This window comes from Momordica charantia (genome assembly GCF_013281855.1).
Source record: "Momordica charantia cultivar OHB3-1 chromosome 11 unlocalized genomic scaffold, Mcharantia_2.0 BLBB01000011.1, whole genome shotgun sequence".
In the NCBI taxonomy this organism is placed as follows: domain Eukaryota; kingdom Viridiplantae; phylum Streptophyta; class Magnoliopsida; order Cucurbitales; family Cucurbitaceae; genus Momordica; species Momordica charantia.
The window spans coordinates 1,595,456-2,151,535 of record NW_028275159.1 but is presented as its reverse complement, the minus strand read 5'-3'; the positions used below and the strand labels follow the sequence as shown (position 1 = coordinate 2,151,535).

At 34.8% G+C, this 556,080-nt stretch overlaps 77 protein-coding genes, 3 long non-coding RNA genes, 4 other non-coding genes and 4 pseudogenes across 133 annotated transcripts in view; 56 read left to right on the top strand and 32 right to left on the bottom strand.

Moving 5' to 3' along the window:
- The window catches only part of LOC111008392 (putative cyclin-A3-1), a 6,446-nt gene extending 1,511 nt beyond the window's left edge, over positions 1 to 4,935 (top strand). For 5 of the 7 annotated variants that reach the window (XM_088119974.1, XM_088119978.1, XM_088119980.1 and 2 more), the window contains 8 exons: positions 1 to 1,620; positions 2,166 to 2,398; positions 2,501 to 2,576; positions 2,686 to 2,762; positions 2,860 to 2,893; positions 2,973 to 3,122; positions 3,205 to 3,339; positions 3,484 to 4,935. The exon at positions 1 to 1,620 is cut by the window's left edge. In XM_088119974.1, coding sequence (XP_087976100.1) covers positions 1,276 to 1,620; positions 2,166 to 2,398; positions 2,501 to 2,576; positions 2,686 to 2,762; positions 2,860 to 2,893; positions 2,973 to 3,122; positions 3,205 to 3,339; positions 3,484 to 3,555 — 1,122 coding nt within the window. In that variant the 5' untranslated portion in view covers positions 1 to 1,275 and the 3' untranslated portion in view covers positions 3,556 to 4,935. The remainder of the gene's footprint in view (positions 1,621 to 2,165; positions 2,399 to 2,500; positions 2,577 to 2,685; positions 2,763 to 2,859; positions 2,894 to 2,972; positions 3,123 to 3,204; positions 3,340 to 3,483) is intronic. The other 2 variants (XM_022281080.2, XM_088119977.1) reach the window with 2 other exon arrangements.
- Positions 4,936 to 8,884: 3,949 nt separating this feature from the next.
- Positions 8,885 to 10,751, top strand: LOC111008503 (cytochrome P450 81Q32). The gene is made up of 2 exons (XM_022281239.2): positions 8,885 to 9,824; positions 9,992 to 10,751. The coding sequence occupies exons 1-2, from the start codon at positions 8,904 to 8,906 to the stop codon at positions 10,607 to 10,609; spliced, it is 1,539 nt and encodes a 512-aa protein (XP_022136931.2). The 5' UTR covers positions 8,885 to 8,903; the 3' UTR covers positions 10,610 to 10,751.
- Positions 10,752 to 20,768: 10,017 nt separating this feature from the next.
- LOC111008512 (cytochrome P450 81Q32-like) lies at positions 20,769 to 22,781 on the top strand (annotated as a pseudogene). Its single transcript, XR_015788941.1, has 2 exons — positions 20,769 to 21,786; positions 21,883 to 22,781. The product of XR_015788941.1 is annotated as a cytochrome P450 81Q32-like (transcript).
- A 4,799-nt stretch (positions 22,782 to 27,580) lies between these two features.
- On the top strand, positions 27,581 to 29,574 carry LOC111009467 (cytochrome P450 81Q32-like). The gene is made up of 2 exons (XM_022282557.2): positions 27,581 to 28,551; positions 28,742 to 29,574. Exons 1-2 carry the CDS (start codon positions 27,631 to 27,633, stop codon positions 29,357 to 29,359), a joined length of 1,539 nt encoding a protein of 512 aa, XP_022138249.1. The 5' UTR covers positions 27,581 to 27,630; the 3' UTR covers positions 29,360 to 29,574.
- Positions 29,575 to 33,502: 3,928 nt separating this feature from the next.
- On the top strand, positions 33,503 to 35,993 carry LOC111008554 (cytochrome P450 81Q32-like). Its single transcript, XM_088119377.1, has 2 exons — positions 33,503 to 34,507; positions 35,267 to 35,993. Exons 1-2 carry the CDS (start codon positions 33,572 to 33,574, stop codon positions 35,879 to 35,881), a joined length of 1,551 nt encoding a protein of 516 aa, XP_087975503.1. The 5' UTR covers positions 33,503 to 33,571; the 3' UTR covers positions 35,882 to 35,993.
- Positions 35,994 to 40,037: 4,044 nt separating this feature from the next.
- On the top strand, positions 40,038 to 40,877 carry LOC111012991 (MFP1 attachment factor 1). The gene has a single exon (XM_022287314.2). The coding sequence runs from the start codon at positions 40,250 to 40,252 to the stop codon at positions 40,718 to 40,720; it is 471 nt and encodes a 156-aa protein (XP_022143006.1). The 5' UTR covers positions 40,038 to 40,249; the 3' UTR covers positions 40,721 to 40,877.
- Positions 40,878 to 51,963: 11,086 nt separating this feature from the next.
- On the top strand, positions 51,964 to 53,019 carry SLY1 (F-box family protein). Its single transcript, XM_022295976.2, has one exon. It carries the CDS (start codon positions 52,264 to 52,266, stop codon positions 52,795 to 52,797), a length of 534 nt encoding a protein of 177 aa, XP_022151668.1. The 5' UTR covers positions 51,964 to 52,263; the 3' UTR covers positions 52,798 to 53,019.
- A 2,328-nt stretch (positions 53,020 to 55,347) lies between these two features.
- On the top strand, positions 55,348 to 61,326 carry LOC111004999 (protein MRG1). Of its 7 annotated transcripts, none has more exons than XM_022276339.2 (11): positions 55,348 to 55,493; positions 55,630 to 56,012; positions 56,967 to 57,020; positions 57,143 to 57,156; positions 59,418 to 59,551; positions 59,982 to 60,019; positions 60,234 to 60,338; positions 60,435 to 60,514; positions 60,578 to 60,747; positions 60,848 to 60,959; positions 61,044 to 61,326. In XM_022276339.2, the coding sequence occupies exons 2-11, from the start codon at positions 55,842 to 55,844 to the stop codon at positions 61,135 to 61,137; spliced, it is 972 nt and encodes a 323-aa protein (XP_022132031.1). In that variant the 5' UTR covers positions 55,348 to 55,493; positions 55,630 to 55,841; the 3' UTR covers positions 61,138 to 61,326. The 7 variants fall into 7 exon arrangements, with proteins under 7 accessions (XP_022132031.1, XP_087975568.1, XP_087975569.1 ...); XM_088119442.1 differs by having other exon boundaries at positions 57,122 to 57,156; positions 60,848 to 60,932; XM_088119443.1 differs by having other exon boundaries at positions 57,122 to 57,156; positions 60,848 to 60,955.
- Positions 61,327 to 61,627: 301 nt separating this feature from the next.
- On the bottom strand, positions 61,628 to 62,915 carry LOC148208009 (transcription factor MYB73-like). Its single transcript, XM_088119444.1, has one exon. It carries the CDS (start codon positions 62,752 to 62,754, stop codon positions 61,924 to 61,926), a length of 831 nt encoding a protein of 276 aa, XP_087975570.1. The 5' UTR covers positions 62,755 to 62,915; the 3' UTR covers positions 61,628 to 61,923.
- Positions 62,916 to 68,774: 5,859 nt separating this feature from the next.
- Positions 68,775 to 70,403, top strand: LOC111011284 (putative carbohydrate esterase At4g34215). Its single transcript, XM_088119971.1, has 2 exons — positions 68,775 to 69,654; positions 69,934 to 70,403. The coding sequence occupies exons 1-2, from the start codon at positions 69,064 to 69,066 to the stop codon at positions 70,255 to 70,257; spliced, it is 915 nt and encodes a 304-aa protein (XP_087976097.1). The 5' UTR covers positions 68,775 to 69,063; the 3' UTR covers positions 70,258 to 70,403.
- Positions 70,404 to 71,760: 1,357 nt separating this feature from the next.
- On the bottom strand, positions 71,761 to 73,493 carry ASPGB1 (N-terminal nucleophile aminohydrolases (Ntn hydrolases) superfamily protein). The gene is made up of 4 exons (XM_022285648.2): positions 73,264 to 73,493; positions 72,775 to 73,008; positions 72,576 to 72,662; positions 71,761 to 72,451 (listed from the first exon to the last, which is right to left on the bottom strand). Exons 1-4 carry the CDS (start codon positions 73,423 to 73,425, stop codon positions 71,957 to 71,959), a joined length of 978 nt encoding a protein of 325 aa, XP_022141340.1. The 5' UTR covers positions 73,426 to 73,493; the 3' UTR covers positions 71,761 to 71,956.
- Positions 73,494 to 81,534: 8,041 nt separating this feature from the next.
- Positions 81,535 to 86,132, bottom strand: LOC111007307 (cyclin-D3-1). 2 transcript variants are annotated; one of them, XM_022279634.2, is made up of 5 exons: positions 85,658 to 86,132; positions 82,520 to 85,492; positions 82,225 to 82,426; positions 81,985 to 82,115; positions 81,535 to 81,880 (listed from the first exon to the last, which is right to left on the bottom strand). In XM_022279634.2, the coding sequence occupies exons 2-5, from the start codon at positions 83,042 to 83,044 to the stop codon at positions 81,695 to 81,697; spliced, it is 1,044 nt and encodes a 347-aa protein (XP_022135326.2). In that variant the 5' UTR covers positions 83,045 to 85,492; positions 85,658 to 86,132; the 3' UTR covers positions 81,535 to 81,694. The 2 variants fall into 2 exon arrangements, with proteins under 2 accessions (XP_022135326.2, XP_022135319.2); XM_022279627.2 differs by having other exon boundaries at positions 82,520 to 83,370.
- A 138-nt stretch (positions 86,133 to 86,270) lies between these two features.
- LOC111007322 (DCL-like protein) lies at positions 86,271 to 89,493 on the bottom strand. Of its 2 annotated transcripts, XM_088119433.1 has the most exons (4): positions 89,096 to 89,493; positions 88,301 to 88,415; positions 87,092 to 87,183; positions 86,521 to 86,659 (listed from the first exon to the last, which is right to left on the bottom strand). In XM_088119433.1, the coding sequence occupies exons 1-3, from the start codon at positions 89,401 to 89,403 to the stop codon at positions 87,097 to 87,099; spliced, it is 510 nt and encodes a 169-aa protein (XP_087975559.1). In that variant the 5' UTR covers positions 89,404 to 89,493; the 3' UTR covers positions 86,521 to 86,659; positions 87,092 to 87,096. The 2 variants fall into 2 exon arrangements, with proteins under 2 accessions (XP_022135338.1, XP_087975559.1); XM_022279646.2 differs by lacking the exon at positions 87,092 to 87,183 and having other exon boundaries at positions 86,271 to 86,659; positions 89,096 to 89,488.
- A 592-nt stretch (positions 89,494 to 90,085) lies between these two features.
- On the top strand, positions 90,086 to 92,127 carry LOC111005479 (F-box protein At1g47056). Its single transcript, XM_022276987.2, has one exon. It carries the CDS (start codon positions 90,388 to 90,390, stop codon positions 91,993 to 91,995), a length of 1,608 nt encoding a protein of 535 aa, XP_022132679.1. The 5' UTR covers positions 90,086 to 90,387; the 3' UTR covers positions 91,996 to 92,127.
- A 3,075-nt stretch (positions 92,128 to 95,202) lies between these two features.
- On the top strand, positions 95,203 to 99,500 carry LOC111011859 (protein RICE SALT SENSITIVE 3). The gene is made up of 8 exons (XM_022285798.2): positions 95,203 to 97,189; positions 97,514 to 97,802; positions 97,904 to 97,957; positions 98,037 to 98,168; positions 98,291 to 98,399; positions 98,485 to 98,526; positions 98,617 to 98,673; positions 98,750 to 99,500. Exons 2-8 carry the CDS (start codon positions 97,651 to 97,653, stop codon positions 99,335 to 99,337), a joined length of 1,134 nt encoding a protein of 377 aa, XP_022141490.2. The 5' UTR covers positions 95,203 to 97,189; positions 97,514 to 97,650; the 3' UTR covers positions 99,338 to 99,500.
- Positions 99,501 to 101,227: 1,727 nt separating this feature from the next.
- On the bottom strand, positions 101,228 to 105,660 carry LOC111008097 (cysteine proteinase mucunain). Its single transcript, XM_022280684.2, has 5 exons — positions 105,114 to 105,660; positions 102,459 to 102,694; positions 102,229 to 102,369; positions 101,705 to 102,154; positions 101,228 to 101,625 (listed from the first exon to the last, which is right to left on the bottom strand). The coding sequence occupies exons 1-5, from the start codon at positions 105,559 to 105,561 to the stop codon at positions 101,521 to 101,523; spliced, it is 1,380 nt and encodes a 459-aa protein (XP_022136376.1). The 5' UTR covers positions 105,562 to 105,660; the 3' UTR covers positions 101,228 to 101,520.
- A 6,787-nt stretch (positions 105,661 to 112,447) lies between these two features.
- On the top strand, positions 112,448 to 115,242 carry LOC111013012 (putative WRKY transcription factor 7). 2 transcript variants are annotated; one of them, XM_022287341.2, is made up of 3 exons: positions 112,448 to 113,862; positions 113,949 to 114,074; positions 114,387 to 115,242. In XM_022287341.2, the coding sequence occupies exons 1-3, from the start codon at positions 113,099 to 113,101 to the stop codon at positions 114,544 to 114,546; spliced, it is 1,050 nt and encodes a 349-aa protein (XP_022143033.1). In that variant the 5' UTR covers positions 112,448 to 113,098; the 3' UTR covers positions 114,547 to 115,242. The 2 variants fall into 2 exon arrangements, with proteins under 2 accessions (XP_022143033.1, XP_022143026.1); XM_022287334.2 differs by having other exon boundaries at positions 112,456 to 113,862; positions 113,946 to 114,074.
- Positions 115,243 to 116,140: 898 nt separating this feature from the next.
- LOC111009567 (uncharacterized protein At4g06744) lies at positions 116,141 to 117,488 on the top strand. The gene has a single exon (XR_015788753.1). It is a non-coding gene; the product is annotated as an uncharacterized protein At4g06744 (transcript).
- A 1,173-nt stretch (positions 117,489 to 118,661) lies between these two features.
- Positions 118,662 to 121,261, top strand: LOC111012957 (uncharacterized). The gene is made up of 2 exons (XM_022287275.2): positions 118,662 to 119,011; positions 120,688 to 121,261. Exons 1-2 carry the CDS (start codon positions 118,832 to 118,834, stop codon positions 121,048 to 121,050), a joined length of 543 nt encoding a protein of 180 aa, XP_022142967.1. The 5' UTR covers positions 118,662 to 118,831; the 3' UTR covers positions 121,051 to 121,261.
- Positions 121,262 to 122,990: 1,729 nt separating this feature from the next.
- Positions 122,991 to 133,745, bottom strand: FRA1 (P-loop containing nucleoside triphosphate hydrolases superfamily protein). Of its 2 annotated transcripts, none has more exons than XM_088119628.1 (26): positions 133,332 to 133,745; positions 132,136 to 132,282; positions 131,897 to 132,049; positions 131,536 to 131,789; positions 130,774 to 130,958; positions 130,559 to 130,683; positions 130,152 to 130,188; positions 129,374 to 129,465; positions 129,166 to 129,273; positions 128,964 to 129,077; positions 128,740 to 128,863; positions 128,450 to 128,562; positions 127,943 to 128,041; positions 127,742 to 127,855; positions 127,518 to 127,634; positions 127,364 to 127,444; positions 126,525 to 126,596; positions 126,062 to 126,155; positions 125,889 to 125,920; positions 125,708 to 125,805; positions 125,526 to 125,624; positions 125,215 to 125,436; positions 124,845 to 125,007; positions 124,123 to 124,293; positions 123,739 to 124,048; positions 122,991 to 123,528 (listed from the first exon to the last, which is right to left on the bottom strand). In XM_088119628.1, the coding sequence occupies exons 1-25, from the start codon at positions 133,446 to 133,448 to the stop codon at positions 123,836 to 123,838; spliced, it is 3,144 nt and encodes a 1,047-aa protein (XP_087975754.1). In that variant the 5' UTR covers positions 133,449 to 133,745; the 3' UTR covers positions 122,991 to 123,528; positions 123,739 to 123,835. The 2 variants fall into 2 exon arrangements, with proteins under 2 accessions (XP_087975754.1, XP_087975755.1); XM_088119629.1 differs by having other exon boundaries at positions 122,991 to 123,525.
- A 260-nt stretch (positions 133,746 to 134,005) lies between these two features.
- LOC148208008 (uncharacterized) lies at positions 134,006 to 137,049 on the top strand. The gene is made up of 2 exons (XR_015788813.1): positions 134,006 to 135,202; positions 136,607 to 137,049. It is a non-coding gene; the product is annotated as an uncharacterized LOC148208008 (long non-coding RNA).
- Positions 137,050 to 139,088: 2,039 nt separating this feature from the next.
- Positions 139,089 to 140,812, bottom strand: LOC111012704 (putative UDP-glucosyl transferase 73B6). Its single transcript, XM_022286953.2, has one exon. The coding sequence runs from the start codon at positions 140,681 to 140,683 to the stop codon at positions 139,235 to 139,237; it is 1,449 nt and encodes a 482-aa protein (XP_022142645.1). The 5' UTR covers positions 140,684 to 140,812; the 3' UTR covers positions 139,089 to 139,234.
- A 1,935-nt stretch (positions 140,813 to 142,747) lies between these two features.
- LOC111012711 (UDP-glucosyl transferase 73CC6) lies at positions 142,748 to 144,619 on the bottom strand. The gene has a single exon (XM_022286965.2). The coding sequence runs from the start codon at positions 144,410 to 144,412 to the stop codon at positions 142,928 to 142,930; it is 1,485 nt and encodes a 494-aa protein (XP_022142657.2). The 5' UTR covers positions 144,413 to 144,619; the 3' UTR covers positions 142,748 to 142,927.
- A 4,017-nt stretch (positions 144,620 to 148,636) lies between these two features.
- LOC111020011 (uncharacterized) lies at positions 148,637 to 151,285 on the bottom strand. Its single transcript, XM_022296587.2, has 2 exons — positions 149,787 to 151,285; positions 148,637 to 149,430 (listed from the first exon to the last, which is right to left on the bottom strand). Exons 1-2 carry the CDS (start codon positions 150,697 to 150,699, stop codon positions 148,931 to 148,933), a joined length of 1,413 nt encoding a protein of 470 aa, XP_022152279.1. The 5' UTR covers positions 150,700 to 151,285; the 3' UTR covers positions 148,637 to 148,930.
- Positions 151,286 to 153,173: 1,888 nt separating this feature from the next.
- LOC111014879 (C2H2-like zinc finger protein) lies at positions 153,174 to 154,843 on the top strand. Its single transcript, XM_088120104.1, has one exon. The coding sequence runs from the start codon at positions 153,246 to 153,248 to the stop codon at positions 154,506 to 154,508; it is 1,263 nt and encodes a 420-aa protein (XP_087976230.1). The 5' UTR covers positions 153,174 to 153,245; the 3' UTR covers positions 154,509 to 154,843.
- Positions 154,844 to 163,321: 8,478 nt separating this feature from the next.
- Positions 163,322 to 164,505, top strand: LOC111013492 (ethylene-responsive transcription factor ERF011). The gene has a single exon (XM_022287963.2). It carries the CDS (start codon positions 163,738 to 163,740, stop codon positions 164,206 to 164,208), a length of 471 nt encoding a protein of 156 aa, XP_022143655.1. The 5' UTR covers positions 163,322 to 163,737; the 3' UTR covers positions 164,209 to 164,505.
- A 6,482-nt stretch (positions 164,506 to 170,987) lies between these two features.
- Positions 170,988 to 172,772, top strand: LOC111016501 (putative acetyltransferase At3g50280). The gene has a single exon (XM_022291968.2). It carries the CDS (start codon positions 171,331 to 171,333, stop codon positions 172,693 to 172,695), a length of 1,365 nt encoding a protein of 454 aa, XP_022147660.2. The 5' UTR covers positions 170,988 to 171,330; the 3' UTR covers positions 172,696 to 172,772.
- A 2,101-nt stretch (positions 172,773 to 174,873) lies between these two features.
- LOC111017946 (putative acetyltransferase At3g50280) lies at positions 174,874 to 176,921 on the top strand. Its single transcript, XM_022293883.2, has one exon. It carries the CDS (start codon positions 175,202 to 175,204, stop codon positions 176,597 to 176,599), a length of 1,398 nt encoding a protein of 465 aa, XP_022149575.1. The 5' UTR covers positions 174,874 to 175,201; the 3' UTR covers positions 176,600 to 176,921.
- A 2,550-nt stretch (positions 176,922 to 179,471) lies between these two features.
- LOC111012315 (putative acetyltransferase At3g50280) lies at positions 179,472 to 181,486 on the top strand. The gene has a single exon (XM_088120297.1). The coding sequence runs from the start codon at positions 180,212 to 180,214 to the stop codon at positions 181,268 to 181,270; it is 1,059 nt and encodes a 352-aa protein (XP_087976423.1). The 5' UTR covers positions 179,472 to 180,211; the 3' UTR covers positions 181,271 to 181,486.
- A 2,417-nt stretch (positions 181,487 to 183,903) lies between these two features.
- On the top strand, positions 183,904 to 185,846 carry LOC111007465 (putative acetyltransferase At3g50280). Its single transcript, XM_022279845.2, has one exon. It carries the CDS (start codon positions 184,284 to 184,286, stop codon positions 185,661 to 185,663), a length of 1,380 nt encoding a protein of 459 aa, XP_022135537.2. The 5' UTR covers positions 183,904 to 184,283; the 3' UTR covers positions 185,664 to 185,846.
- A 443-nt stretch (positions 185,847 to 186,289) lies between these two features.
- LOC148208007 (putative acetyltransferase At3g50280) lies at positions 186,290 to 188,940 on the top strand. Its single transcript, XM_088119973.1, has one exon. The coding sequence runs from the start codon at positions 187,109 to 187,111 to the stop codon at positions 188,477 to 188,479; it is 1,371 nt and encodes a 456-aa protein (XP_087976099.1). The 5' UTR covers positions 186,290 to 187,108; the 3' UTR covers positions 188,480 to 188,940.
- A 2,662-nt stretch (positions 188,941 to 191,602) lies between these two features.
- Positions 191,603 to 193,409, top strand: LOC111018826 (putative acetyltransferase At3g50280). Its single transcript, XM_022295104.2, has one exon. It carries the CDS (start codon positions 191,867 to 191,869, stop codon positions 193,244 to 193,246), a length of 1,380 nt encoding a protein of 459 aa, XP_022150796.1. The 5' UTR covers positions 191,603 to 191,866; the 3' UTR covers positions 193,247 to 193,409.
- Positions 193,410 to 195,675: 2,266 nt separating this feature from the next.
- On the top strand, positions 195,676 to 197,313 carry LOC111014384 (putative acetyltransferase At3g50280). Its single transcript, XM_022289129.2, has one exon. It carries the CDS (start codon positions 195,851 to 195,853, stop codon positions 197,231 to 197,233), a length of 1,383 nt encoding a protein of 460 aa, XP_022144821.1. The 5' UTR covers positions 195,676 to 195,850; the 3' UTR covers positions 197,234 to 197,313.
- Positions 197,314 to 198,598: 1,285 nt separating this feature from the next.
- On the top strand, positions 198,599 to 200,659 carry LOC148208006 (putative acetyltransferase At3g50280). Its single transcript, XM_088119960.1, has one exon. The coding sequence runs from the start codon at positions 199,160 to 199,162 to the stop codon at positions 200,540 to 200,542; it is 1,383 nt and encodes a 460-aa protein (XP_087976086.1). The 5' UTR covers positions 198,599 to 199,159; the 3' UTR covers positions 200,543 to 200,659.
- Positions 200,660 to 204,432: 3,773 nt separating this feature from the next.
- LOC111025848 (putative acetyltransferase At3g50280) lies at positions 204,433 to 206,108 on the top strand. The gene has a single exon (XM_022303732.2). It carries the CDS (start codon positions 204,649 to 204,651, stop codon positions 206,029 to 206,031), a length of 1,383 nt encoding a protein of 460 aa, XP_022159424.2. The 5' UTR covers positions 204,433 to 204,648; the 3' UTR covers positions 206,032 to 206,108.
- Positions 206,109 to 209,022: 2,914 nt separating this feature from the next.
- LOC111013269 (NAC domain-containing protein JA2) lies at positions 209,023 to 211,076 on the top strand. 2 transcript variants are annotated; one of them, XM_022287729.2, is made up of 4 exons: positions 209,023 to 209,529; positions 209,872 to 210,177; positions 210,558 to 210,706; positions 210,809 to 211,076. In XM_022287729.2, exons 1-4 carry the CDS (start codon positions 209,050 to 209,052, stop codon positions 210,918 to 210,920), a joined length of 1,047 nt encoding a protein of 348 aa, XP_022143421.1. In that variant the 5' UTR covers positions 209,023 to 209,049; the 3' UTR covers positions 210,921 to 211,076. The 2 variants fall into 2 exon arrangements, with proteins under 2 accessions (XP_022143421.1, XP_022143484.1); XM_022287792.2 differs by lacking the exon at positions 210,809 to 211,076 and having other exon boundaries at positions 209,024 to 209,529; positions 210,371 to 210,700.
- Positions 211,077 to 212,374: 1,298 nt separating this feature from the next.
- On the bottom strand, positions 212,375 to 215,377 carry SBP1 (S-ribonuclease binding protein 1). 2 transcript variants are annotated; one of them, XM_022284221.2, is made up of 4 exons: positions 215,190 to 215,377; positions 214,960 to 215,060; positions 214,228 to 214,544; positions 212,375 to 213,128 (listed from the first exon to the last, which is right to left on the bottom strand). In XM_022284221.2, the coding sequence occupies exons 1-4, from the start codon at positions 215,267 to 215,269 to the stop codon at positions 212,601 to 212,603; spliced, it is 1,026 nt and encodes a 341-aa protein (XP_022139913.1). In that variant the 5' UTR covers positions 215,270 to 215,377; the 3' UTR covers positions 212,375 to 212,600. The 2 variants fall into 2 exon arrangements, with proteins under 2 accessions (XP_022139913.1, XP_022139921.1); XM_022284229.2 differs by having other exon boundaries at positions 214,228 to 214,520; positions 215,190 to 215,376.
- A 7,473-nt stretch (positions 215,378 to 222,850) lies between these two features.
- TRNAE-UUC (transfer RNA glutamic acid (anticodon UUC)) lies at positions 222,851 to 222,922 on the top strand. The gene has a single exon. It is a non-coding gene; the product is annotated as a tRNA-Glu (tRNA).
- A 10,325-nt stretch (positions 222,923 to 233,247) lies between these two features.
- LOC148208005 (heat stress transcription factor B-4-like) lies at positions 233,248 to 235,129 on the top strand. The gene is made up of 2 exons (XM_088119311.1): positions 233,248 to 233,872; positions 233,966 to 235,129. Exons 1-2 carry the CDS (start codon positions 233,624 to 233,626, stop codon positions 234,776 to 234,778), a joined length of 1,062 nt encoding a protein of 353 aa, XP_087975437.1. The 5' UTR covers positions 233,248 to 233,623; the 3' UTR covers positions 234,779 to 235,129.
- A 2,055-nt stretch (positions 235,130 to 237,184) lies between these two features.
- On the top strand, positions 237,185 to 239,394 carry LOC111018986 (uncharacterized). Its single transcript, XR_002602498.2, has 3 exons — positions 237,185 to 237,460; positions 237,548 to 237,701; positions 238,911 to 239,394. It is a non-coding gene; the product is annotated as an uncharacterized LOC111018986 (transcript).
- A 2,261-nt stretch (positions 239,395 to 241,655) lies between these two features.
- Positions 241,656 to 242,784, top strand: LOC148208004 (transcription factor HEC1-like). The gene has a single exon (XM_088119966.1). The coding sequence runs from the start codon at positions 241,784 to 241,786 to the stop codon at positions 242,453 to 242,455; it is 672 nt and encodes a 223-aa protein (XP_087976092.1). The 5' UTR covers positions 241,656 to 241,783; the 3' UTR covers positions 242,456 to 242,784.
- A 5,462-nt stretch (positions 242,785 to 248,246) lies between these two features.
- Positions 248,247 to 253,902, top strand: LOC111005368 (triacylglycerol lipase OBL1). 2 transcript variants are annotated; one of them, XM_088120078.1, is made up of 5 exons: positions 248,247 to 248,773; positions 249,435 to 249,640; positions 250,511 to 250,607; positions 251,998 to 252,605; positions 253,342 to 253,902. In XM_088120078.1, the coding sequence occupies exons 1-5, from the start codon at positions 248,521 to 248,523 to the stop codon at positions 253,603 to 253,605; spliced, it is 1,428 nt and encodes a 475-aa protein (XP_087976204.1). In that variant the 5' UTR covers positions 248,247 to 248,520; the 3' UTR covers positions 253,606 to 253,902. The 2 variants fall into 2 exon arrangements, with proteins under 2 accessions (XP_087976204.1, XP_022132571.1); XM_022276879.2 differs by having other exon boundaries at positions 248,254 to 248,773; positions 250,511 to 250,544.
- A 2,863-nt stretch (positions 253,903 to 256,765) lies between these two features.
- Positions 256,766 to 256,865, top strand: LOC148208003 (U6 spliceosomal RNA). The gene has a single exon (XR_015789141.1). It is a non-coding gene; the product is annotated as a U6 spliceosomal RNA (small nuclear RNA).
- Positions 256,866 to 257,635: 770 nt separating this feature from the next.
- On the top strand, positions 257,636 to 262,237 carry LOC111010491 (triacylglycerol lipase OBL1-like). The gene is made up of 5 exons (XM_022283950.2): positions 257,636 to 258,001; positions 258,120 to 258,319; positions 259,107 to 259,140; positions 261,076 to 261,683; positions 261,839 to 262,237. Exons 1-5 carry the CDS (start codon positions 257,680 to 257,682, stop codon positions 262,112 to 262,114), a joined length of 1,440 nt encoding a protein of 479 aa, XP_022139642.1. The 5' UTR covers positions 257,636 to 257,679; the 3' UTR covers positions 262,115 to 262,237.
- A 5,848-nt stretch (positions 262,238 to 268,085) lies between these two features.
- On the top strand, positions 268,086 to 272,704 carry LOC111010582 (triacylglycerol lipase OBL1-like). The gene is made up of 5 exons (XM_022284055.2): positions 268,086 to 268,392; positions 268,505 to 268,710; positions 269,186 to 269,219; positions 270,890 to 271,494; positions 272,120 to 272,704. Exons 1-5 carry the CDS (start codon positions 268,140 to 268,142, stop codon positions 272,423 to 272,425), a joined length of 1,404 nt encoding a protein of 467 aa, XP_022139747.1. The 5' UTR covers positions 268,086 to 268,139; the 3' UTR covers positions 272,426 to 272,704.
- A 5,604-nt stretch (positions 272,705 to 278,308) lies between these two features.
- LOC111007494 (triacylglycerol lipase OBL1) lies at positions 278,309 to 282,608 on the top strand. The gene is made up of 5 exons (XM_022279890.2): positions 278,309 to 278,620; positions 278,796 to 278,992; positions 280,348 to 280,381; positions 280,634 to 281,241; positions 282,076 to 282,608. The coding sequence occupies exons 1-5, from the start codon at positions 278,368 to 278,370 to the stop codon at positions 282,376 to 282,378; spliced, it is 1,395 nt and encodes a 464-aa protein (XP_022135582.2). The 5' UTR covers positions 278,309 to 278,367; the 3' UTR covers positions 282,379 to 282,608.
- An 818-nt stretch (positions 282,609 to 283,426) lies between these two features.
- LOC111007483 (triacylglycerol lipase OBL1-like) lies at positions 283,427 to 287,626 on the top strand. The gene is made up of 5 exons (XM_022279870.2): positions 283,427 to 283,712; positions 284,572 to 284,783; positions 285,017 to 285,050; positions 286,287 to 286,894; positions 287,146 to 287,626. The coding sequence occupies exons 1-5, from the start codon at positions 283,460 to 283,462 to the stop codon at positions 287,476 to 287,478; spliced, it is 1,440 nt and encodes a 479-aa protein (XP_022135562.1). The 5' UTR covers positions 283,427 to 283,459; the 3' UTR covers positions 287,479 to 287,626.
- Positions 287,627 to 288,340: 714 nt separating this feature from the next.
- On the bottom strand, positions 288,341 to 292,307 carry LOC111009843 (uncharacterized). 2 transcript variants are annotated; one of them, XM_088119708.1, is made up of 8 exons: positions 292,089 to 292,307; positions 291,677 to 291,899; positions 291,167 to 291,293; positions 290,920 to 291,006; positions 290,198 to 290,839; positions 289,599 to 289,947; positions 289,197 to 289,278; positions 288,341 to 288,812 (listed from the first exon to the last, which is right to left on the bottom strand). In XM_088119708.1, exons 2-8 carry the CDS (start codon positions 291,863 to 291,865, stop codon positions 288,606 to 288,608), a joined length of 1,683 nt encoding a protein of 560 aa, XP_087975834.1. In that variant the 5' UTR covers positions 291,866 to 291,899; positions 292,089 to 292,307; the 3' UTR covers positions 288,341 to 288,605. The 2 variants fall into 2 exon arrangements, with proteins under 2 accessions (XP_087975834.1, XP_022138778.1); XM_022283086.2 differs by lacking the exon at positions 292,089 to 292,307 and having other exon boundaries at positions 291,677 to 292,082.
- A 1,011-nt stretch (positions 292,308 to 293,318) lies between these two features.
- On the bottom strand, positions 293,319 to 300,676 carry LOC111009535 (S-adenosyl-L-methionine-dependent methyltransferases superfamily protein). Of its 5 annotated transcripts, none has more exons than XM_022282658.2 (14): positions 300,481 to 300,675; positions 300,284 to 300,323; positions 300,107 to 300,173; positions 299,881 to 299,966; positions 298,188 to 299,164; positions 297,902 to 298,096; positions 297,639 to 297,805; positions 296,571 to 296,802; positions 296,183 to 296,318; positions 295,503 to 295,597; positions 295,281 to 295,344; positions 294,595 to 294,750; positions 294,394 to 294,483; positions 293,319 to 293,788 (listed from the first exon to the last, which is right to left on the bottom strand). In XM_022282658.2, the coding sequence occupies exons 1-12, from the start codon at positions 300,573 to 300,575 to the stop codon at positions 294,664 to 294,666; spliced, it is 2,241 nt and encodes a 746-aa protein (XP_022138350.1). In that variant the 5' UTR covers positions 300,576 to 300,675; the 3' UTR covers positions 293,319 to 293,788; positions 294,394 to 294,483; positions 294,595 to 294,663. The 5 variants fall into 5 exon arrangements, with proteins under 5 accessions (XP_022138350.1, XP_022138324.1, XP_022138341.1 ...); XM_022282632.2 differs by having other exon boundaries at positions 295,281 to 295,404; positions 300,481 to 300,674; XM_022282649.2 differs by having other exon boundaries at positions 294,611 to 294,750; positions 295,281 to 295,404; positions 300,481 to 300,674.
- Positions 300,677 to 301,486: 810 nt separating this feature from the next.
- Positions 301,487 to 306,614, top strand: THO5 (THO complex, subunit 5). The gene is made up of 8 exons (XM_022276588.2): positions 301,487 to 301,908; positions 302,062 to 302,352; positions 302,890 to 303,226; positions 303,615 to 303,952; positions 304,072 to 304,331; positions 304,640 to 305,240; positions 305,324 to 305,458; positions 305,925 to 306,614. The coding sequence occupies exons 1-8, from the start codon at positions 301,681 to 301,683 to the stop codon at positions 306,189 to 306,191; spliced, it is 2,457 nt and encodes an 818-aa protein (XP_022132280.1). The 5' UTR covers positions 301,487 to 301,680; the 3' UTR covers positions 306,192 to 306,614.
- A 1,486-nt stretch (positions 306,615 to 308,100) lies between these two features.
- LOC111005680 (DCL-like protein) lies at positions 308,101 to 310,339 on the bottom strand. 2 transcript variants are annotated; one of them, XM_022277314.2, is made up of 3 exons: positions 309,746 to 310,337; positions 308,914 to 309,028; positions 308,101 to 308,523 (listed from the first exon to the last, which is right to left on the bottom strand). In XM_022277314.2, exons 1-3 carry the CDS (start codon positions 310,123 to 310,125, stop codon positions 308,341 to 308,343), a joined length of 678 nt encoding a protein of 225 aa, XP_022133006.1. In that variant the 5' UTR covers positions 310,126 to 310,337; the 3' UTR covers positions 308,101 to 308,340. The 2 variants fall into 2 exon arrangements, with proteins under 2 accessions (XP_022133006.1, XP_087975431.1); XM_088119305.1 differs by having other exon boundaries at positions 308,382 to 308,523; positions 308,952 to 309,028; positions 309,746 to 310,339.
- Positions 310,340 to 311,769: 1,430 nt separating this feature from the next.
- COR27 (cold regulated protein 27) lies at positions 311,770 to 313,979 on the top strand. Of its 5 annotated transcripts, XM_022286081.2 has the most exons (6): positions 311,952 to 312,090; positions 312,275 to 312,442; positions 312,564 to 312,767; positions 312,865 to 313,138; positions 313,384 to 313,496; positions 313,578 to 313,979. In XM_022286081.2, exons 3-6 carry the CDS (start codon positions 312,573 to 312,575, stop codon positions 313,599 to 313,601), a joined length of 606 nt encoding a protein of 201 aa, XP_022141773.1. In that variant the 5' UTR covers positions 311,952 to 312,090; positions 312,275 to 312,442; positions 312,564 to 312,572; the 3' UTR covers positions 313,602 to 313,979. The 5 variants fall into 5 exon arrangements, with proteins under 5 accessions (XP_022141546.1, XP_022141458.1, XP_022141629.1 ...); XM_022285854.2 differs by lacking the exon at positions 312,275 to 312,442 and having other exon boundaries at positions 311,770 to 312,090; positions 312,573 to 312,767; XM_022285766.2 differs by lacking the exon at positions 312,275 to 312,442 and having other exon boundaries at positions 311,790 to 312,090.
- A 900-nt stretch (positions 313,980 to 314,879) lies between these two features.
- On the top strand, positions 314,880 to 318,542 carry LOC111012856 (Polyketide cyclase / dehydrase and lipid transport protein). Its single transcript, XM_022287151.2, has 5 exons — positions 314,880 to 315,034; positions 315,164 to 315,548; positions 315,904 to 316,099; positions 317,497 to 317,628; positions 318,213 to 318,542. The coding sequence occupies exons 2-5, from the start codon at positions 315,241 to 315,243 to the stop codon at positions 318,333 to 318,335; spliced, it is 759 nt and encodes a 252-aa protein (XP_022142843.1). The 5' UTR covers positions 314,880 to 315,034; positions 315,164 to 315,240; the 3' UTR covers positions 318,336 to 318,542.
- Positions 318,543 to 333,838: 15,296 nt separating this feature from the next.
- Positions 333,839 to 337,625, top strand: LOC111012581 (abscisic acid 8'-hydroxylase CYP707A1). The gene is made up of 9 exons (XM_022286773.2): positions 333,839 to 334,157; positions 334,243 to 334,564; positions 334,648 to 334,797; positions 334,932 to 335,183; positions 335,249 to 335,338; positions 335,603 to 335,681; positions 335,776 to 335,882; positions 336,906 to 337,024; positions 337,114 to 337,625. The coding sequence occupies exons 1-9, from the start codon at positions 333,949 to 333,951 to the stop codon at positions 337,241 to 337,243; spliced, it is 1,458 nt and encodes a 485-aa protein (XP_022142465.1). The 5' UTR covers positions 333,839 to 333,948; the 3' UTR covers positions 337,244 to 337,625.
- A 2,056-nt stretch (positions 337,626 to 339,681) lies between these two features.
- On the top strand, positions 339,682 to 341,332 carry SCP2 (sterol carrier protein 2). The gene is made up of 4 exons (XM_022286797.2): positions 339,682 to 339,992; positions 340,081 to 340,141; positions 340,581 to 340,683; positions 341,032 to 341,332. The coding sequence occupies exons 1-4, from the start codon at positions 339,867 to 339,869 to the stop codon at positions 341,111 to 341,113; spliced, it is 372 nt and encodes a 123-aa protein (XP_022142489.1). The 5' UTR covers positions 339,682 to 339,866; the 3' UTR covers positions 341,114 to 341,332.
- Positions 341,333 to 341,482: 150 nt separating this feature from the next.
- AMY1 (alpha-amylase-like protein) lies at positions 341,483 to 344,441 on the top strand. The gene is made up of 5 exons (XM_022286784.2): positions 341,483 to 341,627; positions 341,791 to 342,765; positions 342,863 to 342,992; positions 343,076 to 343,881; positions 343,988 to 344,441. Exons 2-5 carry the CDS (start codon positions 342,637 to 342,639, stop codon positions 344,237 to 344,239), a joined length of 1,317 nt encoding a protein of 438 aa, XP_022142476.1. The 5' UTR covers positions 341,483 to 341,627; positions 341,791 to 342,636; the 3' UTR covers positions 344,240 to 344,441.
- Positions 344,442 to 345,325: 884 nt separating this feature from the next.
- LOC111010865 (Vacuolar import/degradation, Vid27-related protein) lies at positions 345,326 to 348,740 on the top strand. Its single transcript, XM_022284445.2, has 2 exons — positions 345,326 to 347,138; positions 348,205 to 348,740. Exons 1-2 carry the CDS (start codon positions 345,471 to 345,473, stop codon positions 348,490 to 348,492), a joined length of 1,956 nt encoding a protein of 651 aa, XP_022140137.1. The 5' UTR covers positions 345,326 to 345,470; the 3' UTR covers positions 348,493 to 348,740.
- A 320-nt stretch (positions 348,741 to 349,060) lies between these two features.
- Positions 349,061 to 354,550, bottom strand: LOC111008375 (protein WEAK CHLOROPLAST MOVEMENT UNDER BLUE LIGHT 1). Its single transcript, XM_022281056.2, has 3 exons — positions 354,392 to 354,550; positions 351,857 to 352,628; positions 349,061 to 351,162 (listed from the first exon to the last, which is right to left on the bottom strand). The coding sequence occupies exons 2-3, from the start codon at positions 352,583 to 352,585 to the stop codon at positions 349,309 to 349,311; spliced, it is 2,583 nt and encodes an 860-aa protein (XP_022136748.1). The 5' UTR covers positions 352,586 to 352,628; positions 354,392 to 354,550; the 3' UTR covers positions 349,061 to 349,308.
- A 2,479-nt stretch (positions 354,551 to 357,029) lies between these two features.
- Positions 357,030 to 360,486, bottom strand: TIC22-IV (Tic22-like family protein). Its single transcript, XM_022286885.2, has 9 exons — positions 360,049 to 360,486; positions 359,737 to 359,799; positions 359,270 to 359,344; positions 358,774 to 358,824; positions 358,402 to 358,461; positions 358,218 to 358,289; positions 357,727 to 357,762; positions 357,474 to 357,638; positions 357,030 to 357,383 (listed from the first exon to the last, which is right to left on the bottom strand). Exons 1-8 carry the CDS (start codon positions 360,433 to 360,435, stop codon positions 357,546 to 357,548), a joined length of 837 nt encoding a protein of 278 aa, XP_022142577.1. The 5' UTR covers positions 360,436 to 360,486; the 3' UTR covers positions 357,030 to 357,383; positions 357,474 to 357,545.
- A 3,810-nt stretch (positions 360,487 to 364,296) lies between these two features.
- LOC148208002 (uncharacterized) lies at positions 364,297 to 365,218 on the bottom strand. Its single transcript, XR_015788685.1, has 3 exons — positions 365,096 to 365,218; positions 364,687 to 364,913; positions 364,297 to 364,594 (listed from the first exon to the last, which is right to left on the bottom strand). It is a non-coding gene; the product is annotated as an uncharacterized LOC148208002 (long non-coding RNA).
- A 21,477-nt stretch (positions 365,219 to 386,695) lies between these two features.
- On the bottom strand, positions 386,696 to 387,963 carry LOC111018578 (BRI1 kinase inhibitor 1). The gene has a single exon (XM_022294767.2). It carries the CDS (start codon positions 387,808 to 387,810, stop codon positions 386,893 to 386,895), a length of 918 nt encoding a protein of 305 aa, XP_022150459.1. The 5' UTR covers positions 387,811 to 387,963; the 3' UTR covers positions 386,696 to 386,892.
- Positions 387,964 to 390,132: 2,169 nt separating this feature from the next.
- LOC111009050 (Protein phosphatase 2C family protein) lies at positions 390,133 to 394,911 on the bottom strand. Its single transcript, XM_022281977.2, has 10 exons — positions 394,700 to 394,911; positions 393,938 to 394,225; positions 393,610 to 393,781; positions 392,993 to 393,146; positions 392,840 to 392,903; positions 392,629 to 392,736; positions 391,652 to 391,777; positions 391,305 to 391,540; positions 390,928 to 391,130; positions 390,133 to 390,809 (listed from the first exon to the last, which is right to left on the bottom strand). The coding sequence occupies exons 2-10, from the start codon at positions 394,133 to 394,135 to the stop codon at positions 390,781 to 390,783; spliced, it is 1,290 nt and encodes a 429-aa protein (XP_022137669.1). The 5' UTR covers positions 394,136 to 394,225; positions 394,700 to 394,911; the 3' UTR covers positions 390,133 to 390,780.
- Positions 394,912 to 397,236: 2,325 nt separating this feature from the next.
- On the bottom strand, positions 397,237 to 399,802 carry FLDH (NAD(P)-binding Rossmann-fold superfamily protein). Its single transcript, XM_022304185.2, has 5 exons — positions 399,381 to 399,802; positions 399,033 to 399,161; positions 398,770 to 398,934; positions 397,694 to 397,999; positions 397,237 to 397,549 (listed from the first exon to the last, which is right to left on the bottom strand). Exons 1-5 carry the CDS (start codon positions 399,645 to 399,647, stop codon positions 397,409 to 397,411), a joined length of 1,008 nt encoding a protein of 335 aa, XP_022159877.1. The 5' UTR covers positions 399,648 to 399,802; the 3' UTR covers positions 397,237 to 397,408.
- A 54-nt stretch (positions 399,803 to 399,856) lies between these two features.
- Positions 399,857 to 402,888, bottom strand: LOC111026152 (peptidase, S9A/B/C family, catalytic domain protein (Protein of unknown function DUF829, transmembrane 53)). The gene is made up of 7 exons (XM_088120345.1): positions 402,523 to 402,888; positions 401,872 to 401,929; positions 401,701 to 401,781; positions 401,547 to 401,585; positions 401,176 to 401,415; positions 400,946 to 401,087; positions 399,857 to 400,653 (listed from the first exon to the last, which is right to left on the bottom strand). The coding sequence occupies exons 1-7, from the start codon at positions 402,699 to 402,701 to the stop codon at positions 400,166 to 400,168; spliced, it is 1,227 nt and encodes a 408-aa protein (XP_087976471.1). The 5' UTR covers positions 402,702 to 402,888; the 3' UTR covers positions 399,857 to 400,165.
- Positions 402,889 to 404,414: 1,526 nt separating this feature from the next.
- On the top strand, positions 404,415 to 405,862 carry LOC111026168 (uncharacterized). Of its 3 annotated transcripts, none has more exons than XM_022275538.2 (3): positions 404,415 to 404,482; positions 404,577 to 404,716; positions 404,981 to 405,862. In XM_022275538.2, the coding sequence occupies exon 3, from the start codon at positions 405,061 to 405,063 to the stop codon at positions 405,565 to 405,567; it is 507 nt and encodes a 168-aa protein (XP_022131230.1). In that variant the 5' UTR covers positions 404,415 to 404,482; positions 404,577 to 404,716; positions 404,981 to 405,060; the 3' UTR covers positions 405,568 to 405,862. The 3 variants fall into 3 exon arrangements, with proteins under 3 accessions (XP_022131230.1, XP_022159888.1, XP_087976472.1); XM_022304196.2 differs by having other exon boundaries at positions 404,577 to 404,721; XM_088120346.1 differs by having other exon boundaries at positions 404,577 to 405,862.
- Positions 405,863 to 408,341: 2,479 nt separating this feature from the next.
- Positions 408,342 to 410,673, top strand: LOC111020502 (alpha/beta-Hydrolases superfamily protein). Its single transcript, XM_022297219.2, has 2 exons — positions 408,342 to 408,902; positions 410,019 to 410,673. Exons 1-2 carry the CDS (start codon positions 408,423 to 408,425, stop codon positions 410,511 to 410,513), a joined length of 975 nt encoding a protein of 324 aa, XP_022152911.2. The 5' UTR covers positions 408,342 to 408,422; the 3' UTR covers positions 410,514 to 410,673.
- A 1,089-nt stretch (positions 410,674 to 411,762) lies between these two features.
- Positions 411,763 to 415,320, bottom strand: LOC111009458 (26S proteasome non-ATPase regulatory subunit 14 homolog). The gene is made up of 6 exons (XM_022282546.2): positions 415,107 to 415,320; positions 414,670 to 414,847; positions 413,369 to 413,450; positions 412,859 to 413,035; positions 412,615 to 412,782; positions 411,763 to 412,186 (listed from the first exon to the last, which is right to left on the bottom strand). The coding sequence occupies exons 1-6, from the start codon at positions 415,237 to 415,239 to the stop codon at positions 411,995 to 411,997; spliced, it is 930 nt and encodes a 309-aa protein (XP_022138238.1). The 5' UTR covers positions 415,240 to 415,320; the 3' UTR covers positions 411,763 to 411,994.
- A 1,609-nt stretch (positions 415,321 to 416,929) lies between these two features.
- LOC111006140 (alpha/beta-Hydrolases superfamily protein) lies at positions 416,930 to 424,242 on the top strand. The gene is made up of 10 exons (XM_022277912.2): positions 416,930 to 417,892; positions 418,447 to 419,592; positions 419,799 to 420,932; positions 421,042 to 421,083; positions 421,606 to 421,682; positions 422,092 to 422,176; positions 422,282 to 422,365; positions 422,493 to 422,594; positions 422,675 to 422,773; positions 423,666 to 424,242. The coding sequence occupies exons 1-10, from the start codon at positions 417,131 to 417,133 to the stop codon at positions 423,774 to 423,776; spliced, it is 3,642 nt and encodes a 1,213-aa protein (XP_022133604.1). The 5' UTR covers positions 416,930 to 417,130; the 3' UTR covers positions 423,777 to 424,242.
- A 387-nt stretch (positions 424,243 to 424,629) lies between these two features.
- Positions 424,630 to 431,225, top strand: HO2 (heme oxygenase 2). Its single transcript, XM_022286361.2, has 5 exons — positions 424,630 to 425,314; positions 426,183 to 426,406; positions 426,497 to 426,604; positions 426,693 to 426,824; positions 430,530 to 431,225. Exons 1-4 carry the CDS (start codon positions 424,753 to 424,755, stop codon positions 426,783 to 426,785), a joined length of 987 nt encoding a protein of 328 aa, XP_022142053.1. The 5' UTR covers positions 424,630 to 424,752; the 3' UTR covers positions 426,786 to 426,824; positions 430,530 to 431,225.
- Positions 431,226 to 436,191: 4,966 nt separating this feature from the next.
- LOC111011304 (polyadenylate-binding protein RBP47C) lies at positions 436,192 to 440,257 on the top strand. The gene is made up of 6 exons (XM_022285015.2): positions 436,192 to 436,705; positions 437,601 to 438,081; positions 439,027 to 439,094; positions 439,173 to 439,303; positions 439,402 to 439,498; positions 439,824 to 440,257. The coding sequence occupies exons 1-6, from the start codon at positions 436,385 to 436,387 to the stop codon at positions 439,977 to 439,979; spliced, it is 1,254 nt and encodes a 417-aa protein (XP_022140707.1). The 5' UTR covers positions 436,192 to 436,384; the 3' UTR covers positions 439,980 to 440,257.
- Positions 440,258 to 446,136: 5,879 nt separating this feature from the next.
- Positions 446,137 to 447,929, top strand: LOC148208001 (uncharacterized; annotated as a pseudogene). The gene is made up of 3 exons (XR_015788820.1): positions 446,137 to 446,402; positions 446,519 to 446,664; positions 447,719 to 447,929. The product of XR_015788820.1 is annotated as an uncharacterized LOC148208001 (transcript).
- On the top strand, positions 447,782 to 452,146 carry LOC111009803 (transcription factor, putative (Protein of unknown function, DUF547)). 3 transcript variants are annotated; one of them, XM_088119872.1, is made up of 12 exons: positions 447,936 to 448,219; positions 448,356 to 448,425; positions 449,031 to 449,122; positions 449,219 to 449,335; positions 449,582 to 449,771; positions 449,909 to 450,063; positions 450,147 to 450,505; positions 450,619 to 450,718; positions 450,881 to 450,940; positions 451,057 to 451,140; positions 451,238 to 451,354; positions 451,677 to 452,146. In XM_088119872.1, the coding sequence occupies exons 3-12, from the start codon at positions 449,033 to 449,035 to the stop codon at positions 451,974 to 451,976; spliced, it is 1,572 nt and encodes a 523-aa protein (XP_087975998.1). In that variant the 5' UTR covers positions 447,936 to 448,219; positions 448,356 to 448,425; positions 449,031 to 449,032; the 3' UTR covers positions 451,977 to 452,146. The 3 variants fall into 3 exon arrangements, with proteins under 3 accessions (XP_087975997.1, XP_087975998.1, XP_022138707.1); XM_022283015.2 differs by having other exon boundaries at positions 449,021 to 449,122; XM_088119871.1 differs by lacking the exons at positions 447,936 to 448,219; positions 448,356 to 448,425 and adding an exon at positions 447,782 to 447,921 and having other exon boundaries at positions 449,021 to 449,122.
- A 1,084-nt stretch (positions 452,147 to 453,230) lies between these two features.
- LOC148208000 (uncharacterized) lies at positions 453,231 to 453,999 on the bottom strand. The gene is made up of 2 exons (XR_015788893.1): positions 453,838 to 453,999; positions 453,231 to 453,754 (listed from the first exon to the last, which is right to left on the bottom strand). It is a non-coding gene; the product is annotated as an uncharacterized LOC148208000 (long non-coding RNA).
- A 2,756-nt stretch (positions 454,000 to 456,755) lies between these two features.
- AR781 (DUF1645-domain containing protein) lies at positions 456,756 to 457,604 on the top strand. Its single transcript, XM_022281364.1, has one exon. The coding sequence runs from the start codon at positions 456,756 to 456,758 to the stop codon at positions 457,602 to 457,604; it is 849 nt and encodes a 282-aa protein (XP_022137056.1).
- Positions 457,605 to 459,301: 1,697 nt separating this feature from the next.
- Positions 459,302 to 468,194, bottom strand: LOC111008851 (peptidase uncH). 2 transcript variants are annotated; one of them, XM_022281698.2, is made up of 19 exons: positions 467,758 to 468,184; positions 467,423 to 467,607; positions 467,166 to 467,270; positions 466,980 to 467,051; positions 466,733 to 466,880; positions 466,245 to 466,327; positions 466,086 to 466,141; positions 465,094 to 465,230; positions 464,914 to 465,004; positions 464,760 to 464,825; positions 464,376 to 464,598; positions 463,968 to 464,069; positions 462,473 to 462,558; positions 462,243 to 462,365; positions 461,651 to 461,720; positions 461,468 to 461,559; positions 461,229 to 461,333; positions 461,017 to 461,145; positions 459,302 to 460,223 (listed from the first exon to the last, which is right to left on the bottom strand). In XM_022281698.2, the coding sequence occupies exons 1-18, from the start codon at positions 468,105 to 468,107 to the stop codon at positions 461,032 to 461,034; spliced, it is 2,208 nt and encodes a 735-aa protein (XP_022137390.1). In that variant the 5' UTR covers positions 468,108 to 468,184; the 3' UTR covers positions 459,302 to 460,223; positions 461,017 to 461,031. The 2 variants fall into 2 exon arrangements, with proteins under 2 accessions (XP_022137390.1, XP_087975996.1); XM_088119870.1 differs by lacking the exons at positions 459,302 to 460,223; positions 461,017 to 461,145; positions 461,229 to 461,333; positions 461,651 to 461,720 and having other exon boundaries at positions 461,468 to 461,596; positions 467,758 to 468,194.
- A 150-nt stretch (positions 468,195 to 468,344) lies between these two features.
- LOC111008634 (peptidase uncH) lies at positions 468,345 to 474,875 on the bottom strand. 6 transcript variants are annotated; one of them, XM_088119866.1, is made up of 19 exons: positions 474,188 to 474,859; positions 473,796 to 473,983; positions 473,595 to 473,708; positions 473,401 to 473,472; positions 473,122 to 473,269; positions 472,889 to 472,971; positions 472,555 to 472,610; positions 472,119 to 472,255; positions 471,917 to 472,007; positions 471,745 to 471,810; positions 471,445 to 471,667; positions 470,812 to 470,913; positions 470,346 to 470,431; positions 470,140 to 470,262; positions 469,513 to 469,582; positions 469,323 to 469,414; positions 469,114 to 469,218; positions 468,905 to 469,027; positions 468,345 to 468,589 (listed from the first exon to the last, which is right to left on the bottom strand). In XM_088119866.1, the coding sequence occupies exons 1-18, from the start codon at positions 474,544 to 474,546 to the stop codon at positions 468,914 to 468,916; spliced, it is 2,229 nt and encodes a 742-aa protein (XP_087975992.1). In that variant the 5' UTR covers positions 474,547 to 474,859; the 3' UTR covers positions 468,345 to 468,589; positions 468,905 to 468,913. The 6 variants fall into 6 exon arrangements, with proteins under 6 accessions (XP_087975992.1, XP_087975991.1, XP_087975993.1 ...); XM_088119865.1 differs by having other exon boundaries at positions 468,582 to 468,717; positions 474,188 to 474,858; XM_088119867.1 differs by lacking the exon at positions 468,345 to 468,589 and having other exon boundaries at positions 468,775 to 469,027; positions 473,595 to 473,699; positions 474,188 to 474,857.
- A 6,528-nt stretch (positions 474,876 to 481,403) lies between these two features.
- Positions 481,404 to 482,459, top strand: LOC111010164 (MIZU-KUSSEI-like protein (Protein of unknown function, DUF617)). The gene has a single exon (XM_022283506.2). It carries the CDS (start codon positions 481,552 to 481,554, stop codon positions 482,269 to 482,271), a length of 720 nt encoding a protein of 239 aa, XP_022139198.1. The 5' UTR covers positions 481,404 to 481,551; the 3' UTR covers positions 482,272 to 482,459.
- A 7,554-nt stretch (positions 482,460 to 490,013) lies between these two features.
- Positions 490,014 to 491,474, top strand: LOC111010546 (transcription factor MYB44 pseudogene; annotated as a pseudogene).
- A 4,067-nt stretch (positions 491,475 to 495,541) lies between these two features.
- CTC1 (conserved telomere maintenance component 1) lies at positions 495,542 to 505,162 on the bottom strand. Of its 6 annotated transcripts, none has more exons than XR_002601351.2 (18): positions 503,885 to 505,145; positions 503,675 to 503,793; positions 503,279 to 503,353; positions 503,114 to 503,192; positions 502,943 to 503,005; positions 502,762 to 502,839; positions 502,451 to 502,657; positions 501,952 to 502,056; positions 501,578 to 501,847; positions 500,935 to 501,414; positions 500,224 to 500,838; positions 500,043 to 500,134; positions 498,717 to 498,900; positions 498,436 to 498,550; positions 497,860 to 498,179; positions 497,550 to 497,748; positions 496,352 to 496,793; positions 495,542 to 495,826 (listed from the first exon to the last, which is right to left on the bottom strand). XR_002601351.2 is itself a non-coding variant. In XM_088120221.1 (18 exons), the coding sequence occupies exons 2-17, from the start codon at positions 504,665 to 504,667 to the stop codon at positions 497,581 to 497,583; spliced, it is 3,753 nt and encodes a 1,250-aa protein (XP_087976347.1). In that variant the 5' UTR covers positions 504,668 to 504,893; positions 504,979 to 505,136; the 3' UTR covers positions 496,092 to 496,793; positions 497,550 to 497,580. The 6 variants fall into 6 exon arrangements, 3 of the variants coding, with proteins under 3 accessions (XP_087976347.1, XP_022139489.1, XP_087976346.1); XR_015789043.1 differs by having other exon boundaries at positions 495,542 to 495,823; XM_088120221.1 differs by lacking the exon at positions 495,542 to 495,826 and having other exon boundaries at positions 496,092 to 496,793; positions 503,885 to 504,893; positions 504,979 to 505,136.
- Positions 505,163 to 505,898: 736 nt separating this feature from the next.
- LOC111008244 (uncharacterized) lies at positions 505,899 to 512,633 on the bottom strand. The gene is made up of 17 exons (XM_022280915.2): positions 512,416 to 512,633; positions 512,096 to 512,206; positions 511,721 to 511,984; positions 511,500 to 511,597; positions 510,951 to 511,113; positions 510,738 to 510,848; positions 509,413 to 510,378; positions 509,176 to 509,328; positions 508,990 to 509,089; positions 508,798 to 508,892; positions 508,282 to 508,473; positions 508,133 to 508,189; positions 507,969 to 508,040; positions 507,711 to 507,809; positions 507,245 to 507,376; positions 506,980 to 507,153; positions 505,899 to 506,819 (listed from the first exon to the last, which is right to left on the bottom strand). Exons 2-17 carry the CDS (start codon positions 512,204 to 512,206, stop codon positions 506,649 to 506,651), a joined length of 2,958 nt encoding a protein of 985 aa, XP_022136607.1. The 5' UTR covers positions 512,416 to 512,633; the 3' UTR covers positions 505,899 to 506,648.
- A 2,677-nt stretch (positions 512,634 to 515,310) lies between these two features.
- On the top strand, positions 515,311 to 518,550 carry LOC111008335 (putative disease resistance protein At4g33300). The gene is made up of 5 exons (XM_022281030.2): positions 515,311 to 516,071; positions 516,363 to 516,739; positions 516,849 to 517,204; positions 517,282 to 517,487; positions 517,616 to 518,550. Exons 1-5 carry the CDS (start codon positions 515,378 to 515,380, stop codon positions 518,446 to 518,448), a joined length of 2,466 nt encoding a protein of 821 aa, XP_022136722.2. The 5' UTR covers positions 515,311 to 515,377; the 3' UTR covers positions 518,449 to 518,550.
- Positions 518,551 to 520,059: 1,509 nt separating this feature from the next.
- Positions 520,060 to 524,396, bottom strand: PDE135 (Xanthine/uracil permease family protein). Its single transcript, XM_022279083.2, has 14 exons — positions 523,874 to 524,396; positions 523,332 to 523,429; positions 523,040 to 523,216; positions 522,359 to 522,459; positions 522,143 to 522,218; positions 521,996 to 522,055; positions 521,740 to 521,924; positions 521,538 to 521,634; positions 521,371 to 521,457; positions 521,225 to 521,283; positions 520,950 to 521,041; positions 520,791 to 520,868; positions 520,512 to 520,672; positions 520,060 to 520,427 (listed from the first exon to the last, which is right to left on the bottom strand). Exons 1-14 carry the CDS (start codon positions 524,028 to 524,030, stop codon positions 520,209 to 520,211), a joined length of 1,647 nt encoding a protein of 548 aa, XP_022134775.1. The 5' UTR covers positions 524,031 to 524,396; the 3' UTR covers positions 520,060 to 520,208.
- Positions 524,397 to 528,998: 4,602 nt separating this feature from the next.
- LOC111010665 (serpin-ZX) lies at positions 528,999 to 530,428 on the bottom strand. Its single transcript, XM_022284164.2, has 2 exons — positions 530,033 to 530,428; positions 528,999 to 529,930 (listed from the first exon to the last, which is right to left on the bottom strand). Exons 1-2 carry the CDS (start codon positions 530,426 to 530,428, stop codon positions 529,139 to 529,141), a joined length of 1,188 nt encoding a protein of 395 aa, XP_022139856.2. The 3' UTR covers positions 528,999 to 529,138.
- Positions 530,429 to 534,317: 3,889 nt separating this feature from the next.
- Positions 534,318 to 537,532, bottom strand: LOC148207999 (serpin-ZX pseudogene; annotated as a pseudogene). The gene is made up of 3 exons (XR_015788937.1): positions 537,391 to 537,532; positions 535,324 to 535,727; positions 534,318 to 535,221 (listed from the first exon to the last, which is right to left on the bottom strand). The product of XR_015788937.1 is annotated as a serpin-ZX pseudogene (transcript).
- LOC148207998 (signal peptidase I) lies at positions 537,434 to 539,151 on the bottom strand. The gene is made up of 4 exons (XM_088119660.1): positions 539,056 to 539,151; positions 538,655 to 538,969; positions 538,514 to 538,570; positions 537,434 to 538,186 (listed from the first exon to the last, which is right to left on the bottom strand). Exons 1-4 carry the CDS (start codon positions 539,149 to 539,151, stop codon positions 537,434 to 537,436), a joined length of 1,221 nt encoding a protein of 406 aa, XP_087975786.1.
- LOC111010591 (thylakoidal processing peptidase 1, chloroplastic) lies at positions 539,062 to 542,703 on the bottom strand. 3 transcript variants are annotated; one of them, XM_022284095.2, is made up of 7 exons: positions 541,725 to 542,703; positions 540,971 to 541,039; positions 540,807 to 540,875; positions 540,590 to 540,676; positions 540,428 to 540,495; positions 540,133 to 540,238; positions 539,062 to 539,221 (listed from the first exon to the last, which is right to left on the bottom strand). In XM_022284095.2, the coding sequence occupies exons 1-7, from the start codon at positions 542,427 to 542,429 to the stop codon at positions 539,201 to 539,203; spliced, it is 1,125 nt and encodes a 374-aa protein (XP_022139787.1). In that variant the 5' UTR covers positions 542,430 to 542,703; the 3' UTR covers positions 539,062 to 539,200. The 3 variants fall into 3 exon arrangements, 2 of the variants coding, with proteins under 2 accessions (XP_022139787.1, XP_087976095.1); XR_015788936.1 differs by lacking the exon at positions 539,062 to 539,221 and having other exon boundaries at positions 539,877 to 540,238; positions 540,325 to 540,495; XM_088119969.1 differs by lacking the exon at positions 539,062 to 539,221 and having other exon boundaries at positions 539,877 to 540,238; positions 541,725 to 542,702.
- Positions 542,704 to 547,768: 5,065 nt separating this feature from the next.
- LOC111010633 (Transmembrane amino acid transporter family protein) lies at positions 547,769 to 551,303 on the top strand. Its single transcript, XM_022284120.2, has 5 exons — positions 547,769 to 548,437; positions 549,545 to 549,678; positions 549,837 to 550,264; positions 550,351 to 550,482; positions 550,571 to 551,303. Exons 1-5 carry the CDS (start codon positions 548,055 to 548,057, stop codon positions 551,054 to 551,056), a joined length of 1,563 nt encoding a protein of 520 aa, XP_022139812.1. The 5' UTR covers positions 547,769 to 548,054; the 3' UTR covers positions 551,057 to 551,303.
- A 47-nt stretch (positions 551,304 to 551,350) lies between these two features.
- Positions 551,351 to 554,001, bottom strand: GA3 (GA requiring 3). The gene is made up of 9 exons (XM_022284141.2): positions 553,614 to 554,001; positions 553,340 to 553,500; positions 553,055 to 553,216; positions 552,837 to 552,977; positions 552,501 to 552,755; positions 552,246 to 552,407; positions 551,947 to 552,141; positions 551,511 to 551,872; positions 551,351 to 551,412 (listed from the first exon to the last, which is right to left on the bottom strand). The coding sequence occupies exons 1-8, from the start codon at positions 553,780 to 553,782 to the stop codon at positions 551,558 to 551,560; spliced, it is 1,560 nt and encodes a 519-aa protein (XP_022139833.1). The 5' UTR covers positions 553,783 to 554,001; the 3' UTR covers positions 551,351 to 551,412; positions 551,511 to 551,557.
- Between the last annotated feature and the right edge of the window lie 2,079 nt (positions 554,002 to 556,080).

Genomic DNA, 556,080 nt, shown 5'->3' with positions numbered 1-556,080 from the left:
AGCCATTACGGATTTTAAGTTTTCACCAACAAATGGCTTACCAGTTACCGTTCGAAAAGAGTTCACCGCCGTCTCATTAGGCTGAAATTTGGGGCAGTGGCTAGTGCCCGCTCTCTTTTTAGCTTTAGACTGTGTTTTTGGGATACATGTAACATTTGTCGTTGCTGAAAGTGGCTAAACTGTAGTAGCTAAAAAGTGGTGTCCCATTCATATTTGACTTCCTGTCAAAAAACGCGTGGAAATCTAACTCTCCTAAAGTACATAAAAATTTTAAATAAATATAGAATCAATATTGTCTAATTACAATGATGCGGAGAAGCTTTTGCTATTTTGGGCCTGCATGGTCAAGATAATACTCATCTTCTTCACACATTTCTTAGATTTAATACTACCTCTTAGTTATCCATGTTTGGCAGTGTTTGTGAATTTATAACAACTTCTGCATAAAGTTCTAGCTTTACTAATTTTAGATATGAGGAACATCAATTACGACTTTGTACCACTATTGGAATCAATATTTTTGCTTATAATAACCTAAAGTTTACTTTCAATTAACCAGTTCAAGTTGTTAATGAGGACGAGAAACTATAAAGCATAAATTGATACCAACAAAAGATAGTTTTAATATTGTTATTTTTTTTTCAATTTTCAATTGTACATTTTTCTAATTGGATTTTGGGCATTTCAACTCTTTAAGTTTGGGTATTGGTTTTGTTTAGGGTTTAAAATTGGACTTTGGGTGCAGAGAATCAATAATGATAAATTTATGGGTAAATTTGTAACTTTATTTGAAACAAATTACCTAATTATTTAGTTTGATAGATTAGATTTCAATTCAGATTGACTCAATATTTAATAAATAGTTATTATTTTTTTCCCCTAAGAAATATAATAATTACATTTCGTACACGATGGGCGGGGGAGTGGGCGAATTATTTGGATCCCCCGAAACTGAGAAAACGCTGGCGTTTCACTTTAAAACCCGGGAAGTACCAAAATGGGGAAAGTCTGAAAATTTTCAAAAATTGAGCCTAAAATCTGAAAGGAGGTTCCGAATGGAAGAGCGCGCGACCTTAATGTTTCTGCAGATTTACTTTATTTCGTTTCGTTGTTTTGAAAACCAAAACTGGCGCTTTTCATTTGGCCAAAATCTATTCCCAATTTCTTCCCAAGTACATTTTCTACCCGCGCCCATAGCTCACTTAGACGAACGTTGCCCCTCTCCTTCTCAATTTCTTTTTCCAGCCCTTTTCAGATCCGTGGTAGACTGAAACTATGGCGGATAAGGAGAATATATTTCGAGTCACTCGGGGTTCCAAGAGGAGAGCGGCGGAGGCTGCAACTCCCGACGACCGCTCAGCTAACAAGAGGAGAGTCGTGCTCGGAGAGCTCCCAATTTTACAGAATGCTAGTGCTTCGCTCGATCGCAAGTCCAAGTCGAAAACGAGCAGACAGCGACGGAGGGTGAAATCAAGGGATACACCAGGGACGAGTGCTGCAGCTGAAATCAACACGCTTCCCGAAGGTGACGTCAAGTTAGCAGACGATGGGGATTCCGACGACCCTCAAATGTGCAGGGTTTACGCCTCTGATATTTATGAGTATCTTCGCGCAATGGAGGTGTGAGCTTTTTCGCCCTAATTAATACTCCCGCTTGTTTAATGAGATTTGTAGAAGCTAATTCTATATAATTGTAGCATCCCTGGCGCTGCTATTGTTGCGAATATTCACGGTGACGCTGGTCCAGTTAAATTGCTTCTAGTTTAAAATTAAGATTAAGATTAGACTTATACAAGGAGATTACTATAGGAATGGAGTATACTGGTCACCAACAATTTAATACTGATGCAAGAAGTTTGGTTACCCTCTTTCTGTGTGTATGTTGGTGGGTGCGGGTGTGGGGGGGCGGCATCGAAATCTTTATTAGGTCAATTTATGATACTTGATCCAGACCTTAATTTTAATCAGATTAGTCTGATTTCAATGGTGTTCTGATTTCCTGGGGGACATCAGGTCAATTTATGGTTCATGATCTTTATTTCAGATCTTAGTTTCAATCTGATTAGTTGTATTTCACTGGTGTCCTGACTTCCGATATTAATATTGAATAGGGGTTTCTGCTTTCCTTAATTTTTCCCTATACTGATTCATATTTTAACATTCAGACTGATCCAAGAAGAAGACCCTTACCGGATTACATTGGAAGGGTACAGAAGGATATAAGTCCCAATATGAGGGGAATTTTGGTGGATTGGTTGGTTGAAGTTGCAGAAGAATACAAACTTATTTCAGACACTCTTTATCTCTCCATTTCATATGTTGACAGATACTTATCTCTAAACGCCATCAGCAGGCAAAAACTCCAATTGCTAGGTGTCTCTGCCATGCTTATTGCCTCGTAAGCTTGTCAATACCCCCACCGTTCTGTTGCTTCCTGGATCATTCTTGTTTCATATAAAATCCCCATTAACATTGTTTTTTTGTTTGTTTGTGTGTGTAGAAAGTACGAAGAAATCAGTCCTCCACATGTCGAAGAATTTGTTTATATCACAGATAATACCTACAACAGAGAAGAGGTAATTCTCTACTAATCTATAGTTTAATTTTCTGTCAACCCTTTGGAAGGTTTCATCATAATCAGAAATGGTTGGATCATAGTGTTCTGCATGTTTTTTGATTCTGAAGGTGGTTGAGATGGAGGCTGAAATATTGAAATCACTGGAATTCGAACTTGGCAATCCCACAATAAAGACATTCTTAAGGTTAGTGCAGTGGTCTATCTTTTACTGCCTGTCATTATAAAAAATCTGCAGCATTCGTGTGGTTTCATAACTTATGGAGTATTGTTCTGATGTGCAGGAGATTTACCATGATTGCTCAAGAGACTTATGAAGTAAGTATCTTAATTCTCTGTTGATTGTAAGGTTGTCTAACATGAATTTCAGTTGCTCATCTCTTATTCCTTTTTGCAGTATAATACTTTGCAATTTGAATTCTTGGGCTATTATCTTGCTGAGTTAAGCCTGATAGACTACAATTGTGTCAAATTCTTACCGTCTCTCACCGCTGCATCTGTTATCTTTCTAGCACGATTTATGATCCAACCGAAGAGGCATCCTTGGGTAAGATCTTTGGACAGGGCTGGTATGTATCATATTAATTTTGGTAGGGATTGAGCATGTGTAACACATGTATATCTTGCAGACTTCAAGGTTAGAGCACTGTACTGGATATAAGCCAGCTGATATGAAGGATTGCGTTCTTCTTATACATGATTTATATCTCAGCAGAAGAGGAGGTGCTTTGGCAGCTATAAGGGAGAAATACAAACAACACAAGGTATTTTCATGGTTAAACGTCCCCTTTTTTGCTGGATTCAAAGGTTCCTGTTATGTTAAGAAGTTAAAAAATTTAGCTTCTGAGAGGTCTTGGAATTAAGTACTGTTATTTAATTTTATTTCATCCATCCCTGTTTTGTTGCAGTACAAGTTTGTGTCTGTCATGCCTTCTCCTCCAGAGATTCCTGTTCCATATTTTGAAGATGTTAGAATATGACTGTACAAGATGACAATAGTAGTTAGGAACTTACGATATGGGAGTGAATAGAAATTTATATTAGATAGAATATGAATTCCAGAGGCATGGTTCGGTTTCGATCTACACAAGCTCTACAAGGCAATTAGCTGATCAGCGGGTGTGCGCTTGGAATGGAACATTTTTGTGCACTGGAAGGCAAGCCAAAGCATGAAGGCAAAGCTGGCATATTTTCCCTTCAACATTCATTGCAATTTCTTCTTCCCTTGTAAAGATTTCTTTTGGAAAACAGATAACCCAATGTTGCTCACCTATTAGATTTTAGAATGTGTGTAGTCAAGTACTATGAACTGTACAAAATTCAGCAATGCACATCATGCATTGGGCCGGAAGCCCACTTGAAGCATAAAGTTGTCAAAAGTTTCTTTTTTCAAACTTCGAGTTCGCATTGTACACGAACCACATGTCTAATAATTGCAAGAACTGGAAAAGGGTACATTGAAAAACATCAAATATACCCTATTGTCGTGGAGCTTCCCTGCATTGTAAAAAGTTCTCTGAAGGGCAAATGGGCTGTTTTCCAAATTCTCTTGCTCCAACTCGAAGAGGGAAAAGACAGAAAAGAGGGAAGATCAATATGCTACAAAATGCTTTTTTACGTAGCCTTAAAAGTGACCCTCTGGCTGCAGAGGTTGAAGGGACTGAAAGCTAGAAAGAAAGGCAAAATGGAAGAAAGAATATTTAAAAGGGCTTCTGCTGAAAAGGAAAAGTGGCCTCGTCTCGTCTGTTGTGTTGCCTGTTTTGCAGGTTGTCTACTCGATTGCATTTTACTCTTACACTTTCCCTTTATCCTTCTTCTACACCGCCCTGCCATACATACAAAGCCATCTCACTTTTTCCCTCCATTCGGACACCTTTCTCTCCAAACTTTCCCTCAGTCTCTCCATGGAAGCTCGGCTGCTTCTGTTAATGGCGGTTTTCACTCTTCTGGTCTCCGGGGAAAACCAACAGACAATGGGGGTCGTCGTCGATATGCAAGGTCGCCACCGGAAGCAGCTGCCGTCGCCACCATCGCCGCAGCCGTGGAAGCACTCATTCAATGCGCTGTTTTCAAGCAAGAGGAGGGTCCCAAACACATCGGATCCACTCCATAATCGTTGAAGCATTTGGAATTGGAGTATGAAGTTTTGGTCAAATGGGTGGTTGTTGACTCTATTGGGAGTCGTGGCCATGTGGGACTTCTGCTTTGCTCGTGAATTCGCTCTCAGCTTTTCCCGGCTGCAACCTTTATGGGGAAATGTGTCCCTCTCCATTGTTTTCCTTTTCAAAATCTTTTTTTGTAAAGTTTAATTTTAGCATAACTCTTACCAACAAAAATATCATCTCTTCTCTTCTCTGCTACTTTTCAACTTCTCCAAAATCTGTGTGGCCATAGTTTTCCTCTCATCTAACCCTTATCTTTAATCTTTCATAGTATTTTGAATGTTAAAAATCATGTTAATGTAATCGTGATGATCACACGCATCCACAAGTTTGTTAAGGTTTGTGCTTTCATTTTTTAATATGTAAATTGTTGTAAAGAACAAGGAAATATACAAGTTAAACTATATATAAATAAGGCTATGTGGCTGATATAGTTTTCTACTCATTTCTCTTTTAACTCATTTATTATAATTGCTTTTTGAACTTTCATCGTATACTTATTTAAAAGGTTTTTATTTTATAATGTTAAAGCCAGTCTAAATACTAAAATATGACTAATTGACTTGAAACTGAAGAAGATGAACCACCACTGTTGCCATATTTTTACTCATGCAACTTCAATTTTAACCTTATAGTCACAGTCATATATATTGCTTCCACTATGCCCCCTGGACTCGTGAGGTAAAATAAATTTGGGATATTTAAATAGAATACAACTTTGTATGGTAAATTCAAAGAATCATAAACTATTTAACATTATTTATACCATATATGATAGAATGTCGAGGTTGCTCAACTCTTTAAAATAAATATTAAAAAAGGGAAAAAAGAAATTTTTATAAACAGGGTATTTTATGTTATTATAAAATAGCTAGTGAATCAACTTAGAGAGTATGTATTATTAAGTTATTCATTGTGTTTTTTCACTTGACATTTTTATATGATGAAACTCATATGTTTAAACGATGGATACATCAATTATAAAGAATAAACATGGTTAATTTATGCTATATTTTAAAAAGAATTATAATGGTTTGTTGATGCATAAATTTGACTATGTAGAAATGATAAAATTTGCACCACTTTCTTATTGATTAACAGAGTTCAATTGAACCTGAAAAAAAAAAAAGAAAATTGGCGTGGTGGTGGCCCAACATAATGCTTAAGTTAGATTTGAGTTCGTGTTAAACCTAACAAGGATTAGTACTTTGCTTTAAAGCGGAAAACTTAAAATCTCCCTGATATATTCTTTTTTTGAATCTGGACTCAAATTCGTTAAAAAAAAAACCAAGCGAATAGGACTAGCCCAGTAAACTCATCTCACGGAATGAGGTCCATGAGACTCGACTTCATGGATTAGGTCTTCTTGGTATATGTTTACAGATTTAGGGTATGTTTGTGACTGATCATAGAATCAGTCATTTTGCAAAAAGAAATTTAAATATAATTGATTTTCCAAAATCACTATCTAAAGATGTGTTTGGGAGTGATTTTGGTTTTTGCCTGTTATGCGAAAGTAGAAAAATAAAATTAAATGAGATGTTCTCGTTTAGGAGTATTGTATTAAATTGATTTTTTGACGGTGACTTTCTAGTAAATTTTCTCTAGCTTTTTTTCTTTTTCTTTTTTTCTATCTTTCGTTTTAGGTTCTAAATTATATGTTAGGGGCCATTTAGGGGTTTTAGGGTCTAGGATTTTAATTTTAAGATTTAGGATTAGAATATAGAGTATAGTGATTTATATTAGGGCTTAGGGTTTTAATTAATTAAGGTTTAGGGTTTTTAATTTTAAGATTTAGAGTTAGGATCTACGGTTGAGTGATGTGTATTAGGGCTTAGGGTTTTAATTTTAGGATTTAGAGTTTTAATTTTTGTTTAGGGTATTAGGATTTAGGGTTTTAATTAGGGTTTAAAAACCTTTTTTTTAGTACAATATGTAGAGTGAGGAATCGAATTCTAGTTGAAGATATATGTCAATTATCATTAATGATAATTATGGTTTAGAGTTGTAATTTTAGGATTTGGATTTAATGATTTGTATTAGGGTTTAGGGTTTTAATGGTTAGGGCTAAGGGTTTAGGTATTTTTTTTTTGTCAATTAACAACCTAGAAGATAAACCATATTTATGGCGTAAAAAAAAAAGAAGATAAAAATCAATACAATAATATTTAAATTTCAAACACGCAATATTTAAATATTTATATTTTGCTTTTCCAAACCAACTCCTTTTTATTTTTTTTTTTCCAGATCAATCTAATTTTAGTTTTACATAACTTGGATTTAGAAGTTTATAAATTTCAATGGTTTTTTATTAGTATATGTGGAATGGGTGAGGTTCCAACTCACAATCTGGAGATACGTGTTATTATTGTTGACCTACGTTCGCTTTGGCTATTAATTTTTATGATTATATTGTTTTAATTTCAATAATTTTCTTTACTAATGATTTTGTTTCATATAGTTTTTTAATTACATATTCTAATTTATGAATCAACACAATAATTATAATGAGCACATGTTCTAAACTAAAAATAAAACAGATTTGATAAATAAAATTGTGATTCCTTACCATTAGTCAAATAAACTTTTAACACACATTTAAAGAGGCAAAAAATTGTTAATATTCTAATGAATATTTTGAAACTAAGATATAATATAATATCTTTCAAAATTCTTCGAAATCTTTAAAATTAATTATTTCTTTTGTGAATTTATTACTGAGAATTTTTTTTAGTAGAACATGTGGGGGTACGGGATTGAATTCACAACCTCATGGTTGGAGGTATATGCCAATTAAAACTTAAAATATTTAAAAATATACCTGTTGACGGTGATTTTTGGCAGAGGGCCACGTGGTGTCAGGATGAGCAGTCCGACCTGAGATCTACTAGACTTGAAACCAAAGAACTCGATGCCGGTGTGGTGTCCGCCTAATACATTCCGACGATCAAGTTTGTAATAGGAATATTTGTAGGAAAAGACACCTCAAGTAATAGTGACATGTTTTTCACTCTGGTGAGGATCATGGTCATTCATTTTATAGCCTCGGTGGGCCGATCAGGAAGGACGACGGTTAGAGGTGGTAGGGTGTCACACACTGTACCACCGGACAGAGGGGAACGTGGTTCCGACAGCAGTAGGGTGGCGAACCTTTTGGGTATGTCGCCTAGGGCCGCAGGATGTGCTATCGTACCAACACAGCATGCGTTGCTAGCTGCGGCCGCGTATGTGGCGTAATCGTTTATAGTCCTTTGTCCCTCTCCAAGCGGACGTGTTTCCTGTTCGATAACGTCCTCTCTGAGAAGGTGGTTCTCAGTGGACCCACGCTTGAGAAGGGGCGGATGCGTGTCCTGTTCAGACGCTATCCATAACAATACCAAATTAAATATAATATTTCAAATATATATAATAAAATATTTATCTCCTATAGTGTGAATTTATTTAAAAGAAAAACAACACAAGAACAAAAAACCTAAATACACATCTACTTTCGAACTTTGATTACTAAAGTAAAAGTATGCAAACATGCTTCAATAAAATCCATGATATAAGATCTTTTCATATCTAAAAAATCAACGGTAATATTTTAAATATATAATAAAATATTGAAAGTTACATGTGTTTGTTGATAAAATCTCGAATAATATTTTCAAGTTTTCAATAATTCTTTTAATTTTAAACTATTTTTTAAATAAAAAAATTAATAATAAAGATGAAAATAAATAAAAAATATTTAACAATTACTTAGAGAAATTTGAATATCGCATAAACTCGATCACCAAAATAAAGAAGAAAAATAATGTTTGACAATGAGATGAGATGAGAAGGTAAGAGGAATAGGAAGCTAAACAAAGGGGAGAGAGAAGGAAGGAAATGACATAAGATAAAGGAAGGGAAGAATGTAAGGGGAGAAGAAATTAAGTGGGATTTTGATGGGAGAGTTGAACGAGCGAGGAGAGTGGGAGAGTTTAATGGGAATGGTTAGAAATGAATGAGGGATTTAATAGAAACAAAAAAGATACCCGTTTTTTTTTTTCATTTATTTCAAAATTACTCACAGTTTCAAAAAGTCTCCCTTTCTAAAATATCCGTCCAATTGGAAATCACATCACATTCGATTTTCATCTATAAAACCATGAGAAAAAGTCCAAATAATTGTACCATCCATGGAAGAGATATTACAGTTCTCTCGTTTCCTCGTCCCTCTCGCACTTCTATTTGCTCTTATTCATGTCTTCAACTTCAAATTCAAAAAAGTTAGCTCAAAAAATCTACCACCGGGGCCACCTTCCCTTCCTGTAATCGGCCACCTCCATCTCCTAAGAGAGCCATTCCACCAAATGTTGCAAAATCTCTCTCAAAGATACGGTCCAATCCTATCGCTCTCGCTCGGTTTCCGCTCGGTGGTGGTCGTATCCTCCCCCATCGCTGCCCAAGAGTGCTTTACAAAAAATGACATCGTTTTTGCCAACCGCCCTCGAATGATTTCGGGCAAGATCCTAAACTACAACTACACAACCGTAGGGGCTACCGCCTATGGTCAACATTGGCGCATTATGCGGCGCATTGCCACAACGGAGCTACTCTCCACTCATCGACTCATCTCCTTCATTAACCTCCGACAGGAGGAGGTCAAATTATGGCTAAAAAATTTGTATCGAACCACTGGCCAAAATAACGTGCGAGTGGAGATAAGGTCTAGACTGACGGAACTGTCGTTCAACATTGTTTTGAGGATGATGACTGGGAAGCGATATTTCGGGGTTGAAGTGAAAGATTCCGAGGAGGAGAGGGAGTTGAAGAAAGTGATGAAGGAAGTTTCTCTACTAAGTGGGATGTCGTATCCAGCTGATTTTTTGTCGGTCTTAAGACTGATTGATTATCAAGGATTTAGAAAGAGGTTGTGGAAAGTTTGGGCGGGTGCCGATGGTTTTGTACAAAGTTTGATCGATGGTCGTCGTGAAATGAAAGCTTCGTGTTCTTTTTCACTAGAGGAAAATTGGAAGAATATGATTGATACTATGTTGTCGTTGCAAGACTCCGACCCTGATTATTATAAAGATCATATTATCAAGGGTCAAATTTTGGTAAGCATGCAAAATCATAAATCCTAATTCTACAAGCCCTTTGTTTTAATTTGTTTAATAAATAAAGAAAAATATTTATGTCCTCACTAGTCACCATCTATTTTATTCCGACTAAAATGAAAAAAAAAAGCTATTAATCTGTAAAAAAATTTGTTTAATGGTTGTAGACCCTGTTGGTTGCTGGAACTGACACGACTGCGGGAACAATAGAGTGGGGGATGTCGCTGCTTCTCAACCATCCAACAATAATGAAGAAGGCTTGGAGTGAGATAAATGATTATGTAGGTGAGCAACGTTTGGTGGAGGAAGCTGATCTTGCCAACCTACCATATCTTCAGGCCATAATCAACGAGACATATCGACTATTTCCGGCGCTTCCAATATTGGTGCCACGCGAATCGTCTGAAGACTGCACAATTGGAGGGTACGATGTTCCAAAAGGAACGATGTTGGTAGTGAATATGTGGGCCATCCATCGGGACCCCCAAGTGTGGCAGGATCCCACCCGTTTTCAACCAGAGAGGTTTGAAAATGGGGAGGTCGTGGAAGTGAATAAGTTGCTGCCATTTGGAATGGGGAGGAGGGCATGTCCGGGGGCTGGCCTTGCCCATAGGGTCGTGGGATTGACATTGGCCACTCTCATTCAGTGCTTTGAGTGGGACAGAATCGACCCAAACGAAATTGACTTATATCAAGGAAATGGACTCACCATGCCCAAAGCCCACCCTTTGGAGGCAATGTGCAAACCTCGTGGTCCCATGATTAGTTTACTCTCTCATCTTTAACTTGGTCGCTATAACTAAATAGTTACGTGTGTTATATACTTATATTATATATTCATAATCTGTTTCTGTATAGTTATTTTATATCTAAGGATCAAAGTTTCAAATTTACAACCTATTTGAGGAAATATTTAGATATAATTAACTTGTTAGGTTCAATTTGCCTAAGATGGCTCATACGTTGCATCTAAGTTTATAGCTATGAAACCCTTATAAATTATGTGGAAATGAAGTTTGCTAAATGTTACTTATATTTTGATTTAAACATTAGTTTTTTAAATTTAAATTAAATCTTTTGATAGTATTTTATATTAAATATGTTTATATTAAAATATAAAAAACAACAATAATTGTGTTAGTAAAATTACCTACCAAGAATATATTTTTTTTCTTCTATAGTTCTTCACTCAAAACTAAGTTAAGCACACGATAAAAGAAATATAGGGAAACTGCAATAAACGACACAAAGATTTATATTGGTTCACCCAACTGTGGGCTACTTCCGAGATAACGGGTTTTACTATGTATTGGAATAATACAATGGGCAAATACAATAATCTATCAAATCTATATGCCTCAACAAAAGTCACCTACCTTCTAGAAACTACAACAATGGAATTTTAGGAAACGGGAACTAAAAACCTCACCAAATATCTATGAGAATAAGTTGTCGACGATACTCTACAACTTTAGAATCTCACCTTTGAAACTCTGCCAAATACTACTGCGGCTGCCCAGTGAAAATTCGTGCACCTACGTTCAGTTGCCACTTTGACGTGAAACAACACATAAACAAAAGGATTTGCTCCATTATCTCAACAAATATATTATTGAATATTTATTTATTTTTACATTTACCACTTTGACGTGCACCTATGTTCAACTTTGATATCAATACTTAATAATAACATGCCTTTGAAATATATTGTGAAAAATTATATTGGATTCTTGATGAGATATGAGTTGGCATTCGACCCAAGCTGGAAATTGGTCAATCGAAGTGATGACCTATAAATAGAATTTTGCACCGGTATGGTGTTCAATTACATACACCTTAAAGGAAAGTACATAGTTAGATATGATTTCGAGTTGAACTCAGGTATGAAATTGCATACCTTAGAATGGATTCTATTGTAGGAGAAGTTTGAGAAGTGTTATTCTTACTACCGGTGGATTTTACCTTAATGAAATTCTTTCACTGAATTAATCAGAATGATGTATATATGATCTTCCTAGTTGGTGTAGCACATCTGGTCTTCATGAGATAACAAATTACACACAAGAAACACAAATATAATAATGGGATAAAATATAAAGAATTGATTGTTGTGTAATTAAACTATATTATTTGCTATTGTTTAATTAAGAAATTATTATTTGCTAATCACAAAATTAACATATCCAAATGTGGAGGGCTCGACATCTGGAAGGGGGGAAGTCCTTTTTTCTCCTGAGGACATATGAATTGTCGACAACATATCTTTAGAAAAATTATACTAATTGGGCCGAAATATTAAACTCATTTGCACAGTTGAAAATTAAACCCATGGAAGATGAAGGCTTGTAAAAAGGTGGAGGGTTGTTCCTTTCATAATAATAAGTTAAGAATGTAAATCTTGAATCTAATGTGGGACTAACAAACCATTTTCATTCGTACTCAAAAAAAAAAAATATATATTTATTTAAATTAAATTAAATTATTTATAGGTTAATGAGATGTCATATCAATAATAATTTATTTATATATATTAAAATTTATTATTACCATGTATATTTTTTTAAAATCAATTCAAACATAATATCGAACTATAAATATTTGGAAGGATAAACACTGTAATGTTCATTAAATCATTTCAATTAATAGCAACTTTTCAAATTTGTTTGTATGGTCATTGAAGGGGCCAATTGGGAGAGCAGACAAAAAAGGTATGCTGATAAGATTGTGAAATGCACTTTTCATTTATTTTGTATATTTATCATAAAATTGCCAACCAAATTGAATTGTAAATCTAGTGCAACTGTGAAACAATCCTCTAACTAATTACTTCTAAGTGAAGAAAAATTATTGAATAGATACCTTTTAATAATTGGTGGATGCAGAAGTGAAAAATCTACCTGCCCTGCAAAAACCACACGATATATACATTAATCAAAGTATATATCAAGAGGGACAAAAACAACAATCCCAAAAGAATTAAATGAATTACATATTCTCGAAAGCTTTTTCCATTAATTAGTTTAGCTAAACCATCATGATTAGTTTGTATATATATATTTTTAGAATAGTTTTCCATAAAGATATATAAATTTTTTTATTTATATATTGTTGAATTTAAATTAGATCTGTTGATAGTATTTTATAATAAATATGCTTATATTAAATTTAAAATAAATAATAATTGTTGACAGCGAATTTTGGGAGAGGTGCCCACGTGTCCTTCGGACCAGTAGCTTCGTCAAGGATGAAATGAACCTGCAACCCAAAAACTCGATACCGGTGCGGTGTACCGCCTTTTAAATTCTATACATTTATTAGATTGATAATTAAAATAAAATCAATTTTAGGTTTTTTCTTTTTTCATTCTAACCTTTTAAATCCTATACATTTATTAGTATTAATATTATTTATAATAAAGTTCGTAAATTAGTAAATTTAGTAAGGGATAAAAAGATCCAAAAATGTTTTTCCTACGATACAATGTACATGTCTTGATATATAATTGTCATGAGCAAAAGCCTTAAATTATCTAGGACATAAATAAAAAGAAATCAATCTGACATAAAAACGATAGAACATCTTATTATTGGATAGAGGAATTAGAACGCTGCTACCAATATTTATTTTTAGTTGCCACCAAGCCAATTCAAGTTTAATTTAGTGGATATAATATATTAATTATCTTCATTGAGGTGGACCATTCCTACTCTAAAATTTGTTCAATTTCAGAAACAGACCGTTGGACCAGAAGAGGAAACTTGAATTAATGAATTTATATTGTATTGAATATACGTAGTATTATAATCTCTAATGTACGATCCTCTCTAATTAATTTTTCTTAAATGTAAACTTTAATTTAAGAGCTTGTGAGCTTATTTTCGAATCAATGAGGTTGATGCCTTCAACTTCTTACTTGTCGAAGGATTTTTAAAGTCTTCGACTTTGAGCTTGTTGAAGACTTCCATTTGTTGATGAAGTTCTTTGACTTGTAGCTTGATGAAGACTTTGTAAAGTCTTCGACTTTGAACTTATTGAAGAATTTTTGAAGTTTTCGGGTTTGCACTCGTGAAGTTTTTCGATTTTGCGCTTGTGAAGTTCTTCAGCTTGCTTGACGAAATTTGCAACTTGATGAAGTTCTTCGATTTGTAGCTTGTTGAAGTTCTTCGGCTTGTAGCTTGTGGATGACTCTGAACGCTCTAGTAGCTCTCAATCTCCAATTCTTCTGGATCTTTCTGAATGTTTCTCCTTCGTGACCTTTCTATTTATAGGATTTTGGTGGGTCTTATATGAGATATGAGTTGGGCCCAATCTGTTTATGAATTTAGTCTAATTAATTGAATTCATCGAACATCTATAATAGAGACACGTGTTATAATTTGATTGGTCGATTTAAAATTAATTTAAGACATGTGTAAATTTATAATTGATGATAAATATAATTTTAAATTTGTGACGTGATATTTAATAATCAGTCAAAATTTTCTCCTTCAAGACAACCTTATCACTAAATATTACAAGTCAGAAAGTAAGAATTAAAGAGGACTGAAAATAAAAAAAAAGTAAGAAAATAAAATTGTTAAAAGCGAGATATTCACGTTTAGAAGTATGGTGTTAAATTGATTTTGTCGGCGACTTCGTAGTAAATTTTCTTTAGTTTTTGTTTTCTTTTAAGTTCTAAATATAAATTACATGTTATGGGCCATTTATTTATGTTTGTGGCCCAACATTAGCCTTTTCCGTACATGGGTTGTGTTGCTATATGGGCTTTTGCTTGCAAAGCCTATTAGCTGACGTATTTCCGCATCATGCCCACCGGCAAAATTATCCGTTCTCACTGGAGTGTTTTTTATTAATAATGTTAATAATAAAAATTATTTTAAAAATATTGTATTTTAATTAAAAATGTTTAAAATATGGTATGTTTTGAAACTTTTTTAAAAAATATAATAGTTTTAAAAAAGTGAAGGGTGGTCAGAGACGACCATTTAGACGACCAACTTTCAGTTTTTTAAAACTACAATATTTTTAAAATAAGTTTCAAAATCTACAATATTTTTAATATTTTTAATTAAACAACCATATTTTTAAAATAAGTTTCATTTACAATAATATTAAAAAAAAAACCCTTCTCACTGCTCCTATTTATTTTGGGTCATGCTAGGAACATTTTCAAACAGCGAGGTAAGGAATACATGCCAATGCACCTAAAATTTTATAGTAATACTAATCACATTGTAGTAATATCTTCAAATAATTTCTCTAGGTTGAAGACAGTAATTTTCCGTATTCATGTATAAAGATTAGGTACATGATTTGATCATTAGGGTGATCATGGTGAAGCATCGCCTTTTCCATTAATGAATTTTTAACCTAGTTAAACTAAGATGACTAGTTCACGACTTGATAATTAATATGTTTGTATCTTTTCAAATATGAGGCAAAAATACATGTCTACCACCATATGTCAGAATGAAAAGAAACTACTATATATACCTCCTGTAACTAGTAATTGGCGCAAATTAAATAAGACACTCCATACTGTTCTTTTCATTATGTTATTTTACTAAAACCTAAAACCAACAAAACTACTAAAAAGTAAGTCAACTTAGGTATAATGTAATGATTATGATAACATGAACATAGTTCAATAATTAAGACATCTACTCATTCATTTCTTTGAAATCAAAGATTCAAATTTACATAGTCACATTATTGTACTAAACCATGAATTAGGAAATCAAATTAACTAAATATAAATATAAATAAATAAATAAATACAAAAAAATAAATTTAAGCACAGCTCAACAATTAGCTTATGGAAAAATTTTTATAGTCACATTCCAATGGGGTAGCAATCGCCTGTAAAGTTGGTAGTCTCATGTCCATACATTTTTTTTTGAGCGATATTTCCATACACTTGTGATGTACACATTTTTTTAAAAAACATTTATTATTATTATTATTATTTTTCGAGAATGACATGCACATGTATGTAAAGTCTAATCTAACTTTAAAAAGTATATAAAAATATCTTCTTGTCTTCTATGTCAAAATTGATTTCCACATAGTGGTTATTTACCAAGTCATTTTACAACGGCAAAAACTTTTTACTAACTAATACAAAACCCCTTTCTAAGTAATATAGAATTTACATATTCTAATGTTAAAAGAAAAAAACATCCCCATACATTTGTGGTGTACATATTTGTATTTTTTTCTTTCTGCTATGATGACATGCATCTATGTAAAATCTAATATGACTTGAAAATTATAGAAAAGTATATTATCTTTAAAAAAAAAATACTTAACTCTTTAAAGTAAGGACTAAATCTTATCCTCACCACCTTGAAATTTTTTTGACTATTTATAAAGCCATTTTATGATAGTGAAACTCTTTACTAGCTAATAAAAAACACTTTCTAACTAATATATATTTAATGTTTTATGATGTAAATAGGTCAAAGATCACGATTAAAAATACAAAATTACTGTCGCTGTGTTCCAACCCTTTTAACATTCTTCAAACTATTTACTGCTATAAATCACAAAAAATCTAATCTGCCACACAAAAATCCACAAGATATATATTTGAAGTATTTTTGTGATTTCTCTCCTCATAAATCTAAATCTAACGGTGTAAAACTATATCAAGTAGATTGTGGCGACGTTCTCCCATTGAAGTGGAGAAAAATAACTTTCCATATCCATATATCAAGAGGTATGAAAATAACAATCCCACAAGAATTAAATGAGTTCCATATTCTCGATAGTTTTTTCCATTAATGAGTTTTTAACCTTGACTAAAAAACCAACATGGTTAATTAGTTTTGCTATCATCTTTGATTTGGAGAAAAAGAACATTAATTTCCATATCCATATATCAATAGGTACAATAACAACGATCCCAAAAAGAATTAAACGAGTTTCATATTCTCGAAAACTTTTTCCATTAATAAATTTTTAACCGAATTAGTTTCGATCTCATCTTTGATTTGATAGTTGATAGTAGATATGTGTGTGTATATATTTTTTCATAACATTACATCCTTTTTAAATATGAGGCAAAAATGGAAGCCTATACTATATATATATACGTGCAATTGTGGCTTTAATTTCCTCTAATGAAGCTATTGTTGTTGTATTCCAATCTTTTAAATTGCTCTTGTCACATTCCACCCTCTCTCAAATTATTCTCGCTACTTTTCAAACCCCAAAATTGCTCTCAGATTAAAAAATTATGCTCATCATCAAGACCATAAAATGTCGTCCCATTGTTTAGATGAAGAAAGTTTTATTTTATAGAAATAATAATACATGTGGTACCCTCTGGTCCACATCCTAGTTTCTGTTGCTGTGCTCCAACTTCTAAAGCCACTCTCCACTCAAAATGTCCCATCGTTCAAATTAACACGTGAAAGTTGAGAGTAATCGTCCACCACTACCCACGTAGGAACAGAGAGAGGTATCTGTACGTGGGGTTTGAGAGAGAGAGGTACAGGTGGGTAAAAATCATATATAGAAGATGAACTAAAATTGATTTTTACTCGTTTGTAATTTGTTTATGAGTAACTCGGTAATTTTCACAGATTCCAGGCTCAATTTTGTAAATTATTAAGATTTAGATCATTTATATAATTAGGCGTTCTTTAAATAGTCTATATATACTTATCTCTATATTCTTAGAATACGGGAAAAGCTAAGTGTTCTCGACTTAGTGACTTCATTCAAATATTTTCAATTATTTCTCTTCAACCTTAAGCCGTTGTTATCTAATTCCATGGTTCTTTCGATGAACATATTTTTGGTCCATTGAGGTCCCAAAATGCCTTGTATGCATTTTTTTTTGGTTTCGTAAGGTCATAAAATTAATTGCGTTGTCACGTGGATTTACAAAATTAATTGATTGTGATGTGGCTATCTTAGTCCTGTTTATTTTGGGATTGAATTGATCCATTTAAGACACTTATATAATATTATTTAGGCAAATTTTAGACCCATTTTGACTATTTTGTGATTTTCGGGAGGTGCGCTAGATGGTTTAAAGTCATTTTAAGATAGCTTATCGGCTCAAATGGAGTGTAGGAGCTTTTAAGACAATTACGTTGCTACGGGGTAGGTTAAGTATATCAAGCTCTCTTTGGGCACTTTCAATTTCATTTTTTTGCCTAAAACACCCTTAGGCATGTTCTAGACCTATTTTGGCTACTTTGTGATTTTCGGGGGTGGGCTAGATGATTGAGGGTCACTTGAAGCTACTCGTTGGATGCAAATGACGTGTAGGAGCTTTTAAGACACTTATATAGCTCGTGGTAGGTTAGGTGCATTAGGCTTTCACTTGGGGTACGCTCAATTTCATTTTTTGCCTAAGAGCACTCTTAGACTCATTTTGACTACTTTGGGATTTTCGAGTGTTGGCTAGAGAGTTTCGAGTTATTTGAAGCTACTTGTTGGACCCAAATTAACATGTAGGAGCTTTTAAGACACTTATACGTAGCTTTGGGGTGGGTGATGGATTAGTGCAACTCGCTTAAGAGCACTTAGAAGTACATATTTTGGCCACCAATAACTCACTTAGACACTTTTTTTTGTACTATCTAGGTTTCGAAGGTGGACTAAAGTCTTAAATGTTGTTTATCACTTCATAAAAAATCTCTTTCCTCTTTCAGCAATTTTTTTGTTTTGTCTCTGTTTTAAACATTTTTACATTATTCGTTTCATTCTTTCAACTGTGTAGCTGTGTAATTTTGAAAGTTCATTTTGCAAAAATACTGACATAGAAGAAGATTGAAAGCTTTTGAAATTAGTTATTTTGTTTTACATATGTATTTTGATACTTTCTAGACCATAATAAAAATGTACTACAAAATTTTGTGTGTAAAGATATTTACAATTTAATGAATTTGACTTTTATGGTACTCTTTACATGTTAAAATGATAATATTGATTATATTTAGGTTCCATATCGAAAAATCACATAAAAAGATCGTAAAACAAAAAATAAATAGAAAATTCCACGCTTTTGGAATTTACCAATGCTATTTTTAACATTGGTAGAAGTAGACTTTTGTCAATTCTCTCTGAAGTGTTGCCTATCCTATTTTTTATGATGCTTTCTCAACAGCATAGACAAAACCTATCGTGACAAACCTACGTCGATGTTTTTACTGACAAATTTTTCATTGACATTTCTCTGACATTTCTTTGGATTTTCTCAACGCTTATTGATTATGGAAAAACCCAAAAGTTTTGTAGTGATATTATATCTTACTTAACAGGAGAATGTAATATGATATTCTCTTTGTAGACCTATTTTATCATTAATATGGATTAACAATAAAATGGGAAAGAAATCAAGAAGAAAAGAAGGAAATGCTTCTAAAAAAAGAGAAGAAGATGGAAATGAAGGAGTAGAAGAAAAAGCAAATGACAAAAACAAAAATGATAACGAAGATAAGATGGTAGGTAGAGTGAGAGTAATTATTTACTCATTATCGCTTTATTAAAAATTATCAATTATTTGTAGTAAAAAAAAATTAATTATTTATATCGCTGGAAAATTCAAAGAAACAAACAAAATATAGATTTATCATTATTGATTTACTATTATTTACTGATCTAAATAATAATAGGGAAAAATTAAAATTGGAATAATAAAAAATCTAAAAAGAATTTGCCAAATTTAAAAGAGGTTGCCATGGAAAAAGATTTAGCTACCCATTACTATTTCCCTTTGTTTTTTTTTCGGAGAGATATTTCCCTTTGTTTTAAATATGATATAAAACATAAGGTGACTTTTCATGTCAACATGAGCTTAACTAAGTGGTATTGGTACCGGATATATATTTCCAGTCAAGAGGTTATAATTTTATCCTCCTTGAGATGGTTTCTATCTAACTCTCTTTCTCTCTCTACACTTATTTCTTTCTCTCTCTTCTAAGATGCTTCATCTCTATATTTTATTCCTCTTTTTTGGATTTTTTTCCTTAATTCTATTTTACAAAATAAAAAATATTTCTCTTATTCATTTATCTTTTTATTTCTCTTATTCATTTGTCTTTTTATTTTTTTTAATTTAAGATATTCTTTTATCCAAATTTATTGTATCTTTTTCTTAATTCATATTTACTATATATTTTTTTTAGAAAGGTATTATATCCATTTTTAATCAATATCTACCTATTGAAATAACTAAAATAACCAATACCTCCCCTTTTTAACTGTGAGTTTGATCCCCACACCCTCAAATGTTCTACTAAAAAAGGATTAATTTAATTATTTTTGACTTCTCAATTTAATTAAACTATTGAAAGTAGATGATGTTATTTAATTTAAAAGATGAGAAAAAAGATAAAATGAAAAGACAAAATTTATTTGTATAAAAAAGTTCCACTTTCTTTTTTTGATAGAAAAAAGTTGGACTTTCTACTACCTTTTGATTGCGGGAAAAAAATGCTGAGTTGTGTTTGTTGCAAGTAGAATAACAAACACAAAAAATTGTAAAGGTGAAAACATATTCGTCTTGAAATATGTGGTATTAAAAAGATATAGTAAAAAAATACAATAAATTTGAAAAAAAAAAGATATAGTAAATTTCAATTAAAAAAGATACAGTAAATCTGGATAAAAAGATATAGTAAATTAAAAAAATAATGATAAATGATAAATGATCAATAAGAGGTATTTGTGATTCTGTGAAATGGAAATGAAAAGATCCAAAAAAAGAGAGAGAAAAAATAGAGGTGATAAAAATACGATACATTCATTAGATATAGAGCTTTAATAAAATAATAAAATACAAAAGCCAATACATATTACATGTTATTCGACCATGTGATTGGACAATGCAGGGTGAAGAGGAAACTGGTCACCAACATTAGGAGCCTTAAGTTTTTTTCCATTGTCCTCACCCTTTTCTATACCGACTAGCAATATTCGTCCACTTGGGCATGACATTACATTCGATTTTCATCTATAAAACCATGAAATCGATGCCATTTCATCAGACATCCCAAAGAAAAAATCGATATAATTGTAGCATCCATGGAAGAGACACTACAGTTCTTTCATTTCCTCATCCCTCTTACGCTTCTCTTTACTCTTATTCATGTCTTCAAGTTCAAACTCAAAAAAGTTAGCTCAAAAAATCTGCCACCGGGCCCACCTTCCCTTCCCGTAATTGGTCACCTCCATCTCCTAAGAGAGCCGTTCCACCAAATGCTGCAAAATCTCTCTCAAAAATACGGTCCAATCGTATCGCTCTCGTTCGGTTTCCGCCCAGTGGTGGTAGTGTCCTCCCCCTCCGCCGCCCAAGAGTGCTTTACAAAAAATGACATTATTTTTGCTAGCCGCCCTCGAATGATTTCCGGCAAGATCCTAAACTACAACTACACCGCCGTAGGGGCTACCGCCTACGGCCAACACTGGCGAATTATGCGCCGCATTGCCACCACGGACCTACTATCCACTCACCGCCTCAACTTCCTTCATTAACCTTCGACAGGAGGAGGTCAAATTATGGCTCAAAAATTTGTACCGAACTACTGGCCAAATTAATGTGCGAGTAGAGATAAGGTCTAGACTGACGGAGCTGTCGTTCAACATTGCTTTGAGGATGATGACTGGGAAGCGATATTTCGGTGTGGACGTGGAAGATTCTGAGGAAGGGAGGGAGTTGAAGAAGGTGATGAAGCAAGTTCCTCTGCTAAGTGGGGCGTCGTATCCGACTGATTTTCTTTCAGTCTTAAAACTAATTGATTATCAAGGATTTAGAAAGAGGTTGTGGAAAGTGTGGGCGGGCGCTGATGGTTTCGCACAAAGTTTGATCAATGGCCGTCGCGAAAGGAAAGTCTCGTGTTCTTTTTCACCGGAGGAAGAGCGGAAGAATATGATTGATACTATGCTATCGTTACAGGACTCTGACCCTCATTATTATAAGGATCATATTATCAAGGGTCAGATTTTGGTAAGCATATTACAAAATTATAAATTTTAATTTTATAAACCCTTTGCTTTAATTTATTTAATAAGTAAAGAAAAAATATTTGTTTAATGGGTGCAGACCCTGTTGGCTGCTGGAACTGACACGACCGCGGGAACAATAGAGTGGGGGATGTCGCTACTCCTCAACCATCCAACAGCAATGAAGAAGGCATGGAGTGAGATAAATGATTACGTCGGAGAGCAGCAGTTGGTGGAGGAAGCCGATCTTGCCAACCTACCATATCTTCAGGCCATAATCAACGAAACCTATCGGATGTTTCCAGCACTCCCAATATTGGTGCCACGCGAATCGTCAGAAGACTGCACAATCGGAAGGTACGATGTTCCAAAAGGAACAATGTTGGTGGTGAATGCGTGGGCCATCCATCGGGACCCAAAGTGTGGGAGGACCCAACGAGTTTCCGGCCAGAGAGGTTTGAAAATGGGAAAATTGTGGAAGTGAATAAGTTGCTGCCATTTGGAATGGGGAGGAGGACGTGTCCAGGGGCTGGCCTCGCCCATAGGGTCGTGGGCTTGGCATTGGCCACTCTCATTCAATGCTTCGAGTGGGACAAAAACGGCCCAAATGAAATTGACTTATCTCAAGGAAATGGACTCACCATGCCCAAAGCTCAACCTTTGGAGGCAATGTGCAAGCCTCGTGCTCCTATGATCAACTTACTCTCTCAACTTTGACTCGGTCGTTAAATAGTTATGTGTGTTATATTATATATCATAGTGTGTTTCTATCTAGCTATTTTATATCTTGCAAATAAGGGGCAAAATTTTGAATTTACAACTCTTTGGAGGAGATATCTAGATATTGTATAACTTGGTTAGGTTCAAGTTGGCTAAGATGACTCATATGTTGCACCTGAGTTTGTTTATATGAATGAAACCCGTAGGGGGAATATAAGTTCTATAAATTATAAGTTCTATAAATTATGTGAAAACGATGCTAAATGCTACTTATATTTTTATTTATATATTAGTTTTTTTAATTTAAATTATATCTATTGATTCGATTTTTATGATAAAGATGTGTATATTAAATTTAAAATAAATAATAATAATATATAATTGAATATTTATTTATTTTTACATTTCCGACGTCAATACTTAAATAATAACATGTGTTTTTAAATGTATTATGGAAACATTATAATGCATTCTTATGAGATGATGAGTTTGACATTCTATCAAGTTGAAAGTTAGTCAATTGAAATGATAACATGTAAATAGAATCTTGCATTGGTATCGGTGATTAGTAACATATACTCTAAAACAAAGTCATACTTAGTTAGAGATGATGTCGAATCGAGCTCATTCATAGAATTGAATACCCTAGAATGAATTATGTTGTAGGAGAGAACTTTGAGAAGATTATTCTATCATCAATCGAATTTTTTATCGATGACATTATTTCATCGAGTTAGTTAGGGGTGAAGCACATATGGAATTCTTCGTTGGCGAAGTAGATTTGGTCTTTATCGACATTCTCAAACTGAAGCCCAAACACATGTTTCAAGATATAATAGGACCATGTAGTAGACTTTGATTTTATCCGTAACAAATTACATGGTAGAAAGACAAATATAATAATGGGGTAAAATATAAAGATTTGATTGTTCTATAATTAGACTATTTATTCATTGCTATTTTTTCAAAGAAATTATTATTTGCTAATCACAAATTAACATATTAAGTTGTTGAGGGCTCGACTCATACAAAGGGGAAAAGTCATTTTTCCCCCTTATCGAAGATATATGAAATATAGACAACATATATTTGGAAATGTTATACTAATTGGACAAATGAACAAATATGGTAAACAAATGAACAAATACGGTGAATAGATGAACAAATATGGTGAACATTAAAATGAACATATACTGTGAAAAATAAGGTGAACAAAGTACTGTCTATAGAAACTCATACGGTTGACCTCTCTCTTCTTTACCCTCCGTCACTTCCCACCCCACTTACAGTTTTTTCACCCCACCGTTATATCCCTTACTCCATTGCTCAATTCATAAACTCCCCGCCGCACCTACACCTACAGCTTTGTCACCCGCCTTGTTGCTCCACCGTTGTCTCCCTTGCTCAATCCCATCCATTATCCCCGCCTTGTTGTCACCCTTGCTTAATTACCGTGTCTCACTTTCTGTTCTGGCCTCTTTGAGTTATGTTATGTTATATTCAAATATATATTTAAAAAGTGAGATAGATGATTTCTAAAATCTACTAGAGAAAATGTAGGAAAAGAGAGATAATATAACAAGAAACAAATTTGAGAATCTAAAAGAGGGAGTATTATTTTGATTTTGAAAAAAATAACTAAATAGCAAGGATAAGATGGTGAAAATTAAATTTGCTTTACAGTTGGGAAAATGATATTTTTTATTAACAAAAATTATATGACCATTTTTCAAAACCAAGTGAAATAGGGACTATAAATTCTCTTTTGTTTTCTTTTAGGTTCTAAATTATATGTAATGGGCCATTTATTTATGTTTGACCAGCCCAACTTTAGCCCTTCTCGTACATGGGTTCTATTGCTATATGGGCTTTAGCTTGCAAAGCCCATTAGCTGACGATATTCCCCCATCCTGCAGGAACATTTTCGAATAACGCTAGGAACAAATACATGCGATCCACGCAAAATTTTATAATAATACCAATCACATTTTGGCAAAATATTCAAATAATTTCTCTACGTAGAAGACAACAATTTTCAGTATTCATATATATAGATTAGGTACATAATTTAATTATTAACGTAAGATTATGGTGCAAGCATCACTTTTTCCATTAATGCATTTTTAACATAATTAAGTCAAGATTATCTTTGATTTGATAATTAATATGTTTATATATTTTTTTTTAATATGAATTCTTTTTAAATAATATGAGGCAAAAATATCAGTCTACTACCACTTAAAAGGAGTAAACTACGTAAGATGCTTCATACTTTTCTTTTCATATATTATTTAAATAAAACGTGAAAACCAACCAACTACTAAAAAAACCTAACTTTAGTATAATTTAATGGTTATGCAAGCATGAGCATAACTCAACCATTAATTATCTATTCCTTTAGTCAAAGATTCGAATCAAATACGACATTTGTTGTAAAAAAAAAATACTAAACCATGAATTCTATTATAAATTAAAATCAAAATAATGTAATCACTAGTTAACTAAATTAAAATATAAATAAATGGATCAATACTTTTTTCTAGTCACTTTCCATCTGCAATTTGATTTACACTTTTAAATGCATCGGTAGCCATCACCTTTAAAGTTTGTAATCATATTTCCATACATTTTTGTTGTAAAGTTATTAACTAATACAAAACCACTTTATAACTAATATAGAATTCACAAATTCTAATATTTTCCTTTAAAAAGAGAAAAGAAAATCCTATTGTTTCTGCTCACATATATTCTACTTTTCAACGATGGGTAAAGTTTTATATGATACAAATAGGTCAAAGGATCGTAGATAAAAAATATAAAATGACTGTTGCTGTGTTCCAACCTCTAAAGTTGTTCTGGTTGCATTTAAAATTACTCTTCTTGTTGGATTCCCACCTAAAAGATTACCTTTAAATCGTCCAATAATATTTAAAATGCTCATCATTAAGAACAAAATTAAATTGGAACAACTATATTAAAATGAAGAACGCTCTCTAATATATATATATATATATATATATATCTCGTTTATACACATATATATCTCGTTTATACACGTGCCGAATGGTAAAATGTAGTGCCAAATGCAAAAACAACTCTTCAACTATTCACTTCTTATGAAAAGAAAAGTTATTGAAGGTGACCGTCATATAATGTGGCTGCCTCCTTAACAATTGCTGGATGCAGGTTCGAAAATTTGCTTTTCGCTTAATAATCACAAGCTATAGATTAAAAGTACTTTTATGTTGTCTGTTATCATAAATTCAATAGTGTAAAATCGTCAAATCACCTTTTTGAGCTTTCGATTGGCCGTCCGTCCGACTCCATCCGGGTCTCCTTCGCATCATGGTAGCAACCTCCACAGTCATGTGGATCTCGAATTGTAAATCTAGTGCAACTGCGAAACAACCCTCCAACTATTTACTTGTAAGTGAAGAAAAATTATTGAACGACACTGCTATAATGTAAATACCTTTTAATAATAGGTGGATGCAGCGTTGAAAAATCTGCATGGTGTGCAAAAACTAGAAGATATAGATTAGTTGAAGTATTTTTTGTAGTTTCTCCTCTCATAAATCTAAGGAAGTAAAACTACAAAGTACATTGCGATCACATCTTCCAATAATTTTTTTAGCAGAGATGAATAACTTTCCATATCCATATATCAATAGGTAAAAAACAACAATCCCAAATGAGTTCCATATTCTCGAAAGCTATTAATGAATTTTTAACCTTTAACTAAACCAACATGATTAGTTTCGCTCTCATCTTTGATGTGATGGTTGATAGTAAATATGTTTGTATATATATTTTTTAGAATATTACATCCTTTTATTTTATTAAAAATATATGAACACGAATAGTTGAGGTGAGTTCCATTTATTTTATTAAAAATATATGAATACGAGTAGTTCGGTAATTTTGAGAGGGGTTCCATATACTCTATTTTGACAAATATGTAAATTATTAAGATTTGAGCTATTTATGTAATTCGATTTTCTAAAGAGTCTATATATATATACTTACCCCTATATTTACATATATATTTTTAGGATAAGAAAAATGTTAAGTATTCTTAAGTGAGTGAGTTCATTCAAACCTTTTTAATTCTTTCTCTTAACCTTGAGCCCTTGAAAATTGTGTTGTTATCTAGCCTCATAGTTATTTTGATTGGCATATTTTTGGTTCGTTGAGGTCCCAAAATGCCTTGGAGGTAGGTAGCCACTTTAGGATCATTTGAAATTAATTGCATTATTATGTGGCTATATGCGCAATTATGATAGTCTGTTTATTTTGAGATGGGTTAGACGCATTTAAGACACTTACATAATTTAGGTACTTTTTAGACCCATTTTGTCTACTTTGTAATTTTTGGAGGTAGGTAGCCACTTTAGGATCATTTGAAGCTAGTTCATGGACTCAAATGATGTGTAGGAACTTTTAAGACATTTACTAGCTTCGAGGGTAGGTTAAGTGCATCAGGCTCCCTTAGAACACTTCCAATTTCATGTTTGCCTAAAAACCACATCCTAGACCCATTTTGGCTACTTTGTTATTTTCGGGGGTGTGTAGGAGCTTTTAAGACACTCACCTAACCCCAGGGGTAGGTTAAGTACATTAGGCTTGATTAGGGCACATTCAATTGCATTTTTGCCTAAAAACACCATTAGATTCATTTTGACGTAGCAAACGATGGATAAGAGAGAGGTATTTGTAATTTTGTGAAATAGAAATAAAAAGATAAAAAAAAAGACATAAAAAAAGAAAATGGAGAAGTGAGAAGTGGTAGAGAGAGAAGTGATAAATGCGACCTAAAGGGAAGGAGAGAAAAGAAGAGAAAGAAATAGGACATATTCATTAAATATCGAAACTTTAATAAAATAATTAAAATTTTAAAAACAATTATATATTTGCATGTTATTGGACCATGTGAGGGTGATGAGGAAAGTGGTCCCAAACATTAGGGGCTCTAGGTTTTGTTCATTATCCTCCCCTTTACTGTAGCGTATAGCAATATTCGTCCACTTGGAAATGAAATCACATTCGATATTCTTCTATAAAAAGCATGAAACCATTGTCATTTCATCATACATCCCTGAGAAAAAATAAATATAATTTAGCATCATCCATGGAAGAGACATTACAGTTCTCTCGTTTCCTCATCCCTCTTGCGCTTCTCTTTGCTCTTATTCATGTCTTCAACTTCAAACTCAAAAAAGTTAGCTCCAAAAATCTACCACCGGGCCCACCTTCACTTCCCGTAATCGGTCACCTCCATCTCCTAAGAGAGCCATTCCACCAAATGTTGCAAAATCTCTCTAAAAAATACGGTCCAATCCTATCGCTCTCGCTCGGTTTTCGCTCGGTGGTGGTCGTATCCTCCCCCTCCGCTGCCCAAGAGTGCTTTACAAAAAATGACATCGTTTTTGCCAACCGCCCTCGAATGATTTCTGGCAAGATCCTAAACTACAACTACACATCCGTAGGGGCCACCGCCTACGGTCAGCACTGGCGCATTATGCGACGCATTGCCACCACAGACCTACTCTCCACTCATCGTCTCAACTCCTTTATTAACCTTCGACAGCAGGAGGTCAAATTATGGCTAAAAAATTTGTACCAAACCACTGGTCAAAATAATGTGCAAGTGGAGATAAGGACTAAACTGACGGAGCTGTCGTTCAACATTGCTTTGAGGATGATGACTGGGAAGCGATACTTCGGGGTTGATGTGGAAGATTCTGAGGAGGGGAGGAAGTTGAAGAAAGTGATGAAGGAAGTTTCTCTACTAAGTGGGGCGTCGTATCCGGCTGATTTTTTGTCGGTCTTAAAACTAATTGATTATCAAGGATTTAGAAAGAGGTTGTGGAAAGTGTGGGCGGGTGCTGATGGTTTTGCACAAAGTTTGATCGATGGTCGTCGCGAAAGGAAAGCTTCGTGTTCTTTTTCGCCGGAGGAAAGCCGAAAGAATATGATTGATACTATGTTGTCGTTGCAAGACTCCGACCCTGGTTATTATAAAGACCATATTATCAAGGGTCAAATTTTGGTAAGCATGCAAAATTATAAATCCTGATTCTATGAGTCCTTTACTTTAATTTGTTTAATAAATAAAGAAAAATACTTTTATCTCCTCACTAGTCACCATCTATCTTGTTTTGACTACTTGAGAGACATGCAAAAAAAAAGAAGAAAAAAAAAGCTATCAATCCGTAAAAAAATTTGTTTAATGGGTGCAGACCCTATTGGCTGCTGGAACTGACACAACGGCAGGAACAATAGAGTGGGGGATGTCACTTCTTCTCAACCATCGAACAATAATGAAGAAGGTTTGGAGTGAGATAAATGAGTACGTTGGAGAGCAACGACTGGTAGAGGAAGCCGATCTTACCAACCTACCATTTCTTCAAGCCATAATCAACGAGACGAATCGTCTGTTTCCGGCGCTTCCAATATTGGTGCCACGCGAATCATCTGAAGACTGCACAATTGGAGGGTACGATATTCCAAAAGGAACAATGTTGGTGGTGAATGTGTGGGCCATCCATCGGGACCCCAAAGTGTGGCAGGACCCCACGAGTTTCCAGCCAGAGAGGTTTGAAAATGGGGAGGTGGTTGAAGCGAATAAGTTACTGCCATTTGGAATGGGGAGGAGGGCATGTCCAGGTTCTGGCCTCGCCCATAGGGTCGTGGGCTTGGCATTGGCCACTCTCATTCAGTGCTTTGAGTGGGACAAGATCGGCCCAAACGAAATTGATTTGTTTCAAGGAAATGGTCTCACCATGCCCAAAGCCCACCCTTTGGAGGCAATGTGCAAACCTCGTGCTCCCATGATCAACTTACTCTCTCAACTTTGACTTGTTCGTTAAATAGTTATGTGTGTTATATGTCATAATGTGTTTCCATCTAGCTATTTTATATCTCATAAATAAGGGGCAAAGTTTCGAATTTACAACTCTTATTCGAGGAGATATTTGGATATTATATCACTCGACTAGGTTCAAGTTGAATATTTATTTCTTTTTACATTTAGGGTGTGATTACTTATATAATAATACATGTGTTTTGAAAACTATTTTTCGAAAAATTATATTAGATATTCTTGATGAGATGATGGGTTGGCGACTGATCCAAGTCGAAAACTGGTCAACCAAAGTAATAATTTGTAAATAGAATTTTGCACTGATGTGCTCACTCACGTACACTCTTAAGTAAAGTTAGACTTTTGAGAAGCGTTATCCTACCATCAGCAGATTTTACCTCGATGACATTCTTTTATTAAATTAGTCAAGGGTGAAGCACATCTTGCATTCCTTGTTGGCCAAGCACATCTAGTCTCCATCGTTTTTAGAATTTCCAAACTGAGCCCAAATACATGTTTTAAGATAATAGGATCACGTGGTGGCCTTTGATTCTATTCCTAAGATAACAAATTTCACGTAGTGGGCCGGATCTTGGTTGGGACAGGACGGCACGACGGTTGGATCTGGGTTGGGATGGGACGATGTGGCGGTGGGAGGGCCGGATCTAGGTTGGGACGGGACGACAGGATCGAGGTTTCGATGGGATGGTGCAGCAGTGGGAAATTGACGGTGCGCGGCGGTGCGCGGCTCACGATATGGGTTTGTGATGTTCAGCGGTAAACCGGTGGACGACAGGATGGCAGTGATTGACGTTGACAGGAGGCGACAGAGGGGCGACAAAGGCGATATGCTGGTCCGATGAAGATGAAGGTTAGGGAGGAGGTCATTGTAGCTGGGGTGGGGCGGGGGAGCGTGAAGTAAAGAAGATGGGGAGAAGGTGGACTCCTAAACCTAACTTTTTTTAAATTGAAGTTAAAGATAAAAGACTTAAATTTTACAATTTACCTAATTGTCTAGGATAAATTTCAAAATCTATCCCAACGCATTTTTAATAATATATATTTTTTAATTTACTTCAAATTCTAATTATCAATTTTAAATTAGATTTAGGTTAACTATTTTAATTTCATTCATTTTTTATTAGATATAATTGGTTCTCCGCATTTATATAGAATTGGTTGGTATATTTGTTTAAAAAAATTTCAGTATTAAAAAAAATCACTTAACCATTGTTACAATATTTCATAGATTTTGTTATTTTTAAAATGTGCCGTGGATATATGAAATGTCGACAACATGCCTGGAGAAGAGTTATACTAATTGGGCCGAAAAATGCCCATTTGCACGGTTGAAAATTGAACCCATGTACTTGTAGGATTAAGAGGCTTGTAAAACGTTGCCGAGGGTTCCTTTATAATGAGTTTGGAATGTAAATCTTTAATCTTAGTGTGAGACAAACAAACTATTCTACTTCTTTTCTTCTTCAGTCAGTGGACTGAAGTTGTTCTAATAATTAATACATTTTTTTATTTTAATTAACTTATTTATAAGTTAATGAGATATCATATAAATATTTACTTATTATATATATTAAACTTTATTATTAGCATAATCCTTTTTTTCCTTTTTAATTCAATTAAAATATAACTTTTCTGTTGAGTTCATGAGAGTAAAAGATCACACCACCAATATTTGAGATAATAATATATTTTCAGATATAATTAAAAATAATCAATTATAATGTAATTAAAGTTTTAGTATAAATTTTCGTACTATCACAAAGATTATTCTCCATTCATTTATTTTCTCTTTGGACAAGTACTCCATTCAGTTTCTTTTAATACAAAAATATTTGTGAGAGAGAATTCAAACTTACGAACTACTAGTCGAAAATAGATACTCTAACAAATTGAACTAACTAACATTAAATTGACCTACTTCAAACTTAAACGAGGGTATTTTGTATTGTGAAATAATAAACGCTACTTTTATAATATTCACCAAATCATTTCAATCAATTAGCAACTTTTCAAAATTGTTTGTAATTTGTATGGTCATCGAAGGGGGCCAATTGGGAGAGCAAATAAAAAATTACGTTAATAAGATTGTGAATTACACTTTTCATTGATTTTATATATTTATCGTCTACAATTATATGAAAAGTATTTATATCGTGATAGATAAAAGATCTATCTATATACCGATTATTATTGACAGTTAATTATTTTATGAATAAGTCGTCTTTTGTGTTTCTCTCTTAGTTATCAAATATTTAATAGCAACAAACATAACATAAAGTACTTATCACCGATGCATTCCTCTGATTATACTGAGAATAATGTTAATAACTAATTATTCATCTACATCTTTTACAGTAAAATAATAATAATATAATAATATTCATCTAAATATCTACGGCCTTTTAAAAATCTCAGGCTCTAAAGTCTGTCACTCCTTATCCATTCACGGGCCTGTTGAGTTTTTCTAAGCAATTAAGAGTGTCTTGGATGTTGATATTTTTTCCTTTAGCTATATATGAATGTTAGAATATTACTTTTTTTTATACGATGCCATAAATTTTTAGTTACATGGGACAAAAATAGAATGGTATTAAATTTAAATTTAATAATTAAAGTATCAATTTAAAGTAACTTTTTAAATTGTTGCAGAAGCTTTTCGATCAAATTTTACTTCCGACCATTTTTCTCCTCATTAATTTACAATGTAATATTATTTTAAAAGTTATTTTAGATTGATCTTTTAATTCTTAAATTTAGTGCAAGAAACTATTTAATTCTTACCAATTATTTTATATTAATTATTTACTAAATAAAAATCTATTTTAAAATCTAATAGTAGTGTTTAATATTTTTCTAGTACAAGAAGTGGGGTGGGAGATTCCAATTCATGATTTCTAAATTAAAAACAAATGTTAATTATCGATAATTAAGTATGCTTAGCAGTGTCTTAATATTTAAGAGATATATATAATAAATGTTTTCGTGAGAATTTGAATTTATAATTTTTTCCCAAAAAAGAAGGGTAATCTATTAAATAGATAAAGAAACATGGACTGGAATGTCAACCCTTATTCTTTTTTATAGAACAAGATAGTCAATTACGGTTCCAGATATTATACAATCTCAATTATGGTTCCATATATTATTTGTTAATTAATATTATATAAAGTTCTGGTTCCAATTAAGACGAAATCAAATGAAGTAGAATTCACTTATTGGGCAGCTAATGCACTTATTATTTCTCTTTTTTTTTTATTTGAGTAATTTAACCTAGTACTAAATTCATGACACTTCAATAGTATCATAATTTGCGCATAAACAAAAGAATAACCAACGAAATTAAGGAGCTTAAGGCAAAAAAAAATTTAAGGATGTCTCCATAAAAATATCAATGGGCCTAAATCATCAAATTATTGTTTGTAGTCATGTTTTACTGCGGTGGTGATCAAGTAAAATACTTAGTTGTGCTGGTCAGAATATGTTTTTACTAATCATTATTAAAATCCTGACGAAGAGAAACAAAAAAAGTAGTCATGCTATCGGGAGCCGCACACCGATTTTGACATGGTGTAATTTTATTTTCTCCTCTCCTTTATGGAGTTGCTATGACACAAAAAACAATAGTTCTTTTTTATGAAATATTTAACGATTAGAATAGAGAAATTAAAAGTTAAAAAATTATAAATGGTGAAATATTCAATGATATCATGAAGCAAGTTTATCTCAATTTTAAGGGGTCAAATTTTTTCCATATATGACAGCTTTTGAAGGGATAATGAATATTTTATTTATGGAGTTTATTTATTTTTAATTTAGTAATTTTTACCGATATAAACGTGATTAAAAAATCATGAGTTCGAATTTTCATCTGACTCTTTTTTTACTGATAGCATTGCTACATGTCACTCGATTCTTATTGCACTAAAAAAATGAAAAAATTTTGGCTAAGAACTCCCTCCATCGTATCATTAAATATTTGATAATTCAATGTATTTTTAAAACTCTTTGATTTTCTTTCTTTTAGTCGCGAGGTGATAAGAGTAGATTACTCTTTTTTCAAAAAAAAGAAAAAAAGAAAAAAATGAGTAATTTTCATGTATAAAATCATGGAACCGATGCCATTTTCATTTGCACCCCTACAGAAGAGAACTGCAACAAAAACATAATATTCAAAATTCATATATCCATGGAATCAGAGACGTGGTTCTCCCATTTCCTCATCCCTCTCGCGCTTCTCATTTTTGCTCTTCTCGTCGTCATTTCCAAACTCAGAAAAGTAAGCCACAAAAACCTTCCACCAAGCCCACCTTCCTTTCCGGTCATCGGTCACCTCCATCTTCTCCGAAACCCATTCCACCGAGTGCTACACAATCTCTCCGATAAGTACGGCCCAATTTTATCCCTTACAATCGGTTCCCGGCCGGTGGTGGTTATAACCTCCCCCACCGCCGTCCAGGAGTGCTTCACCAAAAACGACGTCGTTTTCGCCAACCGCCCTCGCCTGCTCTCGGGCAAGTACATCAACTACAACTACACGGCGGTGGGATTCGCCCCCTACGGCCCGCACTGGCGCAACATGCGCCGCCTCGCCACCACCGAGCTACTCTCCAACCACCGCCTCAACACATTTCTCAACGTCCGAGTGCAGGAGCTCAAGTTGTGGGTCAAAAATTTGTACCGATATTTAGTAAGCAACGACGAGAGTGATAATAATTTTGTTAGAGTGGAGATGAAGTCGAGACTGAACGATCTGTCGTTCAACACGCTGATGAGGATGGTGAGTGGGAAACGGTATTACGGTGATGAGGTGGAGGACGTTGAGGAGGCGAGGGAGTTCAGGGAGATCATGAAGGAGCTTCTTCGGCTGAGTGGGGCGTCGAATCCAGCGGATTTTTTGCCAGTTTTAAGGGTGTTTGATTATCAGGGGCTTGAAAAGAGGATGCTGAAAGCGAATCAGCGATCAGATTCGTTCTTACAACGTCTGATTGATAGGCAACGGGAAAGGAGAAGTTGGCGCCGCCAGGACGAAGATCATGGAAAGAACATGATTGATGGTCTGCTGTCGTTGCAAGAATCGGAACCTCAGTATTACTCCGATGATATTATCAAGGGTCATGTTTTGGTAAGTCAAATTTTAAGTATTAACTTTTGAATCTTAGTTTCTGTCTTCAACGATTAAATTATGGAAAAAACTTGTTTTTCGAAGTCTCTTGACATCATTAAATATGTTGGTGGAAAGAAATTACAAAAACAAATAATGAATTGTTAAATATTTAATGATATCAGAAGAATAAATTTTGTGAAACAACTTGTTACTTAAAATCATTAGAGGCAAAAATTAAAAAAAATGAATGGTAAAGTATTTAATATTGTTAAAGAATTTTAAAGAATAAAAAATTTCCTTAAATTATTAATAAATTTTATAAAGAAAAAACTTTGAGTACGTGTTCTTTTTAACACCATTAAATATTTAACAAATCATTATTTTTAAAATTCTATTTTTATTTTTACATTTTTTTTAGTGGGGGTAAAAGAGGAAGTTCCTTAGGAGCCAATTTTTTTTTTGTTTTTATAAGTATCTTTTATTTTTGTACCTAACTTTTAAAATATTTAGAAACTAGTAACAAATCGTTGGAGAATGAGATCGGAGATATTAGAAAATTTTCTGGTATCAGAGGGAGCACTGATATTTTCTTGTCAAAGTCGTATTAAAGATGATTGGAATTCAAATAATAAATACGAATATCTTGTGATGCGGAAAAGACCGAAAACAGCTTACTCCACTCATTCCAAAATAAAAAATATATACATTTTAAAATGAGTATTATCTTTGGATACAAATAAAATGGTGACGTAATAAAAGAAAATATGAGTGATGCAGACCATACTAGCGGCTGGAACTGACACAACAACGGGAACAATCGAATGGGCGATGTCGCTACTGCTGAACCATCCAGCGGTGATGAAGAAGGCGTGGACCGAGATAAGCGAGTGCGTGGGCGAGCATCGGCTGGTGGAGGAGGCGGATCTCAACAAGCTACAGTATCTTCAAGCCATAATCACGGAGACCCTGCGGTTGTTTCCGGCCGCCCCGCTGTTGGTCCCACACGAGTCCTCCGAGGACTGCACAGTCCAAGGATTCCACATTCCCAAAGGCACAATGTTGATTGTCAACGCGTGGGGCATCCACCGGGACCCCAAACTGTGGGACAATCCCACCAGCTTCCGACCGGAGAGGTTTCAGAAATGGGAAGAAGAATCGAACCAGTGGGTGCCGTTTGGGGTGGGGAGGAGAGCGTGCCCAGGAGCTGCGCTCGCCCACCGGGTCGTCGGACTCACGTTGGCCACTCTGATTCAGTGCTTCCATTGGGAGAGGCTCGGTGAACAGGAGATTGACTTGTCTGAAGGAACTGGAATCACCATGCCCAAGGCCAACCCCTTGGAGGCACTCTTCAAACCTCGTAGCTCCATGATTAATTTACTCTCTCAACTTTGATTTTCAATTACCAATTAATTATCATCTGTATTATTATATGTACGTTGTAATACCATGCATCTCTCTCATTTGTACTCTCGTGGGAATAAAATTTGTTCAATTTGTCTTTTAACTTCCGTAATTGTTTTAAAAGAAGGGATGCAAAATTAATTTTACCGGCAAATATAATTTTGGTCTTGAGATGTGGAGATCATCAAAGTTTGTAAAATAGTTATAAATAATCCTTAAAATGGACCATTAGAACATAGTTCAACAAATTAGGACATATGCATCCAATTATGAGATTGAAAATTCGAATTCTCATCTCACATAGTATAATAAAAAGAAAACTTTTTAAAATGAGTTGAATAGTTGAATGTTATTTGATTAATGTTACATCGAGAAGACATCGTGTTCCATTCCTCTTCAATTCCGAGCACCAAACGCTCCCTCTCAAAATCAATAATCTGATTGCATTGGAAAAGAGAGAAGAAGGAAGAGGATGAAGATGGAGAGTCCAATCACCGTAAAAAGGACAGTATTAAATTAACAATACTTTGTCAAATTAGCATTTAAATTTATTTTATAAATTTGAGAGATAAAAACAAGTAAAGAAGTATTTTTAAAAATTTTAATTTTAATGTTATTTTGGTTTTTGTTGTCATTAAATACTTTGGCGGGAAGGGTTATTGGATTGGAGAAGAGCCAAAGAGGCAGTCAAGCGAAGAGAGGTCATTATCGAACGAAAACATGGACCACCGGATTGCGGTGTCCTGTATCGATTCGTAACAATTTTGGCACTTTTAAGAGGATATCTGTAGAAATTATACTCGTCCCAAAATAAAAACTCAAGCTTTGCTTTGTCAACAAAATGGATGTGATAATGTCATATGGTCTAACTTGGCCTAATTTTCCATTCCTACTTATCTTTCCAATAGATATTTTCATATGAGTGTGCATTATTAAATTTTTCAAATAGAACATCATGAATGATGAAATTATCATGAGTCTTGTAAGACTATTCTAAACAAAAAAAAAAAAAAAAAAAAATCTTTGACTGTCTATTATCTTATTTGAAAATTAAAAATGTGTAATCAATTTTTTTTTGTGACCTTTATATAGATTGATAATAGATTTAATTATTTCTCTGATCTTTATAGGTGGATAAATAATCTCAAATAGAAAAAACCATCCGTTTTTTAATTAATTATTTATTGTGAATATTTTCTCCTATCCTCATATTTATAACACGATAAAATTTAAGTATTATAGGTAATTATTATTATTAAAAAATTGATAACTAAAAGAAATGAATGCATAAAAGAAAAGAGATAAAATAGAATAAATGGTTGTCAAATTTTTAATAATGATAAATAAAAAGATATCTTCTAATCGATAAGCATACAAATTTTTAGTACTACGAAAAAATTTTAAGTACTTGAGTTTTATGTTAGATCGCAAGAACAACTAAATGTTGGATTATGGCAAAATATTAGAAAGACAAATTGTCCCGCATCGAAAAAGCACAAAAAGAAGATGTGCTCGCAGTTCAGGTTCATATCTTTGAATTTTATTAATCCCAATTAAAATATTGGTATACTAGTTCTAATTAATTGAATGATACTTGTTTTGAGAGAATATTTTGGGTAAATTTTGCTTGGGTGGCATAAACTTCTTTTTTTTTCCGTTTGAAATTTTCTATAAAAGCTGTAGGCTTAACAAGAAGTAAAGAAGGACACGCAGTATCCATACCGGACCGAAAATGGGGATTATATCTTTTGGAGTTGTAAGATATTTTGGTGCCACCAAGTCCAATATATTTTTCAAACTAGAGAGTCGAATCCAGGGACTATTCTTTTTCCAATTTTGAGACGGCCGGTTTGATGGAAAAGAGGGTTGAGTGAGCGTTGGGAGTTAGACCGAAAGCGAAAATAACGTAGTTTTCAAGTGTGTTTTGGAGTGATTTTGGCGTGATAAAATCATTTTTGACATTATCAAAATCACTTCTATTTCTGTGAATCATGTTTTGTAAATTAAAAAAATTGATTTTAAAAAAATATATAAAATCGATTTTTAAAGTATTATTTTGAAAAATTAATTATACATAAATCTCTTTTTTCAAAATCACTAATCAACTCTAAAGCAGAGATAGAAAAATTGGAAGTAAATAAAATATAATAATCCCTACTATTTAAACATACTTTGTTTGAACTTGAAGGAACCGAATCACGATGCCAAAAACGTAATCTATTCTCTCCCACGATCTTTTTAAACTCAAACTCTCTCAATCTTTTGTTCAAGTTTTCAGTTTCATAATGGAAATCAAGGAATTATACTTTGATGGTACGTCTCATTGAAAAATTATACTAACCTTTCATAGTTAACTGATTTTATTACGCCAAAATAAGCTTTAGCTCCACCATAAATAGAAATAGTATCTATCGCTGGGCAAGAGGTTCTTACTTCGAATTTCCCTACCCCACTTGTTGTACTAAAAAAAATTGATTTTATTATATAATATTATAAATTTCCATTTTATTTTACTTTATTATTATTATTAATTAATATCAATATAATTTGTTATTAAAATATTAATTATTCTATATCTAATTTATATTATGATTCAAAATAGTTTTAGTAAACAACATCAATGGATTTCTGATATGGATTATATAAAATTTATAGTAAACAACGTTAAAGAAATAGCGTTACGATCCCAATTCATTGCAAGTAAACTAGGCCTTATTCCTAAAATAAAAGCCCTTATAGTCTTAATAGTCATTTTGAATCCAATTTTCATCAAATAGTTGTCACCTGGTCTACCTTAAGGTAGGTTTGAGATTGATTTTAGAATGAGTGATTTTAGCAAAAGAGTTTTGATGATAATTGATTTTGAGGAAGTGATTTTTATATAATTATTTTAACGTTTCTTATACACTTTTAAAGTGATTTTTATATAATTAAAATAATTTTGAATAGTTAATATTTAGAGTTTAAATATAGAATTTGACAAAATTTTTAGAAACAAAAATTTGAGAGAGAGAGATTTTAGACGGTGAGAGATAAAAATTTTAGACAAAATAACTTTAGAAAGAGATGAAAATTAAAAATTTAGAGAGAGCATACAAAATTTTTAGAGAAAAAATAGAGATAATAAATAAAATTAAGGAAAAATAAAGTTAGAGAGGGACAAAAAAAATTTAGAAAAGAGAAAAAATTTTCTCAACAATTAAGGTGAAAATAAGGTGAACAAAAAAGACCATTTTTAAAATTAAAACAATAACTATTTTAAAAATTAATTTTATATTAAATTTTTTGGTAAAAAATTACTTGGATAATCACCCTCCAAGTAATTGACTGGGAATCGCTTAAAGCGGTTTTGAATTTTTCTAAGATTACTTATGTATTATTGCAAAACATTCTATTTTAAAATAGTTTACTAAGTTGTTTGAACTTTGAACTAAAAAAACAACACCAACAATAAAATTCAATTACACATTCATTTTGTTCTTATAACTTGAGTATAGTTTCAATTTGGTTGGTTAGTTTTAAATGTTTTAATGAAATCACTGTAATTTGGATTTTGTTTGAATTTAGTTTCTATAATTTATCAAGTCTCATGAATGATCTCTCTTATTATCCTATTAACCTTGTTTTTTCCTTTTTAACTTGACAATGAGTTTAGGTAAACAGTTTCTCTTTGTTAGATATTTTCTTTATCATAGTATAAAGTGTAAACATAACTTTTAAAAGATAACCAAAATACAACGAGGATTAACAAAATTTCTTCGTAGATTTTTTAAAAATAACAAAAGTTGTACAAAAGAATAAAATATATAAATATAAATTTCAAAACTCAAAAAAGTTTGGTTTAAAGAAGTATTAAAAAAATAATTTATTATATAAATCAAACTTCAATACAAAATCCAATCCAAACATGATCCAAATTTGGCCCATTAAATTAGGTTTATAGATAGATTAGTTCATGGGCCAAAAGTTTAGTAGTTAATAATGTCCAAGTTCGACCGAAGCTCGTAAAGTTTGGACCTTTCCCTCCGGCCCAGCGAAAGGTGAGTCCATAAGGTAACGTAAAAAGAAAATAAATAATAAATCAAAACTCACGTGACTCGATGGACCGTGGAGTTCCAAATTCAAACTCCCAACGAAACCATTGATGACAGCTCTAGAAAATTCATAACTATTACGAAAAACAAAAAACAGCAAATTATTTCCACCGTCGGATTCTCGGGACTTTATCATTTCCGATAATTTCTCTCGGTGCTCCGTTGTTTATTGCCCACCGCAATAATCTCCCTTCTCATTCTTCTTAAGCGAGCCTTCTCAATCGACTCCCAAATCTGAACCTCCTTACTTTTTTTCCTTTTCAAAATGTCTGAGCCTGAGATCGCCGCCGTGCCAACTTCTCCACCGTCGAAAGCCGCAACGGATTCCCCTGGAGATCAGGCCAAGGAGCTAACCAAATCGCCGAAATCCTTTAGCGCCTCGTTCAGTATTTGGCCGCCTTCCCAACGCACTCGTGACGCTGTCGTCAAACGTCTGATCGAGACGCTCTCGAACCCCTCCGTTCTCTCCAAGCGCTATGGCACTGTACCCCAAGATGAGGCCGCTGAAGCAGCGCGTCTTATAGAGGAGGAAGCTTATTCTTTCGCCGCATCTAAAGCCAACGCCGACGACGACGGGATCGAGATCCTTCAGCTATATTCTAGGGAGATCAGCAAGCGCACGCTCGAGACAGTCAAGGCGAAAGCGGCACCCGATTCCACAGCCGAAAACGGTTCGTCTTCTCCTGCTGCATCGGCGACCATTAAGGAGGAAACCCCCTCTGTTGAAGAATCCTGATTCGTCTAGGATTGAGTCCCAGTAGAATATGAATTAGGTTTTCCGGATGCTTCACCAGGGTTTCTAATATCGGGATCTGTTTGTACTGCTTATCAATTTCTGATGCTTACATGAGAATCATTACCTTTTAATTTGAACGTCTAGGTCCCCTGCCTCACATCTCAACGTGTTTTTGCTTTTCCATCAATCTTCTGTTCTTTGCGATCTGAAAGTCGTGGTTTCCTAACATAGGCTTATTCATGTTCCTCTATTCCTAAGCATCTTTCGTGGCTGACTCTTTATCATCCTTCGCTTAATGTCTAATCTTCACTAATAGGATTTTTGTTTGGGTTTGCTCGGGCTATGGTTCTATAAGTATTGTAGGCTAATAGATATAGGACTCTAGTTGCAGTACATTTGCATTATAATCAACTGTGGGGCACTGGAAGAGACTACAGAGATGGAAGTGGCTTTTAAGCACCTTCTAACCCGATGGTGAACCCCTGGTGAAAATACATCTTTGAGAATGCACGCATTGAGTTGCTTGTTCAAGATTCTATAACTTCTATTTCTGTCTCATATCCCAAATTGACACGCTTTGTCGTGTTGATAATTTAGATTTCATGGGTCTCATCTAATGTTTCATAATGATCTCTCTTTCTCTGTATTTATACCATGTGTTTGTGTTTTATGACCAAATTGTTATGATGCATTCTTATATATGGTAAGTTGTGGCAAGGCTAGCTCACCGTTTCGAACATAACCGCAAGTTGTTTGTTGTTTCGGGTGAGATTTTGTTCAGGATTTTTTTTTTTGTAGTTGTAAACCTTTGCTGGAGTTTCCTCCTTGACTGAGAAAATAGCGTTAGCTCTGCACAATTACTATGTCTGTTAACAAATCGTGGTAACACTTTTGGAACACAGTGGCACGTACCAAGTTTGCTAGGTTGCTTGATAATCTGTTCAATATTTGTACTTTCTTATATCTAGTGATTTCCGTTTTTCCTTTGTAACTTCTCATTCTTTTTGCTTCACTTTCATCTTTTTCTTTCTTTTCCCTCCTTATAGCCATATTCCTGTCTATATATGGAAATCAGTACTTTGTGTTTCCTTGATGTTCTTTTTCCTTATCCAAGATATGGAGACCATGAATTGTTGTTCCCTGTGCTGTAAGACTTGTGTATGGCCATGCTTCAATAGACTTTGTAGGTTACTTGATTTCGACTTGGTGATTTGTTCATTAATTAATTTTTACAGATGTCTGCCTGCTTGTCTATGTTTATGATTCATATGAGGTATTATCTTTATGTCTAAGTTTCCTAGATTTGTATTATGTTGTACAATGATTTACTGGAAGACATAAATTTCTTTAGTTTCAAAGTTCCTGAGCTCTATATAGTCGATAGATTTCATAATAGATACCGTAGCCCCCAACAGTTGGAAAATCTGTAATGTGTTGATATGATACTTATGAGGAACTTGGCTTCATTTTGACACGCACGCTCGTAGGGCTTATTTTGTCTGTCTAAAAGAAATCGGCCGGACAGAATTTATGAGAATGTATCGATTGTTTTATTAATTGTTCTCATGCTTTATATGAACTTAGTGTAGAAAGAAACTAATGGTCCAAAATCAGGGTGGACAAGTTTTGCTTCTGCCGGAGCCTTTAGGTAACCAAAATATAATTTCCTCGATTCCTTGTGGATTTATGCAGGTTGGAAGAGTGGTGGTGCAATGAGTATTATGTAAAGTCCAAGTTTTGCAAAATTAATTGCACAATAGTTGCTAACACTTCAGCAGTAATTGATACTCAATCATTATAGTTATTGAAAGTATTTGGTTAGAGAATTTGAGTTATTAATTATTATAGTTATTGAAAGTATTTGGTTAGAGAATTTTGAATGTTCCATCACAGATGATGCAACACGAAAGTTGGACTTTTTATGGGGCATTTTACAGATCTTTTGGTCGGTGATACATACTGAAGTAGGTTCTTGATTACAAGATTATGACATTGAGATTGGGGCAACTTTGTGTATAAATATGCAAAGTTCAGCAAGTAACCTGTTTCCTTTTCTTACTGATTCCCAACCCTTCTTATTGGCTACTACAAACAATTTGGTAGATATTTAATTTAATTATTTTTTTTTTTTTTTAACAAAATCTTCCTTCTCTCTTATTTCTTTTCTGCATCCTAAGTAGGTGATTCCTACTAAAATTTTGTTATTGGTTTAAATGTATTTCAGTCTTTGAATTTGACTTACTCTGGTTTTGTAATTTCAATTTTAAATATTTACTTTTCATTTTAACTTTTCAAGATTTTAACATTCCAACTTTCGTTAAAATTTGAACGTACACAAATATATCTTAACAATATAGACAGATTTAACCCAACTCCAAAAGATTTTTAATTTACAAATTCAGCATAGTTGAATAGCAAAAGACATATATTATTATTTTAAAAAATCAAATCACAAAATGAAGTTGAGAGTTTTAAGACACCAAACACTAACTACACAAAACAGGGAACCGTAACCTAAAAATGATAAAAACGGAAACATATTCAAATCAAAAACCTCGATTTCCACATCCGATTCCACTTTGGTTTTCTCGTTGAAGCAGCTAATCAGTTTTTTAGCCCTAGATAGAGGAGCCACTAAAAACAATCAGAACGAAAATATGGTAAATATTCTTTTTTTTTTTTTTCAAATGCGAAAAAGAGAGACATATTTCCGCAATTCCTCGCTTGTCTTCTGGTCCTTCCTTTGCTGTCAAATTCCGATGGTAAAAGTTCAAGTTTTTTCAGTCAGTACTCAGTCCGATGCCATTGGATTCATGAGCCATGGTTGGAAGAAAACAAAACACACATTCAATCTCTCTGTTTTCGCTCGTGTAGTTGAAAAAAGAAAGAAAATTTCCGTTGTTCATGGACAGGAAAATCGAAAAACAAAATAACCCAACTACAGAATAGAACTCATTGTCCGAACAAAGAAGAAACAAAATCTCCCTCCCTAAAAAAAACTACAACAAAAGCGCCAATCTTGTGCAGAATTATACACAAAAAGAAGAAAGAGGCAAAAAATTGTCAATGTCCGGGGCCTTTTTTACTAGGCCCAGACGCCAACACAAAACTCAAGCTTCTAAAAGCACTGCTACTTCTGCTGCTTAATGAATTCACTTGGTGGATAAAAGCTACTCCAATTGGCTTCTCTCCGATTGGCTTTAGAATTCTGCCCTCAACAGTTAGCATCTGCGTCGAAGCCACCATTAACAGAACACCCACAAGAAAACAGAGATGCTTGGTTGATTCTGTGGCCATTGCCATCGCTCTCCTCTTAAGCTGCTGATTTGCAGTGTTTCGTTGGAGAATTTTAGAGATATATATATATATAAGGGGAGGGGTCGGTTGATTTTGGATTCTGAGGACGGTGTTTTTATTTGACTCTGTTCCTCTGCCTTCCAATATTCAAGTTTTTCAAATACTCGTGAAAAAATTGGTGGAATATTGAAATGGGTTTTACGGCGAAAGTTTTGTTGCTGTTGGACATTGACATTTTGTTACTAGATTAAACAATACGCCTCACGTTTACGTTACTTGCCAAGGATGAAGGAACAAAATTTCATTTATTCACGTGCAAACCGACGGCAAGTTTTGACTTTTTGAACGTGTGGATACCGAGGCTACATGGTCGCATTTAATTGGTGCCGATTTAAGAGAAATTATTTGAGATGTGTGAAACACAACTTACAAACCATATTTCGATTCTTCATCCCTTGGGTGAGTTGTGTTGTGGGATGGGGACAAAAAAAAAATCAGCGATTGCCAGTTGGGGAAGGTTGAGAAAATTCGGACGGTTTGAATATTGGTTTGAAGAATTTGAATGGTGTTTTTGATTGGATTCACCTAAATTTCAGAGGGTAATGTCTTTCTATTGGGCTTCCTCGATTTGACAACTACCTTCACCTTCATCTTTGTCCCTACCACGTTGTGCTTTGTGCCGTCTGAGAAAGGCCTCGACTTTCCAGATACAATGCCTTTTCACTAATCACTCTCGTCAAAGTTAAATAATGAGGGATAATATTAACAAATGTTTATAGTTAATAGTAATGCAGCTACGTAAATCAGTAAATTTCAAGTTTTCCCCCAAGTTAGAGCATGAATTTTTTGGAGACTTTGTGAAGCACGTCCAAGAGACTGTCCAAATCGGAGGTCGGCGAATGAAAACTACACATTTCGGAGGTAAATGCAAATGAAAACGGGATCCATATGTCAAAACAAAGCAATCAAAATCTTTTTGGGTTGTCAAAGTTTTGAACATGCAGTCTAGAATCTCCACGCCTCCCTTTGTCACTTCACAAGAGACAGGCGCCCACAAAAGCATCCCTCGTAACTCCATCGTCCCATTTTAATCAAGTTAATTAAACTTTGGCCACAATTTGCGTGACTTTTGTTTGAGTAATTCAAGCCATAACTTTTCCAATTTCCTAACGATCCATTATTTTCTTGCAATCACGAAAGAGTTTAGAGAGGAAGAATTCGAATATGATAATAGATTATTATATTATTTTAACATGTACTCGTTCTTGATACTTTAATCATTTTTTTGGCTTGAAAATTTTAAGTTCACTTGTCACTATATATTTAAACATTACTCTACGTACACATCTTCGATCCATAGAAAAACTTAGCACTCGTGATCAGCCAAGAGGGTTGCACACAATATTTATTTACGTTAAAAATTGAAAGTATAATTTATTGCAACCCAATCATGAGGGCAAAAGAAGTTCTGCTTCTGCAGGCTCGTGATGGGATTGCTCTGATTCACGATGGGAAACGTCAGAAGGGATGAAAAATGCCACTGCTAAAACGCAAAATCCCACTGCTCGTTCGATTTGTCGTCCCTCTCCTTCACGGGTTCAGATCGAAGCATCTCTTGAAATTCCATATCTTGTTGACTTTCTACATTATTCAACATCGCCTATTTTCAATTTGGTGACCCTTTTGGCAGCTCACCCACTTGTCACTTTTCAAATGTTTCCGTCCAAAAAAATTTACACACAGTTATTTATTACATTGGATTGGTGGGTTGTTTGAGTCCTGTTAAATCAGAGATGACGATATGCTGTATCTTTCAGAAAAGGGCACTCAAAAAAAGTTTCCTTTTCCTCTGTATATAAATATAAATGCTCGTTTCAACGACATCTCGAGGCGCAGGACGACACATCGGAAATTTAGAGCAGCCAGTACTGATGAAGGTGTTCGGAATCACCTGTGTCACCATCATCATTTTTGTGGTCATCTCAGTGATGTGGTTGATTAAGGAAGCGGAAGGGGGTCGGCCATTTTTCGACACCCATTTTTCCTCTGCTTCAGCCAATGCCTTGGAGATCACAGCGCAGGCTTATTCCGGCCCCAGCAAACGAGGCATTGGTCATCGGAATTGACTCAATGTTGATGGCACAATCTGTTCTGTTTTTTGCTTTTTCTCCAAGGCTATTTCTTTATTGCTTTTTTTTAATGTTGATCAAAATGGACGCCAGGTGATTCTCTTTGTTTGTTTGGTGTAGTGAAAGGAAAGGTAGCAACGGATTGCTTCAAAACTTTTCATAAATTTGGGACCTGATTTATTGGTATAAACAGTTCGGGTCCAATTCAAGCGCCACATTTTACTTTCAAAGTTAGCAGCATTTTTTGGTTGATGGGTATAGGTTCCCAGAATAAAGCAGAAATATACATGTAAACGTTTGTCATGATTGTCGTGTAAAATATATATGATATGTTCTTTGATTTATTATTACTGTTATTATTTTCTTCTTTCAGGAAAGTTATTTAATTTTTTTTATTTTAGTATGACAAGTATGGAAATAGGATCCACTTGGAGAGAAATAGTTATGTGTCTTAATCGTTGGAATTAAATTCATGTTCACGATCTTTAATTTAGTTTAAATATACATTTTACATGTTTTTCATTCAAAGGATTTTAACTTGCTACATAAAGTGAATGTGAATCATTTTAATAAATTGATGACATGTATTTACTTTTTTTTTACATGAATAAATTGATTTCACTACTTTTTTTTAGCAATAAATTTATTTCACTTTAAAACAATTTATCAACATATATCAGTCATGAATACAAACAAAAAGGTAAAAATATCTTCGCACGTTTATATATATGACAAAATAAGTTGAAAAATACTTGGCTTCACTAGAAGGGGTAACTTTATCCTTGTCGTCAAATATTTAATGGTGGTAAAGACAAAATTGTTCCTTACGGGTGGAACCAAGTATTTTCCAAATAAGTTCAAGTAATTGCAAATATAACATCTTTTCTTGTAAAGATTCTCAAATCCACCTCAGAAATACTAAAAATATACGAGAGTAAAAGGAAAATTATAAATAAAAAAAAAATTGTCTAAATAGGCACATAAAATTTTAAAAGATTTTTATATTTGTAAAATCATAATCTTATTAATATATTTGCAAATGTGGCAATATAATATTGCCACATTTTTCAGGAGCTTCTCATTTTATAAAATATGTACACATATGAGGTGAGAATTTGTAGTCGTAGCAAATTACTAAGCTAACGTACAGAAAAAAGATGTATGATATGTACTAACAAAAAGCCACTCGTATACTCAGTAGAAAATTTCTCGACTATAAACAGTAGAATTTTAGTTGTACAAGGTACACAACCTAATTTAAATTGATTTCAACCTGTTATGATCAATTTACTAACTTAGATATTGAAATAATTCTCAAATATTGGTGATATATTAGGTGATTCTGAATTTTTCATACTTGTTATTGATTAAATAATGATTGAAAATTTATTTTAGACGATATGTAAAAATAATTATTGAATACCACATCCACGAAAAATTAGATTTAGATTTTGCTAATTATTACAATTATAGAGTCGTAAACTCTTGTTAATGTCGAAATATAATTTGGGATGTGTATTTATTGAATCACGGTGACGTCATGGGCTTCTGGAGGGGGGAAATATCTGGTGGGCCATTCATCAAACCCAGCCCAATAATTAAATGAAACCATAAACTAGGGTTAACCGAAGGCCTATCCACGTAAGCTAAATTAATAGTTTAATTTGACAATAAGATAGCAAAATATTCCGTTAAACAAACTAATCATTCCATAAAGATAAAATTATAAACAAGAAAAAGGGAAAGGACATTAATTTGGTTTTCTTTAGTGTACATAAAAGGAAAATGATTAAAAAAAGGGAAGAAAAAAAAAAGAAATAGAGAAAGTGTTTGTATGATAATGCCAAAAACATCGTTTTCGGGAACGATTCTCGAAAATATTGCTTGGAATCTTTGTGGCAAAAAACAAAAAACCGCAATAATAGAATTATTAATACGTAGCTGTAATATAAAGCAATGCTAAAGTTACTTTACTCCCAACTCCCAACCACTTCACTTTTGCCCTTTTTTTTTTTTTTAAACTTATTTTATATATATATATTTCGTTTTTGCCTTCTTTTTATGGAGTTTCTGTTTTTCTATTTTCTCCCATCCCATTCTCAGTGACCAACCAACCAAACCCATTTGTAGTTTTCTTCCCGAGTCAAATCCACAAGAACAACCTTTGCCTAACATTTAACTCATCCCAATTCTTCACCCATCTATTTCAAAAATTTTAATTTCATTCCTATCATTTAAATTATTTGATAGTTTAGCATATTTAAGGTTAAAAAGAATTTTTGGTTCACGTATTTCTATTGATATAGTGATTTAGTTACTTACGTTCAATTATACTTTTAAATTTATAACAATTTAGTTCCTCAACTTTAATATGTGATAATTTAGTCTCTATAGTTTAAAAGTCGTGGAAAATACTGTTAGACTTGATAGGATCTCTTATATTTTTTGTTCAATAAACTAACGAGAGACTAAATGTGTTTATAAATTACAAATATCAAATTGTTATATAATAAGAACACTTAATTTTGATGAGATTTGTTATCATAGGAATTAAATTATTATAATTTTTAAATTATATGGATTAAATTGTTACCTACTAAAGTTCGAGTACTAAGTTGTTATTCATTTAAACAGACATGGATTAAATTGTTACAACTTACAAACTAAATTTTATGGGCTAAATCGTTACTTCAATTAAAGTGCATAGATCAAAAAGTATTTGGTTAACCTACGTTTAATTTCGTTATACATATTCTCTCTCTCTCTCTCCCTGAAGTCTGACACTTCAATTATGTTATTGATGAAAGAGAAAATAACATTGAAGTGATGTTAATTAGCAAAAGTAAAAGTAAAAGAAGAGAGTATAATAAAGGAATGAATTATTCACCCTATGAGTAGAGTAAGAGGCTTAATTACCTGTATAAATAGCCACTTAGTAACAACAATGCAACAAAATAACTAATTATAATCACGTTTAGTTGGTTTTCAACTAAAATAAATAATATTCTTCAAGTTGAAGTGTGTAAATTAGTAACCCTCATATGTTCTAACTTCACGGAGAAATAAAATAAAAGAGAAGAGACCATGACCCAATTGAAAGAGGCGTGGTGAACATATTTTGGCTAATTGGTGAGCATACAAAATGGGGAGAAGCCTAATAATAAAATTGAATCTTTGTGCTTATTCCATTTACCAAACATACCATTGGTGGCAAAATACATATATATTTTTTAAGAAAAAACGATGTAGATTATGCAAATGTTCTAGAAACTACAAATTGTTACTATCGTGTGATCACGACCTTTTTATTAGAAATATAAGTGTTAATTAACCATTTGAGTTATGTTTATGTTTGACCACTATCTCGTAAATTTACATACTTTTGATTAATTCGTCGATCGATATCATGTTAAAAATGTGTTAGTCCTATTATATTTCTAACTGGACCACATTAACACTACATAAATTTTCGATTATATTTGATATCGTTCATTAATGTGGGAATTGTTGAGACTAATGTATTAAAAGTAGAACGGATGGTTTTAGAAAATTTTGAAGTATAAAAGTAAAAGTGAATTCAACTACAAAAAACGTGAATCAAAATAAATTATTCAAACTAAAAACAATTCTTGAAGTTTCACCACTAAACATATATCTACCTTATTTATTATGCAACTTTCGAAATAATTATTATCAACTTGAAAATAGTTTAACTGAGTTAAAGAAAAATTATTTGATAAAAGATCAAATAAATATTTAAAATCGTGATTGAAATTTATTTGTTAAATATTTTAAGGATAAAATTTATTTGATAAATATAAATAAATTGAAATGAGAATGCTATTATTGTTTACCAAAAATTTTCTAAAATCAGAATCATAAATCACTTGATCTTCTCTACAAAAATTGTCTAGAAATCAAAATAATAATTAGATATATAACCATTACTAGTATACCACTCTCTTGTTTTTAGATAATTATAAATATATATTACTGTGATGATCTTTTAATTAAAATATTAACAAATTTTAATTTATTTTATAACTGTTTTATTGATAGTAAATATTTATTTATTATAACAATGATATTAGTAAATAATAAATAATTAAAATAAAATTACATCAACCAAAATAATTTCTTGTCGATAACAATGAATTATATTTTACAAAGGAATAAAAGAGTAAAATAATTAATTTAAATGTAATTGACCACATATAAAAGAGAACAAGTGAAATTATAAATTAATGACGATGAATGTGTATAGCCACAAAATAAAAAATGAGAATGAAATTGACGTGGTTGCAGAAGAGGAATAAAATTATTCATTTGATTTCATCCCTATACGATTTAGTAAAGGATGAAATTCAAATTTAGACATATATCTATTAAGGACAATGGTATCACCCAAATATTTCAATAATATGTATGATATTATCGCATAATATTAATACCTTTAATTTTGATTTCAACCAAAAAATCGGTTTATTTGTCTTCTTTATAATTTTAACAATATCATCAACTAAAAATTAGAGATTCAAATTTTCTGTACACGTGTTATTCAACTCATGGAATAATATATATATATATATTAATGGCACAACGGCGACTTATTCCAAGAACTTCTAAAATATATGTATGGGCCATAATATTTAGATGTTTATTAATCAATAAGTGGTTAAGGGTAAAGGGGTAATTTCATGAGTAGATTTGTTGATTAAATAATAAATAATTATTAAGACATCTGCTACAGTTTAATTATCTTTCTTTCTTTTTGGTTTGTATAATTGAAAACTAAGTGTTTGGTATGCAAGTTTGTTTCAAATTTACTGAATTAATAGATCGAGTGAATATTTACTTTATAAATTTATTTTGAAAACTATTTTCGGATTATACGGTCAAAATAATATAATTTTGAAAATATCGTTGGTATATTTTCGGTGTTTTCAAATTTTACATTTGAATTTTAAAATAATGAATTACGCAAAAAAAAAGGTAACAAAAAACTATGAATTTTAAATGTTGATGTGGATAGAAATTCCGAGATCTTAATTTCATGTAAATATCGATGTTAATTGATATTTTTCGAAAGGTTATAAAAATAAAAAAAATCATAAAAAATATTTAAATGAATAAATAATCATTTGACCATTTTTAAATAAGTTAACGATGCTTAATATTAATATTTTAATATTTTGATATTTTGTCGATTCTTTTGCAATTCTATATAAACATCGATTTACCATTTATGTTGATGTCGATGGAAATGTCGATATGTGATATTTAATATCTATAAATATACATTTCTATATCATAAACTCCTTTCATTTTCATTAAAATTTATAACATATATATTAATAATATTTTAGATTAATTAAATATTTTGTTGGTAGGTATTATTTTTAAATTTGAGATCCAAGACGTCCAAAGAACGGTGAAAATATAAAATATAAAATATAAGCCTCCTTATTTTCATATTTGTGTTTGTGCCCGAGAATGAGCGTGTAGTTTGTTGCACCTGTATCCAAACAAGGTTTCGGGATTTAAGAAGCGTTATAGCGGGGATGAGGTGTTAACTGTGTCTGGAAACAAACACCCCCCAAATGTAAAATTGTGAATAATCAGAACGAGACACAACGCCAAGACACACACAGTTGGTCAATTGAGAGAGAGAGAAGAGAGAGAGAAGAGAGAGAAAATTAGAAAATAAAAATTAAAAATTAAAAAAGGCATCCAAGTGCATTCAATTCTCATCTTGTCGTCTTCGTAAACCTTCAAAACTTGTGCTTTAAGTCTTAACCACTCTTCCCCCAATTCCAAACCCAACTATCGTTATTTCCTCATCTCCGGACTCCCCATTCATCGTCTTCTCTCTTCTCTCTTCTCTCTTCTTCCTTTTCTTATTCTTCTTCTACCCATTTTCATTTTTAATTTTTAATTTTTTTCTTATTGGGTATAATTTCATCTTTATTAGCTTTTATGGTCACAATAAAAGCTGACCCACAATGCTTCTGCCAAAGTTCTAAAGTAGTGTGTCAATTTCACGATTTCTTTAATTAGAGATAAGGGGGAAAGGGGGAGGGCAGGGAATCTGAGGTTCTCAATTCGTGGGATTTGGAGATGAAGCGAGTTCTTGGCGATGGTGATGGTGATGGTGATGGGGATCGGAAGAGTGGGAAGAAATCGAGGGCGGAGACGGCGGAAGATTCCGCTTCCGGGAAGTCTGGGTTTGTGAATTTGGATGATAATTTACTGTTCGAGGTGTTGAAGCATGTGGATGCGAGGACTCTGGCCATGGCGGCGTGCGTGAGCAAGCAGTGGCACAAAACGGCGGAGGACGAGCGGCTCTGGGAGCTGATCTGCACCAGGCACTGGGCCAACACCGGCTGCGGCAACCAGCAACTCCGATCTGTAGTTCTAGCCCTCGGCGGCTTCCGTCGTCTCCACTCCCTCTTCATCTGGCCTCTTACAAAACCCCAATCGTCGGCCGCCGCCCCTTCATCCCCGGCCTCCTCTTCCTCTTGGTCTCCGTTTCCGGCGATGATTGGGTCGAAGCCGCCGGCCCGCTGGGGAAAGGACGAGGTCCATCTCTCGCTCTCCCTCCTCTCAATTCGGTACTACGAGAAGATGAATTTCAGCAACAGAGGCAGATGAGCGCCTCCATATATATTCACTCATTTTAACCATTTTCCCTAAGTTTGGCAATTGAAATTTCCCTTTCAATGTGTTTTTGGATTTGATCTGGGCTGTTCTGGTTAATTAGATCTGTATTATCCGCTATCCGGTTGTGTACTCTACTCTTATAAGGTAAATTTCTAACTTGTGTATCCGATGATATTTTAATTATATGAAAGAGAAGGTAAATTTCCATGAGTATGAGTATGAGTATGAGTATTTTGTGGTTTGGTGTGGTGTGTAAAATGAATTGGTGGGGGGTGGGGGGTGGGGGGTGGGGGAAGGGAAGAAGAAGAAGAAGAAGAAGAAGAAGAAGAAGAAGATGGCCAATAAATGGATTGGCTGTGATTGAGTAAATGATAATGAGAAAGAGAAGAGGAGACAGATGTAAAATTGGGAGGTGTGTGGCGGTGCCAGCCTAGTGTTGGGCGGCCCTTCGCACAAAGGAACACAAAATGCCCCATCACCTCCCAGACAAATAGCATAAGACAAACCCGTGAGTTGGCTTTTCGAAATTACACAATTGACAATACAATTACTCAAAACCCAAACCAAGCCTATGTAATCCAATTCTTTACTGCGCGGGGTATTTCTATTTATTAACCAACCTTATAATTCTCTTCTTACTTAATTACACCTTCCTGAATCCTGATGTTGTGTTTTTCAGAAATTTATTCAAAATCATTTGTCTCGTAAACAGACTATTTGTTCACCATTCTTTATTCCTGTAAGATTAAAACCCTTTAAGAACGTTGTAAATATAATCTTAAATCAGCAGTCATTTCTAAACTACACAAAATAGAAGATGAAATCATGTTTTAAATTGACTGATTTTATATGACATTATTTGTTTTCTTAGTGCCTTTTGTATTTGTTTGGAAAAAGTAATAATAAGAGCCAAGTAAGTACAAACAAATTAAAAATTAAAAAAAAAAAAGTAATATTTAAAAAAAGAAAACTACATCGTCATAATACATATTCGTTTAAATTTATATTAGCATCACAAATAAAATAGTAGTTTAAATTTTTTAAAGCTGTGTTAGGGTGTGTTTGATAGTGATGGTAGGAGGAGTGACTTTGGAAAAATAGATTTAATAATAATTAATTTTCCAAAATCATCATGTCTTAAAATTTAATTTTAAGTAATTTTACGTTTTTCTAAAATCAATTTTTCAATTTGACAAGAAACGTGTTTTTTTATACAATTCAGTTGTAACACGAAGCAAATTAGCATTAAATTTCAAATTTAAGTATAAGAAACATGTAATAGTGCTTGGCAAATTACATAATTTATGTTTGATATTTTATATTTTTTTATGATTCAGAAACAATTGTTATGAAAAAAATTAAATAATGGTACCGCCTTAAAAAAATGAGTGTGTTAAATTAATCAATTTGAAGAAAATAGGAGATAAAATTTTTGGTGCATGAGAACGATACCAGGAATATAAAATCATTGTTAAAATTGGTAGAGGATAAAATTAAAAATAATAAATTTGTTAGTAAGAGATACTGATTCCCCCCGAATAACAGATGTTATAAATGAACGTATTTTAATAAGTGTCTAAAAAAATTAATGCAATAATTAATTTGATCAAATATATAAATGGAAAGAATTATGTAATAATCATCCGGTGCCCTAGGAAGTGATGCACCGTTGGAGACAAAATGGAAACAATTGGCCCCAAACTTAATTCTCACCCACATGACTGTGATGGTTCAATTTCGTTTCGGGCTAAGTCCATCTAAATATTTCTTTGTTCTATTTTTCCTTTTTCCTTTTAAGGTATTTCCTTTTTTTTTTCTTTTTAATACGTGCCAAATGACCCTTTTATTTTATGGCGGTGATATTCATTTATGCCCATCTATTCTTTTGTACTATCGTGATATTTTACATGTTTCGGCATTTGAAAGAGTGTGACGATGTTGGAGATCATAGCTATTATGGAGGGCTTGCGAAACCTGCTATGTCGGATGTCGTACTTCATTAGGAAACTGATTCGATTGAAGTGATGAAGTTGCTGCGTAAGGAAGAAGAATATCTTATTGAAATGGTGTGGGTTGTCAACGAAATTACGAGCTTGAAGGATCCTTGTAGTGTTTCACTTTTAGTTAGATAGATAGAGATGAAAGTTGTTGTGCCAATCCCTTTGGCGTGGAACTCTTGAGAAATGAAGATTTTTGTTAGGAGCTTGATATCTCAGGTTGACTAACCAATATAGCCAGGTTATCTTTTATCTTAATACAGTTTATACTTTAAAATAATAATAATAACAAAATGATCATTTAGGGCAGTGTCATCCTAATTATACAGTTTTCATTTTGATTACATACTATTTAATGCACCTCAAGCTTAAAAAAAAGTATCTAAATGCATCCAGTTAAATGTCTAGTGCATTGCTCAAGTACCATTCATCTTCTAACAAATAATTACTTAATACTATGGTATCAAACTAAGCTCCTCTATCAAGTGCAATATGTACAATATGTATAATGATCTTTAATTGACATGCTTATTGCGTAGAAGAGATGCTATTGGTGGGTTTAATTTTAGGAGGTTAATTTAATTAATAATATAATCTAGGAGGAAGGAAAACGATGATTTCCCAGTCCCCAAACAGGGGCTTGCGGCGACGGAATGGGTCTGATTTGGCGATGGTTTCACTGTTGATTCGGTAAAGTTTTTCACAATGCGTCGTCGTCACTTTGTCAGATACGTATTATTACAGAGAGCAGACTGTAGAGACCCTCCAATTTCCATTTCCGAGAGGTTTTCTTTTCCAATTTACATAATCTACGAATTTTTCGCAGGTACAGGATACTGAGAGAGACGACCATCGTTGGTGGATTGAAAGACGACAGAGAAAACCCTCAATTTACTGCGATCAAAATTAAAACCCACAATCGCAAAAACCCCAATAGGAGGAGTCTTGGTTCGTTTTTGTTGTCTCTCACAGTTCCCCCATAATCGGAGGCCAAGGCGAATCTCAACTACCATTGTATCTCCAAGCTATCTATTTCAAATGGGAAGCCCTGAGAATCGGGTTGCCTCTGATTCAGTCGATACCACATCCAAGAATGATTCGGATGACGACGACGAAAATGGAGTCGACAGCCCGCCTTCCGAGCCTTGTCCTTTCTCAGAAGGAGAGAAGGTTCTTGCTTATCATAACAGTATCATATACGAAGCGAAGGTTCAACCTCTTGCCCCAGTTATCTTTTACCCCTTCTTGTTCCATTTCTCAGATTCTTGAAGATTGCCCTATGGAGGAATGTCGAATTAATTTTTTCATCATAATGTAGTTCGCTTTCATTTTATTTTCTTTTTCCGCTAAAATTGCAAGCTGCTCATGCTTCTGTAATCTACAGGAACTAGTAGGCAGATTATTAGTTAAGTAAAATCCAGGTTGCCCAAGAAATTAGCAAGAATGGATGATCACAATGTGAGAGACTATTTGGCGTTGGGCCAAATGAAATAGAAAAAATTAGCAAGAATTTATTTCAAACCACTTAATTCACACTTGTGTAGTAATCAGCCCCCAGTTTTGTTTTAAGAATGGATCTTTGCTAGTTATGGCATTTGCTTTCAAGTGGCTGAAAACCTCGGATTTGAAACAATGCCTTGATGCCTTTGAATATGTAACCTAACAGTTCGCCATTTGTGACAAATGTTGTTATGCACTAATACTCAACTAGAATTTATTCCTAGCCATGGCAGCCCTGGCTTTGAGTTGTTAGGGTAATACTAAATTGAACCTTCCCATCCTGGCTAGAATGCTTTGTAGGGACTTGAACCCCCCATCCTTTTAAAATGTTCAGTGAATACTTGACCTCGTAACCTCTCCAATGAATTAGCTGAACAATTAAGAAATTATAAGATGACGTGTCCCAAAGTCATGTCAAGACCATAGGAAATCTTGCTGGGGGTTAAAGTGTGTGGAAATGCACTGCTGTTGCTTGGATGAAGGATTAAGTTCAGAATACTTCTAATGACTTTTATTGGGGGCCCATAGTGAGGTCAAAATTTGGATCGGGACATTACAAAGCCTTTACAGATGCATCAACTCAATTGGTTATTTCTATGGTACTCATAGAAGTTAGCTTATTTGTCTTCTTACTTTCTGGGTGCCATTTCTTTTGATTGCTAGGTACTGAAAACGGAATACCAGTTGAAAGAATGGAGATGTTTTCTTCATTACCTCGTAAGTAGAGTATGCTTGTGTCTCTCTCTTTCTCTCTTCTTTCTATTTTGGGGAGGGGTATTGTGCATAAGGGAGGTTGACTCAAATTTATGGTTCTTGAGACCATGTTCTTTGTTTCGCAGGGATGGAGCAAAACGTGAGTGAGTCCTCCTTTTAAGTTAACCAATGACAGAGACAGTTCCCATATCTCATCTGCTGGTTTTTGAAACAGAATGTTGGTTCTAGACATATTGTTTTCTTGATATATGTCATTGAGTGACCACTCTACTCTTGCTCACGCCTGGACCTCCTAATCTAACTTGTTAGATCCTTTCTTATTTATAAATGGAAACTGTTAGATACTTAGATTATTTCCTTTTCAGTTTATGGCTTCCTTATTCTTCACGTATTTGCTTTCAGGAATATCATATATGCATGACTAAAAGTTCTTTGAAGTTTGTGCAGAAATCAATGTGAATGCAGATGAGCAAACTGTTCTGCATAATTGTCAAATTTCTTTTATCTTTTGACCCTGAACATTGTAAATACTTGAAGAAAAAGGCATCAGAACTTTCAATTATTCACATAAATTGTCAGCATCCATTTTTGTAGTTCCCAGGGTTATGATACCTGTTTTATTTATCTATTCATTCTTTTTTATAGGAAACTAGACACCTTTCATTGAGAATGCAAAAGTACCATGGTTGAGAAATCAACTCAACAAGTCTAGGAGAAACTGTATGCTGAATAGGATCCCAAATAACACAAAACCTCTTTGCTTTTTGCCGAAGATGATGGCTGTCAGGAGTTGATGGAATTCTGTATGATTAACTCAGGAAAGATCCATTCTATATTGAGCTCCCGAAGACACAAAGATTCAAGCTTTTGGGTGAAGGGGTGATGAAAACACAAATGGATTTGGTACAAAATACAAGTAGTTTAGCAGTACGTCTGGGGTGTCTCATTTGAATATTTTTAATTGCATTAATAGCTTTTGAGAGAACGGGAAGAAAGAACCCTTTTTACTCTGTTGGTTGGGCCTGTCTGCATCAATAACTTCCAGTAAGTAACTCAGATTTCAAAATTCTCTCTTCTAGCTAAAGCCATCTACGAATTACCATTAAGGCTACACCAACATTCAGCAAGTGCAGAATTTCTAAAGCTTGCTACATTGAGTACTCTTGGAAAGGTCAAATTTCAATGGCCTAATGACTCGTGAATCGTTCCAGAAGCTGTTATTAAGGCCACAAGTAATTCGATTGAAAGAGACTGGTCAGAAAGTGTTTTACAACAAACCACATACTTCCTGGCTCTAGTAACCTTTATCCTCTGACTTTAGCAGTAAACCAACTCCCTCTTCCTCCACATATTTACTTGGGAGGACTGACGAACTGTAGAATACCAGTGAAATTCACTTTCATGGGCAAAGCACAAAACATATTTGGGGATTGTAGTACAGTGTCTCTCCCTAAGATTGTGATGCCTTGGTTGCCACCATCTTTGTGAATTAGACTTTCTTCCACCCCTTCCCAAATGGTTACCAAAACTAATACCTTTCCCATCCCATAATAAATTTCTCATTTTATCTTTCAAGAGTATTGGCCACTTTCTCGGGTATTTGGAAAAGAGACCCAACCTGTGTTAGCTAGCATGCTAGATAAAACAGGTTGGATAATATTTGTTTACCTGCTCCAAAGAAAATAGCATTCTACTACTTCGGTCTTTCAAGAATCCTTGGGTTCCAGAAATAGGATTGCCCTCCAATGCATACCAAGGTACTCAAACTGTAAACCTTCAGGAGCTTGCCATTCTTTCTGCTTGATAAATCTAAAGGCTTTCCAAGAACTTCCTTGGGTGGGAAAGTCTAGACTAGAGCCGACGACCAGTCAAGGAATATTTAGCCCGGCCCGATTTTAGTGACAATGTCTTTGTCGCCTAACTGGAGAGGGCGGGAGGTTTGAATGAGTGACTTCCCATTTTTCAGTCAGTAAAGTAGACTGACAGTCACTTCATCCACCTCAATGTTAATGCCTACTTAAATGGTCTTCCATAAGTTCACTTTCATACCAGCTGCTGCCACAAATTTTTGGAATTCCGAGGAGGTATCATCAGGCTCCTCTTTGTTATAAGCACAAAAAATGTGTATCATCTACTTAAGACATCCACAACAATAACAAAAGGGTGTTACTCAAATATTAATGAGTTTACAGTCTCTGATAGGTGTTATGATTATTCTATTTTGAAGCTTAGTTATTTTTATTTGTCAATCAGATTTGTTTCTGCAAGGAATATGGGGAAGTTCTTTTGCCAAAATGATATGAAAATGACGAGTTTCCTTCTTTTAGGGCATGGCTTACTTTACTACTTCAAACTTCTAACAGATAGATCTTCAATTTCCTCTTTTCTTTTATGTAACAGTTGGGACGAGTGGGCAGGACTTGAACGATTACTGAAGTTTACTGATGAGAATGTGCAGAAACAGCTGGAACTCAATGAAAAGCAGGGCACTGACAAAAAGGCAGCTCGGGCATCACAGATTAAACCCAAGCATGGTAATCGTTGGTTTGTTTAATCAATAATCTATCCATTGCTGTGTATTATGATACTTAAGTGTAGGTTAGTCTTCAATTTAGAATATCATAACTGCAACAGTGTACTGTTGAAAATGGGAATTTATACTACAACCGTTTCAATTTTGTCGGGGTCTGGCTTTTAAGAAGGGAACATTTGGATTTTTAATTAAAAGGAAAAACAGTGGGATGAAATGGTTGATTTGACTAAGTTCTTACTGCTCCTCGTGGTTTTCCCTACCCTAATGCTGTCTCTAATTTTACTTCTTTTGTAATAAATTTCAACTGGGATGCATTTTTTGTTTAAGAATCCCTCAGCCAACTATATTAAATGGTGGCATGAAACATTATGTTTCCTAAGAAACTTGTTCTTCGTTTAATCTTTTCTATAAAATTGTAAATTTTTGTGCAGTGATAAAAGGGAGGAAGCGAAAAAATGATGCTAGTAAGGTATGCCAAAGTTGAATGTTGCCAGTGGCCCTTTAAAGTCATCTAACACGCTCACCTTTCCACTCTCCCCCACCCTCGAATTATTCCTTGCATGCTTAAACTTGATAAATGTACCATGTACAGTATTTTATCTTGTCCTTGGCAATTGGCATCAGCCTTTTGCAGGTCATAATTTCTTTTTTTAAAAACCTAGGATCTCATTTTTTACTGGTAGGAGAAAAATGCCACGAATGTCGAGAAGCTAGTGAACATACACATTCCAGTCAAACTAAAGAAGCAACTAGTTGATGACAGTGAATTTGTTACGCATCTGGGGAAGGTAATGATATCTGCCTTTGTTTTGCCTTAACCATCATTTCGTAGGATCTAATGATCTGGTTATTTGGGTTTTGTTAATTTTTATCTTTTTCTGCAGCTCGTAAAGCTCCCACGTACGCCTAATGTAGAAGATATAATGAAGAAATATCTTGAATACAGGCTGAAGAAGGATGGAACGTAAGTGTGTTGTTTTGTTGCACCCTGTTCTCATCTTCTTAACAATGCTGTATTCGGTAACAGGAGAGACGAATCGGTAGGAGAAGTAGTGAAGGGACTAATTTGTTACTTCGATAAAGCACTACCCGTGATGCTTCTATACAAAGGCGAGCGTCGACAATTTGAGGAATTGGTCATCGATGATGTCTCTCCATCTACCATATATGGTGCCGAACACCTTCTACGTCTGTTTGGTAATAAAGCTGATGCCTTTGTTCTTACAATAGAGCATAAGTTAGAGGGAGAGGTGGGTAGCATTTTGAAGATTTGAATGCCGCGTTTTCATAATTGCAGTTAGGTTGCCTGAGCTGTTGTCGCAAGCCAATATTGAAGAGGAGACTTTGATGGAACTGCAACAGAAATTAGTTGACTTGCTCAAGTATTTACTCCTCTTATTTGACTGTTCGTGGGTTTCTCATTCTCTTCTGGTTTAAATTTCAACCAAATACAGACCCTGGAAATATATAATGTTTTGATGTGTCTGTTGCAGGTTTTTAAGGAAGAATCAGAGTGCATTTTTCTTATCATCGTACCATGTGCCTGAGAATATGGAAACCAGCACCAACAACAATTCCCATGACTAAAACATATATCCTAACTCTCGAAAACAATTTAGCCATTGAAAAGAAAGCCTGTTGTGGTTTCTTAATCACTGTATATATTCTTGCGTGCATAACGCTATCGCCTCAACTCCGATCCAATGCGATGATTAGCCCATTATGAAATTCCAGCAGTTGTAATATTTTTTCTTTTCAATTCCGTTTCTTTGGATCTATCTTATCTCTGTTCAGTTCGTACAGTCCCCATTGCTTTTATATTCAAGTATGGTATTACAAAAACCGACATAAGAGTTTGTGTCTTGATTTGATCCCAAAACTGTGCTCCACATGTTATTAGTTCTCCAATCGCACCTCCAACTTCCAAGTGGTAGCTCAACTATTATATTATAGTACTACTTTGTTTTGTTCTTTGGACCATTCATCTACTGTCTACCACATTTCCCACTTGTGTCTTCTCAACCATTTTCGTCATCCAGTTCCTGTTCCGCGAATCACAAGGATCCAAATCCAAAAATTTGCTCCATAACTTCTTTTTTTCTTTTGGTTATTATTCTTATTTATATTTAATTAAAACGAACAGGGTTTTTGCCCAAATTTCCTACAAGATCACCCACTTGAACCGGTGATCTGATTCTATGATTCTATCATATACGACATATTTGAAACTCTCTACCTTGTTCGACCCCCAATTCTTTTGTTTTTCTTCGTTCTGTACACTACCAAAATTTATTGCCATCTATAAATTTGGGGGGAAAACGGAGAAAAGATTAAAATAAACACAAAAGAGAAGATGACTTGTTTGTCATGCTGCTAATCGAGCTTGCTAATCCCAATCCGTTTTATGACTGAGTTTCTGATGGCCTCCGTCGGCAAACACACACCATTTTGCTCCATCCCAGACATATAGCTGTGCACCTCTTTCCTTATCATTTCCTGCATCACACCCAAGAATTCCGAGCTAAAGAACTGCTTCTCAATCCCCAACCTGTTCGCACTCTGAGCTGGTGCCGCTACTTGTCGCGCCTCATTCTGATTGGTTTCCGACACGAGTTTTGAGGCCCCACACGAGTCGGATCCAGGCAGACACAGGGTGAGCGAGGTGGGAGGATCGACGGAGACCTCCATCGGCGTCACAGCCGTGGGCTTCCCGGCCCGCGAAGACGACATTCCGGGTACACTAGAATCGCTCAAGTCGGAGCCGGACGGGCTACTCGGATTGAAGTACAAAGCGGAAGCGCCAGCGCTGGCGGATCTCTTGAGAGGGTGGTGCGCGTGGGGGTCGTCTTGAAAGTCGTCGGAGCATTTGCGCTTGAGAGTGGAGTTCCAGTGGTTTTTGATGGCGTTGTCGGTGCGACCATTGAGCAGTCGGGCAATGGTGGCCCATTTGTTCCCGAATCTGGAGTGGGCCCGGATAATGGTGTCGTCTTCATCGGGAGTGAAGGGGCGGTGCTCGACCTCCGGCGAAAGCTGGTTGCACCACCTCAGTCGGCACGACTTGCCGGATCGACCAGGGATGGACTTACTGATGAGAGACCAATTCCTGGGGCCATAGTTCTGTACGAGGCGGCGCAGCAACTCGTCCTCGTCGGGACTCCAGGGACCCTTTATCCGGTCGACAACATTATTATTAGCGGTAGCCATAAATGGAAGGAAGCTGTTAAGCTGGCTAACCCGTAGGCCTCTCTGTATGTGTAAATTAGGGAAAAGAAAATCCGGCGGGCGCGGGCGGGGGCGGGCGCGGGGGCGGAGGCGGAGGCTGAGGTTGTTGTGAGAGAGAAGAGGCGTTGAAGGAAGGAAGAGGGATATTTATACGGATGACTGGTTGGGAGGAAGTGGTGACCGGTGATAGCCGTTCGCAGGTTTGGAGGGGGGGGGGGGGGGGGGGGGGGGGGGGGGAAGGCAAAGGCAGTTAGTAGGAAATACGAATACAGCTGTGAAGGGGACACGCGTCGGGCAACGGTGGAGTGGAGATACACGTATAATGAGGGAAGGGGTTTCGGTTCCTTTCCTTTTGAAAACCGCCTTGCCTACTGTTGTTAAATGCACACGTCCTCAAAGTTTGAATCGTAACTTATAAAAACTTTTCTAATCAGAATTAACGGACAAGATCATGTGGGGCCCTTCCTAGTAACTAACCGACGTACCAGATAAGAAGACAAAACAAGTCAATAATTTCTGTTTTGATTTCATCCCTTTTTTTTTTGTTTGTTTCATGTTTGAGAGAGAGAGAGAGAGAGAGAGAGAGAGGAGGTTAATATTTATTTTTTGGAAAAAGGGAAAACGGAATCAGTTGGCGTGGAGAAGATGAAGACGAAGATGAAGATTGAAGATGAAGATGAGAAATTGGGAGAATTAAAAAAGAAAAAGAGTCGAAGGAAGCATAGGGTTGGGAGTTGGATGGGAGCGGACGACTTTGACTCAGCCAGCCTGTACAGCATTTACCAAACCGAACCTAAAAGAAAGAAAAAAGGAAAAGTAGGGATATTTTAACATCCGAAAAGGACGCACGGAAGTGGTGAGCTGGTTGACAAAACGACAAAAAAAACTTTGAGTAGCAGAATCCGGGAAGGAACGCTACTGCAATCATGTCAGTCCAGCCTGTAAACCGCTGCCTTAACCTTAACGCCCACCGACACGTGCCCCTCACGCTCCTTCACATTTGATTTCACCATAGTTTCTATTTTGAGATATTCTTCGAAATTAGGATCTCATCCAATGCATACTTCTTCTTTATGTCCAAAGTTTAATGAAGTATTCATAAGTTTTAGAATGAGTGCACATAAATGAACCAAAACTTTTTTTTTTTTTTTTTTTTTATAAAAATGAACACCACTACTTTATTAGCATATGTAATCAATTTCCGGACAGGATCTGTCACCTTTCGTGGACGGTATTCACTGGTTTTTTTCCCCCGGTATTTACAAGGTATTCATTTATTCATTACTTTAGTCGGCTCAAATTTAGAGATATTTAAGTTATGATTTTTTTCCCCTTAAACGTATTAAATGGTACCTAATATTTTAGGAGATTTTCAATAGTCTTTAGTCTTAACTTCTCAAAATTTTCGTTGCAGTTAAATCATTTCATATATATAAATATTTGACATTATTATTTTATTAATAGACTTGGAAAAATAGATTTTATAGATACGAAGTCAAAATCTACTAATAAACAAGTTAAGTTTTATGTGTGAAGTAGCATTCTAGTATGTCTATATATGTTATTAAAGCAATAATTTAACAAATACATGAGCTTTTTAAAATAATTTTTCTTTAATCTCTTTATTTCTCAATTTCTTTTTTAACCATCAACATAAGTTTAGCTATAATTGACACATGTCTCTAAAATAACTCATCAGTTTGAATCCCAACTAAATTAATTCAATGCATCTTAATTACATAATAATAATGCCAAATTAGTTTCTTTTTTACTAAAAAATAATTAGTATGTTACCTTACTATCTCAAATATGTTTCTACGTAAACTAGATAAAGTGGGAGGAAATGAGTTCAAACTTCGTGATGTTCACTTATTTTATGAATTAATTATTTATATGTTCACCAATACCAAATGTTGTAAGGTCAAGCGGCTAGAACACGAGGTTGGTTGAGATTTTCAATCTTATGTACGACACGTTCATGAATATTAAAAAGGTATTTATAGATCTTGAATTTTAGAAGTATGTTTAGTACATCTTTCAACTTCAATTTTGAGTCAAATAGTTCCTGAGATAATCAATGTTTTTTTAATCCACAAAGTTATTGACCCAAAATTAAATTTAGGGCCTAATAGGAATACAGTTTTTCAATTTTATGCCTAACATATTCATTTAAATTTTTAAAATATTCAATAAGTTAAAGAATTTATTAGATACAATATCAAAAACATCTTACACATTTTAAAGTTCAAAGGCCTATTGGATATCATCTTTAAAATTTATGAACTAAACTTGTAATTTAATTAAAAAAAATTTGTATACGCAATAATCACCCTCTACAGACCACCTAGCTTCTAGGTGCTACACCAATAGAAATCTAGGCATACAGTAATGAAAAACTTCACCAAAATACTCACGAGAATTGGTTGTCGACGTCGCACTACAACTCCAAGTTCTCGTTTCTATCTCTCTGCTAATATGTTGTCGCTACTCCTTTAACATTTGTGCAACCACACAAATAATATACGATAACAACCTCTTTGAGTTCGGCCAAACTTAAGTGAAGAGAAAAATATTCTTTTTTAATTTGAGGTAGCGTTGAGGCGCTTCTCTTAGCGTCTCAATACTACGACCTGGAGTATTAAAGAAATAATCACGCGCACCTTTATTTTTTTTTTCTTTCAATTTGCAACAACACCGCAGTGTTGCTCTCGCAACCAAAAGGCCCTATAATAGTCCGACCTTTTTCTCCTCATTCTTCTCTACTCCCATTATTGATTTTGGCTCCACCCATCCCAAAAGAAATATTAGATCAAAATTAAATTTATTTCATTTTCTATAAGATAGAAAATTTTGTTAAATATATATATATATATGGACTTTTTATTTTTTAAATAATACATTAAGCATATGAGGAATTAAAATTTTGTGCAGTCTAAAGAGAAGAGATAATGGGGGGGGGAAATCTAGAAATGAGGAAAATAGAAAAAAGGAAAACAGGGAGAGGGAGGGGGAGGGGGTAGTTGGACATAAAAGGCCAATGTGAAGTGGCACGTGCAAACATGTAACCAACCATGTCCTTTGGCCGTACGCACGTTTTTTATCCTTGAACCTCCTCACGTGACATCGTCCCCCTCGCAACTGCTCCTCACGTGACCTCCATACCCCATCCCGAATCCATTACATGCTGGTTGCCATAAAACTGACTGCTACAGCCAATGGTTTTGGACAAATGGGCTTTTGGTAGTGTTTACACGAGCCCCAGCCCAGCCCAGCCCAGCCCAACCCTTTTCTTTTCTATTGAGAATTTACGTCAACGCCCTTAATCTTATTCCTCTTTCTTATCAAATCAATGCATCAATCAAAAAGCACATGGGAAAACAATATAACTGCACTCGCACACACATCCTCGGATCACCCAACAATTAATTAACATTTAGCAGCAGCACACCCATTTGGAATTGAAACTCTCAAGCTCCTCAAACCTTATTACTATGGAGATTAGGGAGAATGTTTGAATGTCGGGAAGGGGATAATCATGACCCAAGATTCAAGTATTAATTAATTGATGAAGTTGAGGAATACAAATTTGGATGAATAAATGGGCGAGCTTGGGGAGCGGAAGTAAGCTGGAATTTTGAAATACCAATGCCAATGGGGGAAGAGAGGGGCCCACAACACAAAGATCAAACGAGGTGGTTTTATGGGTGTTGGACCACAACATCTAACACGTCGCATCGATGACTAGGAAAGATCTATATTTTTTTATACTATTTTTGAAACATTGAGTGAACGACCTATGTAGTTCGACAAAAGATGATTCAATAGTTCAGTCAAAGGAATCGAATCTAAGTTTATTGTATTAAGATCTTAGATCAGTCTTTTATTGACTTGACGTTAAAGTATATGTTTCTTTTGCACACTTACCTCGTTCCAAATAGCTTCACTCATGCTTGCTTTGGAGAAGATCAAAAATCCAGAGTAAATAATGGGAGTGAGTGAATAGAGGCTGTAGATTTTGGAGGGATGATCATTGATCCGGGGGGAGTGTGCGGCTAGATTTGCATCACACAACACACGTCAGATCTGACTGCGTAGTAATTGATTTTTGAAGATGAGGTGGCACGAAAGGGGAAGAAGCCTTTTTAATTTAATTTAAAGCTTTTTAGGTAACCTAAGCGCGTCGTTTTGGGGTTTGTGAGGAAATGGAAATGGGTTGCCACTTGCCAGCTATATGCCACTTTGAGTTTTAGGTTTCCAACAGAATCGTACCATTACCCTCCATCATTTTCCTCAATTATCACAATTTACGAAAATTGCCCCCACCCCCAACATTCCAATTTTAATTCCAAATCCATACATTTTCTTTCTTTTTCACTTTTTCCTTCACTTTCAGTTTACTTCTATATTTCCATTTTGCAACAGACTGTCACAAATAAACCTTTCTCTTTATTCATTACTCATAACCCAAACCAATTTTTAAAGGCTTCCAACTTCTCGTCGTTCCATAAATTTATTTACTTTTAAAATTACTGGAACTGATCGTATATTTATTATACCGTAGAATACGTTCAAACTCAAGATGAGGGATGGAGAATGCATGCAATTATAGCACACATATCTTTAAAAAAAAAAAAAAAATCGAATATCTTGATTTCTTGCGTGGGGTCCTTGGAAAAAAATAAAAATGAAAAACTAAGGAGCAATCATGAAAACAACTCACGTAAAAAAAATAATAATAATAAATAAGGTTGCAAAGGAGGGTTCAACAAAAACTTGAGGCCTGATTTGATTGGTCATATTTGAAAAAACAAGTAATCCATCCACTTATCGAAAACAATCAAATGGCACAAATTGCTATATATAATATATTTGTTGAATAAATAACAAAGGGCACCCACGGCCACCACTTGGATTCTTATAAATAATAGTTTCAACAGAAACAAACCAATTTATGAGAAGCGTACTTGTAATTGTACATAAAGTGGTGAGTGGATTACAGCTAACACATATTATTATTGGATTACTATAACATAATTGGTGGAGTGTTTTGTGCATTTCTGAAATGATTGGGTGACATGGGAATTATTTGTCCCACCTAAACTATTTGTCCCACCAAAAAGCAGGCAAGTTAAGCTAAAAAAAATAATAATAAAATAAAATACAAAAGACAAAGTAAGAAAGAAGACAGATAAATAAAGTGAATATTTATATTTGGACATTCAGTTATTGAATGCGAAATAGAATGAAGAGAATTTGAGGAGAAAGACAGCAACAGACCAAAACAATGTAGTTAGTTGACTGTCGAATTCTTTAATCAGGATGCCTCTAATAATCCAAATAATTCATAAATGCATCAAATTCATTAATTGGCCCAAAGTCAAATATTGCAGTGCAGCATACTGTGTTTGTATTTGTAGTGTAGCATTGGGTCTAATGAAATCAACTCAATCAAATACGATTAATTGCTGAGATAGAAATAGCAGAGTCGATGGGCTGGGCTTCAGTTTTCTTCTGAAAGTCCATATTGCATAAATGGGTTGAGCCCATATTTTATCAATAATAGCCCAAATCGGTTGTGGGGTAGGTTATGGAATCAAACCGCCGTCCCATAGGCCATACCTAATAAAAAGAATATAAAACTATGGATAACTTTACAATGTCGAGGAATCATAATGACCACCATGTTTTTGTTATGCTTCTACGAATTCTTTAACTGTGATTAAAAAAAAAAAATTGAGAAAAAGATTTGGAGTTCTACTAAAAATATGAGTTCAAATTTTCTCATCCCACTTGTTTTACTAAAAAAAGACTCTTTAATGATACATATACTAATTAAGATATATTGGTCTTTTTTTTTAATAAATAATATTTAAAGAATCATTTATTTATATCAATATTTAACAAGGCAAAAACACGATTTTGAAAACTTAAAACAGAGCAAAGAGCCCAAGTAGGATTTTTATTTTTATACTTTTTATATATATTTTTTAATTAAGCCCAAATTATTTTATTTTATTTTATTTTTATTTTTCTTGTTAGTACTCCCAAGTTGGATTTAAATACTCGAAAGTTGGAGTTGTCGCGCTCGAGTGCGTATTGGAATTTTTGAAGTAGAGTTGAGAATAACACAGTCATCTCATCTCATCAGTCGGGATGGGATAATTGCACGGAAATTCAAGATTAATTAAAGTTTTTTTTTTTTTTTTTGGTGTCTTTTGAATTATATTCTTCCAGTTTCCGCCGGGTGGATGTAGTAGATTGTAGATTCAAGTCCAAGCAACACTCCAAAAAATGCTTTACTTGTGGCCCCTGTTTCTGATGATTCCACTTCCGGCCACGTCTCAGCCATCTCCGGCCGCCATTTTCCTCCTCGCCGGACAGAGCAACATGGCCGGGCGTGGCGGCGTCACCAACAACAGTCTCACCCACCGCCTGACCTGGGACGGCGTCGTCCCTCCCCAATGCTCCCCCACCCCTTCCATCCTCCGCCTCGCCGCCGATCTCACCTGGCTCCAAGCCCACGACCCTCTCCACGCCGACATCGATTCCCTCAAGACCAACGGCATTGGCCCCGGAATGCCATTTGCCCACAGCATTCTCATGCACAAACCGGCCAGTCCAACGGTGATCGGCCTCGTCCCGTGCGCGATCGGCGGCACTTCCATAAAGGAGTGGCAGCAGGGCTCCAATTTATACAACCAGTTGTTGGGCAGAGCCAGAGCATCGCTGCGCAGCGGGGGTGCCATCAAAGCGCTTCTCTGGTATCAGGGCGAAAGCGATACGGTGAATCCTGAAGATTCCGAGATGTACGGTCGCCGATTGAACAAGTTTTTCACCGACATTCGCTCAGATCTGCATATTCCCTTCCTCCCAATTATTCAGGTTCCATTACATTCCCCTTCTCTTTCTTATTCAAAATTTAATTTACCCATTTTCTATTCTATTGATAAAATGATTTATTGCCAGTGGGTACGAGAATTAGAAAGTAATTAAAACCGTGTGCCGTGTGGTCGACATTTACTAGGTTTGATTAGAATTTAGAAATAAATTAAATTGCATATGGGATTAAAATAATTCAGAAGTAGTTTGGAAAGTGACAAATAAAAGCGACCAATTAACAAAGGGACGAAGTTTGCTGAAACGTCAACGTTTTGGTTTTAGGTGGGGATTGCATCAGGAGATGGGCCGTACAAGGAGGGAGTTCGAAGGGGGCAGTTCGGAATAGAGTTGAGGAATGTGATGACGGTCGACGCATTGGGCCTGCCACTTGAACCAGATGGGCTTCACTTGAACACTCCGGCCCAAGTTAAACTGGGCGGGCTTTTGGCTGATGCATATCGTCGATTTCCATCTCACCCACTCGCCAGCCCATTAAGAAACGCTGCTCCCTCGGTTTCCTCTGCTTTTAGTTTTGGTTTCGATGTTTTCGTATTTGGAATTTTGAGATTTGTGTTGCCACTGCCACGTGCGAGTGTTTTGTCATGACCACAAAGGACACAACTTTGGATGTAATTGGGATGGTGGAGTTATATATATTGTTCCATTTCTAATTATCGGAAACTTGTCCCACCAATTTGTGCAATAATCTACTTGTAAAAGCCAGCTAATTAAGTTTCTTCTGTGTGTTCTAAGTTCATGCATCTCAAAATTATTCTCTCCCTTCTGATCTTTTTAACACAAATTAACCCAACGAAAGACAAATCTGTTTTTATTCTATCAATTTTATTGTAAGATTTCAATTTCATCAAACTGAACTAGCTAAGTGTTACAATTCAATTTTGGCTAATTCACCAACTGATTTTAGCAAAAAAATATGGAAAAAAACTCATTCATTCTTTTGATGACATTTTAGTTTTTGCAACAAAATAAGTTTAATTAACGCACAAATTCAACCCACAAATAATTATGAGAAAACTCAAATTTAAATTAAAGAAATCAGTTTTAATACTGTTCTTTTCCTGAATCTTATCACTTTTATGCTACATAAATATATTTTTAGTAATTTTTCAAACGATAAAATTGAAATTATTATGTAAAAATGATTTATGCCTGGCTCACAATAAAAATTGATACTTCCCCTAAGTTTAATTGTGAATATATGTTGTCTAACCATCATTCTCCTATTAAAATCTTTTTACAATAAATGAGGAGGTGGGAGAATGATCAAGATGTTTTAATTCGATTTTTTCATTAAAAAGTACTTAATCATTATTTTTTTTATTAATTATCATTATTATTATTAATTTTTTTGTTTCGAGGTGTTACTACCACCGTATTCGTAGAGAAATTTTCCACAATTTTTTTTTTCGTGGAGGTTTCCAATAACAAATTTTCCTTCTTTTCTTTTTAAAATTTCAATATATATAGGCCCATGAATCCACACGACTGAGTTCTATATTCAAATATAGGTGCGGGACCCACACTACAATGAATCAGCATACTTGCCGCCTTTTCGTTATTTAATTGAAATTCAATGAATGTCATGTTCCGTTATCTTCTCAAAGTTAAATTAGCTTGGGATTTTTAAGTATCTTTTTTCCTAAACGGTTAAACCTACCATTAGTATAGGGAAGAAGATACGATATATAAATTATTTTAATCAATTGAACATTACAACTTTTCAATAGAAATTATCTTATTCTTAATTTAATTCGATCAATTTTTTCTTTAAAAAGAAAAGGTTAGTTTTTAGAGTACTGGTTCAGTTAGAACTATTTGAAACTATTATCAAAAGTAGCTTTCACAACTAGTGACACTTTTAATTTTATCCTTCCCACCATCAACCAGTGGTATTTGACATTTTTAATTTAATCATTACCACTATTAAATATCTGACAAGAGAGAGAAATATAAAAATATATTTTTTACATTTTAAGTCGAAGACTTGTAACAAATGACGAATGCAATTAAGTCTTTAATTTTTTGAAAAACACAAAAAACATTATACTTACTCCGATGCTTGGTAAGAAAAACAGAGCAAAAATAAACTAAAGTTAAAGGGTTCGGGCCAAGGGCAATTTATTGCTGACACATTGGTCATCTATCGCATAGCACCCTCTGAATTTTAAAAATCCAGAAGATTATTTAGTTCAGCAGTTACACAGCACTAATTAAAAATTAACCCACAAACTTCGTTCCATAATTAAAAAAAAAAAAAAAAGCAAAAAAGAAAACTAACTATCGATTACCAAATTCCAACCTCCATAAAGCCAGCCTCCGTCGCGCATCCTCTGAACATTCCGGTGGTGTTGAATCCACAGGCCACTTCCCCATTGGATGAAACTGCGATGAGCCCTGCCTTGCCTTCGTCCAGTCGCTCCTCTACCACGTAGCTCACTGCCTCCTGCAGTCCCATCCCTTTGTACTCCATCACCGCCGCCACTTCCCTCGCCAGTGTTCCTCTTATGATCGCCTCCCCTTCTCCCGTACACGATACCCCGCACAACCCGCACGCGTACGTCCCTGCGCCGATCAGCGGCGAGTCCCCGATGCGGCCGCTCCGTTTGTTCATCAGCCCGCCGGTTGACGTGGCCGCCGCGCACCTTCCTTGGCTGTCCACCACCACGCACCCAACCGTCTCCGGCGCGTACACGCTGATTGGGAGGCCGTTCATTTGCAACGGCGTCTCCACGCTTGCGCTACACTTCTCTAATCCTGCGTTTGGGATCCTATAATCGAACTGTTCCAACCAACCCAACAATTAGAAAAAGGGGAAAAAAAAAAGTCATTTGGCGTCCGCCTGCCCACGTGGTTCTTTTTCTCTCAATGAACGGTTACTGTTGCAGTTCAAATAAAATTCGTACCAGTATACTGTTGGCTTCTTTGGCTAGTTTAAGCATTCCCACGTTTTCTTCGGTGATGAAATAGTCATTGCACACCATCTCCACGCCCTGCACGATCCCCAGTCGAAAGTGTTAAAAAAGTCAGCCTTATTAATCGACGGGATTTCGGCAGTCTCAATGTTGAATAGGGAAAATTTGGGGAAACGAAACGAAACGAAACCTGTTGCCTGGCGAATTCCTCAGCGCCAGAGAAGGCGAGATAGGAATGTGGAGATTTGTCCATGACGAGGCGGGCGAGAGAGATGGGGTTTTTAACAGTGGTCAATCCGGACACCGCCCCGCATCTCCGTTTCGGGCCGTCCATGATGCTGGCTTCCATCTCCACGGTTCCATCCTCTGTCAGCGCAGATCCACGCCCCGAGTTGAACAGGGGATCCGATTCAAGTTCCCTAACCTTCGAAATCCGAAGAGAAAATTCGTAATGTCAAATTTGGAAATCAAACCTCCAAAAATTATGTAACTAATCATCGATATCGTCTCTCGGTGGGACCAAATCAATCGTGCATGCACGGAATCTTATTTCCAGAAGGATCAAAACAGTAATTGGGAGAGATTCGAGATTTTAGTATTAGGTTATGCATATGCATCGACAACAATACTAATAAAAGAAAGGCAGTGAAGAAAATGAAAAGATGAAGGCGGAGCGTACGACGAGTTCGACGACATCGATGGCAGGATGATCGGAACGAAGAGCATCGATGCCAAGATTAAGACAGCGAGCGAGGAGTTTTTTTGCTTCCTCTTGACGGTCGAGTGGGAGATTAGGGTCCACGCCGGCCCCTCCGTGAACCGCTATTGCCCAACCTGCCATCGCTCTCTGTCTCAAACCCTGGCTTTTTCTCAGTCTGTGTTTCCTTTGTGCCAGATGCAAACTAATGGGACAACTCCTTTATATAGCCTAATTTCTCCAACACCCTTTCCTTTTCCTTTTCCTTTTCCCAATACAAATCAATTTTAATTTCGATTCCGATTTCTTTTATGACATGGCCTCATATTTCCGCCACTTTCGGGTCTCAATTTACATACCAATTATATTTTTTATTTTTTATTTTTATTTCCTTCCTATTTATTTACCGTTACTAATTGCATTCAATGTTTTTCCGAATTTTATCTGCAACTTTATATATAACTCATTGAATGTCATGATTCTGATGATTAAAGCTTTTTTCTTTTAAACTTTTCTTGTATTTTTTAGTTACTTATAATTAATTTGAATTAATTTATAGAAATACAATATGGAACCAATCATGAACATTTCAATTTAGTGAATTTATTCAAAGCAAACCTAATCTGACCAGCGTAGATGTAGCCTAAGGTAAGGTTTTATTATTGTTATTATATTTTATATAAAGCAAACCTAACCCGAATCTTAAAAGATGCTTGATAAATATTGGACAAAAAATTTATCATTTATGTGAATTTTATTGTCTTCTCATATCTCTATTTTATACTCATTAAAGTCATATTTCGTCAAATTTATTATGTTTCCTCCCTGTTACAAATTTATTAAAGTTTTTTAACTTTTAAATTAGTTTTTTTAGGGATATTTTAAATTAGTTTATATGTTATACCCTAAATTCTTTTTTTTACATATTTAAAAGTTAAATTCATTGAACGAAGCATAGTTCAATGGGTAAGATATTCATGTCCGACCAATTAAGAAACTAAGAATAAAAAAAATGAAATTCAAACTTCGACAGGGAAATAGGGAAAGAAAACATTTTTTATATATACCAAATGATAAAACTTTTTTTCAATTCCATAACTTATTAAATTCCAATATTAATTAAAATTAAAATATAAAGTCTTTAAATGGTAGGAATTGAATCAACAAAAATTTTTAATATGCACTTTTCATATTTCATGCATTTATTATCGTTAATAATTAATTAATTAATTTAAGGTTTATTTATTCTTATGTAAGTACATAACTCAACGAGAAATTGGCTTACTTGTCGCATTTCTAATCACATGTTTAAAAATTTTAATAGTCACTTTTCATATTTCACGCATTTATTATCGTTAATAATTAATTAATTAATTTAAGGTTTATTTATTCTTATGGAAGTACATAACTCAACGAGAAATTTGCTTACTTGTCACATTTCTAATCACATGTTTAAAAATTTTAATAGGCACTTTTCATATTTCATGCATTTATTATCGTTAATAATTAATTAATTAATTTAAGGTTTATTTATTCTTATGAAAGTACATAACTCAACGAGAAATTTGCTTACTTGTCACATTTCTAATCACATGTTTAAAAATTTTAATAGGCACTTTTCATATTTCATGCATTTATTATCGTTAATAATTAATTAATTAATTTAAGGTTTATTTATTCTTATGTAAGTACATAACTCAACGAGAAATTGGCTTACTTGTCGCATTTCTAATCACATGTTTAAAAATTTTAATATGCACTTTTCATATTTCATGCATTTATTATCGTTAATAATTAATTAATTTAAGGTTTATTTATTCTTACGTAAGTACATAACTTAACCAGAAATTGGCTTACTTGTCCCATTTCTAATCACATGTTAACATTTTAATATGCACTTTTCATATTTCATGCATTTATTATCGTTAATAATTAATTAATTTAAGGTTTATTTATTTTTATGTAAGTATATAACTCAACGAGAAATTTGCTCACTTGTCCCATTTCTAATCACATGTTTATAAATTTAAATTTTGACAAAGAAAAGAACAGTCTACAAATTTTATTTTCAAATATGATAGCTTTTATTACATTGTAGATTATAGATATAGACAGCAACTTTCTAATACACCATTGATTATAGATATATTTTAAGTATATGTTCTTATATCATTAAATTGGTCTGATAGCTAAGAAATTTGTTAAATATGTAATTAAAATATTGACTAAATAGAGATTCTTCATTCTTAAGAAAAACTCAATTTGCTCTTTAATCATTCAAAACTTTTATTTAAAGAATTTCAATTAGATGATTCTACAAATAATTTGTTAGAAAAAAAAATTAATACAACATTAAATTATTATTTTATTAATATATTTAGACATGCACGAAGATATTTATTATCTAACACGTAAATCTCGAGTAAGACATCAATAAAATCCCATAAAAAATAATGTTATTTATGGGCACAATCAATTAGTCGTTCAGGACATACTAATTAGGGGAAGAAATATTAAAGAGCATCCGGAAAAGGTGCTATGGGAAAATAAAATCGAAGTGGGTCCCATGACATTCCAAGGACAATGGAAGATCGGAAATTGGGAAATTGGCATGATAAGATTTAGAACGATCGTTGGAATTCGGATGACTAAGAGATGACACATCTTTTCATATTCTGATTAGCAACTCCAATTCTTAAATCAATTAAAACCCTAATATTTAAATAATTCTTTTCTTATCCCTTCAAGTTTTAAATGTTTAGATAAGTTTCAAATTTAATTTAAATTGTGAGTTGGAATTAGACCCACATGTTTTCTTCTATATATTTTTTTCTTTGACAAAAAAGTTATTTATTGATTATTATTATTTTTAAAGTAAACATGTGAGATAGGATTCCATGGGCTGAACTAGCGACTAAATATACATAAAATCTTTTTTTTATTATTATTGGGAGTAAATAATTTAGACTCTATCGTTTGTAAATTTAAGTTACGCTCCATATTTTCTTTTATAAATTAAATTTATCAAAACATAACAAATATTTAATATTTAACTATTTAATTGGTAGATAATAGTTATTAATATCACTAATTCTTGATTTCTTTCTGGAGAGTAGGGATTTAAAACCTTTACGTCAGGGCAAGATACAATGGCAGACAAAGATGGGGGAGTGATAATATATATATTATTTTTCTTTACAGATGGAGTGATGATATATATACTATTTTTTTTACAGATGGAGTGATAAAATTAAAGATCAAAGATTTACATGGGAAATTGAAGCCTCTGCGTTTGCGTTAGTATTTTATACAATTTTTTTAGTACATTTAATACAAATTTTTTTGAGGCATATTTAATACAAGTTATTGAATGTTATTTATAACTTATACAGCTCGACTTTAAGATTTTGTCAAAAACAAGTATGGTTCACATATATTTCAGTCAAGAATTTATGAATTCGATCCCCACACCCACTTATTATACTAAAAAAAATAAAAAAAAGTATCTATACTCAGCCGTTCTCCTCTCCTCACCAACCAATTGGAGCTAATTTCTTTGATCAATCATGAGATTGATCAAATTTAAGCATTTCAGAGCATTTTTTCTCCTGCGAGATTTTGATAATTTCAGTATCAGTATTTTTTTACATTACCAGAAATTCTAATTTAGAGATTAATTTAGAGATTTTTGTTTTTGATGGCATTAATTTTGGAATTTTCATTTTCAGTTCGAATCTAATGTTTAATTTTTCTCTTTTTTTTCTTTTGAGTATAACAAGTGGGGTGGAGTATCGAACTCACGACCCAACGTTGAGTTATAGTTGCTTTGACTAATTTGAATTTTTCTCATTGTCTTTTAAGTCTAACTGGGACGGATGTCTCTTCAAATATAGCTCTATTTACATATTTTTTCTAATACAATTACTTGCTGTTCAAAAAAATCTCTCAACAAAATTATGTTTAAATGATTATTTATTTATAATAAATAATGTACTGAAATCATAAGAAACAAGGCTAGGAACGCCATATATCATGTAAAATACATAAACTATTATTTAATGTTTGTCTATGCTAAAAAAAAAAAAGATTATGTCACAAACAACATAGAATAATCATTTTCTTAACATAAACTTATGAATACCAAATTGAGTATAACTTTACAGTTAAAAGACAGTTAGCATGCTTGTTGAGGTTGAAGGTTAACCTTCAACCGTATTTATTGAAAAAAAAAATTAATGGTATTTTAACAAATTAATTGTTTTATCTGTATTTCAATTTCAACCCCACCTCAATTTGTTCTTTTCTAACTTAATTAATAGCAGCTTAAGAACACGATACTTTGTGTTGAGGAGAAATGTTTAGGCTCCACATGTGTCTGTAAGAGATCTAACGAGCCCTCTTCATCTACAGAGTTAAATATGCACAGTGCAGAGTGAGATGCTTAGTGCACTAGAAAGAGAAGACGAGTGCACCGTATGGATGCCCCGAATGTAGTTATAGGTACCAACAAATTCGTCCTGCAGGCATCCACCATAGTGTCAAGAGTGTATCCTGTAGACTCTATCTCACCGCTTTGCTTTAGCAAGAAAAAGATTCAAAATGTTGGGAGGGGCTGTCCATCCCGCTTCGCCTTTCTATCTCTAGTCTCATATATAAGGAAAAAGACAACCGTAATCAAGGTGAGCCGCATCTTCTCTGCACAACTCCTTGTGAAAATTCAGCACACATTCTCAAACATACTTTCATCCTTGAGATTACTACCTCGTACTCTTTCTACTTCATACCCATTTGCTTCCTATTTGAGTCCTGACTTAAACATTCGAAGTGCGTTAGCTAGAATATCCTACAATGATAGACTTATGTGTGAGTATCAAGGTTTCGAAGAAAATGGCATATGAGATAATTGTGAGGCACAAACCATGCCGTTAAATTATGCTGACAGGTTTGATAGGAAAATTGATGTACTTTCTGAAGTTGAAAAAGTAAAAATTGATTTCGCCCTTTATTTTATTGCAGAAAGCAAATGCGGTATGTGTAGAATCCTATTCAAAAAATAGCATATAATTTAAGATGAGTGTTTTTCACTGTCAGCAAAATTTTGACACTGCAAAGCACCACTTTGCAAAAGTATGGTATATAAATATATCTCACCACAGCACATCTTAATGGGAGATTATTTTCTTAAAACTAAATGTAATTATTTGATGCCCTTTCCATTCCATGTCACCGGCCTAAAACTTCTTAGCCATCACTTCTTCAGATATATATGCTGGATAATGATGTCGAACATGTCCTTATATCATCATTCACCAAACATATGTTATTCTTCCTTGAATTTAATTAAAAAAAATATACATACATAGTAATAAAGAGAAACAAAGAAATGGAAAAGAGAATATTATATTTCTAATGTGTAGACAATTAGGCAAAAGAAGATAATTTGAGCTAGAAAAAAAAAAAAAAGTGAAATTGGGTAGGGGTCAATATCCAAGTGTGTCGTATTGGTATCGTATCTCCCCAAAGTAGAAGATTCCAAAAGAACGCCATATGTTTTGGTGCGGTTTCTTTCAAAGATTCTTCCATGCACGTGTTTTGTGAAGCTGTGCTTCCGGCCCAAAAGTAAACAAAATTGGGCCTTAAGCCCAAGCCTGGCCCAAGAACTGTTTTGTACGGAGCAGGTGCGCATTGATTTCCAAGCCCTTGTCTTTTGTTAGTTTGCAGTTTGGAATGTTGTAGCATGTCCGGGCCAGCTTGTGTACACCTCGACTATTCACAGACCAACCGCTTGACACTGCTACATTTAGTTGATAAGGAAATTCATAGGATATTAAACGCTAGGTGGTGGCCACCATAGTTTGAATTCATTCCCTCTAAGTCCTTTGTTATTTACACTAGCTTTCATTGACTATTTAAGTCATCCTATGATGGTTGACTCGTGAGTTTTGAGGTGTACCATCAACGAGCGGGAACATGATGAATGGGACTCCAAAATTTTGAAAGTGTTTGTTTTTTGGTCACACAAAAAACAATTACAAGTGATATTCATATAGAAAGGGAAGCAGAAGGAAAAGAGATCGTGGATTTTGGTAAGCGGTGAAATCTGGGGATCAGAGGGTTGTTGAATTATGAGACTCACGACGAATGTGCGATACTTTTTTTTGGGGCCCAAATGATTGTCAGGGCGCCCTAAGAAACTTCAATTTCCATTCTTTATATGGTCAGAGCAGAGAGTAAAAAGGCTTTTTTTTTATTCTTTTTTTTTCGGGCAATAGGGATGGGACGATGGGCCGCCTATAACGTTACGGAAAGGAGTTATGACTTTTCTTTACCAATTACCACTTGGCCATTAATTTTGAGGGGTTGAAGAATTCATAGAATCGGATGTAAAATTGTCACGAGGTAATCTATCAATCGACTTGTGGCATAGACCGATGCGGATTGAAATGGTGGCCAAAAGTTAAAATCTTCTTTAAGACGTCATTTACACGTAAACATATAGGATAGCTAGCATATTTATCTCAAAATCATATATCATTTTACACAATCAAATGATTTACACCAATAAAGCTCTATCTTTTATGAGAAATGGATTTTGTGCTTATTTACTAGATTTTTGTAACACAAGAAAAGAATAATTCACACATGACATTAGTTGGGTCTGTGTTTGAGATCGTAATATCTTACCAACTTCCTGTTTGTTTTTTTCTCTCTCTTTTGTTGCTGCTAACTTTTATTTGATATTGAAAACATAGGTATTGGGTAGGTCAAAAGTCAGGGCATTGATGATCTTAAAGGAGAGAGAGGCATGTCCAAAAGAGGAGAAGAAAGAAGATATTGGGTGGAACCAATTATACACACACTACTGATCTTTAGTTTGATATGTGTGTTGGGAAGATTCAATTGTGTCCATCTTTTCTTGAGAGATTGAAATTCTCTCTTACATCTTTATTGAGAAGAAGAAGAAGAAGAAGAAATTATCTCTTAGACAGAGACTAAAAGCAAAAAGACATTTGACCAAGCAAAATATTTCAGACAAAATCAATCCTCCCCCATCTTCATTTTTCTCCTTTTTGTGGGTTCAATTCATTTCTTTTCTTTTCCTTTTTCCTTTGATGAATTTGGTGGATCTAAATTATCTAATAACTGCATCTTATTAATTTATTAGATAGCATATATAATGACAAATGACGAGCCCACTAGTCACGGACCATACAAGGGAGTAGGAGAAGAGTAAGGAGAAGATTTATTATTGTTCGTTCAAGTTATTTGTTACTTTGAAGAAATTATAATAATAAGTGGCAATTTAATTACTGGGAAGAAATCAGCTGTGTACTTCGGACAAATTCACCAATAAAGCTAACATTTTCCAACATAGGCAAACCTAAAGTCCCCCCCTTTTGTCGGATCTATTTCGTGAAAAAACAATTTATTGAACAAAACACATTAAAAACGAAATATATATATATATATAGCAGGATATATCATAATGTCTTTATGAGAAAAAAAATATATTATTTATGAATATCCACTCAATAGAAGAATAGAAGATAGAGAGTGATAAGATATTCAATATGAAAGGGAGAGAAAAACAAAATAGATTTCTTCTTTTGTTCACCTTAAATACTTAACTGTCCAACTTTTGTTACATAATCTATTTGATTTAAAAATTGTCCAACTTTTGTGGAATTTCAAAAGAAACAATGGGCAACACATTTTTTGTTGCGAAAATTCAATAACCTCCTACATCTTTTTGTTTCTTTTTCTTCTTTTGGAGTACATTTTATTTTAAATCTGTTAAGAAACAAATACTTTAAAGATTATTTTCCATTTGTCCTTTTTTTTTAATTAATCTCAAATTGCAACCTAGAATCTAGAAACCAAACCTGAATGATCTGTTGAAGTAAATTTCTGAGAATAATATAGAAATTCTTTCATATCAACCTGATTTATTTTTTAGGTTAATCATATCAACATAATTTAAAAGAACAAATATAAAATGTACAAAATAAAATAATATTAACGAAGAGAGTATTAGAACCTTTTCCGGCCTTTTGCTGGCAGCATATTCATTCATTTTGTTCGTCTTTTTTCTTACCTTTATTTAATTGACTTCTACATTTTTTTTCAATTTACTTTCAATTTAATAACTTTTTGCCGTCAGCGGGTCGTCTTCTCTCACATTAGTCAATTATATCAATTAACTAATTTGAACTTCAAATTTGAAACATAATATAACAGGAAAGACAACATTAATTCGCCAATTTGACTTGATAATATAAGAAATTATATATTAATTATTAAACGTACACTTTTGGCGTACGAGAAAAACAAAAAGTACAGAGCTAGATATAGGCTAATTAAATGAAGCGAAGGAATGCTGGAAAAAATCTGCAGCTGTCGTAAAATTGATTGTCTACCGTGGCTGTTCATCAACCTTACTCTTCTTAGTTGCTGCCTCCGGCGAGTCGACATTCCGATTCCGACCGTTTGAGACACACGACATGTCGATTGAACCAAATCTTCGTTTCTTAAATTCAAATTCGTTTATGTGTCCTCTGGATGCTTCCGTGATGAACCGCGAGCAATCCTCTACCTTATCCTACCCGAAACAAAACAGACCAGAGCAAGACAAAAACATGAGTTTCCTTTAGCAGCGCCAAGAAATTGGTCAATTTGTTTGGGAAAAGGAAAAAAGATTGAAACCTTGTCGACTTGAAGAAAACCCAGAAGCTGGTCGTGGTATTTAACGGCGACGCAGGGTTCTACGTCGTTGATAACTCGAAGCATAATGGCGCTTGCCATTACCGATGGAAGAAAACATACGAATCTAGAATCTGGAAATTAATTAAGAGCAAGAGAAAGAAACGTCAATTAGAGAAAATAATGTGATAGAACTTACAAGTGAAGTTTTGGTATTAATTATAACGTCTTCATATGGCTCACCTAAAATGACAGAGAGAAGTAATCGCTCACATCTACAGAGAAATTCTGAACAGAGCTGGTCCTTCAAACCGAGCCGTCTTACAATATAATCAAGAAAGGAAAGTGGGTTCACCGGATTCATTCTCCAAAGAAGCGTAGAGAGAACAAGAATCTCCATTCTTTTAATCGTCTTCGCTTCGAAAAAGTACTCATTTTCCTCAACCTACAAAAACAAGAAAAAAAATCCCAATTTCAATCAAAGAGGAGGTGGGTTTAACTAATTAAATGTGATAATGTGGCATTCTTTGGAATTTACCTGAAGGTCTAAGAGAAGGGGAACTTGGGTTTCCTCCACCTTGGCGGCAAGAGATAAACAAGCAATTGCGGTGAGATGGGTCATCCAGGGCTTGCCAATCTGAAAGTGGGGGCTGGACAGAAATCTGTCGACATAATCAACGGCTAAAACGGCGGTGAGGGCAGTGAAAGAGTAGTGGGCATTAACCTTTAGTATCCAGTCCACAGCCTTGGCTCGAGCCGCGGCAAGAAGGGGATTTTGTGGGAGAGTGTTGTGGAGCTTATTTTTGGTCTCCTTTGAGAACAGAGAGACCAGCTCCTCGTCCTCCCAGAGAAAGTCCCTCTCCGACAAAACGACGGAGTTTGGGGAGTGGATATTAACATTTAATACTGAGTTAGCTTCGTGCTTGGGTTCCTCCTCCCACTGCTCTTCCAAGCAGTACAGGGAATCAAGAAGAATTGAGGAAGAGTTTTGATACCCTGAAGAAATCGAGTGTGCAATTGAAATTGGATAACAATGCCGTTTTGCCATCCTATAGTTTCTCATTTCCTCTCATTGTTTTTTAATGTTGCTAGCTAGAAGATGGAATTTTGAGTGGAAAAAGCAGGCTGAGGCTGAACGAAAGAGGTGGTGGCTGTGGCTGTGGCTGAAGACTGAAGACTGAAGGTTTTATTTGCAGATGATATGCATATGCTTCTGTATTGGGAGCCTCTCGTGCTTATAATCAGCAGACATAAAAACATGGGCCATGCAACATAATCAGTCGACACGTGACACTCGTACAATGTACTTGTGGGCCACAAGGGACAGCCGAACCGGTCGATTAACCCCGAATCATGAAGCCTCAACCGTCCGATCAAACCGATAATAATCTGACCATACAGAGAGCAGAGAAGTTGAAGTGAAGTGAACCCACCTCATCAGTCACCTGAGTACAAATTATCTAACTTAACACTAATTAATGCTAAGCTTAAGCACACAGGTCTACGAGGCTTAAGTTGCAATGGTCCCAATCTGCCGTAGTTGCTAAATGGCTTGGACTTGTTTGCAACTTTGGGTTTGGATACTTTTTTCTTTTCCTTTTTCTCTCTTTAATTTCCCTCTCCCCTTCAAATCCAGCTTTCGAGTTTCTGCTTAAGCCAAAGCATGGCTAAAGCGAAAAAGGAGTTGAAATCACGGGTCCTTCGTTTTTTCCTCCTCTTTTGTCAATGAGAGTACAAAAATGGATGAATTTGAATGGACCGCTTTAAAAACACGACAGTTTTCTTTTGCAGAATTACTTATAGCATTTGAACCTTGGCCTCCCCACACCACGTCCAGCACTTTTCACCTGCACATTTTGAGGCTATCGACTACTAATTTTGCATTAGTCAAACTTCTCCTAAACCCCAAACGGATTCTAAAAGCTAAGCTAATGGGCTTCCGACTTCGTTTACTTTTTTCACTCAACATTTTTGGGAATTGGTATTGGCAAATTTTGTGGTATTAAATAGGGGCAATGTCAGCGGAGGGCCATGTCCCTTTTTGCTAAAAATGCTGTGTCTGTGCATTAGAGAGAAAGATTAGTGAGCGGACAAAAAGGGAAGTGTGAGCAGGTAGGACAGCATCAATGAAGGCCGAGGGAGGGGGCAGTCCCACCAAAACGACTTACAGAAGTCAGAAGTCAGAAACCCAATTTCGAAACTTCAACAGGGAATTTTGCCATTGTTTTCTGTACAGACAACCTTCAAAGCCTCTGCCCTAGCTACACCCCTTTATTGCCTTTTTCTTTCTTTTCCTTCTTCCCACCATTATTTTTCAACTTCACCTTCCCCAGCAACATAAAGAGTAAGAGAGAGACAATTCGCTTCATCATTGTGGCTAAAGCTAAAGATTAGCGAATTCATCCCCACTCAGAAAAGGGGAAAAAAGGGTAAATTTAAAAAGTCTCCTAATTTTGAACTAGGGTAGGAATGGAACCCCCGCACTGTTAATCTGATTGGACCTGTCTAAATAATGGAAGACATTTATGAGGGTTGGTGTTTTGGCAAAGACAATGGGTTCATTATAATTCACGAGCCTAAGCTGTGCTCAAATCATGCAACCACGATTACTGATGATGGTGCAAGTGTGGAGGACCATGGATTTTTCTTCTTCCAGTTGGTTTTGTATGGGGTCGGGTCGGGTCAGATCAAATTTTAAATGGCACATCCCTAATCATCACGTTCGCACGACCTAATTTGATCGTAGGTTACCTAATACAAGACGATTTTGAATTTTGAATTTTTATTCAAATAGTGGGAGCAACAGGTGCCTCTACTGCCTTGTGATTTTGCTTTACCTTCGTCCAAAAGATCTCATACTATTGGAGAAGTTATCCTTCACTTCCTATACTCACGACTTCCACCTCGTATAAACAAACACGGACTAAAACCCCACCTACAAAAACCTTCTAGAAATAGAAATGTCATATGTATAAATTATATATGAGAGTCTAGATCAACTTGCACGCATTTTGACTAATATCACGAGACAATTATCTAAACAGGTGGTCGAACAAAAAATAAATAAATTTTTAATTCCAAATAGGTGGCCACTATATATCCTAGATCTTTGATATAACTATATTTGGATCTCAAACATATTATTTAAAACATAAGTTCATAAATTCATAAAAGTTGTTTTTGGTCCATAGATCGGTTATTTCTAAACATTAGTATGAAGCTTGCAAGATTGAATTCAAAAGTTTCAATTTATGCCGGCATAAACTCAACTAAATGCATGGCTCCATTTTCCAACCTAGACTATTTGAACTTTACCCCGGAGTCAGCGCCCTCCAAAAATTCCCAATCTCAACACCCTGCAACTCCACTCCACCAATCATGGTTGCTCTTCACAACATTGAGGTGTTTTCAGAAGGGATACAGTTTTGGTATTAACTAGCAACTCATAAGCAACATGTTAATGCTCAAACCTTGTGTCATTTTCAAACTTAAGACATCGGTTGTACGCTTTCTGCAGCAAAAGCGAGAAAGAGAATAAAAAAAGAAGGAAAATGGTGTAAGTGAAATGGCGGTGAATGCTTTTGACTGTAGGATTGAAAAAGGGGAGAGAGAACCAGAAAAGAAATCACACATCTACTAAAACAAGCACATGCAGGAGAGATAGAGAGATACTCACACCACTGCTTTACCACCGTTTTGACGAATGAAGACCTTGAAAGAGCTCAGTGATTCATTAGGCAGCTGCCGCTCGGCTCTTTTGACTTGACCTGTTGCAATTATCAGCTTGACTGTGAAAGGGACCACCCTGATCCCTGCTTTCCTCAGATCCAAATCCAATCGCTTACATAACATCATGACACCATTACACAAAATCATGCACTTCAATCCTTTTCCTTTGAACCTTCATTGGCTAACCCCACGAGGCCGCTTTTATGCCTTCATTTTCCCACCGCCAACATCATCCGCCTTACGCTTACAAATGTATCTTTTTTACCCATCACAGTTCCTGATATTATAGCTGGAATCATCAACTCTTCAACCTCCCTCATGCATCTGAGATTTTGATTATTTCTCTACTTTTTTGATGGTTCATCATGAACCTAAGAACATGCGTAATCTGATCTAGGCTTTTAGCACATGGTAGGGATTGTAGAGAACAAACTAAAAGGAATAAATTTTATCTAATCTAGTACCTTCCTTTTCACATTATCTGTCTGAATAGACAAAATATATGTCCTGGTGACTCGACTATACATTGATCTTATCAATAACCACAGGCAAGAAATAGCTGCAAGTCAATGAAGTGAAGTTCATTTCAATGATTATCGATTGTTATCAGTTTCAAAAATTGTGCGGTGCCTGTCCAGGATATGATATCCACTGCATTGACAATCTATACATCTTGCCTTCATGTAGGTCACCAACCATAAATAACTCATCTAATCAGTCATACATTACTCTTAATAAAAAGAAAACCATATCCACAACTCAGCATCCAGGCTCAAATTCATCAACTGCCACGTTTGAAATGTTCCCGGATAAACCGCTCTGCATATGATGGATACTTATTTCGGATATATGCCCGAAGACACTTTTGATACGAGAAGTCAATCCATCCACCATCAGTCCTTATAACAAAGAGGCATCTTGAGTGCCGAAATTGGGGATGCCGATCGACCTTCAACAGCAGAAAATAGCTTACATTATTTAAAAGGTAAAAAATGATGATTTTGGGCTGGGTTAACATCAAATAACTCTAACAAACAAAATATTAGCAAGCTTCTGCACGTCTTAAAATGAGAGGTGGGTGGGAAAGGGAAAAAAGAACAGGATAGATAAAATTGTATGGGTAGACAACGAAGGTAAAGTGTCATTTTAAAAAAAAAAAGGAAAATTGGTATCTTGCAACTTTCAATTTTTTTATATTTTTATTTTGAAAATGGAATATATGTTAAACCAGGGAGCCTGGCCAACAGACAGAAATGTCCTCAATCCAAAGAAGAGAAGACAACCAACAAAAAGAGCCAAGGTAAGGTGAGGACTGCCAAAGCAAGGCCATGAGCCACAAAGTTACTCTATATAATGCAAGGTATTGTCCTCATGTAGCAACCTAGCTCAAATGTGGTCCAAGATCATAGTTGAGCAACATAAAAACACAGCCAGACTCCAGCAAGCTACTTTTGCAACACCAGCATATTTGTTCTGTTCCAGCAAAATAAACTTGTGACCATTGAACATGCTTTATAACTGTGTTATATCTCTACTGTACGAACTTCAGCGGAAGAGCATGATAGCCAACAGAAATCTTCAATGTACAAGCAAGCACAACATAGCATAAAAAGTCTTAATCAGACAAGCTTCAATATTAGTTCGGTATGAGTTGCTCTTAGTATGATATTGCATGATGAATTCCAGCACACTTCAAATTTGCCCCTTACTGGGAAAGAGTTGGGTGTGAATTGGAGGCCATTACTTGACCTGCACGGGCAGAAACTTGAGAAGGTGCGCTACAAATGTTCTTAGGGCCAAATTAGTCATTAGCTGGGAAGTTTGTTAGAGCAATAGTTATAATGGGAGTTGGAGGATAGAGGGAGGCAAGTATTATGATAAAGATTCTGATGTGGAGCGTGAGCCAGAAGCTTCTGCCAATCCCTACCATTTATTTTTGTCATTTTACTTGGTCACCCCAGCACTTATTTTACAATTTCATCCTTTTATCTTTACGCTCCATGTAGCAAATGATTGGTAGGGCAACTTTCGGAATTAATTAATTTATCCTTTGTAATTTGCGCTGGAATTGTTAACCAAAACTAGTTTGGAATTGCAGAAATTATTGACTTAAAATGAGAGGTGTTGGATTCCAAGTGGCTTGGAGTTGAAAGAATTAAGGGAGGGATCTCAAGTTTCTTCCCCAACTCTGTAATCCTTTTTCATCTCAATGCTAATATCAGCTGCTAAAATGCCTAGACTTCAAGTAAAGATACATGAGATTTTCCTACCCAAAAAAGAAAAGAAAGGAAAAGGATGAAGAATAAGCTACTTTCCAAGGTCCATCTCGCCTACGGGGGTGAATTTGTTAGAAATTAATTCTGGTATGGGCTTTACAGATTAGGCAAGAGGTCACAAATTGCATTTTGAGATTTTGAAAATATCTATATACCAAATGTCATTTGTTTCTTTATCTGACTTTACTTCTATACAACCAAACAAAAAAAAACTTGCAAACTGCATATTTGAAACTTGATTGACCAGCTGAAGTAATGTAAGACAATATGACACAGTAAGAACTCTGAACCATTCAATGCACATTAAATAATACCATGATGGATTCAAGTCCACATCCAATTTTGTCTTCGGCATGTGGATGATGAGCAAGAAGCCTGTTAACCACAATTCTCTCGTCCACAGATGTCAATCGCTCTCCATCCACATACCTAGTAAAAAAATAACAAGAATGAGCTAGAAAGTTGAATATATCCACACTCAAAAATGCTCAAAGAGAAGCATAAGATTACAAGCACGACAGTAAGATCCCAAATCCACAATTTCAAAATTTCAGTTACAAGCACGTAGCTGACCACAAACGCATAATGGAGAAGTATGCTCCTCTGATGGAATGAATTAAACTCAAAGTCACTCCATGTTCTTTGCTGAGGCCAAATATCAGTCAGATACCAAATCCACAAAGAAAACTAAGAAAGGTCGTATGTAACACACTGGCGTTAATCCTAACTCCCATGTTCATTTTTCTTTCTACTATAGTATATTTAGAAGCATATCCGTAGTTGCTGTTGTTGCAGGAAAGTTTCAACATATAGGGTCACATATGTAAATATCAAATTCATTATGCTATTTATCAAGTGATCCAATTAAAGTGATCTAGCTGAGAGTTGCATTACGAAAGTAATTATCATATTGTCATGAAAAAAATACTGGATACCATTCAAAATTTCTAACTACGTTTTGACTTAAAACATGTTCTTATATGTCTGTCTGTGAAATTTAACAAAAAGCGTTATCCCCATTGAACAGAAAAACCTACCCCTTTGAAACACATAGTGCCTATGATATAAAGTATAAACATTCCGGGTGAAATTGGGAGGATAATACAAACCTATTTGAGTGGAGGATCTCTTTTGTGAGGGATATGATAGGCTCGATGTCGTTGAGCATTTCCTCTTCCTGGTCCTTCCACTTCCGATAATCAGGCTCATCCCACCTTGAGTACTTGGGTGGGTCACTGGAACTCAAAACTGAGGTAATATTTTCAGCAGATGTTAAGTTGCCGTCTGGTGGAGTAGGCGCCGCCGTCGCAGTACAGCAAGACCGGCGAGTCACCTGTACGATTCCAGTGCATAGACCGCGGTGTCTGAGCCCCAACCGAAGAAGAGGATGCCCCCGGAGTAGCAAAGAAGCAGCCATGAGGATCAAATGTTCATGTGGAGAGCGAGCTCAATGCTGAGCAACACGAAGCTGCTGCATTTCGTCTCTTGGGATGATGATACAGCTCTGCTTGACGAATGGATTATTGGGCTTTATGGGCCGAAAGCATTGGGCCCCATGGGACTGTAGAAGCAATCAAATTCCTCGTGATTGTGGATGGGCCCAACGTTGAAACCTCCGTTGGGCCCATTTTCACATTACCAAACGAATAGATAACTAGACCACCGCCCTTGCTGTCTTTTTTTTGAAATTTTGATTTTGCAGATTTCTCGTGTGTTTTTGCTTTTCCAATAATTTTCCAACTCGTTCATTTTTCTATATTTGACAAAATTTCATTTTTAAATACGGCAAATCCGGCTGTTGATGATGAGGACGGAAATTGCTTTGGAAAGTTATTACTTTAATAATCATCTTTTGTATCTTTTCCACGTGGATCTTTTTCTTTTTCAAACGCTGGTATGCTGGCTATTTTTGAAAAGAGAAGGAAATAATCTACATTATTATTAAAGATAATTCGTATAAATTTGAAGAATTCGAAAAAAAGAAAAAGAAAAAGAAGAAGGGCACTAGTTTTTTCTTGAAAAAAAAAAAAAGAGAGGCGAAGGAGAGGGAGAGCGAAGGAGAGAGAGGGAGGGAGGGTATGAGTCCACGAAGACCACGTGAGGTCGTCCGCTCCGCATTCTATCTCACAGTGGAGGTGACTATTCTATTCAAAAAAGTTTGTAAAAGAAAACAAAATAAAAGAAACTTTTCCAAAAGCCAATTGGAATTTATTTTCAGGTCCGTCATCTCGTTCCTCTCTCTCTCTCTCTCTCTCTCTCTCTCTCTCTCAGAGAACGGGAATCAACGGAAGTAGAAGAACAGCGTCCGAGACCCTCAACCTACTCCGCCGTGCCGCCTCCGCATGATCGGTAATATTCCAAGGGCTCAACCCGAGATTGTTCCTTCTTCAACTCGCCCTGAATGGGCCAATCAGCTTCGTCGGCTGCGATTCTTAGCCGCCGCGATAGCAATCACAGTCATCGATCTAAGATCAAATCAACGGCCTTGATCTCCCCTATGCACCTCGATGAAACCGATGAATTTCAGGAAATCATTCATGGAGCCTCCGACTTTATTTCGGATCTTCCAGATGAGTGCTTGGCTTGCATTTTCCAATCCCTCAGCTCCGTCGACCGGAAGGGCTGCTCTCTCGTATGCCGGCGTTGGCTCAAAGTTGAGGGGCAAAGTCGTCACCGTCTCTCCCTTAAAGCAGAAGCGGATCTTTCCCCCATGATACCGTCCCTATTTACTCGATTCGATGCCGTTACCAAGCTTGCTTTGAAGTGTGACCGTAGATCTACAAGTGTCGGAGACGACGCGCTTATTCTCATCTCCCTTCGGTGCCGTAACTTGACTCGTCTCAAGCTTCGTGCGTGCCGTGAATTGACCGATGTCGGTATGGCTGCTTTTGCCAAGAACTGCAAGGGTTTGAAAAAACTATCGTGCGGATCTTGCACATTTGGAGCCAAGGGAATGAACGCAATTCTTGATAATTGTTCAGCCCTCGAAGAATTATCAGTGAAGCGACTTCGTGGTATTACTGACTCGGCTGCTGAGCCGATTGGGCCTGGCGTTGCTGGGTCGTCTCTCAAAACTATTTGCTTAAAAGATCTTTACAATGCACAGTCTTTTGGACCGCTTGTAGTCGGGGCGAAAATTCTGAGGACTTTGAAACTCTTCCGTTGCTCAGGTGATTGGGATGCGTTACTCAGAGTTATAGCAGACCGAGTGACAAGTCTTGTTGAAGTCCATCTCGAGAGGCTTCAGGTAAGTGATGTAGGTCTCTCTGCCATCTCGAATTGCTTGGATCTGGAAATTCTGCACCTCGTTAAAACCCCCGAGTGTACCAATCTGGGCATTGTAGCTGTAGCAGAACGGTGCAAGCTCTTGAGGAAGCTGCACATTGATGGATGGAAGGCTAATAGGATCGGCGATGAGGGTTTAGTAGCAGTTGCCAAAAATTGCTCTAACCTCCAGGAACTGGTTCTCATCGGAGTAAATCCCACGAAGGTAAGCCTGGAAATGTTGGCATCGAATTGCCGAAATTTAGAGCGGTTGGCATTGTGCGGAAGCGACACGGTTGGTGATAACGAAATCTCATGCATTGCCGCAAAATGCATTGCACTGAAAAAACTTTGCATTAAGAGTTGTCCTGTTTCGGATCAAGGTATGGAAGCGCTTGCTGAAGGGTGCCCAAATTTGGTGAAAGTGAAGGTTAAGAAATGTCGAGGTGTAACTCCTGAAGGTGCAGATTCGTTGAGGTTAAGTAGGGGATCGCTTGCAGTGAATTTAGACAGTGGTGAACCTGAACATCCGGATATAAGTGCAAGTGATGGCGGGATTCAGGATAATGTTGTTGATTTTCCCCCAATTCCAAGTCAAGTTCCGCCTCCCATGATTGCATCAAGTAGTACTGGGCGATCTTCGTTTCTAAAGACAAGGTTAGGCCTTTTGGCGGGGAGGGGTTTAGTTGCTTGTACACGGAGAAGGTGGTCAGGTGGTAATAGCAGTTCTGGTATTAATAATTAGACATCAGGAACGAAGCAAGTTTCAAAACGTAAATGCTTCTGGTCTTGTTCTTTTGCATTGTTTTTCTGGTTGTGTTGCCTTGATTCCGTGTTTAGTGTATTTAATTTAATGCTGTGTGCTCTGCTTATTGCTCGTCTTGGAATCAAATATTCATGCTCCTCGCCTTCTTCTTATAATGTGGAATCTTTGCGTCTGATAGATGTCTAGTGCATGAGTGTACTAATTCACGTCCACTACTTTGACAAGTGTTGAGAATATCTGGTGTAATTGATAGACACTCCTGTATCTATGTATCCGACTCCAAACCATTACGGCCAGTGGCGCACCTAGAAGGTATAGATTATTTTGATCAAATCTCAATGCCACATTGCACCCAGAAAACTTAGTTCTATTTGCATTCCTAACATCTTTTAATGTTAGAACAATGCCCCTAGTGAGGAGTACCTCTATTTGATTACCATTTGACCATGAGCATAATCTTCATTTCTTTGATTAACCATTTTCCGTAACATAACTTGGTTATGTGCACGGTATTCACTATCTTTTCTCACCGAGCTGTGCCCATGTCCAGTTACCCTCATGTGGTTGTGAAGAGCTTTGGTGTGCTTGTTTCAGTATACTAGACATATCACCGTTTTCCAACTAGTGAAACAATCACTCTGTTGGATGTTTCGTTTGGAATCTAGAAGAACTACTTGCTTTATTATCTTCTTTGAACCGGCCAGCTCATGGTCGATCCATAACCGGGGCTGGCATGGCGTCTTTGTGAAGTCTAGCAACATGTTGTTGATGCGTATATACCATAATCGGTTACTTATCATGGAGAAACAAAAAAGAAGGTTGCCTTTTTCCATATTCAAATGTTTGATCCATGTACTGATCTCCATCTGATTCTGGTCATCATTAACACTTGTGAGAAACACCGCGGAAGTTTTGGACAAGACTATGTAATGGAGGAAAAGGTAGCTTACAGCTTGATTTGCTTTGCTTTATGATCCATGGAGATTTGTTATCGGTTTCAGTGGAAGTTTGACAGGGGACCCCTCCTCATTTGTTCACCGGAAGATCGTGGCTTCCTCAATTCTGCTGGTGAAGGTATCGTTGACTTGAATCATGTATTTACTTTATCTGGATGTCTATGAAGTTGTACCTAACGGAAAATTGTCGTCTGCCGAATCTGCCTGAAATTACTTGGTGGGAAGTTTACATATCATCTTGTTTTTGTTGGTCTTACTTTTATTATTGTTCCCCTTGTTAATTGAATTTTCAATACACTAAGTTATTGTTAAGTTTCTTTGGATCTGTTCGTTTTATGAACAATACCGCATTAAAAAAGCCCTTCTCCCGCATTTATGGGAGTATTTTAATGCATTTGACCCGCAGAGTTGCAGTATCCTGGCCTTCAAGTATTTTCGCAGTGGTCAAACATTGCAGCCCCGTTTGCTTGTTTTTTAAGACAATTTGATGTAATTTGCAACATAAATATAAGAGAGACGGGGTGAGGCCGTCAAGCCCATTAATATTTGCTTGAATTGCAACTGGTGGTTGTCCCCTCCACTAGGAGCAAAAATTTATATGCGGTGGTTGGATTGGATCTCATTGGTGCAGTAACATTTGTGGAGATCTTAGTCTGATAATTGTATGAATCTTTTTCACAGTGCAATATCGTTGTAGTTTCAAGAAATGGTTTTAGGACATATTGGACTGGTCTTGTTCGTTGTTTTATAAAATCATGATTCCGTTTCAGACTGGAAGGAGCATCTAATGGTAAACTAACTGTAGAATTCACTTTTGTCTTTGTATTAATATTTTGTAGGGTGTTGTCTGTTCTAGCAGATTACCTTGGTCCGTGTAACAATTAACACTACAATAATGTCTATACAACAACTAACAATTCTGCCGGCTGCATTGGAGCGTATCATGGGCAAGGGGGAAAGTGCAGACATGACACGATGGGAAACAAGTGAACACCACATATTTGATACCCTTATCAGTTCCACCAGCAATTAAATCTTTGTACGTGAAGTGAGTATTGAGAAATGTTTATTAAGTGGCTCCCTAGAAAATACTAACATGTTTACATCTGTGTCATTTTGTAACAGCTGCGAATAGGACAACTGAAAACTAAATTAATTACTGTGTAACAGCACAATCAACTTATCAATGGCATTAATGAGAGTCACCCTTTTCAAAATCATAAGTAAATCGACTAAAAGTCGTCACTTTTGAGCTTACATCACAATTGAATCAATGCCCATCACAGTATTTAATTCAAAACCAATATGAGAGCTGAAACATTTTGCATTCCACACAGCGCCAGCGCGGTGGAGGCGGGTAAACATCAGACGAGGGGCCTGTGGAAGTTGAATCAGCCAATCCAAGCTCTGGATTGAATCATTTGACAGCGGATGATAAGAAATTTAACTGTAACTGGTCGTGCTTGAACATAATTTGGGTGCTCCGATACCCTGTGTTGGTCTTCGACAAAGCGACGTGTATGACTTACGAGACGAAATGTGATGGAAGGTGGGAGGAAGAACCATATAAAATTTCTATGACAAAGTTAGAGCTAATTAAATAATCTAATTTTTTAAATGATAACCTTCATTTGGCTGGAAATTTCTGACAAGGTTCCACGTAGTACTACTACTGTGTTCAATTTTTATAACAAAGTATATTTTGATAGTTAGCATTATTTTTATCATCTTTTAAAATTATTTGTATATCATTATCAATCATTATACTTTTAAATAGAATCACTTTTGGCAATGATAATGGCCAATATTACATTTATGTTTAACAAAATATAAATTTAAAAATGACAATGTCAAAATCAAAATATTAGAGATTCAAATCATCATTGCATGTTGTTGAACTCTAAAAATGAAAGAAAAAATAAATGAATATAATTCACCCATAAACAACATGTACTCATTCTAACGTTACTAGTAATAAAAAAAAATCCTTTGAAAATATCTTTTATAATATTAATTGGAAAATGTTTGAAAAATTTTTCCTTTTGACTTTTGAGTTTTTTCTTGGGCCTGGGCTTCAAAATACCATCTCCCCTCTTTTGAGCTTGGGCAAATATAGCCCTGCCCAGGTATTATTTCCCAACTTTTTTTTTTTATAATTTTGAGAACATTAAATATGATCCATTGAGACCTGGTCTTTCTCCATATTCTTTTTGCTTCGACCGCATTCGTTTTTCTAAAATTATTAGGGACGAGGAGTAGATTTGAGCCAACTTTTGATCAATCAATTCAACCAATATGTTAGTATTTCGTCGACAGATGTTTACAAAATTGAAAATTTATACGGTTGGCTGCCAAACTCATTATTTTATCCTTCACCAGACTTTTGATAGATTTGAAGCTATGAAATCCAACTTCTGTTTCTGCAAAATTGCAAATTTCTTAACTCTACACAAACCCAAAAACTAGCTAAATCGAGCCAAACATAAAACATTTGGATCAAAATCTAATTCAGTGGCCTGTTCTATTCGCTGCTCAAAGCTTTTACTCGCACTCTATCTTCGAAGTTCGAACATGATTGCTTAACTACTGTTCCGAGTGTAATTCGTAGATTTTAGGATCCCAAAAGCATCGGTTCAGCTTCAGTCGCATTTCTATGTGAAGAAGTGATAAAATGGCATCGGAGTTGTCATCGGCGGCTGGGCTTAACCTAATTGCACGGAAGGTGGTTGTTATAATGTCAAATCCAAAGAGGTGGAGAATGGTGGTAGAGGGCCAAGCCACGGGTCAAGAAAATTAGTATGATTGGAGAAAACATAGACTGCCTTCTTTGCCCAAATTACTGTAGCTGTCGACGTATATTTACCTGCTTCAGTAATGGGAGGCATCTTCCCAACATTGTGTTTCTTCCGCCAGAACCAATAGCCCCATCTAATGCTATTATGCACGCTCTGAAAGTGATAATAAAGGTGCAATAAGACATTACCCTTTATTACATTTGGTACTGTTAGCTTAGCATTTATGTGGCTGCGTTGAGGTTCAACGATTGCAAATATGATGATAGATCTCAAGGACCTGTATGGGCAATTTATTGCAGCTTTGGATATTGGGTGGGTGAGAATAGAGATTGTCTTTGGTTACTCGTATTGAATGGACAAAAGATCTTTTCCCCTCTCCCATTTGGCTTGGCGGGTCCATGTTCTTTACACTGTTGTAGCATCGTTAAAACCCATTTAGATTCAGATTAGTTATAGATTACTTATTTCAGCCATCTTCGTTTGTACAGTGCAGGATAGGGTGTCCGGAAAAAGGTGAAGGGGACCTATTATGAAAGTGCATGGTGCTCCTTCCCCCTCTTAAATTCGTGGTGGACCAGTATCTAATTCTCATTTCTTTATGTCTTTCTTTGGTGTTTACTGTGCTTGATGTATAAACTATCAGCATGCTTAATTGGCTGTCTGATAATCAGCTATCACTAACCTTTGTCGTTTGACGAAAACATGTATCAGTTAGAACAACTATTAATTGGGCATTTTATTACTTGCTGCCGAATATTGGTACGGATGCAGTATGCTTATTAGTTACGGTTAAGTCCTTTCTACCTTAATTATCCTTGAACATAATGGTGGACTGACAAATTTTCTTGAAGAATTATCATTTTCCATTCATCTATTTCTATACTGGGAAAGAAGGGTACTTAACTAGACACTCTTAGCCATTGCAGACCCAGCCAACTTAGCAAGAAACAATAATTGTTGCAGGGCTAAGGTTGCCGATGGATATATATTATGCCAGCTAAGCGATGTTGACAAGAGAAGAAGTTTTACCCCTCGCAAAAGATCCTTCTATAATAATTTTCTAACCCCAACATTTTAGGAAAAGTTTTCTCCGACTCTATGCTATTCCTATATGTCTCCTTCAGGATCTACTGAGTGTTTATGAGAATTTATCAAACATGTAAGGAGTTAGCTGATCGTGAAAGATTCAACTTCATCCCTTCTTGCAGGAAATTTAGCAGGCGGGTTTTCTTTTGATACCATGGATTGCTTCTGTCAAAGCAAATGAAGCATGAGACTTGAGAGAGTGGGAAGACCAAAGCTGTCTTGTATGGTGGGCCGACATAAGGACAAAGTTTGGTGCAATTTGAATCCAATGGAGCTTTCAACCTTTTTGAGGACCACATCAACTACAATAGACAAATTGTTATGAGACATTTGCCGGTAATGAGTGTTAAATGATGTATTTTTTGGGAAACAGAACCTTGGATTATGTATATTCCTTAACACTTGCATGTTTGGCTTCCTGCCCCTTAAATTATATTATTTCAGGAAGTTGCATTGGAAAGATCCTACAACGTTTATTGATATGCAAGATATGTATTGGGGAGAAATTGAAGTTAAGAGATGATAATGAATTATTAAAGTAGAAATCACAGTTGTGCCAAATGAATAGTTGTAATAGGATCCTAGATTTCTTTTAGAAAAATTTAATTTTAATTTCTTTTGGTGGCGAAATCACTACCACAGCATAAATAATATGTGCAGCCAGGACTAGGAGGTTGAAGCGTGTTTCCCACACTAAATGTCAGCGAGTAGGTGTAGTAAGTACCATGATTGCTCTTTTTCCCATTTAATTGTGAAGAGGAATAGGAGTACACAGCCATCGGTTTTCTTTCAGTAAAATGGAAAGTGGCCTTCCCATGCTTAACTGTCTGTTGCAACACACTTTAAGGAGTCTATGTTTGTCTTCAGACTCTTCTTGTAGCTCTTCGTCTTCCAGGTGGGTTTACGCCATCTTCTGGAGGATCCTCCCTAGAAACTTTCCTCCTCCCAAGTAAGAAAACTAAAAACTCAAGTGCCCAAGTAAGGAAGTGATGGATGAGTCGTATTCTAATTCGTGAGATATTTTTCCGCACATGTTTTGCTTTACTGCAGGTGGGAATTCGGTGGGAGTGTTCTTGATCGCTCTAAAGGAAACAAGAGGAACTGGTATGTATGGTGGACAAAGATGAAAATTCTGTTAGAATTCTTGGCTGCTTATGGAGTTCATGGGTTGACTTTATGTCAGGATTCTCGTTTGGGAAGATGGGTTTTGTGATTTCCATGAATGTGAAAGAGCAGGGGGTGGATGTATTACAGGGAGGTTTGGCGTTGATCTCTTCTTCAAAATGTCCCATGAGGTTTACAGTTATGGAGAAGGGTGAGAGAATTCACACATTCATTCACTCTTTTTTTTTTTTTTTCATACGGTTCTAAAATATGTTAGTTGAAGTGAAGATGTTGGATACGTTCATCAGAGAATTTGTATGTCCCTGGTTACAGATTAGTGGGAAAAGTTGGAGCAGATAATGGTCATAAATGGGTGTTCAGAGATAACGCAACTGAAAGTGATCCGAACCTCATCTCCTCGTGGAACTCATCCATTGAGCCTGTAAGAGAACTTTTTCCAATTTGTATGTCAGTTAAATTCTACGGGTACCAGTTTTCTTGACGTTTCCACTTTTATTCATGTGCAGCAACCTCGAGCATGGGAATCTCAATTTAAATCAGGCATTCAGGTTACTATTCTACAAACTTAGCTTGCCATAAGTAAAACACTGCAGTATAAATGATCATGTCCAGCTTATCAGAGATACTTATTTTTGTAGACAATTGCAGTCATTGCTGTACGAGAAGGAGTAGTTCAACTGGGCTCTTTTGATAAGGTTTTGCTTTACTTTTTCTTCTCTCAGGTAGCTTTTGCCGCAGCTACACGGATTGATGGCTTCTTTTTTCTCTCAGGTTGCGGAAGATCTCAATTTAGTCATTAGTGTACAGAGGAAATTCAGCTATCTGCACAGCATGCCAGGTATCTTTGCGGTACAAAGACCTTACCTTCCTAGCCAACATCCATACGTTTTAAAGTCAGATGTCCACATGATCGAAAACCAATCAACTGGGTTAAAAAGACTGTTCAGCTCAATGCTTGATGAATCTCTTATCAAATCCATCAACTTAGGCTGGAACACCCCTCAACATCCCTTGGCTTCTGGGTCGCTATTGTGGCCAATCCCACCTCTTCTTCCTTCCACTCCATGCAGTAGTCTTGGAACTTTTAAATCAAAGTTGCCTTCTAATACCACTACCCCACCTTGTGAAGCCAACGACCCACCCGACGTTGTTCTAAACATCAGCCACCAGAACCCAAATATGATGAAGGCTAGCAGCTCAGAAGCAAAGATTGAAACCTCCAACCAGTTAGATCCAGCTCAAGAAACAGAAGAGAAACCAAGCTGCATAAACCCTGGTCTGGGTTTTGAAGATGGGATGGTGACAGAATTGGAATTCAGGCTTGGAGAGACAAGCCAGAATGGTATAAATCTCAATTAATTAGGAAAACTACCCTTGCATTAATTGTCATAAAAAGGATGACTTTGGTACTTGCATGGATTCGGCCCAAGTTGTAAAATCACTTGTTCGAGTCTTAGGCAATAAAAAGTATCTAGGTACTAAAGTAGTTTAATTAATAAAAAAGAGATGTCTTTTTATCTTTCATCTGTGTCTCTCTAGTTATTAGCAAATGGCTGAGCCGTAGTACTTGATATTGAGAGCAGAATGAATTGGGATTGTGGCATTGGTTTGTTTCTCTGCATTATTTGGAGTGTTAAAGAGTTAAGAGTAGTTATTTGGGGATCAAGGTGAATATATGTGATAGTGATGATAAAAGGATCCGTCCACTCATTGAGGGCAGCGTGGGGTTCCACTCCGGTGGTCTATCCCAATCCTTTCTGCAGGTAGTAGTAGTGCACCACAGGCAATGGTCCCCGGAAACAAATTGAAGGAGAGAAACATGACAAGAGAGTGTTAGAATTTGGATCAAGTTGTCTTTGACATATGAATACCATCACCCGACACAATGGATGGTCCCAGCTTCTTTAAGTTTTTATTTTTTCATTTCTTTCTTTAGGGGGCTATGATATGAATACGAGTTGTTTGTGGGGCTGCTTCTGATTCAATTGAAAGCTGATGATAAGTCCCATTTTCTTTGCTAAGATCTTTGGAAAATGATTTCCTCTCACTAATGTCTTGTGAGAATTATTTAGGTGCTACTTTTGTTGCCTGAGACTCAGATATTTTAGTGTTGGAATGATTGTATGATGTGCAGTAGAGAGAGTTTTGACGCACTCTTATTTGGTTTCTCTTTTGATAGCAAGTTTTTTACTTAGAAGGAAGACTCTTGATCCAATGTCTACTTGGTTGATTTGATTGACAAACTTTTTAATTATTTCCTTATAAATAATTTATTTCCTTATATAATTTGGTCAATTTAATTGCAGTGATTAAAGTGTTGCAATAGTTACATGTTTTTTCGGTAAGAGTGAATTAAAGTAATCACTTGTCCCTTTTATCACTGGTTTTGTGATTTTTTTCTGAAAAAGATTTTGTGGATATTGTATTTCATAATTGAAATTTCATTAGTTTTCTTGATCAGTTTCCTTTTTAAAATGGGTTCGTTTCCATCCTTTCTTAATTACCATTTTTTGTTATCGTTCTTCTAGTACAACATGTAGATATAAAAATTTGAACATAGTTATTTTCGTTGGAAATATATTCTTTAACCAATTAATCTAGGTTTGGTTTGGCCTTTTTTTTTTTGTTATCGTTACACGTTGATGTAAATTATCATGTATTCTTGACCTTTTTTTTTTTTTGGTTTTTCGAAGTCTTCCCGAGGTCCATCCTTTTTTTCCTCTCCTGGAAAAAGTTGCTCTAAATCCAAAGTTTTAATTGTTTTAATATATTGTTTAACAAATCTCTCTCATCACTTGAAGGAAGAAAATTATAATATATAATCTTGAGATACAGATGGCTCTTGAACTGGTCAAACAATAATTTAAGAAATTTAATAAGAATTAATTGAGGATGTTTTAGATTTTCTCAAAAAACAAAAATATTGAAGATGCTTTAGAAAATGTCTGAGCTTATGTTAGAAAATGTATGAGCTTATGTAATGAAGATGAAGATGCTTTAGAAAATGTATGAGCTCGTGTGGCAGCCCAAGCACCGTTAGGGCTCCACCGCCCACCATTATTCTTCTTCCTTGAAGACAAAATTACAACTTCGCCACCACCATTATTCTACAACATTTTTTTCATCTTATAAAACATTCAAAGTTTTCAACAGCATATACCCATATGTCCTAAATCTGTTTTTCAGAGATTACGACCATCCATCCTCTACCAAACAGAGCATTCTAATTGTTGCAGCTGAAGACAGAGATTTAGAAGGTAGAAACAGTTTAAATACCATTGAAATGATACAGCAGATCATAATTAACAAGGCCACAATTGGCCTGCATTTTACTCAGAGACAAAGTGCTAATATAACTTGACAACAATCGGTGTCTCAAGTGTTCGAATTCGAATTATGTCCTATATACAGTCATTGTCTGATAAATTTAAACGACCATTAAACTTAAATGTGTGAGACTTGGAGAGTATTGATCCAACAGTAACGAATCTGTCTTTTCAGCCTTGGGTTGAATCTCAACCCTCCACCAAGCTGCAACCTTTTTAAGCACTGCTCTTTCCAACACTTGCGTCTCCAAATGCCCACGATGGTTTAGCTGCAGCTGCAGTGCGCCTCATCGCCTTCACTCCAAAAGGATCGTTCTTGCCCTGCACAACAAAATGATACAAGTTGAGACATTATTCACCACTGGCACTGACAAAAATGGAAATTGGAGCAGCCACATACCCTCAAGCAGGTTCCAGCGCGGACGTTACAGATGGGGTAGTCATGGGGGCAGCAGCTGTAATGGTCATCACAGCAGGTAGCGCTTTCGAGTGGGCAGCATCCCCATTCAACGCACAAGTTTGAGAACTCGAAGATGCAGCAGCAAGTTTCAGAGGCGGGACAGGAGTAATATTCATCGCATACAGATGGAGGTTTCACCGGACTTGGAGGGGTTGGGCCTGGATTTGGTGGGTTTGGTCCATTTTTAATGGGGTAAGAGGGTTCCATTGCAATCCCACAGAGACCATTTTTGGAAGGGACGTTGCGTTGCATCCTTATGTAGCCTTTCTCACCCCAGCTCTTTCCCCATGAGTTCCTCACAATCCAATAATCGACGCCCCCTTCCGACCCATATCCAACCACATTAACACCGTGGTCCAAGGCTGTTCCACACCTTCCAGTGAATATACCCTAAACAAATAGGCATACAAATCAGACCCTTTGAAAAGAGTATAATAAAGCATTCAAAGAGATTGAAGTTTTACCGATTCATATAGCTGGTAACTTCTCCCACCTCCTTCAATTGCAACAGCCACAACCTGATTAGCTACTGCTTTTTGCAGTGCTTTCTCATTGTTTACAGGGACGTCTTCATAATCATCAATCGAAACAACCTTGGCATTTTTCTGGAGAAGATAGACACCAAGATGATCAGATATCAAAAACATGCTTGTGGTACCCAATAAGGAAAATGATAGTGGAAAGTAATGGAGACCTTATATTGGATGCAGGAGCTATCAAAGCCGTTGTAAGGATAATCTTCTTCAGTGTCAATGCCGCCGTTGTTGATGATGAATTCGAAGGCATAGTCCATTAGGCCTCCATTGCAACCTTCGTTATAAGAATTGTCGCAATCCACCAGCTCCTGTTCTGATAATGATATCAAGTCTCCTGTAACAATCTGGTTTATGCCTTCCACGGCAGCTATTGTTGAGAAAGCCCAGCAACTCCCTTCATATCAGATTCAACAATTAGCATATTTGAAGTGACCATATTTCGTCAAGAGTATGATTTATATAATAATACTAGTAATTACAATAATAAAAATGGGTTTCCCTGTCCAAATGTAATTACTTAGTCAAAAGGAAAGAAGCCGAACAGGCCCAATATCCCACACCTTGTCGCATGGGCAATGGCATTACAAAAATATCTACACACAAGTATGTGTTTCTCAATCCCAACACGCTATGTCTAAATATACACTGCCCATCTAATTGGAACTCTTAAATGTTCTATTAAGAGAAGAAGAAAAGTCTTCCTACCGAGAATAAATTTGAGTTAGAAGCTTTCAAAAGTGTTACATCTAATACTTTTACAATTTTCTAAAATCTATTGCATATCATTCTAAATTTCATTTACAATGATATGGAGGTGATTTTAAAAAGTGGTAAAAATGATTTTGACTGTTCCAAATATATTCAAAATCTTCTTATATTAATTTGGATTAAACAGAATTAGTCTAAAGTTGTTGTTACAATTTTACTTAATACGAAGTTATTCCAGACTCTCTTTGAACAGTTCCTTTACTATTCTTTTGAAAAGTTCTATGTCAAAACTAATAATTTGATTTAAAGTCTTAAAGTTATATTTTATATACAATAAAAGTCGAGTTAAAATATTATAAAGATTAGAAATTGAAATTGCCGACTCTGGTTAGAACTCTAACAAATATATATATATATATATATATATATATAAGAATATAACCTTGAATTACTATTTTGATGTGAAAATAACTAAATAGATGGATAAAAAGCATCACCTTGATACGATATTTTTAATTTAACTTAGTATGATAGTTTGGATGAGTGTAATCAACCTCCTGAGGCGACGACAATAGCCCAGTCTCAAAAATTACACACAATAATCATATCACGCAAAAGTAGTTGCTGCTATTGAAATGATTAAAGATGTCTATATGATTAAGATGAAGGATTTTAAAAAACAATTGTGTAGTGATAACTAATATTTATAACAATCTAAGTAATCTTTTGTTCTTTAGATTAGATTACAAGTTTTACTCTTCAACTTCAAGAGCAATTTTTAATAAGTCATTTAAAAAATGTTAAAAAATTTCTAAACTTGTTGATGAAAAGTGTCTAAATTGTTAGAAAGATCAATTCTGTGTCTAACAAAACCTAAAACATATTAAATAGAAAATTAAAAATGAGAGATTTATTAGATACAAAACTAAAAATTCAAAAATTTATTAAATACAATCTCAATATTTAGAACCAAACTTATAATGTAACCTAATATCCAGTACCTATCAATAGCATATAATAAAAACATATTAATTATCATCAGTATCAAGTTCAACCAGTAAATAAAAAATAGTACAAATAATTTATTTTTATAAACATAGATATTTATAAATATTTGAAAAAATAAAAGTGCCCACTGCCCATTCAAATATGAAATATCTCATGATTAAAGCGTAGAGGGACCAAAGAGTCACTTGGCGGGGCCAGCGCCAGTAGAAGATAAGGAAGCCAATAAAGCGCTTCGCTGAAACGGATTTTACTGAAAGCACCCCGAAAGGATAATCCCCTCATTCTCCAAAATTGTTCTCTTACAGGTTACTCAAATTTTCAATTCCAATTTACATAGTCTTTTTTTTTTTTTAAATATTATAGTGGGAGTCTGAACAAACACCTTAATTATTTCAGTTACGATCAGATAAATTATATAGTTAAATAAATGTAAATATATCTTATTACAAGTATTTACATAAATTGCAAGCAAAAGATTGAATATTTATAAATAATTAATGGCACAATTCAAATCAAATGTGTAATGCTATTTAGAAAAAAAATGAAAATTTGTGATATTTTAAAAATACAAATTTAATTAATATGCGAAGTTCTCATTACTATTATTGCCTTATTGGGCAAATTCGATTTTCTCAAAAATTGAACAATATTATTGTAATTGTAACAACCCGTCATAAACAAAAAGTGCCCAGACTCTCTCTCTTTAGAACAACCCATATTCTTCCCAATAATTGGTTAAATAGTTGCATATTTCTAAAGTATCTTTTATAGTAAAGGGAAAAAGGAAGTAATTACAAGTTCTAGCAAAGATGAAATCCAAGTTAATCGATCCCTCTTACAATGATGGATCATCGATCCACCTTTTGAAAACCATCATACCATTTGATGAGTGATCAATTGAGGAGAAATAAACTATTACTAATTGAAACCAAATAATTATAATCAATCGCAATTTGTACTAATTTATATCATTTAAATAATATTTTAACTGAAAAAAAAAAAGTATTTATGGGTGCCAGTGCCAACGGAAAGAAAAATTAGTAAAAAGAGTATAAAAAAGGACAGAGAGTTCAGAGTAAAATTAGTAAAGGACTTACCACAACTTCCCTGGTCTTTGACCCCAACGACCGCTCCTTTCTCCCTCCAATCGATGGAATCCGGCAGATTATCCCCAAGGCGAGGGTGATAGCGGCTGCTCGTCTTGTTCCGCCGTGAACCGGCGGCGCGTTTGGGTCCCAGGTACTTGGATCGGTACTCGTCGTTGGTCAGATCTGCGAAGACGTTCAGACCTAATCGGTAGGGCAAATTTTGGGAGTTGATTTCGTCGATGTACTTGAGATTGTCCTTGAAAATCTCGAATCGATTCTCCCGCTCTGCTCCCAGGCCGTTGTGCTGCTTTCCGTGCTTGGCACACCACTCCCGGTACAGCGCCATCACCTCCTCGTCCGTCCTGCCGGAGATGATCGAATAGTCCATCGCCGATGATAGAGTTATCGCGATGAAGAAGAGAAGAAGCATGATCGGGGAGGATCGGTAGGGCCCCATCTTCGCTATTTTCGCCTCTGTTTGTTGTTTCAGTAGGATGAAAGTGCAGAAGAAAGTGGAAGAGGGGGCGACTTTATATACACAAATTAATGCTCAACGATACATTAGAAAAAAAATGAGAGAAAATGAAATAAATAAAAGGAGTAGATAGGAAAAAGTGGGCGAATGCGACGAGGACAATTGGGTACCTAGCCACGGAAGCTGGAGTTCGGGTCAAACCCGGCCCGTTTTGTAGATATTTACAATTTACACCAAAAATGCCCTTTGTTTTTGGGACACTGACGAGTTATAAGTTATAGGGTTAATTTAGTCGTTATGATTAACAGGCTGGACAAAGGACAGGGAACTCTCTCATCGGTGGGGTGGATTCTGAAGATCAAACTCTGTAGATTTGTTTAAATTTACAACGTGGGAAAATGTCCCGTGGTCCGTGGATGGTGGGTCGTCTTCTTAAAAAAATATCGTCAGTCTTGTGTTATTTGTAGAAAGCCTTGCTCGTTAAGAAAATGTCGCAGCGGGACCAACGGTGTGGATAATGTTTTTTTTTTTAATTTTAAAAATTAATTTTTAGGATATGTGACGATTTATAATGTTTACTATATTTTATAGATGATTATTTATAACGATTTAGGATTTTTTTTTTCACTTACAACAAAAATAACTCTTCTGTATTCACACAACAATATAATATTTATATATTTTGAGTCTAAACTATCGAGTGGTTACATTTTTTAAAGATTTGTTATGATCCTACATCATTATTCATCTTGAATTTGGAAAAAAATAGTTATGGACTTTATGGGGAGTGAATGATTTCTTCTCTCTAGCTATGTAGATATGGTTAACTCCACTGATAAATCTATTTGGAGTTCTTTCCAAAATAATAAGAACTTCGAATAATTTTGTAATTTTCACAAACTTATAATGATACAATGTTAATCACTTTTAGCATAAAATTATTGTGACTTTACTTTTAATTTGACTCCAAAAACTTCATATAAATGAAAATACTTATCCTCACTTGAATATTCATGAATTTTCCTTTGTGCAGTTGATGTGTGACCTTGTTCACACCCCAACAACTAACTCTTAAAAAAAAACACTTGCAATAAGTTGCATCTTCTCGATAACAATGGAGTGCCAGCTTTTGGTAAATAGTACAGGCATGGAGTAAAGGATTGGACCACATCATTAGTAGATTTTATCAAACTCTCTACAAAAGCACATTGCCTAATATGATAGAGCTCTATTGTGGATCACATATTTGAGTAACGAAGACACAATTTTTGTTTAGCATTCAAAGATTCCGTCAATAAGCTACTGTTGGAGCAGAATGTTAGTACCACTTAATAAAATACACTAGTATTTATATATTCCTATAATAAAATAGTGTTATTTGTTGTGAGTCCATCTCAACGAGCGATCCGATATTGTTCGCTTTTGACATAACCTCACGACTTTTACTTTCACCTAAAAAATTTCATATCAATTGAGATGTTGTCTTTCACATATATACTCACGATTTTCTCATTTTCTAACTTTGTTTTACTACTTACAAACCTAACAAAAAAATCATGTCCTTCTTTACTTCTCACTCATGTGAGAATATTTAACGCTAAGTTTAGAGCACGACTTTAGATAAAGTACATATTTATACACTACATCAATACATTATTTATTTTATTTATTTTGAGTCCAAAACATATGTATACATTTATTTTTATTTATCTTATCCGAAGATATTGTAATTAGGAGTAAAATTACAACTTTTTCACGAGAGGCTGCACTAAACCCGAGTAGATGATTTTTTTTTTTTTTTTTTGGTATTAAATATACTATCAATTAGATATTTAATAGTGGGATTATCGATGTGTATTTATTAATTTTGAATACGAGACAAAATAATTGTAACCGGATAAATTGGATTTAACTTTTAAGGAGTCTGGGTTGGCCACGTCGTCATGCGATTGGATGGTTTGTACTGAGACGGGAAAGTCCTCAATTGCTCGTTAGTGGGGCCCACACTCTGCATTCCTATTGGTGAATGAGAATTTAGTCTCTGACGCTCTTTATTATAATTTTCTTTTAGTTTTCTCATCAATTATTTTGTCAATGTGTATTATTTTTTTCGAAGCAACAACTATTTTGTTAATGTGTATTAACTTCTTTAGTCCAGAATAGATCCTTTGCCGTTGATTTGGATTGGAGTCCGAAAAAGCAAAATATAGCTGGTCAAATATCCAGTTAGTTTGGACCGCACGATTCTCTTTTTTTTTTTTTTTTGGTTGAATTATTGTCAAGTGGCTGCTAAAGTGACTGCAAGGCAAGTAAAATCCAGAGCAGACGAACATATCTTGTTCCCAGATAAAATATTTGTTTTCTGAGAGTGAATGGTATTGGTGGTGCAAAATTTAACTTCCAATAAAATAAAATAAATTGTTTCTAGATGATAGGTCAAGATAACCTATCAACACCACCAATATAAATTATAAAAGATTTAAGATTAGTTAGTTTGATATTGGTCAGTTAAAATTTTAATTTTGAAGAGTATGTAAATGCATGTTTATTTATTATTTAAAAAGTGATTGTAAAGTTAGGAAGTGATAAGGTAAAACTGTGGATAAGGATTGGATTACCGAGTTTTGAAAGTCAGAAGTGAAGGGCTGAAAAGGAAGAGTAAGAGAGGATTGCACGCAGACGCAACCCAAGGGGGTAAATTGGTCAGACCATGACCAAATATGTGTGTGATTAAAATAAAATGGAAAGAAAAGAAAGGGAGAGGTATACGATTGAAAAAGATGGGAGAGAGAGAGAGAGGGAGGAATGGGGATGGGGAATGGGCCTGAGGCTGAGGCCCATAAAAGATATCCAACTTGGAAACTGCGGCCACGCAATCTCTCCATCTCTGGAGTCTGGATTTTCTGCCCACTTGACGCACGTGCCGCACATGCCTGCCTTCCTTTCCGCTCCCGTCTCTGCCCAATCCACTTTTAACATTTTTTCTCTATAACAACATGGTCTTGCTCCACCTTTAATTTAGGCTATTTTTTATGGATATAACAAAATATTTCCCATATTTTAACAACTTTTTTAGTTTTGCAAATACCACGAAGTTTTTTAAATCATTTTTTTTTTCAATTTTGCATTAATACTTTTGAAAATTGATATACCTAAATATGCTTGATCTTACATAACTAATATACCAATTACTAAGTACACTCTAGGGTGGTCAAACCGAGTATAGCTCAAGTGATTAACGCACCTATCAAAAAAAGAAAAAGTAACATCAAATATATCAATAACATGCTTCATTTTAAGTATCTTAGTGATATAATTGATATTTTTTTTTTAGAAATATATAATTGATATATTCGTTGATATACTCTGACCGACATTAGGTATATCATATCATGATTTTCCTAATTTTACAAAAATTTCAAATTTAAGGCTATAATTGACTTTTTCCATTTTTTGTATAGGCTGGATCTAGATTTTTTACTATATTTGCTCGTCAGAAAATGGTTGCAATATTTTCAATTAACTAATAATTATTTACTATATTTGCGAGCTGCCATTTAATTTACCTTTATTCAACTTATTATCATTTATTCACTAATTAATATTTATCAGCTACTATCAATAATTGATGTGTTATTTTTGTAATGAGCAATTGATTAATAGAGAATTGTAAATTGTCAAAACGAGCAAAACTCAACAGTAATTGATATATACTACCAATCAACAGGTTGTGAGTTCGAATCCCCTCCTCAACGTGTTATACTAAAAAAATATATTGAAATATTAATTGTAAAAGTTCATGGTTAGAAACAGAAAGATGTTTTTTAGGAAATATTGTGGGAGTTGGCGTTTCAAAATAAAAAGTGTATGGACTAAAATATGACATATTAAATAAGGATGAAATACAAGTGTCTAACATTTAATTTGTTGAGCCCACAACTTTGAAACTTTAATTAAGAGCAAAATGCACTTCAAAATATTCATCCTAGTTTCATGATAAAGTCGTGGAGGTTCAAATGTAACCTAAAAGGGAGAAAAGTGTTTAGAGCTAAAGAACAAAAAAGGTGATGTTTCATCCCAAGCCTAGCTATTTTGAAATCTTACATCAAATGGAGAACTTCAGTTGTAACTAATTGGTTTGGGCAATGCCTAATTTCCCATGTCATATATCAGTTCAATGATTCATCAAAATGGACATGCTTTAACTACCAAATTTGCACATTCTTCTGATTTGCCAAATTTGTAGTCAATATTTGCATCTTTGGAAGTCTCTTAAATCACTAGCAAAGTTGTGGTCCATTTATTTTGGAATTGAGATAATTGTCTTCTCTTAATATATGATGGATTATGCTCTTCAAGAGCGTAGACTATCCCTACAAATCAATATGAGTCCTTTTAGGATGCTTTGTCCTCACTCACATGCTTCCTAGTAAAGCAACTAGGAGGTCACCTAGCCGAAGATTGCTCCACGTCAAGCACACTTAACTTTTGGAGTTCTTACGATTAAATTATCGAAAAGGAATGTGTACCTTTCTTGTTGGTTTTGCCATTGTAAAGTTATAAAAGCTTGGGGAATGATTCTTTTTAAGATTTGTTTGATAGAGAAAAAAAAATAATTGGATTCTTTTTTAACAACAGGAACCATGAAATAAAAATGGGGAATTTTGTATTTTTTTTAATAAATTATTTTTCTGGTCTTGATTGAGGTTATCACTTTTTTTTTTTCTCTAAACCTTATTTTTCCTTCTTTTCTAGTTTTGACGACTTTAAACTTTTTCATTGAACATAGGACTTTCTACTCGTCTTATAATAAATTTTGTCATTGCACTCAATATAATCTAAAATTTTAAATATATTCGTTATGCTTATTACCAATATTTGGTATTACATTTGAAAAAGGGTATGCTGATATATAGAGGATGGACCACCAAATTGGGCTGTTGCCTACTGGTCCCTTGGCTTTTTGAAATCTCAATTTGGATGTTGAATCTTTCTCTTTCAAAATCAAACTAATTCAATTTCAAATGTAAAGATATTTTCAAAGCATTTCTATCTCATCCTTTTAGAAATACCATTTATGGTTTTGTTCATTACTTTCCTTCTCCTCTTTTGTGAAAGTTATCATCAGACCTGACTACAATTGAAATGTAATCATCATATTAGTTCACTTAATTTTGAATGAAACTGAATGATGAAAAAAATTAAACTCTTACTTTCCTCTGAAACCTACAAAAAAAAAAAAAAAAAAAAAAATTAATTACATCAACTTACAAAATTCATCATTTTTTTTTTCGGATAAGCTAAATGTAGCTTGATTTTTTGCTTGGGACTGAACTTCTATGTGAATTTTTTCTCTTTAATAAATTTTAAGAAATTGTTAATATAAGATTGAGACATAAATTAACCTTCTGTGAGGTTGGTGGTTTAAAGCCTTACCTACCTCTTGGTTGGAGGTATATACCAATTATCGCTGAATTAGGCAAACAAACATAGTTTTTGAGTACAACATGTAAGGAGGGTGGAACGCATGTGATGCACTGTTCAATAAATATGTTGCTAAGCCTAATTAATTTTACTAACCAACATAGAAATATGTAATTAAAAATAATTATGAAAGAAAAAAGACCTTGAAGGAAATTATTATAGGTGAATAGGAAGGTGGATATTTAAAATTTAAACTGTCCCACCATTCAACGGACTTGAAAAAGTAAAAAGAAAGTCAACAATTTAGTCGCAAATTAGCCTTGAATTTCGCACTTCTTGTGGATTTTGGATTGGAACTTAATAAATAATATTAATGGAATCTTGAAATTTATGCCAATACGTTAACGATTATTAAACAAGAGTCAACATTTGAAAATTTGGATCCGAATAGAACACGTTTTTTGTTCACTTTACTTCCATTTCGTTTGAAGAAAACTAATTGGCATGGCTGTGTGAAAATTTATGATCAGTCGAATTTGAACAAACTCTTGCCAAACTTACCTTTTCTATTTTTATTTCTCTTTTCTCAGTCGGATCATTTTTTTAATATATATTAAATATAAACTTGAAAATTTAAGCAATATTGTGGTAGGACAAAACTATTTTTATGGATAATAATTTTTTTGGTCGTATTGAATACTTTTTATTTAGAAAACGAAAGAAAGAAACAAGGAAGAATAATTGGGAAAGATTTGATGATAATAAGTAAAAATGATTTGTTATTAATTGGATTTTAATAACAAATCAAATCTAGCAGCAGCACTTGATTGGGTTTTGTCAATTAATTGAGAGGCAATTCTGCACTCACTACAAAATCTTACGAATTCATCTCCAACGTTAATTGCTTCACTTAATACAAAAAATCTTTTTCTTCATCATTCATCATCTCCCCACGATCAGCATCTTATTATGCCATTTACCTTTTCCCTTAACTCATTCACTGCCACCCACGGATTTCTCTTGTTATTTGCATCAATCCACGTTCAACTGCACCCTTGTACACATTTATTTTAAATTAATTAACCCACGATTTGGTGAATGGTTTAGTATACCCAGTTGAATTATTCGATTAATATAATTTTACCAAATCTTTAATTTAAAAATAATGCTAAAATATTCCTTTTATACAGCTTGTTGGCGCCAAAAGCTGTAAGCTACAGTTGAATTAAAAAAAAAAAAAAAGAATTAAAGGCACTAGTTTTAATCAAGAGAGCATCTTAATTTAAAAATGATTGAAGAGTCAATTAAAATTCCGGTTTGGGGTTGGTCCAAAAGGAAAACTTGGGATCCAATTCACTCCAAATAGTACTGTACTAGACTAATGCACATTGCACAACGCAACATATGGAAAATGTTCAATCTTCAATCTTCAATGAAAAGGAGATTCTAAAATTCGAATTTGTAAATTTTGTTTTTGAAAATGCAGAAATGTGGGTTCTTGTTTACGTCGTGGGCCCAAAAGCAAGCCCAATGAGAAACCGAAAGGAATCCGAGGTGAGTTGGCGGTGGAGGGTTCCGGTATCCGGTAAAAAGGAGAAGGCGTCTGGGACCCACTACCGGAAATGACTTTTGCATTAAAAGCTATTAAAGGTCAACTCTATCCCACTGTCTCCAACTAATATCTTGTCTTCTCTCTCCGAATTTACCGAGTCCTCAATCTAACGGCTATTCTCAACCTTTTGACCTTATCTCTCCCATCCCATCTCTTAATTTCCCTTCCCCGGGTCAATTTGCTGATGACCCGTACGTGGATCGCTGTGATTGGCCCAAGGGTTTGACGGCAGATGGACCAGAAGCGACAGGTCAGTTGCCCGATGCCTTGCATTGGTAGGGCATCGGTTTGACTCCAATCCTTTCCCTTCCTCTTCTCTTTTTCCGCTTTTGCTTTCCTCCTCTCCTCTCCTCAACCATTTTCCTCCTCTCTATTTTACACATCTTTCAATTCAATATAAATACAAATCCTCTCCTCCTCCTCCAATTTCATGCTCATTGCTCATTAGGAGAGGAGCTAGGGCTTCATTAATTACTAATTACTATGGCTGTGGACCTTATGGTGGGCTTTGGGGATGCTGCTGCAGCTACTTCGCCCAACATGGAAGAGAATGCCGCTGTCTCTGCTGTTCAGGAAGCCGCTTCCGCTGGGATTCAGAGCGTCGAGAATTTCCTCAGATTGATGTCTAATTCCTCCACTTCCCCTCCCGATCCTCTCGCTGCCTATCAAGCCGTTGCAGATTCCGTCGTCAACAAGTTCAAGAAGGTCATTTCTCTGCTAGACCGGAACCGGACCGGCCACGCTCGCTTCCGGAGGGCTCCGCTTTCCACTTCCCCTCCTCCTCCGCCCAAGCTTCAAGATCCGGGTTCCTCGGTCCCCCAGATTCCAGCCAAGAAACACGAATCGGTCTCTGCTTTCAAGGTTTATTGCCCCACTCCCTCCCCTGTTGTGCGCTTGCCTCCTCTGCCTCATAATCCACCAAATACCTTCCAAACCCACCCCAATACTTCCTCGCTGCTCCTCAAAAACGGGTCCATGGACAGGAAGGACTCCACTACCACCATCAATTTCGCAGCATCGCCGCCCGTTTCTGCTGCTAATTCGTATATTTCATCATTAACTGGAGATACCGAAAGCTTACAGCCATCTCTCTCATCTGGGTTCCAGTTCACCCACATGTCCCAGGTCTCATCCGCCGGAAAACCCCCTCTTTCATCCTCCTCCCTTAAGAGGAAATGCAATTCCATGGATGATTCCGCCGTCAAGTGTGGCTCGTCTTCCGGCCGGTGTCACTGTTCCAAGAAGAGGTTGGTACTCGGAACGCATTTAAAATTTCTTTTCAATCTAATTTGGGTTTGATATTGAACTTGGGAATTTCTTGGGTTTTTAGCAGGAAAAACAGGATAAAAAGAGAAATTAGAGTTCCGGCCGTTAGCGCCAAACTCGCCGACATCCCACCGGACGATTACTCATGGAGAAAGTATGGGCAGAAACCCATTAAAGGCTCTCCTCATCCAAGGTGTGTAATTTCAGTTTCGATATTCTTTCCCACTGAACTGAACTGAACTCGTTACTCGTTCAATGAACTGGGTCATTGAGTACAGAACAGAGGAACTCGTTGACCTTTGTAGTACGTTCTTTTCCATGCGTAATAATAATATTCCCGAAAAGAGTGTATGATTAAGCGTTGGCTTTGTTTTAATGTCAAAAAAGCAAATAAAATAAGAGAGGGTGAGGAACATAGCATGTTTACTCGAGGGCAGAGTAGTAGGGGAAGGGGACTGAATCAGAATGTGAATAGTACTGATGGGCATTTTGGTAAAATCAACAGGGGATATTACAAGTGTAGCAGTCTGAGAGGCTGCCCAGCGCGGAAACACGTAGAGCGGGCCTTAGACGATCCAACAATGCTGATTGTAACTTACGAAAACGATCACAATCACGCCCACTCCACCGAATCACCTGCCGCTCTTGTTCTCGAATCATCATAGTCAACTCATCCGACGGCCACCAAAATTAAATATAAATATTGTTTTTTTTCTTTTTTTTATAATTTTGGGAAAGCTACAGGTTAAAATTATAGGGACCAATAGTCAACGCTGCGGCTTGGGCGCCGTCTCCAAGAAGATTAGTGGGTGCGCTGCGCTGTCTGTGTATAGAAAATTAGGATGCCCTTTTTGTTTCTCTCTCTCTCTCTAGATATGAAGGGTTTTTGATTTTTGGGATTTGGTGGGTGTTGAGTCACGCTGCTAGTGGTGCTACTTACTGCTGGTGGGCTTCTGTTTTTATAAACATTCTTTTCTTATGCCTCTCCAATATTAATATTCCTTGAGGAATTCTTTTTTGATCTTCATATCATATTGGATTAGATGGTGGATTTATTTTTATATGTAGGAACAAACCCACCTTTATTCTTTCCCATTTCCACCACTTTCTTTTTAAAATATTTGCAAACGTTTCAATCCATGGGGGTTTGGATTGTACAGCAACAACGCAACGCAACGCCACGCCCTTGTCGTTTGCGGACAACTTCTGCGGCTCAGATCTTAATACAGAAAGGCACAGATTCTGTGGCCGCTTTGGGACTGCCGACGTGTACTGGAGTTATTCACCACAACTCCAAAATTGTAACTTTCTCTTCGCCCATTCATTTTGTGAATAATATGGAAACGAATGTTCTTCTTTTCCTCCCTGTCTTGGGCTCACCAATTCTGGCCCAGAGTTCATCAAAGTTTGGATTTTTCCACTGTGGGTTGGGAGAGTTATCCATTTATTTCTCTGTGGGCTTCGGCCCATCATTCAACTTATCTTCCTGTATGACGAAATCTATACGTTTTCAAAAAGGAAAGGAAAAAAATGGGGACAGTGTTGTGTCTTGAGTTCTTGTTCCACTAAGTTGGATGTCCAGCTGTATCCAATACAATAACGCAATCATATTTATCATCTTAAGAAAATGGAATCCAATGGGCAGAAAGGTGCCTTTAAAATAAAGAAAAATAGTTGATTTCACTATAATAACGTCGTTATACTTGCAACAAATCATAGTTCGAATGCAAATAAAATATGATCAATTATTCAGACTCGTGCGAGTTCTATTTGTAAAACTAAAGAGGCAGATCAATATACGAGAAGGTGATTAAAAGATGAAGTTATTTTCATATCTTGAATCTGACAAGCAACTTATGCGATGGTGGTCTTTGTACATCGCACGCTTCATTATAGCTTCTTATCATTACCATTTGGCTTCTGTTATCAGTGTTGGGACTTGAAGAATTGGACCCATTTCTTGTAAAGTTGGGGTCCTTGATTTCAACTTTTGTACCGTAACATAATTTCTGGATTTTTGGTTTATATACTTGAAAAAACTTGACACAAAATTCGACCTACTAAGTTACAGACACGGAGCCATACCTGTTTGATCAAAGAGGTTTACAGCATTCCCCCCCCCTTCTTTATGTCAACTTTCACTTTCTTATATATACAGGCTGTTCTATGAAACTTGGTCTGATTTTCCACTTGACTTCAATAGTATAAAAATCCTCAATAAACTACAGAGCAAGTGGTTCATTGCGGCAGCAGAAGACAATGAGTAAAATACCTCCCAGAGTTTTTCTGTTTCTGTTCTGCAACCTGCTTTATTCTTTCGTTGTCCACGCCATAGCCAATGGTACCAACAGCAAAACGCAAGTTTTCAAGGTTGGCAGTGCTAGAAGTTGGGGAAAAGGCTGTGATCAAGGTTTGCCTCACTGTAAGCAACAGATAACTCCTCGGCCATCATCTCTTTTGCCTGTTGAAGCAGAGGTTTTGATATTTGAAGACCTGAGGCTTGCAGTGGTATACCCCGTGATTCAAAAATTCAAATCAATTATCACCTCGGATCCTCTAGGTATCACTAAAACATGGGTTGGATCAGACATATGCAGCTACAGAGGCTTTTACTGTGACAACCCACCGGATAACAAGTCTGCCACGGCTCTTGCATCCATCGACTTCAATGGCTTCCAACTTGGTGCACCATCCGTTGATGGCTTCCTTGATCAGCTCCCAGACATTGCTGTGTTTCATGCCAATTCCAACAACTTTGCAGGCACCATCTCCACGAACATTGCCAAGCTTCCTTACCTATACGAGCTCGATGTGAGCAACAATCTATTATCTGGTCCTTTTCCTACTGCTGTTGTGGGTATGAACAGCCTGACCTTCTTGGATCTTCGGTTCAATTTCTTCTCTGGGTCGGTCCCAGCTCAAATCTTCGTGCAGGACCTTGATTTTCTCCTCATCAACAACAACAATTTCATGCAGAATCTCCCGGCCAGTCTTTCCAACACACATATTCTCTATCTCACATTGGCCAACAACAAATTCAGCGGTCCAATTCCAGGCGGTATTGTTAAAGCTTTGTCTTCTCTAACCGAGGTTCTGCTATTAAACAATTCATTATCAGGGTGTTTGCCTTATGAGTTGGGATCACTTGATGAAGCGATAGTTTTTGATGCTGGCAACAACCGATTGACAGGACCAATACCCTTTTCGCTGGGTTGCCTAAAGAATGTGGAGCAGTTGAATTTTGCAGGAAATCTACTGTATGGTATGGTGCCGGAAGTGGTCTGTGGGCTTGGAAATCTGGTAAATCTATCTTTGTCGGACAATTATTTCACAGTTGTTGGGCCTCTCTGTCGGATTTTGATAGGGAGAGGAGTATTAAATATTAGGAACAACTGCGTTCCAGATCTGCCTTTCCAGAGACCAATTGCTGAATGTGCAAAATTCTTGGCATTTCCAAGAATCTGCCCTCGCATGTGGTCTTATACTTTTATCCCTTGCATGCTCCCTCCCTTTAATCCTCCTATTTCCTACATTCCCAAATATTGGCCACATTTTCCCTAAATTTTATAAAATTCCGAGTCTCATCTCGGAAGGGCATTGCACGTAACGTGTTTTCGGATTTCTGCGCGTCAATTGCAATTCCACCTCGCATCAAAGGAAAAAAAAAAAAAAAAAGAGGCGTAGATTACAATTTACAAGTGATTATTCTTTCTGAATACTTCCCGTTCCCGTGGGTATATGGCGATTGTATTGTATTGTAGTATAAACCTAATTATGCAGATGTTTAGAGATACCTGCGGCTGCTATATGGAAAAATAAATATCACCGGACAGTGGCGGATGGCGTGGACCACCACGGGAGAACGCCGCGGCCTTCTTCCGACCAGCACGCCGTAAGAAAATTCTGGGCGGTGGGTTGTGCCACCCAACCTCATGTTGTTACCCACTTTGTTGGGATCACTGCTTAGGGTTAGGTATCAACTATCACAAACTTTTTTCCCCATACGTGCCTTTCAATCGAAAAGTTCTGAGTTCAATCCCTTATAAAAAAGAAAAAAAAAGACTCATGAGAAATTATAAATAATAATTTTAATTAGCCACGTAGTTCTAAGATATTGATAATAAATTATTCTGAATAATATTTTTTAAAGTTTGAAGGTGGAATCTCTCCATCTCACTAGACTTTAGAAATAAATAGCATTATAAATACTTAATGTATAATCAAATATGTTTTATTGACATTAAAAGAAAAATGAACGTGGACTAATATGAATTTAGCTCAACGACTAATGCATTTTGTTTGTTCATTTTTTAGAAGTTAGGAGGTTTAATCATCAATCTCTATATTTGTTGTACTAGAAGAAAAACGGATGTGGACGATAGAGGAGGACATAAGAGAAATAGGTAAAAATGTGTTACAACTTCAATCACATTGGTATCAAAGTTCTAACTCATCTTTTATCAGAAAAAAAAAAATTTCTAACTTATTTGAGGTGCGTTGATGTTACTTGATGACATAATAGGTGGTAAAAATATTTTTTTTACAACAACAATAATTTTTTCTTATATAAATTATATACTATAATTGTTAATAAAATACCAAAAATATCATTTCACATGGAACGACAAAATTTCTGAAACTTTTCTTTTCATACAAGGAATTTATCATAATTTGTTAACCATTATTTTTCAAAAGAAAATCTTTTATTTTGGTTTTCTAAGTTTCGAAATGAAAAGTAACATACACATAACGTACATGAAGAGGATTCTTGAAATAATTTTCAAAATATTCCCATCCCTCTACGAACGACACATCGACTTATAGAGAGAGAGGGGCCTGCGTGTGCTCATCAGAATCTGCTAGAACCATCTGGCTACGCAGTAATTTGCAAGCATATTCCACTTAGAAAACCGATAATCGCAAGGGAAAAAACTCTGCCCCGGATTTCTCATGTATAAACCAAGACCTCAAGGTAAAGTTCAAGATGATGCCGTGGACTCTTCAAAATCGGACATGATGGAGGCTGAATTTGCGTCTAGCAGAGCCGGCGACGGCGATGCTGTCCGGGAATTACTCACATTGGCTCGTCAATTCATCAATCAACGAAACCCTTCCCAAGCCCTCCAAGCGGTATGTTGAACAAAAACTTCTCTCTCTTGAATTCTTGTTCTCGCCGCTCGAAATCTTTCTTTGGTCTATCCTCGTCCTTTCAAAAGCTTTCTGTGATTGCTTATTTATACATACCTAGCTTCTTGGTTATCTTTGAATTATAAATTGTTGAGTTTCTGTAAATTAAATTACTTCAGTTAAGTTCCGGTTGACAAGTGGTATATAGGCTCACCTCCTCGCTTCCCACATTGGGAAAAGACTTCACCTTCAACGGATACTTATCTTGATGTACTTTTGTTGGGTAGTATTAGCCTCACTATTATCGTATTCTTATAAAATTCTTGAAATACCTACCAAAGAGTCCCCTTTTCGACATCCCAATTTACTCTGAAGCAAGCCGATTCAAAACCATCACAGACTGGAGAACAGCCTGCCTATATCCATCCCTGAAAATGCTAACCCGAAGTTAGAGTGATACATCTTTTATAGTATTAACATACAGGAATATGTGAAGCTCAAGAGAGAGGGTAATTTATGAACACAAGTGGTTTAAAGAAGAGAAAATGTATTCGAATGCTTCATTTAGTGGTCGTACTTGGAAGAATTACATTGATGAAAATGCTAGTTCCCAATTATGATAAGTCTAGCAGCGAATAATTTTGCTGTTCTTTTGTATGGCGCTGACAGGAATAATAGCACTGCAGACCTCAGTTATAATGGAGTAGATTTTCGGGAAATTAAGTAGTATTAGCCACACTGGTAAATGGATTATGATTTTTTTCTTATAGAATTCTTAGAATACCTTCCAAATTGTCCCCCTTCTTACATCCCTATTTTCTCTGTAGCAAGCCTCTAAGAAGCCATCACATTCTGTAGCCTTTTTATCCTCAATGTTGAGGGTAGCTTGCTTGATTTCCATCCCTGAAAGTGATCTTTACAGCCAGTCCAGGCTACTCAGCAGAGTACTAGGCAAGGCGACCAGGAAATTGTTGACCAAAAATCTTGGTCAATGGCCTTGAAGGGGTTGCTGTGAAAGTCCATTTGTTTCTAGTAAGATCTCCAGAATCGTGTGGTCTACCATCATCTGTTTCCAGTTTACAGACAAAGCTCCTAACTCCTGCCAATCTTGAGAAGGATTTGAATACTGCTGTTTCCTTCTCTTTGATGTTTTGGTCATTGATATTTTCATGTGTTGGATTCTATGATTGTATCAATCAAGTTGCAGTGAATTTTCATTTGGTATTCTGAACAGTTGCAAAATAAATCTGTCATCATGAGCAGATTACATTCATCTTTATGCTGGATGATGGATTTCATGCCATATTGAATCTGTGTCAGAACTAAAAACCTGCACTCGGATTTGTTGACAGTCTTTTGAAACAGGGGAACATACACCTTGAATTTAAATGTTATAGAACTTTCTGTCTGTTTATCTCAATGTTTCTTGTACATATAGTTATGAATTGTGTTTTACTTAATATACCATAAGCTCTGTACATCATTCTGAATGAGCCAGGTATTAATAGATCTATTATAATAATAGCTTAAAGAGGAAAGGATAATAGAAATGCTTGCATTTGTAGTCAGCTCAGAATGCCCCACTCAACATGCTAAATCATGGATGAAGCATATGAGTCGATCGATTAGAGTACTGATAGGAACAATAAATTTTGTTGATAGCTTTCACCACCTTGCAGGTTGTAACGGCAATGAGAACCCAAGGTGGAGATGCAGCAGTCTTTCAATCTTTGCACCGTGCCCGCGAGTTGTACCGAACTCGATTACAGGAGAGTGCTGATGTTGATCAGCTAGCTTCTTTGTTTGCAGAGTGTGCTATAGCTGAAGCCCAGCCTCTGAACCCCGAGCCTCCAGAAAGTAACATTTCTGGCCCGTCAGTTATGGATGCTCATGGAAATTCTATACTGGCGGAAACTGGTAGGATGCAGATTGTTATGGATGCATTCTCAGATGGGAGCAGTTTTATTTGTTTGCGATGTGGTGGTCTTGTTAGTAACCATCGCAAGGATGAGCATTATGCATATTGGTGTGCCCAGATTTAATTTGTAGTTGAGAATAAATGCTCACTCTTCAGTCAAAATCCCCAAAAACTTGTATTTGTGTCTTTGTTCTGTACATGGCACAGCTGCTTTTATGTTGGCAACACCGCCAATTGTTGTTAGTGGGTCCTCCCTTGGGTAGCTGGCAACATCTTCCTCTGTACAAGAGAGAAATATAAAGTATTAATATGATCAATATGGTGTGCCAAGATCATTTTGATGCATCAATTTTCTTTCTGAAGGGACAATGAGCAGTCCCTCCCCATGTCTGGGCAGAAATGCATGTATTGTGATAACAGTGATTTTCATTCTTGTTTTTGTATTAACTTATCATTTTTTAGGCTTGCGCATTTCTGCAGATAACACGGTCTGGTGAATGGTAGTTGCCATATTCTTCTTGTTTGATTCTCATGCAGAAAATATTGGTCATACTTGATTATTTGTTCACTCCGATTGTGTTCATAATTTTCTTTGAGATACCAAGTCTAGGGAGACACTGAAAAGTACCAGTAGCAACTTGTATCTTGTCCCCTATTTAAATTAATGTTTTATTCATGAACTTCCAAAACTTTGTTAATTGATTGGAAGGGTCCCTGTCGTTTGATTGTTACTTGTTGAAGTGCAACTACGACAGACTAAAAAATGTATCCCCTTGTCTTGCTGATAAAAGAGATCCTCAGTTAGCTTTACTTTCTCTAAAAGATCAGTAGAATACATATATTTGCTTAAGCTTCTTTCTTTACTTTCCCAAGAAAGAAGCTTTGTAAATCAAGATCAAACAGTGACCTTGTTTAAGATTGTAATATGGTTATCAACTTATTCATTTGAGCTCTCTGAGATGATAACAACACCCAGGTGAAACTTGAATTAATATGTATGCAATCAATACTGGATCTTGTAAAGAGAGGTTATTCTGCTCTTGAACCATTTAAACCAAGTGAATGAACAAAATCAGAACCATTCAGATCATACTCTCAGAGCCCTTTTGTAGCCCATTTACTGTTTTTGTGCACTTGAACCACAGGGATATTACCATGACTCACTGGTTGCTCCCTTCACTGCAAATGACACGTGGGAAAGGGCTATCGCTAAATCTCCCATTCTAAAGAAAGACAAAGTGGCAATGAAACTCTAGTACTAGTAGTTTAACCTTCGAGTTTAACAATTGTAGGGTAGAGAATTGAACCATCGACCTTTGAGATGATAATAAATATTTTATCGATTAAGTTATACTTAGATTGTATGGCTTGACAATTTGGTTAAACGTTAATATAGTTCAAATTACCAGGATGAAAATTCTTATAAGTATCTTTGCTCTATTATCTCATTAGAGTTTCTTTGCATACCTATTTGCAACCAATTTTATGTGGTTTATATACCAAACCCCATGTTTGATTGTGAATAACATTGGATGCATCTTGGATCCCATTTTTCAAGTTCGACAAAAAAAAAAAAAAAAGTCACATCTTTATTTATTGATACCCGATCACTATTCTTCTACAGTTCAAACATTGGATGCTACAAATTCCCATGTTTTGGTTGGATGTCCGCAACTCAATCACTATTCTCAATAATTTTTGACAGGAATTGATTTTAACTACCAGGGCTAAATTATATATATTTTTTTGGGAACAATGTTCTCAATCTTTTTGTCCATTATAATTTCCATCAAGATTGTTTATTTTTTTATTTTTATATCTGTGTGTTCAGGTCCATTATAATTTCCATCAAGATTGTTTATTTTTTTATTTTTATATCTGTGTGTTCAGGTCAGCTGTGTTCAGGTCAGCTTACGTGTACCTCGATTAATTATAGGTCAACCGATTGTTTATCTTTGTCCTTTGAAGTTTGAATGCATCTTGAAGAGTGAGGTATTTCATTCATATCATTGTCGGATTCGTCTGGAAGAGAACCTAGAAAAGATTCTGAAAACAAAAGACAACTGAAGCAAACTCTGTGTACACTTATAAAGATTGATTTAAAGATTCTACTTTTGCTTCAATACAAATACATTTACATAGCTTCAGTCCTCACGTAATAAGATTAGTGTCACACAAAAAGACGTAAAACATATTAGAAAGAATTCTGTTTTTTTTTTCCTCCAGCCTAATAGTTTCTTTCAACAATCAATATTGTACTCAAAACGAAGAAAGACCAAATGACTAAAAAAAGGAAAATAACTTCCGTACGTATTCCTGCATTCCTTTTCTTGTTATTGACAAGATATACAAAGGAGGGGGAAAAAACATTAGAAAACTTTCTTGAGCGAGTTCTCTATCCATTACATCTATGCTCGCCCTGTTCCGCACTTGCGGCCTTCTTTAGCAAGTCGGGTGACCCCATTTCGCAGCATCCAAACAAGCTTTACAAGATGCTTTGAATGCGATTACCGCAACGAAAAAGAATCCAAAATCACAAATCTACCAAAATGGTTTTCCATTGAAGAAATATGCAGAGATCACAAAAGTCTGACTTCAGCTGCTGCCATTGGAGAAAGATCATGTCAGGTTCAAGTAGATACAAATGGATGAATCAGAAGTCATTAAGATATAAAATGAGCATTCAAAGGCAGCCTCGCATTCAATGGGTCATAATTGCAAGTGAACTTTACCAGGGAAATCTATGGAACATTAGCAGGATTCTAACCTCAATCCAATTGAATGCAATGGATTGGAAAATCATGAAGAATACCTGCACTTATTGCAATTTGTTCCTGTGACATGAGGTGGAATCATAATTGAAAGTCAAAAATGATATCTGGGGACGATGAACCCGAAACCACCAAATATCACATCCCAGCAGGCAGAGCATGCGGTCGAGGCCTTGATCTCATAATTGTTTCGTCACTATGTCTGATCCATTCTGAAAGTCTCCATGGTTTCTGCCATTTCCATTTAAACTGTAACAGCCATTGATGATGACTTCTCTTCCATCTCCATAGTTTCCCAGCTTGTCCCACAGTTGCAAACTTCTTCATCGACAAGTTTCCAATTGGTACCATCTGCATCAACAGCACCATTCTTAGATGCGAGCTCAACTCCTATGACAGTAAATGAATGGGGGAAAACTGGATACCTTTCGTGTCTGATCTAAGAATGCTGCAGAATCTCTAACGGCGCCATTAGCAATTCCTGGTGTATACTTGAGTTGCTTCGGTGCTGGTACTGACATTGGGGACAAGGGACCACTCAATTCATCAGCGAAGTGTTTCAATGAGGGTGGTGAGCTCTCATGTTCATGATGTACCTGAAACGAATTAATACCGCCAATAAGATAGATTTTTGCATATGTTTACAACAGATGTTCAGGGATGGGAAATGGTAAGGTCAAACAAAACTATTAAAGAGAACTAGATGTAGGTATTTCTATCCATCACCAATTGAATATAAATCTCAAGTTGCCAATGATTACTTCATCAATGCGACACTGAGAGTTTCAAATTTTCTAGCATTATATTACACAAAATGGTGACTGGTTTTATGCCATTTCCGTTACTGTCCATGACTATGCACCACATTATGAGATTTCATTGAATATTTTTTTGAACTGAGATTTCATTGAACACTTCGCAGCATTGGTCTTACTAGGTCCTAAAAGAGATTTTGATTAGGTCCTATAACTTCAGCATCAATGTATGAAGTACCAGCGATTTTTAATATTTCAATTTGAACGGTTTGTATTCATACCAAATCAGCAACTAAGCAGAAATATAGACCTTGACAGGTAAACAAAAGTATGATTTCGTAGCTTTATACATGCAGCATGGAAAAGCCAAATTTAGGGAACATAAATCTCACCGTTGCAGATGTAGCCAATGCAAACGCAACAGCCTTCTCTCGCAATTTTAGCTCCTTCTCCACTTCCTTTCTCCGTGTCTCACTCTGCCGCAATAGTCCAACTAGTTCTTTCAGTTGCTCCTTCATTTCCCTAGTTTCAAGTTCTTTTTCCCATAGTTGGCACCTGTAAATGACGAGCATAGTGAAATCTATAATTTAGTTCTGAGGTGATTAACAGGTGATTAACAGGTGCAGGAAGTTAAAGCTGATGCTTGTCCAATGAATAAGTTATGAAGACTTTTCCAGTTTTTAGATTAATGAAGCACTAGTACTTACAATCCAAGAAATTAAAATGTATCTTTAATATCTGCTAAAGGAACAGAATAATTACCGAGCATCTGCAAGAGAATTGAACATGTATTGAAGCAAATTCTTTGCATCTCCCATGGAGCGCAACTGGTTCCAACGTCCACGGTTGGTGAAAGCACGCTCCCTTTCCTCTGCCTCTGAAAGTTGTGAAGCCATCGCCACAAGGGAATTTGAGGATATGCTTAGCATGTTCTCAAGTGAAGTTATTCTGGCCATTCTTGCAGTTGGTGACATGGAGGAAACTCTGATTATGCAAAAGACAAATTATAAACTATCCACTTCATTATGTGAGAACCTAGAAGGTGAATTATTTAGTTAGAACATAATTCTTACCTAGCGAAACCATTTTTTCCTCTTGGAGGGCTGAGGCCCTTTGCAGCAAACTCATCCACTTGCCTTAGGATGGATAACTCTTCCGCCAGTGCAGCTCGCCTGCATTGCAGAATAATCAATATATATTATATTGAAAGTTTATTTCACTCAAAATACAATCTGACGTCCAGTAAAACACATACACTTGGCTTTGCTTTTCATATTCAAAACGAACTTCATGCACGTTCACCATCACTTCCAACTCATGGTCAAGCCAGCGTTGTAGAGATTTCTCATTGCTCTGAAAAGAGAAGATTACATTAGAAACGGAATTGAGATGAGATAATAGGGAGGAAATCAATGAAACGGTCCAGAAAATAATACCTGCCCGTTCATTCCATTTCCATTCGTAATACCTGAAAAAATAACCAAAAAATAATTGAATTTCAAATTAATTCAATGATATAAGCAGGAAAATGGTTCTTAGGAACAAACAATGCATTTTCAAGTTATATAAACTCGCATTGCCTTACAAAAGTTACTCGTTAAGAAGATACCTGAATTTTCACGACCATTAGATTTACGAGCTTCAAGTAGTTCTTTTAGCCTCTTGGTGGCCATTGCAGCCTCCTCTGTTTTCCTTTGAAGAACCTGAAACCAATACGTGCATATTGATTTAGATGGCCATGGCAAGAAATAACATTTACCAGTCCAAAAGGTGGCACAAATTTTACATGCAGAACTCCAATTGCTAATCCATCAAAAGAAAAGTAACAAATATTTTTAAAATCTCTTATATGGAAACCTAGAATTCAAAACTAAGCATCCAAACCATTTGAGCGTTGTTACCACTTACCAAAGAGACGCCCATTTCATCTAACCCGTATTGAAGCCTACTTTCTACCATAATATCCTACTATAGTACTATCTAACCATCATGATAAACGTGCTTGGTCAGAGGTGCAGAAAATAAGACTGATAGATGATGAATAAGAAGGCGTGCAGCAATGAAGTACTCACCATTTTCTGCCGCTGATTTAGAGCTTGCAGTTTGTGCCTTTCATATTCATTTCTCCTACCCTCCTTTCTTAGCTGTTTTGCAAAGTTGTCAACAAAAATAGTGAATAACAGATATAAAGATACATAATTGATCCACTCAGAAGTTATGCATAATGAGACGAAATACACTTTTTATTATTGCAGCCAAAAACTGTAACACTGGAAGCCAACACAACCCAATCTTTCTGTACAGAATATAGGGACACTATATGAGGGGACAAATCAAACCAATCCCTTGACCTAGTATGGACACCATCATTTTGAACACTGTGATCTTTTATGTAGGTATTTCATGTGGCTAGGAGAAGGTCCTTTTCCTTCCCAAATGTATGGATGATGAATTAGATGTGATTCAGTTTCTCTATGCTACAAAACTAATTTCACATTTTAACATAGCATCGCAGACTATCACGTTTAATGACCAATTGCAAGGTAGACTTCGTATGCTTCTGATACCTTCCCTCCCATATAATATATAATCCACCAATCTGTCCCTTTTATGTATCTAATAGAAAACCCCACAATCCAATGTTTGATTAGAAGAATTTCCTTTAAAGATCTTGTCATCTTCTTAATTGAAATTGTTTGAGTTTTACTTATTTGCTGACTAAGTTCAGAGGTCAAATGACCTCGGACCGTCAAATATTAGATAATAGTTGTATAATCAGATAAAAATAATAAAGGAGAGTAGAATATTTAGCTAATACCAAATTCTTCTCAAGTAAAACTACAATAGAACAGGGGAAATTTTTCTTTTCTCTTTCTTTCTTTATATTCTGGACCTCTGGTAGTTGAATTACCTGTAGGAGCTCCTTTTCACGAGATGCTTTCCACTGTCGAAATTGTTCTGCCTCTTGTTTCATCCTTTGTTGTAATTGAACCTTCAAATTACAAGACTCAGAAGATGGAGAAAAAATAACGGAAGTAAATATACGCAAGAAATAAAGAATATACCTTCTGAGCCTTTATGAATTGAATCTCGTCCTGCAATTTTCTTGCTGCTTCATCACTTTTTTGTTTTTGCTTTAGTAGCTGAACCTGGTTTTCCTGTTTCTTCTTAAGTTCAAGAATCTGGGATAAATAGGTTAAAAAAATTAAAATGTTTACAACTTAGATTGGAGGGATTTCTTTCTCATACAAAAAACAGGGCCGTTCAGGAAAGAGAGGAATTTAGTCACCTGAGCCTCAAGGGTTTTAAGTTTTTGGGAATGTATGTCATGTAATTTCTGTGTTTGACCATCAGAACAAGCAGCCAGGTTTTCAACTTCAGTTAACAAGCGATCCCTCTCTTGCTGCAGGAGTGCAAAGAATGAAAAAAAAAAAAAAAAAAAAAGTTTCACCAGAAACATGATAAAGATTCTATTGAAGTAGAGGTTAACCTGGACAGCTCTTTTCTCATCTTCCAGCTCCACGATTTTCTTCCCAAAATGCTGCTTGAGAGCTGCTGTGTCAAATCCTCCAAAAAGTTTCATTTCCGACTACAAAGTCAATAACATGTAAATTAGAACGATATAGAAGGACAAAAGTGCTTATTGCAATCTGCATATTATCATAGATATAGCATCAGTTATGATATGACGCTAATTTGAAATGGAAAAGCATGCACTTAAACCATAAGAAAAGGGAACAAAAAGAAGACAAATCAAACAGATGGCCAGAATGATACAACTATGGTTTACAGTAAACCATTACCAAAGGCTGTATCCAAAATTAAAATGTAATTGCTAAATATCAGCAGTCAATGCTTTCTACACAACACACATGTAATTACCAAATCATCATCACAAGTTTTCTGTTAGCCTCATAAAATTTACGGTTTTTTTTTTCAATAAGAAACGAAAATTTACGGTTTAAAATTGATACTGTTGCCATGATTCAAAATTTACCTCTTTCTGCTCTAGACGTTTATTTAGTTCGTGTAATTCTTTGTCCATGCTATTCTGTAAAAGTGTATGCTCCCATTCTTTTGCCACCTCTTCATCAATTTCACGGGAATCCCCTGCCAACTTGGAAACCATAATTAGTAAAAACGATTCGAACAATACATGGAAAGGAAAGGAACATTTTACTAGTAAACTTAATGTCAGAAAAGATAATCAAGACTCAGTCACAGTTAAGCTTCGAAAATTGATGAAAAGTGAAGATATTGGGAAGTCTAAATTACATAAGGCCATACCTGACATGGTTTCGCCCATTTGAAAATCAGGTGATTCAATACTTTGCAAGCCCCTTTTGAGCCTATCACTTTTCACAGAGCAATTTATAAGTCCATCGCTTTTCACAGAGCAATTTATACCATCCTGAAAGATGAGGTTCAAGGTTCACATAAGAACTTGCTGACAGATATAACATTATACATATTCATGTAAGCAACGAAAAAGGTTGAGGCGGTTCACATACTTGGGCATCTGTTTCACATTGCTCCACAATACTGCATCTACTACGGTATTCGTGAAGCTCACGACACAGATCCTGATTCGCTGCTTCAAGCCAGGCAACCCTTTCCTTGAGAACCTATCACAATGTTTTACAAATTACATCTTATTCTAAACGAAACGTCCAACTATATATATATATATATATATATTTTGTAATCATGTACCTGAACTTCATCGGATGAAGACCCTCCACGTGCAAAAAGTTCTGCCTGCAGATATTCTAGTTGTTGTCGCATCTTTAGCATCTCATTGGACATGGGATCCCTGTTAACCTGGTCAGAAGAAAAGAAATATACACCCGGCTATTCATTATGGAAAAAGTACAGTATTCAGAAGTCAAAAAGACAAAGAAGGGAATTTCCATATACTTACAACTGGCTTGTTTTGGATATTACGAGCTCGATTTGCATATTTCAAAGTGTTGAGAGTTTCCTCGGCATTAATATCAGCGGGGCTGATGCAGGCTAAGATAGCAAAAAAATTGTATTATAGGAAGTACTTAATATTAATAACTTTTACCAAATAACAATAGCCTAAGCACATGAAATTTTCAGACACAGGAGAAGAAGGAAACTATGGGTTATTGAAGATAAAGCTCAGCAACTGAAGAGGAAAATATCAATTGTAAGGCAATCAGTATTAGAGCCTTCTATTTACTCCAATCCAAATGCTCTGACAAAGAGCTTTACTGCCAATCAAGCATAAGATTCTGGCTTTACCACCAATAGTGAAGCCATAAAAGATCTTAAAATGAGAATCCTAATACCCCAAGAAAAGCTGAAAGAGAAGCCAAAGGTCTTTGAGGAGATGATTTGGCTTGCAAAGACAAAAGAGCAATGAACGTGATGGCTAAGATCTTCTTCATTTATTATACAATTCAAACATAATTGGTAGAAGAAAGAAATGTGTGAGTTCTTTCTGTGAGATATGCAAGTGGCAATAGAGAGGAAGATCAAACTTATGTGAAAGGTTACAGACAGTAAGATGCACTCATTTCAAATATTGGCCAAAACAATGCCCTAATATTTCAGCTTTCAACAGAGGGAACACGTGGGTGGGGTTAAGAAGGACAAGGAGAAGCAGAATTGATCTGACAAAGAAGAAAGAGATACATTTATGCTTCAGACTATGACAAAAAATACAAGTTTACCTATCATAACAGTTCTGCTGTTACCACCAAGAGAGTCCTGCAAAATGGAGAAATTTTATTAGACTCAAAATAGGGGGAGGAGGGGTGCAAACAAACAAGTTTCTTGAGGATCCGATGATTCTCTCTGGGCTAAAACAATTTTCTTGAGTGCATCTTTCAATGGGATTCTTTTATCAGGTTACTCATTCCTACAAGTTAGTGGTAGTCTGCATGGTCCTCGGGCATAGGTTCGGGTGGTAAATATTTAGTGATCCATTTTCTTTTTCAATTATGAAATTATTCAACCTGGAAGTTCATTTCAGAATTCCTCTAATTTTCTGTTTTTCTACCTTTTGAATTATAGTAGAAGAGGATGGCTAGTCCGAAGAAGATTCAAGTTAAAAAGATTGGCTACACTGAAACTGAACCTGTAAGAGTCGAGTCAGTTTACTGTCCCTATATGGAACATGAACCCCTTCTTTGCGCTTCTTCTCATCACCAAGAGCACTGATGACGTTACCAAGTGCAAGAAGACCCTTATTTATATGAACTCCTGTTTAAAAAGGAAAAAATTGATGAGTAAATAAATAAATACATGCATGCATAAAAAAAACACCCATGAGTGATGTGCCATTCCACCTACCTTCCTTGAAACGTAAACCATCAGAACCTGTTCTCTTGGCTCGTTCAGACCCAGCTAGATCTACCAAGTGCAACTTTGCACACAAATACTCTTCACTCATATTGTCAATATGTCCCTCTCCAGGAAAAGCTGGATTAAGTTTACGCATTTGCTCTAATGTGATGGTGAAGATGGCATGTGAGCGACTAAGGACGGATCATAAAAGCCAGCAACAGAGCCAGCATTTCAGATTCTCATTTCATATAAGTTTCCAAAAGAGTTCAAAATAAACAAGCTTTATATTTCATAAAATAAAATATTTATATGCTATCACCGGACTATATGAAAGGACTTTTCATTGTTTATTCTCATTACTCATCATTGGTGTTTCCAGTAATTTATCATTGAAACAGTCAAGAAACATTCACTGACATGTTAAAACATTGATGAAATCTATTATATCAGCCACAGGATGAGGTTTATCATTTATAGAATCTACAAGTTTTACAGAAATGGTAAGCATAGTTTTACTTACCATACAGAAGATAAGGCATGCAAACCTATCATGAACTAGAATTAGGTTCATTCTACACAGAAAGTAATTAATTGAAGACTCAGAAAGGCCCCCATATCTGATAAGATTATACAACAGGTTCTAACATTTTCCTCAAAACCTACCCAGAATTTTTGTACGTGACTAGCAGAAATTTCAAGAGCCACACTTTTTCCTAGACATTAAATGCCTGAAAGAAATAGCTTTGGATGTTCATTTGGAAGTTTTACCTTGACTGATTATTCATATTCGTACTTCCTGTAGCCCTGCTCAGTGACCCTTGCTCCAGACAAGAAGCCATCTCTTTCAGTGTGTTTACACTAACTTCAGTGGATCCTGCTAGAGTGATAACACCATTTGATGATTCACGAATTTGTATTGGTGGTTTCCCAGGTAGATTTACTTTCCCTGCATGTCCATTTGCACCCTCTACTTTGCTAAAAGAAGTAGGATCTAGCAGGTCTCGTACCTCTTCCTTGAGAATCTTTCCATAAAAAAAATTTTAGTAAGAGCTTTGCACTAAAGACTTAAAAATGCTTGGGAGAATAGATTAGAAAAAAGAGTCGTCAAGGGAAGGGTCATGACAACAACCTCAATAAAGGAAACATGTAATTGAAATTCCATTTGATTCTTTAGAGTTTCAATCTTGCCGAACAGGATATTCATGACTTGAGGGATGATTCCTGTTGTCTGACAACCATCCTTAAAACCTGTGCCCATGGTATAAGTTTTCCCAGATCCAGTCTGCATCAATCAAAATTATCAACTAAGAGGAGAAACTGTATGAGACGTGACTTCATAACAACAGCGCTGCTCTGAAGTTACTTTACCTGGCCATAAGCTAGAACAGTAGCATTATAGCCTTGGAATAGACCATCTACAAGCGGAGAAACACATTCTTCAAACATCGCCAATGAGGGTGAACCCGTGCTTCCATAGACATGATCAAATGTAAATGAATGGGATCCAATTTGTACCTGCTCCGTAGTCAAAATGACATGTAATCCCACTAATTAATAAACTTAGATACCCATACATGTACATTTGTGACTCTACTTGTATGTGCATATCAAAGTGAAGTTGAAGCAACGATTTAAAATTCAGGTAGTTAAATTTTCCTAGGATCTTTTGGCAGTAGTGTAATTTAAGAATGTCTAAGATGCTGCAAAGCTCAAGTGCTGAGGCATAGTTTCCAGCAAAACAAGCTGGCATGACATAAAACCAGTTCTACGCTTTCTTCCATTCAAATTATAACTATTTTCTATCTCATTATACCACCCAATAAGTTGCAAAAACTGTTGACCTAGCCAAAATAATACCAGTTCGAAAGAATATGTGACAGAGATGTTCATTTTATGAAGTTGGGATCTTAAATTGACTCGCGAATTTGTAACTAAAGTAGTTTTGGTTGATTCTTCATTAGGTGAATGGAAAAGGGATGCAAGTAAAACTCTTTAAGTTGAAAAATGAAAAATAATTGACTCGAAAGATGAAAGATGGAACCCATCTGACCAGCAGACCTCCCACCCCCAGCAATAGTAACACGCCGACGAGGCGTTGATTAAGTACCGGGATTGGGAAAATTACCAAAAGGAACCAAAAAGACTGAGTCGGTTGTTCAAGTACTACTTTAATACAATGTCGTCATCAGCCCCCGTATTACCGTAGTAATTGTTCATAAGAATCCAGAAATTTTTTGAAGTTACTGAGTTACTCCCCCTTCCCCCCAATAACAATCGGAAGCTGTGGCAGTGGAAAATCATCCGGACAGGAGGCTCAATCAACAAAATACACCCAAAAAAAAAAAAAAAAATCGCGTTGCCTATTATGGCATGCATATTGCATAGCTAGATCTAGATCTCTGGGAACTTAAAAATCTTTAAATGGACGGGAAGAAATAATTCCCTCTGGAGAAAGTAGTCATTGAGAAGCACAAGTGCAGAATCCCCCTCCCCGCCTCACCCCACAACCAAATCGAGAGCTGTGAGCTACCCAGATGGAAAGTGTGAGAGAGTGAAAAGTGTACCTGAGGCTTCCCGGAGATGACGGTGACGCAATCCTTACACCCCTGAAGCCGCTCGTCGCCGATGAGCGGGCGGATGTGGACGGCGACCTTGACGCAACAATCCTCCCCAGCTTCCATAAGAAGCAGCCAGAGGGAGAGTAGAAGAAAGACAATGTTGGAAAAGAAAATTCCAGAAAGAGGAAGAAGAAGAAGAAGAGATGCAGGGCAGGGCAGTAAGATTATGTACGTGTGACTCTAAAGATCAATTTTTTTGGAAAACCGTTCGCATTGTCTGAAAATTTCGGAGGAGGGTAGGATCAGAAAGTGATACAGCAACCAGAAGAGGCCAAAAGAAGCTAAAAAAAAATCCTGAGCTTCAGACAATGTAAGAAAAAAGAAAGTGAAATAGTTTGAGAGGACAAGGGGAAGCTAAGAGATCAAGAGGGAGGGGTAGTTGAGGAATTAGAGGGCTATAGGGTTATAACTGCAGGAAGTAACTGCTAGGACAACAACCACTATCATTTTCCTTACTCTTCACTACACACCAGCACAGACGGTTGCGTCTGTCAAACTTTATTACCCTCTTTCCCGAAATACCCTTCTCCCCCCCTCCCCACGACAAAGTCACAACGGCTCCGCTTTCCCCACTATTACCATATTACCCCCCGAGAGCATAATACACGTAGATCAGACATCACAGGTCTTCTATCTATCTGTAATCTGTATTGTGGGGGGATCGTATCGCGAGATATCTCCCGAGAATATAGTGGGAACAGCACGTGCTGTGGAATCGAATCGCGTACGCTTACAAGTTACAGTTACACACACGGAGGAGTGGAGAGAGATGGGGTATTCTTATTTCTTCCCGTTTTACGCATTCAAGGTTAATGATGAAATGCCGCAAAGAGAGAAGCTTTGGCGTTTTGTTTCCGATTGGTGGCGTCGCGTGAGCAACTGAGCCAAGTGGCGGAAGGTGGGGGGTTATGCATTATGGTTATGGATGGGAGTAATTAAAACTGAAAGGGTGGGGAAAATGGTGGCTGGCTGGCGCCTAACTGATAGGGACGGGGGCGGAGGTGGTGGTGGTGGACGGCGGCGGGGGCGGTGGTGGTGGGGGGAAGGAAGTAAAAGCCAAGGGACGGAAAAAGGAGAGACCCCACTAAAAAATGAGACAGAGCCAGCTGGTGGTCTCCCACAGTCACATGGCGTTTGATTGTTTACAGCCAGGTGGACCCCACTCCCCCCGCTTTCCCCTCCTTAGTCCGTAGTTTCCCTTTCCTCAAGCGTATCCCCTTCTTGCTCCGCCCTTGACCGACGACTCCAGCCACCTCTCTAAAATGACTCTTTTGCCCCCTCTTGGAGTTGCATTTCTTCATCCATAATCCCAATATTAAAGAATAATAACAATTGTTCCATACCAACATCAACAATCAACATGGCCATTCCTGTCCAATTACATCCCAAACATTCCAAATTATAATATATTTATTTTTCCATTTGGATTTTTGATGCATAAAACGGGAGGTTGCTATTTTTTGTCCCATCCACATGACCCGGCCTTGGGGCAGCTCCCTAGCCAGCCTAGACTATAGAGAGACTAGATAACAAGGTTTGATTTTTTTGATGTTGAAAATATACGTTAGTGGTGGTTGGCAAATCGTTGGATCCCCAAGGCATTTCGAGAAAGAAGAAAGATAAGCAAGGCCCATCAAAAAAAAGTGTGAATGAGTAGACTTTTGTTTTTCTCCAAGCAACATCAAGATTCAAGGTTTACGTTTCAATCCCATCCCGTCGCCATTTCCCTTGCCTTGGCTTCTCATTCCATATGCGCGCTCACCGAAAGGGCTTGGATTCGGAATGTGGGCATTTTCTACCATATTTATTACTTTAAAGTAAGTTTCTTTTAAAGCTATATATGCTTCCAGCTATACCCCTCAATTCCTATACTTTTTTAGCACTTCCCAAAGCTTATTATATATTCTATTTTACAACTGTTAATTCAGTTCGCTCAATAGTGCGTTACTTATCCAACGAGAAACATATCATCTGATCACATGCATAACTCTTTTGATTTCAAATAAATCTGCCTAAATAATATCGTTTTAAAGCATTCAAAAGTAAAATCACATGCAAATTTGGCCCATCTGGCTCTGGTGGATGTGGGAGCGTGGACTAAAATGCCACACTGAGGCTGCAGTTTGCTCATTTTCTAAGATAAAGATAAGTTTCTTCCCTTTTTTTTTTTTTTTTTGAATTTTGAATTCTGTTTATGATTTTTGGTTGGGTGGGTTTGGTGGTATTATACAAAAAGTGGAAAAAAAAAACCTATTCCTATGTTATTCAGAGAAGATGTGGACTGCAAGTTAAGCAATCAGTTTTCAGACATCAAATCCTTGAGAGAGAGGAGGTTCTCCATCTCTTTTATTTGAGATGGAAGGAACAGGAAGAAGAGGCCACAGATGCAAAGATCCGATCTTATTTCTCCAAAATTTAAATATAATATAATAAAAATTAAAACAAGTTTCATTTTCTCAACCTAACTCTCTCCATTATGCATTCCATTTTATACTTTTTCTAATTAAATCCGACCGTTACCCAGTTTGCAGCTGAAGCAAACTTCAAAATCCAACCCATTTGCCCCACTTGAGTAAGCAATCAGGAATGCCTCTGTCTTGCCATTTAGTCAATTAATAATTCTTATTTTTGTTTACGTCTCAACCCACTTTCACCTTCCCTTTTTCTCCTTCTTCATAAATGACTAGAACTCAAATATTCACTTTTTAGTTTTTACCTTCCGCTTATCAAACACATATCTGCCTATCTCCACTAATAATAATTAATCATATTTAAATTGCTTAATTCATCTTGGATTGTCAATTAATCAACTTGTAAATGACCATAATATCCGTTTGGCATCATCCTAAAGCCCCTCCATCTCTGCAATGTTCTTTTAAGCATCGATTTAATGAAGCAAATAACGTTTTCTTTCGTCATATTAACTTTTTTTAGTACAATAAATAGACTAAATGAATCGACTTTATGCTAATTTCTGGTACCCCAACCCAAAGTTGTCATTAGACCACGAACCAGCCACATGACAAGGGTAGAGAGAGGTCAATTTTCTTCTGGGCTCACAGAGAGAGGTGGGGGGCTTTGGTTTCTTTATTCACATTCTCTCACAAACAAGACATCTTTTTTTTTTCCTCTGAAGATATAAAGGCTTTTGCATCACATGCTCCCGCCTCCTTTACATTACACCATTATTATTCTGAAATACTGTTTTATTTTTATGCAAGCTGATAGGCACTCCCTCCACGTCCACTCATCTTTGTGTCTCTCCCTGCTTTAATTATATGATTGTGGGAAGAAAGAAAAAAGAATCCCTTTTGAAGCAGAATAATGAGTTCCCATAATTCAACACTTAACATGACGAGGTCCAAAAGGCGGATGATCAGTTTCAAGATAGAGGCACTTAAGTAGGTTTTTATGGGATAAGATATGATTCTAATGGATTTTAATTGGATATATATGCATGATTATAATTAAGGCTGGCCCAGAGAGCACTTGGGGAGGGGACTCTCTTAATAGTTTTGAATTTCTATTCTCCATCATGATCTTGTCTTTGATATAAGAAAACCAACCTTGGGTTTGAGATTGATCAGGATGGGAGCTTTAAAGTAATTTTTGGGCATTTTGAGACAGGACATGTGCTAATAGTAACAGTGCAAGTGTTCCATCATATCATCACTTTTGCTTCAAGTTTTTGTGTTGTGGTTTGTGGGCTTTTATATTTCTGGAAACTGTGGATTGTACTCTATGATCTCTATTTTCATCTATTTTTTGGCCTAGTTTTTACCACCTGCATGCACTTTCACCCATGGAAAAAAGTTGAGGAACTCTTTATCTCACATGCTGCTTTGGCTCCCTTCCAGTGGAGTTCATGATTGAGTTGAGGAGATAAGGGGTGTCTGGTCACCAGTATCAAGATAAAATAGCTTTTTAAATTTTAAGGTTATATTTATATGATCTTTTGTATTTTTTTTATGAGTTTTTCCACTTTCAATTTCATGTTTAATTGACTGCTGTGACTATCTTCGTTAACTTAAACGTTCACACTCAACCAAACATCTAAACTTACTTGTAATCATGTAATTTGTTTAATAACAACATCAATGATATGTAAGCATTCAACCTATGAAGTTATAATAAGAATTTATTTAATATGAAGGTAAAAGTTTATAGATCCTCAACAAGGATTTGATAGAAACACCATCTTGGAAGTATAAAAATTATTAGAAATTTTTGAAATATAGGAACTAATTAATTGAGATGGCTCTAAAAGTTTAGATTGAACTTGTAATTTAAATTCTTGTTTTATTATTCTTAAAATTTAAACTTACTAATATCTAGATTTAGTAGAAAACCAAGTCATAAACAATATCAATCGGATTTCAATTTCAAGTCCTTTTTTTTTTTGGGTAGAATACAACATTACAAATTAAAAATGGAAAATAGAAATTCAAAATTTTCCACTTATAAAAACCATAATTACTAATGTCTTCTATTGAGATTATGATAGAGTTTATCAATTTCATGTTCTTAATTCCATATAATTACCAGATATAATTATTTCTGAAATTTTGAAAATGAGGAAAAATAAGTGAAATGAACACATTATGGTAACATAACACTTGATGGGGTTTTTTTTTTTTTTTTTTTTGAGAATTTCCCTTGATGGATTATATACCCATCATATGGAAAATTCATTGGGTTGCATAAGCATAGGGAGTCTATGACTGTTTAAATATGCAAGGGTCGCTAAAGTTGAGCTGCGGTTGAGAAGGGAAAAGCCCAAAATAAAGCAGCTGGATTAGGATCTAGAGTAAAGAAACCCAAATTAAATACCCAACATGACCAGGCCTGTAACAAAATAAAGCAAGAGTACTTGAGGAGAGAAAATCTTACAATTTTCATATATCTGTCATTATCTATTCAGAGATGAACTTTTTCTTTGATAGAATAGGTATGGTCGGAGATTCTTTGATAGAATAGGTATGGTCGGAGATTCGAACTCACGATCTTTTTAGTCAGATATTGAACCATGCTCATGTTGGTTTAGAGATAAACTGTCCATCTTAATATTTTTTATTTTAAAAATTGTAATTTATATATTAAATAATAGACTATCTTCTTTAAAAAAATTGAGTAAATTCAGACTTGCACGAACAAAAAAATGAAAACGTCTAATATATCTCTCGCGTTGATATACCATGGAAACGTATATGTCCTCGGTTATCCAACTAACATATTTATTACGTAACTCATTAATACATCGTGTTATCCATTTTTATTGTGAATTATATAATTGTGGAAGCGGAAGATCAAACCATCAATAATTGAAATAATAATAGTTGTTATTTGAAATGATGATTGGTATTTTGTTCATTGAATAATGTTCAATTTGATGTTACTATGTCAAATTAGTTAAATCATCGCTCACTAGTTAAAAACTGATGTAGTTAAAACCTTCTAAAAATTTAACAATTAAATACACGTGACACAATGACACAAAAACTTATGCAGTTAAAACCTTCTAAAAATTCAAGAACTAAATACATGTGACACAATCATCAATAAATTCTATGATTTAACCTTTTACTTAATTTTCGTTTTCTATATATTATATTATATATATTTTTTTTTATAATACTTCTCAATTAGTTAAAAATCTTTACGAAAAAAACAGTTAAAAAATTTCTCAAAGCCTAAATCGCTGGATTTAAAAGGTAAAAATTGCTTTATTATTCGAAGGAAAATATTTATCTCCTCGGCTGTAATCTTATTCTTGCTGCCACTACTCTGAATAAACAAAACGGCGACTAAACAAGCATATTTCAAAGTCGTTCTCTTTTGAGTTCTGAGGCTCATTTGGCCGATTTAAGCTCCGATATCAAGGCCATGAAATCCAAATGGGAAGACCCACCTTCTTCAACCGCCTTATTCGCCATTCTTTTCAGCTCCTTGGCTCGCCGTCTCATTTCCTCCGCCTCCCCCGAACCGCTCATGAACCGGCAAACCGCATTTTGAATTTTGTCCTTCGTAACCGTAGGAGTAGTTATGCTGAATCCTTCGTTCCAGTACTCCGACCCCACCTCAATCCCAGTTTTCAACACATCCACGATCAGCTTTTCGTTGTAGAAATGTTCTGCAAATAGCGGCCACGTAATCAGTGCCACGCCCGCGGTTACAGCCTCAAGAACAGAGCTCCATCCACAATGATTCATGAATCCGGCGACGGAGGGGTGATCCAAGATCAGCACCTGGGGTGCCCACCCCTTGATCAGGAACCCAACGTTTCGTTCCCTTATCCTCTCCTCAAACCCCTCCGGCAACCATTCTTCGCCTTTTGGAATATTTTCCGGCGGTCTGCAAACCCAGAGGAACAGCTTCCCGGAGGCTTCCAATGCCATGGCTATCTCCTTCAGCTGCTCCGCCGAGAATCTGACCATACTCCCAAAGCAAACATACAACACCGAATTGGGTTTCTGAGAATCAAGCCAGCTGAAGAAATCATATTGGTCTCTGTTAATGGTATTGTTCGATTCCCCGTTTCTAATTGATTTTCTACAGAACAGAGACATGGGTGCTACGGTCCAGAATTTCCCCCGTTTAACATTTTGGAAGTATTGAATATAAGCTGGCTCGAGATCTGAGAAGCTATTCATAATGGTTCCGTAGCTTCTAGTCTCTGCCTCTTCCATTTTCTCTTTTAGTAACGCGTACCCTGTTTTCGATTTCACCTCCCCTGCCAGCTGAGACCTCTTCATCTGAATCGGATCCGGGAGGCCGGGGACATCGAAGTTTTCGGCCTCGGACTCAACTTTGTCGTGAGGGGCGTATGTTTTGAGGCTGTGTAAGACGCAGCGAGGGAAGTAGCCGGTTGGATTGAAATGGACCCTCGGAATTCCGAGTTCCTCTGCCACATCCACCGTCCAGGGGAAGAACATGTCTGAGACGATGCAATCGGGGCGGTAATCGCGAAGCAATTGCTCCATGGGTTGGCGGAGAAGGCCAACAGCCATGAAAACTTTTCGATTCATTTCGGGGGAAGTGGTGGAGTTGAGATTTTCCACCCCTTCTGGAAGACCGACTTGTTTGCAGGGGAAATCGAGCTTGTGAACGACGATGTGGGAGCCGTGATCGATGTCAAGATTGACGGTGTTTTCGAACAAAAGGGCGTTGCGGTGGGTGGTGACGAGGTTGGCGATAACTCCGGCGTGGGCGGCGAATAGTCTGGCCGTATCGACCATCGGAAGAATATGGCTGGCAGTGTAAAAGGGGAAGAAAAAGATGCTGAAGTTTGGAGTTTCCATGGTGACGAGCAACTACTGCTAAGAATTTGGAAACTGGAGTTTTTGATTTTATAGTTTATCATCACTTTTGACGGTGGAAGTTGGAACCTGCTTTTCCTCCTCAACATCCAGAAACGTGAAAGGCGTGCGCCAAATTACAATGAGAGGTAGGTGGTCACGTGCTCCCCGCCCTCCATATTTTATTTTTATTATTTTTTTAATTTATGAAAACATAAATTATTAGATTTTTATTATTATTTGTAACAATATGGTTCATTGCCTTGCACAAGGTGTACATTAGTCGATGAGTTCGGTTTTCAGGACAAAACCGACTCGAAGAACTTTTAAGATTGCATCGATGAGTATTGGAGGCTGATAATGAGAAAAATAAAGCAAAGAAATCTGAAACGGCAGTGGAAGTAGAAAAATGGAGAAGATGTAAAGAAGGGAAGAAGAAAAAACGGAAGCGGAGAGGGAGAGGGTAGATCTTGAGAAATGGGAGATGAGAGAGGAGAGAGAAATAATTAAAAAATACAAAAAGTTCGGGTGGTTTAGAGAAAATCACGAGCGCTCCCGATGTTTCTCAAACCACCTTGGAAACCAGTTGAAATCATCGTCTCTTATTTCACGCTTCTTCCGTCTAGAAGTTACTGTATGTAAAGAATCTTTATTATTATAAAAAATAAGAAATATATCTATTTCATGTAGAGCCCACGTACATTTTCTCCCGTGATTATTTATTTTTTAATCTATTTACCTCTTCAATTGCTTCTCTGTTCTCAATTTTCATTTCTTTAATTTTCTCCCTTCAAACTTAAATTTTTCATTTTTCAATATTGGAACTTCATCAACCATTTAAATAATTTAAATGACTTTTCAATCTATTTTTAATTTTTATGATTCTTTATTATTTTTTTTTATCTATTCCATTTTAATCCTTTTATATATTTTTCATTTTTTCTTAAAGGCATAAAATGTTTTAATATATTCGTCTCACATAAGAAATAAATCTCAGTATGTTACGTTTAATTTTTTTTCCATTTTTGAAATTCATCATTTTTATGAATTTTATTATTGGATTAAAATACACTTGCTGATGAGTATCTTGATTTCCTATGCCTTGCTGATGAGTATCTTGACACCCCAAAGGGCAGCCTGGATTCGGATTGGGGGCATTTTCCACCATGTTTATTACTTTATAGTAATTAAGTTTCTTTAAAAGCTATATATGCTTCCAGTTCCAGCTATACCCCCTTAGTTCCTATACTTTTTTAGCACTTCCCAAAGCTTATTTATGTATGTATTCTATTTTACAATTGTTAATATAATTCTCAGTTTTCAGACATCAAATCCTTGAGAGAGAGAGAGAGAGAGAGAGAGAGAGAGAGAGAGAGAGAGAGGAGGTTCTCCATCTCTTTTATTTGAGATGGAAGGAACAGAAAGAACAGGCTACAGATGCAAAGATCTCATCTTACTTCTCCTAAATTTAAATATAGTAAAATACAAATTAAAACAAGTTTCATTTTCTCAACCTAACTCTCCATTATTCGTTCCATCTTATACTATAGAGTCGAATTCTGGAACCCTACTTTTCCTCCTCAACATCCAGAAACGTGATAGTCGTGCGCGAAATTGCAAGGAGAGGTAGCTGGTCATGTGCTCCCCGCTCTCCATACTTTATTTTTATTATTTCTTTAATTTATGAAAAATAAATAAATTATTACATTAAGTTTCTTTTGTAACTGGATTTTCTTTCTCCAATCAAAATCTATCAAACAGTTTTTCCTTTCTTTTTTCAAAACATCAAAATATGTTTGTGCAACAAAATTATTTAGGATCTAGTTCAGGTTGGTCAGCCATCGACAAAATCTTCAGGATCCTATCAATTGTCGATCCCACCTATCTGGACTTTAACTCATTTGTTGCACGAGCAAAAGAGATGAAATAGAAATAAATTAAAAAGAAAAAGACATGTTTTACATTTTTGTTTTAAAAATAAAGTTAGAATCAACAAATATCTAAAAAAGAAAAAAAAGTAGGTCGCTACATAAAGAGCTCATCTATGTTGCATTGGAATAGAATAAGTGAGCGGAAGAAATAAAAACATTATTCTTAAAATAGTTTGGGAATTATAAATTTTAGGAGTGAAATTATTCCATCAGAGATCAGAGTCCCACGAGTTGAAGCAATTAAAAATTGCATTATCTAATAAAGAAACGACAACTGAAATTAAGATCTGATATATGAGATCCGAATAGGACGTGTCTAAGTCAGAGGGGCATGGTGTTTCCCGTGGCCCAGGGTTTGAATTTTGAGGTCCGATATCAAGTCCATGAGATCCGAATGGGAGGACCCACCTTGTTCCACCGCCCTGTTCGCCATCCTTTTCAGTTCATTAGCTCGCCGCCTGATTTCCTCCGCCTCCACGGAGTCGCTCATCAACCGGCACACCGCATTCTGGATTTTGTGTCTTCTCACCGTAGGAGAAGTTATGTTGAAGCCTTCGTTCCAACACTCCGATCCCGCCGCAATCCCACACTTCAACACATCCACTATCAACTTTTCGTTGTAGAATTGTTCCGAAAACAGTGGCCACGTAATCAACGCCACGCCCGCGGTCATGGCTTCCATAAGGGAGTTACAACCACAATGAGTCATGAATCCCGCGACCGAAGGGTGGTCCAAGATCTGGACCTGCGGTGCCCACCCTTTAATCAGGAACCCCCTCCTCTGTTTCCTATTCCTCTCCTCAAACCCCTCCGGCAACCATTCTTCACCTGATTCTGAAATATTTTCCGGCGCTCTGCAAACCCATAGGAACGGCTTCCCGGAGCCTTCCAACGCCATCGCTATCTCCCTCAGCTGCTCCGCCGAGAACCTCACCATACCCCCAAAGCAGACATACAACACCGAGTTGGGTTTCTGAGAATCAAGCCAGCTGAACACATCCTTTTGGTCCCCGTTGATACTATTGTTTGTGGCAGTGCTTCTAATTGATTTTCTGCAGAACAGAGGCGTGGGTCCAATGCTCCAAAATTTCCCACCATGGACCTGTTTGAAGTGTTGAGCATAAGCTGGCTCCAGATCTAAGAAGTTGATCATAATGGTTCCGTAGCTTCTACTCTCCGCCTCTTCCATTTTCTCCCTTAGCAATGCGAACCCTGTTCTAGATTTCACCACCCCTTCCAGCTGAGACCTGTTGAGCTGAATTGGATGAGGGAGACCAGGGACAACAAAATTTTCAGTCTCGGAGTCGACCTTCTCGTGAGGAGCGTGAGTGATGAGGCTGTGTGTTACGCAGCGGGGGAAGAAAATCGATGGCATGAAATGAATCCTGGGAATCCCAAGATCCTGTGCCACATCCACCGTCCAGGGGAAGAACGTGTCGGCGACGATGCAATCGGGGCGGGAGTCGAGAAGCAATTGCTCCATGGGCTGCCGGAGAAGGGCGATGCCATCCATGAGTTTTCGGCGCATTTCGAGGGAAGTGGTGGAGTTGAAATTTTCGACCCCTTGTGGAAGACCGACTTGTGTGCAGGGGAAATGGAGGTTGTGAAGGATGATGTGGGAGCCGTTTTGGATGTCAAGATTGATGGCGTTTTCGAACAAAAGGGAGTTCCGGTGGGTGGTGACGATGTTGGCGATTACTCCGTCGTGGGCTGCCAATAGCCTGGCCGCATCCACCATCGGAAGAAGGTGGCTGGCCGTGTAGAAGGGAAAGAAAAAGACGTTCAGCTTTGGAGCTTCCATGGTGATGCGCAACCTCAACTACTGATCAAACGATTGGTTTTGTGTGCCCTAGGGTGATTAAATGTCAGAGTAATTGATTCGACTTTGCCCCATGCGTTTCACGTCTATTTTCTTTCCCCTCGGTAAAACACGCGGCGCAGGTAAAACTATTACTGCTTATAGATTGTTAACTTAAAACTTGAAAGTACTAGTTTTTATGTTTTTATTTTAAATTCTGTAAATTATAAATTTTTCCATTACCTTTCAACTGTGTTTAAGGTAATATGATGTTAAATAAACAGGTTATTTTTATTTTTTTTTCTTTTGTATTTAGCATTTGAGCTTTACAAATAGTCTAATAGGTTAAGAGTTATATTTAATATAAAAATTAAATGAACACGTATTAAATTTAAATTTAAAAATTTGAAGACCTTTTAATGTTTTTTTATTAAGTTTTAGAATTTATAATACATAATTTTAAAAATTTACGGATCAATTCATAATTTTAGAAATATATTATAAATTGTGAAATACTATTGGTGAATGAGAGTAGAATGAGTAACTTTGAAAAAAAAATTTAATTATAATTAATTTTTTAAAATATAAATCCAAGTGATATCTTAAAAAGTAATTTAAATTTAAGAATTAATTTAAAGTGATTTTAAACTTTCCTGTAATTAATTTTACAATTAATAAAAATTAAGTGATTTTGACACGAATGATTTTGACCATCAAACACTCTAAATCATCAACCATCTATAAGGATTCCCATGTGATATCTATTCACGAATTGAATTATAATCAAATTTCTTTGGACAAAACAAACAAATAAGAAAATAATTTTTAAAATAGTTGTTATTTTAAATTTCAAAATGGTTCAATTCACTCAACTTTAACATTATTTTCTAAATTTTAATCTTTTTACCTATATTCGTCTAATTTTGTTGGCTCTGTCTCAGATTTTAATAATCTCCATTTTTTTTATTTGTCTAAAATTTGTCTCGAGTCCTTTAAATTTTCTTTTTCTTAAATTTTTGTTTCTCTCTCACATTTCTCGCTCCCTAACTTTTTTTTTATACAACATATTGATTCTTGATTGGAGGCATATGTCAATGTTCACTTTGACCGCTCTCCCTAGTTATGGATCGTTCTCTTTAATTTTTTTAACATTGTCTCTAAAATACTTTTTTTTAGATCCCACCTGTTTTCTCTCTAAATTATTTTAGCTTGGTCTCTGATTTTTAAAATGATATAGACTAAATTGAGAAGATGTTCAAACATTTAAGAACTAATATATATTTAGCCCAATTTTTTTATTATTATTTTATTTTTTGATATTCGTGAGTGTCGAGACCAGTTTACGCGCTTAGCCTAATCCTTTTAAATGGAATGATATCTTACATATTGTGTTTGCTCGTCACACTTAAGTAAGCAGTTTCTAAACTATTTTTATCATCATCTCTCTTTCGTAATATTCTCTATTTTCTTTCTGATTTGGTAAAAATACCAAAAAAAATCATTGAGTTGTTAGAATTATACCCTTCAAATTTTAATTTTGATACATCACTCCATGGACTTACAAAAACAATAATATAACAATAATATGAAAACTTTGGTTCTCAAATTGAGTTGACATCTAAATTTAAGAAAACAAGTTACATAAAAAATTGGATTTTATTATAATGATCATGTAGTTTGAAGATTTGATTTTTACAATACTTTGAGATGATTTGTGTGTATTTTTCAATATTTAAGAGTTTTGTCCTTCAAGCTTTCACTTCTTGTGAAGTTAGTGGAGGTAAATAGACGTTGAAACTTGAGCTAAAAAACAAAAATAATAAACATAAACAGAGTATCTAGATCTAAGGAGTACTGTGTTCAAGTTGAAGCTTAGATAAATATGAAAAATATCACTAGAAAGTAATTTTGATAATAGCATAATGTAAAAGGGCACTGCCAAATTTTCTTCTAAAATTGCCTCAAAAGAAAGAAAAAAAAAATTTCTAAAATTAATCAACTGCAACATTGGCCCAACCGTACTTCAGTTTCTGGGCCGTTGGTTTATATACCATAATATTACGGGTAGGTCCAAGTTTACTGCTTTTTTTTTTTTTTAGCTAGTCAGACTCCGATGAGACAGTCACTTTTACGTTATTTTTATAATTAAATTTTCAAAAATAATATTTTAATTATGTATACAACGATTATGACAGCAACGACTGCATTGCAACCGCCTATATTAAATATAGTGTTGTAGTATTTTAAAATGTAATATATTCATTTTTTTTATAATAAGAAGAAAAAAATTTTCTTTTTTAAATTAAAAGTAGCATTTTAAGCTAACAATGTTGTCTTCTAGTTACTAGATAGATTGATTATATCTCACACCAGAATAAAGTTACATATTTACTCAAAAACAAAAAAGTTACATATAAATTGAATTTTTTTGAGTCGCATATAAATTGAAATTGACGATTAGAAAAATGATATTTTTTATACTGCCTATTAGGGGTATATATGAAATGTTATTTAATCAACAATTATTTTTTTAAATAAATAATTATAAGAAATAAATATACTTTAAAAATGCAGGTGATATCAAAACCAAAATCCCAAACCATGTCAGTTGAATAAATATAATTTAAACAAAATACTGGGTCATAAATAGAAAAACTATTAATTAGCGTGGACTACAATTTTAAATTTAAAAACGTAAACTTAAGCATCATAAAATAATGGAAAAAGTAAACAAATATATAGACAATCCTGTGGAGCAGATTAAAAAACAAATTCAATTGATTTGACTTTAAATAGATATAAAAAGGATTGACGAAGAATTTAGGTTTGGTTATGTTATTTAATGAATGAGGAAGTCACAAAGTAAAAGTAGAATAATTAAGAATGATTTAATATTTTGTTGGGTTATATAAAATTTGAAAATTAGAGCAGATGCATTGAATTTCCAAAACCACCCAATTTCATAAAACATGCAAGCATCAAACAAATTCTGCTCTTATTTTTATTTAAATTTTATCCACAACATGCATTTTTTTGTTTTTTTTTTTGTTCTGTTCTATTCAAAGGATTTTCTTGGTTAATTATACCTTTCTAATCTCCCCTCGCCTTAATTACTTTTTCTTTATTACTTGTATCTTTTATCCAGTCCTTTATAATAGGGTAAAGACATGCCTCTCGTGAAGGAGCACATGTTAGGGTACTAAGTGCAGGGATACAAGTAAAAATTGACCAAATCGATTAAATCGATAAAGCCAACCGAAATCGATTATTAGTTTGATTTTGAAAATTTTATTACTCGATAATAGCCGGTCGGTTTCGATTTCGGCCACAAAATCCAAGTATACATACATACATATTCCATCTTTATTTTCTTCCATCAAACTTACGATTACGCTGGGACTAAATGATGCAAGGTAATCAAATCAAGTTTTCGCTCGATTTATCACTTTGTTTCTCGGATGGTAGATAGAATATTGACTCTTTCTTTTTTCTTTTTGTAATGCAGCCTCCATCAGTATAATATACTAGGTATATATTACTAAGTAGATATTAAATGACTTTACATTAATATAATAATTCGTCGAAACTCGTTTCGACCCGTGTCTTGAACTTAAAATGCACCATCTTTAGTCTTTTTTTAATTTAAATGGGCCACAAACCAGAAGATTTCGTCCAAATAGTTTGGGGCCTGCATTTTTTTTTTTTTTGAGTTAAATGAGTCTCAAACCAGTAAATATTTCGTCCAAATGGGGACGGTGTGTTGCACCTAAAAAGTGCTATCTGAAGAGAGGGAAGATTTGGGGAGGATTTGCCGAAAATCTCCCACTATTTTCTTTTTCTTTTTTAAATGATAATAACCCCATCCTTTATAATCCTCACGTTTTCAATTTTTTTGAAAAAAATTTTAACTCTCAAAATCTACCAAGAAGATGAGGGAGAGACTTTGGAGGGAGAAGGCAAGCAGACTTGGATTAAAAAAAACTACATATCACATATGCAATATTTTACACTAATTTGATTTAGTTTAACTCAACAATCTTGCTAATTTATTAGAAACCTAAAATTAAAAATTCTCAATCATGGTATCTATATTCAAATATTTATGTAACAATGAATACACAAAATTAAGTAAAAATTTGTTGGCAAACATAGCTCATATGATTGATATATATCTTCAATCAACAAGGTTGAATTCGAGTTCCTGCCATGCTAGCTGTACTGAAAAAATAAATAAATATTCAGACCATTTCAGTGATTTTCATTGCTATAAAATTGGATCCCATAGAAGGCGGCAGTAGGACGATCAAAAGCCCAACTCGGCGGAGATGTAGAGATGAATAATTAAAAGAATGAAAATTCAATACATTGATTTCCTCAACTACATTTTCAGTGCTTTTCTTGTGGCCTTGGATAATTCAATCTCAGTTTTACTGGTATTCTATCAACACTCACCGTCTCCGGGATTGGCTGAGAGAAACAAAAAATAAAGAAACCCAGAAGAAATTGGCAATTTCGCACTGTTTACATTTTACTTGCCTTTTGTTGCGAATCTTCAACGACAATTTCAAAAAGTTCAATTTCATAGGACGACTCATCGTCGCCGTCCATGTCTCGATTGTCAACAACAAGATTGTTGTTGGGTCTAGGAGTGGTCCGATTAGACCATTGGGAATCGATCATTCCCATGGAGAACAGCTCTCTGCTATCTTCGTAGCCATTTCCATGGGAACCACCGGCGGCATTTACGAGAGGGCTCACAAAGCAAGGATTTGGGGTTCTTTGGGCCGGCATGTACTTGAACACGCTTTGCCCCAAATTTACCAGAACCGTAACGTCGGCGTTGGCCGCCAGTGTTGGATACAGTGGGCTTCCGAATTCCTCTGACTTGCCATGGATCACGTGCACCACTTCAGAATCCACCGTGAAGAACACCTTCTTCTGTTTCGGATCGAACCCACATCCGATCACCTTCTCGGATCTTCCCCAGTCTTCTTTCTCAGATTCAAACACTAATTTGATTCCTGAACAAACAAACAACCAACCACATAATTAGAAACACAGAACAGAACAGAACTGTCCTAATTTGGGAGTACTAAGCCACACCACAGCTTGCCTAATAATGACCAAAGAAAACACTTAATTTGGGGAAGGTTTGTATTAAACAAAGAAATTGGTCGGATTCTTTAGGATATGTTATTATTATTGGTATTAAACAAATGGATCTTATTATATATTTATGTCAAAGCAGAGTGTCCGGAAATGTATGGATTAAAAGTGTTCTTTTGATTTCCCTTTTCGAGAAGAGAAAAAGGGCGGGTTTGATTTGTATTTGGAAATTGAAATTCGACGCGAGAAAGTAGGGTAATTGTTTTTTTACCATCGAGATAGACTGAGCCATTGGAGTTGAATCCAATGCTACCGGGATAGCTGCCGGGAAGTTTGGATGGGGCAGAGCCGCCGGAACTGAGTCCAATGGATAAAATTACATCTTCAACGGATTCCTCTTCCTCGCCTTTTCCATTGAGCTTGGTTTCCTCAACGTTGCTTACTTTGTTGTTAGGTGTAAAATAGGCCAGAGACTCGGAGCTAGTCTTGGAGATGTGATTCTCGGGTATCAGTTTAAGTCTCTCGCCTTCTTTCGCCGTTCCGGTGGGTTCATTGTCATCCCCGGAGATATGCAAAATCGTGATCTCGAAATACGCTTCTTGCGGGAAAGATGCCAGGGGAGGTCCCGGTAATGGCAGAGCAGTTCTGATTACAGAGGAAGCAGGGGTAGAAGGAGAGATTGCGTTGTTAATCGTATTGTTAAACCCAGAATTAAGCCTAATCTTCTGCATAAAATCCGCCGATCCCTGACTCACTTCCCAGCTAATCTCTGCCGCGATCTCCTTCTCGACTTCGCCGGCCGAACACAAACCCAGCAATCGGGATCTCGAGGACGGAGACGATGACATATATCCCGTAAAAGCGAATTGAGTCCAACCATTTTCCACCGCGTCGTTTACCAGCGAAGGGTTGTCGTCCCAACTGAACAGAGGTTTTTGAGAAACCCCACGAGGGTAAACAAAATTACTGAGTCGTTTTTTGCCGTCAGATTCTGTTTGGCGATGAAGCTTCGCGGTCGCAAAACCAGATTGTTGTGAATTCTCAACACTCTGTATTGTCTCGACGGTTTCTGCAACAACAAGGCGCCGCCGCCGCCGCCGCCTCCAGAAGTGCAAACTAGTCAGCAAGAACGTAACAACTCCGACGGACACGGCTGCTGCCGCAACAACTGCGGATTCGCCCATCTGAAGCCTTCAAAATTTCTGCTTCTTCTTTCCCCTGTTGATGATTTTACGTTGAATAGAGGAATCTTTCGCGGAGAAGTTAAGTTAAGGAGGAAATGGCGCAGGCGGAGGAAGTTAATATAAGAAACAAAACAATCGGGGCGGCACAAAATTGGGGCATGCGTGGACTGAAGACTTTTTCCAAGAAGGAAGAAGCAGCAGCAGCAGCAATAGAGCCTTCCATGGACTAGACAGAACTGCGTTTTAATTTAATAAGAATTAGCCGACAGACTTTTCTGGTAGAAAATGGAATGTGCTGATTCATCTTGTTTTGGAAGGGAGGAGAGAGATGCCTGGATAGTGTTTCATTACTTGGAATAAGCACCTTGAGAAAGTAAACCAACAATGGCTTTTTTTTCTTCTCTCTCTCTTTTCTTTTTTTGATTATTTGGGTTTCTGAGGACAAATGGTGGGATTTTGGGTCACTCCGCCGTACACGGAGACTGTAACCAACAAACCCAAACTCAAACACAAACACAAATACAAACACAAACACAAACACCACAGATATCTGTACCTGTCACCTAAGTAAGAACAACATCTTTGGTTGATATAAACCAAAATCTATTGTTTTGACACAGTAATTTGAATTATTAATGTAAAATGGCACTGAGGGATTAAGAACAGAGATGGAGAATCTTCAAGTCTCTCACGCAACATAGTGTTATTAAGAAAATGACTCCGCAAAAGGCTAAGCTGAAAATCCACTTTGTGATGGAGACAGATGGGAGGAAAATGATAGTGACTTCCATTCTGTATGGCCTTCGTATAAAAGTGGCAAAAGAGTATTATAATTTGGCGCATTATCATCATTTCATCACTGATTTTTCTATTTCTCATTTGTTTAATGGAGATAGAAAAGCCCAATTATAAAATTTATTTTTGGTCGGCAATGACTCTTAATCCTTTTTTATCTATAAATAATTAGTGGAGATCTTTTAACTTCGATGGGACGCTAAAACCAACACACTTGCCACCCACTTCTCATCCTCTCCCTCTGCCTCTCTCTATTCAGTAATCCAAAATGCTTACACAACTCCAAATTTCTACATAACTTTGTGTTTGAGAAGATAGAAATATGTGGAAGGAAGAAGTAATTAATGTTCTTTTTGCTATGATTGTGGGGGTGCCTCTATAATTTCATATGGGCAGGGCAGCTCCATTATTAATGATAATATCAACACTGTGCACAGTTAATATTTGGCTTTCCAAGATGGCAATGGTAGTAAGCAGAATTATTGTTTTGTGTTAATAATATGCCATCATAATCGAAGAGAGGCCTTCTTCTTTGAGAATGTGGAACCATTATTTTTTATCCCATCACACTCTCTACTGATCCTCTACATTTATTCAACTTATATATAACTGATCTAGCTAGTTTTGTTCTTTTCCTGATGAAATCCCTGAACTTCCCTCTCAATGCAAACCAAACAAACTCTCTCTCTAAAACTTTATTGTCCATCCGGTTCAAAATGGCAGTGGCCTTTTTGAAAAAGAGACAGTAAAAAAGTGAAAGCAAACATTTTGGAGGATCATGAGGCTGCAAATGGCAAAGGCTTAGCTTTTTCATTACAGAAGAATGGAATTGACTGTACTGAATTAGGAGGCAAAACCATGCAAGAGCGAGCCAGTCAAATTTCAACTGTCTGTCTTCCAGCAGACAGATTCAGGTGAAGCAATGATTGGGAGCTGAAGCCTCAATATATCCCATCAGCTGCCATAATTCTCAGACCTCTATGTTCTGTTAACCATGAAGTTAAGGAACCGTAAATGTCAGAATTTTCATGCGACACAAAAGAAAAAACATCGAACTCTCCCATGTCTGATGTTTTTTGTTATATCACGAGTTGAATTGGCGTAGGAGTCAGCAATAAAATCTCCCAACTTTTTTTTTCTTAAATCAACGTTTTGAATTAGCAGCTTTGTTTTAGTATTTTGAAATCGGGAAAAAGCTTTAAAATTTATGAGATGGGCTGCACGTTGTGTTCCCGACACCAATCTTTCTCCTTCCATGGGTGATTCGCTGCATATATCTTGCCGCCATACATATCCTCATCCTGCTTTCGCATAATATCTTTTAGGAACCTCAATCTTCTTCCTTAGCTGGCCTCGCCACCTCCTTTGCTTTTCTAACCAATTATTTCCTTTGTCAAATGGGACAACCTTTGCTTACTATTTTATTAATAATTCAACAAACACATATAATTCACCACATTTTTTCTCTCAATATCACGACATTCTGTGCTTCCCTTTAATATATACAGTTGTACCCCACCTAACCAGTTATTCCTTTTAATTGGGGGATTTAAGACACGTGTTGCTTTTACATGACTGGGCCCGAACTGGATTTTCCGCGATCTTGGGCCGGAATAATTAGACTAGGGCCCAAAGAGCTATTGTGGCTTATGGATCCAAATACCTGAGTTAGAGCCCAAAGAAGACTCGCGGAAGAACACGGGTTGCCCCAGACTGAGACTCGGTCTCCTGCGTTGTGGATAAGCTAAGCAATGAATAACACGAATTCCGTCTGTAATCCTATGGACGCTCTGCCATTATTGCCTTACTCGCATCTTCTTTTTTCGAATAACTCCATCGATTTCAGGCACAGGGTTTCCATTGCAGTAAAACCGGCTTTTCCGGCCACCGGTTCGTGTAGATGGCGAATCCGAGCCACCGCCGCGAACGGAGTTTCATCGGCGTCGACATCCGAGATCGACATGGTGAGGAACAGAGAGGGCGTTTTTACAGCCAAACATAGCAAGGTCGTCGTGCTTTGGGACCTCGACAACAAGCCCCCTCGTGGCCCGCCGTACGAGGCGGCTATGGCGCTGAAACGAGTGGCGCAACGCTTCGGGCACGTGGTCGACATGTCGGCTTACGCCAATCGCCACGCCTTCATCCATTTGCCGCAATGGGTTGTCGAGGAACGCCGCGAGCGACGCCAATTGGATATCCTTGAACGCAAAGGGTTGATCTCGCCGTCCGAGTCGTACGTCTGTGGGGTTTGTGGCCGTAAGTGCAAAACCAATCTAGACCTCAAGAAGCACTTCAAGCAACTCCACGAACGCGAGCGCCAGAAGAAATTGAACAGAATGAGATCTCTGAAGGGCAAAAAGCGTCAGCGTTACAAGGAAAGGTTCATATCCGGAAACGAAAAGTACAATGAAGCGGCGAGGTCTCTAATTACTCCGAAAGTTGGGTATGGGTTGGCCTCGGAATTGAGACGTGCTGGGGTTTTTGTGAAGACGGTGGAGGATAAGCCGCAGGCGGCGGATTGGGCTTTGAAGAGACAGATGCAGCACTCGATGAGTCGGGGTATTGATTGGATGTTTCTCGTTTCGGATGATTCGGATTTTTCAGAGATGTTAAGGAAGGCTAAGGATGCTAATTTGGGGACTGTGGTGGTCGGGGATCGAGATAGGGCGTTGGGTAGGCACGCTGATTTATGGGTTCCATGGATAAGCGTGGAAAGTGGGAATGTTACAGAGGAGGATCTGGTGCCCAAGAGATGGAGGACGAGTAGAAGCGAGGAGGGTTTGGATGAAGACGATGGTTTTTCAGTTTCTCGTTTTTATGGAGACATTGAAGCTGGTAGCGATTTGGAAAGTGTAGTGGAAGAGCTTGCTTCCTCAAGTACAGGGTTCAATGGCTTTAGAATTTCTGCATTTTCTGAAGGGGAAGATGAGGCAGAAGAAGATGAATGGGCTGAAGAGGATGTGGCACCTGACTATCTGCTAGAGATGAGTGACGAGGAAGATGGGTATTTCTGATATGTCCGCATGATGCTCATACATTTGTATACTGGACAACTTTACTAAAATTCATTCATTGTGGAGGATGTTTCTGTAATGAATGAAGTGGACGATGTCTTGATTGCTCGCCTAAGGCATGTGTGACATTGACATTTCCAAAGGTGTATCTGTTCATTATCCGACACCAATATCAGGTCTGGCTACTGGGCTTGCACATTTGAAGGTTCAGATTTTCCATTCATTTACCATTTTTCCAGTATGTGTCTTATGTAAATCAATGGACATGCTCTCTTTGTCCATGATGATTTGATATTTGATATAAAAGTCATATGCTCCCTATTGAACTGGGGCCACTCCCATATCTTACAAATTTAGCTTCCTATTGAAGACTTGGTTTTTTATTTGGCATTTGCGGTGCGGTACTTTCACATTGGACCTAATCGGCTTTTTGACTGGAAGAGTTGCTCTTTCAATTTCTCAAGACTTGATAAGGATTAAGGCAGATACAGATGTATTAAGTAAGGCAGCAGTCGCCATTTGACATGAAAAAGAAAGGATCCTTTTGTGGTGAAACCCTTTGGATGCATTGATTGATCTTTGCTGGTTGGGCAGTGCATTTGTCAAACATTGGCATCCACATATTTGGCATTTACAATGGAAACAGAAGAGAACAGCACAGAACCATTGCTTATAGCACAAGAATTGTTTAGTTATGTTAATGAAGTGAAGAAATCCAAGCACTACCTCCCAATATTTGTCATTGAGCCAACGAGAGACACGAGAGTGAATCTGGGAGAGCAAATTGATTTGTCCACACTCTTGAGAAGAAGAATAGGAATTGGAATAGTATCTGGCATGTGGGTTGTGTATTTGGTTTGGAATATGAGGAGGAGTTGGGACTGGGAGCAGTGATAGTTATCCTAAGAGCACTAAAAATTCAAAGGGAGATTGAGAGAAGAAAAGAAGAGGGTATGGTGTGGTGGGTCCAAAAAGACTGCCTTCTGGGGAGGGTGTGGAGTGGATTGGATGAGGAGTGGAAAGTGGGTGTCGGCATCAAGGATGGGAATAGAGAAGGCAAACAAAGTCTTACATTGATTAGGAAATAGAGTGATTCATGATACATAGACGAAAACAATTATCTCTACTAGTATGAGGTCTTTTGGGTGAAGATTCTACTTAAAGTGCAATATCATATTATTGTGGAGATATTTCGAAATACGAGGGTCCCATTGTCCGGAAGGTGAGTTATACGAGTGAGTGAGGGTGTGTTCCAAGTTGTAATATTGGAAGGATTTGGTTGGAAGTCAGCGTCATCCATGTCAGGTAAAGCAGGCCTAATTGCCCTCCTGCTCCATCTTTCTGGTTCCGGTGCCGTCGCATCTCTCCCATTATTTTACTCCTTTTTCCCATTATCTCTATTCTTTCCAAATATGGCTTCTTTGGCTTAAAATTTTGAAGGGATAATTTTAAGAAAGTGATGGAGTGGATTTAGATGGACTATATCATAGATATCTGGAAAATTCATCTCAAACAGTAGAGAAACACTTCCTGTTGAAGAATATGTGAAAATTTCTAATTTCTAATACAATTCTAAAATAGGTTACTTATGACCTTAAACAACAACTAATTAAATCTAAAATACTATTAACGACTTGAACTTTATATAAACTAAACGTAAACTAATTATGTTATTCATTACAAAGACCAAATGTATCAAAACTATTTAATGGCTTATTTTACTTATTCTATGCGAAACAATAATTATTCAGGATAAATGTAGTTGGGTTGTAAAAAGTAAAATATGTTAATCTAAATTTAGTTTAACTGGTTAAAACATTTATTTTGATTTTAAATTTCCATTTCTACATGTTGTATTGAAAAGAAAAAATGTTCAAATTTATTTTTGGAAAATGAAACAATTTAATATAATATATGTGTATCAAACCAATATAGATTATAGACTCCAACCAACTTAAATATATTTACAATTTAGTCTGGGTTGCTGTTGGTCAAGTACTTGGAATCATGGATTTTCTAATACCCTATCATTTTTAATTGAAATTTTATGTAGAATAAATAACAAAATTTAGTGTCACAACTAAAATAACTATTTAATAACATGGACTCTTATTTATGTAACTATTAACATTTTTGCTGTTGGTTAGAATCTGTTAGGATGAGATGTCTTAAATTCGAATGGTTTTAAAAAAGATTGTGGGGAAGAGGAAGATCTTACGAAGGTGAAATTCTTCATAGATGAGGTTTGTTTTGAGGCAAATTCCCGCATACGCGTAGAGACAGAAATTCAGCCGCTCATGATCTTGCACGATGAGTGTCACGGTCGTACATTTTTCAACCGTGCGGCGCCATGATCTAAGCTAGACCATGGCCAGCCTTACGAGGAACTCTAGCTCCAATCCACTTTTCACGCCCTTTCGTGGCTTCGTCGGACCTTAGGCGAGGTTCTTTCTTCCTCGACCGAGTTTCACTTACAGCGGAATTCTCCCTTGACTCGGCAATGCACGTCGCCCGTACGTGCATTTAAACTCTAACGCGACTCTAGCCGGCTTGCCTCTACACTAGGCCAAGTCCCACGGCTCTATCTTGCCTCTACTCTAGGCCAAGGTCTTCTGAACGCGACGTCGCAACTTGTTTTCAACCATCTTGGTTCTCGGTCACTCGATCGTCCTGCTCCTACGATGAGCCAGGACCTTACCGGGATGAGTTCTGACCTATAACGAGGCCAGAACGAGCTTAAAACGCCAACCGGGTACAACCGGGACATTCCTGCCGCTTAACTATGTCGGAACTAGCTTATCGGGCCCATCGGACGCCTCTAAGACCATTCCTGTCGAGAAACTATTCAATAACGGGCTAAACGGCCTTACCGGGTACTGCCGGGATGATTCCTGCCGACTTCCGGACAAGGAATGACTAAACTTGGCAACCGGGATGAGTCTTGCCGCTTACCGGGCCAAGACTAACTTTTTCTCACTTACCGGGTGCCCACCGGTACTTTAGGATGTCACCCCGAGCGTCGGGATGTCACCGGGCTTCACTGCTCACTTGGGCACGCATACCGAGAACCGACCCATGTGCTTGTCTTAATGATTGGGACCTTCCGGACATCCAGCCATCCGGACACTATCGTGGCACGACGACTCTTGCGCTCGTGCCGTGTCGTTTGAGCATACCGTACCGCATAGGGACCCCCGTGGTGCAACCTCCGACACATGGACCGAGGCGCAATGCCGGCACACCCGTGCCGCCCGACACTGTCCTCGAGTTTTCTATCCTCGACGGAAGTCGCCCAAGACACTCGTCTTGTAGACGCTCGCCCTCGCCATGACACACGCATGTGCCATGGGGTGGCTCACTTAGGCCCTGACATGGCCCAGGGGTGGTGGAGAGCCAACACCATGCCTCCCCCTAAGGTACATTCTAAGGCAAACTTGACTTGGCAGGCATGAACGTCGAAAGTGGCGAGGAGTCACTCGCCAACGTAGATTGCACGTTTGAACTCCGATTGACACGAAACTTGGCGTGCTTACATATCTCACTAATATGCATCTAACTTTAAAGCCGCTCGTCCAAACTCTTGACAGAACCCCAACTTCTAGGGTCGTGGCCCGGGGCCCCAACTGGCCCCCGTTGAGCTTGTCACCGACACCACTGACGTCGCCTTCGCTTTGCATTCTGCATATGCCTTCTCTAGGCATTCTTGAGCACATCCACATGGTGTGATAGGTGATGCACCATCCTTCTTGGTCGCATCACGGCACTTCACTCTCGGCCCTTGACATGGCCCGATGGGCGACATATGCTTGTCGCTGACACTTGCACACTACGTGGGCGTCACAACCTACTCTCTACTAGTATGGTTGTGACAATGAGCATGCGAGTCGGGAGCTTCAAAGATGTAGGAGAGAAATTTCCTTCTTGGTTTAGTTAATTTACTTTACTGGTTGTTTTTGGATTTTAGTTTCTCTTTGTTTTCTCTTCTAAAAAAGGAAAGAAAAAAAAAAAAGAGAGAGAGAGAGAGAAACTTTAGTTAATTTTGGTCATGTATTTTTAAAATCTCTATTTTAGCCCTGTTTAACTTTGGTTTATTTTAGTATATATACTTTTTAAAGATCTATTTTGGTCTCTGTATTTTTAAAAAGTGATTATTTTGATCTATTTATTTTCACCATTATTTCATTTCTTTTGATCATAATTTTAGCATGATACTTCGTTCATAAAATTTCATGAAATGTAGTCATAAATTTATATTCAAATGCAAATATTGTGTATAAAAGTTGAATTAAAATTTTGTAAATAAAGATCAAAAGTGTCACCTTTTTAAAATACAGAGACTAAAATAGATTTTTTGAAATTAACTTAACTAAAATAAATAGAAATAAAAAGCATATACATGCACACATTTTAAAAATTCATAAATTAAAATAAAACTAAAATAAGAGTAAATAGAACGAAATAGTATTTAATTTAGAGGGAAAATATTTTGAAGTGCCTTGTGGGAGTGTAAAGACATTATTTTATGTTTTATGGGACCCCTAAAAGAAATAAATCCAAAACTAAATGTCAACTACAATAATATATATATAAATCATATGCATCTATGCTTTTCCACACCTTTGCATGTTTATCCAAACACGTTCACTCCTGCATATGTTTTCTTAAATAATGTCCAAAATAATTACAAATTTTATAATATGCTTACTTGAAACTTGTTAATTACATAGTTTTCGATCGAATATGTATGGCAGCAACTGCTGATTCGCTAAATGAGATAATGGTGTTTAATTTGTAACTTTAAATCAACCATTTCAAGTTTTTTTCTTTTTAATAAATCAATAATTTCCGTTGTATTAAAAAAAAATTAATGATTTTTTTTAGTACACATGTGGAGTGAAATTTCTAATCTCATTATCTCTCGGTCATAAATAGGTATCGTAACTAGTTGAACTACATCCAAATTGGCAAAAAGAAATCAATAATTTAATAACCGTTCATTCTTTAGAATTGAAAATGACTAAGATGAGTTGAGCTGAAAAATCATATAATTTCTTGCTCTATTTTTTTTTGTGATATTCGTGAGTTTTTGGGCCTGCACACTTCGACTAATCTCATGGAACAACTGTCTGACATTCATTTGGTTGCTAACAAAGCTTGTATGATATTAAATGTTAGGTAGGTGGCAACTAGGTCTTGGCAATCTTTTTTTTTTTTTGAATCTCCTTAAATAAAACAAAAAAAGTTTATTACCAGATTTTTTATTTTCTAATCTTTTCCTTGGAAAGTAGTCTTTAGCCGGATAAGATTTCAAAAAGGAGTGTTGAAGAGTAGAAAACAAAACAAAACAAATTGTTTAGTAGATAATCTTATTTTTATAGATAGAAATCTAGAACCAATACTATACTTTTATATAAATTAGAAGAGAAAAAAATTCAATACACCCACCAAAATATATAAACTACTAATTTTTTAAAAGTTTAATAATTGCAGGTGAGAAAAAATTCAACCAGATACCTTTAAGACAGTAATAAGTGTCCAATGATTAGAGTTAGGCACGAATTGACATGTAAATTTGCTAGGTAAAGGAGTATTTTTTTTTTACTACATTAAGAAGCATAAGAAAATTAAATAAATGGGATATAAAGTAGTCTAACACGTTAATTGTTTTGAATATATTATAAAGTTTAGTACCTGCGATTGTGTAAATTGTTGAGGAATGCTTGAGTTGGATAAAGATGTGTTTTATGGTTGAGAGGGAAAAGGAAATGTCGTTGGTTTGGAGAATTAGTGTTAATGATGGTGGGGTAGCAAATATAATGTAATTCTGCTAAGTATGTGGTTTGAAAATTAGGCACTCCAAATGATATCTCTTTATTAAAAAATTATAATGGAAAAAAGTAAATAAAGGTAGAGGCTAAAATTTCACCAATGCTGCCGACTGTCCCTCCCAAGTTGTCCACTTCTGGATTTTTCCCAAAATTTATTATTTCATTGGCCCCTTTTCTGGCCTTCATTAAATTTCACTTTTCGGAAGAATATTCAATCTTTGCCAACAAAACAACGATTCTAACTTCATAATCTCAATTATAGTTGAATTAATCCACACAAATATCTCCCATTTTTATGGGGTTAAAATTTTTAAACTTATTCATTTTGATCTCTAGTTTTTAAAACATGCCTTTTGATTTTTTAACTTTAAAAAATAATTCTTTTGACTATTTTTATTATTTCATCAAACACAATATGATTCTAGTTATATAAATTAATTTGTTGAAGCCATCTAATTTAGTGGAGGACAAATATTAAATATAAATATCAAAATAATTATTTGATACAAAAACTAATGACTAAAATAAAACAAATCTTAAAATTGAACCTCCAAAACTTAACAAATCCAAAATCCAACCTTAATAAAGTATGAGAAAACGGCAGTTAGTCTCTCCAACAACAGTCATCTTCTTCTCCTTTGTCTTTCTCTTTGGTACATCTTAAATTTTTGAAAATCTACCATAACTATTTTAAAGAGGGTGTAAACTTTTCGCATTTTCGCAGCCCCTCAAATTCCTATTGATCCACATTTGTATTTTTCAAGTGGGCAATTATCCCCCCTACCGGCCACAATCGTGTCATTTGCCCCTCAATCAAACCACCCAACTCTACTTTCAAAATAATTTTTTTCTTTTCCATTATTTATTTTGGAGGGCATCAAATTTTATTTTACTCCTAATTGTTTAATTGAATGTCGTAAGATCGCATAACATAACCAAAACCAAGTGTAATTTTTGTTTTCAACAACAAACACTGAAAAATAGATACCGAATCTTATCATGGTTGCTGTCCACATGAACTTAGCTAAGCAGTAATTGATACATATCTATGATTAAGAAGTCATGAATTTGAATCTTTCGATCCAACTTGTTGTACTTCAAAAAATATCAATGTTGTTCACACGTGTAGGGAGGTATGCAGTATGATATTAAATCCAAATTCAATGTTTAATATATTTTTTTTTTTTTGACTTCAATTAGGAATTGAATGAGTAGACATTCGCCATCTCATTTTCCACTCCCTAATTGCTATTACTTGCTTCAGTAATGATTTTAGACGGTGAATTAAACATTTATTAATTATCATATCCATGCCATATCATAGAGTTTTGAAAAGTCAAAATGTTTAATCAAACCGACCGTCCCCTTTCCATTAGTTATTGCCAAACAAGTGCTTACGCGTAACACGTCGTGGGTTAGGCGCCCGAATTCAGATTATTAAGTGTAACATTCTATTACCAAAATTAATTAAATTTAAGCCCCCACTAAATAAATATTGAATCCTCTTTCTTGTCCCAAACCCAATCTTCTAGTTCTAATTAAACCACACCAACCTGCTTTCCTCGAACTCATGCCTTCACCTTTTTTTTTTCTTTTTCAAATTTATTCATTTTCTACAACGTGCCTAAAAAAATGACTTGGAGATTAAATAGCAATTATTTATCGCACCTTGAATATTCTAACCCACAAATTAACCGCATGCCACTTTGATTTATTTATTTCTTTTAATTATAAATTTGATACTGATTCTGTCTATTTTAAAGTTTTTTTGATACATCTTTAAATTTTTAACCATGTATCTTTGTTTGATCCTAGATTAAGACCGTAAAGTTTGAATGAACAAGTGCATGAGCGAACGAGATTTACAAAATAGAGTAAACACTCCGATGCTCCAGCAGTATTTATCTTATTTATAGTCGAGAGAATATGATTTTATATTGTTCGAAAAAAAATTTAATTGAATTCAATGAACTTGTATTTATACTCAATTTATAGTTTGAGTTTCCCGATAAATCGATTGCATAAAAACTTGAAAGTTATAAATAGATATCCCCATGAATTTAAAAAATTCATTATAAAATTTTAAATTATTTAAAAAATTAAATAGACAAGTAATGAATAATATTTATTATAATGATCAAAACGAGAATAACTCAGCAGGAATTGACATATATTTCTAACGCTCTGAGTTCGATCACCCACCTACCTTATTAAAAAAACATATTTATCATAATGAATTTAGTTTTTTTTTTTATAAATTGATTGCGTGGACGGAAAGTTTTTTGGGCGGACGCAGAGTCCACCGCCACCGACTTTTCTCTCAGCTGCTTGGCTCCTACGCTCTCGCATCATCATCCACTTGTCCACCATCCAAGCTTCCCATATTAGACGTCATCCTCCCAATTTCTTAAATACATATATTTTTATTTTCCTTTTCTGTTATTTCAGTTTGGCCAAAAAAGAAAAATAAACATCACATCGCTGGAAATTTAATTTAGGTGTGCGAATCCACGTCGACTCCTCCATGCCCACAAAAACGCTACGTGGATTCATATTTCGGTACTTGTCTCCCCTCCCCGCCGTTCGGTGAATGTTACTTCCCACCATAAATATTATTATATTTATACAATTTTTTCAATTCGGATCATCTAACCTTAACCTTTCAAATCAACTTCACCAATTTCAGTAAATACCATAACGAAATTATATTTATAAATTAGCTGTATTTCTATATTTTATAACTTTATTTTCTTCGGCCCTTTTTTTTAATGTAATTAAGTAAGTAAAGAGTAATTAGATTACGGCGATTGATGATAAGCATTAACAAGAGAAATTAACCGCGCACACACAGGACAAAAGATTATAGATAGATAAATATAAATTAAAGGAGGCGTAAGACTAAGAGAAAAAAAAAAAAGAGAGGGATGTTTATGACCGGTGATAAAATATGTCGGCCAAAGTTGGATTTGTCTTGAAGGAAGATCAACGTGGCGGCCGTGCCAATTCGACAGAGAAGCAGCCAAGTAGGAAACAATTTCGGCCCCTCTTTTTTATCTAATTCTCTTCTCTCTTTGTATTCTTTCTTTCTTACTTATATATATATATTTTATTTCCGACCCATGTATTTAAAGTACATATCCATTGCAGCGCCACCATATTTTTTGTTCAAACTGCTGGGTTTTGGATTTTAAATACCCAAGTTCAGGGAATCAGAGAAAGAAAGCGAAAACCCAATTTTTGGGGTTTTATTGGGTCGGAGTTTTCATACTCTTCCGTGCGTCGAGGGGCGTTAATTATCTCTCTCATGGGGTTTTGGTCTCGATTAGTTTGAATTGTGAGAAATTAGAAATCAGAAGGGGTATTTTGATCGAGTTATTGTTTTGTTTTTGTTGTTGAGATCGATGGAAGGAGAAGTGTGCTCGGCTGTAAGTTCTTGTGGAACGGGGTCAGAGAAGCGGAAGCAAAGGCATCACGAGAGTAATCTACAGCAAGAAAAGCCGTACAGAGGGATAAGGATGAGGAAGTGGGGGAAGTGGGTGGCCGAAATCAGAGAACCAAACAAGCGCTCCAGGATTTGGCTTGGCTCCTACACAACCCCCGTCGCAGCCGCCCGCGCCTACGACACCGCCGTCTTCTACCTCCGAGGCCCCACCGCCCGCCTCAACTTCCCGGAGTTGATGTTCGAAGAGGATCAGCTTCACGACATGTCGGCCGCCTCCATACGCAAACGAGCCACCGAAGTCGGTGCTAGGGTTGACGCCATCCACATCTCTCACCTCCACGCCAGCTCAAACTCCAACTCCAATTCCTCCAATTCCGTGAAGCCTGATTTGAACGAGTATCCCAACCCCGAAACCTCAGATGACGATTAACCACACACCTCTACCAACAGGGAATCGTCACATATATATCCCCTTACTTCATATTTCTACAAAATTATGAAAAGGGTGCGGAGGGAACAAGGTATCCCAACAACAAAAAAGGAGAGAAGCACCATGAAAAAACGGAATCAAAATGATTCCGTTCCATCGGTTATATAGTTGTTCGATTGTAACCCCGAAAACGGTTTATAGAAATGGTTGATCTCGACTAGTTTTGGATTTCCCTTGTTGTTTAATTTTGTTGTTAGTCATAACTAATTTTAATGAAGCAATTTTGTTTGCGTTTTACTTCTTACGGGAAGGAGAGTGAAGAAAACCTGCAGCAACGGCCGTGTGGCTGAGTGGCTCCGGTATATGATTGAGAGAAATTTGAGATAAGGATATGACCAAAAAAGGAACAAAAAAAAAAAAAGAGTTGGGGACAACAACTGGTGCACATGACATGCTTTGTGGAGTCCACGATGAAAATAAAAGGGCAATATTATGTGAGAATGCGATAGTGGGCGTGGCCCCTCATATTAGGTTTAAAATTGTCACTTATAGTTGAAGCCTTTCACGGCCGGAGTGTTTTTGTTTTTATTTTCTCGTCCCTGGGAGACGGCGGACGACACCCACTTGCCGTATAAATTCAAATTCCATTTTCTATTCCCCTCCTCAGTCAATTAATGTATGTTGGTTTTAGCCTTAATTCTCCATCGGTATTTATCACCAGTAACCAGTAACTGGTAAAGTAAGCAAGTGATCATATATAGTATATATATCCACACGGGGATACCGATATCCGACTCTTGGTCTTTCACTTTTTTATTTATTTTTTCAAAACTTTTGACTTCTCCCCGGCCGCCCATCTCCTTTTAAATTGCTGCTGTGCGGATGTGGGTCGACACTGAAACTGGAACTTCATTAATTTAGTATGTTATAATAGAGAGTTATAGAACAGCGATTTTCATGGATCTTCCACTAGTTATTTTCAAGGTTGTTGCTCCTAAATCTTCCGTATTTATTTATCTTCTTCTGGCCGGCCTTTGGCTTGGCTTCCCATATGCATGCCAATAAATTATAATATAATGTTATAACCGGTGGATATAAATATCGGATAATTTAAGGACGGTAGATGAAGCTTTTAATTAATAATAATGTAGCAAACAGCAGTTTCCATAATTATCCAAATCCCATCACTAGATTTGCTTTAAGGGGAGGTCGGTGCACTCAACACCACCGCTAATCTAACGTTAACATGAGATTAATTAATGTCTATGACAAGCTTTTTTTTTTTAAAGAAGGTGGTGGAAATGAATTCCAAAATATGTGATTCAGAATTCAGATTAATTAAGAGCTCCAACTTTGACACAGAATCATAGTAGAGTAGAATACATCTCTGGAACTGGAAAGTCCCCTTTGGCCTTGTTTATTCAATAATCCCTCCCTAATAAATAACAGAAAATAATGTTGTTTATTATCAATTTCAACATAAGTTCAATTGATTTGTACAATTAACTTTCATGTTTAAGAAAAAATGTGATTAGCTCCTTTTTTTATTCGATCAATTAACCTCTACTTTAATATAACAATTCAAATATGAATGGAAGAAATTCTTTTTTCTTTTTTATGTTCTTATTTAAGTTGGAAATCAATTAGCTTTATAACATTATTACAAAGTAAAAAAAAAGGTCAAATTTGTCGTAATTTGAATGTTTAAGATTTTATAATTTTCTTTTCATTTACGCCTCTCAAAGTTTTTAATTTTACTGTTTCTTAAGAATTTTTTTTGAAGCGTCTGGGTCAATTTTAACATTTTACGAAAGTTTTTCGTTCAATTCAAAATTCAGTAGCTTTGGATACGTTTGAAGAGTTTTTATCGGGAGTATTAAATTTTCGTTGACATACCGACATTTGCATATTTTTCCGAATTAAAAAATAATGAGTAAATTGACATTTTCATAGTATTTAAAAAAATGACAATAAAATTTCAATGAAATTGAAACTTCTATATTTACGTATTTATGACGTTGTTTTTTGTTAAATAAACCAAGATTTTAAATGTCAATTAGATAAAAATGTCGATATCTTAATTTTATATAAATATTAATGTCTAAGTCTATGAATATTTCTATAGCAGCAAGAGAAATTAAAAAATTGTAAAAAATTATTTAAATTATTTTATATAAATTAAAAATGATTAATATATATGTATTAGTTGTTTAATATTTTTCGTATTGTTTTTAGATGCGACAGAAATATGGATGTCGGAGTCCATAAATGCTGGAATTTCAATTGTAAAAGTCGACACGTCCATGATACCACGCGTACAAGTATAACGCCGCATACCAAATTGTAATGAGACTGGGTGGTGACTCACCGTCATCGAGCTGTCACTTTCGTACCGAACCGTCTCCCAATACGAAGAGGGTTTTGTTGAGATATCATTAAGCAACGTGTCAGGCAGTTATTTCCAACACAACTCCGTCCCCACCGCTACAATTCTTTCTGCTAATATAATCTCACAAATTCAATAATTCCAAGCCCACTGTCAATTTTTATAATGCTTCCTCATCGATGCCTCCAAAGAAGAGCAAAATAGATCAAATGAGACAAAACTGATTTATATGATTTCTAACTCCGTACGAAGGATATTATTATATGGAAATAATAAAAATTACATGAATGTTAGAAGCAGAGGGCGGGGATATGATGATGTGGTGGGCTTGTAAACAAAAAAAAAGAGGATGGTCGGCAAAATAGTAATTGAGAATTTAGGAGGGAAACCAAATAAAAAAACCAGAACACAGCAGAAAAGTGCTTATAACAATAATTGGTAGGTGTAGAGAGGCGTAAGGGAAGCGGACACCATCGGGAGAGAGAGCGTGCAGATGAATAGTGGGAGTTGGGTATGTATTGGTGGGCTGGAAAAGGGTAAAAGGAGGCCCATTAGTGGCCCACTTGGAAGTGGGCCGAAGAGGGGGAAAATTACTGAACTTAACTGACATAGTGACGTGTACAAAATTGAATTGATTGTGGCGATCGAGATTCGGTAGTGGGCGTTGCAATTAATTAATTGTGCACCCACTTTGGCTTTTATCTTTCCAGTTTCAGTTTCCAGTACCCACCGGCCACCACACCACATTGGCCATCTCTTTCTTCCATTTTTCAACACAACATTACCTAACAGAGAGAGAAGAAAAAGAAAAAGGGGAATAGACCAGACCATCAATCAAAGCTGCTCTTCTTCAGTCCATGCCTCCTGAGACTGTTACAGCTCAACCATATGCTTCAAAATATATTTAAGTTTAACTATACCATTTCTTTGAATTGGCTATTTTTAATACAAGTTTTTTTACTCACCTAACTATGATTACAGTTTTAATTGCTCAAACTCTAATGCAATATAATAAAAACTAAAAAGGTTACATTTTTGTTTTCAATTCAAGTTGTCATCTTTTTTAAAATACATGTTAAATTTATGCCACGAAGTGAAATTTCTCTACTTTTTATAGTATAAAAGTTATAATTAACTCTAATGTTAGAGTGATGGAAATTTATCTCACGAAATGAAGATGAGAAAAAAAAATTATAGGATGTTACGAGAGAGTGTCGTATAAATGATATATATAAAGTAATTCTTTAACCTAAGAAATTAAAAAGAATGCAACTTCGATATTTATCCACCGATCACTCACATGTTAATAGTTAATAATTAATGACGACCAAGAGTACCAATTCATCAAAGAAATAATTTACTAGTTGAACTAAAAAAAAGTTATTATTAAATAAAAATAAAGTCTTGATGTAATTTTACCACAAGTTAATTGCAATTAGTTTAGTGTTAATGTTTTGGTGTTTTTTCAATTGGCTCTTGTAGGGGAATTTTATCTTCATTTATATCAGGTTTAGTTTAGATTGTGTAAAAGTTAAAAGAAAATTTCATTTATTTTTGTAAATAAATAATGATTAGTTTTTGGAGGTCACTTTAAAGGTTTTTCAAGCCAGAAAAGAAGAAAGCGGTTTGAAAAAAATATATATATTATAGTGCCTAGGCGCTTCAGACTTGAAACAGTAATTTTCAAAATACGTGTTTAGTTGGACAATATCTAGTTGGACAATCCTCTTATTTTCTTAGTTCTTTTCATTTTATTTATGCCTTGATTTCTATTTTTTTACATTCTAGCTTAGTTTTGTTAATAAAACTCTTGGGCTGTATAAATTTCTTATTAACATATTATTTCCATTATTGAGTTAACATTATGATTTTGATGTTCGTAATTGCTTGATCACCAATTGAATGATTTTAGATTTAATTTGTGATAAAGAGATGAGAGTATAATTGAACTTTAAATATTTAGTCATAGGTCACATTCATAAGATTATTGTTTAGCTTTTATGAATGTCTCGCACTTCCTATTTTTTCTTTTTTGATAGGCTCCAAAATTTTTAGAGAGGTAGGAATTTGTTTGTCAAACTATTAATTAGCTAATGCTTGAGAAATATTAGTAATAAATTAGAAGAAATTTGCTATCAATATAGGACATAACCAAAATTAATAGAGTGAATGAACTTAAAAGGGATTAGTAAAGTGAAAGTCGGTGATAGTATATTTTATGCACCACATTTCATGATATTCAGGTAGAAATCATTTAACAATTTTCGGCCATTTGTGGCTTATTTACGTGCATAACTGATGTTTTTTATAGGATCAAGCTATTAGAAAGAATTGAAGAATAAGCGATCATTTGAGCGAAACTAGAGCGAAAAAGAGGAGCTTGTTGAAACCACATCAACGCCGCAGCGCCACCATTTAACGCCATGGCGCGCGTACAGGTCAGAATTGGTAGCAAAATCCCGAAGTAGCAGCGCCGCAGCGCTGTACCGTAGCGCCATGGCGCTGTAGCGATGCCCTAACTTAAAGAGAAAGACGAGTGCGCCGTTTGGGGGGATGGAAAAATGGGGAAAAGGATTCTGGAGAGGATCGGCTCGGTTTTGGAGGCAAGAAGGCTGAGGAGATGATTTTCGAGGGCTCGTGATCGTGGAGATTGAGTCGGGGACGGTCGATCGACACTACGGCTTTAGTTTCTCTCCTTTCCCTTATCTTTTCTAGATTTATTATGAAATTCTTTGTAGGATTTTATTGTATTTTCGTGAACATGAGTAGCTAATCTTCTTGTTCTAGGGATTGACGTAGCCGTTGGATTTATGAGTTGGACTTATTAACATTTGTCTCGATTGATTTGTTTTTAATCTATTTATGCATTTATTTGTTTAATGCTTTTAATCTCTTGATCACGGATTAATTGTTGCTAAATCTGAATCTTATGCTCAGGAGAGGTGGTTTAGGTTGGAACCTGAATGCATGACTGGGGTAGTTCTAAGATCGGGAGATTTAGAATTATCTTAAAGGTTGTTAAAAGATTAAGACTTAAGGTCCTGCTTTTGTTAATGAAACTAGATAGGGATATTGGTTTCTTAATAAGTGGGAGAATTAATTGTGCTCGGGAGAGACTTTTATGATTCTTGATTTCTTGACTTATAGATTAATTGCATATTCAATCTCGGCATGCTTAATTTGTCCGCTGGTAAGTTCAATTGGTGAAATCATTTCCCTAGGACCCGTTCTCCATAAGAGTTTTCTTAGAGTATTTTTATTCACTTTGTTATTTTATCTCGTGTGTGTGTCACAAGAAATTCCTGATTGCTTCTCTAGATAAAATTGGACATTAATATCCGTAGTACTCGAGTGACTAGAAATCCAATCCAGTGGACGATATCGGTAATCACTTACCACCTTTATTAAAACTTGACCCGTACACTTGCGGTAAGCAATCTTAGCTACAGTCGGAGTCCTAGCCTTTACTTCATTCATTTTAAATTACTTCTTTTTAGCTTATTCATATATTATTCTCTCTTGATCGATCAATTAGATTAAGGTTAAGTCAGTCGGTAATTACTATTTAATTAACAGTTCTTGTGGAGACGATTCTTTATTTATCACTTTATATTACGATTCGTCCGTACATTTGCAAGATCAAACAACAATCTCTATTATTTAAAAAATTTCAACTTAGATTCTTTATGTATTAACCATTTTTAGTTATACCATTTGTATTGGTAAATGTCATAAGTTACTAATGATAAGTTTGTACGACGTGAGACTGGTAAATTGTCACTTCAACTTAAATGCTAATTGAAACCTAAAATCTAATCCACTCATCAATAAAATCCAGATAATTAACAACGTCTATTAAGAAAAAAAATAAAGTGGTAGGGCTCAAGTGGATGTCCAAGGAATCCAAGTATATTAATAAAAAACAATAATTCAGTAATAGCTTTATGTTAACAAACTTTAAAAATTTTCATCCCTGAAGGACCTAATAATTGAGAACTTCTAATAAATTAACAGTAAAATTGAGAATTTTAAAAAAAATTAAAGACCAAATTGGGAAAAATCATAAAAATTGGAGATAGTGGGCTATATTTAACATATTTTAGCTATTTTTTTAGGTTTCAAGACTTCATTTTGTAATGGTTGGATCTCACTCTAAAACACAAAGCACAGGTTTTTTTAAACTATTTTTTTAGTCCTAAAAAAATTATGTTTTTATTTGACTAAATATTTTTAGTTTAATGTAATTTACTTCAATTATATAACATAAATATTATTTTAATTTTTGAAAGAAATAACATTTAAACAAATATTATTAGATTATTAGGAGAAAGTTTGAAATTTAAAATTATATAAAGAATAAAAAAAGTTTTTAAAATCACTATCCCACCTAGCAAAAAGTTTTGTTATTTATACGATTCCTAGGTTGAAGATTCGATTTTTATCCCAAAAAAGAAAAAAAAATAATAATATACCCTACCCGAAGAAAATGACCATTTTGGACTATTTATTAGATTGGCTTTGTTGGGCTGTAATGGGCCTCCCTAGTGGGCAGGGCAATTATGATGTTTACTGTCGGCTTGTAGTAGCCTGTAGGACATGCGGATTTGGAACTTTTTCCGTTTCTGGGGTTTAATTTCTGGCTGTTTGATTCCGAAGATAAGATGAGACATGAGAGCACAGTACTAGGAACACAATAATAAAATGTTCATCTTTGTTCTTGTCCTTGCCCAACTCCGATGACCATGGTTTCCCATCATCCTTCGCTCCGGCGGATCTCGGATTGCTTTGTGAAACCAGAACGTCTTCCCCAGGAATCGAAGCACCCATATTATTTGAACCATTGGGATCTTCCCATGCTTTCCATGAACTACATCCAGAAAGGGATCCTCTTTCTCAAACCTTCGGAGGCCTATGGCGACCCACACCGCTTCATGCTCACTCTTCTCCGCCGCCTAAAAAACTCCCTCTCCACCGCTCTTTTCCATTTCTACCCACTTATAGGCGGATTCTGTATGGCAAACAATGAGATTGAGGGTAAAGCTTCCATTTTTATTTATGTGGACTGCGTTAACAGCCCCGGAGCAAAGTTCACCCATGCTGCTCTGGACGCCACAATTTCTGACATTCTGTCCCCAAATGACGATGAGCCTTTACTGCTCCAATCTCTGTTTGACCTCAACGGAGCCGTCAACTACGACGCCCATACCCTGCCTTTGCTGTCCATTCAGGTCACGGAATTGTTGGACGGTATCTTCATCGGTTCCTCCTTCAACCATTCCATTGGCGACGGAACCTCTCACTGGAATTTCATCCGTACCTGGTCTGAGATTTTTAATGACGCTCCAATTTCACGGCCGCCCATTCTGAAGAAGTGGTTTCCGGAAGGGTATGGTCCAATCATCAATCTCCCCTTCACCCACCCGGATCAATTTATCAGCAGAGTCGTAGCACCCCAACAACTTAGGGAAAGAGTGTTCCACTTCTCAAAAGAATCCATCACAAAGCTGAAAGCACAAGCCAACGCAGAGTGCGGCACCAACGAGATCTCGTCCTTCCAAGCGTTGTGCGCGCTTGTATGGAGGTCCATAACACGAGCTCGTCGCGTACCAGAGGATCAAAGCACCATCTGCAAGTTGATTGCCAATAACAGAGGAAGACTAGAGCCGCCCTTGTGTGAAGACCACTTCGGCAACGTAGTGACGGCAGTGAAAGCAGAGGCAAAATCAGGGGAATTGGTGGAAGCAGGGGTTGGTTGGGGGGCTTGGAAATTGCACGAAGCTGTGGTGGACAACAGGTACGAGAAGTTAAGAGAGGCAGTTGAAAAATGGCTGCAATCTCCCTCTTTACATCGATCAGGTGAAATGGTTGATCCGTACACCGTGGTGATGGCGAGCTCCCCAAGATTCAAGATATATGAGAATGAATTTGGAATGGGAAAAGCGGTGGGGGTTCGGAGTGGACAAGAAAACAAGTTCGATGGGAAGGTGAGTTCATATCCAGGATCTGAGGGAGGAGGAAGCATAGATTTAGAGATCGCCCTGTTGCCGCAAAATATGGCTAATTTGGAGTCCGATTCCGAGTTTATGGCTGCTATATGTTAAGCATATCTCTAGATTCCCTATACTATATATATTCCTAAGAAAATAATGAAGAAATTATGGCTACGGGTATTTGTTCAGTTTCTTAAACCTTTCATAGTATCAAAACAGGTTGAATGATGTGGACTCCAATTTTGTTCCATTTTTAAAAATAAATTTCCCCATATTGTTGATAAGGACTTGCGAACTAAGCAGCTCCTGTTTGAAGATCACATTATTTCTATGCGTCCCACAAACAAATCATAAACACCTCTAGCTCTGATCCAAATCTCAGTAATCCTAAATTTTCTAGCTTCTCTAGTTAAATACAAAAATAAAAAATAAAAAATGACCAAATCAAGATTTAAGAAAATATTTCTAAACGGTTTTGTTACCTTGTATTCCCAAAACAAATGGGTGGTTAATTCTTTATCATTCCTGAACACAACATAAGTCGGTAAAAATTCCTTTCTTACAAAGATTATTTTTTTGGTAGCAATAACGTTCTTCACAAACTTCCAGCACTTACTCTCCACAACGATTGCTTTAAACAATTGTGCCAAAACATCAACTTTAATAACTTTTATCAATGTTTACCAAGTGTATTGTTATAATTTTTATCCTCTAATATATTACCATCTCTTTATCTCTTTACTATATTGTTCAAATAAATGTCAAAGTGAATTAAAAACATGTCAAATCGAGCATAGTTCAATGATAATTGACATATATTTCAAACCAAGAGATTGTGAGTTCGATTCGTCATTCTTATTACATGTATTAAGAAAAATAATAAATAACATAAATTTGGAATAGGGATGGTTGAATACTCAATGAAAAAATATTTAGGTCTAGTATTCATGAATCTTTGAATGATTTATCTTTTATCTATTTTAGTTTATATAGTTTGAGGTTCGATATTTGTTTAGCTTTTCCTTTCTAATCAATTGAGTGTGATTGTGATAGGTCATGTTGTTTCTCCAATCATGTGTCCTTTTACTATTTTTACCTTTATTGATGTTATAACACGTTTTGCACGTGGTTCGAATTTTTATTATACAAATTTTTGGTAGCCGGTTAGTCAGGTTTTTGTTCTTCATTTTCTAGTTTTTTCTCTTAATATTTTTTGTAACTACCTTTTTTCATGTTTTTGAAAAAAAAAATATTAAAAAACTATTTTTTGTTTCTTATTTTATATAGTTGAAATTAAATTGGATATATATATATATATATATATATATTTTTTCTTGTTTTAATACAATGATCAGATATGATATAAACAAAAGTAAAATATATTTTTGATTCCTAAATTTGAAGATAGATTTCTATTTATAATTTGGTATCCAAACTGTAGAAAAAAACTCTAAAAGAGAGTTGGAATCAAACTTCCGTGAGCTAATGAAATACTCAGGTGGCATTGTAAGGTGTATATTTTTTCTCCTTGAAAAAATTTTCCAAGTATATTCAGAATTCACCGGCTACTCTGAATCCAAAATCATCTTATAATTTAGCTTCAACCGTGCCTCACGGCTACTCTGAATCCCCATGATGAGAAGAGCATTGTCACAGAATTCACCGGTCTGGTAAAAAATTGACTTCTACTAACACTAAATCTCCGACGGGGAGTTTCTGTTAAATTGGAGCCAACATCTGAAAATCATGGCCTGCCACTAGAGCCCTCCATATTTGTCTGCATGCAAAACTCTTCAATTAAGGCGCAAAATATAACGATAGTTTTATGTTAATAAACTTTAAAAACTTTCTTCACTGAAGTACCCAATTGAGAACTAGTAATACATTAAGGTTAAAATTGAGAATTTTATAAGCTTAAAAGACCAAATTGTGCAAAATCATAAAAGTTGAGACAATGGGCTATATTTGACATATTTTAGACTATTGTTTTTTTAGGTTTCAAGACTTTATTTATAATCGTTGGATCTCATTCTAAACCACAAAACACAGGTTCTTTTAAACTTTTTTTTATTCCTAAAAAAAATTTATTTGATTAAATAGTTTTAGTTCAATGTACTTTTATTTAATTATATAGCATAAATATTATTTTAATTTTAAGATATAAACAAATATTATTAGATTATTAGGAGTAACTTTAAGATTTTAAAATTATACAAAGGATAAAAGAGTGAAAAAATAATAATAAAAATTGTCACTATCCACCCAAGCGAAGTTTATTTTTAAGTCCTTTTAAGGTAAACTTGAGTAATAGCTATACAATTCCCAACTAAAAAAGTTGAGCATTTTGGACTTCTTATTAAATTGGCTTTGTTGGGCTGTAATGGGCCCAGTAATTAATTATGATATTTGTGGTCTGGGCTTGTTGTAGCCTGTAGGGCCTACGGCATGCTGACTAAAAACTGTTTCTTTGTTGGTGTTTAATTTCAGGCTGTTTGATTCCGAAGATAAAGATGATACGAGAAAGGCGAGTAGGCGAGTAGGCGAGTAGTAGTACCTTTCAGTTGAACACACAATAAAAACCTCCCCTCGCCCTTGCCCAACTCCGACTCCGACGACGATGCTTCCCCATCATCCTTCTCTCCGGCGGATCTCCGACTGCTTTGTCAAACCAGATTGCCTTCCCCAAGAATCCAAGCAGCCCTATTATTTGAACCTTTGGGATCTCACCATGCTTTCCGTAAATTACATCCAGAAAGGGCTCCTCTTTCTCAAACCTTCTGAGGCCTACGGCGACCCACACAATTTCATGCTCACTCTTCTCCACCGCCTCAAAAATTCCCTTTCCACCGCTCTCTTCCATTTCTACCCACTTACAGGCCGATTTTGTACGGCCAACAATCACATTGATGGCCAAGCTTCCATTTTTATTTATGTGGACTGCATTAACAGCCCCGGAGCAAAGTTCACCCACGCTGCTCTGGACGCCACAATTTCTGACATTCTGTCCCCAAATGACGATGAGCCTTTACTGCTCCAATCTCTGTTTGACCTCAACGGAGCCGTCAACTACGACGCCCATACCCTGCCTATACTCTCCATTCAGGTCACTGAATTGTTGGACGGCATCTTCATTGGTTCCTCCCTAAACCATTCCATTGGCGACGGAACCTCTCACTGGAATTTCTTCCGTACTTGGTCTGAGATTTTTAATGACGTTCCAATTTCACGGGCGCCCATTCTGAAGCAGTGGTTCCCGAAAGGGTATGGTCCAATCATCAATCTCCCCTTCACCCACCCGGATCAATTTATCAGCAGATCCGTTTCCGTAGCACCCCAAAAACTTAGGGAGAGGGTGTTCCACTTCTCAAAAGAATCCATCGCAAAGCTGAAAGCAAGAGCCAACGCAGAGTGCGGCACCAATGAGATCTCGTCCTTCCAGGCGTTGTGCGCACTTGTATGGAGGTCCATAACACGTGCTCGTAGCGTAGCAGAGGATCAAAGCAGTAGCTGCAAGTTGTTTGCCAATAACAGAGGAAGACTAGAGCCCCCCTTGTGTGAAGACCACTTCGGCAACATAGTGACAGCAGTGAAAGCAGAGGCAAAAGCAGGGGAGTTGGTGGAAGCAGGGGTTGGTTGGGGAGCGTGGAAATTGCACGAAGCTGTGGTGGACAATAAGTACGAGAAGTTGAGAGAGGAAGTTGAAAAATGGTTGCAGTCTCCTTCTTTTCATCGATTTGGGGAAGGAATGGATCCCTACGCCGTGGTGATCACGAGCTCCCCGAGATTCAAGATATATGAGAATGAATTTGGAATGGGAAAAGCGATGGGGGTTCGGAGTGGATGTGGAAACAAGTTTGATGGGAAAGCGACTTCGTATCCAGGACGTGATGGAGGAGGAAGCGTAGATTTAGAGATCACTCTGTTGCCGAAAAATATGGCCAATTTGGAGTCGAATACGGAGTTCATGGCTTCTGTCTCTTACTCTTCCCCACCTCATCTGCACCACCATTGTTAGAGGTGGAATGCTGTGCAGTCTCCACTGCCTCCAAATCTTTAGATCAAGCCAAACCATCAACTTTAACAACTTCTAATAACTCTGAGGGGGTTTGGTTTGCGACGCGTGTTTATTAAGTATGAGTTCTTTTCTAAGTCCGTATTTAGTTGTGCAAATATCATGTTTGTTAAGTTTGGATTTATTAAACCTTTATTTGGTTGACAAAAAAAGTCAACTGTGAGTATGCTAAACCTTTGTTTGGATCATTTTGTTAAACCTAAGTTTATTAAAATTGTATTTATTGGTAGATTTGGAATTTATAATAAATAATAACTATGTATTACCTTTTGTTTGCTTAATTTTTTTAGGAATTATTTTATACAAATTTAATAGGACATGTAATTTACCACTAAGTGTTATCAATGATTTATTTAATTATTTGTTCATTTCTTGTTATGCTAACTAAATTTATTTACTAATTACTATTAAAATTTTCATTAAAATTAAATTGTTCTTTTCTTTCTCAATTTTTACTTAGTGATTAAAAAATTAACACATGTTAAATAATAATTATTTAAAAATTATTAACTTCGACACAAATTAATCAAAATAGTTAAATTTCATTCTTGTTATAAAACACATTTCTTTAAATAATTATGCTAATATGACTTTTACATTGCATTAATGAAAAGAGTTTAAAACTATAGATTTAGAAAAATAAATCTGTTAGACTATACGATGTAGATTGAATTTTGAATTTAAAATGAAATAGTTTAAATTATTTATATATGTATGTGATTAAAAATATAATAATATTTATTTAGTAACTGATACTATTTTTTTCTATATGAAATAAATATTTAATTAGTTTTGTTATTACTTTTTTCTTAAATATTTTTTGAAGTGTGTACATAAATTATTGCATATAAATTTATTATTATAATTGTTATAAAACATGAAGTTTATAATGAATATAAATAAAATTGTTAGGTTGGTTTTTATCAAAGTTGATATATTAAGAAAATTGAACTTTATGGTTCCAACCAATCCAATTAACTTGATTTGGCTAATTTCTTCGTTTTTTAATTTTAACTTTCACTAATAAAAAGTTTATGATTAAAAATTTGTCGATATATGAATTAATGAATTATTACTTATAATCTTAATTAAATTCATTTACTTATTTATTATTAAAATTATGATTAATTAATTTCTTATTTAACTCATATTTTTATTAAATTAGTGCATTTTAAAAGCAAAATTACAAAAAAAAAAATATATACACCGTATCAATTATAACGAGTAAGAATAAAATATTGTAGCAAACTGGGGTAGAATAATATTTATCGTAGCAACATGGGGATAGAATAATAGTTACTATAGTAAACGAGTTTATAAAATTGTGAAACCAACGTAGGTTTGACTTAGTTAACCTTACTCCTCGTTTTGAAAGCATATAATAAAACACCCCCTATCAATAGATTCGTAAGAAGAGAAAAAAGTGAAATAATAATGACAATAAGAAAAGAAAGTGAATATGTCAAATGTAAACTTAACAGAGTTCAATTTGTTGAGATATATATCCCGACTAAAATACCTATGTTATACCAAAAAAAAAAAGTTAAACAACAACAAAAAGAAAAATGAAGAAATTTAATTTGAAGGGAGAAAATTAAGAAAATGAAAATTGAGAACCGGAGAATTAAGTGAAGATGCAGGGAGAAATAAATTTAAAAATAAAAAAATAGGATAAAAAATATACCATCGAACAATAAAGGAAAAAGTAAGATACGGTGGATTAATTTTACTTGTATATAGCGTACATAGAAGATGTATATATTTTATTTATATAATAATAAAGTTACTTTATAACATACTTTAAATAGAAAACCTACGCAAGAGGAATGGGACTATAAATTTCTATTCTCCGCCTCTTTGGATTGGCCATTAAGTACAGCCACATTTGGCAACAGCTTCCATTTCCAATTCCATTTTATCAAATCTCTTACATTCAAACGTGGCTCAAGCTTGACCTATGATTTCTCAACATTACACTCCACAACAATAATTTCAAAATTAAACGCTTTATAACGATTAAGTTTATAAATTTTTGTTGTTTATAAATTATGTTTACTTTTTCCTAATTTTTATGCTATATTTTTTACTTTTTAAAATTATATTTAGATTTTTATCTAAATGAAAAAATTAAATATAAACTTTTAGTAATTATTTTTAGTTTTTCAAATTTCATATAGATTTTGAAAGGTTAAAAAAAACAACATAAAAAAATCATAGGTGAAAGTAATATTTTTAATTTAAAATTAAATAATACAATAGTTACCAAACAACGTGTTTAACCTCAACGGAGCCGTCAACTGTGATCGGAAATTTCCGATAAATTGGAGCCAACATCTGAGAATCGCAGCGAGAGGATTGCAATCTCTCAACGAATCCATGGCTCTGTTGTCCACCGCTGCGTAAAGCCCTCAAATATACTAATTGACTCTCATTTCTCTGCAAAAATTCTCCAATTACGGCTTCAAATTTAATGATAATTCTATGTTAATAAACTTTAGAAAATTTCTTCACCGGACTTAATTGAGAACCACTAATATATTACTGAGAATTTTAAAAGATTAAAACCAAATTAGAAAAATCATATAAATCGGAGGCAATGAATGGGCTATATTTAACCTATTTTAGATTATTTTTTAGGTTTCAAGACTTTATTTTATAATGGTAATCTATAAGAAGACAGGTTTTTCAAACTTTTTTTTTCCCGAAAAAGAATAAACTATTTTTATTTGATTAAATATATTTAGTTTAATGTAATTTATTTTAATTATATAACATAAAACTTATTTCTTTTAAAAAAAATAAATATTACTTAAACAAATATTATTAGATTATTAGGAGTAAGTTTGAAAATTTAAAATTACATATAGGATAAAAAAAAGTTTTTAAAAAATAATTGTCACTATCCCACCTAGCGAAAAGTTTTGTTATTCAGTCATTTAAGGTAAAGTTGAGTAATAGTTAAAACATTTATAAAATTCATAAGTATAAGATTGGATTTTTGTAATCTACCTGAAAAAATCAACCATTTATTAGGGGTGGGTTTGTTGAGCTGTAATGGGCCCTCTATTGGGACTGGTAGAGTGGTAATTATGATATCGATGGTTTGGCTTGTTGTGGCCGGTACTCGTAGGGCATGCGGACTGAAACATTTTTGTTATGTTTCAGGTTGTTTGATTCCATAGATAAGATGAGACGTGAGAGCAGAGTACTAGTACCAGAAAAAGTTGACAACTCCGACGACGATGGTGCTCCGTCATCCTTCGCTCCGGCGCATCTCCGATTGCTTTGTCAAACCAGAATGTCTTCCCCAGGAATCGAAGCAGCCATATTATTTGAACCCTTGGGATCTCACCATGCTCTCTCTCCACTACATCCAGAAAGGTCTTTTCTTTACCAAATCCACTGAGGCCTACGCCGACCCACACAGTTTCATGCTCACTCTTCTCCACCGCCTCAGAAACTCCCTCTCCACCGCTCTCTTCCATTTTTACCCACTTGCAGGCAGATTATGTACGGCCAACAATCACATTGAGGGTCAAGCTTCCACTTTTATTTATGTGGACTGCGTTAACAGCCCCGGACACCCACGCTGCTCTGGACGCCACGATTTCTGACATTCTGTCCCCAAATGGTGAGCCTTTACTGCTCCAATCTCTGTTTGACCTCAACGGAGCCGTCAACTACGACGCCCACACCCTGCCTTTACTCTCCATTCAGGTCACTGAATTGTTGGACGGTATCTTCATCGGTTCCTCCTTCAACCATTCCATTGGCGACGGAACCTCTCACTGGAATTTCTTCCGTGCCTGGTCTGAGAGTTTTAACGACGTTCCAATTTCACGGCCGCCCATTCTGAAGCAGTGGTTTCCGGAAGGGTATGGTCCAATCATCAATCTCCCCTTCACCCACCTGGATCAATTTATCAGTCGATGCGTAACACCCCAACAACTTTGGGAGAGAGTGTTCCACTTCTCAGAAGAATCTATCGCAAAGCTGAAAGCACGAGCCAACGCAGAGTGTGGCACCAGCGAAATCTCGTCCTTCCAGGCGTTGTGCGCGCTTGTATGGAGGTCCATAACACGTGCTCGTGGCGTACCGGTGGATCAAAGCACCAGCTGCAAGTTGATGGCCAATAACAGAGGAAGACTAGAGCCGCCCTTGTGTGAAGACCACTTCGGCAACGTAGTGACAGCAGTGAAAGCAGAGGCAAAAGCACGAGAATTGGTGGAAGCAGGGGTTGGTTGGGGGGCGTGGAAATTGCACGAAGCTGTGGTGGACAACAGATACGAGAAGTTGAGAGAGGCAGTTGAAAAATGGTTGCAGTCTCCCTCTTTTCATCGATTAGGAGAATTGGTTGATCCGTACACCGTGGTGATGGCGAGCTCTCCAAGATTCAAGATATATGAGAATGAATTTGGAATGGGAAAAGCGGTGGGAGTTCGGAGTGGATGTGGAAACAAGTTTGATGGGAAAGTGACTTCGTATCCAGGGTGTGAGGGAGGAGGAAGCGTAGATCTAGAGATCACCCTGTTGCCGCAAAATATGGTTAATTTGGAGTCCGATTTCGAGTTCATGGCTGCTGTCTCTTACTCTTCTCCACCTCATGTTCACTAGAACTAATCGTATTTTTAAGATCACCACCTCCGATCTTTTACTCGAGCCAAAACATCAACAAATTAGGCAGAGTTGAATACTTGATATGGAAAAATACTTAGTTGTACGTGCTAACTATCCTAAGTATCCCACGTATCTCTAGTATGGTATTTTCTACTTTGAGCATAACGTTCATGACTTTGTTTTTGGTTCTATCTAAAATGTCTCATTCGATAATTGTCCTATTTTATATGTCTATGGTCATTTTCTTCCTTAACTAATATAGGATTTTATTTGCGGTACTCTCCTCACAAATCCAACACTAAGTTCCAACTAACGATGACCTATCTTGTATGGGTGTAACGAATCAACACGACTCAAAAAATTGACTCGACCCAAACAACTATCGTGTCAGGTTGATTCGATTTTAAGATTTGTTGATTTAGTTTGATTTGCCTTGAACAACCGAACATTTTTTATAAATGTGAAGCCCTACTCTTTTTCTTTATCTTCTCCATCTTGCTCTCTGTTAACAAGCGTATCTACCAATGAAACGAAACTCTAATACGTGGTAACGATTTGAATGGCAACATGTGATGGAACTCTGTTGTGGAACTCCTCTCAGACTCTCTCTAGCATGAACGGAGCCCAGTGACGGTGACTCCAACTAGTGGCAGGTCCGAAATTTTAGGTTGGTGGCACAAATGTATATAAATGTAATGAAAAAAATATCAATTTTAAATTTAGACTTAGCAATGTGTATCCTAAATTTGTAAGTTTCTACCAGAATTATTTAATCATAAATTTTTTTTTATTACTCAAACTTAATTTAAGAATTTTGATTTTGATTGAATTAATGAGTTTTGTGGATTTTTCTCTCAAATAAAGTGATAAAAGTTATGACATTTACGAATTAAAATTTATTAAAAAATGTTCGGTGATAAAATTTGATTAGACATTTTTAATAATGTAAGAGGGCATGTGCCCCTCGTCTCAATATGGACCCCACCTTGACTCTAACGATGACCTTCATCCAGCGTGAATCAAGAAGACGAAGACGCGTGGCCGACACCACTCTATAGCGTATGAAAAGAAAGAAGAAGAAAATTCAGGTATCGCAAATGAACGATAAGAAATTTGGTATGTTATGTTAAATTCCTTACATTTTTAAATTAATCATTTTTTATAAAGTTTGATTATTTGATTTTAAATATACATTTTGCTTTTGTCATTTTGAGTAATTTTTTTAGTACAACAAGTGGGGTGGAGATTCGAGACCTATTGGTCAGAGATATATGACAATTACTGCTGAGCTAAGTTCAAGTTGGCGAGTAAAAAATATTGTTGAACTTTAGGTTTAGTTGGAATTTTTGTTTTAAATCAATGACTAACTAAGAAAATATAATCGGAAATTTCAAATAAGTTCATCACATATTTTTTAATATATGTAAATTTACTATTCATGTTTTATTATTTGATTCTCCATCTCTTTGGATTTGGTATTATAGCAACCATCTTTCGTATATGTAGGTTAAGTACAGCCACAACTGACAATAACTTCTACTTAGAATGTCCTTTTATCACATCTCTTACATTGAAATGTGGTTTGAAAATTAAGGATTATTACACTCCAGAACAATCATTTAAACGATTTTGTTTATAAATATTTGTTCTCTAGAAAATATGTGTTATTTCTCCTCATTTATATGTTATATTTCTAACTTTCTAAAAAAATATATTAAATATAAATTTGTAATAATTATTTTTTTATTTTTAAAATTTGAATAGATTTTGGAAGGTTTTAAAAAAGATAATAACAACGTAACATAAAATTTATATATATATATAGAGACACATAAATATACATAGTAATATCTTTAAATTTAAAAATGAATAATATGATAGGTATCATTTATCAAACAGGATCTTTAGCAATCATATGTGAAACCAATAATTGGCCACCGCATTAGATCTTGATCCGTGTCTTATATATTTCGCTCGAAATTACCAAGTATTAAACACTCTTGGTTTATGTAGAGTTGACAACTGGATAATAAGGTAGTTGAAAAAAAAAAATACTAGAATAGTCTTGAATCTAATTATAAAAGCAGGGCGATAAACTGCAGAAGTTAAATAAACCGCGCCAAATCCCGCTCAAAAATCGCACGCGGTAGATACGATTTTACTAATTTCACGCCCTTCAGACGCGATTCTTATGCTGATAAACTTTCTTTTTCGTGTCTCCTACCTTCCCTTCCAAAAAGTCCCTTTCCCATCTCTCACTTTTTCTCCAAACAAAAAAGATTCACCATTTTGGACATTAGATTAGCTCTGTTGGGCTGTAATGGGCCTCTCTATTGGGCCTGGCAATTATGATATTTATGGTCGGCTTGTGGTACGCCGTAGGGCATGCGGATTGAAACTTTTTCTTTTTCTTGTTTAATTTCATGCCGCCGGCTGTTCACTTCCCAAGATTCAATTAGACATGCTGGATCAGGACGACGACAGGTGAGCAAAAAGATTTCGAAAAATCGACCAACGACCAAAATCAATCGGACCGCGTTGGTCGGCCGATCTGATAAATAATTCAGTTGCATACAAAATCGACTCGGTTTTCCTTTTAATCTGATTTAGACTCGAACGATCTTGAAAATTTTATTTAAAATAATTGCAGACTGGATTCTGCAGAAAATGTAATGCAGACTGCAGCTGCTTCAAAACCAACGGTGGCCGCTGGTTTTTCAAGCCTGCATGGCCTTTTCTTTCTCCTTTTTTTTCCTTCTAATTTTTCTGCCACGCATGTCCACATCATTATTTAATTTCTTTCTTCTCTTTTCTTTTTTATCCTCAAGAGTTTTCGTTCTTATGTTGTTTTCTGTCGCCGTATGTCTTCCTTTCGCAGTTTCAGCTCTCCCTCTCTCGTCTCTCTACCTCTCTTCTTATGTTGGGCAAGGGCTCACTTACTCTCAGATGACAGAGTAAGTAGTTTCTCCGTGTTTTTTCTTGTCCTTGTCCTTGCCCAATTCCGACGACGATGGTTTCCCATCATCCTTCGCTCCGGCGAATCTCCGAGTGCTTTGTCAAACCAGAGTGTCTTCCCCAAGAATCGAAGCAGCCTTACTATTTGAACCCTTGGGATCTCACCATGCTTTCCGTCCACTACATCCAAAAAGGTCTTCTCTTTTCCAAACCCTCTGAGGCCTACGCCGACCCACACAATTTCATGCTCACTCTTCTCCACCGCCTCAAAAACTCCCTCTCCACCGCTCTCTTCCATTTCTACCCACTTACCGGCAGATTATGTACGGCCAACAATCAGATTGAGGTTCAAGCTTCCATTTTTATTTATGTGGACTGCGTTAACAGCCCCGGAGCAAAGTTCACCCACGCTGCTCTCGACGCTACAATTTCTGACATTCTGTCCCCAAATGGCGAGCCTTTACTGCTCCAATCTCTGTTTGACCTCAACGGAGCCGTCAACTACGATGCCCATACCCTGCCTTTACTCTCCATACAGGTCACTGAATTGTTGGACGGCATCTTCCTCGGTTCCTCCTTCAACCATTCTTTAGGCGACGGAACCTCTCACTGGAATTTCTTCCGTACCTGGTCTGAGATTTTTAATGACGTTCCAATTTCACGGCCGCCCATTCTGAAGCAGTGGTTCCCGGAAGGGTATGGTCCAATCCTCAATCTCCCCTTCACCCACCCGGATCAATTTATCAGCAGATTCGTAGCACCCCAACAACTTAGGGAGAGAGCGTTCCACTTCTCAAAAGAATCCATAGCGAAACTGAAAGCACGAGCCAATGCAGAGTGTAGCACCAAGGAGATCTCGTCGTTTCAGGCATTGTGCGCGCTTGTGTGGAAGTCCATAACCCGAGCTCGTTGCGCACCAGAGGATCAAAGCACCAACTGCAAGTTGATGGCCAATAACAGAGGAAGACTAGAGCCACCCCTGTGTGAAGACTACTTTGGCAACGTAGTGACAGTACTGAAAGCAGAGGCAAAAGCAGGGGAATTGATTGAAGCAGGAGTTGGTTGGGGAGCATGGAAATTGCACGAAGCCGTGGTGGACAACAGGTACGAGAAGTTGAGAGAGGAAGTTGAAAAATGGTTGCAGTCTCCCTCTTTTCATCGATTAGAGGAAAGAATTGATCCCTACACGGTGGTGATGACGAGCTCTCCAAGATTCAAGATATATGAGAATGAATTTGGAATGGGAAAAGCGGTGGGAGTTCGGAGTGGATGTGGAAACAAGTTTGATGGGAAGGTGAGTTCGTATCCAGGATGTGAGGGAGAAGGAAGCGTAGATTTAGAAATCGCCCTGTTGCCGCAAAATATGGCTAATTTGGAGTCTGATTCCGAGTTCATGGCTGCTGTCTCTTCCCCATCTCATCTGGGCCATGAGTGAAGGTATTTTAAAGGTCTAAGGTTAGAGGTTGAATCAGGAATGGTTTCATTTCAAAACCTCACCCGAAATTCTCTCCACCATGGATCACGCACGATCTCTCAGTGACCATGGCCTATCCATTTTTACTTCAACATGTTTTCATTTGAAACATTTTGAAAATAAAAAATTATCGTGTTCTTTAAATGAATTTGTATAGGAATGGTGGTTAAGAAATCTATTATTCATCGAAAGATAACTTATTAAATCTTTAAAACGGTTTTGAAAGGTGATCTTAACAATTATGTTCCAAAATAATAGAATAGGCCATTGAATGTGGTATATGATACTGCAAAGGAAAACATCGAGGCTACGGAGCGCCACAGCGTTGAGGTTGGCACAGGAGTGAGAATTTGGATTTTTAAGTAGGTGATATATATTTTTACATAGATTGGCCCAAGGTTATATGTGAAAAAAGATGCTACTTTTATAAATTTTATCTTACTAACACATGAATTTTTTAAAAACATATGATCAAAAAACTATCAATTTGAATTAGATTTTAAGATAAGATCTGAATTGAAAAATATACATCTTAAAATTTTAAAACATATTTAAGATACTATTTCTTACTATTATCTTTTTCTTTTTCCTCTGTTCCGTTTTTTTTTTCTTTTCCGAGGAAGCCATCTATGTTATCCATAGTCCATAGATGTAACATTTTCATTTTAACTATGGAATTTTAAAACAGACTTAGATATGAAATTTCATTGATAACAATAATCTTCCGTTGTGTCACATTTACCTACTTTCTTATCTTACTGCTGTTCGATCCGTGTTGCATTGTAAACTTGTTCGTTTGATGTTGGTTCATGTCATGTTTGTTGGCTAATTTTGATGGCAATTTGTGTTAGGCAGATTTTCTATTCATAATGTAAATATAAAGAAAATTTTGCACCTAGTGACTCATCTAGATCCAACTATAAGAATGGGCCAAAACAGGAGATTTGTGTCCCACAAGAACGCTACTAGATTCTGATATTGCTTCATACCAATATTAAGATACTGATTGCTATAAATATAATTTTTTTGGTTTAAGTTTCATCGTAATTTTCTCAAACACATGGAAATAGTCTATACTTTTTTTTTCCAACAGGTAACCCACTTCATAAAAAGGAAAAAAGACCCAATTAGGGCAATGAGATGGCATAGTCTACACAGAAGTATTGACCTAGGAGTGCTCAATTTGGACTAATTGTGCCCAGCTGGATGACTTCAAGTATCTTGAAGAAGTGGAGCTTGTTCCCACGTAGTTTTAACGTCTTTTGTTTGTGTTTACAGCTGTCCTTTCTGGAAAAAAAAAACGTGTTTGTAAATGGAACTGGAAGTGGAATTGGATGATAAGTACAAAATGCATCAGCATCATCTAAATCCTAAATTAATTGCTCCTCGTCTTGCGGACCTTAGCGATGAATTCCGATGATGTTACAGTCCGAGAAATCTCCCACTGTTTTGTGAAACCAGATCTTCCCGAAGAATCAAAGAGTCCCTATTATTTGGGCCCTTGGGATCTCTCCATGCTCTCCTTCCACTACATCCAAAAAGGTCTCCTCTTTCGCAAACCTTCTCAGGCCGACGGTTTTATGCCTAATCTACTCCATCGCCTGAAAAACTCCCTCTCTGCCGCTCTGTTCCATTTCTACCCACTTTCCGGCCGCTTTGCCACCGTTAAAAACGACGACCAAGCTTCCATTTATATTTATGTGGACTGTGCCAACAGCCCCGGAGCAAAGTTCATCCACGCCGCCGCCCTCCACATCACAATTTCTGACATTCTGTCCCCAGTCGACGTGCCTTTACTGCTCCATTCTCTCTTCGACCTCGACAGAGCTGTCAACCACGACGGCCATGCCCTGCCTTTACTTTCCATTCAGGTAACCGAATTACTGGACGGCGTCTTCATTGCCTGTTCCTTCAACCATTCTATTGGCGATGGCACTTCTAATTGGAATTTCTTCAATATGTGGTCTGAGATTTTCCAAGCATCCTCTGATGGGGATGGGGATTGTATTATTTCAATTTCACGGCCGCCCATTCTGAAGCGGTGGTTTCCCGAAGGGATTGGTCCAATTATCAACCTCCCATTCACCCACCCGGATCAATTCATCAGCAGATTCGAAGCCCCCCAACTGAGGGAGAGAATTTTCCACTTCTCGGCAGAATCAATCGCGAAATTGAAAGCAAAGGCCAACGCAGAGTGCGATACCAACCAAATCTCCTCGTTCCAGTCATTATCCGCGCTTGTGTGGCGATCCATAACACGGGCTCGACGTGCACGGGAGGATCAAAGCACCAGCTGCATGATGGCGGCGAACAACAGGGCAAGAATGGAACCTCCCTTGTCTGAAAACTACTCCGGAAACGCAGTTACGATTCTGAAAGCGGATGCAAAAGCAGGGGAATTGGTTGGACTAGGGCTGGGCTGGGCGGCGTGGAAGCTACACGAAAAAGTAGTGAACAACAAGAACCAATTGTTGAGAGAGGAAATTCACAAGTGGGTTCGGTGTCCCTATACTTACCAACTGGATCGGATTTTGGATTCGTACAGCGTGGTGATGGCGAGCTCGCCGAGATTCAACGTTTATGGGAATGAATTTGGGATGGGAAAAGCGGTGGCGGTTCGGAGTGGGTATGCAAACAAATTCGACGGGAACGTGTATTGGTATCCAGGATACGAGGGAGGAGGAAGCATTGATTTAGAGATCTGCCTGCTCCCGCAGAATATGGCAATTCTAGAGTCTGATCCAGAGTTCATGGAAACTGTTTCTCATCTGCTGTGAAATGTGAAATTTATGGACATTCTACTGTTTTTTCTTCTTACAATTGTTTATAAGTGGAATTATTTTCTTACGTTTTGTTTGACAGCTATGAACATGATTGGTGTAAAACAGAAAAAGGATTTGAAAATGAGAAAAAAAGAAAAGCAACTTTGTTGCAGCGTGAAGAAACCAAACCACGGCTTTGAAAGCAATTATCATTTTTAAGAAGGAGGAGAAGGAGAAAAACGTCCTGCTCGTCGGACCGAACGGCAGTTGCAGCACATATGTTGGGTGATGTGTAGGGATTAACCTAAATATCTTTTACAAGTTAGAGGCCTTCTCCAATGGTTGTCATTCCCGAAAATTCAATTATTGTATGTAATTGAATATTTAAAATTCAAAATATTTACGAAAATGGAATGAAATCTGTGTAATTTGTAATATTTTATTAAAATAAATAGTATATTTGTGATTCATAAAAAAATGGGAGGGTAATATAGTCTAAAAATATTTTTTAGAGATGCTTGTTTTTTAATAGGTGCTCTTGCAAATATGGCAAAAAAATTTAGTAAAATAAACAAATAGCAATCACATTTAATTTTTTCAAATATAGCATTTTTTTCCTGAAAAAATGGAGGTCCAATTATAAAATTACAAATTCACCATTTAATATATCTGATATATATCTTATCTGACCACTGATATATATCTCTAACCACTGATATAATAATGATATACAATTAATTTAATTCTAATATAACCATGATATCTACTCAACTTCTAACATGTCTTACCACTGATATACGTATGATAACCATTGATTTACCACACATATACATCTGATATATATTTAATATGTCTCTAATTCACCATTGATATACAAATGATATACCATTGCTATAACTATAGTATCTACCGATATAACTTCTTATATGATTATATGATTTATCACTAATATAACACTGATATATATTTGATATATACTTAATATACAAAATTTACCACTTATATACCTCTGATATAACCATTATATCTACTAATATAACTATGATATATATATGTGATGATATCATACTATTATACCTAATATATTCTTCAGATGAAAACAATGATGCAAAATTTTTTATTTTTTATATTTGAAATATAAAGTTATTATATAAAAGGTTTATGTGGACCATGCACATCCAAAAAGACAAATTAAAATTTTGATATACTTTATAAATTTAAACAGTTAGATATCCATTATATTTAGTATCTAATTAATATTAATATTGAATAAATAGTAGTGATATAGTAATCAACATTATTGATAATATTAGTATATTAATCAACAAATTGAAATGATACACTAGAATTTAAACAGCTGATATACTACTAAAAATTAAACATTTGATCAGTTGCAAATATATTTTGTTGGAGGGGTATGGCAACCCTAGATGGGGTGAATAGGGTTTAATTAACAAAATATAAACTTTTTAATAAATGGGCCCAATTTAAACAAAAATAATAGATATGCAATTTTAACAAAGTAAGATAAAATAAATTCTAAGGCAAACAAGAGAAATTTAAAGCAAACAATCAAATTCTAAGATTAATTGCAAAAATAAATAAGAGAGAGGGTTAGAGAAATTTGACACCGGGAATTTTTATAGTGGTTCGGCATAATTGTCCTACTCCACTTCCCAAGCACCTCTTGGGTTGTAAATTAAAATTCTAACTCTTTCCACGGTAGAAGTCAAACCGGTACACTGCTCTTCACAAGAGCAAAGACGATCCTCTCCACGGTGAGGATCACATCGTTACAATGAGTTGAAGATTTTGAAACACACACTTACAAACTCTCAAATAGAGTAAATATACAAATTTGAGCTCACAAAAATTTCAATCCTCACAACAATAAAATTTCTCTCACAAATAAGATGGAAAGAAAAATTGAGAACTTGGAGAGATTAGCAAAATGAAAATTTTAAAGTTATGGAAGATTGAGAATAAGAGAATTGTTGTATAATTTTGAATGAAAAGTTTAGTTTAAATAGAGGGAAGAAAATGGTAAAAAAAATCAAGTTTAACCATTAGACCTTAATCATTAAAAATGAAGGGTTGAGATAATTTTAAAAAATAAATTAAGAATAATATATATATATATATATATATAAAAGAGATGTGATAGTGACAAGGTAACACTTTTTGTTTTTGTTTTTTTTATCTTTTTCTTTTCTTTTTCAATATATATATATATATATATATTTTTTTTTTTAAAAAGAAGCTTGTCACTTATTAGCTTATGAATTGACCACGTCATCTTCTCATGTATTTTTCTTTCCAATTTGTTTTAATCGTAATTTTTTTGTTTGAGCTCCGATTTGGATGATCTAACAGTCGTTGGAATCGTTGTAACGAGCTCTACACTGTCATCACTTTAAAATACAAAAAATGTCAATAAATAAAATTAAGTTTGTTATCATCAAAACATTAATTAATTAATTAATTAATTAAAATTAATTAATTTGAGATTAAGGCAAAAAAGCCAACATATTTAGTATATCATAAATTAGAAGTACATCAGAGATATATATATATATATATATATATATATATATATATATTATATAATACGTACATTTGATGTATATCAGTGGTATATCTGATCATGTATATCATGGTACATCTGATACTGTATATTAAGGGTACATTGAATGTATATCGGAAGTATATCAGAGTTACATTGAATGTACATTAGATATAGATTAGATGTATATCATATACAAATTTACATCAAATGTATAGCAGATATAGATTTGATGTATGATATACATCAGATGTATATCATATATAAGTTGGATGTATATCAAATATAGATATACATCAGATATCATTAAGGGTAAAATTGAAATAATAAAAATTCCGAAAATAAAAATTCAAATATTTTGCTATATTTGAAATATTGAAAAGTTGGTGACATTTTTTGAAATACATAAAATATTTTTGCTACCCACTGCAATTACCCTTTTTAATATAGGAGCATGTGTGTTGGAATGCATGGTAACAAACCTGAGTGTGGATAGGCTACATATTCAATGTAACAAGTGTGAGTGTGGATTGTGTAGGTATGCACGCCCAACTTTAGACTTTGGTCAATGGACATGTAATTAAATTAGTTATATAATATAAAGTTATTTGTACGTATTGTCCAAACTTCAGACATTGAAAAGAGCTATTCCCTTTTTTTTTTTTTTTTAATTTTCTGACGCCATCCAACCGACTCTTCAGGAAATAAAAGGAGGATGGTGTGGTGATGATACCAGAAAAGAAGGGTCTTGAACCCATCTGCGCAGCGCCGGCGGCTAAGCAAACAGAAGCTCCTCTTCAGTCTTCAGTCTTCCCCGATTGAATCGAAACTTGCGGAGGATGGATTCCCATCATCCGACGCTCCGAAAAATCTCCGAGTGCTTTGTCAAACCACAACGTCTTCCCCAAGAATCAAAGCAGCCCTATTATCTCGGCCCCTGCGATTTCATCATGCTTTCCGTCCACTATATCCAAAAAGGCCTTCTCTTTCACAAACCTTCTGAATCCGCGGCCTATGACCACGGACACCCTTTTATGGTCAATCTTCTCCGCCGCCTCAAAGACTCCCTCTCCGCTGCTCTGTTTCACTTCTACCCACTCACCGGCCGCCTTGCTACGGTCAACAACCAGGATCAAGCTTCCATTTTGATCTATGTGGACTGCGTCAACAGCCCCGGAGCAAAGTTCATCCACGCCGCAATCGACATCACAATTTCTGACGTTCTGTCCCCAGTTGATGTGCCTCCAGTGGTCCACTCTTTCTTCGACAATCACAGAGCTGTCAACCACGATGGACATACTCTGCCTTTGCTATCCATTCAGGTAACCGAATTGTTGGACGGCGTCTTCGTTGGCTGCTCCTTTAACCACGTTATGGGTGACGGAACCTCCTTCTGGAATTTCTTCAACATGTGGTCTGAAATCTTTCAAGCACCGTCCGAATCGGATGATGGTAATGTTTCAATTTCACGGCCACCCATTCTGAACCGGTGGTTTCCCGATGGGGTTGGCCCAATTATCAATCTCCCCTTCACCCACCTCGATCAATTCGTCAGCAGATTCGAGACCCCCCTGCTGAGGGAGAGAATTTTCCACTTCTCAGCAGAATCAATCGCTAAATTGAAAGCGAAAGCCAACGCAGAGTGCAACACCGGAGAAATCTCCTCCTTCCAGTCCTTGTCGGCGCTTGTGTGGCGATCCATAACACGAGCCCGTCGCGCGCCGGAGGATCAAAGCACCAATTGCAACATGGCGGCTAACAACAGAGCAAGGTTAGAACCAGCCTTATCCTCGAACTACTTCGGAAACGTAGTATCGGGACTGAGAGCGGAAGCAAAAGCAGGGGAATTGCTTGAAGCAGGGCTGGGTTGGGCGGCGTGGAAATTGCACGAAGCAGTGATCAACAACACGAACGAGAAGTTAAGAGAGGAACTAGACAAGTGGTTGGAATCTCCCTTTACTTTTCAATTGAGTCGATTTTTTGATCCGTACAGCATCATGCTGGGGAGCTCCCCGAGGTTCAATAAATATGGGAATGAGTTTGGAATGGGAAAAGCGGTGGCGCTGCGGAGTGGATATGCGAACAAATTCGACGGCAAGGTTTCTTCGTATCCAGGCCGCGAGGGCGGAGGAAGCGTAGATTTAGAAATCTGTCTACTCCCACAAAATATGGCCTTTCTCGAATCCGATTTGGAGTTCATGGATGCTGTTTCTTCCTAGTTCCTCGCCCAACTTGCAATATCAATCATGATTCTCCATCTACACAAATAAATAACCAACAAGTTATGTAATTTTCAACACCAGGATTTGATTTCGAACCTAATCGTGCATTTTGTTTGCTTTAATAAAGAATGATAGACAGCAGTTGGGTGGTATTGACTCATCTAAATCTTGTTATAGAGAGATTTTCTTCATCAGCTATGATTGGAATAAAAATATAAATAAATAAATTCTCTTGCTTTTCAACTTCGCCCCATACAGATTTCCACGTTTCCTCCGACAAAATATTCCAACAGAACGAAAATCTCGGTTACATCAGTGTTGACATTGTCAAAACTAGAGATATATTTTACAAACATGTTTATGGGGTGACTGGCCAATGCCTATATTTTACTAAGTATTAAAATTTTCCTAGGTTGGAGAGAGATTATCAAATTGTCAGTGATGGTAGCAACAGAGTAGGTACACCTAAGTATTTTTCTATGTTCCAATAAGAAGGGTTGGGCACGCCGGCAGGAGAGTCAATAGTTTTCCAATATCCACGAAGCTTCAAAGATTTGAACCTGGAAATATTGTAGCAAAAGATCACAAGACAAAGCAGCATTTTTAATCCCTTTGTATACTCTTTTTCTCTTTACTATAATTAAAAACTAATGTCAAAGCCAAATTTCTATTCAAATTAAGTAGGCTGCTAAGCTAACAACGGGATAAAGTTGAAAGATCCTTCCCAATGCAGCGACAAACATTTCCTGTCCCAAATTCCTTACCCTTAGTTTGGAATAGAAAAGTATCTTAAATGAATGTGCGTTGTTTATTTTATGAGGAAGGTTATGTGTCTTCTTCGTCATGTAATTAAAAAAAGTAACTTTGGCTAAAGCCTCAGCCAACTTATTAACGTTGAGCGTGAGCGCATCTTGATGAATTCTCTCTTCAGTTTGGGATGAAACACATTGGATTCTGGAGCTCAGAAATCAAGCAACCTCTTCCATGGTGCATGTCCCTCGTCAGCTCAACAAAGTGGCCCATTCTCTTGTCAAAAATGTTGTGGAGAATACTCTCACTTTAACAACTTTCCCATTTGGCTTCTAAAACTTGTTGGGATAAATGTCCCATCTGATAATATTTTATTTCATTTTTAATTAAAAATAAACAATAACTTATTTATTTATTATTATTATTATTTTAAAAAGTAGGACGTTAGATTTTTTTATCTTTTTTGGACAATTTTAGCTAAGCTCTCCGGATGGGTTCAATTTCTATTTGTGTGTATTAAACAAGTTCATTTGGCATGGACTAATAGCATATATGGGAAATTTAATTACCAAATAGGCCAAATTTAGTTTTTTTTAGTACAACATGTGGAGTTGGGATTCGAACTCATAACCTTTTGATTAGAGATAGGTGCTTTAACCACTTGAACTATGCTCGGTTTGACTCTATACTACCTCAATTAATTTTATGGCATGTCAAATCTGCATTATTATTGAAATAAATTGGACTCCATAACATTTTTAAGAGCTAAAAAATATTACATACGACGTTCTCTCTTAAATTACATAATTTCTACCCTAATATTATTTATACTTTCACCTTTTATCTTTTTATTTTTATTTTTTTCCTCTCATTTCTTTTTTCATTTGAATCTTTTTACAACGACTCCACTTTATTTGATATTTCTTTTAGTTGTAATTTTATTTTCATTAACAGATATGTTACTTTTATTGATAACTTATTTTATCCTATTTAATCAATATTATTATTAGATTTTATTTGTTACTCATTTAGATATGTTTTTTAACTTTAATTTAAATAACTGTTTTTCTGATTTGAAATATTATAATTAAATTTGATCTTTTTATCTATATGCATTAAGAAATTGCAGGCATCATTGAATAAAATTAAACCGTTAAAACTTAAATACTTAACAAAACTATAAATTAAAGCAACATATATTTTTGGAAGGATAAGACAACATTTAAATAAAAAAAACTTTAAGCGTGAAAATGAGAAATACAATTTTTACCTCATACTTATCGTAGTCATTTTTTTTATCCCATTACAATTTGGAGGATGTTGGTTGGAAACCCAATTTGAATAATATGAAAATATTTAATTCGTATATATTTTTTTCTTAGTAAAAGGAGGGAAGATTTGAACTCGATAGAGAATGTGAATTACGGCTGAGAAGCTCATATTGGCATATTTGATTCATATTGATTGATGTAACATTTTAATTCTAATGGTAGATAAAATAGACCTTTTTTTTTCGGAAGAAAGAGGGGCAAAAGCCTGAAAACTAAGAGGAGATGACGATACGGCCCCTGCAACGTCAGCAGTGAATTTTTCATTCAGCACAACAATCTTCGCTATGTCACACCCGTGCCGCAATGGAGTCGCTCTTCCCATATCCACGAAGCTTCAAGCCTTTTGAGAGTTGAAAAATCAGCGATGGCTTTATCCCCTGAACCGTGTTTTCCACGAGAAAACCAATTTCAAATGGGGAGTCACTGAAAAGTTATATCTACATCCCTTCTATTTAAACTAAGCATTTGAGCACGAATCATCGGAAAATATCCAAAAACTCTCCCCTAAAATTCCAACGTTATGGATTCCAATCCCCAAAAAGTTGTATACATCTCAGAGTCCTTTCTCAAACCCCACTCCACTCCAGAAGAATCCAAGCTCCCATATTACCTCAGTCCATGGGATCTTGCCATGCTCTCCATGAATTACATCCAAAAGGGTCTTCTCTACGCCAAGCCTCCCGCCGCCGCCGTTGACGCCGGCCACTTCATCGACGCTCTGTTGGGGAAACTCAAACACTCCCTCTCTGTTGCTCTTGTTCATTTCTACCCACTCGCCGGACGACTCGCAACAATTCAATACGAAGATGAAGGATCTTGCCTCGTTTATGTGGACTGCAACAACAGCCCCGGAGCCAAATTCATCCACGCCCGTCTCGACATGTCGATTTCTGACATTCTTTCACCCGCCGATGTTCCGTTAGTTGTCGAATCTTTCTTCGACCATGACAGAGCAGTCAACCACGACGGTCATTCCAGGCCGTTGCTGTCAGTTCAGGTGACGGAATTACTGGACGGCGTCTTCATTGGGTGTTCCATAAACCACTGCATAGTCGACGGAACTTCTTTTTGGCATTTCTTCAACATGTGGTCCGAAATTTTCCAAGCAGAGGATGGCGATAAGATTTCAATTTCACGCCCGCCGATACTCCAGCGCTGGTTCCCGGAGGGCCATGGCCCAATCCTCAAACTTCCATTCACCCACCAGGATAAGTTTATTACCAGATTCGAAGCCCCCCAACTGAGCAAAAGAATGTTCCACTTCTCGCCGGAATCCGTGGGCACACTCAAAGCCAGAGCAAACGCAGAGTACAAAACCAACAAAATCTCCTCCTTCCAGTCCGTATCCGCACTCATGTGGAGAAGCATAACACGAGTCCGCGGCCTTCCACTGGACCAGACCATCGGCTGCATATTTGCAATTAACAGCCGATCAAGACTACACCCACCCATACCCGAAAATTACTTCGGGAATTCGTTTGAAGCTGGAAAAGGAGTTGCGACGGTGAAGGAGCTGCTGGAGAACAATCTTGGGTGGGCAGCGTGGAGACTGCACGAGGCTGTGGTGAATCACACGGACGATGTGGTGAGAGATCTTGTAAACAAATGGCTGGAATGTCCCTCCATATACCAAATAGAGCAATTGTTCGATCCATTGAGCGTAATGATTGGAAGCTCGCCCAAATTCAACAAGTATGGAAACGTGTTTGGAATGGGGAGGGCGTTGGGTCTTCGAAGTGGGTATGCGCACAAGTTCGACGGGGCAATATCTTGTTACCCAGGATCTGAAGGAGGAGGAAGCATGGATCTGGAGTTGTGTCTTCCACTCGATATCATGACTGCTCTGGAGGCTGATGAGGAATTGTCCATGAGTGCTACCACTTCATACACTCCCCTGCATTAGTTGTTATTGTTTTCCTGATAACACCAAACTGAAAATTCTTACAACTTTCACATTTTCAAATAAAGACTCCCTTTTCAATATTTTGGAATCATCAAGTACTGCGGAAGGTAACATTTTCTCTCGTCGGATGTTTTTGTAGTCTGTGTGAATGGTTTTTTAATGCTAGGCTGTATGAGGATATGCGACCATATACAGATGACAATAAAAATTGGATGATTAAACTACTATGCCATATCTCAAGTTGGCTACCATTAAATTTTTGTGTGTAGAAAAGAGAAATTGGTAAATGAAGAAAGATAAGAGATTTATTCTTTTTCAAACAAATAACATAGTTTTCTATTTGAGTGCTGATGACCACCATTTTTTTTTTTGGATAAGTAGGAGCTAGAGAGGATGGTAAAAGGGAAGATGCATTTTTATATTTTCCAGAAAAATAAATGCCGTCATTTTTTTTTTCTTTGACAAGAAGTGCTATTAAATTTTGAGTAGTGATTATAAGAAAAATTATTGTTGATCAAGTATTATTTTTTAAGTGGTAGTTAGCAAGTAAGGAAGTGTTATTCTTATTCTTATGAAATAAAATAGTGTTAGAGAGTGTGAAAGGTTGGAACTTTCTCAAAACCCAAAATGCTTTATGCAACAAATGCTAACTGAGAGTAATGTTTTTCCATAGTTAAAACTTAAAACCGGTTCCAAATCCAACCAATACGGTCCGATTTTTGTGGATTCCATCTTGATCAAAATTTGTTTTAAAAAATGAAAATTGAAATGTATGGTGTATGTCGGTCGTGGTTTCAATTTTAGCATAAAATCGATACCAAAAGTTGATCATTCAGCTTTTGTGTATCGAAAATTTGTGGGTTTCTAATATTTGTACAAATCAACTAATTGACCCTCGATTCGAACAGTCGATTTTAGTCGATTCTTGTAGATGTTAGAGAGACTAAATTATTTTGCAGCCAGATAGCTGAAAAGAACAAGATGCAGAGAACTAAGAGACAGATGGAGAGGAGGGGAAAAGAGGAGAGAGATGAAGAGAGAAAGTTAGAGGAAAAATGAGACCAAAGATGATAAAGAAGAGGGAGTGCAATGGAAAGAAGAAAGGCGGGGAGAATAGAGAAATGAGAGAGGAAAATAGGGAGAAAAAATAGGGAGGGAGTGAAGTTGAAAACAGATTAGAGAGAGCATTAAAAAGAAAATAATTATCAGGGGAGAGATATTGGATTAAATTTACCCACCTTATCAATTTAAGCTTTTGAGTTGGATGGTGATTTTTTCATTTTTAATATGATGTCAGAGATGAAGGTTTTGTGTTGCGAAAACTAACATCCAACCTGAGAGAAATAAATGAATTTTAAAATTCTTCCACAGATGCAAAGAAGACTGATATTATATTTAAAGTATTTTGAAATACAGAAAATATTTTTACTACCCCTGCAAATTTTCATAAAATTATATAAGTATGGTTGCATAAATCATCCGGCCACAGCATGCAACGACGGACATCATGACAATGCATCGGGGTATTGTGAGAGTGCTGCCAAGTGCCAAAAGAACAAATCTTCCCCTCTTTTTCTCGGTAACTACGAGGAAGGAATAGACTCCACTCTTCTCACATACGCATACACCAAGTTTCAAACCTTTGAAACCCTTTTTTTTCTTCTTTTTTTTTTTGTTTGAATATCAGACCTTTGAAAGTTTAAAAGTGAAACATCAGCGGTTGGTAGCGTCGTAGCGGTGGTATTTCAATTTTGATTCTCTTAACCTACCCTGTTCCGATCCGAATAAAACCATTTTAAATTGGGATTTGTTGAAAACGCAGCAAAAAAAAGTTGAATTCTCAACCTTACCTACCCTTCTATTTAAACTAATAACCAACTCGACCGGAATTATTAACCCAACTTTCTTTCCCACAATTCCGACGATATGAATCCCAATCCCCAAAATGTTCATTACATCTCAGACTGCTTTATCCAACCTCACACCATTCCACAGGAATCCAAGAAACCATATTACCTGAGCCCATGGGATCTTGCCATGCTCTCCGTCCAATACATCCAAAAAGGTCTTCTCTACGCCAAGCCTCCAGCAGCCCACGGCGGCGCCGGCGCCCACTTCATCCACACTCTTCTCCGAAAGCTCAAACACTCTCTGTCCATTGCCCTTGTTCATTTCTACCCACTCGCCGGACGACTCGCAACAATTCAATACGAAGACGAAGGCTCTTGCCTCGTTTATGTGGACTGCAACAACAGCCCCGGAACCAAATTCATCCACGCCCGTCTCCACATAACCATGTCCGACATTCTCTCACCCACCGATGTTCCGTTAATTGTCCAATCTTTCTTTGACCATGACAGAGCCCTCAACCACGACGGCCATTCCAGGCCGTTGCTGTCAGTTCAGGTGACGGAATTACTGGACGGCGTCTTCATTGGGTGTTCCATAAACCACTGCATAGTCGACGGAACTTCTTTTTGGCATTTCTTCAACATGTGGTCTGAAATTTTCCAAGCAGAGGATGACAATATTTCAATCTCACGGCCACCGATCCTCCCGCGGTGGTTCCCCGAGGGCCATGGTCCAATTCTCAAACTCCCATTCATCCACCCGGATCAGTTTATTACCAGATTCGAAGCGCCCCAACTGAGGGAAAGAATGTTCCATTTTTCTTCAGAATCCCTGGCCATTATCAAAGCCAGAGCAAACGCAGAGTATAGAACCAACAAAATCTCCTCCTTCCAAGCCTTATCCGCGCTGGTATGGAGAAGCATAACGCGAGCCCGTGGGCTTCCACCGGATGAGACCACCGGCTGCAGATTGGCAATAAACAACAGATCCAGACTGGAGCCACCCTTACCGGAAAATTACTTTGGGAATTCAATTCAAACGGTGAGAGGAGTGGCGAAGGTGAAGGAACTGTTGGAAAAAAATCTTGGATGGGCGGCGTGGAAATTGCACGAAGCTGTGGTGAATCACAGCGACGATGCCGTGAGAGATTACATGAACAAGTGGGTGGAATCTCCGTTCGTGTACCAAATTGGCCAATTGTTCGATCCGTTGAGCGTTATGTTTGGAAGCTCGCCGAGATTCAACAAGTACGGGAACGTGTTTGGAATGGGTAAGGCGTTGGGGCTTAGAAGTGGGTACGCCCACAAATTCGACGGGAAAGTGTCGTGTTACCCAGGATCTGAGGGAGGAGGAAGCATAGATCTGGAGCTGTGTCTTCAACCAGATTTCATGGCTGCTCTCGAGTCTGATGAGGAATTCATGAATGCTACAACTCCACACCCCCCTGCACTCCGCTAGTTGTTTTTGTTCCCAAATTAAATCACAACTCAAAATCATCCAAAGCAAATTGGTCGTTTTCTTTGTATGGCCTCTGTTTGACAAAGGGACAAAAATATAATTTTTAATTTTTAACAATGAGTCGTGAATTTTTCAATGGAAGATTTAATCAACCAATGAACTAAGTATTTTCCATAACTAAAATTTTAGAAACAAATATGAGTTCCCAACCATCAAATATTGCAATGTATTTTTATACTCTAAATTTTTTTGAAAGAGTCTATTCATTAAGTTACATATCTGATTAAAAAATCAGAGATTGGAACTCATAATTTTTTAGTTAGAGACAGGTAGGTTAGTTGAACTAAATTTATATTGATAAATTAATATATTTAATAATAAAAACATATTAAACATATACAATCAATTTTAATAATAAAAACATATGTCAGGAAATTGGATGATTACTAGAGGGCTTAAACTACTAAGCCAGTTGTGGTTAGGTATATATCTGAAGTTGACTACATTAAATTTTTATGCGTAGAAAAGAGAAATGTATGAATGATGTTGAGTGCTGATGACCACCATTCTTTTTTTTTTTTTTATTATTTTTAATATATATATATATAAGTAGGAGATAGAGAAGAGAGTTAGAAGGAAGATGCTTTTTATATTTTTCAGAAAAATAAATGCCGTCATATATATATATTTTTTTCCTTTGACAACAAGTGCTATCAAATTTTGAGGGGTGATTATAAGAAAAATAATTGTTGTTTCTGAAGTGGTAGTTAGCAAAGTAGGGAAGTATTATTCTTATTCTTATGAAATAAAATAGTGTTAAGAGAGTGTGAAAGGTTTGGAATTTTCTCAAAACCCAAAATAGTTTAGGTGCAAACTGAACAATAATGTGTCAAAATGAGCATAACTCAATAGTAATTGACATATATCTCCAATCAATAAGTTGTGAGTTCGATCCCTTACCCAACAGATTGTACTAAAAAAAACTGAAGAGTAATGTTTTTCCTTTGTTAAAATCGATTCCAAATCCAACCAATGCGGCCTGATTTATGTGGATTCAATTTTGATCCAATTTTGTTTTCAAAAATGAAAAATGAAATTTATGGTATATGTTAGTCGGTCGGTATCAATTTTAGCATAAAATTGACAACAAATGTTGATTCTTCGACTTTGGTCTATCGAAAATTTGTGGGTTTCTAATTTTTGTACAAATCGACTAATTGACCGTCCGTTAGATCGGTAGATTTTAGTCAATTTTTGGTAGGTGTTAGAGAAGAAGTAAACTATTTTGCGGCTGTATAGCTGAAAAGAACAAGATGCAGAGAACTAAGAGACAGATGGAGAGGAGGGTAAAAGAGGAGAGAGATGAAGAGAGAAAGTTAGAAGAAAAATGAGAGCAAAGATGATATATAAAGAAGAGAATAGAGAAATGAGAGAGAAAAAAAGGGAGGGAGTGAAGTTGAAAACAGATTAGAGAGAGCATTAAAATGAAGAGTTGGAGCTGTGTCTTCAACCAATTATGGTTAATATATGTTCATTTTAGTAGGCTAGAACTACTTTTTCAAATTCACCGATCAATATCATTTGTTCACCTTTATTAATATTTAAAATAAGTGGGAGTGGAATGACGACCAAAACTATAACAAATTTAAAGAGAGAAATATTTGAGAGCTCAATGTCTCGTGGAAATATGCGTGGGTGATGATATCATTAGATATTTAATTTTAATTTAATTTGTTAATAACGGTTGAAATAAAATATTGGTAATCTATATTTTATATACTTGGTTTATTATTTAATATCCATAAAATTATTTAAGATTCGAACTCATGAGTTCTTGATTAGAGACAGATAAATTTCAGAAGGGAAATATCAATAAAATTGTTAAAATAAAATTACTAGTATTAAATATTATAATAACAAAATTTAATACTATTTTATATTAATGATGGTTATAAAATTAGAGGTATTTGTAAATATGACAAAAACATTTAGTAAACTTAGCAAAATAGTAATAGTATCTAGTTTTTTCAAATATAACACTTTTAAAAAGAAAAACGGGTGTCCAATTTTAAAATGACAACTTTTTACCCAAATGATATATATATGTAATATATCTGATTATTTATATACGTGTGTGATATACATATGATATATTACTCACATGAGTGTATGATATATTTGCAATATATATGTGATATATATCTGATATACTACAAATATGAATGTACCTACAATATGTGTGTGATAAATGTCTATTATACTCTGACATGACTATCTGATATATAAGTGAAAATTTGTGCTATATTTGAAAATTTTAAAATATTTTGAAATGCATAAAAGATTTTTGCTACACGTTCATTGTTCTAAATTTCACTCGACACGTCGACATGTCGACCTGTCGACGGTCTTGACATCGACATGGGGAAAAAGTCATTTTCTCCCAATGTCGTTGACATGTCGACATGTCGATAAAATGTCGATTTCTTTTCTTTTTTTTTTTGTAGTGATTCCCTCAACGGTTGAGAAAATCTAAATCCATGGTGGCCTTATAGTTAGTTGAGACTTAGAGAAGATGAGTTGTTTTACCAGAGAAAATATAGATAGAAAATTTTGAATCCAAACCTTAAAAAAATAAGGATTTCAATTCAAAAATTCTTTTTAGTTTTTTGTAAATTCAAAGCTTATAAAAGAGCCGAAAAAAAAAATCTTTTAGAGAAATTAAAGTTAAATTATTATCTTTTGGTTAAGAAAAAAAAACAAAGAATTGAAGAATCGATTTAAATTAAATTTAACTGACGAAATCTTAAAACAAATATAAGAAAATCAATTTAATTAATTATTATTAAACATTTAAATTTGTCTTTTGGTTAAATTTAACTAGAAAAAATCTAACAAAATCTTAAAGAAATTGATAACCGATTTTAAAAAAAAACAAAATATAAATTTAATTTAACTAAAAATTGTAACAAAATCATAAAGTAATTGATTTAAAAGGAAAACAAATTTTAAATTAAATTTAACTAACCAAATCTTAGAACAAATAAAAAAAATCAATTTAACTCATTATTATTAAACATTTAAAATTTAAAGTAAATCTAATTTTTTAAAAGTTATTTCATACTTTATTTATATATATATTTCACATATTTTGTTCAATAATGTAAATTATCCTTAAAAAACAACATTAATCTTTAATTTATTAACTCAAATAATTTTTATATATGTATCCATGATTTTGTTTCGACATTTTCATAAGTATATTACTTATATATTTAGATATGATGGTCAAAAAGTGATTTAGTTATATGTTAATTAATCTACAATTAAAGTCATATTTATTAATTAAAAAAATTTGCATCAATATCCACTATTTCGTGATTTTTCTTGAAATATCGATGGACATTGAACATGTCCGTAAAATCGAGACATCGACATTTCGAACCTTGTACACGCTGCAATTTTTCACAAAATTATAACCTCTTTTACTTGATGTAATTTTATTTTAATTAGTAATTGTTTTTTAATATTAAATAAATTGTGGAAAAAAAGTATATTACAATAAAACCAAATAGTAAAACAAATTATAATTTATTTTTTAATGAAAAATAATATTGGCACACAACAATTTTGGAAAACACTATTGAAAATTTTCTTATTCCTAGACAATTTTTAATAATCCACCAAAATAAATAATTGAGTATATTGTCAAGGTGAGCATAGTTCTAGTCACTCACTAGTGAGTTCGAATCCCGTCCTAAACGTATACTAAAAAAATTAGTAAAACAAATATTTTTGGTGGCGAACAAAAGGATTTCTTTAATAAGTATGGAAGGAAACTTTTTTTTTCTTTTTTTTGTTTGAATATCAGACCTTTAAAAATTTTTAAACTGAAACATCAGTAGTTGGTAGGGGTGGTATTTCAATTTTTATTCTCTTAACCTTCCCTGTTCCGATCCAAATAAAAGTAAAACCATTTTAAATAGGGATTTGTTGAAAACACAGCAAAAATAATCTATACTCAACCTTCTATCTATTCTTCTATTTAAACTAATAAGCAACTCGACGGGAATCATTAACCCAACACTCCTTCCCTCAATTCCGACGATATGAATCCCAATCCCCAAAATGTTGATTACATTTCAGAGTGCTTTATCCAACCTCACACCATTCCACAGGAATCCAAGAAACCATATTACCTGAGCCCATGGGATCTTGCCATGCTCTCCGCCCAATACATCCAAAGAGGCCTTCTCTACGCCAAGCCTCCGGCAGCCCACGGCGGCGCCAGCGCCCACTTCATCCACACTCTTCTCCTAAAGCTCAAACGCTCGCTGTCCATTGCCCTTGTTCATTTCTACCCACTCGCCGGACAACTCGCAACAATTCAATACGAAGACGAAGGCACTTGCCTCGTTTATGTGGACTGCAACAACAGCCCCGGAGCCAAATTCATCCACGCCAGTCTCCACATGACCATTTCCGACATTCTCTCACCCACCGATGTTCCGTTAATTGTCCAATCTTTCTTTGACCATGACAGAGCCCTCAACCACGACGGCCATTCCAGGCCGTTGCTGTCAGTTCAGGTGACGGAATTACAGGACGGCGTCTTCATTGGGTGTTCCATAAACCACTGCATAGTCGACGGAACCTCTTTTTGGCATTTCTTCAACATGTGGTCTGAAATATTCGAAGCAGAGGATGAAAATATTTCAATCTCACGCCCACCGATACTCCAGCGGTGGTTCCCGAAAGCCCATGGTCCAATTCTCAAACTCCCATTCACCCACCCGGATCAGTTTATTACCAGATTCGAAGCGCCCCAACTGAGGGAAAGAATGTTCCATTTTTCTTCAGAATCCCTGGCCATTCTCAAAGCCAGAGCAAACGCAGAGTACAGAACCGACAAAATCTCCTCCTTCCAATCCTTATCAGCGCTGGTATGGAGAAGCATAACGCGAGCCTGGGGGCTTCCACCGGATGAGACCACCGGCTGCAAATTGGCAATAAACAACAGATCCAGACTGAAGCCACCGTTACCCGAAAATTACTTTGGGAATTCAATTCAAACGGTGAGAGGAGTGGCGAAGGTTAAGGAACTGTTGGAAGAGAATCTTGGATGGGCGGCGTGGAAATTGCACGAAGCTGTGGTGAATCACAGCGACGATGCGGTGAGAGCTCTCATGAACAAGTGGGTGGAATCTCCGTTCGTGTACCAAATTGGCCAATTGTTCGATCCGTCGAGCGTTATGTTTGGAAGCTCGCCGAGATTCAACAAGTACGGGAACGTGTTTGGAATGGGTAAGGCGTTGGGGCTTAGAAGTGGGTACGCCCACAAATTCGACGGGAAAGTGTCGTGTTACCCAGGATCTGAGGGAGGAGGAAGCATAGATCTGGAGCTGTGTCTTCAACCAGATTTCATGGCTGCTCTCGAGTCTGATGAGGAATTCATGAATGCTACAACTCCACACCCCCCTGCACTGCGCTAGTTGTTTTTGTTCCCAAATTAAATCACAACTCAAAATTATCCAAACCAAATGTAACAAAATTGGTAGTTTTCTTTTCATGGCCTTTGACAAAGGGACAGAGGGACAAAAATATAATTTTTTTTTTTAATAATAAGGAGTGAATTTTTCAATGGTAGATTAAATAAGCCAATGAGCTGAGTATTTTCCATAACTAAAATTTTAGAAACAAACCTGAGGTCCCAACCATAAAGTATTGCAATGTATTTTTATATTCTAAAACATTTTGGAAGAGTCCATTCATTAATGTAGATATCTCGGACTAAAAAATCAAAGATTCAAATTCATAACTTTTAGTTGGAGAAAGATATGTCAATTGAACTAAACTCATGTTAACAAATTAATATATTTAATAATAAATACATATTAAACATATACAATTAAATTTTAAAAATCTAATTTAAAAGTTAAAATCATCCAACAACTTATTATCCTAACTTTTGAAATAGTTCAAATATATGGAATAAACCATATTTGTATCATCATTTTGAGAGTCAAATTAGTGTTATTATTATTATTTTTTGAAAGCAGTCAAATTTAGTAATTAGAGGGAGTTCTCCCGGTTTTATCTTTTTTTTTATACATTAAAAGAAAAAAAATGTAAGTTGACAATTTGAACCATTTCACATCCATCCTATATATTTTATCCAAGTCAACTTTTAGACCAATTCATTGCACCAAGTTTTCAAAGAACCGAATCAAAAACAAACTTTTCTACTGGATGGATAAAGCTGTCCATCCCTACCACCACATAATAGAGAGTTTTGGGACATCCAAAGTAGTTACGTTGATGCCCAAATTGAGTGCAACAATCGATTAATTTGCAATGTTTCTTGCAGTACCTACAACTAATTAAACTAACACTGGTCTAGTCTTCATCTTAACACTTTGTGATGTTTAAGTTGGTGTTTGAATCTTAGTAAATAAAGTAGAGATCAAGAGAGATTAGTGTGCTACAAGTTAGTGTATCAACTTGTGGAGGAGTTTTAGTTTTCCTTTTATAGGAGGAAGAGATACGTGTGTATCTTCTTGAATCTAGATTGTACCATTGGGCGATGTGTGATCGATAGATAGTGCACATTTTTGAACAACGTGGAATCATTTTTCTCCAATTGTTTGGAGTTTGGTTCTAGGAATTCCTACCCGAGGTTCTGACACAGGCTATTAATGCATGTGGGTCGACTGCTGTTGAGATACTTATAAATGAATTAAATCTACCAACCCATTCGCTTAGGTTTTTGGGTTGAGTGTTGGGTTTGTAAATAGTGCAAACAAAGTCCCACATTGGTTAGGGGCAGGGGTGATCCATGGTATATAAGGGAGGACAATTATCTCTATTGGTATGAGGCATTTTGGGTGGAACCAAAAGCAAAACCGTGAGGACTATACCAAAGCGAACAATAGGTACCGTTGTCCTTAACACAGAGTCTAGGTTAGAGTGTTGCAATTTTGCATCTTTCCAAGCCCACAAGTGAGAGGAGTATTGAAATAGTTATAAATAGATTAAATTTTCCCAATCTATCAATTTCATGCTTTAACTTGATTTGGTAGAGTCTATGACATAGGTGGTCTCACAAGGTACAGCCACGTGTCAGGGTGAAAATTTACCACCCATAACAAGTTATTTATTTTATTAAAAAAGGAGGTATTTAGAATATTTGTCAATAATAATATTATCCCTTCAATAGCTGCCCAGTCCTCTGCTCGTATTGCTTTTTGTCGTGAGAAATGGGAATGTCATCCATGACGATATATCCATGTTTTAGAAATATGGATTTTTTAAAATAAGGTAAGTTGTTTTTGTTTTCAACTGTCAAAAATAAATTCATAATTGGAAATTATAGCAATATAAAAACAAGAATATGTACAATTGGGTGGGCCTAAGGCCAACGCAGCCGATCGGAAAATAAAGCATAATATTTTCCAACCAACCGCACGTGTGGATTCATACTTCCCATTCTTAGTATCACATCTGTCCTCCTCGGACCCACTCATGTGAAACCCAAACAGCTGAGTTACATAATTCCATTTAATTTTGGCAATATCAGCTAGAAATCATAGAATAAATAAAATACTAATTATATTATATGATTGGCTATCAGCATAATAAATGTGTACTTGAGAGTGAACGAGTGATTTCCAAAAAGAAATTTATTTAAAATTAATTTTACATTTAATTTGAAGTGATTTTTATATATTTAAAAGTAATTTTTAATTTTTAATATTTGGTTTCAAAATTAATTTTTTAAAAATATTATTTTCTTTAACTGTATTCACACAAATGATTTATTGTTTTTCACAAAAATAAAGTTGTTATTCCTATTGAAATGAAAATTTGAAATTGTGAATTTCAGTGGTACAAAACATCATCTAAATTTTTTTTTACAAGATCCATTTAGCAACTATTTCGTTTTTTTTTCTTTTCTAAAATTAAGTTTGTGTTTAGTTGTTTTATTATCTATTTTTTAAAAATTTATTTGACTAAGAATTAAAAAATATTCTTATAACATGGAAGGAAAGAGTGAGAAATCAGATAAAAATTTTAAAAATAAAAACTAAAAAGAATAGTTATCAAACACAAAAGCGAACCTTTTTTTTCAAATAATCGAATTACCATTTTAAGAACTGTTTCGAAACAATTTCTCAAATTTTGCATCAAACATCAGTGGGGAGGTGGCATCTCGAATTCCAGACCGAGAGCCAAAAAGTCTTCGACATACCCGTCATTCAGCCAATCAGAGCCCAGGGCGAAGCAAATTCAGTCAGCTAATGCAGTCAATCGCTACGATAGGATTATGACACGTGGTGTTAAATTCCAAGTGAACTTTGCGATGGCATATCCAACGGCCCAAACAAACGAATGCATCAGCACTGGTATGCACGCGACGCAGGCAAGCAAGAAAGCCTTCAGCTGCAAGTTTCCGCTTTGGGCGCTACAAATAAGGAGCAAAAACACCTTCATTTGCTCTGGAACAAGAATTTATGGAAGATCCTCAGTTGTTCACGGCGCCATCTTTTTCTCTTCCTCCCGGCTGCCGTTTCTTCCCCTCCGATGAGCAGCTCCTCCGCTCCTACCTCTCCAACAAGACCTCCGCCACAATTTTCCCCAATTCGCCCCACAATGGTGCTTCCGCCGCCTGCAACTTAATCAAGGAGCTCGACCCGTTCGATTACGATCCATTCGATTTGCCGGATTTCGCGTGTTTTTCTTATGGCTCCAGTGGAAGAAAGAAGCACTGGTACTACTATACTGCTACTGCTTTCAGGGAAAACAGGGGAGGACGGATAAGAATGAAGAGCGGGTACTGGAAAAGGAAGGGGAGAGTGAGGGAAGTGATTGGCCATCGAGGAATTGTTCTCGGAATCAAGAGGAGTTTCGTCTTCTATTTGGGGAATTCCATAAAAAATGCTGTAAAGACCAATTGGATCGTGTACGAGTATGCCCTAGGCGATCATCTTAAGGTACTTCGCTCGCTCGTTCACCTTCCAATTTACCTACTATTGATTTCAAATCCAGATTCTTCTACTCACCATAGATAACATAATTATCAGGTAATATAAAATTGCTTTTCCCTTTTCATCGTTTCCTAATCGTACAACATTCCTGGTTTGTAAAGAATCTATTCAGTTCACTTTTATACCCGATTATAATAGGCTTTGCTACTGATTTGTTTACTGTACTAATCACGGTCCATTTGGAAATTACTGAGTTTGATTTGATATGTTATCTTTGTCTCTACTAGGGATAGGGTTTTGGGGGTAATTGTGGATTCCTAAGGTCGAAAATTCGTGTTTGATGCGCAGGCTTCTCTTGTATTACATCGTGTATTTCTAAGTAGTCGGGGAAATAGCATTTTGGAAAATGGCTTAAGTTCTTATGGTGAAGGAAGTGTCTCAGAAGTATGTCATAATCAGCGTGATGGAATCGGAGCAACTAATATGGTTGATGCTGAGGCATGTGAAGGAGATATTTTGAACACAGTCAATGGCCACACTAGATATGAAATGGGACTGGGACAGGCTATGAAGCCAAATTGTCAAGTTATTACTGATCCTGATTCTGCTACTACCACTTTACAAGTTCCATCAGAAGCTTATCCTTGCGAGATGGTATTATTAGTTTGTATCAAACATTTTTCTGCTTCTACATTATCATAATCTGTTTCTACCACATGATTCTTAATGTTGGGGGCAAAGACCTAAGAAAATAAACCATATCCCATGGTTATTCATTTTAATTCAATTCCAAATGGTTGGGCTTTTTTTCCTTTCATGACATTACATTTCTGTAATTTGTGTGCAGACGACTCCCTCGCATGTAATCCCTACCGGTTCAATGTCTGCTCATGTTATAGACAAACAGCAACTAATATCTATTCTGGAGCGAGATTATCTAGAACTAGATGATCTTGTTGATTAATTTTCCTCAGCAAAAATCATTACCGTCGGGTCACAGACATCTGAAGATGAATGTTTATTCTCACTCTCAGGCTTATTCTTGCCTGACATTAAATTCCAGATGGGATTTAAATTCCTCAGGAAAGCGACACCGTCTAGTTATTGAACCATCTCTTAAATGGAAAAGAAACTCATTCATGGAGTTAGCAAGATTGGATGGCGGAGCAGATTACCAGTTAAGGTAATTGGACTGCCTTTCTTTGTGTTGTTAATTTTCATTTATTCTTCCCCTGATTTTTCAGGAAATGAGTAGTTTTCCTTTTTGTTTTCTTGTTTGTTTCAGTGGATGTAAATTTGCAATGGGCCAAATGTTTGGAATTTTTCTCCTGATGAACATGGAGATGTCGGTTTATTCACCGAAATGGGACGGAGGACATGAATGTAGGTGGAATTGATGCTTTGTTGTGTATATAATGTTGATGTTCTTCCGTTAACCATGAATCTTATATTTATGCTATTTATGTTAACATTATATCATCTATCCATGGACTCTTCATGTCTGCCTTTAGCAGGTCACCCCTTAAATTATCAAGATTTTCCTTCACGTTGAATTGCATAGATCTTGATGGAGAATTATGAATGCCATTCTGCATAAGCATTAAATTGTTTACATGTTGGCACCTTTCGCGGCTTCTTTTCAGATTTTTCATAGCATGGATGAATGAAATTTCTATCGTGAGACAATTTTTATGCTACTTTGTGTCATAATAATTTGGTAGAATTGTTGATAATAATAATAATGTTATTTTTCAGTTATTGAACTTTCAAGACTGGGTCTAATAGGACCAATTTTGTTTTGAAAAATGCTAATAGGTCTCATGATTTTTTATTGTGTTTAATATATCCTTAAATTTTAATGGTGTTTATAGATTTCTTAGCTTTCAATTTTTTTGTCTAATTGGGTCTCTTAATAATAGGCATCTTACTCAATTGAACTACCCTAATTCGGTTGGATTGAATTGGCTTACTTAATAATTAACAGATGCTACTTAGTTTGTTAGTAACATGTTCATGTGTCTAATAATAGGCAAGAGTATACATTATTGATTTTTTTTTATCCCATTTTTACCGATTGTGTTTCATTATGCTTGTTCAGGAAAAAATAAATACATGCATTGTTGCTATTTGCTAACTTTAGGCTTTTATGTAAATCTCTATTAGTCATTTTGTGGAGAGTATTTCTATAATTTGAATCCATTCCGACTTCTTTTTTCTGATTGGAGGATAATTTGTATTTATATTGAACTCTAACGTTAACTCATCCAATATTGTTGCACTACATACTTTCTCCATTTATCAAACACGATTGTGAAATAAGTAAAACTTGTCTTTGATGATCACTCACATAACATGCCTCAATTTATCCGTAGAGTAAGAGAGTAAGAACACTAATGCCTATAAATTTGTATTAGTCAGAATAAAAATTGTCAAAATGGTTGCATTTATAATCACGTCAAACTACAACATCGATTGGTCGGGGGGAACTAGTCTAGAGAATACATTATCATCTGCATTTCCCATCGGTAGAAAACAATTTTCAATTGAAAAAGTGATTTCCCTATCTGTAGGAAACAATCTTTAGTTAGAAAAATGATTGTAAGTGGTTGCTACAATGTGTCTACCTTTATAATCATTAGATTCAAATTTAAAATTTGTATGCCCCTCATAAATATTAGATACAGATTTAAAATACATTTTATAATTTTTCTTATGTACAAAGAAAAAAGAACCAACATTTTTCTATTTAAAAATATAAAATTGTTCAGAAACATTTGTATCAATTAAAAAAGAAAAAAGGTTAATACACATCCATTCACTTTTGAAAAAAAAAATTGACAAAAGACAAACCTCCAGCGTACAAGTCTATATTATTTCTATAAACGTTTGGATATTAACTACAAATAAAAGATAGTTAGTATACAAATTCAAGATGTTAAGTCATAAATCGTATGACAACTCTATGAAATGAGACGCGTATAACATAGGGAACAACTTAGCAGAAACAAAGACATCATTATCACATGAGAAACATATACGAATTAAGCATATACTTTAGTCGTACACAAAGCATCCCTCTACATATAAACTTCCATGCCTATGAATTTAGAGGATTGACACAAGGGGCAAAAGGTAAGCTTACTTTCGCAATCCTTGCACAGGCAGAGATGCTTACAAGGCAACAAAAGCATACACACTTCATTAACCCTGCAAGCCTTACAGGTCATCAACTCCTTCATGTCATTGCTGTTGCTGCAAAGCAGTTGAAAATCAAGGGACCGACCATTGCAGCACGAGGCAGTGTCTTCGACCTCACTATCCCCACATCCTTCCTTGCTATCCCTGCTTTGGGCATACACTTGCTGAAGATTAAACTTGAGGGCTGTGATCATGTTTTCGTTATATCTAGCCCGCTGCTGCCAAGCACCTGCTTCCACAGTCAGCTGCTCCATTCGTTGTTCGAGCTCAATGTTTTTCTTGTTAATACACTCCACCTCAGCTTCTTTTTCACGCAGTTTCTGAAGAATTCTTTCCTCCACAAATGAGAGAGTCTGGAGTTGATTGGCTTGGATCTTCTCTAATATGGTATGTCGTAACCTATCACCCTATTGATAAAAAGGGGATTAGAGGAGGAAGGTATATGACTGTAATTCAGAACCACCCATAATTGGAACGGCTATGAAGACATTCTTGATGTAATAAAATGGCCAATATCAAACATGCAATGCAACAATTCACTAAAGCCATTGTGGTAACTGATCACAAAGAGAACTATTAAGTAAACAAGAAACAAGGTGCCACACTGACTTATAAATAGCCAGCAACAGTAAGAAAAGGTTAGGAGAGTGCATACTGGATATGCGGCCAAATTATTAAAACAAAATAATGCTGTGAGAAAATAGATAGATAAAAATTCTAACTTCTAACAATATTTCTTTTCTACAAAGAAAAGATCTATCAATAAAAACAATGTAAAAGGAACACACTGGAACTTATTTCCACAAGGTAAAAGAAAGCACCATGTATCATAACAGTATTAACTTGCCTCTAATTGAAACCCAAATTCAGAAACAAAGATAACCCTGATAAGACAACCATGAAGGATTGGCCAACATCCAATGGTCAAAAGGACAAGCTATAAACTCCAACGTCTTTGAAGTCATAGGTTGAACTATGAATTTTTCAAAATCAAATGGTACAGGGTTAAAGAAATAATCTTGTGGGATTAGTTGAGGTAAGTCAGCTTAGACACTCACGTCTAAAAAAATGGCAAGCAACTAATTCATAGGCAAATTGAATGATAGATAGCCAAGCTCATTATATAGTGGAATCAACATTCTGTATCTATCCAAAAAGTGAAAATAACGGGATTAAAAGCAAGCTTGAACATGAGACCAAACTTCATTATAGACCTGTTGCATCTTGTTTTATTTCATCAAAACACCAAGAAATATATTTAATAAACCACAACACTACCAAGTTCATGATAAAGAATTAATAAGATAGGTTAGCAATTAGCATGTGCCAGGAAGGGTATCTTTTGTATAGAGGGAGCTATGTGACCTTCACGTTCGGTAGTTAGTTGAAGGAGAGACTCAGACCTCTCAAATAGTCTGAGAACCTTTACTCTCCCTCTGATTTCCATATTTCCAGTTCAATAAACACTATATATATCAATTGTCAAAACAATATGGTAATCCAGACCTGAACTTTGAGGAACTTCTCAATATCTTCATCCTGTCGCTGTAACTCGAGATCAACGTCTTCACCTATAAGAGAAACCAAAGGCGAGTCTCCTGTAGAAGCCATGCGGGTGTTGTCAAGTGATAAACCCAGTCCTGTCGAAACTGGACGTGGCTGCAAGAAATCAATGGATGATATCTGGGAATTGTTTTCAAAAAGATCTTGCTCCTTTAATCTTTTCTTCTTGGGTTCTATGCCATACATCAAGGGAAAATCTGCTACTCCATCACTGGCATCCGGTCCAGGGGCTGTACCTGGTGCAAACCCGACTACATGAACTAGAATAGCAGAAAATACATGCCGTAAACAAAATGTTAGTCTAAAATAAGAAGCACATGAAACTGGTCCAAACAACTAAAAAGCTGAGATTGAATTTTGAACAAACAGGAGCTAAATCAGAGAGATTCCATTTGTTTGCTGAGGCAGTTGATGTAGAAAAACGAAAATTAAGTCCAAAGTCTTTAAATGGTCTCTATTAAATTTGTAACCCTTGGAAATTCCAGAACATGAACAAAAAAATGAACTGTTTGGTAAGAAATAGCGCTTTTTTTTTGTCATAATAACAAACCAACAAAAAATATACTGCTTCGAATTGTCTCGACCCAAATTCTCAGCAAAAGTATGAGCTGACAGGGAAACCAAGAAACACACAAAGTAAAAGGAATGAAAGAAATAAAGGAAAAGAGAATTTACATGGAGGAACGTAGGGCGGATGCTGGGAATGATCCTGCAAATTGAAGGGGTTGAAATAGGAGATCGGCTGAGAAACATGAGCATCAGCAGTGTACAAGTTCCTGCAATTAGAGAGACAATACAAAAATAAAAGAATGCAGAAAAGAATCGAAACTGTAGGAAGGAGGCGATCGCTAGGGTTTTAACGATAACAAAAAATCTCCTTTGACATTGCGGTGAAGGAGAATTACCGGAAAGAAATAGATTGCTGTTGTTGGTGTTGATGTTGTGGTTGATACTGTTGCTGGTACTGATTTTGAGGCAGAGCCATGGAGCGATGAATTACCGGTGAGAGAGAGGGAGGGACGGAGAAGAAAGGGCGTAGGGATCAAGTAGATAGCTTGTAAAGACCAATACACGACCGCCGCAAATTTTGGGAAAGTTTCGTCAAATTTGTTAGACGCCCCTCCAACTTTTTCCAAATTGCTTTCTCACCCTGTACATGTATCGTATTCACACTATCGCAGCCCAATTTGTGAAGGCCCGAATTTTGGATTCCTTTAACTGGCCCAAAATGATGGGCCTGGCGGTGGCCGAAGGAAAGCTAGGCCCATAGACCACCATGGGCTTCGAGCTCTGTAGGCCCGAATTTTGCATTTCTTTGACGGCTAAACATGACGACTTGCTAATGCAAGAGGGAAAAATAGGCCCAAGTTATGGTACGGGCTTTGTAGGCCCGAATTTTAGATTTCAATTACCAGGACCAACATTATGGCCTGCTAATGGCAGAAGGAAATCTCGGCCCAAATTGTAGTACGGGCTCTGTAGGCCTGAATTTTGGATTCCTAAACTTGTTTGAATGAGATAATATATGAAAAGTAAAAATTTATATAATATATATATTATTCAAGTAAATCAGTATACCAAGTCACTCATATACACAGAGAGATGATTTTAAATAGTTAAAAACAATACAGTGGTTGTAGGTAATAAATAATACATTGGGATATCAAATAATAATAATAATAATAATAAATAATAGATTGCATAAAATACCAAAGTGAGTGCTTAAAAAAAAAAAAAAAAACCAGAGTGAGGATAGCTCAGCCGTAATTGGCATATATCCAAGAGGGTGTAAGTTCGATCAACACACCACATGTTGTACTAAAAAAATAATAATAATAGATTTGATGTGTTATAAATGAAAACACCTTTTTAATTAAATTTTCATGCTTAAAAAATCATTTAATTATCTTATGCCCTACAAATACTTAGTCACCAACCATCATTAAATTGTTGACTAATAAGAGGTATGTAAAAATAGAAATTTCTGGAAAAAACAAATCAACTATCAATTTTTCAGCAGTGATCATTATAGAGATATCAGTATTTAAAGGTCTATTAGATAACGTTTTTGTTCTTTATTTTTGTTTCTTTATTTTTAATAAAGAAAAATAGGGCCAACACCCATAGGTTGAAGAATGATAAAACAATATTTTGTATTTATATTTTACAACAAAATGATAATGGAATAAGAAACCTATTTACTTTTTGTTTACAAAATTTTTATAGAAAATTTTTCTAAAAATTAAAAAATTGAAATATATAAACAATCGTCGAAGACTTAGATTTTTTAATATATAAAATTGAAAATGAGAAATAAAAAAGGTAATAACCTAAACGTTGTTCCTATATTTTAACAGTAGCAATAAAAGTATTTCATTCTAAAATTATGAAAAGCTTTCAGAATCTTAGCCAAAATAATAATAATTTCTAATTATTAGAAAAATCCTCACCTAAAAAAATCCTGACCATATTTCAAAATTTAGAATAAACGTAGAGCAGTAATTTGCAATTTTTTTTAGTTAAAAAGTCGTGAGTTCTAACCATCCCACCTAGCTTTTTTACCAAAAAAACAAAAACAAAAAGCTAATAAAATAGCTTTAAATAAAATAGCTTTAAATTTTATTACAAAATTTAAAAATGTCTTGTTTAGGAGTGAAAACTAAAACCAAGTAATTATAAGCACTTCCAGGTGCGACGGTGTGGATTCAGGGCAGTCATTTGGTGGTAGCAGAGGCTGAATGGCAGTTGGGTCATGAAAGAAAGTAATTATAAGAGACAAGTTCGAGATGGCATGAAATTTAAAAAAAAAAAAATCCTAAAAACAAAGACCATTATAAAGAGGAAGTCTAGAAAATGTTTAAAAATTTTAAAATATACATAAAAGAAATTTATAACGAAAAAAACTTATTTTTAAAAACAAAATATATATCAAACACAAAAAAGAGAGAAGAAAATGGAGGAACTTTTTCATGATACTCTAGAAAGTGATGACAAAGATGAAAGTGAATATGCTTCATCCATGATTGTCACACCGCATCACTAAAAGTTACAAAGATATATATTAAAAAATTGTAAATTCAAATTCCACTCTCAGTACATATATTGTTGTATATATAAAAGAATAATTATCATATTTGTATCGTTGTTATCTTTTAATAGTTTCATTGCTCACTTATAATAATTAAATAATTGGCGAACGTTTTTAGTATATAATAGATTTTATTTCTATTTTATTTTTCACTATATCAGCATCAGTTAACAATAATTTTTACCAATTTAAGGACGTAAAGTTAATAATAATATTAAATTATTTAAGAAAAAAACTTCAAAACATAGACAGAGAGCAGTGGTGGAATATTATGCCCCAACTAATCATTTTATTTTTTATTTGTTATTTTTAAAAATTAAATTTAGAAATTTTACTTTCAAGTGTTCCTTATCCTGTTAAACAAAGATTTTCAAAATCTACGTCAAATTTTCAAAGTTAAAAAATGACTAAGAATTAAAATATATTTAAAAAAAGGTAAACCTACCGATAAAATTTTGAAAAACAAGCATAATTTTTTGAATACAAAAATATAACTTTTAAAAGTAGAAATCTAAAAAGAAAATGATTATATATAAATTTGATCGGTCTTCATTGCCTATCCTGTCCCGTCAACCTCATGCCTTTACTTTGGCTTTGGCTTTTTCTTCTCTCTCTCTCTCTCTCTCCTGTTCTTGCTTTTTTTTTTTTTTCTTCTTTCTCTGTGGACTGTGTGTGTTCGACCATGCATCTAAACCTAGATCCAGCAGCATTTGCTTTTTCTTTTTAGAAATACCCATTAAGGAAGAGGACAGTAAAGTGGGACTTTTTCAATTCAATTCGTTGGGTTCAATCATCCAATATATCCCCTCTCCCTTATTCCCTATAAATAAAAAAAGCTGTCTTTTTGTGGGGTTTCAACCCCCACCTCCCCCTCTGCTATCACTTCCCTCCTTCCACTTTGTATCTACTTTTCTCACTTATATTTGTAGACTTCCCTTCCCGCCCAGTTTCTGACTCCGACCGATACATTCTTTTTCTCACTTTTAAACTCCCCTTTTCAAGACCTCATCTTCTATCTCCCACCTCATTAATTAACCCTTCTTCTTGCGAGTACTGAACCCTACGGCTTTAGGACACAGTGGTTTCAAAAATACTTTCATTGGCTCCACAAACTAAACTTTATGTTTGAACTGATTGAGTTGCCTAAAGGGTTCTTGTTTGTGGAGAATTAGGTGGTTGTAGTTTTATGAGTATAATTATTTTTCCCAAACCATTTATTCCATTTTAAAGAAAACCTAATATGATTTTTATCAATTGGGTTCAATTCAATTACCATAATGCACCTATGTGTATTACCGTAATTGGAAAGACAAAACAAAAGTGCTTTTTTTTTTTAAGTAGCTAGTCCAATTTGCAAGTAATTAATAATGTGTTTGGAATACTTTTTAATATCTAATTACAAAGGGTTTTTAATTAATTGACAGATTATTTTTATTATGTTTGCTTACCTATTAAAAAAATTACTTTTTATTTTGGTTCAAGCCCCAAAACCTTAATTACAAAGTGTGCTTCATATATGAAAAGAATTCGCCCGGCTTGTAAAAAAAGTGTTTTTGAGTGGAGCATTTATCTTTTTAGCACTTCTGGAAGATAGTTAGTAAATGTTTGGTCTAAAAATACATTTTTTTTTTAATAAAGAGAGTGCTGCGTGGCTAAAGATTATGTGAAAAACATACACCAGATAGATTATAAAAGAGCACTCTAGTTCATGGGGATCTAAAAATACTTTTATCTGCTTTTTTTAATCTATTTTTATAAATTTTAGAATTATTACTCACCGTCTAATTAAAAAAAAAAAAGCAGATTGGTTGAACATACTCTTATGTGATCATTATATCAAATAAAAGAAACAGTTTTAATCTTCAATAATATTTATTTTAAATAATTGAAAAGCATGTCAAACCAGATGGCAAACCAGATGGCAAACCAGAATAGTAACTATTTGTATTATAAACTTTTGTTAAGATATCCCACCGGATTCTTAACAAAACATCCTTTTATGTTTCTTTGTTGTTACCAAAGTTTTATTACCATTGTGATGTTCATTATTACATCAAGCAAAAGAAAATGGTAATTTTAAATTAACGGACTGATAATGCGAATTCCAGAGATCAGATCAGAGGGGTACTGCAAGAAATTAATGCATTCGTGTGTGTGGCAATGTAAAGTTTGTAAAGGGTTGAGAGCTGAAGGGATCTTTGTATTGCTGAAATGGAGCTTTATGTCTTTAAAAAAAGGGAGAAAGAAAAAAAGAGAGAGAGAGAAAAAAAAGTAGAAAAAGGAATTCTAGAGAGAGGGGAAAGAAAAGGGGAAGAAAAATAATGGAGAGAAAAAGAGATGATATAACTTAACTTGTAGTTGTATGCTTTTACTTTTAACGTTAACTACAAAGTGGAGTTAAAATTCAGTCTCTATGGGGAGAAAAAATATAAGCCCCCAAGAAGATGATATCTTTAGCATTTTTGGTATCAGGAAACTCTCCTTTTGGGGTTTGCGAGGCAGCCACTTTTTCTAAAACGTCTCTATTTTAAGGGAGTTTCTAACTTTTTTGCATGGAAAACGAAATCCCCCTTCATTATTATCATCATATACAAACCAATAATCCTTTTAAAATAGAATCTCACGTCATCATGAACTTATTTCAACGATAAATGACATCTATTCGTTCCTTTAAGTTGGTCGGAGATCCAAACTCTAATACTCCAATTTGTTGTACTAAAAAAGAGATCAGTCATACTTTTTTTTTGTATATTATATGTAGGTGTGAGAATTCAGACTCACGACATTTTAGTAGACATATGTGAAGTTATCGATTTTTTTTTTGGAACGAAACCATTTCATTCATAAAATATGTGAGGTGACCCATTGACCCATGCTCACTTTGATCTTCCATCAATTACTTTGGTTTTGATGATTTCTCTACTATGTATATTTTTAGGCATATTATATATTAGTTATATATGTATAAGAACATTCCATTTAAAGGGAGAGGAAGAAGAATATACCTACATATAATTAAGATTTGATTTTTTTTTGTTTCCATTTTTTTTAATAAAAACATTATTTTGTCATTTTTTACTCATAAAAGGCATAATAAATATAAAAAAGATAAATATAACATACAAATTTTGAATATTTAATTTAAAAAATTAATTTCTATATAGAATAAAATTTTTGAGAATAAAAGATAAAAAAAATATTACTTTTTTCTTCCCTTTTTTTTACTGATCAATTTTCTTAAAAATAAATAAATCAATCAATAAACTAAATTTAAACTTTCAAAAATTATTAATTCCGTGCCTAAAAGATATGTTATATTTGTTTTCTTTTATTTATTATAAATTTTAATTAAAAATTAAAATAAATTTTAGAGTGAAAAATAAATTCAACTTCCAAATATTTTATTTTATTATATATAATTTAACCAATTAAATTAAGTTGCGATGGTCATTAAAATTATTAATTTATGTGTTAAATAAACCTAGCTTTACACGTAATTGATGGAAACTCAGATGCATCAATACACGTTGAAGAAACAAACAAACTTTGCTTTTATTCAACAGTGTCCTCTGAATTGGCTTTAGCCTCCCTTATTCTCTGTCGTTTCTAATTGTAATAAAAAATAATTAAAAGGAAACTTGAAGGGTTTCAAAGTTATTGCTAACTAAACATTTGTATCTTAATTACTTCTATTTTAGTTTTCCATTTTCAAAAATTTATGATATCCCGCTAACACTCAAGAATTTTGGTCAATATCAACGTTTTACCTTTTTGTCGGAAAAAATCTTGATGTTTACGTAGTAGAACCCGACATGTTTATGCAAGGATATGTACAACAGTGTGTTCCAGATTGCAGCTCGAACTCGACCTCTGGACCGATCTGAATCCTTGGGTGGACCTGCACAAAAAGGTGAGCACTCCGACGATCAAGTCAGTATAGGTCGGATTCCCAGTTTAGTTCGAGGCCAGAAATCATCGTACCTGATCGTGGAGTGAAGTCCTCTACTTATGGGTGGTAGTCCCGCTAATCTCGCAACGGTTACACCCGGTAATCTCGGGATCGTCGATTACACCCTGTAATCTCGGGACCGACGATTATGCCCGATAATCACGCCGCTGACAGTAGTTCGCATCGGCCCCCACCGAGCTTCCCAGTAGGTCGGACCTCGGCCAGGTTCACCTCGGCCCTCATACTTAGCATCTGTCAACGCTAGTAGTGGTGATCTCGGCCGTCCGAGCTGGGCATGACTCATGAGTCATCTTGGAGCACCAATAGGGGTCCTCCACGTGTCCAGGGTATTCTCTTCCCCAAACACGACAGTTGTCCCGTAATATTAATTCAAGAAGAGATATGGGGAGAGGGAAAATATACGATAAGTGTATGCAAAATGCATCACAAACTAGGCAGGGCAGGATGCAGTTAATTTATTCACACACTGTCATGTTCAGTGAGTCAGACAAGAGGTTGGCAAATGGCAACACAGACACAGAAGAAACAACCCAACCTTGTTTGTGTTGTCTTCTTCTTTGGATTTTGATTCTCTCTCGGCATTACAAACATCCAAAGATAAATAATTAATGTGTTTTATAATATAACTGATCACTACTCTACTTCTTCTTCTGCTTTGCTACACTATTCAATTCAATTAATATATTAAAAGCACAAATAAACAACTTTCAAGATTCTCGAACAATCATCAATTATTATTTTAAAACGTGCGTTCCATTGTTGGGTCGTAGAAATCAAAACGAACAAACAACAAAAATCGCGAACGCTCCTGCAAAATCGAGGCGCCTTTCACAACTGCCGCCGCGGCGCTCGTTTTTGTAATGGAGAATAGAGAGGAAATATTGTTGATACTAATTAAAATTGGGTTAAATACGTTTGAATGTGTTCTCTGCTGATTAAGTTTTAATTTAGTTTTGAGTATGTTTCAATTCCTTCTCGTAATTTTAAAATTTTCATTTTGGTATTCCTAAAATCCACTTATTTTTTCCTATTTTTTGCTCCCCTAAGTATAATATAATCGTAGTTAATTTTGTTAGTACAGCAAATATAGGAGTAAAAATTTGAATCTTTTAACCTCAATAATGAGTAAAATGCTTTAACCATTCAAAACATGCTGGCAACCATGGTTAAATTTTATAGTCTATTTAAAATTGCCTTTAATTTTTTTTAGTACAAAAAACATTTTTGATTTAAAAATATATATATAAGTCCCTAAACTTTGATTCAACATTTCTTTAAAATTCATGGATAAGTTAAGACACAATATTGAATTTTGTGTCCAATAGAATGCATAGTTTTTAAATTTTCAATCATTTAACCAATAAAAATAACACTTATTCGTTATCAGGTAAATAGAAAATATAATGTCATGCATGTTGATAATGGGGTATAATTTGTCTCAAACTATAGAGATCAAATCCAAATTTTTAAAAGGTACATAGAATAATTAAATTGCAATTAATCAATAATCCATTGTCGTCCAGCGGTTAGGATATCTGGCTTTCACCCAGGAGACCCGGGTTCGATTCCCGGCAATGGAAATTATTATTTTTTCCCTAAAAAAATTAAATTGCAATTAGTCTAACAAAATAGATGTCAACATTGAACCTAGCATTAAATCATGCATCTTGCTTCTGCTACAAACCCTAACGTGAATTACAATCCCCAATTCTTGTGTACGGCGCCAACGGAGGGATTTGAAGGACTGCCCACCGACACAAAATGGTTGAACTGAATTTGTTATATATCTCTTAGCCCCCGGGCCTCGAGGACAGCCTATACCGCCGCCGTGGAAAATGGCGTGCCGTGCTCTCAACGCCATGCCATTGAACTCTTACTCTTGGGAAATGCCCTAACTATGACCGGATCAGGATATTGGACTATGCCTCCCAAAAGTTCCAGCTTAAACAGTTTCCTATTGGTTTACGAGGCACGACAGCCAATCGGCTTCGAATTCAACAATTTTCTCTAATTCAGCTCGCTCCAGTATCCCCTCCATTAGCACACTCAAACATATCATATCAAACCGCCTGTTGGATCTGTAAGGATAATACAAACAAAGTCTTACATTAGCTAGAGAAAAGCAGGGTTATGATATTATCTCCATGGGTATGAAGTATTTTAGGTAAAGCAAAAAGTAAAGTCAGGAGGATTATGTCTGAAGTGGACAATATCATACCATTCTTTGAGATACTTGAGATACGAGCTGGTACTACTGTTCTTAACAACTACATCCAAAACGTGGCCCATTACTCCCTAATTTTGGATCTTTCTGTCCCCTGAAGATGACGCGATTTCCCAAAATTTGGCTCCACTATCCCCTTCAAATGAACCAATTCGTGCGGAAGTGAAACTTGAAACATGTAAGTTGGCATCTCAATGGGGTCTTCGGTGACGTAGCTTGATGTTTGTGACAAAAAAACTATCTAATTCTAGTCTTTTATGCCTCTCATGGCTCTTACTAATTTCGCCAGTTGGTTCACTGTCTTATATAGGCATGACCTTATGTGGGTTTAAGCCCAATCTTAGGCTGAGTGACAGACTTGCCATTTAAAAATTAATCTGACGACACTAGTAAGTATGTAATTGGTTACTAAATATAATTTTGTTATTTATTTAAATAATGAGGTGACACTCGATGATTGTCCAAAATTAATTTGCCATTTAACCAAACCAATTGCCAGTATAGAGTGATTTCGTGCGCTGATTGTGGCCATTGGATCCCGGAGAGGACCTTTGGGTTGACATCGTACGAAGAGGAGCCCCATTGAAATATCTCCTGCAATTACGAATTTAATATTTTGGGAAAATGTTATACATTGTTTTTAATTTTCAAGTGAGTGATTGAAAACTACGAAAAAAATAAAGAGTTTGAGATCATATATCTTACAGAGTCCGGCCGAGAGGAGCGAAGACAGACGTTGGGTAATGATCCGACAAATTAGACTGTCAATCAGATTCAAAGGTTTTAAAATGAGCATATTCCATCTCCGTTGTTTCCATTCAAATATTTATTTGTTTTCTGAATGCAGTGAATCTTACGAATGATCTGATATCTGTGAACTTTCTATGGTGGAAAGTGACAAAGGGAAGAACAAAAAGACACGTCGGAGCTCTAAATAGCCATATTAATTTAGGTTTTGTTTCACTATTTTATTTCTATTTATTCATTTTTTTTCCTTAAAAGAAATACGAGCCCATCTCTTTAGTTGGGTATGTAAGGAACATAAAAGAGAGGCTAAATATAAAATCATTTCAATTTAGCGAAATAGTAGAGATATAACGTAATTACAAAAAGAGATTTGATTTAGATGACCATATCGAAGCTAAGAATTTGATGTCATCATTGCATGACCTTGAGATGATCGAAAAGGATGGATTGTTCCTTTCCAACCAAATAGTCCATGGAATTGATCAACTACAATTATACTAAAGAATAATATTTCTTCACATTGTTTTTAATTTTATATTTTTTAAAATTAAATTTATAAATACTATTTTTTCTGTTTATTTTTTTATCTACTTTTAAAAATAAATTTTCAAAAAATTTAAGTAGTTTTTTTAATTTAATAAAAAGAAGTTTTCATTTTTTTTTTTTAAAGTTAGGAAGTAAAAAACATACCCAAAAAATGCAATGGTAAGAAAGTGAAGCATAGTTTTTTTTTTAGAAAAGTAAAGCATACTTTTTAAAAACATACCATAAAAAATAATCATTATCAAACAGGACTTGAAACTTTATTGGTTCAAATTTCTTCTAACTTCAAAGCCTATTTTTTATTCCTCCCATACATGGTCCTAGTTAGACAAAAAAAAAAAAAAAAAAGTCTACCATGGTTAAAAATGGATTGGGCAAAAATGAATTTTCTTTATAGACATCTCAAATATGCTATTAGGGAGTGTTTAGTAATTCACATAAAAATCTATGAATTTGAGTTTCACAAATCTCATATTTCTTAGTCCAAACACAAGCAATTTTCTTTCCAACAACATCACTCATGTTTTTCATTCATATTACAAATTATACAAAAAGTTCTCTCATCATCTCAAGACATTTATAAATTATTCTAATTAGGATATATGTTTGAGAATAATTTTAGTATAGCTAGAACACTTTCACTAATATCAAAATCACTACCATTTTAAAATAACATGTTTGACAATAATATGTTTGGAAAAATCCAAAATCACTTTAAGTGATTTCTGGACAATTGTTAGGAGGTGATTTTTCAAGCGATTTATGATCAAAGAATTAATCGGAAATTAGTCTTTAAAATGGTTGTTGTTTTAAATTTCAAATTTGTCTTTCTATTTCACTTTATTTTCACCTTAAAATTTGGAAAATTCTATTTTCCTTATTTTTAAAATTTTTGTTACTCCCTAACTTTATTCATCTTTAATTTTGTTTATTTTCTCTAATTTTGTTCTCTAGAATTCTTTAATCTCTTTCTAAATTTTTAGTTCCTATCTTTATTTATCTATCAATTTTTTTTCTCTTACTCTCTAAAATTTCCCTCTCTCATATTTTTGTTCCTCCTATCTTTTCTATCTCTAATTTCTTTTTTGTCAAATTCTGTGTTTGAATTTCAAATATTAATCATTCAAAATAACTTTTAATTATATAAAAACCACTTGAAAGATGTATAACCAAATGTTCAAATAATTATATAAAAATCACTTCCACAAAATCAATTATCAATCAATTTTTGCTAGACTAATTTTAAAATCATTCCTAATCAGGTCCTTGAACGTTGTTATCACATGATTTAGGTTAATCAATCTTGTGGGGCAAATGAATGTAAAAAAGAAGTAGAAGACAAAAATACCACTTTTAAGTAGTTGGATTGAAGGGGGTTTCACAATCACATATATTAGAGAAATGATGATGAAGGGACCCATTAATTCCATCCAAATCGTCTCACGGAATCCCTTGGATTGGGGGAAGAAGCAGTATATTACCAGCCTTAGATAAAATGGGACCAAATTCTTCTCTCAAATGCCTTTTCTATTTAACTTCCAAAAGAAGAGAAGAAGAGAAGAGAAGGAGAGCTAAAAAAAAAAGTTTTTGTTTTGTGATGTGCATGTGATCCAACAGCCTTTATGCTCCCTCATCATCATCATTACAAGTAAAAAATTAAAAAAAAAATTGCTCCAATAATATCTAAAGGTCCAGATCAGAGAGAGATGAAAGCTTTAGTAGATTCATTGGCAATGATTTAAAAGTTAACAAAAATCGAAACGTTGATCATAATGAATGATCGATGTTTGAATCTCACATATATAGTTTTGAATATGATCTTGAGAGTGATCATACATATAATCCATGAAATCTATGAATTAATTCTTTTGCATTTAAACTTTGATAATGAATCTAAATTTATAGGCATGTGGGTTTGTCTGGGTCTCATCGTTGCATCAATTAAAATCAAAAGGTATTAGTAAGTACTGTGGATTAATTTAATATTCTTAGATGGAGTCCCATTATATATCAATTCCTTAATAATCACCAGAATCATAGAGAATGTACCATGTCAGAAGTAAATGTAAATGTATATGATGTAAAGTTTCTTAAAGCTAGAAATTGAGCATTGTATCTTTAATAAAGGGAATGTGAAAGAAGAAAAGTAGAGAGAAAGTAGAAGAGAATATTGGGGGATAAAGATACAAAATTGAAGGGGAGAAAAGGAAAAACAAAGCTAGTATTTTTCTCTGCTTTTGATGGTAATTCAAAAGTGGGGTGAAAATTCATTCTCTTTTATTGATAGGGAAAAAATAGAAGCCTAGCAAGTCTAACATGTACATTGATTTAAGGAGACCCTTTTTGAATTGGGACTTTAGATTAGAGAAAGATATATCAGTCTTGGAATTGGAGGAAGCTGCTTTTTTTTCTATTATCTTTTTAAGGGGAATCTTACGCTTTTGCATGGAAAATGAAATACCTTCATTATTATAAGATATATTCTCACGAATTCCTCCATAAAAAAACTATATACTTTAAAGACATTCTTTAATCCATATGGTCAATCCTGCTACATTTCTCAACTACACAAACTTTTTTTCTTTACTACTTAATAATATTGATTTAGAAGATAAATAAGAGCTCTACATTAATTTTTTTTTTAAAAAGTATTTTAGAAGGGAAAATACTTGGCTCCTTACTAGTAAAAGCAACCTCCTCCTTGCCACCATTAAATATTTGATAACTCATTATTTAAAAAAAAATATAAATTTGTATTCACTCTCTTTCTCTTAGTTGTAGTAATTTAATGGTGGTAATAATAAAGTTTTCTTACTAGTAAGAAGTCGTATCAAGCTTGCTCTTAAACACCTTCACTATAAGCTTTGTTAACGAGAACCGATGAATGAGAATCAAAATTTTTATTTCCTTTAATAATGTTTATTAAATTGCAAGAATGAAATTAGCTGGTTGGACCAGCCTTTCAAACTTTATAATCATTTCGTGTAATCTCAGTCATCTCATCAAACCTTATCAATCTCATTTTCATTCCTTATTAGGTGCCCCCTATACTTTTATAATTATTACTTTACAACTTTTACACTCATCTATTAATTAAATCCATTACTTTTTAAATAATTGTTTTACCTTTTTACCATTTCTTTTTTTATTTATTTATATTATTAATAATTTTTCTTCTAATAAAAATTTATTCAACTTTTATTAGTTGATAGGATTTATTATAAATATTTCAAAATTCTATTTTATTTTTATATTGAACAACATCAAACAAATAATATCCTAATTTTTATTCCTGAATCACGGATTAACGTTTACTATAGGCCCAAGAGTTTAATCTCTTGAAAATGTTCCAAGATTTCTCGAACTCTAAAATGATATCTCGAGCAACTTATATACCTTTTCTTCATCGATATATTATGGGACTAACTTATCACACACAATTAAACTTTAAATTTGATATATTTTTTTTTTTCTAAATCTTCATAATTAAACATGGTAAATTATTTGTCGATATAAAAATTTTATGAAATTTACTATTGTTATTATAAATAAGAGCCGCGACAACACACAAACAATATACGTACACCAAATGGACGAGATTATAGATCTCAAAATTTGTGTTCATCTCCATAATCTCATGTAACTACTACAGCATCTCACACAAGATTTAAGAAACTATAAATAACAAAATCAATGTCCTTACTTCTTAAGCCTTCATCCTACAAGATGTATTCCAGCAACGAGGGAATCCAAAATAATGCATTGTGTATCAATTATGATTCCTTTTTCTGATCAGAGAGAATTTTCAGTTGATTTGATGCATCGCCAAAAGTTGAAAACTTAAGAACTCACACCCCAGAACACGCACAAGAAGAAGAAAGAAAAAAAGTTAAGTGAGTTAATATGTCATAGACAAACCAGACTTTACACGTAATTGATGGGAATTTATTTGATAGATTCGTGAAGAATAAATGAGGATAAAATACCAACTTCTTCTTTTTTTTTTTTTTTTTTTTTTTTTAATTTTTGGTTCTCATTGCATATCGAAAGGAAATAAAGGAAAAGAAAAGAATATGTTTTATAGAATTAGGACATAGAGATGTCTAATCCCATAAAACAGTGGAGAATTGGGACAATGCTTTTGGTACATAACAGCTCCAGTAAGTCAAGCTTACATCTTTTCTTGTCCATCAATTATTATCAGAATGTCCCTTCTTCATGTGTGATTCAGATATAATATAATGTAAAATTCTCTCCAATTCCAATCCCCTTTCTTCTCCCATATATAATTTCTTCCACTAGTTTTTTAGATTTTGAATTATGAAATTTTGATTTAGTGATCATCATCATCATCCATTTATTGTTAATATCAACTAATTAAAAGCTAATAAAATGGAATCCTGCATTCAATTCATGAGTTAATCATTTAATTTACATGGTAAAATGATGCAACATTGGACTTTTTCCTTAACATCTGGAGGAAGTGGTTAAACTTAGGTAGGTGGGAAAAGACGGAAGCACCCTCCAATTATATCCTTAATTACGATGTCAGACATACACATGCAAGTCCATTTAAAAAGAAAAAAAAAAAGAAGTTTAGTAATTTTTATCCGTATTCTCTCTGTGCTGTAGGCTGTCTCTCCTAGAAATTCCAACACAGCATAGGATATATGCTTTTGAATTTATTAATATAATATTAAATTTGAATTGTAAGTTGTAAGTTGCAAGGTAACGGCGGTGGTCATGTGATGTGAGAGAGGGTGGCGTTGCGTTGCGTTCACTTTCACTGCGTTCTAGAAATTAGAATAGAATCTTCCTGCTCAATATAAGACCATAGAGAGAGAGAGAGAGAGAGAGAGAGAGTGAGAGAGAGAATTCAGAGAGATGAGAGAGAATGTGTTTTTTGTGTGATATTGCCACTCATCGGTGGTGGGCTCGGTAGGATCTGTCTCAGTTGCTGACAACTTCAAACAAATTTTACTTTCCTTTTTTTTTTTTAATCTTTATTATTATTGTTGAATTGTTTGTTCTTCAACAAGGAGTTTTTTGTCTAATATTATTCAAACAACAATCATCATGCTTTCTCTTACTTACCCATCGTGATATCTTGATCATCTTCCATGCTTTGATTCTTGGACCCACCATCCCCCTCTTCCAATTTTTTCTCTCCTCGCTTTTATCTATTTTTCATCCTTATTAATATTTATTTCATTTTTCTTATTTTTTTTTTAACTTTTCACTGGTGGACGATTTGATTCAGTTTTTCTTTTTCTTCCATTTTTAAATGGTAAGTGATTTTTCGAAGTAAGAAACAAAAATCTCACCTTTCTTACCATATAATTCATCTCTCTCCAACATCTAATCTGTCTCAAACTTATCCTTTTTCTTAAATCTTTTTCTCTCCCTAATATACATATTTATTAATATAATGATTAAGTTTGAAAACGATTCTTATAAATAAATTATGTTTCTTGTCTTTCTCTTTTTGTTGGTTGTTGTATATATACACACTCATTAGTAATATATTATCGATAAGAGAATTATATTATTAAAAAGATTTAATGTTTTCTAAGTTAAACATTTTCCATTTGTCGTTGTTTTCGAAATTCTTAGAGATGTTCTCAAAATTATATAAAAATTAAGAAAAAGACAACGTTTTTTTTTTCTGGTTTCTTGTTACCATTTTCAACCAAACAAGAATAGTTACCAAATGTAATTATACATTTATTTATTAAAAGAATGAAACAATAAATAAAAATAGGAATGTTACCAAACGGATTATAAGTATTTCTTCGTTTAACTATTTTTTAGTTATAGAATTACTTTTGACAACGTAACTAAATATTATGAATTTTTCTGTAAAATAGTTTGGATGGGAAATCACTTTTTTGGTTGTTACAAAGTCAAAATATTTTTGATGACATTGATTAGAGATAGTTTTAAGGAAAATAATGGTATTTACTATTTAGATACGTATAAAAAAGAAAATATTTTAAAATAATGTACTTGTGTGAAGTTTTTTCTCCCATAAATATGGTGTTCCCAAACAATACTCTAGAACTCAATATTAAAAGGTAGGAGTTTTCGAGGGGGAAGAAAGTAGAAAGGGAAAAACAAATATTCCCAAAAGGATACAAGTAAGATGAATAGGGGAATAGGGTGGTGGGGATAAACATAGTTAATAAGGCAAAACAACAAAATAAGAATCACGAGAATACCCATACTTACTCTCTGCACAAACTTAATTTAAACACAAACCAAACAGTTTTTTAATTTCCCCCTTTTTTACTTTTAAGTATTATTATTAGCATATAGCAACAGCCAAGAGGGGACTGGGTTTCTCCGTGTCAGCCGCTGCACACCCCACACAAAATTTTGCACAAACTCATCAGTGGGACAAAATACACAACAAATAACAACAAACCAAAACCAAGTATGCGTTGTGTTACATTAAAGATTACAACATAACACAAGCTCCCTCTTCCTCAGATGAAGAAATTGAAAGTATACAGTATACAGTATACACCACCATTTTCACAAAATTTTAAAAAGTGAAAAGCGATTAATGATTCTGTTTTTTCTTTCTGGTTTTCCCCAATAATGAGAAATGGAAGTGGGCTTGCATCATAGAAATAATCAGCTGCAAATCTATTTGGAAATAATTACTCATCATTTTCTTACCTACATATATATAGTGCTTGGTTTGGACCCTACAAATATTGGTTGCGCTATTGAATTAAAACCTTTTAAAATTAGTTTCAAACATCACCTCTTTTAAAAAGCTAAGTTAATTTATTAATTACTATTTGGATAACATTTTATCTCAATTATACTATATTATTGTTAATTTTTTTTACATATGGGATTCCTCAACTTTAATATATATATATGCACATATGTTCTAATTCTAAACCCACTCATTGCAAAAAGTTTCCACACAATATTATTGTTCAAATCATGACACCTGTATTAGTAGATATGGGTGACCCGCCCTGGCCTTCAAGAAAATCTTTCCCCCATTTTGTAGAGTTTGCCTTTGCTATATAAATAAAATTCCCATTTTTTCTCAATTTCAATTTGTCATCATATCAGCTGCAAAATTCAAAACTTTATTTTTCCCCCAAAAAGAAAAAAAAAAAGAGAGAAGGAGAGAGAGGAAGCGAGATGATTGTTAATTATAATGGAGGGAGGAGGAGAGATTCTCATTTCTTGGGTGACTACAAAGAAAAGGAAAGCTGTAAAAAATAAAAGGGAGAGAAAGGAAAAAAGAGTTTATTTATGGAAACTTTTGAGGCCAATAATTCAATCACCTGGACACGTCATCAAACCAAAAAAAAAAAAGAAAGAAAAAAGGAAAAGAAAGGGGAGAGGGCATTGTAAATTGTAATGTAGTGAGTGAGTATTGAAATTTGGAATATTAAGAGAAAGAGGGAAGAAGAAGAAGAAGAAGAAGAAGAAGAAAGAAGGAGAAGAAGAAGAAGAAGAAGGAGAAGAAGAAGGAGAACATATGGTAAAATAGAAAGAGAAGGAAATGTGGTGACGAAGAAAGCAGGCTTTAAGTCCCATCACGTAGTTCGATGTATGCTTTACCTTATATCTGGCAGAGAGGTGTGTAGTAGAAAATGATGGGGATTCGAATTTCGACACAATTTGGTGCTCTTATATATTAAACAACAAAAGCTAACCTACAAATCCACAAAACTACACTACACCTCGGGAAAAACATCTCAACTTTTTACCACTTCTCTTTTTACCCAAATGCCCCTTTCACTTCCCCTCTTTTTCATTTTTCATTTATGTATCTCTGTTTCAGGAAAAGACAGTGTTTTAATTTGCTTAGTTGTCAGCATTTATTATGCTGCAAACCCAAACTAAGAGTCCACGTAAAAACAAAAGCCTGTGTTTGTGTGTCTCTGTGTGTAATAATAATAGTGATCAAATTCAAACGCCATGTTTCATGTTTGTTTGTTTGTTTGGGGGGTTATGTTCTTTTTGTAGAGGGAAGGATTTTGGGGCATCTTATATCATGCACACCACTTTTTTTTTCTTTCTGATCTTGACGAGATCTGGTTTGATGAAACATTCCATTTTTTTGCTTTAAGGTCATTGCGAGGGAGTGTTCAAATTTGAGTTCTTTTTCCTTTTTCTATCGAAAATTACAGAAGGGACTGCCAAAACCAAAAAGGGGCTTTGAGAAGATTCAAGAATAAGTAAAAGGGTTGACAGTAGAAAATGAAAAAACAAACAAGAGTAGTTAAATTAAATGGTAAAAAAAGTTTTTGGTTTGACCGTAAAATTGACGGTTGGCATAGTCAATTCTCAAACGCACAGGCTGCACCACTGCACCATATATAACCTCTTGTGGTGATTTTTAAGTGGGTGCGCGAGGGATGGATGTCAGTAGTGAAAGAGAGAGAGAGAAAAAAAAGAAAGAGAGATGGACATGTCACGGGTTTGTCTTGAAAGGCCCTTATTTCACAGTCCTAGACAGACAGACACATATTCTCTCTCACCACAAAACCGAGGACCCAAAAACCAAACCTTTTTTTAATATAAAAAGAAAAACTAACTGCACGACACGACACACTTGCTTTTCCTTTGTTTTTGCTTTCTTTTATTGCTTCTCTCTCTTAAACATTTTATCCACCAGAGTCTCACTCGCTATCTCTATCTCTATCTCATCTGCAGCTCCCCAAAAAGACTGTTCCTTTCTCTTTCTCTTTCTCTTTCTCTGTGGCTGCTGCTTCATTCAGATTCAGCCATTGAAATGGCTCTAATGCTCGATAACTGCGAAGGGGTTCTACTGTCCCTAGACTCCCACAAGGCAATCCCCGCCCCATTCCTCACTAAAACTTACCAGCTCGTCGACGATCCCACCACTGACCACATCGTCTCATGGGGCGAAGACGACACCACTTTCGTCGTTTGGCGCCCTCCTGAATTCGCCAGAGATCTCCTCCCTAATTACTTCAAGCACAACAACTTCTCCAGCTTCGTCCGCCAGCTCAACACCTATGTAAGCACAAATCAATTATCCACAATTTAACAAAACCCTTCTTTGTAATTTCATAACAAAAATTGATTCTTTTTTTTTTTTTTGGGTAATTAGGGTTTTAGAAAAATTGTGCCGGACAGGTGGGAGTTCGCCAACGAGTTCTTCAGGAAAGGAGAGAAACATTTATTATGCGAGATCCATAGACGGAAAACAGCTCAGCCGCCACAACTCACCGTCAACCAACACCACCACCATTCTCCACTCGGCATCAACGCTCCGAGTTACTACCACTTCCCCGGCCGACTCAGCATCTCGCCGTCCGAGTCAGACGACCAACCCAATTGGTGTGACTCGCCGCCGCTCTCCTCCCCGACAGGCGGTGGCAATAACAACAACAATAACAACAACAACTCAGTAACCGCGCTGTCGGAGGACAACGAGCGGCTGAGGCGGAGTAACAACATGCTGATGTCGGAACTCGCCCACATGAAAAAGCTCTACAACGACATCATCTATTTCGTTCAGAACCACGTCAAGCCCGTGGCTCCGAGCAACTCATACCAATACTCCACCACCTCATTACTCTCCGACGGCTTTCCGGCGCGGCCTCCTCCGAGCCACCTTCTCGGGTTCCACCCCACCAACCCAAAGCCGCCGGTTTCCGGTCACGCCCATTTTCCAACCGCTCCAAATAACAACAACGCCCCCTCCAGAAGCAGCTTCGTGACCATTCTCGACGAACCGCCGGCGGCGCCCACCTGCAAAACCAAGCTATTCGGGGTCCCGCTTCAATCGAAGAAAAGGCTGCACCCGGAATATAGTTCCAATTCTAATATTCAAATCGGCGGCAAAGACAACAACAAGGCTCGATTGGTGTTGGAGAAAGATGATTTAGGGCTCAATCTCATGCCTCCTTCCGCATGTTAGTTTTTAATCCAATTCCCTTTTCACCCCAAAAAAAAAAACTTATTTATTAAAAAAAGAAAAAAATTAGTCTTCCCATTTTTACTTCTTACAAATCTCAGAGATCCTTCCCTTCCCAGTGCATTATTCACATCATTGAATATGTGTGCGTGCGTATGGTTGTTTGTGATGATAGTGTAAGTTTTTTTTTCTTTTCTTTTTTTCCTTTTTTAATGTATATAACCCTCAGTGACGGTATTGAGTCTCTGTTCCCCATGACCATTATTGTTGCAGTGGCCTCTCTCTCTCTCTCTCTCTCTGGTTGTAGAGAAGAAGAAACAGGAGTTTTAAAAAATGACTATCTTTTACTTCTAATTCTCTAAAGGGTTTTCCTTTTTTCTTTTTCCCTTTCCATTATTTGTTCCAATTAAATTCCATCTTTTTTTATATATCTCTCTCATATGATCCTTTTCTTCTCGTTTCCTTCTCCCAGATTCCATTTTTTTTTTTTTAGTTTCAATGGGTTTGACCTGGAATATTTCAGTAGCATTAATGTGGGGATAGTGATGAGTGAAGGGAGTGAGTTATAATGTGGCCAGTACAAAAGGGGTTCCTGAAATGGAAGTTTTTTCCTTTCAGTTCTTCACAAAGAAGGGCAAAAAATTTTCAAATATTTGTATCAGATCAGAAAGACAGTGAATTAAATAAGCTGCTGACACGAAGGAAGAAGAGAAAAGAAAGGAAAGGAAAGAAAAAAAAGGACAGTTTGTTCTTCGACTCCAATATTATTAATAATTGCACTCACCATTGTAGTTATCATAGTTAAATATTTGTCAGGGCCCAAAATTTTTTATATGATTTATCAGAAAGAAGGCTATCATATCATTTGATTCATGTTGGCCGTATACTAATCAATCTCTCTCTCTATCTCTGGTTTCAATGGAAGAAGCCTAATTAAACAATGATATGATTCCCCAACACACATCCATATTATTATCCAAAATTTAAAAAGATTTTGAACGACCCCAGAAAATTAAAACCTCTGCGTTTTCCTACTTAAAGGTATGAGATGAATGGGTTGAAAAGGCTAGGGTTTTGAAGTGTCCTTTTTGGCCTACAAATAGAGGTTTTGTGGGTGGTTGCTTCGGACCAGCGAGAGTGATGATTGACTGGTAGATAAACCAACCCCCTTTGCCGAAATGCCAGTCTCTTTTATGGTTTCCCTTTTGTCTCTTTCTGCAGAAACTCCATTACAGGTAAAAAAATATTTATATATATATATTTGTTTATATATAATAAATAATTTTCTCTCATATCCGAAAAGTTTGACCACGCCAGGCCAATCTGTAACTTGAGGGCTCTATTTCCTTTCTAGTTCCATAAATATTGTGTGTGTTTCATGCGGAGCATTTAATTTTCAAGACAGAAAAAAAAAAAAGAGAGATCCAGCTGTGAAAGTGAAACGCAAAGTTTTGAAGAAAGATCCATGTTTTATTATTATTATTTTTATTTACATACCGTAACAGATACAGTGGTGTAGTTGAAAGGGTGATAAAAGTTTGGAATATTGTAGGGCTTAGGAAATCTTTGTCGTGCAATGATTTCCTCTCTCATACATAAATTCAAAAGCAAAGCACAGTTGTATTATAATAAAAAAAGACACAACACAAAACCCTCGTATGGTATGATACCTTTGTCTACGGTTGGTTCTCCAAGCGTTGTCTTTTCTCAGTTGGGGCCTCGCACGTGGAGCCTAAAACGACGCAGTTGTGGAACCTCCATCCATTAAAGATGCTTTAAAGAACTGAGTTGGTTTTGTAGATTTGATTTTTGGTTTTGCGAAACAGCCGTATTCAACCCACTCCCCCATGGCCACGGGGACGGGACGGGAGGGATGATTCTTGGAAGCTCTAAAGCAAAAAAAAAAGGAAAAGATGAAATGAATCTCTTTTCTTGGCCCTTTTTAAATCAAATTTTCTTTTAGTAAAGAGATGTATGTCTGCTTTGTTTGAATCAACTTTATTGACATTTAATATTGTTTTCCTTTATATGTATAGGGTTGGATTAATTGAGTGGTATGGTATCAAAGAAGATACTGATTTGTTATTTTTAGCCTTTTTTGCGATTTCTCTTACCATTGAGGTCTACTCTACAATTTGGGGTCGAAAAGGATACGAAACGTGAACTCCACTCGCCAATCATATCTTCGTTTTCCTTCCTAATTACTTTGTAAATACTTTTCCTTTTTACATATTATAAATACCTTTTTACTAAATTAAGTTGACATCCGTCATCCAGCCCAACACGGGCCGCAGATATGGGTACGATTGGGCTATGAGCCCAAATGCGTGCTAAGCCTTGCCAGGCCCACTATGACTTTTCTCCGTTGGGCTTAGCAACAATTAAACATTGACCTAATTCCCTAATTCCATCGTTCGAAAACAGGACGTGTGTATTGTAATTGAGAATGGTGCTAGTGGTTGCTTCGTCCTCCATCGAGTACAAGTCTTGTGCTACCCCTTCACATGGTCTTGTATGTGTTATTATCTAGCATGCTCATTGCTGCAGGTTTTGAGCGGGTAGACTGCTAATTAAGAAATGGCATGCTCATTATAGGGCAGTTACTTGCCTGGTATTCTCTGAAGATGACTCCCTTTTAATTTCCGGTTCTGAAGATGGCTGTGTTAGAATTTGGCCTCTTATAACGTAAAAATTTCATCCTTCCGTCATGTGTATTTGTTTAGAGTTTATTGTCACTAATTGAAATTATTCTTACGACCATGTGTATAACAGGGTATTTGATGACGGCTGGCAAAGGGAAGCAAAACATTTATATGAACATAGTTTCACCCAGCACAATCTGCCTATTACTGATATTGTTGTTGTAGGTTTTGGAGGAGGATCCAATGCTATTATAATCTTTTCCTCCGTGGATCAGACTTGTAAGGTTTGTCACTCTAAAGGATTTCTATGTTGATAATAATATAAATAATTTTATGATGATTTGGCTGTGTGAAACCATAGTTTTGAGGAGGGTGTTCCTACCATCTCGTATATGTGGGTTTCTTTATGGATCTTAGAATATCGAATTAATCAGTTTTGGAATCTCTCAGCTGGATTTTAATTTATTTCCATGTGCTAGTTAAGTCCATAAACTTTGCCTTTGGTGAATTGCCCTGATCCGTAGATTTTAATATTTTTAATAGCAATGTGGGACATATGAAACATCTACAAACACAATTACTCCAAGTGCAAACACAAATTTAAAAACAAATGGTGTAAGTGTGCTTTATTATGATCTAAATGATAACTAGACGTGTTGAGCTACTAAAATTTGTGGGCTTGACATTGATGGTCATTGAAGAAAAATTTGAGAATTTTTTTCTATACTCAACAGTGTCACTGTTCCCTCCGAAAATTCCTGAGACAGTTAAAGAGATCCTATTTGATTAGCATTTGTTTTGAAACTACTGCGAGTATAAAGCCTTTCTCTTGTTCAATGATTAGCAAGTTGAGAACTCCTTACGTGTGCTAAAAAAGAGCTGTTGCTGACACTGCATGATAAACGTTTCCTAGCTACTGTATTCAGCTTTTGATTACTATGTCCATGACTTGAATTTTTATTTCATTATCTGAATGCAAATGCACCGGTGATCCATACTGTTGTGCAGGCCTTGTAAATAATATACTTATCGTTAGAGAACAGCTTCTCCCTAAATCGCAGATAAATTATTATACATCTCAAGGATCCTTGAGAAAGCATCGCTCACTATTATCTCCCGCCTTTGCAAATTTTGAAAATTTGAAGGACGAGGATGAAGACACCAGCGTTATCATTGGTCTATCAGAAGAATTTATGGATTCTTCCGGTTAAGGATCCTATATTGATAAAGAAGAGATCTTACATAAATTTATGATAGACATGGGTTACTCCCCTCATTGTTAATTGGTTTTGAGATGGAATGCATGAATATTAATACTTACCCTCGCACACCTACTTGTCACTTGATGGAGAACCAAATTCTCGCTAACTACTCAATAATGTTAATAATATGCTGTATTCCTTATTGTTCTGGCATACATAACATTTTGTGATAACATATGTTCTTCTACACATCTCTAAAACTTCTATTAACATGTGGTTTCTCTACTTCAGCAACAGGGTTCTGCTGCCACAGGAGTGGAGTTGGAAAGACTAAAGCGCGATTATGGAAAATCCATGAAAATGCTAAGCACTGGAGAAAAATGTACGACAATTTACATCAATTTTGTGTAAACGAGCTTCTGGATGTCGATCAAACGTTAAATATTGATGGCAATTCCACGTGAGCATTGCTATTATTTCGCACGATCAGGGTAGTGTCAGTGCAGCAAAATACACGGCAAGCTTTAAGTTTCTCCATCTGCTATTCTATTTTATTTTTGGAATTTTGTTTTGTCTCATCTCGTGTGGTAGAAATTGTAAAGTTATATGTACGTACCCTGTCACCAAAGTCAGAACAGTATCAACAAACAGTATTCGACAGAATTAGGAGGCCATTGTTGATCGATTTAATTTGCAGAGCCTTTTTTGTGGGATTAGATGTGTACATGGTGGTACATTGCGGGTACCCTGAATTTATAAGAATTTTGTTTGGTCATGTGGTGTTTGATACTGCTTGGATGTACTAGAGGTGTTGATTTTGGGGCAACCATTTTACATCATTTGCGAGCTCCAAAAAACAGCCAAATATTTTCCCACTCCGGCGTAGAGAAAAGGAACAGAAATGAGCCAACAGCCGAGAAAAGCGCAGCTTGTGGAGGCTGCCGTGTGCCATTTGAAGAAGTGAGGTGCCCAAACAAATCAAGTGGCATAGACATGGAGATGCTCCTGATATCTCTGATTTGGTTATAAATTTGTGGGTTTTTCTTATTATTTTAATATATCACATAAACAGGAACTATTAATGTGGTGAGTGGGGAAGAAAAGATAAGGTGGTGTAAGCATGCAGCGAAAGGAAAAGCTCAAAAACAAGGTTCTCTCTCTCTCTCTCTCTCTCTACAATTTGGGATCTTTTTATCTAAACGAACCTCTTCTGCTGAGAACATAACTCTTTATTCACATTGCTCCGCTTGCCTTTATAAAATGATATTATAATTTATTTCCTTTACCTAGCTTTGGTCTGCCCACCAAACAAAGACCTTGAACTTGGTAACATTTTTCAAAAATTTATGTTTTTATGAGAATAATATTGGAAATTGAGAAATTAAAAACGACAAGCAAATGGAAGTTGTTGCAAGCCTTGGTGTCTCCATCGTTTCCATTATGAGCTGAAAATGGTACCCACCATATTTGTTTCTGGTACGTGTCGGCTTATGATGATTTACGTTTACCAACATTTTTACCCTCTCAAATGTTAAGGAAAAACGACCTGCCAACGTTTCCATATTCCTACTCAGATTGCCGTTTACTACTACTTCTACTTCATGGCAGCGGCAGCAGCAAGTGCAAGTGAATTTCCACTAGGCATTCATTCTAGCCCCCAAAAGTCCAATATTTTACAAAGAATTTCGTTTATCTTTTTGCCCCTTTTTTAAAGAGTTAGTTGGCAATACTTCTACATAAATCAGAGGACCGTAGCTTTAGAACCTGATCCTGATCTGCCTCGAACAGCGTTCCAAACGTTATCAGTGAGAAATTTCACCTCATTGCATTGCACCACCTTCCTATACAGCTTCAAACCATGACGTATAACTAGTTGTCTGCCCCATCTCCCTCTCGGTTCTTGCCACGTCTTCGTCGTTGGAGATGTTAGAGACCACGGTATTCCAAATATCTCTATGATAGTATAATATTATGCATTTTAGACATAGTCTTTACGACTTTATTTTTAGTTTCACTCTAAATACTTCGGGAGCCTCCCTTCAAATAGTCACTCATTCGTCTATTCTCGGACCAGAACGAGAGTTTGCTCTTATCCAAGACTTCCACCACACTTTTATAGAGCACACCAACAGATTACACCATGATTATATCTTCCAAAGCTCAACACTTTTTTATTTGTCACCCAAAGGTTTTATCGACACAGTTAGATTTAGACCATGGCTATGGTACCCTAAGTATCTCGAATAACTCCACAATGATATGATATTACCTGTTTTGAATATAGTCGCCTTGCTTTTAGTTTCACAAAAAAAGATCTCATACTAATGAGATAATTGTTCTCTGTTATATACCATAGATCTAGAGAATCGGACGGCTCCAGCTCCTCACCGCCAAGCGAAGAAAACTTTGAACTTGAGATTTCTGACAACTGTGGTCATGTGGGGGGGGGGGGGGCTGTTCGAACTTTTTTGGCTCTCAAAGTTGGGTTTGTACTGCACTTAACAATTGCTGCACAAAAATTTTCGGACCCAAGAAACCGAAGTAGCATTCATGCACTAGGAAAAGAGGGGGAAAGAAAAAGGCCATTTTGGTCCGCCCTGGAACAGTGGGCGGGGCCCACACTCATCTGACAATACTCTTGGATCGATGTGGTGCAAGATTTTGATAAACAATTCCGATATCTCTCCCGTTGTGCCCCAAGATAAGATGTTGTAACAATATTTTAATCCAACCATGGCCCATCAATCTCAATCTTCCCCCTTATCCTGTACCCCCTCCCCCTCAATTTCAACGGCCACGATCAATTTCATCATCTTTCTTCCGGTACCAATAATCACAAACACCCAAGTCCTTTTCATTATTTATCGTTTCCAATTCATACACACTTTAATTTGTTTCGGAATAAAGAAGGAAAAGCCCGATGCCAAAAAAAGCAATTTTTTCCTTTTTAATTTTATTTATCAAAATAAAATTTAACAAAAATAGCTATATACTATTCAACCACTTGTTATATTATATATGGAGTTGCCTCCACTTGATAGCGTGTTCTCTATATTTTTAGTTTTATTCCTCTCTCTCTCTCTCTCTCTCTCTCTCTCTCTATTTTCTTACGGCCCAGTGCAATTTCTTTGCTTCACATCGCACAAACATCTTAATAATAATCTATGGAAAATGATCATGAGCAGCTAAAATCGGAGGATCAGATGGAGATAATCATGATGATGCAGCAGATGGAAAAAATCCCACAATTTTGCAGCTCTTATAACGACCTCTCCCCGCCGTCCGATTTCAGCACGAGCAGCAACATCAGCAGCAGCGACCCACATTGCCTTGGAAACGTTCTACAAGGCGCAGAATCAGCATCGCCGATGGGTTTGGGTCGAGTCCCCAACAGCGGCGAAGAAGAGGCGTCGCAGAAGCAGAGCTCGGTGGCGGCGATGAGGGAAATGATATTCCGAATGGCGGTGATGCAACCGATCCACATAGACCCGGAATCGGTGAAGGCGCCAAAAAGGAGGAACGTGAAGATCTCGACGGACCCACAAAGCGTAGCGGCTCGGCATAGGAGAGAGAGAATTAGCGAGAGAATTAGGATACTTCAGAGACTGGTCCCCGGCGGTACCAAAATGGACACGGCTTCAATGTTGGACGAGGCCATTCATTACGTTAAATTTTTGAAGACCCAAGTGAAGTCGCTTCAGAGAGCTGCCACTGCCGCCAACTCCCCGATCACTCCCTTTCCTTTGGAAATGTCTACTGGAAGCTATGTTCCTCTTCCTGTGCCTAAACCATCCCCTATAATGCCTCACAACCTCCACCAATTCGGAGATGCTTAATAATTTCCCATTACTCTCCCATCAAAATTAGTTTAATAAAGTTCAATAGCATGAATTTGGGGTAATTTCAAAAACAAAATCCAACCCAATTCATCTGCGTCATCAGCTAACTGCATAGTCATTTCAAAAACAAACTTTAAATTGCATGCATGCTTCTGTAATTAGCCCATCATCTGGTGTTCTTGTTGTGTGTTGTAGCCCAGAATCAGACACAAGAAAATATCTTCACAGCAAAAAGTAGTGGAATCCCCCCAGCAGCCCATTCCTAGCTCTCAACAAAATATCTCTGTGCTATGGTAGGTAATAACGCTAAACCTAAATACCGTCGTATTAATATTCATCCGCTGAATCTCAAAACCAATTGATCAAGAGAGGCCGCATATGTTTATTACAAATTATTATTAGGCCTTTCACAAATGCAGGATCTCTAGATAGATAGAAATTTGAAATTAATTACGGTATGGGTTCTTTCTCAAAATCAATCGATACGAGAGAAGTAGTCCATTGAGAAAAGTAGTCTATATCTATTATTTCGATGTCGATATTATGAGTAATTTAATTAATAATATTTCTGAAGTCTTAAAAGACTGTGTTTTGGAAGAAATATGTGAAGAGAACAAGGTGGGAAGCGTCGAGAAATAAATGTTTTATGGGAATTTTAAGCTTTAGGAGGCGGACAGAAGTATATATCAGCGAACAGTAAGTGTACGTTTTTGTCTGTTTTGGTGGCCAGGAGCACTTGGTTGGTACTACGGAAGAAGTAAAAACTAATTAAAACAACTATATATTGCTGCGCCCGCCGCTCTGATCTCTGAAATCTGAAACCCAACCTGAAATTTCTACTTCTCTCGCTATCGACGGTCCACGGCGGCACGGCCATCGTTAATTATATTACTATTACACTTGGTGCTCTTTAAGGTTCCTACCAAGTTGTTTAGGTTCAAAATCAAAATAAATTCATAAAACACAACGTTCCATGAGACTAGGATCCTAATTTAAATGTAAACTGAAGACGAAGCAGTGGGTGTGTAAGTGCAAGCGTCAACCGTGGGTGAGGGTATCAGTGTGCACAGGCGGTGGAGGGAAAATACACGTGAAAATCTGACACCCCGTTTGCGATTTGGCAACGGCGATGACGTCGTTTTGTCTTTCCACCCACCAAGTTAACTCAATCTAGACACTCACGCTCACCCAAATCAATCTGCAAAATATAAAAATTATAAAAATTTCCGCCCGCCGCATCCCATCAACCGTGTTGATGCTTGGGAGTGATTTCGTCAAATAAACAAAAAAAATTAATTTTAAAGTAATTTTTAAACAATATCAGTTGATACTCGATAGGTGATTAAATCACTGCTAATTATGTGAAATTCACTTCAGATCAAACATAAATTAATTGTAATTAGATCACATTTACCAAATCAATGATCACTCTCAAACATGTCTTTAGATAAAAATCAATTCAAAAATTGTAAGTAATTTTTATAAAGTTTATTCAATTTTACATTTAAACTTTTGATCTATGTAATTTTTAGGCTTAATCTAAGTAATTTTAAGTTTTCCCTTCGTTAAAATTAGGAAGTTTTAAGAGATTGTTACATTTTTTTTTTTAATTAGAGGTAAGGTAAAGAGTCTAACTATAGCTAAAGATTACCATATTCCTTCAAGTTTAAGGTTGAATTTTATTATGGAAAAAAAGATCGACTTATTTAGATGTAAATTTCTTTTTTCAACGAGTAAAAGAATCCTAAAATGATTTTGCAAGGAATGTAGTTTTTTTTTTCTTTTTAATAGGGAATCCTGCCTATATTTTTTTTTTCCTTTTTTTATCGTAGAATCTTACCTATATTTTCTTTAATAGAATCCTATCTATACTTTTGGATTCAAATATTTTTCCAACCAATTTTTTAGAAGGTAAAGAATAAAACAAAATTTAAACAACAAAATATCACAATAAAATCATGATTGAAAATGATACTAAAAAATCAACATTAATGTAATTAGAAATAGAGATACTAAAAATCAAGCAATGAAAAAAAAACGGTGAACAAATACTATAATACAAGGTGAATAAATAAGGTGAGCAACGAATTAATATGACATATCAAAAGTAGTTGGAACAATTAATACAAAAATATAAAATACTATATCTCCAATCCGTGGAAACTCAAGCATATTTTTGGCTCGCCTCTCTCTTCTTCACCATTTGCCACCCGTTGCCCTACTTGCAACCAGCCATGGGACCCGACCACCGTTCTTTTTCCCTAGCTCGATACCTTAAGTTTCATCTCTCTCCCTTTGTTGAATCATCTCTCTGTGTATTGTTTCCTTAGATTCAAAGAGTTTTGTCTCCATGCACACGAACTCCAAAATCTATAGAGGGGTAAGAAAAAGAGTAGAATCAATGAGAGATAATATAGTAACAAAACAAAATTAAGTTTGAATTTAGGAGATAATGGAAGTTAGAATATTTTAATTTTAAAAATAATAATCAAATAGAAAAGTAAAAAAGTAAAAATAAAACCGGTAAAACAATTAAAAAAATACAAATAGATCTTTTCATTATGAAGGATCATTTGACCATTTTAATTGGGGGGACAAATAAGACACCTACAGTAAATTCTAATGAAGGGTTAAGTAAGGATACCTAATCCAAATTCTCTAAAGAGAGCGTAAATACATGGCCTAAGGAACACTTAAACTAAGCCCAAAACGAAAGAAGTCCAAATAGTCATAAAGAAGGCCTAAAAACATGGCCCACCAAACAACACCTAAAAACTACAGAACAAATGAACGTTAACAACCAAAGACAGTAGTAAGCTGAACCCGAAAGGGCAAATTTTGTATAAAATTTTCATTTTATTAAGGCCCTAAAAGAGCTGTTTATCGAAATCATTGTGACCTGAAATTTTTCTTTTAATAAATATAACACCATTTTCTCGATTCCAATCTACTTTTTTCTAGAATAAGAAAACAAAGTGAAAGAAATATGAATCTCTAAAAATACATTTCTTTTCTTATGATTTGAAAATAAATAATCAATAATTCAGATTACCATTATGGGTGGCTTATTGATCCAAAGAAGTTAATGGGGTTAATTAAGAGTGAATGAGTTTAAACTCGATGATGACCATTTAGCGTGCAAGCTGGTTCGGACACTTACGGATATCAGAAAAAAAAAAAGACTAACTCAATCAAAGTATTATATTATTAAGTTTATTAGATACCACCCGAATGTGACAAATTTACCAATAAGAATAATTTAAATAGAATGAAATATGGGTTGTATTTCGTCACAATCCACCTATTTATTCTTCAAAATATTGGGTACAAGAATAATTTTAAAATAATAATTCAAATATTTAGGTAAAGATTATCCTTTTGAGTTTATCTCAAAAGTCAATAATTTAATCCCGTTATACCATTCTTGAACTCAAAAAAATAAAAGAAAGGTAAAGACTGTTAAGATATTAGTCTATTATTTGGTTCTATGTCATATGCTATCCTGTGGAAAAAGAAAAGGAAAAGTGCACGTGGCATATGATACAATAGTAAAGGGTTCACACAGTCCACATTTTTGTTTTAGCACAAAGTCCACACATGTTTAACTTCTTGTACAATTATATTTTGGTTGTTAGTGTTGTTGGATTGCAATTATTAAGGGAGAGGTTTATTTAACCACACAATTTGATAACTATTTTTTATTTTCTATTTAGAGAGTAAACAAATATATGCTAGACCGGAAAAAAAAAAAGGTATAAGTAGATAGCACAATGAGATGGGACTAGAGTCGGACATGCTCTCCCATTCTCATATTCGTAGAAATTTTTTATCTCCGTCCATATTTCATTCTCCAATTTTGATAATTGAGGTCGAGGTTGAGGAAAAATTGTAAACACTACTTTCACTTGTGTAATTATTTGTTTTGCTATCTACAGTTTAGGAAACGTTTTCAAAATCTAAGCTAAATTTTAAAATTAGAGAAAAACGTTCTCAAAACCTTGTTTTTGTTTTTTAAATTTGACTAAAAAAATATATATTTTTAAAAAATGTGAAAACATACCACAAAAATTTTCGGACAAAAAAAAAGTTCTTAATTGTTAAGGCATCCTTCAATAATTATTTGGTCAGATTACATTTGTTAATTTGCTTACAATTTTTATTTTCAAAAAAAAAAAAAGGAAGGGAAGACTCATATTTTTAATTCCTCTAATCCCATTCCCTTTCCCTTTCAAATTTAATTAGGATGGTTTCTTTCGTATACCTACTTATCTACTTCCTCTAGTCTCTTTAATTTGTGGACCCTTTATACATTAATTCTCTCTCTTTAATTTTGAGTTCCTTCTCCCTTTGATTGTGGAACTGGTTTCTTCCTCTCTTTCCAATGTTCAAGAGACATCTCATTCACACTTGACTAAAATGTTTCGTTCCCACCTACTTAAAATAATACAAATCAACTGTTCAATATATTAATGTATATTTTTCTAAACAACTCCTTGATGGAAATTATTGAAATCTCTCATATCTATTGTACCTTTTTAATAAATGTCGGCCACCAAATTAGTTGGCTATCAAACTCTTCGAGATTAAAAGCACATCTTTGTAGTTTTTTTTCTCCTCCTTTTTAAGTTCAACAATACATTTCCATCCAAAAAAATTAATAGAAAAATAAAAAATCGGAATTGATCGATTTTCGTCGAGACATAATCAATGACTCTAAAATAAGAAATGGAAGGATTTCACTGAAATTACTCATTTGAAATTTTTTTAAAAGCAAGGACAGAGAGTCGAATTATTTCTAACTTTTTGGTCAAAGATATCCACTTCAATTCTATTTAAGTTAATTACTAAATATTTTTGTGCTAACGGCTAAGTAAGTAATTGATTCCTAGTATATTTAAAGATTGTTTTCTTTAATGTTTTTTCGTTGATGATTTAACGGGATGCAATAAATTGTCTTATGTTTATTCTTATCGTATTTCCTAATATAGTTTTCGTTAATAATTTAATGGGATGCACAGAAACTTCCCCTCGTTGACTTATTTGTATTCTTTCCCTAACATATTTTCACCGACTCTAATCAAACTTGTTTTTCTCCAATATTTCTCTCTTTTTCTTCTCTCTCAATCTAATTTTTCCCATCTAACATGTTTCTCTATCTCTCAAGACTTTCTGGATTTCTCTCTGACATAAAAAAAAAATTATCAAAAAGAGTATCATTTATTAAAGTGAAGTAAGTGAAAAAATGACCAAAATACCCCAACATCTCTCTTGTGATGTATGTTGAAAGGTAAAATATGATCCTCATTCATCTCCTACCCATAGTAATGAGCTTCGTAGCTCGATACCTGACTATTAGCCGTAGAATTAATACATGTTGATCTATGTAGGCTGCACTCCTATTGTTACCAGGTGTAGGTATTGAACTATGAGACGAAACAGTACCGTGTAACAACATCCTGTGTTGTAATAATAGAATGGTCTCCTCCCATTACTCTTATAAATACGCATTCACTCTTATAGTCAAGTATACAATTTTGTTTGAAACTGACTTATCTAAATCAGCGATTGACTTCAGCATCGAAATGTTTGTACACAGCGTGCAAGCCTTTGCATAGCTAGCTTTAATAGCTCCGTAAGAAGAAGATTGCTGCCAATCTTGACTCGTTCAAAATATACCATAAACCTAATGTATCCATGAGAGATAATGTTCAGTACTACAAGAATACCAATGAGAATATCATACTTTCTTTATTTACACCAAGTTATTTTTTAATGTTGGTGGATCGAATACTGTGGCAAGGAAAGAAGTAAGAAGTAACCATATTCTTACTAGATATTTTCGGATCTGTGTGTAGTGTGGCAAGACCAGCTGTTGGGTCTGCATACTACCAAACATGTATCAAGTAGAAATAATGGAAAAATTACCGAAAAGGGCTAGCCTAGATCAAACTCCAACTCCATTGTGTGCCTATAAAAATGAAGGACGAAACATCTAATTTGGTCAACAAAAATTCTAAACCGCTGTTGGGTTTTGTTGTATTTTTGGGTGGGATAATAAAGAAATGGGTTCCGAAGATCACCAATTTAGTGATGATTATCTGATACTGAAGCCGGAGGAAGCAACTCTGCTGGATCTGTTTCTCTTCATACTTCCATTCGGTTTCAGAAAGATCAGAAAGCTGGTCGATTGCCCCGCCGCCAAAGAAAACTCTTACAGAAGCATACAAAGCCGACTCATTATCTTCGTCTCCATTTTGTTCCAGAAGCTCGTTCTCGCCATCTCCAACCTGGCCAAGAAGTTCAAGTTGATGCGAGGCATGAAAATTTTACATCCTATTAACTGTTTTTTTCCTCTCAATTCTAAAAAGCAATTACATTTGATTGAAATGAAAGGACTGCATAATTGGATGGTTGTTTTTTTTTTTTCTTTTTTCAATACTGATGTATAGTGTTTTCTATGTTGTTTGTCTGCTTCGGTGCTTTAATCATGTTGTTGTAATTTTGCAATATTTTCTTAGATCTCTTTATTTCTCAAGTGCCTTATTTAGGATTGCGAAATCTATACCTCACAGAAAAAAATTTGAATTGGTTTTAACAATGAACTCATTATTTATAATCTATAACCTGTTCCTTAAAGATATGTCTTTGAATTTACCAATCTTAGTCAGATCCTATTTTGAATGAGATGTTAGTTTGAGCTTTGATATCATTTCAATATTCATTAGCTACATAATTTTGAGATGGAATACTATCCATGAATATTGCTGTGGTATTAGAATCTAAACAAGTTCAAACAAAGATCTGACAAAAAAATGGGATCCAGACTAAGATTGGTGAGTCCAAAAGAACCACCATCTCGAAGGGACATGTTAAAAAACTCACATTGAAGAAATAAGAGACATGGACTGCTCTAATGCTAATTGATTTTGAGATGTAATTTCACGAAGATTGATAGTCACGTGCAACACTCATGCAGGAAAGCTTTGGGCGGTGTCTTATAAACCTTATGCACCGAAAGTGAACTGTAGAGATTGGAAAATAGGTGGGGAGAAGAACGTAAAATTACCTGAAGACAATTTCAAATATTACAGCGCCCTAACAGTTATGGCTTCGCAGTTGGCGTACACAGATTATTCACCTCAACCCAACATTGTCCAGACTGTTGTCGAAGGCTGCTGGAAGGTAAAACATCCATATACAATGGTTCTGGGGTTTTCTAACAGTGTTATGCATCTCCGGGAAAGGAAAAAAAATCTGTTACCGTAAATTTAATTAAACACTCACCCCACTCGTAGACTTGAAAATTTGCATAAGGCTAAACTAGTCAATATTAAATAAGGTTTGAATACAAAATTTCTTGATCTGATATCGTACAAAGAACCAGCTAAGAAGTGAGAGAAGCAGAGCTATTGTATTACTCCATTTGAGTTTAGAAAAGCATTCTATTTCTCTCTAAAGACAAATACAGTATGAAGTAAACTGTGATTAAACCTGACTTAACATCCTCTAACTAACATATCATTCTAACCAAAATAGTTTACAATAACAAACAGCCGTTTAACATAACTAATATATCTAATAAATTACGGTAGGATTTTGTTTGAAGAATTATAGAAAAGATATTTGTTGGGTTTGTAAGGAGTGCAAACAAAATCTCACGAATATTAGATAAGGACAATTATCTTTGGTACGAGGACAATATTATGTCATTGTGCAAGTACTTTAAATAGGAGGACAAATAATTTGTTCATTTAAACTTAATTTTATGTTCTTCATTTTTGTTAAAATTGGCAAGGTTTCATCTATTTTTATGTTTTTTTTTTCTCTTCTTCTCCTTCGTGGAAGAGTGGACGATAGAGTAAAAGGTACAGAGAAGGTAAAATTGCAATATTTATTTAAGTCTAGAATTTAATTTGATTGATTAAACGTTTTAGAGGTTTAAATTGGAATAAATACTTGACTACATACAAGTTAGTAAGAGTTTACACAGGCTTTCTACCTTGGCTTATTTGGAGATGGCAATGACTGATTATATCATTCTTTTCGATGCAGATGAATCTAATAAACACTTACAAATTTCGGAATGGTAAGATTTTTTTTTTTTTTTTGAATGGGGTGGAGATTCAAATTCACTATCTTTTAGTAAAAGGTAGGCATTTAAACTCGTTTGACTATTTGAGCCATACGCAAATTGCTTTGACTTCTATTTTTTAATTTTTTTAAGAATTCATTTTATTCAAAAGTACGTTAGGACTTATAGAAGACACTCTAGTTTAAAGAAATTGTTGACATATAGTAGTTAAAAAAGAGAAGATTTTGAGGACAATGAGGCTTTGACCTCTAATTAAATGGTCATAATCATAACAAATTTGTATAATTAATGGTCTTAATGATCTGTCTAGCTTATCTTGAGCTATTAATTACGTTGGATAAATAATATATTATGATACTGCGATGGATTAAAATAAATTAATGATTAATTGAAATATCGATTTAAAAAAAAAATTCAATTAACTAGATGCCAATTATCCAGCTAATGTTGGCCATATATCTCCGTATTGATTGATGGGTTATCACTGATTTAGTAGTTTATCATGATATACTTACTGATTTACTTAAGATTTCAATCTGCTGTATTAATAATTATTTGTTAGCCGTTATTTTTGCAGTATTGTATCCTAAAACTGCCTATTAATTGTGATTTGTGAGTGTAATGGAGAGAATTGTATGATTTGGATAAAATATATATAGTTGATCTTGATGACACACTCAGTTTTTAATATTCTCGGGGGAGTGATCAAATAAAATTGACTACCATTTAAAAAAAAATTGAAAAAGAAAAATAACATAAGTCGTTTACAATATACTTCATATCTGACCCAGCATAACTAAAAATGACAATATACTTCACTTAATCGAAATATTAAACATAATCCAATGGTTAGACACTTTTTTTTTGTTATAGGTTAGAGGTTAAATCCTCCGTCCTCACATTTATTGTACTTTTAATTTTTAATTATTTAAAAAATCAATTTTAAAAATCTCGCCTTTTTATGCATTATGTAGTACTCCAACTCCTTATATATAGCCACCGACTTTGTCTAGCATTTTCTCTCTTTTACTTTTATTATCTTTTTTTTGAAACGGAATTACCATTTCTTCGGAGATTATTAGGTCTAAGGCTTCATTTTGGGGGACATCAATATAACTACCTCATCTTAGTCTTCCAAATCAAATTTTTTTTGTAATTACTCTATAGTTACCATTTTTTGTAATTGGACAGTCTAGTTCTTCCTTTTTTATGTATGTTTCTCACCTACCTCTTAATGAAATGGTGTCACTTTTTCGAAAAAAGAAAAGGAAGTACCATTTCATTAGTTTTAATATCTTAACTTTTCCATCTGCCCTTTTTTGAATAATAATATAATGACAAAACAAAAATTTTATTTTTACAAGCTGAAAATAATTGTAGAAGCTTTGATTCTCTTATTTTATAATTTCAACCTTCAGTAAAATGGTTCTCATTCTCACTTGTTCAGGATTCATAGAGAAAGCTAGGACTTGCGCTTTTATGTTTCAGACAACATCAACAGACCCAAACGTCATAATATTGGCATTCAAAGGCACCTCCCAGTGCTGTGATTGTGCCGTAGATGTGAACTTCTCCTGGTGCAGTATCCCTGGCGTCGGCAGGATCCACATGGGCTTCATGCAAGCACTCGGCCTACAGGAAGCCTTTCACTGGCCCGACGAACTCCCTAAACCTAACAGCGATTTCGCATATTACACTCTCCGTCAACAACTTAGAGACATTGCCAAATCCAACGATAACGCGAGGTTCATCTTCACGGGCCACAGCTTGGGCGGAGCCCTCGCAGTCCTCTTCGTCACCATCCTCGCCTACCACAATGAGTCCGATGTGCTGGAGAAGCTGCAGGCTGTCTACACCTTCGGCCAACCCAGAGTTGGCGATCCCAAGTTTGCTCAGTTCATGGAAAACACTACCAAAAAATATGACTTCAAATATTATAGATACGTTTACTCATTTGACTTGGTGTCCAGAATTCCTTTCAATTGCGGTGATTTTTTCTGTAGCTACAAACATTTCGGCGGATGCGTCTACTTTGACTGCTGCTACAATGGCAAGGTACTAATTTTGTGTTCAGTAGATTCTTAAATTTTGAATTTTGTGTCTAATAAGTCATCGACATTTCAAAAAATTCATAACCCGAAGTTAAGAGACCTATGCTAAAACACTAAAAGTTTAGAGATTTATCGGACACAAAATTGAAAGTTTAAGGATTTATTAGACATTTTAAAATTGAAATTTTAGATATCAATCCAAACTGGTGCGTTTTGTGCCATTGCTCGGACTAAACATTAGATCGTTTGCTGCTCCATTGCTCTTTCACAACTACGTTGTGGAATAATCTCTTTTCCTCTTTCAATCTTTTCTCTGCTCTTTTTGAGCGTATTGAGTTTTTCCTCACCGAGACTCTCTACCCTCCATCTGAAAGCAGTAGATCCATTCTAATTGGAAAAATGGTATATATTGGTGCTGCTCTTTGGACTACGTGTTTGGTTGGAAAGAAACAAACAATCTTTTTTGGACAAATCTCGCTCTTCTGCTCAACTTTAGAGGATATTAAAGTCTTGGCATCAACTTGGTCCTCAAAATCCCATCCTTTTTGTAATTATAATTTACCTACCATTTTGTTAAATTGGAGCGCTTTTATATAGCCTTCTTCTTTGGTATGTTTCCCACATGCACTCTCAATGAAATGATTTCTCATTTATAAAAATTGAAATTTAGAAACTAGACTTTGTGATTCCACCCAGCTAACTTTTAACTGTTGTGTAACGAACTCATGTTTTGTGCGCAGTTTCTGGAGGAGCAGCCAAACAATAACTACTACTGGCCAATTTATCTGATACCGCAGTTCTTGGCTGCATTGTGGGAGTTTATAAGAAGTTTAATGATCCCACTGGTCAAGTGTTCTTGGGATTACTTCGAGGGATTTGGTAACTTAAAGAATAGGGTGTTGGGGTTGTTCATTCCAGCAACATCAGCTCACATGTTGTTGAATTATATTAATTCCACCCGTTATGGGAAAATACAACCATCCAAAGATATCAAAAAAGCCTAATCCTCCAAGCTGGTGGGATTAGCATATTCTTAGAAATTTGTGAGCTAGTTCGTAAAAACTTGTCCTTTCGGTTTAGTAGAATCTAGGAGTTACAGGGCTATGTAGCTGGTCGGATTAGCATATTCGTAGCTAAATTTAAAATAAATAAACTCGTGTATTAACCATAGATCGGCTCCTTGATCTTAGGTTATGCAAACCTAATTAACCTACGAGTCAAACATGTGTTTTATGTTTTGTAATTGATTTAAATGTTGTAAGTGTGAGTACTTTAATAGAGAGTGTGAGTACTTTAATTGATTTAAATGTTGCAGGGACTTTTACAGCTCTGGAAGCTCAAGTAAACATTTTATAGCACAATAAAATCTCTGTTTGAGGTATAAACTAATGAATTCAGAAGAGATTAATTATCTACAACTTGAGATTTTTTTTCTTTAATAACGTCATAACTCTAAAATAAGCTGCTTTAGGCACATTTTACGATCATTTTATTATCAAGTAAATGAAGTTAAATTTTCTAACTCCCAAATTATAAATCTATAAAGAGTGAATTCAATATGACGAGCATTGCCAACAAGCTTAAACTCGTCAGGAATGTGCTTTGACAGCATCACCAAGAAACCATTGCAACTTCTCATTTCTAGTGTGCCAAACTCGGAGTTTTCCATCCATCCTAGTTATAAAATCAAACGGCATAACCCGTGTCCTCACTTTTGCAGAAATTGTTTATTAGACCCTTAATTTGGTAACTAATAGAAATTAATAGAACAGAGAAGCAAAATTTCAAGATCTTGTACAAAACTAACGTCAAATCTTGAGAAATCGTTAACAATTAGTAACATTTTCATAAGCTACAAGTAATTCACAGCACCTCACCGACTGTTCAAGTTCTGCATTGAAGTTCCAAACTATCATGAGAACGAACCACCAAGTCTCTTAACCACACACAAAGTTTCTTATTATCATTGAAATTGTTGAGAATCCATATAAATGAATTGAATGTATCCAACTCATCGGTTTAAGCTTTTGGATTAAGTGATAGTTTATTCATCCTTAACATAGTATCACAGCTGGTGGTCCTTTATTTGAGCCTCTGCTTTGTCGTTTCCTCCCATTTATCATGATTTCCACTTGTTGGATCTTGTTGCAATTTTTCAAACCCACAAGTCAGGGGAGTGTTTGAGAATCCATATAAATAAATTAAATTTATCCAATCCATCAGCTTAAGCTTTTGAGTTGAATGGTAGTTTATTCATCCTTGAATAGAAGTCCGAATAACAACAGAGCTGAATTGAGTCCCATCATCATGAAAAAAAATTAACCAACTGATATAATCTTATTGAGAGTAAGCATTGTTCAATAAATTATGTCCAACTAGCAATGAAAAACAAGAGGAAAAGTGTGCATTAAATTCCCAAAAACTAAACAAGAACTTCTAGACCTATATATATTTTCGGAATAACTAAATGAGCTACATTAGTTCCCATTACGAGCAGGTTTACAAGTAGGTGAAGCTTGATCCGGCTCTTCTTGGAGGATACACCCTCGCCGATCTTTGGTCAATACCTTATTGTTGCAGCCTCCCTCTTCCGTGACCTCTACTTTTGTAATTACGATATTTTTACCATCATTTAATTTAGAGTACTTTCATATAGCCTCTTCTTTATATGTTCATCGCATACTTCTTAATGAATTATTTAGTATTTTTTCAAAAATAAAATAAAATTTACAAATAGGGATGATTTAATAAATTTCAAAGTGAAAATCCAAAACGATGATCCCTAATTCAGAATGGTGTGAGTGAATTAACGTACTGAATCATGGTATTGATAGGGGACTTTTTACCAATTTTGATTTTTAAATTGTTTTTATATATATTAATTTTTTTTCTTTTTTTAGTTGGGCTTGTATAAGATATATAGTTGACTTGACCTACATCATAGCACGTTAATTAGGGTTTAATTGCCTTTTTTTTTTTAACAAATCAGTCATTTAATAACAATAATTGTAGGCTGGCCTTAAACTTATCTTTTATCGGCTTGTTGAAATATTAAATTCTGCTAAATTGTATATTTTAAAAGTTGATTAAAAATATAGAGAAAGTCAGTCAAAATAAAATAATTTTAAATTTTAAATCTGAAAAAAAAATCATTTTTTAACATCTCACATTTTTTTTATGCATTAGTTACCCTTCACCAGCTAGCCACCATCTCTTTGTTTAAATTTTCTCTGTTTTAATATCTCTAATTTATCTCTCATTTGCCAAGTTGCACATAAATATAATCTCTAATTTATCTTTCATTTGTCAAGTTTTTAACTAGTTATTCAGGAGATTTCAATTTTAAAATAATTAACTTTTTTTTTTCTTAGGGTTCCAAATGACATGTGAAAATAATCCAAAATATGAAACAATTTTTTTCTTTTTTTTTTATCACTATCAAGCTCCATCTTCCACTCCGAGTCCATCTAGTTAAAAACATGCATACTGTGAAATTTTATCTCAAAATCAATTGGCAATGAGATGAGTAGCTCGTTTATATTAAAAACCCTTGTTCGGTCCTTTATATTTTCAATGTGAGAATCCTGGAGCGGTTCCTTAAACTATTTTCTCGCTGATGTGAGTGATACCTGTAGTACTTAATTGCATGGTGGGAGCTTAGAATTAAGAAATTATAATTCCACTCGTCAAGGGTATAGTGATTGTGCCGAGGGTTATGTTACAATATTGGTAAAAATGTTTACAATATTGTTTAGGGTATTTTGGGTTACTTATTCCAAGAAATATCCACTCACATTGGTTCAAATTATGTTAACTCTGACATTTTTCGTTTTTAGATAGAAATTGGAACATCATAAATGTAGGTGAGAAACATACCCAAAATGAATGCTGTGTAAAAGCATTCTAATTGAGAGAAATAGAAGGTGTATATGATAACTCAAGCTCTTGCAGACTGTTAAAGTCGATTGATGATTAGAGAATAAAAAGATTAACATCAAACATGTAATATTCGTTATAATGTGTGTTTGTTTGTGTTTTTGGACATCTCTCTCCTAGTTTTTGGGTTTGTTATGTTTGGAATTGGGATAATTTCAATTCTAAATAAATATAGAGTGGTCGAAAAGAAAATTGGATCAATGACGATATTAAATGTCTTATGCATACGTCCCTTCGAGGACATCCGATAAAATTGGAACGATACAAAGAAGATTAGCATGGTTCCGCAAGGATGACATTAACAAATCGAGAAATGGTCCAAATTTCTTTTAAAAAAAATGTCTTGTGAATACACACAAATATGATAAAACACCATAGGTAAAGAGACTGGATAGTCCGACAAAGTATCATACTAAACCTACTATTTAATTTAAAGTTAAATGTTATAAAGAGGAAGTTACATTAGATGGCAAAACAAATATTATTTTTATTCTAAACAATGTCAATACTTTTACTTTTTTTAAAAAAGATCTTTTTTTCTCAAGTGACAGTTTTTTTTCTTTTAAAATTCAAAACAATTAATGATGTTATTTGAATAAAATTTCTAACTTGCTGTTATATTTAAAAATACATATTTTTCTTGTCATCTATATAATTTTCCTACCATAAATCTCCTTTTATAAAGTGTTGTTAAGAATCCCACATTGATAAAAGAAGGGACTTAACGATGGTTTATAATAGATATGAGCTACTCCCCTCGTTGTCAATTGGTTTTGAGATGGAACCATATGAATATTAATAGGTGTCACCATCTTATTCTTTCAACTTGTCTAATGTTAGGTGTCACCATCTTATTCTTTCAACTTGTCTAATGTATTTGTCCTGTCGTGGCTAGTCAATGTTAATCTCATAATTATTAAACCCATTTCTTCAAAGTTTTAAGGAATAATTGAATTTCCTTTAAGTTTGGAGACTAATTGACTAAATAAGAATAACCATAAAAGTGGAGGCTAAATTCGTAATTTCCTCTTAACATTTTTCCTTCAAAATATATAAAAAAAAAAAAATCAAATTATTGGGTGGACACGCAGCATTAACAACCCACCCCCCTTTCTTCCATTTTCATTAGGTAGGGGAAAAAAATGGCCTCCAAGGAACATGAATTTAGTAAAAACTATCTGATACTGAAGCCGCAGAACGCAAATATTGTGGATTTGTTTCTCTTCTTACTTCCTTTCGGATTCAGAAAGAGGACGAAGTTCATCGATTGCCCAGAGGGCAAAGAAGATTCCTACACAAGCAGCTTCACAAATCGATGGCTCATCTTCATCTCCATAGTGTTGCAAATTATCCTCCTCGCCATCGCCACTCCGCTCGCCAAATTAGACGCCTTTCTCCTCAACGTCTTCAACTTCATCTCCTTCAACGGCGGCATTCTTGGCCTTCTCTCTAGAATTCTGAAAGGTCCGTTTAATAACGATTTCGGGTCTAGTTTTCTGCTTTTAAAAGTTATGAATCAAAGAAGAAGATAATAAAATAAAGAAATACATAGTAATATTATTCTTTATTTTTCTTTGCGCAGGAGAGAGTTTGGTGAAGCCTGATGAAAATTCAGCGGAGTACACATCGGTGGTGGGATTTGCGGACTGGAGAAGAGATTTGGACAAATCCATAAAAGCTGAGGAAATATTCAGATATTATGGTGGCTTAACTGTAATGGCTGCCCAATTATCCTATGAATCCAAACCATTTGTTCTATCAGTCGTAAATGATCGCTGGAAGGTAAATATTCGATCCTCAATAACAACTTTTTTTTAGTTAAATGAGGCATGGGGATGGGGATTCCAATCTTGACAAACCCCTTCTTTCTTATAAAAGAGTTTCCATTATTACTTCAATTAAGGTTAGATTCTAATGTCAACAAAAATAATTAGAGACAATGGTTAAGAATGAATAAACCACCCCTCAACCTAAAAACTTAAGTTGATGATTGGATTAATTTAATTTATTTATGAGTATCTTAACAGCAACGACATGACAGAAGTAACTATGAACAAAACGATTATATTTTTCAAAAAATTTAGAAATTAAAATATAAATTTTAAAGTAGTGTGAGAGATTCAAAGGTGATCTATTAGTCAGAGAAATGTGTCAATAATTATTACTGAACCAAAGGCATGTTAGCATAAACTTTTAAAGTTTGATATAGAACTAGTCTTTTTTATTTTGAGAAAATTTAATTATATGTCAAATAATTACAAAAATGATAGTGATGTATTACGGTCTTTAATTTTAAAGGAATATAAAAACAATAGCATAAAATAAATATTTGTACTCTTTAAATATAGGAAAGTTTACAATTTTAACAAAAATAGTATAATCTAGAATTTCAACATGTAATGTAAATCACGTTAAGAAAAGTCATGATTTTACTAAATTTGAAAAAATAAAAATTGTGAAATTTTTGAAATAAATTATATTTGTGCCATGGGTTGAAATTTCTCGTAAGTTGGAATGATTTTGAATACTTTAGAAGGGTGATGTGTGTGTTTCTCTCTCTCCCTTGCAGATGAAGTTGCTTGGTCACTTCAATTTTTGGAATGGTAAGACTTTCGAATTTTAATTAAATGGTCATAATTAGATCAGCATTCACTAATTAATGGAATTATCGGACGATGAGCTAAAACTCAAAGTGGAACGCTACTCTATTAATTAACTACATGTTCTTTTTCCCTTAGGATCAAATTAACTCGAGATGTTGGTTTAATGGAGGAATAATAATATCTCGTCTGATTAAAAAAAAAACTATAGAATATGAATAGTGGATAAGCACGGGTTGATTTGTATTAGATATAGTTGACCAAACCTCATTTTTAATCATTTTAATTAGGTGTCAGATCAATAGTAAAAATTTGACAATTCTTCATTTTTTCTATATTTTTCTTTCATGCTCAGCAAATTCAACAATAATCCTAAATATTATTCTTTGGAAAATTACCAAACAAATTGACTAACTTGTTGGGATTTTAATGGGCAACTTTTTTGGAACAAGTCAGCCAAATTAATGATCGGATATTTCTCCATCAGCCAACTCAGATTATATTGACCTTAAATTTCTTCTTTTACCTCGGACAAGCACCACTTCATAATTTATTTAATTTTTATTTTTATATCAATTTGAATATAGCTTGTGGACCATGGAAAGGTTGGATGTTTAATTAAACTTTAAATTGCCACCCTACTTGTTTTACAACTCAAACTAAATAAATAAAATCTATTTTTACTTATTTTTCATATTCTGAAACTGGAATTGTTTGATTAAGAATTCAAATTTTCAAATTTTCAATTTTTAAAATGTCTATAAAATTGTTAATTATTTTTAAAAGCAAAAAAAATATGTTTTGTTCTCTTCAGTCTATTTTTCTCTTCTTGGTACTTTATGTACCTCTCCTTTCTAATATCACCCTAAAATATATTTTCCTCTATTACTTAAAAGATTTTTTTTCTTATTTTCATTAAATGCCATAAATTTAATAGATATTGTTAAAATATTTTGACCTTTCATTTAAATCTGACTTTTATTATTATATTTCAATTGAAGTTGAATTTTGATTGTGATATTTTTGTTGAATTTGAAATTTCTTGATATATTTGAAAATATTTCTTTATATTATACTATTAAATATCTCTATCTTACCAACAAGCACAACTCAATCGGTTAACGAATATATTTAATTTATTAAGTTATGATTTTACTTTATTACTATAAAAGTAAAAAATAATAATTTATAAATTTAGATTTCAAATTTACTCATCATATTTAATTTATTCTTAAAAATTAAAAAAAAATATAATATATATATATATTACAGAGAGAAAAAAATAAATAGAGAGATATATATAAGTTTGATTTTTTATTTCATAAAATATGAGTTTGATTAGAGAGATAAAAGAAAGGATACAGAGAGAGAGAAAAATTGTAAATTAATTTTTTTCATTTTATTGAGAAAATGAAAAAAAAATCCTCTCTTCTCTTCATTAATCTCTTAAATATCACATTTGTACTAGCGATGGTAAGTAAGAGATACCTACCAATTGATAAGAACCTACCTACCAATTGGTAAGAACCTAATTATTTATCAGAAAAATTGTAAGAGATAATAAAATAAAAGTCTCTACAGAAAAAATATAATTTCAAATGTAAAATGAGAAATCGAAGCTTCAACCTTATGGAAGATAATAAATATCTCATCAACCCATATTTTGGATGGGTGAGAAAATATAAGTTAAAAAAAATATATAGAAAAGCCCCTACTATTCTATCTTCTATCAAGTTGACTATTCGATATTCAATTCCTCATAGCATAGTTGTACTCTTACAAAAGAAAAGAAAATGAATATCTTTATTTCGAAATAATTTAATTGAAAATAATTTTATTTTCAGTTGATTTTTAATCTCCATTCTCAAAAATTTTCTCATCTAAGTTGACAAACAAAAAAGTTAATAAGTATACTAAAATTTATCCCAATTTCTTCAGATTTTCAGGGCAAAGCTACGACCCAAGCCTTTATGTTTCAAAACACAGCCGCGGACCCAAACGTAACGGTGGTGGCATTCAGAGGCACCTCCCCGCTCGACGCATACGACTGGCAAGTCGACGCCGACTTCTCATGGTACGACATCGAAGGCGTGGGCCGCATCCACAGCGGCTTCATGAAAGCCCTCGGCCTCCAAAAGGCCACAGGCTGGCCCGAGGAGCTCGTTAAATCCAAACACCATTTCGCATACTACACCCTCCGCCAAAAACTCAGAGACATTGCCAAATCCAACGACAACGCAAAATTCATCATCACTGGCCACAGCTTAGGCGGAGCCCTCGCCGCCCTCTTCGTCACTGTCCTCTCACTCCACCGCGACTCCGCCGTGCTGGAGAAGCTGCAGGCCGTTTACACCTACAGTCAGCCCAGAGTTGGCGACCGGAGATTTGCGGAGTTTATGGTGAACACGGTTAAAAAATATGGCTTCAAATATCACAGATACGTTTACTCTAGCGACTTGGTGCCGAGAGTTCCTTTCGATGGCGTAATTTTCAAGTACAAACATTTCGGCAGATGCATCTACTTCAACAGCCTGTACAAAGGCAGGGTAAGTCTGAATTCTGATATCATATTTATATTCATCAAATTTCATCTCAAAATCAATGGATAATGGGAATAACAAGGATGAATAGGAATAAAACAACTTTCTTTTCTCTATCTTTGTGAATGAAACATGTTGATATTTTTTTTTTTCAAATGCAGATCGTAAAGGAGGAGCCAAACAAGAACTACTTCTCGCTAATTTGGGTAATGCCCAAGTATTTGAATGCATGGTGGGAGCTGATAAGGAGTTTCATAGTCCCATTAGTGAAGGGTTTTGATTACCATGAGAGTTTGCTAATGAAGGGGGCAAGGGTTGTTGGCCTGTTTATTCCAGGACTCGCCGCTCACATCCCTACGGACTATGTTAATTCCATCCGTTTGGGAAAATTTAATCCTCCTCCTCAGGAGTTTGAAGACAGTATAGAAGCTGACTAGCAAATATGGAAAGAATTAAGAAGATGAAGATTTTAAAATATATATTTCTTAAGAACATAATTTACGTTATCTATGTAGTAGTGCATGTTTGGTGATTGTGTAAAAAGGAAAAAATTCGATGAAGTGTGTGTTTCTTTTCGTAAATTTTAGGTTGATCAGGTAACCTTGTAAACGTGTAGAAAATAGTAAACTCCATGATGGTCTTCTAGATAATAATGGACAACCAAACACAAAATTTTTCTTCAAACACAAAATTTTTCTTCAATCCGTATAAAATATTTAGGCTTTTACTGGCCAATAAAATTTTGATGAGTAAGAGAGAAATTCAAAAACAGATAAATTTTTTTTTATATATATAATGGGCTGTCAATTTTTCAACGGTGATTAGGATTAAGAAGGCAAGAAATAGAATTGATCGGAAAAACTATTTATGAGTAAATATTGATTAATTTAATACGACATGAAGAAAATTTAATGACTAGAAAAAAGTACATAGTTAGACCAAATAGAATCACACAAACAATTACAACCACCATCGCAAAGCAAGAAATCAAAGTGGAACGTGTTGATATATATATATATATATATATATATATTAAATTTACTCAATCGATGAGTTTAAGCATTTGGTGGAGTGGCGATTTATTCATCCTTAACATAATATTAGATTGCTTTTCCTATGATAGTTTTACTATTTCTCTTCATTGGAGTGCTTTCTTATTACCTCTCTTTTAGGTTTGGTATGTTTCTCACGTATCTTTTTGAATGAAATGGTTCTTATATTTTTTATCAAAGAAGAAAATAAAAACAAAAAAAAATATCAGAGCAAGAGGCTCTGTGTTCGAACCCCTCCATATGCATATTAACATATTAATATTAATACGTATTGAGACCGCATAAATTAAAGGATAGCAGATATTGTGTGAAAAAATAATATATAAAAAAAAATACTCTTCTCTATAAAATTTGTCAATAAATCGGAGTTCTCTACTGACTTTTTAAAATGGTCTAAAAAGTTTAGTAAGATCTATTTGTGTATTAAATGCAATAGAAATAAATCAATTAAAATAAGATCATATCAATAATTTTTTTTTTTAATCAACATCGTCGTATCAAAAAAGTTAGTAGTAGAAGCTTTTGGATGATGTTGTAGAGGCAAGTATTTTTCATTAATCTTATGAGGTTTGAATATCAGTTTACGTCCATAGGAGAGACGACTTTGGTACAGCAAGATAAAACGTCGCCGGATTACACACATATCGGTGGTGGGATTTAATTTACAGATTGGAGAAGAGATTTGGACAATTCCATAAAACCTAGCTAACAACCGTTTTCAGATATATTATGGTGGCCTAACTATAATGGCTGCCAAAAATAATAATAATAATAATAATAAAATTATATTGATTGGCTGCCAAACTGTCGTATGAATCCCTTCCATTTGTCCAATCCGTCGTGAATGACCGTTGGAAGGTAAAGAGCCATACTCATCTATACATTCTAGGTGTGGTCAACTTAATTATTTATTAAATAACATAGATCAAATAGATGACTGATAACAAATTATATCATATTCAAATATACCATTGCTGCGTTTTGTGGAGTCAAAATCATTAAGAATACTCATCAGAAGGTCGTTTTGAAAGCTATGATTTGAAGGAAAATAGAAAAGAGGGAGCACATGACGAGCCGTGGAGCAGAGATGAATAGAGCCTAGTAAGGTGCCACCAACAGCGTCATGGTGCTACGACATGATGATAACCATTTTTTTTCAAAAAAAAAAAAGATAATAGAACCATTTCATACAAAGAAGGTACGTGAGCAACATACAAAGTTAACAAAAGGGAGACTATGATGATAACCTATTTAATCTTCTTTTTTTTTTCTAGGTTTTTCGATTGAAGCGAAAAATTAAAGGAGATCAAGTGTATTGAGAAAATAGGTTGTAGAGCTTACAACAACCTATACTCTTTGGATTTAGTGAGATATTCGATCGTTGTATAATCCTAAGTTGTCATTATCGTGATACTTAGAAGTTAGGGGACTCATTTTCGTACTATGTTGACAGAATTGTAGAACAAAAGAAGGCCCATTATGATCCTAGCAGGACTTATACTTTTGTAAAAAGGGACTCATTTTTAGAAAAGGAAAGTAATAAATTATTGTTGAATAGATTTTTATTTCTCCTTAATTTTAAAATTCAAGAAAAACAAGCATAAAAGAAAAAAAAACTTATGAGAATTAGAGAATGGCATCAAACACGTCTTAAGGCGCTCACGTTTCTTTGGTCTTTAATGATCTTAAGTTGCTCAAACTCATGAAAAACTAATTTTAAAAATTATCCAAACAAGGTTATATTTTAATAAAAGAAAAATAAAATTTTAAGTCAATTTTCTAATCGTTCCACAAAACTCCAACTTTAAACCAAATATAAATATTCTACTTTATATCCTTAAATAAACAAAATATAAGTATGAAATTAAATTTCATTTCTACTTCTTTATTTTACATAATGAGTTTTAATTTGATTGCTTAAAACTTTTCTTTTCATATTTTTTTTTCAAATTTATTATACCACTGCAGCCAATGGAAATTATTTCATAGCAGTAGTTGTAGCCTAATATTTTTGTTTTAAAAAATTTTATTTATTGACACCCATTTGTCAATTTAATAGGAGGGATTGAATTTCATAGTGTCGACTAGCATCTAATTCGCATGCCTACATGTTCAAAATATATTAAAAGTAACAATTCAATAATACACCAATTTTTTGTTACAATTTTTTTATAGGACTAAATTGACAATTTATAATCGATCAGAGATAAAATTAATAATTTTAGAAAATGAAGGAGAAAATTGTGTTGGGACCATTTCGTATATTTGACTTAATAACTTTTATAAGTGAAGTTATTAAAATTTGTTGATGGAATGTTTGTTGTAGATAGACGTATAGTTGGGTTGCAAAAGTTGCAATTAATTAGAAAGGGACTTACATGCTTGTGACTTAAATTTAGTAGGTACCCAAACTAATAACGTTTTGAAATCATTTCAACTGATCTCAAAAGAAGAAAAGAAAAACAAAATCATTAAAGAATGAAAGTGACTTGAAATAAAAGCTTAGAAATTAAAAGAGAATATACATATATATATACACGTTTTTCAAGTTAAAAATGTATTTTATAAATTTTTTTAATACATCATGTAGGTGGAGATTTGAACTCTCCGTTCTTAATCCGCTGAGCTATATTCGAGTCAGCAGAAATATATTTTATAATTATTAAACTTAAAAGACAATAATGAACAAACCTAACTCAAACATAAAATCAAATTAACATAAAAATGTAATGCAAGAAAATTTGTTTAACTTAGGTTTAGCCAAAGGTACGTGGGTTGTAATATTTGTTTTATATTTTATGTTTTCCATTTTTAATTTTTGAAAAGTTGGGTGTATCTAATTAGTTTCTTCTCTTTTTATTTGTCACTTTAAAAAACCATGTTTTTGTTGGAAAAAGAGACTTCATTGATGTATGTGAGAAACATACACAAAAAAAAAGGGAGGGCTATATACAAGCACTCCAATTAAGAGATATAGTAGATAAATGGTAAGTACAAAAAAGATTAGATTTTGTAGACCAAAGAAAAGCAGTGACTGTGATGTCCTCCCAAATGTTGGTTGTAGTCTTCGAAAAACTCGTAAATGTTCGGTGATTTCTTTCTAACCAAGTATGCCAAAGAATAGCACTTATAGCATTGCTCCATAATACAGATTTTTTATTAGGGAGAGGAATGCTAAGGTTTTCTGTGATGAATAAATCGACTTGACAAGGAATTGCACTTTGGACCTGAAAAATGTAGAAGAGACGATCACTTTAAAAACCATGTTATACATATTATTTTCAATTTCGAAAACATCTTATAAATGTCCATCTACTTTCATGGGTTAGATATAGAAATCATAATTGTTTAACTTAGGTTTAGCTAAGGTTTGTTTTGTATTTCTATTTTTCGTGTTTTTCATTTTAAATTTTTAAAAGTTAGGTGTATTCGTTAATGGTCAGTTTCAAAAACCATATTCTACATATTATTTAAAATTTTGGAAACATCTTTTGAGGGGTAACAAATGTTCATCAGTTTTCATGGGTGGGATATAGAAATCTAAGTTTCAATTCAATAATAATTTTGTTTTATTTTGTTTTTAAGTTATTAAGGTTAACAAAATTAAGGTTTTTTTTTCTTTTGGCTTTAAATCTAATTTTAGGGAAATATTTTTAGATTTTGATTTATCTAAATTTTAAAAACTGAACAAAAAGTAGTTTTCATCAATTATTTTTTGTTTTCTAAATTTGGCCAAGATCTCTAGTGTTCTTAGAGAGGGAAAACTGCATTAAAAAAAATTGATAAATAAATAATTAAAAAATAAAATTCTAGAAGTAGCTCAAGTATATTATAAAATTGTGTTAGCCTCTTTATCTTATAAAAGGCCTATGTTCGAACTCCTGTATTATATTTCTTTCTCATTTAATATTTATTTCCACTTATAGAATTTTGTGCAAATTTACAAGTCCACGAGGAAGGGAGGATGTTAGATACTATAAATATTAGATTTATCCTAACCCATAAATCTTCTATTCTATTCCGATACTACTGATCTAAACATGATTAAATTATATCAATGAATCTAAAAATTTAAGATAATCAATTAGGATAAATTTAACATTTCACGATATCTAACATCTTTGATAAGAAAATATTATAGTAGTAAAACTTTTTAAAATATAAAAATCAAATTATTGATAATGATTTGGTCTAATTGAACCTGTAAATATTTAATACCCATTTAATTTTATATACTTCAAAGACGGGCGTGGTGTGTCCATACACCACGTGCAAGGAAACTTTGTTGTTGTCTCTAATACCAATTTAAATATAGCTTAAGGAAATTAATTAATCATCTAACACCAAACATCAAAATGATTATTTCGTTGGAGCTTAAAGGGTGAGCATGCCTATTAATTATATTTTCAAGAAAATAAAAAGAAAAAAGAACTCCCCTCTTTACTTCCTATAGTCACTCCTATATCTCAAATTTAATTAGGACCATTACTCTCTCGTACTTTTTTTTTTTTTGTGAGCTCTCGGTGCCTACTTACTCCATATAGAGCTACTTATCTCCTCTATGTAGTTCTTTTAATTTGTGGATCCTCTGCATTCTATCCATTTTAAGGTTTTTTTTTTCTGTTCGTTCTTTGATACCTACTTTACTTCTTCATAGAATCTATTTATCTACTACTTATAATCTCTCTTTTAATTTTTGGATTCTCTACATTCTCTCTCTAATCTTTGGTGGTGGGACTGTAGAGCAAAAAAAAATATTCAGACACAAGAGGACAGAGAGTTGAGATGCTAATTAGAGCGTCGTACTGATGGGGAAGATATATAAGACACTTCAGAGCCAGTAAACTTGAGAGAACAATATTAAAATGCTTATTAGAGCATATAAACGTTGTCACTATAAGAATAAAAGACATGTTACAAGTTTGGCGTCTCAATACCATCCCCATAACCCATAAAGTAAAATATGAACACATCACAATTTTTTCTAAAAATTTCTCTCTTTTATTCTCCCAACAATATTTGTTCCATCTCTCAAAAATTTCTCTATTTTTCTAACTCTTTTTAAAACAATGAAAACGAGAAAGAAAAAAAATTATCAAACCATGTGTCTTAACTTTTTCCTAACATTTAAAAACAGAATCCAAAATGATCATCCAACAGTCTAAACAGTTTGATATTAATTATGGCGAAGTGGGTGGAAGAAGGACCAAAATACCCTAACATTCGTTTGTAATATTTCCATCCACATGTAGAAAAAATTATTGAATGCACAAACCAAAAAAACTTTAGACCTCCTCCAAAAATTTCTCAACATGTGTCTATATAAACGAAGCATCAAACATCCAATTTCATTAACAAAAATTCTCAACCTCTTGAGCTTCGTTCCAATTTTGTTTTGGATTGCGAAAAAATGGGCTCCCAAGAAAACAAATTTAGTAGCGATTATCTGATACTGAAGCCGGAGGAAGCAACCCTGCTCCATCTGTTTCTCTTCACACTTCCTTTTGGTTACAGAAAGCTGAGGAATTTGGTGGATTGCCCCGTCGCCAAAGAAAACTCTTACACAACCTTTGGAAACCGATGGGTTATCTTCATCTCCATTTTGTTGCAGAAATTCCTTCTCGCCATCGCCAATCTGATCAAATACTGCAAGTCGATGCGAGGTATAATTATATATATTAACAAAGAGGGGTAATTTTTCAATTCTAAGAAGGACTGAACTTCGTATTATTTTAGTTAATTGTGCGTTGTTATGTTACGTGTGAATGCATGCAGGAAAGTTCCATAAAACTTGCGCCGCACCCAAAGTGAACTGTAAAGAGTGGAAAATAATAGGTATGGAGAAGAACATAAAATTAGCCGACGATGACACTTTCAAATATTATGGCGCTCTCACAGTTATGGCTTCGAATTTGGCTTACCAAGACTATAATTCACCTGAACCCTCTGTGGTACAGACCGTCGTCAATGGCTGCTGGAAGGTAAATACAATAATTATTCTTATGAGCCGATGCAAAAGGTAGAGAAATAGAAATTTTTTTATAAATAGACTTCAAATTTTTAGCAATGGATCGATCAGGCTGATAAATATATATGTGGTGGTATTGGTTCTTGTGACAATTATTATCTCAAAGATTGAAGGTTCGATCTCCACCTCGTAATTATTGAACTAAAAATAATGTGCTACAGCAAAAATATAAGTTTTACTTTTTGCATATAAAATTTGACCACGTGCAACAATTTTTATCTTAAATTTTTAATTTCATCTCGTGAACCTTAATTGCTTTGTTAAGGTTACAATTTTTGCCTCTTATTAATATCTCACATCGCTATTGTTGAATGGACTATTATATCTAACTGTTATAAAAGGAATAACGACAATAACTTCAATTATAATTGTTGAATACTTGAGGATGGTGATGAACAACCTATGATGTTTTATTCTTTTAAATGCAGATGAATCTACTTGGATGCTACGATTTTTGGAATGGTAAGACTTTGGACTTCTAGTTAAATGGTCACGATCAGAATAGTTTTGGTTAATCAATGGTTTTAATCTGACCAGTTGATGTGATTGAAGCTATTAATTAACTACTACTATACTGCAACAACAACAAAAAAACATAGATTAATTATGATATATCATCAAATTGATTAAGATAATGATTAATCTGAATGTATCAGCCAACTTGAACATATAGCTCAATTGATAGAGGCATATATCTTTGATTAAGAAGTTATGGGTTCCAACTTCCACCCAATATATACATATATCGTTGTAAATGTTGAACTAAAAAATATCTGGATATTAATAACTTTTATACCAATTAAATATGACCATAATAAATCAATATATCTACATATTAATTGATGAACAGTAATAACTGATTCAGTATTTTATCATGATATATACTTATATTTACTTTTTTTTTTATTTTACTATATTAATATTTCTTTTTTAACCATCATTTTTACAATATTGTATCCTAAAACTGCGTGGAGAGAAAATTGTATGATTGGTGTAAGATGTATAGTTGACCACAATGAAGCCTAATTTTTAATAATCTTTGGAAAGTGACCAAAAATAAATTTACCCACTTAGCCTGCTTTATTATCCCTATGAATCTACGATAGGCCAGTAAGGACAACAATCCAAAAAAAAATAAGGGTGCGTTTGGTTGGTAATCAGAAAATAGAAATTTGAAAACGAGGATTCAATGAAAACCAGAGTTTATTATTTGTTTTCACTCTTTTTAGATATGTGTAGCAGATTTGATAATTGAATCAAACTAGAAGTTGTTGCAATCTAAATTTTAGTTTAATCTAAACTTATATTAATTAATTTATTAATATTTTTTTATGAATTTTGTATAATTGTTATTTTACAAGGTTATATAATTTAGAATACATTATATTTTACATGTTTTAATTTTAACAAACATAAAATGAGTTTATAATATGAAATAATATATTTATCAAAGTTTTTATCATTTTTAATGTAATTCTGCATCTTCAAAATTTCAAATTCTGAATCTGAAAATCTGAAAACATAAAAAAAAATCGTTTTTAGAATTTCTACTGTTCGAATCACAGAATCCTTCTCAAAAACAAATATCCAAAATCCTGCACGCGTATTTGCTGGATCCATTTGATTCAGAATCTAAAAACAAAAAACAGAATTCGAGTTTCCAACAAAACAGACCCTAAAAGACCTCTATGACTTCTCTTCCTTTATATAAATATTAATATGATAATAAATAGAATTAAAAATCTTTTTGTAATCTTAGAAGTTAAAAAAAATGTAATTGAAAAACTCTTTTTTTCAAAGGAGATTAGAGAAAAAAAACATTAGTAAATAAAGCATTATTTTTAAAAACAAAAAATTTCATAGGTAGCCCGCCTATCAGTAGTTATATTCTAATCTATATATTTCTTTCTCTAATGTATCCATTCGCAAATTTATAAATAGTATTAACAAAATATTTAATCAACTTAATTATATTAACAAAATAGTATATATTGATCAAATTTATACTTACAAAACTAGAAAAACAACTCATTCTTTTTATTTCTACGAAAGTTATAAGAAACTCAATTCTTATATCTATGAAACTTAACAACTTTTTTTTTGTTTAATTTGAACATGATCGATATCTTCAGACTTTCAGAACAAGGCTACGACTCAAGTATTTATGTTTCAGAATACCGCCACAGACCCAAACGTAACAGTGGTGGCATTTAGAGGTAGCTCTGAAATATATGATTGGATGGTAGATTTGAACTTGTCCTGGTACAACATTGAAGGCATCGGCAAAATCCACGGCGGCTTCATGCAAGCCCTCGGCCTCCAAAAGGGCACAGGCTGGCCCAAGGAACTCGCCAACCCTGATCACGATTTCGCATATTACACCCTTCGCCAACAACTTAGAGACATCGTCAAATCCAACGACAATGCGAGGTTCATCTTCACCGGCCACAGCTTGGGCGGAGCCCTCGCCGTCCTCTTTGCCACGCTCCTTGCCTTCCACGACGACGCCACTTTGCTAGAGAAGCTGCAGGCTGTTTACACCTTTGGCCAGCCCAGAGTTGGCGACCGCCGGTTTGCTCAGTTTATGGAGAACACTATCGAAAAATATGGATTCAAATATTATAGATACGTTTACTCTAGTGACTTGGTGCCAAGAGTTCCTTTTGATTTCAATGATAATTTATGGTATGAACACTTTGGCGGATGCGTTTACTTCAACTGCAGCTACAATGGGAAGGTAATTCTTCGAATAGAATTGTTAAAAATACTTGCATTCTTATCGTGAAAATCTATCTTATTAATATTATTTATGGTTCTATCTTAAAATCAATTAAGAAATAATCTATGTTTATTGTAAATATATGTTCATATGTTCATAAAGATCGTGACTCTTTTGGCTATCGATCTTGGTCGAGTCTCATTTTTTGACCGAATATTCGTTTGTATTTTTTACTTTGATACCATATTAATATTCATGAATTTTATCTCAAAAGTCAATTAATATGGTATCAGAGCTCAAAACACTCAAACGAGCATACAGTCAAAATCAATAAACTGAAAGATCCACGATCTTGAGGAAGAATATTAAGAATCCACATGGAAAAGTAATTGGACGTTACAAAAGTTTATAATAGATATGAACTACTCTTTCATTGTAAATTGGTTTTGAAATGGAACCTCATAAATATTGATACTATCTTTGTGCCGACCACCATCGTCAAACATTGAATGGTCAGCATAGAGACAGCTTCCAAGTATTTTCCAAAATTATCACCTTTCTTTTATTGAATAATTATTTGTGGTTTAATGATTTTTAGTTGAGTCCATTTTAACAATATGTACTGTTTTTGGTTGATGCGCAGTTTTTGGAGGTGCAGCCAAACAAGAACTACTTCTCACCGATTTGGCTGATAAGCAAATACGTGTCCGCTTGGTGGGAGCTCATAAGAAGTTTAATGATCCCAGTCATCAAGTGTTCAAGTGATTACTTGGAGGGTTTTTCGAATTTACTGTTAAGGTTGTTTGGGTTGCTCTTTCCAGGAGCATCAGCTCACATGTGTCTGAATTATATCAATTCCATCCGTTGGGGAAAATGCAACCATGAAAAGACCCTAATTCCTGCAGCTGAGCACCAGAATGTGGAGAAGATGAACATCTCAAATATATAATATATTATCTGTAATGTGTGCTTTTATTTTCCTCCATCTTGCTTTGCCTAAAGTGTTCTGTATATTTTAATATGTAATAAGGTGTGTTTGGGAAGATTCCGATTGTAAATATATGGGATGGGTAGAAATTTGGGTTTGTAGCCCGTGGGAATTAGCATATTCGTTGTGAATTTGAAATTATAAACAAACTTAATTATGTATCAACTGGCCAAATTTGGTTTACACAAGTCAAGTAACCTGACTATTTTATGTTTCGTATGTACTTTAAAGGTTTCATGTGTGAGTATTTCATAATAAAGTTTCGTTCTAGTTTAAATCAAATATAAATATGATTATATTCTTACTTCATCTACTTTATGTCGTCCTTAAATAAACCAAATATAAGTATGATTAAATTTCATTTTCACTTCTTTATTTTAAATAATTAGTTTTAATTTCATCTCTTAAATTTTTCTTTTTCGTTCGTATTTTTTTATTAAAAATTATTTTACCCCTATTGGCAGTAGAAATTATTTTACCCCTCTTGGCAGTATAATTAGTTATTAGATCCCTAATATTTTAGTTAATTCTCACTTTCTCTTTAACCTTTAAAAAATCTCTACTTAATTAACTTTAATGTCTTACTAATTCTCAATAAATTAGTTCTCAAGAACCTTTGTTTTTTTTTTCACCTTATGGATGGTTGGATACATGTGCCTTAACCCATTAAAGCTATGTTCTTGTGGCAAGAACCTTTGTTATTTTTTAAAAAACAACTTGTGTAATTTTATTGTTTTATTAACATATTTGGACACACATGTCAACATGATCATATAATAACTTAACGATTAAGGCACTTTACTCCTTCCCTTGAGGTTAGAGGTTCGATCTTCCATCCCCACATTTGTTATACTAAAAAAACATATTTGAACACATGAATTTGTCATTCATTTGAAATCCATCCACATTTAAAATCACTCAAAATTTTGAGCTACCAAACATACCTTAGATTATTTGTTTTCTATTTTCTTCTTTTTCAATTTCTAATTTTTAAAAAATAAGGTGTATCTATTAATTTCTTCTATTTTTATCTGTCATTTACAAAAACCATGGTCTGCCTATTGTTTTTTTTTTTTTTTTAATTTTTAGATTTTTCTAAGATGTCGAATGTTATTAGAAAGTGAAATTTTGCACAAAATAATTTTTTCGTAACCAAGTTTAAATTTTTGAAACGAAGACTAAAAAGAAATATGTTATTAAGATTTAAGTACAGTCTAGGATTTTAAAGTTTTAAAATAAAAGGAATCATTTATGACGTGTACTCTTCCTTAACAGTGTGTACACAATTTGTCTTAGATAACCATTTTTTATCTTTTAGGGTGTGCCTCCAACATAAGGCTTCTAATTTTAAATATGTACTTTAAATTATTGTTCATCACTCATCACCAATAGTTCTCAAGGAAGAAAAAATTAAGTTATTTTAGAACCATCTCATTTATGAGATATATAAATAAATTACTAGAGAACTCAATTTTCAACTTTCAATCAAATTTCAACTATGCTTATCTGAAATGTTATTGTTGCTGTTCTCTAGAATGTTTGGCAGGAAAGAAATAATCGATTTTTTCTTGAACAAATTCCATCCTTGTGCTCGCCTTTGGAAAGATATTAAAATTTCGTCCTCTACCGGCATCTTTTTTGTAATTATGACAATTTTAATTTCGTTCAATGGGAGTACTTTTATATAGCCTACTCTTTTGTACGTAAGTTTCTCACGTACTTCTTTATGAATGTAATGACTTCTTTCTCTAAAAAATAAAAAAAAACAAAACTATGCTTATCACCTCGAGGGGGTGTATATGCCGAAGCAAAACCATTGAATATATGATACTCAAAATATTCTCATGGTTTGAATAGTAAATACAATTCAACCCTATAGGTTACTTGATTTGTTTTATTTATGTTGTTTTAAATAGTGTGTTGAGGTACTGAATTAAATTTACCAATCCAACTTAAACTTTTGGGTTGAGTGGTAGTTTATTTCAGAGCGAGAGGTCTTATGTTCGAACTCATACAGTAGTTTATTCATCCTTTATAGTTTAAACAAAATTGAAGGTTGAAGAGTAAATTTATTGCCTATTTTTATCCTCTCAAAGTTGTCTCAAATACCAACTTGTTTATGCAAGGATATGCACAACAGTATATTTCTGATTGCAGCTCAAACTCGGCCTCCGGACCGATCTGAATACTTGGGCGGACCTGCACAAAAAGGTGAGCACTCCGACGATCAAGTCAGTATAGGTCGGATTCCCAGTTTAGTTCGAGGTCAGAAATCGTCGTACCTGATCGTGGAGTGAGGTCCTCTACTTATGGGTGGTAGTCCCGCTAATCTCTCGACGGTTACACCCGGTAATCTCGGGACCGTCGGTTACACCCGGTAATCTCGGGACCGACGGTTACACCCGATAATCACGCCGCTGACAGTAGCTCACATCGTCCCCTACCGAGCTTCCCGGTAGGTCGGACCTCGGCCAGGTTCACCTCGGCCCTCATACTTAGCATTTGTCAACGCTAGTGGTGGTGATCTCGGCGATCCGAGCTAGGGATGACTCATGAGTCATCTTGGAGCACCAATAGGGGTCCTCCACGTGTCCAGGGTATTCTCTTCCCCAAACACAACTTAAATAGAGCTAATGTAAAAATAATAATAATAATAAATAAAAACTTAAATAGAGCTTTAACAACTAAGTTCACCTTTTTTTTAAGTCTGAAAATTTAAATTTCTACTCTTTTGTAATGTTATGTTTTTCGAAAAGAAAGAAAGGGAAAAAAACTCGTATGATATTTACTTCTCAAATTTTTTTTTTTTTTCTCTTTATCTACTTTGAGTCTACTTAATATAATTATCTGCTCCTTAGAGTCTCTTTTAGACGTGTATTTTATTGATCTGATACTGGCTTTTAATAAATGTCGGCCACCGAATTAGTTGGGGGTATGAAACTTATAGAGTAGATAATTAATTCATATTATATTTGAAGATGAAAAAATGTGTCCTTTTTTTTTCTTTCATTAATTTGTAGTTTGCTGATCTGGTTAAATGGTTTCCATCAAAATTCAACCCTTATATTTGGAATTCGAATAATGGACTATCCAAAAATAATTGCATCACCAAATTATGTTCTTCATTCTACCTTTAATAATTTTTCAGACAAATTAAATAAAGATTTGGTTATTGAGATAATTATGTCAACTTAATTGAAAGTGAAACAACAGGTGTGATCAGTGATTTTCTATTACTAATTTTGATATAAAAAAAACATATTCACAAAATTAATAGTTCATAATATGAATACGACTGATGTTGCATGAATATATTGTACATCACTTAAAATAAATTTAAAATGATACAATAGTTAGAGAAAAAAAAAAAGAAAAAAAAGGCTAGAAAATTAAAGAAAATTTTTATTTTCTTTTCTAGATCACTTTGACTAAATAATCAAATCTCATGCAAATTTTGAAAACTTGACACCAAGAGATTTCATTAAAAAAAAATTTAGTACACGACCAAAGTGTACCATACTCCTTTTGCTCACAATTATGATTTTATTTTTATAAATAATTTTGTAATATTGGTAGATCTCACATAACTTTTAATACAATACTGATATGATAAGCAATGAACAAAAGAGAATATATAATAATGCCGTAAGACATAGTATCAGAAATTTTCCAGACATCTATTATTCTATTGGGATGATTTTTAGCACTTTTATCTATATGAAACCGTAGTATCCCGAATTTTCCAGACATCTATTGTTCTATTGAGATGATTTTTAGCCGTCTTATCTATATGAAAAGTTTGATAACTACTTTACTTTCTATTTATTTATTTATTCTTAAAAACATAGCTATTTGAGTAATTAATTATCTTTTATTTTGAAAAACTTTTTGAAAGGGTAAGTGTACTTACAAAAGTATGTACTTACAAAAGTATATAATGACCTTTTAATTTTTCTTAAAAGTCACAAAAAAGGTTTTTAATTGATCTCATGGTATAAGTTTATAATTTATGTCATTTTTGTAAACTTTTAAACTTAATACCACATATATATATATATATATATAAATACATATGCTCTACCAAGAGCCCAGCTTATCGAGATCTTATTCCTTCACTAGTCACAAGACTTGTGATATATATTATATATGATACACGTACAAATGAACATTCTTGTGCAAGAAATCCTCATTGTTAAATTTGAATGATTAATAATACTGTCTACTGTATTAAAACTTCCAAAGTTTTATCCAAGCCTTGAAATTGAAATTGATATAGACCCACTGTCATCTATTAAAATAAGGATAGTGTGTCGAAATGGTCGGAATATATAGTTCAGTAGAGGTCTGAAAATCCTCATGTCACGAGTTCAAATCATGTTCTTGGCAGAATAATAATAAAGAATACATATTCCCTTTTTTCCTATTTTCGTAATTTACTCTTATATTTTCACCTCTTTTTAACTTTTCTCACTTTAAAATTTGTTTCTGTAAATTTATCTTTCCAATCAGAGACATGTCTATCTCACTTTTCTTTTAAAGTTTCTTTTATCACACTAGCTTTCTACCCATTAAATATTTTCCTTTCCACATCTCCCTCTAATTCATCTTTTTCTCTCAATTATTTGCCTTTTTATTTCTTTCTGTATATAACTTTTCTTTCCCTCTCTTTTAACTCGTTTTTCATTCACTAACTTGTCTTTCTCTAAAATTTCTCCCTTATTTTTTTACAACTTTCTCTCTTCCTTATTGTTTTTCTTTTCTAACATATTCCAGTATCTCTCGTTAAAAATAAATCTTTATTTTTCTCTAACTTTTTTTAGTACAACATGTAGAAATAGAAAATCGAACTCATTATCTTTTTTATTAGAGATACAAAGTGTTTTAATAAGTGAAGCTATGTTGAAGTTGTAAGTTTGTGGTTTTTCTCTAACTTTTTAAAAGACAGAAAAAATAAATTATCAAACCATGTGTCATACGATCTCCATTTTCTAAAAACATGAAACAGTTTAAAGTTTCATTTATTAAAGCGAAGGGTCATCCAACATAGCTATAGTGATATTTCCATCCACATGTATGAAAATTTATTGAATGGATCGCCATAACGCGTGGTTTGGCTACCCCCAATAATAGAGATATGCAAATTTAAAAGTCTTCTCCTACCAAACCAGAATATAAATTTGAGACTCTCGTAAATCCAACATCAGTAGCCCTGCTGGTTTACGATGTATTTGGAAATGATTTTGACCACTTTTATTATTGTTAAAATCACTCCTATTTTCATTTATCATGTTTGAAAAAATTAATAAATTGATTTTAGAAAGGTTTAAAATCAATCCAAATTAATTTTTAAAGGATCACTTGGACGGTGATTTTAGAAAATCAATTATACTTAAATCTATTTTTTTCAAAATTATTCATCCTACCATCGCTCTCAAACACACTGCCATTAGTGGGTATTTGCCAAAATCACTCTTGACATGGTAATATATCTTTGACAAATTTTTTTAAAAAAAAAATTGATTTTATGAAAATTTAAGATCACTTTAAATTGATCAGATTTTGGAAAATCAATTATACTCAAATCACTTTTTTCAAAATCATAATTGATCACTCTCAAACATCATACAAGTTATATACCTTAAAAATCAATTTAATATAATTTTAAGCTTTTTAAAATCAAATTTTTAATTTGCTGAACAATGAAAATTGAAGTGATTTTGGCAATCACTCCCAAACATACCGTTAGTTAAACGCTCGAAATTTGCAAAGTAAGACAGAATTACCGCAGCTAACCTAGCTCCATTGTGTCTATAAAAACGAAGCACCAAACATCCAATTTCGCTAACAAATTAAAAAAATTCTCAATCCTCTTGAGCATTATTGTTGGGTGGGATTACAAAAAAATGGGTCCCGAAGATTACCAATTCAGTAATGATTATCTGATACTGAAGCCTGAGGAAGCAACTCTGCTGGATCTGTTTCTCTTCATACTTCCTTTCGGTTACTTAAGGCTCAGGAAGTTGGTGGATTGCCCCGAAGAAAAAGAAGAGTCTTACAAAAGCTTTGGAAACCGATGGGTTATCTTCATCTCCATTTTGTCCCAGAAATTCCTCCTCGCCATCGCCAATCTGCTCGAAAAGTGGGAGCCGATGCGAGGTACATTTTATAAGGAGGAGTAACATTTATTCAAAAAAGTAATCACGGTTCGATGAAACGAAATGGTTGAATTTCGACACCATAACTCAACTCGTTAAAACATATATACAAAGACTTAATTTCGTTTTATGTTAATTACTTGTATTGTTACCGTATTGCGTGCACATGCATGCAGGAAAATTCTGGCGGGTGCAAACTTATGCATCGGAAGTGAACTGTAGAGATTGGAAAATAGGTACGAGCATAAAATTACCCAACGAAGACGCTTTCATATATTATGGTGCCGTCACAGTTATGGCTTCGAATTTGGCTTACCAAGACTATTCATCTGAACCCTCCGTGGTCGAGACCGTCGTCAGTTCCTGCTGGAAGGTAAATACAATAATACTTGATTACCTCGTGATCAGTAGAAAGATTCCTATAGATGGGTATATGGCTAAGTATATTATATTCAAATAAATATATGTGCGGTGGTACTGATTCTTCTAACAGTTAGATATGTGTTATATGGCTATCAATAAATAAAGACATCTATTACCATCTCAAAAGTTGATTGCTTGATTCTCATCCTACGACTGTAAAAATTATATATTATAGGTAAAAGTATCAGTTTTACCTTGGATCTTTTTACCTATGAAATTTGACGAAGTTAAACTTTCAATTTAGAATTAATGGACCTTAATTGCTTCAAAAAGGGTGCAATATTTGTCCAATGCTAAGATTTTTATTTTTTATTTTTTAAGAACTGTAAAAAATGGTTATCATGCTAGCTATTGAATGAATTATTTTTTTCGAACAGAAAGAGGCCAAAGGCCTAAGAAACAGGAGAAGGAGCTATTGAATGAATTATGATACGTAGGTTCAAACTTTAGTACAAGAAGAACTGAACTTTTAATGGCTAGATTTTCTTGTTAAAATTTGCGTATATGTTTATATTATTCAATTGTTGATCTTGTGTGTATGACTTCAGATTTAATTTTGTGTTACTTAATTAAGGTTTGATCTTCATTGGAATTAGTGATTTTTATGTTTTTTTTTTTTTTTGAAAAGTTGGTGATTTTTATGCCGTTTTTTGAAAATTAGTGAGAATGAGTAGAGCAAAAGTTGTATATAGAAGGTAAATATTGTAATACTCAGATCTAAATCTATTGTTTAATTTGATAGACTAAAAGTGTACGGTGAAAATTGAAACAAAACTTATACACCTGTTACCTTTTTACCTGGCTAATTTTTATCTGTCTATTTCTATTGCAAAGTAGATCACTGGATTTTTTAAGTCAATAAAAATATGTCACATCATAAAATCGGTAGAAAATCATATGTGTAGGGAAGTATTTAAAAAAAGTGGATAGGCAGTATTTTACTAAAAAAATTGATTTACTTTGCGAGGTTTAGAGATATAAATTATAATTCATTTCTTAAAAATACTATTTTTTCTAAATATATAATATATCTAACTAAATCGAATTATTAATATTTTGGATGGTAGAGTGCGTGCCATTAACTACGGAGCTATAACTTATTCAAACATAGCTCAGTAAATAAAGGTACTTATTACTATACCATATATCCTAGCATTGTTGAACTCAATAAAATAAAATAAAAATTGAACTATTTTTTAATTGCCTAAAATATAAAAAACCATAAGATGCAATTTCAATTATAATCATGGTTGAAATATTTGGGGATGGTGATAAAATGATGATGTGTTATTATTTTTAACGCAGATGAATCTACTTGGATGCTACAATTTTTGGAATGGTAAGATTTTGGACTTCTATCGTATATATTTTTGTCTTTAATATCTTTCTTTACAAATTTAGTTTGTAACCAAGAAGCTGTGAGTTCAATCCTCTTCCCACATATTGTACTCATAAGAAAAAAAATAATTCAAAACATTAAAAGTAGATAGATGGAAATAGTATTTATTTCTAAGAAATTCATGAACCCAATTCATATATGCTTATGAAACTGAACAATTTTTCTCTTTAATTTGAACAATATGATCTTCAGATTTTCAGAACAAGGCTTCGACTCAAGCATTTATGTTTCAGAATACCGCGACGGACCCAAACGTAACAGTGGTGGCATTTAGAGGCACCAATAGCATAGATAATATCATGGTAGATTTGAACTTCTCGTGGTGCAATTTTGATCAGCGCATTGGCAACATCCACAGCGGCTTCATGGAAGCTCTGGGCCTCCAAAAGGGCCCCATAGGTTGGCCAACGGAACTCCCCACGCCTGACCACGATTTCGCATATTACTACCTCCGCCAACAACTTAGAGACATTGCCAAATCCAACGACAAGGCAAGGTTCGTGTTCACCGGCCACAGCTTGGGCGGAGCCCTCGCAATCCTGTTTGTCACCATCCTCTCGTACCACAACGAGTCCGATGTGCTCAACAAGCTGCAGGCTGTTTACACCTTCGGCCAACCCAGAGTCGGCAATAGCCAGTTTGCTCAGTTTATGGAGAAAACTTTACAACAATATGCCTTCAAATATTATCGATACGTTTACTCTATGGACTTGGCGCCCAGAATTCCTTTCGATATCTTTGATCAATGGTACGAACACTTTGGCGGATGCGTTTACTTCAACTGCTGCTACAGTGGCAAGGTAATTATATTCTTCGAAGAGTGATAATACTAAAAGAAAAATACTTCCGTTCTAACTAGTGAGGACCTATTTTTATATTGTTAAAGATTTCACGTTGAAAAGATAAGGGACCTTACAATGGTTTATAATAAATATGAATTACTCCTCTCATCTCCAATTGGTTTTGAGATACAACCCCATGAATATTAATATGGTCGGATCCCATTTTAGACCGGAAGTTCGTTTTAGCGTCTTGGGATCTGATACCATCTTAATATTCATGAGATTTCATCTCAAAACCAATTGACAAAGAGAGTTAACAAAGAGAGGAATAGCTCACGTTTATTATAAGTCATTGTTAATCTCTACAAACTGATTGCTCATTTAAAAATATATATTTATAAGCCATTGTATGATCTCTACGAACTGATTACTCATTTAAAAATATATATTTGTTAAAAGAAAAAAGTACAAAGGGTATACAACATCCCATTACCCCAAATTGACTAAGTATTGTCCATTTTATATATAACTATGTAGTAAAAAAAAATTAATTTGTTCAAGACATATTTGCTAAGTGTTTATAGTGACAAAAAAAAACACTGATTGCAAACTTCCCTGAACAAATTGATTTTTTTACTACCATATTATATATAAAATAAATGGTATAGGTGGGTTTTACAAGTGAATGATAATAGATGGGTATACCCCGTACTTCTAAGACATGAACTATTTTTTTAATTATGTTAATCGGTTTTGAAATGAAATTTATGGGGAGGATCATTTTTAATTAGTTCCCTCTTTTTTAAGGATAGGAAGGAGAATGAATTAATTGTTTTGGGTTGAGATGTGCAGTTTCTGGAGGTGCAGCCAAACAAGAACTACTTCTCGCCGATATGGCTGATACCCAAATACTTGTTCGCATGGTGGGAGCTTATAAGAAGTTTAATGATCCCAATCATCAAGTGTTCCAGCTATTACTTCGAGGGTTTTTCTGCTTTATTGGTTAGGTTGTTTGGGTTGCTTCTTCCAGGGGCCTCGGCTCACATATGTCTCAATTATATTAATTTGATCCGTTGGGGAAAAATACAACAACCAACCAAAGACGTCCAAAAGGCCCTAATTCCTACAAACTATCTCCAAGCTCATCATCAGTAGTACTAAAATCTGGAGAACATGAACATCCCAAATATATAATATATTTGTAATGTGTGCGCTTTTATATTTTAATGTGGGAATAAGGTGTGTTTATTTGTTAGTGTATTTCTTGATGTTATGCAAATCTGACCCACGAGCCAAAACGTTTGGTAACTGCTTTTAAAGACTTTATGTATGTGAGTGGTTCATAATAAAGTTTCGTTCTAATGTGCTTTAAGATTCCTGCTTAATTTCAATCTAATTGAAGTACTATTGTTTTAGTAGCCTAGACTACGTGTCAACCTCACATGTATAATCTTATTACAGAATGATAAGAAGATTCAACCACATCTTTATCAAGTGATTTTGGCAGCTCGACAACTAGAAGCTGAGTTACGTATTACCTTTTGGTCGACTGTCATCAGGTACGAGTGAACTTTAAAGAACACCTGCAAGTGCAAAGACAATCAGGGATGTTCTCTGACAACATGTCGAATTTCCTTGAGATGTCGAAGAACCGTTAGAGTGCTGTCGAACGAAGTTCTGTTGGAAGTTCATCTCTATAAATAGAGATCCACGCCTCCGATATGTGAAACTATTCTCTCTATGAGCAATAGATCAGATTGTGTACTAATTAGATCCTCGGAGTGTTGTCAATACACTTTTTTCGAGCTTTGCAAATCCTTGATTCGCAATTAAATTAAACACTGATGATTACAAATTTATAGAAGGAATCTAATTGAATAATATAATTGTAAGATGAAAATACCCGAAAGATGAATAATATTTGACAGCGATGAAGGCAGCTGGTGAAGGAAAGACAGAATCTCTCGATTAGCGTGGCAAGTTAACAAAGCAGATTCCAGGGACTCAAATTTTGGACGGCACACGTTGGTTTAATCCTCGACAGTATATAAATTCAAGACCCTGTAATAAAATTGTCGCCATTTGAGCCGTGTCTCTGCCAATAATTATTTCCACACACCTGTGTTAAAAGTTCTAAATTTGCAAAGAGCGATGGCCTTGCTCGAGCTCCATTGTGGGTATAAAAACGAAGCCAATTTGGGGTAACAAAATGAAGAAATTGATCTGAACCGAAAAAATGGGTTCTTTAGAATACGAATTTAGTAATGATTATCTGAAACTGAAGCCGAAGGAAGCAACTCTGCTGGATCTGTTCATCTTCTTACTTCCTTTCGGTTCCATAAAGCTGAGGAAGTTGGTGGATTGCCCTCCCGAAAAAGAAGAGTCTTACACAAGCTTTACAAACCGATGGGTTATTTTCTTCTCCATTTTGTCGCAGAAATCCCTTTTCGCCCTCGCCAATCTGCTCGAAAAGTGGGAGTCCAGTACAGGTATATTTTCATAATAAGGGCTGATATTTATAAAAAAGGTAATTACATGTAACATGATCCGGCCATGACTATCAAAGCTATTGGCCATCGTGTTGTTGGTGGTCATGGATTTCCGACAAAAGATGGTAGATTCGAATTCTCATTATTTAATTAAACGTTGGAATTCCGTATTTACTAGGTGGGATGCACCTCAAGTCTAATCACATTCCTCTCGTACAACTTAATTGATCCATTCATATTCTTTATTTTGACCCCACGTTTTTAATATAATTACTTTACAACTTTTTTCATTTCTCTCTCGTCTGTAATGAGATCAGTATGTAGCCTTTTTATTAATTATTTCATTTGTGTTAATTTTTTTGATCTGTACTACTAATAATTTTTTTATAACAAAAATGTTATACCATTTTTATTAGTTTGTAATTTTATAATAAGATATTATAAATTTATATTTAATTTTACTTTATTATTATAAATAAATACTAATAAATTCTTAAATAGAATTATTTATATTATTAAATGTTGATTCTTCTAATAAAAAAACTAAAAATATTTTAGTTGATGTAATTTTATTTTAATTATTTATTATTGATTAATATTAAATAAATTATTATTAATAATAAATAGTTACTATAAAATAGTAATTAAAAATATAATTTAGTATTATTTTAATTTAAAAAAGATTAAATTTGTAATTAGCTAGAAATAAGAAATTGTATACTGATTCGACGTTTTAGTAAACAACTAGTAAACAATAATATCAAAAGAATAACATTCTCATTTCTATTTATTTGATTTCGATTGATTTTATGATCCCAGTAAACAGATCCTCGTTAATTAATTGTGTTGTTGCATGCAGAAAAGCTCAGGACGGCGCCTCAAACTTACGCATCGGAAGTGAACTGTAGAGATTGGAAAATAGGTAAGGAGGAGAACATAAAATTACTCAACGACGACGACACTTTCGTATATTATGGTGCCGTTACAGTCATGGCTTCAAATTTGGTGTACCAAGACTGTTCACCGCCTGAATCATCTGTGGTTGCCACCGTCGTCAATTCCTGCTGGAAGGTAAATACAATAATACTTACCTCGTCTCATTATTATGTTTTTTACCAAGTATATATGATTAGCGGTTATTTAGAAGATTCCCACACCGATTGAATCGTCAATATTTGGGATCGTAGTTGGTAGGTGCTTTAACTACTCAGCTATTACCGATCCTAGCATAGTTCATTGGATTTTTTGATACTTGAGGATGGTGATGGTGATGAACTGATCATGTTTTATTCTTCTTAATGCAGATGAAACTACTTGGATGCTACGATTTTGAGAATAGTAAGACTTTGGACTTTGATTAAATGGTCTCAATCAGAATAGATTTTATTTTTTATTACAGTCAGAATAGAATTGATTCATAACTAATGGTCTTAATCTGATTAGTTCATGTAATTATTGGAGCTATTAATTAACTACTACATGTTAGATTAATTATCATACATCATCAAATTGATTAACATAAATGAATGTTTTTTTTTGACAAAAAAAAATAAATGAATGATTAATCTAAATATCAAATAACTTTTTTTGAATGAAATACCAATTAACAATAAATCAAGAACAGTAATCACGGATTTAGTAGCGTTTATCAACTTAGCTGGCTTTTATTAATCCTCTCTTTTTGTACATCATGTGTACTCCTTCACAGGTAGTTATCCCTCTTCAAACATTTTCTCTCATTCATGTCTCCCATTTAATAACTCTATAACTTCTCTTTCTTTTATAAATATTAATATAACAATAAATAAAATTAAATTATAACTTGATAATTATCCTAGCTAATAGATAAAAAAATTTATTAAAAAATATACGTCCTTGGGTTTGGGTAGGTGTTCATTTAATCTCTGAAGTTTTAAAATAACACTTTTTGTCGCTAAAGTTTGGTGTAGGTATCTATTTAGTCCCTAAATTTCAAAATATTTATTTTTTGTCCCTATAGTTTGAAAAATAATTCTAAATGGTCATTTGACCGTTAGTTGACTACCGTAAGTGGCTTTTTTTCCCTCTTCTCTTCCTCACTCCTTCTCTTTTCTCTTCCATCTCCGACCAACAACTGCCGACCATTTCTATTCCTGCATCGATGGCGAGCGGAGGCACCATTAATGTGCCTTTAGGGAGGTTGATAGATGATTTAAAACAGTATTAGAGTAACAAGTTTTTGTATTTGAACTCATCTTTCTTCTCGGCGGCGAAACCATTATGTTGCCCAGGCTAGGACGGCCCCCATGGAGACGCAGGAGATGCAGGAGCCGCCAGCCGGATCGACCCAACAATGATAGGCCAGAGGGATAGGCTCATTCGACTAATTAAGGGACATGACTTGGACTCTTGCAAAATATGAAAAGAAAAATAGTTGTGTATTGTCGAACCCAAAAACTTATCCTTTTAGGTTGAGGGGGTGATTAACAACAACTATACTTCAAAAATAAAAACTCATTTGTTTGAATTTCTACAAAAGTCAAAAACTCAATTCTTATATTTGCAAAACTGACCAAATTTGAACATGATGTTCAGTGTTTGAGAGCAAGGCTAGAACTCAAGCGACTATGTTTCAGAATACCGCCACAGACCCAAATGTTACAGTGGTGGCATTTAAAGGAACAAATACCATATATGATGCCATATTAGATTTGAACTTCTCGTGGTACAATGTTGATCAACGCATTGGCAACATCCACAGCGGCTTCATGGAAGCTCTCGGCCTCCAAAAGGGCACCATTGGTTGGCCTAAGGAACTCCCAAAATCTGACCACCAATTTGCATATTATTACCTTCGCCAACAACTTAGAGACATTGCCAAATCCAACGACAAGGCAAAGTTCATCTTCACTGGCCACAGCTTGGGCGGAGCCCTCGCAATCCTGTTTGTCACCATCCTCTCATACCACAACGAGTCCGATGTGCTGAACAAGCTGCAGGCTGTTTACACCTTCGGCCAGCCCAGAGTTGGCAACAGCCAGTTTGTTAAGTTCATGGAAAGCACTTCAAAACAATATGCCTTCAAATATTATCGATATGTTTATTCTATGGACTTGGTGCCCAGAATTCCTTTCGATATCTTTGATGAATGGTACAAACACTTTGGCGGATGCGTTTACTTCAACTGCTGCTACAGTGGGCAGGTAATTCAAAGAGTACAAATACTACCAAGAAAAATATTTCGGTTCTAACTAGCGAAGACCTATCTTTATGATGACCACCATTTGAAAAAATGATAGCTTATTATTTTAAAATTAAAAAAAAAATCTATATTTTTGCATTTCTCTCTTAGCTGTTAAACTGATGAACATAAGTCCTCACTAGTCAAGAGCTAATCGGCATGGATAGGTGTTTACGAGTCAGGAACTAAGTAACGTTTTGGGTTGATGTGCAGTTTATGGAGGTGCAGCCAAACAAGAACTACTTCTCGCCATTATGGCTGATACCCAAATACTTGTTCGCTTTGTGGGAGCTTATAAGAAGTTTAATGATGCCACTCATCAAGTTCTCTCTTTATTACTTCGAGGGTTTTAAAACTTTATTGTTAAGGTTTTTTGGGTTGCTCATTCCAGGAGCATCAGCTCACTTGTGTGTGAATTATATTTATTTGGCCCGTCAAGGAAAAATGCCACCACTCAAAGACATTCAAAAGACCCTAATTTCTGAAGACGGTCTCGAAGCTCAACAGTACTTGAATGTGGAGAAGATGAAGATCTCAAATATATAATAATATAGGTTTCTTGAAGTCACGGAAATCTGACCTACGAGCCAGCTTTAAAGACTTACTTAATTGATAATAAAGTTTCACTCTAATATGCTTTAAGATTCCTACTTTTTAATCTAATTGAAGTATTGTTTTAATACAAGCTTCTTTAGAGACCTTGCTTTAATAATGTGTTATGGAAAGATAAAGGGTTATGTACACATAAAGATGAAAGATATAAAAGAAATAATTTTATATATCTAAAAGAGATATTGGCAATGAAAAACATATATATGCAAATAACACAACCATAAATGATGGTTAGAAATAAGTTAGCTAGTAAAGTAGAGTGTGTATGTGAACACATGAATAAATGATCAGACTAATCCTTGTCGTTCTTTTCCGCTTCAATCATCTTTTGCCGACCTGTGTAACTTCACCATCGGCAGCCACGTTATCCATTTGTTAAAATAAAATTGTTCGTATTTTTAAAAAAATTTCAATTTGAAAATTTAGATCAAATACAACATAAAATGTGACCATGTTAGTTTGCAACATAAAAATTTGAGTTTTTGACAATTTTGGCTTACATGACCGGAAATATGTTGCTCGTAGGTTAAATAAATCTATAGCTTGAAATAAATAAACTCAAATAACAACCATAGATTTTGGCCTCCACACCACCCTCCCTAGATAATATACCTATATATATAAGAATACGTGAGTATATACTGATTAAAACATATCTTCAACTAAAAGATCGAAGATTCAAATCTTCACTTCTCCATATTGTTGAATCAAAAATGAAAGATAATGAAATTCCAAAACGACCCCTACAATTATTGAAACCGTGGTAAGCTTGGGAAGAAAAAGTAAAAGAAAAAAATTTGACACCAAGTATAATATATTCAAGAGACATCCATATGTATAATATATGCTACATCCGAACGACCCTTTAAAAATCAACAAACCGTTGACTTGGTCGGCCATTGGATTTTCCCCTAGAGAATCCTGAAAATCTCTATTGTTAATTTGGGAGAAAGTTTCTGTTTGGTTTGGTTGGGGAGGATTTTGTGAAGAGAGAATGAATGAAGAACTTCCTTGTAGCATAAGAATCTAGAATGAGCAATTTCCTTGAACCTGAGCGGGCCTCAAAAGGCGTGGCAAGTGAAACAACCACTTAATGAAGTCCTCTGAGGGCTTCTCCCAGATGATATTACTCCTCGAGAAGACCCCTCAACTTGACTCATCTGGTTAGCTAGCACGGAGTTCCTCATTTCTTGAGCTTTCTTCTGAGAATATTTCAACTTATTTATAATCTTATCCATGGATGATGATCTCTTCTTCTCCAGCTTCATCTGAATTATATATACCTCCAAATGAGTAACTATACTTTTATGCCCGTATCTTAAGTTTTAGAGAATTTAAGATTATTGCACGTTCATAGTTCCCCATGAGAAACAAAAATATCAAGCATGGCAAATTGTTCAAAACTTTAGCACTGCGGTATAACCAAGTAATAAAGACAACGACTTCTGAAGGAGATGAGCAATAAATTTTGAAAAATAAGTTTCAACATTTGATTTTAGTAAAAGATACTCTACTGCATCGTGAGAGGGAGCAAATCATGTCAAATCCTCGTGTATATAACTTACTAATTTCATGTCTGAAAATTTCAAGCCACGTGTGCATCTGCATATATATGTCAACAATAAATGTTATAGGTAGAGTTGAAGACAAACCTCTAACTTCCTTATAGCTGCCTCAGCTTTTGCCTTCTGAAGATTCTCCCATGCTGTGATCTTTGCCTCCTCTCTCATTACTCTGCCAAAAGAGTAGGGATTGGCAACGAAGTAGTTAGTATTATTATGTTATTTTCCGCATGATAACTTACTAATACAAATACATAGAATTCTGGCTACCAATATAATCTAATGTCAGTGTCTAAACAATATCAACACTCCAGTCCCAACCTTCATGTTGTGCAGAAAGCACATCTTTTCTCTGTCTCTCTTCGATTCAATAGTTTTTGTCTTTAATAATTAAAATCTCTTCAAAATCAATTTTTATTATTTTTTCTTCATGAGGTTGAGATGCATTATACCATCTTATATAAATATGATTGTGCAGAAGAATTTACGTACTTTGAGATGCTCTTTGTTGTGTCGGACACATCCCAAGCACAGATGACAGGCTCTGCATCTTTATCATGAACTTGACCCTTGCATGGAATCCGGGATTTGTGTTTCTTAGACCACCTAGTCAAGGTAACTCGTCCATCAACCTCGACATCCTTGACTTCTGATTTCAAGCAAGACATACTCTTTAGCTCCCAAATGGGCTGTGCAGAAGGAGCGGAAACAGAGATAGGCAGCCTAATCCCCAAAGATGATTTAAAGTTATCGTCAGGGCTCATTTGGGTCGACATGTCCCTTCTTGAAACATCACGAGATATAATTGTGGCTGAGTTGTCAACTCCGTTAGAGTCTTGACCTACATTTTTATACTTAGCAGATTAAAACGGTGGTTTTGGAGGATTAGAAACAAGTCTTGAAATCAATATAATTCAAGTTTTTTCACCACCCAAGAACAAACTCCCTTTTGACATACTCTAGGACAGAAGGCGAACTATTTAAACAAATTTCGATCAAATTGATGATTAATTCAATAAATCATGACATAATGAGATTTTGTTCAAAGAAGATTAAAGTTGTACCAACTGAAGTGGTAAACAGGAACTCACTTGTCGTTTGGGAGCAGCCATGCACGCTGACTGAGCGTGCCATGCCAGGCTGAGTTTCCACAGGGTTGTCTGCTTCATGACCACTAGTATGAACTGCCAACTCATTTGCTGCAACCATTCCCGCTGAAAACGGCGGAGACATGAAATCTGCTTCCTTCGATCCTTCAAGCATTGGCATTCCTGGTGAATACAATGAATTGTATGCAATACCAGGGAATCCAAGTGGGCCACTTTTCGACTTTGGCCGCCTCTGAGCTGGTGGAACAGCGGGCTTGACTATGCCATCTTTTGGAACGGGACTGAAAATCCACCGCTCTGCATCTTCCCACTTTGATGGCAACGTCCTCCCATTGTTGAAAGGCAAGAATGCAGTAGTCATATGCTTCGAGCTAGAATTTTTATGTAATGGCACTCTTTCTGAACTCCAACCCTTTTGGATTTCGGCATTGGCAGGCTTACAGCTCTGCGTGGCAGGACTTTGTAACATACTAGTATCAGACATTCGAGGTGAGAAAGAGCTCTTTCGCACGATTGCCAGACGAGGTGATGAGACAGTGACATTATTCAGGTCCAATGAAGCGGGTCTTTGCCTGTCTACCTTATTCATTAAAGCTTCAGATCTAGTTCTTCGATCCCGACATTCTGTAAAAACAGCCGGGCTAGTATCTTTCACAAAATGTTGAAGACTGAGCATTTATCAATTAGGTGAGGTAACAAATTACCTTTGAGAGCCAGAGAAAAAGAGCTTCTAGCCATATCCAACGCTTGATGTCCATCCATCCCATCAGTATAGCTGTTTTCCCTTTCAACTGCCCAAGATTTGAAGATATCGAACGTGAGACGAAGACGGGTGACCACAATGTGAAAACTCTAATGAACTTGGTCGTTTCTGTGAAACTCCTAACATTTTCTTTTCTTTTATCCTTTTCTTTTCTCTTTAATCTTAAAGCCTGAAAACCAACTCTGTACCTTTAACTCTCTCTCTTTTTCCAGGTTGACGACTGTGCTCCATACCCAAATTGGAATTGATTGCATTTGGATCCGAATCTGGACTACTGGTTTCTTCTTTGCATTCCTCATTGTTCCCTTCCAGATGCTGCAATCAAATACAGATTTCGAAAACTACGAATTCGACAACGAGCTCGAGTATGCCTATTACTTGTGTATTCCAAAATAGCATACTCGAAAGTACTCCGGCTGCGACTATTTATGCAAAATCTCACAATTCAAACAGAATCTTCACCGCCATATTCACTCAATTCAATAACTCGAAATATTCCATCACATTATAGGTACAAACTAGTTATTCAAGCTTTCCCGCTTGTCAAAAACAAAAGAGTATCCGCTTAAAGAATCGAAAGAATTGGATGTCGTTCACAAGCATGCAAGCTACAAAAACCTACTCGTTCCAGAAACGCGAAAGAAGAAGGCAAGCGAATTAATTAAGCAAGTTACTTATGAGAGAAGTGACGACATTACCAGGGACAGGGAGATATCAGAGGTTCGACAGTCATAGTCGTGAGCGTCGGATGTGAAGGAGCAGCGTTCGACACTGGCAGAAGTAGACGAGAAAACGCTGTGATTCGACTCAAGAGTGAAAACGACGGACTCAGGACTAGAATCCCGAGTTCTGAAGCGCGATCCTACGGACAATGCAGCCTCCGCCATCGCTCTCAATCGGCTTCCTCAATCGACACAGTAACTTAAAGACAAAACAAAACGCGAATTACCTTCAGATTGCGTATTCCTTTCTCTGGAAGAAAGAGGTTTAAGAAAGCGCAAGAAATGGCGGACATTAAGGAAAATAACACAGCATGCAGAGGCGTGATTATCTCAAGGTCAAGCATGCTTAATTATGAAGCGCCATTACAAATCAAAGGCAGGTAAAAACCATAATTTCATGTGTTCGCTTCTTTTGAGATTCCACCATTGATAGCCCTAGTTGTTGACAAAAATCCGTAAAAGAAATTTGACTGGAACAGTGGTGTAGTAGGGTCCCATTGGATCAGATGCTAGAGGAAACAACAGTCTGCCAATTTTAAATTTTTCTGCTGCCTTTGCTATTATTTCCCTGCAATGCAATACAAGAGCCAACAAAGAAATCAAGAAGGCGTAGCCAGGACGCGCCAAATTGCGTGCCGTGAAGGTGGAGTTCCTCGAACCGTTCGATATAAGTTCGATTCTCTCTCCTTCGTTTAACGGAGTAGGATGTAGATTTTTTTCTATTTAATATATATTAAAATTATCGTTGAACTATGTTCGTTTGGTAGATGTCTTTACTGTTGAAAAACTGACAGCTATTTATTTTATTAAAAAAATATTTTTTCATTTCTTTATGCACTAATCTCTTTTAACTATCTTATCTTTTTTTTAATAGTAGATAGCAAGAGATATCTACCAATCGACCAGTACCTAAATATTATTCATATTAAGAGATACTCTACTTTTTAAACACTTAAATATTATTTATGATTTATTCATAATTTTTCAAGTTTATTAAGTTATTAGAAGATACTCTACTCATTAAACACTTAAATATTATTTATGATTTTTCGAGTTTGTCTCGGGTAAGTGATATTTACTTTGCACCAACGATAGGCCCACATACTAACACTCAATAGGCCGAGTTTGTCTCTTACTATCAGTCACGTCTTCCCGATGCAAACAAATCTGGCTTGAACCCAGCTCTGGCCCTGCCCAGTTAACATGTTAAATCATGCCCCTCCTCTATAGTCTATTCTATTTAATCCAAATATCAATAAAATCTTGAATTTACAGAAAGTAAATGATCCAGAAGAAGCTTGAAAATTACTAAAGTTAAAGAAATTATTTCAAGTATTCATGCATGTACGAAGGTATCACTGTAAAATGACAAATTAGAGAGGTTTCATGGAAAGAAAATAAATGTAGCGGGAGGTAGAGTGAGAAAAATATGAATAAAACCAAATTTGATTTATACAACAAAGAGCGTTGGAAAAATTATATGCATGAGAAATCAAACGTTGTAACAAATTACACGTCTAAGCACGCAACCTACGGCCAAAGTCTATTTTTCCTTAATATTCAAACGTTTATTTGCACATCCAATGCTTCCCGATGTTTCTATGACATTTTGAAAGAATAACATCAACTTTTTATACATCTATTTCAGAAATATTAATTCATATTACATGTAAAGACTAATAAGAGTAAGACTAATGGACACAAATGATTGTTACTTGAAACAAAAGTCGATGCATAACTTACTTTCCTAAAAGTCAGAAGTTTGAACCTCTAGCCTCTTGTCAAGTTAAAATAACAACCTCTTGTCAAGTTAAAATAACAACTGATTGTGCAGTCGCTTCGTCTGCATATACATTAATAGGAATACGCTCCATTTGAGTATACATTCTGTAAACAGGAATACCATTTCTTCTTCGTCTTCCAAGTTCTAATCCGATGGTCGGTTGCATGTGAGCCATAATCATATATCTTTCAATTTCACTGGAAACAACTTTGTAGCAACAGTCCCTACCTAACTGTAGCTTATAATGATTCCATCTTCGTACAATGGGCCAATTGAAAAGTTGACCCATGAGGGAGTGCCCCCTTCTGTACGTCCAAATTAGTATCACAAGAGGGAAAAAGAAAAGAACAGTAAATATTGAACTGTAGTAGTATATTTGTAAGCACTTTGCAACCCAATGATTGAAGAGAGAAAATTATGGAACAAAGAAGTTTTGTATTGACTCGAATGTATTTAAAATTACATCTATATTAGACCAAACTTCTTGAGACTGAAATTTTCAACTTTTTCAACTTTTTCAACTTCAACGATAATCTAATTTTGATTCTTCTCAGTCAAAGATTCAGAATGGAATGCAAATTATCTAGTATTGAAATTCAGTAACAATAAGGAATCCTGTCCAATACAGTATTGAGTCCGAAAAATCTCTCATTCATAGTTCAATTTGATTAATGGTCCAAGGATATTTCACATGAAAACCCAATTTCAAGAATGGTCCTATAGATGAGAGATGAAACAACAAAATGATGCGTGACATCATACTGTCAGTAAATTAGCAGTCCCAGTGCTTTTCCTTCTTTTCTTTTCCCCCTTAATGGGTCCAGTAATTTAGTAAATAGTATCCACAAAGGTTAAACGCTTTCCCTATCTAGCTGTAGATCATTTTCTTGACATGTAAGAGAGGTCTCACCAATTATAAGGGGCTGAGTTTAGTGTACAGGGAACTATTCCTCCTCTCCATGTTGTCCAAATTGTTTTGCCAAGCCGATAATTTAAGAACCTATCATGTGTCAGCAAAAACGACAACTTAAAATAGTTGCTTGTAGCCTTATATGAACGTACAAGAGAAAATAAAGGGTAACAGTGAAGTAAAACTATAAGCTAGAACAACCTGCTTCGCGCTGTACCTTCTATCCACCACAATTGCTGGAGGATCTCTTAAAAAGAGAATATGGTACTATTAGATGCCATTGGGTTCGTTCGTAGATCCATTGCTAAAGTAAGCAGTTATTGCCTTCAACTTGCCATTTAAAAAGTTTTTCTCGACCTGCGAACAGAATTAAAAATAATTTTAGAATCTAAATAAGTGAATATGGTACAATGTTACATCGGGAAATAATTTTTTGGTAGGACTGTGTTAAAAAATGAATTCAAGGTGTAATGGATTATTTATCAGAAGTAGGACCAGTGACATCAAGAAAAAAAAAATAGTGAACCTTCTACAGGTTACGAGAGGAGTGCAGACGTGAGTGAGCACATTCAAGAGTGATTAGGAGCTTGCATGCTTGCATGTATAGGAGAAAGAAGAGTTAGAGACTCGAGCATTCCTTTACCATGCAAAACTCAATTTTAACTTGTAGTAGGAACTGCACTAACTGCAGATTATATATTGCACAATGGAAAGAGAAACCTAGATATTCATTATGGTATACCAATACTACTACCCTTCCTGTTCTTGATATTCCATAAAAAGCACCATACCAGCTTTTCGACATCTACGATCTATTGATGTCAATTCTTAAGCCTGCAACCAGTTTACAAGAAACAGATGTTGAGCACAAAAAAGTGTATTCTTACCTCAAGTGACCATGGAGGATCTGAAGAAAGAGACAGCTCTGCTAGTTGGTCAACGTTAACATTCCTTGGAAGAAACATGACAACAAAGGGAGCAATTTTCTTAGCAATGTTGAAGAGAAAATACCTGCACAGGTACAGGCAAAAGCAATGCTCAGATGATGATAAAAACAATATTGGAGCAATGCTGAATTGAACTTCAGCTATAAAAGTCAGAAATCTTACCCATCATGTGGTTTAAGCATGGTCTTAAGGTCATAAGTATCTACTTTGGTATAATCAGGACCTCCCCAAGGAGGTGATAAGAATATAACGTCGGCCTGCAGCATGGAGAGATCAACATTTTAATATAATTAACGAGAGATGGAAGTATAGCATTGAAAGGTAAATAAAAACCAAGCTGCAAAAAATCAAATAAACTTTTTCTAGAATAGGCAAGAAGAAAGCCGCAGTTTAAAAGACTCTGCAACAATATACAGGAATTGTGTTCAGAAAAATTGGAATACACGATGCCAACAAATCATTGCATCCATTATGTTACTAGTAAAAAAAACGATATTCTTACGATAACATTCAAAACACTCACGCAGACACAATGAACATTCTCATGATAATTCCTTCTCTGAACAGTGATCCTGCAGGTGATACTTTCACTGTCTAAAATAACAAACATTGACAATGCAGGTTTTTAGTTATCACAGGGAAAACTTAAAATTTTGAAATAACAGAGATTTTTAAAATTGACTTGGTAGCTTTCATTACACATCTCGAGAAATTGGCTTTCTAAAACAAACATTCATTTCTCAGTATTAGAATAATTATGAAATTTTTCTAAAAAGAAAAAAAGAAAATGTAGATTTTTTTTTAATTATTTAAAAAGAAAGAAAGATGGAAAAACTCAATACCTTGAGACTTGGGGCTAAACGGAAGAAGTCCCCCTTTATGAAATCTATTTGATCTTCAACACCATAGATGGAAGCATTGTGATGTGCATATCTAATCTTTCTTGGATCAATATCAATTGCGATAACATGTTTGGCCCTGTAATATCATCAACAGGTTAATTAAACATAGATGTTGAGTCAGGAATATTCAATTAAATATCTTCTAAAAGTTGTAAAAAAGAATAGCACATAAATCTGATCAGATCTACTTGTTTATCAACCACTGGTACACATGGACAAATAAACTATTCAAAATCCTAAACAATTATCCGAGCGTATGACATACATGCAAGTGTCAACTATCCCCATAAACTTAAAAAAATGAAAGAAGAAATTAACCGAACATCACCTCTGGGAAAACTGGATGGCATTTCCACCAACCCCAGTGAAAGAATCAACTATCAGATTGCAACCACAACGTAATGCATGATGCTGAGCAATAGGCTCTGGAGTTACAGAAAACCATCCTTCTTCGTCCATTTTTACACCATCATCAAATCTGGAGAATAGTTGATACCTCTGACACCAATATTTAGCAATACTTGTGGGATACTCTTCAGTAATTGCTAGAGATTGAAATTCTGCAGAAGAAAATTAGTCTTTAGGGAGAAAAGAATGTTATTGCAGAAGTACTACGTCTAAAGAAGACTTGTCCAAAGAGGAGGGAAAAACACAGCATTTACCCATGAATTTATTCACTTCCTTTCAAATTGATCAACATCAAGTTACTTAGACAAAAATTCATACTTCTAGTTCAAATTCTTGATGTTTATGGTTAGCCCGAACTCTAATCTCCTCTTCCTATCTGCATATCATAGAACTGAAAGTGACTAGATATGGCACAGTAACCAAGGTCCCATACATTAAGAGATAGTCTGAACTTTTAACTGGGATGTCAAGCTCTTATAATCTTCAGGATGATGAAATCAATTTGTGAGTCAAAACCAATATATCGGACAACAAAAATCAGATCAAAACTATTTTGAAATACAAGTGGAAACAAAGGGGAACATATCATATTCTAATCATTAAGCGACCCAACAAATTGATCTGTCCATTTACTTCTGCCAAAATCTTTCTATATTCCCCCTTGGGCTGGCAAAAAGATCTAATTAATGCCTCCAAGCCCCAAGAGACAGTCCAATTGACAAGAGTTTGGGGTCTTCTGGAATCTGGTCATCTTGCTTAGAGGTCTCAAGTTCGAACCTTCACATGAGCTTAATACCAAAAACCGTTGATGTCTCGACTTTGAGACGGGTGCGGGTGCCCCTAGGGAGCAAAGCTCCGACCCCCAGTTATCAAGAGAAAAAGAAAAATATCTAATTGATTAAACTTTATGGAATGGAACGTAAATAAAATTTCTATTGATGATAAAACTAAGTATTTTGCAGACATAGTGGAGGCAGAAGAAAAGAACCTTCATTTCTCTCGGATAATTGCCTACGCCTGCGTATCCTTTTCATTTTCTTTTTCCTACTTATTCCAGCAAGATTTTTCTCAGCGCCCAGTGTACATATGGTACGTCCATTTCCAAAATCCATGCCACTGTCCCTTTGATCTGCCTGCTGAATCATATGAGAAACACTGAAAACATAGCAAGGGAGCCCAAACATAAGAGTTATTCGTGGTGAGATCAAGAGACTAATAGACACCAATCACAATTCAGATTCTAAATGCTACCTGCTAGTATATATACTCATTGTGCCTTCATCATCATCGTAATCATCTCTAGTAACAATATCTATCTCTGGTGAGTCGATGTTACTAGGTTTGCCAAGGCTGAAGGTTTTTTGTTCAAGAGCTCCATTTGCAAAAGTGAGCTGGAAATCATTGCTGCAGTGCTCACGACATAGTTGCTTGACATGACCTTCACAACTGAAACCACGATAAGTAATCAATATTCCCCTCCAAAAAGAGTATTCATATAGGTAACAGAATATGGGAAATAGAAATAATAGACAAGAACCTGCATCCAATATCTTTCCTGGTATTTCTGCAACTGGTCTGGCAATCATGAGGATCATCAGAATGCTTGTGACTGTTGGTTGAAGTATTGATGAATCCACTAGTTTCGGGGCTCTCAATTAAAATACTAGAGCCCTCCGAAAGTGTCTCACCAAGCACACTACAAATATCTTGTGATTTTACATCTTCCACTACATCCATTTCAGCAACTTCAGCAATTGACTCATTTGCTGTGCAATCGGCATCAGAAAGTGCAAAATGTTCCAACCCTGCAGGAGGGTTCCAAGTTGATTCATGTGACTTTATATTATAGAAGTAATTTCTCATATAAAAAGAATCCCAATACACCATCCATTCTCCAAATTCATGAATACATCCAACAACATGGTCATTTTCATCATAGCCTGCTTCCATATGAAGGAGAGATGATTCGGCTACTAATGGCAGTCCAATGCCACTATCAATGTTGATCTTCTGCACTTCAGTATCTTGTAGAGTCATGGAAGAACCTTCTAACTCCATAGGTGGTTCAAGCGCCTCGCTATGGCTGACATCAATACCTATCATATACCTTTTTGGAGAATGAACTTTATCTAAACTTATTGAACTCGATGTAACTATTGAATGATTCCCCAACACAGCATTGCCTGGACTTGATTCATGGTCTTCCCCATTATTCAACAAACTATCAATCATAAGATTGTGAGATTGTTCTTCAACGGTACTACTGATAAGTCCAGTTGAATTAGGTAAAATATCTCCATCAAGGAAGACATGACAATCAGACGCTTCACTTTGGTCCACCATAGATGCGCAACATAGAGAACCTATTGCATCATCGTTGAAATTAAGGTTAGCTACAATCTCCTCTCCGCTGCTCACTCTGGGAAACTCCATTTCTTTGTCTAAAAGTCCTTGTTGGATCCTAGAATGTTTGATGGTAGCTCTTCTTTTACCAGTGGTGATTCCATTTCTCTTCTGCAACATGGCAAAACATTGCAGCTTCAGAACTATCGATAAAAGCAGAGAAAATTATTTTCCACGGAAGGTTATAGTAATGCAAGAAAACATAGCAATCCATTTGGTCATCCTTCTCCCAGAAAAATCATATTTCCATATCATTTGCAAGTCAATCTGCTAGCAGCTATGACGAGTGAAAAAAAAAATGCCTAATACGGGCAATACAATAGATATGCAGCATTTATCTCAATACTTGTGATTGTTCTATAAGAAATTAAACAAAATATATGGTAGAGCTACAATAGTTATTGTAAGATAATTTCTAATAGCCACTGAAAGGATATGGCCAAAAAAACAGCAAAAAAAAAATTTATGTGGAATAGCTATTTGCGTAATGGATTGAATTATCCCTCCAATCTTTGTGCTAGTCAATTTCGTTCTTAGACTTTTCAAGATCTCATTTTTGTCCATATAATTCAATTCATTATATGAGTCATGATAAATATAATGAGAACCTAATGTGATACTTAAATATAATGACGCAACATTGATGTGTACTGACACATTGATTTTGTTAACAGTTTCTTAACATTCAGTAAAGATACTAGATAGAGACCGTTGAAACTAATTAATTAAAATATAAACTTATGGAATATAGGAGTGTCAACATGAAATTAGAAGACCGAAGTTGTAATTTAACCTAAGAACTACACATAAATAGTATATCGAAGTACCTCTTTGTTGGTGTGGAACGAAAGAGGAAGCCCCAAAGCATTCATCTGTTGAGTAAGTTCTGTATCCTCCGGTAATAAGCTAATACCTGGCCAGTGACATTTTAGCACCAATTAACATGCATGATTATGCCACAGAAATAGTGGGAGAGCATCAAGTTTGCAACATATACCTCATAACTTAAAATAACAACAAAACTGAGGAAACAGAGAGCTTGACAGCACTTACCACTGATTGTAGAACAAACTTTTTCACCTAAATCTTCGTTATGGGTATCATCGGCATCAGGAGCTAACTTATTATAATAAACGAAGAAATTAGTAGACTGCAGAGTAAGCAGGGAGCAGAGAGAACTCAACTAATTAACTCAATGCCGTAATTCGAAACAGTGAATTAAATACTCACACTGCGCTCCGCTCGTCTGGCTGCTTCTGTTTCGTCATCCCTGAAACGCAGCCATTGATTTTTTTCATTAATACAAGATAAACTAAGTGAAGAAGAAGAAGAAAAGTGGAACGGTGAAAGTATAATGAGTTGTTTTCTTGTAATTTAAATTCCCCTAATCTTCCGGTAACTGTAGGCACTGAGGTAAGAAAGGTCACCATAGAAATACTTCGGTCAACTTGAAGAGAGGCCCGAGAGCCCTAATAGCAGGGGCTCCGACTTCGTCTTCCGATTCTCCGTTGTCAAATCCCATTGTTTCGGAGAAAATCGGGACTCCAAACAAGAACTACGATCAGCTCTACGGCAGCACTCTCTCTACCGCCATTAACTATGCGCCATTTTTTAAGCGACAGATTTGGCGTTGCGAATGATTTGTATTTTGGAAAATAACACATCCTTTCTTTTTTTTCTTTTGGACAAATGACACATCCTTTCTTTTTCTTTTTGATAAATAACTTATCCTTCCTAAAATTATAAAAGTTGTTAAATTATATTTCTTAAAAAACATAAATTAAAAGAAAAACTTTTAAATTTTAGTTCTTTCTCTGTGTCTCCTAATTTTATTAGGCCGAAGTATATGTCAATTATCACTAAGTGTTAATATTAAAATAATAATGTTAATCGAATATACTTATTATAATTAAAACTAAACTGTTTATTTGGAAAATTATGCTTGATTCATTAAACCACTGTAGGTTGTGTAATTGTCATGATATTTAATTAGGTTGATTTTCTCGATAACACACATATCATTTATAAATTTTCAACATTACTCTCGATGATTCATAAATGTTTAAAAGCTATCATTTGAGGACATATCTATCAATATTTTGAATGAAAATTATCGAGACAATTAACTTGTTTTAAACAACTAATTGGTACAACAATAAATTTAAAATTTAACTTTGTACGATTCCTCACCATTTCAATCAATTGATTCTTTTATCGTGATTAAATATCAAATTTGTTGCAATAATCATTTCAGATAAATTTATATATTATTTATGGATTATGCCTGATCAACTTTTTTATTCAAATGTGTGTTCGAGAGTATTTTAATTTTTAAAACGTTTTTGAAAAGTGAACAACGAACGCAAGGTATTTTTTGTTTATGAAACAAAGAGCGAAGTTCGGGTATTTGTTGTAATTTTATTACTGTTATTTTTATTTTTGAAGGTTGTTTCATTTTTTTACCCAATCATAGTAATCCGCCCCGACCGGCAGCCGATCGTCCCGTCGATGCTAGGTCGATAAACACGCCGTTTTATGACTGTGCTGCTACAATTCGGCTTTAGCATAGCAAAGCTCAGACCAGCGCCTAGCGGGTGATTGAATCAGGCGGGGAACAACTTCCAGTGATGGACGAGGAGATAGAGGAGGGAATGCTTATAGAAGACGAAACCGAGCCCCCGCCGTCGGAGAGCAATACCGGGAAAATTTCTCCTTACGAAACGCTGCGAGAGAGTAAAAGTTCCGTGGAGGAGATTGTGACCAAGATGCTCTCCATCAAGAAGCATGGCGAGTCCAAAACTCAGCTCAGGGAACTTGTTACCCAGATGTTCCTTCACTTCGTAACCCTTCGCCAGGTTCTTATCTCCATTTGCTCTCTCTTCTAGGGTTTTAGACTATTTCCAAGAATCGTTGATTCGGGATGGTAGTTTTTCTTGTGTTTCTCTTTCGTTTGCGTTTTCAAATTGCAGCCGCTGTAATAACTGTTGTGGCATAATGTTCGCTCACAGGCGAACCGCTCTATTTTGCTGGAAGAGGACCGAGTGAAAGCTGAAACAGAGCGTGCAAAAGCTCCTGTTGACTTCACCACTCTGCAACTCAACAACTTGATGTACGAAAAAAGTCACTATGTCAAAGCTATAAAGGCCTGCAAAGACTTCAAATCGAAGTATCCTGATATTGAACTCGTGTCTGAGGATGAGTTTTTCCGGGATGCGCCAGAAGACATCAAGAACTCCATTAGGTCAAAAGACAGCGCGCACAATCTGATGTTGCAGAGGCTTGACTATGAGCTTTACCAGGTGGCCTCGATTTCTTGTTTTTAATTGTCTCATTGAGTTAATTAGCAAGAATGCAGACTGCATATGGTAATTAGAGATACCGATAACTCAGCCAGGAAGCGTGTAAGCAATAGCTCCATATTATTTTCAGAACTTTGAGGAGGAATTGCCTTCCTTTCGATCGCTTATGTGGTTCTAAAAGAATTGTAGACCGCTCCATCGGCTTGATTATTATTTTCAATAATTGTGGGTGATCAGGCTAGCTCGTGTGTCATTTGACTAACACTAAAAGACATCCTACAACATTTTACAATGGAAAGTTCCTTAACATTATGACTTCAAAGTTATCTCATACAGGAGCTTACTACTCCCCATTTAGATGATGGATGAATGAATGATGGTATTCCATCAGCTATGTATGTTTTTGGTTTATGTTTGGAAGTTCCAATTCTCCATCCTCAGCCTCGTGCATATACATAGTTGATTTTTTTTTCCTAGTGAAAATGTTTGTTTTTCCACTGTTGCTATTTAGTGTATTAATATCCATCATCTTATCAGCGCAAAGAACTTTGCAAACGTCGAGAGGAACTGGAACAACATAAGAAAAGCCTTTCAGAAGTCATTGCCAATAGAAAGAAATTCTTGTCAAGTCTTCCCTCACACCTCAAGTCCTTGAAAAAGGCATCCTTGCCTGTACAGAATCAGTTGGGAATATTGCAAACAAAGAAATTAAAGCAACACCAACTAGCAGAGCTACTTCCACCTCCTCTTTATGTGATCTACTCGCAATTCTTGGCACAAAAGGAAGCTTTTGGTGAACATATTGATTTGGAGATAGTAGGAAGTGTCAAAGATGCCCAAACTTTTGCACGCCATCAAGCAAATAAGGAAACTGGTTCGTAGGTGTTTATTTGTTCTACAACCATTAGTTGAATAATTATATCTCATATATGATTATGTATGCACTGTAAAAAAATTATTTTAATGTCCGAGAGTTCAATGGGATGCATATGCTATTGATAAACTTTCTTCTCTTTTAATTATTTTTTCATTGTTACGTACTATATAGCCTATTCGAATGAATTGAGTTGATTATTAATTGATTTCATCAAATGAAACTAAATCCCAGTCCCAGATCATATTTATTTTCCTACGAAAGGAAATTTGAGATAACTGGATACCACTTTCTTTGGACTGTATAGTCTATATTAAGCACACCATCCTCCTATAATTCTTTACTCATTCTTTTTTTTAAATAAGGATTATCATTGCAAATATTTCAGGTACATCAACCAATGCCGAGAACTCCAAGTTGGAGGATGATGCTCCCGATGAAGATGATGATGGCCAAAGGAGGAGAAAACGGCCAAAGAAGATTCCAGGAAAGGTGAGCATTGAGCATGCAGGGATATATCAAGTTCATCCGCTAAAGATCATCCTTCACATATATGATGATGAAACTTGTGAACCCAAGTCAATGAAATTGCTTTCTCTGAAGTTTGAATGCTTGTTAAAGTTGAATATTATTTGTGTTGGGATCGAAGGATCTCATGAAGGACCTGAGAATAACATCTTATGCAACCTGTTCCCTGATGACACTGGCCTTGAGCTGCCCCACCAGGTGTGAATTTATTATTTGCCCTTTATATTTTTATTGTTCTGCTACCCCACCCCCAACTCACCTCTTCAACCAAAAGGGTGGGAAATCCAATGATGGTGCATTCCTTTTAATTGATGCAGTCAGCCAAGCTTGTTGTTGGTGAAACTCTTGCGTCATTTAGTGATAAGAGGACCTCTCGACCGTATAAGTGGGCCCAACATTTGGCTGGAATTGATTTTTTGCCAGAGTTGCCACCATTGGTGAGTGGCCAAGAAGCTGCCAGTGGTGAAACTGTTAAAAGTGATATTATATCAGGCCTCTCAATGTATCGTCAGCAAAACCGCATAAAGACAGTTGTGCAAAGATTACGCTCTCGGAAAAAGGCTCAGCTGGCTCTTGTGTGAGTCATTGATTTGTATGCAAAGTTTTAGATTACCAATGACTTTGAAGAAATAATAAGAGATGGATTTGTATCTTAGTGATCAAATCAGTCATTTGTTGTTGTGCTGTTCACTTGCAATTTCATGCACTATGATTGTGTGATTAACATTGTGTTTTGTCAAGAAAACCATATATGCCATGTTTACTTTTACTCCTACAGCATTTTGTATAACTGAATCTTTTTCCTTTGGTGGAGGGATCACTATTTCAGCTAACTATGGTTTGTGGTTTCTGTTGAGAAATTGGAACTTTTCTATTGACTGACAGGGAACAGCTCGATTCACTTGAAAAACTCAAATGGCCAGTTCTGACATGTGCTGACGTCCCATGGGTTTCACATAAACCTTCATGCTGTTTGCAAGGTTGGTCGCTCATGGGTCACCGTACAAGCCAGACATCATCTTTGACTACAATGGAGAAAGAGAAAGTTCAGGATACTGTAGATGTTGATATGCTTGGAAAATCTGGCATTTCAAGAGAAGAGATCGATGGTGCTAGGGAAGATGGGGAACTTCCCGCTCTAGTTTCAGCTACATCTATCTTAAATAAGCCTCAACTTACTCCCTTAAAAACATCCAATCTTGAGCATTCCAAACAGTTGACTCTAATTTCCAAAAGCATTACACCTCAAACCAATTACTCTAGGATGCAAAGTTTCAATAAACATGATGAAGAGTATGAGTTGATGCTAGATGTTGATTATGATCAGGATGAGCCCGTGCAGCCCGAGCCTGCCGCAGATGATGTAGCTTCTATTCCTTCCAACATGACAAAAAATACATGGATCGATTATGGGTCCAAGGAATATTGCCTTGTTATGACCAGGAATGCTGGTTCCCCCGCAAAAAATCTTAAATTGCAGGCTAAGGTAACATTTTCTTTTTAATTTACTGATAAAAACTATTTCTTGATTGATTTTCTGAATCTTGAGATCAAGTAACACTATGGCAGATTAAAATAAGCATGGAGTACCCTCTTAGGCCTCCTCTCTTCACTTTGAATCTTTACACGATAAATTCTGAAGAAAACCGTGATCAGAGTGGTGACTCTGATTGGTATAATGAACTTCGGGCCATGGAAGCTGAGGTAAGCAGCAGAGTTCGTTTTAATATCTCCACACACACTACACATTTGACCTTATTTTGTTCACAGCAGCCACTTGGTGCAAGTTAGATAAAAGTTACTGTAATTACTCTCTTAGAGATATTTGTGCTGGAAAGGATTTTCTAACTTCAATTCCAAATAGCCTTTTGTAAAATTATTACGTTAATGAACTGATGTTCTGTTTCTTTTCAAAAAAAAAATCTCCACAAACACCTGATTGTTGTTACAGTTCTCGTATTCACAAACATTATCGAAAAGTCTATGATGGAAAAAGCTCATTATGCTGTGGATTTATCAGTTTTTCTTGAAGGCACATATTTAACCAGTACTTTTTTCGTACTCGTGGGTGTACGGAATGTCATATGCACTTTGAATTAGACCTCTTCAGAGCTTGAGTATTTTAACCTGGTAATTTTTCACTTAGTGGATCTTGTTTTTTGTTCTTTAGGTGAATCTTCATATACTTAAGATGCTGCCCGTGGACGAAGAAAACTATATATTGTCTCATCAAATATGTTGTCTTGCAATGTTATTTAACTATTGCATCGGTGAGGCACCCCTGTTCTCTGAAAGGAGAAAGAGTAGTTCTGTCATTGATGTTGGATTATGCAAACCTGTCAGCGGTAGCCTACGTTCCAGGTCATTTAGAGGAAGGGATCGTAGGAAGATGATATCCTGGAAAGACATTGAATGCACTCCCGGCTATCCTTGCTAAGAATTTTCAGGATCTTAAAATTAAAATTATTATTGCAGTGCCTGCTGCTGGGGAACACAAATGTGATGAGATGATTTCTTCTCTTGCCAGTTTCTCCAGTATTGAAATATTGATTTGATGTCATGGCCATGGGTAGCAAGATACCCAATTCTTCAGGATTGTCGTCGCTCGTCTCCAAGATACCCCACCTGCTTGATTTAATACAAGTTTGAATGTTCTGCTAAACTGTTTCACTTTCTTCTAGTGCATTTGTTTCTGTATGTCCATTGAGGATCGCCTGTAAAATAGACTCTTCGGAAATGTTGTAACAGGCATACAATTCCCTGGCATTTTAATTGCAGCTCTGGATAATGTTATACAGAATTTTCAGAAGTGGTGTGAAGCTTTCAAGTGGGTATGAAGGAAATTAAAATTTGTTCTGAATCTGAGTCCCTGCAGCTGATCAACACGCTAAATTTTAAACGAGAGAGTTCCTAGTATTGAGGAAAATTTCATATCATGTACCCTTATTTAATAATTTTTTGCGTATATTTTGGAATACAGTACCTAGATTATTTGTAAAAGTAAAGGTTATTGTGCACTTCAAACAAAACTATTGTTCAGAATACTTCCAGGTTCTGTTTTTTCTTTATTTCGAGTTTTATCCGATGTAAAATGGACAACGGTTTAGTATTAAAGCTGTGATTGGGAGTAATTTTGATATGTCCAAAATTGCTTTTGTTATTGTTAAAATAATTCTCCTTTCATTGAATATTTATCATGTTTGACAAAAAAAATTGATTTTAGAAAATTTTAAAATCACTTTAAATTCATTTTGGATGTTGAATTTGAAAAATTAATCATACCTAAAAACTCTTTTTTCAAAACACTAATTCTATCATTTCTTTGGATGTTGAATTTGAAAAATTAATCATACCTAAAAACTCTTTTTTCAAAACACTAATTCTATCATTTCTTTCAAATTATCTAACGTAGTTTAACAAATTTTCTTTTGATTGGCGATATTTTTATATACTATTTCTTACTTTCTTCTTTTCAATAAAAAATAAAATAAAACTGCATTTAGTAACTCTCCGAAGAAACAAGAATACGATTTTATATGAAAATTAATTTTTCAAATTAAATATTTAAAAATTACATGATATTTACTTTTAATATTTATCATGTATATTATAAAAAATGATAAAATAATGCTTTTATCTATCTTTTGAAAAAGAATTGATAAGGAGTTGTTTCAAAATTTACGCACAATTTTAAAAATGTTTCTTAAAAATAAGAAATAGAAACAATTACAAAGAGGGAATGAGAACTACAAATGAGTTTCACTGCTCTGTGCTATGAGAAAATCCAATAGTTCCAAAATAAAAAAACCTACTATTGTTCCTAAATCAGCATTAACTTACCGTTCACTGATGTAAGAAAATTCAATAGCTCCATAATAATAATAATAATAATAATAATAATAATAATAATAATGGCTATGAATTACACACACGTAAGTGGCTCTGAACAGTAAGATGCCAAGACTAGAAGAATCAAAACAGAGAGTTTAGACAAACGCTAAAGCTGCAGAATGTCGCCATAGGATGTAAAAGGAACTCAAGTTCCAAGTCGAGCAAAGTGGTTGCAGCATACCATTTCACGTAAGCCGTGGTCGAGGAGAGCAAGCAGATACCTGTTTAATCCATTATCTTGCAGGCAGTAAAAGATTCAGTTATTCTAAGATTTCCCAAAAATTGCAACTATTTTGGTGCATACTCCATAAACCAAACACCAAATAAACTACACAATATTATAGGGTTAAAGGATTTAGAGCTTATACTCCTGATACTATAAAGAGAGCGAGTTTAGGGGCAGGAATTACTAGGAAGTGAAGAGTTCATCAATCATCAGTTGCAGCCACTGGAGATTAAGCAGAAATTGGATCAAGTAAAACGAGTAGTAACTGATAAGATTTACAAAATTGAATTTCACTAGCACCTTCCTCAAGCAAGAGTCTACATTCCCCCTATATCCATCTTGATTCACGCATTTCAAATCATTAAACAACAAAACCACACAAGGGTGGTAGGTCAATTTCAAGCATCGATATTCAAAGAATTCCGGAAATTGAATGATGCATAGTATGATTAACAAATCCTTGCATGTGCTACCCACGGTAATTGCGTCTACGTCGCCGAAAATGCCTAAGAATGAAGCTTTCAGCATGGAGGGGATAGTTCTTTCTGATCAGACCCTTAATGCACTTCCAATATGAGAAATCGACTAACTCTCCATCTTTTCTGACTATGAATAAACATCTTGAGCTTTCAAAATCAGGATGATATCCAATCTGCCGACCACAATGACACCAATGCATAAATGTTATGATAATTTCAGTTGACAAAGAGATGGGTATGCATCAAATGACTCAAAATAATTACAAAGAAAATGGTTGAACAAAGAAAATGACACTGTCCATAAGCAGGTCTTCTTTTCCCTTAATTTCTCAGGATAAGAGAGGTAGAATCATTTTTCATCTGAGGAATTAGAAAAGAGGCTAGAGTATCTAAATACTTATTTAATTTAGGTTACATTACAAGCTTGGTTCCTAAACTTTCAATTCTAAATACAAAATTAAAAGTTCATGATTTAACCTTGAATTTAATGTAAACTTAAATTCTTCGAATAAGCTAAAAACACATGGTATGTAGTGTGCAAACAAATGGGGAGAGAAAAACACCGTGATATAATCAATTCCACATCCAATCTTCTTCTCACATTCAGGATGGTATGGAAGCAACCTGTCAAGAATCGTTTTCTCGTGCTCCAGGCTTAATCTATCTCCACTTCCATATCTGCACGTGTTTGATCAGAGATGATGAGCACATGGAGATTGAACTATATCTAATCATGCTAACAAATTCAAGATAGTGACCACATCTTCTCTCGGATAATAGGTGTTCCATATAGTTGGACTTGAAATCTTATTCATTGATAAGATAAAAGTCTGACTGTCTTTGATTATATGAATTATAAACAATGAGCATTTGGGTAATACATTTACATGATCAAAGCATACAGTCAAAATACCTCGCAAATCATGTTTAAAATTGTCTTTAAGGGCATATGCTGAGATGATTACAACTGGAACTCATCAAACAAAACCCCCTTTCATTCAGATCATATCGCAAACAAAACCCCATTTTCCTTCAATTATTAAAGATTTAAAATCTTCCATTGCATCGACGTTATAGTCAAATTAGAAAAAATTGATTTGATTTTCAAATCAAGGACTCTTTCTTCATTATCCTAAAATTACACATCTTATAAAGAGATTAATTGATAAGACCATTAATTATTGTTCTTGGTTGTCATGGAAATCGAAGAAAGTTCCTTTAAAATTCCACATTTCAATCTCATAGAACTCAAATGCGTTCATGTTCGAGTAACACGATTTCTATTTGAGCTAAAACAAGCTTAAAAATCACATGATAACAAAGTCGCATAAGTTCAATTTGACCTGGAACACGCTCAAATTCACTTACAAAGCCGAAACACAAATAAATGCTTACTTTCCAGAGTGAAGAACCATCCTAACAAAGCCAACTAGAGGAACGGTATCCTCCAAAATCTTGTCCTCCCAATCAACCCAATCCTCTTCCTCTTCGCCGTCAGTACCACTCTCCTCGCTGCCCTCGTCATCCTCCGATATTCTGGCGAAGTCCTTCGCCGGTGGAACAACCGGCTTCCGCAGCAAATCCGAGCTATATTCTTCGTGGCTTCGAATTCTACTGCCTTCCGGCCCAGTCTTTAGGGCACGTATGGAGGGGTGAAGCGACGTCATTGGGTGCATAGGAAAACATAAGATCACTGGTGAAGAGTTGAGAAAGCTTGGATTTAGGGAGTGAAAGGGCGGAAATGGCGGTGGCTTCGAAACAGACGCCATGGCCATGCCCTTGTCAATTGAAACAAGGAGCTTAAATTTGCAGCTATTGAGAATCAGATGGTAGCCTGCGATTTCCGAGCATGGTTTTTCTCCCAATTTTCTCTGAAAAAAATCGGAGCAAGAACTGTTAACGGTCACTCACATTATCATCAATCTCATGGATTTGGAGATTCTACCGGATTTCTCTTCAATCCGCATCCTCTGGCCTGGCGGGGTTGCTAGTCAAAGCCAAGCCCTTCTAGTTGGATATTGGAGGCAAAATATGGGCCTCAACACATAACCCAAGTTCTCATTTTGGGCCTTAAATCCCTAATATTGGGCCCTCCCTCAAAGCGCTCGTAAGCCCAATTGATAATCCCTTATAGCACTATAAAAACAATATATTTTAATATTACGTAATTTTAGGATAATTAATTGATTTAATTTTTAAAAATATTTTATTAGACAACCATTCAATGTAACTATGACTTTTAGAACCCTTAAATAATTTGGAAAATTCTAACTTCTAGTTATGTTTGTTACAATTCTTTCGAAGAGGATTGTTTTTATAACTTTGTTACTTTTTGGTTAAATCAACTTTAACCGTTACGAATCTATTAAGATTATACATCTATTATAAGTTATAATTCCACTCCCACATAGTAAGGAAAAAAACATTAGATGCTTATAGTACAGACTTAATTTAATTTTAACGGTAAGACATTTTTTTATGATTTTAAAGTTTCAATTTAATCTCTATAATTTTTTTCAAATTTCATAATTTATCTCTGCTACCATCATATCCAATACATGTCAAGTAAATATTTGTTTTATATAACGTGGTAATTAATTAATCTGTTTTGTGTCACCTCACCCTCCTAAAGTTTAAGACTGAATTAAAAAAAAAAAAGTTTTTCAATGGGTAAAGAACAATATAGAGACAATTATAAAATTTAACCAAATTATCGATATCTTTTTTTTTCTTTTTAAGTTCATCAATGTTGATACTGAATTATGTCGAGCGACTAAAGGTTGGTTGCGTATTTACTTGGACGAGATACGAAAGAACGAGTAGTGCAAAAGAAGACTGTAAAAAGAAAACAGATACTTTGAAACTTAAGTTAGTTCAAGTTCAACTTTGAAACTCACATAGAATTGCATACATAAATTGTAACAGTGATGCCCTTTTTATGGATAGAGGGCGAGACACGATGTAGTTACTACCGTTCAGATAAGCAATTATAGTTGTGAGATCATAGTCAATAATGTCGTAGGTCGATCAGGTGCCTTAGTCAGGGTTCCTTTCTTCATCTGAAACTTAGGTCGGAATGTAAGTGAAATCGATAAATGTAACTTTGTCTACATACTACAAGATAAATCTTTCGATCTATCACCAGAGGTTCACGTGACATGTCAGATTTTATCCTAATTTAGTCTGGATAGGGGCTCGGTAAGATTTAAATTTAAGAATATATGAAATTGACATATTTTAGTTTTAATTTTAAGAATAGTATTAAGTTACACATGTATATGACAGATACCGGCATAGAAATTGGGAACTTCTAGGGAAATAAAAGGCGCCAAGTAGTAAAAGGCAGCGGCTGCGGTCGTTGACAGTTAAAGTGCGCCGCCACCGAATTCCGGATAAAGAGGCAGAAGATATTTCAGATGGATCAGATAATATCTGGCCGATTCCTCAGCGTTATTTAACACTTTGTTGACGTGGCAAATGTAGGCCCATCGCCACGTGTAAAGCCATGACAACTGTGAAGGTTCTTTTGTCCCCAACACCGCCCCCCACCCTTCTTCAATATCTCTCTCGCCATTTGCAAATCTGGAGATAATCCTTAATTCTCTTCAACTTCAATGGAGTTTTTTCCTCCAAATATGGAGAATATCAAAGCCGCAGAAATTCAGACCGATTCACTGCCTCTCGAATCAGCCGAGGACGACGCAACCGAGTTTCCCCTCCCCATGGAATCTTCTAGCCAGGTACTTTCACAATTTACCCTACTTTCTTCTCCACACTTCCAATTTCTCTTACTCGCAGACGATTTTGTTCTCTGGATTAGGTTTTCTGTCTGTGATGTTCTCTAAACTTCAATTCCGAGCTTTGTGACCGTACTGTTTTCTCTATTTTCGCGTTCAAAGTCTAAATATATCAATTAAATAATAGGAAGAAAACAGAACTGGTCTCACTCTTAAATCTCGAGACTAGAGGACTTTTTTAATTCATGTTCTCTTCGGCTCTGTTTGGATCGATCTCGCCCGTCGTCGATGGAATTGGTCGGTCTGTATAACGGGTTCGGATCTGTAGCCAATTATCCTAGAAATTCAGTACGAGGTGTGATTGTTCAATACTGTGATTTATCATTAAGTTGACTAATAGTAGCATTTTTCCATTATTTATTAAGAGAGACCATGAACTTGCGCGGGAATTGCTGATAATGCAGTTTCGGTTTTAGGGCACTCAGATGACGGAGTCTGTACCTTCTGATTGGACCGATGAGAAGCACCATCGGTTCCTTGAATCCATGGAGGCATCATTTGTCAGCCAAATGTTTGATTCCGCGCATTCAGTTGGATCCGTCGGCAAGGAAAATTCTTCGCGTACAAAATTGCACGGCCAAACCCAGTCCGCCTCTAATATCCATTCACATTTCGGCCAGGTTCAGTGCAGATTTCTCTTTCTTGATGAGTTTTAACTCTTTTCTGATCATGCCTTGTAAATTTCTTTTCGTTCTTTTGTTGCTTTCATCGACACAGTTTAAGGTTCTTCGACGAGGCAGCTGGAAGAACATCAATTTTGAACCAACTGAATCTCGGCCGAGTGTATTGAATGATTTACAAGCTCTCTCGCGCAATCCTTGGATACATCACTTTAGAGCTGCTCGCAAACAGAAAAATGTTGCGTGCAAAAGTCAAGCCATCAGTTCAGGAGAAAGGAATTCTTCGTTTCCCTTTGGATCAACTAATAATTCAGGACCAATGCGTGCTTGTGACTCTCATTTGTCTCAGCAATATATCAGCAGCAACAGAGGTAGATCTTTGGGCCTTTGACGTTATAAATTACCAATATTTGTTTGATAAATTTGTGCCTCTCCTTTATTATGTATTTGAGTTTGCTTGTTAGTGATTAGGTTGGAATCCCGAAAGTTATGAGTTGAGACAAATGATATAACTGAAATGAAACTGGTTTTTATTGTAATCTGCTTTGAAACTGAATTTTAGATGGAGATCAAGAATTTTGTTTTTAATCTGGAAAAATAACTTTATATGTTGCAGAAGTGTCAGATCAGAACTTTGTTGATGAAGACAGAGAAGTTGAAAAGGGAAACAACGGTTGCATTGCCAAAAGAGTCAACACTCCAGAAACCAATGCTTTGAGCAATGACCAGGTAATTCAAATGATATCAACATAGCCGTCATTTCTTGCTCCAAAATGATAATCACTGATTTCTTTTAGGTTGTTCCTTAAGTCCCATGAAGGAGATGATGTTTAACAAGAGTTATATCACATCCAGAAAATAGCTAGATCCAAGAGTATCGCCGAGACGAGACAAAAGACTTGTCGACTACTTTTCCAACTCGGGAAAGGACATAGATGATTAGAGATTGTTGCTGAAGTCTAGAAAGCTCATTCTGATGTTCTTGGTTTGTCTGTTAATGCAAGTCCTAATACCATATGGTGTCTGCAGTTGTTTAGTACGTAAATCAGCAATTATGGTTTTGAGTGGGTAGATGTGTATGGTATTGTCATTCAGCATATGTATATATTTTTTGGTACAACAAGGTTATGCAACATTTGATTTAAGTTTCTTTTTTTCCTCTCTTTTTCAAGATGAACATAAGAGAGCAAAATGAAATAGGAAATTTCCAAATTTCTCTCTAATCATTCAGAAGTTTTTTGTTTGAACTAAATTTTTAATCATATCAATGATCTTTTTGTCAATTGAACTAGACTTTTTATACATATCATTTCGTTTCTTTTGCATTGTCCATTAAATGAAGGTACCCAGATTTTCTCTGATGCCTGCGATTGGCCCTTTCTCCTTCACAGGGTTTGGACTTTTCAGAGTTTGTTTCAATATTTTTGTGGTCGACGTGAAAGGGCATGAACCAATGTTCATTTTTGAAAAATGTTAAGTAACACACTCAGAAAATTCAAAGGTGAGTTGTGAGTGATTTTTCGCCATAATTGAGACAATATCAAAATAAAAAATATTTCGAAAGTTGAAACTTTTTTTTGTTTTTTTTGGTAAAATCAAATCATTGAAAAGTGGCTAAATCTTTTTTATATTTATAAAACTAAATTAGTTTCAAAGATAAGTTAACATGTCAAATTGAGCATTAGTTAAACACTTATTTTCGATCTTAAAGATCGTAAATTTGAATCTCTATTCTCATATGCTGTACTACAAAAATGCAATCGAGGGATCCAAACTCATTTTACACCAACAGAATTGAAGGTTGTTTTTTTCTTCTCGTGGGATTGATTTGTGGCGAGCAATCCCAATAAAGGTATTTTGAGTTTGCCTACTCCCAAAAAGGGAAAACAAGAAAAACAACTAAAATTGGGTTATGATTTTTGTCCTTTGTGGACCAAAAAAATATGCTTCAGGCTTTGGTCCCAAGAAAACAATTTTATTTTAAATGCACAAATCCTTTTAAAAAGCGTATGGTCAAAGTCCACGTGGCATTTTTGGGGTCAAATAATCCTCGGGGTGCTGGTCAACGTCCTAATCAATCACGTGGGCAGTTACACGGAGTCCAAATCGTAGACGGATTCGGAACGGGTCGGGTCAGATCCGCAATCTTCATCTCCATCGGTACAAAAGGGACCGGCAAAGATTTGGAATGGTAGAAATCTGCCTTCCACTGTATATAATTAGAACATTTGGATCTTCCGCTCAGATTTATTATCGGCGAAGGGAAGGTTTGTTCGTAATTTAGATTCGCGTTTTACCGCCAAATATTTTCGCGATTGTCGAGGAGTATTTTAGGTTTGTTGCATTCAATCCCTAGGTTCTGAGTTTTTCTCGTTTCGATTTGTATGTTATTTCAGACTTCCTTTCTACGGAGGGGAGAGCTTTAATCGGAGCTCTCGAGAGAACTTCAGGTTTTTTACCATAAGGGACAGCAATGCCGCCGTTTTTGTCAACCTCGAAGTTCGTTAAGTCCTTAATTTCGCGTAGAGGTGCTATCGGGCATGTGATCAAATATACAAGGTGCAACGACGAGCTGTGGAAATATCGAAACGTTCGACATTTAAGGTGTATTCCCGGAGCTGGGACCTCATCGATTCATAGATTGTTCGATCAGGATCATAAGATTCTTTCGGGGAGTTTCCGTGATAGTGGTGCTGTACAATTGAGGCGATTTCTTGGTTGTGGAGACGGGGAAGAGGGCGGCGTTCTATCCAAAGTTTATGAGGAGAGGCGCGTAATGGGGTAAAGAAATCAATTTTCTTTTGCACATCTATAGCATGCGGTTTTCTGCATTTTAGTTTAATTAGTATAAGAGCTAGCTGTGGAGGAAACATTATTATGGGATATTGGGTTTATCTTATCGTGGTCCTTGCAGTGTTTAGGGGATTGAATTAGTTTTGTTGATATTGATAAGGGCTTTTATTTTCTTTTGCAATTAGAATTTGCAGCATTTGAGGAGGCAAAGTCATTTGATTTAGCTTCCTTTTACATTTGATATTGGCACATCAAATCAAATCATTATGTAATTTTCCTTTTACAGTTTTACATTTGTTAATGGTAGATTCTGAGCTAATTCCACCTTTTTATTTCTTACTAGGTATTCTCCAGAGCAGTTATTTGATGTAGTTGCAGCGGTAGATTTGTATCATGATTTTGTTCCTTGGTGCCAGCGGTCAGAGATCCTCAAAAACTATCCCAATGGATCGTTTGATGCTGAACTGGAGATTGGCTTTAAATTTCTTGTTGAGAGTTACACTTCACATGTAGAGATACACAGACCAAAGTCTATAAAGGTAATAAACTTATCCATAAGATTTGATAATTTTCTAATATCGAATTGTTAACTCATTTAGCTAGCTAGTGGTGCTATTAACATGGTAGATACGTATCAGAAGTCAGAACCAAGGACTTGAGGGTGTGTTTGTGTTGTGTTACATTGAGCGTACACATGACTGTGATGGATGCTTAATAGGTCCAAGAATATTTGGAGATATTAGGTGGCGTAGAATTTTTTTCCATATTACGGTATTATTTAGAGGAACTAAACATGTGGAAGTGAGGCTGGTGATGTGCTGATTCATTTCACAATCTATTCATTACTCAGTATGTATCAGGTGTTACCATCGTAACTGGAAGCACCAAAGCTCTAAGTGCATATGGACTTCGGTTAGAAAAAATGAGCCATGCGTGCTTTCTAACACCAACCTTTTGGACAATTTTTTACTGTCAGTCACTGCTATATTAACAGTATGACGCCAGTTTTATCATAGGCTATCTTTTCTAGTTACTGTCAGAATTGTGCAGTATTGTCTTTGAAGCTTTTAAGTAGGCACTTCAGGCAGCAGTCTATAGTCTTGAGGGGTAGTAGTTAGTCTTGTAAATTGGACTTTGGAACTTGGTTGATAGTCTTTAATGATGAGAAAAAATGTATAGAATTTTAGAGGTTGGGGTATAAGTAAGTCTGTTCTTAATGCCCTCAATCACAACATTAGAGCAAGCACACTCCAACATTGAGGTCTGTTATTTAATCTTGTTGTCTCCCCCCACCCCCCTCCCGCTTTCTCTCTTTATTTTCTTTTTAACTCTCTCTCGCTCTCTCCCTCTCCCCTGATCTCTTTTCCAAATTCTCTATGTAAGGTCCATAAGTGTACCCCGAGCAGTTATTCAATTTGGGCAGGCAGCAGTTAGTCTTGAGGCACAGTTTGTAGTCTTGTAAATTCGATTTTATTGGAACTTGTATATTTTTTTTTACAGGTTTGGTTATAAATAAGATTGTTTTTTGTGCCTTTACTCACACCATTAGAGCAATCACACTCCTTCCACCCTTGAGTCTCCATCTCCCACTTTAATTTTGTTCTTTCTCCACCCCACTCGAAAGATTTTTTTCTAATTATTAAATGATGTAATTATACAGACATTTTAGAAAAAGAATTAATTAATTAACCTGATGTCATTTCTTAGTTCTCATTACTTTCTATTCTTATACTTGTACTCTTATTGGACTCTAAAATACTAATATCTTTACTGAAAATGATGGTTTGTGGCTTAAATATCTGGTCATATTCAAATATTTGTAGATGTTTTCATGAATTTAAGTTATCAACATTGACATTTTTACCCTTTGATTGCTAAACTATTGAAGTTTAATAGGCATTACACTGATTGTCTTGATTACTTTTTCCACTTGCAGACTACAGTATCTCAAAGCTCTCTTTTTGACCACTTGATAAATATCTGGGAGTTCAATCCGGGACCAGTTCCAGGGACTTGCAACCTTTACTTTTTAGTAGATTTTAAGTTCCAGTCACCACTTTATCGACAGGTAGAGATTTCTCTCGCCCAGCATTCTTCTAAATTCAAATCTCAAGTATAGCATGGGCATTCGTAGGAATGCAACTGATTCCAATAGAAGTCAAGTTATGAGTCTAACTTTTCACTTTAAAAATAAATAATAATACTAACAATGGAGCCTTCTTTGCTTTGTGGCTTACCCGTGGTAGGATTAGGTTCCTCAAGGCTGGTTCCGTCTATAATGACTGAAATTGTTTGGACATAAACTTTCAAGTGAAATCCCGGTTAGGTCTAAAACATGTAAACTGGCAATTTATCTAACCTGTAATGCGCTTGAAAGCATAAGATTTGATCAGTGTTATTGGGAAATCTTACCTCAATTGGAACCAGTGGCTGCTTTAGTTTTAACAAAATTTAGTACTACTAACTGATCATGTGGTTCTGTTTATTGTTTTTCTTTTGTGAACTTCCATTTTTTATCAAATAAATTCAGTATATATGGATCTATGTTTACCTTGGATTTAGACTTGTTCCGTATTATATTACAGTGGTTTTGTCACCAAATGTTCTGTTACAGCCAAGCATTATGATATCATATATGGCATTCTTTTTTAGGTGGCGTCATTGTTCTTTAAGGAGGTCGTCTCAAAACTGGTCGGTTCATTTAACGACCGCTGCCGTTTGATATATGGACCAGGGGTTGCAGTCCTCGAAAATTCATACAGCCAAAGAGCTTGAAAATTCGTCAATTTTTTAGTCAGATGTATCATTAGATTGAGGAGATTTAATGATAGTCAAGTTAGAATGTTGGAATCCCCCAAAAGAGAGCAGAGAAAGGGAGTTAGGGGGGAAAGGGGATCACAAATTTGATTGATTAATGGTATACCTTAAAAGGACATCTTAATCATTTGGCTTCCTTAAAATAGCGTTTCTGCATTTTTTTTTTCTTTCTTTCTTGTTCTTGGCTTTGTTCTCTCTCTCTTTTTTGGTCTAAAATTTGGAGTAAAATTGGACAGCTTCGCGAATGTCGTTTCTTCTTGTTAGAACAGGTCACATGCTTGTCTGGAAATACTGTTTCAAGTTTCAAGTTTTATGAACTGATTGACACACAACTTGATATCGTCCACTCTTTAGTTATAATTTTCAAAGCATTGAACTTGGTATAATGTTGACGAGGTTAAATTAAATTTCATTTTCAGTCCAAATTCTTCACCCATTTTGCAAATTAGTCCTTGTTTAAGTTTATTCGGTATCTCTGGTAATTGAAATTTAGCTTCGTATACTGAGTTTCACATTGCCACATTTTCTTTAATGATGTGGGGTATAGCAAGTCATATTAATAAGAAACATAGAATTTGGGTCAAGTTGTAAAGCACTATTTTGGTTGGAAAAAATGAAAAGGAAGCTTATTCTAAAATAACAAAACCAATGGGAGCCTAGGGTTAAGCCTGTCATCGATCATTATTTATAAATAATTTAAAAAATATTAGTAGGCCTCACATAATTTCTAATACAAATATGGGGATTAAAACGTAATTTGACCTCAACACACACGTGTTCCTTTTCGTCAATTCCCATGTTACCAATACAGCTAATGAAAGAGGCGAGGTGGTACAATAATTGGCAACAATATCTCCAATTCCATATTTTCTTTTTCAACCTTACGTTACGATAGGGCCCAGTTTGCGATGTTCTGGGCCAACACAAACGTCTGGGCTGGGCCCATTTCTCATGGACTCATTTCGGATCTTGTGGGCCTATTGCTTCTGTTCCTCCCTCTTTTCTTCTTACCAATTCTTTCATATTTTTTCTTTTTTCTCTTTTCCATTTTTTAAAAATAAATTTAGATGTCATAAAAAGATGTAATTTGGCTATTGGATGACAGCTTGGAAAACATGAAAGTGGCCTCAAATTTTACCAACAATAAGATAGAGGTAGAGAAAAAACTAAAAAGAGAAAGCAAAAAGAAAATAATTATAATTATTAAAGAAAACGAAAGAGAGAGAGAAGGAGAATCATATGTGGTCTCTATCCAAAGATACTCAGCACAGTTGTTTGTCACTCAATGTCCCCTAACCTTGTTTCATCAACTTCAACCTGTCATTTCAATAATTTCCAAAATCCCACCAAGAAAAAGATTTTTGGGAAATTAGATAACATAAAGTACAAAAATAGATATGTGATTCATAGTTAATGCTTCAACATATGAAGTTGAAAAAAAATTTCAAGATATTTTTCAAGGTAGTATTTTCAATCGTGTAAAAAAAAATAGTCCAATAGTTGAAATTGAGTAATTTTTTTAAAGTAGAATACTTGGCTCCTTAACAATCTTAACAGTAATAACGAAATCTTATCTTCACCACCATTCAAAAATTGAGAATTCATTATTTTTTAAAAAAAAGTCTCTTAGTCGTCAAATATTTAATTGTAGTACAAATAAAATTGCTTCTTACCATTAAGGCGGAGCTAAATATTTTCTTTCTTTATATATAGAAATAAAAAAAATAAAAGGATGATAGAAAAAGATTGAAATGGTAAAAGGAAAGTAGTGAAGTTTAGGGCTAAGAAACGAGGAAACCTATGATTGTAATAGTGCAGAAAGAGACGACAAGATGTGTCATGATCTTGAGTGTGGAAAGCCATGGCCTTAAGAGTACACCACTATCCAATAATGGAAGATACTCTTCCAGCTGGATCTGCTGCAATAAATCATGATCTGCCCACTCCCTTCCCTTTCACCCATTCCAAAAACCCCAATATTCAACTTTTCTTTTGTTCCCTTTTAGTTGAATATCAACTTAAACCTGATTCAATTCATCCAGATATTAAATTGGAGGTTCAAATTCCTCTCCTCTCTCAACGAATCTATAAGAAGTTATCTCATTTATTCATCATGTTCGAACCAATTTACGAAGCTCCGTACATCCTTAACGTTCATCACTTGGGAGATGATGAAATAATGAAAAGGTAGAAGTGATCGAGAAGCAGAAGAAAGGAGTATGTTTTATAGTTATCTTAGAACTCTCCGATTTTTTTGTGGGCTTATAAATGTGCACAAGTCCCAACAAGTAGAAACTAATATTAAACGAGGAAGAAATAATAATATGAATTCAATACATGATCTCATATGCTCTTATACGATATCAAATCACTAATGAACTTGAAAAACTTTATACCTCGAAGAGGAAAGGGTCTGATCTTTCAATCCAGGGGAAGTGTTGGTCTGGTTTGAATCATAATATTATAAAACAAAAAGTTGTACACTACCCAAATATGCATTTTTGCCACTTAATGTGAGGAGAAGATAAAGTGATATGTATAAGAAAGAAGATCTTTTTCGAACACATAAGTGTGTAACTTTGTGAGAATATGAATTATTTATCTCACACGAAAACTATCTTCCATGGGGACCCCTGCTCCTTGGGAGATAGAGATCAGTCAGCCATGGCCATGTAAATCAGTTTATGACTTTGGAAATTAAATTAATCTGTGATCTCTCCCACATATATTTGTAGGTACGTTGAATATAATATATATGTCATAAATGTTTTCTAGTTTTCTTTCAAACTAGCATGAGATTGAGGATTTATCATCTCAAGAGATGATTTATGAGTTAGATATGTATAACTCAATATTAAATATCTCAACTTTCGATAAGTTGGGTTGAGTTATTTTTATATATTATAGGACGTGTGACTTCATCAATTTTAAAACTTCCTTGTCTTGAGAGATTGTTTTGGCCTGCATAATTAAATTTGTGTTACTTAAGATTAAGTAATCAAATTTATGTTTTGTATTTGGGTTTATTTATTTATTATTATTTTTTAAGGTGGGTTTATCTATTCTAGCGGTAAGTTATCCACAAACCGTGATTACAAAAATTCAAACTTATTAAATTTATATTTCTGTATTGTATAAAATAACTTTTCCCAATATAAACTTTTAATTTTGTGTTTACTTTTACTTTGTCAATTTTGAGACACTAATTATTTTATTTAGATGCTTATTGATAATTACTTACTGTGCTTACTTCTATTAAACTTTTTTAACGAGTAGAAGAAAAAGAATACAGAAAATAGATATGTTTTATGATTTAAAAAAAAATTGATGAGCTATCAATTAAAATACTAGTTTGGGTCCCCATAATTTTAGCTTTGGTTCACTTTGGTCCATCTACAATTAAAATGTTCATTTTGGTATTTATACTTTCAAAATGTCCGTTTTGGTGCTTGTACTTTTTAAAAAGTCACCATTTTGGTCCCTTAATATTATTTTAATATCATTTTTTCTATCACAATTTCATCACGAGCCTATACTCAATATATGTCTTCAAAATGTAACAATGATTTTATATAAAAGAATTTTCATTATATTGAGAATTTGTCTTAAAATTTTGAAAATAGGGATCATTGGTCACTTTTTAAAAGTATAGAGATCAAAACAAATATTATGAAAGTACAGGGACCAGCATAAACCAAAGTTGAGAGTACAAAGATCAAAATGAACCAAGTTGAAAGCATAACGACCAAAGTGAACATTATAAAAATCCATGGATCAAAATGAATCAAATATATAAACCATAGTATTTTAACCAATTTTTTAACAGCAGTCCACCTGAAATATTATTCTTTTATTTAACAATTACGTGCTAGGGTACTTTTTTGGAAATTTCAAACTATTTGGTAACGTAAAAATTATACTAATTGAATCGCCCATAAAAATTTATAATACATCGAATGAAAAAGTCACGAGCCTATTAGAATTTTTTCAAAAAAATATAAGGATAAAATAAATATTAAATATGACTACTCCCAGAACTTACTAATTCTTTTTGTAAGTACAAGAATTAAATACACACCATTTTCTAATTTATAATTTAACGGGAAGAATATTTGGATGAATATCGAGAGAAATAAATGTTTTTGGATATTAGGAAATAAAGAGATCCAATCATGTGCGGCCACATACACATTGGAAACAAATCGAATATCAAAGAAAAAGTCAAACATTGAAATAATTGAATTGGTTGTTGCTCTGCACACGAGTTTAAAAGCTAGATTCCTTCTACTTTATTATAACTGCAAATTTAATATATAAATAAATAAACAAATAAATAAATAAATATAAGATTCTTCTCAGCCTCAGCTCCCCTTGCTTTTATCGCTTCCATAATATTTCTTGTTTTATATTTCTAATAAATAAACATGAAATATATTTGATAATTATTTATTGTTTATTTTTCTTTTCTTTCATTAAAAAACAAAAACATATTTCATAACTATTTATTTGTTTTTTAATCTATAAAATTACAAATTAAAAAAATTATAAGAAATTAATTTTTTTTTGTTATATATATTTAATGATTTATTGTGTATTTTAATAAATTAAGAATTTCAAAAGCGTTTATTATAAGATCATAGATAAATTAGAAATCTAAAATAGACGTCACAAAATGGACACTTCATTTCTATTTTTCTTTTTCAACCTTCATTATAAATTTAGTTCATCATACTTGGATGATTGTATCGGATGGTTTTGTATCTATTTGATTAAATAATGATACGAAAGAAATGTTATAATCCAATGTTTGTCTCACTCTATAAGAATATCTAATTCCATCCATACGTCTTAGGCGGTAAGATTTCGTTAATTGATGCCAAAAATAGAAAATAAAAATTATTTTGGAGACATAATAAAAAATAGATATTGCAAATAAAACCAGAACAATCACAGTATTTTTTATGACCAAATTAAAAATGTTACAATTGAGGAATTTTGTTTTAAAACATCTAATTGCAAAAGTATCCATGAAGTTTGTGATTTGTTTAAATACTACGTCTATCCACGTTAATTATCACATCATTTTAACTTTTGTAGCGTCAACTTTTCAATTAAAATATTAACTAACGTTTGTTCAAAATAATATATTTGAAACGTTTATGAAAAATCAATGATAATATTGAAACTATTGAAATGATAAATGTATTTTTCTAAATAAAAGATAAAAGTTAAAGTTGTAAAAATATTTCGTCGGTAAATGAAAAATTACATCTCGATGATATCTTTTCCTATCAAAATATCATGAATAACAATATCTCAACTTGAAAATGGATTCATTGTCGAGACTTGAATAGTATAACACATGAAGATCTTTTATCCCTACTAAATTAGAAATTAGATTTCTGATTCAATCAATAATTTCTCTTTTTTTATAGATATTTTTTCGATGGCTGAAATTCAATACTGCAAGAGGAAATTAGGTGAATTATTCCAGAGACAAAGTACGAAAAATGTATCTATAACTTCTCCAATAGAACCAACACAAAGAAAGTAGTTAAGGCGGGAAGTAAAATTAATCATTGTTCATACATGCCACTTGAGCTTATGAGGCGTGGAATGAGAATTTTCGAAAATTTAATTTAGCCTTTTAAAATTTATGGAGTAAATATTTAAATATTAAAAAAAATGATATAAAGTGGCTATAAAACGGATCTTTAAAGAGATATTGACGCAGTGACGTGACCGATAGCGAGTCCCCAGTCCAGACGGGAGGAACTGAAAAGTACGCATGTCAAACTATTTGGCACGTGTGGTCAACTTTTGGAAATATAAAACAACGGAGGGGCAGAAATTAGAATGAGAAAAGATGGGGGGCGTAGAGTAGAATAAATAGGAATATTTGCCAAACAAAACATTGTGGAAAAGAGTAATGATATGGTTGAATGGTGCATGGTGGCTTAAGTCCCACATCAATATCTTAATGTCCACCACTCCAACTCCCCTCATATGTCTGTGATGTAGCCAAATAACAGAATCATGATATAACATTACTATTTTAGCAATTTTATTTCTTATTATTATTTTTAGTCGAGTGAGATATAAGGTCTTATAATAACACTTAAAATTTTATTTAGCAGAATTGATTGAGTTGGAAAATTAATATATTTTTTTTAAATGGAAAATGAATATTTAACAACATAAATTATATAGTCTTGTTTTTTTTTCTTTTGTTCCAAAGTTGGGGTGGAGTGAGGGGGATTGCCCTCTTCTAGTTTGTTCCATATTAAATATAAAAAGTATACGAAAAACAAATATTTTAAAGTACTCTTTCAAATTTGCCATCTCTATATTTTCTAATGGAAATATTATATGAGAGGGGTTGTCCTCTGTGAAAAATCTTATTTATGCTCCATAACTTAAATTATAAGTCCAATAATTTTGACTACTGAATTTATGTTTAGTTTGCTAAACTTTTAATTTTGATTTCAATAAGTTTCTATCCTCTGCCCCAATTACTTAAATATTGACTAGACACATGATTAGTAAGAAAAAACTCTATGCTCAAATAAATAGTTAGATAAAACCTAGGTTATAAGAATTCAAACTTTTAGTCTGTTTGTTTTTCATCGTCCATCTTGCAATCGCGATTAAGGGTGTGTCTGAAAGTAATTTTGGCATAGTTAAAATCACTTTTGTCATTGTCAAAATCACTTCCATTCCCACCTATCTTGTTTGGCAAATTAAGAAATTGATTTTAGTAAAGTTTAAAATCACTTTAAATTGATTTTGAAGTATCACTTCGACGATGATTTTAGAAAATCAATTATATTTATATTTATTCTTTCAAAATCACTCATTCTACCATCAGTTCCAAACACATTCTAAGTCATTTCTATTTTTCCGAGAACTACATCCAAGGATGTAATAATTACTTCTATGTGTCATAACTTTTTTAATAATAATTATAAATTTACAAACCACTCGTTCTTACAAACTTTCAAATCATTTATCTAGTTCTCAACCATCATGTCAATTCATTAACTGTCGGTCCACTCATAACAAAGTTTCATTTTTTTCCCCTAAAGTTCTATCTCAAACTTTTAATTTCTTAAATCGTAGATATATGTTAGGTCATTCCATCCAAGTGTTGGGTTATGAGACTTTACAATCTCAATAATTTCATAAACTTTTTTCTAGATTGAAATTCGTATATTGTGGTTGTTATAATATAATCTACCTTAAAAGATATATATGTTTTGCCTTTCTTATCTAAAGATGAATGGATCTCATTCAAGGAATAAAACATTAATGTCACTAACTTAGATTTATTAAGATATGATAAGATAGTACATAAAATAGCTACATATAACTAAGAAAACAAACTATTTTTAAATTCTAAATAAAAATATAATTATCACTTTTATTTTTTATTTTTTGTGTTTTTATTATCACTTGTACTAGTGATAATAAGTATTTTATTCGTATTTATCTCAACTTGAATAATTCAACAGGTTAATCTCCTCTGAGTTCAAATCTTATTTGAATTATAACTAAAGAAAAAAAAAAGTTATTTTCTCACCTTTCAATGGATGCTATGAAAATAAATTTAGAAAAAAAAAATATATAAAAGACTTCTTTCTTTTGACAGAATATATATTCGCAAGTATCGGACATCATGAGTTATATTGAATTGTCAAATATGTTTTTTATTTCCTTAAAAAATAGACCACCCTTCAAATCAAATATCTATGACTTGAATTTTTCCGACGTCTTCCCAAAGAATCTTAGACTTTAGATTTTTTATTTTAATTCAATAAAAAAAGGAGGATTTAAATCAATATTTTAATATCTTGATCAATTAAGTTGGATTACTTTAGAGAGATTAAATAGATAGGTATTAATTTTAGGATGATATTTATCATTTACGATGCATATTTTATACCCATATTTTTCATTGGAATTTTATTGTTCTAAATTTAGGTAATTATTTTCTATAAGTAAAAAAAGTCCTATAAAACATGAGTTGTCAAATTTATTAGTTTAAAATTAATTATTCTTAAATTTACTGCTAATTAAGTTTAAAAACTATTGCTAATTAAATTCTATAATAGTCTTTTGCACTATTAATCAACTGCATGAATTGATTGATAGATAACTATGTTAAATGATATAATTTGATTAATATTAATATTAATTATTACTCTATTATTTTAGGTAATACTGAAATTAATTAACTTTATATTATTCTTTTATACCTATTTTTTGAGTAAATGTATACATATGTCAATTGGGAAATCGAACTCAACCTCTTAGTTGGATATATATATTAATTACCGTTGAACGATTTCATTAATTAATTAATTATTAAATAATATTAATTTTCGTAAATAATATACCAAATAATTAATCATAAAAATTTGATCTATCTAGAATCATATATTTAATATATCATATCAAACACTCAAAATGTTATTTATTAAAATTACGAATATTTTATATCTATAATCATTGAGCAATATGCATATTTTTGTGACTTTTATTGGATAGTTGACTTAAGTTTTAAATGCTCATGTTGGTAAAAATGTCACGTCTCAATTTTATTTTATAAAAATATTGATTGAAATATCAATGCTAAGACCATATATATAATTTTTGAAAAATTATAAAAGTAAAAAATTCACGACAGATATTTAAATCAACAAATAATCCTTCCACCATCTTTTAAAAAATTACAAATATTAAAATTCAAATTATCTATATATTAGTTATACTTTATTGATATTTTATCCTTTTTTTATAGAAGTGAAAAGTTTTTTTTTTTAGTATAACAAGTGGAGGCGAGAAGATTCAAACGTATACATGACATCTTGATTAGAGATAGAAGTCAGTTATCGTTAAGCTGAACTCATGTATTTATACGTGAAAAGTTGATTCATCTCTCACGTCGATGTTGAATACGTGTAATTTGAAATCTTCATTTTGATCAATCAGTCGTTGAAACGTTTATTATGGTCAATGATATTTTTCTTCCCGAATAGCTATAAGTAGATCAAGAGGTCGTCCTACTCCTTGTCTATAAATAATATTTCGAAAATATAGAAATGTCGACGTGTCAACATAAAATTAATAATCGGAGTAAGTAATCTGACAAGATGCACGTTAGCGTGGATAGAGGTGGCCATATCAAAACTTAAGAGTAGTAGGTGGAGTCAGTGAGGTACGTTTTAGACATTGTAACGTTGGACAGCTGCTGTATTCGACAGATCGTCCAAAGGAGATCCAGTTTCAGATTCTACTCTCCTTTAATTACCAAACATCCAATAGCTACCCTCCACGTGCCACCTCTGCCCTTTTCTCTTCCACCTCATCAATCTGACACGTGTCGATCATGACCCGGCCCCATTAGGCCCACTACAAAACCACATCACCTTTCATCATTCCTCAAATCTTCGACCCAAATCCCCCCTCCCTAATATATCCCTAAAAGAACACACCAAAATCATGCAACTTTCGCTCCAATGCCATCCATTGGGACAAACATTTGCATTTGCCTCGAGATCCTTCCCATTTTCGAATTTGAAGTGATATTTAACTTACTGTTTTGTCGAATTTTGAGTACATGTAAGACTCCTCCATAAAGCTGAATTCGAAACACGAGATAGTGTTAGATATTCGAGTGACGTCAATTTGTAACACCATTCTAAAATATGTTTGAGAGTTGATCATTTTAACTTTGATATTCATTTTATTTTAAAATATTGGTTTTTTTTTCTCTCTCTCTTTTTAAGATTGTTTTATTAAAAAAAAAAAAAAGCCTCGCACGTTCCTTTGGAACTCGCATTGCACGCGCACCCAGCCAGCATCCCACAGAGATTTGTTCCCTGAAACAAAGGCAGAAGACTTCCATGCTTCATTTTGTCTTGTCCCCATCCTCCCCACTCTATAATAATTATTATTTTTCTTTCCCCCTCTGCCTATTTAATTAATAATATTATTTTCGTTTATCTAATAATTATAAATTTAAACCTGATTTTGGTCTTTCAATTCTCAAATTATCAATTTTAGTCTCAAAACTTTAATGGAAGTAACTATTTTGGTCTTTGGTATATTATTTTATTATGGCATCTTCACTTATTTTCTTCATCACTTACTAATATTTCTATAATATATAAAGTTTCAATACATGATCGCGTCAACATATAAATATCGAAAGTTAAATTATCAAATTTAAAAGAATAATAAAGGTAAGAACCAAAATTATTATTTTTCTAAAACTTAAGAGACTTAAATAGACATTTTTAAAGTTCAATGACCAAAATAGAACAAATCTTGAAATTTAAGGACTAAAATTAAATTAAACATTTCTTTTAGTTTTATTTTCTATTTTGAAAAGTGTACATGTTCTACTAAAACAATTTCACTCTAAATAATATCTTCAAACAATCGTTGCCAAACGAATCTTAGTAATCAATAACGATTCCTCTGAATAGAAAATAAAAAACAAAATCCTTAGACATGCCATAGATTATGACATGTATTTCTTTTTTAATTTATTTTGGGAGTTAGACGTATAGTTTTTGAGTTGCTATTATAATGCCCCCCAGAAAAATGCAAGTGCGAAATAAATATAAAAGGTTTCTTTTTTTCAAATTTAGAAAGAAAAGGGAGAATGGAGCAGCGGAATGCTTGACAAGTGATGAGAAATATCCAGCTGGCACAGAGAAGGGATCGGAATTAGCGAGGGGTCCTCTTCGTTTGGAAACTTCCACGTGGAGTCCTAAATTGGCATTTCCGTACACGTCTACGACGTGGACCCCACCGGACCACACGTTAGCTGGATGCCACTGCCCGATCGGATAAAATTTCCAATTCCGTACTTACCCGTCTCCTTTACCGTCTGTAACATTATTAAATAATTTATTATTTACTATTATTTTTTAATTCAATGTGAGGTGGCCGAGATAACTCCCGAGTCGCGACATCTTCATCCAAAATAAGTATTTTGATTAGTTGAGGATTAAATTAATAAACAATATGCTAAAACGAACATCACCAAGCAATAATTCATATATATATCTTAAGCAATAATTCATATATATATTTCAAATCAAAATTTTGTGAATTCGATTCTTCATTCCTACATGTTGTAAAAAAAAACATTTTTTTGATAAATAATATTGTTTTATTATATTTGATAAATAATACACGAGGATGGTGTGAAAACTTCTTTATACCCCTAGAACTTAAAATTTCTTTATATCTAAATTGAAAATCGTTAGTTCGAGCATGATGTAGAATATGCAACTAAAGTTTCAAATTGACTATATAAAGAGAAGTCGTGTGACAACATCTTTATTAAAATAAGACATTTTGAATAATATAAAAAATAAAATCACTAAAATTTATGTCTAGAATGAACAATGTTCATATTATCGAAAAGATTATAGTACAATCTTCCCGCGACAAATAGAGGTTGGAAATGCCTCTTTGAATAATTTCAATATTTTCCTTTGAAAAAAATTAATAATAAGAATGAATTTTAATCTTTAGTTTTCTCTGTCTAGAAAAAAAAAATACACTGACTTGTAGGAGTAGAATTATGTCACTCGCCTATTTAGGAAGTTAATAATAATAATAAAACTTTACTTAAAATAGTGGAAGTCGGATGTCCAAAACTCCCCCACCTTAATTTGTAGTACTTAAAAAATGTCAAAATTGATAGTATGTATAATTTAATATACTATTCATCTAGCCCAATATATGTATTGAATATATCACATGGGAGGTGGATGACGAACTCACGACTTTTCGATCGGATATCAATATTAAAGTCGGTTGAATAATTATGAAATATATCATTACAAATAAAATCTCAATAAACAATTGAAGTTATCATAAAAATAATTGTTAGATATAAAAAGATCAATAATATTTTGCCGCTTTTAAAGTTCATCTTTGTCTTTTTTACATTCTTAAATAATTTAACTAGTATTTTTTTAGTACAAATTTAAACTAGTATTAATTGATAATTTCATTAAGATAACATCTTTATTATAATGCTTATTTTATGTTTTATTTCCGCTAGTTTTTCACTAATATTAACAAAAAAAAAAAACAATGTAAAAAATTTAAAAACTCAATAATTTCAATGAAAATAAAATTTTACTCTAAGTCCATATTATTGTATAATGTCAAAACTTACAAATTTTTAACAAATAAAGAAATAAAATTCTATTTTTTTAAAATATAATTTGTGGGAGTGGAGATTCGAACTCACAATTGTTTAATCGAAAATACATGTCTCAACCAGTTAAATGACAATTGTATGAGTTTCTACTAATTTCATACCAACATTTTAAATTAAGGTAGACGAGAAAGCATATTTTTCCGATTTATTAACAAGGTCTATGCGGAAGAAAGGTCTGCGGGAAAGAAAGTAGGATTAACGCTTTTCTTTTTTTTTTTAAAAAAAAGATTAACGCGTGCCACACTGATGTCACGTGTGACTGCGTTGCCAGAAGACCTTTCTTTTGGTCAATTTTTGTTTTCGTATTATTTACTCCCAAAAAAAACATTCTTTATATGTTAATTTTTTTCATCAAATACCATCGAGTTTCTATATTTGGTTAATTTTAAGTATAGCTGAATTGATTTGGGCTTTTATATATATCTAAAAAAATCATGAGTTTAAATCTCTCTTTCTCACGGATTGGACTAAAAAAAGGTTCATATGCTATCTTTTAGTAATTTTAAAATGTCAATTTTGATCTATTATATAATTTGATATTTTATCTATTTTAATACATATACTTTTAAAACGTCTATTTTGATATTTGTGTTGTTAAGAAGTCACCGTTTTAGTTACTCCATTTTATTTTTATAATAATTTATTTAAAATGCAGTCATAATTTTATATTAATTTTTTTATTGTAAATAGAATATATGATAAAATTTTACATTTAAAAATATAGTTTCCAAAGAAAATATTTTTTTAAACATGTGAATTAAAATGAACAAAAGTTGAAGGTATAATGAAAAAATAAATTAAATTAAATTGAGATCAAAATAGCATCTAAATCATTTTCAAAAAATATTTTCCAAACATAAAATTCCCCAACTACGACATCCAAGTATATATTCTTGTAAGGAAAGAAAAACTCCAAATGTAGAAATTTTGCATTATATGCAAATATTGTATTTTGTAAAACATTTAAATCACTCACACGTGATGCTCATAATTAGTTCCATGGATATTTTCCCTAGATTTACACAATTAGTTATTCACGTATATATTTAATTCAAATAATCCATAAATTGATTTACATAATCGATAATTAATCTTAAGATGAATTATCAAAATCACTGATTAGTACATGTTAAATTGTATAATTTGATATAATCACTGTTGTAAATTAAAATAATCTCTAGTTGGGAGAAGAATGCAACTTAATAGTTAGTATTTGGAATATGTAATGTTTTTTTTTTCTTCTGAGAATAGATAGATTTCAGAGATACATGCAACGGTTATTGAGAGAGGTAATCACATTGAATAATCTATCATGGATTGAAGCGTTTGAACGGTTAGGATTTAGAGTTTAATAGAACAAAAATGAGAGAGTGGAAAAATGGGATTGATACGTGTTAAGGATTTAGAAAGGTTTTGAAGACGTTACAGGTTGTAACACATGACATGCATGAAAAAGGGGAACGTAAACAACTGTTTATTAATGGCAGTGACGACACATATCCATATTCTTTGTTTCTTTATCCTTCTTCTTCCCCCCTTTTTTCCTGCACACTAATTCACTTGTCAACTCAATTTACTACTTGTAATTTAAACACGAACTCCACCAAACACTCGCTCTTTATTCTAACTCCTAACCACCCACCCCCTCTTTTCAATAACTCCTACAAAACTCTATCCTCTTTCTCCACGTCAATCACGCTCCCACACGTACATCTTTCATAATGCAGATTAAAAAGAGTCAATTTAATTATAGCTAACCTGGTTAAGACATATATCTTTCACTAACGAATTGTGGATGGATTGAGTGCGTATTTCTTTTCCTAATATTTTTAATGGGATAAAATTTAGGTGCGTACTTGTAAGTAGGTATCTACTCTCTAATATACCATTAAAAGATGAGAAATAAGAAAGATTAATGAATAAATAAAGAGAGAAAAGTACAATAAATAACTGTCAATTTTTTGTTCTTATTATTGTGTTTCGTGCGACCATATCTACAATAATTAAAAATGATCGTGCATCATGATTGTCGGGATGCAAATATATGTTCGACATCGGCTAGAAGGGAAAAAATATTAAATATAGCCGGCATGATGTAATACATTTTGCAATTACCATTAGATGCATATCCAAAATATGTTTTATAATTCCTAGACAATTGATGGAAGATAGTTGTTAAGGATCTCACCCACGTCAAAAAAGAGAGGGAACTTAACAATGATTTATAATAGACATGAGCTACTCCTCTAAAAACCAATTGATTTTGAGATGAACCACATAAATATTAATATGGTATCAGAGCCCAACAAACTCAAACGAGCATTCCATCTAAAAATGGGATCTGATCAGATTTAACACTTTATATTTGAATTATATACTATATAAATTTTAGTGAATAAATTAGAGATAAAACTTAGCTTAAACTTTTGTATATATTTTCTTAATATAAGACAAACTAAGAATAATTAGCCCTCTTTATAAACTATGCACTAGGTATATAGGTAAAGAACAACATTTTTTTCTTTCTAAATCTATGAGTGTACGGATTTGTTAACGCAAAAACACATAAAAATTAATTCTTAAGGTAGTTGACCATGAACGACCTTGATGGGAAGAGTACATGACAATTACCGTTCGGCTAGGTTCATGTTGATATTTATTTTCACTCTCCTCTTCAAGCATTTATCTTTTTTAGTTATCCAAAATTTTTAATAATTTTGGGTGAAACCGAAAAAAGAAAAAAAAAAAAGAAGAAGAGAATATAACACATTCGTGAACAGTGAATAAATTTTTTATGGTGGAAATTAATGAAGTTGAAAAAGAAAGTGACAAGTGACGAGTGGAATATACAAATGGAAGGGGAAGTTGTAGGTCAAAAGTTTCCTTTTGAATGCATGGAAATCGAAAGAGGGGTAAAAAGGGGAGGTGGGTAGCTGTGAAACTTAAACAACCATATTCTCCATAAATGAATTCAAAGGGAAGAACTAAGAGAAGAAGAAGAAGCAGAAAGTTGGTGAATCATCTCCAGGTGGGCTTGTCGAGACAGAACGTAACTGACGATAAAAAGTTTGGTAACAACATTAAAACCATGGACAACGCAAGGTCTTGTCTTGTACCTTCTCTCCAACCATATCTGTCTCTTTTCTATTGGATGCCTAAAAATCTTGCCATTTGTATCTACTTGGGGCTCTGTATCTTCACAATTGACATCTTCAGTCTTCACTTTTTTTGTTTTCCCCTTTCCTCTGCCTCTATATAAAAACCCCTCCTTCCGCCCTCCCCTGATGCATAAAAACCACAGTATAATCTCCATTGTTTTTACAAATGGGTGAAATTTTTCTATCTGTTTTGGTGTTCCTTCTCACTCTGTTTTTATTATCGTACATTTCTTTAAAGAGAAACAAGAGAAGAGGAGGAAGAGGAGAAGAAGAAGCCCAGCTTCCCCCTGGTTCCTTGGGCTGGCCTTATATTGGAGAAACCCTTCAACTCTATTCTCAAGACCCAGATTTTTTCTTCGCCGCCAAGCAGAAAAGGTTGCAGCTTTTTGCTTCGTTTGGGTTTAAATTTGATGGGTTTAAGTTTAATTAATCAATTGGTTTTTGTGTTGATTTGGAGTAGGTATGGGGAGATATTCAAGACGCATATTCTTGGCTGTCCGTGTGTGATGCTGGGCAGCCCGGAGGCGGCGCGGTTTGTGCTGGTGACGCAGGCTCACTTGTTTAGGCCAACTTACCCCAAAAGTAAAGAGCGTTTGATCGGCCCATCTGCTCTGTTTTTTCACCAAGGTCACTACCATTTGCGCCTCAGGAAGCTGGTCCAGAACGCCCTGTCTTTGGACGCCATCCGTAACTTGGTGCCCGACATCGACTCCGCCGCCGACTCCGCTCTCGACTTGTGGCCCACCCGCCCCGTCATTCACACCTTTCACGAAATGAAAAAGGTGGGTTCAAGATTAAATATACCATAACCTATTAATTTAGGGAAAAGCTGTGAGTTGTTTTTACCATATTTGTGTTTGTTTAGATATCATTTGAAGTGGGGATATTGGCCATTTTTGGGCATCTAGAAGCTGGTTACAGAGATGATCTTAAGAAAAACTACAGCAAATTGGATGCAGGCTACAACTCTTTTCCGACAAACATTCCCGGAACCCCATACAAAAAAGCACTCTCAGTAAGTCAATTTAACACAACGAGAAAAAAGAATCCATTAAAAAAAAAAAAAAAAGATTTGTCTTTTCTTGAAGCAGAGAAAAGAGGACAAGTATACTAAAAAGTGAAAATTTGTGGTGTGTTGTGGACTGACAGGCAAGAAAGCGACTAAGTAAAATCATAAGTGAGGTGATTAGAGAGAGGAGGGAGAAGAAGGTGGGCGAGAAGGAGGATCTGTTAGGGTGCCTTCTGAACTCCATAGATGAAGAAGGAGAAGTTTTAAGCGAGGCCCAAATTGCAGATAATATAATTGGAGTTCTTTTTGCTGCTCAGGACACCACAGCCAGCGTCATGAGTTGGATTGTCAAATACCTCCACGATCACCCCAAGCTTCTTCATGCTGTCAAGGTACCATCTTTAATCTTTAATCTTAATTTAACATTTTCAAATTTTTATTGGATTGTGTTTTCCAGGTTGAGCACAAAGGAATTCGACAATCAAATTGTGAAAATAATAGAAGCTTAAGTTGGGTTCAAACTAGAAACATGCCAATCACTTACAAGGTCTGCTGCTATCTATATTACTCTCGAATTTTTAACTGGAAAAATTTTGGCTTACTAGAAACTTATCTTTAACAATATAACAATATTAAATATTTGACAATTATCGGGTAGAGATGAAAAAAATAATAACAAAATAAAAAATAAACAGTCAAATATTTATTGATATTAAGGAGCAAGTTCCTCCCTGTGCTAACTTTTTTCCCAACTTAACAAATCTTTTTAAGAGATTAATTAATTAGTTTTCTGTGTATTTATGAACCGTAGATGGTATTGGAGAGTTTGAGAATGGCGAGTATTATATCATTCACTTTCAGAGAGGCTGTTGCTGATGTGGAATATAAAGGTGAGGGAAAATGACCCAAAAGCAATTTAATATTTTGAAGTTATTATTATTATTTCAAAGAAAAGTAATGAGTTTGTGAAACGACGTGGAATAGGATACTTGATTCCAAAAGGTTGGAAAGTGATGCCTTTGTTCCGAAACATCCATCACAGTCCAGAATATTTCACCGATCCTCACAAATTTGACCCTTCCAGATTCGAGGTGAGAAATAGTAAAATTTTAAAATTTTAATTGTGTATTGAATAAATCTACATCGTACTCGATTCTATAAATCTACTGCAAATTAATCTTGCTCATTTAGAAGTAATTAACTAATACATTCACTTGCAATGTAATTATTAAATCTATACCTATACCTGAGTATCAACGTGTACATCGAAACCGATCAAGTTGGTCCGACCGACCGAACCGATGTCGGTCGGTCAATTTCAATGGCTGGTCAATCGACTGACGGTCGGTTTTACATCTTTCACAATTTCGATCGGTCGGTCAGTAGAAAATCCCTATAATTGATCGAAGAGATCGAAATATTTCTCTTTAAAAAAGTTATTATTTTTATTAATATATAATTTTATATATTAATGATTAATTTTTGTACGGTTTACAAACCCAGCCGTCCGCCTCCCTTCTCATCTCTTTTTTCACTCTCTCTCCTCTACCAGCCTCCGTTCTCATTTCTTTTTTCACTCCCCCTCTCCCCCTATTGTTCCTTCTCCCTCTCCTGATCCATTTTTCTCACGGTGTGGTCATCGCCACCCAGACCTTTGCGCCGTCAACCCTCACCCCATGCTTCCTCTCTCTCACTCACCTCGTCGCCTTGCCTCGCCTCGCGCCGCAGCATCCAGTCCTCCATCGCCCCGTTTCAATCGCTACCTAGCCCCCACCGCCCCATTTCAGCCGCTACCCAGTCACAAATCAGTCACTCGAAAAACACGAAAGGTAAAAAGAAAAAAAAAAAGAAAAAGGGAGAGATCGGTTTGTCGACGACCGAACCGACAATAAATTGATCGGCGTGAGCTTCCGTCTAGTCGGTCGGTCGGTGGGGAGTTTTGGCCGAAAAATCGATCCGACTGATGGATGTACACCCTAGGATCAACTGGTTTGAAGGTTCAAATTCTTACCTGAAAGATTAATCAACAAAAAAAAAATTGTTAACCCAACAGAATTAAAGCTGACTAAAGCTGACTGACTTACTTTTTTTTATGGGTGTTTTCCATTTTTCAGGTTGCGCCAAAACCCAATACATTTATGCCATTTGGCAGTGGAGTTCACGCCTGCCCTGGAAATGAACTTGCCAAGCTGGAAATCTTGATTGTGATTCATCATCTAGTCACTAAGTTCAGGTAAAATGACTCGTTTAGAGCATCGTTGTTGAGTTTTTTGGAGTAACGGTTTTAAATTATATATTTATTTATTTTCGCTGAGTTGGCAGGTGGGAATTGGTTGGTTCGCAAAACCGGGTCCAGCATAGTCCATTTCCCGTTCCCTTTCAGGGCCTTCCAGCCAGATTTTGGAAGATGACCCATCAGCAGCCGATACACACCAAAATGGGCCCGGACTAAGTGGACCGATTTTCCAATCAATCCCAAAGTTCAAGCCCAAGACCAAGCCCAAGCCCAACTCTTTTTTCTCTTTTTGTTTAATTTTCAGTTAATTTATTTTATTAGCTCGGTTTTTCCCCTTAGCTTGGTTAGGACCGTCCCAACCCAAAGTCACGAGGACAGCAAGATGTCCTTGTACACTGTCATTTCAAGAATCAAGTACATGCCCATAGAAGGATATGAAAATAATTTAATTGGTCAATATATTACTTACTTTTTTAGAAGTCGAACGTTCGAAACTCTCAATGTTTTATTGTACTAAAAAAATATATGTATATATAATCAACATCTACTAATATTTACGTGGTGATGTTAAATAGATGAATGAGATTATTTTTGGTTACTTTTTCTTTTAGCGTATTAATTACAACATCATGAATTGAGCGTTAGTAAATTGTTGATGGCCAAATTTCCCACCCACTATTTGTGGATAACAGCATCAATTGACCAACTTATTTAATGATGTTCCCGTTGAAACAATAGTTTTAAATGCTTGTTTTAGTTGTATACTCCCAAAATGGAAAGAGGGTTATCAATGAACATTAATGAATGATCCCCTCGTCAAACAAACTTCTCCATCTTTTTTATGTTTAAATATTATTTTGATTATATACTTTCAAAATGTCCAAGTTGATTTATATAGTTTTCAGTATTATTTATTTTAGTTCTTATATTTTTTATGATTACATTTCAAGAAATTTAGTAAATGAAATGTCACGCCAAAACTGGGAGGGATAAAAATGAGATAAAAATGAAGTTGAATTGACCAAAATGTTAACTTTTTAAATTTACATGAACAAAAAAAATATATATTTCAAAAGTACAAGGACTAAAACGAATAAAAATTGGAAGTATAAGGATCAAAATGACATTTTAAAAGTAAAAAATCAAGATAAACAAAAGTTGATAGTATAAGGACCAAAATATTTTAAAACAAGATCTTTTTTAATATCATCATCAATATACTTGAAATATAGACCTAGTATGAATAAATTGTTGTCACATTCTAATATTTATTAATAATTAAGTATGAGTTTCTTTTTAGTATTTAATTTAAGAGTTTAAGTTTGGGAGAGATTTTATCAAATTGGGAAGAAAACGTATTTGAAAGAGATGTTATTTTATAATTAATATCTTTGTATTAAATTTCAAGATGTATCCTATAAATACCTCTCTAACCACAATCTCAACATATAATATATACATAACATATAACATATTTTATATCTACCCTACTTTATTTATTTTCTCTCTATTCTTTATTGTGGAGCTTTGAGCTCAACCTCTATGTAGGGAGTAGTTTGAGCTATATAACGTTTTAGTTGGTCGTTGTATGATGGAAATGACAGACTAGAGAAGATCTATTGTATATCGATGATTAATAAAGAAATACTCACGGTAGAAGACTTGAAGCTCCTTAAAGAGATATTTGCTCTTCAACGTAATTGTTTTCGTATTTGTTTCTCAATATTTACTCAAATTACATTAGTTATTTATAATTCCCCCCAACATAAATATTTTCTCCACCATTCACTTAAAACAATATTACAAATTAACAAATAATGTTAGCAGGTAGTAGCTACGTTTTCCTAATGTTATCTTCTAAAACAATTAAATAAGGTGTCTAATTAATAATAAATTTTAAGAAGTATAAAATAAATCATTAAAATTTCAAATGTTCTTGCATTTTTTAAGGTTCTAGAAGACACAATATATAAAAGTAAATTTTTAATTTAACAAATGCGGGATTAAGATTAAGAGGATTAAGATTCAAAGTTCAAACCTATTGGTGCATTAATTATTGAGTCAATTGAACTAATTAGACATAGAACTTGTTTAAGTGTGAGAACTTCCTTACCTTCTCTTGACATCAAGAAAGTTAAATAAATTATTTAGAATCATATAACTTAAAATTAAAAAAAATAGTTTTAAATTATCTATCTTATTTGCCATGAAAACGATTTGAAAAGAATATTATCGAATTTATTTGTTTAGATGTTCGTGGGAAAGAAAAAGAAAATAATAATTTTTATTAAATAAACTTTTAATCTTAATTTATTAATTAAAAATTAAAATTGGATAAAATTAAATAAACTGTTTACTTTAAAATTCTATGAAGGAGGTTATCGAATACTTCGTCAGATCATCTGAAATTATTCAAAATTCTTAACCATCAAAATGACTCTTTTTAAAGAATACAGTAACTATTTTGAAAGTACTGGAATTAAAATAAAACGAACATTTTTAAAGCCACACAAATGATAATTTTTTACCATGAAACCCTTGCTTAAATATTGACAAATTTGATTTTCAAAAAAAAAAATAATAATAATATTGACAAATTTGCAAACAAAAAGGAACGAAAGGGAAACTTATCAGCGTTGGGATGCGTGTGCATATCGTCTGCGTTTCCGGTTGGGTTGGTTCGTCATCAGTCAGCCTCATCAATTCAATTACTCCTCATCTCAATCAATTCTCACAATGTTAAAACCGTATCACCCAGAATCGCATACGCCAGAGCTTTCTCTTCGCTCCATTTTCTTCCACCCCTTCGCTCCAATTTTAGCGCATCACGTCGTCGCCAATGGCAAATTCTCCCCTTAAATCCGACGCTTTGTTGGAGCAGTTGAAACAGTATCTCACCACTGATGCCGGTAAACAGATCATCGAGAAGGTCGGCCATGTTTATCAGATCAACATTGCCCCCAAGGTCTAGCTCTCTCCCTCTCTCTTTTTCTCGCATGATTGCTTTTTTCCCGGTGTATCGAAGCTCTGAATCCGACTTTTATTCTTTGCAGAAAATTGGAACTGATGAGGTCATTTATACCATTGATCTCAAGAAAGGGGAGGTTACCAAAGGTTAGGGTTTCTGTTTTCTCGGATTCGGCGCTTTTTCTTGCATAAGAGCGTCAATTTAAAGACCGATGGCTGAAAACTTGTACTCTGTCTCCTTTTAATTTTGTTATTGGGCAATCATAGGATGAAATAAGTTTATAATCTGGTGCTTTTAGACAATGGTGGAAGGTAGATTTTTCTCCCAATTTTAATGCCTTGTGCTCGATCTGGTATTTCACCGGCCGTAATAGTTCTCGATAAATTTTAACGAGGCATTTCGCAATCTAAACATAATCACAAAATTTTTGTTAGTGTGTTTCAGCATTCTGGCCATCAATTATCAAATGCATTTTTCTCCTTCTTGGTAACCAACCAACAATTATAACCTTATAGAAATGGCATTGCATACTTATGTGTACCGGATGGAAAATTGAGACGCGCATTATAACTGTTTTGAGCTCAGGTCCATATGAAGGAGGAAAGCCAGATGCCACCTTATCCTTCAAGGATGAAGATTTTATTAAAATTGCCTTGGGAAAGATGAATCCTCAGATAGCTTTCTTGAGGTACTTAAATTTTGTTTTATCATCTTTGGATGTCCGTTTTTGCCTTCTTGCACTAATGCTTATGTATTTAGCATGAATTTGACACTATTTTTTAGTGAATTATGCTTTCTGAATTTACCATGATGGTTGACTACAAGTGAGTTTGGGATGACTTTTGGGAATAACACTTTTAAGCGATCCACTTGGGAATAAACTGTCTAAATGAGAAGTACTAAAAATACTTTTTACGTCGTATCAATTTGAAAGTTCAAGAACATTTAAGGTAGCGTTTTTTCTAGGGGTGCTGATAAAACACTTTTTCCCCAAAAGTCACTCAGAACTCACGATTACTTTATGATAACTCTGCAGGGGTGCACTGAAGGTCAAGGGGAGCATTGGCGCAGCACAGAAATTCACTCCTGACATTTTCCCTAAGCCTGCAAAGTTATGAGCGGATTCAAGAGGGAAACTGCTGTTCTTCAAGCTGCTCCATGTTGTCAGGGTTGGGAGATTTATGGGTATTTAGAACAAAGAAAAAAAGGTTGCTTCAATTGTCTCTAAACCAATAATTTCAATGTCAAAGTATCATCCCTATATTATTGTAGGATATTATGACATGTTGAGAACTATATTTCCATTTTTAATAATCACATCATCTTCCCTTGTTCAATATGGCGCCAACTTTCAAGAGGCCTGACATACAACTTCAATACATTCATAGAATCATAATTGCTCTTTAAGTTCTGTTCTTCTCGTCTTCTTTTTCCAACTTTACTTACATTGCACTTTTATCTGAGCTCCTTTTAAAGTCAATGACATCATTCTGCGCTACCATTCATGCTTAATCTCATATTCTCCTGCAAGTTCGTTTGTCGCTGATCCATTTTTGTGGCTTGTGATTTCTGGTTGCAAGTTTTCTGAACATGTAAAGCTGCAGGCTTCTGGATTGAGGGGATCAGATTAAGGTGATAACCACTCATGAACTATTTCTGTCCCTCAACACAATCTAAATACATATTGTATAAATCTAGACATTCAATTCCAAACTACACAAATTTCAAGCTTATTGAAGTTATATATATCAATCTATAATATTTTATCAAATTTCATGCATTGTTGGCTTCTCAGGCGCTTCCCTCAATCAGCAATTTAGCAGCAAGCACACTCTCTAAGGTCCATTTAACAGTTCCAAATACCCCATTAATCATTGTGGTAGTTTTACTTAATCTTGATGTACCAGCGACTAAGGGGTTGCTTGAAATAAAAAATAATAAGCTTACTTGAATAACGATTTTTTAAAAAACTAGTTTCCTTAGTTTTCACTAGCTTGTTCATGTGGGTGACCTTTTGCTCAAAAAAGTTTTACTAACATTTGTTTGTTCAGATGAAATGAACGGATTCCTCTTTAGACTCGAGACAAGGGAATCTAATTCTTACTTAACTCCGACACTTCAATTCGGAGTAAAAAGTGGAACTTCTAGAATTGGTAAAATCATCGATTAATTTCTGTTGCTACACTACTTCGTGAAAAAATCAAGAACCTCCTTAGAACGAAAAAATGATAAGAACAGAAGACGATGAGCTTAATATCTCTACTAGTTTTCTTGTTGGTTGGTAGCTACTGGACCATAAGAAGCGATGAGCTTTTGCCTTCACACCATTCTGTCAAGGCTTTTTATTTAGATTACATGTGAACACTGGGACAAAACAGCAATTTATGTTTTGCTTTCAGACGTGGTTTCATGAGTTATATTCTGTTTGTGTTCCAAGATTCCGTGAAAACCCTTCTTCACAGCATAAACAGAGCCCGGTTTCTCAAAGCTAATGGGGAGGAAAAGTAACAATTCTTCCATTGGAATTTTCTTATTACTTCTTGACTTATCATTTGGCTATCGAGTCGTTCTCACTATGCATAAGAAAACGAAAGCATAGGAATGACTCTTGTCCTGTGCTCTGACATCACCAAACGCGGAAATGATGCTTATAAAAGCAAAATATGCACTGCCCATTTCCAAAACAATGGGTTTTCTTGCTTCTCTATGCTTCCTCTACCTCTCTGTTTCCCTCTTCCCATCCCCCTCTTCTTCTGCCTTACTGTTTCAGGTAAACAAATCCACTTCCTCTTCAGGTTTTCATATTCTCAAGCAGCAAAGGAGGATGTTATAACTTTTTAAAAGCTTTGAATTGATTATGGACACAGGGCTTCAACTGGGAGTCAAGCAGCAAAGGAGGATGGTACAACTCACTGAAGAACATAATTCCTGATCTTGTAAATGCTAGAATCACTCATGTCTGGCTTCCTCCACCCTCCCAGTCAGTTTCTCCACAAGGCAAGTCTTGTTTTTTTCTGTTTCCCCTTTATCAAGAATATTTGACTAAATTTGTGCTGCTTGAATTGAATCCCCCTCCTTAGGATACTTGCCCGGAAGGCTCTATGATTTGGATGCATCCAAATACGGAACCCAGAATGAACTCAAGTCCTTGATTGCCGCCCTCCATGAGAAGGGAATCAAAGCCATAGCTGACATAGTGATCAACCACAGAACAGCAGAGAAGCAGGACCAGAGAGGAATTTGGTGCATTTTTGAAGGGGGAACTCCAGATAACCGCCTGGATTGGGGCCCTTCCTTCATTTGCAGCGATGACACTGATTATTCTGATGGGAAGGGCAATCCAGACAGCGGCGAGCCCTATCCTCCAGCTCCTGACATCGACCATCTGAAACCACAAGTTCAGAAGGAGATATCAGAATGGATGAGATGGTTGAAGACAGAAATTGGGTTCGATGGATGGAGATTTGATTTCGTGAAGGGCTATGCACCAAGTGTTACCAAGCTCTATATGGATCAAACTTCACCAGATTTTGCAGTGGGTGAGAAATGGGATTCACTTTCTGATGGACCGGACGGGAAGCTTAACCAAAACCAGGATGCTCATCGCGATTCACTGGCGAATTGGGTTAAGGCTTCGGGCGATGCCGTTACAGCGTTTGATTTCACAACCAAAGGGATTCTTCAAGCCGCAGTTCAGGGGGAGTTATGGAGGCTGAAGGATTCCAACGGGAAGCCGCCGGGATTCATCGGAATCAAGCCGGAAAGCGCCGTGACTTTCGTCGATAACCACGACACCGGTTCTACTCAGAAACTCTGGCCGTTCCCTTCCGATAAAGTGATTCAGGGTTACGCCTATATTCTCACTCATCCTGGCACGCCCGCCATTGTAATTCCTTCAACAATGCGATAAACATAAATGACCAGTTTCCGTTTGAATTACGCAGTGTAAATGCAACGTTCTGAACGAAATTCTGATGGTTTGTTTCTTGCAGTTCTACGACCATTTCGTCGAGTGGGGATTGAAGGAGGAGATAATCAGATTGTCTGAAATTAGAGCGAGGAATCGGATTGGGAAAACGAGCGCGGTGAATATTTTGGCTTCTGACGCCGATCTGTACGTTGCTGGTGTTGATGGAAAGATTATAATGAAGATCGGGGCGAACACCAATCTTGGAAATCTGATTCCGTCGGAATTTCAGCTTGCCACTTCTGGAATGGAATATGCTGTATGGGAGAAAAGGTGAGTTCATGAAGGGGTTTCCTTGGAAGTCCGCCATTGATGGAATAATTCATCTTCGAGATCCATTTTAGGGAAAGTTTCCTATATTATATATATGAAAATATCAGTAAAAGATGTAATTTCAATAATTGACATTGATAAAGTTCGTCTCTCTCTTTCCAGTAATATAGATAAACAAATAATAAAGTTCTGCGAATTAGTAATAATTGCACAATCTTTTTCCTTTCCTGCAAACAAAATATATTATTATTGGAAATTTTCCTGCTTTATTATTTGCTAACTCAGAAGCCTCTGCAATAGTGTGTGGACCCATGTTATAAAACAATGCATCATTCAATGATGTCTCAAAGTATAAATGGAATGGGTATGTATTACTGTAGTAATTTTTTAAAATATAAATTAATGTCCAAATACAAGTGGAGAGAAAATATTAGCGTTGTTTGATAAAATCTAAAATTGGGTCTTTGAAGAGATATATTGTCTTGATAATAATAAATTGTTTCTTTAAAATAAATTGTGGATAAAAATATTAAAATTTAAATATATAAAGAAGAAGAAGAAGAAGAAGAAGAATTGAGTTATTTTGTTCAATTTTAAGATAAAATATAACAATGTATATTTAATAAAACAATTCCTTTAAACATTTATTATATTCCATTAGTTGAATGCATAAATAATCATGACATATGTTGTGTCTCATTTATGAGGTATGTAGTATTTATTTCATTGTTTGTCTATTTTAATTACCATATTAAATTTATTGTTGTGTTTTTGTTCCTGTGAGATCTATCTTTTATTTATTCATTTATATATATAGTACAAATGTGAGAGTAGAAATTAATTCGAACTCGTTGGAGAATCTATCTTTTTTTTATCTTACCATCTACTTTTTAACTTTTGGGGAAAAAAAATTACATACGCCATGTTTGGGATATGGGCCGAAGTGTGAGCCCAAAATAAATCCCAGTAAATGAAAGCCCACAACTATTGGATAAGTCCGAAGAGTCCAATCAGTTGAATGGAGAAAGGCAACCGGTTATTGGCGGTAACCATTGACCGGTTTCGGCGTCTTTCTGAAAGAGGAACCCTAAAAAAGGTCACGACTCACTGCACACCAAAAGGCCTCAGAAATTCAAATTTCGAAATTGGCGCTTCCCCATTTCTACGTCTCCACCTCTCCTCTTTGATTCGATCTGCATTCTACAGAGCTTGAAGACTGTTATCTGTTAATTCTAATGGGAGCCTCTCAAAGCCGTGAGGGTCTGGAACTATCAGACTCCGATCGTGAAGAAGAAGGGAACGAGGAAACGAATGAAGAGGAGGAGGAATACGAGGATGTTGAAGATGAGCACCAGAGATCTTCAGAGAGACAACCGAAAACGCCATCGTCGGTGGACGAGGTCGAGGCGAAGCTCAGGGCTCTCAAGCTCAAGTACGGATCGTCTCAAAAGCCAAACCTAAAAAACGCGGTGAAGCTTTATCTCCACATTAATGGCAACACTCCTAAGGCGAAATGGATTATCTCCGAAAAAGTTACTTCTTACTCTTTCCTCAAGTCTTGCAGAACTGGCGAGGGCGGCCATGATGACGAAGAGGAGGAAGATGAAGATGAGGAGGATGAGGAGGAGGAAGGGGGAGATGACTCTTGGTGGTATTTGAAGGTTGGATCGAAAATTAGAGTGAAAGTGTCGTCGGAGATGCAATTGAAAACGTTCAGAGATCAGCGGCGCGTGGACTTTGTTGCGCAGGGTGTCTGGGCTTTGAAATTTTTCAGTGATGAAGATTATAGGTTCTTTGTGGAAAAGTTCCAGGGCTGTTTGTTTGAGAATACATATGGATTTGAGGCTACGGAGGAGAATAAACTGAAGGTTTATGGGAAGGACTTTATTGGTTGGGCGAAGCCTGAAGTGGCAGATGACTCAATGTGGGAAGATGCGGAGGAGAGTTTCTCTAAGAGTCCCAATTCGGCAACACCTGTCAGGGCAAACGATTTGATGGAGGAGTTTGAGGAAGCTGCAGATGGCGGGATTAAGAGTTTAGCTTTAGGTGCGTTAGATAACAGTTTCTTGGTCGGCGATTCAGGAATCCAGGTCGTCAGGAACTTCACTCATGGAATTCAAGGGAAGGGTGTTTATGTGAATATCGATAATGGAAATCGGGGTCCTCGTGGAGGTGGTTCTGCCTTGGCCTATTCAACGCCGAAGAAGGCTCTTCTTATGAAGGCTGAGACCAATATGCTTTTGATGAGTCCAATGAATGAGGGGAGGCCTCACACGTCTGGACTTCATCAGCTTGACATTGAAACGGGGAAAATTGTTACTGAGTGGAAGTTTGGGAAGGATGGTGTTGATATTTCAATGAGGGATATTACTAATGATTCTAAAGGGGCCCAGTTGGATCCTTCGGGTTCGACATTTTTGGGTTTGGATGACAACAGGCTTTGCAGATGGGATATGCGAGATAGGAAAGGAATGGTTCAAAATCTTGCTACGTCAAGCACTCCAGTCTTGAATTGGGCTCAAGGGCATCAATTTTCCAGAGGAACCAATTTCCAGTGCTTTGCTACCACGGGAGATGGGTCAATTGTTGTTGGATCGCTTGATGGAAAAATTAGGCTCTATTCTATCAATTCAATGAGACAAGCAAAGACAGCTTTTCCAGGCCTTGGTTCACCTGTTACACATGTAGATGTTACCTATGACGGTCGGTGGATTTTGGGAACAACAGATTCCTATATAATTCTTATTTGCACTCTCTTTACTGATAAAGATGGGAAGGCAAAGACTGGATTTGCTGGTCGAATGGGGAATCGGATTTCAGCTCCAAGACTGTTAAAGCTGACTCCTCTGGATTCACATTTAGCTGGCGTGGACAATAAGTTCCGAAATGCTCAATTCTCGTGGGTATGTTTGTTTCTTTTCTACTATTTATCAGGAATAATCTTAATGTTATTGTTGTTCTAACTTTTAATTTGCTTGGACCTATATGCATCGCATGTCTTCTTACTTAGTGGATGCGGTGCTTTTTTTATAATGATTTTATCACTGTGATAGGTTTTGTTATCTTTTGGGATAATTTTCTCTGTGTTTGATGTGGCATTAAAACTTCATATCAATGATCAGCAGGGTAGGAGGGTTGAACTCTTTATGATCTAGCTGCTTGAAGGAATGAACTAATTGCTTACCTTGATGTGTGAACTTAATTTTAGTTAACTTAATGTCAAGCTGGATTTGTTAAGATATTATTGTTCAACTTTTTATTTAATGTTTGGCTAATATATACTTTTGAGTGGGGGTTAGTGGGCAATTGTTGCAAGTGTTTGAGCTTGAGCCAGGTACACTTTGTTTCGTCTTATATGACTGTCATCTCTTTCTATGACTGTTTTCTTTGCTTGTCTTTTTGTACCATTCATTTTTTTGTCTATAAGATTCTCCTTTTTTTTCATCCTGCATGCAATATTGTCATAACATACCTTGTGTTTTAGAGATAATAAATGTAAATCTTCCATTTGAAGAAAACAGCCGATTGTTAACATTTTTGTCATTTAAATAGACGTCCACACATGAGCAATTTTTGTCTTCAAGGACTACACTGTATAATACATATATTGAGTTTGATAGCTAAACTAATGTAATTGAAAACCTCCAAAGTTAATCTGGAAATGTTGCGCAGTGACTATAACTGAAGTTGAAACGTTATGACTGCTCATAGTGCAAAGACAATTTATGCATGTCTAGACCAAATTTATGCACCAGGATCTTTTCATGTGCGAGTTTGTAGGTTACCATTAAGAATTGCACATGAATTTCCTTTCCATATATGGTTCTACAGTAGACTATGTTTTTTGTTTTTGGTATTTTGTCATATGTTTATTATCTCGAACCGTCTGTAAATTTCGTGCAGCTACATTTTTTATGTCTTCTACTTATATTTTGTAAAAATTATACATTATGGTTCATATTATTCTAGGTAACCGAGGATGGGAAACAGGAGCGCCATTTGGTTGCGACCGTAGGCAAGTTCAGTGTGATATGGAACTTCCAACAAGTGAAAAATGGTTCCCATGAGTGCTACCGCCATCAGGAGGGCCTGAAGAGCTGCTACTGTTACAAGATCGTTCTAAAAGATGACTCCATTGTTGATAGTCGTTTCATGCACGAAAAGTTTGCGGTGACTGACTCGCCCGAGGCTCCATTGGTGATCGCGACGCCGATGAAAGTCAGTTCCTTCAGCATATCCAGCAGGCTAAGAGGCTGAGATTGAGTTCCAGAATTAACTCGCTACTTGTTTTGTTGCATTCTCTGATGCAATTCACTGCGTTTCAAGTGGCTTTTTTAGAACCTCATAGATGCCGTAAGTAGTTTTAATCATCTATATCAATGAGTTCCAAATATTGTTTAATTGTATTTGTAATTTGTATTCTATTTCAACTGCTTTGATGACTCATAGTAGTATCTTGTGTCCATCGTTTGGGAAGCACATGAAAATCTCAACCTTGATTTCTATCCCCTGCACAGTTTAATATTAAAAACGACCCATTCTCTAACAAAATGGAGGATGGGAAATTCTTGGGCCTGAGGTTCATGTAAAAGTGACCTATCAATAGAAATTCATGGATCAAAGGATAATTTTCGTAGATATTTTTTACAGAGGACCTATCAAATACAAACTTGAAAGTTCAAGTTTAACGTTTTTTATTGGGACTAATTACAAAGCTGCCAATAAAAGCCCAACCTAATTTTTCAATCCGGCAAAAACTTGGAAATTTTTGAAGCCTATATAAATTATACATGACAACGTTGCGAATAGCTTCATCATCCAAGAATCAAAGCGAAGAAACTTGTAACATCTTTCAACCACATCAGCAACGTTTTCGTATAAACGCATGAATACCTTTTTTTTTAATCATACAATAAAAAAATTAATCACCAGCATGTACAATCACGTAATTCTGCCAACTCATCGAACTCATCGATTTATAATATCACCAGGAGGAAAACCAAATTTGAATTGAAAGGAGAGGTGAAAATATCAACAGTGTAGTGTAAATAAGATATATGTACCCGAAACGGTTCAGGACTGTTTTGGATGTGCCTTTTTTCTTGCCAGAAACATGAGAATTCGAGGAAAAAATGATCTCTTCTTTTTCTTTGCAGGCTTTGTTTCTGCGAATGAATCCACCGTAGAAAAGCTTTTATCTACATTTTCCTTGGGGCTTGTCGTAGAAGGAGCAGAAGCTGTGGCATCAGGTGTGGCGTCTAAATTTGATGGTTCGTTTTTCCCCTCAAAACTTGCCCTTGGACTGGTGATGGAGTTCGTTATTCCGAGGCCAGGATCGCCAGTCTTCCTTCTTTGTTCATGCTCCGCTCTCCATTTTCTTAACTCCTGTTCTACACCCAATTTCCCTTCCTTCGCCTTCTCAGCTCTCTCCAATGCAGTGTTTAGTGCTTCCTTTCTGGTAGCCATTTCCTTGCTTACTTCTTCCAGCTTTTCCAAGCTTTTTGACTCGGATTCCTTGGCTACATCAATCTGAGACAGTGCAGCTGCCACCCTGAGGTTGGCTTGTTCCTCTGCCTCGTGAGCGCACTTGCTAAGCTCATAGTACTCCTCTAGTGAAAGCGTAACTCCTGAGGGCGAGTCGGTGTTATTGGTATCTCTAGCTGATTCACTCTCTTGCAATGCCTTGATTGCTGCCAATGCCAATCTTTCTGAAGCCTTTGCAGCCTCGATTTCCTTCTGAGCAGCAAGCAATCTACTCTCCATGGTACTTGCTCCGGCCTTTGCTTGCTCTGCTTCTTCTTTTGTTTTGCGCAGCTCCTCGTGAGTCACCTGAGCCAGTGATTTGGCCTGATCGGCTTCTTGTGCTGCTTGCTGTAATTGTTTAGGCAGTTCCACAATCAATTCCCTAGCCTCTTTTTCCTTCATTTGGACTAAAGCTATTTCTGACCTGGTTCTTTCCACTTCAGCTTCAAGAGATGCAACTGCTATAGACGCCATTCCTTCTCTTTGCCTCAAGGTAGCTAGAGCAGATTTCTCTCTTTCAAGCTCTGTTTTTAATGAAGTTGCAGCCACTTTTAAGATGTTTATTTCAGAAGTTGCTTTCTCAATGTTGAGTTTCACTTCCTCGAGTTCCTGCTTCGCTGAAGCAACTGCTGCTTGTATATCTGTATGTTTTTTCCTTTCTGGATCCTCTGCATCTGGCTCCTCTTCCAATTTCGATTCCATATAAGCTGCTAATTCAGATTTTAAATCTATTAGCAAATTTGAGGCGGTGTCCAGTTTAGATTTCAGATCCTTCGTTGACACAATTTTCTGATTAAGACTCTGAAGCTCCTCTTCAGCCTGCTTCAATTCCTTCTCCCAGTTAAGAGAATCTTGCTCTCTGGCCATGGCTGCACCAATTCTTTGCTCCTCTGCCTCCAAATGAGAAGCATGTGCAGACTCTAACGCTTCCTTAGTGGCCATAAGCTCAATAGTTAGATCTTCCACTGCCTTCTCGACTTCCTTAGATGCAGAAACAGCATCTTCAGCTTTAATTACAGCTGCACCCTTTTCTGTGATCAAAGAAGCATACTCTTTACAAAGTGATTCCAACTCCTCTTTGACAGATTTAAGCTCTGAAACTGCAGCTATGTGCCTGGCTTTAGCAACCTCAAGCTGTGCCTTGGCTGCCACACTAGACTCTTCAGCAATGCCCTGCTCCATCTCTTCAACCCTGAGTTTTGCAAGCTCAGAGTCTTGCCTTGCTTGTTGCTCTTCTGTTTGTGCCCTTTCTAGATTAAGCTTTAGGTCTTCTATCAGTCGCTTAGTGCTATCCAGCTCCCATAGAACATGCTTTTTTTCCTCTTCAGCAGCCGCTGAGATTCTTCTGTACTCTGGAATCTCCTCGTTTACTTTCTCAAGTTCTTGCTCCACCAGTTTGCGTCTCTGTTTCATTTTAAAAAGAAATCTATAAGCTAAATTAGAAAATTAATTTGAATCTAGTCAGAGACGTGAAGAATATATTTGCACCTTGGGGGTAGAATGAATTTGATCATTTACATTAAACAAAGTGGGAAATAATGCCAATCAAGCACAATCAAGTTGAATGCGTTACAGAGAAGTGTCAATCTATTTAAAATATTTTTGAAGAAATTAGACAAGAAAGAGAAATATAAATGTGAAATGGTAGGACAAATACTTTGTCATGAGCATCATGAAAGGAAGCAAACACTTCACACTTTAAACTAAACTCACTGTCTCCAAATTACTACCATTGTGACTACTCACAACTAGACTCCAAAACTAACAAGTCCACAGTTGATAGCATACTTCAATTGCATCCTTACACTGGTGTTGCATTTTCTAAGTATGCTACTTTTACCAGCACTAATTAGATACATTAGATACTAAATGCAATAACAAATGAAAGACACTAGTGTCCTCTGCTCCTACGTGTATACTGACAAGCAAATTACCACCCTTTTAATGAGACTCTAGCAGCAAGAGATTAGGAAAACACAGGTGTCGTATCTGTTCAGTCAACAATAATAAAAATGGCTGACCCACCTCGATGCATGTAAAGGGGGTGCCACAACATTTAAACTGCGACAGGATCACAATTGTATGTAGTAAGATATACCTCAACTGTTTGGATTCGATGAGCTTTCCAATCAACAATCCCACCAAACTTAGAAACGGCTTCTTTAACAGATTCAAATGGTGCAGTTGTATCAATAAGGCCTCTGTTTATATCACCTTGCTTAACGTCTTTTGGAGAATCAACAGATTTAGTTTTTACATCAGAAACTCCCACGCCCTCTGCAAGTTCATCTAATTTTTCAACACCCTCATTCTTTATAACCGTTTCCTCAGAAGATAGAACAGATGGAATAATGGCGTCACTAATAGAAGCAGGGTCAGTATGGACTGAGGATTGTTCCTGAGGAAGTTTTTCAGACACACCTTCAACTGATTGAGTTCTGGGGTCTTCCATCAAGGTATTTGGATTATGTTCCTCTAATCTATCATCCAGAACTGTAGAACTCAGACCCGAATTATTGGATTCAATAAGTTCACCTTGCCTCGTATTTGCATAACTAGGAGCATCTTCTGTGGTTGATAATACAGAATTATCAACTGCTGGCGGTTGAGTTTCAGATTGCACAGTTCCATCAACTGGGCGTGCAGAGCATTCAATTTTACTTTCCAATTTTCCATTAGCAATAGAATTTGAGAGAACTTTGCTCTGGTCCATAATTCCATTGTTAACTAGATGGTCTGGATCCTCACCCTGCGAATGATTATCATCTTGGGAGAGTAACGGGGGTTGTGAAGAAGATGTCTGATCACCTAATTTCACATCTTCCATTGCACAGAGTTAAAAATAGTGCCACAAGGATCCTGTAGTTGAACTGAAACAATACGAGCACAAAGCACCCAAAATCGTAAGCTTTTAAATCCCGTTTTGTAAATTTAACAAGATAGGAACTTCACGGAGCTTCAGTCATAAGAAAAATGTATTCATGCAAATGATAAATCAGTGGAGTAGTAGTAGATTCACAAGCCATTAACAATGAACTTGGCACATCCAAAGGTCAATAACTGAAGTGAAAATGATTCTCAGCATTTTTAGTCCAGAATTATGTCATTGTTTGCACGTTTCATTTTGCACCATTTTCAAAATACTCAACGAGGTCTTTCAAACTAAAATAATGAATTCGTCGTATTTGATCAATTAATCAATCGGGAATGCAGCAATTCAGCTCTACTCAAATGCTCATGAAAAAATTTGACAAACAGCGAAACAGGTGCAGGTGGACTCTCCAGTAAAAAAATAAAGCACTTGATAGCAACTGGACTTTAGAGCAAAAATATTAATCGTAAATATTGTTACTGCTAGTGGTTGCACCTTTTAATCGACACTCAGTGAAGTTAAAAGGGAAACCATAGACGACAACATTAAAATGATTCATAAACTCATTATGCAGTCTCCAGTTTCACAATTAAAAACGTTTAATTCCTAAAGCAGTTCTATCAACAATTCAGCTAGACAGTTTCCATAGCTTTCATCACCAAGTGCTATCCTTTTGATCACTAATTCTGGTGTAGAACGAAAAAGAAAAGACAAAAGGAATCGGGAGAAAACTTTCCATTACTTCTTGTGGTTCACGATCACTAATATTCTCCATATATATCATAATTTTAGAAAAAAAACAATGATCTTTATATTGCCTATTCTAGCAAAAAGATCCATCGGAGCAAATAGTTAACCAGTTGTAAATATGGTATATTCCAAAATACCTATATCTACTGCTATGCAAGAGGTGGGATTTGACGTCAATTTTACCACTATTGGCATAAACCAAATATTTAAGGTTATTTCTTCAATTTTCTCTCCATTTTTCAGTTCAAGAGCTTAAGAGTAGCTGCTTTAATGCAATCCATGAGATAAAAGGTTTGTTCAGAAGACCGTCTAATTCCTTGAATAGATCAATTTATCCCGTCTAATTATTTCCACTACATTAATGTATTTCCTCGAAGTCGCAGTAAACACTCCTGGTACCAAAAAAGATTGCGACACAATAATAATTTTGTTTTAAGTAGATCATTTGCAAAAAGTTCCTAAACTTGATACCGTAAATACTATAAGCAGTTAGCTAAAAATACAGCTGAAGAAACCTGGAAAATAATTCACGTTAATCGTTGATCTACATATTAATTACACCGTAAAAACATCTTCCGCTTTCGATAACAATAGAACAGAGATTGTAATTCCCCGGCTGCTACTGCCAGATTCCAGAAACGAAAGCAGAATAAAGAATCTCCAAGTTTCCAACTAACTCACAGTCCAATTGAATGACAACATAACGAAAGGCAAATTTCAACGTCATACTCCAATTAGTTAACAGCAGCTAATATCAATCACACCAATTAAGGAAATAAACATTCGAAAAGGCATTTAATGCGCCAAATCACACATCTCCTGCACAGCGGTAGAAACGAGGGAAACAGTGCATCGAAGATATCGAATACTAAACATAAAATCCACAGAATCAAAACCAGGTAAAAGCTCGAACCAAGTCATAGTTCCCGAACAAACGAAGCAGAATAGAAGCAACAAAATCCACAGAATCAAAACAAACAAGAAAAGAAATAGAGAGAGAGAGAAGCATACCGGGAGAAAGCAGAGGAGGAAGAAGAAGAGAAGTCAAAAGGGAGGCGGTAATGGAGAATAATGATCACCGGAAAATGGGAAAACAAAAAAGAAAAGGAAAAAAAGAAACAAGTATAATAATTAATGGCAAAATTAGAAAACAGATTTTTATTTTTTTTTTATAAATATAAACGAAGGAGAAAAAGGAAAAGGAAAGGTGGAAGTTTAGGAAGCTAAAATTAGGATGAGAAAAAGAGGGGTCCGGTATGCGTCCGTGGGGCCCACTTTTTGCCACACACCATCATCCATCTGTCTCCCTTTTCTAAAATTAAAAATAAAAAGAAAAATCTTCTTTTCTTTTACCTGCTTTTTGAATCTGTGGAAGTGATTTTGTGTAAAATTGTGACGGAGGAATCCAAGACAACGGTGGTTGGAACTTCAACTGTTAAGTTTTATTTTTTAGAAAAAATTAAGTTTTTTTTTTTTATGCGACTTAGATAAGACTAATAATAATAATTAATCAGTGTCTAATTAAGGATAATATTTTTTTAATTGACACCAAATAGTACGCGAGTGCGATGCTCGTGTATCCCATTAAAAGTCGCCGCCGATTCCACGGGAGGGGTTGGCCGGCGGTGGGTGACGTCATGGAGCCTAGTTTCTTTTCCATTTTTTTAGTAGAGGAAAAGACCGTTTTTTCCGGGGCAAATTGAAGAATATCCGGTGATAATGGAGAAGGGCCGGGGGGATCTGACCAGTAGGGGGAGGCCACGTCACGAGTGGGAAATGCATGCTGCTGTGTAGAACAATTACAGTAGTGCTGAGCTGAGCGGCAGAGTGGTGGGTGGGGCCCACTAACGGTGACGAGTCACCGGCCGTATGTGTCAATGGGACCGGTCGGATGGAGCCGTGGAAATTGGGGTTTCAGATCGGGACAAATCGCAAAGGTTGCAAATCAATTATTGCCTTATAAATATTAAATATAAATAGTTTCACTCTGTAATGAGTAAAAAGAATATATACTTTAAAACTATTCTGAAATTGGAATTGGAATTAGAGGATAATTGTTATTTATATTCTCTATCAACATTTAAAATAAACAAATAATGTGAAGGTCGTGAAAAGTAGAAGAAATAAATTAATATGAAAAGAAAGTAGTGAGACACACTAAAGAGAATAAAATGCTAACTCCAGAAGTAAACATGGCATACACATAATATAAGAAAGGAGACAAAATGGAAGTTGAACAAATTTTCCATGTGAACATATGGAAAAGACAGCAAAATGGGTTGCTGCATTTTTGGTACTAAAAATGTACAAGAAAGAGCAATCAGATTGAGATTGGTCTCTCCAGTACAGAGCTACATTTCAAAACAATGCCCAAATTCTGACACCAATTAAATTATGCTCTTTTTTCATCATAATTCATAACCCACATTCTTCTTCCTTGGTTCTTACACAATGTTTCAATCAAATGACATTCTTTAACTCCCTCTGCTCTGTAGGAGACATTATGGTCCACCAAAACAGCCGATCCTTGCACTTGCTTCAAGTATAAGCCCTGTTTGTTAGAGGCTACTAGAATAAGGAGACATTATTTGATGTAGCCTGTGTAATATAATTGTTTTGTCACTTTTATTCTTACTAAATGTGTGAAAGAGAAGAAAAAAGATGCAGTGTAATTGGTATTGGTTGCAATAATGGAGTGAGGACTTAATTGATAAGTGAAAGTTAGATCTTTACTGGGAGACATTAGTTTTTACCCTTAAACTTGGTATGATGTAATAATTTTTCCTCTATTTTTTAATTTCAATGCATTACATCATAAACTTAGATAAACATTACAATATTTATCTTAAACTTAATGTTATAATTTTTACTTTATGTTCAGTTTCGTTTTAACGAAATAGTATCATTATATGTCCCATGGAATTATAAAATATATTTCTAGTATAAAGTTGATGGTATTTCCAAAAATTATAATTAGAGCTTTTTTTTGTGAATTTTATCACAATTATTCCATTATTGTTTTTTGCATTGATCATACCTATTTTTGTACAGAACTTAATTTTGATTGACATTAGGGACTTTTGAAGATATTACATTACTTTATAAAAAATTCAAAAATTAAACAGAAGGTAAAAATTGTAAGTATAAAATTCAATTGGATGAAATTAGAAGTTTAAATGACAACAATTGATATGCGTGCAGGTAAATCTTTTTTCCTATTATTTGTTCGTAATAAATGAATAATAAAAAGTAAATTATTTGAGAATATTATATAATTAATTAATTAAGTTTTTTTTAGTATAAAACATTAGAGAGAGGATTCGACCTCACACCCTCTTGATTAGAAGGATATACCAATTACAGCTAATTATGCTGCTCACCTTGGCATTATATAATTAAATTTGATTGAACTTTTGTATACAGAAGTTATCCAACAATAACCAGTGTACGGATTCGGATCACGCAAATAGAATATATAAACTCAATTGGGCAGATGAAGATCAAAATAAAATCAAGGACATCATTTATTTTATCTCTAAATAAATATTACATTTTAACATGAAGAAACAATTAAATTTACCGTAACCCAACTTAAGCTTTTGAGTTGAACAGTAAATAAATTTTGAAGGTAAAATGTCTTTTTGGTGGAGAAAAAAAAATTAAATGTTCATTTATTGAGAAACTCGAATATTGCAATAAACAGTCAAATTTATCCCCTTTCCACATGAATACCCCCCTCCGTTTAGTATTGTATTTTGGCTACGTATGAGCAAAATGGGACTTGCATCTTAGGGATTGGTAACCATTTCACAGGCTCAATTACATTAATTCTGATCTACAAAAGAACACTAAGTCGAACAGATGGTCTATACAGACGTAAGATCAAACTCAACACATATGAGAAATCCAGCCGCAACATTTTCACTAACCTTCTCGACCTAAAAGAGAAGACGTTAGCTTCTCCAGTCTCAAAATTATCTCTGGATCAGATCCGTTGTCATGTCTAATGGGGAAGAAAAAAGACCATCAGTGTTTATTATTCCTCTTCTATGGGGTGAAGATCAATTATAATAGAATTCCAATGTTTTCTAACCTCAGTTGGCTGAATCAGTGCTCCATGCTCCATTCTTCTCGTGCATTCTGTTGGCCGAGTCCACAGCCTATGTCATGCTTTGCCCACTTCTTGAATGTGTTGAGAGTGGCTTTTGCCAGGTGGAATGAAAATTAGATCTTCCCAGGCAGAATTCTTCTCATTCAACTGCAATTGATTAAGAAAACAACGATGAAGTTCAATTTCTATATTTAAAGATGGATGGATGCTGCTAGTTGAGATCAAGAAACCTTACCTCCATTTTCTTTAGAACATCTTCCAAACTACCCACCTGTCGTATTACAATTTGGGTTAAAAGAAGGGAATAAGCAATAAATTTGTGGACTTACTGAAACAAATATTTCATTTTCAGACAGAAACATGCAAAAGATCATACACGGTTTTGCACTCGCAGGATAATATTTTCAGATTCTGGCCTGTACTTATCAACATCATTATTTCCCAACAGGCTGTTTACATTTCATAAATTTTTGGGGCAAGAAACTGCTTTAAACTGCAATGTAAACTATATGGTGAAAAATAACAAAACCAATCTTTTATGCAACAAAGAGTTAGCATATCTGACGAGTAGCATAATTGTTACTTCTAAAGTGTAAAAAGCAATAGTGTACCAAAACGCACAGAAGGAAAAAACACCACATCATGGGGAGCGCTGAACTGAGAACCCATTCAATGAGCACCCATTCAATGAGTAAAGTGTACAAGAGAAAAAGGTAGATACCATACCATAATATGTTGAGAAGTTCCTAATCCTCTAGATGCCTTAGAGACCTTCAACAGTTCCCTTTCTATATCTTCCTATATTTCCAATAAAAAACGAGTATTAGAGGGAGGTGAGGTCATAACCACCTTATCAAAGAGCATTCTAAATAGTTTGATGTATCCATGGTTTCTCAGAAATTATACAGACCTTTGCAAAGTATATAGGACAATAACGCTTGTTTTTCTTTTTCACGATCAGAAGATCAGACTGTAAAAAAATAGATATATTATTACAAGAGTTGAGAAAGTAAAGCAACCTAGGACAAACAAGGAACTCCATATACAGATAAGCTTCTTCATATTAAATGTCCAAAGTACATGAGCAGGATATGAGAAGTATCAACCCAATTATAATCATGCTTACAATATGAAGCAGGCACGAAGACAATCATGATTCAGAGCTGCTTACGCTCTACATTAAAAAAATTTGGAAAACGTCCAATGCTCCAATTTATGAGTCCTATCTTTTTGGAGTTTTCACGACGCAAATTTTTCCCATTGCTAAAACCATTTAATTTACCTGAAACACAGGAACTCCATCAAAACTGCTTCTGGTATCCGAAGCTTTGAGCTATAAGTAAAGAGAAACAATTATGAGCCAATTTTCATATGTCAACAGAAAATAGCATATGTACAAAATGCTTGAGATTGTTAGTAAATGTTTTTTAACATGTGCAATGACTATAACATCTCAAATTATCAAAATTGAAATACCAATGCATCTCTCAAGATTTATGCTAGATAGATAGATATATGGGCACATGGAGTTTGAACTCAAAACTCCAAAGTCATTACCTTTCTAACTTTCCTTCTTGACTACACCACACCTATAGTAGTTAGTACCTAACCAGTATCAACCTAGCATCTCTTATCAAAATCTTGCTATTTCTATAAAAGTTGAAATCTAGAAACCAAATGAGTGAATATAAAATATGGCATAGAAGGTGATACTCTACTCTCTAACACAAACCACTGTCTGAGAGCCTTGAGAAATGACAAGATCAAAAGAAACTTGCCTCCAATGCATTCTTTATCTGAACAGGATCCGGCAAAAACCGGAATGCAATACCTTCTACTTTCAACATATAAACCTGTAAATCATTAAAAATGAGCAAAAATTACAAATAAAGCTATTGAAGTGAAAAATTAAGAGTGAATGATGAGGTACATAGTAAACAAAATAGGCAAAAGAAAAATCAGACTGTATCTCAAAGTGTTCTCATATAATCCACACTAAGAAACATCCAAATTCATGAGTCTCACAGACGAAATTTTTCACCAGTCAGATCACAATAAAACAGATACATCTTGTGTCCCAACCCATCCGTCAGGAGAATAAACTAGAAAATTTAGTTATCTACCACCCACACTATAACCTTCACTATTGAATTCCACTTCGTGGTTGTGACATTGGGAAAAAAACAACAAAAAAATAAATGATAAGAATTTGGTACTTAAAGTAACCGAGATGCAAGAAAAGTACCTGGTCAAGGGTAATTGGGACAACCTTCGCATTACTTCTTAATTCTCTTTTTCTTGACCGGGCCTGCAATTCACTATAATGGATATCATATTGTAACAAAAATATCAGAACTCTCAAAAGTTACGGACGAAACATCAGATTTTAACCGACTAAACATAATATAAAACTTACTCCCAAGATAATTTCACACACCATTCAACACAAATTCCACTAAGAAAAAAAGCATAAAATTGATTTCGACAAGTTTTTCCTACCCTTCTTCCCTATTACTTCAACATTCGTGAATGCCAGAAAAACAGGGGCAAAATATACCTGAGCCAAAAAGGTCTCGGCATCTTCCTTGCGGAAGCATAGTAAGCCTATTGACTTAACTCCATTGGGATCGGAAACGAGCACGAACTCGTTGTTTGAATTGCTAACAGTGTAGACCGCCGTGCCGACGAGGGACTTAGCCACTTGGTCCGAGCTTAGAGTGGCAGCCAAGGCATTCGTGTGCTGCGTAAGGGACGCGAACGCTGGTGTGGGGAGGAATCGCCAATTTGCCTCCGCCGGCCATCTTCTGGCAAGGGTTCCGGCAAAGCGCTTGGTATCTTCGAGACGATTCGAAAACTCGGCACCGAGTCGGATACAGTGATTGTGAATGAAAGAGGAAATGGATAGCAGAGGGTTCGCGTGCGGGTAGGGTTTTGGGGTCTCCATAGCCACGAGAAACCCCCGATTCTTCCGTGGCTTCGGGTTTTTATTATGTCCAAAATTTATGGGCTTTTTACAACAAAAATATTGACCTAAAATCAAATATAAATTGGACTTGATCCTTAAATTCTTGTTTTTGTTAATGTCAAAAATATTATTTATTGTGTTCGATGCCAGATTTTGGATGAGGTGATATCTCAATGCAGAAATATCAATAACAAAAGGTGAAATTACATCAATGTTTCCAAGACGTAATAATAGGGGGAATTCCGTGAAACCAAGAACACGAAGACGAAGAGCCCAAAGAGCGCTTAGCAAGCAAATCAACAAGGCGGTTGCAACGGCAAGGAACATACATGAATTGAACGAACTCAAAATTTGTCGCTAGAAGCTTGATGTCGTGAGTCCACACCCCTTCAGGACCAAGAAAGGGTGATTTAGGAGAGAAATTGCTTCTAGAGAATCCGATTCCACAAGTAACCGAGAGCAACTCGTCGAGAGAGCCCCACGAATCCCTTCAAGGATGACACACGATGAACTTTTTATCTATTGAATTTATTTGTAAATAAATATTGTACCTATGTGGTGGGTGCTTGGTCACATCGACACTTAAACTTTAGTTAATACTTAGTCTGAACTAGTATCAAGCTAAGCTTGATTAGAGGCATATGATATCTTAGATCATCCATACTTAGTGGATCTTTTGTTAGATGTTAGATCTCCGACCAACAGAAATGATATTATATCGTATATCGGTAGATATTTCATTAACATAATCTTCATATGTATCAGAGTTGAGCTAAGCTCTGTCTTAGATACATTTGGCTAGTTCCTCCTCGTCCTCGACATGTACAAGTCAATTTTCCCCATAATATAGATCTAATTCAAAATTTTCGCTCTATGTTTTGATTCTCATATTTCATATTTATTATAGTTTAGTTTTCTTGGTTTTCAAGTACTCTCACTTAGTCTATAAATTTTAGGTAAGCATTTAATTTTAGTTTTTGTTGTTTATTGTATAACAAAAGTTTAACAAGCAAGTATTTATGTGACTTTATATCTATTTAAATAAGTACTGTGCTAAGTATCACATCTCATAATGAGTTTGAATTTAAATTAAATAAGTAATAAAGTAACTAATATATATACAAAATTGAAATATTAAAACAAAATCTTTCAAATTTTATGGAGGAAAGTAAATACGATTTTTGATCACGCACAATGTTGCTATCCTATGGGACGAGAATAATGGGTCTCATGTGTATGAAGTTAAAATCTGTTATTTTATTTTTTAACTGAATAAAAAGTAGTAGGAAAAACAATTCTTCACGTGTAATATTTTTACCATTAATTGAATAAATGTAACGTGTGTTTCAAAAAAATATTAAAACTTTTCTTTTTAACAAATGGGAGCATAATCCGGACTTTTATTATTGTATTTGAGTTTGGGATTTATTTTGATTTTATTATTTTTGTAAAATTTTAAATCTATTAATATATATATATATATGAAAATACATATTTATACTATATTATGTAGGCAAAATGCCTCCATTATGTAGGCAAAATGCCTCCATTATTATATTGTCGTTGAATTACATAAAAAGTATGTATTGACTGCATTTTGTATATTACAATTATTTTTAAAAATTTGGATGTTTGAATAAACGACATGAATGATACATAACATTAAGAGTATAATACAAATGAAGTTTGTAAATTATTTAAACTTATATAAATAAATACATTTTTTAAAGATATAAATAAACACATGCATTTAATGCTATAATGCCGCGCGCGTATATATATATACACACGTACGTTTAAACTTTTACCTTAAATAAAAGTTTACCTACTTTGAATAAATGACTTTCTCACTCTTTTATATATATATATATATATATAGAAGGTATAGTTTGCAAAATGACTATTTAATTATTCCACCCAATCCCTATAAAATTCTACCTCGCTAAATTTATATATAAGTAAAAACAAGTGATTACTGTCTCCTTATAATTTAACCAATCATTAACCAGTAGAATAGAATATCTTTTCCTTTGTCCGTATATTATTATTGGATCAATGGTTGAAAAGTTTAATGATTCAAATAAAATTATCACTGCATGGAAATATCTGACATTTTTTGCTTTATTCCTCCAGCACTTTGTTTTTGTAAACAGAATAAGTATAGTGCTTGAAAAAGAAAAAGAAAAAGAAAAAGGACATGGTGTTTATTGATCCCTTGAAATTTCTACTTATAAAAAATAAATAACGTTAATTATTTTAAGAAATCAGCCACCGGTGAAAATAAATTCTGAACTTTTAAAATATTATCACCTAAACATATATTCAAAATTTTATTTTTAAAATAAAAAATAAAAACAATAAAAGTAATTTTAAAAATTATATATGTCAAACCATTTCAATCCTTTAAATATGAAAAAGAAGTACAAATTTGACACATGTTTAACAATATCTTGAGGAAAAAACTGTTAGGTTAAATTTAAATTAGTCGTCCCTCGCCAATAAATATTATTCCATTCTTTCACAAAAAAAGGAAAAAAAAAAACTAGTCTCCTCTATTTAGAAAAGAAAATATTCCTAATTAAGAACCATCAAATTTTCAAATTTCAAACTTTATATAAAAAAGTTATTCTTTCAAATTTTTTTTCTTTGACAAATGAAAAGGGATACGTATCTTATCTTAAAAAAAATGAAAAAGATCTCTAAATAAAATTGAGTTATGCTATGTTAGATTAGTACAACTCATGTCTTATTTAAATGAAACACGTTGTCATTTTTACTTTTAAGCAACTATTGAATATTCATATTATTAAAAGAAAAAATTTCATCAATATTCATGAATTTTAATAATAAATTAAAATTAAAATATTTCAAATTACACTCATTCTATATCCACTAACGTTATTAATCAGCCTCCTACATAACATATTCATTAAATAAATTTTGACTGAGCTAAAGTAATTTTTCATACAAATAGTCACATCATATTAGTATTTAATTAATGAAGTTAGAAATAAGTAATTAATAGAAATATAGAATTAAATTACAAATTTTGTCTACAATTTTTAAAATCCCCTTTAATAGATCTCTAAAAAATTATCTAATAAAATTTTGAAGTTTAAATGTTTAAAAAATGCGGTAAGTCTCTAAACAATCAACCAAATTATATATATAATATAAATTTTTACAAATTTACGGACTAAATAAATTCTTACTCAATTTTATAATATAACTCAAAATCAAAACATTTATTAAAGTTTCATATAAGATTTTAAATGTCAAATATCCAGGAGGTCTCAATTTTATGAAAATGATGATGAAAATATTGATATAAATAAATATTTATGAACACATTACAAAAATAAAAAATTTCAAACATTTAAATTATTATAAATTAAAAATTACTCATATTAATATTACTTCTTAATAATCAATGATATTTAGTCGATATATACACTTTTATATTTTATCGATTTTTTATGCAAAATGTTCAAGCCTGGATGGAAATTTACAAGGCTAACAATATGACACGACCCGCCCTAAACACCTACTAACTATAGGACAAATCGTGTCGACCGCAGACCCTCAACCATCTACCAAGTTTATAGTCAACTTCTTTCTAAATATCTAAAACTAATTTAGATTATTCTTCAACATATAAAACATAAAGTGTAACATATTTCATCTCAAAAATAACTACTCGGTCACGACTCCTAAACATGATGTACAACCACAAAAGGTACAATTATTCCAGTATGAGTCATTCTAGATGTACATACAAAATGATATGCAAATTCTGAGACGGTGAGTAGCAGAAACTGGTCGGCTATCTCAATGAAACACAGGTGCAACATGGTGGAGGAAAATAATGATAAACAGTTAGCTAGGAAGCTCAGTGAGTGACATTTTAATAAGGAAATAATTTTATAAAACTTCTTCCATATAAACTGAAATTTAAACTCTTATAACAAACTTCTTTGAGTTGAGATAATAAGCTTTTCCAACAATAATCAAACATACGTAATATATTTTTTCTTGAAGTTCTATAATAGATATCTTAAAATATTTAGTAAAATAACCACTCGCAAATCCTATGAACGAGGTGAATTGGGTTGGTACGCTGCTCCAATTTCCGATCATCCTGAAATAATAACCAATGAAATTTCAATTCACACCAAATTTCCAATTAAACTCTACAATTCTTCAAATTAAACCATTAATTTAATGAACAACCTCACTCTCTCTCTACTGTCCAATTACACATCTTCCTCTCTCATTTTCCTTACAAATGAGGCCCACAATACACAAATTCCAACTTGGTTATTAACCATTGATTATACTCGTCTTTCTCTCTCCTCTGCACTATTCATCTTCTTCTTCCCAAACCACAACCAACGAAACCCTCCATTTCTTTCTCTCCATTTCTTCTCTTCTTCTTTTACTTCACAGATTCCTCCGACCTACAACAATGAAATCATGCACAGAGGCCGAAACCATCACAAGAGTTCAAGAAATCTCTTAGGCAAAGCAACACCCATAGATCATTTTATTCCAATCTCGAAAAAAAACTTGTGATTCACAGACCCACAAAGCAAGGGAGTCTATATCCTAGAAATTCAAGGTTTAAAATTCCAAAACTTACCAAAATCAAGTTCCCAACCTCAAATCGATTTCAGAAACTTCAATTTCATCCTCTCCTTCCTCTGTTTCGTTTTCGTTTCTTTGGTTTCTTTTTTTTTCCCTTCTCCTCTTTTCCTTTCGTTTTCTTCTCTGTTTCCTTTTTTTTTCTTTTGTTTTTCATTTCCACGTGGCTTCCTCCACAACACACACATCTCACTTTTCCACTTTCCTTTTCTTTTCTTTTCTTATTTTCTTTTTTTTTTCTTTTTTTTAAACTAAAATTACGAAAACACCCTTACACAATATTTGGTATATTAAAAAAATGGAAATTTATCAAGTCGCAAGCGCAAGCAGCACGACACTGAAAAGACGAATTGGATTCCCATTTCTGGCGACGCGACCGAATCAGAGAGCCATACCATTCCGATGGAGAAGATAACTCCGGATCAAATTAGGGCTCAACCCAGCCGTCTCTCTCGATTTCTATATAAATTCCCCCTTCCTCTAACTTCAATCATCCACAAATTCAATCCAATCAAATCGAAACCTTAGTGGAATCAATCCATTCCACAGACTCGTCGATCGAAAATCAGGATCGGAACCATGTCGCTCCTTGCAAAATCGAAGCCGAAGGCCGCGTCTTCGGAGTACGGCTACTCGGAGAAGCAACTGAGGGAGATATTCAAGGAGATGGACACCAATGAAGACGGAGGATTGGGATTGTACGAGCTCAAGAACGCCTTGAGACGGTTGGACGCTGAAATGCCTGTTCATCTTGCTTTCAAGGCGCTCTGCTACGCCGATCAGAACGGAGACGGAAAACTCGGCCAGGACGAGATCGATCAGTTCATCAAGTATATGATGAGCCAGGGTTATGTTGTGTGATTTTGCCGCTCCTCCGCTGCCGCTTCCCACGACGGCGATTTATGTGGTGATCGTTGCCCAGTTTCTATAAACTTAATCAAATAAATGGCTTTCATTGTTTGTGTTGTAAACTTTATGTTATGTGTGATGTTTGATGAATTGATTACAGATTCAGTAATTAAAGTGTATTATATGTGTGTGTGTGTATATATATATAGTTAATTTATGGATTGTGTTAATTAATTTATAAGCATGTTTGGAAAAATTAATCATTTTAAGGAGACATTATAGAGTGAGAAAAAAAAACTAGAGAGAAAAAAATATATAGATAACAAACAAAATTAAATATTAATAAAGTTAGAGAGACAAAAAGGTTTAGAAGCAAGAAATATTTTCTCTCTCAAAAACAATAATATTTTAAAAGTTAATTTCCTATTAATCTTTTCATCAAAATTCACTTGGAGGGTCACCTCACAGGTGATTAATCTAGAATCACCTAAAATAATTACATGATGAATCAAACACCTAAAATAATTACATGATGTGTTTGAGATTGATGGTAGAATGGGTAATTTTGAAAAATTATTTTAATATAATTGATTTTCTGAAAGGAAAAAAATCCAAAATTATATAGTGATTTTAAACCTTCCCAAAATTAATTTTTTAATTTGTTAAACATGATCAATGGTCAAGTGATTTTGATAATGACAAAACTCTCAAACACACCTTTAAACTTTCCTACAAATCAGTTTTCTAATTTATCTAATATGATCAATGGAAGGAAAGTGATTTTTTCATTGCCAAAATCACTCCTAAATATACCTTTAGAGGCCTTCTATTTTAAAATAAAAGTGATTTTGGCATGATTAGAACGATTATAATCTTGCCAAAATCATTTTTAATCAAACATTTATTCGGCTCCAAAAATTTTAACAATTGAATCAATAGACTGTAAATGTTGATGTTGTCTATTTATAAAAAGGGTAGAGATTTAAAATTTCTTAAAAAGTATGTAAATTGACAAATACACGATGACGCATTTAAAATAAATTAGAATTAAAATTACTAATATTATGTCACGTGATATTTTGTTATCTTTTAATATCTATATATTGAGGGATTATATGAAAAATGTGGATAGAAATTTAATATTATTTTTTCTTTTCTTTTTTTAAACTATTATAATTTAAATAATGTGTGGACATCCATACCTTGAGTAGTTGAACCATGATGATATATATCTATCGATATGTCCATGTTTTTATGGGTTTGACATCGACATGAGGTTAAACCAATCTTTCCATCATAATACAAAAAAATTAACAAATTATGAAAAATATTAACAAAATGTCACTAATATATACATAATATTAATATTAATTATTTTAAACTCATGAAATAGGAAAATGTGTATTTGTTATTTAATTGAATATTTTTTACGATTTTTTAATTTTTATAACTTTTACAGAAATATCCATAATATCGATATTTTCATCGATATTTCAATGAAATTGAGACCTCGACATTTCTATCGACATCAACATTTAAACCCTTGATATATATACATCAATATAAGCATAGTTCATTGATAATTGACATCGACTCTTTTTCATGAGGTCGAAGGTTCAAACTCTCGTACCTCTAATATGTTGTACTAAAAAAGTTTATAGACAAACGAGAATGTTGAATTTTTCGTCGCATAGTATTAAAAGACAATCTTTGACCCCACCCACTACCATGATATTACTACCAGCTTCAATATTGAATTTTGTAACAAAGAAAATGAAAGCATGATTTCAAAATCGTCATATATTCTCTTGTAACACTTTCCTAAAGGTATCTATGATTCGTGCAACTATCATTTTGTTCATTGGTGGTAGTCTTATCATTTTGTTCATTGGCAGTCTTTTTCTCTTTTTCTTTCATTATGCAACTATTTTTTTCTGGAAATTAAGAAATATTCGTTTATTATTTATTATTATAACATAAATTGCTAATTGCAAATACAGTTAAATTTTAACATAGTTTGGTAAGTGAATATCGATATTATTTTCTAAATTGAGTTTTTATTTTTCAAGCACCAACAATTAATATTACTCAATTTTATTTATAAAATCAAATTCGAATGGTAGAATATAACAAACAAAATAAATATGTCATAAGAAAGAGAAAGTACACGTTTTAAGGAATTGATTTCGACCTATTGAATCTATAAACAACTTACTTAACTATTTAATATTGAATGAACTATTAATTCTATGGTCAGTGACTCTTAAATCTTAATTATCTTTTTTGAGTATTTGAGCTTGGTTGCATATTTGTATTATTTCCTTGTTCAACTCGAATTGTGATTTTTTTTTTTCAATTTGATTCATTTATATGTCTCGTTTCCTTTCGATTATCCATTCATGTCAAACTATATCGTATGTACATAAATATATATCACAAATAATACAAAAATAACCAATAGTCTAATTATAATTCTTTCTCATAAGTATAGCTCATATAATGCTTATCAATTATGTATATATACTAATTAATCAATTATGATAAATTACTTGTTTAGTCGTTTTTATGGGTCTGTTCGTATTTATATCAAGTGGATTGACAACACTAACATTTTTTATCATTAAAAAAATATACATTAAAAGAAAAAAAAAGTGAATATGTATTTATAGTATGCTTGAAATAATTCTTGGGAATGATGTTTTTAAGCAAACCACGCATAAAATACACGTTTAAACTTTAAAGTATTTTTACAATTTTCAAATATATAACAAAACATGAAGAAAATTTTGAAAAATATTTTTAAAGTATCTTTTAAATTATAATTATAAAAAGTTACAGCATGTTGGAAAAGGGATTTGAACTCACAATCTCTTACTTGGAGGGTATATACTAATTATCGTAAAAAAATTGTTGTTACTTTGAATAAATTTTTAATTTTTTTAAAATCTATGATAAAATATGTTAATCAAAATTGTATTTCTTCTAAATCTTTTGGATTTACCTTGATCCGTTTGAACCAATAAATTAATCGGTGATGGTTAAAAAAATCGACATTTTTTCGTTTGTTTACCTAAAATATTTATTCACGTGACTAATTGTTTTAATCAATAATGAGTATATATCTTTTTAATATACATCTAAAAAGTATGAAAGTGATAGTCATATTCTAATGGTCCAATTGAATTATTTTTATTCATTTTGTGGTGCCCAACAACGATTCTGGGTGTTTTGTTTGGCACCACAATTTTTATTTTAGAAATAAAGTAAGAATTTTCTTAAAGAAAATAGAAATGGATGAACGCTAAATTTCGCTGCTCCTCTAAGCAAGAATCCGTTTATATAAAATAACACACGAATTAAAACCATAAAAAATACAGTAACTTTATTAATGTATAATATAATAGTAGAAGTTTTTTAATAGATTGAAAATATAAATTAATCTTCTTTCAAGTCTCTTAATAAATTTATGAGCTCCGACTCGAACGAATGGCCAATTAGATGCGGTGTTAATCTGGAGAAACAATCGACAAAAGTACGATTTAATACAAGGTCATGTCGAAATTATTTTCGATACACAATATTATTGTTGTTTTTCTGTAGTCAATTCTGTCGGTTGTATTTGTCAATCCCAACAGAGTCCCATTAAAAAATAGCACCTTCGCACCAGTGAAGACAATTAAAAAATATATTGTTATTTTACATACACGTGCTTTAATATTACCGAATTATCCGTACGAGAGGGGCCTGAAATTTAAATCTACAAAATCTATAAAAATTTAAAAGTAGCTAGCTACATAGTGCATAGCTTTCTTTATTCTTTATTCTTATTATTATTTATATTTCTATAATTGTGCGTAGCTTTGTTTGGAAGCCATGTGTACTTTTCCAGATGCCAGCACTCTCTCTTTAGAACCAACCTCTCATATATAGATAGAGCATATTTAAATATTATTAATTACTGATATTTGTTTTAATAATCAATCATTTTTATTTAATAGTATGGGTAAACAAATGTTGAACGGTAATTGACATATAATTTTCTTTTAAGATCGAAATTTTGATCCCCATTATTTTCAAATTGTTGTACTAAAAAAATATATATTATCAAACGGAGTCCAAAATTTACAAGTTCCAAATTCCAATTACGTTTTCATCGAGAAAAAGATGTTATATATAAGTCTAAATTATATATATTCATCTTGGCACCTTACTTTTTAAATTTTCCAACATTACCTTTGGAATCTTTGAAATTTAAGAAGAAACAATTTTCTAGTCATTATCAATTCTTTTAGTAAATAATTTAATAAAAACACCACATTAGCATATTTTTCTTTGCTCTTATACATAATACTTCATCAACAAATGTGTACATAAGGCAGTATTAATTAATGCGTGTATAAAATTTCTAAGTAGATTTAGACTAGAATAAGGATATTTTTTTCCAACACTAAGATTTTTTTTTATCTATAAAAGAGAACATAGACTTTTTCTTTCTTTCATTAAAATTGAAATACCTATCGAATTTGAGTGGTATGTAGTAGTAATTTCTTACCTCCGGAGAAATATTGCTCTTTAGATTAACCATAGGGACTTTAGTAGTTTTTATATTGAATTTAGAAATTAAAACAAAAGGAATAACTAAAACATTTGAAAGTTGGATTTTTCTTTTCAAAAAGTTTAAAACTAAAATGGATATATATTATTTTTAATTATTCTCTGTGGCGTGTTGGGTTGGGCAGTGTCAATATTTAGAGAAAAATGATTGGATACAGATTCGAAATAATAACTGGTATAATAAAAGTTTGAATATAGTTTGGTAGATATATTTTTCTTTTATTCTCCCACGTGTAGTTTGGTAGAGTCTCACGTGTTTATAATATATATGTACATACATTTAAAATTAAAAAAGTTAGAAAGAAGAAGAACTACGATTTGTTAAGGCGAAATCTAAATTCCAAATTGGAAAGCGCGCCCTAATTTTTTAGGGCGGAATTGAAAGGGAAGCGGGAGAGGATTGGGTCGATAAATAGCTTCCCCAACCATATTCCACAACTCAAGGGAGACGAGGAATCAGATCAGAGCGGCGACTAATTAGATCAAGGTATGGCGATGAGGAATTTCTTCGGCGGCGGCCTCAGCGATTACAAGAGATCTCCAGTTCCTTTCACCAGAGAGCAGCTGCGGGCTATTTTCCTGAAGCACGACGAAAACGGCGACGGCCGACTTTCGCGGCTGGAATTGAAGTCGGCCTTCGATTTCTTCGGATCCAACTGGAGCAGTTTCAGAGCCCGCCGGTGTCTCGCCGCCGCCGATTCCGACGGCGATGGCTACGTTACTCTTGACGAACTCGATTGCCTTCTTGATTACGCTGTAAACTGCGATTACGCTATACTTTGAATCTGATCCCATTTTATTAGTATTACCAAATAATTGTTGCAGAGGTTCCAATCCCATCATGTATTACTACTGCCAGTGTGGACTAAAAGAAGTAAATAATTGTTTAACATATTTTTAATTTAAAATGTAGTATTGATATATATTCAACTATTTTATTTTATCTCCCTCTTCATTTTCTTTTGTGGAAAATATTTAGGGCACCACTAATATAATTTTAAAGCTATTTATTTATCTTTCCTAAAAAACAAAAATTTTCTCTTATTTTCGACAAAATTGACGGGAGCCAAGAAATGAATGCTGAATTATATTGTTTGTACCTAAGTATTATTAAGTATGATTATATTTTCGGGAGTAAAAAATTGAGCCTAAAAACTTTTTGATGTAGTGATCAATTACTTTTATATTTTTGAAAAAAAAAACTAAAATAATTAAACCAAAAATATAAAACCAACTCACTACATCATAGAGATATTATCATAGAGATATTATAGCTATGTTTGAATTAACTTTCTCTCCAATATATATAATTTATTTGTATTGATCTATTTATATTATTTTTCCTAAATATGTAAATTTTGCTTATATTTTTTTAAAAATATATTATATATAAAAAAATAGAAGCAGGACGCTCAAATGGGTTGAAAGTCAAATTCAAAACTCTTAACAAATCTACAACTACGAGAGCGGAGCAAATTTGAGCATAACTCAAATGGATGAAGACACTCATGTTTGACAAAAACCCGTGACTTCAAATGTTCTTATCCCACGTGTTGTACCGAAAATTATGATTATGGAAAGTCAAGTTTCAAATTCATAGATTTGAACATAGCTCTTAACCATGTATCTCTGATTAAAAGGATATGAGTTTGAATTTCCTACCTATTGTTATGCTTGAAAAAAAAACTCTAAACAGGTACATTAGTCTTGGAAAAAAACATATATATTAGTATAGTAGTGTTGTTATTTATGAACCTCTTTCATACCCCAAAATAGATAGTGACTCGAATGGGAGAGCCCATGTCAAGAGAAAACTACCTCCCAAGTCAAAATTAAAGGTGAATAGGAAAAAAAAACAAATAGCAAGAAAATTTCACTTCTTAAAATCAAGTTAATATTGATTTTTAAAAATATCACAATTTTTATTTTTAAAAATGTAATAAATGTATTTTTTCCCCTAAATATAGTATAAATTTAAATTCTCTTGGTATGTTTAACTTTGTTTAGTCCAATAAATTGGAGTAGGCTAAGCTACATCCGTGTTGACAAAAGAATAAATTAATATATTTAATCTTACATTTTAAGTTTGACTTTTATTTGATGCATACTAAAAATTTTATATTAGCCAATCTGAACTTATAGCTCAATGGGTAAAGTTAATAGAATTATAACTCATACCAAAAGATCGTAAGTTTAAATTTTCATCCCATATCACCATGTTGTTGATGTATTAAAAAAACTTCATATTATAATGAAAAATACATATTTATTTTTATACTACTTATATAAATACCAAACAAATACCAAACATGTGGGTTAAGATCTGCCAACCTGAGCATAGCTGATATATATAATGGATCAAAAAATCGATCTTTCGAGGAATTTAAATATTTTGTGAAATTGTTTTATAGAAAGTAATGAACTCTTATGAAATATACGAGTGGTTTATTATAATTTTTTCGAATCTGATATTGTGCATCCAATTAAATCTCTTGAATATTTTAAATAAATCCAATCAATCTCATAAAAATGTTTTTTTAACCTGCTATGTATATCCTTTAGTCAAGATAAAAACACTATAAAGAAGAATAAATGACGTGCAAAAATGTTTATTTGCAGAATGAACGAGTTTCATTTTCCACGTAAGAATTTAATTCTTTGTCCATTTTTTTAATAATATATATATTTTTCATTTAGGGTTATGCACCTATAAATTTATTAAATTAACTAAAAAAAACTAATTGAGTTTCTACTCAAAAATAAAAACAAAACAAAACAAAAACAGCATAAAAAAAGAAGAAAGAAAAAAAAAGTAATTTCTACTCTATTTATCACCACTTCCATGAACAATGGTTCTAAATATCCATCAACACGTCAACATTTTCATCGACATGTCCATGTTTCATGAATTCTACATCGACATTTCCATTATAGTACAAAAAAATCGACAAAATATGAAAAATATCATCAAAATGTCACTAATATATACATAATATTAATATTATTTATTTTTAACTTATTTAGAAATAAGAAAATGTTTATTTATTAATTTAAATATTTTTTACAATTTTTTAATTTCTTTGACTTTTCTAGAATTATCCATCGATAATTTCATGAAATTGAAACTTCTATATTTTCATCGACATCAACCTTTTAAAGCCTTACTTATTTTTGCTATATATACATAATTACTAATAAATTCAAAGAGCCAATTCTAGGAAAAAAAATCTTTACTTAACGCATAGAAATTAGGCAGAGGAGATATTCAAACTTAAAAAGTTTTTTTTTATGTCCCTTCAGAAGTAGAAGATGAGGAGTGCTATGCTATTTGATTTTTTGTTTTTTTAAAGGTGGTATTTAAATTTAAAATAATTTGGAATGGATATTCAAACTTCCGATATTGGTTGTAGATAAGAATGTGTCTACTATTTTGTTGATTATATATCCAGAAGGCATATGTTGGCCCAAGCCCAATTGCCTCGTATGAATGGGCTCATTTTCCACATAAGTTAAGATCATGTACAAACAAAGCCAGCGCATTTGCCATTTGGGCTTTGGGATTGGATTTAGGATGTGAAAGCAGGAGAGGAAACGTACACGTCTTAAAACTGCTAATAAATATTATACATTTAAATTTTATTTGAATTAACATTTATTTTTTTCCTTTTTTTAGTAAAATAATTTGGGGATATGGGAGATCGAACCTGCAACTTCAAAAAAAAGGAATATATGTCAATAATAGATGAGTTATACTTATTTTGGTTAGATTAATCTTTCTTTCAATGTACTGCAGTTTGTCATTTTAGTTCTAATTATATATAATTTATGAAGTGAGAAAGAATAAACTTTATATATTAAACACATTGCACATTATATAATGTATTAACGAGAGAATTAAAAAGTGATAATTTCTCAACAATTATATCAATCAAATCTGTTCTTAAATAATAATGTTTATATGAATATAATTAATAATCATATATATCTTTGAAATTTAATGTAGGTTGATGTTGATTTCTAGAAGGTTTGAGATCTACGGCGAGCTAACTAGTCGAGTTGTACAAAGCGAGCTACAAAAAAAACCTGCATGAACAAATTTAGTGGGTACCTTATCGTAAACTCCTATATAATATAATATTAATTTCTTTTAGTTCAACAACATGTGGGTGGAAGATTTAGAAATGTGTCTTAATTAGCTAGCCTATGCTTAGGTCGACAGTTTAAATCCTATTTGGTTCTTTTAACATTCGTGATAATTTAATTTTTGTCATTGAATTATCAAAATATTCATTTTAGTTTCTAAACTTCAAATTTTTTATATTCTAATCCTTAAAAACTTTTAAAATGTTTGTAGGATTAGTCCTTGAACTTTTGAATACGTTTAATGTGTTAATATGGATATGTAGCGGACCTATAATCGATTGTTCAATATATTCGGTAGTAGAATAATATAGTAAGGAGTAAAAATTGTTGTTTTTTTTCCTTTTAAATTTAGACAATTTGAAAGCTCCAATATAAAAAAGTAAATAAATTTTAGAAGTTGAGAAACCAAAATAGACCGTAATTAAAATTAATTTTAAATTTGAATTTAATTTAAAAATTTTCTCATAACTTTTTTATTTTTTGAATTAATTATTTACTTGTATATGATTAAGATAAATATAATAATCTTTAACTAAGCATAATTTGTTAAGCATATATTCAGATTAAAAGATGGTAGGTTTACGTGTATTTTAATTAAAAAAAATTATGTTTTTAATAATGTCACAAATATTTTTGTATTATATATGCTATAATTTTAGTTGATGGGTTATGCTTATGCTTTTTTTGCTGCAAACAGACACGTGGCCGACGAATCTTACAAGTCTCCGGCAATTTTGAATAGTACTTTATTTATTTATTATTTTGAAATTTTTTTGAAAAGTACTTTAATAATATCAAAAGTCGTCAAATTCGATTTCCAGATTATTTTGTGACAATAACTAACCAACTTAGATGAATTTTAAATTATTCTAATTGTTCCAAACACCATATTCTTGTCAGCAATAGGATTTTCTTTACTTTTTAAAAGATAAAAAATAATCTATCTTTCTTTCTCTTAATCGACAAGACAATTTAATTTTAAACTAATTAGGGAATTCAACATGGAGAAAATTTCTTTTATTTAATTTGTGGCTACAAATGAAAGAATGTATTACTCGTCTTGAACCGAACCTATCATCATATTCGTCTCGAATCTTAAATTTTAAATATTATTTAACATTTGTTTATATATATATAATATTAATTATTGATTTCTTTATTTTCTTTAAAGTTAAATTAATTTTGGTTTTTGAATTTGTTTGTAATATGTCTATACATTTTAGTTTTAGAAAAATGTTATAAATTTTACAAAGTGTGTAGTAGATTTATAACTTTGATTTTTTCTTGCCAAATAGGTTATTTTAAAATTGAAGGATTTATTAATTAACACAAATTTGAATTTTGTGTCTAACAAATCTTTGACCTTTCAATTTTATATTAAAGTCTTATTAAATACAAAATTTAATCTTAAAAGATATACTAAACACTTTTTAAATTTCAAAGATTTTACAGTTTACACATTGTTTATGTGTGAAAATCGAACATTCAAAGAAGTATACTAATAACTTTTCGAGGTGATTGTAGAACTGCAAAAGAGAACGTCCATTTTTCTCTTCTTGTTTTGGCTCCACTATTCCCAACATCATTGTCCCTAGTTGTGTCCGTCCAATAGAGTAGTAACCATGACAAGTCCTTTGAAGGGTGCAAGAATAAAGTATCTGGGAATTTGATCCCTTCTTCCACAATACGTTGTTGTTGCAATTTTTGTGAGTTCTCACTTGTGTCATCAAGAAAATTGACGTTGTGATTAGAGATAAATATCTTAACCAATTCAAGTATGCTCAAGTTAGCAAGAAATTAAAAATGATAACCAACGGGTACCGGATGGAAGAATATTTGTGTGTATGTACCTTGACTATACATGAATGTTATTGTGATGCATAAAACTAATTTTAACAAATTGAACAATCAAGGAAAACAATTATGTAGAATACAAAGGAAATAATAATCTTGACCCGGCCCACAATTTACTCCAAGCTAGATTAATGGTAATAGTTGGAATAATTGGTTTGATTTGGAATAACTCTTGAGAATTTCAGAACACGGTCCGATTCTTCTAGATCGTAAGGTGAAAGTGGAATGGAACATAGAATATATTAGCATTAAATATTCTTTTTGTTCCAAAATGATCCCTGGTTTGAAATGGTCGGATTAGGCTGGACGCCAGCTTCGACAATTCCTCCGACGTGGAGAAAGAGACATCAGCGGCGGAGAGATCCGATGGCGGTGGTCCGGCGATGCTGACATTAGGATCGGACGGCTAATTAATGTCCAACTAAGATTCCTAATAACTAATTACTTTTTGTAAAGTGGATGATCACATTCTTCCTCTTTCCCAAAATTTCATTTTTTTATTTATTTTTACTTTCGTATTTGCCGCGCTCGAATGGTATATGGATAAATACAAAGAATTGGATTCCAAAATATATATTTTAATCTTTGATTTAATACCATATTAAAACCTTATTGCAAATTTGCACGTCTATTAAACAATTTAATGACAACATAAACTACAACCAAAATAGATATTTTTTCAACTTGAGCATAATTCAACTAGTTTAGACACCTATTTCCAATTAAAAAATTGCAAGTTCTAATCTTCATCTCCATTTGTTGTAAAAAAATTAAAATAGATATTTTAAGTTCAAACGGTTAAAATAAACCTTTTGAAATTTTAAGACATAAGACTAACGACTAATTTAAAAGTATTTGAACCAAAATATAATTAGTCCTAAAATAAAAAAACATGGGCAAATAAAATAATACTGAAAGTTTAAAAACTAAAATAAGATTGAAATCTAAGGGTGGAAAAGAATAAATTTTCTAAAATTATTAGAATTATTTATGACAACTTACTCTCTATATTCCGTCAAAAAAGAGGAAAAAAAAACTTATCCTCCCTACGCATTGACAAGATAAACTTTTTAGACCAGTACAAATAATATGGTTAAAAAATATTTAATGTCTCACTTTTCTCAGTTGCATGTCTAAATTCATTTCGCCTATATTTGTAAAAGTAATAATATAATAACTTTTTATTTTTATTGTTATTATTTTTACTTCAAAAATGTGGAAGGATTCAAACCTCCAAAAGGGTCGTATGTCTTGACTAGTTAAATTTCTTCATTAAATTGATTTTATTACTAATTTCTTGAATCATGATTGTCGTGTCGGTTCTTTTTATAAATTCAACTTGAGAGATGAGAATTTGAACTTTCGATATTTTGGTTGAATATATCTTAACCAGTTAAATTATATTACATTGAAATCACAAAGTAAATGTTTTAGAGCACTGTAATTTTAACTTGAATTTAACATGTACGTTTTCTTTCATACTTCTTTTTTTTAATAATTACTTTTCATGCATTAATAAAAAAAAAACTCGTGAATATAATGACTCTATTTAATATGCAAGCATAAAATGTAATTATAACATTATACATTCATTAATTATCTAAGATAAATGTCAATATGAACATAGCTAATGGTAATTGACATACAATTCTTCCTTCGAAATTAGTGGTTTGATCTCCATATCCTCAAATTATAGTACTAAAAAAATTATTTAAAATTAATCTATATTTTAATTTAGTGAGTCAATTTAAACTTACTTTAAATTTCAATCAATTAAGCTTTATATATAGAAAGGTTTGATCATCGTATTATAGATTTTTGTAAGGACTATTTACCTATATATGTGTGTGTATCATTCAGAGAAATATTTACAAAAGATATGTATGTATGTATGTTATATATATATATATATATATATATATATATATATATATATATATATAAAGAGAGTACAAATATTTGCATACGTAGGCGGGGGGCTACAATTTTACCTATCATATCTCAAAATGGCGTTGAATAAAAGAAATCCTGCAACGTGTCCTATGAAAAATATTAATAATAAAACAGTAAAAGAGGATCTCCTTTTTCACTTTTTCTTTCTTTTTACAAATTAATTTTATCAATTTTTCTCAACCGTGTGCATGTTTTACTCATGATCTGATATGTACCTTCACCACTTGAACTATGTTCAAATACGACAAACTATATGCTTCTTTCTTTTGATATATCGCTCCACGTCAATTTAAATATAGTTTAAAAGATAAAACACTTTTTCCTTTCATGAGTTAAAAGGGATAATAATAGAGCTTTAATTTTTATTTTATTTTTCTTTTTCTAGCCCTATCTCCCTCTTTTTCAAACTTTTCTCCATAATATCTATAATTTATCTCCCTCTACGCTCTAACACAGTCTCTAATTTTCTCTAAAATATTTCTCTCTCTAAATTGCAGTTGTTTTTATAGTTTTTTTTTTTATCTCTTTCTCTCTCTAACCTATCTCAAATTCTTTGTAAAGTAGCACATTTTTCTCTCTCTTATTTTTTTTTTACCTATTTTAATATGAAAAATATACTTAAGTGCTTATATGTATAAGATTACTCAATTTTTGTTGCTTTGCTAGAGATGGCTGGAACATCAAGGCTAATATAGACATTAGCCATTAAGCTTATCCAAGATAAAGCATAGTAATTAGAGGTACGCGAGGTTTTACTGAACCCGTACCTTCTGCGTCTGCTTTGCTGTAATTTTAAGAGGTAGTATGAAAGGTTTTAAAATGAAAGTTGTCTAAAGAAACAATCCCAAGAATAACAATAATATTAAAAAAATTCACGTAAACAAAGGAGATTCCCCCACCTGAAGAGAAAGCTGACGTAGGGAAGAAGGTAATTAATAGAATAGTGTTGAAGCTGCATATCCAGTAGTTAAATCAAAACTTCATACGAGTTTTCTTCTCTTTTAGTAGCCAAACTTAGGATGGATCGTATTATTTCTTTCTTTCTGTGCATTTCTATGTCAAATATGATCACTAAACCCACTATAGGGGTTACGAAGTTATAACCTATACCACTATGTGAATGTCATTTTTTTGTTATTGAAGTTAAATCTAGTCGAGTAAAAAGCTCATTTTTAATTCTATTCGTTCTATTAATTTTTGGAAGAAGGATGTGAAGAGCTTTATTCTGTACGAACCTTAGACACTTAAAGTATTGTTCTTTTCTTTTACACCCCTCCCCCAAAACTTGAAAGAATTGAATTTGTAGCTTTTGGAATCTCAACTTACACACAAATGCATGTGAGCCAAACAAGTCCAAATTTTGAGTTCACACAGATTAATTTTCCCACATGCCTTTTCTGCCCCTCTCTATAAATATGTAAGTTGGAGAAGGCAATAGTACAAGTCCTAAGAGCAACAAAAAACAGAAGAAATCATTCTGAAGATCTCAATGGCTCGCAAAGGAAAGCAGTACCGGCCGAAGCTGTCGCGAGAGCAGCTCAGCCAAATCTTCAGAAACCACGACGACGATGGCGACGGGCGCCTCAACGCCGACGAGCTCACCGAAGCCTTCCGCTACATCGGTGCATTTCTCCCCTCCTACAGAGCTCGCCACGCCCTCTTCCACACTGATTCCGATCGAGATGGATTCATCGGCGAGAAAGATTTCGAATCTCTCCTTAATTATGCCGAGAAACGTAAATACACCATCATTTGAAATTTTAAATATGAAATATTCGACTTTCTTTTTTCCTATCTGTGTATGATCAACACCAACAGTTTAATAATTGTTTTGAATAAATAGATCTTCGTCTTTCTCCGGCCGAAGTATTTGAGTACGCTCTTAGATCTTCGTATTTGTACTGACTTAAATATAGTTTAGTGAATAAAATATTTATTACCTTTTTCGGACCGGGAATCTTTTACTCTCAAATTTATTGAACTATAAAAGGAAAAAAAAACACACATATTTATTTTTACATTTTTACATAATAATAAATTTTTTAAGCACTTTTTAAATACGCCTACTCTGAGAACATGTTGTTTATGTGTGAACAGTTGATCGTGTACTAATTAATTCTCTTTTTCTATTTTTTTAAAAAGAAAATCATGTTATTATTAAGGTATAGAGAATGAGACAATAAAAAAAAAAGATACATCACATGATCGAGAGATATGTTTAGTTTTTTTTTTCTTTTATGTAAAAAATTCAATTTAATCTTTTGGAAAAAAAAATCAATTTCATTGGGGTTTATATATAAAGATTGAGCTGTTTAATTATATAGAGATTCCGTCAAAGATCAAGGCTTGTTAGTTAATATTTTGCAAAAGAAAAAAAAAGATCGGTAAGTTAGTTTGTTTTCATGCCTAAATTAGTTAGTTAAATTTCAACTGTCGTCATTTTGCTTTTTTGTCTATATAAGGTTGTAAAGCATTTTTATTAAATAAAATTAAGTTTTATTCTTACTCTTTTCGTAACAAACATATAATTTCTATATATCGGGAATACAAATATATCATAAGGAATTAAAATTTCCCGAAAATTAAATAAAAGGACTCTCTTTTATTCACAAGTTTAAAGCCATCCTTTTGATTTTTAATAATCTTTTGAAGTTGAAAAGTTATTTGAGATTGTGTGATCATATAGGTAGAAAAATTAGTTTTAATTACGTTTAGATTAATATAAATTTTTTTTTAATGTGCAAAGTACCATCATAGACTTGGTTTATAGGCTCACAAAAAGTGGCTCATAATTTCAATAAGTATAAAAAAATTGAAGCTGTGGACCGACTTGAATTTGTATAATCAAATCAAAATTAATTAAAAAAAAAGATAGGTCGTAGAAAAATGTAAGTTTAGAATTCGTAAAAATCATTTAATAATAGATAAATATTTTTTAAATTGTTAATAAATTCCATAAAACAATTTTTTTAAAAGAAAATTTATTTCTTTTAAAAATTAATATATTTTGCTTTTTGACCAACTATGTATCTCCAATATATTTTCTTTCTAATTTTCGCTTCCGGTCCATTTAAATATAGCTTAAAAGATAAAACACTTAATACTATTTTAAAGAAAAGTTTAATGGTCCGATCCCCACATTTATTAAACTAAACAAAAAAAACATAAGAGAAAAATTCCCACTCTCCCAAACAACTTTCCTAAATTTTTGATCTCTCATTTTTCTTTCATTCTCACATCTCAATATTTTTCTCTTTGACTTTTCTCAATCTAAAACTTGATCTTTCTGTAATTTTTCCTTCACTGGGTGATCTTTTTTCTTTAATAGGTTAAAAGGGATAAAAGTAAACTTTTAATTTCTATTTAATTTTTCTTCCCCCACCCCCTCTTTTTCAAACTACTCCCTCCCATAATTTCTCCTTCTATGACTTTTCCTCTTCACAATCTCTCTAATTTATTATCTCCTCTAGCCTCTAACAAACACGTCTCTAATTTTCTCTAAAATATTTCTCTTTCTTTAAATTCCAGTTGTCTTTATAGTTTTTATCTCTATTTCTCTCTAACAAATCTCCAGTTCTATTTAAAGTAGTGTATTCTCCTCTCTTTTAACTTTTTGTTACCTATTTTACTGTGAAAAATATACTTAAGTACTATCTGTATAAGATTATTGTACCCCATTTTTTGTTAATTTGCTCTAGTGCGTAGATGTGGTTGGAGCATCAAGACTATTCGTTGAAGCTAATATAGACAGTAGCAATTGAGCTTATACAAGACAAAGCAAATAAATAGAGTTATTCGGGTTTTTAACGAGTCTGTACCGTATGCGTTTGTTTTGCTGTAATTTTGAGAGGTAGTATAAAAGCTTTAAAACAAAGTTGTCCAAAGAATCAATCCTTACGAGAACAATATTTAAAAAAAAAAAAAAAAAAAAGAAACAAAAGGAGATTCTCCATCTGAAGAGAGAGTTGACGCAAGGCGAAGAAAGTAATTAAGAATAGTGTCGGAACTACATATCCAGTAATTAAAACAGAACGATCATATGAGTTGATTTATTCTCTTTTGGGAGCCACCTTAGGATGTGTTGTATCATTTCTTTCTTTCCGTACATTTCTAGCTAAATCCGTTATGAGAGTTAGAAGTTAAAACCCATGTCACAATGCCATTTTACTGTTATTGAAGTAGATTTTGAGTAAAGCTGATTTTCAATTCTACTTGTTCTATTGAATTTTTGAAAGAATTAAATGTGGTAAGATGTGAAGGACTCTATTATGTACAATTTTTTTAATATAAATTTTCGATAAGTAAATAAAAACCCGAATAAAAATTTTTATTCGAGGCCGACCTAAGCACTTGGGTATTTTTGTTTATTTTTTTCTTTTAACTTTTACTTCCCCCTTTCCAAAAAACCGAAAGAATTGAATTTGTAGCTTTTGGAATCTCAACTTACAGACACACATGCATGTGAGCCAAACAAGTCCAAATTGAGTTCACAAACAGATTAATTTTCCCACATCAGCCTCTCTATAAATATGTAATAAGTGGAGAAGGCCGCAATAGAGCAAGTCCCAAGAGCAACGAAAAATTAGGAGAGAGAGGCCATTGTAGTATTTAATTTCTTAGCTCGGAAGCAGTACTTTTGGAGATCTCAATGGGTCGCAAAGGAAAGCAGTACCGGCCGAAGCTGTCGCGAGAGCAGCTCAGCCAGATCTTCAGAAACCACGACCGCGACGGCGACGGGTGCCTCAACGCCAACGAGCTCACCGAAGCCTTCCGCTACATCGGCTCACTTCTCCCCTCCTACAGAGCTTCCCACGCCCTCTTCCACACCGATTCCGATAGAGATGGATTCATCAGCGAGACAGATTTCGAATCTCTCGTTACTTATACCGAGAAACGTAAATATGCCATCATTTGAAATTTTAAATAGGAAATATTATATTTTCTTTCTGCTATTGCGTGTATGATCGGTACTATATAACTGCTTCGAATAAACATATATTTAATTTCTCTTTGACTTGAGCATTTTAGATTTATACTAATTTGAGTATAGTTCACCTCGAGGTAGGATTCTTGCTATCAAATTTATTGAACTAAAAAATAAAAAATAAAAACACTCCTATTCACTTCTATATTTTTACATAATAATAATGATTTAAACATTTTTTTTAATATTACAATTCAAAGGTTTTGAGATTTAAGAAAATTATGTCATTACTACGTATATAGAATGAGGTGAAAAAAAAAAAGTCACGTGATCAAGGGATGTTTAAAGGGTTTTTTTCTTTCTTTTTTTTTTTATGTAAAAAATTCAATTTCATGGAATGTTGGTAGATGTACCGATTGGCTTTTTAGTTAATATTTTTCAAAAGAAAAAAAAAGGGAGGGTTAGTTTGTTTTCATGCCTAATTAATTAGTTAAATTTCAATTGCTTTTTGTGTATAGAAGGTTCTAAAGCATTCTTATTAAATAAAAATGAAGTTTTATTCTTACCCTTTTTGTAATAAACATATAATTTCTATATCTTAAGGGAATACAAATATATTATAAGGAATTAAAGTTGCCCTCAATTAAATAAAAGGGCTCTTTTTATTCACAAGTTTAAAGACGTTTGAGTTTTTATAATTTTGAAGTTCGAAAAGTTATTTGAGGCGGTGTGTTTATATAGGTAGAATATGTAGTTTTAATTAAGAGTTTAGATTCGTGTAAGTTTTTATAATTTTTTAATGTGTATTCAGCTCATTAATTTTTTTTCAAAACAAAATAAAATTGTGGTTTTTTCACTTTCCAATATTGTATTTGAGAATGCTTTTAAAAAATATATGTTTTATTAAAAGTGCTTTTTATATATATAGAAAAATTATATTAAAATATGCTTAAAAAATAATTACTTTGGTTTGGTTCTAATTAATATTTTAAAATTTCTTTTAATAAAATGAAAATGTTTTTTTTAATATATTACTTAAAAGTGAATGATAAATTGTAAATTATTGCAAGATAAATTTTATTTTATTATGGATTAATAGGGATAAATAAATGTTTGTGTGGAAAGCATTTGATATTGGTAAAGTACAACAGAAACTTCCTTGAAAAGTGCTTATTAGAATAAAAAAGAAAAAGAAGAAGAAAAAATGGAAGAGATGGAACTATTAGATACATTCTAAAAAAAATAAATAATATACTTTTTTAGTTTAATAAAATAAGGTATAGGATTTTAAGCCTTCAACTCATTAAAATAGAGTATAGTAAGTCGTTGAGATATGTCGCAAAATAATAAATAATATTAAAAAAATTGAAAGGTAGAAAACGAGTCCGGGCTTTCATGTAGGCCCAAAACTCCATTTGGGCCATCTTAACCCAACGAGTCAGACTAATTATCTTTTTATATACCACTTTTATTGTTCAAAATTCCAAAGTATATATAACAAAATCTTTTAAAAAGTGATAATATGGGATAAAAAAATTATGATCCTAAATTTTCTTTTTTTTCTTTCTTTCCTACACCAAGTATGGGGAATATATTTATGTTGTAAACTTTTCATGATAATTCAAGTTAACCAAACTTGGAATTTAATGGCAAAAATATTCCAAAGTTTAAAAAATCATCATAATCGCATCTCCATGAAAAATAATCTCAAATCATTGATAGTCAAAGCGAACATAGTTCAACGGTAATTACATATATTTCTAATTAAGAAGTCGTGAGTTCGATCCCACTCCACACCTTTTATTAAAAAAAAATCTCTAGTGACCTACACTTTTTTTTTCGGGTAATAAAATGCCCTAACTTCGAACATGGACGTAATAATAAAAGCGAATGTCCGGATTCAGGAGAAAGCATATCGAGCAGTATGGAATGGCCAACATTCCCCATTTTCTTGAATCTTTACTGCTCATAATGCTAAGAGTCGCCATCGATAATAGGATTAACCAACTTGATCAAAAAGGAAAAAAGCAAAGAAACTTGTTTGCTCTGAATTTGTTTTGTGTAACTTGTGAAAAAGGAATCCTAATTTTCTCTGTTCAAATGGGTGTTGTAAGCTTTTTGAAGTTGTTCACATGATTGGTAAGCCACTTTAATCATGAACCCCAATTCAATTCCAAATGGTCCTCAATTTGCTGTCGTCGCTCGGGCGGCTCTGCCACCGCCCACTCGTGCGCTGTTGACGCAAATTCAAAGCCCTTTTGTTTTGGCTTCTCTGTTTGTGTGTGTGCACTTTTTTTCTGTTTCTGCAAAAGCCTTTTCGATGATTGTTGAAAAGACTTGGAACCCTTTATTGTGTGGGACTATTGGGTTGTGATATGATCATGTGGGGTTGTTTTATATTCTACGGAGATGGCCAATCAGGTATTGTATATAGCTCATCATCATCATCAGCATCATCATTCTCTGGATTTTTGATGGTTCAGTTAGGGTTCAAAGTGTCAAAGTTGATTTGAGTTTTTGAGTGGGCTTCTTTTGAATTATTGTTATCTCTTTCTATTATGGTACTTTTGGGGGTACTCTTTTCTTTCGTGAATTCTGTGGCTATCATTCGTTTTGTTGGACTCATTTGCAGAACCCATTCCAATCTGTCCCCACTCTGAAATCTGATTCAAGCTCTTTTTCCACAAACTTGAAAAATTGTTTTTAGATCAGTCTCTTTTCTCGTGGGGTTGGCCCGGCTCTGGATTAAAGTTCTTACAAACTTTTTCCCCTATGTCCTACAGTGAATTTCTTGTGAAGTTTCACTTTCACTTTTACTCTGCAACCCAGTATTACTGATTGGAATTCGTATTGTTAAGAGGATGATGATAATGATGATGATGATGAGAGAGAGAGAGAGAGAGAGAGAGGTGGGGAACGGTTCTGTTATATGTCAATTCTCGGAGGAGTTTGGATATGGGAATTGCTAATTTCTAGCCTCAACTTTATGGAAATTTTTGAACTTTTTTCAATCTAGTTTCGGAAATGTTAGCTTTCTTAATAAACAGTCTCTCTTGCATTGTGGTTCTTCTCAAAAGCCCAAAACTTTGCTTAGCATTGTCAGCAAAAGAACTGAAGATTGTCTGTTCTGTTTATGTTCTGCTCTGTTCTTCCACATTTATAGATTCTGATAGTGAAACAGTAAAAGGGTTCGTTCATTCTGTGTATTAATAACACATGGGAGAATCATGCTCTATGTGCAAGACTAGGAAGTTATTCAAATGCTCAAAATCCGCAATTAAGAATCATAGAGCAATTAATCATGGGCTTTTTACATTAAATACAAACTTAATTTCTCTGAGCTTTTGGAGCCATGCATACCAGTTGAACACTTTTTCCTCTCTCTCTCTCTCTATGTATGGATATTGTACATGAATGAGGAATCGGAGTTTACGAGCGAAGAAGATTTACTGTTTATATCAGCTTTTGACATTGGTTTTATCTTCTTTAGCAATGGAGTTCTTACAGTGAGCAATGGCAGCTTGAATTGCAGACTGTAATTCTTCCATGGTGCTATCACTAGTAGAAGACGACGCAGATGGAGTCGCGACGAGAAGGCCGCTATTTGTTGGAGACGTCCTCATGGATGCAGGTGCCGAAAATTCCCCTCTTCTTCCTCTCAATTCTTGCTTGTTTCGTGGATTCAAATTACCCGAAAACGAATAAGCCTGGCGGCGAATTTGAAAGTTCTCCTTCCTTCCTCTGAAGGACAACAACGGCCTGACCACACTTGCATATCGCTTTAGAACCTGACTAACATCAAACCCCAGCTTCCTCTTGTGCTTAGCCTTATCGTCGTGCTCGGAAACCTCGAACCCTTTTCGCCACTTCGCAAAGCCGAACAATGAGAAAGGCTTCGATTTGGTTCTTCCACCCGTTTCGGTAGGTCTAGTTTCGTGGTGCTTGGTGGTGCTGGTGCTGGTGCTGCAACTTGAGCTGTCTTTGATGGGGTCTTCATTGTCCCAGATTTCTTTGATTGGGATAGTGAAGCTGTCGATGGAATTGGTCGAGGTGCGCGGGGAAGAAGAAGGAAGGTGGGAGAGGAGATGAAGGGGAAGCAAGTGGCCATGGAAGAAGATGTCATCCGCAGGGGACAAGTCAATGGCAAAGGAAGGAGTGGCAGCTTTTGTTTTATCAGAAGAGGCAGAATGAAGAGAGATTGTGAAGGAGAATTCATGGGAAGGAGAAGAGGAAGCAGAGGGAGGAAGAGGAGAAGTTGCTGGTGGCTCTGGATTTGGCTGTTGGCTTTCTCTTTCTTCAACCTTAAACTTCTCTGCTTCTTGCTTGTACTCTGCAACTCTCTCTCCTGTCTTCTGCTGCTGCTGATTGGTGTTCATGTTTCAGTGTCTGAAATTCTCTTTCCTAACTCTTTTCCAGCTTGTGGAGTAAGATAAGGAGATTATGAATCAGTGGAGAGAGAGAAATAGAGAGAGAGGGATCTTGTCTATTGACTACCTGAAGCTGAGAATGGAATGTCCTTTGTGGAAATGGCAAGCCATTCAATTTAAGTTTGGTTTAAGTACATTTTCTCTTGATGTGGGCCCCTATTTAATCCAACAGCTATTAAGGTTATAAATATTTGATCATAGGGATCATTGGGAAATAGCTTATTTTATGATTTTATGTATTTTAAGAGTACAGTTTATAAACAAGAAAACCCATTTGGAGATAATCTTTTCAAAAGGGAAAGTGGCATATGTGACAAATTAGATTGAAAATGACAAGAGGAGGATATGTAATGTCAGTCAATCAATTTGAAATTATGGGTGTAATGTCTTTTAACTTTCCATGATGTCCTTTTAATTCAGCAATCAAAACTGTCTTAAGTTGGTCACTGACACCATTTCAGTTACCTAACAATGACCAAAAACTCCCTCGTTTTTTGACCTTGTGCTCAAAAGATACTAATGCAAGTAAATATTATCGATGTAAGCATAACTTAAATAATCAGACATAAATGTTTGCCTCGAGATTTTCTATTGAGAAATAAATAAATAAACAAACAAATTTCCATCATATATTATATATTAGAAAAAGGAGAGAATCCAAGCACAACATAATCTTTGTGTAAGGTATGGGAAAGACCCTTTTCACAGCTAATCAATCCAAACATCTCTGTTGTCTAATTATTTATTATATTTCCATCTTTTAGAGGGAAGAAAAATGTAATTAGGCTGATGAAGAAAATTTTGTCGTGTAGGGACAAAATTATTAACTTGTTAAGAATTAGAAAATGATTGTGCATCAACTGTTACAGCACGTGCTCCTCTTAAACTACATATAATTTGCATAGTGGTACCGACACAGTTACATTCTATCTGCATTCATTTCAACCCTCTAAAAATTCAACCAATTGCTCCTATTAAACCATTCGAGACAACATTCTGGGAAATGAAACCTTGTTCATGGCTTCAAAAAAAGGGAATTTCAATGGATTATAAATATACCATTTCCAGAGAGAGATTCGACAACACACGTGAGGAAAACAAAGGAAAAACAGAGGAAATGGTAATATGGGAAAAAGGAAAAAGAAGATAAGAATGTTGATGCAGTTTGGTGGGATGGTGGACCTACACACACGTGTGAAGGGTGGTCCAATTCTATACAGAGAGGAGCAGAGAGTGAGTTAGTTTGAGGTATTTTGTAAAGCTCAGGTCAACAACAAAATCATGGAGAAATAATTTAGAGAGAGAGAGAGAGAGAGGGGATTGAGTGCGAAGTGTTTGGACCGCTCTTCTCTGCTCTTCTCTTCTCTAAAGCTATGGGGTTTTGGGCAGAAAATTATTGCTGTTTTGTCAAAGAAAACACTGTTTAATTGGAAGCCAAGAAGGAAAGGGAAAGGGAAAGGATTTGATTAGATAAGTATCTTTAAGGATCTGTGGGTGTGAGTGAATGGATTGGATGAGTGGATATGAGTATCTCAAATCACAAGGGAAGGGGAAAGGAAAAGCACAGGACTTGTGTAAATGGGTCCTTAGAATCTTTGTCCTCACTTGGATTTACAGGGTTATTAATGAACCTTTCAATTTCTATCTCCATGATGATAATTGTATCTTAGGGTCGAACTACCCATAAATCTGTTCCAAGGATCAAAATATGCAAATCTCGTGTGTTTCTCTCACTTTATCAGATCTAAATATGACTCGTCTAGACTCGGACACGACTTGACTCACAATAAGAGAGTTAGGGAGGAATAGTCAAAGAAAGAAAAAGGGACTTTTAGATTTCTCACGTCTCTACGCTCTAAAGGAATAAAATCTAAAACACAAAACAATAACAAGTCCCTATTAGCTAGCTTGCAGTTCACGTGTGGCTTGGCTTCTACTGCCAAATACAACCAAAACAGTGTCTACTTCTTGCCTTGTGGCCTGTGACCACAACCCTGCTTGAACGCACTAGCGTCGGGTCAGGGCGTCTAGATTTACAGCTGCGCTATCCATCCCACAAACAAAGTGAAGAAGACAATTAGTAAAAGGGGAAGTGCACAGACCAGATTCAAGTGTACGGATTAAATGATTGATTCGAAGAGTTGGCAAAATAAAGACTGGTCAAAAAGTAGGATACGTCAATATCTAAATAACCAAATTTGAACCGAATTCTCCAGTCTATTCAGATCAAAGAGCAGAAAACCATGGAAGAGATCAATATATACAAACAACTTGAGTAATGGGGATTGTAGGATTTTCTTTTCCTCATAAAAAAGAACTGCCAATATTTTCAATTAATATGGTTCATCATCTCGGACATGTCAGAGAATATAATCAAATGTTATATGAACAATTCGTCTAGACAGCTGTGTTGCAAGGGATTTCCTCCTAACCAACGGTAAGCTAAAAATATCTAATTGAACTCCCCTATATATTAAGTTACAAATGTGTTCATTCAGTGGCATCGTAAGTTGGAAGGACGAGCAGATAATGGGATGAATGGAGAAAATAAATGATTTTACCTTCACTCTTCAGTGTCATATACAGGCGACTTTATCCAAAGTTTTCCACCAAAGATGAGGCAAGCATGTCATCATAACCGATGTCAGAAAACGGTATCAAACCAACCAACTCTAACTGCATCTTCTGACTTGAAGAGTAGTAAACACTAGAGAGCTATATTTCCCAATGGAATTTGTCGTGGAATCCAAAAAGGGATCCAAAATTCTCAATGTCAGCAATGAGAATTGAGGAAAACCTCCAAGAAGGGTCCATTTCTGAGACGAAGGTCAACTCTGACAATTTCTAAGACTCGCCATTTCCAAGATCGCAATCAACTCTGCTTAGTTCACCCACAATGAAGTGTAGCTGAAGAGTAGGCTAGTCACTTCCACTGCTGTTGTGTCTATCTGTACAGAGACACAAGAATGATTTTGAAGCTGTTTAGGGTCAAATCTGAACAAAACTGATGTAGAAAGACAAACATGCACACTCAGTATTACACACACAAACACAGGATCTACAGACCTCCAGATGGTCTTTTCCCTTCCATGGCTTCTTTCTTCTCTTGGCAACTTAAGCATAGGAAAGGTCCATCCCAAGCCCGCAATTTTCCCCGGTTAGATGAGCCGGCATATATGGAAACACCCTCCCGAGGTTGGATCTCCACTTGGCATACTGCACATATGAACAGCTTAAACATGTTGCAGATGGGATACTTGGCATCTAACCTGCATTTTATAAGTTCAGAGTCAGGAGAATATTTACGATAAGACATATAATTTAACACCATAACATAGAAAAGTGACAATAAACCAGAATTGCCCATGTGAGTCAATCATCAAAATGTCCTAGTTAAATTAATTCAAAGTCAACTTAACGTCTCTGATTTTTAAATCACAAACCTTTCTGATAGCATAGCTGATCCTTCCTCAAATAATTCCTCAACAACATCCGGCTCCATATATTCCTTCTCAAAATGAGAAGATGATTCAGAAGTCCTTTTGCGGAACATAGATTTAAACATTCCCTTTCCCTGCTTCTTTGGTGGTGGTAAAGCAGAAGGTGGTTTATCCCTTGGTAATATGTCAATCACAATACATGTAGTATCATCTCTAAGTCCCTTTGACTGCACTGCTTCCTGAAAAGAAAGATGTTCAGTTAGTTGGAAATCATCATAGAATTATAATAAAGTTACTGTAGCTGTATGAAACAAAAAAGACTAAAAGAATCAATTTGTAACCATCCATACTTTCACAATTTGTGCAGCAGCAGTCTCTGCTGACATCCCACGACAACAATCATAGGCTGTTTCAGCTGATAAAGCATCCCAAACACCATCACTTGAAATAATAACCCTACCACCAGTAGAAGATAGCTGCAAGATGAAATTAGAGCATTAATTTACTTGACAAAAGGATGACATTCCAAATTGCAGATTACACAAATATGTTGCGGTTCAATTAAACATTAAAGACATGAAAACCTAATAACCAAAAGAACATAAACAGTTTATTGGGTGCTGAAAATACAAGAACCTGGTTTCTCCTCCAATCAAATATGCGCTTACCCACCAAAAGATTGTGTATGTTTGCCCTCTTTCCTTCCTACTATTTATAACACACTCTCTCTCCTTCAACTGTTACATTAGTCCCCCTCTCTGTTATGCACACCTGAGTTACCACCAAACCCTAATATACTTTCTCATCTCTAACAAACTCTAAACCACGTCGGTTTGGTCGAATGTAATCCAACCAAACCGACAAAATTGCTATATAACATATTAACTTCAGGTTCGACAAAAATCAGTATAAGATTTTATCCATAATAGCCTATAATCCAACAACTAGCCGGTAAATAAAGCTCCAATCTCCTCCCCTCCCATTTTAATCTCATACATAATTAGTTCTTATTAATTTAGCTATTATGGAAATCTAAAGAAAGTTGAAGATCAAAAAACAAGGTTCACACATTGATCACATGCAAAAACATGGGAAAAGAAGCAATAATAATAAATTAAGGAGTATCCAACCATGCACAAGCATCTGTCCAACAAAAGCAATTATATTTATAATTTGGAAAAAGTGTTTCAATAGGCCAAGCCTTATTCTAAATTTCAAAATAAAAAACAATTACATAGAAAATAGTATCATTATGTAGCAAGCAAGGATAAATAACTTATTAAATTCATAATATGTAGAAAAATTACATTGACAGACAGAAAGCTACCTTAACTTGCTTCACGTAGGGAACAGGTACTATAAACTCGCCAATATCCATATCACCAATTGATCGCGATAGACACAAACCACCGGGCCAACATCTCAATGGGCCAATCTAAAATTAACAAAAGACACGCAAGTTAAGCATCAAAAAGTCAGGCTTTGGACTTACAGAAAGGTAAGACTAGCTTATAAAATTTTCAGTCAAACAATCACACCTCAGCACCACCCCCAGTATTCAGCCGGCCCACCTCACCACCACTAGCAATTATACGTTCTCTCCTATTGAAAAACATTGAAGAATCTTAAGCACAATAATAATGTAAAAAGTGAGTACTAAGTCAATGTTGAATTAATGAGTGACAACATACTCTTCTTCATTGCATTCTAGTCTATGATCTGCTGATAAGTAGTAGATACCACCTTCAGCTGATTCTAAAGTGCAACGGGAATCACCAACAGAAGCAACAGTGAGAACCCATCCCTCAATGATCATGAAGGTGACGGTAGTTCCTGATGTTTGTGCTGGAATAACAACAGTAGCAACAATCAACATTATAGGCTTTTAAAATGCCCATATCAGAATTGTAACTTTTATGGCACAGCACTTGTAAGAAAAGTTTCAAGAAATGAGACGCTGTACATAGGAGCAGCCAATAAACTATAATGATCAAGCAGAAAAAGTTAAGTCATATATTTTCAAGACTATTGCCAGGCAAACCAAAATCATAGAAATCTATTTACTTTTTGTGTTTTCTTCCACCTAAAGTTGCCAAAATGCAAAAGAATATCTTGAGAGCACCAACATGGTAGATATAACTTTTCGGGAACCTTTTCTTCATACAAAATAAAATGCACTCCAATCCACAATCTTCCCTTTCCAGGGTTAGTGAGAACTCCAATCAATTCCCAAAATGTTGATAGCGACTAGAGGAGGTAACGAAAAACAGCTCGTCTGGAAACTTAGTTTAAATGGAGATGCTCTCACCTTTCTCTTGAAAATCTTTGTCCGTCTTCACAAAGCCTGCAACCAAGGCCCTTGGCAATGCTGCAATCCATTCATCTCTGTTGAGATCTGAGGGAATAGCAGCTAAAACATTGTTCAAAAGATTCTCCTTTGAATAAATAGCAGCAGCAGATCCATTATGTCCATCAAAAAGCTGCAAACATAAGAATTCAGTTTTTGATATAGAGGTCCAAAGCAGCAAAATTTCATTTCCTTAAGGGGGAAAGACTATATACAGCATAGATGTAAAAAAAGTAAAGCACCGATCCCAAAGAATCCATCATCTTTTTCAAGCAGATAGAGAACATACCCCAAAAACCGAATATGTAGAGACTCCATCTCCGACCACTCTCTCGCATTCCGTCTTTAGCAATGTAAAATCCTCCCCTTTCTTACTCTGACCCGCTTGACCATGTATGATTTCCGGTCTCTCAATCTTCTCAATAGCCAATTCACGCTTCAGGAGCACAGAGAGCGGGACTGTATGATGTTCACTCCTTGTGGACATCGTGTTCCGCGTCCTCAGAATTGCAAAACAGCCTTTCGCACAAAATATACAGCGCCCAATTCTAAATCTTCATATTTAATCAAACAAGTCCTGCCAAAAAAAAAAAAAACTCATAAAAAACCAAGCGAACGAAACACTTGACATGCACACCTATCTACATTGCAGAACACTAGAAAAACAAAGCGAATTTTGTACAAGAAGTTACACGACCAATCATACGCATCAAGGATGCGAATCACCATCATTGCTACATACTTTTCGAGATCTCCAAGGGGGAAATGAAAAACTTCCACAAAAATTAAAAAAAAAAAATAGAAGCAACAACATTGCACATTCGAAATCCGGTAACAATTTACCCAGAATCCCCCATCGAAAACAAATTAAGCCTCTCACTCATTGATCCGGAACAAATTCTTTCATGAAAAAAAAAACGCAATGACAACGGAAGTAGATTCAACGCAGATCACGGGGAGTTAAAAGACCGCCATACCCTAATAACATTCCAAAATCCTCGAAAAAACGCCAATAAAAAAAAACGAAAAGAAAATAGAAAAGAGCATTTACAGGGAAGAGGACACGAAGACTTTGGCGATTGATTGATTACACTACACCGAAATCGGGAACAATTCCGTCAACCGAATTGATTTCTGCGATCGAGAAACGCGGATCCCGGCACCCTGCAAAAATTCCATTTCTCATCCGCGCGCGCGAGAGAGAGAGAGAGAAAGAGAGAGAAAGAGAACTATAATGGAAAAAAAATTAAAAATTTAAAAGCGTAAATGAGGGAGTTTTGTGGGTGTCCCTTTTGTGTGTGTTTAGAGGTGACGTGGCAAATGAAAAAAATAATAATAAAATAGGCATTTTCGTTAATTTGGCGCCCGGAGCCGGTTAGAAGCCGACATCGCTGTCTTGGCGCTTGCGGCGCCTTGAAAACCGTTGATTCAGCATTTTCCCCTCCATTGACTTGTTGACTTCCAATTCACAATTATTAATTATCTCACTCCAGCAAAAAGAAAAATACTTCTCCCAATTTACAAAATAAAAAATTAAAGAATAACATGCCGGTCACGTTTCAGGTCCGGGCCTGCTCCTCTCTGGCCCACCACCCTCATGGGCCCTACCATATCTTTTTCCACATTGGATCCGGTCCACTTCCAACTGGACTCCGCCCCCATTCACCTCGTTTCCCGTCCACGTGTCGTCCTTTCATACCTCTCTATTTTATTTTTCCTTTTTAATTGTCACATTGGTTTCTCCGTTTGAATTGTATGGAAAATAATGAAAATAACGAAATGAATTTAATAAATTTTATTATAAGGAAAAAGGAGAGCGTGGTCGTGGTCGTGGTGGATGTGACCGGCCACCGGGAGAGGTGAGTTGCAAACAATGAAGCCAAGAGGGACCCTCGGGGGCACCGCCGTGGGGTTGACGTTTAATCTCCGTGAAGCAATCGGACCCGGAATTAGCGGCGCCGTTAATTGACAGACAAAACAAAAACCGCGTGAAATGAAGAGCACAAAGTCAATCCAAATCCAATCCACTCTCTTCAGCTCTACAGCTACAGCTCCAACAGACAACCCCCAAGACTCTAATATGCCCATCCCATGCTCCTGTCTTATTATAATACTATTATATCCACAGCTGTAAACAACCTAATCCCGACGTCCTCAACAAGTCGATAAATTTCTAGTATTTTATTTGTCACAGTTATTTAATATTGTTGAACCATGTATTGTTCCTAAATAATGTTGATAACTAAGAACGGAGCAAAGGAAAAAGGAGAAATGAGACAATTGCTCCTCATTTAATCTGTCGCATCTCAACAAAATATATAAAATGCTTATGATTTTTTATATTTTTTAAATGAATGCAGAATTTTGAACTTTCTTTATAAATTTTTGGCTCTATTTCTACTGGTATGACCAACCATGAATGATAAGCTTCAATATTTTGTATTTTTTTAAATTTTTAGGATGTGAAGATTGTATATATATATATATTTAAAAGTTAGGAGATAAAACTTTTACTCCTCATGGAAAATTCCTGGCTCCACTCGGGCCCAACATTATCCCCTAACAAACCTACAACCACATCAAATAAATTGCTTCCATTTTGTTCTTTCTTCCATTAATACCTACGAAGTTTCCCATGAGATGCTCGTTGAATCATTAGATAATTTTGGCTTACTGATATTTTTTCTTAAGGAGGCTAACTGAATTAATATGATGTAACAGATAGCTAAATAAAATAATGTCAAGTTGATATTATATTAATAATAATTGAATATGGTATGAATTCAAATTCTCATTCTATATCTTCGGTTTGAACTAAAGAAAAAAAAATAAAAGTTTGGGTAGAAATGAAAAAGAATGAAAAAAAAAGCCTGTGTAAATAGGAGACTGTTTGGTAGTTATTATGTTTTTTATTTCGTATTTTTTTCACAAAAACAAGCTTAATAAGTTTTTTCTTTTTTTAATTAAATAAGCTTGATATGCTTGCTTGCTTACTGTTCATTTAGTTTAATCATATACTCGAACGAAATCGCTTTTAAAGCCATACCCATATTTCAAAAGCTAACAGATTTGTTTAATAAAAACGTTTATCTTTTGTTTTATTAAAAAAAGTGTTATCAAATCATGAAGATGGTCAATACAACAGCTGTTAACAAAACTAAGAAACTATCAAACGGGGATTAAAAGATAAAGGTAGTTTGAGATATCTGTTGTAAAACTATTTTTAGGTGAAATTTTTGTTTCACAAGCAGCTTTGTAATAAAACTAATTAAAATGATAAGTTTTCATCTAAATGTAGAGAAAAAAAAACAATAACAATTTTTACAATTTATTAAACTACTTTTTCATTATGAAAAGCCTACGATCACTTCTTAAAATTCTAAGGAAGCACTAAAAATTATGGTCCCATTTGATAACATTTTGTTTGAAAATTTATATTTTTAACCTTAAAACCACTATTCTTGTTATCAACTTTATAAAATCATTTTTAAAATTTAAGACAAATTTTGAAAGCAAAAAAAAAACTATTTCCAATTAGTTAAGAATTCATTCATGTGATAAACAAAGATGAAAAAGATACTCAAAAAATGGTGAGAAAACAAACATATATTTACAAAACAGAAAACTAAAAATAAAATCGTTAATAAACGGGGTAGGATATTTTCTGTGTCCGTCCGTCTGATATTCCACATTTTACTTCTCAAACCCTCACCAGCTTATTCTAAATAGAGAAGCGGAAGCGCAGTAAGAGAGATCCATCTTAATATTTTATCAAACCCAAGCTCTTTAGCCATGGTAGCATCTCTTCTAATCCTTCCCTTAAACTTCTGGGGTTATAATCCAGCTCCTCTTTCGCCTTCTCACATGAATATGCCCACTGATGTCTCAAAGGATTCACAGTCTGAAAAAGTATAACAGAAGGAGTATTAATTAAACTATAAATTATGTTGCCTATCAGTAATAGTTATAACTAATGCATTCTGTGTTCTATGGTCGGTATGCTACCCTAGAAGAATAATGGAAATGGAAGAGTGGGATGACATACTGGGGGGCTGATGAGAGGAAGCTTTCCAGTGATTCGAGAGATAAAAATTGAAACCCAACCATATGCTTCGATTAACCACAAAGGAATTTTGAAGATTGGCCGTCTTGTACCAGTTATAGCTGCAGCTATGTCGAAAACATCCACAAATGATGCATTTTCTCCTGTTAGAAGATATCGTTCGCCCACTCGACCTCTCTGCAATGCTGCAAGATGTCCTTCTACCACATCATCGACATGGCTAAAAGAGAACTTGTCATTTCCACGGCCTAAATACCCGGGTAATCGCCAATTGAACCGTTCAATCATCTGACAAGATAAACAAAACAGTAACACCAATGCCACATTGTGAAAGCAAAGTCAAGTCATAATAGATGAAGATCAATGAAATAATCATAAGTGTTCATTGATTTCTGCCAAAAGACCAGAATGAAGACCTTGCAACTTCAGTTTCACAAGAATCTCTAAAGCTGGATAATAAAGTAACTTCGCATTGGAGAACAAGAGTCATTTGAATAGACCATGTTTTCCACAGGTAGGGTCAATAACTTCAAAAAGAATCAACTTAATGAAGATTAGAAACGCTAATAAATACTCCCTATTGCACAAAATCACCTCATTAATGAGCTCCTCCAAAGGCAATTCCAAGGATTAATGAACTCCATTCAAATACTATAGTAACAACAATTAAAGTACGAAGCAGGTGGAAAACTTATTTGAGCAGTCATAACTGATCCATTATTTTTTGATACCGCAATTAAAGAATAGAGATATGAATCCAAAATGCAGAGAGCAACTTGCTCTTTTCAGCCACACAGCTGCAACATGATCTACTCTTTCTCTAGCATCTACCAAAAACCGATCAAAATCGACCCATTTTACTAGCAGTCGATCGGTCAGTTTGTACAAAGGTTAGAAAAGCATAAATTTCCAACCAACCGAACCGAATGGTTGGTTTTTCGTGTCGACCGATCGACGTGCACCCCTACTAATTCATCTTTTGCTCGTTAAGCTATTTCTACCGACTTGAGCCACCACATGAATCTAACAAAATTAAACAGGGAAAAAGCAGCCATTACCATACGAGCGATGACATTTCCAGCCGTGACCTTTCCAGAACCATAGATGACTCCGGGATATACCGGCACTATCGGAATGCCCTCGGATGCAGCGTGCAATGCAATCTTGTCGGCGATGGCCTTCGATTTTTCGTACTCTGTACAAAAGAACTTCTCGTGATGAACCTGACATCACCGTTGCGTTCAGAGAGAATTGAAAACATTGATGAAGAGCAACAGCAGGAGGAAGAATGATTTTCTGAAATCTTAAACCCTAATAGTACCTGATTTTCATCGGCAACATATCCATCGGTTGAGCCAAGCGCAAAGAAGGACGACGTATAGATAATCTTCTCGATTGTCCTGGTCTCTGTAACCGCTTGCAACACGTTCTTCAGCCCTCGTACGTTGACCTAACATTAATGAACACAATAATCCGCGGAAACCGAATGTTGCGGAATTCAAGAACCAGAGCAAAAGTACTAGTTTTCTTTTGTTTTTTAATTTGTAAAACGAAATCCGTGAACCTGAACTCAAACATTTTTCCGCGAAAATTCAATTTCTTCATTTCTCGGTAGCCAAACGGGAGTTCGATTAAAGAAACGTAAGAGATTACAGAACTGCGTGCTTACTGAAATGAATTTGGATGGATCGGGAAGCCAGGGCTCGACCAGTGCGGCTGCGTGGAAGACGACATGGCAGCCCGAGCATGCCTCTAGAAGCGACTGATAATCGGTGATATCGCCATGAACAAGCTCAAGAGCAGCAGGATCATGGGGAAGAGAGGAAAGATCACTGGTCGGACGGATCAAAGCCCGGACGGAGTAGCCTCGATTCAATAAGGCACGGCAAAGCCTTCCGCCCAGGTAGCCAGAAGCCCCGGTTACCAGAATCTTCATACTTCCCACGAAGGAAAATCGACTGAGCTTCTCCGAGTGCACGAAACGCCGTACAATGCCCAAAATTATATATCGCTACATAAGCCATTCGTTCGAAACGTGAAGGAAGAAAATTTGCAGTCATCGTTTGATAAGGGAGCTCAAAGTGGCAAAGTTTTAACTCTCCCCGTCACTCTATTTCTCAAGTTACTTTTTGAAGAAGCCACTAGTAATAATAATATATCCACCATTTTATTTCAAGCTTTTAAATGGCAGTTTCGTACAATTTATTGAATTTGAAGAGCTCTCACATCACTAATTACTTACTTTCCTCATTCATTTACAGATTTTCAAGGACGCTGTAGTGCGACTCTACTCTACATTGGCATTTTTCCTTGCTCCAAAGGTCCCCCTAGAGGCAAAGTTTCGAACTAACCAGCACATTCGAAGTCTCTGCCTTTCTGCTAGGGGTCGTGTTCCTAAGCAAGATGTGCATTCGATGGAATGACTTCCGGCTGGCCTTTTCCGGTGATGAATGGCTACAATCTCGAGCGACGCATCATTTTGATCGGGTTGAATGAGGAATGCCGTCTTCTATGTGCGCGCAAGACACCATTTGAAGAGTTTGATGATCCGATATCCCAATCCTCGACGTTCTTTGGAACACAAACGTCGTAGAGGATTTTACCAAGAACTCCACGGGGAATGGAACTCGGTGAATTAGATAGCCGCATTACTCCTTCCTTGTGTTCATCGTGCGTGGAACCAACAACCCTGTATTCGAAGCCATCTGCCATGCTGGAGAAGAAAAGGTGGTCATCACTCGGAGCAAGAGCAGACCCCTGAAAACTACTTGATGGAGCTGCAGCTTTTCTAACGTCGGGAGTTGTCTTGCAAGAGTCACGATTCATTTTATCTACTGTTACTACTTCATCGGGTCTAATCCTTTGACAGTAAATTCCAGCAGCCTTACTAAGCAACTCTGAGACAGACGCTCCATATTCAATCGGAAAATGCAGATAATGCCCTGTCATATGTGATCATGGAACAAGATTTTCAGGAGTCTTTACAATACATATTAAAATCATTTGAAGAACTGAAATGACATGGTAAAAGAGAAGAATTTCAGCTAACGAAAAACAAACAGATCACTTGCAAACTTTGGCAATGTATGCGCAGCGTATTCGTAAATGCCTCCGATCACAAGGAAAAAATCGCAAGAGAAAACGAAAGAATTTTATCACTATTCTATAATGCAGTATGATCCAATGAGAGGAGTACTGATTGTTTATACAGAAAGCAGAAGTTTTGGATCAGACCTACATGTGCGGAGCCATTCCATTTGATTAATTTAACATCTCCCCCAAGGTCTTGTAGTCGTTGAGCAAAATTGAAGATTGTCTCATAGGGAGCAAGATCATCACCTTCCGAGCACAAAATAAGATAAGGAGCTTTCATCCTCTGAATAAGTACGGCATTAGGTGAATGAAGAATGTAGTAGATTGGAGTAGAATTGAAACCAGCAAATGCTAAATGCTAAAGTGCTTACAACAGAGGCATATAGAGTTTGCCAATATTCTGCACGTTGTGATTCAAATCTGTTGAGGAAGAGCACATCAAGACCGGAAGCCAAGCTATTTGCTGCCCATGATACTATTCTAGGCGGCCGGGATGCTTTCAGCATAGTCGGATGAAGAAAAAATCGAGTTCCCAAGTCACTGGTAAAATCAACTGGACTGGAATCATAAATATATCCAGCAATACAGTCCCTGACCAGTTGATAACCATCCTATACAGCCACAGATTACAATAAACAAATTGAGAGACTTAGAGAAAACCAACACGGGTTCTTCTTACTTGACATGATAATATCTTTACTTTAAATGGAAGAAAGATTGAACAGCAAAGAATGAAGTTTACCAGACTATGTTGCTGCAGTTCATGGTATCCCTCAATTATCTGCCAAGATATAGAGGGCTCGAGTGAGAGAAAAGTTGATCGTCCTTAACAGGATGACACTTTGTGGTTTGAGCAAACTATAATATAATAATACATAAACATGGCAAAGCTTTACCTGAAGAACCTTATACATGCATGCTTTAGGTCCACCAGAAAATGATGCAAGTACTATGGGGCATCTCTTTATCTTTAGCTCCTGAAAGTATATTTCAACAGTTACTTAAGTATTTAGGTAGCTTAAACAATGGTTTTTAATTTTGCACTTCAAATAAAATATAGTACTAACCTCAACTAATACTTCAAGAATGTCAAATGCCAGCGATGCAGCCTTATCAGGGAAGAACCTGCTCCAAAGGTCCATCAAACTCAGACAAACAAAAATCATCCTAGTCTATTATAAAAGCTAAGAGCTCATATTTTCCCAGGCAGACGTTTTTGCACTAGAATTAGAGAAAGAAAATGAATAAGAAATCAAAGACGGGACAAAAACAAAGCATTTATATCTTAAATATTGGAGTACAAAAGATGACAGTCTCAAGCAATAAAACAAACTACAGGACCTACAAGATTCAATGCCATATGGATGTAGGCATTATTTACTTCTCCCAATTCTCAATTCCCTATTCCCACTTAGTATCAAGGAATTTCCTCAACGAACCTAGCGTGCCTGCATCGCTAAGCGCACTCATCTAACGAAGATTACAACGGATTCAGCTGGATTTCAAGGCTAGCCGCTAGATTACAGCAGATTCAATGCAGCTGGTAATTTAGAGAGGTGAAATTTTCGCTTTCTAGGAGCAATTCAAACACGGGGGCTTTAAGTCGTTCATAGACGCAGCAACAAGATCATTACGGTAATACAAGAAAATCAGAGCAGGACTACACACACAAAAAAAAAAAAAAAAAAAAAACGAGCGAATTCGGTAGTTGAACTCACATGTTGAGGAATTCAGAATGGCAAACAAGTGAATTCCAGCCCAGAGAGGAATACAGCTCCACATATCTTTTCAAGTGCCTCTCCTGGCAAGACCTCCATGCGAACGCCACTACGATCCCTTCGACTTTCCCGACTCGCTCTCTTCTTCCCCAATAATATCTGCCTCCAAATCCCCACATCTTTCTCCTCCAAATCCAAAATCCTGTAAATCTTGCAGCACTGGATACTATAGCTACGAAAACTCAGTTTGTCCACAAGCTTCTCCTGGGGAAAAATATCAGGAGGTTGAAGAACCGCAGGCAATTGCCCGGAATTGAAATCGCGGGTAGTGTTTCTTTCTTTCTTTTTGTCAATTCTGTCTTCGAATGAACTTTACCCAGAAAAATTCAAGGGGTGAGTCATGGCCCCACCATACTGCGTATCCCCAACCAATTCGTTCCGCGCCATCTCCCCAACCGCAGTTACTTTGCGGTAACATTGGTACGGTTACCTTTGCACAAAAATGAAAATAAAAAACATAGCTAGGCTTATTTCTAAAGTGCTCCTAATAATTTTTGTCTTTTTTAAAATTATTTACTTATTTGCTACTCCACCTAATTTGTTTCATCCTATAATGAATTAACGTTGTTTTAATATAAGAAATGTAGGGATGAAAAATTTAACACCGACCTAAAAGGAGTAAAATGCTTGGTTATTAAATTGTATTTGTTTAATAGAATTTGAATACATCTCAATTTATACTGCACGCATGATAGCTTATAAAAATTTATATTTTAAAATAAAATATTTTAAATTCAAAAGACGAGTAAATGGAATTTAAAGTCGAAAACAAATTAAATATTAAAATTTAAGAAGTAAATTGTAATTTAAATTATTTTATTATTACTAGAATCTAATTTATGAAATTAAAAAGCGTTAGTAGCGCTCATATAAAATTTATAATTATGTTGATTTTGTTCTACATGTCCTATATATAAAAGCGGTCACAGACACTATAAAATAAAACTGTTCTCCACCTACATGAGTATATAGCAGCGATAATTAACATGTACTCCTTCCTTCGAGAGGGAGGTTTAATCATACATATGCATATTACACTAAAAAATAATAATAATAATAAAAATTTTCCCCCATTTAATTTTAATTTACTTGTTGCAATTTGTTCTTTAGTTTTTTTCATTTATTATTTTAGGTTTACTTTAGATTAGTTATTTAACATTTACAATATATCTATACCCTTTTAGAAGACTCATTTTATTGTCTTACTTTTTACTTATAAGACTACTTTTTTTTTTCATTCTGGAAATTACATACAAATTTATTTTAAAATATTACAAAAAAAAAACATAAATATGACTACATTTAAAAAAAAACCCTAGGCTTCTTCCAAACATTAATATCTGAAATTTTGGTTTAAAAGTTACTTGTACATATATTAGGTTCTTTTTAATTGTCAAGCACATTTGAAAATTCTAGGAAATCTTCAAAATCAATGGTTGATTTTTAAGAACACTTCTAAAATAAATTTCAAACGAAAAAATAATTAAATTATTTTAAATATTATCAAACGACCCCGAATAATTATGAAAGGATAAAGACGATTATAATTTACATTAAATTGTATTTAAAAATAATAATTGATCGTTGAAATGTTCTGACTGGTTAAATGACTGAAATGCCCCCACCGGCTTACAGTCGTTAACTTCCGATGGCCGCCACTTAGAAAGCGACTGGCCCGGAGTCAGATAAGATCCTAACACCATTTCTGTTTTCCACGTCACGTGCCGCTCGTGTTCGGCCATGCCTAATCTCCTGATTTATTTTTGGAATTTGTATTATTGCCTGTTTTCCTCTTTATCCCATTTTTGTCGTTTCCTAAGAATTATTTGGCTTCGAAAATAAAATCATCCATGTCCACTATCCACTAATTGGGCTGTGATCTCAGACGCAGCAGTCCACGGTAGCCCAAATAGGGTTTTTTTTTTTTTTTGTTCTTGTGAAAATTTTAATTGAGATTAATTATTTTAATATATATTTTGTGGCCGTTATTACAGTATGTTGCAGTTTGCACTTTGCTCCAAGCTCAAGTTCTTCGCCATGGATGAAAATCCAGTTAATTCCTCTCCGAAGAAGTAGCTGGTCGGATTCTTGTTCGAGCTCGAAAGCATCGACGAACGAAAGTAGTTGCTCTTCGGTGAGGTGCCCTTTATTTCCTACTTCTTTCTCGTTGAGATGGTACAAGAGATTTTGAATTTGCGGCAAAAACAGACGGAAGCTAAGGAACGATTTGATTTGATTACTTCGCGATTAATTTCTGAATCCGTTGTCTCGACTCTATTTTTGTTAATATGGCGGTTTGTTTTCATTGATCGTGTGTTTTCTTGAGTGTTGTCTTCGTTGTTGTGCAATGTTCTTGAGTGAATTCGCCGATTTCTCAATTCGGTGTCGAATTTCGCAGGATTGGAGAGTAGGATTCGACGTATCGTTTTCGAAGAAATATCAGACTGTGTTTGATATTCGGCGGCATAGATTTCTTCCATGCTATCGATCCAATTTGGTATCAGTTTCAGCAGCAAGGTGTTTGTGATAATGCCTCATCGAGATTTACCTAAGAATCCGAAAGAAAGGGAGAATGTGATTTCTGTAGGAGGAATCATGGCTTGGAATGCGTTTGACAATGTGACTGCCACAACGAAGACGCCCGAAGCTCTAATGGCGGAGATCAATGCTGCAATTTCAAAAATCGAATACGCTCGAACCACCGCTTGCTTGGAATCCGCAACTCCTCCCGCTTCACAGGATGGGGGCTCTGGTGCGAGTTTGATGCCTCAGTATGATGCTCGAATGGCGGATGAAGCGTACAAGGCAGGTTGTGCTGCATTGGCTGTTGGTAAGCTTGATGATGCTCTTCATTCGTTGAATGTTTCACTCTCCAAATGCCCGCCTGAGAAGACCTCTGCTGTTGCTAAGCTTCTGTCTCTCATCACTCTTACGTCTCAGCAACTCCATAGATCTTCCAATTGCTCTGAAATTTCAGAAGATTAAACTCCTTTTTTGCTGTGGAAGGTAAAGATTTCCTGGTTTCAATATGTTCTCCTCCCTCTAGTTGTTCTCAATTTTTCTTCCGAGGATAGAATCTCTCCCATTGTTCTTCAGTCATGTTTGTGTCTGTGAATACCGATTTTTTTTTTTTTCATGGCCCCGTTATGATTTTTAAAGCTTTAATTCACTAACAGTTTTTTAGTCTTAAATAATTGTTGTAGATCATTATATTTTGAGATTGAAATAGGTGACTTATCTAGACCATTTTTTTCGTTTTAAATAATGGTTTGCTTTTTTATCCAGTGATTTTAAATCCTCTGTATAGAATCTATCTATAATGAATTTGGGATCTTCAAATCTTATTTTTACTTGGAAATAATTTTTTCCAGAATTAAAATGGTTGGATTTTAGCTTGAAAGTTTTAAATAGACTTGTCTTCTTAAACTTGTTTTCCAAACATGTAACGTTATTCTCAACATTTTGTTGCCATAAAATTTTCATATTTTGATATCTCAAAATAGGTCCCACAATGGATTTGAACTAATTCTTTCTAATTTTGTTCATAGGTTTCAATGTCACCAAGCTAATCTATTGTAGTTAATTTTTATATATGTAATTACATAAATAGCACAAAATAAATCTATGTTTTCAAATGTGGAAGAAATTTCAAAATTTTACCAAAAGAATAAAAAATAGTACAAGCCAAATCAAATTCAAATGTAAGATATAACACATTAACAAAAGTCGCATTTGAAAATTCTGAAAATTTGTGATTTTTAAAAATATATATTAATTTTGTGTAAAATAGGGAAAATTATCTATTTTTTTATGAGATATTACAAAATGGAAGATTGAAACCACAGACAAAAACACACCTGTCAAAGAAGGAAGAAAAAAAATACCCAAACACATTTTTACGTAAGATTAGTCCGTTTTGCAACTTTATGGTTTCTCTTTCTTATCATATTTCGTTCCAGTTTCTAGAAACGATGTCGTTTATAAACCTCATCTCTAAGATGACGTCACTTTGGATCATTGGTTATCAAACCCTCGTATTGGGATGACCTGTTTTGATCCCAAGTTGCCACGTTGGGCTGTTGGCTAATTTTTTATAACAAATTATTTATTTTTTAATTTTAATATTTCAAAATACTGACACTTTTTATTCAATAATTAATATCTAATTATTTTTAGTATAAAATGTGGACACGGGAAATTAAATCTCAAAGAGATATATGTCAATCTACGAATTATATTAAAATAAAAAATGATTATATATATATATATATATATATATTTTAGGGAGTAAGAGATATGTGCATAAGAAAATAGAGAAATACTATTAATTATCAATTTGGGAGAAATACTGCAATGCGGGGGATTTTCTCAAATTAAAAGAAACTTCAATATAGTGGTCCCATGAATTAGCCACGATATGTCTCTTTCTTACATTTGGATATTATCTACGCTTCTACGATGAAGAATTTAATTGTTTCTGAACCAAACCCATGTGACATTTAATTTTTTCATTAATAAAATTCTTTTTTTCTTTTTATTTTAAAAATAACTAACCTATACAATAAGCATTTTAATAATGCATCTTTTACAAACTCAAACTTCAAATGTTCTAGTGTTATATTTTGTATATGTGCAACAACAATTCACAATTATATCATTTCATCAAAATTTTGTTAAAATTTGTTAATGAAAGGATGATGTATAATTAAGAGCCTATTTGTCTCTTATTTATGTTTGCAATTTTTTAATGAACAAAAATATAGTTGCATTGTCCCAATACCATGAATTAAAAAATGATAAAACTATATTTTTATTTATGTTTTAAACAAATTGGAAATAGGAACGAGAGAAAAAAAACTTGTTAATGTTTAAAACAATGAAAAATAAGAAATCTAAATAATTATCAAATACTTAGATTTCTTAGTAAAATTAGAAACGAGAAAGAAGAAATGAAAATATTACCGAACGAATCATGAATTAATGTTTCATTAACATATTTAGACACTTGAATACTACCTACCACCAATAATCTAATATGCTCGTCATATCAAAATTCGATACCCATTGGTACTTAACAATTTTTTTTTCCTTCAAGTAACACGTTCACATGTCTAAATATATTAATAAAATAATAATTTAATAACATTAACACATTTTTCAACAGATTTCTCCAAGCACAAATTCAATTGCAAATTTTTAATACATTCAAAGTAAAATTAATAATTTTAAAAGATGACTAAAAAAATTATAAAGATTTAGTTTCTTTGTATAAGTTGTTACACATAAATAATAAATAAAAAGCAAACCTTTTTAGCTGCTACAAAATTAACTATCAAAACAACCCAAATATGGTTGGGCGGTGTGTGGTTGCTATAAATGGACGGGTGGCCATTAAAGAGAGGAACAGATACTCATGCCTGTCAAAATATTTTTTAATACAACATACGTGATGAAAATTCTACTTATGAATAATTTAATTGGAGATAGATATTTTTATGTATCTATTTTCTAACTATATTTAAGTGCTTATCAACTATATTTAAGTGCTTATCAATCAATACGGAATCATCCATAAAAATTTAATGATTTTCAAATTTTTAGAATATAGATAGAAAATCGATTTTTTTCTTCCTTCCCTGTCACAATTTAATAGCAGTTAGCAAAAGTATGGATATTGATGGACAAATATTTAATTATTATTTTTCAAAAAATTTTTGCACCTTATATATTTCATCTCTCTTCATTAAAATTTTCATATTCAGATCAGAAGTACCTTCAATAATTCAGTCCAATGAATTAATCTTCTTATCCATCTCTTCAATCTTGGTTCCGAGTTCGACATGGCTGCAGAAGACTCCGACAACCCAGAGCTAGAACTGGAGCTCCTTCCTTACCTTCGCCTCTACAAAAACGGCGTCGTCGAGAGGCTCGTCGGGACACGTGTCACTCCACCGGGGCTCGATCCTCTCACTGGCGTTGACTCCAAAGACATCATTATTGTCCCAGAAACCGGCGTTTCGGCTCGGCTCTACCGGCCGACCGCCGTCGACCCTCACCGGAAACTTCCCTTGGTTGTTTACTTTCACGGCGGCGCGTTCGTCATAGCGTCCTCCGCAGAACCCATCTACCACAACAACTGCCTCATCCCGCTCGCCGCCGAGACTCAAACCGTCGTTGTTTCCGTGAACTATAGGTTGGCGCCGGAGCACCCTCTCCCCGCCGCTTACGACGATTCATGGGCGGCGCTGCAGTGGATTGCCGCCCAGTCCCAGTCAGCCGACGGCGAGCTATGGCTCAAACAACTCGTCGACTTTCAAAAGGTATCCTAAAATCATATCAATAGAAACTTTCAAAATTTGGTTCCAATAAATTTAACATTTTTTTGGTTTGTTTTATTTTCATTTTCGGGCCTTTAAATCTTTTATTCATATTTTCTAAGGTTGGCAACGGGAGGGGATATGATATTATCTCAATTCCAACCTAAGATATTTTAGTCCTAATGTTTTAATTTTAAAAATGTAAAGAAAGTAAATTAGAGAGAATTTTAAAATCTTGATATTTTAAAATAATTTTTTTAACCTAAACTAAGAGGGAGCAACCCTTTTCTTTTTTGCGTCCTTGCACTTGATCGACGTCCAAAAAAATTAATGACAAGACATCATACTAAAGCTTAACTTTGTAGGTTTCATAAAATTAAAATTTTTATTAAAGATAAATATTTAGACGTTATTTAATTACTGGTTAGCACATGACCATTGTTAAAAAATGTGGGAAAAAAATATATTTTTCTATTCTAAAAAATTAAAAAACTCAATTTTTATATAAGCTTGAAAATGTGGGTTGAAGTAGGTAAGTATTGTTTTTTCTTAATTGTTAAAAAGTTATAGTTTGGTAGGTTGCACAAAAAAAAATTAATTTTTTATTCAACACCTCCTCGTATGTATAGCACTATATATACACTACCTTAAATTAATACTAAACCTAAAAACTTTAAGGTTACTATAAATTACGGGGAATCTCCGTCTTGTTCCCGCCCCTAAAATTTTGGGGATGGAACGAGGATGAGTGAAAAAATCTCCAACGGGAACAGGGATGGGGAACACCCCACCCATTGCCATTCCTACTACCACCATGAGCTTAACTCTACACTAATTAACACCTATCTCTAACTAAGATGTGATTCGTTCGATTATTCCACCAAGTTATTGTAAAAAAAATAGAGCATATACCACCCTTCAATATTTTTGCAATAAATTAATAATAATTTTTTTTTAATTTTAAGCAAAGCTTAGCAGCCATTATTACTTATTTATTTTTTTTTTGGAAGGTGAAAGTTGATCCGAAGTAGAAAAAGAAAAAAAAGTTTAACATTTTAAAAAATAAAAAGATCTGAAAGTAAAAAAGAAATCTAATATTTTTACTGTTTAATATAATAGGTGTTCTTGGTAGGCGACAGTGCGGGTGCAAACATCTCGCACCACATGGCCCTGCGAGCGAAAAACTCGGACGATCTGGCCGGAAAAATAAAAATAACCGGAATCGCTCTAATTCACCCCTACTTCTGGGGGGCGGAGCCAATCGGGTCGGAGATAACGGACGGCGAGAAAAAGGCTGAGGTGGACCGTTGGTGGAGCTTCGCGTGCCCATCGGAGAGAGGGAACGACGATCCGCTGATAAACCCGTTCGCCGAGGGGTCGCCGGAGATGGAGGGGCTGGCCGGCGACAGGGCGCTGGTGATTGTTGCAGAGAAAGATATTCTGAAGGACAGAGGGAAGCTGTACTATGAAAAATTGGCGAAGAGCGAGTGGAAAGGGACGGTGGAGATTATGGAGACGGAAGGAGAGGATCACGCCTTCCAATTGTTCAATTCAACTTCTGAGAATGCCAAGACCCTCCTTAGGCGTCTCGCTTTCTTCACAAATCAAGATTGATTCTTGTTAAAACTTCATCGTTTAATTTTAGTTAGTTTGGTTGGTTTAAGTTTAATTTCAACTTGTTCTACCTTAAGTCTAAGTTTGTGATTTTAAAAGTTGATTTGTATGATTGGCTCAGATTTTATGTTTTGAATATATTTTTCAATTTGTGCGACCATGCATCAATGTTTTTATATTTCTTTCTTAGTTCAACAAATTCGAGCCAACATCCAACCTTTTTAACCGTACTGATTTGTCCAACAAGTAGGGTAAGGTTGGAAAAGTCATGCTCCAATTATATTAGTTTAATTAGTTTATGACATGGTTTAAGACTTATAAGTAAAAATATGAAAATAGACAGTTTTTGAGTGGGTAAAAATTTCTTTTAGAATGATCCGTAAACTTTAACTAAATATGGTAGAACTAGGGATGTCAAAAAACATCTATAGAACCTAATCATGCGGTACCTAACTTGATTGAGTTAGGGAATTCTTGGTTTGACCCAAAATTTTAATTGGGATCGGGAAAGAGAGTATCCCAATCCCATTCCTGACTTCGTCTCATTTAATATTTAAATAATAAAATATTAAATATTTATTATACATAATAATAATGTCAAAGCAAGCATAGTTTAGAATAATTGACATATACTTCAAATCAAAAAGTCGTGAGTTCAAATCTCTCCTCCTATGTACTTAAAAAAATGATAAGAATAACAAATATTTATTATGTTATATTATACCAATTCAAGTATATTATTAAAAAAGTGTTTTAAAAAATAATAATAAAAAAAAGAAGGGAATGCCCCGTTTTATTAGGGATGGGTTCCTTTCGGAAACTTGTTCCTCCTGGCCTCACCCGTTGCTCGTACATATTGTTTAACTAAAAAAAGGAGACAGAATTTTAAAGTCACAAGAATGAAACCAAATTGTTACTTTTAAACCATTGAAACTATTATTTTTATAATACCTATTACAACTGAACACATAACTATCTGAACTAATATGAATTTAACGTACGTTTATGCGTGCATATATGTGGTTCATTACTGTACATTATTTTTTTAATTAATATGAATTTATTTATTCGTTCAACTACAGATTGACCATAATTCGCAAACTTCAAAGGTGATCGAAACTTGCGTGTGTTTTCAGACATTCTAGGAAGTCATTCTAAGATTCTGAAGCACAAACGTTTCGATTCATACCTTAAGCTTCGAACCATGCTGTACTGCAAAAAAAAAAAAAAAAAAAAAAAAAACCACCTCTCCTCAAGAATATTGGGCTGCATTATGATTCAAAAGGAACCCACTTTACAGAACTTTTCAAATATCCTTCATTCTGAGATCCAATAAAATATTAATGTAATGGAAGTTAAAGATAGGTTGGAGTTTCCAGCAATGGAAGAGATGAACTTTCTCTTTCTAACACGATTAACAGTCATCTTTGAATGAAGAATCTTCTAACTGATTCCCGCCCGATACACTGATCTTTCTTCATCTAAAACACAACCGTATCGAGCATCGTTCCTAGCGTCTGTATAATGTTTGACGACATCAAATTGGAGACGTGTTCTTCCAGGTGCTTCTTAGCATCTTGCCTTCCCACATTTGCAATTGCAAGTTTCTCTGGTGGCAACTCATCTTCCTCCTGCACTGCCTTGTTGTACTTAATAGCCAAGTTCAGCATTTCCTGCACGGAATATACCAGACCCATAAATCACAACATAGATTACGAACCGCAAAATATACCCACTACTCTGTACAATTTTATCAGGTTTAGTTTAGCATTGAAAGTGAATCGTCAAGATATTTGATCACAACCCTTTTTTTTCCTTTTTCTCTCCTCATGAGATGATTTCTTCACGTCATCAAAATAAGCTTTACGATTGACGTAGGTACAATTAGAGAGCAATTGAATTGTTTAGCAATGCACATAACTTATTCATTCAAGTAGAGCGAACAACACGACAGTCAGCTACCCAACACTATGTTTCTGATAGGATTTTTTTTTTAAAATAAAAAATAAAAAGTCTCTCCTCTCTCTCACTAAAAAATTTAGAGGTGGTGGGCAGCAGGAGACTCAACTACTTCTGGAAGATTGAAAAAAATTTTGATTACCTGGACAGTCTGCTCGTTAGTTTTTGAGTGTGTATCAAATCGTCGAAGTGTTAGGCCGTCAGTCCATTTCTTCTTGTGAAGGTTAAGCAACATCTTCTCTTCAAGCTCATTCTTCCTATAGTTAATCGCTATGGAGTAATAATGGCGGTTCAATCCATGGATTAATGCCTGAAAAAGATGGCACACGAAAAGTCAACAGATTGAAAGCTAGAATGATTTATAATTATATCCGATCAATACTGACTTGAATAGATGGTTTATTAAGATGGCCGAGGTTTGATGTTGTCTGTCGTGGTTCTTGGCCAAGCATCATAGTCTGGGGATTAATTAGACGAAAGGCATCGATAACCACCTTCCCCTTGACACTTTGAATTGGGTCCACAACTACAGCAACAGCTCGCTGATTAAGAGCTTCAAAACTCTACAAATGATAACAAAAGTAGCTGTTTATCAAATTTTTATCCCAAATGCAAATCATTTGCCAAGTCTTCCAAGTCAAAATAAAGAAATAACATCATTGCAGTTTTTTAGTTGGAAGAGCCCAGAGAAGAAAATATGCAGTAAAAAAAATTATTGCAAAATAACAAAATCCCTCATAAATAAGAAAATAATGTACAAGAAAAAGGAAACGAATTGACCTCCAAGAAAGATTTTTTTTTATAAGAGACCCCCAAGAAAGATCAAACAACAATATGGATAACAACAATAAAGTAAAATGGAGGATTATTTATAATAAGCAATGGGAACCACAAACCTGTTGAGTATTGATATCAACACCAGAGAGCCAACATCCAAATCCAGGATGAGAGTGATACCATCCTACAACCATCTCGGGACTGAAGACAGCAAATCAGATAGTTAATAGCAAAGGGTGACACAAGTGATGACATGTGTGAGGTCATAAATTAAGATTCCAAGTTAATAATGAGTTCAATCTTCAAAACAGAATCAAACGGTATGGATTAAGAGTCAAAACAAAATTCCAATTCATGTCCCCTAGAAGCTAATCTTGACTGGAAGTGAAATCAGATTCACATTCATGCTCTTTACTAAGATGGAAAATGCATATCACTACAATACTCCTTATACACTAATTCTTATCTTTCTCTTTCTTTTATTTTTTTCATAATTATACATGCTCAAACCAGTTTAACATGCAATTTCAACCAATCTCATGGCATAATGGCCTAATCTTACAACATATGACATCAAGAACTCATAGGATAATGTCCTAGGTAGGTGGTTGGTGGTACCACGATTTGATGAACATAGGACCTCAAAGGTCTAGAGTTATTAACTTGCCCCTTTGACCATTGGACCAACTGATGCCCGTTCCTTATACACTCATTCAATTTTAATTATAACTTCATAATTCATTTGATGAAAATGACAACTGACATACCAGGCCAAAAACGAAGCTGAAGCTACAGAAAAAATTATGAAGTGGCCTAAACATGGGGTCATTCAAGGGAAACGAAGGGTAAAAAAGAGAATAAATTTGTGAGTGTTGCTCCAAGGAAATGGGAATGACATTCCCCCCAAATTAGAAACAAATTGAACCAACCCACATTCAGGAAGTATTTCCCTAAGAGTTGGAATCAGCATGAGAAATGACTCTGATTCAGGACGAGAAAACAAGGAAGGAAGTTGCAGGCCAGCCAACTAAAACCCTACCGCATCTGCTATTGTTCAACAAGGAAATTGATATCAATAGATCTTCTAATTGGCCCAGAGTTAACCATCCCAGGATCCTCTAAATTTCATTCCAGTCAATGTACGTTTAATGCAAGCAGCAGGTCCAAAACAACAGACAAAATTTTTGAGAAGCTGAACTCAGCATAGGACAGCACAGGGGCTTCATAGACAGCACAGGGCCTCATAGACATCACAGGGCCACAGGCAGCAAGCATTGACATACAAATTATATGAGGGGCAGATTTCAGGATCTAAAGTCTTATTTTCAGTAACTTAATCTCTAAGACGTTCTCTCCAGCAGAAAAGTCATCAGAAATCTGCATTTATATCCACCAAGACATTCGAAACTAAAGAAATTACCGTCCAGTTTGCTTAAGCATGTCAAGCATATTGGTCTGAAATACATGATCAACAGCTTCAACGCTAACACCGGTACCACTCTGTGGCATAGCAAATACATCGACCACACGGACGGTGTACTCATCAACAAACTCTCCCAACATCAGACCCATCACCTCCATGGGAACCCCAGCTCTTCCTATAGTCCACATTGCAATGGAAAATTACATAAACCAAAAATTACTAGAAAACCTAACAATATTAAAAATCGAGAACTGAAAATGCATCGAACATCCTAAACCTAAAAACTGAGCAAAGCCATCCGAATTCGTTAATTATATAGGAGGACAAAGTTGACGAAACCTCCAAATCGCCAACTCGGTGAAAGATCGCAAGCACATCAGAAAGAACAAGAGCAGAACAAACAAGAAAAGTGGCAATTTTATCTCGAATAGTACCGTGCTTGAGCATCTTCAGAAGCGCGAGCGAGGAGATGTAGACCTGCTCCGACGAATCCAGAGTGGGCGAGTCCGGAGGTGGGTGCCCCAATGAACTTCCGGCACCGGCGAACATCCTCTGTAGCCGCTCCATTCCAAAAGTTTTATCACAGCGACGATGCTTCCGGCTTCCGAACAAGCAAATCTTGAACTTTCTTTCGCAGCAAGACTTCTCTCTTTCTGGTGCTTAAAAATGGCAATCACTCGAACTAAAATTTAGTGATATTGCAATCAAGCCCCTAATTTCCAACGTATTTACAAGGAATGACCCCTTTCTTCTGTGGCCGGACCGAAAAGTTGAGCCCATTTTCAGGCCCAATAGGACCAATCATTATGTATTCTCGCCTACAATCTATACTATATTAAAAAACATTTTTAGACACTTTTGCCCTTTACTAAATTTACAAATTTACAAATTATGTCATTAATATATTATTACAAATATTAAATTAATTATTAATTATTAATTATCAATACTATAAATACATGGAATATAAAAGGTTAGAATGCAAAAAGTTTTCCAATAACATAAAATTAATTTTTTATTTAATTAAAATTCAGAGTTTTAGAATTTGAAAAGCTTTTGTAACGTTTTATCCTCTATTACTATAAAAATAGGTTTTCTTGTACATGTTTTTCACAAGTTTCAATACTTTTTTATTCTTAGTTCCTTGAAACATCTCTCAAATATGATTCAATATTGAAAACATCTCGAGATATTTGTGACATATTCATCAAGTTGCAAGAGAGGCATATGTTGAATCTACATATCTCGAATACTAGGTTTGTAACATTACCATTCCACAATTTTACAAAGTTGAATAATAGTATCTGTCAAGCAATCTTCAAGAATGAGCATATTTACTCTAAAAGATAAGAGTGTATAGTAAGTACTTGGATTTTTTTTGTTACTATTGTTATTTTTCTAATTAGTGTGTTTTTTATTTGGAATGTTTCTTTTTTTAGCAGTTTTATTTAGTTTAGGATTTGGACTTTTTTTTGTTACTAATGTTTTTTATTGTTTAGTGTATTTTTTTTATATGGAATGTTTTTTTTAGCAATTTTATTTGGAATATTTGTTTAAAATATAGATAATTACAAGCTCATGTTCTTATTGTTGGAAAAAAAAAACAATCATAGAAGCCAGTATATAAAAAAATGTTTAATTAATAAATTAATTATAAACAATAATTTGTATAGAATCGTAAAAGGTGGAATATAAAACTTTTGGTCATTTTATTTTCTAATATTATAATTTGAAGAATTTTTCTTTAATAATTTTAATTATAATATAAAATTAAATCAATAAAATAATTTAGTTTTAGTTACAAAATTCAACATATACAACAAAATCTCAAAATCTCAACCCTAAACAAATATTTATTCAACAAACAAAATATTAAAAAAATAAAATAAAGGATCCATATTAGGTTGAAATAATTTAAAAATAAAAATATTAAAATACCTATTTACTTTTTTATTAATATATAATTTTTTCCTTTACTTTTAATTTATTTATTTACAAAATATATCATTAACAATTAACTATAAATAATATATTTTAAAAATAATTATAAATAGTACATTTTATTATTAGTAATTAACTGTCAATAATAATAAATATATATAAAAATTAATCTTAATTATTTTTTAAAATAATTATACTTAAAACATTTTACGTGAAATTATATAAAATTTAAATTATCTTATAATTAAAAAAAATTTATACACGTGGTAATACACTAGTAATACAAGGTTCGCATCTGCTGCGAGACAATTCCCCATGGACTTTCTTTACCGTACAAATTGCGCATTCTCCTCCCGCCATATATTCACGCTTGCAACTTCGCACACTACGTTCTCCCCGACGAACGATCAACGAAGAAGAAGAAGATAATTTTGTTCCGTTTCTTGTCTTTGCTGAGAAATTTTGTTTGAAAAAGCATTGGGGAAGTGGATATCTTCGAGTACTGGATTACAAAAGAATGCTTCGTGCCTGTGCGAGAAGTCGATGTTCTCAACGGCTCATTTATCTTCGTCGTTTCTCCTCGTCGTCCCCGTCTTCTTCCTCATCTTCTACTGCGCAAAAATCAATTGAGGTCTCTAATAATCTCCAGAATTCGCATCTAGTCTCACCCCCGGCTCCGATTTTGCACCGCCCGTTGAACAGTCTGTTGCCTAGTGCATCACCCGCTTCTTTTTCTCGCAGTTCGATTATAACTGTCTCCGCCGCTATTGTTTCTGCTTTAATCGCTTCCGTTGCTTTTCTTCCCTCTGACAATCAGTCTGATCGCCCCCAGGAGGATTATAACCTCTTATATGATGGGATTGAAGGGGCAGCTCAAAGATCTAGCGACTCATTTAAGAGGATCTTTCACCACGTTAAACAAACTGGCGTTGCCGCGTCGGTTCTCTGGCAATCGTTAAGGTCTGTGTTGTCTTCTGCCAATCATGAGGTCCGGTCCGGCTTTGAACTTAGGGTCGCGGCGTTGCTGGCTGACATTGCTGCAGCCAATGCTACTCGGAGGGCCGCGATTGTCGGGGCAGGAGGCGGTGCCGTGGTGGATTGGTTGCTCGAGTCGGTGGCGGTTCCTCGGGATGGATGTGGGACTCAGGCAGAGTCGGCCAGAGCGCTCGCCTACTTGATTGCCGATCCTAATGTGTCCGCTTCCGTCCTTGGTAGGCCTCGTGCAGTTCCAAATCTTTTGAGGTTCATCTTCTCGTGTCAGCCTCGGCGAACGAAGCAGGTAAAATTTGGTGAATTCTCGAACTAAATTTTCTGGTCTCGTGAGAATGAGATATAAATGTGAGATTAGTGAAGTTTTAACATAGTTTCATAAAAAGAAAAAGGAATTAAGATAGGCATTTAAGTTTCAAATATGACGAGCTTCTTTTTTGGTGCAGACGATTATTATCATTTAATCATAGTCTGTGAGACTTCTTTCAATACCTTATTCGTTGTCCCTTTTGCCACGGTTCTATAATTTGGAAAAGAAGTTTCTTGATGAAAGCAGGTTAAGGTTTCAGATAGGCAAACAATTGCCTTACCATGAAATGGCTGCAAAATGATTTTGAGTGAAATTGGTTGATAAGGTATAGTTATTACAACACACGAGTTCAGAACGCATGTTAGGAATCTGCCCATAGCTTAGGATGTTGTTCGCTTTATGCTATCCAAACGGATAATTCTTTGGTGTTTGGTCATTGAACAAAATGTAAAATATTTTACTCAAGATTTTGTTGATATTTCCCTCATAAGCCTTGTTTTCCCATTGATATTTGTCTCATTTTTGTGGGACAGCATCCAAGACGTAGTTCATTCGATATTTCTGATTATTTGAAAGGTAGGAGCATGCTTGTGGCTGCCATCATGGATATTGTAACGTCCAATTGCGATAGTTTAGAGAAGCTAGCTTTTGAGCCATCCTTGCCTGCAAATGCTGAAACTCGAGACATTGCAGCAGCTATTCAAGTTATTGAGGAAGGTGGTCTGCAATTTGATGAACCAAATGGTGATGAAGATGAAGATGGTGGGAGGGGCATCAAAGGAATAGGAATTAAAATTCTTGGAGGCACTACTGTTTTGGGGCTTTCAAGAACAAGTGGGTTTGTAAAGTTGGCATATTCTGATGTTGGTCATGTAGAACTGGTAAAACATACACCTAAAAGTTTAGTATCGGAGAAGCATGATAGCTCACTTGTAGCCAATTCTTCTGTTGTTCCTGGTCTGTGGGATGATTTGCATTGTGAGCATGTTGCTGTACCTTTTGCGGCATGGGCATTGGCAAATTGGGCTATGGCATCAGAACTGAACAGATTGCACATTCATGAACTAGATCAAGATGGACAAGCCGTCATGACTGCTTTAATGGCACCTGAAAGGTCAGTGAAATGGCATGGAAGTTTGGTAGCGAGGCTTTTATTAGAGGATCAGAATCTTCCCCTAAATGATTCTGTTTCTGATTGGAGCTCAAGCCTTCTTTCTACTGTTTCTCATGCAAGTAAAAATGATGACATCCCTTTGGCTCAGGCTGCTTTGTCTGCATTTTTGGCTTCTGTTGAACAGTGCCCTGGGGCACAAAAAAAGATAATGGAGAAGGGTCTGCATATAATGAGAGATGCTGCTACACGGACCCAAAAACATGGAGAGGTTCAAGAAGCTTTAGCGAAGGCATTAGAGTTACTCAGCACTGAGAGGATGCATCTATCTGCTGAGGAGAGTCAGAGATGGTCTGCTATACTACTTCAATGGGTCTTTGGCAAATTTTCCTCTGAATCTTTGAGGTCTTCTGCCACTAAAATTTTATCTTGCATTCTTGAAGACTACGGACCAAGCTCCATACCCATTTCTCAAGGATGGCTGGCTGTACTGCTGACTGAAATACTGGGTTCTACTAAGAAGCCTGCAGTTAATGGAGCTAATCAGCTTAAGAATGACAAAGTGAAGGTCTGAGATATCTTTATTTTTTAAACTAAGGATTCAGATACACTCAATTACTCATCTTGTAGTTTAGTAACGTCAAAGTGATTTTTGCATGTGTACACCTCACACATAGTTTTGCCACACCAGTGTCTAAGCTGATGTAGTGTGTTTTGACGAGAGGTTATTTTGTCGTTTCTATTTTACTTAAATGTTCTTGTGAACTTCTGCAGACTAAAATTGAGCAGTCAAACATTGTTTTTGCCGGTCAAGTTGCTAATCAGTTAGCAGGAGCAGTTGTTAACCTGGCAGTACACCAGTTTGGTGCAACTACCGATTCATTAGATACCTCTCCCTTAGCAGATCTACTTTCACGTGAACCTTTTGTAGCACATTTGAAGAACTTGAAAAAGGACAATAGTTCTAAATTTGATGCAGCTGATTCTGCAATGGCAACATTAAAGGGGATTAAAGCGTTGACTGAAGTTTGTGCAGATGATTCTTCATGTCAGAGAAGAATTGCTGATTTTGGTGTTCTCTTTTTTCTGAGACGCCTTTTGTTATGTGATGATTATGAGAAGCTGGCAGCTATGGAAGCATATGATGCATCTAGAGTTCTTGAGGCTCAAGAACGTATTCCTAATGCCTCTGGTGGACCACCAGTTTCAGAGAGGAAGAATGACTCGACTAGTGTCCGAGTTCCCCCTACAGCTCACATCCGTAGACATGCTGCTCGCCTTTTAACTATCCTTTCACTTCTAGAGAAAGTCCAGAAAGAGATTCTTTCAGATGAAGCACTATGTAAATGGCTTGAGGACTGTGCGAATGGGGCCATTCCTGGTTGCAATGATGCTAAATTGCAAAGCTATGCTAGAGCCACGCTGTTAAATATATTTTGTATTAACCGTAGAGCTTTTGAAAATCGTGGTCTCTCTGATACAGAGTCTGCAGAGAGACAAAAGAATTGCCCTCGTTATGATGATATGATTTTTTTAATAAATCCCGAGCGTCCTCACTGGAAGAATCTCGGGGAAAAGGAGCAGGATACTGTTCAAAAGGATGAATATCCTTTTGTTGATATTGATGGTGTAGCTGTTGCAAGAAATGGATATGATAGTAATTCCTCTTCATCTCATACATCTCAGAATCATTCTGAGCTAGCCTCTCCTTTGGTAGATGTTGTTTTTATTCATGGCCTCCGTGGTGGACCTTACAAGTCATGGCGCATAGCTGAGGACAAATCCTCAACAAAATCTGGACTGGTAGAGAAGATTGATCAGGAGGCAGGGAAATTAGGGACATTTTGGCCTGGTGAATGGCTTTCATCTGACTTCCCAAGAGCTCGCATGTTTACCCTTAAATACAAGGTCTTTTCAGAACTTTAATGTTTCATTTGTTGTAATCTGAAACTGAAGTTGCAAACTTTGAAAATTATTTATACGTTGAAAAGATCTGAACTTTACAAATCTTGTGCAGACAAATCTCACCCAGTGGTCTGGGGCTAGCCTTCCTCTTCAGGTTTGTTTTTTACTGGAGCTGTTAGTCTCTTGAACTCTAAATAACTTATAATTTATCAAACCTTAGAAGTTTGGTTATGTTTGCATCATATGTTCACTGTCTTCAAAGCCAAATGCATTTTGAGAATCTGCGACTTGTGCAAGAACCATCTTTGATGCAATTAAATCTGGATTTTAGCTGATGAAGTCATTCTTCTCCTCTTTACCGAGCTTTAGTAGTTCAAAGAAATGCAGTATGTTACTACTACCGATAATAGTGTGGTTGATAGTTTGATGTAAGACAGCTGGATTTCTAATTCCTTAGTAGCTATGCAATCCAATAAAACTTCCGTAGTTTTCCTGTTGCAATTGTGACGTTAATAGTATGATTTCAACGTTGATTGTTTCAATTTTTGTCTTTTGAGCACATAAATGAGAATTCTACTGTCTTTATTCTTTTCTGTTGGCCCTCTGCTGATATTGTTTTATATTGTTTTCTGTGATAAATGGTTGGTCATCAATTTTTGTTTTTTAAAACTTGAAGGAAGTCAGCTCCATGCTACTGGATAAGCTTGTTGCTGCTGGGATTGGGGACCGACCTGTTGTATTTGTTACTCACAGGTTTGTACAAGAATGATGTTGTTTAATTTATGAATATCGAACCTAGAGCTAGCTTGGTCTACCTGTTTGTTCTGATATGAAACCTTTTACCTTGAAAGATATTGTTTTCCACTGACATTTCTATATTGTGGTCAGCTTTGAGCTTGCTGCATCAGCCTATATTTTATTAATTTCCCAGCCTTCTTCATTGAGAGTTTGTTTTAGTCCGTCACTTGCTTGAAAAGGTGTACAAGGTTACTCATTGCTGGTTTTTGTAATGCACACAAGTTCTAGGCACTTGCAATACTCATATCTTTTAGTTCTGATCTTACTCAATCAGCATTTATCGTATTCATTATTATTATGTTTTTCCGAAGCTTTTTTCATGTGATGGAAACCTTTTTAGTGTATGCAACTTTCTTGTTTGCAGCATGGGAGGCCTGGTTGTCAAGCAAATGCTGTATAAAGCCCAGACAGAAAATATTGATAACCTTGTGAAGAATACTGTGGGAGTTGTATGGTTTTCTGAACTATTTGTTTTACTTGTGTTTTTTTTCTTCTTTTTCTATCTTAGTGTCTTTAGTGTTCTTACCAGTTATCTTGTTGACCACTGACTTCAGGTCTTCTATAGCTGCCCACATTTTGGCAGCAAACTGGCAGACATGCCTTGGCGAATGGGTCTTGTATTTCGCCCTGCCCCTACAGTTAGTATTTGACTTCATTAACTAAGTGACTCTGTTTGAGGAGCAATTATCATTTGTCGTCTTGCTTTTTCTTTGGGAACTGTTCAGATTTTATACTAACATCAATTACACATCTCTTGTTATTCAGATAGGAGAGCTGAGAAGTGGGTCTCCTAGATTGGTGGAGCTGAATGATTTTCTCCGTCACCTCCATAAGAAAGGACTGCTTGAGGTCCTTAGTTTCTGTGAGGTAGTCTACTATTAAGTTGAAAAACAATGTTCCTTCGTGTCTGTATTTTAGAATGATGGGCAGCTTATGATTATCTGCAGACGAAGGTGACCCCAATTGTCGAAGGTTATGGAGGATGGGCTTTCCGAATGGAAATTGTTCCTATTGAATCTGCATATCCTGGCTATGGCGAACTTGTTGTAAGTATGAATTGGGATTAGTTTATAATCTAGAAATCTGAACATACCTTTCAATATCACCTTATATTATTTTTAGAGTTTGGACTAATATACTATGAAAACTGATGAATGGTTATTTGTCTGTTTGTTGAGGTGGCAATTTTTTTCGAAGATGTAGTTTTCATGAACACTATGTAGCCTAATCTAATGAATTGAGTCATAAACTGTATTTCATGTCTTAAATATATGCTAGATTGGTAATCTTTATGATACTTTGTCGGGTAAAATGGTGATAGCTGCAATGGATGATGCATCCTATTGCTTTGTAATTGGTCCTCGTGCCACGTGTGGTCCCCAATTCATTCTTTCTGATTAAAAAATTCAATCAATTTTATCATATATCTTCTCTTAATGATAGGTTACTCACAGCTGATTTAAATACTAGTTGTAATTGGTTTTGCATGAGAATTAAACAATTTAAAAATTGAATATGCATATTTGTTTCTAGGATTTAACTACCAAAAGTTATTGGTTCTATAAATTAATTTCATGAATAGAATATCGCCACCCCCTCCCTTCCTCGAGCTTTTATAACTGAGGAACTGGGAGGGTATTTCATATCTGATACTCCCCAACTCCAGAAGTGCTAAAAACGGATTCTGAAATTGCATGTCTATATTCAATGAATCTCTCACTAACCAAAAACCGTATAAGAGAATTTTCTTTGGTATCAGGAAGGTCTCATTGAGGAATGTTCACTTGCTTTAGGGTGATGGATTAGGAAAAATTAGGAGCAATATTTTGGACAATTCATCTATCTATGCACTCAGTTTGGAATCTGTATCTTGTTAGCCAACCTTGCTGCAAAACCACGTTTGTCTTACAAATCTTATTTCTTTTCTTCATGGTACAGGTATTAGAATCAACAGATCACATAAATTCATGTAAACCCCTCAGTCGCACTGATCCTTCATACACACGGACATTAGAATTTTTGCAGAAGTTGAAAGCTCGCTATGGTTAGCAGATCACTCCCCTTCATTTTTGTAGCCTATATCTTTGTATATAGTCATAGTGGAGGGTTGCCACAAGGTTATGATATTCTTATTGATGCTGCTGAAACGACATGCTTTCCCGACCGAAGGGTTCGAGTGCCATCATGTAAAATCTGAATGCTAACATAGCATAGAGGATACAGCCATCAGCATGAAAATTTGTTCAATGTACCTTTCCCAGTTTAATATCATTCGTTACATTTTTCTTGTAACATTGTTTTGATATGAATAATAGTTTAGAGGTAGGAAGATATATTACATTGTACATATCAAATTACGTAAAATGAGAAAGCGAATTTGAAAAACCAAGTTCGTGTTTTCCAGCTTGATTCAACTAATGTATCAAATTAAGAGGATACCGATGGGGCATACTTGTGATTTAAACTTGTCCTTTTCATAAGATCGTGAATGAAGTTTTCATTTTGTACTATGTCATATCATGAATTAGTAAGTGTGTCTAAGTTTCAAGAGAATCTATCTTTCTTATTCTTAAGCAAGTTTTTGAGATGATCCATGATTTATGTTTCGTCTTTCAAATTTATCGATCAATTTCGATTTTTTTTTAAATTGAGATATATGGATCTTTGAACCTACGTGTTGAGAGAAATCATGTTAAAATGTCGAATGCAAGTAAAGTAAATATTATTATTGACTATTATCTAAAAATGCTATTGGGCAAATTTCAAATGTTAAAAAAAAAAAATAGTGTTTGAAAATTATTATCATTTTAAAAATTTAGTTGAAAATTAAAAAAACGTTCACTAAAGATAAAAACCACACGAATAAATAATTATTGTTGAACTTCATTTTTAAAGATTCCAAAACTAAAAAAAAAAAAAAATAGCAAGAAAGCGAAAGCCCAATCCAATATCATACTATTGAGGATGCCGGCAAGGAAGTAGATATTGTGGAACAAAAATCGACCGCCTGAGCTTCCCTCCGACGATGTCGTTGCCGGAGAGCGTAGCACTGCAATCTTTTGAGCGAATTTCTTCAACTTATGCTTCTGTTTCTCGCTCCTTCTCCCGCGTAGTTCCTTCGAGACCTTTGATAATTTCGACGAGTGTAATGACTCGGAAGATGAAGGTGAGAAATGGAGGTGCTCTGAGCTTGTGCTGCTTGGATTCAAATCATTCTGCTCCTTTGCCGTCCACGACTGCGACGAGCACGAGCTCTGCTCCTCCGGTTTTAAAGAGGAAGAAGAGGTACAGGAAGGAGTATCCTGGAGAGAGCAAAGGCATTACTGAGGAGTTGAGGTTCGTTGCCATGAGGCTTCGGAATGTTAATGGTAAAAAGTTGTCCGGTGATGCTGATTCATTCAGCGAAGATGAAGTAGAGGAGAGAGATGACGGAAATTTGATGTTGAGTGACAATGGCAATGATGAGAACGGAGATGGAGTAGAGAGTTGGCAACCAAGCTTGGATGGATTTCTTAAATACTTGGTTGATAGTAAGCTCGTCTTCAGCACTGTAGAGCAAATCGTTGATGAATCCAGCGACGTTGCTTGTAAGATTCCTCCCTGCATTTTCTTATTGGAGGTTGTTTATAACTTTATACTACCAAGACGAGAAGATGCATGATAGTGTTTACGACTAACATAGATACATCCGACCATATAGATTTGCGGTGTAGGCTTTAGATAATTGGTTACATTATTCTAGAGTTTATTGGAATTTCATGTGCTTTGTGCGTTAAGATGTGCACACACACAATTTTTATTTCTATTTAAACATTTTGGGATTCTCAACTAAGCTCTTGTTTGAAGATTATTAGATTGCCACTGCTCCTTTGCCTTTGGTTGCTGGTCATTCCTCTTGAATCTTTCCAATATCTCCTGATGCTGGTCGCAGGATATCTCTCAGATGCTTCCTTGTTTACTTTCAGGCTCCTGGTTCTCTGTTAAAGCCATAATTTGTGGAGAAAGATGCCTCTATGGTTATTTGGCACCTTTTGATGAATAGAAAGAGATGACTTTTCTCAAGATACCCATATCCCTTTCTTGGAAAATTCTATAGTTCTCGGCTTAAAATTGGTGCACGTTAAGCGAGTTTATAACTTTTCAACTTTCCTCATTGATTGTAATTAGAGGGCATTGTTCTATATCCTGCTGGATTGGTTTCTCATCTCCTGATGTCCTCTTCTATATCTTCCTTCTTATTGAAATAAAATTCTGTGATTCTTATTATTAAAAGAAGTCCTGCTCATAAGGCAGTGCACAAATGAAAGGACTAGAGGAGAAACAATAGCTGTCAGGCATTTGGAATTTTTATGGTTCTCTGGGCTGTCTAAATGGTTCTCTTGAGAATAATTAGTGATGGGATGCACTGTTCATTTTTATGTTTCAAAAGACTGAAACCCAGTATTTTGATTGCAGATAGTTACTTCAGAAAATCAGGATTGGAACGTTCAGAATGTCTTGCCAAGGATTTAGAGTGGTTCAGCGAACAGGGTATTGTGGTACCCACACCGAGCAATCCAGGGGTTTCTTATGCTAAGTATCTCGAGGAACTTGCTGAGAGGAGTGCCCCTTTGTTCCTTTGCCATTACTATAATATATACTTTTCACATATAGCAGGTGGGCAAGTGATAGCAGGACAGGTATGTGAAGCCTTTCTGCTGATGTATGTATAATGTAATTGACGGTTAGCTGAAATTTTTTTTATTGTGATCTATAATCTTTTTCCTAAGGTTTCGGAGAGACTCCTTGAAGGAAGGAAGCTTGAATTTTATACATGGGCAGGGGATGCAGAAGATTTGCTGAAAAATGTCCGTGAGAAGCTTAACATGCTTGGAGAGGTTGGTTTCGTAGACTACTTAGTAAATTACATTCAACTAATGCTTTACCATTTGCTAACCCTGTGCTGCTATGTTGGCACTAATGCAGCACTGGTCTCGGGATGCGAAAAATAAATGCTTGAGAGAAGCAACCAAGTCATTCCGCTTCTTGGGACAGATAGTTCGTTTGATTATCTTATGACCAGCTATTTAGAGTGCTACAATTTTGAAGGTGTTCCTGGTAAAGAGGCAATATTGTTCATCCTTCTCGTATTTTAATTATATATCTGCTTCATTCATAAGTTAATATCCTTTGTTTTAGATTCTCAATAGGCACAAGACTAGAATATCATGGGGCTAACAAATGGGTAAAGGCACACGTTTTTTCACATGAGCAGAACATTTCATAACTTTACATCCTCGAGAAAATACGCTAGTGTTTGATGTATTTTTAAGCATTAAGCATTAAAATTCATTTCCGATTATTTTTTTTTTAATTTTGTTTTTATTATTATTTTTTGTCGTCGTCGCCGTCTTTGTATGTTATTCATCTACTTCTCCTTCCTCTTTCCATCATTACTCTCCACGTCCTCTGTCCAGATGAATGCCTCCCAACTCACGGACACACTCACACTCAGAGTAAATGTTCGATAATTTAGATGGCCAAAGGCAAGGACATTAAAAAGGGTCTTCCAATTGGTGCAAAGAAAGGATAAGCTGTAAGAGTTCAAACGAAGCATAAAATTCACTCCAAAGAGCCTAGTAAATGGATAGTTGTCGAAACTATTAAAAGGAGCATTAGCAAAATCAAATTTATATTCAATCCTCCATTACAGTTAGAAAATTCCTAAAAAATGCATAACAAGTTGCAAGCAATTGAAGACAAAGAAAAGGAGCATTTATTTAGTAAGAAAAAGTTGGTGCTTCAATTGGGGCAGGATTGATTGTATAATCAGAAGAGTTTATATTATTTTCTTTTTACTTTTTGTGCGTGGAGGATGCAGGGGGTTCGAGGGGTGGGAATTTCCCACTACCTAGTACGGTCTCACCGATGGCCAAATAGGTGCATAAAAGTCTAAAACCTAGCAAGAGACCAAAAATTTTTCTCTAGATCTCTCCCAAGCCAAAGACCCTATAGAGCTGTGAAAAGGCTAGCATGACACAAGATCTGGCCCTTATCACGAACCGTGGATGCACAAGGATCTCCTCCACCATAAAGCTGCACTCTCCACTAGAAAAACATCAAAACAACTAAAAAGAAGGAGAAAATCAACAAGAAAAGATTTAGTGCACGACATGATGTTATGTTGCACGTTGCCTGCTTAGATGGGGTCGTTTCCTGCGTATATAAGGAAGACATTAACGATTAGTTGAAGTAATTATATAGAGTGGAAAATATTGAAAACAGAACGAAAGTTTATGGAATAGCCTAGGACAACTGACCTTTTAAAGGTGGTTCCTGTAACATTGTTTAAAATGGAAATAATTTTATTCTCTTTTGTTTGCCTGAGAAGCATGGTTCCTCATTATAGATTGATGTTATGGTGCCTGTGAGGTTGGGGATGGGGGGTCCTATTTACACGCTTCCGTCTTTGTCTGGTTGCTCAACCTCTCTGATTAGCATGTCTATTAAGATAACCAGCTAGAACAAAATGAGGACTTGCCACTATGTATGAAAAAACCAATAGTAAATAAACTGTCGGGATTTCTGCTTCAAATGCAACTTAAGCTGAAACAGTTCTAGATTCTCTCTCTCTCTCTCTCTCTCTCTCTCTCTCTCTATATATATATATATATATATATATTTTGAGTACTAGATTCTCTACATTAGGTGCAATGAAACTTGCATAAAAATGCTTCTAAATATTCATTTTAATGAAAACTAATTTTGTTTGTTCTATGAGATTCGCACATAGAGTTCCATGTAAGTACAGTTATTTTTAATGTTGTCTTTCTCTAATATAGAATATACTGAGAATTGCTTATGATATTTTCTCCATGGTTGTTAAGAACATATTGATAAAAAGAAGGGTGCACGTTTTATTTTTTCATAGGGGAAACACGTGTCATTAATAGAAGGGATGCAAGGTTGTATATGTTATAAATTCTTTTTTATCATAGTAAAGAATTGAGAAGTATCAAAATATCACCATTTTAGTTTGAGAATTTTTAAATTATGCCCCTCTGACTTCAAATTACATTTTGACCATAATATAAAAACAAAAGGTGTATTATTCAATTTTGATTTTAGATAAAATTGAATTCTAAAATGATTTAAAATATCATTAGTCAAACTTCATTATATGATACAAACATAATAAATAATGTTACAAACAAGTGAAAATATGAACTTTTTAGTTTTTATATTATTCCACTAGATTATATATGGACCTAAACACTATTTTCTCTTGAGATTTTAAAAATAAAAAATAAAAATCTATATCTGACATAGGGGTGTTTAAAATACTTAATGATCCAAAAACATAGAACAATTAAGTCTAAACCTTTTGAGTTGAGTTGAATTATAACCTTGTTTGGATTGGTTTAATATTAAATAGGTTGAATCGCTATCCATTGAGTATATTCTTTAAGTTCTTTTTAAAATAGTTCATATTGAACTATTCCTAAAAATGAAGTTTAGAATTGAACTAAACAACTCAAACTATTAGTTAAATAAGAACTCCTTTCTTACTATTTAATGCTAGCATGTCTCCTTACATTTCATTTCACTCAAGGACCCTTCTACTGTTTTCATTCTTTCTTAGCTTTTATAAAATAATTGTTTGAAATTTTTAGAATATTGTTTTTTTCATAAATAAACTATGACACTTAACTATTACTATCTTTTATTATTATTTTTACACAATTAAAAAAAAAAAGAATGGCTGAACTGGAAAAAAAAAGGAAAAAAAAAATACCCTAAATAGTTTGAACTATCTCAATCTAAAAATTACAGGGTTGTGTTGGGTCCATTATGCATGATGGGAGAAATTTAGTTGAATGGAGTCTAAAATGTTTCTTTATTGAAAAGCTTCAATTCATGAAAATGTCGAGTTGAACTTTGAAGGGAGAATATTTTTCTCAATTTTGTTCAATTCAAGTATGATAGGAATAGGAATGCTATTAGGATAGAGTTAGGAATATTATTAGGATATTAAGATTTGTTATAAATAGAGTGAGGGAAAAACGATGGAGGTACCTCAAATTATTTGGGGAATATTATAATCCTTCTATCTTTTTATCTTTGAATCTATTTTTAGTTATTTTGGTTCTATCAAATTATTGTTAACAAGAGTATTTCATATTCAGAGAAGCAGTCTCCAAGTATTTGTCATAGCCTTATGCTTTTTATTTTATTTTAAAATTGTATTTCTAGGTCTTGTCACCCTTAGTCTTACCTTCAGTGTTTGATGCTTTACAACACCATTGGTTTAGGTTAGCTGATAGCTTCGCTATTCACTTCTAACTACAACTTGTAATGTACTGTGTCATCCATTTAACACCAATTTATATGGTGCTCTAGTTCTTGATTCAAGGTTCTTGCCGTATCATTTTAATTCTTGATTTAAGGTTGTTAAATTAATGATAATACACAAAAATCTCATGGATACACCCAGTTTTCTAGATTAAAATCATCACCCCAAATATATATAGTTTTGATTGGTTCATATAACATATCAACATAGCAAAATTGTCTCATGGGTTCTCTTCTTGTAGTTTCTGGCCGCCTCCTGATTTGGTGTCAAAAAAACAATAATAATTGTCAGTCTTTTCCTACAAGAGAAATGTAGAGAATTGACTATTCTAGAAACCGATATATGGAGATAAGTATGAAAATAAACCATTGTATGGTAATATTGAACCATGATTTAGAATCTGAATCTGAATTACACACGATAAGATTTATAATGATTTTTCCTTGTTCTTCTTTGGACACTTCCAATAGGTAATGGAGCTTTTTTCTGAAAGGGTAGGAGTTGAAAATTCTCAGAAAATGGCTCTCTCTTTCAATCAGTCAAAGTTGCAATGAACCTACAGAGCAGCCCCCATTCAAAGGCTTTGATTCTCTAATTGGTAATGAGAAAAATCAGTGATTTTGGAGAGTGGAGGCTGCAGGCATAGGGCCACTGACCTTCCCCAACTTGAGGAGCTAACCCCATTATTTTCAACATTCCATCAAATGCCATCAGGTACACATTCTAAAGTACTTGGGAGAACCATTGGATTCATTTGACTTGGCTTTTGGTGGGGTTTAAAGCTTTCTACACCTTTCTTTTTATCTTCTCTCTCTCTATATATATATATAATTTTTTTTCTATATTTCAAAATCATTATCAATAATGCGCACTTGGTCAATTATCACTTTCACTTTGCCTAGTGCCTCAACATCGTTCAAGACAGTGACACTCAGCACAAATCAAATTGGCACTATCATCACTCTTGATATGGTTAAGAATCTATTGAAAAGACTAAAGGTTAAGTAATATATTGTGTTTGTATTATGAGAATTTTGTATTTATTTAGTCTCTAAAATTTTAAAGATTTCAATTGCATATTTGAAATTTATAGTATCCTTCTATTAGATTCTTGAGAGAATGTTGGTTTGACATGACGTTAATCTATCTATCTGTCTACCGTGTCATACTAGCTTCTTTGAACTTTATTTGATGGGCATATTACACATAATTTGTTTATGACATTGCGATAGGATTCAAATAGGAGTATAATCTAAAAAAAGATGTGGTTGGAACTTAGATAGACGTAATTTAATGTTAAAAGTAGAGGAACTAATTTTATAATTTAACCCAAATTAAGTTTATCTTAACTTGTCAAGCTAGCCTTTTGGATCTAGTGGTTCAAATTCATGGAATGTTATTTTTCCTCTGCTTTATGTAATTATATCTGTTGGGTTTTGAGTTAATATTTAAATTCACATGTCAGGGAGTGGTGAGAAAAGATTGAAAAGAATTATAATTTTGTTATAATGTTTTAGGTTAAGTTTTTGAAATTGATAATCATTTGATAAAATTATTGCTAATTATTGATATATAATTCATTCATTAAGATGTTACTATATTAATACCTCCATTAACGGTGTTAAAGCTTGTTTTTATCATGAATCTGCTCGTGCATTTCCCTTAGTAGAAGCTGTTCCTTTTTTTCTTGTTGGTTGGAATTATGCTAATTCCACCATTAGCGGTGTTAAATGATTAAGTGTTTGACCATAGAGTTTAAATTCAGCTTTATCAATGATAATTTCAACTCTATTGTTTAAAAACCTCCAAGTCCTTGAGAATGGTTTGGTCTCCAAGTGGTTTCAAAAGAATTATGACAAGAGTAAGAAATAACTTGAATAATAACCCCAAATCATCTTATTAGTATATTTTTGTGGTAGAACATGTGGGGTGTAGATTCGAACCCACAATCTTTTGGTTCGGAGTTTATGTCTCAACTAGTTGAGCTATGCTTTGATTGATTAAAAAAAAATCATCTTATTAGTAATTATTTGTTATATTATATTCTCCAGTTGAACCATAAATGATAAATTTATTAGAGAGGCCATGGCCATTAAGAGCAGTTCAAAACTTTTGGACTCAACCTATTTTGGAGCTAAGTTTTCTAGAACATATTAGATAAATGTAGTTGTTTAGAAACACATTCAAACATGGTACTTCTTTTGTGAAAACTTTAAAGTCTCGATCAAAATCAATATGCTATGTTTTGTCAAATACGTCTCTTCACTACCACATATACTTTTTAAAAATCTGTTCCAAAATAATTAAAGTTGTTCAATTAGTGAAGGCATTTGTAACCTTCCTAAAGATGGAGATTCGAATCTCGACTGTACTCATGCTCGCATCAAAAATCTACAAGAGTATATATGGAATCTTGAAGTATATGGTTGTATGGTTTGGTGGTGTGGTTAGTTGAGGACATTATATATTGGAGAGCAACTGAGAACGCTAAGATCCAAAGACGCAGGAAAAAAGGAGCAAAACAGAGCAACAGCTTATGGTTTGGGCGCACAAGGCAAATATTTGATGCTGTTGGGCTGAGAAGAGGCAATGGCAGATCACACTTGCCGTTTGAGTGCTTGCTTTTCAACACACTATTTCTCAATCTATTGAGATCCAATTTGATTCCCTACCATGATCATAACCACCACCATTCTCCATGGCTATAGAAGTTCAAAAGAATCTAAATCATTCAACTGCCTTGTTTGCATTTTTAATAGCAATTTTCTTGACTTAAAGATAAATAAGGTTATAGAGTTTTCAAGCGCTCTACAAGTATCATATCACTATTCCAAAATTCCTCCGAACAGTCATTTATCCGTCCACTTTCCACTTGTAAGAGCCTACTTTTATCCAATCACTGATTGATAACGGTGATATGTATTTGTGTTGCTATTTTTATAAATGCTTCTCTTAACATACTTTCAAAACAAAATCAATTCAACATTTTTTTCTATCTTCTCTATTTTATCTAGCTATTTTGCTCTTTTAAGAGCAATTGGTCTAAAGATGGGTGTTATTTGTTATGGAGCTTTGAGCTCACCCCTCATTACAGATGATTTGAGCTAGATAATATTTCAGTTGGGTTGTTGGTCAGAGAATACTTGCTATACCGATGCAGATGACTTACTTGTTGGTCAGAGAATACTTGCTCCTTGAGATACCCTTACTCCAATTATCTCTGCTATTTATAATTCTCCCATCAATTTGTACATGTCGAGTTTACGAGTGGAGCGAGTAAATGGAAGCACGTGAAGGAAGTAAAGTAGAATTTGAATGGAGGTGGTAGCAATGGTGAAAGAGAGGGGGTAACCAAAAACAGTGTGTAAATTGGTTAGTGGGTTTGGCACTTTCTTTATTCCAAAATGGGAAGCGATTCCCATTTAGATGCAATTACTGCCATATTCTTTGGAAATGAATCATTCTAAAATGGAACTTCCTTTTTCTGCATGGGACATGCAGCAGATCAGTATCAGTTGCTAATGGAGGAAGAAGAATATTTTTTATTTGCCCTTTGACAAGAAAGCAAAAAACTATGCCCTCTCTCTCTCTCTCTCTCTCCCTCCACACTTTCTCTCTCTAGGAGAATCTTGGGGGCACATAATCATTCTCTACCCAATTCCAACTCCAACTACACTTTTTTTTTCTTCTTTGGAATTTCTTAGAATCTAGTCTTGCTAATCATCACTTAAGTCTACTCCCTTGTGAGAGAGAATAATAATATTGAAAAAAAGGGATCTTAGATACCTTTTATTTTTATATATATATATATATCTCCGTGTGTCTTTGCCAATTACCATGAATCTCGACAAAATCACGGGTTAATGGCTTAACCTTATTACATTTGGTTTGATCTTAAGTAGGTGGCCACCATGATTTGAACTCATTTCCTCTCCTTTTAAAAGAAGAAAAAAAAACTTTATTTGTGTAATATAAAACATGATGGAACCCAATAGAATATTTTGTCTTATACATAAATTGATACTTGTCGATTTAATTAAACTGAGTTGGGATGTTTTTGTTCTTTTTTTATTTTTTTTTTATTTTGAATAGCTATTTTTGAGAACTATTAGTTTTTCAACTTGTATCCACTTTCTATATTTTAGTTTTCAAGAATTTATTTTATTTTTTGTTTAGTCCGTATCATAAACTTGATATATATTTTGTTTTTAATTGCTCAACTTTTCGCTTCTTTTAATTTCAAATTTTAGGTTGGGTTGGAAGTAGGATAGAAAACAAGCAAGGAAAGAAAAAAGAAATTACAAAAGCATAATTTTAAAAAAAATATAGAAAACTAACAAAACTGCAACAAAACTAACAAAAAATAGAAAGTTAGAAATAAATTAAGCTAAGCAGGATCAAATTCGATTGGTTTTCGTAGATCCAGTCAATTGGGATTGGTAATCCAACTCCAAAACTGCAATAATTCGTCTTGTTTTGGACCGTAGAATATGGAAGAAGAGAGGAAATTTTGTTGTTATTCCAACTATATATATATATGATATTTCAAATTTAAAAAGTTTTTTTTTAATACAAATTTAAAAAGTTAGGAGTGAACCCGTTAGAGAAAATACTTTTGGTCCTTATATTTAATTTGCACTGAAATATAATTTAGTTCGATTGACAATAATTTAGTCCCTATACTTTTAAATTTGTAATACTTTAACTAAAATTTAGTATGTAATAATATTTTGTCTTTGAAATTTAAAAATTGGCAACGATTTAATTCCTATATATATATATATATATATACATGTAAATTGATAATTAAATTGACGGGACCAACTGTTTATAAATACAAAGACTAAATTGTTACCTAATAGACACATCATTTTGATACGATTTTTCATGGTAACTAGGAAATAAATTGTTAAAATTTAAATTACTATATATTAAATTTAGAGATTAAATTGTTACAAATTTAAAAATTACATCATTGATCTTTGCTTCCATGAAAGTATAGGATCAAAATAACCGAAAAAATTAAGAAAACTTAGAACCAATATTACTTCTAATTAAACCTCTAATGAATGATTTTAATGAAGTTACATATTTTGAAGGTATCATCCCAACCGTCTTCCTACGTTTATAAATACCTCACTTCGCTCCATCTTCGAGGCATCCCATACCCCTCTTTCTCTCTCTCATCACCAATATCTCTCTCTCTCTCTCTTCCCAAATCTTCATTTCCAACAGACAAAATGGCCGGAATCAATCTCATCGCCGCCGCCCTACTCGTCCTTGCTCTTATCTCCGGCAGTGTATCACGCAGCGAAGCAAGGTTGGCGCCCATGGATCACCCCCTCGACGGCAATAATCCAATCTCCAAAACTACCGCCGCCGTCCCTCCTCTCCAGTCCTCCCCACCGGCATTCCACCGCACTCCGGTCATCTCCGCCAGCGACGTCGAGCTCCAAGGCGGTGACTTCCGACCCACCACCCCCGGCCACAGTCCTGGCGCCGGCCACTCCCTCGCCCCGGCCAGCCACGTGGATTCCAAAATCCATTAGAATGATAATTTGGATCATTATTATTCATCTTATATGCATGGCTGTAGTATAGGATCAGTATTGTATCTAATTTTATTTTCAACTGCAGGCTTCGACAAAAAAAAAAAAAATTATATTTTTATTATGGCTTCCTTCTATATATGTCTTTCAATTATTACCATGTTTTAATCCTCTGTTAATTAATGAAGTTTGATTTAATCATTTCCTCAGTCTGTTTCCATAATTACCCATTCACGGGTAAGTTTTGGGCCTTGGCCCAAACTGAGCAAATTAATATTGGGCCAATGGGTATTGGGCCGGACCCATCAATATGTTAAAAACACGTGATTAAATAAAGGGAAATAAATTAGGAAATAAAAGAGTAATTGGCGGCGGATCGAGGCAGAGCCCCGAAGAGGGAACTAAACTAGAAAAGATCAAAGTTTATCTTAGAGAAATGGACGGCTGGGATCAAACCGAACCGCTTAATCCTAGGGTGGAAAAAGCGACCGCGTTGGCTCAAAAAAGGAAAAAAAAACCTGACCGGTTTGTATATCGTCATCTTCAAAAATAAATCCTGAGCTTAGACCCTAATCCAGACCTCTTTCTTTTTTCTGTTTTTTTTTTTTTTTTTTGGGTTCTGTTTTGGGGCTTCTCTTTCTAACACTCAGATTCGGAATTTTCTCTGTTTCTCTTTCAATTCAGATTCTTTTTACCCTTTTGGGTGTACATTAAAATCTGCTCTATTCTTTTTCTTCTTCTCTTTTCTCCCCACTATTAATACGGAGGAAGATAAGATGCAAAGCAACGGCTCTGATTCGCAGCCGCAGGAGCCAAATCAACGGCTCCAACAGCCGCAGCAGTGGATGCCAATGCAGTATCCGCCGGCGGCGATGGTAATGCCGCCCCATATGATGACGCCGCAGCCTTACATGCCGCCGCCCTTGCCGCCGCAGTATATGCATTATCACCACCAATATCAGCATCACCATCTCCCTATACAGCATTCCCAGCCTCTACAGGGATCTGGCGGCGAAAACAAGACGATTTGGGTCGGCGACTTGCACCATTGGATGGATGAGAGTTACCTCCATAACTGCTTTGCTTCCATCGGCGAGGTCCAAATTCTTCTTTTCGTTAACTAATCTTTTACGTTTATATGCGTTGATAGTTAGACGATGAATATGTGACCATTCACTATCTGTACATTAGTAGCCGAATGAGTCGTTACGATTGAAATTATTTGCTGGCCTGCCGGAAAGATTCATTTATTTTTCCGATTCATTATTATAGATGAATACGTCTACTTATAGATTTCTTGTTCTGGTCTTTCTTAATTTTGGAACATTCTTGTTTTGGAATTTGAACTCAAAACTGAATGATTATCGAATAATTGGGTTGGATTTTTTTATAAATGTTTTTGCTACCTTTAAGGGAGTTAGAATTTATTGGAGTTATCTCTTGAGATTTATTTACGTTTTCTGATGTTGGAAGGCTTCAGAAGAATTTGCTTAAGAATGCAGCAGAGCAGTATATTTTGTTAATCTTTTTTGGAATTGAAAAAATTTCAACGAGACTTGGTATCTGGTAAAGTAACATAGAAGTATAGTTTAGACTCTTAGTTATGTTTCTTTCCTCTCAAATTTACCATATATTGAATATTGTGAAAAGGATATGAAAAAATATTCTGTACTGTTTCAATTTCATTCCTATTGGTTGGGTGATATACACAATGCTCACTAGACTTATTTTATTAATAAATGGAGGATCACATTCGCTATTAATTGACATTGACATTTTATTGCACCTTTTATTTTGGAGGTTTTGTTTAGATTTTTATATTTGTTGTTTGTATCTCCAGATATGTACAGGGATGTACATGGATATGATTACTTCTAATGAAATCATCCTTGGCATACCCAAACAATCTTTTTTTAATATAACAATCTTCAATTGTTATTAGGTTGGCATGATCGTGCTGAGCATAGTTTGTTCTGTTTCTGTATGATGCAGATTTCATCTATCAAGGTTATTCGTAATAAGCAAACTGGTTTGTCTGAGGGGTATGGATTTGTAGAATTTTTTGCTCATGCAACAGCTGAGAAAGCTCTTCAGAACTATTCTGGAATGTTTATGCCAAATACAGAGCAGGCTTTCCGCCTGAATTGGGCGACATTTAGCACGGGTGACAAGCGATCTGACAATGATCCCGATCTTTCAATCTTCGTCGGAGACTTAGCTGCAGATGTTACTGATACTTTGTTGTATGAAACTTTTTCTAGTAAATTTCCTTCTGTTAAAGCTGCAAAAGTTGTCATTGATGCCAACACTGGTCGATCAAAGGGTTATGGTTTTGTAAGGTTTGGAGATGATAATGAGAGGTCTCAGGCCATGACTGAAATGAATGGTGTTTATTGTTCAAGCAGACCTATGCGCATTGGTGCAGCAACACCTAGAAAGTCTTCTGGATACCAGCAACAATATTCTTCACAAGGTATATTTAAATATTTTTGGAGTTGAAATACTGTGGGAAGTTACAATATAGTGTGCTTAACCTAAAACCACTTCAAAGAGTGATTGGTTTTTGGAGGGTGAGCAATTCTGGAATAAATAAAAATATGGAAGTCTTTATTTTTCCCCTGGAATTTGATTCAAGACCTTGGGATTACAAATGTTTACTAAAAAGTCTATATTTATTTTATATTCTTTTGTTGGGTGTGGGGGTTATGTATCAAAAGAGTTGTGATTCATTTCCTGTTAAAAAAATAACAAAGAAGAATAAATGGGTTTTCGACTCAATTAGTTTTGGAGTTTGATTTTATTTTTGTCCTTAGGAATGTTGTTGAAGTTCATGTTCGTGTGTCAAACATTAATGTTAGACAGCAAAAGGCATCTGACTAATTTGTTCATATCTTTTTGCAAGCTTTCCTTTATATAGACCTACTTTTTGTATACTTGCAATGATGAAGACTGAAGTGGTGTCCGGTCAAACAGAGGTTGCAAGTTTGTCTATTTCTTCCCTAGAATTCATGCTGAATATATATAGCATCTATATGTTAGTCTTTCATTTTTAGATATCAAATAATTTATTGCTAATGCCACGTATTTATTTAAGCTATTTGTTTCTGGAGTTATCTTATCAATAAGGTAGGCCCTCCAAATTTTTTCATTAGTAAGTTTTGAATTGTGGCTGTAAGCTTGGATATATTTGCTGTCAATCTTCCTCAAGGAAAAGTAGTTCTTAAATAGCATCTCCATAGAATGTAACCTTTGGTAATCAGTGTCAGTTTGCATACAACTCAATTTACTCTTCACATTTCATACCAAATGAAACAATTTTAAGGATCTAATTCTTTGAATGTCTGTGCTTTTGGGGTTTACTCATGGATTCCCTACCCGTTGGGACTGCTTATACATTTCTGTGCTCTGATTTTTGTAGGAGGATATTCTTCAAATGGTTCCTTTAGCCAAGGTCTCCAATCTGAAGGAGATTCTGCAAATACAACAGTGAGTTGCTTTCATCGTTTTTATTTGCACAAGCTAGTGATTCCACCTATTCTAGGGTTAATCCTAGTTTTCATTTAGATATTTGTTGGAGGGCTCGATCCTAACGTCACTGATGAAGATCTGAGGCAGCCTTTCTCGCAGTATGGTGAGATAGTCTCTGTTAAAATTCCAGTTGGTAAAGGATGTGGGTTTGTCCAATTCGCCAACAGGTAAACGTTTTGTAACCAGTAGTATTTGGTTATCTGTTTCGCTTCTTTATTGAGATATTGACTTCCAGGCACATATACTTATTAATTTTCCCCTGCAGAAATGATGCCGAAGAGGCTTTGCAGAAACTAAATGGAACTGTAATTGGCAAGCAAACTGTTCGTCTATCTTGGGGCCGAAATCCGGCAAATAAGCAGGCAAATTACCCTCCTCTCCAACTGTGAAATGATAACAAAAAACCTATGCATGACTGTCTCAATTTCCACGACTTCCCTGAAGGGGAAGAAGAAGAAATCGACTAAAATTAGCTGTTCTTACAACTTTGGTCTATGAACTCTCATGTTTATTTGTTTTATCTGGTAACTCTTGTGGTTCCACATGTCGGTTATGGTGCTAAATTTGAACACACTAGCGTAGGAACGTTCAGTTCTCATTGCTTTTTGTCATTCGAAGTGTTCGGTTTACTTGGATTAAACAAACTTTAACAGTTTTTTTTCCTTGCATTTGTTTGAGGTTTGGCAGTTCAGAGATTTCGGGAACCAGTGGAATGGAGCTTACTATGGAGGGCACATGTATGATGGCTATGGATATGGTCTGCCTCCTCATGATCCAAGTATGTACCACGCAGCTTATGGAGCTTACCCTGTCTATGGAAGCCATCAACAACAAGTAATCTGAACACACCAATCTTTAATCAATCCTTAGGCACTTTCCAAGTAGAAACAGCTGAAGTTGCTTCAGCTTCTGGAATTCACTTGGGTTTTTTTTCTTTCTTTTTTTAATAGATATTTTTCCATATTAATCCGCCTTCCATCTGCGTAGTGGAACTGAATTTTGATGACCTAAGCTAGTTCTCTCATCTCGTAGGGATATTTATATATTCATTTCATTTAGATTATTACTGAAAACTGATGACGAACTTATTATTAGATTATATATAATCCCGCGTTAGTGCATGCATGATATTGTGGCACCTTGGTATGCTTATACTTTAGTCAAGTCATTGATTTTCATTCAAATTCATTTTTCAATGTATAATTGGAAAATATAGTTTCGAATTTTCGACCTTCCGAAATAAGGGTTTGTTTCAATTATAAATTTTAGTGAGAATTTTGGATGCCTCGTGTCTATGGCATCTAGATTATTTTTGTGAGATTGATATATTTGTTTCGGTTTCATGTTTTTCTTTGGGCTTCAGTGTCTAAAAGACTTTTGTTTGATATTAAGGATCAATTAATACATACAATAAATTTGATTTTGGGCAGATAGATATTATGGACTTTTTTTTTTCTTAGTACAACATGTAGGCTGGAAGATCGAACTTATAACTTTTTGGTTTGATATATATGTCAATTACTGTTGAATTATGATCACTTTTGACATATTATCTGACTTCGTTTCTAAAATAGTGACTAGTGACGATGATAATAATATAGCATAAATACAAAATGTGATATAGATTAAAGACTTATATTTCTATGTAGACTTGAACTAGTTTTCTCTGTTGGTATCTACTCCTTTTTGTTTGGACCAGTTCTTCCAGCACGCCTCTAGAGGTGTCTTTTGGCTGTTACTAATTTGAGTGGTATTTGCCCACCCTATCCAATTATCTATAGGAGTGTTCTCGGGGTGGGAATCAAAATTTTCTGTCCATCTTATTCACCATCCCCACAAAATTCTTCACAAAATTTTTACGGAGATTGAGGCAAAAATTCCTCAACGAGAACTCGTGGGAATTCGGGTCTTCGGGAGGAATTAGTTCTCGTTTAGTTGCTTTTAATAGAAAATTTTCAATTAAATGTTAATTCTCTATGAGGATTCCTATTTTCATAACTACATTCTCTTGAAATTTTTATTTAAAAGAGTAATTTCTTTAAAAAAAAATATCTTAAAATTTAAATTTCACAATTTAGAAAAGTCTGTAAATATCACAATAATATCTAGTAAATTTTATATTACAAATATTTACATTTAGGGTTTATATATCTATATAAAATATTTCCATCCCCAGAAAAGTAACATTCTCAATTACCTATAAATTTGAATCTCAAAATTTCTAGTTTTTTAATTATTTAGCTATACTTAGATTGGTTTTCTTAGTTTTTCGAGTATTATCTACTTGTCCACATAATATTCTTTTTATTTCACATCTAGTCTTTTTAAAATGTCAATTGAATAATAATTACCTACATACCAATCACTAGAGTTCCTACACTATTCCTATTGCATTTAATGGGTGAGTGGGTTTCACTCACTAAAAACCTTTAAAATTTTTAGCCAGTCAAAATAGGCCACATTGGAAAATTAGTAGGAATAACCACTAGTGTGTAGGCAAGTGGTTGGGTAAGTATTTTCTATTTCAATTTCATTGTGGTCTTTCAATTGAATTTGTAGTTGGATTATATGATAACCTATGCATAACCATGTGATTGGGATATTTTCTACTTTCTTTAGTTATAAGTTTTAAATCCTCATTTCCGTATGTGTGATGTAAAATAATTGAGAAATGAGCACGAAAGATTGTTCTCGTTTAAAAATGAGCATGCACCTGTCGAATGTTTTATGAAATTGTCCATATTTTAATGAAAAAATGTTAAATATCTACTCATAAAATGAAAAATTCATAGACTTCAACTCATACACATTTGAAACCATCGATAGAATTATCTACGACAGAAATTTAATATACCGACGATATCCGAGTCCCATAAGATTCCGAAGTGAGATGGGAAGACATGGACTTTGTTGGTGGCCAACTTCCTTTATACGCAAAAGCAGCGACTTTGGAAGGGCGAATCAATCGTGGAGAGGATTGAGCACAGCAGCAGCCACATAATTGAAAAGGAGGGACCAAAAACGAAACTTGATGAAGGCTGCCAAATCAAAAGAAAAGAAAAGAAAAGAAAACAGTGTTGAACGAAGTTGAAGCCTATTTGGATTTGTGTGTTGTGTTTCGATGGAACTGTAAAAGAGGCTTTTTAGATGGTAGCTGCCTCTGCCACGTCGCTGTTTGTCGCACCTCCGCCACGTCCCCACGGCAGCGGCAGCGCCAGAGTAAAGCAAAAGGGGCTCCTCGTAGCCCCACGGCATGGCGTTTAAGCACGGCCCCGGTCTTCCAAAAATTATTGGCAGCCATTTCCTATATTTCTTATCTTACTTTCGGGTTTGGTTTATTTTGATCCATATACTTTCAAAATATCTATTTGATTTTGTTTATTTTATATAATCGTTCATTTTGTTTCTTGTCTTAAAAAAAGTGACAATTTCTGTTCTTATTTGCATAACATGAATTTTGTATACTATATAAACTCTTAAATACAAATATATAGCTACATTTCAAGAAATTTTGCAAATGAAGTGTTCATGCTAAAAGTGTGATGGAAAGAGATAGAGATAAAAATGAAAAAATAAATCGATTGGTATGGTAACTGTTAACAAAAATTGAAAATATAAATACCAAAACAAACATTTTAAAAGCAGAGCAAATACTAGACTTGAAAAACAAAATAGAAAAATTGCATATTTTTTGAAAAATTATAAAAATAAACCATTCATAACACATAAACATTATATATATATATATATATGTGTGTGTGTGGAGATAGAGAATTGAACCTCCAACATTATTTAGGAAATGAGTAAAATGTCTTAACTATTGAACTACGTTCATGTTGACAACATTGACAACATTTTTGTTTTAGTACAACAAATCAACAAGTGGGAGTGAGATTCGAACTCACGACACAACAACCAACCTTACCATAATTTAACATTTTTGTTTCAGGACAACGAGCGAATAAAATGGTGATAAAAGATCTTTGTGTTTGTGGAGTGGAATTTGAAACCGAGCACTACAGTTTATTTATATGCACAAAGTGGAAATTAAGAAGAATAGCAAATGAGGAAAGAAAGGAAATTTACACAAAAACAATAAGAGGACAGAAGCTCTGCCATTTGAGGTACAATGATTTCTTTTAAAGGCCAAAATCATCGACTTCTATTTCATTTTCAAAAAGTGTTCCAAAACCCCAAAAGAAAAGAGAAAAAAGCCTTAGAAGTTGTCCCAAAAGTAGCTGCCTTTATACAACACCATTGCTGGTGGATGATGTGTTTTCTCAAAGAAAGAAAGACCTTTTTTTTGGTGGGTAATTCTAAACTCTTTGGCACCTTACAGTTTGTGCATTCCAATCCTCCTCTTACATTTGAAGTTGAACATATGAGGGAAAAAAAATAGTGTCTATACATTTGTTTTTTTTCTTTTTTTTTGGGTAATACATCATTTTGATTTCTATATAACTTTTGTCTTTTAGGCTCTATATTTTCGAACAATCAATTTGGTCACTCTTTCCTTTACAATTTCAACACAACATCATGCACACTCTATATTTCTTGAAATATAGCCATAACTTTATATTAAAAGGTTCACGTGTATATAATAGACAGATCAAATTAACCAAAGTTGAAAGCAGGAGACCAAAATAATATTTTAACCTTACTTTTTAAAATACATTTCTAAGAATTTTTTACTTTTTAAAAATGCTATTTTTAGACAATTGCTAAGGCATTTAGAAAATTTAACTTTAAACCAGAAAAAATTTAAAGTTAAAACGATCTCACAATACCAAATAATTCACTATCATGAGCATATTATGAACTTTTTACACTAATCTAAACATAATTCAATAGATAAGATATCCATCGGTTATTATATCAAAAGCCGATGATTCGATTAGAGCTTACAGGTGAAACAAACTCTAAATTTATAGACTCACAGCTACATGAGCAAGTATTGGAGACAATCAAATCCCAGTAAATTCTCTCTTTCTTACCCATCTTAAAATAAAGGAAGGGAAAAATACAAATAATTTACAAAGTTGGAAACGGTTTTACCTGAACCCCACATGAAATTTACTGTCTTGTTTGTGTGTGTTGTCTTTTTGAGGTCAGAAAGAGTCCAATTTGACATAAATGAGCGATGAGATTGTTGTCTTTACAAACAGTGCTGAAGCTGAGCTTCCCAAGTACAACCAACTGTGCAACTAAAATTGAAAAATAAGATTTAGATCTCAGTAGGACCTTCTACCTTATTCTATTGCAACGACATCGTCGGTGTAACTAAGTTACACTAAAATTTTCGTCATACGAAACACGTTTGGTTTCCATACTTTTATTGAAGTAACAACTTCGTTTATGTAGTTGTAAACAAGGTAACTCTAACAATTTAGCTGCAAATCTCCAATCGAGAGGTTGTGAGTTCAATCCTCCACTTCCACTCTCACGTATTGTACTATAGACGAAAAAAAGAAAAAAATAAAAAAATCTTAACAATTTAACCCTGCATAATCATTTAGTTCTTGTATTTTAAAATTTGTAAAAAAATCATCGAAATTAAAGGTCAATCTTTATCATATAATGACTCGGTCTTTGTAATTTATAAATATATTTGGTATTTTATCGGTTTATTGATTTAAATATATAAGAAACCTTATTAAATCTTAACAAAAATTTCACAATAAGAACTGAATTGTTACACATTTTAAGCTATAGGAAATAAATTAGTACATCAATTAGTAGAGACTAAATCGTTACAAAATTTGTTATTTCAATGAAAGTAGAGGACCAATAAATCTTTTAATCTATTTTCTTATAATGGTTAATAGCAACCAAAGTATATAGAAAAAAATCTCAACAAAATATCACCAATTTTAATATGCATTTGTATTGATGATTTATAACTTATGAGTTTATGTAATTTTCTAAAAGAATTTAATGAACATCCATACATGAAGGTTGAGATATATTGATAGGTCGTTTTTGAAGTACATGATGTAATATTTGTAAATATTTTTAATTTGTGTTAAAATTTAAAATATTTTGAGTAAGGTTGGTATAGAGGTACTCTAATGGAAGTTGTACTCTCTAGTTGGTAGCTTTTTTTTTTTATTAGAATTTTTGAAATATAATTATTTTAAATAATGGATAAAAATATGATGGTCAATGTTAGTTGATATATCAATTGATTAAGTAATATATTGGACATAAATTCAATAAATAATGGGATTTGTTGATATGGTTACTAAGCTAAAAAAAGAGTATTAAATTGGATTTGTATGAAATGTATATTATTCATTTAGTCAATAAAGTCATGTCCTTCGTTGGTGTTGCAAACCGACACAGACAAAGGAAGGAGACCCACTCCTTTATCAAAGGGAAATTTTAATCTTTTTTTTTTTAATCTTTTTTGCAAAAGGACAATTGTTATTATTTCGGAAAATTTTGTATTTTAGTCTTGAGATTTGTAAATTAATTATTTTTTCTTAGTTTAATCATTGGAATGTAGAAAATAATTTTAAATGGCTATGAGAAGAAGAGGATCATATTGAAAACACGATCAAAGTCCCACGTTAGTTAAATAAGAAGATAAATAAAAGATTATTGATAGATAAAATATGGAGGTGTCCATTATTCCTAATATGGAGGTGCTTACCCTAAGTAACACATTAATACACATATTGAAAGTTATATTATCTATATATAATAATTTTTTTGATACAACACGTAGGGGTGGAGGATCGAACTGACAACCTCGTAGTTGGATGTATATGTCAATCATTGTGAAGCTATGCTCGCTTTGACATCTATATATAATAATTAAAATGAAGGTAACGACAAAAATAATTAATATTTAAAATTTAAGTATTAAAAATAGATATTTTGAAAATTTAATAATTAGAATTAAATAAATCTGAAAATTAGGTACATAATAAATATTCTGAAATCTTTGAAGTGAAAATAAAACAATTTTAAAAGTCAATGGAGTAAAATTTCAGGGAAGTTGAGCTAAAAAAAATGGAGCGAAATTTCACACCAAACAGAAAGCCACAGGATACAAAAAGCTTTCGCGGAGAAATGATAATCAAAATCGTTACGCCTAATATTCTTCCATGAATTTGCATTAATTACAGAAGGATGATTAAGGAACTGCAAAATTTGTTAGGTCGTGGATGCGTCATTGTCCGCTTGTATCTGACGATTTCGCTTTTAAGAATGCTTCGAGTTGCACCAATTCTCCGATTGCTTGCCTTTCTGAAGAATGAGCAGGTAAGAAAACTAAAGTAGCCCTCCTATTCTCATCGTCCTGCAAAATCGCTGTCTGGAATCGAATATGGTAATTGTTCACTCTCCAACTTCAACGACTGCTAGTTAATTTTTGTTAGGAATACAGAAAGAGAGCTTTCCAATTGCTGATATGCTCCGATGAGCCGTGTCGTGCAAATGCGCACAAACTGTTCGACAAAATGAAAATCCGCTCTGGCATCAGAATTGCAGCAGTGGTCACAGTTGAAATGCCTCTGAGAAACTTGTAAACACTTCTGGCTTCCTACTTTCTTCATTATGTGCAGTTTTAATGATTCAAGTACAAAATATTAAAAACTTCATGAAGAACTTTGTTCTTGCAACCCCAGATTAATTCTTTCGGAATTCATATAAGCAGTAGTCCCATCCAAACTGCATTAAAACAGTGCCCCCCCAATTATTTAATGGCTCCCATCCTTGAAGAGATTGTTGCTTTATTACTTTTGTTAATCATAGAGCATTAAAATATTTCTGCTTTGATGTCACTGTCACGTGGTTGTGAGAGCCTGCTTTGAATTTATCAATTTCCTTATTTCCTGAAAGTCCTTTTTTTTATTGTTTTTAGTCGAAAAGTGACCATTTGTATCATGACAGCATCCGTTCCATGTGTAAGTGACAAAATAGCTAAGTTTGCTTTTTAAAAAACAGAGATTGCTTGTTTTTAAAGAAATCAATTGTTTTTGACGTATAAGTTATTGAGGAGCTTGAAGAGACATCGAACATTGCATGAGCAGTGGGGTTCATTTCGAACGCATCAGTTGATTTTTATAGATAAGGGGCTTCATTTGTTATCAATTATCTTTTCTTTATGTACAAGGAAGAAAGTAGGTGGGGAGCATTCTCGAGCGGCATAAATCGGTACTAGGTGAACACTTAGTTTTCTTTCCCCCTTTTCAAGTCAGGTCAAATCCGTTACGGTCCATATTTGAAGAAAATAGCAGAAATGGTTTATATATTTCTTGAATTGAAAGGAATTATTATATTAAACTTCGGTATTAGGTAAGTAATTAAGAATGAGTGCCAATATTATATGTATGATTAAACCAGGCAACTGTTGAGCACTTCTGCTTTGGATCTTCCGAAAGAAGTAAAATGTATTAATTAGTTGGCAAGCATGTGACTTTGGCAGCCTTTGCCGTCAAATTCATTCCTTATAATTATTTTATGCAATCACCTCTCAGCTGTGCTTCCAAAATCACTAACAATCACAACCCACATGGGATTTGGTTTATATTTAACCAATGAAATCTTAATTACTCTGGTTGTACTCTGTTTTTCAGGTTTAATTATATTTGCAATTCTATGCCCAAAAAGAAAGAAAAGAGGGCATAAAAGAAAGGATATAAAGGAGATGGGCTTCGAAAGAGAAGGCACACGTTGTTCCATGATGATGCAGACATGTTGTGGACCATAGAGTTGGATATACAAGAGCTGTTTATGGACATAAAATTTCTGCAAAGGCATTCGTTTTACCTTTCACTCAGTGAGTAACCTCTCTCTCTCTAAGATAATCTTTTCAAGCGGTGGAAGATATGGTAAAGTAACTCCCGAGTCGAGTCGGTAGACCCAGTTGTATGTGGCTGTCACACACAGTATCTTAAATAGACTTCCAAGCCCCCCAGACTCTCAGTATTTGATGTTCCGAAAATAAAGTTTCAAAGTTTGTTTCTTCACACTGATCGAGGAATGTCGAAATTGGGCGGTAAATCTTTGTATTGGTCCTTCTCCATTGAAGCTCTTAGGGATCAATGAAAAAATGAAACTCTTTTCCTCTCAGAAAGGTCTGATCTCTTTTTAAGGCTATTCAATACGCTTCGATCTCTGGATTTGTCTCACTCAATGGGATTATTTTGTTTGACATATTGACATTGAGAAGGTAATTGAGTAGTGAATTGTCTTTGGTGTGATATCCGGCAGTTTTGAAGAGATGGATCGCAAAGGGAGGACAAGGCTGCAGTCTATGAGAGCACCCACGAAGCATGAAAAAGTAATCCTAGCCTTACTTCCAAGTCTAGTGCGTAGTTCTAAGTAGGTTGCTATATTTTCTAACATTGCATGGTTCGAGAAACGGTTTGTCCTGTGGAAGGTCAAAACCATAAAGAAGTTGCCTTCTTCCGTAAAAATTTTAAATCTCAAAACGGGCTCAAGTTTCGGAGGTATGGTGAATGCTGTAAGCAACCGGAAATTCTGCATTTCTGGGTATCTTAGATGAGAATTAAATATGGTTTTTCAAATTTAGTCCAAAGATGGAGGAAGATAATCTGAGTTTTCAACTTACTTTCTTATTCTCTCTAATTTCTTTTTGGGGTTGTATTTCTCTCGGTCTTGAAAAAAATTTTCTGGGAAAGTGGGTTACTACCCTTTTTTTCCTGTCTTGCTCCAGTATTTCCCCTCCAAAGGTGCTAAAGTCATCTCTTTTATTAACATCCGATTGAGTTCTTGATTTATATGATTTCTTCTCCCCGTTATTTTTCTTTTCTTCATACAATCATTCCCACCCATTCTTTCACCTTTGGGCTAGACTCATTCGTGCATTCTACTATGGTAAAAGCTAAATGGTTGAATTCCAAAATGCTTTGAAGGGAAACGTAGATATGCCGGAGGGGAGTCGAACTAATGCGGCAAAAGCAACCACGAGTGGACGGGTTTCAAGCAGAGAGAGAAAAGTAGCTTTACAACAAGACGTATGAACTAAATTTAACGGAGTGTGATCCCAATGAAAATCGCTAATTACTTTATTTTCGGCATTTTGTATTGGGTTTGACATTTTAAATCATCAGGTTGACAAGCTGAAGAAGAAGCTCCGACACGAAGAGAATGTGGGTCGAGCTTTGAAGAGAGCTTTCACCAGACCTCTGGGAGCTTTACCGCGCCTCCCTCCTTTCCTTCCTCCCAATGTACGTAATTTTAAATTCCATAATTCCTTCATTATTTACTGTTTCTTACTGCTCTGCCCATCATTGTTCGCTTCAGACTTTCCTTTTTAGAAAGATTTGAAAGCAATGATAATCGTAATTCAGGGAAGTAGTGAGGAAAATGGATTTATTTAAGTTAGAGAACTGAAGAGGTTTGGTCGGTGAAACTGCCTCAGATCTCATACATTCGAAACCAGAATTATAATGCCAGATTTTTACCTGCCATAGATGCTAGAACTTCTTGCCGAAGTGGCTGTCCTTGAAGAGGAAGTGGTGCGGCTTGAAGAGCTGGTTGTGCATTTCAGGCAGGACCTGTATCAGGAAGCTGTCAACATTTCGTCCTCCAAGAAGAACATGGAGGTTTCCCCGAAAAACAATTCTAAGCAAGTTCAATCGAAACTTTCAGTTCAGAGAATTGGTACTCATGACAAAGCGAAACTTTTTATCTGAATTTAAAGCTATTTGATGAAAAAAATGTCGAATTAGGTTTGCAATTGCCTTCTGTCAGCTAAATAGGCTTTTGAATCTTTTTTCTTTCCCTACTTTCTGTTTCAGATAATGGTCTGGGAGAGGAAAATGAATCACGTACAAATTCGACGAGTAACAACAAGGGATCCTCTCTCCAGAAAACCCATACGATAAGGAATCCAGTAAAGAAACATCAAGTTCATCATAAATCATCAGAGAAACCAGATCCTCCAAAATTACATGTTAGTATAAAATCATCAAAGGTGCCTTCTTCTTATCTTTCATTTTCAGTATTGGCATAAACATATTTTTCTCTTGCTTCCAGTTAGAAAACAGAGTAACAAATCTAGAAAATGCTGAAGCAAGACAACAACGCGCTTCAGGTGACAAGGTAGCTGGTGATGAAAGTCCAAACAATATTTCTGAAAATATTTTGAAATGCTTATCAAGCATTTTATTGAGAATGAGTTCAACCAAGAACAGAGGTGCTACAGAAAGCTTGCATCTCTTCTCAATTGTAACTACCCTACAGAACGAAGAAACAGATTTTCGGGATCCTTATGATATATGTTCAGAATTTGGAATGCAAGACATTGGTCCATATAAGAATGTAAGTACAGTCGAAGCTAGTTCGATCAATACAAAGCGGACAACAAACTCTTTGTTTCTATTTCAAAGATTGAAGTGAGTTTTTGTGCTTTTAATAGTCTTACATCATTTCCATGCTTCTGTTTATGACATTATATGTTAAGTCTAGTCTCTAAAACCGGCACTCAATTTTTTTTTCTAAATTTCAGACTCCTCCTGGGAAAACTTGCTTCTGTCAACTTGCAACGTCTCACGCATCAGGAAAAACTTGCTTTTTGGATCAACATCTACAACTCCTGCATGATAAATGTATAAATTTCTGTGAACTTTTGCTTAAGAGAACCACTACTAGTTAATATGTTAGGATCATCTCATTATCTTTGTGAACGTCTCTTTCTTTTTATTTATTGGCATTCTGTCCTCTACTTTCTTTGGCACATGCGTGAAATTTTTGAGATTGAATTGCTGCAGGCGTTCCTGGAACATGGAATACCGGAGAATCCCGATATGGTTGTTGCATTGATGCAGAAGGTACAGATTATTAATTACTCTTCTGCTCTGCTCCACCTTTATAGCTCAGTTCTCTTTTCATATATTTCAAAATTTTAAATCTCACTCAACGCTTATAATAATAATGCATCTACCAGGCAACAATTAATGTGAGCGGACACTTGTTAAATGCCATAACCATCGAGCATTTCATCTTGAGACTGCCTTATCATTCACAATATGTAAGCTGCTCATTTCAACAATCTATTATGATTTTGAACTTTGAAGTTGTAACAAAAGTAAACATCTCGGTGAATTTGTAATTTAATTTGACAACAGGCTTTCTCAAAGAGCCCAAAATATGATGAGAAGACATTTAGAAGTATTTTTGGCTTGGAGTTATCAGAACCATTGGTTACGTTTGCACTATCATGTGGAAGCTGGTCTTCCCCTGCTGTAAGTTCTTGAACACACCAGTAGATTTCCTGTCTTAACGTCTATTTTCGGTTCAGATTTTATCCAACGGTGAAAAATTGAATAAAACCTTAATATCATTTCCTTTTTCTTCGCATCATAAGCCAGTACTGGTTCAGGATTACATTACTCTTATATTACCTGCAAATCTCTTTTTAGAGAGATTCCGCAATAAATGAAAATCTTTTAATTAATTATCTAGGAAAATATAGAAAGCAACTTAACCCCACATCCAATTATTTCTCAAGTCCTTCCATCCTCTGACTCCACTTGTGATTTCCATGAACTTTTTTGGTAAATGAAGGTGAGAGTATACACAGCATCCCAGGTAGAGAACGAGCTAGAAATAGCAAAACGAGAGTATTTACAAGCCGCAGTTGGAATTTCATCAGTGAAGTTTGGAATCCCAAAGCTGTTGGATTGGTATTTGCTAGACTTTGCCAAAGACTTGGACTCCTTGGTGGACTGGGTGTGCCTTCAACTACCAAGTGAATTAGGAAAAGAAGCAATTAAGTTGATGGAGAGAAGAAGGAACCAGCCTCTTTCTCAGTTTGTTAAAGTAATACCTTATGAGTTTAGTTTTAGATACCTTCTCTGCACATAATGACCCATAGTTCAGATGGTTTTTGTTTTGTGAATGGTTTCTGGAGCAATGGTTAAGAATTAGTAGTACACTGTATGATAGCTATAAAGAATATAGATTTAATGTACAATAAATGTATGCAACAGTAACAGCTCTGCAGTTTGAGGAATTTAAGCACCCCATTTTTAACAGCTGTCTGGTATTGTTAATAGAGACTCATCAAAGCAAATTCCTTCATTCTCTTGTGGGGGAAAAAGTTGATTTTTCCCATTAATTATTCATTTGTTGGGGGGTAGGGGGTGGAAAGAGACAGCAAGAAGATTATTGGATGTATTGGGACATCAAAGAAGAATTTTGCTATGAAACAAACCTTATTGAATTTGAATGACATTAAAGAAATGGGTTGATTTTTGGTTTAAATAATATTTGTCCTTGTATTTTTTATTTGTTTCATTTTGATCTCTATATTTTTAAAATGCCTATTTTGATTATTGTATTTTGAATTTTTGTTTTTTTGTCTTTGTACTTTAAGAACTCATTGTATTCTAAAAAACGACTTATTTAGTCTCTATTTTATAAAATTTTAACATAAATTTTATATACTAGGAAAACTATTTAATACGAGTTTATGATTACTTCTCAAGAAATTTAATGAGTGAAGTATAATACTAAAATACAATAATTAAATAAGACATTTTGAAGTATAGATTACCCATTCAATATTTAAGATGATAAAAATTTGAGAATATAAAGACGAATATAAAAAAAAAACAAAAACAAAGATAACTAGAGTTGAAATAATAGAGATAAAAAAAAGTGTTAAAATCTTGATTTTTAATTTTAAAACAAAGAGAGATTTGTTTTCAATAGAAGTGAGTGCATAAGATGAGTGTGATTTGATGTTGACTTGTGCCAGATGGCATTGATTTGATGGGTTTAAGCAATAAAAAGGACTGCCAACTGTATTTGGCTGTAACGCAGAAAGGGATTTGCTGAAGATGGAATGGAGACAACAACAACATAATATTTACTCATTTAATCACTCTGCCAACTCAGTGTACACGTCATCACTACACAGTTAAAGAAAAGATCACATGTGGCCTTCAGAGCTAACCCTAAACCCTGTTGCTGAAACCCCAAACTTTGTGGGACATAACCTTTAAAATAAATAAATATATATTTTGATGCAGAGAGAACGAAATGTTATTAATACTTTAATCAATTAGTTATTTTAAGCGAACTCAGTGTGCTCCATTGCTTTAACCTAAAACCAAGTAAGTTAAATGTTTCAATTCCAATCCCGAATGTTACAAAAGTTCCACTAAGAACAAAGTTCAGCTAAACAACAAAATAACGACATAAAGTTTGAAATGCTAATGTGATAATATTTTATCAAAGCATATATTTTTTAGTAGGGTAAAATATAGCGTCCTATAAAAGTACTATTGAAGGAAATTTTAATTCAAGTGGAGGGAAATGAATCTTTATGTTAGATACGAGAATGTAGATATTTAATATTACCAGAATTTGGAAAACGGCTGGTACTGTGCTCCAATCTTCCACAATTCTCTGGAAAACTCAACACCCACCAGCCATCCACCAGTAATGAATCACCAGTTTATCTGCAAAGTGAAAGCTGGAAGATTCTGAATGTTAGGTATGTTGAAAGGAATTGTAGCTGAGGGAGAGATTTCAATTTTGTCCTAATCGCAAGAAATTTGAGTCTCATCAAGTGCAGTGGTCCCTGCAATCTTCTTACTTTAAAATGGCCAAATCGCACCCACCAGATGCCACCACACCTATTATGAAAAACAACAACAAAATGCTTAGTGTAATCACTGCACAATACAAATAAAACTAAAAGTTATAGCCTGAGAGTGACCATTCATATCCTTTCCAAGTCTTTTGGTTGGTACCCCATCTCCCTCGCCCGTGACTTGAGAAAGTAAAATGTTGGACCAATGTGTTAAAGACATAAGAATTTCGAAATCTCGTTTGATAGCAGTTTCGTTTTTCAAAGTATGGGCTGAAAGTGTTAAAGAAATTAGACCTTCGAACTCCTATTTGATAGCAGTTTCGTTGAGTCATCGTGGTACCGATATCTTGAATTGTTCTTCTGGAGTCTTCTTGTCGTGTTTTCTTTCCATCTGTTTGAGTTTCTTGAAATGAGGTTCAGTCGTACAGAGAGTTCAAAAGAGGAAAACGGTGAAATGGTTTTTATGTTGGAGGACCCAGTGTTTGATTTTGTTGTCTCGTGAGATTTGATGAACGACAGCATGTGATTGGTCTGTCGTGAAAAATTACCGCCATTCCATTGCAACAGTAGGAGAGTAACTTTTTCTGGCTCAAATCATTAAGGTAAAATACGAGAAAACAGTTGTCGAGGCTTCCTTCTGATCAGGAAACCTTCTGTCTTCAATGGAGGAAGAAAAATAGCTTGAGACCAGAAGCATTCTTCCTGAAAAAGATCAATCAACGAAGCACAAAGAGAAAATATTAGAGAATTCTAAGTTGAACATTCTCTCAAACTCAAAAAATTATGGCTATAAACACGACTTCAATTTTGTTGAAAACTTCTATTCACTTTCTTATTTAGTCACTGAACATTGCTGACTTCAAAATTTTAAAACTTTTACTATGCCATAAGGATCTTATTGGTTCATCAATGAAAACATAATGTGATATTAATTACTATCAAGTATGTAATATCAGTTTGCAGATATCATTTAACCAGACCATCTTCACTCTACTATGCTACACAAAGGTTATGAAGTCACACTTAGCTTGTCGTTGGGAGAGTCAAGTCAAGGCCCTTTTTCTCTTTAATATGTAGATAGGGCCCATGGGTACATGGGTCATTCCTATTGTACAACGACAGTCATGAATATAGTAGAATCCAACAAAAGTTGAATACTAAAAAATTAAGATTTAATAAGTTCAGAAGAAAAATAAAAATAGATTTGTAAATACAAGTAACATCCAAAAACCTTAAATCTTGGTTTGTGAGGCATAGACTTAAACCTAGAAAAGTCTAGATTTGTGTAATCTATATTTTTGGACTGTATATAAGAATTTTGGGCTTGTGTAACTGTTGTTTGATCCCTAGGCTAATTAAACAAGCCTAAACTATGAGTCAAATATGTCCAAAGCTATGTATCTTTTCCGGGTTTGAGGAGAGCCTAGGAGATGAAATTCACAGATAAAAACAGTCAACAAAGTATGGACCTGACAAGGATTGAAATCGGCCCACAAATTCCCAGATTCAGACTTCAGGCTGAGGCCAGTTTACCCACTTGGCCCAACTCGTGTAGCTTACATGACTTGCCAGCTGGTCTCCCATGATCTAATCGAAAGACACGTCAGCTAGAAATAAAATATATGGCAATTCGTTACTTAGCCACCTCATCTAACTAATGGGAAAAATTGGAGCCACCAAGACGCAAAATACAGCGTCATCAAACAACCAAACACAGCCTATAAATTGGAATGCAATAACTAAAATATTCAACCACCTCTTCATCATCTAGAAGAATGATCCAGTCTAAAACGGGGGCTGACCCATTAAACTCTCAAATATTATAAGATATTTTATTAAACACTTCTTCAAAAATCTCCCTCGTTGAATTAATTGCACTCTACTGAAAATTTCTCATTATCTGTTAGAATCTTATTCCCAGATTTTCAACCACTCCTCCCAAGATAATCTTCCTTTTTTTTTTTTTTTCTGTCTGCTTTCATATGAAGTGAATTGTAAACTCAACTACCGGTTGACATTTTAATATTTGAAAATCTAACCTAGTCTGAACTCTTAAATTACATAGAACATAGAAAATCAATTAAACGTTTGGTTACATACTAATATATAAAAAGTTGTACTTATATTATAAGAAAATCAATCTCTACCAAAATAAAATTATTGTCGAGATCAGTCATCATCTACCAAAGTAAAAATATTATTAAGATCAGTCATCATCTACCAAAATAAAAATATTATTGAGATCCGTCATCGTCTCTACTTTCTCATCATAGGTTTGCGCTCAAAAGGAAAAAAATAGTTTCCATTTCGTAATTCTAAAATTAATATTAATGAGATCTACAAGGTACAAGCTAATATAAAAAAAATCACATGAGAAAATAAAGAGATCCAACCTACTACCAAACCTTTTTCCATATTGAACTTTAAATCTGGCAAAGACAATATTCCACAGCCAGAAAAACGTCACCAAGAGGGTAAGGGAGGTACTAAACTAATAAACAAGTTTGATCCATTTTGGAGATGGTGAGAACTAGGAAACAGAAAGTAGGCTGGATTCAATAAGGAGCACTAAATGACAATGTATAGCTTTACCTTCACCTACCAAAAACCACATATTTTTGTCATTCATATGTATTAGTTAGGTGCACAACTTCCATCGACTTGACTGAAAATTTTCTACCTTTTGAAATCAAGTCTCACCATAACAATGTCAATCCTGAATCCAGAAGCCCGCTTTTCCATTGTTTTTCAGAAACAAGATACATGTATTCACACATGCATACAATTATATAAAGAAAAACGTAATGCGTAAGGTATAACAGGAAGTAGCCGTAACTTGCCCATAAAGATGTTACCTCTTTGGTTCTCTTCCTGCGGTCAACAAACTCCGACGATATATTTATTCTCCTCCCCCTTCTTCATCCAAGTAAAATATTGGGAAGTCTAGCTTGCTCCATATTGGATTTGCTTCCCCATCAATCTCGCCTGTCTTCTGTTCAAAAGCGTCACAAAACAAAAAGAAGAGTTAGGAGAAGATGATTAGAATGGAGGTGGTGGTACCATCGCCAAGCAGTATCCATTTCTACAGCGCACCTTCCAGTCCAATGCGCATGTCTGAGTTTTATAGAGACTTTGATGAGTCACAATCTTCCCAAATGGACGAACCAAATGTGGAGGATGATGATTTTGCATTTGATATTTGCCGGCAATTAGAGGCCTCCACACTCTCAGCCGACGAGCTATTTGATGATGGTAAAATCCGACCACTAGAGACACCACCACAATCACCAATTTCTCAACAAAATACAATCTTCCAGAATGCATACGCCACTGAAAGGAAAGATCCATCAGAAACGATAATTGAAAACTCGGAAAAGAAAAAGGAACACAAGAGAGGGAGAGGAAGAAACCCAGCCTTGTCATCCTCAGCATCCCGGAGAGCAGTGAGGTCGCTCTCCCCCAATAGAGTTTGTTCATCTCCATGGGACGAGAAGCAGCCTTCACGAAACAACGTCGGACAGCTGAAGTTGATTTCAGGATCTCCTTCTGCTACTGATGCCAATTCTAATACCACCTCATCCAAGGGTAGTAAAAGATGGAGATTAAAGGATCTGTTTCGAAGTGCATCTGAAGGACGAGGAACTGGAAAAGATCCTCTAAGGAAATACTCAACCTTATACAAGAAACAGGAAGAACTAAAGAAGACAAGCTCCAAAGCTAACAATAGCAGAGGTGGACCGGTTTCAATTTATGAGCCGTATTTTTCATTGAATAGAGCAGCATCAGAAGACATGAAGAAGAAGACTTTCCTGCCCTACAAGAAGGGGATTTTGGGAGGACTCCTCTTCAATCCAACAAACCACATGCATGCCAACTTCAGGTCCTCACGCTAATGGATCAAAGATTAACTTAATCTTTGAGTATAGTTATTTTTATTTTTCTTTTCAAATTTCATTTGTTCCTTCACAGCAACATCCGGAAAGAAACAATACTTACCAAAATTTTGTCATTTTTATTTTCTGGTATGCCATCGAATAGCTTGCCAAATAATTGAATTCAAGAGAAATCTGGTAGTGGTAATAACTAATAACAATACCCTCCTCTATTGAATGCTTAAAGCAAATAAGCATACGTACCTGACCCAGCTTTCTATTTGATTTCAAGCGAATCAAATTTTATTTGATTACTAACTATGATAATATTCTAACTCAATATGAAAAGTAAAAGATGACATATGTCCGTACATTATTTTGGTCATAGTTGATTGTTTGGCCAAATATGCTCACTTTCGCCCGATCAAAGCACCTTTACATCGTTTCTTCCATTAATCTGTTGTTTGCTAAGTTGATCATTAGGCTGTAGCCTATACGGCATTCCTACACTAATAGTCTCAAACTAGGATAAGGTGCTCATCAGCTAGTTCAGGATGAGCATTTCAACCTCCAAGAGACTGTATTCAAACGTAGCATGACTTAGCACCAGAAGACAGGTGGGTAATTAGCGGCAGTTAGCCGAAGCTTGCAGATTTATCTCCGATACCATGCCACTGGTGAGACGGAGTAAGTGGTTGCTGTGGGCGCTGATAACTGATAAGTGATAAACACTTATTTTCACGTATCGACTAAGACAAACTCTATTCCAACTCTTGTATAGCAGACCACCGGCATGGCTGGTCCATTATGGCCAAGCCAATATCCTCCATTGACCAGTTGTTAGAGTAACAGGATCCCGTCTTATATGACCTTAGTTTGCAATTAACTAGGGTTCATCAATTAATATAAACAACTACAGACAAACACAGATGTGGAATTTCAACCATAGGACATGAAATTCCTCAATAAACTACACCTACTTGCTTTAGCAGTGATAGGTTCTACTTTCTATACTCGTAACTGAAGCTTGTCAAGCCATTACCCTCACAAGTTAACTCAGATCTAGGGATGCAATTGCAACCACCTGCATTCTAGGAGTTAGTCTTCAGATGTTTCTTTGCTCTTGTCCTTGCTGGATTTCTGCCCTTGAATGAGAGTAAAGGATATTCGGTTTTGGTCTCATAGCCTGTCCAGAGATTTCTCTTGCAGCTCCTATTTTTCTCTTCTTGGTGGGTCCACCCTTCCCAGAGGTTCTCTGTTCTCCTTGCTTTGGAAGGTTCGAATTCTTAAGAATGTCATAATTTTTGCCTAACAAATCACCCATGGGATGATTAACACCATGGATTGCATACATAGATTGTCTTCTGTTCTGCTAGGGCCTCAGTGGTACAGAGTGTGTAAGAAGGCCACAGAAAGTCTGGATCATGATCTTTGGTAGTGCCAGTTTGCTTCATCAATTTTGGATAGATTTTTAGGGACTTTTCATATGTAGTTGGCTCGTAGTAGCTCATGTAGGCTTATGATGGAGGAGGTTTTGTTCCATCCCGTTTACATGACAGAGAGGCATTTGGCAATTCTTTTCGTGACTTTATGGAATATTTGGCTAGAGAGAAATAAGTGTCTTTAGTGATAAGGAGAACTAATAAGTTCCTTGAGGAGGTTTGGGACTTGGTTAAGTTCAATGCCTCCTTTTATTCATTCTTTTGAATTTGAGTCTGTTTTTGTTTTTTTTTTTTTTTTTTGCTCTTCTTTCTTAGGCTCTCCTTCCTTTGTTTTGCTCTCTCGAAAAAAGTTATTTTTCTCATCTAAAATAAGACCATTTACTGAATTCCCCTACAGGAGAAACAGAAGCTCTTGTTCAATGGGAAGGACTGCAAGAAAAAGAAGTTACTTGGGAAGACTTCCTTAGTTCCCAAACTTCGACCTCAAAGCAAGGTGAAACTCTCGACAAGCAGTATTGATAGAAATAACAAGTCCCTATATGTTCTACATATGCTCGAAGAAGGCTGTGTAGGTCCTTTAAACAGAGCAAAAAAATGAGTGTAACATTATAAACTTAGGGGAAAGCGGCATAATAGTCTTTTCCTATGTAAATTTCATTAGTAACAGAGTAATAGTGATAGGATACATAACGGGGTAGGAATAAAATTTGTGAGGTAGGGAGGAAAGCATTCAGTTTAGTATCCAAGTGCTACGGACATCCGGCTTTCTTTTCAAAAGAGCACCAGGACCGCTCAAACGTTTGACAGTTGTGATTCAGTACAATTATTGGATTCACTTCTCTAGCTCTATCAAAAGACATTGAACACGGATACTACAACAAAACTTTCAAAGAAATTCCCACAACCAAAGGGAATACATTGAAAAGAAAAATAGAGAGAGATAGAGTGAGTGAGAGAGAACAATGTCAAATAAAAAAGCAATTTTTAGTTTTACAAAACTGTAAATAAAATGAAATTATTTTATTCATTAAAATTATACTTCAAAATATTGGAGATAAAGCAATCAAACCCATCAAAGACATCCACCATGGTTTGAAGCGACTCCAAACTTCTACCGTATTGACATCACGAGTATACATATGGAATTGTAGCGAGAAAGCCATCACAACCCAAATGCATTTACATGACCTCGCACAGTCTGCAAGATCACAGAGTCAAGGTTAAATAATGTGGCTCAAGGGGGGAATACACGGATTAGATATAACTGAAATGTTTACATAAATTGACGGCTGATAACTCCCCCATTCATTTTATATAAGTACTAAAATCATCCTTAAATGTACAAAAAAGATAAGAAAGTTCAAAAAAAGTTAAGTAATAAGAACACTCACTTTAGATGATATTGTCACGATATGCAGTAACATTAAATAAATTTCATCAAGTGTAATAGTAGCATCGAACCAAATTTTGATTATTGCAGAATGCATACAATATTTTTCTTCAAATAGGTGGTAATCATACCCAAAAAGTGATCGGTATTAGTGGAAACCCTATAAACATTTTGTAACAGATCTTCGTTTCAGAAGATGTAGGTCATTCTTGCCATTATGACAGTGAGGAATTTGACTAGATCTATGTATGGGATAAGCAGTTGTTGGTGAAAAATCGAAAACAGTAAAAGTCGAATTTTTATAAAAAATGGAATCATAGATTTAGGAGATAGCTGGGCTCCTGAATAATAGCATCACAAGATACCAGGAGCACGAGGTTGTAAAAGCTAGGAAGAATCGAAGATCTTTACAATCATGTTACAGTTGCGATGACATGAAGCTACATGCAGAAATTCAGAAGTGGCTCCCTTAATAGATGCAAAAAAAATATATTCTAGACCAACATAGTTCGTCCAAATGCTGAGTTGAAGTTAGTGACAGAAGATCTCAAAAAACTTCATCATTTAATTCACAAAGTAGAAGGTTTCCAAACATAAGTACCAGCATGTTAGATGCTCATTCAAAGTTATCAATTTTGATTGGATTAATATCGTCTGCAACTTGGAAGCGTCCAACTGACCGAGCAAAGAACATCATTTGCTGTTCCAGGGTAAATTTAATATTTTCCGCCTGTATTATATACACAAATTTAGCATTCTGTACCCTAATTCCAAAACAAAAAAGTATCACTCAAAAGATGCAATAGCACGTACCTTGCGGAAACCATGTTGTTCTCCTTCATACTCGACTAGAGCAACAGGCAAGCCTTTCTCCTTCAATGCATGATAAATTTTACGAGACTGATTAGGTAGTACGACCTGGAAATTCAATATGATGTGTAAAATCCATCAAACCAGTGACCTTTATAAACATGAAGAGATAAAGTCCATAATGGTTCATGTTATATGTCAACATTATGAGGAGAAAAAAGAGAGATTAATCAGCAGCGTACTTTGTCCTCCAATCCTTGGAATAGAATTATGGGGCAAGAAAATTTGTCAACGAAATTGATTGGTGACCTCTCGAAGTAATCTTTTTCGCTCCCTGCAGTCCATTGTGATCGGATCAGAGATATCAATTACTGAAATGAGAAAGCAATAAAATATAAGATCTTTTATTTGTTTCTTTAACTCACCAACGAGATTGTCAATATAATGAGATTCAAACTTGTGTGTTTCTGCCCTCAACATGCTTAAGTCAGCTACCTATTCCGAGATCATGGGAACTACAGTCAGTCAACTGTTGCATGGTATATAGTTCCAAAATGTTGCAAGCAAAAGGGCAAAATACTAGGACAGCGATCTCCTAAACCTAAAGTCATATATATATAACCGAAAGCAAAAGATCAAAATATATAAGCAATCCAAACAATCCTCAGAAAAAAAAAATCTCTCACATCAGCACAATTAAAGATGATAATGGGTCATGCTCTTACTCTTAGACACTGACAGTAGAATATAAAGAGCAGTAATCTCTCTTCAGACTACAAAATTATTGACCGGAGTCATGCTCTTACTCTTGGCTTTAGTTATTGGAGATTAAGTAGATTTTTAAATCATATCATACCATGCGTTCATTATTGTTTCAGTGCAAGAGCAGAATAATATAACATAGTTCAACAACAGATAACACATGCATAATCTATATTATAAATCTTGGTTTGCGAGCTGTGCTGCTTATCACTTGAATTCTTATGAGAGACCAAGTTAGAAAATGATTAGACACACCCCGTACAGAGAAGCTCCTGCCTTAAACGTATCTCTGAAAGCTAGAGCAGCTAAGGTCGTATATCCCCCAGCAGAGCCTCCAGTGATACATAATCGTTCTCCATCAACCTTTCCAGAGTCCACCTAGAGAAAACAATACAGTTTACCATCACTAAAGGTTAGAACAGCGTATCACTAATTGAATCATGACTCCAGTAATTCTAAAGAGCAAGATTGTAGGAAAGTGCCACCAGAAATCTTGCACAACTGCAGCAGTCATTGACATCAACAATTCCCCACTGCCTCAAAAGCCTTTCTCGGAACTCTCTCCCATAACCTTTAAAGCAAATTATAAATACCTTAGTAAATAACTAAGTTAACCATGAAAAACATTCCTCAATTAGAGAAGCTAACTGCAGCAAATATCTAGAATTCAGCATCACGTGGAATGGAGGTTAATTGATAAATCTATATCCATGCTGTAGGGGCTATAGGAGAGAAACTTTCACTTCCATTTTTTCCCTCTCCTATGGATTCGCCTACCAAATTTGCCCTTAAAAACTTTTTTAAATTCTCATTACGTTCCTTTCTTTATTAAATATCAATTATACAATTTTCAACTTTTACAATTCCAAACAAACTTTTCAACTTCCATAGATATTCATTTATCATTTATGCCGTTTCTTTTTCTCAACACAAATTCCACATTAACACAATTCATGAAACCTTAAACCACATTATTCATGGGTACGCAAGTCAAGAAGAGCCCTAAATTTTGCAAAATAAAGTGAACCATTTTTTTTTATGGAATGCACTAAGTGATTCAATCCTTACTCTTTCCATTCCCATGATTCTCTTCTCTCTATATGACCCATTACAATAGAAAATTTATATTTATCAAAAGGAATGGGAGGCGAATGTGATGGAATCCAAGGCCATCTGTGAAGGCTAAAAGACAAATTAAAAAGGACGGAAACTTGCCCCTTTTATGGGGTCAGACTCTCTTGAATATCTACAACCCTATCAAACATAAATCAATTTGTTCATTGAGGAGACTCTAGAAAAGAGAAGTCACTCCGTGGCAATTTACAAACAAGGGAGGGTGTGATGGTGGCGGTTGGTGCATAGGAGGAGAGGAGAAGAAGAAAAGGATGAGAAGGGGAAGAATAAAGAGGAACTCGAGATGGGTTGAAACAAAGAAGAGATGGGTAGACAGTTAAGTTTTGTGAAAAAAATATATTTGTTTTAAAAAATGCCCCCATTTATTTTTTAAAATATCATTATTTGTTATTTCTTTATTTTTGTAGAAACAAATAACGTTACAAAATTGTAATTAATTTTTTTCTCAAAAAAAAAAAAAAGATGTCAGTTAATAGTATTTTCTGAAGTCAATTTTTTTAATCAATTAATGAGTTGCAACTATTTTCTTAATATTTTAAAATAAGACAAAATAGTGAGATTCTCTTCTAAATTTTTTCGGATCTTTCTCTAAAAACTCTCTATTTTTTGAAACTTTTATTTCTCTGGTCTAATATGCATCTATTAACTTTTAAGAAAATAGAAAGCTAAAAATAATCATTAAGTATTTTTGCTTTTTTATTAAAAATTAGAATATTTCATGTGCATCGCACATGTTCATGCTAGTATGTTAAAAAAGCCAGAAGAGAGCAACATGACCATTCTAAGACAATTTCTGTTTAAACTATAGTCAAATATATCTCAAACAAGAAATGGTTGCAAACATACCGGTGCTACCGCCATAATTGACATCGACAAAGCCCCAGCCTCGACTAGTCCAATATTGGATGCTAGGATTTAAAATTCCACGTGTTTCAGCGGTTGGCCCTCCTGTAGTGCAACATTTATCATATATGCAGAAGGAGCTATGCCAAAACCTAACTAGAAATCAATGCAACTAAGGAATTATTTCCAATTTTGCAGCACATAGTTAAGATCAAATACAGACCACCTTTTGTCCTATTTCTTATGAAATAATAATGATAATAGAATACATACATATATATATATATATAAAATGTTCCTCAAAATAAATGGAAACTATTCTGACACCCTAAAAAATCTAAACATTGCAGGATAATTGTTTGTGTTATTGCTCAAGTATGAAAGGTTAATGACAGGATAATTGCAACATACCATGGCTTTTCAATAATAGTGGAGGCTTTTCAGCCTGATTAGCCTGGTAAATAGGATTGGACGGTGGATAAAAGTAGGCGTAAGCATTTTGGCCAGGAACTTCAGTTGGAAATTCAATAAACTCTGGAAGGCTGAAGTACGACTTATATTTCAAAATATCTGGCGAAGAAGACCAGATAATAGTGAAACCTGCTGCTTCCAAGGTTTTCTCATTCAGGGTCACCTGCAAAGGGAAAGTGTTATTGTCGAAGAAGACAATGGGGCAAGCAGAAAGTAAATCATTCAAAGTTTTTGACCGGGAGCTTTGCAAACTTTTGGCAATGTAAGAAGGCAAAAAGCAGTGCAAAGAAAATAGAAGACAGCATATGACAGCAAACATAAAACCTTAGCAATAGATGATGGATGACGTCCCGAGGATCCTACCACATATAAACAATGACTTCCCAGAGTCTGAAAAGATAAAGATGTATAAATAAAAGCAAGGTAATATCATTGGGAAAACACATCGTTTACAAAACTGAAAATAAAAATATCTCACAATATTATCAATATCCGTGAATGGGATATCAAGCAAGGATAATGAGCTTTGCGCCTCATCCAAAACTCCAAGATATGATCTCCCTCTCTGTCTGCATGAGCCATGGCAGGAAAAGCAGTTGAATATCCACAAAAATCTAAGAGTAAGTAAAGTATACAAAATAGGAACTTCTTCAGTCACCTGTAGCTGCAAACTATGGTGTTTCTCCCAACACTGCTCTTTAAAAATTCATAAGAATTGGTGCCAAAAACCCATAAGGGTTGGGAAAATTCTGCGTTTAAAGAATATACTGGAGCCACCTCATTGTTAGCCTCAAACTGTTTCCATGATAAGCATCAAGCAAGAATTAGAACTGCCATTATTTCCAATTGGCAACATTAAATTATGGATCAAGTTAGTCACATATATGCAAAGGAGGCCACTATCAAATGATCTGATTATAGAATGGTTTAGCTAACCACCAAGTTCTCTCTTTCCGTTTTGTTTCCCTGACTCTAAGGCAATTTCAAAATTAAACTCCTTATGAGATGACTGAAGAATCCACCTTACTTCCCTATGATGAAAATGACTTTACAAAATTCACTCAGAGGTATCATCTTGATCCCTACATCCCCTTTTCAGTTTTATCAACAAAGCATATAGAGAAAACATTGAAATTCTCTAAGTCCAGGCCATATAAAATGAGGGGTTCCCCTTGACCATCAACCAGATATCAGTTTCAGTTAAGAATCTCATTTGTTTATTAAAGCAGAAGGATCTGAAAGTAATATATTTGAGTAGCAAACCACAAAGTGCTTGCAACGATATAACCAAGTAGATGAGTCTGATATTACATGCATATGACAATAGATTTATCATTTATCCTACCATAAATGATTAAGGTACTAGACAAAACCATGTTTCGAAAAGCATGCATAAGCATGCCTGCATGAGGTACAATGAAATATACTACTACAAGTATCCATTAACTCTCTCAAATTATGTACCAAAAAAGTCTAAAAAGAATTCATTTATCCACGCATGCGTGATTACTAAACTAAAAGCAATCAGAAAATAAGAATTAAAGAGAACCATCTTTTGTGCAGTTGATTTCACAAACCAAATGCATTGTCTATAGTTCTGCAATTCGAACAAAATACAGGTAACCTTAAAATGGAGGGGGAAAAAATTACCCATTTATAGAGGTTCCAAAACCCACTTTCTCTATCGGTAATAAAGAATAGTTCTCCTGCACATTCCCAAAATAAATAAATAAAAGCCAGAAGAACCCCAAGCATTACATTCAGTCAGGCACAAGTTCTTTAACCATTTCTAATAGCTACTGTACATACCATGAGCGGACCACTTGGGTTCAGTAGGAGATTCCACAAGCTTAGAGTCACCACCAGCTACACAGACTCGTTTGTAGACCTCTCTGCAAGAAAACCAAAAGCACCGAGATCATAATCCAAAACTTCAGTTTCAAATCATATCAGATATTAAAACAAAAATACACGTCTCTCACCTATGAAGACAACAATTTTATTTCAGTCAAAGTTTTAGTGGATTCTAACATAAATTGGAGTTAAAAACAAAATTAACATTTGAAAAGAAATGAAAATGCATTGTTTTCGTTTTTTTAGTTTAACAATTGCGGGTGTGATTGACCCTCAAAATGGTAATAATTGTCTTATCCACTCAGCTATGCTCCAATTAGCAAAAATGCATGGTAAATTAAATCATATAAGATGGTAAAAAAAAAAAGAATATTTAAGAACTATAACAAACAGACTCTTTAAAAAAGTAAGATAAACCAACAAAGGAGAACGGTTCGACTAACCCATTCTCAGAGAGGTAGCCAACCCAGAGCTCAGATTTATCCCACGGCATGTTAGGATGACCCCATTCGATCCATGCAATTCGTTCCCCTTTGGGATCCACACGTGGGAAGGCATAGAAATCATTTCCTTCAACTAAGACCTTCGGATCTGGGAGTCATACCCAAAAATGGCACCAATTACGGTACGAATTTATGTAGTCAGTAATTCAAATTCCTCAGTAATCACAACACGTTGTATTATGCATACCATCAATTTCCTTTCCGTCAAGTTTTACTGACACAACTGTGGTGATTGGATTCAAGCTACTTTGACGTCCATCTACCAAAATGAATTAATTAATCGCGGTTATATATGTGGCTAGAAAGAAACTTCGATGATAAATACGTTGATAACACAATTTCTGAATTCTTGACACTATATGAAATTATGTACCTTCCTGGATAGTAATAAAACGATTAAAACGAAAATCAAACACCCCATCTGCATAACTGACTGATGGTCCACCGTGATCGGGAGTGAGTGCCTGCGGAGGTGAATCTGCTTGCCAGAAAACGCAACTTATCAGTAGTTGAAAGTTCCAAGTTCTTCCCCTTCACTCACATTTACAGGGAAATGAGCAATCAAGTGAACCAAGGTTAAGACATCCACTCCATCAGTTAACACATACATGAGAGTCTAGATTGAATGACCTGGATTTAAGGACTGCTTGTACAGTCTTTGGTCCTTGTAATTCGAAAAGACAACGATATCTCCGGCGACCGTGAATGCAGCACCACCGTATTCCTGGGTCGTGTTCCGCACTGAAAACTCCTTTGGAGTAATATCACTAGGTTCATCCCCTGGCTTTTCCGATTCCTTGACGAGCACTCCTCGCCTGAACCAATTCAAAACGGAAATACACTAAGCGGCATTCTGATCCCAATCGATACAAACAGATTCAAGCTGAACCCGAACTAGAAAACGACCACCGAATTCAGAATGAAACATTCCAATCGTGATAGAGCGAATGAGTCGATATTGATACCCGGATTCGGCTGGCCGCGATTCGAGCCAGATAAGGCGCCCATTGCCGTCGACAGCAGTACCACCAAGTCGCTTCGATGCACCAGTAACAACATCAGCAGTAATTGGCGACTTCCATGAGCCGTAGGGCGCAGTTATTTTTTCCAACTGCTCTGCTACTTCTGAGATATCTTTGTTAGTGTTAAGCGAAGAAGACACCGACGAAGCCATAGGCTTGCAGCTGTAGCTCCGATATTGTCTTCGAGTGGAGAATCGCTTGATGAATGTTCTATTCAAGGCGTTGAAGTTGGAGACAAGAGAAAACGATGGAGCAGAAAAGCGAGCGAGGCCTAATAGAGCACAGACACTCATTGAAGCGAGCTTAAGAACTCACACTATACTAATTTCCACGCAACAGACGGCGCCATTTTTTTATATAACACCACACTTGAAAATTACATATGTTGCGTTTATTAGTCTAATAGAAGACTATTTAAAATCTTTAAGTTGTCAAAGTTTATTCTGAAATGTAAATCGTCACATCATTAGATGTAAAATAATATTTTTGGTATTGCGTTGCATAAATGGTTTTCTAAGGTCGAATTTTGTTACCTTCAATGTACTTTGTAAAAAGAATAATGTTAGTAGAAATATCAACAGAAGTATAAAATTTTCAAGATGGTTTTTCTTACGGCAAAAACAGGATTCAAATAACTGGCTCGAGTTCACTTCAAGTCTATTTGGCAGTTCCACTCTCCATACGGTATTCCACCTGAGATTGATTTAAGAAGTCGGTTGCCCCAGCATCATCTAAACTACAGTTGCTTCAATTCGAGTCCAGTTCTCGAGCCTGACTGTCCATTGTAAACAGGTAGAACCAATGGATAGAATGAGAAGCGATGTCACGATCAAAGTATTTGGTCACAATGGGCACCAAGAGCTCACACTGCCATGAAACCGCCTGGAACTCCAATCCAAGCCTCTAAAGAAGGGTAAAAGATAATCGCAGGCATGCATTTAAACTAAGAACTTGCAATGATTGTTCCGGTAGTAACTGTCAATTTTTATTTATAGGCTCATAATAATTCATGAAGTAGCATAATGCTGCAGTTAAAACCAGCCAACAAGAAGGCTTTTAAGGAAATGGGATGGTTTCAAGAATCACATACATTTTCATACTAATCAAAGTTGTCAATTTTGATTGGACTGATCTCATCAGCAACTTCGAAACATCCAATCAATCTCGCGAAGAATATCATCCGTTGTTCCAGTGTAAATTTTATATTCTCGGCCTGTTGCAAGAGTTCAGATTTAGCATGTAATTACCTCGACGAACTAATATTCCGAACCAAGTTACAAGATGGATAGATAGATGTACCTTGCGAAAGCCGTGTTGTTCTCCTTCGTATTGGATTAGAGCAACAGGAAGGCCCTTCTCTTTCAATGCTTGGTAAATCTTACAAGCTTGAATAGGAGGTACAACCTGAGCATTTAGGGTAAAGGGAAATCAATTGAACATCATTTGAGTTAGCTAAGGGAGAAAGCAAATCATTTGAGTTGAAAAAGAAAGGAAACTTGTACGCTTACTTTGTCATCCAGTCCCTGGAACAAGATTATTGGACAAGAAAATTTTTCAACAAAATTAATTGGCGACCTTTCGTAATAATCTTTTTCGCCTCCTGCAATCCATAATAAAGTTGCGTCGGTTACCAAGAAGTAGGTAATGGGTCTAGAGAACTCAAATACTGATCCCACTCTTTGTTCTTTCCAAACTCACCAACAAGATTATCAATATAATGAGATTCAAATTTGTGCATTCCTGCACTCAACATGCGCAAGTCAGCTATCTGTTCCAAACAACGAAAATAGATGATTAACGCATCAGCAATACATTCAAGTAGAAAGAGACTTCAAATTTTCCAATTTCACGTTTCATTTGACTTAAATATTAACACATCAGCATTTAGTTTGCAGCTTCTGTAAAGTGAATGTAATGCATCCTTTTGCATCTCGTCTATGACTTCTAAAAAGTGAGAAAATTCAAAATATACTGCAAGTTGGCACAATAGTTGAAGTAAAATGTCTTTGGAGTAATTAGTTTAAACCACAATGGTCACCTACTTAAGATGTCCCGTGGCCAACGAGATGTGCATAAACTGGCTAGGACACCGACAATCAGAAGATGTAAAATTATTGACATCATACCAAGATAATAATGACTATATCTTCTTCATGCAAGGCACTAAAAAGAAAAAGGTATTGCACAAGAACAAAAAGAATCCAGTTTATTCACACAGAGAGGGACCATTCATGGTACAACCAGAACTTCATTTATGAGCTATGCTTCAACACAACTGATAATAATCATGCTGCTTTCAAATGAAGCATATGACTGAATACTCACACCATACAAGGAAGCTCCGGCCTTGAATGTATCTCTGAAAGCAAGAGTAGCTAGGGCAGTGTATCCCCCAGCAGACTCCCCAGTTATGCATAATCGTTCTGCATCAACTAATCCTAAATCGACCTAATAATATTTCGAAACATGATTTTATCAATTGATCGTAACATTAAAAATATTAAGAGAAATAAATGTCAAAAGAAAGCCACCAAATATCTTGCGCAGCTGCAACAGTCATTGACATCAACAATTCCCCACTGCCTCAAAAGCCTTTCCCGATAGCCCCTCCCGTAACCTTTACTCAAAAATAAATAAATAAATAACCTCACGTGTTTAGATAAAAATGCACCTTAAATAAACCAAACAAACCAAAACATTGATGTAGATGAAGTGAAACTAAGAAGTGTGATGAATAAGTACTACCGATTGCACCAATATAATTCACAGTGAACTAATGCACAACCGTTTCAAAATGAACTCTAAATGGAAACTTCAATGAGGCTAACTCACTACCCAAAATATAATCATATAGTCCATGTAGTGGAAGAAAATTGACAAAAGAAACATCATTTAGGCGTTGCAATGAGAAACTTTTACTATTTTATCAACATTATTAGATTTTCATTTTATCCTTCAAAACTCGTTTGTGAAATAATAATGCTCGAGGATACATACCAGAGCTTCCTCCATAATTAACACTGACAAAAGCCCATCCTCGACTAGTCCAATACTGAATACTTAGATTTAATATTCCACGTGATTCATCCGTTGGGCCTCCTGTAAAATCTCATACATAAGAGTATATATATAAGGAGATATGCCAATATATATGAGAATTAAAAAGTGCTGGAACCAGAGTATACATCTGGGATATAAACAGATAAAATATTTATACGGCCTTAATTAGTGCTTAACATTTTAGTGTAAATTATACACTCCTTTTTCAATAAATCAATCGCCAGTATTTTCCCTCAAAACCAAGAATAACACGCCTAAATACACTTGCAAGTAATTTTAAAATGGAAATAAGAACTTTTTGAAAAAGTGCAGGATTGTTGGTCCTAGCCAAAGTCTAAATGGTACTTATCTTAAGTGGAGAGATTAAATCTAGCTCATCCAATGACTGTTCGTATTGTTGGTAGAATTTTTTTCACAATTGTCTAGAGGACACCTTAATCATCTCGAATACTAGTGCTTATCATATTATCTGCATACCTATTAATTGATGTTCCTTTTCATTAAAAGAAAAGGAACAAATTCATATCATTATTATGCCAGCAAGGTGAGTTTGAGCTGCCTGATACGTACCATGGCTTTCCAGCAACAATGGAGGCTTTTCGTCCTGACTAGCATGGTAAATGGGATTGGATGGTGGATAAAAATAGGCAAAAGCCTTTTCACCAGGCACTTCTGTTGCGAATTCAATTAACTTAGGAGTGCTAAAGTACGGCTTATACGTCAAAATATTAGGCGATGAAGACCAGATAATAGTGAACTCAGCAACTTTTAAGCTTTTCTCATCTAGAGTAACCTACACAAGAAAGAACCGTTGATCAGATTCATAAAATCATAGGATGAACAAGGTACCAGAAATAGCAACAAGATTACCTTCGCAATTGACGGTGGATGAACGGCTGACGCTCCCTCCACATAAAAACAATGATACCCAATGCTCTGCAAAGGTAAAAGATGTTCCTATTACAAAATAATGGTATACCAATCGCAAGCAAAATAGACTTTCATGAGAACTGATGATAAACTGATTCTGATAGTACTGTACAATATTATCAATATCTGAAAAGGGAATATCGAGCGGATATGGTGAGCTTTGTGCATCACCCAGGACTCCAAGATATGACCTCCCATGCTGCCTGAATGAAATGGAAAAATATGGCTTTGGTGAGCAAGATTACTACTTGGTACATATATAAAAACACAAGAGAAAGCATTCGCAATAGCCAGTCAGCAAAGTTTTTAGTTACCTGTAGCTGCAGAGTATATAGTTTTCTCCTTGACGGCTAGGTAAAAACCCATACGAATTTATGCCAAAAACCCATAGCGGTCGCGAAAACTCCGCATTCAAAGAATAAACTGGAGACACCTCATTATCTGCCTCAAACTAGTTTCCATAACAAAACAAGGAAAAAAATGATGAGTTATCAATATCATTACGAATTGATATAATTAACATATCATTAACCCACTCATTTAGCAAGGTACAAGTAACAGAAATATGACTAATTGATCCTGATTATGCCGGTTCAAGGGCACCAAATTTGTTAATTACGATGACATACTACTTATTGGCGCCTTGTTGCAAGATTATAGAGACCCATTTTTTAATGTATTTTAAATAAAAAGAGATATACTGGTTAAGAAAACATATCAATGAAGCAAGAAGTAAAGACGAAATCATACCCATTTGTATAGATTCCAAAACCCACTTTTCCTATCAGTAACAAAAAATAGTTCTCCTGCATATTCCAATCAAATGGTAATAAGTAAACGTTACCTGTTCTGAGATGCAGCAGACTGAGTTCTGTCAATTTAAATGTATTTTTTAAAAATTAAAAAAAAAAACTCTACACAGAAGAAGTAGTAAGTAAACATGTCCTGTAGAGAGGATAGCTGATAACAAGAGGACGAACAAGAAGAGCACCATAACAAAAGATAATGCATCCTTTTAAAAAGAAAAAAATGCCCAGATATTCGGTGCAAGAAACAAAAAAAATTGATTGGCATACAAAACTACCCTCAGAAGACCACTTAGGCTCGGTAGGAGACTCCACTAGCTCTGGATCACAACCAGCTACACAAACACGTTTGTCAATCTTGCTGCAGAGTAGAATAAAAGGAGGATCATGTACAACAATCATATTGTAAGATGGGAATGAAGGAAAATTTCACATTTGAAGCAAAGACGATAAAGGTAGTAAGAAGATTATATTATATCTATAAAGAAAGTTCAAATACACTTGAACTCACCCATTCCCAGAAAAGTAACCAACCCAGAGCTCTGATTTATCCCATGGCATGTTAGGGTGATACCATTGGATCCATGCAATCCGTTTCCCTTTGGGATCCACTCGAGGAAAAGCATAAAAATCACTTCCTTCAACGAGTACCTCTACTTCTGAGAATTATGTTCAAACAAGATACAAAAAACAACACCATTCATCAGCAAAGAAGGACCCTCCATAGAAATACTAAGGTTTCCTTTCCTCACAGTAATAAACATAATTAGCAGTGCACAGAACTTTTCACCTTCATTATCCTTCCCTTCGAGCCCTATAGATACAATTGTTGCGATTGGACTTGAGCTGCTGTTGCGCCGATCTACCAAGATTGGAGTAATTTAACAAAACAAAACAAAAGGAAAGAAATGATAAATGAGTAATATACCCAATAACATATGATCCCCCCGATTGTTAACAACGTAATCATAAACTAGTATCTACCTTCCCGTACGGCGATGTAACGATTGAAACGTGAATCAAACACTCCATCAGCATAACTGACTAATGGCCCACCATAATCTGGAGTAAGTGGTTTTGGAGAAGAGTCTGGCTTCACTGAAAACGCAAACTGTGAGCCGTTGAAACTTTAAATTTTCAGTTATAAAGTTCGAAAAATTTAGCAACATAATCAGCATAAACGACCATTGGGGTTAATGGATTGCTTATAGAGCCTCTGATCCTCAAAATTGGAAAAGACTAGAGTGTCCCCAGATATCATGAAAGCGCCACCGCCGTACTCCTGAGCAGTAGTCCGAACCGAATACTCTTTTGAAGTAATGTCAATAGGTTCATCCCCCAGCTTCTCCGGTTCCTTGACAAGAACTTCCCGCCTAAACCAATTCGACATAACTAACTGAGAGTTAATGTTCACTAAAACCAGTAGTCTAATAATTAGTACAAATTAAATAAAACCATTTTGTGGACGCAAAGCTTATTATTAGCAGTTGGAAACACGAAGGAAAAAATTTTCAGGTACCACTGTGACACTAACAATCACAAAAAAAAAAAAAAAAAACGAATGGCAGAACTGATACCCGGACTCAGAGGGCCGTGATTCGAGCCAGATAAGGCGACCAGAGCCGTCAACAGCAGTACCGCCGATTCGCTTGGAGGCGCCAGACACAACGTCCGCGGTGATTGGAGACTTCCATGAGCCAAACGGTGCAGTGATCTTCTCCGGGTGGTCGACTACATCTGGGACTTTCTTACTGAATGAAGACGAGACAGAGGAAGCCATTGTTCTTGTTAGGGAACGCCGGTGATGCAGTGACAGTGAGAGTAGCAAGTAACTAAACTGGGGACAAATTAGGGACGGCTGTTCGCATGTGATAGACACAGACTTCGATTTTTTTTTTTTTTTTTTTTTAGTACACATAGACTTCGATTTGAACATCGATTTGGGGGACGACGAATGAAAATCCGTGTCCAAGTGCCTATTATAAGATTATTGTTAGCATCGCAAAAATCTAACGCACAGGATTGCATTCTGCAAAGCTTTGCAGAAATAAAAGGAGTTTGCCTTGGCGCCAAGCAAAGCCACCTCATAGAAGCAACAATAAGAACTTGCCTATTGGACCGTTGACAGTGACGGCCAAATTTGCACATGCCCACTTTGTCACTCCCCACCTAAGCCAAACCCAATATATTTTTCATCTTATGACTTTCACCTGCGCGATGCGGCTAGAATATTTAAGAATTGAATGTAATAATAATTCAAAGTTTCGAACTCGATCTATTTAATTTTCTTTTTAAGGTAATATTTTTTATTAATTTATTAGTTATAAAAGACAAAACCTTGATCACCAATAAATGTAACATAAAAGGATAATTAAGAGCGCTAATTAGTTTTTAATGTTAATGAACAAATTATTGCTCAAATTAGTTAGTTGAAACTTAGACATTAGAATTCATACAAAACAATGAAATTTGTATTTTTTTACATAAAAAACAAATACATAAATTCAAGCTACAAACAACAGGCGGTCTTCCAGCCAAACCATTTCCAGATTCCGTACAAAGGTCCTGCATGCAAGTTCATGAGTTGCGGAGTTCCCTTCCCTGTGTGAAACTGAATAGATAATCGAAAAATTAAAGTCAATAAAATTATAAAAGTCTTCAGTCTTTTCATGCCATAATTTTTATTTTTAAACTCTTGTTTTTCTCTTATTCTAATCTCTCAATTACTAAAATTTCAATTTTAGTCTCAATTTTCATTAATTTTTAAATCTAGTTAGTGCCTATAATAAACGTGATAATCTAAACATAACAAACGTATAATACTGTCATTTGATACTTTTATACTGAACTTAAAACCTGCAAAATAAGGTGATGACAAAGGCACAGAGAGGAAAGTAAAACATCTCATTGTAAACACACCTTCAATCCAAGCACTGGGCTCCCATCTATAGATAATCTATCGAATTAACCAATAACTCAGCAATGTTTGTCTTATATACATGATCCGTAATATATGCTTACTGTATAAGCAGATTGACATGCAAGTTTAGAAAATTTACCAAACATTTCTGAATTGAATTGTCAAAATGCACTTCTGCTGGAAGGATAATTATTGAACTCGAATCTTTCTCGAGACTCAAGTGGACAAAATTACTAATTTAGACCAGGCTAAGCTTTAGAGGGATATTGGCTTGTCATCCTAGAGCTCAGCACTGAGATGGGCAAAATTTAAACAGGGATCAATAACAAAGCCAGAAACAAAAACCTCAGTTAAAAATGGGGGAATGGGCCATTTCTTAAGTTGGCTAAGAAACCTGATACCATACTAAGAGCAATGCATTGAGCCATTTTTAACTAGTCCAGAAACTTTAACAATTATTTTCTATCCAATGCACCTCTCATCCATGACCTTCATAATGTAAAATTATATAGATTTCTTACCAATACCATACCGAGAGCATTGCAATTTTGTTGATAAAGCACTTATAAAAGAACTATTTCGTAAGGTAAGACTAGGATTCAGATACCATACATGCATCGTTTTAACATATTTCTCCGTTGGTGGAACTTTTTTAATAATCAAATAGAAGTTAAGAAAAAACTCTTAAAAAAACACAAAAGGAAATTAGCATTTCTGAACTGTTCTTCGCAAGCAACGTGAAGACGTCTTCAAATTCCGACGATAATGAAAGACTTCTCATCTTTACTAATATGATATTTACAGAGTAGCAGGCTGTTAAAGTACACAAGGGTTTACCCTAATACCTCTGTTGTGAATGCAGATAATTCGAAAATTCTGAAGTAATCTTATTGGCGAAGAAGACGAGCTCATAAGAAAATCAACTCCGAAACTTTTCTGCTCCAGAATCACCTGCAAAGAACATAAACATTAATGACGCAAGATAAATGAAATCGAATAACCCTAGATATTACCAACACAGAAAGAAAAAAGAAATCCCTAGCCGAAAAACTAAATTACAGACGGAAATTACCTTTGTTGTGAATGTAGATAATTAGAAAATAATGAAGTAATCCTACAGGCGAAGACGACGAAAGCTGATAAGAAAATCAACTAGTCCAAAACTTTTCTCATCCAGAATCACATGCAAAGAAAGAATATAAATGTCAATGACGCAAGAAAAAATAATAAATGAAAGTCGAATAACCCTAGATATTGACTAAACGGGAAGAAACAAAAAAGCCCTAACCGAAAAACTAAACACAGACTGAAAATACCTTCATAGTGGAACGCTGATAATTCAAAAATACTGAAGTAATCTTAATGGCGAAGAGGACGAGCAGATGAGAAAATCAACTGCTCGAACACTTTTCTCATCCAGAGTCGCCTGCAAAGAAAGAACATAAATGTCAATGACGCAAGATAATTGAAATCGAAAAACCCTAGGTATTGCCTAAAGCCCTAGGCGAAAAAACTTAGTTACAGACTAACAAAGAGGGGATTAAAGGAAAATCACCAACTCAGAAGATTCAATCCCCGCCATTGCAAGCCGGAAAGAGAATGATGCCATGGAAATGAAACGCGCAGAACCACAATACGCAGGCAAGAACGAAACCCTAGCCCGGAACCCTAGGGGGAAAGAAAATTTGAGAAAGATGACAAGAGAAGTCTGCCCAGGGAAAACAATGCAACCGTGAATTTGGGAAGCCGGGCGAACGAAGGTGAAGACGAAAGAAGAGCGCGGGAACGAATTTATAAGAAACAAGTTGGCTTGCAAAATACGCTACCCTGATTGCGGCCTTTTTACGCGTTAAAACTCATGGGCTTGAGGCCCATTTATAATTTATTTCTTTTAAGCCCAATACTGCTACAACTCAGCCCACTAACAAATAAGAGGAAGTTTATTAATTAACGGCTAAAATTGAAAATAGAAGTCGAATATCAATTCTAATTTGATAACAAATATTTACCAGAAGTTATAAAAAAGATTATAATGTGCACTGTACTATATAAATCTCTTTTTTTTTTCATTAAGAAATGTGAAAAATCCCGGATCACTACCTGACAAATAAAATCAGGAGACGACAAATATAAAATATGTACATATTTTTTAAAATTAAAAATATCCAAAACTGAAAAAATAATAAATATCAAACTGAAAGTGATTGAAGTATGTAAGGAGCCACGTCAACAAAAAAAAATCCAAATGAAGAGATGTGAGCTGGGAAAAATTAAAGATAAATTTGCAAATAAAATAATGGGAGGCATTTTTATGTAGCCATTTGCGAATGTTCCAATATCTATAACCTAATCATATGGAGTGCTCATATTCAAATCATATGCTTCGGTTTCCTTTCGTTTGGTTGCAGAACAGAAGCTATCCCCATCCCATTATCCACTCAAAAAAGCTGATCCTTTAAATTAGAATCATAACCCCATTATTTCCTTTCTTTTTCATTACCTTCCTTTCAATAATCTTTATGTTTCTTCTTTTTTCATTATTTTTTTAAATTACAAGGCGTGTTGTGTTCACATTATATATTATCTTGTTTGAATGAAAATAGAATTTTTTTTAAATAAAATTAGAAAGAAAAATAAGAACATTGTTGAAATTGAATACAGCTTTTGATGTCGTCCTCATTTTATATTTGGTCCTAGGGTTAAATCCCATTTTGGTGATCCAATTTTTAAATGTTTATTTCATTTTAGTTTTTGCTATTATTCTACTCTATTTTAGTTAATATTTAGTCCATTTCATACTTATTCTATGAAAAAAAAATATTATTATTTTTTAAAGTTAAAAGACCAAAATAGATTTTAAATATCTACGATAGTTTAGTTTGACCAAACGTCCCTACAAGAAATAACTATGACCATGTTAGGTTTGGTTCCTTTTACAACAAATATTTAGCTTCCAACTTCCAACGTCTTCAAAAAAAAAAAAAAAAGTAGATAATTAAATTATGTTCATGTTGACACATGTTAGTTTTAGTCAAATACAATCTTTAAAAGAAAGTTTTATATTGTGAAATTACTACTTTATTTAAATTTTGCAAAAGATTTTATACTTAATATTTTATAATTATAACAACATGAACATCCATAGATCAATAATAAAAACGATTAAAAATTGGAGGTTTAAATTCCTACCTCTCGGTGTACTCAAAGGAATGTCATGAACTTACAAAGGAATGTCATGAACTTAAAAATTTCACGATAGATTAGGATGTATCATGTTTCTCTTAAAAAATTGATAAGAGAAGTACAGAAGTTTATTTTTGCAATAAATTTCAAAATCTAAAACAAAATCTTTAGAAGAATCCCAACTTTGCTGTCATCTTATCAGATTGTTCAATTATTGGACTGGACTGTACTACAGAATGCATAACTAAACAAAAGATTTGTTAGGCATAGCAAATTATTTAACCCCACATTTGATTCAGTGCTTGGATAATGTAATGTGTACCCAACAAATGGGGAACTTAATTAGGCTTTAAGAAACTGTTTCTGCCCAAAAACTGTTTTTTGGAAATATCTTTTTCATTCTGGATTTTACAGCTTATAAAATTAAAATTAATTATGATGGTATAAATTATAATAACATTACTAAAATATTTGAAAAGTTCAAATTTTCACCCAGTAATACTTAAAAAAACATATTAAAAAATAATAATAACAAAAACAACTTTTTATTAACTTTCAACCTATTGAATCGGGGTCTAAATTTCATCAAATCCAAAGCTTATCTGGTATATGTTCACTATGTTCACTAGGAATTATATGGTACTGTGACATGGCACTATACCTTGAACTTACTCCATCATTAGTCTACTCGACATTAATAAACATGCCGTCCTAGTCAACTTAAACATATATACACAGTTTAATCGGTTAAATCACTTATCTCTGATAAAACATGTAAATTCGAATCTCCACCCTCACATACTCAAAATAAATAAATAAAAAAAATGTAGCCCTAACTTATAAATCTATTACAGCTAGCTTCGAGTACCAACATATAGACCCGACTCATTAACTCGAGAATTCATATTACACAAACTTAACTCAGCAGTGGAATGTCTTGTGCATTAGAGAGGTTTGGTGGCAGAAGACAATGGCAATGGCAGCTTGGAAATATAAGGTAGAGAAATGGACAATCACTACAAGAACAAAGCAAGAGTTAACAGTCCCATCACATCCCCAAAATTAAACCACAATAATTTCAGGCCACACAGAGATAGAAAAATCACTTCATTTTCATTCAACAGTACCACATATCGACGTTGTCAAACCCTTCCCTCTGCCTCATCATCTTTGGGAGACGAAACAGTGACTGTTGAAAAAATTAACCACAAAACCCCCAAAAATGGAAAATAAATAAATATATATGGTTGATTGATTATACCAAAAGAAATATATAAGCTTTTTTTCATGAGTCTAATCAAGAACTTTGAAAACATGTGCTTGGTTTGATTGGATTCTCCATTTTTGAGTTCATTGGGCACTATCCCAAAGTAGGAAGATTGAAACCCAATTCAATTCAATCAACTCAAAAGCATTTCTACTTTTTTTTTTTCCCTTTTTCTCATCCATATCCCATCTGATTAACCAATGAAATCTGGCTTCACACCACATGGTTTTTATAAAAAAAGAAAATAAATTAATAATTGAGCAATTTTAAGATTTTCAGTGATAAATTGGTCTTTTTTTTGTTGTTGTTAAGATGTCATTGTTGATGACTAGACCAAGGATTGATTACAAAACTTGTGTTGCACCACAAAAGGGGAGTTAGAAGGACCATTTCTTATAAATGTTGTTGTTAGATTGTTCTTCAATTATGGCGAGTAAGATATGGTTGCTCTCAATCCAGAGGTTCCGAGACACTGTACAGTCTTTTGTCTCCAAACCCACCATTAAATTTACTTCAATTTGTTAGAAATTGACTGTCTTTTTTAATTGGGTCCATGTAAAATGAAAAATCTAGAGGTGGGTTTGTGCCTAAAGTGCCTTTTCTTTCTGATAAGACTAGGATCTGACATGGGAAAAAAAAATAGCAAAAGGGAAGAGAAATTTCCATGGAAAAATCACAAGGTTGGGGGTGGGAAAATGAGCTGCACCTCAATTATTATTGGTATTTTTTTTCTCTTTGGGATGGAGGGGTTTGGAAAAGCATAAAAAAGCAAGCCATGATGTTGATTCAAAACGTAATGATCAGAGAAGCACATGCCAAACAATTCCCACTGCCCCCATTATTTATTTTTCTCTTTTCTACCCTCTCTTTTATTTTCATTTTTTAGACTTTTAAATATGTCTAAGTATCTCAAAGAAAATATTGGATCCGATTGAACTCAAAAGTTTAATTATTTATTCCTATTCTAATTTTGTATCAATATCTTATCATATCATGTTTATATATAGATTGACTAAGATAGATACGGGTGAATAGATATCAAGTGTAAATTAAACGGTAACAATAACCAAAATTATCTTTTTTATTTTTTTAATTCTAAGATTGGTATTCGAAATGCGACCAAGGTTCTATATTGACTGGAAATAAAAAGATTGAGAAACAACATCTCTTATATCATACTATTATAGAAATATGAAAGAATCGATTATCTCTGACAATTAAAATAAACATTTTAAAAGTTCATGAACCAAGAGGGATCCCGACCCATATCTTATATCACATTCAATCCACTCCCTTTTTAGTCACTAAACTCAAGTCAACATCAACCCTTTAGCTCACCTCAGCCACCATGCATTATGATCAATTAACCAACTTGAAGTCCTTCCTTTAATTCCCCATTTTTTCTTCTTTTTTCCTTCCCCCACTTTCAAAAGATTCCACGACCCAACCAAAAATGACCAACAACCAAACTTCCCCAATTCCCCAACCGCTCCCTATTTATCCCTCCCATTTCTCCCTCCCACACCATTTTCCCCCTTCACATCCCAAAAACAAAAACCAAAATCCCCATTATGCCCCCGATCCACTCCAGCCCATTCATGGACAATTCCGCCTTCCTGTCCCTCCTCCGCCACACCTCCTCCTCCTCCGCCGCCACCGCCGCCGCCAAACGCCCGAGCAAATCTTCCTCCGGTGGCGGCGGCGGGCTTCTCAAAATGTTCAAGCTGTTCCCCATGCTGAGCTCCGGCTGCAAAATGGTGGCCCTTCTGGGGCGGCCGCGGAAGGCGCTGCTGAAAGACCACGCCACCACCGGCACCATATTCGGTTACCGGAAGGGCAGAGTGAGCCTGGCGATTCAGGAGGACCCCCATTGCCTCCCAATTTTCGTAATCGAATTGCCGATGCACACGGCGGCGCTCAACAAAGAAATGGCGTCCGACATTCTGAGGATCGCGCTGGAGAGCGAGACGAAGACCCACAAGAAGAAGCTGATGGAGGAATTCGTGTGGGCGGTGTACTGCAATGGCCGCAAAATTGGCTACTCCATTAGGCGCAAGCAAATGTCCGACGACGAGCTTCACGTTATGCAGCATTTGAGAGGGGTTTCCATGGGCGCCGGCGTGCTCCCGTCACCGGCGCCGGAGAAGGATACTTTGGACGGGGAATTGACGTATATGAGGGCCAGATTTGAGCGCGTCGTTGGATCCAAGGATTCCGAAGCTCTGTATATGATAAATCCCGACGGCGCCGCCGGCCCGGAATTGAGTATTTTCTTTGTCCGGTCTCAATAGATTTTTTTTTTCCTTAAAAAAAAAACACTCGATTAAACTCTGATCTCCATCTTCTTCTTCGTTTTCCTCTGTATAAATATGTTTCCCTAAACAGAGAATTCTATTCCTTTCCTCATTTTCTTTCTTCTTTTGTTTTTAATATAAATCTTTCCCTTTTTTTATAGATTTTCCCCCAATTTTTGTGTTTATTTGGCCTTTTTTTTTTCTCTCTCTCTTTTTACCCTTTTCTGAAGGATTATTTCATGGAAGGGCATCATGGCTCTTGCTGCAAGATGGGGACATTTTTTTTGCACTTGTAAAGATAGTTATAGTTATTTTTTATTATTATTTATTTGTTAAAATCAGCAACCACCCAGGGTTGGGAGATCCCTGGTATATTTATTTTACAAATATTTTAGTTTATATTTGAGTAAAAATATCATATTTATATCAATATATCGAACCAAAGTTAACTTAATAGTTTAATATGATAGGTTCAAAAAATAGTTTTTTAACATGATAAGGAATGTTAATGATTGATCCCAAAATTGAAACTTTTTATTTTAATTTTTTTTCAACACTTCCAATCATGTTTTCATAATTAGATTATGAAGTCATTAGTCAACTTGTTATTATATGTGTTCAAGTAATCACTCATAAATTATTTTTAAGTTTGGGCAAGAGATAAAACTTTCAAAGTTAACCAATATTGTTTTTATTTTTTTAAATTAAGTTTGTTTGCTTAAAATATATTTTATTTTATTTTAAGAAAGTGCACTATTAAATTTTTAAAAATGTTACAATTTTTCGTTATCCTCAATTTATGGCATAAATTTGACCTTTTTAATGTATTTTATATTATCTTTGCGTTTGACTTTAATTTGAATTATATTATTGTGTAAACTTTTAAATCTTTTACCATTTTTTCTTTCACCCTTCGAAAAACTCATTCAACCGTAAATAAGGAAATCAAAAAGTGAAGAAAGCTTCTATCAAAAAGCAATGCAACCACGAGCCAAACATCATTTAAGAAAAAAAAAATGCAATGCAAATCATTATAAAAGTTTGTGTGTACTATATACACACATAAAAGGTTTACGGAATAAATATAAAAGTTTAAATATGAAAAATATTTGATATATATATAAAATTAAACTATGATTTTTTATAATTATTTTGAATCTTAAAAACAAAAAATAAAAAATAAAAAGTTATGCGAGTTTTTACTTACTAGTTAGTACCCATCTTTTATCGATTATCATTAAAAATTTTAACAGAGAAATACCATTAAAAAAATGTAAAAGCTATCAAGTTTTTATGGTGTAAACATAAAAGTTGGTGTTATCTATTAGATCGATGTGTCTATCACCACAATAATATGTCTATTTTGTGCACAAGTCCTCATAGTAATTTTGGTTTTCATATCTCATATAATGGAGATGTCAGTATTATATCGTGATCTTCCTCTTATCTACGCAATGTGTAACTTTAGTCGCACACTCAATAGCTGACTGATAAGCATCAAGTATTGTTCTTTTAGTAGAAAAATACTTAGTTGTTTACTGGTCAGTTTCCATCTCTTATTACCCGTCAAAAATAATCTAAGATTTTTTTTTTTCAAAAAGTTAAGTATAATACTTATGGTAATGAGGATCGATTGAGTCAAAAGTTATAGTACCTTAATCGCTCAGCTAAATATATGTTGACCTATTTATGGTATCTTTGGCAGAGAGTAGACGTGTTGGAGCGTTTTGTATACGTGGCCCTAAACAGTGTAAAAATAATGTCAGTGTTCAATTTTTTTTCCTTTTTGAAAAGGATTTCAGCTTTCAATTACTTTGTCTACTGGTCCTATTCTCACCATTTTTCCTACGGTTTCCTTTACTTATTTGGTCATTCTATTATATTACCATTAGGTAAAAAAATTATTTTTTATATGCTCAACTTTTAATTTTATAAAACTGAATTTTTATGAAAGTAAAACAAAGGTGTAAATTTGAATTCACGACTTTTTGTTTGGGATATATATCTTAATTATTTAAACTATGCTTAAATTGACGATAAAATTAGACTATAAACTTAGATAAGTGTAGTATTTTTTATATTTTATTCGATTGTTGTTAATTCACCTACTAATTTTTACAATAAACAATGATAAAAATTGAAATACTCCTCAATTTGATGAAAATCATTACATAAAATCAAATTTAATTAGTACACAGAATCGACTATGGAATAACTATGCCAAATTTAAAAAATTTTGGGAAAAAAAGTGTGACGTTGTTTGTCTGAATTCAATCAATTTCATATAAATATACGTTTTATAATTTATTAGACAATATGAAGGTACTTTTTCAATGATTTTTTAGCCAAATTTATCAGGAAAAAAAAAACACACAAAACGTGCATTTTTAAATTTTAGGTAAAAGTTGCAACACTTATCAAAGTCTAATATGGTGAAGTTAAAAAATTTAGGGTAAATTTTAATATTTTCCATTGTTGTTATTATTATTTTTATTTCTAAAATCAGTTATGATAAAATTATGAAAAAATAGGATGAGGGCAGGAAGGGACGGCAAGTATGGATCCACGTGGGATGGCCCATTTTTATTGGGCCTTTTTTCGTCAACATACTCGACACGCTAAAGCGGCTTATAGAAGCCCAATCTCGCTTCCAAATCAAAATATTTAGGCCCAAACGAAGCCCACAGCACATTCTGGGCTGATCCATTACTTCAAGAAGCCCAAGACTTTAAACCCTCGGCCCAAGTAAAGTAAAGTCACAGAGCCCAAAACATATTTCCGTAAATATCGTATTGTGAATAGTCCCTAGCAAACTTGTAAGGAAATTACATTAATTAGCCTTTCAAAACTCGGGTTTTCTTTTTAATATTGTTGTAAATGAAACTTATTTTAAAAATATAGTTCTTTAATTAAAAATATTAAAAATATTGTAGATTTTGAAACTTATTTTAAAAATATTGCAGTTTTAAAAGATTGAAGGTTGAGACGATCATTTAGACGTGGTGCCACGTGGGCGCCACGTAAATTTTTTTAAAAATTTGAATGTGGTCGTTTCTCAAGAGACCATATGAATGGTCGGAGACGACTATCCGATCGGTTCATTTCTGGAAAAAAAATATATAATTTTTTATATTGTATATTATTTAGTAGTTTTAATATAAAAAACTTCTTAGTTGTGTAGGTGGTGTCCTGTTATCTTAATATTATACTTAAATCTTTTTTTTTTAAATCAGGCATCTTATCATCACTCCCAAACGCACCTTAAAATACCTATCTGTGACCAAAAAGTCGTTTGAACCTCCCACCACACATATTACACTAAAAAAAATTATATTTTAAAATTAAAATAGTATATAATTATGTAATTAACCAAAAGAAGTAAAGTTTTTTTTTTTTTTAAAGTAAAGTTAGATGGAAACTTTCAATTTGAAAAGTACTGCATTAATTATAATAAGAAGGTGCCAACATCAAATAACTTTGGATTAATAAAATAAAAAATACCTACATGTTAATTAGTCGCAATCAACAACCAGTGATATTCATTTTCCCTACGGAAACAGATTCCTACAAGGATTTGTGCTAAACGGAATAGGAAATTTCAACTTTCATCCCCATTTATGCTCGTCCCTGTGATTCTCCATTTGTGCTAAATGGAACGGGGATGTTAATGAAGAATACGTTACTCGTCCCTATTTTGCCTTCTTTTAAATATATATACAATTTATTGTGACATGTTTACATTTTTAAGTCCGAGATGAAATATGACATTGTTTTTATCAGGAGGTTTGAGAATTTTTCGAAATTTAGCTGATGGGATTGATTTTCAATTAATTATTTAATTGTAAATTTTGAGAAATTACTTTTTAAAAAGATAAGTGGGGGATAATTCTCCACCTCCACGGGAATCCGGCCCCACCTTGCCTCATGAATACCATACCAACCACCGCTAAAAATGACCATCATTTATTAAGTTAGGAAAAAAAAAATATATATATATATATTTATTTATTTATTATTGTCTATTTTATTAACAAGGAGAAGAGTAGCTCAGGATTATTATAAAAGTCCATTTTCTTTTCAATATGATATTCTTAATTTGCTCCCTCGAGATCATGCCTATTTTAGCTCATCGATTTTGGTCGGATCCCATTTTTTGAATCGGTTGTTTGTTTAGCGTTTTGGATTCTGATAGCATATTAACATTCATGGGTTCCATCTCAAAATCAATTGAGAATGAAAGGAGCAGTCAATGACTATTATAAACCATTGTTAAATCTCTTTACCATCTTTTTTTCTTTTGAACTTGAGATCCTTCATATATTTTACATTTTCTGTTAATGATTGATGAGTCCCTGCGCCCGAGTATTGTTTTTAGGAAAAGTCATATTGCTCCGTCAAAAAGAAAAGAGAAAGTCATATTGAAATAAAAATAATAATAAATCCAGCTGATATAAAATAAATGATTCGGAGAGAATCAGATCAGAAACACCGCACCCGACCCGACACCCTACCAAAACATTACGTACGGAGAACAATATTATGAAACCGAAATCGGATAAATGGTTTAATTTAAATTTTATTTAGTTTTCTCTAAAAAAACGTCCGGATTCTGACACTAACAAATTGATGTCCCTTTTGCCTCCAAATACACAACAACTTTTATCCCCATTTTATATAAATACAAGACAAATTCCTTTCAATTATATAACCACTTTCTCATTAATGTCTATACTATATATTATACCAATACAAATAATAATAATAATAAAACGTTGGAGGGAGAATTTCATTTCTTTGTATCTTTTGGTTTTTGTTTTTATTTGGATATCTGCAATCATTAACTTTGGTTTGAGGGTGGAGCGAGAAGGAATTATCCTTTCTTATTTTGTTCTAATTTAAAAATTATATATAAAACATTTACGATTTTGTATAGTTTTCTAATAGTTTTTCATTCTAAAAAATGGAAAAAAGATTTGAAATAATAAGTGTGTTTATATATATAAAAGTTAGCATTTAAAATCTTGCTCCTCTGCAAGAAAATTGTTGGCTCCAACTTGAATATATGTCAGAATCCATATATTCTATCATTATATAAAGAAGTTACTAACATGATTTAGTTCAATGTGATAGATGCTATATATTTTTACCATGTTCCATGGTGAATGAATGAAGAATTTTGTACTAAATAAAAGTTTTCATTGAATTGTTAATTAAATTAAGATATAGATCTCTAAAAATTAAAATATTCTTGATATGATAACTACTTTTCAAAATCTACTCAAAATGATATTTATAACTTTTTTTTTTTGTTGAGAAATGGACAATTATTGAACGTTGGACATTCAATAAACGACCTATTATAGACAAAGTCTAGTTATTTAAATATATATTATATATTTAGCTATACTGAAATATTATTTATAAATTAATATCGATGTAGTAAAATATTAAAAATGAGGTAATTTTCATATCTACCAATCAATTTGGACATATTTTCAATTTGACCCCTATCATTTTAAAAGTCAATTTGGTCCATACCTTTACCAAATTGATATTTTTTTAATGTGACAATGAACTAATATTTTCTATTTAGCTAAGTGTGTTAGTTGAATGTATATTAATTAGGAATTGAGTAAAAATATAATAACATATATGAATTTTTTAAGTGGATAAGATATCATTCAAAGTGGACTTGTAAAATTTAACTAAATCGTAGAGATGAAATTAAAATGAAGCTCAAAGCATAACAACATGTTGATATAGGAGTATGAATGAGGTGAGAGTAGGTCATTGATTCGAGGTGCACATCCCATTATTTGAGGTGATGACACAAAACCTTGCATTAAGTTTGGGATGAACCTCGCTTTTTATAAGGAAGCTTTGGAAAATGTTGTCTAGTTATTTCGGTGCTGGTCTTCAACAAACTTTATGTCGATGTGTTTATGTTTTCTAGTTAGCATAAAATCGAGCTCTGACTAGTTCAGGCAAAGGTTAGCTAACCTGAAAACACGACATAAAGTTTGTTGAAGAAATTTGTAATTTATTGTTAAAAGATGGTTTTAAGTATGGAAAATTTGAGTAAATGAAGAAACAGGGGGAAAGAAGAAATCAGTGTCCTCCGTGAGGTGAATCGATAGGATGAACCATACCTATTAATTAAAAATGAGATTGAAAATGACCATATATTCGATAGGATGGAAAGATTTGTAAAGAACGTACGAAATTCTTCACCGACTAGCCCCTGATTTTAAGGAACATCTCTTTCATTGGTAGGACCACATATTACTAATTAGTCGAATGAGTTTTTTATTAGGTTGGTTCAACTAATAGTTATGAAAAAATAAAGATCAATATACCTCAAATTTCATGCATATTTTATTAAAACATTAAAAAAATATGCACATAACAAATTACTAGAAAATCCAAAAAAATTATTGGATCCATTAAATTACCAACAACCTTAACATGTAAATGGGACATATCCACCCTAGTTTTTGACTCAAATACAAGGGTTACTATGTACTTTCAACTTTCAATGACAAGTTGAATGACCTAGAAGGCCTACAACCTTTTATTTTATTTGCAAGAAAAAAAAATTTATGACGTGTCATGTCCCAGCTCTTTTATTATTATTATTATTATTATTATTAAAACATTTTGTTGGTTTGTGGGGATCCGACGAATTGATGTTGGCCCGACCCGGAAAAGTCGGTGCAATTATTATTAAACAGAAATTTTGTGGTCGCAGTAAAAAACATTAAATTAAGATTGTCTCGTGATCCCATCGATCTGTTAAAATTAAAGCGTCCAATTTACTCTATGTTTTATTGTTCATTTGACGGCTTGACAAAAACATAATCATCTCCTCCATAAATTTTAATATTAATTTTTTCTTCAAAGATTTCCATTTAAAACATGTGTTTTATTTATACCCTTCCCATCTTTTTGAATTGTGTTATCTTCTTACTTCTTTGTAATTTCGTGAAAAATCAAAAATTTTGTATACGGTAAAACAACCAAACACTATGTTTTTAAATAAATTATTACTGTCAAAGCGAATATAATAATTGACATATATCTCAAATCGTTATGAGTTAGATCTTCTACCTTACCTATTGTACTAAAAGAAATAATAAATAAATAAATCAGTATTTGTAAATTTAAATTTACTTAATTTAAAAATAATGCTTTAATTTTTTAACTTAAAAAACTATTTTAGTTATTGTCGATTATTTTAACTTTTAACAGTTAAACATATAGACGAAGTGACTTCAAATATATACTATCGTATTTATGTAGACATTAATATTAATTAATAAATAATTTCAATATTAATCTTTTAACGACTCCTGGATTTGAGTGAATATAGAGACATATGTCAAACCACATTTTTATTAATTTTCTTTTATAGAAAAGTAGTATTTATACAAGAACCTTAAATATATCATTGTCATCTTACTATATTATATTAACTTATTTTAGTTCAACAATACGGGTAGTGAGAATTTGATTCTTTGACGTTTTGGTCAATGATGTTTTTTCTACTGCTATGGTTGACATCTTACTATCATATATATCTAGCTACCATATCTAATATAAATTTTTTTTTTGGAGTACAAATACAGTATACAAATTGATTTATTGTCAACTGATGAGGTAGTTAAATTTTCGATTATAAAAATCAAACCAATGATGAAGATTAGAAAATTGGATGGCTTAAACAACAAATTCGAAACAGTAATCGGTCGGGCATTTTGAGCGTCCGCCCACCAACTTTACAAAAAGCCACTTTCCGGGAAGTAACCCCCCTCCCCCACAGCCGCTAAAAAAAATAAATAAATAAATTTAACTTTATAAATTATTATTAATTAAAAAAAAAACGTTCCTCATTCTCCGTATATAATTCCCAAACACGGCCTTTCTGCGCTCTGTATTCCCCCACCTTACTTTTTCCGTACCTTTCGAATTTCCCCTCTCTTCTCTTCCAACAATGAATAATTATAATAATAATAATAATAATTATAATAATTCTTCATCTTCCCCTTCCACCTCCGAATCTTCCTCCTCCGATTCCTCTCTCTCCGGCAAGCCACGGCCGAGGGCTACGGCCGGCGGCCCAGATAAAATCAAGGGCCCATGGAGCGCCGAAGAGGATCGGATCCTGACCCGACTCGTCGAGCGTTACGGCCCGAGGAATTGGTCCTTGATTAGCCGTTATGTAAAGGGGCGGTCGGGGAAATCGTGCCGGCTCCGGTGGTGCAATCAGCTCTGCCCCGGCGTCGAGCACCGCCCCTTCTCTCCAGCCGAGGATGACGCCATCATCGCCGCCCACGCCCGCTACGGAAACCGGTGGGCCACCATTGCCCGCTTGCTGCCCGGTCGGACGGACAATGCCGTCAAGAATCACTGGAACTCCACGCTCAAGCGCCGAGTCAGAGAACAGAGGAGATCGGCCGGAGAGTTCGCCGGCGGGAATGACAACGCCGATGTCGTCGGCGGTGGCTCGTCGGCGTCCGCTCCGTTCGGTGCAGTCGATGATGACCCGCTGACGGCGCTAACTCTGGCCACGCCGGGAATTGGATCCGGCAGTGACGTGGCTCCGGCGTCCGACCACCGGAGCGAAACTCTGCCGGCGGGATTCTGGGAAATGATGAGGGACGTGATAGCGAGGGAGGTTAGGGAGTACATGACGACGACGTTTTCGGAAAATTCGGGATTTCAATAAAAATTTAGAGCCCTAATTTTCCTAATTTACTATTGTATAATTTATGGATTTTATGTTCCCATTTGGATTGATGTCTCGTTAATTCTATTAATTTTCGGGATTAGGAAAAAAAAAGATCCAAATTCGTGGCGGCTCTTTTGGAAAAGTTGTGTGCGTCACAGCCTGTCACGAACGCCGAGGAAGCAAACGGTCACCGTTTATTATTCTTCGCCTTGCTTGAGTCTTAAAATAGAAAAAAGAACATTTTTTTTAACGAATGTTTTGCAACTTGTGATATGTAGGTGGCCAATCATTGAATGCCACGTCAACATGCACTTGCGAGTATAGTGCGTTGCTTTGTGTACCCTTTTGGTTCTCATTGGCTCATGCAAACCATGCAAAAAATTATGCAAATAGAATAAAGGTGTTAGATTACGGATTTATATCTTTTTTGGTATTAGTTCGTGAACTTAAAAAAGCTTTCAAATTTGAATTATGTTTCTTTTCTAGGCAATCTCATTTTGCTAAAATTATTAGATAAATTTTAAAAAAATTGATGTAATGTGGTAGATAGGGAGGGGCGAGTGAATAATTTTTTTTAAGAGTAAAAAATTTGCATCCTTATAAAATGATGTTTCATTTCTTAGCTCCACTCTTAATGAAAGATGGCTAATTAATAGATTAAGGTTGATGATCAAGTGGAATAATAGACAAAGTTAGAGACGTGAAAAGACTAAAATTAAAATTAGAGTTTTTTTTTTTTTGAAAAGTTTACCTCATATTTATCACATGTGTCAATTTAGCAAAATGTTTCTAATTAAAAAAATATAATTATAGAAGCCAAAAAAAAATTATGTTATTTAGGGACTGATCATTTAATTTGTCTTAATTTTTATTTTGGTTCTGAAAATTTACCTTTTTCAATTACTTTTATATTGGTTCATTATTATTTTAGTTATTTCCAAGTCACAACTGTGATCGAAAACAATAATAATAGAAAAACTTTATAGGTAGTTGTCACTTTTCCTTTTTTCTGTCTTTTTCCTGCTTTATGATAAAAGACCACATTAAGAATGCCAGTTTTGATTTTGCAAACTCATGGGTCAGCAGAGATATTTGTATGGTCAAAAAATGCAAAAAGAAAATTGGATATGATGTTTATATTTACTACCTAATTTTCCCAATATAAAAAATTGTTACAAGTAAATCAAAAAATAATCTCTCTTTTGTGTTTAAATTTTTTTTCTCGACCTGTAGAAAAAAGTGAAAATAGAATTCAAAGACAGATAAAGAAAAAGTTGAAATATTATTTTGGTACTTGTATTTTTGATTCTTTTAGATTCTTACGCTCTTAAAAAGTTTATTTTGGTTCACGTACTTTCAATTTGTATTTATTTTAATTTCTATACTTTCAAACATCTATTTTGGTCTCTATGATTTAAAAAAAGTAACTATACTTTTTAATACAAGTTATGACTACATCTTAAAAAATCTACCAAGTGTAGCGTCGTTCTGAAATTTTATTTAAACAAACGAGATATAAAAAAAAATGAAAGAACCAAAACAATTACTTTTTAAAGTATACTATCAACATGCCATCTCAAAATTAATTAGCGATGGGAATAGTAGTCCATATCTATTATATCGATCTGGGTCGGATCTCGTTTTTGGACCAGATGCTCGTTTGAGCGTTTTGAGTTCTGATATGGAATTCTAAAATTGAGAATAATTTTGATTATTTAAACGGAAAAAAAGAGTTGATATTGGGAGAAGCGCCGGTAGTATTAGGATTTAGGAAGAGTGAAAGCAAAAATGAACAATGATTCCCACTCATATAAAGTTATGCCTTCGGCGGCACCTTTTTTTTGCCTTTTTACAGTTTTTCCTTTTACTACAAATATTTAACAATGTGATGAATAAGGTTTATTTGGAAGTGGATCTACGATTTTTTTTTATTCTTATATTATCGTGTTTTTAACTTGGATTTTCAATGTCAACCTCCAAACTTCTTGTTATTGAATCAACATTCTAATAAAATAATTATTTTTATACGTGTAATTTTAAAGAACTACTACTTGATATATCATTCAAATAATTGATATACAAAATTAAAAATATATCGTTTATTGAAATTTAATTTTAGAAATAGAAAATTATTTAAAAAAAAAAGGATAATTTGACCAAGGATTTGGGTAAATAAGCATTATTGGAAATGTGGGAAGGGTGGTGAAAATTAGGCAAGGAGAATGAGTTCATTTTTAGGCACTCGACAGTGGAAAGTTTGCTGTTTCATTAGGGATTACGGTCTAATTATGCCGTTTATTTAGTTTGAATATATGTATATCAGTCTCCTAATTATTAAAAGTTTTATATTAAATTTTTTTTTTGAAGAAATAAGAAGAAAACAACTTAACATAAAACAAATTTCGAAAAAACTAAATTGTCCAGCCACGAGGGAGTTTGACAACTCCATTCTTCCCTCAAATCGTTTTCCATCGCTCGTCTGAATAAACCATGGGCCACTTTATTTGCCTCTCGACTGACATGTTTCATTGAAACTATTTCCATATCTTTCATCATCTGCCAAATTTCTTTTAAAAGCCAAATAATTTCAGTTTGATCTTGACACTGTCTGTGAAGTAGATGAATCGCTTCGAGGAAGTCAGATTCTAAGTGAATTGGTCGACAGTGTTCTTGTCGAATCGCACGCAATCCCTCGCAAATAGTCATCACCTCTAGGTAAGTAATATTTCTTTCCGCTCTTATAATTCTACCGCCTGCTTTGATGACTTCTCCCTTCTCGTCTCTTAAAATCCAGTCAATCCCCTCAGTGTTTGTATCAGCTCGCCATGTTGCATCCGTATTTAACTTTCATGAATTTGACGTGGGAGGTTTCCATCGGGCTCCCGTATTGTCTCCAATTTACCTTGCCAGGTGCAAGTCCTTGTTTGTTGACTTTCCTCTTAGATTGTTTTTCGACCTGCACTGTTGATTATGTATCTGTCAATCACCAATTGAATGTCTCTAGTTTTGAATGCTTTGAAAATTGATTTGTTCCTCATTTCCCAAATCTGCCAAGCTATGATCATGCTTCTTGTACATTATTCTCCACCAGCCTTATCGATTAGCCACCCCCAATACTCTTTTGTGGTCTAGTTTGTCCTGTGAATATAGAAAAAATTTGCTTCAATAGGGGTGCAATTTATCCATATATCTTTAATTACCTTACATTCACATAGGATATGTTGAGTAGTATCTTCTTTTTTCCTACAAAAAGGACAAAACAGATCGTTTTATAAATTATTGATTTCATTTAAATTGAGATTCTTATTTATCTTACTTTTTTTTTTTTTAAGTTTTTAAAAGTCACTTTAGACCTATATATAATGCAATCAAAAGAGTTTTTTTTTTTTTTAAATACCATGCTTTATGCTAAATTCTGAGGGCCTTAGAGAATTGAGATTATTTCAAGGTCTATAAAATGTAACTGAAACCCTTTTAAACTCAAGTTAGTCTCAATTAAAATTATTTTTATTTTATTTCAAGGTCAGCAATCGATTTCACGTAGTGCCATAAGGGATATAACCTTAATATTTATAGGCACTTAGAAGAACAAACCGTTTATCGATCGCTTTGCATGTCCCATAAATTGTGGTGTAAATTTGGTGGTAAGCAGTTGTGGGATAGTTGTTCTACTGGTTTCAGTCCTAGCAATCTAACTTAGGTTAGGCTTTAAAAGAGGGTTACAGATCTGACTTACGTTACGAGATATTTTACTTATAATGTCGTTAATGTCCAGTTCCTCTTCTAACACGTATAATGTCGAATTACACCCTCCAACAAAATAAAATAAAAGCTAGCGAATAACTAGAAAAAGAAAATTTGTAAACTATTAGAGAATATATTTTGTGTGGACGGTTTTGTCGTCTCTTTTTTCAATCAAAATTTCTGTAGACGCGAAATTGGAAAAGCTAGCGAAGGACAGAATAGTAAATAGAACATGAGCTGAAGTTTTAAATGTTAATATTATCCACTGTTTGTTTTTATTTCATTGATGTAATCTAAGTAAATGAAGTTTCCACGCAGGGGTACAATTATTGCAACAAGAACAAAAAGGCCACAGTTTCTATTTCATCAGCATTATTTGTTGTTTAACTTTCAGCAATGGAGTCGCAGCCATGGCACCACCATGAACTTCATCTCTGAAACTCCGCAATCGAAGCCCCCGTCACCTTCACTGCTACCGCAATAGAAAGGCCTCCAAAGATCTGGGAGCAACCAAACACTGTGTCCCCCGACGTCATTTTGCATTGGGCTGTACTTGAAAACTACAAACACAATCCATTTCAATTATCAACGTTTCTATAAGTTTGAGACTTCGACATTTATATGGATCTTGAAATACCTAATGCGTCTCCGTAGTAGAAGAGTTGGTTTTGGATGGCCCATTCGGTGTAGTTGACGCCAGGACACCAACCTTTTGGACCACCTACGACAGTTCTGGCTTGGCTGGCTCCACCAAGGGAGGCAGCTGCCAGGACTGCTTGGGTTGCGTTATGGAAAGCCATATCTTTGAGCTCTAAAATACTAATTTAGAGAGAAAATGGGATATGTTGATGGAGGAAAATAACTTAGGAGATGGTTCTTATAGCACCGCCTAAAAAGGGAGGAAAAAAATTGAACAAGTAGATTGCATGAAAATTGATCAACTGGTTGAGTGATTAGACGATTACGATAACGGTTGGCCCAAGTACAGTTTGGGCCGGTCAATTCTTTGGAGTTGGACTGGCTCGCACATGGGCCCATTTGGATCAGCCCATATTTTGGGATTGCCCGTTTCGACTACTTCTGAAAGGAAATCACGAACACCATGGAACTAGTTAAATAAATAACTTTTCATGTTAATAGTTAAAAATTCATATTAATTTTTTTTTTACTACAACAAATATGAAGGTGAGAGATTGATACCTCAAACAATAGCAAATGCATATATTAGTTTCTCTCTACTTTTTTAGTACGCTTCAAAAAGTCTATTTAATAGTTGATATTGAGTAAGATCCTTAGTTCTTGCCAAATGAACTATGCTAAACTGGCTATTCCATTAATACCAAGCTGACAAAATCCAATTAATTTAGAATACTTGTTATAAAGCATTTGAGAGACTACTATTTTTTTTTTTTCTAAATAAACCCTAAACTCACTCAACCCCAATTCTAGAGTTAATTCTAGAAGCAGATTGCTCTTGTCCTGCCACCTCATCAATCTCAAATTTCTTGACAGGACAAACTAAAGAAAAGTCCAATTAATAGAGTAATTCTATTACTGGCAAAATTAAAAAAAAATAAAAAATTCTAGTACCCTCGTAATACTTACTCAATTTCCATTGACAACAATACGTCCAGTGGCAAAATTCCTTTCCATTGGCCATATATCAAGGCCTCCATTGATTCAGCATAATAGAGACGCCACTGCTGCTTCCCTGTGTGGGATTGTCCAAAAGCTGTAGCCATTGCCAACTTCCATCTCTCTTAAGTCCATAGATTTGACAGCAACAACACGCTGTGGGCTTCACTATTACTTGGTGGGCTGCACTTTAAACCCAGGAAAATGCAAGATGGACTTGATGAATCCAAAAGATTTTCCTCTAGCGGGCTCGAGTCTTTCAAATACTAACTCAGTGAGTGGTCACTAAATACGAATGGCTGGTTCTGGATGATATGCCCATTCGGTCTAACAAACATTGAAATGCCAACCTTTCAGACCAACCAACTTGGCAAACGGCCATACGGAAAATTTGGCTTGTATGGACCAGTCCCTGCAATATGCAAACCGGAACCCATTTTATTCAGTGCTCTAAATTTTCCAATCCAATCGAAACAGTGCAGAAGTATATGGTAGAGCATTGCACAGCCTTAACGGGGTGTATATATAGTAAGTCAAATAACCACATATTTGAACTCTATTTAAACTTTCCTTAGGCAATATTGGTTTGTATACTCGTCACAATAAACAACAAACTATTCGTACAACAGAAGCTGAACAGGGGCTTTATCTAAATTTAACTCGGTCGTTGGCCATTTAAAGTTACTACTTTCAGGTGACTATTCCAATACTCGTACAGAAGCTGCACGGGGGAGTATTCAGAACCTCTACTTGATTTCTAAGAGAGATATTCGTGATCTTGCAAGGCCAAATTTAATGGTTCACGAAAGGCGAAAGCTCTGGATTTATGGTTGGGCCGTGACATGGGAGTCTGTGCTATTCATTTAGGTATTGAAAAACCTGGGCAAAAGCGTTTTATAGTACATTATGGTTAGTGTTTGAGGCCTATAGATTAAACTTCTTGTCAGAAAAGCTAAACCACAAGAATTTCATGAACAAGACATACGAGTTGCCTAAATCTTGTATTCCTTTTAACGAGAGGGAATATCATCATATTACAATACGGAAGCATTGCATGTAAGCGAACATTTGGAAATAATGATATGGAGAATGAAAACAAATTAAACAAATATATGGAAATAATGATATAGAAAAATGAGGAGGGGAAAAAAGGAAACTCATGCTATACCTGCCGTTCTGATCGCATGCAAATAAGACCATCAGTTGTTCACCAGTTCTAGGATAGCATTCCTGGCCTCATTGAGCGCATTTGTACGACAAACTTCCGTTGCCCATATATTATGTGACTGCATCAACCCGGGTTCCATTATGTGTCCCTTTAACAAACTCCGAACAGCATCTGAATCCAACTGACTCCCAATGACAGTCTACCAAAGTGCACAACATATTATACAAACATTGTCCGAGTCAAAAACATCTTATCACGTCAAGGCAATTGGTAATGCTTTGAGTTCATGGAGTAATAGATATAAACTCACCCAAATGGCACCAAGACATGAATTGACTAATATGAACTTGAGGAAGCTCTCGTCTGCACTGCTGAGAGCATCATCTGAACCCAGAGAAATATCAAGGTCTTGATAAGAATTGAGGATTGACCCACAACTTCTCACAATGATTCTACCATGGTTCTTCACAACCCTGCCCAGGTGATAGCTTGCAGTGGCGCCAGAGTTACAAGCCATCCCAGTCCAGTTTAATGTCCAGTCAGCAAATTGTGGAAGCGGATCGTTCAGCCGTAATAAGGCTGCTGCTTTTTCACCACTTGTCCAGCAGTTGCATCTGGATGAACCATCATCTGTGCATGAAATTTGTAGAAAATAGAATAATTAAAATAAATAAATAAATAAATAGCAAGATTCTCCATATGCAGATAAAAATCAAATAAAAGTTTACCCATGTGACCCAAACATTGTTAATTTACACCAATTTCCATTTTTTAAGGCTTGTGAAATATTTGATTGAATACTAAACATAACGTCTCGCCTGTATGAGACCTCCCAAACTCCAGAGTTACAGGATATTAATATTTCCTAAAAGGTATGAAAACTTACCCAACATGAAGCCAGCAAGGGGTATCTTTACAAGAGGTGGCCTACGAGGAATTTCAAATTGAAAATTTACATGATCAATGTTCTTCTCCAGGACTAGAATATTGACAGCAACAACCTGAAAAAAGAGCGACATATACACTACAATGAAACTAAGAATAGTTCATAGGATAAGATGAGATAATAGTAAACATTATAGATCTGGAACATTACAAACTTAGTGGAAATTGGAAAGAGGGCATTCATAAAGCATCAATTCTCATGAGAGAGAGTGCAGAGCTTACCCTGCAACGGAACTTTGTTAACTTGCAGTGTGCAGAGTGAATCAGTTCAGAAAATAGTTGTAATGAAATATTGTCCGAATATGAGATGGAGTCGAAATACTTCTCAGTAGATGAATAATCAAGTACCCTGAAAGAGCTGATATCTATGAAAGATAACGGAGTCAACATCAATCTTCGTTGATCCCTATAATACCAATAATAACTGTCATGTTTAAGAAACGGTATTCTAATAACTCAGAAATCTGAAGGGAAGAAAAAATAGAAGCAAGATATAGATACAGATCTTATAATGATAAAGAAAACAAGGTCCATATACAACTTCGTACAGGGCCATTAGAACACCACATTTAGAAGAAATCCTAATGATGAAATGGCGACTTGATGACTGTTATCGGTAGATTAGAAAATTGCACTACTACAAATGAAAAAGATCATGGAGTTTGGACACAGGAGTTTGAGGTTTATTTTCAATGTAAATCCATTTTTCAAGACCTAGGCACGAAGAGCTTGATGCTTAGCCAGGAGTTCATTGTAGGTGTTTGGGATCATCCTTATTCAAAGAAGACGTTTTTTGCGTAATCCTCTTTTGGAAGGGTTGAATACTCCAAACAAAATCCAGAAGAAGCAGACCAACACACCATAGCGGTTTGCCCCTAGCTGGTGCTAGATGTATAAGCAGCAACAAGAATCCATCATCTGTAACCTTCCACTATGGAACTATGGAGAAGTATTCTGGGCACTTCCAATAAGTCTGTCTTCCCTTAGAAAATCCCGACAGATGCGGGTACTCTCTTTTGTGGTCCTCTTAAAAAGAAAGCATTCTGTAGCTTAACACGAGCAGTAATGTTTGTGGGAAAAACTTGGAGCAATTGTGTTTTTGTGCCTCTAAAAAGAATTTTTTAATTTTAGCCTTCATATTATTTGCATAAATTGGAGAAGATTTCTGTAACTCTTTCAGCTCGTGGGTTTTAAGCCTCATGATTTCATCTTATTGATGAAATTCCATTTTCCTATAAAGAAAAAGGTTCAAACCCACATAATGCGGTCCTTTGATGACTAATAAATAGAAATTTAAACATAATCTTTTTCTGAATTAACCATAAGGGTAGACATGTTTGAGTGCTCCACCACAATTGTCTTTTGTAATGAAGAGATAAAAATCTTGCATCCCTGTATTTTATAACATTGTTTCTAACAGCAAGGGAAGAGTCAGACGACTGACAAAACTAAGAGGAACTTTATGGCTCAAAAACTTCAATATACAGAAGGCATTTCACAGTATATATATATAGTCTCTTTTTTTTTCTAAAGAATAAAATTACATACCCCAGTTCTAAAACTCGATGGAAAGTTGCATTTACACCAGGTCCAAATCCGACAGGTAAATTATAATTCTTCGAACAACCAAAAATTTTTACCTAGAAAATAAAAAATAAAAAGGCATTGAATTGTAGATTGCACATTATATATGAAAACAAAGGAGAGAGCATGATACAGTGAGACATACAATTTGGTCCTCCACCAGAAGATGGATGCAAGTGCTTGTTGCGCCCATAAAGAATCTGCACTGGCTACCATCTCTATTGCTTTGACATTTTAAATCAGAATCTATACAGCTTTGACGAAGATCATGAACTGCAACCACATGACCTTGCAGGGACAATAAGTTTCCCTCAGGAAACAGACAGTCAGATCCACGGGAAACAGAGGTTTTCATGTACGATGTTGTGACGTCTCTATAACAGGGAGAATTTTTGCCAATTTCTTCAGGTCTTAAGACTGGTTTGATCAAATCTTCTTCCTGTTTATCAAGTTCAAATACCAAAATATCTTTTGCATTTGAAGGAAGATGAAGATAGATATCTGAAAAGGTTCCATAATGCAAATCAATCTGATCTCTTGAAATCACTCCACCATCACAGAAAGGAAAGTCATTGAACCGAGTGTTGTTTGATTCAATACTATGGAGGATATCATCATTAAAATTGAATGATATGCTCCATAAACGAGTACTTGAAGTTAAAAGAAACTTTTGGCCATTGACACAATTAGACTCCTCTATGTTGAATAATGAGTGATCTTTATAATGCTTTGTGATGTAGTAATTGCCAATCTGCAGAAACTGAAATATTGATGAAAGTATATTATTGCCTTAATAATAAGAAGAAAAGATTATCCCTATGCAAGAAGATAAGCATCATGCAAAGATGAAACACACCTGATATTTTAAAGTACTTTCAGGTTCAATCTCTAACAAAATCCTTTGGGCATTTAATCTGTAACTACAACCGCTACTTGATCTGCATCTTGTGTTGAATAAGAAACCTGACATATCTTGGCTACCATGCTTTGAACTAATAGTAGCCACACAAGAAATTCTGTGATGGTTCAAGTTGCAACATTCATGTTCCTCATTAGATCCTTCGTAACAATCGCAACAACCATTAAAGCCACAGCTAGAATCACCAAAGTTACATACTATATCTGAACCCTCTACCCTCCCAGATTGATGATCAATTTTAAGTCTCTTATCAACGTGTCTCTGATAATTTGCAGATCCAGAATCTTCCGTCAGCTGCTTCATTGAAGCCTTTGTTGAATATCTTTTATCTCTTTCGGTAAGAAATAAATTCCAAGAATAGACTACAGCCTCGACGAACATGCTTGATGTGTTTGGTGCCAAATGTTTGCCTTGGAACTAGGAAGATGCATATAAAGGAACACGAAATTTTCATTAATATTTGATAAGTTACAAAAGTAAAGTGATGTCCTTCAAAGGACATGGTTGGAAAGCTGTGCCCCCCACCAAGATACAAATCATAATACAAAGGTCCATGAGAAGAGAAGATACTGGACTTCACCTTTTGTAACATGGGAAACTTGTGTGTTACTTGTAGCAGGTGATAAGTTCCACTTTCGAAAATCTCAATATCATACCCACTGTCAACACGAGAATATAAGGGCAAATTCTTGCAGGTTGCATTTCTGTAATGGAAATAAACGAAAATTGCTATTCTAAGATCCCTTTCCAATGAGATGCTCTGAAAAAAACTTCTGCATGAGAATGACTCATTGGGCAAATACTTTTCCATTTGTGGAATGCCTTCCATGACCAGAATATATTTTGTTACCTGAAAGATCAGAATGGACAAAGGTAACTGCAAGAGACCTAAAATCATTATGGTCATAAATGACAATGACCCAACTATAGGCAGCTAAAAATCACAAAATTTACCTCATATATGCCTTTGGCATTCCAAGTCGATGGAAGATCTGGTACTATAACATCAACGCCTCCAGTTACATCAACCAACTGCAATCTTCCGGAATACGTAGAAATCTGGATAAATAATGCTTAGATAAGCTAAGTGTTTTTACTCAAAAAAAAAAAAAAAAAGATAAGCTGTGTTCATTAACACAAAACTATATTTAGTAAGACACTTCGCATTATAAAACGGAAAAAAAAAATCTAGTCATAGATAAACTTATCAGTTATCACAATAAGGACATAACACAACCCATAAATAGGCGTCGTTACCTTATAGCAGAAACCTTATAGCAGAAACGGAATGAACAATGAAAGAAGAAATAGAGATGCAAAATCAATCTTCAAATTTGCATACTGAGCCTTCAAATTCATCCTAGTTAACAACCTAAAACCTCTTTCGTTACCAATACATACTGAGCTTTCAAATTTGAATTTGAGATGAAAAGAATCGAGAAATTTTACTAACCTTCAGACTGCCGACCAAAACAAAGCCTATGTCCTCACTTCGATAAACTTTCCTTGTTGTCTGATGAAAAGATCTACCACCGCATGATAGAAGTCTGAACTGGTTGAACTGGTCGTATTCACACATAATAACTCTTTCATTTTTCAACCTTGTGGTTCTCATCCATGTAAATTTACAATGGAAAATTAAAACAGAGATAGGGACCACCTGAAACCAAGGGAAAAGGAGGCAGGAAATAGTATGTGATGTGACCCTAACGATGAAATAATTCACACAACTAATAAATAAAGATACATTGACCGTAAACTTACAGTTACAAGGCTAATGCTGTGTGGTTCACTACCACAGCCACATGAATCATGCTCATACAGTTTCATCATTGCTCCATGCTGCCAGTAGAGAGAGAATCGAGAATGACATCAAAGTATTACAAAGCCAGAGCAAAAGGTGTATTTCGTTCAATCATCATTGAACATAACATAATTTGCTTACCTGATATCGATAAATAGACAAAGGTAAATGCGATTTAGCGTACATTTGAACCAGTCCTTCCTTCTGATAACACCTTGCACCAACAAAATCAGCTCATGAGATAAGTTTGTGTTAACATAAAGAGGTGGCAGTCTGGGAGAAAGGTTCGTTAATACAGTAAAATAGAATTACATTTTTTGATCCCACGATCTCTTTTTCAGATAAAACACCGGCAAACATTTTCCGGAAAGACGAAACAAGAAGCAATAGCCTGAAACAAATCATCCAGTCCAATAAGTCAACAAGATAGAAATCTGTGTTCCTTGGCCCTATAGAAGCAGCATAAAGATTAAATACCATAGTCTTGCCGAAAAAGGTAAGGTGTCCACAAACTTCCCCAACATACACCTTGACTGTGAAAGGACGTGACACCTGCAGAAGTTTCATGTATCCAATGCATGTTTGGTCATCCAAAGAGAAAGAATGCGTTTTCAATCAATATTTTCAAGTAGCACTTCTAATGAGAATAAATGAACCTCGGATGGTGGAAATAATGAAATAGCAAACCCATGGTTGCAAGATAATCAATGTTAGGAATAAAAATAGAAGGTAGAAACGAAAAACTGAAGGTAAATATAACGTTAAAAAAATCCAAACTATAGGCATTAATTTCCATGATTCGATGAAATGTGCTACCTTTAACTGCTCAGGCAAACAGAGACGATGAAAAAATAAATAAATAAAGCTCCTCACTTGGCTTCCAATGGAGAAAATAGTTGCACAAAGATGCTAGTCTTGACGCAAGCACCAAGTATAAGCAGTTTTGACCAAGGAAATCTAGGATTCACAAAGTGAACATTCCGCACAGAAATCTACAGAAGGGTAAAAGTTGAATATGATTACAAAACATGCCTGCAAGAAAAATTGCCAATGTCCTCAAATTGAACATTATGAATGACTCACAATGGCGCCCACCCTAAGACTATGAGGTGGGGAAAGCAGATGATCAGTCAACAAAAGCCAGACCTCATTCTCGAGCTCAAGAAGCATTCCTTGCATGTATACTCCTTTTACTATACCCGTGTATGATCCACATTCTCCCTTCCCTTTGATGGCATTTTTCTTGCACGGAAGCCTTATATGAGATAACCTAGATAGATGGAGAGAGGATTTCTCCGTGCTCACATACATTAAACAGGACTCGGCCTTACCGATGGAGACCAACTTCTTTTTCAAGCCCCAAAACGTTATAAATCTTCCCACGAATTTCGTTACGACGGGATGCCAAGACGACGCGGAACCGCAAAGATACACAATCTTCGGTTTGACAAGTGAATCAGTATAATGTTTTCGAACAGGATCATCAGGTAATGTCATCGACTCGCTAGAACTACATGACCGACACTCACAAACCATGATTTGAACCATAAATCCTCGAAGATTTTTCGAGCCGATAGATGAATCGGACTCCCTGTTGCTCGGCAAATTTCTCTGGCCTACAGTACATGGAACAGTACTAACTGGACCAACTGACTCTAATACACCACAAAGACAGTGCCGAATCTTCAAATTATCGTCAGAAGTAGAGCAAGTACCTGCATCCAAGAGAACTGGATCGACGTTGGAGCACCGAGGAAGTACCCCGCTCGGATAAAGAAAGTCCCATTTTATAATTTCCAAGAATCCACCAGCCGTTCTCAATGGAATGAAATTCCAAGATAAGACCCGAATTTCTTTTCCCATCATCCCAATGTCGATGTCAAGTATGTCACAGCAAATAGTAGCCGAGCCATCAGTGAACTGAAAGCAATTGTTGCTGGGGCATCGACAAGAAGAGTGTAAGTTGGACGGTCCAGGAGCACCGGTAGGGAGATTTAGGGTTCCGATGATGATGGCCGGACGCTTTAGAGAAGTAAGAACTTTAGGGCTAGGATTTGATTCCGCAGGAGACGAGGTGGTTGATGGAACATGCCTAACATTAGATTGAAACAAATCAACTGGAATTGAATTGCAGGAAGAAGATTGATGAAGAACGTATGTTCCAGTTAGAGGAAGACCTCGTTGGATTAGGTCTGAAATGGTGAGAACTTTAATGTCGTCCATTTCGGAAGCTGTTGCTCTTCCTCCGGTGCATTCACGCGACGTAAAGCGGGAGAAGAAGAAGAAAGCGAGGGAAGATAGCGGGAAAATACGAAGGAAGAGCTTTTAAAGGAATTCTGAACAAGACGGCGCATCCAGGCCCAGGCTCGGCTAAATCTGATTGCCCTAGGCCCATTGAGTTTGATGGTGTAAAAGCCCAATATAGAAATAAACATAATTTGTGGGAGTGGCCAATTTAAATTTATTGGCAGTTATTTATTATTTTATTTTATTTTTGACAAGATTTGTGGGCAGTTGATTTTTTTGTCATTTTACATTTTTGTGCTTTCAACCTTTTAAATTAAATATATCATAACCATTCATCCTTGTGTCAGTAAATAGGATGAATTGAGACGATAGTTTGTAAAAACATAATTATATTGAATACATTAAATATTTTTTTTTATTTTTCAATCACCCGGAAGGAATCAAAGAAATATTTGTTCTTTCTTCAACAATTTTATGATCTCTAGTGAACCTCTAGTGAACCTCTCAATAAGATTCAAACCCAGATGGATATAGGATTTCAAAGAAATTTGTCATTTTCTTTCGAAACATTTGCTTCTCACGTTTAGTTAATAGCCACGACATTGAAAAATATTAGGAAAAAAATGCATTTAGGAAATAAGTTTGGTAAAAAGAAAAATATGGTTCTCATGAATTTGTTAAAAAATAATTTTACTTCAAATATAGGGAAAATAATTTAAATTAAATACACAAAAGTACGTTCAAGGCATTTCAACTCCATTTGGTAATTACGCTACTTTAAGTTTTCCAATTTAAAAAATCAAAATTACAAAAACTACAAAAAGGGTATAAAAGAAATAGAAAATAAAAATGGTCAACAGCAGAATTAACTTCTGGAATGACATGGCACAAGATGGCCTGTAAACTTCCAACGCTCGCTTTACAAAATTACAATGAAAAGAAAAAGTCAAAAAGAAAAAATCCTAAAATTCCCAAAACCACATTGATTGACAACAGCACAATCTTTGAGAACACAAACTCCACGCAATAACACCACTGGAGAAAACAATAGATTAAATCTCAAGGAAGCATGTTCATAGATTTTCAGCTTCATGTCTCGTTCTTCCAAGTCATGAATACAGCAGGATTTGCCATGAAACTTTTGGCCATTTAAGGAAGATCCAATACAATAGCCCTTCGAGATGAGATGAACCCCGCACTTCTTTTGTTGGATTGATTTTGTTGTGGAGATTGGAACTTTTACTCCATGGCCAATTCAATCACTCTGAAACACTTAAAACTGGGTTGAATTTCCTACATTGCAAGTTAGCAGCCTACCTTTGTATGAAAGTGATTCTCTGCCTGTGTTGTGGATGTGGTGCCAAAGGAGCCGGGCTTTAGGAAAAAAAAACGTCAGCCTATACAACACGGTGACTTTGACGAAACTCGACAGGTCGAGTGGTGCAGTAAACTTCACCCTGTATTGAGAAGTGATCGCCACAGATGCGGTCCCATCGCATCAGCATTATCACTGAAACTAATTTCAACAATGAACTCAAAGCACCTGGAATAACTGGCCTAGGACTTAGAAGGGGGAGTAACAAGAAAAATGTGTAAAAAATCAATCTGTTCTTCCCACAAATGCCTTTCCAAGTCTGGAAGATGCAGTTTCCGAGCTAGGGGCAGTTCTCAAGTTTCCACTATCAGACATGTAGAAGTAGTTATAGTTTATTCTTGTAACCAAATCTGCCAAGTGAGGGAAGTGCCCCACGTTTAGCTTGAACGATAGGACCTGTATATGCATAAATGGTTACATATCAGGCATGATCTTCAACTGATTTTGGCTTGCCAAATAATGGGCTTTTGCATGAAGACACCAAACTTTATGGCTTTAATAAACTTTTAACATTCCAGTTGTGAAGAGAGAATATAAAGGTTGCATAGAAACTCACTCTGAGGAGGAAAGCAATGCAATCATCGAATTGTTTCTCAATACGGTCGACCTCCATTTCACACCGAGCCTTAATTGCAGATACTGTTCCACCACTACTCAACGCCTGCTGCACAGAGTAGAAATCTAAAGCCAATCCAAGGACAACATTGATTCGGCTAGCAATAAGAGCCCACTGATTTGAATGGGATAATTAAAATCGTGTCAATTATTTGCTATAAAGGGGCAGCATGGTACGTAAGAAGAAATGCAGAGTAGAATAAGACCAGCTTATCTGGAACCACGAAGCACTGTCTATGAATCAACAGCAAGTACGCCTCATGCACCTCGATAACCGCATCCAAAGATTGTGCAGCTGCCATACCTTCACAGAGTTCACGCCAGGCACTATGATAGACCTGCATAAAGAACCTTGGTCAGAAATTAAGAAATTGGTATTTTTTGATCAATCATAAGGTTTACAAACCTAAACCCTAAGGTTTATAACAAACATATATAATAAGAATGTTAAGCATAGATTTTTTAATAATTAAACTTCAAATTGAAGAAAGAAAAAAGAAAAAGAACAAATTGAAATATAATAGTAAAAAAAAAAAGAACTGGGGCTCAATGGACAAATTTTTAGCTTGACACCCTCAAAGTGCAACGTGGCTACAGCTAATGTCCAAAAGATTCCAGGGCGTGAAAAAGAGTTCTATGGAAGTACTTTCAATCAAGGTGTGAAATCTTTACCCTGTCCATGACATATTGGTGAAAGGCATCCACAAAATGGAGGAGTTTCTGCTCTACTAGCCAATGACGCTTGCAATTGTTTACAACAGTGCTTTTACCCTGGAGAGACAATAGCCATCAAAATTAGACAAATTAGGAATGTAATCACCATGATTGATCTTAGGAATCGTGGATGATATATTTCAACTCTGATCAAGATAATACCCTAGAAAGAAAAATAACGTGGATCAAACATAAAGTAGAAATATAGAATAAAACCTTCCACATCCAACGCCTAGTTTTGTCGAGCACAAACTTGGCACGCTTAACTTTTAACAAGAACCCTGTCACCTATATGAAACAGACAATTGAGAACATAAAGAAACTTAAACTAAAACATTACAAAATTACACGTGGATTAAACAAATGTTAGGAATAATGACCTGGTTATATTTTTTAATTGCCTCTGTATTGAAAATAAGTTCAAGCGGCCAAGATACCTGAACAGCCAAATAAATTAAAACACATTAGATGCAATTCGTGAGTAACAGACAAGGCATAGAAATATATTGAAAGTGCTTCATGGGAAAACCTTGTAAGTAAATTTAAGTGAATCAAGTCCATCCATTCCAAAGCCATGTGCAGAGCTTTTATGTGGGGTCGAGGGTAGTTTCACTAAATTAGATTGCTCGTCACCATCTAAAGAATTGCTTTTGACAATGGACACCACCAAAGAATCCGGAGCACTTAGTAGCATACCATCAGCAGAGTTTCTCATAGATTCCTGCAACAATATATAGACTTGTCTTCAACTTTTATGATCTTCTGGCACGTATGGTAGACATTACACTCAAAAGAAAAGAGTCACTGAGAGTGGGAATCAACAATGTTGAGAAACGGGTTTCATTGTTCTAGTTCATAACTCAGAAACGTTAGGTTGCATCTATACTGATAAAACAGCATTGTTGCACAGTTATTTCACTCTATATCACTTGCTAAAACCATGAGAGCGCTATTCAGTAGATTATGCAAACAAGAGATGGCCGAATGTTCGGAGGGGAACATTTTATGGATGAATAAATAATAAAGAATAAAAACAAAACCGCACCTGTAATATAGTATTCAACTCAAAATCATCATCCCAGGTTTCTCCCTTGTCCAGTTTATCGAAAATTACAGTCAAGAAGTGCTGCAGTAGATCACCTGAGATAATGAAGATATTAATAGTAATACGCAAACAAACCAATAATATAACAAAAAAGTCATATCATGATCATATAGTAGAATGCTTAACAAATACCTGATCCTAATAAATAAATAGCACGTAACACTGCTAGCTCATCCATCAATCTCCACTCGTTCATCAACTTTGACAAAACACGCTTGCCAATGTAGTCCACCTACAGTAATTATATTTGATAATATCTAAATGTGAACCATGCATAATATAAATCTTAAGCTCGGATTAAGAGTTTCAAAGAACTACCTGCTGTCTAAGATATACAACAAGGCATTCTTCCATAATGACCATCGTAAGTGGCATAGTCCTGGGTACTACATTTTGCATCCACCTTAGAACCCTTGATGGGAGAGTGCTATTCTTCTGGAAGGGTAAGAGATCTGACATATGGAGATCATCCTGCACCAATATTGAATTAGTATTGAAAGAAACACAAGCTAAGCTACGAGTTCCAGAGCATCATTCAATTAAAAGGAGAAATACCTGACATGCAGGGAGAATTGTGGGAAAAGGAAACAATGTCTCAATCAGCTTCGCTTCATTTTGGGAATGAAGATGTTCATATTTATCAAACTGGAAACCGAAAGTAAAATCTGTCCCTTTTATTGCAGAAAAAGTTGCATCCTCATCACCAAATATTGCCTTAAATAAACCCTCATCGTTTAAAGGGGGCAAGTTGAAACATCTAGACAAGTTCAATCTTTTCCAAACATTTATGTTATCTTTTAGGATTGTCGTGCACACAGTAATAACTGGATTTTCGGGGTGGAACGATTCCAAGGAGCATAAACAATTTGTCATACCAAATGCCATCTTCTTTTCACTTTCACCAACAAGCTTATTTGCAACCTTGTGTCCAGACTTTAAGCCGTCACTTCCTTTCAGGGATAATGCATCTACCAATAAACTATGCCAGTGTTTCTTCTTACACGTTAACTCACCAATGCCATTTTCTACTTCTAATCTGTTCATGTGGGACTTGAATAAGGAATCAGTCCCAAGTTTGTATTGGTCATGCTTCCAGAAGTATCTAGATATGCGATCGCCATCCCCAATTAGAGCTGCCAATGACACACAAAAGAGCTCTGCCAAAGATAGCCTTGCCAAGCTTCCTCCATAATCAGCACCACCATTAAACTCTTCACCATTTTGCTTTTCAGATGCAGGAGATAAAGTTGCACAAACATGACGGATGAGCTGCAATGACTTTCCAGCAGCAACCATTGACTTAGCTACGTCCTTCATAAACAGGGGACATGCTATAGAGCCTCCAGTGTACTGGTCTTTTCCCTTCAGCAAATGAGATAAAGAGATTGATTCTCTTTCACTTGCTTCCTTTTTAATGGATGAAGAGAGCTCGCCATCCAACCTCGGTGATCTTAAAAAATAACTCTTCTCCCAAAATTCATGTTCATCAACTGAGACTGCTTCATTAGCATAAAAGAACAACTACAAATGCCAGAGTTTAGATAATTATGTACAAAAGTGGGAGAGGCAAATAGCAAACAAAAATCAGAAGTCTACCATTACTATATGAAATTTCTATAACAGAATCAAGTAAACGCTCATGCTACTAGAATTAACTTACAACCAGGAGGCCACCAAATATCAACCATACGCACCCAAAAAAAAATTAGTCTCAAAGAATATATATACGCAAACTAAAAAATATCCAAGGTTTCTGAGCAGATAGATTGGCATGCCAAATTCTATGACAGAGAACTTGCACATCGGATCGGAGTGGAGGATGTACCGGTTAAGATACAAAATTATAAACAAGTATACAAAAAAAATCCCAAAAAAGTTACCTCCTCATAAGGATCGTCAAGTATTCCTTCAAAAACCCAGGAATCAAGTTCCTCGATGTACGGCAATAAACTTCCAACAAATATATGAAGCAGCATTTGGTAAGTTTCTTCCTGTAAGAGTAAAAATTCTCAATCCAACCCTTATGAATAAAGACAAGTTAAAAAACAAAGATAAAAACTCGAATTAATGCATACAACAATAGTTCTCTCAACCTGACCATTTTGTATCAAGCACACTTCATCAAGCTTCTTGTAAAGATTGTCAAGCACATGAACTGCCAATTCAGCGGCAGTAATTGCATCACTAGATTCAAAGTATACTTTGGGAATAGCTTTGTGGACTATCTGTAATAAATATTCAGCACCTGAACAAAGACTGATATCAAATAAGTCATTGTTAGAAAGTGCCGGTGCGGTGCAAAAAGATAGGGTTAAGTGGGAGGAAAGAGAATATCACCAAAGAGTGTATATCCAAGAGAGATTGGATTTGAAACAGAAAGTTGTAAAGTGTGCAGCAATCTCTTAACCAATTAACAGAATGTTTTTATTTATGACTCTTAATTGGTATACTTCTTGGGTAAAAATAATTTCTTCTTTTATTGACAATCTAGCAAAATGGACATGTAAGAGACCTTATATTAAATGCAAGAATATGGGTGATCTCCAACAGCATTTCTCAACCTGGAGAGAGTCACCACGTTGGTTACGTGTACCATTTTTTTTTTTTTTTGTTATTTGAAGGGAAAGAAAACAAAATAAAACCTTGATAAAGAGCCGGCTAAACCCATTAAAGTAGGAGTGGTTACAGAGCCAGCATCATTTATCTTCATCTCCTCACTCGATGCTACATCCCGCAGCCTCTGCCGAAAAGCAATTACTCTCAGTCCCATGTATATAATACGCCCAAAATTATATCAATCAAGGCTTTCAGGTAGGGGAGCGGAGGGAACAACAATAACAAAATAACAGCACCATACACATACCTTCAGCCAAGCAGAAACAGATGTAACAAACGCCCTTAAAGTGGGAGCAGCTGATTTCGCGGATGTACTAACTTCTTGCAATACGAGTTGTGTCAACTGAAGACATGTTGCTGCATACATAAACTGGTTGAGAATGGCAAGAAGGCTAGATCGCGAAAGGTGGGAAACATATATCCCACTTTTAGCACAAAATTTCTTCCCAATATCATCCCAGCTAAAAAGGGAGCCAGGAAATCCTTGTAACATTTGCAAGACACCGCGTACCTACAAAAAGAGAAAAAATCGTAGCTGGATAAAAACCGCGGGAAAATCATGAGTACGATAGTACTAACTAAATTAGAGACCCATGATAAAAATATCAATAAGCCAACACACCAGGTCAAGCTCGCACGTCCTCAAGGAGGAAACTGGCGCTGCAAAATGTATCCCATTAGTGAATATGTCACTGATGCTATCTATCAAACTTCTACTCTTCCTTTGTTCCATCTGTCAGAACACAAGTTACATAATTAGAAAAATCACAGTAGTTCCCAAATACCCCCCACTCAAACTGTAACGGGATCACCAAATAAGCACAAATAACTGCTCCAATTTCCTTGAAAAAACATCTAGAAGAAGTCGGAATCCACACTACATTTTGTAGCAAATGGTTCCTGCAGAAAATTCAATGAATTCACATAGAAATTAGGGCTTACCAATTTCCATGGGAGTTCGACCTCTACAGTAATTGGCCGAAGCTAGCGTAAGTTGTCTGTTTCTTCTCCTTCGAACGCTTGCTAAAAGCTGCTGGTTCACACTCTCGCCGGAGACTCTACTCAGTGGAGCTTGCTGTGCTTGTGAATTTTGGCTCCAAACATCCTTCAAACGACACCACCGCAATTTTGATAAATGTAGTTCTACACCTTTAAAAAAATATTAAATAAATAAATGTTTTATAACCCGGAGTGGAAAATGGGAATCGTCGCCTAAAATTGGTCTTTCTGTTGGGCTGATAATTATATGGGCCTCAAACTTTCAAGCCCGATCATCTTACAGCCCACGAATGTAACTCTATCCATGTGGGACGGATTTTGGACGACTCAATATTATAAAAAGATATTTTCAAATGCGGTAGAGAATAAAAGCACGTGCTTTTTTTCCCCTCTTTTTCTTTTTTTTTTATACTGATTTTTTTCCTCTGTTCGGTATAACGCTTTAAAAGTAGGTAAGGAGAAAATAAAAATATAGTGATAAATTTAAATTTACCACTTATACAAATATTTATCGATGTTTTAACCAGTTAGATTATGTTTAAGAACTATAGACAATGTGAGTGACTAGTACTCATTACTTCGTGACTAATTACAATAAATGCTAGTATATAAATGCTATGATATTAGTATATTTAAATTACATGATTAATGATTTATTGCTCACAAGTAGATTTTAAAGTTTTAATTTAATCAATTGCTTTTTGATTGAATTGAGTGAACGGAATTCCTATGACTCCAACAAATAAAGTAAATATGTCGGTGCAGAAATTTGGTCATTCGAAATTTACTAAATTTTCATCAATCTTCTAGAATAAAAAGGGATTCGACGTACTTACAGAATAGAAAGGGGATACACTAATGTGATGTTAGCCACACACCCTCTACTCGGGGTTTAATGTGAAGCATAGCAATTAGAAATGGTTTTTGTAGCGTGCTTTAGAGTTGAATTATTCATTCCATTTATATGAATCCATATCATATTCTCCTTCAGAAACCTAATTGCTTGGGTGAGATGTAACATCGTGCGGGCTGAATGTAAGGGAAAAGATAGTCAATCGGTTACTAAACCTTATTGACTGGGCACGGGACCCATTCTTCGAGACATCGAATGGCCATTGGTCGACCAATGTCAAGTTTTGATTGTCCGGGCCTCGTGGCATTGCTCGTCTATTGGATTTTAGAGCTCGGACTTTCGTTCTTTTTTGGCCCATCTAGAATTTCTCCTTTGCTCGTGGCCTTCCTTCTTCTTAAGCAGGTCCATAGCTTGTTTGTCGGGTTTATTTTTATTTCTCCCCCAAGATGAATAACAACTCATACAAGTAAATAAATAAAATACTCGTTTGTTAACTTTCTCTACCTTAATTATTTGAACCATTCGAAATTAAATGGAAAGATGGAAAAATACATTAATAAAGTTTCAACAATCTAATCCAATTAATAATTAGATAATGAAGATTACAAACAGTACTTCGAGAAAACAAAGTCTTGATTGGTTTGTTCAAAAGTCACTTTAGACTTTGAGTCGACCCAAAGAGAGTTTATCTTTCAACACTTTTCAAGCCACCAATGAGTGGATGAAATATAACACTTTTAATTATCCAATCTCCACGCATAGAGTTTATGGACTTACGAGGGTTTCTGTTATTAAATTGTCAAAAAAAATCCCCATCTATTATTTTAATATAAAGTTAAACCAATAAATCACTTCAATTTTAGAAGTTCGTTTAAATGCTATTTTAGTACCTAAAAAATAAAATTTTATCTTTGATTTATATCGATTATTTTGCTTTCAAAATGTTCAATTTAATCTATATATTTTTAACTTTTGTTATATGTTTGTTTTGGTCCCTATACTTCCTTTAATACAATTTGATGGCTATGTTTCAAGAATTTTAGTAAGCGATGTGTCGTGCTAAATTTTATGGTTAAAAATGAGATATAAATAAAGATGAAATGATCAAAATGGTAATTTTTTAAAATTATATTGACCAAATAAACGTTTTGAAGTACATTGACTAAAATAAACAAAATTCGAAGTACATCAACTAAAATATAGGCATTTTGGAAGTACATAAATCAAAGTCCAAAGACGTACATCAACCAAAATAGCTTATTCTCTTTTTTTATTTTTTAATGGTTAGTTATGGTGTTTGATCATAGTTTCAATTTAATTTATGTAGCCTAAAATATTTCAATTTTAATTCATATAAGTTTATCTTATTTTTAAATTGATCATCTAAAATAGTCGAATTTGTTGACATATGGATATCTAACTCATATTTTATTAATATGGATGTAATTTACATCGCATTCACTCAATTAAAATTTTTAAAATTTTAAATATTAAATTGAAACTAAGTTCAAATCATAGATATATAGACTAAATTAAAATTACATTCAAATCATAAAAACCAAAATTACAATTAAAAGTAAACTTAATTGTTTTATCATAAAAAAAACTAAACTTAATTAAACCTGTCAACTCAAAAACAATTTTAAAATCTAACTTGTTATATTTTCCGTGCACAAGGATAATGGGATAATTTTGTAAAGTTGACAAGGGTGTTTCGGTCATTTAGTCCATCAACGGAATCTCTCCGCACAGAGTCGTCAAAGTCTTCTTAAAAATCATTAATTTTTATTTTTTTTTTCCACAACTATACGATGGATGCGTCCAATCAGACGTTTGATTGCTATCAATTGCCAGTGGTACAATTACAAAATTAGAGTCCAAAAAATGAACTAAAATCCCTCAAACACAGTATCCATTAGAAGGACAATTTCGTACTTTTAGTTAATACTGGTTGGTCCAAACAGAAGTTTAAATAATAAAGAGCTTCATTTCAGTTCCCTCCCCCGCCATTGCCTTCTCCTAAAACGCCTCTGCTGCTGCGAAGCTGCAACAATGGCGGTTACCGACTTCTTCGTCGGAGAAATCGCCACCGAGCTCCTTAAAATGATGGTACAAATTTCGACTAAATCCTGCCTCTGTAAAACGACGGCGGCTCAAATCGCCAACTCCATTCAGCAACTCTTACCAATTATCGAAGAGATCAAGTACTCGGGCGTCGAATTGCCCGCACATCGCCAGTTCCAGTTGGATCGCTTCAGCGAAACTCTCCGAAAAGGAATCGAGATTTCCGAGAAGGCTCTCCAATGTGGCCGATTGAACATCTACAGGAACTTGCGGCTCGCGCGGAAGATGGAGAAGCTCGAAAAGGATATCTCCCGCTTCATGAACGGTATATTTCCGGCGCATATTTTGGCCGACGTGCACCACACGAGGTTCGAGATCACCGAGCGGTTCGACCGGCTTGAAGGAGTTTTGCTGGAGCGGCGGCTCGAGTCGATGAAGATTAGGGCTGGGGATTCAGGGGAGGGAGGGTGGTGGGTCGAGGAAGCGTTTAAGAGGGCGGAGGAGGAAGAAATGTACGAGACTAATTTGGTAAATATCGGAATTGGATTGCGCGTGGGGAAGAAGAAATTGAAGGAGCTGGTGATTGGAAGGGACGATTTGGCAGCTGTCGGCATTAGTGGAATTGGGGGATCGGGAAAGACGACTTTAGCTAGAGAATTTTGCAAAGATCCTGAAGTTCGAAGTGAGTTATTTTTGTTCTCTGTCCCTTTTCTCTCGTTTTAAAATTTTCGTCGCAAAGCTAGTACTATATCTGTTTGGTTTCTGACTTTCAAGCAAAAGAGGTAAGAAAATTTGCTCTAAAATAGGAATTTTCTTTCTAATGGAGCGAATAGCCGTTAGAGTTTTCCGTGGATACTGTAGCTTTAAAGGGGTAAATAGACACTCGGGATCGTTAATCTTCTTTTTGGTATAAACGTTTATGGAAAGTGATTGTTTCTATTCTTACTGCTATCGCTTGTTTCCACCTTTTCAGGTTACTTTAAAGAGAAAATCTTGTTCTTGACGGTGTCACAGTCCCCTGATGTGGAGCAACTGAGGAGAACGATTTGGGGATATGTGCTGGGTAGCGATAGTTTCAGTTCTAATGGTCCCGTTTCACAAGGGAGGCCTGCAAATTCAGCTCTTCTGGTTTTGGACGATGTGTGGTCAATCTCAGTTCTTGAGAAGCTCATTCCAAACATATCTGGCTGCAGAACTCTTGTGGTTTCACGATCCAAATTCCCTGAAGTTCTTAGAGCAACTTATGAAGTGGAATTATTGAGGGAAAGTGAAGCAATTGCTCTGTTTTGTCGCTCCGCTTACGGACAAGAGTCGGTTCCTTCTTCTGCTAACCAGAATTTGGTCAAGCAGGTGAGGAACAAAACATTCCTTATATTGGTTTAGACAAATGACAATTGTCTTCAAAACGTCTAATTTTGTTGTTTTATTTCACTCGTTTGTTTGTAAATTTGCTTTCAAGGTTGTGAATGAATGCAAATGTCTGCCACTGGCTCTTAAAGTCATAGGAGCGTCTCTTAGAGGACAGAGTGAGATGTTCTGGAATAGTGCAAAGAACAGATTGTCGCGAGGTGAACCTATTTGTGAGTCTCATGAGAACAAATTGCTTCGAAGAATGGCAATTAGTATCGAACGCCTCTCGAGTAAAGTGAGAGATTGCTTCCTTGATTTGGGATGTTTTCCCGAAGACAAGAAGATTCCTCTTGATGTTCTTATCAACGTTTGGAAGGAGTTGCACGACCTCGATGAAGAAGAAGCTCTTGCTGTTCTTTTCGAGTTATCTCAGAAGAATCTCCTTACCCTGGTGAAAGATGCACGGTATGTGCATTACTCATTTAAGTAACCTTTTTAGACATCACGATACGTCGTTTAATGCTTAATTGGTTAATATGCAGCGGTGGTGATATTTACAGCAGTTATTATGAGATGTCTGTCACCCAACACGACGTCTTGAGGGACCTTGCTCTTCATTTCAGTAGCCGGGAGAATGTAAACGACCGCAAGCGATTGCTGATGCCAAAAAGTGAAACCGAACTTCCAAAAGAATGGTTAAGAAAATCAGATCAGCCATTCAATGCGCAAGTAGTTTCAATTCACACAGGTGATTGATTGCTTTCCTTGAAGGCATTCTATAAAGTTTCAAGTCACCGAGAGACATGTTTATGATTATAAGCTTTTCATGTTTTGCCCTTGAAGTTTAAGCTCACATTCAATACACTTTAATGACAGGTGAAATGAAAGAAATGGATTGGACGCAGATGATATTTCCCAATGCTGAAGTGCTCATTCTAAACTTCTCCTCAAGTGAATACTTCTTGCCTCCTTTTATCGGCAACATGCCGAAGCTGAGAGCTCTGGTTGTGCTAAATAACAATGCAACACATGCAACTCTCAGAAATTTCTCGGTTTTTTCCAGTTTGAACTACCTGAGAGGCATCTGGCTGGAAAAAGTTTCCATTACTCAACTATTAGATGTTTATACTCAATTGAAACATCTGAGGAAGATATCTCTAGTCTTCTGCAAGGTTAATGACAGCCTCGCCGAGTCAGTGGCAAACCCATCCCAGATCTTCCCGTGCCTTTCAGAGCTCATAATCGATCACTGCAATGACTTGGTTACGCTACCTTCAAGCATTTGTGAGATGCAAAGTCTCAAGTGTCTTAGTGTCACAAACTGCCATAGTCTAAGTCAACTACCTGCCAACTTTTGGAATCTAAAACATCTGCAAATCTTGAGGCTTTTTGCTTGCCCACTTCTCAGAACTCTACCACCAGGCATTTGTGAACTTTCTTGTCTGAAGTACATTGACATCTCTCAATGTGTTAACTTGATCAGCCTTCCTGAACAATTTGGTAAGCTGGCAAACCTAGAGAAAATTGACATGAGAGAATGCTCACAGATCTGGAGACTACCCAATTCAGTTGAGAGCTTGCAATCTCTCTGTCACGTAGTCTGCGAAGAAGAGGTATCGTGGTTATGGGAGGATTTGAAGAGTCATCTGCCTCATTTGTACATTCAAGTCGCTGAGAAATGCTTTGGTCTAGACTGGCTCAACGAATGATCGTCAACTTAGTCAGTGTTGGTTTTCCATGTACATAACTTCTTCATTATCTCAAAAGTGATTAAATAAGGAGAGTTTTAGAGTTCTGGCCTTTATGATCCACCCTTGAATCTCTTGTTGAAGAAGGTTATTTATCTTCAGAACTTACCGACCGAAAACAAGTATATAATCTTCGAGTTCGAATTCCATAACATCACTTGAACAGAAATATCTATCCAAAATCAAGGTTATGGATGTAGTTTAGTCAAAATGAAAGTAGATATGAATAGAAAAATGATATTACTCCATGGAAACTACTAGGAAACTCCATGCAGAGGACTTTTGATGGTATTATAGATATTGACAAGTTTGAAATGTTCTGCAGATGTAATCTTCAATCACTCCCCACACCACAATCAGTTTACATCAGGGTTGCCCACTATGTCCAAGGCAGGGCTGCCCATCAGGGTTGCCCACTCGTTTGTATTTATCTATTTGTTTGGTTTTGAGGAGGACGGAATCTTGAAGCCTCGGAAAGTGACTTAGAATCCTCTTCCATCTTTCACTACTTTGGAGAGAAATGGACCTTTACCCTCAAATCAAACCTATCCCGTTCGAGAAGTTATTACCAAAGTGTTTGGTTCTCGACTTAAACTTGCAAAGTCTATCTTATATTTAGTACGTGGTTTAAGTTGTAGTTGTATATTTTTTTTGAGTGGGAGAGATTTGAACATCTAACCTTGAATGAGGTAAGTAACGTTTTTACTAGTTGAATTATTTTCACGTCGGCAGCTCAAATCAACCTATATAATATATGAATTCAAGGATTCTAATGCATCGAATCTAGAAATTCGTGCAGGCCAAACGTTTCTAACGTAAACATCTACATATGTTAGATGCTTATTTTCCTGAACAGTGGCCTTTAATGATAATGGCAATCTCTTTTACATATGTTAGATGCTTATTTCATTCACCATTGCAGTCGAGCCTTAGACAAAGTGGCATTTAATGATAATGACGACCTCTTTTCTACGGTGGCTCTCTCTTTTCTAAGGTGGCTCTTTTCCTCTTTGTTCCTCTTTTCCTTGACAGACAAATAAAGTTAATTTGATTAAATTAGGTTTAAATCCTAATTCGGTCTTCTTTCAGAACGTCTTTTTAACTTTGGTTTATTTTAATCATTCTACTTTCTAGTTTTATCCATCACAATCTATAATCAAAATAGACGTTTTTAAAATAACAAAAGTGTTACCAAAATAAATTTACATATCATTACAATGGTACTAAAATTGTTGATAAATATCCAAAACAATCGTACCTAACAATCACGAGACTTTAACAGCAAAGAGACCAAATTGTCCCGGTGAAGACAAACACCGAGAGAATCATGTAAACTGGGGAGAAGTTTCATCTGTCACCTTCGATTCCCCAAATTGCTTCATAAAAAATTAGGGGAAAAGATGGGATTTTGCTTCATTTCACAACCACCATAACCGACGACTTTTCTGAAGCTTTCACATTTCCCTGCAAATCCTTTAAATCTTTTCCCAAAACACCCACCTGAACTTTTTCATTTCATTGATTAATCGATCACTTTCGAGTGACTTTTTGAGGAAGAAAAAATGGAATCAGTAAGAAAAATCTCTACATGTTTGAAACATTTCTGATTTCTCTACCTCCGCTATATCAGATACAGAACCACCGCCAGTGGCCAAGGCTGTATATTCGTCACAGTAATATAAACAAAACATAAAAACAAAGCAAGCAGTAACTTTTTTTTTTCAGAGGAATCTGGTTGGTATGTACTCGTTTAACCTCAGAGGGTAGCTGTAAAATTCATCGTTCCGGACGTCTCCTTTCTTGTGCTGGAACGGTTTCCACCATGAGACTCCTCGGTCGTTCATCGCGTGCTTTGCTTCGAGCGTTTGGTCCAGCAGTGTTCCGATGATTATGGCGATTGTAGGAGGAGATGAGAAGATGGTGTTCAGGATATCGTTGAACTGCATAACAAATTAAGTGTTAAGGAGAAGACGGCAGTAACAGAAAGAATAACGTAGTCGAGAGGGGTTTTTTCTGTGACTGACCCATCCGCCAGCCGTTTGAACAGGTCCACGGCCATCTTGTGATGTGTTCGTGACGAAATATTGAGGTATTGAGATGCCGAGGAACAAGGAGAGGCCGATGATGTAGAGGTTTCTCATGGAATTGTTGTTGGTGAATTGCATGAATGAGATCCCTGTGGCAGCTGCAGGTAAGAAATGAAAGGGAATCAACATAATTTCTATCGATTAGAGAACTGTGGATGAGTTTCGCAATTAGAGAACTGTGTATGAGTTTCGCAATTACGGAGAAAAAGGACTCACCAACAATGCCGAATAAAACACAGTATATGGCAGCGAATATAGGTAAAGGAATGGATGCAAAGAAGGCGCCAAACTTACCTGAAAAATACGGGAAATGTGATGATAACGAAGAACACGTTGGGAAAAGTAATACGATTCGAGAAAGAAAAGAAAACAAACCAAAGATGGAAAAGAAGATCATGAATGCAGTTGATATCTGCACAACCCTCCTGCTTCCTATGTGTGTGAGTCCAAGAAGGCCAACATTTTCACTGCAACACCATCACAGCCAAGTTAGTTGAAGCATATTTTTCTAATCTAATATTTGATGCTCGATGCAGACATGGTCCAAAGTGACGTTTTCTGAAGTGTTTTTTTATGTGAAAAAATCGCTGTACTACAAAAGCATAAAGCAATAAAGGGTAGGAATTTTTGTAATGAGAAAAACTCCTTACACAGATGCAGAGTTGCCTGCGATGCAACCGAAAATTCCCTCAATCAACAGGCCAATACCCTGCAGACAGAAAAATGCACTCATATTTTCACAATTTGAATGGAAGTGGAAAACCGACACGGCCTCAATGGCGTTTTATATGTATACCTGCATGCCAATACTACGGCTAAAAATGTATGCTGGAGGTGGCGTAGCGCCTGAAAGCCGCGCTGCTGCGAAAAATGTCCCAGTTGACTGCAATAAAACAGAATTTAGATGTCAAAGGTTTTGTAAGTAACCCCAGGATTTAGCTTTTGCTTGAATAGAAAATTGACCTCTGCAGATGTAACGAGCGTAGCCCCCATCATGCCAAATACATGGCTGGCTCGAAATATCGGAGTACCCCACTGAAATGGATAAGGGACTCTAATCCTACACAAAGCACCAGAGATTGTTTGATTAAAAGAGTAGGATGAGAAATTCATTTGCAATGTTAGCACTAGAACAGCCAATTAATACTGTTCCACCTGAACATACCAAGGGGCAGACGATATGAGGAACGAACGATCTATACGGCAACTCTGTTTAGTCAGTTCCCGGACATGGTTGTAAGCTCCAGCTACAGTGAGGAAAGCAGCAAAAGCCCAAACAAGAGCAATGCAGATAAGCAAACCAAACCTCTCAAGTACAACGCTGGCTCGAGGATGGATACGCCTCAAATACTAAAAAAAATAGAAAACATTAACATAATGAATTAATGATAAAGAAGCAAAGCCTAAGAAAATGAAATTACCTGCTGACCTACAACAAGGAGAATCAGCATCGGCAAGCCGATCTCCACACAATTAGCAAGCTGCACAGAAAAAATAGCACATATTCATACTTCTCTCTATTATTTCAAAAATCATGTACGTATATTCAGAAGCATTCAGAACTATACCATCGGGAAGCCTCTCATAAACAGACCAAGACCAACCACGCAAACCAGAGGTACAATGACTACAGGAGTAAAAAATCTGACAACAAAGAGGAAAACGATAATAAGAACAACAAAAATTCAAGCATGATGCCATTATCCATGGAAACGAGTAGCAAGCAGAAGAAAGGATGACTTGTGGGTAGGGGGCTAAGATAACAAGCATGAAATAATCATTACTTTGTGAGATGCCCCCATGCCCTACTATATCCAAGTATAATGTTTATAATTGAAGCAACGATCAACGACCCTTGGATTGTACGGACAGTGTAGGTAAATCTCTGCAAAAACATGTCCATACACAGTGGTTACATTCACGAAATCCTAAAACAACTTGACCCCACATAACATAAGTAGCCCGAAACAAAAAATTTCAACAACTACAAGTCGTAGCTAATATGGAGAATTGATGGCAAAGCACCATTACCTTGAGAAATAGATTGAATTATAATATCTCATATGAGCTTAGAAAGAGAACCACTTTAGTCATCTTATAATACTAAAATTCTACGTTCCCATTCTTATAATGCCAAAATTCTATGTTCCTTCGTTAACACTTTACATTCACACATAATTGTTCAAAAAAGTCGCACTTTCGAACCACCATTTGATAATCGACGAACATGGATATTTAGAGTGTATTTGAGAGTGCTAAGGGAAAAACTTATCTAACAAGCACTCTTTGATTAAAACAACAATTAAGTACTTCTCCCAAAAGGATCATATCGAAGTAGGACGAATTCCTAAGTCATTCTTCAAAACACTGGAGACAACACAATGGAAAAAGTAAAAAATAGCTCAAAGAAAAGAGAAACCCAATGCCACCCAATAAACAGCTAAACAGCTAAACATCATATATACCTCATGTTCAGTTGCAAAGGTCCTATCAGAGAAATCATTGATGATCGACAATACAGGTAGAGTGAACACAAAAGACGCCCGCATCACCGACGGAAGCCTCGACCCGAGAGTTGTTTGAAGCAAAGTGTTCAATCCCGCCGTGAAGAGTAAAGTTTGAATCACTCTAGCTTTATCACCCTGTCAAACATTTACAATTCATCACAACTAATCAGAATCAAAACATGTTAAAATGGTCCATCAAGCTCTAGTTTTTTGTTTTTGACAAAAGAATAACAATTTAGAGCTCACTTACAGGGCTGCCGCCCATTCTAGGCACAAGCGTAGTGGCAATAAGAACTATGGTCCCAAGCATCACAATATAGTGCTGAAAAGCCAGTAAAACAGCTTCGGCTGCCAAATTCCAGTAGTAAAAAGCCCTTAGTATTTGAAAAAGTAAGATTTAGATTAAACATAAAGAGGGTCGGAGGAGATTCTACAACTCAGAATCTCAGAAGAAAAACAAACAAAAATCAGTATCCGAAAGGAAATGCTTCAAGTCAACTGCAAACAAGTGAAAAAGGAGAATCGGAATAAAGTATAGTGAAAAGTAGATGGAATTAGGTAAAGGAGAACCCAAAAAAGAAATAATATTCAAAAAGAGGAATTACCAAACCATTTCCTGAACTGAATCTGATGTTCGATAGATAAAAAATAAAAATAAAAAAAAAGGAAGCCCATGACATAAAGATTCAAACTTTACAAGATTTTCCATAAAATTACAACACAAAAAACATTTGTACAAGAAAAATAACAGGTCCCAGAAACCGATCGAAGAGGGAAACAGAGGAAACTAACGCCAAGAAGGGTTGGAGTGGATGCAGTAGTGCAACTGCTGAAGCTGCTCGGCCGGAGTCCAAGTGGGTCCTCTGGACAATGCTAAATTCGGCGGCGGCGCCGAGGGTGCCACCGACACCGGCGGAGTATGCTGGTGGTGGTTGGCTGTTTCCACCATAATTGATCTTTCACCGCCTTTTTTTTTCTTCTGGGTTTCTCCACGGAAGCAGAGAAGTAGCAAAAATCTTCCTTCCAACTAGTTGAACAGAGAGAAAGGAAACCAAAACCAATAATGGAGAAACCAGAACAAGAAAAGGAAAGAAAAGGAAAGCCCTTTTGTTTGAAAACTCCGATAAAGGGGAAGGGGAAGTAAGAGTAACAAAATTGAGGGGCGATTTTTCAGGTCATTAAATAATATTATAGAAAGGCTACTTCTGAATTCTGAAGTCTGATGACTGTTTGTGATAAACTTGAAAGAAAGGAAAAATGGGGAAAAAACTATGGAGTTTTGTTTATGTGTAGAGGAGAGCGTATGCGACATAACGCGTGGGATTTTCGGTGTTCGAGGAGCTCGCACCTGGCCCTGGCCGCGCGCTTGCTTTACATCTAATTGCCATCCACTTTCCTTTTAATTACGATTATGCCCTCCTCGTGTTTCACTTTTTAGGATTTAATTATTGGCTTTTATAACTAGATTTAGATTACTTCGACACCAAGTAGGGATAATAATGACAATAATTAATTGCAAATTAATTTCTCCATTAGAATATTAATACGATTTAAAATAGACATTCTAGTTTTTATGGTTTTAAAAGTTTTGATTTTTAATTTTATTGTTGGATTAAATCTCACAAATCATTATGAATGCATACTATGAATTAGTGTTTTCTATTTAACTTGTCGTATTAGCTTAATATGTCAGAGTGTTTGACCATAAATAAAAAATAAAGGTAAATATATGAATTTTAGGTATGTAATAAGAGGGTCTATAAGTTTTAATTAAACCATGACGACCAAATTAAAATGCTTAAAATTATTGGGACAAATTAGAACTAAACATAAATTATGGGACCAACCTTTTTTCTTATTATTATAAGGACCAACTTTAAACTAAGCTCAAAACATACAAACTAAATGGATAATTTAAACTTTTAAGGGGTGACTTTAAATATTTGTTTTTATAAATAGATATTCGTCAAGCATTTAAATAGACCAATAAAGATACCAAGGGAGTGAATTCCCAACTACGCATTTGTTGCATTTAAAAGGACAAATGAAAAAAAAACAAAACAGATTTTTCTTAAATAATTTATTAAAAAGATTAAAAAAGTTTGATTTTTGCAAAGTTCTTGGACATAAGTGAAATATTTGAAGTTAAAAGAAACGTTAAAAACATGAAAACAATTATAGTCTAAAATAAAATTCTCACGAGAAAAACATGAAAATTTTTAAACTACAACAACTTGTAATTAGAAAAATGTGGGATAATTATGAACATAACATTAAATATAAATTTAATAACTATTACAATTTAATTGAAAAAAAATTACAAGGCAATTAAAAAAAACGAGTTTAAAAAATTACACAAATAACGTGATTTTAATTTGAATTAAAAAATAAACAACTATTACATCATAATTTAACCAAAACAAAAAAAAAAACTACAATTCTCACTGCCAATTGATTTTAAGATGGAACACATAAATATTAATATGGTATCAGAGTCCATAACGCTATCAAGATTGATAAGCCAAAAGAGTCACGATCATGTTAAGGATCCCACGTTGAAAAGACTTATCTCAGTCAATTGATTTTGAGATGAAATCTATAAATATTAATAAGTCTAATTTTTTTAAAATTTAAAATAATTAAATTGAGCCTTCGAAATTTTAAATTTATCAAGAAGGCCAACACTATTATATTTTATTACTACCTAACAATAGAGACATATAATAACATAAAAGTAATATGGGAAGCCTTGATTGGGTAGATTAATTAATTGAATGATATGGATATTTAATTAATTACCATAATTAAGTTGAAACCTAAACATTATTTCTTAATCCGGTTGTTCCCAATATTCATGTCCTTGTCGTCTTTCTACATAAAGAATAAAAGTTTGCTATACGGAAATAATGTAAATTTTAATAGATTTAAGGATGGAGGAGATAATATACCAAACATTTTTATTTTGGGTTTTCTTCCTTTTTTTCTTTTATTTTGTTCATTTTGGTTCATCCTTGTTTCGTTTTTATATATTATATTAGGTTGTTCATAATTTATTGTTATGTTGGTTGTTTATAATTTGTTGTCAGGAACTCTTTTATATCTAAAGTCGGTAGAAATATGTTATGATAAACTACGTTCAAGTTGAATTTTCTAATTGTGCGTTAATGTTAAATTGTTAGATTCAATAAATTTTGTAATATATCATTTGCAAGAACGAAAAAAATATTAGTTGAAATATATTTGCATCTCTAAATTATAATTATTAGATATACCCAATAAATTGAAACAAGTTTAAATTACAATAATATCTTTTACACAAGTTGAGTTGTAATTTTATATTGTTATAATTGTTAACTAAATGACGACTCCGACGTGTATATTGAGTATATATTGGCTAGTTGGGTATACAAATAATATTTAATAAGAAAGAAAAAAAATAATTGGACAAGATAAAGAACCATAGGTAAATTGTAATATATTATACTTCAGAAAAATGAGCATAAATTTATTTGAATAATGACCTCATATTTCCCGTGACCATTTTGAAACGACAAGTAATAACAAAAGTAAAGTATATATTATATAACATATTTATTTAAATATATTAAAAGCTGGTTCATTGTTTTATTTCTAAGTGTTGAGAATTTATAAAGATGTCTTTGAGAACTAGAAAAAAAGTGATGGGTTATATCGTATTATTTCTTTTATGGGATATTGTTTTTGATTAAATAATTAGTGAAATGTTTGGTTGGTGAACTTGAGAGCCCACCTGAAATTAGAAAAAGAAAATAGTGAAAGGAGGATTGGTGCAATCCATGCACGTCAAATCATATCCCAAAAAAAAAAAAAAGAATTAATCCTTATCCCAAAATCCAATTCCCACATCTTTTCTACCCAAAAAAGAAAAGAAAAAAAAAACCTTCTTTCAATAAGTATCGGATATATATATATATATATTAAATTTTAGGTGAATTGATTTGATTTTGATTTATCTGATAATCACTTTTTATTAGATAGGTTGATTAAACATTCAATTTGACTTTTGGAACTTATTCTATTAATTTTAATGGACCAATAAACTTTCCTTTATTAAACTGTTACTTTGGTTGATTTAATATTTAATTTAAGATGCTCTTATAAACTAATTTTGTACACGTGTAAAGTAAATTTTAGACAAAAAAAATGGTAGAAACTAGAAAGATGGCGACGATGGTAGTCTTGTAATACCACGAAAAAGTAGGGACAGATGCGGAAATGTAATAAAAAAAGAGATGGGCAGGGGCAGCGTTGGGAAGTTTTCAAAATTCGCGCCACCCACGTGACGGCCACGCGGGGAGTTACGGCCGATCCGCCCTCCCATAATATTTAAATTTTAGAGATGGAGTGTAATAAATGGGTTATAATTTGAAATAATTTAAAATTTCGGCACCGACCTTGGTGGCCCATCTGCAAATCTGGAGAAATGGGGGTGCTTTTACGAAATTAAATTAAATATATAAGATTGTGTGTTGGGTCACGTGGTTCAGAGCTCAGTGGTAGTCTGACGTGGCAGATTCCTGCTCCTGCACCCATCTCTCCAGATTTGATTTCATTGCAACGCCCAAACTGCATAACGGTAATATTTCCTACTATTTTGGTTTCATTATCGTGTGAATTATTATTATTATTATTTCAAAGGAATGAGATTGAAATTTTAAAGGAAGACATATACATACTATTTATAGTAGGATTAGTAATCTTCAGAAATGAGTCATACCCTGATAGTTACTTTTTCCTTTCTTTCTTATTTTATTATATTAATAGCATTTACCTTGTACTCTAAATCTAAATTTATTTTAATTTATGTACTTTCAAATTTTAAAGTTTCAAATTTTTGATGGTCTAAAAATGAGTGGTTTCCATCGAGGTTATCTGACGATTAGATAGCGCGGTATTTTACAGAAGATATAGAGGAGTCAATTTGGAATTCGTATTTGCTGAGATTCCTTCTTGAGTGAATTTGTTTCTAAAAAGGGAAAAAAAGAAAAAAGGTTTCAGAATGTGTATTTTAGGTTCTATATTGGTTAAATTTTAGTTGTGATCTCTCTTAAAAATCAAAAGTTGGAATCCTCTCATTGCTAATCTACACATATAAGGGAAGGATTAGAACTAAGTATATATATTTCAAATACCATTCAAATGCGTGGTCTCTCTCTTTCTCCCTCTATCGTATTTAGTTTATGAATTTTATCATATTAAAAGTGACTTGACATACGGATTTAAAAAATTCATTCAAGATTACATAAAATTTGACTTTTGAAAAAAAAAACATGTATTAAATATTCGTCGACACGTCGACATGTCCATGTTCCATGTATTCATGAGTTCTACGTTAACATGAGGGATAAATCGAAATTTACATCATATTACGAAAAATCGACAAAATATGAAGAAATATATCACTGATATATACCTAATATCAATATTAATCCTTTGGACTTATTTAAAAATAGAAAAATACTTATATATTAATTTAAATATTTTCTAATTTTCTAATTTCTATAACTTTTAGAGAAATATTTATCGACATAGACATTATCGATATTTTCATGAAAATGAAACTAGACTACGTTTAAAATACTTGAGTAGAAGATACCAAAAAGGGAATTAAAAAAGATGATAAAAGCATAGTAGGCCATAGCCATAGCCATAGGTGTTGGATCAGCAGCTTTCCTAATCGGCCCACGGCTTCACTTTATGGGCCCCATTTATATGGGCTTTTAAAATCTAACCCTATCCTTTACACAAATCGACATAGGTCCTTTTTTTTTCAAACTAGCAAAAATATTACAAATGAAAATTAAAAAATATCAAGGTAAAATTACAACTATGGTCTATATATTTTCCTAAAAATAAGAATAGCTATAGTCTATGTCCCTGATAGGTTATAAATTTGTAATTTTGTATATAATAAAGTCGAGTTCAATAACTTTTGTCCACTCCTAGACATCGGTTCAAGAAAAATAAACGAACAGAAGAGTATTTCTTACCAAAAAGGGAAAAAGAAAAGTAATTAGATTAGTGGAGGGAAGGATCAAGCACCTGGCCGATGAACAGAATAGTTCCTGTAACGTTCTCTCTGATAAGAAACAAAAAAGGATGATCCGCCAAGAAATTCACCTTCACCGGCGGTTTCATGTCCAGGCAGCAACCACACATTTCGCACGCCGTCACCGCCGCGGCCTCCGTCCCCTTTTCGTCGACGATAATCTTCGCTTTATGGACCATATTCGAAACATACAGTAGTTTCCCCTCCGGATCCTCCACCATCTCCGTAAAACCCGACCCGATCGAAAACAGCGACTCGAGCCCTAAATCCTCCCGAATCTCCGCCACGCTAAATTGCAACTCGAGATCGAACTTTGGAATTTTGAATTTTTCAACCTCCAAGGAAGAATGACGCGGGCTATGGCGATCGAGGAATCCGGACTCGGAGAAGGCTCTCTGGAGTAACCAAGGCAATCCATCGTGAGCGTCGGGGAGAAAGATGTACATTGAGAAACGGCGTTCGTCGTCTTCTTCGTAGTAACAAAGCGATGCGACTTTGAAGCCGTCGAAAACAGCAACCACGTGGTTGTCACTGCTACGCATGAAAGGAACTTCCACAGATCCGCCATTCAAAAGGTGGAATTCCTCCTTCTTCGTTGCTTCTTCATAGAATTGATACAACCACGCCGCTTTGAAGTACACTGTATTTGCTAAAATCATTCTGCTATATTCATTTACCGTATCTTTGGTGAAGATTTGGGGGATGAGTCCTCTGGTCTCCTTTTCCACCCAAGAATTCGCCTCTTCCACCACTTCAGCCGACTAATATCAATTTCAATTCAATCACCAAACAACGAATAGAATTGGCGAGAAATCAGACATATATAATTTCTAAAAACTAACAAATTAATTAATCGGTAGTACCTTGTTCACGAAATCGACTTGATACAATTTGCCTCTGTACAGAGTCTCCAGAATGTTCTGAAACGAGGGCTTGAGAGGAAGATCGTCGGAAATCCAGACGCCGTTCGCGGTGGTGACGCAGGGTCCGTCGGTGGCGGAATGATCGGCGAAGATGAAGGCGATAATCTTGGACACGAAGGAGTTGAGTTGATCCATGGAGTTGAATTTTAGGAAGGAAAGCAAATCGTCGAGCGGTTGGCCCTTCGAAATTCCGGCGGCGAGGAGGCAGAGCATAATGTTGATCGACAAAGGAGAGAACACGAGGTTCGATTCTTTGCCTTCCGTCTCGAGTAGTCGCTTCAGAATGCGCAATCCGACGTCGTTTAGTTCTTTCGCCGATTCTTTAACGATGTCCATTGCAGTCTATAACCAGAAGAGGAATGGCGATCTGCGGCGGCGGATGTAGCGTACGACGGCGGTGAAGAGAGACTGAGATTTGATTGGACAGAAAATTTGAGAGCGAAATTTGTGAGTTAGTCACTGAGTCGTGTTAGTGCGGGCCGTGGGGAGGGGCTTTTAGGTTAGGTTTTTGTTTTATAATAATATTGGTATAAGGATATTTTCCATAAAAAGTGTAGAATAAGGATTATTATATTCTTTAGGTTAAATCCCATATAAATTTGGATGATGGAAGAGCTCATGCAAGGAAATTATCTCAAATAGCTATTTTTAGGGGATTTTTTTAAAATAATGTTTTTATTTAAAATAATACTGCATTAAATAAAATTAAAGAAAATATATTCTTTTAAAACTTATTCCAAAAATAATAAATTCGTTCTCCACTCACAAGAGACGACTACGTCATTTTTCGTAGTCGGTCGAGACAATCATAAGGACATGGCGCTTTATTGACGCCACTGTATGATTTTTTTAAAAAATCAAGACATGGTCATCTCTTCTCTAATCAATATGAAACTTTGTTTGTTCACTCTTGACGACCTCAACAACAGTTAATGGCGTCTGGATCGCCGACGATCTTCCCCTAAAGCCCTCGTTTTAAAACATTCTTGAGACTCTGTTTAAAGGCAAATTGTATCACGTCGATTTCATGAACAAAGTAATACCGATTAAATTATATGTGCTTGATTTCAACCAATTCATGTGATTTTATATTTTTTTTTAAATCAATATTTTAATTTATCAAACCTAATCCATGACAATTATTTCCAAATACTACATACAGTGGCAGTTATTTCCTTATATCAAAAAATTCAAAATTTGAATCTATTCCCTAATAATACATACGGTGGCATTCATTTCCTTATATTATGATTTCCAAAATCAACATTTCCATATAATTACAAAATAAATGGACAAATCTAAAAAAAATATTAACAAAATTTCAATAATATAGATATAATATTAATATTAATCACTTTCAATTTATTTAGAAATTGTGAAATATTGTTAATTTAAATATTTTCTGAAGGTTTTCGTTTTTATAACTTTTACATAAATATCATTGACATTTTATTGACATTTTCATCCACATTTCCATAAAATTATTGAGACCTTGATATTTTCAATCTACATTAAAAACATTGCACCCTACCCTCATTTTCCCAAATATTGTTCTCACCACCGTTGAGGACAACTCGTTAATTTAAAATCTATTTTTGCATTTATCTCTATTAGTAGTCAAACAATCCAATGGCCCCTAATTTTATCTTAGTTTTCCTGAGTGTGCATTGTCTCTTCTCTGCTCTCAATTTATTTGGAAATCGAAATTATAATTTAATCTTAGTTTTCTCTGCATCGTTATTTGATATTAGATATTTATTTTTACATAAACTTTCTTTCTATTTTTCCTTTATGTTTCTTTCTTTCGATTGTGTTTTCTATTAAATTTTTTAATATTTTATTTTATGAATTTATGTGAAGATAGTGAACCTTCTCATTGAAAGATTGTGTTTTCATCATTGTTTTCGGCCATATTGTGTTATACTTTTTTTAGGTTTTTTTTATCAAGAATTTAAGAAGATTTTTTGTTTCAAAAAAATTTTGAAAAAGTTGTTGTAATGATTTATTTTAAACACAATCAAAATGGAATCCAACAAAATTTTGCATTTTCAAAATTATTTGGCAAGAATTTTATGCATTTGACTTTTTTTTCATTAATATTTTTCTGTATTTAAATTACTGCATTTTAATTTTAATTTTCTACATTCTAAGTTTTTACATTGCAATTTATTTTTATATTTTCTGAATTTTACTTTTCTACCTTTCAATTTTCTGCATTTAATTATTTATTTTTTTTTCTGCTTTTTATTTTATGCTCTGTATTTTTACTTTGAGCATTTTAATTTTCTACATTTTAATGGTCTTTGTTTTTATTTGCTCCATTTTTTTATTTTTTATTTTCTGCATTTTTTCTTCTACCTTTTAATATTTTTTTAAACAAATCTTATATTAATATGAATTAATTTATCGTACAAAATACATAAAAGAAAATACTAAATTAATAAAAACAAATCCAATATAAATAAAAATTATATTAAATTAATGTATAAATTATATCAATATTCGTATGGACACTTTTGGAATATTACATAAATTTACAACATTTTCATAAATAAATCAGGCAAAATTAATGTTACTCTCTTGAATTCCGGACCTCTTAAATTATGAATATTAAGAGGAAGTTAGACAAATTTTCTCCATTTAAAAAAAATATTTGTTTCAAATGGAGGGATATTATGTTTAGTTTTGACATGTAAAATGTTGTCAAATTTTTTATTTTATTATTATTATTATTTTGTGACTTGTGTTGCGTTTTGTTTTGTAGTGTTGCAATTTTACTGAAATACTACGGACTTATTTGGTATGTCATTGGTACTAAATATATATATATATGGAAAATTTTCTAAAAAAAAAAAAGACTAAGGATGTGTGAAAATGAGTTCAAACTCCATAATAGTTACCTACCTTAAAAATTAGTACATGGAAAATTTCTGGATAGTTGATGAAACTCGTACCTTAATCCCGAGTAATTTGGTGGTCGAATATTGCTTATTATTATTTCAAAAAATTAAAAAAAGAAAAAAGAAAGAAAAAGCAAAAGTAGATTATATATATAAATGGTAGGAGATGAACAGGATTTCCTTAATTCTTCTTCTACACGATTTATGGGTAAATGAATCAATATTATGATAATAATAAAACAAAAAACGTACCCTAATGGATAAAAGCCACCCGCCGCGCTAACACGACTCAGTGACTCAGTCTCACAAATTTCTCTCTCGAATTTTCTGCCCAATCAAATCTCAGTATCTCTTCACCCTACGCTACAGGCTACACTCTACCAATCTTCTGATCTGGTTATAGACTGTAATGGGCGTCGAAGGATTTGCGATACAACAAAACGACGTCGGATTGCGCATTCGAGACGAAAGGCAACGAAACGAACATCGTGTTCTCTCCTTTGTCGATGAACATGATGCTCAGCCTCCTCGCCGCCGGGCCAACCGCTCCACGATTTGCTCTCCTTCCTCAATTTCAAATCCATCACTCAACTCAACTATTTCCTCTTCAAGCTTATCGCCTTCATCTTTGCCGATCATTCCGCCCTCAACGTCGCCACCGCCAATGGCCTCTGGCCTCTGGATTGCCCACGATCTTCCACCACCTGAACGGCCGGATGCGCCTGGGACATGGAACCGCCGGTGAGGGTTAATTTCGTGGCGGATCATCCGTTTTTGTTTCTTGTCAGAGAAAATGTGAGTGGAACTATTCTGTTCATCGCTCAGGTGCTTACTCTTGTCTTCATTTAGGAAATAAGAAATTTTAGAAAATAATATTTGTTGTAATGCAATTGCAAATGGAGGAATATTTTGTTTGCTTTGCCAGGCAAGCAAATGTTATTTAATTTTCTTTGTTTTTAGTGCTCTGCCATTTTAAGAAATATATATAATTTAATACAACAAATATTGCAACTCCAAAGTACATACGAAATACATTCTTTTTTACTCCATAATGTACATGAAAGTTTTAATTATTAAAGAAACCATTAATAACGCATATATGATCAAGATTATTACACATAGTTAACTTCTAAAACTAGTACTAAGACTTTGTCCTCTACAACTCTCCAAGAAAAAGCTATTTTTAAGTCTCTTTTTTTATTAGTTAACTTTTTGTCTTCTATTATTGAAGTTTTGTAATAAATTAAATTATCCGTTGACATTTTATATCTTATTTTATCCTGGCATTGTCTAGATTGATTTAATTTTTTAAATTAAGGTCAGACTGTTCTCAAATAAATCAATTCCAGTAGAATCCACGTCAAAAATAATTCCTACACATGAAAATCAATTGCTAGAACAACTCGTACGGGTCGAAGAACTTCTAAGTTAAATTCTTGTAGTAAAAAAATAATATAGCAGCGGAGGGACGGATCAAGCACCTGGCCGATGAACAGAATAGTTCCACTCACATCCTCTCTGATTAGAAACAAAAACGGATGATCCGCCAAGAAATTCATCTTCACCGGCGGTTTCATGTCCAGGCAGCAACCACACATTTCGCACTCCATCACCGCCGCGGCCTCCGTCCCCTTTTCGTCAACGATAATCTTCGCTTTATGGACCATATTCGAAACATACAGTAGTTTCTCCTCCGGATCCTCCACCATCTTCGTGAAACCCGACCCGATCGAAAACGGCGAATCGAGCCCTAAATCCTCCAAAATTTCCGTCGCGCCGAATCGGAACTCGAGATCGAGCTTCGGGATTTTGCATTTCTCAACCTCCAAGGAAGAATGACGCGGGCCATGGCGATCGAGGAATCTGGATTAACGAAGGCAATCCATCGTGAGCGTCGGGGAGAAAGATGTCCATTGAGAAACGGCGTTCGTCGTATTCTTCGTAGTAACAGAGCGATGCGACTTTGAAGCCGTCGAAAACAGCAACCGCCTGGTTGGCACTGCTACGCATGAAAGGAACTTCCACAGATCCGCCATTCAAAAGGTGGAATTCCTCCTTCTTCGTTGCTTCTTCATAGAATTGATACAACCACGCCGCTTTGAAGTACACTGTATTTGCTAAAATCATTCTGCTATTTTCATTTACCGTATCTTTGGTGAAGATTTGGGGGATGAGTCCTCTGGTCTCCTTTTCCACCCAAGAATTCGCCTCTTCCACCACTTCAGCCGACTAATATCAATTTCAACTCAATCACCAAACAACGAATAGAATTGACGAGAAATCAGACATATATAATTTCTAAAAACTAACAAATTAATTAATCGGTAGTACCTTGTTCACGAAATCGACTTGATACAATTTGCCTCTGTACAGAGTCTCCAGAATGTTCTGAAACGAGGGCTTGAGAGGAAGATCGTCGGAAATCCAGACGCCGTTCGCGGTGGTGACGCAGGGTCCGTCGGTGGCGGAATGATCGGCGAAGATGAAGGCGATAATCTTGGAGAGGAAGGAGTTGAGTTGATCGATGGAGTTGAATTTTAGGAAGGAAAGCAAATCGTCGAGCGGTTGGCCCTTCGAAATTCCGGCGGCGAGGAGGCAGAGCATCATGTTGATCGACAGAGGAGAGAACACGAGGTTTGAATCTTTGCGTTTCATCTCGAGTAGTCGCTGCAGAATTCGCAATCCGACGTCGTTTTGTTCCTTCGCCGATTGTTTAACGATGTCCATTGGTGTAACTGTAAGCAGAAGAAGAAGAATGGTAGAGATTGGAGAGAAATGAGAGAGCAGAGCAGTAGGCGCCTATTTAGGTTATTTAATTGTTAATAGATTTTAAATATTAAAATGAAAAATTAACTAAACTTTTTCTCTTGGGATCAAATATTAACTAAACTAAATATAGTTTAGAAAAAACAATCATCAATTCAGATGAAAAATCTTCCTAAACTTGTCTCCTCAACAATGAGGAGGAGCTTTATTAGGATAGTCCTTATCGTTTATGATAATTTTCTTTTTAATACTTTGATATATTAACATTTAGTTTAGAATAAATCTTCAAAACTATATTTAATTTAGATCATTTTTCTTTTTAATACTTTGATATATTAACATTTAGTTAATTTCATAAACAAACATTCTTAAAGTTTCGAAATTATATTTAGTTTATGATAATTTTCTTTTTAATATTTAGATTTTATTAACATAAATATAATTTTAAAAACAAATATTCCTAAACTTTTTAAACCATATTTAGTTTAGATAATTTTTCGTTTTAGGACAATTGAGAGGGCAATATTTTTAAAATGGTTTGCAAATGATTATATTTAAATAATTATTTTTTATAATATTAAAAAAAAGTCCCCCTGTAAATAATATTAATCAAATTAATAAAAAAAAAATTTAAAATATATTCAATATAAAAAAGGTCCCCATTATAAGGGTGTTATAGTTAATAACATTAATGAAATTAATATAAATTAATTTAAAAAACTTTTAAAATATATTTAATAAATTAATTCAACATTGGCAAAATATATATATATATATATATATCCACCCTCTCCCCATAACATGTTTTAGTTGGTTTCCAATACACAATTATGAGCGGTTCACTCTAATTGGACTTTGACTAGACTGCTGGAGTTCTTCTATTAAGAGAGACTGACGTGAAATCCTTGGCTACAGCTATTAGATATCCTATAAAATAATTAAATTTATAACCCATCAGCTTAAATTTTAAGGTTTATAGGTGATTTAACATGCTTAAGATGATATGAGAGCAGTCTTTGTTCAAATCTCTGTACTGTCATAAATTTTCAAGCTCACAAATAAAGGTACCAAGAGCATAAACTTTTGAGTTCATAGTGGCTGCCTAGCTAATAATAACCTGAACGAAGATCATTTGAACCGGCTATCAAACAAGCTTGTTAAGTAAGGCAGGTTCTTTCCTAGTTACAAGGTTACTACTCAAGTCTGATAAGCTGCTCTAGTTTATGCACGGATGTAAATGGGAATTTTAACATGCTTTGATAATTAAGGAGATTGGATCAAAACATTCGTTTATGTTAAGGGATTTTATCCGATAATTTGTGCTTCAATCCTGAAGTTTAAGCGTAGTATAGAACTCTTTCCCCACATGAAAATACCAACTACAGAACTAAAGAAGTAACTACAGAACTGAACCATAGATGCAAATATGCATATATACAGAAACTAGTTTATTACATCTCTGTGTGTGATTGTTCTCTACATTCAAACCTAAAAACTATGTAATGCTTCTATTGCTGTATTAACTAGTAACCACCAGTAGCATTGTGCAAGAAAAATATGTACTGTTCATTTACAATATACATCCACCAGATATATAAACAAGGAAGCTTGCCAAAAAGTGAGGGATATTACCTTTATCTGTGAAGAAAAAGAATCTCGACGAAAACTGTTCTGACTACCATTTGACATCCAGCGTTAGAGCTTCGGGACGAACACGCAAAGATGGAAACTTGGTGAAGGATATATTTGGCAGCAGATACCTCCATTCGATCGAATCTGCCACGATCAAAGGCTTCAACTTCTTAACTGTGAGAGACTTCAGCCTCAATGTCAATGCATTCACCCTGGCCAATACTTCAAACACAGCTCGTTCAACCGCCGGCCTGGTTCTCCACTCTGTCAATTTAGCATAGCGACTACTATTCGTTCCAATATTACTTTCTACTTCTAGCTGAAACCAAACGACAACCGATGCTCTCATCTTAACTTTAACAAAGCCCAGAAAGCTGTTTTGAAGGATCCTATTACTGAAGTGACGTTGAAGAACACTTTCCAATGTGTTAAACCGCAGTTTTAAGGAATCAAGTAGGGGAGACTTCTTTGTGTAAGTATTTCTACCATAGCACTTGTCTGGCAATAACTCAATTGAATCCTTGGAAAGAAAGGTAGTTCTTATGTAATCATCGGGATTTCGTGTCCTGTAAGCAGACAATGTTACAGACCCGAGTATGCGGATAGGAAGCAAAGGTAAGCAAAATGGAAGCCAGAAAGGGTAAAATTTTGTTTTCCCATTGGTCATTCTGGTTTGGTCCAGTAACCTGGCAAGATCAGACGAATAAAACACAGAGACCTCCTCAGCTTCACTAACTTCTACTGTGATGCCTTCTCCCACCAGAATTCGTTTAAGACCAACATGAGTAGCATTCTTCTGAGTCAAAATACAGAGAATATTAGTAATGGAACCGACAAATTAACCTCCAGTTCCACAAAACAATGTCTAGCTAGCAATATGAAACGAAAACAGAAAGAAAGATTATGGGTGCAACAAGTAAACACACTTATAACCAATTGACAATGGAATGAAGACATTTTTAATTATAGAATGCCTTGATTGTATAATTATCGATGTTCACCTCAAACATTGAAATTTCATGGATATTCTCATGCATTGAACTTATAGCTCCTAGTCAAAACTGTTTGACTTCGTAACAGGTGGATAAACTCCCAAGTTTGTTCACTTGTTTCTAATTTTTACCAGATGATCTCTACAAATTGATTTTATGAACAAACTTCTGCCGCTTGCCATAGAATGCTACATTCAAAGAGAATAAAGATGTGTATATGTGCTAACAGGCGGGGAAGATGAAAAGTTTGCAAGTAAAAGAAGTAGGCATACTGGTAAAAAGAGAGAAAGCTGGGCGTCCCCTTCAACCATCAATTCAAAAGGACCCACAATTTTGAATGACCTAATTGCAGCAATTGAAGCGATGTCATTAATTAAGGATCCGAAGCTAGTCTCATTGCCATAACTCGGCTTTCTCCACGAAGAAACCTCGTCAGAAAATTTCGCCAACAGCCGAGTTTTCCCCAATTCCAGATGAATTTCATAGCTCTCCGCACATCCAAACCTCAGAGTCCCAACATCCAGTTTCGAGATTCTCATTTCCTCTAAATCCCAACCCTGCTTCCCCGCTATTTGCTTCAAAACATCCTAATCAAAACAACAAAATTAGTAAAATCGTATAGATGCCGAGGTTCGCGTTTGGAGCTGAAATACGAGATCTGAGGAAAGAATACCTGCAAGAGATTATTATCGCTGTTTGAGCAGAGCGAGGAGGCGATTTGAAGTTGAAGGAGAAAGAAGAGCAATGGCGTCCGACGGTGAATCTTCATCTCCTTTGGCTCGTTGCAATCGATCAGTAGGATATGGCGAATAACTTTTTCATACTGTTTTCCCCCTAAACTGAAAGATCATGAGATGGAGAGAGTTGAACTAAACTGAAATTAATTAAAATTTTATTTGTCCATCGCCACTAAATAATTGCAGAATGACTTTAATCTACTCCTATTGGATTATTATTATTATTTTCTGTTTTTTTTTAATCAACTCGTGTTGGACTTTTGTAGTTCAGTTCATAAACTTTCCCGTCTAATATATGAATTTTGAAAATAATTATTCGAAATTTTGCACTTTTAGTACAACACGTGAGTTTGAAACTCACGGTCCTTTACCTCTATACCTTATGATAGCCTAATTTGATGAAATTAAAAGGGTAGATCTAGCAAAGTTTAGAGAGAAATTTTATTTTATCGTTCAATGGGCTAAAACACTATCATAGTTCATTTTGGTCTCCATTTTTTCAAAACATTTATTTTTATCTATTACTTTCAACTTTGATTTATTTTAGTATTTTTCAAAAGTAACCATTTTGGTATCTATTTGTAAAATTTTAACAAAAATTCTTTAATATAATATAGAACTTTTGAACTAAACGAGCTCTTCACATAGTTAACATATTTACTAATACAATTTGCAATATATATACACGAAACCAATGTAATCTACAATATGTACATTTCCGTAACAAATAAGTGGGAATAACACAACGCAAGAAAAATGACCAAAAATGCTCTCATCTTCTTCACATGAATCATTTCCCACGCCAATGTTGATGGATTTGTCATCAAATGAAATTTAAATACAACTGTGGCTACGGTTTCAACCGCAAAGAATTTACAGATGAATGAAATTTCCATCCCCAAGTTCTACTTCGGCCTCAGAAATTGGCCAAAAAGATTTTGGATGTGTAATTTTGGGAATCAATATCAAGATATAACAGAGTAAGAAACAGATGGTGATCAAGAAACTACCACCTCTTTGCCTGCATTTTTGCTGCCAGTGGTGGTATCGGAAACTTTCGACGGTGGCCAGTATCTGAATACCGATCTACCAACAATGTTCTCGACGGGAAGTGGACCCCTGGAGAAACCATAAGAGAACATGTTAGAAGTGTTTCAGTACTGCACTAACCCTTTACTATTATCTAATGAAATTCGACTACGAACCCGATGAGAATAAACCAGAGCTCGTTTGGTTTGCCAGATTATAAATGATAACATGCTCTCTTGAGAAAAGAGTATCAAATCCGATCCAAGATAGGCAAATTACCAGTTGTGAGAATCAAAACTGTTGTTGCGATTATCTCCCATCACAAAAACATATCCTTCAGGTACAAGCTGCAAGACAAAAGATAACATTCAATCAACTGGGTGGCGAAAATGGTCTACCAAATATATATACATTTAATCAGTGAAAATTAGGATATATTACCATTGGATCCATGTCATAGGAAAGCGGCTCCAAGATAAACTCCTCATCTTGAGCATCACCATTCACCAAGAGTTTTCCATCCCGAACCTGTGGTGATAAAACAAAATGCGGTAAGGGAGTTGGAAATTTCCATCATACTTCAATTATATGCAAAAGGATTAGTAAGTAATAAGATTCAGAACTGGGCGAATCATACAAACAGCTGAGAATCACTAACCTCAACATAATCGCCAGCCTTTGCCACAACTCTCTTGATGAATACGTCACTTGACTTATAACCAACTTCCTGCAAATGCACCAGAATTTTCAAGGAGAAATTAGCTACTAGATTAAACTATAAGAGGGAAAATCTTCATAAAGATAGAGACCTTAGTCGCTTGCCTGCAAGATTGGAGGAGCCTTAAATATAACAATATCAGAAACACTCGGCTTTCTGAAAAAATATGATACCTGAAAAGCATTAGAAGAATGACTTAGTTAATGAAGAACAAGTGGTCGATAATATCGAACCAGTTATTTATCATTTTACTCTTCCTTCTTCAACAATCACATACACCTTCTCCATCAATTATCCTCTCTAAAGTGTCATTTGACAACTGAAAAAGGAAATTCAAGTCTTTAAGGAAGGAGTGTTCACAGATATATTATATACAAGAGAGAGAAAAGGAAGTTCATCCCAAAAATTTCCCAGAAGAAATTCCACCCATATTTCTCCATGATTACTCTACAGATGACCATCAAAATAAGCTTCCATTATTCCTTAGCAAATAATTGGTTAAAACTGTGCCTCTTACTACCATTTTTACTCATTCTAAAAATTGTCATTCCATCCACATTTCTCCAGGATTATTCTACAGGTGACAGTCAAAATAAGCTTCCATTCTATCTGAGCAAATAATTGGCAAAAACCATGTCTCTCGACAACCATTTTACTGTAAAACATTCCTACAATAATGTAAGAAAACAGAACATTCAAATAATTCTTCCTAGGAGAGCATTTGATAAAAGGAAACAGATTTTGCATACTAATTTAAACATTTTCAAATCAACTCGTTACTCAAATATAGAATTACCGACCAATAGTCAATAAAAATTCTTTAAACACGAGAACTTCAGCAGAAGAACATAATCTGACCTTTTCTGCCAAGATGCGGTCGCCAACATCAAGGGTGGGATACATTGATGAAGAAGGTATAGACCTTGGCTCAGCCAAGAAGGAACGGAAGAGTACGCTGACTGTCAAAGCTGTGACGATGGCCTTCGCATCCTCCGAACAGTTATTCAAGAACCGCGAAAACCAGCTGCTCTTCTCTAACCGCGGAGGATTCGGCGGCTTGCTCAAGCCCTCGTCCGCGGCGCTGTCAAAAACTCCATAGCTCTCAATTTCTGCGCTTGCTGAGTGTGGAATCGATTCGTTACAAGGTAGCCACTTCGACCCCTGTAAAAATGGTATAATCGAAGCGGCATTGAAGGAAGAAACGCCAAATATGCCCATGGCCATCGGCGAGGAAACGGAAGTACACGCAGTTGACTTCATAATCGAGATCAAACCTAAAAGAAGGGGGCTTCTACAGTTATCACCAACAATTTCTCCGGCGAGAGTGCTAAACGACGATGCCGAATTCTTAACCCAACATTTCGAATTAGAGGGTCGGATGTCGGGACGGTAATTTCTTGCCGCGCCGGAAGGGTCAAATTCCGGCTTCTGGTTCGATCCGAAAATTCGAGACCTAATCCAGCATTCGTGAACGGCGCGACAATTTCCGACGCGAAATCCCGCGGAGGAGGCAAGGTTTTGGGCGACATAGCCGGAGAAGGAGACGGTAACCCTGATAGCCATATCCCCAATCTAGAAAAACCCGACAAGAGAGTCTTCACCGAATAATCACGTGAAAGAACGAAGCCCTAAAAGGCGATAATTTCCATCTCCACCGGAAAAAAACAAGTGAGCCAACGACAGAGAGAAATAATCGAAAGTGGTGGCTAAGTTCCGATCGAATCTGAACAAGGAAGCAGAGAAATTTTCTTGGCGTGCTCTCTCTGCGGGAGAGGAAGCGCGAAGATTCTACAGAGATGGATTGTGGGAGAACTGAGAAGCTAAAATCACCGCGCATACAGAGCCGTCTGGGGTTTTTAAAGGGAATGAATTTGGCCTCTTCTGTCTAACTCTATTTACGATACTGCCCCTCCCCTAATTTTCTTCTAAGTTGTTACTGCCGTTTCTTCTCCCACTTTCCTTACTAATATTAAATCAATATTAGTCTCAAAAAATATATACATTAAATTAATATCAGCATTCAAACCGAGCCCGCATTAATTAAAAATTAAAACTTAAAAGTTATGTTAATATATATTTGGTTTTAAAATACTATTCACTTTTTACTTTCTTTATCCGGGAGAGGATTTCAACTCATGACCTTTTGGTTAAAGATAAGTTTCAATTACTGCTAAACTGAGCTCGAACCTCATGTTGGTATATTACTAGCTATCTAGTTTTCGATTTTAATCTTTACACTCTAAAAATATTTGTTTAGTTTTCGTTCATTTTTATTCCTATACTTTAAATATTCATTTTAGTTTCTATATTTATCTCATTTTATGGGTAGATTAGCAAGTCAACTAATTATAAGTTTTTTACTAAAAAGGCTTATCATAACTTATAAGTTTTCATGGGATTTCTCAAATTGCTTTTTCTTTTTCAAAAATATTTCTAAATTTCCTAATATATTATGAAATTTGAATATTTATGACGATGGCATGGTAGTAAATATTGGTGTAAGAGAGGGCAATTTTAACTGTTTGAAATTATAATACTTCACATGGATGACGACACATCGACGACTTTTTTGACTTTGACTTTTAAGTTTGCTCCGGAGCTTCGTGCGAACTTCCCGGACATACAAATTATTTGAACAAATCACCAAACGAAATGACAATACATCCCTTGTTTACACCTACGCAGAAGTTATACAATTTAGAAATATTTAAATTAAACTTTTTATGGTAGGATTGAGATTTGTCACAAAAACTTATATAGTGATACATGTTTTTACCGGCTGAAGTAGACGTGGCACATTAAATTAAATTATGATTTTGAATAAATGGTATAATCAATATTTTTTTACCAGTAAACTATATGAAATTTCGCAACAAAAAACTAAACTCGACTATGCAAATATAATGGTGAAAATCAGACCTAAATAAAAACATATAACACATACATCAAACCAGATTCTAAAAATATTTTCTTTCGAAAAAGAGCGAACACAACTTACTCTAAAAGAAAATTTTAATTTTATTATTTAAAATTGAAGTCTATTTTAAGATTGAGAAGGTCCCTCGAATTTTAACATTAGAATAATATTATCGATTGGATTAGGAAATAAATTAAGGCTCATTACGTTAGAGATAAAAATAGAAAAGGCATATGAATTATATAATTCTATGAGAATAGTTTATTGGTAAGTTTTCGTAGTGATTGCAAACTCTCTAATCAATTATATAATGGATATATAAATTATGTGAAATAAAAATGTTATTTTGCATGGTCGTTATCATGTTTATTATATTCCAATAATTAAATATTTGGATCGCGGTAAATCGTTTTAAGGCATCATTTATGATCAGTCTTCAAAATGTCAATGTCGATCAAAATGTCGAGGTTCCTATTTTACGGACATGTCGATGGATATTTCGGAAAAATAAATGGAAATTGTGGAAATTGTTGGAAATTTTTTGAGTAAACAAATAAAACTTGAATTGTAGCTTAATTAGCCCATAATTGATCACCTTTAACCATTAAATGTATGAATATGATCATTTTACTTATGAAAATGTCGATTTTGATGGAAATATCGAAAAAAAATTTTCCCTTTAATGAACATTGATGGAAATTATTTGAATACGTAAAGTAAACTTTAATTGTAAACTTTTGACTACTTCTTTAATGCTTTTCATAATATGATTCATTTGGAAATTAGATAATTGCCCACTTGGTTTCCAAACAAATTTCTAAATTATAATTAACTCTTACTTTTTACCTACTCTCTTCAAATTTGAATTTACACATTTTCAAATCAATCCAATTTTTCAATCAAATTTACACAATTTTCAAATACTTGAATTTCGTGTCATTCATCCAAATTATCTAGATCCATATGTGCTTCATATTCTACTCATTTGAACAGTTATTTTCAAAACTTTCAGTCTAGGATAACCAGGGAGAATTATTGCAATTTATATCAAAGTTATAAAGATAGTGCACTAGATCCTTCGAGATCATTTTTTGGTATTAATTAAGTTACCTATTCTACTTCATGTTTCACCACTATTTGTATATAATAATATTTTATTTTTAAAAAATTATAAGATTATTTCAATCTTTATATATGTCAATATTTTACCTATATTGTTCAATTGTGTAAGTAATTACTAAATTAGATTATAAATTATCAATAAAGCAAATTCCAAATCTTATTAGTTATACTTTATACAGTATTAAAATTTGAATGTTTCATTGAATATACTAACATTACAATAATCGAGGTTGTAACAAATTATAGATTGTAGTGACACATTAGAAAGATGATGAAAATAAAATAACCTTAAAATAAGAAGAGGAAAAAAAAGACATGTCGACATATCGACGACATGGGGGAAAATCGACTTTTCCCCCAATATCGATATCGACATGTCTCTCGACCTTTTGAACCTTGTTTATGACTGCATATTAAATATACTATAGGCCAGGAATAGAACCATTTTTTTTTCATGCAATTGTCTATAATAAGTAATTTATTAATATTTGTCCTTGATGTTTGTTTTTTAAAAATTTATTTTGTCATTTAAAAAAGGGTTTAAATTTATATTTGTTTGCAAATAATTTAATTTTGTTTCACTTAAAAAAACTATGAAATTTGGTCAAAATTCAACAACAAACAAAAATTAAAAAAAAAAAACTGCACTGACATTTATTTGTCAGAAAGACAAACTAATGACCTACCTACTATCAATCTATGTATAACTATAACGTAATAGTTTATTAACAACATAAAATTTGACTCCATAACTTACTTTGTAGCTAGTAATTTTAAATTTTTATTATTTAAATACTTATATTATCATATTTATTTTAAAATACTGATATTTAGTAGACTTAGTCTCTTTTTTCCTTAAAAATAAATTAACCCGAGTAGTCATTAATTAGAGCAATCAAGAGATAAATAAATTTTTAAGGAAAAAAAAAAGTTGATACCTACTTAAGCTGAATTGGACACTCACAACGTACCAATAAAATTAATAATTTTGAAATAGGTGCATTAAACATTAATATAGTTGGGTGATCTACTGAAAATTTTAGGGTAGTTTTGGAAAAGGAAAAGGGAAAAAGTTTTGGCCTACCTCAATTATTTATATATAAAGCATAGATATATTTAATTTGGGAGAAATAGATAAGGTAAACGTTGTTGGTTGTTGCCGTTGGGTTGGAGATTCTGAAGGTGACATAACCGCTTACGTCAGCCATCTGATTGTTGGTGGAACAAGTTGATGTGATGGTCAACCTTTATTTTCACCCAACCTAAATGCTAAGTTTTACAAATTCTACATATCATATTACATTAAAATTTTTATTTTAGTTGTTTTTTTCACGTTTCTATTTCCATTCAAACCTGTTAATCTAAATTCAGCTCATTGGAATACCAATCCCTTGTTAAAATGTCAAATCTCATGTATGTTTAGAAAAAAATAAGACCACTAAAGTTTTGCTTACTACTTTTCAAATAATTTTATAAATGATTCTTTTAAGTATTATAAATAAGATTTTTAGGACAATAACATATTTAATTGGAGAATATTAAGATTTTTTAGTACAATAATTTGGGGTACGGGAAATCGAACTTCTGACCTTGAGAGAACAAGTATATGTTAAGTACCACTAAGTTATGCACATGTTGACATTATTGAGATTTGATATAATAGAGTTTCTTTTTTTAGTATACCATGTGGGAGTGAGGGGTCGAACTCACAAACTCTTAGTTGGAGATATATGTCAATTACCGCTGAACTATACTTGTTTTGGCGCCTAACTATCTTCCTTCAAGAGAAATAATTCCTTATTTATATATTGCAAAAAATGTCGGAGAAACATATTATGAGTAGGAAGTTGATGCTGCATAGCTTGTTATATTTTCTTATATAGTTCTAACACTAATCGCCTCTCAATTAGTTCCAAGAAGGTGTTGTTTTTCTGTTTGGTTTATTTTATTTCGTTTCATAAGAAATATAATATATATTTATTTATTTATTGTAAGGGAGGTTTAATGTTGACTGTGGCCGCATTTTGTCCAATGTGATAACGGAAACGGACCATTAATTCTGGATGGGCTTCCGAAGGAGCGCGTTTCCATAGGAGGCCCATCAGCGATCTCAATTCTGTTCCCGCCGCCTTCACAATTAATGAAAATGGATGTGCTAGTGCGTGACACAAAAATGATGGCGGGTCCTGTTTTGCGGGTACGGGTTTGACCGGACAAATCCGGGTCAGAATTTGGGTCCGCACGCCTCGCGTGCCCAGAGACAGACACCACATGCCCATGTCGGGGACCCTGACACACACTTCTGACATCTTCTCTCAGACTTAACCGACCGCGTTCTTCTCACGCGCCTCCATTTTTCATTTCTAATTGCCCCCTCCGTGTAAATTCAGCATATATAAAATCAATTCCAGACGCCGTATAACCGAACAAGAGTGTATTTGAGAATGATTTTGCATACTTCTATCTTTGTTTTTAAGTATAAATTTTGAAAAATAAATTATTATTATATCTGATTCATTTTTTCTTTTGAATAACTTATTCTACTTTCATTTACAAACATATCCTAAATTAATGATTAAAATCAAGTTTTAAAATCAAGCACTTGTGCTACTTCTATAAAAAAAAGTGTTTTTAGCAAATATTTATTTAAAAAAGTGAATAAATTATAAAGCAGGTCGAAATACAAGGTGGGTCATAAAATCGAAATTAAAACTAGGTGAAACAATCAAATTGGAAATAAAATTTAAACAAAGCTAATAAAGACTAAAAAGAGTGATTAGTAAATTTAATAGCAATAATTTTGTCGGGGATGGTGAGTAGTGCGGTGGCGCGTAGCATATATTGATGGGTCGAGAAAGATGGAGCCAAAGCAGCAAATAGAAAATCTTTGATTCTTGCATTGGCTGCAAAATCAAACAAACACCATGATTTGATTGACCCCTGTTTCACCCATTTTCGCCACGCCCCTGCTCAATCCATCAATCAAAATTCCCATTCACAATCAACGGCCACAAAATCATTGCCTCCCAAACTTTCACGCACCTGACCCGAACCCAAAAACAGAGCGACAGAGAAGTTTTAAAACCCACCCACACACAGACACAGCCATTGCTTCCGGACTGTGAAGAAACAAACTGGCAACAATCGACATGGAGGAGAGGCCTGAGACGGAGCTGATTTCGATTCCAGCGACCCCACGGGTGTCGACGCCGGAGATTCTGACGCCGACGGGGCAGCGCTCGCCGAGGCCGGGTTCCAAGGAGGCCAAGTCGTCGACGGCGTGGACTCCGACGTCGTTCATATCGCCGCGGTTTCTGAGCCCAATCGGAACGCCGATGAAACGGGTGCTGATTAATATGAAGGGTTACTTAGAGGAAGTGGGGCATCTCACAAAACTCAACCCTCAGGATGCTTGGCTTCCCATCACCGAATCCCGCAATGGGAACGCTCACTACGCTGCGTTTCATAACCTCAACGCCGGAATCGGCTTTCAGGCCCTGCTTTTGCCCGTCGCCTTCGCCTTCCTCGGCTGGTACTCAAAACCTTTCAACATTTTTCAAAATGTCCTTGAATTATTTCATAGTACCTATATTTAGTATTTCCACTTTTATTTTTGTCTTGCTCTGTCCCTATTCCATACACCCTCATATTTACTTCAGCATATAGAAAATTTCTCAATATATGTTTATATCAACACAAATAAAGTGGATAGATTATATTTTTTTTGAGGAGTTTAATCTTCCATTTAGGGAGCCTGCTTCTGCATGTGGGTTTGGAGAACTCTAATTAAGTAGTTTGAATTTGGATGAATTGTGTCTTTTTCTTTCTCCTTGTCCCACCCACCATGAGTAAAGCTGATAAGAGAATTTAGCATAGGATTATGCGTTTGTGGGGTCTACTTGGTCAACGTTTTCAATTCACTAAAGTTTTCTTTTGCTCCTATTTTTACATTATTACAAGCAAAATTATGCGACAGCTTGTTCTGTTATTGGGGGGTCATCTTCTTTTGATGCTTTTTATTTGATTAGGACAGAAATGTGTAATCTTTCTTGGGTCCTACTCGAAATATCCCCACTTTTCCCTTTGCAGGGTGACCACAGGCCATAATTTCGGGCTCTGAATCATCATTACGTAATAGGAAAGGAAAATTAAAAACTTTAGCCTTTATCATTACTATATAGTAATAGTTTTCTTGCGTGACATAGAGAGAAAAAAAAGTGGATTTTGATTAGGATGCGACAAGGTTCACTTATTTTCTACGTATAACTTATTCTCTTATCTCTCTACCGTGTCTAAAGAAAATATATAACAACAGTGATGTTTTGGTTTTTTTTTTTTTTTTTTCCTTGGGATATTTAACAAAACCATGAGAACTATATAAAAAAAAACTTTTAAAACTATAGGATAAAACATTCAAACCGTTAAGTTCAAACGGTAATTTAATTTGTTACATATCATGGTCCCCAAATCAGTGCTGTCTGTGTCTCTGTGTTTGGTGAAAGAGACAGAGAGATGGAGGTTTCAATTTCACGGTAGATTTGATGTTAACTGTCCCCGACTTGGTATTATCTGTTATGTAATTGACCGCCTCTGATTTTTTATTTTTATTTTTTGATTTTTTTGTGTGATAATTTTGTAGGAGCTGGGGAATACTATCACTAACCATAGCCTACTGCTGGCAACTTTACACCCTATGGATTCTGGTTCAACTTCATGAAGCGGTGCCAGGCAAAAGGTACAACAGATATGTGGAGCTTGCTGAAGCAGCATTTGGTAAGATTTCCTTACAAACTTCCCAAATCAAATAACATCTTTCATTCTTATAGGCTGCAATATATTGTTGTTTGATACATTGTTAGAAAGTATTCTTAAATCTCCGAACAGTGCTTCTACTCGTGGTTGGTAAAAGGATTTTGGTCTATGATTTTCAGGGGAAAGGTTGGGAGTGTGGCTTGCTGTGTTTCCTACTGTCTATTTATCAGCAGGAACTGCTACAGCCTTGATTCTTATAGGAGGAGAGACAATGAAACTTTTTTTCCAAATTGTTTGTGGGCCACTCTGTTCATCAAATCCTTTGACAACAGTGGAGTGGTACCTTGTGTTTACATCTCTCTGTATTGTTCTTTCTCAACTGCCAAACCTCAATTCAATTGCTGGACTTTCCCTTATTGGAGCTGTGACTGCCATCACTTACTCCACCATGGTCTGGGTCCTCTCTGTTAGCCAGCAGAGGCCTCCGACGGTCTCGTACGAACCCCTCTCGATGCCATCGGTTTCTTCTTCCGTCTTCTCTGTCATGAATGCACTTGGAATTGTAGCCTTTGCCTTCAGAGGTCATAACTTAGTTTTGGAAATTCAGGTATGGAGTTTGTGTTTCTTTCTAGACTCGATACCGTTCCTCAAGTTGCTCGTTATCCAAATTGTGTTTGTTTTGGTGTCTCTCAGGCAACAATGCCTTCAACTTTTAAGCACCCTGCTCATGTTCCCATGTGGAGAGGAGCCAAAGTTGCCTATTTCTTCATTGCAGCTTGCCTGTTCCCAGTTGCTATTGGAGGATTTTGGGCATATGGGAATCTTGTGAGTATCAATCACTGGCAGTTTTTAGTTCTTCTCGGCGAGATTTGAAACAATCGTATTCACTTTTCGATTCGTTTCTGATTTGCAGATGCCTTCGGGAGGGATGCTCAATGCCTTGTATGCATTTCACAGCCATGATATTCCCAGAGGGCTTCTTGCCATCACTTTCCTTCTAGTTGTATTCAATTGTTTGAGCAGCTTCCAAATATACTCGATGCCCGTTTTCGACAGCTTCGAAGCAAGCTACACAAGTCGCACGAACCGCCCTTGCTCGATCTGGGTCCGTTCTGGTTTCCGTGTTTTCTATGGATTTGTCAACTTCTTCATAGGAGTAGCACTTCCTTTCCTCTCCAGTTTGGCTGGTCTGCTAGGAGGACTCACTCTTCCAGTCACATTTGCTTACCCTTGCTTCATGTGGGTGCTCATAAAAAAGCCTACAAAGTTCAGTTTCAATTGGTATTTCCACTGGATATTGGGCTGGCTAGGCATTGCTTTTAGTTTGGCTTTCTCAATTGGAGGAATCTGGAGTTTAGTCAACAATGGACTAAAGTTGAAGTTCTTCAAACCCAGCTGATCCAAAAACATCAAGAACAGCACAAGAAAATATAGCAAGAATCAACCTGGAGTTGAATTTCTAAGCAAATGAGATTGTCCTGAAGGTGTGTATCGTGCTATGTACTCGAAATAATCGATGCCAGAAGTATCGGTAGTTAAAAGTTTGTACAATTTTCTATGGGGACATGGAAAATCCGGGTCGTTTATTTGTCGATGATGTTTCATGGTTTCGTTTCCAATCTGAAAATCTATTGTTAGTTCGAAAATGCATTCAATTACCAAAACATATGCAAACACGCATCATACAAAAATCTTTGAGCTAAAATTTGAACTTGTTATTTCCACGACGACGAAACGCTTACGATCTGTGCACACCTGTAATAAAACGAAAGTTAAACTTCTAAACTGCAGCAAAACACTAATTTCTCTTTGAACAGAGACTAATGGTGTCCAAAGAGTCCCATAATAGTTACTTATTCTAGATTCTTGTCTAAGGATGGCGGAGGAAGTTTCCATTCCATTAGTTGGTTCTTGGCTTTACGATTGCGTGCAGCGGTTGGAGCTTGCGAGCAGTGAGGCCGAGAGTGTCGACCTTGTCTTCTTCCCCGCCCCCGAGCTTCCACTCGAACTCTTGAACCAGCCTTCCAATGGTTGTGCAAGCTACAAGGCTTGCCTTGAGAGCACCTGCACACACCCTCTTCCCTCCTCCAAAGGCCATTGTTTTGTGCAGATCCATTGGGTCATATTTCTCATCAAGAAACCTCTCTGGCTTCCATTCCTCGGGGCTTTCCCAGTGTTCCTTGTCCATGTTGCAGCCGTAAATGTTCACGGCAATCTGAAAACGAAAAAATGAAACATCATCGGATATCGTCACATCAAATTACACCCGGGGGAGGGGAGTTTGCTTACCTCACTTCCTGCAGGAACAAAGAACCCTCCTAACTGGGTATCTTCATGAGCGTATCGCAATGGGACGATCGGGACTGGACTGTGCTTCCGAAGAGTTTCATGAAACACAGCAGTCAGATATGGAAGCTGCGCCAGGTTCTCTTCTTTAAGCTTAGCAGATCCACACACACTCAGTATGTGCTGATATAGATAGTCCTGTTAATGTCAAAAGTTTTCAAAGAATCATTACTCGTTTTGATGATTTTAAGAGTTGGAACAGACAGAAAACAACCGAAACGCTAGCGATGGTCGGAAATTGCCTGTCGTTTAGGATCTTTAGCGAGTTCATACATAGCCCATTCTGTCACAACCAAAGTAGTGTCCGAGGTTTCAATGATTGTCTCCCAGAGCAACATAGATATCTGATCCTCAGTCAGTGTTTTTGCTTCAGATAACAAGAACTCAGCATAGGAATTCGTTTCCTGTAATAGATTCAAGCCAAGTTAAAACAAACAACTCTCTACATCAGAGTAGATAAATAGGCCTATTTTCTATTCAAGCGAATGAAGAACTACCTCCCCTGCTGCAATCCGCTTCTTCGACTCCTCAATAAGGCTCTTCATCGTCACTCGCCTGCGATACTCCATCGACCTGATTTTATCCTCCACACCCTTGTTGGGAATCCATCTCAGATATGGGAAGAAATCCCTCCAATCGACTTCGATCGCACCCTCCATTGGATCAATCACTAAAATCCTGAACAGATCTTCTCTCAGTGCAGTAGTACCGAGCTCACTGACATATATCGACTCGATATCGCTCCCCAGTGTCTGCCAATCACAAAATTCTCTCTTTTTAGCTCCCACACTACACAAGTTTCATGTTTAAACATAACAACAGAGTCAACTCACTTCTTTAAGTGCAAGCCGAAAGAGTTCCAATTCGAAGATTTCTCGAAAATTAACAGATTGCGATGGAGAGTCCTTCGCATGAGCAAACAAGTGGCTGGAAATATTCTCTATCATGGTGTCTCTCCTCTGTCTGTGTCTCTTCTGAACAATGAAACAGAGCAGACAATCAGAATAATCCAAAATGAAAAGAAGGGAAAAAGAAAGAAATATAAAACAACCTGAGCATTAGCTCCCAAGACATTTGCTAATATGTATCTCTTAGCCATCTTGTGAAAATCATTGTAATCGCTCATGGCAACCATGCATTTATCAGAAGTCAAGATTGTGAGGGCTTTGCTTAGTTTTCTACTGGAAATGGACGAGTATCTCGTCACCATTGCCTGAAACATTAATTCACACATGAATTCACTAATCTTCGAAGATTCGACGACCAAACTTGTAATTTAACTCGAGACCATTTGTTTTCCGGCGAAAGTTGGCCTGAAAAGGGCTGTGATGGGTACCTCTTTGGCGACTTCGGCGGTGTTGAGAACAATCACAGTGGAAGCGCCGGTTCTTATGGAATAGACCGGGCCGTACTTCGCCGCCCACCGAGCAAACGTCTTATGAGGCTTCTTCTCCTTCAACTGCAGCAAATTCCCCAGCACCGGCAGCCCCGGAATCGCTGCAAAATCCCCAACAAAAAGAAAACCCATTAATAATCGAAGGCAGATTCAAACACCCATTTCACTATTTTCAAAAAACAGAGAGAAATGGGGAAGAAGCCGTTATCGTTACCCGGCACCGGAGGCAGAAGATTCCGGTGTCTCTTCCTCCAACCTCCGATCACAAACACCGAAAGCAACAGAGACACCCCACCCAGAACAGCCGCCGCCACGTACGGCGGCGCGTGAAGACTCTCGAGGAGCTGCTGGATGGAGGAGAGAGTATCAGAAGCGATCGCCATTTTGAACTCCGAGCTTCCGAATGCAGAGATTGAGATTTCCACAGGCGGAGATTCTTATAAAGAGGGCTGAATTGGAGAGTCCCTCACAATTGAGATCATCATTATTGGAGGGACAGAATTTTTGGTAAAATTACCAATCTATGAAGTTTTTTTTAATCAATTTAAATACCAGAAAAAAAAAACCTGTGCTGGCCACCTGCAATACATGCAAGGCCAGCAAATATGCCAAGTGAGTGAATTTGATTTCCTTTTTTAACCAAATTATATAATTTCTTAATACTTTGTGTTTATGAACTTCAATTTGAAGATTAAAAGAAAAGGTTGAAGAGGGTTTAAAAATTTGTTGGGTCCGTTTGGATGCAGTTGTTTTTTAGCGCTTTTGCTCTGATTCTTTTTGGGGTGTTTTCAGAAATTGGATGATCACTTTGGAAGTTGAAATATGTCCATCTGACCAAAACGACAAACGCAGAATCTGGACATCGCCTCTTTAACGGATTCACTATGTTCCTCTACAAAATTGTAAGAAAAATTAATTCAATACGTTCGGTTACATTTTTGGTCAACTTACTTTGATTATTGTCTCTCCAGTTTTTATTATCCGCTCCGGTCAAAAGGTTATAAATTCAAATCACCTTGTTAAAAAAATAAAACTTTAAAAAGATACATTTTAATTTATTTTATTTTGGCTCTAACTGATTTTAATCTTTATATTATCATTATTTTTAATCTTTGTATTTTTAAAAGGACCATTTTAATTATTTTATTTTTTCTAACGTAATTTTACTCCCTAAATATTTTTTAATTTGTAGTAAAAAGTTCTTATTTTATATTAAATTTGTTTTAAAATTTTACAAATAGATATCAAATATCAAATATATTAATTTTAAAAAGTATAGAGAATATAAACAAAAATTGACAATTAGAAAACAAGCTAGGGTGACTTTTTTTTTTTTCCTTCTTCTTTAGAGGAAAGCAAGGTTGGCTTTGAAACTATATAAATAGAAAGTAGGGTCTTTTTAGGGCTTTAGAATGATATATATATATATATATATATATATATATATATATTTTATTGATTAACATTCATATGTAATCTTATTCAAAGAAAAAAAAAACATTCACATGTAATCAATAATCAATTTATTTTATTTTACAAAAAAATTAACACAACACATTTCAAAAAGCAATTCAATTTTTTTGTTAAAAGGATTAATAAAAAGATTAATGACAATTATTTAAGAATGAGATAAAACAATTTAAATGTTTGCATCAAGTCCAGATTCCCCAATAACTAGAAACGCTAAGATCAGACATTTTTTTTAGTTCAACCTAGTATATGTGCCTTAACTCGTTGAGATATGTTCTGGGTGGCGACATTTTTTCGAATTGAGTAGAGTGAGTGGAGATATAGCTTAACTTAAAAAAGAAAATTATATTAACTACCTTGTAAAGGAATGTTTGAGTCCTCAATTATATCTTCTAATTTTGAAGGTTAGCATTATATTAATTTTTTTTGGTAAGAAACAATAATTAAATATATTAAAAGAATTCATAATTTGTATATGTACTATTATATCATAGATTTTAATTTGCCCTAAAGTTATATTTCATACGCCTATAGTTTCTATAAATAAGATCAATATTAAGATTAAAATGGTACTATTTGAGTAGATTTTAGGTGCTGATAGATTATCGAACAATATAATTATTGAACTTTGTTTTAATTAACGAACGATAGATAAATACTATCGTTTAAAAAATATATATAATAAATAAATACTTCCTTAAAAATACTATATATAAATATGGAAAATTTTAAATAAATAATAAATATTTTAATTAAAATAAAGCATGATTCAAATATTATACGGTTGTATTAAGTTGAATTCATAATTTAACTAAATCATTTGGGTTCATCTTCTTTTTTTCTTCGACTAGAAAACTTAACTCAATCCACAAACATTCCTTATCTATGGTATGAATATAATATTTATATTTGTAGTTAAGTTAAATCTAGAAAATTAGGTTATGGGCTGTTAACATAATTTCTCTAATAATTGTCATCTAAACTTAATTATAGAGATATATGTTATGTCAAATCTTTTTTTTTTGTTTGTTTTTTTGGTGATAAGCTATGGCATGCAATATGCCACATATATTTTTTCTTTTGAAAAAACACACATGCAATATTATTTTAGAGATCAAACAAGATAGTTAAAATATAATAAGAAATATAAAATAAATTTAAAAATTCATAGCTATACCAAACTATCTTTATTTATTTATTTATTGAATAAA

Bases quoted from the DNA above. Each gene is read 5' to 3' on its own strand.
- LOC111012856 (XM_022287151.2), top strand. From the start codon at position 315,241: ATGCCGCCGTTTTTGTCAACCTCGAAGTTCGTTAAGTCCTTAATTTCG. The intron at 315,549-315,903 runs GTAAAGAAATCA...ATTTCTTACTAG, and splicing joins GAGGAGAGGCGCGTAATGGG to GTATTCTCCAGAGCAGTTAT. The intron at 316,100-317,496 runs GTAATAAACTTA...TTCCACTTGCAG, and splicing joins ACAGACCAAAGTCTATAAAG to ACTACAGTATCTCAAAGCTC.
- LOC111009803 (XM_022283015.2), top strand. From the start codon at position 448,366: ATGGATCGCAAAGGGAGGACAAGGCTGCAGTCTATGAGAGCACCCACG. The intron at 450,506-450,618 runs GTGAGTTTTTGT...TCTAAATTTCAG, and splicing joins TTTCTATTTCAAAGATTGAA to ACTCCTCCTGGGAAAACTTG. The intron at 450,719-450,880 runs GTATAAATTTCT...GAATTGCTGCAG, and splicing joins ACAACTCCTGCATGATAAAT to GCGTTCCTGGAACATGGAAT.
- LOC111011859 (XM_022285798.2), top strand. From the start codon at position 97,651: ATGGAAAGTGGCCTTCCCATGCTTAACTGTCTGTTGCAACACACTTTA. The intron at 97,803-97,903 runs GTAAGAAAACTA...GCTTTACTGCAG, and splicing joins AGAAACTTTCCTCCTCCCAA to GTGGGAATTCGGTGGGAGTG. The intron at 98,169-98,290 runs GTGAGAGAATTC...CCCTGGTTACAG, and splicing joins GTTTACAGTTATGGAGAAGG to ATTAGTGGGAAAAGTTGGAG.
- LOC111010633 (XM_022284120.2), top strand. From the start codon at position 548,055: ATGGAGGAGAGGCCTGAGACGGAGCTGATTTCGATTCCAGCGACCCCA. The intron at 548,438-549,544 runs GTACTCAAAACC...ATAATTTTGTAG, and splicing joins GCCTTCGCCTTCCTCGGCTG to GAGCTGGGGAATACTATCAC. The intron at 550,483-550,570 runs GTGAGTATCAAT...TCTGATTTGCAG, and splicing joins TTTGGGCATATGGGAATCTT to ATGCCTTCGGGAGGGATGCT.
- LOC111009467 (XM_022282557.2), top strand. From the start codon at position 27,631: ATGGAAGAGACATTACAGTTCTCTCGTTTCCTCATCCCTCTTGCGCTT. The intron at 28,552-28,741 runs GTAAGCATGCAA...TAATGGGTGCAG, and splicing joins TTATCAAGGGTCAAATTTTG to ACCCTATTGGCTGCTGGAAC.
- LOC111010865 (XM_022284445.2), top strand. From the start codon at position 345,471: ATGGGAGCCTCTCAAAGCCGTGAGGGTCTGGAACTATCAGACTCCGAT. The intron at 347,139-348,204 runs GTATGTTTGTTT...ATATTATTCTAG, and splicing joins GAAATGCTCAATTCTCGTGG to GTAACCGAGGATGGGAAACA.
- LOC111010164 (XM_022283506.2), top strand. From the start codon at position 481,552: ATGCCCCCGATCCACTCCAGCCCATTCATGGACAATTCCGCCTTCCTG.
- LOC111012704 (XM_022286953.2), bottom strand. From the start codon at position 140,683: ATGGAAACTCCAAACTTCAGCATCTTTTTCTTCCCCTTTTACACTGCC.
- LOC111018826 (XM_022295104.2), top strand. From the start codon at position 191,867: ATGGATTCCCATCATCCGACGCTCCGAAAAATCTCCGAGTGCTTTGTC.
- LOC111020011 (XM_022296587.2), bottom strand. From the start codon at position 150,699: ATGGGCGAATCCGCAGTTGTTGCGGCAGCAGCCGTGTCCGTCGGAGTT. The intron at 149,431-149,786 runs GTAAAAAAACAA...TTGTTTGTTCAG, and splicing joins TGGCTCAGTCTATCTCGATG to GAATCAAATTAGTGTTTGAA.
- LOC111010582 (XM_022284055.2), top strand. From the start codon at position 268,140: ATGGGCTCCCAAGAAAACAAATTTAGTAGCGATTATCTGATACTGAAG. The intron at 269,220-270,889 runs GTAAGACTTTGG...CGATATCTTCAG, and splicing joins ATGCTACGATTTTTGGAATG to ACTTTCAGAACAAGGCTACG. The intron at 271,495-272,119 runs GTAATTCTTCGA...GTTGATGCGCAG, and splicing joins ACTGCAGCTACAATGGGAAG to TTTTTGGAGGTGCAGCCAAA.
- LOC111004999 (XM_088119439.1), top strand. From the start codon at position 55,842: ATGGGAAGCCCTGAGAATCGGGTTGCCTCTGATTCAGTCGATACCACA. The intron at 57,157-59,417 runs GTGAGTGAGTCC...TTTATGTAACAG, and splicing joins TCGCAGGGATGGAGCAAAAC to TTGGGACGAGTGGGCAGGAC. The intron at 60,748-60,847 runs GTAATAAAGCTG...TCATAATTGCAG, and splicing joins ACACCTTCTACGTCTGTTTG to TTAGGTTGCCTGAGCTGTTG.
- LOC111009535 (XM_022282632.2), bottom strand. From the start codon at position 300,575: ATGGGATTTGACAACGGAGAATCGGAAGACGAAGTCGGAGCCCCTGCT. The intron at 300,324-300,480 runs GTGACCTTTCTT...GCTGCGTTTCAG, and splicing joins TTGACCGAAGTATTTCTATG to GGATGACGAAACAGAAGCAG. The intron at 297,806-297,901 runs GTAGCATTTAGA...CTATGTTTTCAG, and splicing joins ATGAGTATATATACTAGCAG to TGTTTCTCATATGATTCAGC.
- SBP1 (XM_022284221.2), bottom strand. From the start codon at position 215,269: ATGGCTCTGCCTCAAAATCAGTACCAGCAACAGTATCAACCACAACAT. The intron at 215,061-215,189 runs GTAATTCTCCTT...CTCTAATTGCAG, and splicing joins CAGCAATCTATTTCTTTCCG to GAACTTGTACACTGCTGATG. The intron at 213,129-214,227 runs GTCTGGATTACC...TTTTATCAATAG, and splicing joins AGAAGTTCCTCAAAGTTCAG to GGTGATAGGTTACGACATAC.
- LOC111010665 (XM_022284164.2), bottom strand. From the start codon at position 530,428: ATGGACATCGTTAAAGAATCGGCGAAAGAACTAAACGACGTCGGATTG. The intron at 529,931-530,032 runs GTACTACCGATT...AATTGATATTAG, and splicing joins AAGTCGATTTCGTGAACAAG to TCGGCTGAAGTGGTGGAAGA.
- LOC111009843 (XM_088119708.1), bottom strand. From the start codon at position 291,865: ATGGCGGAGGCTGCATTGTCCGTAGGATCGCGCTTCAGAACTCGGGAT. The intron at 291,294-291,676 runs GTAATGTCGTCA...ATTTGATTGCAG, and splicing joins CTGATATCTCCCTGTCCCTG to CATCTGGAAGGGAACAATGA. The intron at 289,948-290,197 runs GTGAGTTCCTGT...ATAAAAATGTAG, and splicing joins TGGCTGCTCCCAAACGACAA to GTCAAGACTCTAACGGAGTT.
- LOC111008375 (XM_022281056.2), bottom strand. From the start codon at position 352,585: ATGGAAGATGTGAAATTAGGTGATCAGACATCTTCTTCACAACCCCCG. The intron at 351,163-351,856 runs GTATATCTTACT...AAAATGAAACAG, and splicing joins ATCGAATCCAAACAGTTGAG to AGACGCAAACTGGTGGAGCA.
- LOC111012581 (XM_022286773.2), top strand. From the start codon at position 333,949: ATGGGTGAAATTTTTCTATCTGTTTTGGTGTTCCTTCTCACTCTGTTT. The intron at 334,798-334,931 runs GTAAGTCAATTT...GTGGACTGACAG, and splicing joins CATACAAAAAAGCACTCTCA to GCAAGAAAGCGACTAAGTAA. The intron at 335,339-335,602 runs GTCTGCTGCTAT...TATGAACCGTAG, and splicing joins ACATGCCAATCACTTACAAG to ATGGTATTGGAGAGTTTGAG.
- CTC1 (XM_088120220.1), bottom strand. From the start codon at position 505,024: ATGGACGACATTAAAGTTCTCACCATTTCAGACCTAATCCAACGAGGT. The intron at 502,840-502,942 runs GTAAGCAAATTA...CTCTACTGGCAG, and splicing joins TGTCTATTTATCGATATCAG to CATGGAGCAATGATGAAACT. The intron at 501,415-501,577 runs GTGAAGTCCAGT...GCATCTTCCTAG, and splicing joins AGTTTCCCATGTTACAAAAG to TTCCAAGGCAAACATTTGGC.
- THO5 (XM_022276588.2), top strand. From the start codon at position 301,681: ATGGACGAGGAGATAGAGGAGGGAATGCTTATAGAAGACGAAACCGAG. The intron at 303,953-304,071 runs GTGTGAATTTAT...TAATTGATGCAG, and splicing joins GCCTTGAGCTGCCCCACCAG to TCAGCCAAGCTTGTTGTTGG. The intron at 305,241-305,323 runs GTAACATTTTCT...ACACTATGGCAG, and splicing joins ATCTTAAATTGCAGGCTAAG to ATTAAAATAAGCATGGAGTA.
- HO2 (XM_022286361.2), top strand. From the start codon at position 424,753: ATGTCGTTGCCGGAGAGCGTAGCACTGCAATCTTTTGAGCGAATTTCT. The intron at 425,315-426,182 runs GTAAGATTCCTC...TTTTGATTGCAG, and splicing joins TGAATCCAGCGACGTTGCTT to ATAGTTACTTCAGAAAATCA. The intron at 426,407-426,496 runs GTATGTGAAGCC...CTTTTTCCTAAG, and splicing joins GGCAAGTGATAGCAGGACAG to GTTTCGGAGAGACTCCTTGA.
- LOC111010491 (XM_022283950.2), top strand. From the start codon at position 257,680: ATGGCCTCCAAGGAACATGAATTTAGTAAAAACTATCTGATACTGAAG. The intron at 258,002-258,119 runs GTCCGTTTAATA...TTCTTTGCGCAG, and splicing joins TCTCTCTAGAATTCTGAAAG to GAGAGAGTTTGGTGAAGCCT. The intron at 259,141-261,075 runs GTAAGACTTTCG...CAATTTCTTCAG, and splicing joins TCACTTCAATTTTTGGAATG to ATTTTCAGGGCAAAGCTACG.
- LOC111014384 (XM_022289129.2), top strand. From the start codon at position 195,851: ATGGATTCCAATCCCCAAAAAGTTGTATACATCTCAGAGTCCTTTCTC.
- LOC111020502 (XM_022297219.2), top strand. From the start codon at position 408,423: ATGGCTGCAGAAGACTCCGACAACCCAGAGCTAGAACTGGAGCTCCTT. The intron at 408,903-410,018 runs GTATCCTAAAAT...TTAATATAATAG, and splicing joins AACTCGTCGACTTTCAAAAG to GTGTTCTTGGTAGGCGACAG.
- LOC111008554 (XM_088119377.1), top strand. From the start codon at position 33,572: ATGGAATCAGAGACGTGGTTCTCCCATTTCCTCATCCCTCTCGCGCTT. The intron at 34,508-35,266 runs GTAAGTCAAATT...TGAGTGATGCAG, and splicing joins TTATCAAGGGTCATGTTTTG to ACCATACTAGCGGCTGGAAC.
- LOC111008335 (XM_022281030.2), top strand. From the start codon at position 515,378: ATGGCGGTTACCGACTTCTTCGTCGGAGAAATCGCCACCGAGCTCCTT. The intron at 517,205-517,281 runs GTATGTGCATTA...GTTAATATGCAG, and splicing joins ACCCTGGTGAAAGATGCACG to CGGTGGTGATATTTACAGCA. The intron at 517,488-517,615 runs GTGATTGATTGC...CTTTAATGACAG, and splicing joins AGTAGTTTCAATTCACACAG to GTGAAATGAAAGAAATGGAT.
- LOC111005368 (XM_088120078.1), top strand. From the start codon at position 248,521: ATGGGTTCCGAAGATCACCAATTTAGTGATGATTATCTGATACTGAAG. The intron at 249,641-250,510 runs GTAAAACATCCA...TTTTCGATGCAG, and splicing joins TTGTCGAAGGCTGCTGGAAG to ATGAATCTAATAAACACTTA. The intron at 250,608-251,997 runs GTAGGCATTTAA...TCACTTGTTCAG, and splicing joins TCACTATCTTTTAGTAAAAG to GATTCATAGAGAAAGCTAGG.
- LOC111025848 (XM_022303732.2), top strand. From the start codon at position 204,649: ATGAATCCCAATCCCCAAAATGTTGATTACATTTCAGAGTGCTTTATC.
- LOC111012711 (XM_022286965.2), bottom strand. From the start codon at position 144,412: ATGGAAGCTCCAAAGCTGAACGTCTTTTTCTTTCCCTTCTACACGGCC.
- LOC111014879 (XM_088120104.1), top strand. From the start codon at position 153,246: ATGAATAACACGAATTCCGTCTGTAATCCTATGGACGCTCTGCCATTA.
- TIC22-IV (XM_022286885.2), bottom strand. From the start codon at position 360,435: ATGGAGACCCCAAAACCCTACCCGCACGCGAACCCTCTGCTATCCATT. The intron at 359,345-359,736 runs GTACTTTTCTTG...AATGATTTACAG, and splicing joins TCCCAATTACCCTTGACCAG to GTTTATATGTTGAAAGTAGA. The intron at 357,639-357,726 runs GTAAGGTTTCTT...AATCAATTGCAG, and splicing joins ATGTTCTAAAGAAAATGGAG to TTGAATGAGAAGAATTCTGC.
- LOC111009050 (XM_022281977.2), bottom strand. From the start codon at position 394,135: ATGTCCACAAGGAGTGAACATCATACAGTCCCGCTCTCTGTGCTCCTG. The intron at 392,904-392,992 runs GTATGTTGTCAC...GTTTTTCAATAG, and splicing joins CTAGAATGCAATGAAGAAGA to GAGAGAACGTATAATTGCTA. The intron at 391,778-392,628 runs GTAGCTTTCTGT...TTCATCTTGCAG, and splicing joins CCTACGTGAAGCAAGTTAAG to CTATCTTCTACTGGTGGTAG.
- SCP2 (XM_022286797.2), top strand. From the start codon at position 339,867: ATGGCAAATTCTCCCCTTAAATCCGACGCTTTGTTGGAGCAGTTGAAA. The intron at 339,993-340,080 runs GTCTAGCTCTCT...TATTCTTTGCAG, and splicing joins AGATCAACATTGCCCCCAAG to AAAATTGGAACTGATGAGGT. The intron at 340,142-340,580 runs GTTAGGGTTTCT...TTTTGAGCTCAG, and splicing joins GAAAGGGGAGGTTACCAAAG to GTCCATATGAAGGAGGAAAG.
- LOC111008503 (XM_022281239.2), top strand. From the start codon at position 8,904: ATGGAAGAGATATTACAGTTCTCTCGTTTCCTCGTCCCTCTCGCACTT. The intron at 9,825-9,991 runs GTAAGCATGCAA...TAATGGTTGTAG, and splicing joins TTATCAAGGGTCAAATTTTG to ACCCTGTTGGTTGCTGGAAC.
- LOC111016501 (XM_022291968.2), top strand. From the start codon at position 171,331: ATGACCATGGTTTCCCATCATCCTTCGCTCCGGCGGATCTCGGATTGC.
- LOC111013492 (XM_022287963.2), top strand. From the start codon at position 163,738: ATGGAAGGAGAAGTGTGCTCGGCTGTAAGTTCTTGTGGAACGGGGTCA.
- LOC111008097 (XM_022280684.2), bottom strand. From the start codon at position 105,561: ATGGGGCCCTACCGATCCTCCCCGATCATGCTTCTTCTCTTCTTCATC. The intron at 102,695-105,113 runs GTAAGTCCTTTA...TCTGATATGAAG, and splicing joins CAAAGACCAGGGAAGTTGTG to GGAGTTGCTGGGCTTTCTCA. The intron at 101,626-101,704 runs GTATGTGGCTGC...TTTGTTGTGCAG, and splicing joins GCGCTGGAACCTGCTTGAGG to GGCAAGAACGATCCTTTTGG.
- AMY1 (XM_022286784.2), top strand. From the start codon at position 342,637: ATGATGCTTATAAAAGCAAAATATGCACTGCCCATTTCCAAAACAATG. The intron at 342,766-342,862 runs GTAAACAAATCC...TTATGGACACAG, and splicing joins CTTCTGCCTTACTGTTTCAG to GGCTTCAACTGGGAGTCAAG. The intron at 343,882-343,987 runs GTAATTCCTTCA...TGTTTCTTGCAG, and splicing joins ATCCTGGCACGCCCGCCATT to TTCTACGACCATTTCGTCGA.
- LOC111011284 (XM_088119971.1), top strand. From the start codon at position 69,064: ATGCTTTACTTGTGGCCCCTGTTTCTGATGATTCCACTTCCGGCCACG. The intron at 69,655-69,933 runs GTTCCATTACAT...TTTTGGTTTTAG, and splicing joins CCTTCCTCCCAATTATTCAG to GTGGGGATTGCATCAGGAGA.
- PDE135 (XM_022279083.2), bottom strand. From the start codon at position 524,030: ATGGTGGAAACAGCCAACCACCACCAGCATACTCCGCCGGTGTCGGTG. The intron at 523,217-523,331 runs GTAAGTGAGCTC...AATGTTTGACAG, and splicing joins CTAGAATGGGCGGCAGCCCT to GGTGATAAAGCTAGAGTGAT. The intron at 521,042-521,224 runs GTAAGGAGTTTT...ATGGTGTTGCAG, and splicing joins GCAGGCAACTCTGCATCTGT to TGAAAATGTTGGCCTTCTTG.
- LOC111026168 (XM_022275538.2), top strand. From the start codon at position 405,061: ATGCTATCGATCCAATTTGGTATCAGTTTCAGCAGCAAGGTGTTTGTG.
- LOC111013012 (XM_022287334.2), top strand. From the start codon at position 113,099: ATGGCTGTGGACCTTATGGTGGGCTTTGGGGATGCTGCTGCAGCTACT. The intron at 113,863-113,945 runs GTTGGTACTCGG...TTGGGTTTTTAG, and splicing joins TGTCACTGTTCCAAGAAGAG to CAGGAAAAACAGGATAAAAA. The intron at 114,075-114,386 runs GTGTGTAATTTC...TAAAATCAACAG, and splicing joins AAAGGCTCTCCTCATCCAAG to GGGATATTACAAGTGTAGCA.
- LOC148207998 (XM_088119660.1), bottom strand. From the start codon at position 539,151: ATGAAGATTCACCGTCGGACGCCATTGCTCTTCTTTCTCCTTCAACTT. The intron at 538,970-539,055 runs GTATTCTTTCCT...TGTTTTGATTAG, and splicing joins GCGATAATAATCTCTTGCAG to GATGTTTTGAAGCAAATAGC. The intron at 538,187-538,513 runs GTAAAAATTAGA...ATTTTGACTCAG, and splicing joins CAATTTGTAGAGATCATCTG to AAGAATGCTACTCATGTTGG.
- LOC111012315 (XM_088120297.1), top strand. From the start codon at position 180,212: ATGTGGACTGCGTTAACAGCCCCGGACACCCACGCTGCTCTGGACGCC.
- LOC111012957 (XM_022287275.2), top strand. From the start codon at position 118,832: ATGTATAAACCAAGACCTCAAGGTAAAGTTCAAGATGATGCCGTGGAC. The intron at 119,012-120,687 runs GTATGTTGAACA...ACCACCTTGCAG, and splicing joins CTTCCCAAGCCCTCCAAGCG to GTTGTAACGGCAATGAGAAC.
- FLDH (XM_022304185.2), bottom strand. From the start codon at position 399,647: ATGAAGATTCTGGTAACCGGGGCTTCTGGCTACCTGGGCGGAAGGCTT. The intron at 398,000-398,769 runs GTAATGGCTGCT...TTATCTTGTCAG, and splicing joins GAAATGTCATCGCTCGTATG to ATGATTGAACGGTTCAATTG. The intron at 397,550-397,693 runs GTATGTCATCCC...ATACTTTTTCAG, and splicing joins TTCCTCTCATCAGCCCCCCA to ACTGTGAATCCTTTGAGACA.
- GA3 (XM_022284141.2), bottom strand. From the start codon at position 553,782: ATGGCGATCGCTTCTGATACTCTCTCCTCCATCCAGCAGCTCCTCGAG. The intron at 552,756-552,836 runs GTGAGTTGACTC...TGTGATTGGCAG, and splicing joins TTCGGCTTGCACTTAAAGAA to ACACTGGGGAGCGATATCGA. The intron at 552,142-552,245 runs GCAATTTCCGAC...TGACATTAACAG, and splicing joins CTAAAGATCCTAAACGACAG to GACTATCTATATCAGCACAT.
- LOC148208005 (XM_088119311.1), top strand. From the start codon at position 233,624: ATGGCTCTAATGCTCGATAACTGCGAAGGGGTTCTACTGTCCCTAGAC. The intron at 233,873-233,965 runs GTAAGCACAAAT...TTGGGTAATTAG, and splicing joins TCCGCCAGCTCAACACCTAT to GGTTTTAGAAAAATTGTGCC.
- SLY1 (XM_022295976.2), top strand. From the start codon at position 52,264: ATGAAGCGAGTTCTTGGCGATGGTGATGGTGATGGTGATGGGGATCGG.
- FRA1 (XM_088119628.1), bottom strand. From the start codon at position 133,448: ATGGAAGCTGGGGAGGATTGTTGCGTCAAGGTCGCCGTCCACATCCGC. The intron at 130,959-131,535 runs GTAAAACTTCCA...ATCCGTCCTTAG, and splicing joins AATATGAATAATCAGTCAAG to TCGCTCACATGCCATCTTCA. The intron at 127,635-127,741 runs GTGACTAAATTC...TATTTATCCCAG, and splicing joins TTAAAACCCTTGAGGCTCAG to ATTCTTGAACTTAAGAAGAA.
- LOC111007322 (XM_022279646.2), bottom strand. From the start codon at position 89,403: ATGGCTGCTTCTTTGCTACTCCGGGGGCATCCTCTTCTTCGGTTGGGG. The intron at 88,416-89,095 runs GTTTGTATTATC...TTTTTTTACTAG, and splicing joins GAGATCCTCCACTCAAATAG to GTATGTGGATGGAGAGCGAT. The intron at 86,660-88,300 runs GTATTATTTAAT...CTGCTGTTGAAG, and splicing joins GTGGACTTGAATCCATCATG to GTCGATCGGCATCCCCAATT.
- COR27 (XM_022285766.2), top strand. From the start codon at position 311,965: ATGGAGTTTTTTCCTCCAAATATGGAGAATATCAAAGCCGCAGAAATT. The intron at 312,091-312,563 runs GTACTTTCACAA...TTTCGGTTTTAG, and splicing joins CCATGGAATCTTCTAGCCAG to GGCACTCAGATGACGGAGTC. The intron at 313,139-313,383 runs GTAGATCTTTGG...TATATGTTGCAG, and splicing joins ATATATCAGCAGCAACAGAG to AAGTGTCAGATCAGAACTTT.
- LOC111011304 (XM_022285015.2), top strand. From the start codon at position 436,385: ATGCAAAGCAACGGCTCTGATTCGCAGCCGCAGGAGCCAAATCAACGG. The intron at 439,095-439,172 runs GTGAGTTGCTTT...GTTTTCATTTAG, and splicing joins GAGATTCTGCAAATACAACA to ATATTTGTTGGAGGGCTCGA. The intron at 439,499-439,823 runs GCAAATTACCCT...GAGGTTTGGCAG, and splicing joins GAAATCCGGCAAATAAGCAG to TTCAGAGATTTCGGGAACCA.
- LOC111005479 (XM_022276987.2), top strand. From the start codon at position 90,388: ATGGGCCAATCAGCTTCGTCGGCTGCGATTCTTAGCCGCCGCGATAGC.
- LOC111008851 (XM_022281698.2), bottom strand. From the start codon at position 468,107: ATGAGTGTCTGTGCTCTATTAGGCCTCGCTCGCTTTTCTGCTCCATCG. The intron at 464,826-464,913 runs GTGAGATATTTT...TTATCTTTTCAG, and splicing joins TCACGGATATTGATAATATT to ACTCTGGGAAGTCATTGTTT. The intron at 461,146-461,228 runs GTACGTGCTATT...TATATAATACAG, and splicing joins AACAACATGGTTTCCGCAAG to GCGGAAAATATTAAATTTAC.
- LOC111010591 (XM_022284095.2), bottom strand. From the start codon at position 542,429: ATGGCTATCAGGGTTACCGTCTCCTTCTCCGGCTATGTCGCCCAAAAC. The intron at 540,876-540,970 runs GCAAGCGACTAA...GTGCATTTGCAG, and splicing joins AGGCTCCTCCAATCTTGCAG to GAAGTTGGTTATAAGTCAAG. The intron at 540,496-540,589 runs GTAATATATCCT...TTTGTCTTGCAG, and splicing joins CCTATGACATGGATCCAATG to CTTGTACCTGAAGGATATGT.
- LOC148208006 (XM_088119960.1), top strand. From the start codon at position 199,160: ATGAATCCCAATCCCCAAAATGTTCATTACATCTCAGACTGCTTTATC.
- LOC111007483 (XM_022279870.2), top strand. From the start codon at position 283,460: ATGGGTTCTTTAGAATACGAATTTAGTAATGATTATCTGAAACTGAAG. The intron at 284,784-285,016 runs GTAAATACAATA...TTCTTAATGCAG, and splicing joins TCGTCAATTCCTGCTGGAAG to ATGAAACTACTTGGATGCTA. The intron at 285,051-286,286 runs GTAAGACTTTGG...CATGATGTTCAG, and splicing joins ATGCTACGATTTTGAGAATA to TGTTTGAGAGCAAGGCTAGA.
- LOC111018578 (XM_022294767.2), bottom strand. From the start codon at position 387,810: ATGAACACCAATCAGCAGCAGCAGAAGACAGGAGAGAGAGTTGCAGAG.
- LOC111012991 (XM_022287314.2), top strand. From the start codon at position 40,250: ATGTCTGAGCCTGAGATCGCCGCCGTGCCAACTTCTCCACCGTCGAAA.
- AR781 (XM_022281364.1), top strand. From the start codon at position 456,756: ATGGAGGTGGTGGTACCATCGCCAAGCAGTATCCATTTCTACAGCGCA.
- LOC111005680 (XM_022277314.2), bottom strand. From the start codon at position 310,125: ATGGCCATGGCGTCTGTTTCGAAGCCACCGCCATTTCCGCCCTTTCAC. The intron at 309,029-309,745 runs GTAAGCATTTAT...AAACACGTGCAG, and splicing joins ATGGTTCTTCACTCTGGAAA to ATATGGAAGTGGAGATAGAT. The intron at 308,524-308,913 runs GTGTTTTTCTCT...TGTGGTCGGCAG, and splicing joins GTGGAATTGATTATATCACG to ATTGGATATCATCCTGATTT.
- LOC111017946 (XM_022293883.2), top strand. From the start codon at position 175,202: ATGCTTCCCCATCATCCTTCTCTCCGGCGGATCTCCGACTGCTTTGTC.
- LOC148208009 (XM_088119444.1), bottom strand. From the start codon at position 62,754: ATGGCTACCGCTAATAATAATGTTGTCGACCGGATAAAGGGTCCCTGG.
- LOC111007307 (XM_022279634.2), bottom strand. From the start codon at position 83,044: ATGAGAAACTATAGGATGGCAAAACGGCATTGTTATCCAATTTCAATT. The intron at 82,116-82,224 runs GTGAGCCATATG...ATTAATTTCCAG, and splicing joins ACTTCTCTCTGTCATTTTAG to ATTCTAGATTCGTATGTTTT. The intron at 81,881-81,984 runs GTTTCAATCTTT...TGTTTCGGGTAG, and splicing joins GTTTTCTTCAAGTCGACAAG to GATAAGGTAGAGGATTGCTC.
- LOC111008244 (XM_022280915.2), bottom strand. From the start codon at position 512,206: ATGGAACAAAGGAAGAGTAGAAGTTTGATAGATAGCATCAGTGACATA. The intron at 509,329-509,412 runs GTATTTCTCCTT...ATATTGGTGCAG, and splicing joins CAATTCTCCCTGCATGTCAG to GATGATCTCCATATGTCAGA. The intron at 507,810-507,968 runs GTTTTATTCTAT...TTGTCTCTCCAG, and splicing joins CTAGGCGTTGGATGTGGAAG to GGTAAAAGCACTGTTGTAAA.
- LOC111007465 (XM_022279845.2), top strand. From the start codon at position 184,284: ATGGTTTCCCATCATCCTTCGCTCCGGCGAATCTCCGAGTGCTTTGTC.
- LOC111006140 (XM_022277912.2), top strand. From the start codon at position 417,131: ATGCTTCGTGCCTGTGCGAGAAGTCGATGTTCTCAACGGCTCATTTAT. The intron at 419,593-419,798 runs GTCTGAGATATC...GAACTTCTGCAG, and splicing joins TTAAGAATGACAAAGTGAAG to ACTAAAATTGAGCAGTCAAA. The intron at 420,933-421,041 runs GTCTTTTCAGAA...AATCTTGTGCAG, and splicing joins TGTTTACCCTTAAATACAAG to ACAAATCTCACCCAGTGGTC.
- LOC148208004 (XM_088119966.1), top strand. From the start codon at position 241,784: ATGGAAAATGATCATGAGCAGCTAAAATCGGAGGATCAGATGGAGATA.
- LOC111026152 (XM_088120345.1), bottom strand. From the start codon at position 402,701: ATGTGGGGATTTGGAGGCAGATATTATTGGGGAAGAAGAGAGCGAGTC. The intron at 401,930-402,522 runs GTGAGTTCAACT...CCTTTGGAGCAG, and splicing joins CATTCTGAATTCCTCAACAT to GTTCTTCCCTGATAAGGCTG. The intron at 401,416-401,546 runs GTAAACTTCATT...GTGGCTGTATAG, and splicing joins AACTGCAGCAACATAGTCTG to GATGGTTATCAACTGGTCAG.
- LOC148208007 (XM_088119973.1), top strand. From the start codon at position 187,109: ATGAATTCCGATGATGTTACAGTCCGAGAAATCTCCCACTGTTTTGTG.
- LOC111013269 (XM_022287729.2), top strand. From the start codon at position 209,050: ATGGAAGATCCTCAGTTGTTCACGGCGCCATCTTTTTCTCTTCCTCCC. The intron at 209,530-209,871 runs GTACTTCGCTCG...TTTGATGCGCAG, and splicing joins CCCTAGGCGATCATCTTAAG to GCTTCTCTTGTATTACATCG. The intron at 210,707-210,808 runs GTAATTGGACTG...TGTTTGTTTCAG, and splicing joins GGAGCAGATTACCAGTTAAG to TGGATGTAAATTTGCAATGG.
- LOC111009458 (XM_022282546.2), bottom strand. From the start codon at position 415,239: ATGGAGCGGCTACAGAGGATGTTCGCCGGTGCCGGAAGTTCATTGGGG. The intron at 414,848-415,106 runs GTACTATTCGAG...TGTGGACTATAG, and splicing joins TCTGAAGATGCTCAAGCACG to GAAGAGCTGGGGTTCCCATG. The intron at 412,783-412,858 runs GTCAGTATTGAT...CATCTTTTTCAG, and splicing joins TTAATAAACCATCTATTCAA to GCATTAATCCATGGATTGAA.
- ASPGB1 (XM_022285648.2), bottom strand. From the start codon at position 73,425: ATGGCAGGTTGGGCAATAGCGGTTCACGGAGGGGCCGGCGTGGACCCT. The intron at 73,009-73,263 runs GTACGCTCCGCC...CGGATTTCGAAG, and splicing joins TCGATGTCGTCGAACTCGTC to GTTAGGGAACTTGAATCGGA. The intron at 72,452-72,575 runs GTACGAATTTTA...TGGTTGGAACAG, and splicing joins AAGAAGCCAACAGTATACTG to TTCGATTATAGGATCCCAAA.
- LOC111008634 (XM_088119866.1), bottom strand. From the start codon at position 474,546: ATGTTCAAATCGAAGTCTATGTGTACTAAAAAAAAAAAAAAAAAAAAA. The intron at 473,473-473,594 runs GTAGATACTAGT...CAATCTTGGTAG, and splicing joins TTACATCGCCGTACGGGAAG to ATCGGCGCAACAGCAGCTCA. The intron at 471,668-471,744 runs GTAATCTTGTTG...TTTCTTGTGTAG, and splicing joins ATCCACCGTCAATTGCGAAG to GTTACTCTAGATGAGAAAAG.
- LOC111007494 (XM_022279890.2), top strand. From the start codon at position 278,368: ATGGGTCCCGAAGATTACCAATTCAGTAATGATTATCTGATACTGAAG. The intron at 278,993-280,347 runs GTAAATACAATA...TTTTTAACGCAG, and splicing joins TCGTCAGTTCCTGCTGGAAG to ATGAATCTACTTGGATGCTA. The intron at 281,242-282,075 runs GTAATTATATTC...TGAGATGTGCAG, and splicing joins ACTGCTGCTACAGTGGCAAG to TTTCTGGAGGTGCAGCCAAA.